Source organism: Chanodichthys erythropterus, chromosome 18 (genome assembly GCF_024489055.1).
Source record: "Chanodichthys erythropterus isolate Z2021 chromosome 18, ASM2448905v1, whole genome shotgun sequence".
Taxonomy (NCBI): Eukaryota; Metazoa; Chordata; class Actinopteri; order Cypriniformes; family Xenocyprididae; genus Chanodichthys; species Chanodichthys erythropterus.
This window is the reverse complement of record NC_090238.1, coordinates 24911564-25368671: the sequence shown is the minus strand read 5'-3', so window position 1 is coordinate 25368671 and position 457108 is coordinate 24911564. Positions and strand designations below refer to the sequence as shown.

Sequence of the window (457108 nt, the reverse complement as noted above, 5' to 3'; positions counted from 1 at the left end):
CAACAGTCTGCTGGACACCTGTGGAATGAATAATTAGACTCACCTGTGGTTGAATTCTTGTTAGATCTAAAATTTAGCTTTGCTCCAGAGACTTTCAGTGGGGTGTACTCATTTTTGCATCACCCTATTTTGAGTAAAACTGAAAATTTTGTTCTACAAGTTATATTATTAACCTTACTTTCATGTTATAAGTTAAACATATGTTATATTAAACTTAGTCTTGTCAACATTTTGGAGATTTTTTTTGTGTTCATTGAGATATTGTTTAAAATGTTACTTTTCAAATGGGGTGTACTCATTTACTTTGCCTTCATCCAAGTGATGGAAAAAATGTGATGTAACTTTTTAAATGAATATTGTTTATGCTCAAAAATATTTTTTCTTCAACTAAATTTTACTTCCTGAATTTTTTATTTTTTTTTAACAAATCTGACATCCATTAGCTATCTATTTCTTTTATTACAGTATTCGACTTTTTCTTTTAAACCAAATATTTAGCTGCAAAAATAATGATATTATTTGCAATGTTCAGTGTCTACTCTAGAAAGTACTACATGTAGATAGATTTTTTTTAACATAAATGAGGGTGACGCACCGGCGGCGCATCATCATCACAGGGCACCGGCGCTCGTAGAGGAGGGACCACAGACAGACACCATTCTGCACAGCATCCTCAATAACCATCAACACTGAGCACTGGATTTTACCGGGACTTTACATGGACCTGGACATCTTACTGGTAATATTGCAGTTATTACTTTTCAAAATAGATGGTTTTAAGTCATTTGTCGTTTGCGTAGCTTTTCTTCGCTCGACGGTAAAGCGTGCATTAGTTATAGGCAATCTATATGGTAAAATGAAACATGTTTTAAAACGGCCTCGGTCACGTCCGTGCTGCTGATGAGTTCAAAATAATTCATTCTCTCAGCGTCGCCCATTTTGTCGTTTACTCGCATAACGTGTAAAGACGAGGTTTTATGATCACGTTTTGCGTGTTTACTCTGCAGGCAATTACCTCAGATTTAGTCATTTCAGATTTGTTCATGAGGAACAGGAGTCAGTGGGTTGTGTTTCAAACCTAGTATGCTGCCTGTCTAGACACGATTTTTTCAGCTGCCTTGTACCGCAACCTATGATGCCCAAAAATGTTGCACACGCCTATGATGTTCAAAAATGTTGTTGGCAGCTCACACACAGACAGAGATTAACCCTTAAATGGATACAGTGTACGGATAGTGTTGGGGGTCCCTGGCAGGGGTCCATGCAAATTCTTGGGTCAGGAGACTAAAATATGCTATATGCTATAATATAGGCTATATGCTATAAAAATCATCTTGATCTAAAAATAACATGGCAGAATCTTGATATCTTTACAAAATGTATTTTTTTTGTTTTGTTATCAAATTAAAAGAGAAGTTAAAATAAAAATGAAATGAAAATAAAAACAATTTTGAAGAACCGCATAAAACAGAGTTTTAATGTGCTGGAAATTATCAGTAAACTAATTCTGTTTAATTTTCAATTCAATTAATTTTATGTTCCTATCCTTTTAAGGGTTAAACAGGGAGAGAGAATATCAGCGCTCTCTCTAGTGTTATTGTATTATTGGATCAGCATCCTTTACACTAATATATGGATAAAAACAGCTGCCTGAACTTTTTGTCTCTTCTATTGGGGTTATTCCTTTATGCATATATTAATGGAACATAAAAAGTTGCATAAGGGAATTGTCATGAGCCTGTTTGTGTGGATGTGAGGTTTGAAAAAAGAGGCTGATAGATTTTGCCCTGAGGGTGAGAGTGATGCTGTCAAGTGATGCTATTGGTATTGGCATACTCCACTTCATTCTTGATCCAGTTGCTACAAATGTTTAGAGCCATTGTAAAAGATGTTTGGGAAACATGTAAATTATCTTAAATGTAAATTAAATGAATCAAGTCACAAATATATGACTTGATCAACCAGTATCCATTAGGATACACCACCAAAAGTAATCATTAAGAGTTAGGTCAAATAGAAATAGCTGTACAGGGGTAAAACACTGTTTTTATACTGTACGCTTAGTTTGCTGTTAAAATTGCAGGCAGGTGTGTTAAAGGGTTAGTTCACCCGAAAATGAAAATTCTCTCAATAATTACTCACACTCATGTCGTTCCAAACCTGTAAGACCTTCTTTCATCTTCGGAACACAAATTAAGACATTTTGTTGAAATCCGAGAGCTCTCTGACCCCTCAATAGACAGCAATTTAATTACCACTGTCAAGGTCCAGAAAGATACTAAAGACGTCGTTAAAGGTGCCCTAGATTCAAAAATTGAATTTACCTCGGCATAGTTAACAAGAGTTCAGTACATGGAAATGACATACAGTGAGTCTCAAACTCCATTGTTTCCTCCTTCTTATATAAATCTCATTTGTTTAAAAGACCTTCAAAGAACAGGCGAATCTCAACATAACACCGACTGTTACATAACAGTCGGGGTGTACGCCCCCAATATTTGCATATGCCAGCCCATGTTCCCAACATTATGAAAGGCATTAGACAAGGGCAGAACGTCTGGATCTGTGCACAGCTGAATCAACAGACTAGGTAAGCAAGCAAGAACCATAGCAAAAAATGGCAGATGGAGCAATAATAACTGACATGATTCATGATAACGTGATATTTTTAGTGATATTTGTAAACTGTCTTTCTAAATGTTTCGTTAGCATGTTGCTAATGTACTGTTAAATGTGGTTAAAGTTACCATCGTTTCTTACTGTATTCACGGAGACAAGAGCCGTCGCTATTTTCATTTTTAAACACTTGCAGTCTGTATAATTCATAAACAAAACTTCATTCTTTATAAATCTCTCCAACAGTGTAGCATTAGCCGTTAGCCATGGATCATAGCCTCAAACTCATTCAGAATCAAATGCAAACAACCAAATAAACACTGTACTTACACGATTAGACATGCTGCATGACGAACACTTTGAAAAGATCCAATTTGGGGGTTATATTAGCTGTTTGAACTTTTTTTATGTTGTTTAAGGCAAGCGCGAGCTCTTGGGGCGTGGAGCACCAGATTTAAAGGGCCACACACCCTGAATCGGCTCATTTCTAATTATGCCCCAAAATAGGCAGTTAAAAAAATGAATAAAAAAAAAAATCTATAGGGTATTTTGAGCTGAAACTTCACAGACACATTCAGGGGACACCTTAGACTTATATTACATCTTTTTAAAAAAAAGTTCTAGGGCACCTTTGAAATAGTCAACATGACTAGTGGTTCAACCTCAATATTATGAAGCGACAAGAATACTTTTTGGGTGCAAAAACAAAACAAAAATAACGACTTTAATGCGTTGTGCTGCTCACGTGTACAGCTTTGGCCAATTCCGAGCCAGTGTTCTGACGTAAACATGGAAGCCTGCACTGTGTTTACTGCGTCAACTGCGTAAGGAGACTGACAAGGAAGAGAAGAGATTGTTGAATAAAGTTGATTTTTTTTTGTTTTGTTTTTGTGCACAAAATGTATTCTCGTCGCTTCATAAAATTAAGGTTGAACCACTGTAGTCACATTCACTTTTTAAACAATGCCTTTAGTACATTTCTGGACCTTGACAGTGGTAATTAAATTTATTGGGGAGTCAGAGAGCTCTCGGATTTCATCAAAAATATCCTAATTTGTGTTCTGAAGATGAACGAAGGTCTTAACGGGTTTGGAACGACATGAGGGTGAGTAATTAATGACACAATATTGTAATTTTTGGGTGAACTAACCATTTAAAGCAGTATCAAAATTGTACTACACATTTTAATAAATCAAACATTAAAATATTGTCATGCAAAATTATTAACATGACATAAAGTGAATAGGAACATGTACTAATGTCTTGTCAATTCCAGTAGTTTTAACAGCCTTTGATACCAACAACAAAAGATGTAGTAAGCTTTTCTCCTCACTTTTTAAAATTATTATTTATTATTATCATTATTATTTTACCTATCAAAACAGGCCTGTGATCCATTTTTGGATCACAGTTGAGAGCCACTCACATCCACTATAAAAATAGTTTTTCAAAGAATGGATTATTCATTGATAACGTTTTTTACAAACATCTTTTGTCACAGAACTTTCTGTATTTCTGTTTTTTATCTAAATATTTTCAAGCTTTCCCCCCTTTCTCCCCCTCAGAGAATAAACAGCTGTTTTAATACTCAGAATTATTGTATAGATAGCTTACTGTGTATTTAATCCTATTATCACTATATATAAATGTCTAAAAAAATAATAAAAGATTACAGATGCATTTTCTTGAAGGTTATGAAATACATATAACAATTGGTGTGATTTGACCTTGTTTCTAATACAGAGAGAAAGAGAAAGCACAGCCGGAAGGATTAAAGCAACATGCATTTACATAAAGATTAATTTCATAATTACTTATGCACAGCACTCTAATCTGAAAGCTTAAGATGTTGGTAAACACTTCAGGTTTAACACCCTTGTAGCTGCCAAGGCCAAGAGGTCATTATAAATGAAATGGCAGATGTTAAAGACTTGCTGGAGTCTGATTATTGTCTGTTATCATTCCATAATGTAACTCAGGTAGTAGATAATTCACAATATCTTTGACCAATATCTTTTGAAACAAATGCCTTTGACCTCTTCCACTGAAGTGATTATGTTTCAGGTCTCTCATTGATCTAATCTAATTATAGGACATTCGATTGCATGAGAGTAATGTGAAGTTGTTACAAATCATTTTACTTCTAGAAATTCAGCCAAGATGACAGATTTTCGGTCTATATCGTTTTAGGAGTTGTATGTTACTGACGGGGTGAAACACATTTGTGAAGGTTAAGTGTTTTTTAGATACATCATTTATAGACTATAAGTCAGAAGCTGGTAATGCAACGGACATAAGAAATTAAAAGCAGTAGAAGCTCTCATCACTTATGAAATAGGCTTTTTACTATGCATGAGCATTTGCATTTGTTCTGCATTAAATGCATCTCTCTCAAACTTGAAAATAAACACCGGCAGTCGCATTCTGCCATAGAGGTCAGTCATAGTGCAGAGTCAGCCTTCTGTGTGCTGGTCAAGCATCTCTCCATGCACAGCTACACTACCACCTCCATCCATCTGCTTCCTGTGTCTGGAAAAAAGAACATGGTTACTTCGATCTACACTTATTTCATTCCACTGGAAATCCATATAATCTCTGCACAATGAGTTTAACAATTAATGTCATGAATGAAAATTAACACATTGATTTTTGGGACGCTCGCAGCATGCACTAGTGGCAAAATTCACCTATCTTTGCTGTTACACCGGTCGGCTGTGTATATTATTAAATATGAATATTATACATAAAGAAATGAAAAGCAGAGGCTCACTCACATTGCACCAACAATGCATTCAATTTCCATATGAAAGATCTGCATAGTGCAGCAACATGCACTTCTCAAGGTCACAGCTTGTATTGACAGTCAGATCAGGTTTTACTTCTTGAGATGCTGCTTGTTCCTTGTAGTGTGTCAGTATGTTGTTTCATCTTTCTGGTGACTCACTTTTTCATTCGGTGTTGCCTGCATGATTTTTTTTTCATGAGAATTTGTCATGAAGGCCATTGACTCATACATTAACAACAGTTTCCAGACTACCTCAGTTGTGGAAACCTTTATATTGACTGAGCAGTGTAATCCACAATCAGCTCTTAGAGGAAGACCATGAAAAAATGAACAAAGTACATGGTTACATGTCATGAATAAAGGTTTGGTGATATGCACATATTGTATTTAGTACAATTTATTCACCTTCTAATCAAATTTACCATCTGACTTTACATTTGCTTTTGTAGAATTAAAATTCATGGCCATCCATAAATGAGTGAAAGTATACTTAAAGGTGCTAAAGAGGATCTTTTCGTCGACTGAGAAACCAAAGACTGTTAGTGAGTTTTTGAAATGAGCGCATGCGTAAGAACAACCCCCCTCCTTCACAGCTCATTTCGAGGGAACGCCTCCCAAAACTCGTGCACGAGTATTGGAACACGAGTGTTTACCACCGGCATTCGCTGTGTCGTGTTAGTGTATTCATTATGTTGCACTCACCGCAGGTAACTCATAATCTGCAGTAAATAGATTATGCAGTAAAAATCTGACAAAAACATTCCATGCGGCGCCTGTGGAGTGTGGAAAGTTACTGGAGCGCGCTCGTCTCTCACAAGGAACGTCATGGCAGTGATTGAGAAGCCAGAGGGCCTGATGTTTTTAAGGCCCTACCTCGTGCACATATGATGTATATTAATATTATTCCTTTCAGTGCACCTAACAAATAGTTTTTTATCAGTTAGTAAAGACAGTTTCAAGTAATATTGCAAAAACATATAAAAAAAAAACATCCTCTTTTGCACCTTTAATGGATAAGATAAAGTATTGACTGTAATTAGACATATACTAAATTAACCTTAATTTAACGTTCGCATGTAATGAATGGCTAGACACTGTCATGAGTCACAATAATGGTACATGTAAAAATAACGTTGGCTTTTAGTGAAGCTAGACCCTTAGTAACCGTCACTTGGTTTTGACTGACAACATTCCTGATTTGATTTGCTTTCATGTGATCTGGTCAGGGTCCTGAGATGACCAACAGTGACTGACCCAGTTTTACACAGTATATTATCACCAGTGTTGTTGCTAAAATTCTTATGGGTGGGCCCCTTCTCATCCTTGAGGTTTTGTGTGGTTTGAATATGTATGAAATGGTTATTTACAGCTGCTGCATGACTGGAGTTACAGCATCACTGGTTAAAAGCAATACATTAGACTAGGAATAATATTCTAAAGGTAAATGATAAAGGTATGGATAAGGTTTTCCATGATTGACTACAAAAACATTGTTTTTAGTAGAAGCAGATCTTCTCAAAGGGATTTCGGTGTGACAAATCAACTGACACAATGCTAGAGGGCAGATTTAAAGTAGATCTTTTGATTTCTCTCTCCCTCCATGCACAACTTCCTCTGCATGTTGTACACATTTTATGAGGACAATTCCCCATTTCTAATGTAACCTTATGTCTTGTTCTTTGCAGGCAGTGGCTATCTAAGGATAGTCCACCCAGAGAGAACAATGAAAAAACCTGAACTCATACATTATTGAAGGACAGAAGTGCCCTCTCAGATATCATGACTCCTGGAGACCTTCTGGAAAAGTATCATAATAATTAATGTCTCCTCTCTTGAAAGCTATGGACTGAGACATTGCCTTGGTGTGAGACATATTTCACATTTGTGAGTACACTTTTGTGTAAGGCTGCATTAATCCTTCATCTCGTCTTGTCTAATCTCTATAGACAGAGTTTATAGATGTTTGGTGGCAGGTAGATTTTCTACTCCAGCTTCTGAAAGGATTAATATCTGAAATCTCTCTGAAAATGTCACAGGGGATCAGGCATACAGGTTATGTGACAGGTTTGCTGTCTGGAGTGATTTCTCACAGGCTGGACATCTATAAATGCAGAGTTGTTTTATCTCTACCCCCTTAAAAGTGGGGGAAAAAATCTAATCACACATATTTATCACACATATTTCAAATATTATTCTGAGACAATTTTATTTGTCTTATTCATTTGGGAATATACATTTAAAGGTGCCCTAGATTCAAAAATTGAATTTACCTCGGCATAGTTGAATAACAAGAGTTCAGTACATGGAAATGACATACAGTGAGTCTCAAACTCCATTGTTTCCTCCTTCTTATATAAATCTTATTTGTTTAAAAGACCTCCGAAGAACAGGCGAATCTCAACATAACACTGACTGTTACGTAACAGTCGGGATCATTAATATGAACGCCCCCAATATTTGCATATGCCAGCCCATGTTCCCAACATTATGAAAGGCATTAGACAAGGGCAGGCAGTAACGTCTGGATCTGTGCACAGCTGAATCATCAGACTAGGTAAGCAAGCAAGGACAATAGCAAAAAATGGCAGATGGAGCAATAATAACTGACATGATTCATGATAACATGATATTTTTAGTGATATTTGTAAATTGTCTTTCTAAATGTTTCGTTAGCATGTTGCTAATGTACTGTTAAATGTGGTTAAAGTTACCATAGTTTATTACTGTATTCACGGAGACAAGAGCCGTCACTATTTTCATTTTTAAACACTTGCAGTCTGTATAATTCATAAACACAACTTCATTTTTTATAAATCTCTCCAACATTAGCCGTTAGCCACGGAGCATAGCCTCAAATTCATTCAGAATCAATGTAAACAACCAAATAAACACTGTACTTACGCGATTAGACATGCTGCATGACGAACACTTTGTAAAGATCCATTTTGAGGGTTATATTAGCTGTTTGAACTTTTTTTTATGTTGTTTAAGAGCTCTTGGGGCATGGAGCACCAGATTTAAAGGGCCACACACCCTGAATTGGTTCATTTCTAATTATGCCCCAAAATAGGCAGTTAAAAAAATGAATAAAAAAAAATCTATGGGGTATTTTGAGCTGAAACTTCACAGACACATTCAGGGGACACCTTAGACTTATATTACATCTTTTAAAAAAAAGTTCTAGGGCACCTTTAAAAATATAGTGGGGTCCAAAAGTGTAAATTAACTTCTGACCTCCTATACTAAGTTTACATGATCATGGTCACAAATTTGATCAGTGACCTAGAAATAGAGCAGAATCTAAAGCATTTCATATTCATTTGTCATTATGAATTTTTTTGTACATTTTTACAAATTATATTTTCAGTGTTATCTTTTGAACCCCACTATATATACATCACATTACAGAAATTAACATTTGCGAGATGCATTTCTAATAGTGCTATCAAATTGATTAATCCCATCTAACAAAAAAGTTTGTATATATATATATATATATATATATATATATATATATATATATATATATATATATATATATATATATATATATATATATATTTATATATATTTATATATATATTTATATATATATATATATATATATATATATATATATATATATACATACATACAGTATATATGTGTGTATGTATGTATAATATATATTTGCAAACTTTTATGTTAGATGTGATTAATCACAATTAATCTATTTGACAGCATATAAAAGTGTGATCATATCTAGGGTAAAAAGCCTTGTCCTACTTTCAGTTTCTCAGTTGCTGCTGGTTGTGTGCGGTAGATGGTACAGTATCTCTAGAGGCCATTACTCTCTGGACCATTAATTGAAATTAATTTTAGATTTGCTCATGTAGAGGGAAGATTCTCACTGAATGCATGAGAAGAAGATTTATGGTTTTAATATAGGTTAATTGAATCTCTTGTGAAGCTTTTTGTACATTTGAGATTATCTCAGCTCTGCAGAATTCTCTCAAAATCATTTGTTCTGAAATGTACATTTTCAAATGACATTTTGTAATCTTAGTAAAAATATATCTTTTCAACTGAAGTCAATTGCCAGTTTTTTTTTTTATCTGCTATCTGGATACTCTCAAATATGTGATTGTTTGTTGTTTTCTCTCTTTATGTGTAGCCATGATGGTCCTGTTTCTAGTTTCAGCAGCTATCATTTCAAACAGTTCCTCTCATGGAAACCTGACCACAGGTATATCATCTCCAGATGTTTTTTTTTTGGTTTTTTTTTAAGTCAAAATAATTTAAAAACGGTTTCACTCGTAACCTGTACCCACAGAACTGGAATGCTTGGAATTGGAAATTTTCACATTTTAAAATATGAAGATGATTTCAGCTGCCAATTAGAGTGCATTTTTGACACATTTTATATAGTTTAAATCCATTCTGTTGAATTCTGTGGCTTTTCCTTCTTAAAAAACAAGTCTGCCGATTTCCTCTATAAAGCCTGTGGAGAATCTTACCTCACTCAGTTGTCTTTCTTTCTCTTTGTTCAGAGTCTCCAGCACCTCAGGGCTCACATGTCTTAGCCTCAGGCCTTGTCACCTCTCTCCTTCTCGTCATCTTTCTTCTTCTCATCGCCTACATTCTGAGGTGAGAAAATACACATCCCCAAAACATTCTTTTTGAATACATTATACAGTGCATAGATACAATGAAATATATATGAGTGAACAGCTCTTTTCTTGACCCCTATTGTACCCAGATCTAGTCTTTTGTAGTCTGGCCTACAGTGTTGCCAATAGCAAAACCCCCTGCTACAAGTCCTTCATTAAACCTCTCACACCAGCTAGCATAAATACCTGTTTGTAGGCACCTGTTCTCTCTACATGAAAATCTCATTATCCTTAACACTCAATGGTGGAGCAACTCACCATTTTTAAATATAATGTTAATCATAACTCTTAAAGATTAATTTCCTCTCTGTCTTTTCTACATCTCTACATTGCATAGTTTCAAATCTATCCTGTAGTATACACTACTGTTCAAAAGTTTGTAGGAAATTAATAAGCAAGGACCCATTAAATTCCATTTAAAAGTGACAGTAAAGACATTTATAATGTTAAAGGTGCCCTAGATTAAAAAATTGAATTTATCTTAGCATAGTTGAATAACAAGAGTTCAGTAAATGAAAAAGACATACAGTGAGTCTCAAACCCCATTGTTTCCTCCTTCTTATATAAATCTCATTTGTTTAAACGACCTCCGAAGAACAGGCGAATCTCAACATAACACGACTGTTACGTAACAGTTGGGGTGTACGCCCCCAATATTTGCATAATGCCAGCCCATGATGTTCCCAACATTATGAAAGGCATTAGACAACGGCAGCCAGTTAACTTCTGGAGCTACACACAGCTGAATCAACAGACTAGGTAAGCAAGCAAGAACAACAGCGAAAAATGGTAGATGGAGCAATAATAACTAACATAATCCATGATAGCATGATATTTTTACTGATATTTGTAAATTGTCTTTCTAAATGTTTTGTTAGCATGTTGCTAATGTACTGTTAAATGTGGTTAAAGTTACCATCGGTTATTACTGTATTCACGGAGACAAGAGAGCCATTGCTATTTTCATTTTTTAAACACTTCCAGTCTGTATAATTCATAAACACAACTTAATTCTTTATAAATCTCTCCAGCAGTGTAGCATTAGCTGTTAGCCACAGAGGACAGCCTCAAATTCACTCAGAATAAAACTTTAACATCCAAATAAATACTTTACTCACATAATTCGAAGCATGCATACAGCGTGCATGACGAACATCTTGTAAAGATCCATTTGAGGGTTATATTAGCTGTGTGAACTTTGTAAATGCCCTGTAATATAGTCGACAGCTCATGTGGCAGGGAGCTCGCGATTTAAGGGGGCGGCGCCGAGTGTAAATCAGTGCATTGTTAATGATGCCCCAAAATAGGCAGTTAAAAAAATTAATTTAAAAAAAACTATGGGGTATTTTAAGTTGAAACTTCACAGACACATTCAGGAGACACCTTAGACTTATATTACATCTTGTGAAAAAGCATTCTTGGGCACCTTTAAAAAATATTCCTATTTACAATATATGGTATTCTATTGAACTAAAGAATTCTGAAAAAAATGCATCACGGTTTCCACAAAAATATTAAGCAGCACAATTGTTCTCAACATTGATAATAAGAAATGATTCTTGAGCAATGAATCTGCAGGATTATTTCTGAAGGATCATGTGACACTGAAGACTTGAGTAATGGCTGCTGAGAATTGATCACAGGAATAAAGGAAATTTTAAAATATATGAAAATTCAAAGCAGTTATTTTAAATTGTAATAATATTTCACTATATTTTTGATTACATAATACTTGTGCAAATACTTTAATACCCTCAATCTTAAAATATTTTGTTAGATTCTTTTGCCAAGAGCATAAATGTACAATACATATTAGTCCTGTAACATTTCCTAGAAGTGAAATACTCAAATATACTATTTATAATACATTATTATTTGATATAACTCACACTATTTGTTAAAAGTGAAGTGTATACTTTCTGGGTCTCTAAACGGAATTGCAAAAATAATGACCAATTTTCACACAGGTTTCCTGACACCTCCCCTGTCTGCCACTGGTTGGTCCAACAGATAGTTCCGCCCCAAACTCACATCATTGGTTGAGATCAAACAAACAGAGCAATGTTTTGAAAGATAGAACCATACAGCCAGTACATACAGTGTTTACACTTTTTGAGGGAATCAGCCTACACATGGCTTAATTGTAGTTGTCGCTGTCTTTTCAGCGCTGTCTTTTCAACTTTTAAGTGCGTGTGTGTGTGTGTGTGTGTGTGTGTGTGTTTATGACCCTGCCGAGTTGCTCCAGCAGCAGCTGCATGTGTAGTGAATGTGAAAGCAGTTGTGATGGTGTGTTAGTGAGTCATTCTCTCTCAGCTGCTCTGAGGAATCAGAGAACTAAACAATCTCCCATGAGAAAGAACTTTAGATTTTGGTGTGTATTGTGAACTTTCAGTCATTTAAAATTTTTTGTTTTATCTCTCTGTAAATGTCTTACTTCAAAATGTCTCAGGTTTAGAGAGCAAAGGAAGGATCTTGTCGCCTCGGTTGACAAGAAGTTGCCAAATGGTTTTCTGGAAGATCAAGGTAAGTGTTGATTTGTCTGTCTTTGTGTATTAAGTCTATATTTTTAGAACAACATTTTTAGAACTTGCCGTTTGCTTTGAGAGATATAAAACAGTAACAGTAAGAGAATATATCTCTTTGACACTGTATATTTTTCTTCTTCTCTCTCTGTCAGAACAAACGGTGGTGCTCCTCCCCAGATCCCCCTCTCCATCAAAGCGCTATTTCCCCATCCCGCTGGACTCCCTGGAGGAAGAGTTTCGCCTACGCATGGCAGATGATGGCAAACTGTTCAGAGAGGAATTTAATGTAAGATCTTAGACACACACAAACTCTCACTCGATATTGTTTCCTTATACTCACGTATTGTTTCTTTTTGTCTGCTGCTTCTCTTTTACAGTCTTTGCCTTGCGGTTTTGGCTGTGGTACCTTTGAAGAGGCAAGCAGAGAGGAGAACAGAGAAAAGAACAGATATCCCAATATTCTACCCTGTAAATGTTCCTCACTCTTTCATAGACACACTTGAAAACTTTTCAAACACTGTGGAAGAGCTTGTTTTGTGTCAAGTCTGGTATAATTTTTAATAGCAACACAATACAATAGTATCTGTTAGGATTTAGATGGAGGATATTGGTCCTAGAGTTTAATAAAACACTTTTGTATATTTCCTTCACAGATGACCACTCAAGAGTGCTGCTTTCACATATAGATGGATATATGGGCTCAGATTACATAAATGCCTCATATATAGATGTGAGTACTTTCTCAGTGCTTTTGAAATAATATTGTAGGTCCTATTTCAATTACTGGCACCTGTGATCTAATTTTAGTATATCAAATATTTCTATTATGCCTATATGACCTTATATCTTGACCTACAGTATACTAAAATATTTTAGTTTTTTGTTTTGAGGCTCATGTTTAATTAATTTACTGTTCCTATAGGGCTACAGAGAAAAAAACAAATTTATTGCAGCTCAAGGTATGCAATTTCCCTCTTCTCAGTTGTAAATTACCAAAAATTACCAGGTAATTTAATCAATTAAATGTAATCCCTCTCACATTTAATGACCTTTGCTTTATCTCCCTTTTGAATTTCAATATCTTATTCTCAGGCCCAAAACCAGAGACAGTAGGAGATTTCTGGAGAATGGTTTGGGAGCAGAAATCTACCACTATAGTCATGTTGACCAACACAAGAGAGAGAAAAGAGGTAAGATAAGATATCACAAAGTCACACCAGACAGACTTTATGAGAGTTTAACATGTGAAGTAGCACAGAAGATCTTGGCCTTATTCAAAAACTCATATAAAAAGGAGAATATATATATATAAATGGAGAGTGTGTATATATATATATATATATATATATATATATATATATATATATATATATATATATATATATATATATATATATATATATTATAAATTTCAAAACAAGCCCAATATTTTGCAATAATCAAGTATTTGATCAAACAAAGTATTAGTAAAATTAAAATCTGTGATGTGTATGTGTGAAATGCAGGAAAAATGCTATCAGTACTGGCCTGAGCAGGGCTGCTGGATCTATGGCTGTGTGAGGGTGGCAATGGAAGATGTCACAGTGTTGGTGGACTATACAATCAGGAAGTTCTGTGTGCAGCATGTGAGTGGCCATTTCCCTCAGAAACACTACAGCATCTAGCATCATTGTTCAAATGCTCTGTATAATATACTCATATACTAGTGCACAAATTCTCTAGACATGCCATTAAGTAGTCCAGAAAATAGTCCACATCACTCTTGTGGAATCAGTAAGGCCACAACTGACTGGCAAGCTGTTGTGATTTTGCAGCATGCTGCTGATGGCTGCAGACCTCCGAGGTTGGTCACTCAGCTGCATTTCACCAGCTGGCCTGATTTTGGTGTACCCCTCTCCCCTATTGGCATGCTAAAGTTCCTCAAGAAAGTCAAGACTGTCAACCCTGCCCATGCTGGACCAATCATAGTGCACTGCAGGTAAGACTTTGGGCTATTCTTAACATATACGCCTAAAGACTTAAGAAAAGTCCCCACTTTTTCAGTGCTATTTTTCCCATATGGACTTTAAAAAGTCTTTGTTAAAGCATTTTAAACCATGAACAAAACCAACCAGCTGCAATGTGAATCAGAACATTACAAAATTTGATTTGAAGCAAAAAAGTATTTAAAAATCCAACAAAAAGACAAAGATATAAGCCGGTGAACTAAATGGCTTTAAAGGGTTAGTTCACCCAAAAATGAAAATTCTGTCATTTATTACTTACCCTTATGCCATTCCACACCCGTAAAACCTTTGTTAATCTTCGGAACACAAATTAAAATATTTTAGTTGAAATCTGATGGCTCCGAGAGGCCTCCATAGGGAGTAATGACACTTCCTCTCTCAAGATCCATTAATGTACTAAAAACATATTTAAATCGGTTCATGTGAGTACAGTGGTTCAATATTAATATTATAAAGTGTTGAGGATATTTTTGGTGTGCCAAAAAACAAAACAAAATAACAACTTATTTACTGATGGCCGATTTCAAAACACTGCTTCATGAAGCATCGGAGCACAAATTAATCAGTGTGTCGAATCATGATTCAGATTCACACCAACGGCTGAAATTGGTGTTCCGAACAGCAGATTCGATACACTGATTCATTTGTGCTCCAAATCTTCCTGAAGCAGTGTTTTGAAATCGGCCATCAGTAAATAAGTTGTTATTTTGTTTTTTGGCGCTCCAAAAATATTCTTGTCGCTTTATAATATTAATATTGAACCACTGTACTCCCATGAACTGATTTAAATATGTTTTTAGTGTCTTTGTGGATCTTGACAGAGGAAGTGACATTGCTCCCTATGGAGGCCTCACGGAGCCATCGGATTTCAACTAAAATATCTTAATTTGTGTTCCGAAGATGAACGAAGGTCTTACGGGTGTGGAACGGTGAGTAATAAATGACAGAATTTTCATTTTTGGGTGAACTAACCCTTTAATGAGGGCAAAACTGAAAACACACCGAGCGTCTGCTCACTATTCGCTCTTGTGGTACTTTGATGTCATACACAATCAGTTGGCGCAACGCCACTTTAAGTCGAACACGCACACCTATAATTTCATTTAAAAATAAAATTATTAATTTAAAGTTGTTGAATATATATGTATATAAACATATTTCAGCAGAATCATCATCATACATCATTTGCAGTCGTTCATGGGACTTTTTTTGCAGAATCATGGGTAATGTAGTTTTTCCACCAGAAATTCTGCTGTTAAAGGTGCAATAGGTGATTCTCTACAGAGACATTTTTTGTTATACTGGTTGAAAGTCTCATTATCATTATGTTAAAAGGTCTAAATGTATTTTTATAAATATATATCTTCTGTGGAAGGCGTAGGACCATAAGATGTTCATCCAATCTGTATATTCGGTCTGAATGAAAAAATACAATGTCTTACCTGTCTGTCAACGTATGTTTTTACATACCCTAGATTTCATACAAACAGACCTCAGAGCACCACACACAAACAGCAGCTCCTGCCAAAGTTCTTGCCAAATCAAAACAACTATTTATTTTTGGCCAAAACACATTTGAAACCCTGAACATTTCAACTATAACAAACAGTCTGAAATGCAAAGTATGTAGAAACAACCACCAACACAGATGTCTTGAGGCTCAGCTGTTAAACAGCCCCATCATGTGGGATTGTTAACACCTCAGCCAAAGCAACAGATTTTCCCACTGGTTAATGTGTGAAAAGGCCCTTTTTGCAGTGAAATGAAAAATTGTAACTTTTTCAGGTCTAATTCACTATACAGCAAGAACCTGCAATGTTCATAGCATTTTAAAACTGATTCCACATTTAATTGAACTGAGATAATTAGATATTAATACAAATGAAAAGACCCTGCAGTTTTGACTACATTATCTCATTATCCTTCATTTCATGCCCTACTTTACATCTCACGACTCATTTTCTCTCTGTGTAGTGCTGGGGTCGGCAGGACTGGGACGTTCGTTGTGATTGACGCGATGATGGATATGATGCACGCTGAAGGGAGGGTGGACGTGTTCGGCTTTGTGTCCAGAATAAGAAAGCAGCGCTGTCAGCTCATTCAAACAGACGTAAAGATCTTTCCGCAGCCCCTCTGCTGTGTTTGACTCATCATTTCAGCAGTGATTGGGCACTGATATTTCTCTCTCTTTCGCCCACAGATGCAGTATTCTTTCATTTACCAGGCACTTTTGGAGCATTACCTGTTTGGTGACACTGAGTTAGACATCGCTTCTTTGGAGGGCCACCTCCACAAACTCCACAACACACACACACACATGGACCGAGTGGGTCTGGAGGAAGAATTCAGAGTAAGAACCACATCAGTTAAAGGGTTTGCTAAGCAAGATCTCATGAGTTATTATGAACATTGACAAAAGTGAATAGCTTTGACATAACAGTGCGTTCTTGTTTGGAATCTCCTCAGAAACTGACTAATGTCCGCATAATGAAGGAGAACATGAGAACCGGTAATCTGCCTGCCAACATGAGAAAGAACAGAGTACTGCAGATCATCCCATGTGAGAAAATATATACAGATTTATCATTTTAGCTCTTTCTTTCTTTCTTTCTTTCTTTCTTTCTTTCTTTCTTTCTTTCTTTCTTTCTTTCTTTCTTTCTTTCTTTCTTTCTTTTTCTTTCTTTCTTTCTTTCTTTCTTTCTTTCTTTCTTTCTTTCTTTCTTTCAATCATTATCCTGTTTTTGTTGCCAGATGACTTCAACAGGGTAATATTATCAATGAAAAGGGGGCAAGAATTCACAGACTACATTAATGCATCTTTCATAGATGTAAGTATATACTTCATAATTTTTATTATTATTATTATTATTATTATTATTATTATTACATGATGTGCACTACAAACCTATTATGCATTACCAATATCAAATGCAAAGTAGTATGTGTTACAAATCTGGTATGGACTGCAAAACTAGTGTGCATCTATTTAAAGCGACTTTTAATAGTAAAATAACACATATACACAGGCACAAGTAATGAATTAAATAATAGTAATAATAATTTTATTTATAATTATATTTATTATTATTATTGTAAGACCACATCTCATCCTACATACAAATAATGGCCTAGAATAATAATAATAATAATAATAATAAAAAAAAAAACACATTTAACATGCTATTTGTTCAATTCTTGTTTTGTATATTTATTTTAATAAATGTATTTAACATCATTAAAAAGCACTGGCAAACGTACCCATAACACTATGCTTTACTGTTGCAGGGTTATAGGCAAAAGGATTACTTTATAGCAACTCAGGCACCTTTGGCTCACACTGTGCAAGACTTCTGGCGCATGGTATGGGAAAGGAAGTGCCACTCTATTGTCATGCTGACTGAGCTGAAAGAGAGAGAACAGGTACAGTTTGGGTTTATAATTATATTTATCTTTTTTATATTTATATGTCAGTCAACATAAAGAAATGGTTCAGTTACACTTCCAGTCTGAAGTATTCAAGTATTCACTTCCTTTCCAACTACTTTCACTCCAGGAGAAGTGTGTACGTTACTGGCCAGCAGAGGGCAGCGTTTCATTTGGAGAGTATGTACTGGAGCTGAAGAGAGACGCACTTTGTGAGACTTTCAGCATTCGAGACATGCTGCTGTCATATGCATCAGTGAGTTAAACATGCAGTGAATTTGTCCATTTTATGGTCAATCATACGCTTCACTTAGGAGATTCCTTTTTTGTGCTAAAATTGTTGACCACGTTGCGGCTAAATTGGGCTGTTTGCAGGAGAAGCAGACACGACTAGTCAGACAGTTCCACTTCCATGGTTGGCCAGAGATTGGAATCCCGTCAGACGGAAAGGGAATGATTGACATTATTGCTGCAGTGCAAAAACAACAACAGCAATCTGGAAACAACCCAATAGTGGTGCATTGCAGGTACACACACTCTCTATATCTCCCTCACACACAATGCCCCCACCACACACACACTTTGGGTTTGTATGTTTTATGGGGACTTTCTATAGCCATATTGATTTTTATACTGTACAAACGGTACATTCTATCCCCTAACCCTTCCCCTAAACACAACCCTCACAGAAAACTTTATGCAGTTTTACATTAAAAAACAAAACATAATTTAGTATGATTTATAAGTTATTTTCCTCATGGAGACCAAAAGAAAAAAAAATGTCCGCACAAGGTCAAAGATTTTTGGTATTACTATCCTTAAGAGACATTTGGTCCCCATAATGTTGGGTTTACCAGGACCACACACACACACACATTTATTTTGTTATAAACTGTTGCATAAGTTTGTGAAACCTGTCATAAAAGTATTTATTATTTTATGTGACATCAGTGCTGGTGCCGGTCGGACCGGAACATTCATTGCCCTCAGTAACATCTTAGAGCGGGTCAAAGCCGAGGGGTTACTAGATGTATTTCAGACCGTGAAGAGTTTACGCACTCAGAGACCACATATGGTCCAAACTGTGGTAAGAATGTTTTCATAATTCATATAGATCTCTTGGTTTCACTAATATATTACAGTATGGAAATTATAAATCTGATGGCTTCACTATTAAATTACAATATGGAAAATAGTATTATATTATTTATATTGAATTATGATACAATGTATTTTCGTTTGTCTTCTCAGGAACAATATGACTTCTGCTACAGAGTTGTGCAAGATTTTGTTGACATCTACTCTGACTATGCTAATTTCAAATGAGTGCAGCTTACCAACACACATTTATATTATATTTAAACTGAAGAAGAATATTACTGTGGCTTAGTGACACTCCATGCACTTGACATTTCCTATTCTTGCTATTTATATGCAGTTAAGGTAATACTTTGGATATGACCAGACTCCAGTGGCTTAACCATGTCTTTTGCATTAAGTTTTTGTTACGTTCATGTAGTATTCTGTATCAAGAAAGGATTATTTTTCTTTTAATTTGACCATATTATTTAATTTGTACGTTAACATCTTTTTTGTTTACTACAAAATTATTTTTTATTTAATAACTATGTTCACAACTGAAGTGTAAATGCATTCCATTCTCAGTATTTGTTCCTTCTATTTATCCTCCAGCTTGCTTCCCAGAAAAATTTTGCATGGTTATTTGTGTGTGCTAGTGTACTAAAAGTAATTAGGATACTTCCAAATTTGAATTTTATGGCAGTTCTTGGCCAGACTCTGATTTGCATCAGCCCTGATAAGTCACTTGAACCATATACATGCTCTTCACCTTTCACATCACCTTCATAACCTGACTGAAATGTCCCACTTAATGAAACTTTAGCAGGCTTTAAAGTTTCTGTGATGATAATGCTGTTTATAACTAGGACTTTTCAAGCCAATCAAACAATAAAGAATCTAAAGCTGTGACAGAGATACAGATGTGGATTAAAGCATAAAACATACAAAGGAAATAGTAAATCCATAATGATATTTGGTTGTGAAATTAATACATGCCATAAAGGGATTAATGAAACCTGTGAAACAACAAAGGAATAGTTTCCTTTCATTATTCCCTACAAACATCATTGATATGTTGAGTGCTTTTTTGAACAAGGTCATGTAGAAAAGCTCATCTGCACTGTCAATGCAGTGTTCTTGTACCAGGGTGATAAACTATGAAGAAAATGAGGAAAGACATATGCCTTAATCCTGAATAACATCATTTTCTGCAATAAATGTTTCAGTCAATACGTTTGTATGTGTGTGCAAAATCTGTTATTTTACTATAAAAAGTCTAAATAGCTTTTAATAGTTGCATTCTAGTTTTGCATTGCATACAAAATTTGTAAAACACTTTGCATTTGATATGAAAGATAGGTTTGTAGCAGGGGCATTTCCTCCGAGTAGGCAAGGAAAATAGAAATCCATATTACATATAAAACAACACAAATATTACAAATTATGACATTAAAAAGAGCGCAAGTCACACGTATTTCTTAAGGAACACTGCCCAACAGCGACACCCGCAGGTAAAGTTTCAGCAGGAGGCATGCCTCCCTTTGCTCTCATAGGAAACCATAGAAAATCATTAGACCCTGGTGTGCGGTGGGTTTTGTGGGGGGTAATTGAGAGTGAATAGGGGAAAGTCACGTGATAGAAGGCAATGTGTCCATCGCACTATGATTGGATGTAACTGGTTATGATTGGATATGATTGGTTTGTGCGATAAATCCCGCCTCTTGTTGACGTGCACGTTCCGCACATCAGTTTGAATGAACAAATGGCGTCAACGGGAAGAGTAAGTAAACAGATCACCCGGTTAGATATCACTGCTTTATGTCACGTCAAAATCAAACTTGAAATGGACTGAAAGCATGATGATTGCGTTTTTTTTTTAGTGCAATCAGCTTGGTGAAATTTAAATACATCTTCGTGTCTGTGACAGACGGTGTTTAAGGAGCATGACTGATGATCCAAAATATCCTAGGTTGTATGGGGTCAGATTCCCGCCAATTGTATTGCAGTCACGGATCAAAAAATAATAAACGTGAATCACAAATTTAAAAACACATGTAAAAATATATAGCACAAACTTAAAAAAATAATGCAAAATGATCGGAATGGCAAAGAACATGGTCACGGATCAAAATATAATAAGCGTAAATCGAAAAATCAAAAGCACATTTAAAAAAATAACAAGCATGAATCAAAACTTTAAACACATTAAAAATGATATTGCACAAATCTTAAACTTGTGTTTATGCGTTCTTAAAAGTTGTTTTCCTTGCTTTTATTACTCTTTTCTTTCTGCTCTCTTTACATTTTCTGCTTATATTTTACTCTTTTGTGCGCTTGTGCAGTTTTTCTCTTTGCTCTTCTTTCTACGTTCTGCTCTTGCTTTTCCAAATGTTGCAGTTCGAGTTTCATGTAAATTAGGCTGGGCTTAAGCGCCACCATTGGTCCACTAGTTCTAGATTGACAGCTCCTCCTCTAGCCAATCAATCGAAGGGAGGGAGATGACATCACTTCAATGCGACTCATGGCTACTGATGCTCACACTCATACAGGAGAAGATAACCATCACAGCTGGCAATTTCCGAGCTGGGGTAAACTCTTTCTGTTGCAGGACACTGTTATAATGTATATATATGCATTATAACATATGTACATATGTACCTTCATACATATGTACCTGCAACTCGACCTGTCACCGGTATATAGGCTACTTCTACCTGGACAATCTTTTATTGTTAAATTTACCATCCTAACGACAACCTGTCACAGTTGTGCCTGTCTGACGATCTATCATTGTTATATTAATCTTTAATGCACCTATCACTGGACTTGGCACCGTGAAACGCAGCGTCCACCATGCAGCAGCCTCACAACATCACTCTTATGTGTGCCTGGCTCGTCTATACCTGTTATGTTACTGTTAGATATTTTTAGTATTCATACAATAATATTAATAATAATATGCTTGCTTGTTGTCTCTTTTATTCCTGTCTTTTGCACAAGAGAATATAACATATGAAACCTACCTTATTAGGCTTATATATTTGCTTGTGAATTACATTTAAAGTAAGATATGCCATGGCAATTGTTTAGATCAGTAGTTCCCAAACTGGGGTACGTGAGGTGACAGAGGGGGTAACGTTACGCGAACAAAATGCAGAATTTTGCCATTCATTTAATTATTCTCTACATTAAAATAACATTAAAACTGATCATGTATTTTCTAACAGGTACAATATGCCATATGACATCCAATCAAAATACCATATCTTTTGCGGTCAAATCTGACAGAGTCCATTTCCACATGCAGCGCACATATGGGTGCATAGCCAGTATAGGTTGCGTGGGGAGTCTGCAGCCTGAGCAAAACGCGCAACATACTGCCATTCTGTACCTGCAGATTTAGCACTTACTAGCACGAAGAACAATAGCCTGGCACAAAACGGGCTTAAATATCAATTTAAGATTCAAACTCTTGATACAAAACATAGCCTACCTTTTGTGAGTTCTTGTTTTTAATGCTGATAATATTATATGAGCAAGAATGCAAATCCAAATATCCACACAACAGTTCAACAAACAAAGGGGTAATATGAAGTGTTATTCTTCACAGTATTGTCAGTATTTGCTCTATTTTGCAACGAAAACAACAGCAGGATTACAACACAGCAGTGCTTCGAGAACGAATCTGCAACTTTGAATGAATTGTTCGTGAAAGTCATGATTCATTCATAAATACAGCCACTTGCTTCTTTGAATGAATGACTCGATGACTCAGGCATTAAGACAGTGGCTTACCGCCATCTACTGGCGGTTTTAGTGTTTAAAATAATCACTTTTCACGTTTTTAGCATTGCATATTTCTCTATTGAACATTTTTTAATTTAAAACATTATTATTGTTGTAAAGGTATTCATAAAGATCAAAAACTGCACTAGAAAGTCAATTTAGGGGGCAAATATTGTCCCTTAATGGAAAATTTACAATCTAAGTGGAAGAGAGGGGGTACGCAGAAGGATGGTAAGTGTCTCAGGGGGTACTCTGAAAAGTTTGGGAACCACTGGTTTAGATCATTGTGTGTTGCTCGTAATAGTAAACTGTGCATATTTTGTCATGTATTGTTTTCCTGTAAACAGATTTATAGATTTTGTCTTCCATGTACAGTATGTCATTGACACGGGTGTTGGTTTATGAATTTGATCACATTTTAACACTGAGATTATAAAATTATAAAGTTAAGCAATAGCCTTCACATCAGTGTTTTCCCCAATATTAGAGCAATTGCAAATGTTGATTGAGCTGTTGTATAAATCAATATAGCTATAAGTTAATTTTGAATGTGTTTTTGCACTATTTTAATGAAAGGAGTATCAAACAAAGTCACAGCAGAACAGCTTCGCTCGTCTCTGAGCAACACAGCAGTGTTTCATTAATGAATTCCTGATTTGAACGAGAAGTTTGAATGAACTCTCCGCCACCTACATATCTGTATCTGTAATTTTGTTTTTATTTAAAACATTAATCTTATAGTATTGTGCAATTATGTAGTTATGTAATTAAACACAATAAATGTGTGAATAAATCACTGCATATCAAATCCACCTGGTTTCTGTAACTATCTTCTCTGTAACACTATCGTAGTCAATGCAGAGATGATACATTCAGTCTTATGGTGCGTTCAAGTCATGTCGGAAAGATCGTATTTACGAGCAGAACTGACATGAATGCCACCACAATGTCGTAAATACCAGTGGGAAGCTCGTAATTTTCTTTAAGCTCCGATCTGTACGAGTTGGGGGCGTGTCAGTCAGAAACATGGCGAAATACCACAATATTACAGGTATTTAGCATTGAATTGTCAGGCTTTTCTATTTACAACAAAGTAAGCTGATTCCCAGCAAAAAATACAATAGCATCACAATATAAAAATGTAATATGCAACAATAAAGTTTACAACAGCTTCATACATTAATTAAAAAACATAAAAAAGCAACATACAACTAATGTACATTATTTGCTCTACATTTTCTAGAAGCAGAAGTGTTGTTATTTTGTGTAATTAATTTAGAGAAGGCACACCGCCATCATACTCCGACGAAAGTGACTTGAACGCACCTACCGTCGTACACACGATTTCCCACCTCGTAAATACGAACTTCCCAGGAAGACTTGAACGCACCATTAGAATTAATTTACCTATGATCGTTTAACAACAATTAAGAAATATATTAGCTACAGTAGCCTTAGCATATTAGCACCATGAGCCAAGTAATATTTTAACACCAAATACCATATATTATGAACATAAAGATTAACAATCATAAGTAGACTGCACAATAAAAAGAGTATCTCAAAAAGAGGAATTATTTGTCCATAGTTCAGATAACTTTACAGATTGAAAGTCCTTGTAAAGTTTCAGATTAAACTGTTATCTTCTCCTGTATGAGTGTGAGCATCAGTAGCCATGAGTCGCATTGAAGTGATGTCATCTCCCTCCCTTCGATTGATTGGCTAGAGGAGGAGCTGTCAATCTAGAACTAGTGGACCAATGGTGGCGCTTAAGCCCAGCCTAATTTACATGAAACTCGAACTGCAACATTTGGAAAAGCAAGAGCAGAACGTAGAAAGAAGAGCAAAGAGAAAAACTGCACAAGCGCACAAAAGAGTAAAATATAAGCAGAAAATGTAAAGAGAGCAGAAAGAAAAGAGTAATAAAAGCAAAGAAAACAACTTTTAAGAACGCATAAACACAAGTTTAAGATTTGTGCAATATCATTTTTAATGTGTTTAAAGTTTTGATTCATGCTTGTTATTTTTTTAAATGTGCTTTTGATTTTTCGTTTTACGCTTATTATATTTTGATCCGTGACCATGTTCTTTGCCATTCCGATCATTTTGCATTATTTTTTTAAGTTTGTGCTATATATTTTTACATGTGTTATACATGTGGTATTATTTTTTGATCCGTGACCGCAATACTATTGGCGGGAATCTGATCCCATAAGGTTGACAATTAAAAAGAAAAAACGCAATACACAAATAAAATATATTGTTCAAATTATTATTGCCTTTAGTTATTATTTTGGAATGAATGTAGAAATGCTTAAAACACTAACTTGATGAGATTGACTTTGTTTTGATAAACATTACATTATTAATGTAAAATTACAAAATAGAATTGTATTTGGTTTCTCTTTTTCTTTTTTGATGTACTGTAAAGTGATGTTCATTTAACAAGGAAGATGTGTCAACTTTAAGAGTAATGCACATGAATTTACATTGATTCATTAAAAAAAGTGCCTCCTCATTTCAGAACACCACTGCACACTATGTAGTGCACACTATGTAGCATACTTCATTTGTAGTGCATTGCAATTACTCACATCAATTTGTTCCTCAACAAAGAAGATCTACCCATGAAGAAATAATTAATAGGCTACTTTAATGCAAACTGTTTCATGTTCACTCACATGAGATGAAGACTCCAGTCATCTGTTTTATTTTACATGCGCCTCAGTAGGGCAGACATGTTGTTTATGCTTTGTAAAGCGCAGTGAGCACTGGCTGAAATCATTAAGAAAACATATTTATTAGTGGCCATCTGCCGGACACAGCTGGTTTTGTAAAGTTCGCGGGACTCATGAGGGGGCCCGCTCCCTGTAAAATAAAGCCGTTTTATCTAGAAGATAGCGTTACGTGTAGAGTGTATTGTGATGTAAATGTCTTTTTTATTATGTTTTTATAAAAGTGCTGTTAATTTCTTCATTTGTAAAAACTTAGCAATAAAAAATAGTGAGTACGCCTTTAAGACTAATGCTGTGAGAAGTCGAGCTTTCCTCAAGATACACTCCCAAAACACTGGGCGGGGTCTGCGTCCTGTGTCAGGAATGACGCTATCCCATTGGCCGACGCTCTGATGAGTCCACAGCGTTCTAGCATCGCTCTATGGCGCCCACAACACTGAATGTAGCAATCCCAAGTCCCATAGGCTACAGAAAAGGGCCTTTGATAATTGAAGCCCATGTTTTGAGTTGTTTATTAAAGCTCTGAATATGGAGAACACCGTGTACGAACAGCTCCATCTCATACGTCGTTCTTGTGACGCATAATTTATGGGTTCGCTGAGTCGTGAGGAAGAATAAGGAGAATCTTGAGGACTCCAGCTGGATCGATGCACAAACTGGATCATCAGATTGCGTGCATTCCTCCTCGCTAACCGTACGGAATTAGAGGATGGCTGGAATTGGGAACAGTTCAACATCTGGAATGGGTGACATCATCCAGCTGAATGTCGGAGGAATGAGGTACGCTGACGTCATGGCTTCTTTACATAGGCTAAACTCGGAGACAAAACAAGTTTATTTGAGATGAAATGCTGTACGGCGGCTTCTGACTTTGATGATGTTAATATGTAACGGTAACAATCGTGTCTTGCACTACAAAGCACATGATTTTGAACGTTTTGAACAGGATTATGAATATTATTATTACGTTACATAACGGGACCAAGACTATTCAGTTCCTTATTTCATCCCCAGTTTCTACATGTCCTAAACAGCATCATGAAACATGATATATCCCCAAACCCTAACACCATCATAATTAATGAAAAAAAAAAAAAAAAAACTTTTAACAAAAGAAAAAACATATCCTTGAAGATGTCACAATTCCCCCCGAAAAACCATACGAATACTATGTGAAATCGTGCTTTGGAAAAATAATATGCAGTACTAATAATGCTTAGTACTGTTTTAAGAGACCCCTATTCATTTTTATTTGTTTTACTTTTGCAACAATAACTGTAGACTGAATATTAGATCATTCTCATGAAGTGAAAAAGAAATAAGAGGTGATTGCACCATAAATCTTATCTCCATGCTTTCTTTCAGATTTAGCACATCAAGGCAGACTCTGACGTGGATTCCTGACTCTTTCTTCTCAAGGTAAGATAATGTTTGAAGCAGCACCATAGCCTTGTTGTTGTTGTTTTTTCCCCCTACACTTTTAATGAGTTCTGAAAGTTGTAGTTTTTTATATCAATCTAAAAAGTTCTGTTTGATATAAATTTGATGCATCACTATATAAACACTTTAATAGATCTCCCAGAATTATCACACCAAATATTCTCTTTGTATTTGCTAAACCTCTCTTTGGGGTCGGAAAGATTTTTTGAAAGAATCATCAAGGTTGCAATCATTTGCACAATAATACAGTAAAAACAGTAATACTGTGAAATATTCTTACAGTATTCCTGTGATGGCAAAGGTGAATTTTCAGCATCATTACTCCAGTCTTCAGTGTCACATGATCCTTTAGAATCATTCTAATATGCTTTCCTAAACCATTCTTGTTAAATAATTAAACAAACGTAGTCATTGTATTACGAACATTGCATAGTTCTTTATAAATGTGTTTTTTTTTCTGCCCAGTTTACTTAGTGGGAGAATATCAACACTACGGGATGAAACTGGAGCCGTGAGTAGAAATATGTATCATGCTATGATTAACCCAAAGTCCTAAGTTCCATTTGTACCTGTAATTGTGTATAAAAATGAAATAAAAAAAACAAAAGAAGAAAATGTTTAAGGAAATAATAAAATTAGCAGTGTTTGGAAAAGTTACTTTTAAAAGTAATGGATTACAATATTGCATTACTCCCTAAAAAGTAACTAATTGAATTACTTAGTTACTTTTTATGTAAAGTAATGTGTTACATTACTTTTGCATTGTTGCTTGTTTTTTTTTTTTTAATAACAACAAACAAAGTTCTGTTTTTGGCAAGTGTTAAGGCCCTTTCTCAACAAAAGTGAAATGAATAAGCCTCAGTCTGAAGAAAATGCATATTTACACCTGTACAGTAGAGGGAGCAGCTCAAACAAACCTTTCAGCTGTGCTGCCATTCTGGATTAAAGAAGAATAGATCGAAGTTTAACACTCTTATTTCTAAATCTAATCTTAAGTCATTTTTGCTTTATTAGTATGGTTGAATTAGATCATTGAAGGTCAGCAGCAAAGTCAATGGTCAATAAATTAAGATTAAATACAAATAAGTATATTTGTGTAATTTAATACAGTTAATTATTACATGATTGCATTTCACTGTTTTTATTCATTTTGAGGAATACTGAATGTTTTCGTGCAAGTGAGATGAGTAAATACCTGCTCACATTTAGTCTAGAACTACAATAACCATCATGTTCACACCGCGCACACAACACCTCTGCACTTTATTTCTCTCAACATGGGGACAGGAGAGCTGTCAGTCAATACATGTGAAAAAGTAACTTAGATATTTTTTTGTAAATTGAAAAATGAATGTGTTATTTTACTAGTTACTTGAAAAAGTAATCTGATTATGTAACTCAAGTTACTTGTAATGTGTTACCCCTAACACTGATTGTGGGTTGTTTGTTAAAAAAAAATAATTTAAACGTTTTAACAATAAAAATAGAAATGTTTTCCAACTCTGAATCAGATTTTTTTTTTTTTTTCTGCAAGATATTTATTGACAGAGACCCAACAGCATTTGCACCCATTTTAAACTTCCTTCGAACTAAAGAATTGGACTTGAGGTGAGATATGACATATGCCTATTTGTTATCCTTTACACATCCCTTGAGGAAAGTATCTGTATAGTTTAATGTGTGTAATATTCCTGCTTTTTCTGATAGGGGGGTTAACATAAGTATCCTGCGACATGAAGCTGAGTTTTATGGCATTACACCATTAGGTATGGCATAACTGGACTGGATGCACCTGTTAACATTTTTTTATGATCACTTGACAGTTGTATCAATGTGTAATTCTTGCCTTGCATTTTTATTTGTCACTGATATGGTTAGTCCGCCGCTTACTGCTTTGTGAAGAACTGGAACGATCGTCATGTGGAAGTGTGTTGTTTCATGGCTACCTCCCTCCACCAGGTAGGGTGAGAGTAGATCTGCAGAAGAAAGAGAAAAAAACAGTCACCGTTTCTTCCTCTCTGCCAAATATAACTCTAACATCAATATGTGCCTGGTATTTTTGTCCTTCAGCTCTCCCAGCGAGGAGCAGTGCCGTTGGGCAGGCTGCAGCTGTTGCAGGTCCAGAAGAGCGCTCAGCCCCCAGTGGTGCAGAGGGGGGTTACACCCGTTCCTGCCCTCAGTCTTCTCTCCCTGGACCCTCTGGGGTAGATGGACCGCAAAGACTGGGTGAGTACATACTTTCTCTCGCTCTCTCTCTTTCGAGATATATATATGGTGCGATTAATTATGGAAAAACATGTACGTCATCTTAAATAGCATGCAGTTAAGAACATGATGCAGGGCAACGACTGACTACATGATTAAGCCTAATGCCATTAAAATGCCCTAAATATGAGCAAAAAATGCCCCGTATGGGTTTTATGTTACAGTAGTCTAGCAATATCACATGAGTAAAAGTGATGTTTTTTCCAGAATCTGTACAATTGACGCTTTTTTTGCTCAATTTTATCAATGAAAATAGTTCCAAACTAAGCAACAGCAGAACTGTTTTTTTAACGAATTGAATGAGATTGAATTGATTCAGTGACCCATTCATAAAGACAGCCCCTTGCGCTGAATGAATCAGCCTTTTGAATGAAACAAACAAAAAATGTTATGGCCACATTATAGCCTTAGAAAATGTTGAATCTCTATATTTCTTTCTAAAGCTATTTTTTGTAATGTCTATTCAATGCTTTTTTTTATCTAACACAATAATTACTTTTAATGATCTTTTGGGGAGGGGGTAATTTCTCAGCCATTTTTAGCAAGGATACATTAAAGGTTTAGTTCACCCAAAAATGAAAATGCTGTCATTTATTACTCACCCTTAAGACCTTCGTTAATCTTCGGAATGCAAATTAAGATATTTTTCTTGAAATCTGATGGCTCAGTGAGGCCTGCATAGCCAGCAATGACATTTTCTCTCTCAAGATCCATAAAGGTACTAAACATATATTTAAATCAGTTCATATGAGTACAGTGGTTCAATATTAATATTATAAAGTGACGAGAATATTTTTGGTGCGCCAAAAAAACAAAAATAACGACTTATATAGTGATGGCCGATTTCAAAACACTGCTTCAGGAAGATTCGGAGCATAATGATGATTCATTTACACATCGAATCACGTCGAATCATCTCTTCAGAGCGCCAAAGTCATGTGATTTCAGCAGTTTGGCGGTTTGACACGCAATTCGAATCATATTTCGATACACTGATTCATAATGCTCCGGAGCTTCATGAAGCAGTGTTTTGAAAAATCGGCCATCACTAAATAAGTCGTTATTTTGTTTTTTTGGCGCACCAAAAATATTCTCGTCTCTTTATAATATTAATATTGAACCACTGTACTCACATGAACTGATGTTTTAAGTACATTAATGGATCTTGACAGATCGGAAATGTCATTGCTGGCTATGGAGGCCTCACTGAGCCATCAGATTTCAACAAAAATATCTTAATTTGTGTTCCGAAGATTAACGAAGGTCTTACGGGTGTGGAACGGCATGAGGGTGAGTAATAAATGACATTATTTTCATTTTTGGGTGAAATAACCCTTTAAGTTAAGTGAAAGCGAAGACATTTATAATGATTTCTATTTTAAATAAATCTGAAAAAATGTATCACAGCTTCCACCAAAATATTAATCTGCGCAACTGCTATGTTTATATATGAAGGACAAATAATGAAAGACATCATCATCACTGTATAATCACCACTGATAGAGCTTGATTGTGAGCTCAAATATTCTCAGATTGAATGCTTATAAACCACCCTATATAAAAATAATATAAAGTTTTCGTGGAATTTGAATGAAAGATGTATTAGTGTAGCAATGAGATAGCTGTAGAATTGGGTTGGCTATATCTGTCTCAATACAGACAGAGAACAGACCGAGAGAAAGGGGTGGGGGGGATGTGCCATGAAGACAAAGTATTCCCCTTACAAGCAGTAGTGCAGTAGGCAGGGTAAGGTCATCTTAAAAGGCCTTTTATGTCCTCTGTGCCCAGCAAAGTCATGTGAGAAGAATGAAGAGAGAGAGAGAGAGAGAGAGAGAGAGAGAAAACAAGTTAATGGACAGGCTTTCTTTTTAACCATTTTATTGCATTTTGGTGCATTTATTTATAACACTGCAAAATATACAGAATATCATATTGAATCCACATTACATAGAATTTGTATAATTGACAGAACATAAAAAAAACATAAAAAAAAATGAAAATGTGATTTGTTGAAACAGTTCAAAAAGAATGACTATAGTCATTAATAATAGGCAATTATTACTTGTTTTTAATAATATATGCATTTACGTTTTACTATCGATATTACAGTATCCACTGAATGCCATAGAACTGTACGTATGTTGAAAGTTTATGTTCTAATTTCTTATATAAGTCATAAATATCTTTTAAATAAAACAGACAGCGAGCATGAATGAGTTTAGTCTGAATTTTTTAACTGTTGTGACAATTGTAGTTTTATTTGAGTGTACTGCATTTAGGCCTACTGGTGTTTAAACATACTTGGTTATTGTTTTTTTTGTGTTTTTTTATGTTGCAATAGGATCACCAGTGGACCCTAGAAAGGTGCTGATTGTCGCTGGCCATCATAACTGGATTGTAGCTGCTTATGCACATTTTGTCATCTGCTACAGGTAAAGCTACATATCAATATTAAAATAATAAAGGTTATACTCACCATAGACTGACTGTGACAGTTCTTTAGAATAAAGGAATCATCAGGCTGGCAGCAGGTGTTTTCCAGCCCTTACCTGGACTGGGCCATTGAGCGGGTGGCCCTTAATGCTAAAGTTGTGGGCGGTCCACATGGAGATAAAGACAAGATGGTGGCAGCGTCATCGGAGAGCAGCATTATTTTGTGGAGTATCCAGGACGGAGGGAGCGGAAGTGAAATAGGTGGGAGGACAGAACAGAAATGAAATGCACAGTCACTCATGTGTGTAGATTTTGTGAGATAACGCTTCTCTGTCTTTGTGAAGGTGTGTTCAGTCTCGGAGTACCCGTTGACTCTCTGTTTTTCATTGGGAGCCAGCTAGTCGCCACCAGTCACACAGGGAAGGTAGGAGTGTGGAACGCTGTCACCCAGCACTGGCAGGTAAAGCAATTCAGATTTAATACTACAACAGTCATATGCCAGTTTAATAATCAGGGTTCATATTTGATCATGTCATTCGCAATATATCACTTGTACAGGTGCAGGATGTGGTGCCCATCACAAGCTGTGACACTGCTGGCTCCTTCCTCTTGCTGGGCTGTAACAACGGTTCAATTTACTATATTGGTAAGCTGCTTATATTCTCTGCAGTGAATTTATTTTTTATATAACATGAGTCATTAATGAGATGTGAAACCAGCAGTAACAGAGTCAGTGTTGAAAATGTAATTAAAATTGCATAAAGACATCAGTGTAATTAATTTCTCATACTAAATAGGTTACAAACTCATGTATAATTCATCATCCAAATGTAGTTCTGTGATCCACATGTGTTTCAAGTTTATATTGTAAAGGTTTGTTAAATTTTAATGTAATGCAAGAGAGGTCTATTTGATTTTTTTTTTTTAAATACATAAATATATACATTATTGTTTTAAAAGTTTGGGTTCCGTAAGAAAGTAATACTTTAATTCAGCAAGGAGGCATTAATATGATCAAAATGGACAGTAATAATGGTACAAAAAGTTATATTTCAAATAAATGCTTTTCTTTTAAACTGTTTTCAACATTGTTAATAATATATGCTTCTTAAAGGATAAGTTCACTTTCAAATAAAAATTTCCTGATAATTTACTCACCCTCATGTCATCCAAATGTTCATGTCTTTCTTCAGTCGAAAAGAAATTAAGGTTTTTGATGAAAACATTCCAGGATTATTCTCCTCATAGTGGACTTCAATGGCCTCCAGACGGTTGACGGTCAAAATTAGAGTTTCAGTGCAGCTTCAAAGGGCTTTAAACGATACCAGACGAGAAATAAGGATCTTATCTAGCGAAACGATCGGTCATTTTCGAAAAAAAATTAAATGTATATGCTTTATATAAACAAATGATCACCTTCCAAGTGCTTCCACCAAAACCGCACTTCCGTATTCTTCAAAAAGCTTACGCTGTACTTCCTACGCCCTCCCTATTCTACTTATGGAAAAAATGGAACTGGTGCTGTGTTCGTTCCGTAAGTAGAATAGGGAAGGTGTAGGACATACAGCGTAAGCTTTTTGAAGAATACGAAAGTGCGGTTTTGGCGGAAACGCTTGGAAGGCCATCATTTGTTTATATAAAGCATATACATTTACATTTTTTTCGAAAATGACCGATCGTTTCGCTAAATAAGATCCTTATTCCTCGTCTGGTATCGTTTAAAGCCCTTTGGAGCTGCACTGAAACTCTAATTTTGACCTTCAACTGTTTGGAGGCCATTAAAGTTCACTATAAGGAGAATAATCCTGGAATGTTTTCATCAAAAACCTTCATTTCTTTTTCGGCTAAAGAAAGAAGGACATGGACATCTTGGATGACATGGGGGTGAGTAAATTATCAGGAAAATTTTATTTGAAAGTGAACTAATCCTTTAAGGCACCATATCAGCATATGAGAATGATTTCTAAAGGATCATGTGACACTGGGGTAATGAGGTTGAAAACTTAGCTTTGCCATCACAGGAATATTGTAAGAATATTTCACAGTATTACTGTTTTAACTGTATTATTGTGCAAATGATTGCAACCGTGATGATTCTTTCAAAAACAGTCACAAATTTTTCCAACCCCAAACTTTTGAACAGTATTTTTGAGTTTACTATATTTAAATATGTCCATAGCAAATGTATTAAACCCACTACACTGTGTGTTTCAAATATCACCACTGTGACAAATTAAAAACCTTTAATATGTATGTGAAATATTTTAAATGAGAAGGTGAAAAAGGAAAGGCCTAACCTTATTCTCTCTACTCACAGACATGCAGAAGTTTCCGCTGAGAATGAAGGATAATGACTTGTTGGTGACAGAGCTGTACCATGACCCATCAAATGATGCCATCACAGCCCTCAGTGTCTACCTGACTCCTAAAACCAGTGCGTCCGTGATGGTTAATTACTCTAATTAGGAACAATGAAGTGGTGAATCTGATCAGTCACTGATCTCACTGTGTTTGCAGGTGTGAGTGGGAACTGGATTGAGATAGCTTACGGAACCAGCTCAGGGGCCGTGCGTGTCATCGTGCAGCATCCGGAGACCGTTGGATCTGGTCCACAGCTCTTCCAGACCTTCACTGTCCACCGCAGCCCCGTCACGAAGATTATGCTCTCTGAAAAGCACTTAGTTTCAGGTACAAACTACACAGACGCTGGATATTATAATGAAAAAAGATGGTGATCTATAATTTTGCCCTTGTTTTGTTGAAGTGTGCGCCGACAATAATCACGTACGCACGTGGACGGTGACTCGGTTCAGAGGGATGATCTCCACTCAGCCAGGATCTACTCCACTGGCCTCATTTAAGATCATCTCACTGGAGGAGACAGAGAGCCACAGCAGCTATTCCTCCGGCAACGACATCGGTGAGAGATTTGATTGTAGCTTTCCACCATATCAGGAAGTTAAGGTACAAGAAGAACTGAAAACTGCTTTTCCTCCATTGTACTGTGAGCTAAACAGTTGTTATAATCACTTGCTGTTTCCATTCAGGTCCATTTGGAGAGCGAGACGACCAACAGGTGTTTATTCAGAAAGTCATTCCCATTACCAACAAACTCTTTGTTCGTCTCTCCTCTACGGGGAAGAGGTACATGTTGAAATGCACATGATATGCATAACAAATGTAGTGTACTATTAAAAATACCTCAATATCGCAGATGTGGCCAGTCACTGCTGTCAAATGTGATCAATCTCTTAGTTAAAATGTACTGTATGTGTGTATATATATATATATACAGTACAGTCCAAAAGTTTGGAACCACTAAGATTTTTAATGTTTTTAAAAGAAGTTTCGTCTGCTCACCAAGGCTACATTTATTTAATTAAAAATACAGTAAAAAACAGTAATATTGTGAAATATTATTACAATTTAAAATAACTGTTTTCTATTTGAATATATTTCACAATGTAATTTATTCCTGCAAAGCTGAAATTTCAGCATGGTTACTCCAGTCTTCAGTGTCACATGATCCTTCAGAAATCATTCTAATATGCTGATCTGCTGATAAATCTGCGGATAATTTGATGAATAGAAAGTTCAAAAGAACAGTGTTTATCTGAAATCTAATCTTTTGTAACATTATAAATGTCTTTACTGCCACTTTTGATTGATTTAATGCATCCTTGCTGAATAAAAGTATTCATTTCTTTCATTTCTTTTCAAAAAAATAAAAATAAAAATTCTTACTGACCCCAAACTTTTGAACGGTAGTGTATAATGCTACAGAAGCTTTGTGTTTCAGATAAATGCTGTTCTTTTGAACTTTCTATTCATCAAAAAAAAAGTACACAACTGTTTTCAACATTGAAAATAATCATAAATGTTTATTGAGCAGCCGATCAGCATATTAGAATGATTTCTGAAGGATCATGTGACACTGAAGACTGGAGTAACGATGCTGAAAATTCAGCTTTCCATCACAGGAATAAATTACTTTGTCAAATATATTTAAATAGTACACAGTTATTTTAAATTGTAATAATATTTCACAATATTACTGTTTTTTACTGTATTTTTAATTGAATAAATGTAGCCTTGGTGAGCAGACGAAACTTCTTTTAAAAACATTAAAAATCTTATACAGTCCAAACTTTTGGACTGTACTGTGTATATATATATATATATATATATATATATATATATATATATATATATATATATATATATATATATATATATATATATATATATTAACAAATGGAACTGTTGTGTTACCCAGCCATGATTGTTATATATATAAAACAGTAAATTAATTAATGAATTATTTTATATTGATGTTTTTCTATCTGTATTTCAGGATCTGTGAGGTTCAGGCGGTAGATGGCACTACAATCACTTGTTTTACAGTACGGGAGTGTGAGGGCTCAAGCCGCATGGGCTCCAGACCACGCCATTACCTCTTCACTGGCCATGCAAATGGGAGCATTCAGATGTGGGATCTCACCACCGCCATGGACACAGTCAACAAGAGTGACGACAAGGCTAGGCGTGAGCCAGGTCTGATTATTACTGTACTGGAAATAAGGAAAATCTAAAAAGCCCATTGGATGAAGTTGTAAATGATGCTACATGTTTGCAGAGATGGGAGGTCCAACTGAGGAGGAGCTGCTGAAGCTGCTTGACCAATGTGATTTGAGCACATCACGCTGTGCCACGCCCAACATCAGCCCCGCCCCCTCTGTGCTGCAGCACAGCCGGCTACGAGAGTCCTGCTCCAGGTACTAGAGTCCAAAGCCATATTCACAATTCTGAATTTTTATAATAAAACTGCACCACAAGATTTTACTCTTTATGCCAATAATGAACTTTCTAATTGTGCAAATCAATTCATTCCGGTATTCAAGCTCAAACAGTAATACAATTCAGCATGTGTGAACATCTTTGGTAAAAAAAAAGTTTACGTTTTAAATTTTAATTTTTATCTCATTTGGTTTTTATCTCAACAGGTTTTAAAAGAATAGTTCACCAAAAAAATGTACCCCATAGTGACCACAGCTGTTAAAAGAGCCATAAACTGATATGACTAACGCTATATTCCTTGCCTTCTTAATGTGAAGGGACCAAGTTTTGGTTGTTTTTCACCCATAAATGTAATTTTGGATCCCACATAATAGTAGTGTTAAATCTGATCACAGATTTTTAAATTTGAAAGCACATATTTAAAAAATGACAAATGCTTACGGCAATCACACAACATTTTCAATACCTAAAATCTTATATATCAGTCCTTTCCTCACAAAGCTCTCAGAGGACTAAATATACTGCATATTATGCATATGCTTTCAGAGGTGTAAAGTATTTGAGTAAATGTAATTAGTTACTGTACTTAAGTATCTTTTTGGCTACTTTGTAGTTGTACTGAGTGTCAAAGATATTGGCAACTTTTACTCTCTACTAGACTACATTTTTGAGCAATTAAATGTACTTTTTACTCCACTTCATTTGTGATGAGTAATGCAATTACAAATTACATTTTTTATGGCACCTAAGTTTTTCTGCAGCAGTTTGTTTCTGATATAAAGAAGTGATATCGTCATCTAAGAGCATTGAAGGTACTATATCTTGTGCATTTTGCCTTTACTCCCCCAAAACTTGTCAGCAAGGCTACTTTACATGAATGTGAGTGCATTAGCAGGTAGTTTCTGATCACAGGTGTTTGATTTAGTAGATGAGGAAATGACTGCAGCTGGTGATGAGGCTCAAACCAGCACATACAGTAGACTTTAAAGGTGCTCTAAGCGATCCTGGGTGGAGTAACTTCCTGTTGACGTTCGAAGTGTTGTCAAACAAAACAGAGGCTAGCTAGACCCTCCCTCCTCCTCCTCCCCCTCCCCTCCATGCTTCCTGAAACACTCATGAACGCGCATTTAAAATCATTCTTGTCGGTTATTGGCTGGAGCATGTTTATTATGATTCGTGGTCCAGGCTGCACCAGTTTGTCTTTATTGCCGTTTTCGGAGCTTCTGCCGACTACAGAGGCCGCGTTTTTTTACAGTGTTCAGGGGACAGGCAGCTAGCGGATAGTGAGGAGATGTTTGCTGTATGTGACAAAAAATATTTTGGCCTAAAAACGCGTGACATCGCTTGGAGCACCTTTAACTATTTAATTTTACTTAACAATATTTTATTTATCCACTATATTGACAAGACCTTTTTGACGGATATTGGTTTACTTATGGCCTTTTTGTGCACCTGAGACTTGAGAGTTTGTAGACGTTTAAAATATTGTTGTGTCGACCTTGATTTATTGCAACATTGAGGTGTTCAGTTTTATTTTGATTTTACAAAATAAACATGATTTCTCATTTTACAAATCAATTGTTTCTTATTTTTACTGGCATGTCTCTTAGATGTTGAGGACTAGTGTATCTCTGAGCCTACATTCAGCATGAGTAAAATACTTAAGTAATGTTAAAATCAGATACTTTAAGACTTTTACTCAAGTCATATTGGAATTGGTTACTTGTAACTTGTAGTGGTGTCATTTTCGATGTAAGGTATCTGTACTTTTACTCATGGTTTTCAGGTACTCTTTATACCTCTGGGTTTTGGCTTTAATGATTCTTTTTGGCCTTTTTGAAGATTGTCTTGGTCACTATAAACTGTCTTTGTATGGAAAAGAGTTACAAAAATATACATTTGAAGTAATATTGTAAGTAAATAATGTACACTGTAAATAAATTATGACAGAATTATATTTTTTGGGTGAACGATTCTTTTAATGTTCTTAATCAATCTTCTGTGAATGTGCAAAACACTCTTACATTAAAAATAAGGTGAATAGCAATACAAAATGTTGTCATTTTTACAGTCTCCAGCTGCAGGCTCAGGAGCCCATCCCTGAGACGGCCACCTACGGAGCCCTGCGGCCATACCGAGAGAGCCCCTTGCTGGCCCGTGCTCGACGCACAGAGAGCTTCCACAGCTACAGAGACTTCCACAGCTTAAACCTGACCAAAGCCTTGCTGGAGAACCATGGACAGTATGGATCCACCGAGGACGAGATTCGCCAATCTGCGGGGGAGAACGGCACTGAGGACGCAGACAAAAGGAACTCTGCAGTTGATCTTTGGGGGTCTAGAGCGTCCGAAACCCAGTCTGCAGCCGCTCGCAAACCCCCAGACAGCCCTGGAGACCAGCGACGAAGGGTCCATTTGATGGAGGAGGGGGCTGCAGACTGCAGAGCGGAGGGCGGGAGGAGGAGAGGGGCATTTGAAGCTAATTTTCTAAGCAGGAAAAAGGCACCTCCAGTTCCACAGTTGAGCCCCCCACCCGCAGCAGCTGATGGAGGGGGCAGCGACTCGTCCAGCACCGCCTCACCCTCGCCAACTAAAGTGGCCACATCCCCACGCCATCGCAAAGGCCCTGACACTGCATGTGAGTGATGCTTTACGCAGATTTGTCATACACAGGTCGTACCAAATACAATAATCTCTGACTGGGAAAAGAAGGTAGTTGAATGGATGCGTAGCGTTTCAGGATGTAGATGTGAACGTTGATCATAAGGTTTGGCAGGACGGCAGCTAGCAGCAATAAAAACCTCACTGTGTACAGAATTAAAGGGAAAATGCACCACAGAAATGGCCGCTTGTTTTTTCTTCACATGTTAACTAGTTGAAAGATTTTATTTTGCTCTCTCTTGTCTGCTTTTTCCAAGCTTAAAAGCATCTGCCTAAAGTTCACTGGAGCAAATTAACATAAATTGACTAGATCCAATCAATTTTATTCAACTAATAAGACTTCTGGGGCCTCATTTATAAAATCTTGCATAGAAACCATCCTACATTTGATCTAAGATCATTTCTCAAATGTGTGATTCAGAGAAATGCCTCACTCTCAGATGTGGAGTCTATAAATAGCAAATGATCTTGAAATTGTGCACAGCTAATTTCAGATCTCTAGCTTGTAAACGCCCCCTAATCATTGTCATTAACAAATAAAAGAACACCAGTCCAAATCCTTTGCGAGCCTTAAGAAATGCTTAGATTTCCAAATACCTGCAGTACTCCAAAGTAATGTGCGAACGCCAGCTTAGAACCCGATGTGACGCTACGCACTTTTCCATGTCAAAGACCGTTTTTATAAATACGGACGTTGGCATGGATTTTAGCGTACGCACACTCCAAGATCAGATCTGTTCCTACGCACACTTTATAATTGAGGCCCCAGCTTTGTACGCCTGCACTTTCACTGCAAAATCTATTAGAGCAATGTGTTTGATTCTAGTTTATGTGTTAGATTCATCTTGTTTTTGATCATTAAAGGGATAGTCCACCTGGAAATTAAAACATTTAAAAAAATCATGTCAGATTTCATGTCTGGGCTGCTCTCTTCCATACAATGAAAGCCGATGGAGAATATGGCTTCTAAAACTCCAAACAGATTAGAGAATGTACTGTACAATATATATAAAAAACAAAAGTGGTCCATACGACTAATACTTTATAGAGAGCTCTGTCAGAATAGAATGAAATTACTATTTTAATTTATTTGTTACAAACTACTCTAAAACATGACTAGACGATCCAAATGCAGCTTTATTAAAGGAACACTCCACTTTTTTTGAAAATAGGCTCATTTTCCAACTCCCCTAGAGTTAAACAGTTGAGTTTTACCGTTTTTGAATCCATTCAGCCGATCTCCGGTTCTGGCGGTACCACTTTTAGCATAGCTTAGCATAGTTCATTGAATCTGATTAGACCGTTAGCATCACTACATTAAATCGTGTACTAAGGCCGACGGAAAATAAAAAGTTGCGATTTTCTAGGCTGATATGGCTAGGAACTATACTCTCATTCAGGCGTAATAATCAAGGATCTTTGCTGCCGTTCCATGGCTGCAGCAGGCGCAATGATATTACGCAGCGCCTGTGAGCCCCTGCTTGCACAGGGAACGTGCCTTGCAATCATGGAGACGTTTGTGAGAGACGCTGCGAAATATCATTCCGCCTGCTGCAGCCATGATACGGCAGCAAAGTTCCTTGATTATTACGCTGGAATGAGAGTATAGTTCCTAGCCATATCAGCCTAGAAAATCACAACTTTTTATTTTCCGTCGGTCTTAGTACACGATTTAACTACAGAAGAGTCAAGTTTTAAATAGGAAAAATATCAAAACTCTTTGGTCATTTTTAAGCGTGATGCTAACGGTCTAATTAGATTCAATGAACTATGCTTAGCTATGCTAAAAGTGGTACCGCCAGAACCGGAGATCGACTGAATGGATTCGAAAACGGTAAAACTCAACTGTTTAACTCTAGGGGAGTTGGAAAATGAGCCTATTTTCAAAAAAAGTGGAGTGTTCCTTTAAGGGTATACCACAATCATAATCTACATAACAGACAAATGGTCAAAACCACAGGGCAAATAATCCAAATATCAAACAGAATTCACAAGCAAATTCAGGAAAACAGGCAGAAGATCAGAACCATAACACAGGAAACCAGAGTAAGCGCTCAGAAAAGCTATGGTAACACAACCAGACTTCACAAAGTGAAAGTGAAAACACTATATATAGTTATACAGAGTATAGTTATACACGCCATAATTAGTAGCAGGCAATGGGTTATGGGAAATGAAGTTCATAATCAGATAGCAAAGGAGTCAGGAGGAGTGCCCTCTGGTGGAGATCATGGGCGCTCCAACTGGTGAATGTAAAACTATTGTAGAATTTAAAGTTACTATTGAAGGCCTTGTCTTGAAAATCCTTGTTGACATCTGAGGTCCTGTTTGCTTTCATTGTATGGAAATGATCAGGACAGTCCACTTGTTCATGCAGGGGTTGAAACACATGCAGGCAGATTTTTGGTGGACTATTGCTTCAATGGCTTGCTATTCTCTTATAACATTTTTTTTTTTTAATAAAGTAATTTAACATGCTGATGCTACTGTCCACTAACGGTACCTTTAAAACACTGTGATGCACTTTATTTTCTGTCTTTACATTCATCCCTTTATAAAGAAAGGATTGAAAAGATGAACTTCAACTGATGATCAGGTTTGAAGTGCAGGTTAGACTCCACTGCTGCTGCCGTGAAAACCGATTGCTCTCTGTGAACTTTCAGCATGTATCCGCAGGGGATTTTTACTTGCTCTATCCATTTTTGGGATTTATTCAGTGCCTTTTTGCGATTAAGATAGGTAATGCTGTGAGAAAGCAAAACCGATTCAGCTTTTTTCCTGGTGTGAGGGTTAGTTGGATTATCCTACTTATCAAGACGAGGAAAGAAAAGAAGCATGTTTAAAGACAGCTGCAAGTTTTAAAGGTAATTTACAAATCAAAATAAAAAATTAAATTTGTACTAATGTATTAGCTCTGTATTTAAAATACAAACGTCTAATCAACATGTGAATAATGTCATTACAAAGTATAATTTTATCATTTGCATTTCGACTTCTGTTAATAAGAATACATGGTAATGGATGGATTATTTATATTTGACATGGAGCTTATTTTGCATTATAAACTGATGAGCATGGACACTTTTTTTTTTTCCAGCCATTACACTTTGTGTTCAGGTTATATCCTGCTATGAAGAAATAGACAGTATATATCAGTGATACATATCCAATATAGACTATTAATATAGTTATATGTTGCTAAACGAGATTATTTGAATTGTAACTAAATGGACGCCTTTAACAAAGTATGTACTTTATATGAAGGGAATGATGAGATCTCATTAATGCTATGCAATCAGTGTAAACATTTTGGTGACAATAGGCCACGTAGCCTGAAATTTAATAATGAATAAAAGAAAAGCAGAAAGTTCTTAGGACAACAGCATGAAGCTAGAGAAATAAACAATAAAAAATAATTAGCCCTTGGAAAATCTGCATGTTTAAAAGTGTCACGTCCCAAAATTACATTGCTCATAAATCTATAAAATCCACATTTTTAATGTCTTCTATTGCTATGACTGGTTTGCTAGTGTAGTGATCTTTTTTGATAAAACCGGATATACATATATTTGTTTTGATAAATAATTGCACTAATTTTGTTTTCGCCTTTGTCCACTGGTCATAACTATACATAAATGTTGTGAGCAATCTAAGATTGAGTCTTAGAACATTTTACTTTATTCAGATTTCCATGCCATTTATTTGCCCTCTGAGATGTTTTAGTGTTTAATTGACAAGAGTATGATACTTTATGCTTGCTTTCAGAAATAGTCACAACCTGATTTATGTTTTCAACCTGGTTAATGTATGATTTCATCTCCAGGCAAGACGAGTCCTCTTCATTTTAATATGCAGATTAGATATGTTATATCTAACAAGACTGCTTTATGCTTTATCTTATCAAGACTGTTTTAACTTAACCTGCTGCACAGATCATTGTGTGGCTTCAAGAGGAAATTACAGCTCATGCTACATGAAATATAGAAAAAAATATATGTGAAAATGGTACAGTACATGCACTGCAGATTGGTACTCAGCCTCTGTACATCTCCAGTGGCACAATAAAGTAACCAAATAAAACAGACTCTTGGCTTTTTTTTAATAAGAATGGAAACATCAGCATTACAAGCACAACTTTTTTACATTTCACATCTTTCTAGATCAAATATTGTCAGTTTATCGAAGCACTTGTTCAAGCGTACAAGACACAATAACCACACAAACCTTTGATTAAACTTAAAGTTCTGTTTTACAAAAAAATAAATTATTGCAACAATAAATAATACTGACCATCTTGTTTAAAAAAATGTATATGTAAAAATGTTTTTTAGGATAGTGCCATTTCATTTTTACCAGTATGTATATGTGAAATAACACCACATGTATAAATGTATTCACACTTTACAGGTTTAAAACAACCGATGAAGAACATCCACATGTGACATTGATGATAATTTTTTGCAGTTTAACTTGACATTTAAGACACTTGATCCATTGGCATCATCACAAATGTGTACACACACACACACACACACACACACACACACACACACACACACACACACACACACACACACACACTATTGCTCAGTCTAGTAGGCACAACACCACATTAGTTTTCCATTAATACAGATCTAGGATATGTCTACTGGATTGACTATCTTCCTCATTCATGTGTCTGTAGAGACAGAAGAGATGGACTTCCTCTCTATGTTGGCATGAATAATTTGGAGACTCAGTTCATTAATACTTTATGATTGCGGTAATATTTCATAGCTACACATCCAGTCATAAGACTCCATTTAAAGCTATAATAATACAGTGCTATTTTCAGAACTGTTTGCTTCCTTTCCGCATCAATGTTAAGTGCATATTACAGAAAAGATTATCTATGTCCGATAATAACATATACAAGTAAGAAATTAGACTAAATGAAATCTCAGAAGTACAGTTCCAGATCAATTCAGTCTATCCTTCAAGTCTTCACCTCTCCTAAAGTATTCAGTAGGTGTTATGCAGAAACATAACACAATTTTCTTTTTTTTTTCTTTTTTTTGAGGCGGAACCACTAGTAATTCTGGCTCACTTGGCGCCCAACGTAGGGTAAGACATACATAACCAAGGGGGTAAAAACATTTTAACCTGTACAATATTTATATTATTGTTATATTAAAGTTAATTATTAATTTCATATTTTTGTAATAATATATTTTTTATTTATAATAATAATAATAATAATAATAATAATAATTAATTCATAAAATGTAACTTGAAAGTTATTAATTGTAGCTTTGACATTTTGATAACTTTTTATGTCCCATTGGAAAAAGGTCAGTTTTGGGCACCGTGATGAGGTGTAAATAATTTCAATTTTCAGTTTTGCAAATGCAAATGCATCTGCAGATGGTGCAACTCGACTGGACTGAAAAATGTCATTGTAATGGATGATTTAACAGAACCTTTTTGTACCTACTACAGCACCACGAGATAGTTATAAAGATTAAAAAAATAATAATAATGGAAATTCAAAATGGAAGATGGAAATTTAAAATCCACTTGACTTAGAAATCTGAAAGGTGCAAGTTTGAATGGGTCTATAAAGAAAAATCAAGGCTTGTGAGTGTATCTAGGCAAGTACAAAACGTGTGAAACCTTGAAAATACGATATTCAAAAAGACATTTCTTTTAGTCTTAGCAGGTAACATAAATATAAATAATTCTATGATTAAAATGGAAGCCAGGTGATGTCAGAGGTAGTCAACATACATGTACACTAACACATCTCTGACTAATAAAAAAAAGAAAAAATCCAGCATTATGAGATACAGATTATTTCCCATTACATTCCACTGTTTTATCATGGTCAAACAAACCAATATACTGTCGCTGCCTTATTTTATTGTTGTAAATGTGAAATTCACTCATTTACACTCATCCGCAGATAAGTTGGAGAAGAATTCTATTCCCAAGGACGTTCTCCACACTTGTAGGGGTGTGTGTGTTTGTGTATGAAGGCTTTACAAGTGAGTGTCTGTAAACATGGTTTGCTCCTTCTTCACTGAGCTGTAGCTTTTCATCGTCTCCCCGAACTCCTCATCACCCACATACTGCAAAAAGATAACAGTCATCATCATCAGCTATGACTAATCCTTTCCCAGGCAAAATGACTAGGGCTAAATAAAAATGTTGGTAAGAAAGCACAGGTCAGAAATGTTTACAGTAATATAAAAGTAAATGTAATGTGGTTTGCTAAAACTGGACTTTTTACATGATACATTCCCACTTTACTACACATGTCTGGAATACTTGATTCTGATTGGTCAGTTGTGGCATTCTACTGTTATATGTTACTAAATATTTTTGTAACTATGTATTTTTGTCTACTGAACTGTATAATTGAACATTGTCTCTGACAACCGATTTCCTCCACTATCGTTCAAAAGTCAGTAAGATTTTTTTAATGTTTTTGAATCTCTAATGTCCACCAAAGCTGCATTTATTTGATAAAAATACAGTAAAATAGTAATATTCAATAGATGCACACACCTTGTCCTCTGCTTCTGACGCTGGCACTACTGTGGACTGAATAACAAAGACTAAAAGATGGGGATGAGTCAAAGCCTGACACCGTTTTCATATGAGGCGATCACGAATTTGTGTATAAATCATGGAGCTAATCACAAATTTTTTTTGGGGGGGGGCTGAAGCCCATCTGAAAATGGCCTAGTTACGCCCCTGGTGTCACATGATTCTTCAGAAATTACTCTAATATGCTGATTTGCTGCTCAATAAACATTTCTTATTTTCAATGTTAAAAACAGTTGTGCTGCTTAATTTTTTTTTTTTGTGGAAATGGTGATCTTTGATGGAATGATAGTTCAAAAGAACAGCATTTAATTGAAATAATAATAAAAAAAATTGTAACAATGTTAAGTCTTACTATTATTTAAATGAATCCATGGTGTAAAACAAAAACTTTTGAATGGTAGTGTGTATATTTATTGTATCACTGTATAATGTAATTTTATCTAAGTTTTATCTCAAATCAATAATATATACATTTATTTGTAAAGTAAGCAGGGTAGTGTACAGTCAGCCAACTTAAAATAACTTAAAATATTTTTTTTTCTTCTAAGGATGACACAAAACCTTTCCACGTCACGCCCAATCCCTTATGACAAATTATCTCACCATTCCGCTGTCAGTGCCGTGCAGGTCAGCGTCCCATGGTTTCTTATCTTGAGTGTCGATCAGCTGACTAACACTCCGGTGCAAGGAATTCTGGGAATAGGCATGGCTCAGCTGGCTCTGGCTGGGAACGCGCAGCACAGACATGCTGGCCTGATAGCTGTGGTTGCTGGTGCAGGTGCTGGTGCCTCCGATCTTAGTGTCAGTCAAACCCTGATATATCAATATAAAGCACAAATCCCCACATCACTGCGCATTCAGTCTCTCAATCATATGCAGCAGCGAGTCACTTAAGAATAGATGAGCAAACAAGAGGTTAATAACAATCCAACTGTACACATTCTGCATGCAATGCCAGTCAACACCAAAACAAATGGAAATTGTATGGAAGTAAAATAATGCCAAATGTTTTTGAAATAAAAAGCTTGTTGAATTGCACTATTTGAAAAAAATATGCATTACATTAGCTGTACTTGCATTTAGATGCACTGTATTTTTAAGGCTTGCATTTTTATGGGCTGAAATTCAACATGGTCGTATATTTAGGCTGTGAATATTTCAATTAAAAATATTTCACACACATTTTCATTATTAAAAATTCAATAATTCATATTCACCTTTTAGATTTCACTTCCAAAATATTCATTCTGTTTAAAAATACAACCTATAAAATTCAACTAGCAATTTTCAGTCCATTTTATTTCGCTTTACAAATTCGCTTCCACAAATTCAGTGGCTCAAATTCGGCAGAAAATTCAACATTTCACATCCGGGAACTGCAGGAAGAGCAGTAGAGTGCCGATGCATCATCTCTATCTGCTGTTGGTCTTCTTCACCAGCAGGTGCCGCTAGCGGCTGTTTAAGACGAGATCACGGCTAGTAAGTCATCATTCATTCATAAAAACGGATTTACAGAATTAGAGCAAGCGGTAAGTGAATGTGTGATGATTATTAGGGACAGAATAAATGCAGAAAAGCTGATAAAGACACAAAAGCTGCATTTATGTTTAATTCAGTGTATTTACGCTTACTTTCCCAGTGTAGCTACAGCTTTCTCTCCAGTGAACAAGATAACGTTATTGCCCGATGCTGGTGTACAGATCAAACGTTAAATCTGAGATAGACATATATTTCTCTCTGTTGTTTAGTTTCCTTAACTTTATATCGCAGCGCTGTGTTGTAATACTAGGGCTTCCCTCATCCGTCATAGCTGCCATCAGGACATATAAACTCTTAACACAGCTTAATGGACTCGTACAGTGATATAAAAGACCAAACTCGCACCTCATTTGTGATGTAGGTTAGACTATATAGGCTCCAAGAAAGCAGATACTGGCATAAAGTTGATTTGACGCTGAACGTTTGATTATGATATTCGCAAATTTAGGGACTGTCTCTAAAGTTACAACATTATATATTCACGTTTCTACCTTCAATAGCATTTAAAGAGAATGACTTAGTCACAAAACCAACTGTAAATTGTTCATCTAGGTGTCAGGTATAATGCAAACCTTTTTAGATTTTTGATGTTTATTAAAATAAAAGGTAACACTTTATATTAAATAGTTGATATGAACGAACAATGAACTGCACTTCTACAGCACTTACTAATCTTTGTTAATGTTAATTCCAGCATTTACTAATACATTATTAAAATCAAGAGTTGTATTTGTCAACTTTAGTTAATGCACAGTGAAGTAACATGAACAATGAACTGCTGTATTTTTATTAACGTTAACAAAGATTAACAAATACAACAACAAATGTGTTGCTCATGGATAGTTCACATTAGTTAATACATTATGAACCTTACTGTAAAGTGTTTCCAAATAAACTGTCAAGTAATATGTAAAGATTGCTATGTATTTCACTACTGTATTGGATCATACAAAAAAATGCCATAATTTAAAGCTCAATAGCATTTGATGAGAATGATTTACAATCACCAAAACTACCTGTGAAGTGTTCATCTATAGGTGCCAGGTCGAAGAGTGATGCACCCTTCTCTCTCTCTCTCTCTCTCTCTCTCTCTCTCTCTCTCACACACACACACACACACACACACATATTCAAACACACTCAACTCAAATTACATGCACATATACTTTTTCTTTTTTTTTTACACATTCATCACACAATTAGTTCTACTTAGTTAATTTTATTTCTAAATTTAATTTAAAATTTGTATAAGCAGGATAATCTATGATCAGGTAAAATAAAAAATGAACAAAGTAAAAAAAAAAAATTGTGTGATGAACGTGTAAAAAAAATAAAAAAAAAAAAAAAAAAGAAATAGTATATATGCATGTACTTTGAGTGGGGTGTGTTTGAATATGTATATGTTCATGTGTGTCTACAAGAGTTTGGTAGAAGGTAGAAACGTGAATACAGAATGTCGTAACTTTAGAGACGGTCCCTAAATTTGCGAATATCATAATCAAACGTTCAGCGTCAAATCAACTTTATGCCAGTATCTGCTTTCTTGGAGCCTATATAGTCTAACCTACATCACAAATGAGGTGCGAGTTTGGTCTTTTATATCACTGTACGAGTCCATTAAGCTGTGTTAAGAGTTTATATGTCCTGATGGCAGCTATGACGGATGAGGGAAGCCCTAGTATTACAACACAGCGCTGCGATATAAAGTTAAGGAAACTAAACAACAGAGAGAAATATATGTCTATCTCAGATTTAACGTTTGATCTGTACACCAGCATCGGGCAATAACGTTATCTTGTTCACTGTAGAGAAAGCTGTAGCTACACTGGGAAAGTAAGCGTAAATACACTGAATTAAACATAAATGCAGCTTTTGTGTCTTTATCAGCTTTTCTGCATTTATACTGGCCCTGATAATCATCACACATTCACTTACCGCTTGCTCTAATTCTGTAAATCCGTTTTTATGAATGAATGACTTACTAGCGTTGCTTTGGTCTTCCTAAACAGCCGCTAGCGGCACCTGCTGGTGAAGAAGACTAACAGCAGATAGAGATGATGCATCGGCACTCTACTGCTCTTCCTGCAGTTCCCGGATGTGAAATGTTGAATTTTCTGCCGAATTTGAACCACTGAATTTGTGGAAGCGAATTTGTAAAGCGAAATAAAATGGACTGAAAATTGCTAGTCGAATTTTATAGGTTGTATTTTTAAACAGAATAAATATCTTGGAAGTGAAATTTGAAATGTGAATATGAATCATTTAATTTTTAATAATGAAAATGTGTGTGAAATATTTTTAATTGAAATATTCACAGCTTAAATATACGACTGTGTTGAATTTCATCCCATAAAAATGCAAGCCTTAAAAATACAGTGCATCTAAATGCAAGTACAGCTAATGTAATGCATTTTTTTTTTTTCAGTTAGAGCAATTCAACAAGCTTTTTATTTCAAAAACATTTGGCATTAATTTACTTCAATAAAATTGAATCTATAGAATCACACTTGAAAAGAAATTGGATTTTATATATATATATATATATATATTAAAAAAAGGACATGAGTGCTTGTTCATGCAAAAGTGCAAATGCCACAAAAGACATTCATGCCTGTAGCATAAATACTTTGGTAATTAGTATATTAGTATAAGAAACGGTAATAGAGAGTTTCCTTAGCAAGTACCACTAATGAAGAAAAGGGCAAAACATGCCAATACAGCAGGCTATGGTGAGAATTTATTCTGAAATACTTCCCAGAGAGCCTGTACCTCAGTGTGCATGGCAAAACGCTTTAGTGTTATACTGCAGGAGGAGTCCGGTATATTGTCAAACTGGGAAGGGGAGAGAGAGAGAGGAGTACGCTTACCATCGGTGCATCAGGCTGAAGCAGAGCAGTAGAAGCATGATTAGAGCAGAGTTCAGAGGAAGGTCTCTGGAGTAGCAAGAGCAGTGCAGGACAGAGAGAGTTAAAAACACAGCAGATTTAAAGAGAAAGGCGACAGTTTAAAGGTTGGGAGTGTATTTAAAGTAAAATATAATTATGCTGTTATAATTGTATGTTTTAAATTGAACACGAGCTGGCTTCTTATTGAATATCGCTTAGTATGCACTGTATACTGCCTACTTTCAAAAAAAATTGTACGTGAAACCAAACATTCTCAGAACGTCCCCACTGGTGTAAAGGACGTTGCCTAGTAATGTTCCCAGTACAATCAGAGACGGTCACGATGTGGAGTTCTTTTAAAGTTTAGGGGACGTTATTTGGTGGACCTTCACAGAACAGTCAAGATGTTCTCTGAACGTTTAAGAAACCATAATTTATTTGGAAATGTTCTCAGAACGTCCCTGCTGCCCTTGTCAAAAAATTGAAAATTAGAGCTAAATTGACTAACAAAAGTAGCTGTTCAAACAAAAACTAACATTTTTTAAATGTCTTACAAAAAAAGCTCTTTACAGGTAATTCCTGGTTAAATTTTACAAAAGCTTTTCTTTAAAATGCAAATCTCTTGCAGTAAGTCATTAACTAACAACAGCACATGCATGAGCTAATGTAACTGCTGTATCACTGCATCAACAACTACACAGTTACTGCTGCCATTAAATAAAACAACATGCAGCAAATTATCAGTGTTTGTGGATCATCACTGACTGAAGCACAGGCGCTACTCTCCAGCACAATGGTGACCTCACAAAACTCAGATAACAGAAACAACATTAAACACTATCAGATCTCTCTAGATCTCTGCATCTTCACTTATTACAAACCACTCTGACTTTATTTCTTTCATACAAAACTTCTTAATGAGGTGTTGATGTTTTATCAAAATTTATAAATGTCACCATTATGGAGGTAAGCGCTTGCTTTAGTCGTCTCCTGACCCTTGATGTTTTGACTTTATGTTTTCTCCAATTGTTGTAACTGTGCATTTGTTACAAAAAAAAAATAAATAAATAAATAAATAAATATATAAATATCTGATTAAATGGATTTGGTTGCTTATTGTGGATGAATGTATCATCAAACAGTGGTCTTATTCCCTGATCGTTGAAAATTGTGTTTTCTTTCATGTTGTTATCCTATAATAATGCATAAAATCCTTGCCTGCTTTGACATTTTGAAAAATTTTATTATGGTGCAGAAATTATCCAGACACAATCATGTAGATTCACACAGACATTAAGATTCTGCGTATGATCCTCAACAATGGTGACAAAATTTTCGGAATAACAGATCAACTCTGAATAACACAAAACAAGCTACTAAGGTCACAAAAAAGATTTTTGTTTATTGTCACCATTGTTGAGGTTTATACGCTGATTCATGATGTCTGTGTGAGTCTAAAAGACACTGCTCAAAACTCTGTATAATGAACCTAAAAAAAATATATATATAACCATTAATTAATGCAAAACTAACATATAATACACTCATAGTTTAGACTTTGGTGATGATCAGTGAATCAAGACACTCCATGATGACACTAAACAACCCAGTTCATCTGATCAGAATTTTTTCTTGTATTTTTTGCTATAACAAACATGACTTGAAAACACAATCAAAGTAGCCAGAGATAATCTAATGTTAAAATGGCAAGAATCAAGAACCCATCTAAAGCAAACGCTCACCTCAATAACGGTGACTTCAAACTTTATTATTTTCTATAAAACACACATCTAGAAGGCAACGTTCTTGTGACCTTGCACAGCTTTGCCTAAAAGTTCTCTAAAAGTGATAAAAATTCAGAAATTTTATAGAACATTTTGGTAATGAAAGTGCTGCAGTTCAAGGTTCCTTATATGATTTTAGGGGGATGTTTCGATTTGGTTAATTTTATGGTCACATAAGAACGTTCCGTGCCCACATGGTCCTCTGTTGGTCATTTAATAATGTTCCCAATATGAGTTTAGGGGGACGTTCTATTTTGGTTATTTTATGGTCGTGCAAGAATGTTACAAAAGGAACATTTGGGAAATCCTATAGTACGAACGTCCTATAGTAACAATCCCCTAAACATTCCCAAACCTTAGAAGAACTCCACATTGTGACTGTCTCTGAACGTTCTAAGACATTCTTTTAGACTCACACAGACATCATGAATCATCGTATGAACCTCAACAATGATGACAATAAACAAAAATCTTTTTTTGTGTCTTTAGTAGCTTGTTTTGTGATGCTCAGAGTTGATCTGTTATTCCAAAAATTTTGTCACCATTGTTGAGGATCATACGCAGAATCTTGATGTCTGTGTGAGTCTACATAATGCTGTCTGAATAAATTCTGCAAAATGATAAAAAATTTCAAAACATTGAAGCAGGACAGGATTTTATGCATTATCATAGGACTAACAACATGAAAGAAAATACAATATTCAAAGATCAGTGAATAAGACCACCATATGATGATATATTCATCAACAAATCTATTTGATCTTTTTTTTCTCACAATAATTTTTTTTTTTTGTATCAGATGTGCATTAGAAACACAGTTCCAACAATTTAAGAAAAAAATAAGGCCCAACTAAAGCAAGCGCTTACCTCCATAACGGTGACATTTATAAATTTTGATAAAACATCAACACCTCATTAAGAAGTTTTGTATGAAAGAAATAAAGTCAGAGTGGTTTGTAATAAGTGAAGATGCAGAGATCTAGAGAGATCTGATAGTGTTTAATGTTGTTTCTGTTATCTGAGTTTTGTGAGGTCACCATTGTGCTGGAGAGTAGAGCCTGTGCTTCAGTCAATGATGATCCAGAAATGTTTCTGTTCTGCTGTGTGTTGCTTTATTTAATGGCAGCAGTAACTGTGTAGTTGCTGATGCATTGATATAGCAGTCACATTATCTCATGCATGTGTTGTTGTTAGCTAATGACTTACTGCAAGAGATATTTAGTAAGACATTTAAGAAAAAATAGATTTTGTTTGAACAGCTGCTTTTGTTAATCAATTTAGCTCTAATTTTCAATTCAATTTTTTGACAAGGGCAGCAGGAACGTTCTGAGAACATTTCCAAATAAAATATGGTTACCTAAACGTTCAGAGAACATCTTGAATGTCCTGTGAAGGTCCACCAAATAACGTCCCACAAACCTTAAAAGAACTCCACATCGTGACCGTCTCTGAACATACTGGGAACATTACTAGGCAACGTCCTTTACACAAGTGGGGATGTTCTGAGAATGTTTTTTCAACGTAAAATTTCTTGCGGGGAATGTATTTACGTGCTGGTAAAGCTGAATTTTCAGCAGCCATTAGTCCTTCAGTCACATGATCCTTCAGAAATCATTCTAATATGCTGATTTGGTCCTCAAAAAAAAAAAAAAAAAAAAAAAAAGCATTTTTTCTCTCAGAATTCTTACTTTACTTTCTTTACTTTCACTTTTAATGCAACAATTTAATGCATCCTTGATGAATAAAAGTATTCATTTCTTAAAAAAAAAAAATATATATATATATATATATATATATATATATATATTTATTTATATATATATATATATTTATATATATTGAGCCTAAGCTTTTAAACAGAAGTGTATAAATAGTAAGAGTACTAGTATGCTAATCTGAACATAGTTATTTCCTCTTTGTCACTATGACATTGTCTCTGTCGTTGTCTCTATCACCATACAGAAGCAGTGGGAAGAGAAGTGTTAGCACTCCCTCTTCTGGACATCTGAAGGAAATGCATGTTGCAGCTTTGAGCGTAAACATTTGTCAAGTAATAAAAGGAATATGAAAAATAACCTGCATGCATCTTTTGTGTTCTACCTCTATAATTTAACACACAACTCTATGAAATTATTAAAACTGGTAGAATGTTACAGCAAACTTTAGAGGTCTAGTATAAAGAGTCTCACCAAATAGGAGTCATTAGGCGGATACTTGTTACTTCTCCTCTGCAGGGGCACTATTGGAGGTCTCTCTCTGATGAAGGGAGGCTTGCTCAGGGCTCTTCTCAGCACCAGACCAATTAACAGAGCCAGCAGCAGCAGCCCCAGGAACGCCATAAGAATGATGAACCATAACTCGGTATAGAACTTGTATTCAGCCCCATACAAACCTGTTTTACCTCCAGAACTGGACTCCACTGCATCTGTGGGCAACAGATTAGATGCTAAGATAAGAAAAAAAAATTAAAAACCAATACAAATATTTAGTCTTAAACGGGAAGACTTTTCCAGCTACCCCATAGCTTACTTTCAATAATACTGAATAAAAGAGGACATTCTTTTATTTATTAATAATTCATTTTATTATTAAAAATTTAAATATAGATTAATATTATGACTGCCAGTACTTTCGAATTACCTTGCAACCTTTTGCATTATGTCATTAAAAATATATTGTGTATATCATAAGAAACATGAAAATAATTAGTTGTTATATTTAATTATATATTTTCCCTATTACAAATAATTTTATATTATATATTTGCTGCAAATACTGTGAAACAACACCCATATTTACAGTACATACAGTATGTTCCTTAGCTTAATGGTGGGAGCGTTTCACCAGATGAAGTTCTATAGGTTTGAAAGTAGTAAAAATGTCTGCAATGAGACAATGAGGGTTGCAACAGCCATAGATGTTTTTAGTTGAGTGTGACTTAAACCATTTGTTATATTTAAATTTGTTTTTAGCATTTATTTACTTGCCAAAATCAATGTAGTGAACTGAGCTTCAATGAGGACTAATTTGCAACAATGATACTGGAACAGGAGCATCTCAGTTCAGACAGAATGGAGACATTGCTCGGTTTTTTCAGTCGCTTTCACCTACCAGGCCTGAGTAAACGTACCTATACCGGTGGCCGTATTGTATTTAATGACAGGAGAGCTGGCGCTGCCACTGTCAGTGGTGCAGGTAACTTGAAATGCAAAGGCTGAAGTGAAAAGAGACAACAGAGATTGGGGGGATGATGAGGAGACCAATGAAATGTTTCATTGTAAGACAGAAAAAAGTCTGGCCCATGGGCCAAATCAGGCCTAGCCTGAGGTCATACTTAGTATAACCATAGTTGTCATACTTTTATCAGAAGTGCGTGGGATGTGCAGTGAGCTGTGGAAGCCGCTGTAGATGCGCAGGTTGCTCTCGGTTAAACTGTATTCACTCAGAGGTCCGTTCAGAGAAAAAGAGCCACTCCAGTCCACAAACACAGTGGTAAGGTTACTGTGCACCACAAATGGCTCCTTATACTGAGGGGCTACAAAGAAACAACAAGAGAGGTGTTTTTTATTTATGTGGCATAAGTGTAGAAGAACATTTTTAAGAATTTCAGATGGTAAAATGAATTTATAATTTCTGTTAGCAACAAGTAATCAGAGCCATACAGTATTAGAGTTCTGAACAGGAATGAGAAGGAGAGAGTCCTCACGTTCTTTGAGTGTGGTGATGGAGACCCAGTCAGAAACAGTGCTGCCCATGTTATTGTATGACACCACACATAGCTCATAGTTGGCATAGGGCAGTAATCCAGTGATGTTGAAGCTTTGCCCCATCCCAAAAAACTTGATTTCCACTGGGCCAATGGCACAAGGTACAGGGACCGGCTGCAGCGGCTGAGGACAGGATGATCGCATGTGGAGCTCACAGCTATAGAGATGGGAGCGATGTTAGTAGCACCACATGGAATCGCAAAACTAATTAACTTTTCAAACACTTCCTCGTTATGTCATAGCTCAGAGAAGCTAAATAGTCCAACCTCAAACTCATATCATCGGTTGTTGTGTTGAATACTTTATATAAATATATTTTAACATGGTAGAAATCACACACTTTAACTATTAATACCACTGATTCAGAATAAGTGATTATATTATCATGCAAAATAAATATTTTTTCTGTGAGATCTGCACCTCTCAATAATGCCATTGGGCTGAAGAGGCATGTCCCACTCTACCAGAGCTGAGCGAGAGGTGAGGGCGACTGGACGTGGTGGGGACTGCTGGGCTGGGGCAGAGGCCTGGGTGCGGAGCTCACTCAAAGGGCCTCGGCTGCAGCACAGGAAACAGGTGCAGGCTTCCACGCCTACAGAATACACCGTAAAGGGCCTAAGACCATGGAGAGTCTGCTGGTGGGAAGTCCCCTCAGACAGCTCCACGCACAGATACGAAAGAGTTAAAAGTTAAAATTCTGTTAATATATATTCTTAGTTTTTTATATGTATAAGAATATGTATAGTGTATATTATGTACCAGCTGGTATGAGTCTTTGTTTTGTGTGAAGACTCTGTAGAGGCTGACAATGCCATTTGGCTTGGTGGGTGGGCTGATGTCCACCACAGCTGTGGTGGCATGGATGTGCAGGAATTTAGGCGGGCTCATCCCCTCTGGAGGAGCTGGACCTGTGTGACCTTGAGCCCAGGGGCTACCGGCCCGACCTGCTGAGTTTACAGCCCACACCTAGATGGTCAAAGTTAAACAACACAACACATGAAATCAGGTATTTATGCTAAACAGCATTAATTCAATCTATAATAATAAAAAGCATAAAAAAGAGTTCAAACTGCTTAATGGTTCAGAATGTGTACAAAAAGCATAGAAAATGACAATAAAAGCACAAAATATATAAAAAAACCCCACAGGAAATGGAGAAAAAAGACATACAATAAAGAAAAAAAACCCCACTAACTTAAAAAAGCTTTGTCATTTTAAAAAAAATTACACTTGGAGCTTGTCTTATTTGAATTAACATTAAAGTTTAATAGAACTCGGCTGTCTATGCAGTAGAAACGGGGAAAAAATTGGTGCTACATGACTAGAGAAAAAAGGCTGTGATGCTCCTTGTTGATCAGGGCCCGTATGGATAAAGCCACTTAGAGTAAAAATTTAGTCTTCTTAAGTGTGTCAAAATTCTAAAAATGATGTCATTTTACTCTTATTCCTAGACTTAAGAATAAGTATGATTCATCAAGGTTCCTAAGTGTCAAGACCAGGTCTCAGCTCCTAAATTATTTAGGAGAGCTGGAGAGGTCTCCTAACCTAGTTAGGAGTAACAAGATGGCAGCAAAGAAGAGGAGACTCATGTTTTCTAATGAAGATATGATGTATTGGAGTTATATGATGACATGGAGTTGATAAAAAGATATATACTTGATTGACAATTATTTTTGTAACTGACCTAATAAGAAATAACTTTAAAGTAATAACTTTAAATAAATGTAATAAATATTACTTAAACAATAATTAATACATTTAATGCATTTTAATTCATTTAATGACTTTGAATGAACTTTTTATAACTTTAAATGTAACACCTACAAACGAAATATTAATTACCTTTTTTTGGTAACTGGAAAAATGCAGCAGTGTACCAGTGAGGACTTGGACCCATCAGTCCACAGTAAGCATGCTCTTAAATAGTCATTGCTAAACTTACCACACCAAACAGATGTGCAAAGTTTTTTTTTTTTTTTTTTTTTTTTAAAAAGACCCTACAATTTTGCTTAAACCATAAAAATAAAAATATTTTCCTCATATTTTGATGTTTATATTATTTAAATGTTTTAAAATATGAGAGAAGATTAAAACACTAAACTAAGCAAAGGTATTTATCCGACAAAATTTTTGTCAAAAAAAAAAAGAGGGGAAAAACTACAGCTACAGGTTTCAGAAAAACAAAAAAAGCTCAGAAAAAAGCACACACTGACTACGACTTAAATTCGTTTTTAATATTCCATTGGTCCTCTTGTTTTTGCATGTGCTAAACAGCCTGGCCAAAAATAATTTAATTATCGCACATGAAACAATTGACTCCAAGCACAGCTATGCAATATGCTTAAATCTTTTAACACATTTTAAAAAATATTTGAATTAAGGTTGAAAATGTCAATTTTCATATGGCATTTGGCCACTACTCTATGGCAGTTCATTGACTTTCCAACTGACCATCAAACCATGCTGCAAAAGAAAGCCACTTTTATGTTGATAGTGGGCTTCCCTGGAGTTGTTGGAGCCATTAATGGAACTCATGACACATCATTGCTCCAATTGTAAATGAGGAGACATATATCAATAGAAAAAGATTCCACACCATCAACACTAATTTGCACAATGCAAAGCTATTTTTAAAAATAAATTTAAATATTAAAACGTTTCAGTTTCTTTTTAAATTATTATTTTTTTTATAATAACATTAAATTATTGATGTTGTGCTGCTGTGACTTCACACTTGCAGGCTCGCTATTGGCTGATTCAGAGATTGAGGGCGGCCATTTTGAGTTGACATCATTGTAGTCCTTAGTTCACAACACTTAAGTGCGAGTTCAGTTAGCACTTAAAGCTGTAGCCCTCTAGCGGTTAATAAACAGAACTGCACGCGTCTTGTGGAAGAACATTGTAGCCGGAGCTACTTTTCTCTGTGTGTATCTATGGCGAGTCACGCAGTTACTGTGATACTCTGCGGCGGGTCCTACCAGTTCGGTCTGAAATAGTCTGAATATAAACACTTATTATAAGTGTACCATAATGATTCAGGGTAAGACAAAAACACAGTTTGGAAAATGGATTCATGTTGTACATTCTCATTATATAATTTTTTGTAAATTTTAAACACAAAAAAATTTTACGTACAGCAGATTTAAAGGTGCCATCGAATGTTTTTTTTACAAGATGTAATATAAGTCTAAAGTGTCCCCTGAAAGTGTCTGTGAAGTTTCAGCTCAAAATAGCCCATATATTTTTTTTAATTTATTTTTTTTTACTGCCTATTTTGGGGCATAATTAGAAATGTGCCGATTCAGGTTGCGACCCCTTTAATTGCTCGCGCTCTCCGCCCACGGAGCTCGCGCTTGCCTTAAACAAAGTTTACACAGCTAATATAACCCTCAAAATGGATCTTTACAAAGTGTTTGTCATGCATACTGCATGTATGCGTCGGATTATGTGAGTATTGTATGCTTTTATATTGTTTACATTTGATTCTGAATGAGTTTGATGGTGCTCCATGGCTAACGGCTAATGCTACACTGTTGGAGATTTATAAAGAATGAAGTTGTGTTTATGCATTATACAGACTGCAAGTGTTTAATAATGAAAATAACGTCAGTCTTGTCTCCGTAAATACAGTAAGAAACGATGGTAACTTTAACCACATTTAACAGTACATTAGCAACATGCTAATGAAACATTTAGAAAGAGAGTTTACAAATATCACTAAAAATATCATGTTATCATGGATCATGTCAGTTATTATCGCTCCATCTGCCATTTTTCACTGTTTTCCTTGCTTGCTTACCTAGTCTGATGATTCAGCTGTGCACAGATCCAGGTGTTACTGGCTGCCATTGTCTAATGCCTTTCATAATGTTGGGAACATGGGCTGGCATATGCAAATATTGGGGGCGTACACCCCGACTGTTACATAACAGTCGGTGTTATGTTGAGATTCGCCTGTTCTTCGAAGGTCTTTTAAACAAATTAGATTTATATAAGAAGGAGGAAACAATGGAGTTTGAGACTCACTGTATGTCATTTCCATGTACTGAACTCTTGTTATTTGACTATGCCAACATAAATTCAATTTTTAATTCTAGGGCACCTTTAAGAATCAGTCTTAGACTTTACTAAAAGTTGCTTTTAGCTTCTTTATAAAAATCTCCTACTCTTAGAAAAGTCCTACTCTTTATTAAGAATTTTTTGACACTTCGGTCAAAACTTAAGTCGATTCTTAAGAGCATTTCTGAGAAGTTTTATACATATGGACCCTGGGGTGTGTTTCCCGTACAACAACGTAAGTCGCTGCTTAGCTACCATAGTAAGATGCTTCGTTGACAAACCTGTTGTTCAACCACGTTAGTGAATGATGTCACACAGGTGATAGAGTAATAACTTCTTTAAATTAATCTGTTTGAAATCAAATTAATGCTAGATTTTTTGCTATAAATTACGGACATGGCATCTGAGGACTAATTATCATTTTTCTCATTTATTTTGCTTTATTTCCAGATTCAATCATAGGCTCATTCTTACGTATTAGAGCAAGTACGCACATGCACACTTGTATATATTTTAAATAAAAGATATACATTGTACTTAATGTCAGCTTGCTTTTTGTGCTCAAGATAAAGATTTATTAAGTCCACATGTCATAAAAACAAGAAACTATGCTTCTAACCACAGCTTGAGAGCTGAGCAACCACACAAGTTTAGCGATGCAGTTTGCGATGTTCGTTTGAACAATGGTTTCGGGAAACACCAAATCGTTGAACTGTGTTAGTAATCAAAGAATTTGTGATGTTAGTTAGCTAACGATGCTTTTGGGAAACGCACCCCTGACTGTATGTGGGTGACCTTTGCTAAAAGAAGAATGGGGATATCTGGGTGCAGGTAACATGTAGAAAGAGTATACATTGTTCATTTACATATACTACTCACATTGTACCAAAACTGTTTGAAAATCTGTAAACTTAACCTTAAAGGCTATGGCGCACAAAGCCGATGTCAAAGAACTACACTGGCGGTGATGAAAGCAGATTGTGTTGTCGCCTTGCACATTGCAAAGACTACAGCCAACTACCAACTAACATGTGCGTTCTGCGCCTGTGTGTAAGGAAGTAACGGTCTATATAAGCAGGTATCAAGTCTACTTTCATCATTCAAAAAGAAAAAAAACGACACTAGGACTGCAGATATACAAACCGTACACAAAGCAGCGCTTGCTTACCGTTTCATGCCAACCACGCCAATCACTTTCTTCATTCCAGGCGGCTCATGTTATTAAAATATTTGCATACTGGAATGCTCAGGTAAGATTACGTACAATTATAATAGCCTTCAGTCTGTGCCATCTTGACTTCTTTGCTTGCTTTCATTAATTTCTCTTTTATTCTCATGCACTGAACTGCCAATCAGAGCAATCGCTCTCACCGACGGCTCCAAGGCAGATTCAACATGCTGAATTGGGCAAACTGCTGCCGATGTGAAACAAACTGCAAAAACTAGCCCGACAGACACCCACCAATGGCCAACCGTTGGTTTGGTGCATCATGGCCCTTTAAATGTTATATATAAATTTTGCATTTTTTACTACCTGCTAGACTACAGCTCTAATAAGTAGCATTGTTTTTTTCCCCTGCTGTTTGCAACAGAACAAACCTACCACCATTTTTTGGGTCATGACCCACCAGTTGAGACCGACTAGTATAGATATGCCTGAGAGAAGGAAGGAACTTTATTATGCAAAGCTACAGGTGAGTGTATTGAGATCTAACACCTATAAGACCGGATCTGATACCGACACCGGCTCTGAAGTGGCCCAGCAGACAGAACGGAGACTCGGCACCATCATACTCTTAAAGAGGAGTCACCTTCACCTGATGGACCCACCTGGCGCCTTTTGCAAAAGGAAACTACCCATTCAACTACTTTGAGGAGTCAGTAGTCTTGCACTCTCGAAGCCCTGCTGTCGTTAATAGCCAAAACATCAGCATCCATTACAGAATCACTCCGGCCTGAATCTACATGAAAATTAAATTTCACCTTCATCAAGGAGTAAATGAACACATGGAAAGGTGAAGTAATCTTATTTACTAGAGGAGCTGTTTGTATAATTACACAGGAAGAGTAGGAAAAGGTCAGCTGGGGTCACTATTTGCATGGGTAAGTAATTTGTAGATTGTCAGTTATAATAGCGGCGGCAGATGGATGTTCCTGTGGATAGGGTTAAATTAGCCTCAATAATAGGCAATTACACCGTGATCAATCCAGATGATAGATCTAAGTGGCAATACACACAGACTGCACGAGGCACCGGCTGATTTCACATTCCCATCCGAAGCCATTCCACTGCCAAACTGACGACTAGACGTGTTGGAGCGCAAGGGGGTGACGGAGGTCTTGTGGGGTGACAGACGAGAAGGAGGGCGATCACGGAAACAGCCTCTTGTCACCCAAAGAGAGAAAAGGTCACGTTGGCAGGAAGACAGTGAGGAAGAAAGAGTGACACTTTGTGTGTGTGCCACGTTATGAATGACCACAGTACAAAGAAGTGCGATAACCTTAATTTCTCACTGATAAATCATTCCGATTCCTGGATGGGAATTTTGTGAAAAGAGATATGAGTGCTACGTTTTAAAGTGGAGTCAGCCAGGACATCTTCATGCCCTTGTATGCGGCGCAGACATTTTACTGCCACCAAAGCACTTGCATACAGAGCTGTAATTAACGCGGGAAAATAAAACTATTTCATGAGCGAGCGCTAATGGATGTGGGTGTACGCCACAAGAGCCGAATCTGCCCGGAGACAGATCCCCATTGGCCGTGGCCACGCCCCCAGTCATGGACACAGGGCCAAAAGTTCCCTTTTCTGTTATGAGCACTAGGCTAATTAAGATTTGACATAAAAGTGTCAATAAAATATGTAGCCTCTTAACATGGGATGGGTTTGATTTCACAGGGACACACGCCCTTGTGTGATAAAGAGTAAAATGAAACACAACAAAAAGGGACACAACTCCATGACATTAGGACAAAAACATAAAAATGGTAGTGGTGGTAGTTCTGACTCCTTGAAACTTCAAATGGTCGACGACCAGCATTTTATACAAGCCGACATAGACATACATGACACATTCAGTATAGTTAGCAACTTCCCCAGGGAAAGCCAATAGGCATTAAAAGGTCTTTCCAATACTTGTACATTTGGGAGGCCTAACAGCTAATTCAATGGCTTCGATCGTAATCGTCAGCATTCAGCCAGGCCCAGATTAATGGCCCTGTCGCTTGTCCGTCATCACTCAGCTCCGCCCGCCAGCTGTCATAAATTACCGCTCATAAATAAGATGGAACAATCAGGCAAACTCTATCAATTTAGTCCTGATCAGCCCACGCCTCTCAAGCCTGACAGTCAAATGCTAATGTTATTTTGCTCCAAAGGCTAGGCTGTCAATTAAGAAAGGTCTCGTAAGAGGACGGTGGTGCGATGAATATAGCGAGTTAGATTAAACGCCTGTCTACATGAATGAAAGAGTATAGATGAGCAAAACGTTAAACACAGCAGCAACAAATAATAATCATGTTAATTAAATATTCTTGGGGACCAGTTTATATGGCAGATTTAATCATGTGTAGGCTAAAATGTTATGTACTATGAGAATAAAGTATCATTTTATATTCATTATATTCATTAGAAAGACTTATTGCAGTGTTGTTGTTGTAAACTAAAATTATAGCTAAAAATTATTAACAATTTCAAAAGCATACTACTAAAACTTATAAAAAATAAAAACAGAAAATATAAAAATAAGCTAATTCAAAATATTAATAAACACTATTAAATTATTTAAATATTACTAAAAGTACATAAACCTAGAAACGACCTAGCAACCACTTCAGCAGACAAGCACCACTGAAAAATGTTCATCTGTTCAAGTTTTTCATTCTTTGTGTAATATAGTAAAATATATTAAAGGTGCCATCAAACATTTTTTTACAAGATGCAATATAAGTCTAAGGTGTCCCCTGAATGTGTCTGTGAAGTTTCAGCTCAAAATACCCAATACATTTTTTTTAATTCATTTTTTTAACAGCCTATTTTGGGGCATAATCAGAAATGCGCCGATTAAGGCTGCAGCCCCTTTAAATGCTCACGCTCGCTGCCCCCTCCCGAGCTCTCGACTGTATCATTGCATAAACAAAGTTCACACGGCTAATATAACCCTCAAAATGGATCTTTACAAAGTGTTCGTCATGCATGCTGCATGCATACATCGGATTATGTGAGTATTGTATTTATTTGGATGTTTATATTTGATTCTGAATGAGTTTGATAGTGCTCCATGGCTAACGGCTAATGCTACACGGTTGGAGAGATTTATAAAGAATGAAGTTGTGTTTATGAATTATACAGACTGACTGTTACGTAACAGTCAGTGTTATGTTGAGATTCGCCTGTTCTTCGGAGGTCTTTTAAAAAAATGAGATTTACATAAGAAGGAGGAAACAATGGAGTTTGAGACTCACTGTATGCCAAGGTAAATTTAATTTTTAATTCTAGGGCACCTTTAAAAAGTTATAAAGGTATAAATTATATAAAAAGTATTAAAAGGCATAAAAAGTAAAAATCAATCGCACCAATGATGGTCACTTATGCAATTTGTAGTGTAAAATAGGATTGAGCAAAATAAGAAACAGCAGTGTGACCTGGTATTCATAGGCTGTGTAGGGCAGGAGTTTGTCATCGTGGCAGAAGGTTGAGGAGTTTCGGTACACCAGTGTAGTTGCAGATCGGCTTTCAGTGTCTAACACATGTTTCCGGTAGAGCTCGTAGTGCAATAATTTCCCATTTGGCTCAGCTGGAGGAGGCCAGGACAGCAAAAAGATGGTCTGTATGCCCTTAGGGTTAGTTTGCAGCTCTAGAAGTGGGGCAGGTTGGCCAGTAGGGGGCGATTCAAGCGTCTGTATTGAAGACCAGTCACTAGCAGCACAGCCTAACTGGGTGCAGGCCTCCACTCTTACCTCGTACCTGCAAAAAAAAAAAATGCAGACACAAAAAAAATTAAATATTAAATAAATAAATAATAATACATAAATAAAATATAAATATTAAACAACCAATAATAATAATTATATATGAAAGTAAATGATAATATATAAAATAAAAACAAATATAAAAAACAAAACAAATAATAAACACGGTTGTAAAATATCAGTGTACAATGTTTACTTCAGTTAAAGAAGACACAAATATGTTTTATAATTGTAATTTTTTTATACTTATTTTTTTTAAAATTGATTTTGAATTAAGGAATATAGTGATTATCCTGGTAAAAAAGTGTTGTTATTTATCAACAATTTAACAACAAACACTTTTCTCCTTCAGAAGGTCACCAGCGATGAACAGAAGGACAAAAGGGAGAGAAGAGAGAACAGGAGAATAAAGGGACGGTCATCTGAAAGAGGCAACGAGTGGCGAGTTGATAATGTTGATGAACCATTATCATCACCCCACTTATCTGGATTTTCACTTCAACATACGTATACAGCTCCTGATTTTAGTCATCCCTCATTTAAGTGCCTCCTCCTTTTGACCGTCTTTGTCTATGCCAAGGATGGAAACATTAGAAAAGGCTCAAGGTTGATTCCCTCCCCCTCTAAGATTCTCTCCTTTCCCCCCCTCTTCATTTCTTTTATAAGTGTGTCTGTCTCTAGTGCAGCAACTGTAAAAGCTTGACCAGTTAATGTATATTAAGATTTGCAATTAGACATAGTTAACAGGTATAAATTAAAAAAAAAATCTAAATTGTATTTAAAGATTCAAGAACTCAATCGATTCATATTCAGTTCATTCTAACTTTAGAGGAGTTTTTACACATTTTTTTTTTTTAGGTATCAAAAACAAAGGCAACTAAACTTTTTTCTTTACATAATAATTATAAATAATATTTATTAATGAACAGATACTTTTGGGCCTTGGTAATATGCAGTAAACCACAAATATATATGGTCTACTGAGAATATTTGTCACAATGTACAGTATCTTACTAACCAATATTCCCTTACCCTGACTAAACAGTGCTGCAAGCTGGTATTGTTACTGTACCTGTAGTACGGCTTAAGTGCAGTGAGGGAGAAACTCTGACTCTGAAACGCACTGTGGTGCAATGCAAAAATGAAGCGTTTCACGTTGGGCTCAGCTGGGTCCCGTTTGTAAAGTGAGTAGCTGATGATGGCCCCATTAGGTCGTGCAGGGGGTTCCCACTGCACCATAATGCTGAATGGCCCAAGAGCCTGCAGTCTGGGGGGAGCCACACCAGAGGGTGCTGAAGGCTGTGTCCTGGCCACTGCTGGTGGACTGGTAGCGGCACCCTGACTGTTATTGGCAGTGATGGTGTAGCTGTACTCAACACTGGGGAGTAAGGTGAAGTCGTGGTAACGGGTGTCCATGCCAGTGTATATAAGACTACCGTTTCGACGGAGCTCATACCCTGTGATCACTCCATTTGGCTGGACGGGCTCTATCCATGTGATTTCAACTGATTCAGGGCCTATGACTTTAAGAGTAGGTGTGGGCATCCCTGAGGGTGGTGCTTCTCTAGTATGGATCGGAATGGGTGAACTTGCAGTACAGCCACCATTGGTGCAGGCTGTCAAGACGAGGCTGTAGGAAATGTATGGCTGTAGATCCAAAACTTGCACGCTTAACCGTTTCCCACGGTAGATCTCCTCGTTGTTCATTTTGAGAATATACACCACAATCTCACCATTCTGGATGGAAGGAACAGTCCATGACACATTGAATGAATAGGAAGTGATGTCAGACACCATAGGCGGCTCCACGTTAGTAGGGGCAGCTTCTAACGTCCTGATCTGTTTCGGCTCACTGGTAACACACCCAGCCACGGTGCAGGCAATGACTGCGTAACTGTAGAGAGTGTACGCGGTTAAATCCACATCAGTGTAATTGAACACGCTCGAGTCGAAGCTGAAATGGAAGCCAATGTTGTCCCTCTGAATCCTGTACGACAGAAGAACACCATTGGGCTCCAAAGGAGGTGTCCAAGCTACAAAGACTTCATTAGGCTTGCCCTCTATATGAGTGACAACCGGAGGAGCCAGTCCTCTAGGAGTAGCTTGTTTGGTGTGAACCGTGAGCCAGGGGCTATCAGTATATCCTGCCGCATTGGAAACGCGCACACGAAACTTGTACCTGCTCCAGGGCAGAAGGCCAGACATATTATAGGAGAAGCTGTTAGCCTGGGTGTCGTTCTGGATGAACACAGTCTTGGCTCTCACCGAGTCATCTTCATCACTCCGTACCCTGCCATCCTCCAGACTTATAGCCAGAACCTGGTACTGCAAAATCCTGCCATTGGGCTGGGCAGGTGGAGACCAACGGAGCTCCACGCTGCGGGATTGGATCTGCTGTACCGTAGGAGCAGGTTGAGAGGACGGGGCGGCCTCCTCGGTGGTTAAATGTTGAGGTGCAGTCCTCGTGCAGCCCTTTTCAGTGCAAGCTTCGAGAACGAGCGTGTATACCGTGTACGGTTCCAGACGGCGGAACAGGAACTGACGTGCGAGGCCGCTGAACTCCAAGTTGTCCTCATTGAAGATGTTGTACATCTGTGGATATAAATATGTTAAATGATGGCAGATTTTGAAGCCTGATATTGCAATGTTAGCATCATTGAGGGTAGCATACTTTGATGACTCCATTTGGAGAAGATGGTTCAGCCCACTGTAGCAGCAGTGCTCGACCGTGTTCTCTCTTCTCCACGCTGAAGTTAGCCAGGCCACTTGGAGAGGCTTCAAGGGTCCGAACAGTGGTCCAAGGACTAGACACCTGACCTGCTCCATTAACTGCCTCTAAACGCACATTATATGTGGTGTACGGCTCCAACCCAAACACATGAGCTTGAAAAATGTTACCCTACAACACAAAAGACACAAATATAGTTAGTATATGTTATGCAGATATCAATATTACTATTAATATTGATAAAAATAATTAATAAAAAATTATTTAATAATTATAGAAATTACATGTTTAATAATAACTATCATTTCTACTACTACCATTATTGTCTACAGCATACATAACAATGTGTATATAATAAAATGCATTATATACATTTCATGAATGCAGTACTCATAAATTGATCAGGAATGCAAATAAATTGCGAAAACAAAACAAAAAAAACCTTATAAACACCTTCATTTAACCATACAAAGGCTCAAAAACATCAATATTGAAAGGCATAAGATAAAATATTTAAATTGAGGAATGCAACACTGTCAGCATCCATGCTGAATATTAGTTTTGTAAACAGATGTTTGTTTCTTTTTCATTCCTTGAAAATAAAATTTAATTTGACCAGAAAAAAACCCCACATAATTCTCACCATCAACAATAAAGCTACAGCCACCCTCGCTACTATCCCTATGCAGATTTTACACCTCAATCCATTACATGGCTGGGAGGCACTGAAGCATTTAAAACAGCTACCTTTTTACGTGGTTGAAAAATTGAGAACATTTGGACTATAAACCAGCAAACATATGCACATTGTCAATAGAGACAGCTGTTTCATTTCACTTTATTTTAGCACAGAGACTTATATCCTGCCCCTAGATGGCAATGCTATCAAACACTTTCCTAAACATGGGCACCAAGACATTAACAAGCAGGCGCTCGCTCATCCAGGATACTCAAGGCAGCCATTAAAAAGCGACTAAGAGAATTGATTTTTGTTATAGATTTCCAAATAAATGTTTATGGCACAGATCCCTAAAATGGGAAGTATTTAAGTTTTGATTAAGAGAATTGGTTATGCTGTCTTTTGGGTATGCATAGATACACCGTTCATAAAATGATCAAATTCTCACCAATATTTATACTCACAATATTTTATATTAAGAACTACTGAGTATATAGGACAACTTGCAAAAAAAAAGGGGAATTGCTAATATGTAATGCATGAACTTCTAAATGGAGGCCAAAGCAGTCAGGCTTCAAATTCTGACTTCTTGTAATTGAGGCAGAAAAAGGCCTCGCTATTTTAAACATTAAAGAGGTATCAGAAGCACATTTAGCATTAGCACAGGGAATCAGTCATTTGTAAAGGGGAAAGAAGCCTTTTCTTTCCTCTTTTCCTCTTTCAACTGAGCACAGGTCTCCCTTGTCTCATCAGCTGCTTACATATGTGTTATTTCCTGTGACAGCGCTGGGGGCTGCTTGGGCCAGGGGATGATTTTAATTAAGAATAACCATGTGGATTTGTCACAACAATTATGCTGATTAGATGAAAGTGGAGATTCCTGACCCTTCAAAGGTGTGGGACTGCTTCATTTGCATACAGTAGACATACTGTCCCGGCCTGCCACTGCTGACTTCAGCCTGAGCTAGATTTTATTAGTATCACGCTAACAGCTACAGGGCCCGGGAAATGCCTCATCAAAAAGCATCAAATGGAGCCTTTGGCAAAGTTGAGCCTTTGGGCATGTTTTAAGTAACCTGCACTCATAATCTGTCAGAAATGTATGAGAATTTTATACAGATAATATGATGCAATGATGCATCTTGTTGTAAACATTATCATTCATCTCGGAATATCCCTGAATGTCTAACGTTTCTTTTTTTATACACATATAGGTGCTTTAAAATAGTGCAAATGTGCTCTACAATGCGATTTAACAAACTGAGGAAAAATATTCATGATGCACATTTCAAAACAATTTGATGACTAACACATCCTGTCCTAGTCATAGGTTGTTTACCTAAAAATGATCATCACTTACTGCACCTTCTTTTGTGGAACACAAAAGGAAATATTTTTAAAAATGTTTTAACTGTTTTTATCCATACCTTGAAAGTCAATTGGGTCCAAAGCAACATTAAACCTGACTTTCACTATATGGACCAAAAAAAAGAAAAAAAAAAAGAAACATTCGTTAATTTATCTTTTTGTGTTCTGTAGAAGAATTAAAGTCATACAGATTTGAAACGACATGAGTAAATGATAACATAATTTTAATATTTGTTGAATTATCCTTTTAATATCACAACATCTCCATTGCTCCCATTCCTTCACACACTTTAGTTTAAAGAATTCGTTCACTGTAAAATGAAAATTACCCCAAGATTTACTCACCCTCAAGCCACGCTTTTTTTAAGTTTAATACGAAAGGCGTAAGACGTAGCGTAAGCATTTTGAAATGCGAGAGTTTTACACTTTCTTTGTAACTTGAATACAGAAGACGGTCTGGCGTATTAAATATATAAACTTATTAAATATGAATATTTTTCTTACATAATCACATCAACCCCCGGATTCATGTGGAGTATGTTTTATAATGGGTGGATGCACTTTCTTGAGCTTCAAACTCGTTGCCCCCATTCACTGCCATTATAAAGCTTGGACGCATTAGGATATTTATTAATATAACTCTGAATGTGTTCATCAGAAAGAAGAAAGTCATAAACACCTAGGATGGCTTGAGGGTAAGTAAATCTTAGGGTAATTTTAATTTTAAAGTCAACTAATCCTTCAACTATTGAGAGGGTCTAAAGACTTTAGAGCATCATTTTAAAACATCTATCCTTTTGCTCTGCAGTGCTAACAACAGCACCCAGTTCCCGAGATGCCTTGACACTATTAATTATTTGTGGTTTAGATGTAAAGTTCTGTTCACCCCAAGCCTCAATCAGATGGAGGGCTCTTGAATCACTCAGCTGTTCTTCAGACTGGGCTGGTGTCTGATGAAGCAAACCCTTCATGCATGCAAACACACAAATACAGAAATAGAGGAAAGTACCGTTTACCTCCTCTGATTGTGGCTGAGTATGTATGACAATCAGAACTGTGAATGATGGAAGTCATATTTAGAAAATAAAAATGAAAGCACACACAGTCAAGTGCCACTAACTTTTGCTTTTTACATCAGAAATTAGATTTAACAGACACTCCCAGAGTTTTTACTTAGTACTACAAACCACAAGCAGATGCTAGCCAATATAAAAGCAGTTTTTTTTTTTTTTTTACTGAAATAATATATAGTGTTCTCCCTTCTAGAGTTCATTTCTCTAGTGAACTAACATGCTGTGGACATTAAATGACTTGCCTGAGGTAAATGTAATGCTATGTGAGATATTATTCTCAAGCTGTTTTATTGATGTCTTTCCATGGTTAAAACACTGATTGAGAACGTACATGTAAACATATCTATGAATATGATCTGTTCTTCTTCTTCTGCGTTTTTTCCTGTTGTGGCGGTTGGCAAACAGCATTGCATTTTCACGCGTGCTCCCTTCTGGATTGGAGTGTGGATCGCCTGTGACATATATATGTAAAATACAATCATACATTTCTGGCAGAGAAGAAATGATGGGAGGACCTGGATCGGGATATGATGACATGACCAGATTCAAACTTACATCCTCAAACTCATGAGCACCATGTCCAAACCTCCAGGCTTTGACTCTAACACCTATAAACATTTTTCAATCCTCAAGTTACAGATATAAATTATTCAGAACATTTTGTCATCGGCCTGGTCTGAAACTATTAAAAAGTAAAACTTCCAAAGGCTCAGAGGAATCCACAATAAAAAAAATGAAATAAAAGAAAAATCGCAGACAATCGGGAGTTCCCTTTTGTTTGTCCTTTCAGCAAACGAGTTTGGGTTCAACAAGGGCCCAAACGAGCTGCTCGCGGTTCTGCTCGGATCATTCTGCTCCACATCAACAGTGTGTAAACGAATCTACACAAAGACACGGTCCAACGCTCCACCATCATGTTTATGCACTCTTCACTGTGTTCTTAATGATAAACTAACAGATTGTAAACATGCTGCCAGAGTTTCAACCCCCCCCCATTTTTTTTCCTGTGCATTTTTTAAACAATGTCCTTCATGTTAGAGTGGTTACAGGCAGCAGAAGGACATCATTAGAGCCATGGTTAAACTGTAATTTACACCATTAGGAAGGCAGGAGCAATTTTTATTGCCTAGTAAATTTCAGCTCTGAAATATTTGGACCATATGGCTCAATTTGTGTAATAACCTTAATTTCTTGCACCCTTCAGGTCCGCCCGCATCTCCGCTTGCCACTCCGACAGAGTCGGGCTTCTGTGCGCAAAAGGCGAAGCGTCTATAGAGTGGCGGTGGAGATTAATAAGGTGTCACGTCCTGTTTGGGTGAAGGCATTGGAACAGCAGCCAGATGGTATCTCTGCAAATGACTGTCAGGGGTCCTGATCTAATCAATAGGATGTATTAATACATCTCCCATCGCTGGGGTTCTCATGGGGCTGCTGAGCAACATCTGGAAAGATCAGGAGGGGGAGAGAGAGTAAGAGAGGCAGAGAGAGCAGTGGAAGGTGTGTACAGAAAGCAGAGGGAAAAGGCGATAGCGTTGAGAAGAAGAGAAAGCGTGAGAGCGAAAAAAAGGAAGAGGGAGAGGGAAAGAAAGAGAGGAATGGATGGGACGGGTCTGGTGCTGGCTGTGACTGGGCCTGCCTAATCTCTCATGTAGGCTTGATAAGTGTTCGGTAATGAGGGGCGTCTGCACACATGGTGAGGGAGGAAGCTTTTGGCGGCTCAGACCGCCTGTGCTCCGTAGCCTCATTCAGTCCCGTCGCCATGACGTCCACATTAATCACACGCACTGGCACGAGGTACGGCACACAGCACAGCCAGGGATCAATAGCAGCCCCACCCACCAAAAAAAAGGAGGATTGGGCATGCTCAGACCACAGAAGATCACAAGCTCTCCTCTCTGCTGAAGAGCTACTGAACAGTATTACACCATCTGCTCCACGATCCGACTCGTCTCCACATCCTGCGTGTCTAAGCAATGATTTGTAAATCTTAATCAAAAATCTAGCACAAAAGTCTTTTACGACTGATTTGATACCTACAGTATGTTTACTAGTCAGGGCTCAACGAAGATGACACAAGCATTCCAACAATGTTACAATCACAGCATAAATTTGGTTTTAATCTTATTAAGTATCATATTTGATACACTGTAAGGCCTCTAAATTATTAACATGATCAAAACTTTGTTAAAAACCTGTTGTACACAATCTACTACATGCCTTCTCTCGTTTTTTACTATTTTTAACAAGTAAAAGGCATTTTAGTATAATTCTAATAATGTCCTGCTTTAGGTCATAGTACACTTTTTTTTGTGAAATCTTTACAGATTTTTCTAAAGCAAACATAAGAATAACTTTTATATTTTTAGTAATATTTCAAGATGAACTCTTACTGTACTGAAGCAACTTCAAATTATTCAATTATCCATACATCATTATTTATTAAAAAAAAAAAGTCAAAATATAAATATCAAACATGATACAGCAGGCTTTTGAGGAAGATTTATTTGAACTTCTTTTAATGATTATTGTATTGCATTATGTTTTGCCCCCCACAATAATAATAATAATAAAAAAAAAAAACTACAGAGCTTTTATCATAAAACTAAGACAACATTTTGGGAGATATAGAGTGACAACTGATATTTATAGGCATTTTATGTATTCTTCTATACTGTTTTAAAGATATAATAGAATTTCATTACAAGCTATCAGAATTTCATCCTACTTTTGGCCATATAAATATCATATTTTTGCTCAGTTTGGGCCTCCATATAAAATTGAGGTGTTTTTTTCCTCCTTGAGAATGAGCTCCATATTCTCCTATATAATACTATATGTATGTATCAAATATGATATATGATATAATTTATTAATTTATATATATTTTAATATAACTACATTATTAATTTTATTTCTACATTGTCAGGGTTTATCTGTGTTTTGGTTTTGGAGGGGTTTATCACATCTTTGTTTTGTGACCTAGTTTCCTTAGCTACTCATTGTTTGATTATCTGTCATACCTGATGTTCATTTTGTTAATTATTGTGCTCTTGCATTTAAGCCCTGTGTTTCTTTCAGTTCATTGTCTGTCCTCAAGGTTGGTTGCTCTGTTCACATTTCTTCAAGTTGTATGTTTTGTTTCTATTAGATCCTGCCAACTTTTCTTTATTGCTGCAACCAGCATTAGTGATGCAAAGTCAGAATCCGGTTCTTTTCAGACAGTTTGGCTCAATGAACCGGTTCAAAAAGCCGATTCATAGGTTCCTGACATCATTATGCTATGACGTCACTATGCATTTCTTTTCTAACAACTTAGTGTCATGTTATATCAATGAAATGTTTAAATAAGGTCATTTGTGTCAATGCATACTGAAACATTCAAATAAAAAGTTATTTGTATGAACGCATATTGCTGATTACCTTTCATTCACTTAATGGAGTTTGTGGTCACAGTTTCATTGGATTGCGGATCCTTTATGTTGGATACGACTGAGGGTACGACTGACTAACATTGATTAGCCTACATCTTGGATAAGATTCGCAACTACAACACACATATGCATGCACAAACGCAGATATGTTCTACATGTCTAAAGTATATAAAAAAAGAATAAACTCATTGATTTCACTTAACAACTTAATCTGCACACTCTAAAAAATGCTGGGTTAAATATGGACAAACCCAGGGATTGGGTTGTTTTCACCCAGCCATTTTTTCAACCAATTTTGGATTTATTTTTTTTAGCCAGCAATATATTAATATAGTAAAAGGCATGTTTTTGCTCACCCCCAAATAGGGGCGAATTTGTGGGGTATTTTAAGCTGAAACTTCACCAGACAAGAGACTTATATTACATCTTGTGAAAGAGGGCATAATAGGTGCCCTTTAACCCAACATGCTGGGTTTGTCAATATTTTACCCAGCTTGGGTTGTTTTTAACCCAGCATTTTTTACCATAGTAAAATTTATGTACATCTCTCGACAAAAAGGTTTTTGCAGGTTTTAATAAAATGTTTATTAACTGCATGGTATCGTCAACTCACTCATCAGACTCCTCGGTAATCCTCGGCAAACCTCGACAGCTTGTTGAACCGGCTCAATCAGTTCTTTTTGAGTCAGGCGTGCTACTTCGGCTTGTGCGTCTTGCGTCATCAACCCGAAACTAAAGTTCGATTCAGTTGGATTACTGAACCGGCTCAATCGGTTACTTCCTGAGAACCGGTTTCAACCAGCTCAAAAGAACTATTCGTTCAAGAACCAAACATCACTAACCAACATGTGATATACATAAAAACTAATGCAAACCAATTATTTGTTTAAGGAAAACCAATTAAAAAAAATAAAATATATAATTTGTATATTGCTGGTTGAGTTTTTTTCATTGTTAGATTGAAAAAGTGCACACTAGGACCAAGAACTACTGTTTTTTTCTTTTCTTTACATAATCCTTCATTCTCAGACATAAAAACTACTTCACTCCACCAGAGAACATTAACCTGTAGCCACTCAACAGTTGGCAACAGCGAAATCAATATGATGCCCCACTGCAGGCCAAGTATTGACATGGCAGGCGGACAGCTGATATAGCACAAAGTCAGTGTGCAAAAAAAGATTCCGCAGGATCGATGGATTATAAATGTAGCTGTGAGAAATTGCACTAATACCCTCACTACAATTTCCCCGTGGCAGACGTTATGCGATTGGACAGTGTCTTCAGCAGATGAACATGGGGAAACTATGGGTAAATGGGTATGGGTAAATTAAGCTTTATATTCTAAAATCCTTACTTTAAATAATAAATTAATAATAATTCATAATAAATTAGCCTGGTTTAAGATGAATATGAAAAATAAAAATCATGGTTACATATAGTCAGCAAATATGATTCATCATTACACATAATATATGCATTTAGCTCCTTTATAGTAATGGTTTGATATTTGGTGCTGCTTAGCTACAGACCAAGTACATTTATGATGAATGCTCATTTTAATATCTAGAAATCAAAAACAGAAAATACTAGTCCAATTTCTCAAGCAGCTTTTATAAGTAACAGAACATTATATTTATTCCCAAAAATGTATTCTTTTAAAATTCACTTTTACAGTTTTTCTATTCATAAAATTACTATAAAATTAGTAAAAATGTACAATTTGCAAAATGATAAATTTGCGTCAGCCATTAGGAGGCCAGGGTCATAACTCAAGAGGGCTGAGGACACATGGAAAATTAATTACAAGCTGATTAACTGCAAACTGACGTCACACGTTCACCACTGAAGCCGACCTTTGGAGGTCAAGAAAACCTGAAAGGACTGCCAAGAGAATAGAAGCGGAACTGTAAATTACTCTCGAAGAAAAGAGGGGTGCTGATAAAAGGCCTATCCTGGATGACGTTCATTAATTGCTATCAAAATAATTAATTTGTCTATTAGGCAAGCATCTATCTGGCGCTCTGTGGGAGAAGCTGAACTCCTCAGTGGGTTCTGGATTCCTTCCCCTATGGTGTTGCTGCTATCAGGGGGCAAGCTGGCTCTGTTCACACTTGTTTTGAACAGGAGCTCAAGCTGAAGCCTTTAATTTGGCCACGATGCAGTTGTGAGCATCTGCGAGGAAAGCAGCACACTATTTTTCCTCGGTGTCAAACACGAGAACGCCATGAATCACAGCAGCTACTTTTATAGGTAGAGACATCAGTGGATGAGGAATCTGTTTAAACATGCAAGCAATGGGCTGATCACTGATGGATGATCTCAGACAGATGCTGATGCTAGAGAATGAATAACTTCAGGTGTTAAAGCTGAACTGAGAACTGTAATCCGTTATAACCAAAAACACAACAATGGGTCAGTACACACTTAAAGAAGGAAGTAAAACTAAAAATAATAAAAATAATCTAAGCAAATAATATAACTATAGTCAACTAAAGTATTCAAATATAATTTCAGTTCGAATTTTTAACTGAAAGCCTGAAATGTGTTTTTAGACAAAGGTGTTTTCTTAAATGACGGATTGGTGCAAGTTATCACAAGTATTTTATGTGTTTATAAATTTACACCATTTAAAATTTGGTAAGATTCAAGGGTCTTTAATATATGTTTAATGTTTTCAATTGTGATGGCAATGCTGAATTTTCAGCAGCCGTTACTTGAGAATTTAGTGCCACATGATCCTTTAAAAGTCTACTGTTTCTTTTTTGCATAATTTAAAGGGTCTTTGCTTATCTTACTGACCTCAAACTTTTGAATAGTATTGTACAAAATTTAATTACAGAACTGCATTTATTGTGTTTAGAATTTTTTCTGTCTAATAAACTTTCAAAATTGATTTACTGTTTGAATTTCACTGAAACGTCTATAATAGGCTGTTTAACTGCCATTTTGACAACTTACCCTATTTAATGCGACAAAATGCTTTGCTATTTGTGTGTTTAATAAATATAAAAATGATTCCCCCCCCCCTGGGTAACAACACTTAAAATATTCAACAGATTTTTTGTAGTGAAAGGTATGTGCCCATATATAAACTGACTTTCTAAATCCAACCCTCATAACTATTCACTTGCTAAAAACCTGTGACAAATAGCCTAGTCTCCCTTTTATTGTCTTATATATCTAATATAGTAGAATAGTTTTGTCGATTGATAATATTCACTGATAACAATTTCTTTGATTCTGGTTTTTCTCTGATAATGGGAAAAAAGTGATGCCTCTTCATTTGATAGATTTGTGCAAAATCTTTTTTGTGGGGGCTATTTCATGGCCCATTACTCGTTTTTCTTGCTTCTTTGAACATGGAACATTTTTAACTTATCACACAGTATATGGACAGAATACCAAATTGATGGAAGAAAAGAGTATTACCAGTACTGTAAGAGCAGTAACAGTTGTGGAGTTGAACGTAGGATCTTTGGGCAGTTTCTGGTACACCACTCTGTACTTGGAGATCACGCCGTTTGGTATGCTAGGCTGGGTCCAGCTCAGCAGAAGAGAGTAGGCACTGGCGGGGTGGGCCGAGGGTGCATCCAGGCTCTGTGGTTCTGCCTCTAAGGTGCGGACGGAGGTCCATGAGCTGGAAATGGAGCCTTTAGAATTCACGGCGGTGACTCTGTATTCATACTCGCTGAACGGTAGAAGGGAGTCTGAAGCATCAATGAACTCTAGGGGACCTTCGGTCCAGATGAACACCAGCAGCTCCTCCTGAGTTCCAATTGGTCGTCTAGAGGGAATATAGTTTAGATTCTATGAAAAAACAGAAATACTTAATTTACCAAAGAATGAAAGACAACAAGAACATGACAAAACGGCTTCTTTAAAGACCCAAAATATGGCTCTAGTTAAAATTTAGGCCCAAAAACAAACAAATCCAGGAGGGGTGTCAGAGGAAGGATGCAGAGATGAGGAAGAGCACACGGAGGAGGTGAGGGGCAGGAGCAGAGCTCTGGGCTTTGCTCAAGCTTCGTTAATTCTTCCACATTAGAGGCCTGGCTTCCATGCTGCTGGAGAAAATGACATTCACCGCTCTAATGTGGCCCCTGCCAGCCCCACTCGCACCGCAACGGCCTAATCTCACCCACCGCATTAAAATAAAGCCAAACAGAGACTGGCAGGGGAGAAGAACGTCTCACACCATGACGCTAAACTACAGCACACAGCTGCGATGAGCAGTCTGTTCCACACACATACCGACACTGCATCTGGAACACAAGACCTTCTGCTTCAGGAAGTCAGGAAGTAAACATAGTAATAGGTATTTTGTTTTTCATACATTTGGGTTGATAAATGCATGTTACTTACGGTGTAAGTCATGACAAATTATGATATCATTTTGTCGAGGAAATTAAAAGCCAGGATGAACACAAGATTTGAGTTTTACAATGCTTCTATTGTCTCACCAGCATCTTCTGCATCATCTGCATTCATGCAATATGAACACGGATGTATTCTTAGGAACTGATTTACAATAATTCTGTAGAGCAGTCAAGGACTCTCCCAGGTAATACCTCAGTCTCCTGTGTAATATAAGTTAAACGTGTAGAGGACAAACATCCCTGAGGTGGGGACACTCACTTCACAATCTCAGATAACCTCCAATGAGCTGAATACATACACAATAGCACATTAAACCGATTACATTTAGCGCAGCGCTGATCGCCGGTATTAAGATGAGCAGATAGAATAATACACCAAGTCCTTTAAGCCACGAGTGAATTTGCTGCCCCCTGAATGTGATGCATTTGCCAGAGTTTATCCCGCTCCCAAATCAGGGCTAAGATGAAATCCAGTCATACGTTTGTCAGAATGCCCTGGCATCTGTGGCTATGCTAATGATATTTTCTTAAGATTTATGCGGGCTTAGAGTGATCTGACCTTGCATATGAATGACACTGGTCAACAGCCGTGCTGCCCTTGACTAAAACCTTATGCTGTTGCTAACACACACACACACACACACACACACACACACACACACACACACACACACACACACACACACACACACACACACACACACACACACACACACACACACACACACACAATCGCACACTGATGCCATAAACACTGTTTTCACTGCCATCCTTAGAGCGAAAACGTTGGGAAGACATCTCAATTTATGGTTTAATCTGAACCATTTAAAGTCAAAACCTGAATGGTTAAATTGCCATTCACTATGTACTGCAATAAAGGTTCGAGCTAGGCCGGCTGTGTGGTTTCCGACCATAAGGGCAATGATGGCAGCGTAATGATAGAGTTGGCTACTCCCCGGCACATCGCTCCCTGTTCTCCTTGAAGGATGCCTCTGTAACAGCAGAGCAAAGCATTCTGATGTGATCGTACCATGTCAGTCTTAGCTTTATTCCCTCTGTGCGGGGTGGAAGCATCATGGCATTCTGTTTCATATTGCTCTCAAACGGCTCTGAATGTGCCTGGAATAATCAAAGTCAGCAGGGCAATGTCATCTTCCATTTAGAGCTGCCGATCAGCCCCTCTCTCTCTCTCTCTCTCTCTTCCCTGCGCTCAGATACCACAGTCACTGATATACAGCTGATATCCACATAAGCACTCCTCACTCTATTCTGCGTTTTCTTGCTGTCAGTTGCACAGGAAGTAGAGAGGAAATGTTGACAAGTGTAACCAGCAGTGATTGGCCTGTTCACCTCAAGGTCATGGCAAAATTACTGTTTATGTTCGTCTATGTTTCCGGTCTTCCTTTCAAACATGCCCTGACATGGACTCACACCTACACACACACACACATTTATCCCGATGCAAGCTCTGCACTGACTTTAGCCTGACAGCATCCTTTTATGAAAGTGCATTTTGATAGAGGAGTGCTAGTTAATAGTACTGGTTAACGTCCACAAAAGAGCCAAAATATCTGTTCTACAGAGGTCCTAGGCCTGTGTGATCAACATTATTCAATTATTGACAACTGGATGTCACATTGACTGCAATGGTTAAAAAATATATACACTGAAATCATGCATATATAACTTGAATATGTAATAACTTGAATTTATTACTTCACTCAAGCTGGTGATTCTTTATTTTTTCTGCTAATAAAATATTTTTACTCATTGACAAATCCGCAAATTTAGTATAAAACTTAAAAGTGAACATTACTGTGCCAAATATTTTCTTCCAAACCTTAATGTCTTCATTTATATCGGGGTTTGTAGATCCCTAGTGGTTAGTCTTGTCAAAAGTACCAACAAGTTGAACTTTGAACACTGTTGAGCAGATCTGTAAACACCTCTGATTGGCCTTTGTGTTGACGCGCTCATCAGATATGTCTGTGATTGGCTGCAATGATCAACGCTTCCAAAACATGTTGTAAAAATAAATTAATGATGCTCTTACACAGATACACACAGGAGCATTTGAAAGTAGCCGTCTATCAGCGGACAGAAGCCTGCTTTCAACTGCTTTCAAACGCTTTCAAATTCAAACTTCCATGTGCTTTTTAAACGATCCCACGCATTGATCATTGTTGCTAATCACAGACATATCTGATGAGCAAATAAATAAAAATAAAAAAAAATGTGATTTTGGCATAAAAAGACAAGTATGTTTTGTTGGTTAAATGTGAGATTGAGTACTTGTACCTGTATATGAAGTAGTTAGTGATGAGGCCGTTGGGTTTGTGTGGCGGACTCCAGCGGACCTCGATAATGGTCGCGCCAGCAGCAGTGAGAACTGGAGGGTCCTGAGCTAAAGGTGCATCCTCAGGGGTCTGAACAGACACACCCTGTCCCACACCACAACCATCTGCACACATACAAATATTTCCATGAAAGCAGTGTGCTATACGATACATAGGTAAAGCTGATACAACATATTCAAATAGATATAAAGAACACAGTGTTTTTTTTCCTGAGTGTAGACGGTAACATTTAGGAACATTAATTGTTTCCAGAGGCATATACTTCCAAATTGACTGATTGTTGTCTCCACCTAAGCTGAAATGTCTACAGAACGTCCCAATCGTCTCATTTAATTTTCTTGTCTGACTATTTAAAGTGTTCAGGTTTCATTGGGTAGGTGAATACCTGGCTGGCAGGCCTGTATTTGAATGTGGTAGATGGTGTAGGGGTCCAGTCCTTGTAGTAGCATGAAATGCTCTGGTCCAGCAGGGCGGACGAGGGGCCGCTCAGTGCCTGCATTGAGCAGGACGTTATATTCCAAAGGAGCACTTAAATTATACACACCTAGAGGAGCAAAAAGAAACAGAAAGTCACATTTGCCTGCTTTTACTAACTGATATCCAAGGCCATCGATAGGAAATTAATCAGCTCACCCTTTTCACAATCGCATTCGCAAAATATGCAAAGAGCAGTATGTTTGTAATACAGTGCAAGGACTGAGATACAGTGGATCTGACACTTTGGGAAGCTTTGCCCTTGATTCAACATCCTTCTGGGCAAGCAGGCACTTCCCCCAGTTCGTCTATCCCACCGCTGTCCGAAACACACAGACATGCACACGTTCTTTGGTAATGCATTTGAACTAAAGAATGTAGAGTCCCGGCATCCACGCTTTGTTAATATTCCCATCACTAGCGCCTTTCATAATTTACGGCAACTGGAGGCTGATAGGTTATTCAACATTTATGAGACCTGAGATGTATTCAGAACGGGCTGATTATCTTTACAAATGAAAAAGTTAAATTATTCAACTTCCTTCATTGCCGTCTCCCTGAGCAGATGTAGTCTTTTGCCTGAGACACAAAAACCCGCTGGAATTAGACGGTGCTTTGATCAAAGCATCCTGCCTGAGAAGTTCAATCGCACAGGTCCCTAAGTTCTATTATTTACAACTAATCACTGACTTTGGAGTTTTTGCACTTTCAACTTGAATGAGAGTCTAATAAGAAATAATGGCACAAAGGAAAAGAAAAGGAACATGCTATCAGATCTGATCCATCAAGCACAGGTGCAGCTTAAAACTGTGCCCGTTTCTGCATTCGGACTTAACCAAGCGTGAGATATTGTAGTTTGAAGCCATAGATTTTTTCGCTCGCCTCTCTCGGAATGAGTCAATAAAAGATCCGGGCTATGTAAATGTTTTCTGTGGGTATCAGGGCTGTTTAAGGGCTCTTATGGTGTAATTGAGGTTGTTTAAGGGGATCCTCTCACAGGAGAGAGGCATAATGGGGCAATAATAGCAAAAGATGGACCATCTGAGGCAGACAATCAGGACCGCTTGAATGTAGCCTGTGAAATCACTCTTGAGTGTGTGAATATGCACGCACACGCTTAAACACCCACCCACCCACACCTTCTTGAGGGAAACCAAATACGTGCACGCAGATTTGGAGAAATTTGCAACACATGACCAGGTGAATGCATATACACTGTTCTAACATGCTAAGAGTATCTCACACATATGTGAAACAGATGGGCTGGGTAGTCGGTCTGAGCTTACACAAGAGCAGTGTGGGATGTCTATGAACTACCACAGCTTAAACCACAGGGGGAGAGAGAGAAAGAGAGAGTTTGCATTTGCTCTCCATGTGGGAGAACACTCGGCCCACATGCACAGTGGGATGTGCAGATGAGCCCGGTGCTGCAGTCTCAGAGTGTAAACAGAGTGATTGATTGATCGGTGGAGGCCGGTGGGCTGCAGTCTGCAATAGAAATGATAAGATCATGCAGGACACCCCAGCAATGACAACTCACTCTGCATCACTGGGCTCAGCTCAGCTCAGAACTGTCGCATGGACCCCCTTCGGAAAATGATTAAGACCTTAAGTTTAAGTTTAAGACCTTAATAACATGGGATAATGAATGGTCTCAAAAAGCCGATATAAATAGTAGTTAACTACATTGACACTATTAAAGTCAGCATGAAACGCAAGTTGCAATAGTCTCTGAGTGAAACGGCTACTTGAACATTCAAAAATGTAGGATGGGACTTGATTTTGTCCATTGGGAACTGACTGGATCGTTAACATTTGCAATTGCTGTGATCTCATATTAGTGACAGGTTGTCCCGCCCTTGCACCCGTAAACATCATCAGAGAAGAGAAGAGATGTCGAAGAGGAAGTTAGTTTGAATAAAGATTACGAGGACACATGAATTAAAAAAAAAAAATGATGTTCACGGATAAATAATTTATAATAAATACTGCAATATTCCATAAAAATAAGAAATGTCAAGTTACACACACATGGCCGATCACATGAATGTAAGTATTGTGAGTCAAAGTCATAGGGCCACCAACTGCCAGCAGGAAGTGTGCAGAAATCGCTCTCTCATTTTTATCTGATTCACTTCAAACTTCATCAGTATAATGTAAAAACATGGCAGACCTGAGAAAGGATTCTTGATGTCTTAAATACTGTTGCCATGGCAATGCATCAAACTTTAATAATATTCTTGGGTGTTTTTGAGGTTCATCATATTCGTCAGCCAGTAGACATGGGCAAAGCCTTAAAAACGGGTATGGAGAGGGAGCTCTGTAGCACCACCTTTTGAGAAAAGTGGGGGGTTAGTTTTACCTACAGTCACCAAAACTTGGTACATATATTGATCTCATCAAGCTGGACAGCTTTCTAATTTACATTCATTAGCTCTGATCAACATGAATTAAGATATTTTGGTTTAAATGTGATAATTTTTAATAATCATGCACTTCATTTTTAACTCCTCCTACGGGATTCATACGATTCAAACCAAACTTTCTGAACATGGTAGCAAGACACTGAATGTTAAATTGTGAACGGATATTGGATATCTCAAATGGTGTTTGATTAAAGTGAGTGATTAAAGTAATGACAAAAAGGGAAACAGGAAGAATCTCATATCTTGGCATAATTCTTTTACATTTACCCAGTTTAAATGCATATTGCCCATCTTGCACAGTCGCCCGAAGCCACTGGGGCTTGGGCCCATCATCGATGCATGCAGCTATATTTTTTATTAGTTTCTTTACAACCGTTTAATAAAAATACTTTGGCAAAAATGTGGTAGCAATTAAAAGATTTTAGAGATTTTTAGAGATCTTTTAGAGAAAAGATTTTTGAGATTTTGACTGTGCTATCGCTTTCATTGCTGTACAGTTTCTTGTAAAAGCTGCATGGGTGGAGATTCCTCCATCTAGCCTTCAGAGTACAAACAAAAAGCTAGATGTCAATTAATAATTATGAAATAATGAATATATCTATGCATGCACAGAATTGGTACACACCATCCAATACCTGAACTTATCCTCAACTCCACAGCAACATCGGAGAAGGAGAGAATGAATGAGACACGATTAGACAGTGATGGGAGAACACACGCAGGTGAAGGGCGAGCGCATCTCAAACAACTCTCCTCTAAATCACACTAGAGGTAGGAAAAGCTGTCACTTAGGTTTGAATGTTAATTGATTGGTGGGACCCATCTACGTCCGGCCCGTACTGATGCATGTACACCACGACCATGTTGGGCTCCTGGTAAATTACACACAACGCCACTCGTAAATTCTTGCCCCTGTCCCGTCACTCTCGCAGGCCCGAGCAGGGATAAATCAGCCTTGCGTGAGTGCTAAATAGAGAGGCTGCATAGTGCATTGGGTTGTAAACATTACCTGGGGGTGACCAGGCAACAAAGACGGAGCGAGGGCCGTGGAGGCTGACATTATACGGAGGAGGAATCCTTTCCGGGGAGGAGACGGGGGTCTGAATGACGTATCTATCACTGAGACTGCTCCCGCCGCTGGTGGTGGCCTCCAACTCGTACACATATCTGTGAAGCAAAGATGGATAGAAGATAAATAAGTCAACTGCGAAACTAAATTATGCTATTAGCTTAAAAGTCTCCTGTCACAGAAGTTAAATTTGCCTCTGTTTCAGCGATTCTCCATTTCAGGTGGGAGCCGACATTGCGTTTAATTATTCATTGTCCGCGAGAGAGGCGGGTGCATTGATTCTGTCACTAAGCCATGTCTTTCACAGCAAGCATAGTTTTGTTTGAGATTGTGCGTCTTTCATCAGAGTTCTCAGAATTGAGGCACGAATGCCAGTGTAACAAACCAAATGTTATTTAAAATTAGGAATGGGAGACCAAGCTAAAATAATACTAGCAAACAGCAGATAGAAAAAACAAGCTGACTTGGTGACTTGATTTTTTAATCTGTTCTTTTATGAATTAAATGAAGCAATTCACTACAATAAAAGTGTGGGCAAACATATCGACAACAGACCTTTTTTGCTAGTGAAATTTCGCAACTGTGATTATATATGCGGGGGAGCAGTTTAGGAGAGAGTATACAGGACAATTTAAAATTTTATTTTTTGGCGGTGCTGCCTTTGTTGTGATAAGATAGTATAGAGTGGACAGGAAGTGTGGAGAGAGAGGAGGGCGGGATCAGAAAAGGTCCACGAGCCGGGACTCAAACTCGAACCCGAAGCGTAACGGCACTATATGGCGACGTGCTGCCCACAAGGCTATCGGCGCCAACGTGTGCAGTACAATTTGACATTAAAAGCAGCAACAGTTTTGTCATGTTTCACTGCTGCTTGTTAAAAAAGTCCCTCTGTAGTCAATAATTGTATCCCTTTGAACTCATCTTTGAGCACAAAAATGACATATTTAAAGTTTTTTCCTTTTTTTTGCCTTAAAATAGCTTGAATGTAACTCTACACCCTTGCCTTATTTAGTATACGTGGTTCTATGAATATGCAGATTAGCCCCGCCTCCACTCGCTCACACCAGTTCAGAGATCCACACGTTGACGTGATTGGTGATGTCAGAAACGCGATTTCAAAACGTGTTTTTGAGACTGTCTTTGGTTCATGCAGTTTTAAGAAGAAAATAGTCAGCAATGGTGTTGACTGAGAATTTGCACATGGTTTATCTTAAAGTATATTAAACACCACATAGACATATAAACAACATTAAAAGCTTGGTTTTCACCACAGGGGGTCTTTCACCACACTATCACTACAAAAAATCCCTAGTTACTGTCAGTTTTAAACAAAATGTTTTAAATTTAAAAGACATAATTTTTCAAAGAGGATTTCACCTGAATGAATGAATGAATGAATGAATCTTCAATTAGCCGACTAGTCAGCTGTTGACCCTCATGAAATTTACTATTTTATTTCTAATACAAATGGAGAAAAGAAAATGCTCAGATGACTATGCCTTCTTGTAATTCTGCTTTTACATTATACTTGATTCATTGGAAAAGTCCCTGCTAGATCGATATGGTGTGATACTATTTAACAGATGACATTGTTAATGCAATGCTGATCAGCCCCTCCACTGTGATCTGTGACAGGCGTGACAGATGCTCTGAACGGACATGCATATAAATAGAAAGGGAAGTGTATGTGTGTGTGTGTGTACGTGCATGTATTAACGCTTGATGTGGGTTATAAAAACACTCTGTGGAAGGCTCTTTTAAGACATACATGACTTCACAAGATAGATTTACCTTTTAAACAGAGATGGGTGTCAGTGCAAAGGTGTGCATTAGCAATGTATGTGGGTCATGTTCAACATTAAATGCTTTTAATTTGCCATAAACTCCATAGCTAGCCATTAATACCGCCACATTAACTATTGTTCCAGCACTATCCCTTTAAAATAGTCACATCAGTTATTATATACTGTGCTCATCATGTGCAATAAAAGCATTAGCGATATTAATCAGAGAACATGTTTAAAACACACTGGAGAACAGCTGTGCATACCGACGCAGGTATTGTGCCGTTGCGTGTATGTTGCATACTTTAAGTCGAATAAACATGATGTGGCGCATCAAACGAGGTGGCAAGCGGCTAACCTGTTTCCCTAGAGGGAGAAAGGTTAATATTTCACTCGTCAGAGAGACTTTCTACGATGGTGAGGTAAGTGACAGCTAATCAACATTGTCATAAATAATCGATGAGCAGTACTGCCCCCCCCCCAGCACACTGGTTAACTGTTTCCCACATCAGCCTATAGCCTCTCTGGATAATGAACCGCTCGTCTGCCTTTGTAATGCTCCTTACAGACCTAAATTGGAAGAAGAAAGGGAAAGGGAAGAGCACGGGAGAAGGGAATGCCTTTTGGCAGGTCATCTGGAATTACGGCAAATTAAACGTCATGGCTATCCCCTGCTCTCTTTGAAGCTACAGTATATAAACAAAAGTAGTCGAGGGACAATGAGAGGATGGTCTGGTGACACATGGTTTTGACAGTTTAAATCAGTGTGGAAGATATAGATTTGCATGATGAAAAAGGTTTAAACACACACTCTCTCGTTCTCTCTCTCTCTATATATATATATATATATATATATATATATATATATATGTATATATACACACACACACGTGAGAGAATGCAGTGAACAATCTACGAATCACTGATTGTAAAGTAATGAAACAAACAGATTTATCCTGTATCTTAAGCAGCTTATGAGAATGAACCACTGCAAATATTTACACAACATATTGCACAAACTAACCAATTATTTTGCACACACAGCGTCCCTGTGTGCATTTTTTTGATTACAGCCAACCAACAGATTTCACAGATGCTAAGACTGGATATATTCATGAATAACGAGGCATTGACAAAACAGCTGAATTTCTACAACATTAAGAAAACTATATTCTCATATTTATTTATGTACATTCTTAAGTATACTGTTTCTGATTATTCAGCACATTCTAATTTTTCATTTTAATTGATTTGATACAATTATTTATATCTTTTAATTACGGTAGCATACCAGGGACGTCAATTTACATAAATTAAAATAATTGATTATTGTTTAAATGAATTGATAATCGTTCACCTTAACCTCTTAAATCTGAAGTGGGGGGCGCTACTAAGTTTTCATGTTACTTAACCACTTGCTTAACCAACACTAGGTCGTTTTAAAGCTAAGAAGGTGGCTTGACAGTTAAAATAGGGATATGACCATCACTTTAACAAGTGCTTTTAAATTTGCTGACATATTAGAAGTGCTCTATTTTCACAGTGTGAAAAATTACTGCTTTACATGAAAATGTGATCTGTAAAATCATTGTTTATAACAGATAGACATCTGTCATATACAGTGGCAAGAAAAAGTATGTGAACCACTTGCAGAATCTGTGAAAATGTGAATAATTTTAATAAAATAAGAGGGATCATACAATATGCATGTTATTTTTTATTTAGTACCATCCTGAGTAAGATATTTTACATAAACGATGTTTACATTTAGTTCACAAGACGAAACAATAGTTGAATTTATTAAAATAACACCATTTATAAGTATGTGAACCATTGATTCTCAATACTGTGTGTGGTTACCTGATGATCTATGACTGTTTTTTTGTTTTGTGATGGTTGTTCATGAGTCTTTTGTTTGTCCTGAGCAGTTAAACTGAGCTCTGTTCTTCAGAAAAATCCTCCAGCTCCTGCAGATTCATCAGTTTTCAAGCATTTTTGCATATTTCAACCCCTTTCCAGCAGTGACTGTATGATTTTGAGATCTGTCTTTTCACACTGAGGACAACTGAGGGACTCAAACACAACAATTAAAAAAGGTTCAAACATTCACTGATGCTCCAGAAGGAAACATGATGCATTAAGAGTGGGTGAAAACTTTTGAAGATGAAGATTTTTCTTATTTTGTTTAAATATCATTGTTTTTCATTTAGTACTGCCATTCGGAAGCAACAGAAGATACTTGCATGTTTCCCGGAAAAAAAAATAAGTACAATTTACCTTGATATTTGAATTCAAAAGTTTTCACCCCCGGCTCTTAATACATCATGTTTCCTTGTGTTGCATCAGTGAATATCTGAACCTTTTTTAATAGTTGAGTTTGAGTCCCTCAGTTGTCCTCAGAGTGAAAATCATTTAGTCACTGCTGGAAAGGGTTCAAATATGCAAAAAATGCTTGAAAACTGAAATTACTGCAAGACCTGGAGGAATTTTCTGAAGAACAGAGCTCAGTTTAACTACTCAGAACAAACAAGGGACTCATGAAAAACAGTGGATCATCAGGTAACCACACACAGTATTGAGAATCAATGATACACATACTTTTGAATGGGACCATTTTAATAAATTCAGCTATTTTTTTTTGTCTTGTGATTGTGAACTAAATGCAAACATCTTTTATGTAAAATATCTTACTCAGGACAGTACTAAACAAAAAATAACATGCATTTTGTATGATCTCTCTTAATTTTATGAAAATTATTCACATTTTCACAGATTTTGCAAGTGGTTCGCAAGTGGTTTTTCTTGTCACTGTATCGTTGAAAAGGCTCAACTAGCAGAATACAAGCAAATTTTTTTTCAGTTAGAAACCAAACTATACCAAGTATTTGTACGCATGTGTATTTTTTTCCATTAATTTTCCCACAGGGATTTAAAAAAAATCTTCATTAAAGAGTTATACGCCATGAACCAAGCCAATCAGCTATGAAGTGAATCATAACATTACAACTTTGGAAAATTTGAAGCAAAAAAATTTGACAAAATTATATATAACAAAAATCTAAAATTTAAAATAAACTTCCCTATGGAGAAAATGAATGGAGTTTTTACTTCCGGAACACGACTGTTGCACTCTATAGGACTTCAATACTATATATAGGATCAAATCGCGTCACAATCATGACACTGTGGCTTCATCCAAAATCGCATACTTCCCTACTATATAGTATGACAAAAGAAGTATATTCGAATTCACAGTACTCATAAAAGAGTAGACAAAAAGTACGATGAGATGTGTGCATACGATGGACACTTTACTATCCCATGAGGCCACAGGAGAGGATTTGTGAATGGCAGTAAAGCGATGTAACTGACGCTAGTAGGTCACATGATAATAACAGCATGGCGGATGTAGTATGTCCTAATTACAATCCAGAATTACAATACAGAACATACTTTTTTAGCAGTCGTGAAGTAATTACTCAGTCTCACTCTCCATCAGCAGTAGAAAAGTTTGGTTTTTGTCCTAACTCAAGCCACAAGGGGAACAGGATCAATGCCACTCTCCAAGCCAACACTGCTGCTCATTAGCTAGCCTCACTGCTCGCTCCTCTTAAAAACTTTTAATGATTTGGTATCAGAGCAGCTCTGTTACTGAAGAGCTCTGTTATTGTAGAGTCCCAGGATTCTTTAAGACACACATAGGATTAGATGTCATCGATAATCAAGTGCTAATGGCTTGTTAAAGATGGCTGATAGATAGAACCTGGTGTTGGGCTGAAGGCCAGCGTCTGTGTAGCTCATCTTTCCTCCGTCACTGGTAAAGACGACCACTCCGTCACGCAGCAGCCGATACCGAGAGAGCAGGCCATTGGGTTTGAGCGGCTGGCTCCAGTGAAGCTCCACTGTTGAAGAGTTCACCTGTATATGCCTGGGCACTGCCCACACATCTAAAGAAGAGAAAACAAAGAGGATAGGCCAGATGAGACAATTATATGTGTGTGTATGTGTGAGTATATATATTATATATATAAATATACACACACACACATAAATATATAATAAGAAAAATACGAAAACTCTGATTATGTATTGAATATCAAAAACAAACAACAATAGTTGACTGTGAGATGATGTTACTGTGATTGTATTTGCATTAACCTGCTGGTGCATCTTCCAGTGTGCGGCCCATAGATGGCTGACTTGCTCCGCAACCAGCTGCAGTGCATGCAACAAGAATGAAGCTGTAATTGGCGTGCGGCTGCAGACCTGCAAAAACAGACATTGCTTTTAAACACCATATGCAACAATCACCTCTTCACGAACATATTTATATGTGCTAATGAATTTTAATAATAAATACAGTTTAATATAATAATAATAATATAATCGCAAAGTATTAAATGTTAATAAAATGTAATATATTTAATACTTAATTTTAATGTATATAAGTTATATAGGTTTTTTTTTTAGGCATAGTTATTTTAATAGTATTTAAAAAAATCTATCAACACTTAAATATGAAATTCAGCTGATAATAACAGCAATTATTAATGTACCTCACATAACAGCAAAAGATAATGGAATTCTTTTGAATGTTTAATGCAATATTACAGCCAATTGTGTGTGTGTATATATATATATATATATATATATATATATATATATATATATAAATAGAAATAATTTTATGTAACACCTCATTTAAAATTGAAAAAGATTGGGCTTATATTATTTAAGCAACAACAACAAAAAATATCAAAAATACAAAATGTACAAGTAATTTGGTATCTAACACAGCACCTGTGACAAAGATGCAGCCTCAGCAGTCAGAACTCTAAATCTGGTTCTAATCCTGAAGCACTTTAAATCTCACTCTAATCCTGAACTCTGCGCACCCCGTAAAGCCGTGCCTGTGTCCGTCAAGCACTGCCTCCACATCTGGAGGAACACATGCACCCGTGCTCCTGTTTGGTATGCCTTACAGCCTCTCTCATTTAACCCAAACACAGATCAATGTTTTCAGAACGTTGAGCTGTGTTTGGGTTAAGTAAAGAATTCTGTTGAGCATACTAAACACAGGGGACAACCGCTGAATATTGCCTTTAAAGCTTCACTTCACACATCGCCATGCAAAACATGTCCAGGTGTGTATTCTAGAAGGGCTAGGTTATTATAGTGTTGAGGGGTAAGTTATTATAGCATTAGGTGTTCAGGAGGGCTGAAAACATTTGCATGTCGTAAATCCAACCTAGTTTAGAGACCAATCTACTTGGGAAAATAATAGGAAGATTACATTATTCAGAAAAAAAGCTTTGAATGATTAGTCAGAATTAACCTCATGGAGGACAGCTTTAGAAATAATATTAGTAAAAGCATTAACATCCCAATTTATTATTATTATTATTATTATTATTACACATAGAAACAAGACTTGTAATAATTTGACAGATTATTTAATTTCACTTTTTTTTTTTTAACACAGGCGATACTATTTTTATGGACTCAAACTTGCATTTGAATGCATATGCTGTCTAATATCAAGCAGGAAGTCGTAATTATTAATATACACATATATTATTCCAGAAAACATTGATCCATTCACAATCACCCTCAGTTACATTTTGAATTCCCATACAAACTGAAGGGGGCACTCTTTGCCTGTTAAAGTCATATGCACCTTTATTATAAACGGCAAATAAATACATATATAAATAAACAGGAGTAAAAAAAAAATCAATCATTTTAGCTCTAACCCTTCTAAGCACACAAGGGCCCATTTGTAGCACACGGCTAACACAAAGTGAAACAATGCCGTAACTGTCATCCAAATTGCTCAGTACAGCACCGTGAGGAAGTGTGAGGTAATAAATGATATAAAAAGGTATTTTATTGACAAGCTGCCATTTACTGTTTGCATTAGAGAATATGAGAAGATGATAGGTGCTATTCCTGAACGTGCCAACCTGATGAGAAAAGGCCTGCAATGCTTACTCACTTTACCTGCCACACTGATAAAACCTCTAAATAATTAAGTGCCCACTTCCTGTCTACAATTACTTAATTTTTTTTTTTTTTTTTTTTTTTTTTTTTTTCCCTGTCTGGAGGGGATTATGAAGCGATCTGTGGGCTCCACGTGTCGGCCAAGCAAGGAGACTACCCCTGATGCCTTTTATAGGATCAGTTTCCTCCCGCTCACGCATAATTTAGGAGGCAGAGGTTCTTCTCTTCTATCAGGACATGGCCAGACCTCTCTGAACCCTGATAAAGCAGCTGCACACGGAAGACTGATAAAGCCAGGTAAAGGGTTTTTTGAGACTGTGGTGCTGGCTAAAACTAACCAGTGACTTTCTACATTTACATAAGATTTTTGCTTATCATGACATTAAGTCTTTCAAATTTTAATTGTATAAATGTTACAAGCTGACAAATTTAGAATCATTTTCAGAGCATTACACTTCATGAAAATCTTCAATCAAGATTTAAACTCTAGTGGGAATTAGAATTAAAAATGCTAGTACTGTATATTAATAAATTATTAATTCATTTACAAATGTCCAATTAAACGCATGGCTTGCAACATAATTTATATAATTGAGAGTAATAATTCCCATCAGTTAATGAAAAGCTATACATATTTTAGATTCTTTGGGGATTTTATACTTAATTTAACAGAAGCTAATTTGCAATGATGAAGTGCATCTTGACTACATGATATTAACTGTTTTATCTCACAGGCATGTAGAATTGTCTCACTCAAATTTGAACAAATAATATTAGTAAATTTTTTATGCAATTTGAACAATCATTCAACACTGCACTTAATAAAAGCACAATTCACACTGCAAAGTTCCATCATGCAAAAAAATAAAATAAAAAATATGGCCTATTAAAATAAAGAGCATTTGAGGTGTAGTCTATAATCTTAATTATGTGATCTAAAAGTAAAATAAAACCTTTTTAAACCTTTTTCTCTCTCACTGCATTTTCCCCAATGTGTTGAAGTCACAGTCAAAACTAATAATGCTTTAATTATTGATGCCTTTCATTTATTTGGTCCATTCATTACAATAACAAAGGGGACAGGAACTGTCTTTGTCACTAGGAGGGCTGTCATATGAAAGGGACGGCTCTCGCAGTGTGTGTGTGAACGTGCGCACAGCTCCTGTACCTACAAAGAGCAGCAAAGAAATGTTTGAACGCGATCACTTTCAATTCCATGCATCACACACAACTTCAATAAATTTCAGTTTTTGATGGTATGGGTAGTAAACTCACATACGCTTTTAAATATATTGGTTCCAAAAAGCAGCAATGACATTGAAGAACAATTTTAGGTTCCCAAAAGAACCTTTCAGTGAACAGTTCTTAAATTTCTTACTACAAAGAACCTTTTGTGCAATGGAAAGGTTTCAAGGATATTAATGGTTCTTCACAGAGCCATAGGTGCCAATAAAGAATCGTTATTTTTGTAAAAAATAGTGTATATAACAAGCACAACGCAACTTGCTCCAAAATTAAAGTTTTCGTCTTAATAGTTTCATAGGTAGGCTTCCAAATAGAAAAAAAGCTCAATCTAATCCAGTGACTCTAATGTGGTGTTTAAAGTGGCGGCTTTGTTGCCACAGAGAAAGCAAGCAGGAAGCTTGAGTGCTTTGGTGTGTGTGTGTTTAATCATGTCAAGTGAGAGAAGGCAGGAAGTTTGGAGGTTTTAAGGAGCACTGAGGTGCTTCCCAGCAGCAGTCGGCGCTGGAGCACAGACGCTCAGGCCGCCCGAGCCGGCGCATGGCACAAAACACTGGTAGGATTTACAGCTCCGTGCAGAGGGACATGAAAGTCTCAACGCGGCTTTAGAGCCTTTCCACAAAGGAAACCCCGAGCAAAGGCATTTTGCAGCCTCTGCCAGCAACTGAACGCCATCGCCGCCACCTCACATCCCAGCCAGCGAGTCCGCCTTCTCCTGCCATCACCCCCAGCCAAGTCTTAAACACGCCACACTGCCAGCCAGCCAAATCTGCCATCAGATCCCCTCCCTCCCCACTCACCCCTGGATGATTTGTTTGGTGCGTGCCGTCGCTGCCAACTTCAGGGCCTTCAGAGGAACAGAAAGAACTTGGAAAGCCCCTTACCGCCGCTGCTAGCTGAAATATCTTTGGTCGACAGCGAGTTGCAGAGGAGCTCCAACCATTTGAAGGTCCCCGCTGATTTCAAGCTTATTTACAAAGATGTGGTGCTTCCCAGTGGCCCCTCTGGAGTGCACAGACAGACAGCCTGTGGCTGAGCGCTGCTGAAAGCAGGGAGGGAGGTCTGAGCTCGTGTTCGGAGAGAAAAACTGAGAACTACACGCCAGGAGATTCCTCACAAAGAACAGCAGCTGAGATATTACGTTTGCTTTCAGTACGACTGAGGTATTTAAACTACACAGACTGCACAGTCAACAGTCTCAAAATGCAAAAAAAGTACAATACATTCAAATAAACAAGGCTGATTTTCTCCTTGACGTCAGGAAGTGAGGATGTCATTCTCTCCGGCGTTATGGGATGTTAGCATTCCCAGAGTCAGCCATCTCTCAGAGGAGCGGCTCCCTGCATGAGATTCATTCAGATTAATCCTGACTGGAAAGAGATCAGATGCTCCTCAAAACGATGTGCCCGACTCAGGTTTGATAATCATGTCAGTGATAGTGTCGACAGGCTGGAGCGAGAAACATTCTTTCTTTTTCTCTCCGCATGAATTATGCGTTTCATATTGGTCTGTAGAGACAGACACTTATAATGCATATGTGCTGTTTGGATAGGAGCCTATTCAAAAAGATAATTTATAAGTAAAAAAAACAAAAACATATTCCACTAAGACAACAAACAAATAAATACATAATATTATTACTGCCAATTGATTACACACTTTAACTGAATTTATTACAATATCTACCAATTATAATAATTATATTAACAGCAGTTGCCTGTATCAATATTTGCTGAGAAAAGCTTCCAAACATTACATTACTGTTGCAGACATTATAAAAAGCGGCTGCAAAATAACATGAAGAAAAAAAAAAATTATTATTGCTTCCACTTGATTATACATTTTTAATTGAATTTAATTACATTATATACTGATTTTAATAATTACATTAATAGCAATTACATGTTATTAATATTTGCTGACAAAAGCCTCTAAACATTATAATTAGTGGCTGCTTTAAGACAACGGGCACAACAAAGTAAAAGAAAACTGAATAACAACAATAATAATAAAAATAACTTTTAGTAAAAACAAAATAACCACAAGTGATACTGCTCAGAGGAAAATGTAAATCTTCCTTGGAAGGATATTTGTGAGCACTTAATCTAAATCCCTCTCTCTGTGTGTGCTGGCTGTTGTGCAGCTGTCCATTGCCATGTGCTGGGCTGTGCCGAGTCGGGCGGCACTGAAAGTGGGAGTGCGCCTTGCGCGTACCCTTGCGGTGGTGACGGATGGCTCGGGGCCAGGAACACTGCTCCTCTCCCAGGCAGATAAAAGAAGCCCCACAAATCAGCGGAGGCCTCAGGAGTGATGGGCAGGCCGGCTGCTCATTGCGGGAATCAGGTGTAAATTCAGTCATTAGATTGCTTCCAGAAACAGCATGCATAAATAAAGGCAGGGCACGTGGAGGAGACATGGCGGATTCTCACTCTCTTACTCTCTCTGCCGCTGCCGTCAGGGCCAGCATGGGGCAGCGTGTAGGGGGCGGCTGCTCTCCGCTGCTAAACTGATTCATCACTCGCCCTCTGACTTTCCTCTTTATTTCTCGCTCTCATTTAGTACTTTCCTTATGTTAAAGTTCAACAAAATCATGAATGTTGCAGCTAAATAGTTTATAGGTATTAGATACAAACTTTTCTAAATCTGTTTTACAGTTCAAAATATATTCAGAGGTACTTAATCCGCTAAGTAAAAAAGCTTTGTGGACTGTAATTAGATAGACATCTGGGAAACAAAAGGCAGTGATATTTATGATTCACCACATGAAATGTTTATTTGAAACAAATCATTAAAAAATAATATTAAAACATATATAATTAAAACTATAGGTTATTGTATACATAAAAATGAATTAATATTATTTATAATATAATAATTTCTGTTATTGCAAAGCTGAATTTTCAGCAGCCATTACTCAAATCTGCAGTGTCACATGATCCTTCAGAAATCATTTGAATATGCTGATTATTATTATTATTATTATTATTAATGTTGAAAACAGTTGTGGTGCTTAATATTTTTGTGGAAACCGTGATACATTTTTATTCAGGATTCTATGATCCTAATGAATGGAGTTTAAAAGAACAGCATTTATTTGAAGTTTTTGTAATTACTTAAAACTTTTTAATTTTTTACCTTTGATCATATAATGTGCCCTTTGTGAATATTTCTTTCTTTAAAATAAATAAATAGAGATCAACCGATGTTGACTTTTTATAACCAATACTGATACTGATTATTTGCATGTTTATGTGCCCGATAACCAATATACAATACCAATATTTATTATTTCAGTTTCTGAAAGCACTGAATTGAATAAAACTGTTTTTAATACTTTTTTTTCTATACTGTAATTTCTGTAATTTCACTCCCTCCTTGCACACATAACAAAGTAAACTTATACATAAATAAATAAAGGGGTTTGAAAAAGTGCATAAAATAAAAAAGTGCACTATTACTTAAATCTCTTTAAATAAAAGCTAATATAGCATGTAAAATATGTAAAATATTTTTTAAGTAAAAATATAGCAAGTAAAAATAATTCTAACAAATGAAAAAAATCACAAAACATTCTAAACAGCCTGAATAAATAAAATAATTAAAACATATATAGCTACTTTAGTGTAGCTTAGTACTCCTAGTACTCTTTTTATTTATAACAACAGCAGTAATATTAAGAATAGGCAAAATACATTCATAAAGTATAATGTTTTCAAATGGAGAACATAAATGATTGGCGAGTCTATCAACTTTGCATGAATAAGCATTCATTTTTAACTACAGTTTTAAAAGGTTTATGTGTTGTTTAATAGACTAAAGAGTGAAAAGAATGGAATACGCTGGAATTTTCGCTGGAATACACATACATTACGCATACATTAGTTGGAAAACGCATTATCAGATAAATAAACAAAACAACAAAAACATCGCAATGATCTCATCTGGCATGTTATCAGAATTATTAATAATGTTTTTGTCAGTCTAGATTATAAAATACCTGCTGACAGAGTGCTGTTTATATCTATGCGTTTACACAGAACTTCTCTCGCTGAGATAATTGATTTCCACATAGCTGTAATTATTTAGATGATCATTAGCGAAATAAAGGTTATGTAGCAAATGTTAATGTAATTTAGGGAGTTGCTTAATAAATTCAGCAGTTTTATTTTAAACATGCACTCATTCATAGCTGTCTTCACCAGGACATGATTTGACGGATCCGTGACCAGATTATCTCAATTTTTTATTTATTTTTATATTTAAGTTTAAACTACATATCAAGCAAGTAACATATCTCATTTGTGCACTAATGGCTGTTATGTTAAATAAAGTTTACTAATTCAGGGAGGCAAGTTATGTTACCTTTGAACACTGTTGTTGACTCATTTCCCTTCAGACACAGTGCTTTAATGGTGGTTTAGCACAAAACAGCCACAAAAAGGTGGCATTTATCGGTGAAGCCAATTGTGAAAAAAAGTTTACATACTGGAAAAAATATTGGTAAAACCGATTATCGGTCGATCACTAAAAATAAAAAATCTTACTGATCCCAAAATGAAAGGTAGTGCATATGTGATACCTGTGACATTGTAAGCCATCTCCCCCTCTGTTTCCGTGTGGATAACTCCAACGCCACTCTGATTGATGCGGTACTCCCGGATGATACCGTTCGGTTTGGCTGGAGCCACCCAGCTGATCTTTAATGCCCTGGGCCCCAGTGCGCTCACCACGGGAGCGGCGATTCCCTCTGGCTCCCCCTGGACAGTCACTGCCACAACCTGCACACACACCAAAAAGAATTACAGAGCAATTTGCCCTAATGGAGGCTTGGATATCCTGCTCTAATAGAATGTCACTAGTGGTTTCAACTCTTGTCTTTAGGAGTGGCAGACTATTAGGAAAGGGCCGTGAGAGGTGGTTAAGGTGTTTTTTTTTTTGGCTACGTGTAGGCTGGCCCGGCGCTGGCCTGATGTGCTTGTGAGCCTGCAGAGTGTCCACAAAGATTAAATCAGGTTCCTCATTCCCACCGACAGAGCTGGCTGAGCAGGGTCCCGCTGAACGACAACAGGGTGCCCCGTGGTAATTGCTCCCCTTGTATTGGGTCGGACAATAATTGCAACTGTTTGGGCAATGCTTGCAGGTGTACAAGTTAATCCTGCTCCACTTAAAAACGATTGCGCGAAGAGGAAGAAGAAAGAAGTAGTGGATCATTGGTGGCCAATTGGTGTGCTGGGCAAGACCCCGAAGGTGTGCAGAAAGAAAAATGGACCTAATGCTACTCTGGGAGGTTCTTTTTATTTTGCCTCCAGCAGATCTGTGTGGTTATTGATAATCGGATCCTAAATTAGACATAAAAAGAGAAGATAGACAGGTTAATTTGCTCTTTCATCAGCTGAGCCGCTGATAGCTATTACAAGGAGACAACAATTATGGCAGGAAGTCAGCTGTTGCTCTGCTTCCATTAGCTTGCCATTAGAAATATCCTGTTTACTCGGCACTAGCGACATTGGCATTAAAGGGGGAGTGCGACTCTTGCAATACTTTACAAGCATTTTGTAGCTCTTTAGCACAATGCTTGTAAATATTTGCAGGTAAGACTGTAAAGGTGAAGGACAATACGAAAACATGGAGTGACTAAACTGTATGTACACCATTTTTTTCCACTTGAACAGTACCTTTTTTCACAAACGTAAAAATGTTGCTGTGTCCGGTCAGAGCATACTGGCCCTACACAGCAACATTATCTAAATAAATAGCATTAGTTTGGGGCAGGACTGTGTATTTGGCCAACCAATGGCTGGTTGTATTCGGGAAACCCGTTTGGAAACAGTCATTGTTGCAATTCCATTTGGTACCACTAGTGGCAATTATATTACACACATCATTGTTATGTTGTACTTGATTTTCTGCCTATTAGGACTAAGATTAGAGGTAGATGAGAAATAGACTCACATTTGAGCTGTCTGTGCAGCCGGCAGAAGTACAGGCTCTGAGCTGGTACATGTACTCCTTAAAAGGTCGGATTCCTCCTGCATCTGTGAAGCTATGATCGGTGCCACGGTAGCGCTCCTGTCCATCACGCAGGATCACATAGTGACTTATCTCACCTATCATAGTACATAAAAATACGCAGGGTCAAAAAATGGCTTCAACACCAATTCCACTCAGTGCAGCAGTGAAACCAGTGAACTAACTTTCAAATCACAACAGATTGGTGGCAAGCCGTTTGATTAGCACACAGAGTGAAGTCCTAATGAGCAATCAGCATGTTTCTTTACATATTAAGTGGCACAGAAGTTCCCTAAAATGAAGCTTGTTATTCTCACTTAGTGTTTATGCGCATGTGAATTTTTTTCTTCATAAATTATTCTGCCGAGCTATGCAGATTACGCTTAATAACAGGCAGGTCTTCAGAGGAGAGATGATAAAACAATCAGCTAGTTCCACTCTGTCTGAGTCGTATCATTACAGCCTGAAGAAAGAGACTGCCTTCCAGTTTGTTGGGGGAAATGTGAGTAAATCTTCTGAGAGTCACGACTTCAGGCGTGGATTACCCAAACTGATTCACTCCGTGATTAATCATTTACATAACCAAACCTTCTACTGAATAAACATATGACAATATTACCATGAGAGCAAAAAAAACTGCATTACTGTGGCATTTGGCAAAAAAAAAAAAAAAAGTGCTCTGATTTGAAGGAAAAAAGAAATCAAACTTTAAAGGATTATTCATTCAAAAAGTTTGAAACTATAAAGACATTAAATTTCCACATGTCTCAACCTATCATTCCTGACTATGCAATATGCAATGTGAATTTTAGTTATTTATTATACATTTCCAAGCTGGAAGCAATAACATTTAAAAAGGAAGAAACAATATATCCTAAATAGACCAAATAGTCCAAAACTGTTGCTTTGTCCACTCTATATACATAAATCAATGAATTTAGATATACCCTTTATATATATGAGAATATTATATATATATATATATATATATATATATATATATATATATATATATATATATATATATATATGTGAGAAGATATTTAATGTGTAATTAATACAATTCTTTGCAAACAATTCACAATTCAACAACTGATATTTCTAATATTATAATTATTGATATATTAAAATATTAAGTCACCAGATTGTTTTTTATCAGGACCCCATATCATTCTCATAAATTAATTTATATATTACATTATATTGTAAAGAAAATATATATTTTAAAAAATTAAAATATATCACTGGATTGGTTTCACTCGGCCATAGAGGGATGTAATAAAAGTCAACACCACCTTTTCAAAATAATTACCATTGGGGTTTTTTGGCGCTGACCATTCAAGCTGGATGATGTCATCACGCAGGCCCACATGGCTCCAGTGAGGTGGAGACACATCCCAGGGAACATCTTCTTTAGTAGTGACACGAGAAGAGGGACTGAACCCACGGCCAAAGCTGTTCCAGGCGCCAATTCTATACTCATAACTGGTGTAAGGGTCCAGTTCAGTGTCTGAAATGACCAGTGTTGGGCACGTTACTTTAAAAAAGTAATTCGTTATAGTTACTAGTTACTTCCCAAAAATAGTAACTGAGTTACATCATTATAAAAGTAACTAATTACCTGGGAAAGTAACTATTGCATTACTTTAAAAAAAAATTCAAATATGTCAAATAACTTGGATACCCCATATTAAATATAAGTCTAAAAATAAATTATGCTTGATCCGACTTGTGACTCATGATCTGCTCTTGCTCACAACATGAAATTTCTCTGTACTGTACTACATGTTGTAGCCATTAAAGAAAACATGTTTAAATAGTCCTATGTTATGTTTTAAATTTATCTATTTGATTATGAAAAGTGAACAGCATTAGTAAGACAGAATACATCATAAGATGCGCAATATATCAGGAGACATGGAATGGTTCAGACATGATTTTTACCACTTCATTAAGTTTTGTTTTGTAGAAAGCCTTTCTTTAAAGTGAATTTCATTTTGTAAAAATTGGATATTAATTTTAATCAATGTTTCATCAACCAATTGCCTGGATTTAATAAATAAGAAGCAAATATATCAGACAATATAATCATGACATGGAGGCGCCGGCGCGATCACTTGCACGTGAACTGGAGCGCTTTATGCATGCGCTTCAGTTCTATATAGCCTATATTAAATGCTCATTATTATGGTTTATTCTCTCCAGTATTTAAGAAATTAAATTAATATAAATGTGATTAGTCAACTAATGGCTTAACTGAACAACTACTAGTCGACTAGAAAAAACTTTTCACATATTTTTGATCCAGCATGTCACAAAGGGTATTCTGGTTTGAGCTCACACTCCACTCGCATGATCTGACACACGCACACACACACACACACACACACACACACACACACACACACACACACACACACACACACACACACACACACACACACACACACACACACACACACACACACACACACACACACACACACACACACACACACACACACACACACACACACACACACACACACAGAGCATCGTACATTATTATCAGTTTAAAATTAAATTTGTGTATGACTAAACTTTACTATTTCTTTACAACAAAATGCTTTGCGGGTATATGATCTCTAGTCACACACCAATCATCATCAGTTAGCATGTGTCCCACCCCAACACACACCAGAAAAAAAACTTTGCAGGTCCTATGGCTGAGAGACAGAGCCTACTCAGATAAAAAACGCTTCAGTGAGCTCAATTATAGTAACACGGCATTTTTTTGTCACTAACCGTAACAGCATTGTAACGGGGAAAAAAGTAATTTGTTTGATTACTCGTTACTGAAAAAAGTAACGCCGTTAGAAACGCCGTTTATTTATAATGCCGTATTCCCATCACTGGAAATGACACACCAGAGAGTCACATAAACACACCTATTCCTCAGAACTGCCCTGAAACCTTGTTCTTGACAACATCACAGGAGAGTCTCTAAAGTGTCTCAGTCTTCACACTAAAACAAGGCTAAAGTTTAAAGAGTAGCCAGGGACACTTTACTGTAAAGCTCTGTGTTATCAATACAGCGGTTTGTTGTATATGTGTGTTTGGGGAGTCACTGGTGTAAATCTCTGAGATGGTTTTCATCAGACAGGCAGAGGCACTTCTATGAGTGACAGGATGACAAAATACCCTTCTCAGAGGACAAGACACACACTGTAAAAAATATTTTCAATACTTGTTATCACAACATTTTTTTCTTTTGTCAAATCAACTTAGATAATTAATGTGGTTCAGATAAGATCATATTTTGAGTTTCTGTTGATTATACCAATCACCTTCATTGTATTAACTCAAATTTTTAATTTCAATGAAATTTTTAGGCAACAAGTTAACTTACTTTTTAAAGTTAAACCAACAATTATTTTTTACAGTGCAGTCTCACAACAAATTAACAAAGTTAAACAAGCAGATGTATTTACAAAAAAAGAAAAGAAAATCACGTGTAAAATTTAAAATGATTTTTTATTTAATTTTATATCATTTTTAAAAGTAAAATTATGTGCATTTGCTTGTACATTAAACAATACCAATTTACTATTTTCTTTTCTTTTGAAAATAAAAACAGTTAATATAATAGTAGTAGTAATAATAATAGTAATAATTCATGAAAAAGGTTCATTTAAATTTTAATTGAAAACATGAAATAGAATTTGCAACCCTTACTTATGTAATTTTAAGATTTTCAATAGAAAAAAAATGTAGAATTGTTTGGATTGTAAAAAGTGGGTGTTTCATATGGAGCAATTTCACAAAACCCCAAAAAGGCCTCAAGGGTGTTTGCTACACAAAGTCAGGAGGAAGTGGAATCGTTCATATTTGTGTGGCTGGCAAATCAACTCTTGGGCAGCATTTGTCCGAGAGCACTCAGTGTCATCTTTCTCCGGGGTGCGCGTATGGGGGCGTGAGAAACATCTGGAGGAGTGCAGGGCCACGACAGGTTTATACGCTTCTGCCCAGATGGTGGCACAGCGCTGACTAGAATCACTCTCCTCGTGCCAGCCAGCCCCCTCAACTCCTGCATTAGTCTTGATTAAACAGACGTAACTAACCAAATAAATAACACCTCAGATGAGGTTGAGCCAGAACGAGGGGCCAGCAGTTCCCCTGAAAACATTAATAAGTGTGCAAGTCAAGGGGGCGCTCTAAACGCCTATCTTAAAGTTTTAATGATGAGTTTGAAATTGCAGGTGAGATTTATGACTCATGACAATTAATACACAGTAAAGCATCTGTTCTTGTGAACACATGAAATGTGCAGATGTTTACAGTGTGAGGAACATCCCCAAAATGACTTAAGCTTCCCTTTGTGTGTGTGTGTGCCATTCAGTTTGATGTCTTTACATAAAAGAGCATGTTGGGCATATACCATTTCTTGTTTATTGGACACATTTGGCTCTCGTTTGCAGGTTTGTTGCTTAAATTCACAGGGCTCAGGAAAAAAAAAAGAAGAGAAGAACCCCCTTCACCCCTTCCTCTTGACGATAACCCTGCTTCTATATAAATTTATATTATTAAGTGACACACATATTCATAATTTCCATCTGTCAAACGATTAATCGCGATTAATCGCACCCAAAATAAAAGTTTGTTTATATATTAAATGTGTGTGAACTGGGTATAATATATATATAAATATAATATATTTTTGTTAAATATATACATGCGTGTGTGTGTATTTATATATACACAATAAATATACCCAGTACACACACATTAAGTATATAAACACAAACTTTTGGATATGATTAATTGTGATTAATCACAATTAATCATTTGACTGCACTAAAATTTTGCAAAACAGAAGAGGGTATACACATATAATTGACTTATTTTATTATGCAATTTATTTTGCATGTTTGTGTATTATTTTATTTATCCATGCTTTCCTTTTCTTTTACCCATCACTTACCCCTGATGTGAAAAATATGACAAAAAATTATGAAAAAAGAGAGTGTATGATTTGACAGAGCGCAGTTATTCTATTATTCCAGTTCAGTGTTTTTTGTTTTTTTTTTTTAGTATTATTTATATATTATTATAGTTTTAACAATAACAACACTGTTCCAATTTTGCATATTTTTTTAAATAAAAGCATGAAAAAACAATTATTGTGGGTAAATTGACAAACATTGTTGACCTGTTTACCTATGAAACTGTACCGGTTTGCCCCTCCACTGTATATCAGCTCCTCCGAGGATGGACAGAGCTGGCTGTGGGCAGGAGCAGAAGGAGCTTCTGTTGGGGTGGCGGCAGTAGCAGAGGGAGATGAAACGTGTCCAGGGAACGTCTCGCTCGGTACCCATGTACAGATGGACTGCGCCGGGTTAAAATCACACAAGCCGCAGAAAGCTCCCGCGGCCGCCGACACAGGACACACCGTACTGGGGCGGCATTTCTCCTAAAGGACATATACGCATACATACTCTCATTAGTGACAACAGTCATCAGACAACTGTTGTGTGTCAAAGTACCCCTGCCAGCGGGTGTGTATGGAGTCCTCTGTCTCAATAAATAGCATGGATGCCCCTTAATGACATAATTACAAGTTAATGACCGCCATCCCAGTTTTCTTTTCTTGGTCTCTTTCTTTTCCTCACGAGCTCAAGCTGGGTGCACGATGAGCTTGTGTTACAGCGAGCAAATCTGATTAATGAAGTGTGACTGTGAGTGCCTACTTCCTGAGGAGAGGAGCAGATACATCACTGCTCTGTGCCTCATTTTTCCAACCTCCACTTTAGACCATGGCAGCTTGAGTTTAAAACTCAACTACTTTGTTAAAACACCTATCCAGTAACGCCCGTTAACACTACTAATTCATTGGTGCTAAATCTATTCGCTAATTATAAAAAAGATTTCCACATGACGGTCTTTTCACAGTCTTTCTCAAAGTCTGTTTGCTAATAGTCTGATCTACATTAAGAAGTTATGCACACTATAAAAAAGCTGTTGGGTTGAAAATGGACAAACCCAGCGACTGGGTTGTTTTATTTAGTTTTATTTAACTCAACTATTGTTTAAAAATTACTGTAGCCTCTAGTAATTATGTGTCTGATTTTTAATTTCGAACCTATTTTGGGGTGTAAAAAAATATACTTAAGTGTGAACTGAATGTAACGTTTTCGGACACTTAAGTGTATGCAAATTGCAATTAAATGAAAATGTATTGTAGTTTAAATTTATATGAAATGTAGTTAGTTGAATTTAAGAGTGCTTTTTTGACCTACTTAAGTACATCTTTATATGCAAATTTATAATTCTAATCTCTTTTAAAAATGTTTCTGTACTGTTCAATGTACAGACAAGAATTTGTGGTAAAGTATATAAAGTAAAATATACTTTAATATCATACTGAAACTTACACAGGGAGTTTTAGTATTTTTGGAATTACACATTTCTAATGATGTAGTTGTGATTTGTGTACATTTAAAATGTTCTAAATGTATTTAAAGTTAAATGGGAACAGAAAACAAAAAAATAGCATAAAAGTTGGTATCTAGTCTTTTAAATCTGTCCATCAATATTTTATGATTTAACTGAAACAAAATACACAGTTCTGGTCATGGATATCTAGTTAACTTACTACAAAAGTGTTTTAAACCAAACTATGATGCCACTAACCACTAACCTTTGCAAATCCATTGATTATTTAACCCTCAAAAACATTCATCGTAGACATTCAGTAAACTCAACTTTGATTATCCTTTTTTTTTTTAGTGCAATCAAATTAGAGCTGTCTGATCGAGAGAGATCATTTCTGTTTAAAAGCATGCAAGAGTACTTTTTTTTTTACAAGGGCTGATTTAAATATATTTCAAATTTCACTCTATTGCAGTGACATAAAGTGATTTAGATAAACCTGCCCCTATATATCACATAAAAACAGTTTATCAGTCAGGTGGTCTCAGTGGGCGATCTTAACTGCAGTATGGACCAGACATTTAGCCAAGGTCTCTCCATAATCTGTTTTGGCAAATTATGGCAAAGCATTGCCTTAATCTGAGTTTGAGAAACTGGCGTGACACTACAGAACAGCTTGAGGGCAAAGTCTCCACTAAGTCTTCATCCTGAAGAACTATCGCTGAATGAACATACAGTGAATATGTCACTCTGAGTGAAAGTGTTAATTACCGGGATGAGGATGATGGCCGGGGCTCTGTCAGCACACACAGATGTGAACGGATTGAAGCCCACTCCATTACAACACTCCTCCTCCTGATCAATCACATCTGACCAGCAGCACTTCAGCGACGCCGTCCTGTTCTCCACTACATGGACTTTAGACTCACCGCTAGGACCTGTGCAGCACCAGGAAGTGGATGTGTTGATGTAGTGCTCTCCACAGCAGCTGAATCCTATGTGAAACAAATTTATATACATTTAAGAGGTTGACACAAATTAGGGCTGTTCACACTTAAATAGTTAACCCTGGCTTATTTTAAACCAAGGCTAAACAGAATCCTAGGTTATCTTGCATCATGTTTCACACTACTCATAATTTTCCAGGGTTAACAATTAACCCTGGGTATTCATAAGCTGACGTTTCACACTGTACATTCCTAAACTGTGGGTTATCGTTCTTATTTGCATATTTGCTGTGTCAGTGTCACCAGTGGTGGACAGTAATGAAGTATTTTTACTTTGTTACTGTACTTAAGTACATTTTTTTTTTTTTTTTTTTTTTTTATACAAGTACTTTATCTGAGTATTTTGATTTTGGGTAACTTTAACTTTTATGTCACTACATTCCAAAGAATAATATCGTACTTTTTACTCCACTAAATTTCATAAAAACATGTCGTTCTTATTTTGAACTGAAGAAACCATCACCCACTCCAAGACACGATAGTGGTGTCCGATTTGTGAATGAGATGATTCTTTTCAATGTACCAAAAAATTGGTTCGCAAATGGTTGTGAATTGGATTGCATCTGTGTTCGAGTAAAAAACTCACTGATTTAAATGATCCAGTCAGAGCGAGTCTCCAGTTTTATACAAACGATTCATTTGTGAATTGAAAAGATTCGACTGCATCTGTTCTCAAATAACTGATTCAAATGATCCCGTCAGAGCAAGTCTCTAGTTTAATTCAAAATGAGCCAAGAACAAAAGTCTTCAGAGCTTCTGCCCTTCTGTATTGACTTTTTTTTTTTTTTTTTTTTATAGGCAAGAGAACCTTAATCATGTTAAGATTTGCGAATTTCTTTTTGAAGAAGAAAAATTGTTTGAATGGCATTTGGAAGTTTAACCACAACTTCACTCTACGTCTATGTCATTAATTATTTGGACTGGCAATCTCAAAACTATTCCAAAACAAAAACAAATAATGCATCTGAATTCTTTTTAGACACATAAACATGACTTCAGTCAGCACATTTTTTGAACCATGAATATACACGCATTACAGCTCACTGGACATCTCCAGGCGACGTCAAAGAGCTGCATGTGCAGCTGACATGTAAAAGATGCAGACGGCCGTGCTGCATGAGGAATCAGCTTCACCTGGCAACGTGGCCACTGTCTCCTCCCATCAGCCATCAGTGCTCAGCACCCACATCTGCATCCTCTCCTATTACCTCTAAAAGCATCACCGTGTTCTCAGAGGCCTGACTCAACATACACGCACCGGCCCTGCAAATAAAGCTGTGTTTGAGGGGGGTGAAAATACTTACTGCATTACACTACAGCTCAAAATGTAGGGTGGGTACATTTTTTTGTTTAAAGATATTAATAATTTTATTCAGCAAGGATGCATTGAATTAATCAAATTCAAAAATTAATCCTGAAAAATGTATCACGGTTTCCACAAAAAAATTAAGCAGCACAACTAGGTAATGATATGAAATGGTTCTTTGAAAATTCCGCTTAAAATACTTGCGTTAATGTGTATAAAATTGTATTTTCAGGCATATATCGTCTACTGGAATAAGGACCAAGATGGTGAAACTGCTGTATGATTGGCAGTAGGGATTGTGGCAGAGGGATGAAAGAATAGAATTTTCCGAAAAGCAGTTTAATATTCTTCTAACAGGAAGTGACTCCTGGTTTATTTCCTTGGGTAAACCATCACTACTATAATTACCATCAACCCCCAGTATGATAAATTGCTAATTGTTTAATACCCTAATCAGCGTTCATTCTTTGCACAGATAAACTGTGACAGCACCATTAATTTAAATAGTAATTTCACTTAACGGCCAAAACGGCGCAGCAGATTTTTATGCAACGTTTTCTAGGGGCCGCATCCATCACAGCTCTGCAGTGACATAAAGATGTCTGACGTGCTCTAACTCACTTAGGGACAGCAGATGTTGCAGCGCTGCATTTGGTGGCAATTCCCAGGGTGCATTACTTCAGCTCCAATGACTTGCAAATAAACAGCTCAACAATTTTTCCAAAATAGCTCTGCCATCCCGTCCCATCCCTGCCCGCTGCATTTTTCATGATATTTCATTTAAAGACCAGTGAACTTCGACACCCTGACCTCTTGACTGGGGATGTCCCTCTATTTTGTTCTCCGCACTTGACCTTGGCCTGTCAGCTAAAACTATTAATTTTCCTTCATCTCCACCTTTGTCGTGCCATGAAAAGGAACAGGAGGGAACACCACTGCCCCTCTAAATCTGGTGTAGGCACGGCACAAAAACACGAGCACCCTTTTAGCTCACGCTTTGTTTTTTCAAGCACCGCAAAATGATTTAGCTAATCTTCAGATTTATGATGGATTTGCATACATTCATTAGAGTGCGAGTGAACGCAGGCGAGCATAAGGTGCTTAGGCTGTGTGAATTAAGGTTCAATCACTTAATGATAAGTAAATATTTAGCATGCAATGAGCAACTGATAAAAATGTGTGCTGTGGCTTACGCAAGCCTTTGGATATAAAAACTAAAACTTCGAACAAACAAAAGCACTTTTTAAAAAAAAAATGGCTGAGCACATTCAAAGTCATGCTCAGAGAGCAAAAGGACTTTATAGTGCTTTGAACAGTGGACATAATAATCTTCAAAAAAATAGACATTTCAGAAACTGCTTTTATTTTACTTTTTTTCCCTTTCAAATGATCATTTGCAAGTGTCTTTAACTCATTTGTCATGTTACATGCTACATTATTATATTTATCCTGGTTAAATAAAACAACAGAACCAAGATATGCTGTTGTTTTAATGTTAGCTATAGTAACAGGACAGTTTTAAGTGTCATTGTTTGTCTGTAGCACTTACTTATATATAGTATATCATTTTTTGTTCTTCCTTGTCATCTTAGCTTTATTTTACACAAAACATACTTCAGCTAAAGAGACATCCACTCTTGCATTGCATATTTGTGCATTTTGGGGGCGAATGATTGTTTGCAACTCATTGAAATGTAAAAATGCGTTCTGTGTTAACTGTTTATTACTCATAATTTCCTTTTATTCAAACAGTAGTATCTGTAGTTGCGTTTTGGCTTAGAGTCAGAATGAGGTCCTCAAAAAAAACCCAACACGATTATATTCAAAAGTACCATTTGTTGTGTTTCGGTCATGTGCATTTAAAGTTTTATGTTCAAGCTTAAATCTCCCCCTTTTGATCCTCCTTTCAGATCCCCCAAAGAGCAGTGAAAATATTACTGCTGCCCAAGCACTTTCTGTCACATGCAACCGCGGCCAATGGATGAAACGAAGAAAGTCAGTTTAATGTGCTGTCCCTTTCACCTCTCCCTCAGGAACACCTGGAATAAATAAATGAATAAAACCAATGTTACTCACGTATGGAGCAGAAACAATGTAACCTTGGCGTCTGTTTTCAGGGCTTCCTGCTTAGGATTCTCCAGAGCTGGAAAGCTTTTCTAATATTAAAGGTCCTCTTATGTCATGCGTTTTTAGGCCAAAACATTTTTTGTCACATACAGCAAACATCTCCTCACTATCCGCTAGCTGCCTGTCCCCTGAACATACTGTAAAAAAAACGCGGTCTCTGTAGTCGCCACAAGCTCAAAAAACGGCAACAAAAGCAAACTGGTGCAGCCTGGACCATGAATCATAATAAACATGCTCCAGCCAATAACCGACAAGAATGATTTTAAATGCGCATTCATGACTGTTTCAGGAAACACGGATGGGAGGGGAGGAGGAGGAGGAGGGAGGGTCTAGCTAGCCTCTGTTTTGTTTGACAACACTTCGAACATCAACAGGAAGTTACTCCGCTCAGGATCGCTTAGAGAACCTTTAACATCTTAAAGTCCTAAAGCTCTTTCCTCATCATAACCCTTTTTTTTTCCCACCAGTGATAATCCACTGACCTTTTTCTCTCTTTTTTTTTTATAATGTCTCTCAGCCATCTCTCTTTCTACAGTATTTCTTCAAATCTCCCTCTTCCTACGCCCCCTACTCCTGATTGTTGTGGGGCTCGGTCCAATCCACTTTTTAAAAGCATTTCTCAAAACTTCCTGCAACTTTAGTTAGCAATTTACATTTTTACAGCATTAATTAATTGTTGTTAATGTTAGTTTATACATATATTAAGTGCACAGGAGCATTTGTACATTAAAATATAATCATTGTCTGCATTTTGCAAACCAATGATTTTTATGTATAAATTAACATTAAAGATTAAGCATTAAGCATTAAATTGCATTATGGTGCAAGAATGTATTGCTATTTAACTAAAACATGACCTAATTTTAATGTATAAAATCTTAAAAAGTTAACTACGATGTAACTAACTACACTTAAGGGGACCTATTATGCCCCTTTTCACAAGATGTAATATAAGTCTCTGGTGTCCACAGAATGTGTCTGGGTTTCAACTCAAAATACACCACAGATCATTTATTAGAGCTTGTCAAATTTGCCCATAGTTGGGTATGAGCAAATCACGCCATTTTTGTTTGTGGCCCTTTAAATGCTAATGAGCTGCCGGACCCCTTTCCAGAAGAGGGCGGAGCTTTAATAGCTTGTGCCTTGTTCGGATACTCAACAACAACAAAACTGGACTGAAGAGGGCGGAGATTTAATAGCCCGTGCTTCGTTCGGATACTCAACAACAACAAAACTGGAGAATCTCACGCAGGCAAAATATCAGAAATAGTCAGTAGCAGTGTTAAGTCTAACATGTTCAAACCGGAGTCACTGATGGAGAGACTCAGGAAGAAGTTACAACTTTTAGAATGCAACTGGATGGTTAGGTTTTTTTTTTTTGAATCTCAATGGTTAGTTTTTTTTGGTGCTGACATTGTATATCTCATACAGTGAGGAAACTGAAATGGTTTTAGACTGCTGTGGCTCTCTCAGGTTGGTATCTATGCTAATAGGGCAGATCACCAGTAATGGGCGGGGCTTCCCCCTTCTTGTACGTAAGAGTAGGGGGAAATCTGGAACCATTTGTTTATGATTTATGTATATTATATATATATATATATATATATATATATATATATATATATATATAAAAAAAAGAGTGGGTGGATTTTTACCATTATAGGCTGGTTGTTTACACACACTGTAAACACACATCTGTCTTCAAACACCTTATAAAATTTTGCATAATAGGTCCCCTTTAAAACAACTCTAAAACATCAAAACTGTCACCATCAGTGGTCCGACACCACTATTCCCATACCAAATGTACAAAGCATTAGGAATCTGTACTTTGTGATTAGTAGTTGAGCCATGCAAAATGCTTTAATTGCTCAAGGATATTAACTGAGATTATTAGCAGTGAGTAAGGTAAGAAAAGCTATCATCATAACTGTTGAAAGAAAATGGTCTTAATCTGTATGATCTCCAATCCGTCTCAACAAAAAAAGATCCAGGCGTGTGTGTTCGGAATGATTCCCTCTCTGGCATTCATGTCTTGTCATTTGCAAGACAGCTTTGGCAGAACAATATGAGGACATATGAGCCATGATGAAGCGCTCGTGCAGTAACAAATACAACGCAGACACTGACGCATTCAGCCACCGGGATCATTTCCACTTGCAAATGGTCATTGTGTCCTTGAGAACATATTTAATTATTGCACTTTTTTTGACATCGTCACAGCCATTTCCACACCCACTCTTATGATCTCTCTCTCTCACACACACATACAGAGCTCTAAAGCTTTTAACACTTAAATGGTGTAAAATATTCAGATTTAACCTTGACTGTGATACAGGCACTGTGCTTTTAAGCAGAGCTCTGTACATAAGCAGATATTAAAAGATCTCTCTGTATGACACCAAGCTCCAGATGCAAAGAACCCTGTAATCCAAATCTAAACTTTAAACAGGACAGCGGGACATTTGCAGTAATACCCTGTATTACTCCAGGCTATTGTCTAAACTGTTTCCAATGTCTCAAATGGAAAAATTCAGAAGACTGGATTGGCTTTCGTCAGTTTAAAGGCTCCCGTAACTGTCAGGAAGGATGATGAAATGTTCCACAGTTCCCCTTCAAACAGATGTCATTGTTTCTGTAACTAGTGTGAAATGTGGGTTATACAGTATATCAGGCTATAATTAAGCAACATTGATCGTGATGTGCTTTTTATTTGGTCATATTTTCTAAGACTGTGTTATTAGACTTGCGAAAAACTGCGTTAGAGTTGGTAAGTTTGATTCAATGGCTGTATTCCAACAATTTTCCACTTAATGAGCAGAAGAATATTTAATCATTTAGATTTTTATGCATAAAAATAATCATAATGTCTCTGATGCTATAAGATTTGCTCTAAAAAAGTATTTATATTGTCAACCAAAACTCTGTAATCATCCATCAAAAACCAAACTACTAGAGACTTCGTATGGCACATAATGCTGTTCTAAATTGATGTATTATTTGACTTATTGATCGATTTATTGTTTCTTTAGTGATTTATACACCATGCCCAAAAGGTGACACTGTTAATTTTCTTTTGTAATTTGACTAATGGCAGTTTTTTTTGACACTGGTTCAGGGATTGGTTCACAGGCAGCTTTTCAAACAGCTGATGGCTGTCTCTAACAATTCCATCTCCGCTGCGCCGGAGCGCTGCGAGTCCTGACAGTGTAGAGTGTAATGTGTGACAGATCGCACTTTGGGGACCTGGTAATCACATTTCCATTGGCCATCAGCTGGATCTCAGTGGGACATCCTCAGAAAAATGCCTGTGATTCTATTTCCACAATCTGGAGGAGCACGTGCGGCTTAAACACAATGTCACGGCATTTCTGCATAACAGAGTTCAGAAATACAAATGAAATACAGATATATTTTCCTCTGAAAACCCACTCTGGAAGACAGACCTAAAAGTATATTGTATCTAAATTTAAAATATGCATCTATTTAAAATAAATAAAAATTAGTCAACACACCTGTGAATTAACTTCAAATGACAATGCTACGCTACAAGTACAATGCTATAAGTACATTACCGTTCAAAGGTGTTGGGTTGTTAATTTTTTTAAATGTTTTCAAAATAAGTCTGCCTTTGTTTGATCAAAATATTACTGTCAAATATTTTCTAATGTAATTTGTTCCTGTGATGGCAAAACTGAATTTTTAGTTGCCATCTGTTATGGTCTGGGTGTTGCAGTATTCAAACGCACTACGAAGGAGATATCTTCAAGAACATTTAAAGGATTAGTTGACTTTCTAATTCAAATTTCCTGATAATTTACTCACCCCCATGTCATCCAAGATGTTCATGTGTTTCTTTCTTCAGTTGAAAAGAAATTAAGGTTTTTGATGAAAACATTCCAGGATTTTTCTCCATATAGTGGACTTCAATGGAGCCCAAATGGTTGAAGGTCAAAATTACAGTTTACAGCGATCCCAGATGAGAAATAAGGGTCTTATTTAGAGAAACCATCGCTAATTTTCTTTAAAAATAAATAAATAAATGATATAAGTTTTAACAATAAATGCTCATCTTGAACTAGCTCTCTTCTTCTTCTCTATTTGAATTCCAGCAGTGTAGACACTGCTAAGTGTATTACTGCCCTCCACAGTTCAAAGAACTAAACTAAACTAACTGAACTAAATTGTCATATACAATATTCTATTGCAAGTATATAACAATTAGTTCAAACTTTGACCTGTGGAGGGCAACACCCTTATTCCTCATCTGGGATCATGTAGAACGCTTTGAAGCTGCAATGAAACTGTAATTTTGACCTTCAACCATTTGGGCTCCACTTAAAGTCCACTATAAGGAGAAAAATCCTGGAATGTTTTCATCAAAAACCTTAATTTCTTTTCGACTGAAGAAAGAAAGACATGAACATCTAGGATGACATGGGGGTGAGTAAATTATCAGGAAATTTTAATTTGAAAGTGAACTAATCCTTTAATGGAGTACAATGAACAAGGAAAATCACCAGGAAAATAACTCACAACACCATGCAACAAAGCTAGACAAGGACTAGACAGAAACTGAGGGCTTATATAGAAGGTGAACAGAAGATCTAAAGAGACTAATTAATATGACACAGCTGAACTCAAACACTAATCAAATGAGTAACCAAGGATACAAGTGGAGGGAAATAAAGAAGAACATGTGAGCAAAGAAAAACAAATTCATGCATGGACAGAACAGGGAAACAGATCAAAAACAAACTCAAAACATGACAGTACACCCCCTCCCAAAAAGGCGCATGCTGTATAAGAAAGTCCAACAGAGGAGGGTGGGCAAGGGCTCGGGAGGAGTGTGGAACACACAGAAGTCCAAGTGGTGGGAGAGTGGGCACCCTGGAGGCTGACTAGGAGTCTCTTAGGCAAGGACGGGAAGCCTCCAGGGCGGTACCGGTGGTACAGGGGTCCAGGGAGGTGCGGGCAGTTCTTGGGCCCAGGGAGGCGCTGGCAGCTCAGGGGGCCTTGGCGGAGCCAGCAGTTCAGGGATTAGCAGATCAAAAGTAAACTCAAAAATTGCCACCATTACATCAGTTTTCAGTGTCACGTGATGCTTCAGAAATTATTCTAATATGGAGATTTGGTGCTTAAGAAACATTTCTTATAATTATCAATGTAGATAACAGCTGTGCTTTTTTGAGGAAATAATAATACAATTGTGTGAGGCAATTTTTTAGGACTCTTTAATGAATAGAAAGTTTAAAAGAACATAATTTTTAAATTAAAATATTTTGTAAAATTATAAATGATTTTACTGTCACTTTTGAATAAAAACCCCTGAATAATAAAAAAAAAAAAGTTAATTGCGACTATTTATCTTTTAAAACTCGCAATTCTGACTTTTTTCTCCGAATTGCATGATACAAACTCGCAATTGCTAGTTATAAAGTCAGGATTGCGATATAAAAAAGAATTGTGTGATATAAACTATATAAGCAGTTCTCAGTCTTTTTTTTCCCATCAGAATTGGACTTTATAACTCACAATTCCAAATTTATATCTCACAATTTTGAGAAAAGAAGTCAGAAATGCAAGATTTAAACTCACAATTGTGTGTCATGTAAATTATCTTGGGTACCTCTTTATTTTACAGTCCTGTTCCCCAAGTACATACTATGTACTTATTATAGTAATTGCAATAGCTGGGTATAACTAGGTACGGTACTAACCCTGAACCTACACCTAATCCCAACCTTAACACATGTAGTTACCTTATAATACTCAGTACTTTCTTAGGAAAGTACACTGTAAATAGTTCTGTCATGAAACTCTAGATGGCACATGCTAATAGGCCCTTTAACTCAACCTGCTCATAATCAAATCATTATCTATAGGGCACAGCTGATTGGTTCCTGCTGTATTAGTAGCCAATGAGCTTGCGTTCTCATCCTTCAAATACCTGGGTAACATTTGCCTTAGCATTGCAACGTGCTTTCAGAAGCACTCCACCTTCCCCAGCACCACCTGTATAGATCTGTTATGGGTAATTGATGTACGCTATATTGTACAGCAGCAGCATGTCTTACTTGCTCACAGCAGCGTGTCGTGTATGTGTTGGCAGTAGCAAGTCCCGTACTTTCTCTGCAGCAGCAGCAGCATAGCTGATCTATTCCACCAAGACCTAACATATCAACATTGTCATACCCATTACCATACCAAATACCCCTAGAGCTGTCATGACAAAAGTACACACAAGTGCACGTACAGTACACTTACTGTAAAATAAAGTGCAACCTTATCTTGTTTGGTCCCCAGTGTTTCCCTGTGTATTTATAGCCCTGTGTTTGTTTCATTCTTTGTCAGATCTCGTCTTTAAAAATTGGTTGTTCTGTTTCCTGCATTTTAGTTGTTTATTTTGCTGTTGCTGGTATTTTATAAGAAAAATTAGACGTGCAAGGCCATGCATTACAGTGCATGTCATAAAATACAGTTGAATGTAACAACATCCCTTAACTGTGGTAATCCCTGTAACACCTGTTCTCACATATCATCATCATCATCATCATCATTAAAAAAATAAGCAAAATATGCAGCTACTCTATATCCCTAACAAAGCTAATTAAACACCCATAAAGCTTTCACCAAATACATGTTTGTCTATAGTACATTGCAAGTCTGATTCACATTGCTGCATCCTCAGCCAACTGAAGAGGATATCAGCTCATGACATATGCCGTGTTATCTGTCCATTAGCTTATATTTGCAGAGACACTCACCGCTGGTAAAGGAGACAGAACCTTGAGGGAGTTGGGGTGTCTTTATCAAGGTTAAGTAGCTCATTCAATAATAGAGCAGGCTGACAGAGTCAGGAGCCAGCGTGGAGCTCGCGGCGTGAGCCCCCAGCATCGCGCACCAGCGGTGTGGCTACCAGGCAAATGGCCTTTAGTTATCCTAACGGTACTATCCATCATAACATATGCTCTCCCCAGGATGCTCTCTTTAATGAGCGATGACTTCTTCATCTGCCTTATTTCAGTAAGATGAACCAAAGGAAGAGAAAATCAAGCGAGGTAATGTGAGCGAGCACTGTGGTGTGCAGTGTTTTAATCTAGAGAAAAATGCTAGTTTCTGAAATAACTCCAGGTATGTAGTAAAATAAGTGAAGTGATTAAGTTTCCTAAAAAAAGGAAGGGGTGTGGGGTGTAGCAGCTTTGAAAAACTGTATATCAAGGACAGGATGATTAACCAAAGTTTGAAAATGATTACTGGACCCAATCCCAGGATGCTACCCGAAGCCACCAAACGACTTATAGAGTGTGTTTGTATGATAAATACACTGGTGCCACTGACCTCATGGTGGCCATTAGTTCTGTAGCATCCTGGGAGCCTGCTGTGGGCTTGGCACAGCTCTGGTTGGTGTTTAGATAGACTCAGCTCCATCATCCAGCCTGACAAAGATGGCTGACACCAGGGCCAGTGCCCATCCAGCCCATCTGTGCCCAGGTGCCCACTTTAGTATGGCACTGCGGGGGAGCCTATGTGACCCCAAGAGGGTTCAGCTCCTCTGACACTCCACCACAGTGTCATTAGAAAGTCACTAAGGAGTGAGGGCTAAACTTAGCTGCAAAGAAGTGGCCACACGTGCTTTGGCCCATTTAAAGTAAGTGCTACATTTTCTGTTTTGCATCAGGAAAGGATTTAAGGCTCAAAATGAAGGCATTCCAAACAGGAACAAGCAGCTATGATAAATGAATTGTACTATGATAAGTGTAACTGGGGACATGCTAAAATGATAATTAAACTGTACGTCATCAATAGCAGATTACTTTCGTGCATTATGACAAATTAGGTTCACTCCGCACCTCTCACATACTTTGGTCTGGAACACCATAAACGCAGATAAGTCTGAGTGACTAAATATCAGCACTCTTGGACCATTGCTCGACCAATCAAATATGAGGACCAGAACTATATTGTCTCTAAAATACACTACTGTTCAAAAGTTTGGGGTCAGTGGGTCAGTAAGTGTTTTTTTTTAAAGAAAGAATTTAACACTTTTATTCAGCAATGATGCATCAAATTGATCAAATGTAACAGTAAAGACATTTAAAATGTTACAAAAATATCTATTTTAAATAAATGCTGTTCTTTTGAACTTTCTATTAATCAAAGAATTTTGTGGGAATCACGGTTTCTACAAACATATTAGACAGTTTTCAACATCGATAATAATAGGACATGTTTCTTAAGCACTAAATCAGTATATTAGAATGATTTCTGAAGGATCATGTGACACTGACAACTGGAGTAATGGCTGCTGAAAATTCAGCTTTGCCGTCACAAGAATAAATGATGTTTTAAAATATATTAAAATCGAAACTGTAATAATATTTCACAACATTACTGTTTTACTGTATCGTTTATTAAATAAATGCAGCCATGGTGAATGTAAGGTCACACTGACCCCAAACATTTGAACAGCAACGTACAATACAACACAGTCATTACTATTCAACATTGTTCTGCAAGCATGTTTCTGAAAGCTCACCTGATACATGTTTATGGGGCCTCCCTTGGTCGGCATCCCCACAGCACACTGCCTCTCTAGGGACTAGCTGTCCTCCACAACACTGGGAGCTGAAGCCATCATAAAGACGGCCTCCACAGCAGATCTGTCCGGCTCCAGAGTCGAAAGGACTCCCACCACAGCACGAGTCCCCAAGACCGACAGACACACGCCGTTCCACAGAGTTTGGACAACAGACCTCTCCTAAAAAAACACATATAGAACAATCAACTGTGCTGTAAAATAATTAATGCTCAGAAAATAAGCAATACTGAGATTTTTAGTGCAACCTAGCTTGAATTTAAATATGACTGTGTTAAGGCTGAATGCAGTACATACCTGGTGGGACTAGTGTGTAATATCCTCCACAGCACTGGTATTGAGACAGAGGCTGGACAAACTGACCTCCACAACACACACTCCCAGAATCCTTTGAAGCTGGAACATAGCGCTCTTCACAGCACTGATGAGACTGATTTAGGTTGTGAACGGACCCTGCACAGCATACCTGCAACAATAAAACACATACACAAATAGATTATGCAAAAATACATGTAATTCAAATACATTATCCACACAAGTTTTGCACTCCTCAAGGCAATTAGGAAGTAAAGGGATGGCAATGCCTCAGCCCTGAGGGCCTGCAGAGGCGCATGTGAGCGCAGGTAGAAATCCAGCCCACCTCTTTGCTCCACAGCGGCGGGCTATATTTAGACGGACTCCACTGCCTACTTTGGCGAGAAATCAGGACAGGATAGATTCTCTACAGCACTGAGATGATACTCTTGTGGCGTCTGAAAAATCTGTATTGCCCTGAGCCACTGACATTGTCCTTACCTTCTGGCCCAGCTTCCAGTAGAAAAATGGCATACAGTAAATACCTCCTCTGCTGTGCCTTTGAGAGGTCTGAACTTTTGAACCTACTTGAACCCGGTTTATCAAACTCCTGAGAATTAACCACTATGTGTAAAGACAGTACAAAAAGAAAGCTTGGGCATACAGTACATAATTGCCCTCAAAACACAATTTTAGCCAGAGTAAAGTACATTAAAGGGATAGTTCACCCAAAAATGAAAATTTGATGTTTATCTGCTTACCCCCAGGGCATCCAAGATGTAGGTGACTTTGTTTCTTCAGTAGAACACAAATGATAATTTTTAACTCCAACCATTGCGGTCTGTCAGTCGTATAATGCATGTCAGGGGGAACTTCGTCTATAAGAGTAAAAAATAGATGCACAGATTCATCCAAATTAAACCCTGCGGCTCGTGACGACACAATGATGTCCTAAGACACAAAACGATCGATTTGTGCGAGAAACTGAACAGTATTTATATCATTTTTTACCTCTAAATGCACATCCAGTTAGTGAGGTCTGAACGCGCTCTGACAACGGAAGTGATCTCTCGCACACATTGAAGCAAAGCGCGAGACATCACTTTCGTCATTAGAACGTGTTTTTTGACCTCACCGGCCGAATGTCGAGGGCAGTTGGACATAGTGGTGTTTTAGAGGTAAAAAATTATATAAATACTGTTCGGTTTCTCGCACAAACTGATCGTTTTGTGTCTTAGGACACCAATGTGTCGTCATGACCTGCAGGGTTTAATTTGGATTTGTCTGTGCATGTTTTTTTTTTTACGTTTATAGACAATTTTCCCACTGACATGCATTATACGAGTTAAATATCATCATTTGTGTTCTATTGAAGAAACAAAGTCACCTACATCTTGGATGCCCTGGGGGTAAGCAGATAAACATCAAATTTTCATTTTTGCATGAACTATCCCTTTAATGGGTTAGTTCACCCCAAAATGAAATTTCTGTCATTAATTACTCACCCTCATGTTGTTCCAAACTCGTAAGAACTTTGTTCATCTTTGGGACACAAAAAGAGGGTTTTTTTTATCCCCCATAGAAAGCAACGTAATTACCAAATTCAAAGTCTAGAAAAGTAGCAAAGACATTGATAAAGTAGTCAACGTTACTACTGTGGTTCAACCTTAATGTTATGAGGTGACGAGAATACTTTTTGTGCACAAAAATAAAACAAGACTTTATTCAGCAATTTCTTCTCTACCCTGTCATTCTCCTACACTGTTTACATTGTATAGACAGTGCAGGCTTTCGGGTTCTACGTCAGAACACTGACTTATTTTTTAAAGATGTCTTTACTACTTTTCTGGACCTTGAATTTGGTAATTACTTTGCTTTCTATGGGGGGTAAAAAAAACCTTTGGATTTCATCAAAAATATTTTAATTTGTGTTCCGAAGATGAACAAAGGTCTTACGGGTTTGGAACGAGGATGAGTAATTATGAATGAATGAATGAATGAATGAATGAATGAGGCATTTATATAGCGCTTTCATATATACTACTCATTAATGACAGAAATTAATGACACAAATTTAATTTTTGGGTGAACTAACCCTTTAAAAAGGGCTTTCAAGCGATTAAAGTCATGATGAATGGAACATACATCCAAATTATGTAGATTATCGAAAAAGAAAATCCATCAGATGCTGTTTGGATGGAGGTAGAATGTGAGATCGCAGTCAATGGTAAAAAGCAGCAGGGTTTAAATGGACTAAATGATTAAAAAAGTCTGTGATTTCACCTAAAGACAGGTATTTTTGATTAAAATAAAACTTAAATAAAATAATAATAATAAAAAAGAAACATTCATGAATCTTCCACAATAAGACTAATAACATGCATTTATAACATAAAAGGGAGGAATTTTAATTCCAATTGCCGACTATAAATATTTGAATCAAATTACCTACTAGGGATGCACTGATGCACTGGGGCCGATGCCAGTACCAATTTTAACAAACAATTATTGGCCGATACCAATACCGATATTTGTCACTTCCTGTGTTTTTTAAAATTTTGTCATCAAAATAGATCATGTTTTAAATCAGCAAGGCTCAAAAACACCTGCATTAAATTATACTAGCTAGATTATTGATGCATCATCAAATAATTACTAATGAACATTGATTGGATCCATTTAACATTCAGCAAGCCAACATAAATACAAACTGAACAAAGATATATATGAAATAAACAGCGCTTTTTAGGTAGGTTTAATAGTTTTCAGGTACAGAAATAAAGTAAACAAATATAAAATAGAACTGCATATTCTTCACTGTATAAGTTAAATACATATTAATCCTTTATTGTAACAGACTTTATTATGATAAATCCTTTAATTTGTTTTTGTATATGTTTTAATATTTTTTTGTAAGTTTAAATATGTATGAGATCTCCTTTTCAAAGGTGGGACTCTTATTTTGAAGGGTGTTCTAGTCTACGGAGCTTTAGGGGTAATGGAGAGCATGCAGTTCTTCAGAGATATTTTACAGATTTAAAGTTTGTCAGTTTATTAAGTACCCCCCAAAAAGGCATGATATGTGTGTGTATTTGTTTACTGTTAGGTGTAATAAGTGTTTTGTGTAATTTACTGTATGTTGATGATAATGCAACGGAGAGAGATTTTAATGTGCACTTCTTGTTTTGCTCTTATGGTGATTTTTTTTTTTTTGAGTGAAAACAGACATAAATAAACTTATTAAAACATCAGTAAAGTTTTGGTCATTATTCAGATAGAGTCTGCTACACTTATGAAAGTTACAAAAGTTGCTTAGTCAAGATAGAGTGCGATCTATTGTTATTTGATTAGCATTAAAGCGCAGACAGCAGTGCTAGGATTACGCAACAGACATTATACAGCTCAGTGCCTTCATGCAGTTATTTAATAAACTATCGGTTTGTTATATCTACCTTTTTCCTGATAAAGCCGATGGTTATAAATTGAGCAAAAATCGTCCGATAAATATCGGCGGCCGATACATCGGTGCATCCCTATTACTTATATGATATGTTGATTAATCAATCAAATTAATCATATATATTAATATTTGCTGCGGTGACGACAGGAGAATGTTTTCATTTTTCTATTGAGTCTTTTTTTAGATTAAACTTTTATAATTAAAATAACATTAAATTGACATCCCTAATTATAACATTGATGATATTTCCTAGTGGCACTAATAAAGAATCAAACAAAACACCTTTCACAACATTTTAGACTTTACATAATGCTGAATTCAAAACGAGCTCCATTAACACATCATCACAATAGTGAGCCATGTTGCCTCTGTAAAACTCATTTTTCTATTATACTGCTTTACAGCTTTGAGAGCTCTTGTCCTTATCTGAGTTGTGTTCTCTTTGTGTGCTTGTCTCTAGTGTATTACTGTCTGATTTAAGCTGGTGGAGACGTATGGCCTGTGTTTGCTTGCCAAGTTGGCTGTATTTCAATAACACCAGGATGGCAGCAATTGCAGAAGACAAGTTAATCTGTTTACTGAAAACAATCACAGGGACTGTACTTCATAGATAAATACCAGCCACTCAAACTGATCCATCACTGTTTCTTTATGGTATAGTTTACGAGCTAAACTAATGATCTAAGTGTAACATTTTAAATGAGGTTTCTGGTTACCTGTGTTTCTGGCTTATAACAGGTCTTGCCGCAGAAGTCTTTTTCTGCAGGGCACTCCAGGTATGAGCAGAGAGCCTGAGAAGGAAACACCTGCTGGGATTGCAGCTCCTCACACCACTGCAGAGTCCGCCGCCACACGTCATATCCTCCCAGAATGCCATTGGGCTGACCAGGTGACATCCATTCTAGTTTAACTGATCTAACAGTATACAGACACAGCACAGATATTACCCCTTCACAAATATTGCTCACCACTTGGTGTATATTGTCAAAGTCTGGTTTTAGCTCATACTTTGTTTTTGGTTCTATCACTGTCAAGAGAAAGACGCAGGTAATATAATAGAAAAATGGTGATAATCGCCTCGTTATATAGCACTTTCTACAACTTGATATACTAGAGCCAAATAGATTGTGCTGAGCAGTATGAGTTATGATGTGTGTCATCTTTTCTTTTTTCTGATGTACTTCTTGTATTGATTTTCCTCTCCACTCATCATGCAGGAGAAGCTGGCTTTCCACAGAAGAAAAAATGATTTTTGTTCACTTCTGCTTACTTTGAGATACTGGATAAAATATTGAGACTTGTACCATGTCATTAAAATTGTATTAGATATTTAAGACATTAAGATATTATAAGATATTTATATTACATAATTAACTCCAACCGTTGCCGTCTGTCAGTCAAATAATGGGAGTGAATGGGAACTTGGATCAATAAGAGTCGAAAAACCTTGCAAAACCTTGCTCTGATAATGGCAGTGATGTCTCGCGCATATTTCAATCAGCGAGACATCACTGCCGCTGTCAGAGCGCGATCAGACCTCACTAAGCGAGTGCTGAACGCAGTTGGACATAGTGGTGTATTAGAGGTAAAAAATTATATAAATACTGATCAGTTTCTCACACAAACTGATCGTTTCGTGTCTTAGGACATCAATATGTCATCACAAGCCGTAGGGTTTAATTTGGATTTGTCTATGCAATGTTTTTCGACTCTTATTGATCCAAGTTCCCATTCACTCCCATTATTTGACTGACAGACGGCAACGGTTGGAGTTAAAAATCATCATTTGTGTTCTACTGAAGAAAGAAAGTCACCTACATCTTGGATGCCCTGGGGGTAAGCAGATAAACATCAAATTTAAATTTTTGGGTGAACTATCCCTTTAAGTTGTACTACAGTTTAATGTACCACAACATTTCACTGTAACATAAAGTGGCCGAGAGAGCTCAAAGCGCTGCAACTGAAGAAAATACATGCAAATGGAAAAAGCACCAGCAAATTAAGAAAACATCTTCATCAGTTTGACAACACATGTTCTGCAAAAATTCACAATGCAACCAAATACAGAAACACACTGCAAATAGCACAGACCACAACAGAAATGTTTCAAGGGGACCCCAACAAGCGACAAACCTGACTGAGACATGTTTATTGTCAAAGTCTACTTATCAATGGTGTTGTCGATGACCTGAAAATTTTGTTTATTTAAAACATCCTGATCGTACATGCATTGTGAGTATTTGCAGCGCATTTCTGTATTTGGTTGCATTGTGAGCATTTGCAGCCCATGTGTTATCAAACTGAAAATGGTTTCGTAATTTGCTGGTGTTTTTGCTATTTGCATGTGTTTTCTTCAGTTGCAGCGCATTGAGCTCTCTCGGCCACCGTAGTAACAGCAACATTTAGCAGCACTGTGTTTATATAATATATAATATATTACCAGTGCTGGGTGTAATGCATTACAAGTAATGAGAGTTAGGTAATCAGATTACTTTTTTCAAGTAACTAGTAAAGTAAAGCATTACTTTTAAATTTAAAGTAAGAGTGCTGAACATTCTTCACCTGCGTTCTATTCTTCTGACAAAGGTTTGTTTGAGCTGCGCCCTCTACTGTGCATGCATGAATTTGCATTTCCTTCAGCCTGAGGCTTATTTGTTACCTTTTTAGGGAGTTAAGCAATATTGTAATGCATTACCTTTAAAAGTAACTTTCCCCAATATTGTATATTACTAAGCTACCTTTGATCATCTTTAAAATAATAAGTTTTAACTGGAACACATAAGGAAACCTGTAAGCATACTGTAAGCAACATAAGAATTCAAATCTTAATAGCCTTAATAAATAAATAAATAAATAAAACAAGACAAGAAACCAAAACGAAACAAAACATAAAACAAAATTCACATCTGGCAGTGCAGCTTGCTCCTTAAATGGTTAGTTCACCCAAAAATTATCCCATAATTTACTATACAATATTATATAATTTTCAGGTCAAAGTTTACTCTTCTGCCGGAATCGACTTGCGTATGGAAGCCATTGATTCTAGTTTATAAAGTTATAAATATGGATTTTTTTCTTACAAAAACACATTGCTTCACTTCAGAAGGCCTTTATTAACCCCCTGGAGCTGTATGGATTACTTTTATGATGGATGGATGTGCTTTTTTGGGCTTCAAAATATCAGTTACTATTCACTCCCATTATAAAGCTGGGAAGAGCCAGAATATTTTTTAATACAACTCTGACTGTGTTTGACTGAAAAAAGAAAGTCATATACACCTAGGTTGGCTTAAGGGTGAGAAAAGTATGGGATAATTTTCATTTTTAGGTGAATTAACCTTTTAAGGATCATTGCAGAGAGCTATGAGGAAGAGTAGACATGAAGGAAAAACAAAAAAAGCCATTAAAACAAGCCTTATTTCTTTCTTAACTGTAGCCATAACCTTATGGAAATGTGCTTTTGTTTTCATCATCTTTTTCATCTCCTCTCCACACATGATAATATCCATATCGCTCTGTGATTCGGCTTTCTTTTCTTTTTGCCCATTTTTTTTTTTTTTTGTGTTGTGCAAATCTCTTGTCACATATGTAAGATGTGGAGAATGACATAATTACAGTTTGTGAGGGTCTCTCTCTCCTCTGCCCCCTCCCTGATGAGGAAGCTAATTGATAGTGAAGGCCCCTGATGAGTTAAAGCTGACAGACCTTAGTATCTGATTAGGAATTCATGAAATGTGACAAGGATTCCTTTTTTAAAGTACAGACAGAGAATCGCTTGACGATTACTGTGTGCCTTTACAACACAAAATATTATTCATGATTACTTTCCTTTGGGAGGGGTGGGGGATGGGTAAACAGCTTTGCTATAACAAATGCATTAGTATTATATTACAAAGGGTGTCATTGCTGTCCACCGTTAATCCCTCATGGAGAGAAATAACTGGAATTCATATCGGGCAGCAGCAGCGGGTAAGCCATCGGTTGCAGCACTTGTCATATTTCAATCAAGGCTTAAGCCAGCCGCTGATTCCTGTGCCCAGCCCCCACGTAGCACCAGAGAAAGAATTAATGAATTAGCTATTGATTAAATTCCACTCGAGCAAATCTAGCGTGGCAAATAAATGAACTGTTTGGGGCATGTGTAGGCCACGGCCAGCCATGTCGGGCCAATCGATCAGTAGTTAGTATTCTATTGGGAGAGAAGTACAGCACACTGGTGATATGACATGAGGGTTGGAGACAGCATGGCAGGAAATGAGTGAATTATGGCTTACTATAGCACACAAAGCCCTTGTGCCTTCAAAAACACAATTTTACAGCATTTACACGTGTTACACTGTGGCATGTGTAAGACTGCAAATATACAAATAAGGATGTTAACCCAAGGTTTAGGAATGTAAAGTCTAAAACGTCAGCTTATGAATACCCAGGATTAATTGTTAACTCCAAAAAATTATGAGCAGAGTTTAGAATGAAGCAAGATAACCCAGGATTCTGTTTACCCAGGGTTTGAATGATCCAGGGTTAAAGGCCCACTGAAGTGCCTTGAAACGGACAGCATTATTTAATGTGTTGATGTAATTTCCACTACAACAGGAAGACAAGGGTGGGACATATCGAACAGCTCCTCCCCTTTTTTAAAAATAGCCAATAGCGTTTTGTCTATATCACAGGTCGACCAGAGCCCTTGAGCTCGTTAAAGCCATAGTTTCCTCCTAATCTCTAACCATTTCTCAAAATATAACATTCTGTGCAGAATTCAAATGGGTCCGATACGTTTTCTGGTATGCGCCAACTTGCGCATATGATCTGTTCTGTGCTATAGCGTCTCAGGGCCGGAGCAGACTGTATGCGTGTTTGCGTGACACTAGCATGAAACCAGACTTTATCTGCTCCAGTGGAAAGCATATTTACACTGTCTGAATCGTTCCATATCCCCTATATAGCGTACTAGAGAAAGTATGAAAATAGTAAATGTGTGAACAAGTGGCGAATTTTAGCTGCAGCTTCAGCATCTATTTATAATAGGGGCGGGGCGCTTTAGATTCTAGAGAGGATTTGATTGGACAGAAAATCTGATGAGAAGCTGAAGTGCAGTGTGATGTCAGCAAAATCACTGATCCATATTGGCGGAAGTGAGAGACTGTAAGTTTTGAATGCTTATATCTTCTAAATGTGAATTTTGTCATTGTTTTGGATACAATAAAGATAAACTTACAGATAAAAGTACTATCATTTCATACTAAAAGCCAAAAAGCTTAAATTTTGATTTCATGGGGACTTTAAATTTCAAGTGTGAAAATCCCTTCTGTGTCTGCTTGACTGACTCACCTAGAGCTAAGCACCTGAATCTGAGGTTTGCTGATTTTGGCAGGTGTGTCCTCCACCGTGGTCACCTGAGTGCTGTTACTCTTCACACATGCGTACACGGTACACACCTCCACCTAAACACAGAGCAGAGCAGACCCACTGCACAGGTTAAATAAAAACACGAAAATGGAAAATTTAATTAGTGACAAACATAAATATTAATTAAAAATTTAAAAATTTTAAATCCTTATTTTATTTATTTTTTTACCCATTTTTAAAACCTTCAGATCCTAGATTTTCAATGTGGTCTCAGACCCCAGTCTATAATATACAGCTCATAAAAAAATGATGTAATTGTGTGTTTAGATACAGAAGGCCACACCTGAATACTGTGCACAGTGAACGGCAAGAGTCCTCCCACTTCCAGTGATCCGGATCCATTGCTAGTGGACTCATAGAGGCGGCCATCCAGATAGACAGAGTACTGTGTGACTGCTCCATTTGGAACAAGAGGAGCTGCCCATAGCACCCTCACTGCTGTGCTATTTAGGGTCACCACCTCTGGAGGAAAGACCCCCTCGGGTTCTGCAACACAGAGAGAAAGCCACAGTAAATCACAGAGAAGAGCTCAGCGGACTGTAGCCCACATGAAAACATACGGTCATATTGACATAACCCCAGTGCTTTTGAAGAGCTCAAGATTTGTCTCTTTAACCTCTGCCCAAACACAAGAAGATGCTTGGGGAAAGCTTGAGGTCCTCATGAAGTCTGCCGTAGTCTCTAAAAGAGTAATACAATGACACTAACAATATCTACAGAAAAAGACCTGAAGGAAAAGCAGTTTTTCATTCTTTCGCTTTTTTTTTTTTTCAGATGAAAATCATGCCAGCCCTAGCATCAACACACAGCATATTCTACCCTTAATAGTCTCTGAAATGGCTTTGGGCTGCACTTTTCTTTCTGCCTTAGAAAAAGAGCATGAGAGAGACAGAGAGAAAGGAAAAACAAAACAAAACAAAAAAAGACAGGCATTTTCTTAAAGCTGATGTGTGTATTTTTTTTTATGTTAAAATACTTTCTCCTATCCCAGCTTAAAGTGTTTAAAACTACAGTATAAGGAATCCATTCACAGAAATCACATAAAAACATCCCATTTTTTATTTTTGAAAGAAGTCTCATGCTTTATTTGATTAAAAATACAGTAAAATTATCTTTACATTATTACAATTTAAAGGTATACTATGTAACTTTTGGCACTCTACTGCATGCATCTTGCAGAAGAACATTGTAGCTGGAGCTATTTTAACAAAAAAAGTTACATGGTGTACCTTTAAAATAGCTGTTTTCCATTTTTTTATATATATATTTTAAATGTTTTTCCAGTGATGGCAAATCTATGGAAGCTTGTTTCTGCCACTAAATAAAATAAATTTTTCTCAAAATTACAAGTTATGAAGTCAGAATTGCATGTTATAAAGTCTGAATTGCAACTGTGAGTTTTTACCATGCTAATCTGGCTTTATATCTCACAATTCTGACTTTTTTTCTCAGAATGAACAATTGCGAGTTATAAAGTCACAATTCTGAGAAAAAAACATAAGTCTTTTTTCCCTCACAACTGGACATTATAGGATACAATTGCGAGTTTATATCTCACAATTCTGACTTTATAATTTGCAATTCTGACTTTATATCACACAATTCTGATTTTATAACTCACAATTGTGAGTTTATATCTTGCAATTTCGAGACAAAAAGTCAGAATTGTGAGATAAAAAGTCACAATTACCTTTTTTATTTTTATTTAATGGTGAAAACAAGCTTCCATACAAATCAGAATTTTCAGCAGCCATTATCTTTAATGTCACATTATCCTTCAGAAATCATTTATATAATGTTAGTGTGTGTGTGTGTGTGTGTGTAGCACACACATATGTTCCTAAGTTGTCCGGTTCACACAATAACCAATAATAATGCAGTAGTACATACGTTTGTTTGATGTGTGTTCCTGTGCACACTCGTGTATAAATAATGTAATTTTATATTTACATCAGGGAACGCTGACAGCAATACATCAGGGAGGTCTGGCAGAATGAAAAAAAGCTGAGTGTCACTTTTTCACTTTCCCTCTTGCTTTTGGGGGTTCTTGCAGATGGTTTGTGGGCAAATTGAATCAGTCCTGGAGAAGCGCGCGGGGATTGGAGTGCTGCACCGGGGGCAGAGGGGGTTAACTGGGCCAGTCTGGGGGATTCTTTCTACAGCTCGCACCATTTTCGCCTTCTTTTTCTTTTTTTCCCCCTCTGTTTTTTGCAAGCTCTTCCTTTCCCATGACAAATCACACTAACTTACAAAAGAAGACCAGAGAGCCTATTTTTCAGCTTGATGTGACTCTAGTAAACAGCTATTGTGACAACTTTGTAAGGCTCTTCTGAAAGAATGTAAAAAGGGAATGATTGATAAAGCTTTTTTCTGAGGCGAGTGAAGTTAGTTTGTGAAAGAGAGCTGAAAGACATGAGTGTAGTGCTAATGACAGCTGAGAGATCAAATATCTCAGCAGCGGCTTTGAACAAGCCATTGGTTGACATGACGGGATGGGGAATGAATTCGATACAGAGCAGGGGTCCTGACACTTACATTCTCTCCAAAGAATATGACTGCTGTTCTTCTTACTCAAAGCCTCAAAAAGTCTCTCTTCAGGAGATATCCTGCTAACACAAAGGTCAACAAGTGAAGAGACCCCATCTGAGATATCTTCTAGTTAAGGTAAAGCACTTTTACTTTTACAGCAGATTGTACTGAAGGTTTAAGAGGGACAGATAAATGTTTTGATATCAGCAACTAACAGCCAACTGAACACCTTCAGCCATTCATTATTGGATGGCATGCCACTCAAAATGATGCTCAAATAACATGTTGAGTATAAAAACATGAGATGCAGGGCAGTGGAATTGCAAGATCTAGAGGTGCCTTTTTTAAAAGTTCTTTCAAACTTTTGAGTTTTTAGAACACTTTCATGAGTGCAATGGTCAAAAGTCAATCTAGTGCATGTTCTGTGTGAACGGCCAATAACTCTGTTCTTAGTGAATTAACTAAAACAAACTTTTTATTTGCTTGTTTTAATTACTATGAAGCCAGGACAGGAATCAATCAATCAATCAATCAATCAATCAATCAATCAATCAATCAATCAATCAATCAATCAATCAATCAATCAATCAATCAATCAATCAATCAATCAATCAATCAATCAATCAATCAATCAATCAATCAATCAATCAATCAATCAATCAATCAATCAATCGGAGAAGCTTCTTTTAAAGTCTCAAGCTACAAAAAAAGCATAATTTAAAAAGTCAAAACAAAGAAAACATCCTTTTAAAAAAGTAGTTACACTACAAGTTACTAACAGAGTAACTAACTACAGAAATATTTCAAATAATCTCTCAAATGATTTTTTTATTTAAGAGAAGAGCAGTAATTATCTACCAATAAAAGATCTAAATAAAGAGATAAAATTTGAACAGTTCAGTTTACACTAAATTAAATATAAAAAAAAGCCTAACATATATAAAGCAACTGAAACACAACTATACCACTTACAGCACTATAGAATATTTCACATCATAAAAAAAGAAAAATCATATGCAGGGACTTGAATCAGTGAAACATTTGTAAAATGTGATAATTTTTCAGTACATTGACTCAATTATTGACATAAATAGCTGGAAAAGTAGCTTATTACTGAAAAGGCTAGACTATTTAGAAACAGCTGATCTACAGTCGAGTTACTGAAAAACTCTAGTGCCTCCTTGTTACTCGCTATCACTGACCACAAGAGCAATGAGACATACTTGGATGTGACCAATATCAGTGCTCTCCTGAAGCGTCTCTTTCCATATAATTTCTGCTGCTGCATTATTAATGCAAGACTTCGCATGGACAACCTCGCCTCCATTCCGGTTTTTAATTAGCAGGCTCTTAACATATACACTATCATGCAGCATAATATGATCTTTAAGTTCAACTGCTTTTAATGAGCTGCCCTTTAGGCTGTAAAATAATGAAGGTACCACTGGAAGTTCTTTGGTAAATGACCTGTAACCTTTATTTAGGAGCAAATGATCTTCTAATGTTTTTAATTATACTGATAGGTGGGAGCGAGAGAAGTCCAGGCATGTTACGCCAGGCCAGTTGTTTAGATTCTGGTGTGTAAGGCATAAATGAATTCGCACCGCAGTGTGTGTATGCGTATGTGAGAGGTTTGCTGAGCTTTCATCTGTTTCCTGTGCTATCAGTGCATCAGTACATTAACTGTGTGAGAGAAGGACAGCTTAATGACTATTGATCATAGCACAGAGGTCAAGATATCAAAATTTTGGAAAAGGCAAATTTTTCTGCAGCTTGTGAGGTTTTCCTTTAGAGTACAGAGGGGAAAATATTCAATCAATCAGTTCTGTTTTTTATCTCCATGAGCAGGGGCTGCTGGAGTGATATGAGAGAGGCAGGCTGACAGAAATCGCAGGAACATTTGAAGTCTTGACAGGAAAACCATAATTAGCCAATATCTTCAATCCAAATTCCAGTCAGTTAAACATATATTTTAAAGATGGTTGCAGTCCAGTAAACTTCATATTTTAGCTGAAACCACTTAGATTTTAAATATCATCTAAGGTGCTTTGCAAATTTAACTTTACTTGCATAGTTTTATAATCAGAAAACAAGATCCCACATACAAACTTATTAGCAAAGACACCACCTGGTCTTTTTGCTCTAAAAATACAAGATGGCCTCCAAGTAAACAACCTCCCCAATAAGGACCTGCTTTGAATCTCTACATACTCTCAAAGGACAAACGGGACAAACTATAATAGTATGCATGGTATGAACAGTACATGCACACATGTAATGCGTTGGTTTATGCTAAAGATCAATCAAAACATTCGATTTTTAAAATATATACTACAAATCTGGGGCCCTGTGGATTGGCAGTCAAAATAGATGTGTGTATCAAACATCCATGTGGCATATACTCACCTCCATCTGTAGTAGTGCAGCTGACCTCAGGGCTGGTTATGCTGTGAGGGCCGTTGGATACAGTCAAGGAGAGCTTGTACACCGTGCTGGGCTGCAGGTCAGAGATTACCACAGAGGTCTCAGCGGGGTCAAGTGTTAGAGTTTGCCTGTGCTGGCTGGACAGAACCGTAAGGATGTAGTCCTCCACCCTTCCCTGCAAATCGTGCAGAGCTGGGAACAAAAAAATATAGAAAAAGACAGGACACACTAAAGGTCAAACGCAAAAACCAAGTTCTCTAAACACATATTCTTTCCTGAAATGTATTTATGGTCAAGGGCCAGGATAAGTTTAATAATGTAGAGAATCTAGTCTCTTACTGGGGGTGGACCAGTTGACCAGGATTGCTGTATGATTGAGAACTTGGACGGATATGTTGGTGGGGGTGAGGGGTTGCCCAGCCAGTGTGACCCCTGTGGCAACCTCCCCTGAAGCATAGCCAACGTCATTGTGAACCAGAAGTTTGTATTCATACCATGTGTACCTGCAGCACATTTAAAAACATTACACACAAGGACATTTTCTGAAGTCACTAGCATGGAATCTTGCCTTTATAATATATACGGTATATAAGGCAAGATTATATTATATTTTTATTTTGTGTGTGTGTGTGTGTATATACTGTATACTGTACATGAAAAAAATAATACATTTATTATTACAATAACTATTTTATATATATTTATCCAATCAAAAGTGTGGGGTCAGTACGATTTTTTTTTAAAAGAAGTCTCTTAGGCTCACCAAGGCTGAATTTACTTCATACTGATTTATTTTGAAAAAATCTTATACATGGAAATATATGTAACTTATGAATTTATAAGAGTGAGGCTCTATAATATCTAGTTGTGATACTGTAGTTGCAATACCATAAAAGTTGTGATACTGCTACATTAAAATTCATATGTTACATAAATTCAAGCACAAAGTGAATCATTTACAAGGACTGCAAAACATTTAAATGAAGTCAGACATGAATCTAAATGACAGACCCTGTGATACAAGGGAAACAACTGTTTTTTTTGTGTGTGTGTGTGTGTGTTGGAGTCTTTCAGCGTACACACAAGGAGTGCCAGAGAAAGATTAGCTGAAAACAATTTAATTCTATGGAATATTTGCTCAAAGTATCTTTGAACAGCATTAAAAAGATGGCATCGGTGCACAAAAACAGTTTTGTACACACAAGCAAAGTTTGCATTAAAGCTAATTTCAGTAATCTCACCTGCTAAGGCCTTTATCTTCATGAAACAATTTGGTTCCTGCGTAAACATTGTACCACAGATTCAAATCTTCAGGGGGACGTGAGGCCAGGGGCTGCTGGGTTTTCCGTCTCAACAGCTCAAATCTGAGGGCAGCGGAAACAGCCAGATAATCAGAGCCCGCTCCACTCCCACAATTCTCCTGCCATTTCACCCGCACCGCTGTTTCGCTGGGTTTGTGCTTTTGTCTTTTCTCTCTCTCTCTTTCTTTCTCTCCCTCAACAGTAATGCTAATTTTGCCTGTAATCAGGAGAGCTCAGCTTAATGTGCGCTTTATAAGCCTAGTTAAACAAACAGAGCAGCAGCGGGAAAAGTAGTCATGAATTTTAATCATCCGCCATGAACAGACCTTTATTTACCACCTAATCAGCTCAAAAACAGACTAAAATATACAGCGAGAAAGAACAAGAACTTTTACGTTGTGCTTCGCTCTTCATAACCTATTGGGAGACACTTGCTGTTCTCATATAATTGGGAGATTTATGGATTATTCTCAACAGATATTAGGAATTCCTTTATCATATGAAATGCTCACAATTTTGGTTACAATTGATTTAACTTTGAAGAACGTAAACATCCATTTTAACGCACATTTTACATCCATATCTACATAATAATAATAACCACAATAATACTAATTATTATTATTATTATAAATCACTATTATAAATAATCATTTTATTATAAATAAATAATCAATATAAAAACATGGTTTTAACACTCCCTAAATGTGTGTCAAGAAACTAAGATGTAGTACAACAATTAAACATTATTCGGTTACCTTATGTTGGGGCCGTTCGGCCTTGATGGAAGTTGCCATGAAACAGCCAGGAAAGATTCACTGATGGCTACCACCGACAGGGATGACAGGCCTTGTGGGATTGTGGGTAATGTAGTAACCAGCATTGGAAGGCTTTCAGTGCATCCTCCGGCATGGCCTCCACCTCCTGAGCAGGCGAGGATTGTGATGCTGTAGTTAGTGTAGGGCAGAAGGCTGGTGACAGTACGGTTGACTACAGACGTATTGGTGTGCGAGATGCGTGGATCAGGCATGCGGATCTCGTACCGCTCAATTTCTCCATTGGCTATGAGTGGAGCGGCCCATGTAACCTGCAGTGAAACACGGGATACATTTGAACTTGTTAGTATCTGAAGAATTTGACATCACAGTATAACAGTGTTCTGGTAGTCATGTAGTTATAAACTAAAATGGTTTCAAAAGCGTGTCTAAGGCTCCAGAGAAGGGCCAGAGTCCAGCACAATATCACAACGTATCATTTCAGGCTTTTAGATCGATGAGTTTGTGGAACCGACGTCATGTGATGAAGCGAAGGCACCCTGACTTTGACCCAAGACAGAATAGTCCTTTCATTACATTTAAAAGAGGCCTCAGCCCCTGGAGATCATAATGAAATCCTAATGGAATTGCATAGGAAACTGTGCTTGTTGCAGCAGCATACTGTCTCTGGAGCGAGGGAGGCGTCAGCATTTGGCAGACGCATTAAACATATTGTGCATGTCTGGGGATGAAATGAAATGAGAGAAATGGTAGAAATGAGATGAAATAGTAGATTGGATCAATGTTAGGATTAGTTATGAAAAGAAAAGTTATAATAATGGATATTAAAATGTAAGTAGAAGTGAAGGAAGGTGTAGAAAGCACTTTTAGTCCAACCTAATTTTAAGCTGAAACTAACCTAAAGAATGATAAGCAGCATATGTAGTACCATTGAAAATTTATTTATTTTTTTTGGGGTTGTTTCTTGAATCAACTCCACAGCAACTACATACATTTATCCACTAACCATTCAGAAACATCCAGATGCATTCTAAAATTTGTAAGTTTTTCCTGAGTCTCTCCATCAGTGTCCGACTCCAGTTTGAACAATGCAAGGTTTAACACCATTACTGACAATCGTCATTTTGGCTGCGTGAGATTCTCCAGCTTTGTTGTTGTTAAGCAACCAAAGCATGAGCTGTTAAAGCTCTGCCCTCTTCTGGAAAGGAGGCCAGGAACAGCAGCTCATTTGCATTTAAAGGGAAACACACAAAAAAGGCGTGTTTTTGCTCACACCCAAATAGGGGCAAATTTTACAGGCTATTATAAATGATCTGTGGGTTATTTTGAGCTGAAACTTCACAGACACGTTCTGGGGACACCAGAAACTTATATTACATCTTGTAAAAAAGGTATTATAGGTCCCCTTTAATATGCTGATTTGCTGCTCAAGAAACATTTCTTATTTTTATCTATTATCAACGGTTACAACTATTTTTTTTGTGGAAACTGATAAAGGATTTTTTTTTTTGTCAGGATTTATGAATAAAAAGCTCAAACGAACAGCATTTATTTGAAATAGAAATCAGTTGCAACATTATAAATGTCTTTACTGTCAGTTTTGATCAATTAAATGCATCCTTTCTGAATAAAAGTATTCTTTTAAAACTTTTAGACATCAGTTAAAAGACGCAAACAGTGCGTCCCAAAATGCATACTGTCTGAGTAGGTGCTATATTTGAATTTACTTACTGTTAAAAGTGCATTATATTTAGTATAAATATAGGTAGAATTAATGAAATTTGGATGTACTACATCTGCCATGTTGTTTTTGTCACATGACATACCAGTGTACTGTTTTTTACATACTATATAGTAGAAGTATTCGATTTCGGATGCAGCGACAATTTTGGTCCAAAACCTACTGGCACAGGCTTGATCCTGACACAGAGCCTGTACCAAAAGGGTAGAGATATGGGAATTATTAAAATTTTTTTAGCAAAATGTTACCATGGCAAGAAATACCAAAAACCGTGCAGAGTGCAATTTGCTATGTAGAACGTTAAATCAGTTCCATGATGGTTAATATACTGCCTTAGAAGTTAGCTGCCTTTGTAGGTAGCAGGCACCATGGCAGTTCACTGTTTTAGAAATGAGCAAATGAATCTGGTCTTTCATGGCTAAAAGAGTTGTATTAAAGGTCCCGTTTTTCGTGGTTTTTTGAAGCTTTGATTGTGTTTATAGTGTGCAATATAACATGTGTTCATGTTTTACAGATTTTATTTATACTCTAACGACAACATTACACACTAACTAAAGTTTGAAACATGGGATCATGAAGAACGGGACCTTTAATCTCTTAAATTATTATTTAGAAGAAAAAAAAATGTTATTGCAAAAGAAAAAGACCCCAAATTAAATCATCAACACTTGTTAACACAGAGTTTGCCATGAGCACCTTGGAGACTTCTAGTATCTCAACAGGAATTCAATATAACATATGCTAATGCGAACAGTTGCTTTTTGGCTTTTACATGTAGAACAGTTCTCATCCAGTTACACACAAATGCAGCAGTTAACAAATTAATGAAATAATAATGGTATTACAATACACTAAACCCAGGGTTAGGGAAGAATGAATAATTCAAGCAAGTTTATGCAAATGCCGCCTTTGTTTGAAGTGGTAAGCATTTCTGTCCATGTTTCTTGGCACTAGCACACAACAAATAACAAAGAGAGAAAGAGAGAAAGAGAGGGTGTATTTACACACAGCAGGATCTAAGCTGCAAAGCTTGTTTGGTTACATTAACACCCCTTAAATCCAACTTGTAAACCAGCCAAAAGACTGCAAGCTACCTAGCCCTCTTGAGTATCATGTCTGTTGAATTACAGGGATGTCTATGCTGAGGGTTTCGCTTTGCTTTGAAATAACTTTGCCAACGTTTTAATAAGGTCTTGCTTGCTTTACATTTCTTACCGATACAAAATAAACAAGAACAATCTTTAAAACGCTATGTGACCAAGGGCACATTCACGATTGGTTCCCACAATACTCTGACAGTCTTAATTGGCTGTTCCTTTATAATCAGCTCTGGAATGACCTGGAAACCATGGGTATCAATGTTCTCATACCACGAGAGTGTCATTGGAATAATGATGGATGCTCTAGGTGTGGCATTAATGGGAAGAAATACAGTAGCTTCTCACTAACAATCACAGCAAAGACCTCATTTGCACCTCATTGGTGAAAAGGCGGCATAAGACACTACAGTCTGCCGACAGGAGGGTGGGACAGGATTGATATGCACTTCACATACACACAAAAAAAAAAAAAAAATGCACACTTTCATCAGAATGTTTGGACTGTGGCACAAACCAAACAAGTTCTTTTAATCTTTAAAAGCATTCTTTACATTTCAAATTAAAACAGTGAAATATTTTTGCATTATGTTTAAATATATTTTGAAATGTAAATAGTAATTTATTCCAGCATTTTTTTCCCCATACATTTTTCTTTTTAGGATTATTTAATGAATTGAAAGTTCAAAAGAACATTATTAATTTAAAATAGAAAACTTTTGCTGAATATGGTTCCAATATGTCACAGAATGTTCCCTTATAATTGAACCAACTTTGTAATTGGACCTTAAATGTTACGCAATAATTAATAATATTTTTGTAAAATATTTGTACATTTAAGTAAATATGAATGATTCACTGACTGACTTGGAATATTTTTGATTGACGCATTAAAAATTACCATTTTGAATGCATTATTTTCAATTATTGTATTATATTGTATATATTGTAATTATTGTAACTTTTTATTTTTTGCAACCACTGTAGTCCTTTAGTAAAATGTAAACAAACTCTCCATATACCTGTACTGATGTTGGACCTAAAACCAGCACATGAGGCGGCTGCAAGCCTGCAGGTCTTGAAGGCCTAGTGGTCACTTTCTTCCACTCACTGCTATTGGATCCACCCAGCCTTGTGTGTGCCACAATGCGGTACTCGTAAGTGCTCCAGGGGCTGAGCGCGGCCGAGCTGTCTAGGTAAGTGAGAGTCTGGTTGGGCTGCAAGGTTGCCACAGTAGAGATTTGCTGAGTGTCAGTGACTCTCCTCTCCACGGTGTAGCCATCCAGTTCCCCGTTGACAAGACGTGGTGGGGCCCAGGACAAGAGCACTGAGGTCGGTGTGTCGGAGTAAAGCTGCGGGGCTGGGACATCCTCTGGGGGGGCTGGAGGGGTGCGTATGGTGTGGGACTCAGCAGATTGAGCACAGCCGGCTGCTGTGCAGGCCTCCACCTGTATGGTGTACCGGTGATAGGGTGCAAGCTGAGAAAGTGTGTGGCTGGTACTGTTCCCCGGCACAGTGGCAGTTAGCTCGTGGTTTTGGTATATGTTATAATGGGTTATGATGCCGTTGGGCTGTGATGGAGGAGACCAGGAGACAGAAGCACTTCTAGGTTGGATGTCAGCGAGTACAGGTGGGTCAACCGATCCAGGTCCTGAAGAAAGAAGACAGTAATAAGAACTATTCAATCTGCTGTGAAATAATTATTATTTTTGCAATTACATTTGTTGCCACTAGTGGTGAAGAAAATGCAAATGCACAGGAAGTAGTGTAGTAAATAATAAACATGGAGTTGGGGAAGGTGGAGGGTTTCTGAAAATGCAAATGCTAACCAAGCATTTGAAGGTTGAGCATGCAAGCTTATTGGCTACTGATACAGCAGGAACCAATCAGCTGTGCCCTTTTTACGCATACGTGAGGGTCAGCGTACACTACAGTGCGCGTGACGCGAATTTCGTCATCAGAAGAGTACGCGCACATGCGCATTTAATTATTTTTGCATTAATTAGTTTATCCACAAGGTGGCAACCATGCCCTGGGGGCACGATTCACAGAGTAGTCAAAGAAAAACAACATAAACAGAACGGACCAGAACGCATGCAAGCTACAGTGACAATGGAGCAGGGTTGCCAGGTTTTCACAACAAAACCCGCCCAACTGCTTCTCAAAACTAGCCCAAAACTAACCCAAACACATTTCAGGGGGGTCCCACGGTAAAGATTGCATTACGGGGGGTAAAATTTGTGTTTTTGGAGGGGCTCCCCTGGCAAAAATTCGCATTCTAGACATTAAATATCACGTTATTTTGAGTCAATTCAACCCGCGGACATGAAAAACCACCCGCGGCAACAGTGTAAAACACTGCAATGGAGGCCTACAAACACAAGAGATTGTGCGAAGAGTTTAGAAAGTATTCTCATTTGTACAACTCTAGCATTAAAGAATACAAAGATGTTTACATGGTGGTAACTCATGGCGAGAGATTGCTCAAAACTGCGAATGCGTTGAACGCCTGTGTATGCGTACGAGTCAAATGAAGTATACTTTCCAAGGCTGTGCGTTTCGACTGTGCGCATACACTAAAAAAGTGTTTTCACACGTGAAAAAAGAAGTATACCCAGGGCTTTAAGGATCTATTAACCTGCGCCATCTAGAGTTTCATGAATTACATGTAATTATATATTATTAAATTATATAATAATATATAAAATATTCAAAAACTAATATTACATTTATAATAGTTTTTAATAAATATAATGTCATACAATTAAAATCATATGAATGTATAGATTATATAATAACAATATTAATAATAATATTTAAATAATAAAGCCATAAATATTATGATTTTAATTAATTATATTTACTAATAAGATTGCAATTCATTTTGCCATTAAATGATTTGAACCAAAGGACTGATGAGTCTTGTTGATCTCCATGATCTAGAGAGACGCAGCTCCTCTCTGACAGCGCAGCATTGAGACTGACAGCACAAGGACACCGTCTGATTGGAGCAGCCTGATTCTCTGGATTAAAATGTAGAGCAGGGGGCTTGCAAATCAGCTCATTTGCCAAAGAGGATGGAGTCAGTCGCTGCATATCACAAGCAAATATGAAATTATATTTATGGATTTATTCTTGGGGTTATGTGGCTAAGGGATATCAGCTATGTGTGAGGTGAGCCTCTGAAGGGTCTGCAGTGAATTGAAGGAAATCACTTAAGTTTCCTGCCTAGTCATTTTCTCTGAGTGGTTACAACAACTGCTGCCATGGCAGCATTAACATCAAGAAATCCTTTGTGGATCTTCAGGCTCGGACAGCTCGGGTCATTTTCATAATTACACACGCACGCATGTACCAAAACACATGACGGTATCATCATGCATTCTGTCCCTCTCTCATGTCTGATGGCTTGTGCCTGTATTTCCTCAGCTATGACTGGTATACAACAGACTAAAATGCTTTTGTTTCAAACTTAATTTCAATGAAACAGAGTATTAGTTGATTTTAAAGAAATCTTCACACCACATGCTTTATACAGTACTTGCAAAGGTTTTGTAAACCCCAAACCCTAAAGGGATAGTCCATCAAAAAATAGAAATTCTGTCATTTACTCACTCTCATGTTCTATACCTTTGTAACTTTCTTTCTTTTTGCAGAAAACAAAAGAAGATATTTTCAAGAATGCTGGGGTCTGAACAACATTGAATTTCATTTTATAGAAAAAAAAAAAACTTTTTCAAAACTTCTTTTGTGCTGATACAATGGCAAATGCAGCATTTCATTTAAACACATCTGAGGCCTAAACCCTAAGACTACCTGAACACCTTCTTTTGCTGCTTTGCAAGCACTGGCATTTCCTTCAGGAAATGCAAATCGAGAAAATACTATTTTGATGATTTGTCTTTATTTGCTATGTGGAGCATTGCTATTGGGTTTCAGAATAATGCTGATCCAAAATGTCACATTGGTTTATTGTACTATATGTGCTCAGTCTGTGTGGCGCGATATATGGATGCAGATTTACATTACAGTAATTTCTTATACCGTTTTTCTGACAGTAAGAAATCCCAGAAAAAGAAAAAAAAAACTAAAGAATGATAAGTAAAAGAGCTCGAACATTTGGTAAAAGGAAAGCAGTTACAGGAGGAATATATGAGATGTGGTAATTGAAGTGAAGTTGTTTTGTTGCGTTTTAAGTGTCTCCTGTCTGCTCTGGAGCCTGGGCTGTCTGATTGATATTTGGGCCCTATGAAAGCTCATTTGAAGGTAATGTTTTCCTCCTCCATTTACATCCCACGGTAGCACGGTAATGGCGTACCGGCAAGGGCGTGTGGATCAAGGTGACTGGCTCTCTCTCTGCCGTGCTGGGCTGCTGATGTCTCCCCACAGATGGCCCACTTTCCACCTCCCATCACCATCACCTCCCAACTGACTCACTATGTATAGAGGAGACATAACCGGCTACATGTACTCTTTCTCTCCCCAAAGCTCAGCGGCCACCACAACAAGCATCAAGGTAATGACTTAAAAAAAATCTAATAATGAAAAATAAAGGGACATGACAGAGCGGAAGCACACAGATGGAGCAAATTCGCTTCACAGTTGTATCACTTTTGCATGTTATTTAAAGCGATAGTTCACCCAAAAATTTAAATTCTGTAATCATTTACTGTCATTTTATCTTCGGAATACAAATGAAGATTTCTGTCCCCTCATTGACAGCTACGCGATTACCACTTTGACACTTCAGAAGGTTCATAAAGAGATTGTAAAACTAATCCATTTGAATTTAAAGGTTTAGTCCAAATTTTCTGAGTCGCGATCACTTTATATGATGAATAGATTGAATTTAGGGTTTTATTCACATATAAACATGCAGCGAACATAAACAGAAGCTCAACGGAGGCTGCGTGATGCACGAAAACAAACCTCAATGGTTCTTGTTCAAGCTCAAACGTGCTGCGTAACACACGAGAATGAACCTCACATGTCAAGCAAACATACTTGAGCTTCCATTTACCACAACTGATGTGTACGTTGATGAATTAACTTTTTGAGAGGTCAAAGTGATAGTTGCATAGCTGTCAATGGAGGGACAGGAATTGCTGTATTGTTTTTACAAAAATACTAGGCAGCGCAACTATTTTCAATAAAAATAAGAAATGCTTCTTGAGCATCAAATCAGTATATTATAATGATTTTTACCACGTGACAATTTAAAATACATTTTAAAATACATTAAAATAGAAAACAATTATTGTAAATAATAATATTTCAATATTACTGTTTTGCTGTTTTTAAACAAATAAATGCAGTATTGGTCAACCTTAGAGACTTCTTTAAAAAACCTTAAAAACTTGAAAATCGACCCCAACCTTTTGAACGGTGGTGTTTATTTTCATTGATCACGGCAGCATTATCAAATGAATCAAATGGTGGAGAAAAATATTAAATATAAATACAGATGTGCATAATTTTAGCATTTTTAAGAGCCAATTAAGCCACAACTAAACACTCAGAATGGACCTGTTTGCCACATTCAAACTGTGCTCAGCACAGATTTTGTTCCGTTAACTGATCTGCTAATACCAAATTGAGCGGTAGGTGCAAATAATCAGCGCTATCAGCTGACAAAATAGTCTCACTATTTTTATAACCCCAAGTGTCTTCAATATGTAGTACAAATAAATGCATTATCTAAATAAACTGACCTTTTTTTCAGCGTTATCATAATAACTCTGATCAGGAAATGATGTCAAGAAATAAAGAGGTTTAATTCCCATTAGTCATCCCTAACCCTAACTCAAGCTTCCTCCATTTTCACTTCACACAGTCGGCCGCTGCTTATGATTCCGGCCCAGATTTCTCCATTCATCTAGTAGCTGTTATTTTTGGGGGTAATTTTTTACTGTGTCTGTGAAGGGGCCCTGCCGATTTCACTCCCTCTTCCTCCTGATAAATAAACAATGCACAGATCTGACCTTTGGGTTAACAGGTTTTTATGCTTGCTCCACTCAGCACTCTAACTGATTCAATTACCACAAAGGTTCAGGAGCGTCCATGAATACTGAAAAAGCTCACGGCCGCCGCCACCGCAAAACGCCCGCATAGGTGCTCGCCGGCAAATCCAATGTGGCTCTCAGGAGAAATTCCTTAATTGTAAATAATTTTACCACATGAGACAATCAAGTCACCTTGAACGTGAACCACCCCTCCTTACTTCATCCCCCGGCCAGCCTTCCTTCCTCGGCTCAGCCGCCCGGTCTTTCGGTCTGCAGAGGCAAAGTGTTATTTAAGCTTTACTGGTCTGCGTTAAATTCCGCAATTTGAAGGGCTGTTAAGTTTTTCAATTGAAATTTCATTTAAGATGCAGGTGCTTTTGATTTTATTGATGCTTTACTGCTCTCAGGGTACAAGCAAGAACACAGTGCAATAACAGCAGTCGGCCTCAATCAGGCATCGGCAACAGCTGTAATCTCAGGACATTTGGAATACTTAGAGAGGCCTTTCCTGGGCCACTATAAATCGCTACAGCAGAAGGGAAAACAAGAGCGCGGGCCGCCAAGCCTTAAATCACATTTATAAGGATTTGGTTAGCATAATAATAACACAATCAAGTGACAAGGCAAGGAGGGGGGACCGGGAAACGTGAAGGAAAGAGAGGATTATTTTTAGCATTGCAGAGGTCCTTGTGACAATATGATCGCTTTGAAGGTTAGCTTGGCTGATGTCAACTAGGACGGATGTTGTCGGTATGCTACTTTCAAGAAGCTGTTTAGCACAAAAGAAGATTGAAAGGAAAATGACAAAAAGTAGTATTCTTTATCTGAAAGATTTCTTTTAGTTTTGAACTTGATGAAGTGTACGCTATTGTACAGTAAGTTATTTATTTCAAGGTGAAGTGCACAGCTGCAGTTGCTCTACCCACAACATTTTAACGACTACACATGGGGATGGGGTGATAATTAATATCAAGATGAAATAGTAAAGGTTGGGGATGATTCAATTTAAATTCACCCAATTCAAGAAATGAAAACATTTAAGGTGTCCACGCTCACATTAACAGTACTATTTACAGAACCAAAAAGAGTAATGTTAATCTGCCAAAAAAAAAGTCTTAAAATCTTGGGAGAGAACTTAAATGAAAAGTTAAACTGTACATATACTTTAAATATATCAGAATTACTAGAAAAAAAGCCCTACAATTGGCCCTCTAAACCCTTTTATGTATATGTCACTCCAAGCACAAACCCATGCACTTCAGCACAGACAGAGAAGACAGAGAAAAGAGCTCTTCTACATGGCAAAGTTTATGTTCACTGAACCGCCTGTCAAGTCTAAGGGGTAAAAATTCATGGATGGAATTACATTAAAAAGATGGTTATAAAATCTTAATGGAATGATAAAAAGGAGAGGAATGAGGGCCTTTTGAATACTTAAAATGCTCATACATCTTCACTAAGGAGATTTCTAGTAGTGTTCTGACATACTGCAGCACAAAAAGAGCCAAACAGACAAACCTAAGTGTTCCCACAGCTCCATCAGTAAGGCTCATGTACTCACCAAACCAGAAATGTGTTCTTTTGAACTCATATTATACTGGATAAAATTTGGCATCATCATTAAATGGATAGTTCACCCTAAAATTAAAATTAAATCATCATTTATGTACCCCGGTGTTGTTATAATGCAGTATGCCATTGTTCATTGTTTCAAAATTTACCTATCGCTCTGGTCCATATTAAGCAGTAAATAGCGACCAGCATCAAGCTTTCAAAAAAAGAGATGCAAAATTATTACAGAGTGGTCCCATTCAACACATGTTATATTTTCCACTTGTTCTGGGTGTAATACGATGTTTGGTAAAAAAACAAACCAAAATTGTATGTATTATTTAACAAAAATCCTGAACTTGGCCATTGGTCTTCTGTGCATGTATGCACAACTCTATGCAGACTCTATTAGTGCCACAGTTCACGCCGACTCGCCCAGAAAAAGCACACAAGTTGTGAGAAATCGAGATTAATAAATACCTGGCATGAAATACAAAGCCTAGAATTTCCAAAAAAAAGTATCTGTGTACTTCACTGAGTTGAAAATGTCCGGACCAGAACTCTGGTTGTCAGATTACAGTCAGAATGACAGTTGACAGATGTGAAAGCGATAACTTCTTGTTGTGATGAACACAACAAATATATATTCACCTCAGAGAAGAAAGCACATGGATTGTATTTCATGTCGCGTTTTTCTTAGTCTTGATTTCTCACAACTTCAGAGTTGGAGTGAACTGCAGCACTATTATCTCAGGGACGCGCATATCGTATAGCCTTGCACAGAAGATCAATGGCCAAGGTCAGGATTTTCATGAAATAATACATAACTTTTATTTATTTACCAAACCCTATCATATACCCCCAGGAATATGATAGGGAATATATATATATATATATATATATATATATATATATATATATATATATATATATATATATATATATATATATATATATATATATATATATATATATATATATATATATATATATATATATATAACATGTGACGCATTGGACCATACTGTGATACTTTTTTTTTTTTTTTAAACTTGATGCTTGGCATTATTCACTGCCTTTATATGGATGAGTGCGAGTGGGACATTTACATATATATTTTTTTTAAATTCTCCTTTTGTAGTCAACAACACCAGGGTGAGTAAATGATGACTTAATGTTCATTTTAGGTTGAAATAACCCTTTAACTTCAGCTATTATTACAGTGACTTACTTTTAAACTAAAAACAGTCAATACTGCGGGTGAAAAACAGACCCATCAAGTACATTTAAAATAAAATAAAATCTAAAAGTACCCCCTGGAACCTCATTAGGAATCATGGTTTCAAATGAAATGCCATATTTGAAACTAAAGAAAAAGAAAAATAACCATACAATAACAGAACATCAATGTTAAATCCAAATAAGATGGCAAAAGATGACAATTCAAATATTTATTTATTTATTAGACACTGTAGGTGATTGCTTACACAGCATCTTATATAGGGCAGCTCATGCACACAGCCTATAGTATGTGCTGCTGTGAACATTTCACACAGAGGTGGAGAAATCTCTCTAGAGGGGATTTCTAAATTAGAGATGAAGATGTGCGGGCAGGCTGGGACCCTATCAAAGAAGAAAAAGAGCTAAAGAAAATATGACATACGTTTCTCTCCTCCTATTTCACCTTGCCCATCCTTTCCTCTTCCTTTATCATGCGGCCGGACACATTATTTTGAAGAATCTCCTCAATTCTTTCCTACTGTTAATTTAGTGCGGCTTTGCCGGGTACTATTTCACGTTGATGGGGCGGCTGATGATATGTGTGAGAGTGTTTATTAGCAGTGCCAGGAGCCACTAAAACTCACGCTTTCCCCATAATCCTGCTGCAGAGAGCCGAATATGCCGCATCGAGGCTCTTCACAGCTCATTTCGGAAAAGAAATAAAGGGCTTTTCTCTTTAACAATAACAATCATTTCTCTCCTTCTTGGTAATGCCCAACTGTTCTCAAAGTCATCACCCCTGCCTCAAAGAAAGATATGTGTAAATAGAGCTAGAGTGAAGGGCTCATTTCTGCTGCCAGATACATGCAGATGGAAAGTGAGGAGGAGGATGGTTTTGATTTATATAGCATGCTGATCAGGATTTGACATGTCGCTTGTTTGGGATTAGGTTGACTTTTAGAAGAGCTGCTAATATGGTGCATGCTGGGTCATTGCAGTTTTGGCATATGGTAGAGTATTTACATAAAAGTGCCAGTTTCCTTATTGCAATGCTCAACAAAATAAAGAAATAACTACACATTTAGCCTCCATGCTTTAAAAATCTTTCCAACTTCTGTACTATACGTGAATACTGTATCAACAAACAGTGGTGCCCTAAAAAAAGTATTTTCACATAGATATTTAAGAAATTATATTTAATAAATATATGTATTTAATAGGGCTGTCAAACAATTAATCATTATGACTAATCATATCCAAAATAAAAGTTTGTGTTTACATAATATATGTGTGTGTACTGTGTATAATTATTATGTATATTTAAATACACACATATTTAAGAAATATTTGCATGTATATGCTGTGAATATATTTATATAATTTATATTATATATAAATGAATGCTGGGCAAACAATTAATCATGATTAATCATATCCAAAATAAAAGTTTGTGTTCACATAATATATGTGTGTGCTGTGTATATTATTATTATTATTTTGTATATTTAAAAATATTTGAATGTATATACTGTACATATATTTACATAATTTATATTATATTCACATTTTTCTTAAATATATACATGCATGTGTGTATTTATATATACATTATTATACACAGCACACACACATATATTATGTAAACACAAACTTTTATTTTGGATGCGATTAATCGTGATTAATCATTTGCCCAGCATTAATATAAATATAAATATTTTATATATAAATGTAACACATTTTTCTTAAATATATACATGCATGTGTGTGTGTATTTATATATACATAATAATTATACACAGTACACACACATATATTATGTAAACACAAACTTTTTTTTGGGATGCGATTAATTGCGATTAATCATTTGGCAGCACTAGAAATATGTTAATAATACAAATATTTATTTTATTTTAAAAATAATACAGATATTTTAATAAAATATATTTAAATAAAATTTTATACAGTGATGTCATATCATATGATATCCTTAAGCCAAATTTTGAGTTGATTTCTAAAATGAACATCCATCCATCCATCCATCCATCCATCCAAAGGACTGTCCGTCCATCCATCCATCCATCCATCCATCCATCCATCCATCCATCCATCCATCCATCCATCCATCCATCCATCCATCCATCCATCCATCCATCCATCCAAAAGCTGTTCTCATTCAACCCTAAACTACTACACATATTCTTGAGTGATCAACAACATATCTGATGCCGATTCTTCAAGGCAATTTATGACACCCTCTCAAAGAACAATGCAACCTATGAAAGACATGCTAAGCATCCATAAAGAATACTAATTGCAAGGTGCAAGATCAAGTATACAGACACATGGTGCAACACAAGCAGACAAAAGCAGAATCCAAGACAAGATACAGAACAAAAAGTCTCAATGAGGCTGTGAATGTTACTCAGATCACGTAGTTCTGCTCTCAGATGGAGGGAAAACTCTTCCCAAAAGCAGAAGTTGTGAAGTGCTGCAGGGCATTGTGGGGAGGGGGTAGGGGGTTGTCTCCAAGCATGATAATGAAGAGGTGATGGTCCATAATACAGTGCAATCTGAGTGTATGCAAATACTGGCTCAGTAATTATAATGTATGTGCTAATAGGCTGAAGTATAATTAATTTATAACTTAGCAGAGAGTGTCTGTTATGATCCTTAATATGATTCTATTACAGTAATCAGTCCAAAATGACACCGGCAAGGTCATGTGGAAGAGGCGTACCTTTAACTAGTGATCTCTGCCCACTGGCCCTCTCTCTCTCTCGCTCTCTCTCTCAACACCTGCTCTTCTCTGTGGGACAAGCCTCACAGAGGAACCGCCTGACATGTGGTTAAACACAACACACTCTTTGTGTGCTTAATGATTTTCTGTTGTGTTTGTGAACATTGTATGTGTGTGTGTGTGTGTGTGTTTCAGTTGAGGAACTCACTGTCTTGTGCAGTAAAAAGAGATACCCATGGGCTGCTGGTTTCTCCATGGCTGTTGGACACCAGCAGTCTGAAATGATACTCAGTAAACGGTTCCAGTTCCTTCACCATGTGACTAAAGATGGTCGTCTCATCGTCCATTAACCTGAAGACAGAAATAAATGTGCATGCACAAACATGTTACACTAAACTTAACAGTGTTACATGACAAAAAATTATCTGTTGACATCCCGTAGATGTACTGATATTCTGGAATGTTCATTTTCTTCAGCTTTCAATAAAAGCAATTTTTCCTAGTGTTGACATTATTCCCTAGTGAAATAGAAAGTTTGTGCAGGACATATAAAAGTGTTTAAAAAACTATATACACTTTATTATGGAAACAAATTTCCACTTCAGAGTAAAAAAAAAAAAAAAAAAGGAAAAAAAAGTCACAGTTATGAGAAATAAAGAAGCAATTGTGAGACTACCATACACTACCATTCAAAAGTTTGGATTTACATTTTTTTTTTAAGAAGTCTCTTACACTCAGCAAGGCTGCATTTATTTGATCAAAAATACAGAAAAATATAGTGAGATTATATTACAATTTAAAATAAATGTTGTTTTTTAAATATATATATTTTAAAATGTTATTTTTTCCAATGATGGCAAAGCTGAATTTTTTTCAGAAATCTAATATGTGACCCTGGACCACAAAAGAAAGCTGAATAATTATGCTTTTATAATATTTAAAAATATGGAATCTGAGGCTGCAAAATATTGAGAAAATTGCCTTTAAAGTTGTCCAAATGAAGTCCTTAGCAATGCTTATCCACTTACAAAAATACATTTTTGATATATTTATGCTAGGAAATTTACAAAATATCTACATGAAACATGATCTGTTTTTTGACCCACACAATGTTTTGTTGGTTATTGCTACAAATATACCCATGCTACTTATGACTGGTTTTGTGGTCCAGGGTCATATATGCAGATTGTTGGATGAAAAGTTAAATGTCGCTGAGAACGTTCATGCGGGAGCATTGTTTTGAATGATCGTCTCTAGCATGGTGTTGTTTTCTTGTGTTAAAATAAATGTTTTGCAAAGAATTGGCGTGTCTGTTCTATTTGTTGCAGCTGAAGAGCCGGATGTAACAAGTGGGGGCTCGTCCGGGATTTGAACCCAGGACATCTCTTATTATTATCAATGTTGTGCTGCTTAATATTTTTAGAGAAACTGTGATGCATGTATTTTTTCAGTCTTCTTTGTTCAAAATAAATATTGTTCAAAGTTCAAAATAAATATTGTGTAACATAATATAAATGATTTTAATGTCACTTTTGACCAACTTAATAGGTCCTCGCTGAATAAAAATGTTAACTTCTTTCAAAAATCACAACAAAACTGGTTTTATTCCTATTCTATAGAGCATCTGATTGGCCCAAAAAAAAACCCAAAACAAACAAAAAAACAACACTGTGTGGTGCAGGCTAAGCAATATTTAGCCCGTTTTCTTCACAAAGACTGTAATTCCAGTTCTGACTTAATAGGTGCTTTAAAATTATTAAAATATCTTTTCCATTAAGCAGTTAGCAAAATCAAATCAACAGTGATCTTAGGATTGAATGTGTTCATCAACTTCTATGGTTAGAATATGTCACTATTCTGATGAAAATACAAGCTGATATTTTTATTGAATTGAAATGAAAAAATAGATATAATCACGCTGCATTAAATGGCTTACAAGTCTTGCTGATTGGAACAAATCTTTGCTGGTTTTTAAGAAGCGTCAACTTCCACTGAGCTTCACGATTAAATTTACCATGGAGTATAATAAATAAATCACATGAACAATGAAATACATTTCAAAAGAATCCCAGGAAATGAGGGTGATATATAATACATGCGCCTAGTCATTTATTTATTACAACAGAATGAGAATTCCCCTATTTCTGATTAAATTGCAATTTGTTGTCAGGGAGCATGTAATGCATACATATTAGATAAAACATTTGTTTCTTTCTTTTTTTTCCAAAAGGACAGCCCTGGTCTAGGCCTATTATTTGATATTCCTGTACATCTGCTCTACAACAAGCAACTGCTGCTTTCTTCCCTTTAGATCAAATACTTTAGATACAGATATATCCTGCAAGTCTTAGATCATTTTGTATTTTCAGCACAAAAATGTAGTGTTGATGGTAGCATGTTTGCTGTGGCAGTGGTGTGTACACAGTTAAAGGTCTTGATTATTTTGTTGAGCTGAGCTTACTGGTGAACTTGTGGGGAAGCTGAAGTTTTCATCTGGAGCCTGTAGCGCAGGGGTCCGGGAGCGTTGTGGCGCGCTGGAGCAGCCCAGGCCACCTGCAGCGAGGTGGGGGTGGCAGCTGCCAGCCTGGGGGGCAGGAGGCCATCTGGAGCTGTATGTGGAGAGGATACAGAGGTGAAGTGGAGCAGAGAAAAGACCTGCACGGTGCAGCATATGCTAAAGAACATGGGTAGAAACACTGCTGGGGATGGGAGCATTTTAGGGGTGAGCTTACTGTATATATACACTACAACATATGCTGGACAACAAACACTCACAATGGGACACACTGCGTTTATGGAGGACCTACTGAATGAAATGGGTTTAAAGGGAAAGATTGGTTTTCATTTAGTTGCCAATATTATATGTCAGCTATGTTTAAGCTATTTCTTTACAGTTATTTGGACAACCATTAGGTTTATCTGAACTTTCAGTTTATTCATCAATAGTTAAAACATATAATATAAAAAAGCATCAATATTACTGAAACATTTTTTTTTTATGTCAACATACACAAAAAGTTCCAAAACATATTTTTTTCCAAGAAAAATACTCAACATTGAATAATATGTTTCTTGAGCACCAAATCATAATTTTACAATGATTTCTAAAGGATCGTGTGACGCTGAACCATGTGGAAGAATGAACTGCTGAAAATTCATGGAAGAGAAGAAATTGTTTGTTTTGTTTTTGTGCACAAAAAGTAACCTTGTTGCTTCAAAACATTAAGGATGAACCACTGTAGCCAGGTGGTGATTCGAGAATATTTTTTGTGCGCAAAAAAACCCCCAAAAACATCTTTTTAACAATATTTAGTGATGGCCGATTTCAAAACACTGCTTCATGAAGCTTCGAGCTTTACGAATCAAATCAGTCGCTCGGAGTGCCAAAGTCACATGATTTCAGCAGTTTGGCAGTTTGATACACGATCCGAATCACTGATTCGACTCAAAAGATTTATAATGCTCCAAAGTCGTGTTTTGAAATCGGCCATCACTAGATATTGTTAAAAATGCGTTATTTTACAAACATTTGTGAAAGAATGGGTCGCTCTCAGGAGCTCAGTGAATTCAAGCATGGTACCGTGATAGGTTGCCACCTGTGCAATAAGTCGTATCATGACATTTTCTTCACTACTACATATTCCACGGTCAGCTGTTAGTGGTATCATAACAAAGTGAAAGCAATTAGGAACAACAGCAACTCAGCCACAAAGTGGTAGGCCACAGATGGGGGTTAGTGCATGCTGAGGCACACAGTGTGCAGAAGTCGCCATCTTTCTGCATTCAATAGCTACAGACCTCCAAACTTCGTGTGGCCCTTAGATTAGCTCAAGAACAGTGCATAGTGAGCTTCATGGAAAGGGTTTCCTGGCCAAGCAGCTGCATCCAAGTCTTACATCACCTTACATCACCAAAGCGTCGGATGCAGTGGTGTAAAGCACACCGCCACTGGACTCTAGAGTAGTGGAGACGTGTTCTCTGGAGTGACGAATCATGCTTCTCTGTCTGGCAATCCCATGGATGAGTCTGGGTTTGGCGGTTTCCAGGAGAACGGTACTTGCCTGACTGCATTGTGCCAAGTGTAAAGTTTGATGGAGGGGGGATTATGGTGTGGGGTTGTATTTCAGAACTTGGGCTTGGACCCTTAGTTCCAGTGAAAGGAACTCTTAATGATTCAGCATACCAAGACATTTTGGACAATTTCATGCTCCCAAATTTGTGGGAACAGTTTGGGGATGGCCCATTCCTGTTCCAACATGACTGTGCACCAGTGCACAAAGCAAGGTCCATAAAGACATGGATAAGCAAGTTTGGTGTGGAGGAACTTGACTGGCCTGCAACCAGTCTGACCTCAACCCGACAGAACACCTTTGGGATTAATTAGAGCTGAGACTGTGAGCCAGGCCTTCTCGTCCAACATCAGTGCCTGACCTTATAAATGCGCTTCTAGAAGAATGGTCAAAAATTCCCATAAACACACGTCTAAACCTTATGGAAAACCTTCCCAGAAAAGTTAAAGCTGTTATATCTGCAAAGGATGGGCCAAATCCATATTAAACTCTAAAGATTAAGAATGGGATGTCAATAAATTTATGTGTAGGTAAAGGCAGGTGTCCCAAAACTTTTGGCAATACAGTGTATTTTAAAATATATAAAAATAAAAAGGTCATTTTAATTTGTAATAATATTTTACAAATAACTGTTTTACTGCTTTCTGATCAAATAAATGCAGCCTTGGTAAGCACAAGAATCTTCTTTAAAAAATGTTTTAAAAATCTTACCAACCCCAAACTTTTGAATGGTAGTGTATAGGTTGCAAGTACTGTAAATACAGTGCATTCTTTTTTGTTTTTGTTTTGTTTTAAATATTTAATATTCTGCTGGTGAGGAGTCAAGGGGCTGTGCATATCACAGATTGGAGAGAGAAAGAGACAGGCAGAGAGAGTGGATTGAGAATTCCTCTGTTTTTAAAGAGAGAGAGTCAAGAGAAGGGCGGAGAATGTGAATGGCACTTGTCTAATGGTGCGGCCAGCTCTCTGTGCCTCTGATTTACAAGGACTTCCTGGCCCCTTCTCCGCCTTCTCGCCTCACTTCTAGCCCAACGCACCATCAACCCCATGGATAATACTGCGGCTTCTATTTACTGCGAGAGTCATCCGTCCTCAACACAATCTCACTGGTCAGGGCACTTACACACATACCCTCATACACACATATTCAAATAACATCTGTGAATTTCACAATATTAATACTTTGCATCAAGAATTAAAGGTGCCCTCGAATGAAAAATTTAATTTATCTTGGCATAGTCAAATAACAAGAGTTCAGTACATGGAAATGAGATACAGTGAGTCTCAAACTCCATTGTTTCCTCCTTCTTGTATAAATCTCATTTGCTTAAAAGACTTCCGAAGAACAGGCGAATCTCAACATAACAACGACTGTTACGTAACAGTCGGGGTGTACGCCCCAATATTTGCATATGCCAGCCCATGTTCCCAACATTATGAAAGGCATTACACAAGGGCAGCCAGTAACGTCTGGATCTGTGCACAGCTGAATCATCAGACTAGGTAAGCAAGCAAGAACAATAGCGAAAAATGGCAGATGGAGCAATAATAACTGACATGATCCATGATATCATGATATTTTTAGTGATATTTGTAAATTGTCTTTCTAAATGTTTCATTAGCATGTTGCTAATGTACTGTTAAATGTGGTTAAAGTTACCATCATTTCTTACTGTATTCACGGAGACAAGAGCTGTCGCTATCATTTTTAAACACCTGCAGTCTGTATAATTCATACATACAACTTCATTCTTTATAAATCTCTCCAACAGTGTAGCATTAGCCAATAGCCATGGAGCACAGCCTCAAATCCATTCAGAATCATATGTAAACAATATAACAGTATACAATACTCACATAATCCGATGCGTGCATGCAGTATGCATGACGAACACTTTGTAAAGATCCATTTTGAGGGTTATATTAGCTGTGTAAACTTTGTTTATGCACATTCAGACACATTCAGGGGACACCTTAGACTTATATTACATCTTTTTTTAAATATTACATTATATTACATATATATATTCTTATATTAAATCTTTTTTCTAGGGCACCTTTAATACTGAATGAAAGTGTTGGTGAAATACAATATAATATAATATAATATAATATAATATAATATAATATAATATAATATAATATAATATAATATAATATAATATAATAAATATAATATAATATAATATAATATAATATAATATAATATAATATAATATAATATAATAATATAATATAATATAATATAATATAATATAATATAATATAATATATAATATAAATTCAAAAATTATAAAATAAATAATTAAATTAAAAATGTATAATAATAAATAATTTTGAACTAAAGTGTAACTGCATTTCAACATAGATCTCATGATTTGCAAATTGCTTATATTATCCACAAGTCATTGAGACTATATTACAAAATTGCCTGGAAGCACATGAAAACATCTCAGCCATCACAAAAGAAAACAACTTGATTCTGGGTCTTGTCTCAGTGCTTAGGGAGGACTCCAGGCAAAAATCATCTATTCTGAGGAGCAATCTAGTCAGAATCAGCCTCAATAATACAGCACTCCAATGCTCCAAGTGAAGTCCTTTCACTAAGTGAAGCCTCATTCTCAATCAACCCTCCTCTTGTCCAGCCACAAGAACTCAATAACTGTTGATTACTTAAGTCATTTTGGCCCCACTGAAATAGAATCGCCTTGATAGAATACGAATTAGAATTGAATACGCCCGTGATGGCCAAAGCAAAAAACAAAACAAAGGGTTATGAGGGTGAGACTAAATTCCTGGTTCCGTGGTCTCTGGTGTACAGAGAAATAAATGAGATCAACTCATTGACATTAAAGCAAGAAAAAAAGATGTTAATACTTTGATTGATGAGCGATGGAACTGCCAATTATGTCAATAAAGAGTATGGATATGCCAAGCTGTTGTGGGACTTTCAAAAGCTTGACGTACCCATGCGTCATTTAGGAGGACAGGGTGACAGCCTGATTGAACGGAGAAGGAAGAGACGATGCGGACATCTGAACCGAACCCTACATAGGCTGGCATTCGGGAGCGGGGACGTGGCTCATGCTCAGCGGAGGTCAGTCTCATCGCTCAAATCAGTGGTCCAAAATTAGTTTTACTGCCAGGCTGCAATTTTCATAATGTCCATGTGCTTGTATTAGGCAAGAAAAAGCTCGGCAGAGGGATGCTGCTGCTCTGAGAAGAGTGGATAGGGCTTTGCTGGATGGACTTGGGGATGAAAGCCATTTCACTCTTTTCCTCCATCTGCCTTTGCTGCTATGGCTTTTGGGCAGGAATAAACAGTGAAAAGCCCGGCCAACCAGTCATAAACATAATGATGATGATGAGCATATGGACAGGTCTGGACCATGTCCCTACAGATTGCCGCAGCTCAGAGATGCCAATACTACTTTACATAGTTTGGACCTGAACACCAACACACACATACACACATAGTCTAAAAGAGACTGTGAATTTATCAAGAGACCACCAACTGCACACAAATATTCAATAAAAGGTGACAAAAGTCATATTTGTAAAGTTCTATTTCATAACATGATATATAAGCATACTTCTGCTTTCTGTAGATTCATAAACAGTATTATATGGATATATGTTACAATACAAAAGACTACTTTATGAAAAACAATAGCACGCTAAGGTTTTGATGTTAAAAAATAACTATTTCCATTAGCAGTAGAGTCTTTGTTCTTTGTGTCTGGATGTCTCAAAAGTAGTAATATGGAACATTTTTTCATATGAAATGAAAGTGATCATTAAAATGTAGCATTGGGACTGTAAATAAGTGTATAAATGAACAAAATGCACAACTGTGGCAGATCAAAGTCGGAAATGTTCCAGCTGCCATAGTTACGTATCATTACTCATAGCTGGGCACAGAAAAAAAATTCTTAGAAAAAAAAAAAGGTTTCATACAGTGTATTGCTCTCGACTTCACTACTGTATCAAAAAATATGGGCGTCAACCTCTATGTTCTGCACACTGAGGAATAAACAATATGCTCAAAGCATTTGATTTCTTCTCTAAAGTTTGTATATAGAGAAAAACATAGAGAGATACAGAGAGAAGGAGAGTCTAATGAGAGTAAGACACCCATTGACAAAAGAGTTAATTCATCACAGCCTTATTTCATCAAACAGTCGGCATGAAGCTTCCTTTGTTTCACCTCCCTCCTTCCTCAGGTATATCAAAAGTGTCACTAATCATTTTAAACTATGCACTTTTATGTTTCGTCTGTATCCTAAGCCTTCTACTCCGTCTGTTCTTTGATATAACAAGGACAGTTTGAGACAAGGCTTCAGTTCAGCTCAGACAAACCAAAAGATCTACTGAAAGAAGTGGAGGGAAACGTGTGGTATTTAAAATTTATACTTATGTCTTTGTGTTGAACTTGAACAATTTTGCAGAACTTTAACTTGGGTGTGCTGCTGTTTGTTAACAGGGCCATCTGAGAATGATTGCTCTGTATTTAAAGGCTGGGCATTAACATGGAGTGGCGTTTACAGGTCAGCTTCATCATCTGAGAACATGCAAGGCCATGTCCCATTTCGCCGAATCAATCCTCAATCCATACGCACTCCTCTGGGAATGAGCGCTCCGTTCACCTCCGTGAGAGATGAGACAATGGCAGAGCTCTAGGGTGTCAAACGCTGATGTTTGTTCATGAAACGTGTCCAAGCAACTTCATTTTCTTTTCCCTACAGGAAAATGATCCTCCTTTCAGGTACAGATAGAATAATAATTGTCACAGAACGTTTAAGCAGAGCAGGTTATCAGGCCGAAAGACATATCTCGCCAGTCTCTTTGATCAAGTGTGTGTGTGTGTGTGGATACATTGGTCCTGACTAGGGAATGTACAGCTGTCTGGCCAAAAAATAAGGGTCTAGTCACATTACTTTTACATATGAGCCAAACGACATAGAAGTGATTGTCCGACGATCCTTCAGCTTAAACAAGTATGCGAGTGGTAGGGTAACAAGCTTTAACTGGGCCGGAAAGATCTGAAATAGCATTCAGGAAGCTTTGAAAAAAACAAATTAATATATAATTTTTATTTTATAGGGAAACTGTCAGTAGGATGAAAACTATCACTTTGTCACTTTGTGCCTAGTTATAAGTGAAAGCAGTCAGAGTGTAAAGGAGTAAGAGGGAGAGAAACAAGAAAGAGAAATATAAAACATGAATTATGGGAATGAGCGCTCCTATGAATTATGGGAAATTATGGGAAAGACCAACCAAAAGATCTACTGAATTATGAGAACGTTTGCACTGAATACCCACTCTCATCTGAAGAAACATGTGTCCATTGACCCATCTTTTCAACCATTCCTTCCCACTGAACACAATGGGGGTTGGGAAGGCAGAAATCACTAAATAGTCTTTTTTATCTCCTCCATGGTAATTTACCCTTCCCTTAAACACATATAACCCAGCGCGTGTCACATGCCTCCCAACAGCCATTCTCTGTATAAATCAGCTTAATAAGTTCCCACACCATTAAGTAAAAGGAAGGATGGACCAAGGCCTATTTAACCAATGAGTTGTTACCTTTCATTTGCCTGAGAAGGTCGTAAAAAAGAACATTCTGGAGCCATAAGAGTCATAATTAAAATCAACAACAATTTAACAGTGGGAAAGTGTGGCTCCTTAGTGTGGCAATAAACTTATAGTGGCTACTCTTGTGTGCATACGCTCTTATCTGCCATTGCCATAGACAGGAAATGGCATGTCTTTAGATCACCAGCAGCGGGCATTGTTCTCTGTCAGCCAGCAGATGTCCAATGTCTCCCTACTGGCCCCGTACAAAGCCGCGTTACGGGGCCCAGTAGATTCAGCCTGATCAAACAGCTCGCTCTCTGCCCGTGTGGAGGCATGTGATTAAACATTAGTGCAGAGAGCCTGCAGCTTTGCGTCAAATATTAACCAGGGCTGAAGTTTACAGACTGTCTGTTAATGAAGAACATGACAATATTATGGAAACATAGTGTTTCTATGCTCTAGCCTTCAAAATTGCATATGCGAAAATACACATTTTACTGATGAAGATATGTTTTGGAAGGAAAAATTCAATATCAGGTGATTGCATCATTTTGGTTTGTGTACAAAATCCCAGCGAGTTACTGCATATTGATTTACAACTAACTGCACTAATCATATTCTTGTCAGCTTTCTGGCAGATGCTGATGTTTCAGCCAGTGGAGTTTATGAGATTTCTGAGGATCATTTAGATTCCGTTACTTCCAACCGACTCCTATTTCATATTTCATTATCTGATAATTTCACTTTTTCACCTATAAAAAATAAAAGAAGACAAGAGACAAGGTGCACGACATATACTGTATGCCCCAGATACGGTGAGCTGTGATGCTCATACAAGTGATACAGGCCTGCAACAGTCCTGATCCCACTCCCACTTTCTCTTCCAAATTATTTTTCATCATGTCAGTCTCTACTATCTATATTAAATAAAGCAAGCCCCCTTCCACCCCAAATAAATAAAATAATTAAACAAAAATGATCAATTAAATGAAAATAGATCATTGTCCATTAAATAAATAAACAAGCAAAATGTTCCTGATGAAATGTATACCTTGAATATTAGTAATGCAAGTAACTTTGGATAAAGGTGTCTGCAAAATGAAAATAAAATAAATCCTAACATGTCAAAAAAATAAATTTCTCTAATATTTGTATTTTGGAAACAGTGTTTCTGCAATAACAATTCTCTGGGGATCAGCAAAGTTCAAAACCATAAATCAAGGGCACATATAATCGATGTGTGGCATGTGTCAATTCACCTATTGTATAACTAATGGTAAATGGTGTTTTATTACAAAAAGCTGTGTTTGGTACTGACCTCCTGGTGGGAGAGAGACACTGGTGGGAGAGCTCTCCACACAGCCCTGACTGTTGCAGGCATTCACCAGCACAGTGTAATTAGAATATGGCAGCAGTCCTCCTATGGAAACCCACTGGCCTTCTTTACCAGTGCTGAGCAGCTCTCTCGTCTCTGTCTCTGGTGTTTCGAAACTACTGAAGTTCTGACCTGGAACACACAGAGACACAATTTAACATCAACAAAGACCCATCAAAGGATCAGAGCCACGCTGACCTGTGGACATCTTCAGGAACTTGGATGATGATCACTTTGCCAATATGCTCCTAAATACAGATCCAATTTTCTTGGTTCATCGACTTCAAGGTATCAGCGTGATACATGGGTATTTTGGTTCACAGATCAAACTTGTCTTATAAATTAGAGGAATGCTATTTTCTTTTAAAAGACCTTTTAAGCACTCTGACCCTTTTTAGACTGAGAGGATGTTGGACACTCTGCACTTTGTGTGTGTGTGTGTGTGTGTGTGTGTGTGTGTGTGTGTGTGTGTGTGTGTGTGTGTGTGTGTGTGTGTGTGTGTGTGTGTGTGAACTGCAGTGCCCTGCTGACACAGGGAAGCCCAGGCTTTGGCTGTCTGGGTCTTAATCCAGAAATGGGGATTGATTGCTCTGCCAGCTCAGACATTGATTCAACACACAGGAAGCCGAATCCACAGACCAAAAAAAAAAAAAAAACGTCAAAAAACTGCAAAAATAGATATACAATTTTATAAATAATGGAAGAAAAAAAATTGTGAGTGAGCATATTGTCAATCTGGTAAAAGCCTTATAAAGAGCTGTATTAAAAATAGGAAACAAAGAAAATCCATTAAAAATAAACAAGATGCCCACATACTTAGCCGTAATAAGCATTATGAAAATAAAACACAATGAAAGGATTCTAAAATTTCCCCAAGTGAAATGTGTTTGCCCTTTCAAATTCGCAACCCGAATTAGACTGAGCCACATACACATCTTAAAGGTGAAGTGTTTAACTTTTCTTTAAAAATCTTTCTTGTTCTACTTAATATGCAGAGATTACCATGCAAGTCAAATGCTTGTTGATTTACCTGTACCTATAGATTTACCTGTACATACATATGGCCTGTTCAAGTCATGTCGAAAAGATCGTATTTACAAGTTGAACGCACAACCACAAAGTTGTACATACGAGTGGGAAGCTCGGGATTTTCTTTATGCCCTGATCTTTACGAGTTGGATTTGTTATTTAACAGTGACTTTGTCAGGATAAGCTAATTCCCTGCACAAAATATAATAGCAGTGTAATATATAACAATATAATATGTAACAATAAAGTGTACAGATGCTTCATAAATTAATTAAAAACATTAGAGTTTAAGCTGTATTTTTGTGTAATTAATTAAGGAAGGTAACCGCCATCTTGCACCAAAGAAAGTTACTTGAACTAGTAAGTGGTGTGCAAGTAACAAGAGACTAGTTACTTGTCTCTTGTTACTTGCACACCTGATATCATAAACACGACTTCCCAAGTTGTAAATACGAACTTCCCAAGAGGACTTGAATCAACCACTAGTATAAAACTGTGTCTCTGTGGCAAAGCATTGCTTTGTTTGACCATTCCAGTTAGCCTGAAAACAGCAACACTGACTGAACCAATTGAATGAGTTTGGGGGTGGTGTTATCTACTTGTTTGGCCAAAGGCAAATGGATGTTTGGGCAAACTGTTTGAAAAGAATCATTATTTTTGAATATATTTTCTAAATGCATGTTTTGATCTTATTGTTAGGGTTCAAATCAAAATATCATAACTTAAGATTCAGATCTGCCTCCATCAATTCAACAACCGATGGACAGAATCAAGCCCCTGCCCCACATTTTTTTTCTTTTCGATAATCCGTTTCACTCAGATGTACATCACAATGCGGAAGAAATTTTCTGTTGCTACTACCGTTATATCACGACTTTAACAATAGTGCATGATAAAAACTGCACCAAAATTTCAACCTCCTGCACATTACCATTACAGAAATTTAAACATCTCTTCAGCACTCCAACCCATTGGCTGTAATGTGTTCAGTCAGACCAATGCTTGTGTGCACATTAACCAAGGGGTCAAGAGCCAAGCCTCCAAGTCCCCAGCCACCACCACTTACTGTAATGCAATCGACCGCAGGATATACGGCCCTGCTTGCAAATTAAAAGGGAATTAATTCCCCCAAGTTCTCACCTCTCCTCTGGACCAGATGGACTTCTACCTTCACGGGAAGAGGAAAAAGTGAGGCGTGTGTGTAAGTCCATAACCTTCACCCTTTCCCCATCTAAAGGCCTCTAAATGCAGCATCATAAAGAAATCAATAGGCATGAAGTACCCCAATGACCAGAAGCCCACAAATGTATCTCTCCTCCATTGCTTCAGTCTTTAGCTGATGTTTTAAATGACTGTGCAAGTAACAGAAGAAAAAAAGCTTGTAAAAATGACCTGTTCAAGCAAAAATAAACAAGCTTAATGAATTTATCTGAGGTCTATGCCCTCAAAGAATCATTCTCTGTCATTTACAACTAGCTCAGCCTTTTTTTTTAGTCAAATCTTATAATTGCTTCCAATTTGCCTATTTCGCTTTTGGCGGTTTATAAAACGAACTGCCGCAACAGCATCAGTCTCATTTTTTAAGGGCAAGAGTTTTTTCTCCCCCTTTTTTTTTTTAGCTGGGAGTAAGAAATATGCAGCCAACACACTTTATTTCCACGAAGAGATAAATGGAAGGGTTTGGAGACTAAAGAATATATAACGGTTAAAAAGTCACTTTTTCCCTGAAGCTCTACATAAATCACAGGAGTAGTCAATATTTAATAATGCTAGCCTCGGTCCACAGTCCCTTGATCACCCCTGTCATGTGTAATAGCCCCCACTCCGATTTTTTTGACATAAAAGCTTGGCTTTACTGCAATACTAACATGTAGAGGGGTCATTACTGATCGACATTTCCCTTAATCTGTGATAGCCAGCCACCCGCCGATAAATTCTCCAGCAATCCACTGGGAGAAATCGCTTAAACTCCTTCTCTCCTGGCACAAAAGACAGAGAGAGAGATGCCTGTGGACCTGACCCTGCTAGCTTGGTGTGAACAAACCCTCCCTCTCGAACTACACACTCCACAATAATACAAAAATAAACAGTGCTGAACCCTCTGGAGCCAATGATATAATCAAAGAAGCCAAGAAAAAACATAAAAATACTACTTCACACTCAGCGTAAGCTATCATCTCCATCAGGGGTATCGTTGTAAAAACAGCAACAACAAATGCGTTCCAATTGCGTGGCACAGCAAAGGGAAAACAGGAGTTTGGTTGGAAGAGTCCACTGGCGGTGATCTCACTCTCTCAAATCAATCCTCCTGCACATCATAATCTTGCTCTCTCTGCTCAGAAGAATACTTCAAAGCTCTTGCTCTATGAGAGGGGGGACGTGGCTGCCTTTGTGAGAGGTCACTTCCATCTGCTTGTACTAGGAGATTACAATCTTGAGTCCGTAAGCTGCTCGTCCTGCTTGTCAGATAGCTACTTTTAAGTCTGCTCGGCGTTTGCTGGGCTGCACACTACCTCAGATTGGCCTGAAAGCTGAGGATCCATAGCAAACCGCTGGTATATTAAAGGTGCCCTAGATTGTTTTTTTACAAGATGTAATATAAGTCCTAGGTGTCCCCTGAATGTGTCTGTGAAGTTTCAGCTCAAAATACCCCATATATTTTTTTTAATTAATTTTTTTAACTGCCTATTTTGGGGCATCATTAACTATGCACTGATTTTTTCAGCACGGCCCCTTTAAGAGATGCGTTCCCTTTGCCCCACAAGCTCTCGACTATATTACAGTGCATTTACAAAGTTCACACAGCTAATATAACCCTCAATTGGATCTTTACAAGATGTTCGTCATGCATGCTGTATGCATGCTTCGAATTATGTGAGTAAAGTATTTATTTTGATGGTCACGTTTGATTCTGAATGAGTTTGAGGCTATGCTCTGTGGCTAACGGCTAATTCTACACTGTTGGAGAGATTTATAAAGAATGAAGTTGTGTTTATGCATTATACAGATTGCACATGTTTAAAAATGAAAATAGCAACGACTCTCATCTCCGTGAATACAGTAAGAAATGATGGTAACTTTAACCACATTTAACAGTACATTAGCAACATGCTAATGAAACATTTAGAAAGACAATTTACAAAAATACTAAAAATACTAAAAATATCATGTTATCATGGATCATGTCAGTTATTATTGCTCCATCTGCCATTTTTCGCTGTTGTTCTTGCTTGCTTACCTTGTCTGTGCACAGATCCAGACGTTAATACTGCCTTTCCTTGTCTAATGCGTCGAATGGGCTGGCATTATGCAAATATTGGGGTCATACATATTAATGATCCCGACTGTTACGTAACAGTCGGTGTTATGTTGAGATCCGAGTGTTTTCCGGAAGTCTTTTAAACAAATGAGATTTACATAAGAAGGAGGAAACAATGGAGTTTGAAACTCAATGTATGTCTTTTCCATGTGCTGAACTCTTGTTATTCAACTATGCCGAGGTAAATTCAAATTCTGATTCTAGGGCACCTTTAAGTTTCAGATTCAGCAGTATACTACTCAATGACACAACGAAAGAAAACAACAGCTCAATGGCAATGGTTACTTATTCATATGAGCAACAGAAGTACATTTACATTTATTCATTCAGCAGACACACTTTTATCCAAAGCAACTTACAAATGAGGAATACTAAAAGCGATTCAACATAAGGCAATAAACACGAGAAGTGCAGGTAATACAAAGTTTCAGACATCGTTTAGAATAGTACAAGCTAGAAGAGGGAGAGATTAAGGAATAGTGAAAGCATAGGGAAAGATTTTTTTTGTCAGCAATATGCAGTTAAGTGCTGACGGAAGAGATGAGTTTTCAGCTGTTTCTTGAATATTATCAAGGATTCGGTGTTCCGGATTGGGAAGTTGGGAAGATCATTCCACCAGCAAGAAAGTGTGAATGAAAACTTTCTGCAAAATGATTTTGTGTGTCTCCAAGAAAGCACAAAGTGTTGTCGCTTACTTACCAACCTCAGGCTTTCGGAGGAGATGTAGACTTATAAGAGCAGGTGGAGGGTGCAGAGACCATGGCTGTTCTATGCAAGCATCAATGTCTTGAACTTCTTGAGAGACATAACTGGTGTAAACCCTAATGCTCAAAATAATCAATTGGTTTGAGTAGGAAAAACTTAAATTAAACAAATTAGTTTGGTTTAAATCAACTTTAATGAGTATTTAGTACTTTCTTTTTCTTTCAAGTTCTCAGAACTGATATATTTTAAGTAAACTGAACTGTTACATTGTTTTGAGTTTTATGAACTCATTTCTTTTAATTAAGATGAACTTAAGTTTAACTGAAACTGGGATGGGATTTCTATTTCCCAGCATGCTTTGCCCATGGCACTCGAAAGGGAGAGTAAATGCTAAAATTAAGTGTTATGTAATTATTTTTTTTATTATTTTTTATTGTACAAGATTAATGTTAAGTGGAAGATTTAATAGTGATTAATGTTTTGTTAAGCTAATTTAGTAGAGTTTCTGTTAATGTGGGTTTTTGGAGAGTTATGAGAGCAAGTTAAATGCTTTATATTGCTGTACTCATTCAGCAACCATGCTATTGCTAACATGTTAGCAAATTAGGAAGTTAACTTTGGAAGTTAGGAAGTTGAATTAGCTTGTTATAGCTAGCTAAGTTTACACTAATAAAAACGTTTACATCGAGGTTACATGATAATTTCACGTTAAATGTATGAATTAGCGTACTCAAATATTTTAAGTTAAGAACAATTAAAAATGTATTAGTACAAAATAAAAATCTGCCAGTTCTGCTTACTTAAACTTTGAATTTCTTAACTTAAAAATTGAGTTTGTTTGCTCTAAAATGTCTGAACAATGCAGGTTTAAGTTTGATTAGATTTTAAGAAGCAAATTTTATGTAACCATTGATGTCTCATTGCCCTGATGATTTGAAATATGTTGACAAATGGATATGGTAAATATTTTTTTTTAACATGTAGTATGCCTATTTTCTACTTAGAATAATACTAAAATATTAAAATAATTAGCACACTACCTCAGATTAACTGCAACTTGAGAGTATCCACAGCAAACTGCTTGTATATTAAGTTACATATTCAGCAGTATACAAGTCAATGACACAGAAAAAAACAACAACAACAACAACAACAGCTGAATGGCAAATCTCTGACAAATTTGATTCTTATTTATCCATACAAGCAGCAGAAGTGTATACACGGTAAGGCCTGCGTCCATCAAAGTGGCCGGCTGATTGCTTTGTAAGCGATCTCCCACAAATATTAACGATCAGGTGAGCTCAGCTTAATTAGACGCTGACAGAGTAATATGGCGTTCTGTGAGGCAACCTCTGTTTCTGGTTTTGTTATTTTGTTTTTAGAAACAAGCACATTAAGGGTTATAATTTGCTGATCCTGAATGATTATGCAGTATAAAAATGTCAATGTATTCATTTAGGTAGACTATAGTGAAACACACATACTGTAATACGCACACACAGGCCTGTTGGCAGGATTAAATGTGTAGAATCTGTAAGCTGTACAGATGAACTCCTGATTAATGGAGAGAGACAATCTATTCTATTGGCCTGGCAGACAAAAAGAAGTGCTGACACATAGAGGTGCAGGTCACTCTTTTCATCTGAGACTGGCTGGACTTTGACCAGGAATACACTGAGTTTTGGATGCCTACCAGCAGGATATGTGAAAGAAAGAATGGGGGACTCAGGGTTCAGCATTACACCCAATTCATTCTCATACCGACAGTATATGAATGCAAACTGAATCTTGAAAATTTTAAATATACACTACCAAATCAAATGTTGAGAGCGATTTTCTAATGTTGTTGAAAGAAGTCTCTTATGCTCCCCAAGGCTTCATTTATTTGATCAAAACAGTTTTTATTTATATATATATATATATATATATATATATATATATATATATATATATATATATATATATATATATATATATATATATATATATATATATATATATATATATATATTCTAAAATGTAATTGATTCCTGTCATGACAAATCTGAATTTTCAGCAGCCATTACTCCAGTTTTTAGTGTCACATGATCCTTCAGAAATAATTCGAATTTGCTGATTTGGTGCTTAAGAAGAATTTTGTATTATTGTCAATGTTTAAAACAGTCACTGCTTAATATTTTTGTGGAAACCATGATTTTTTTTTTTTTTCAGGATTCTTTGATGAATAGAAAGTTCAAAAGAAAAGCAATTATTTGAATATGTATATCTTAAATTTTCGATTCATCAAAATATCGACCATTAGCAGCTATCTCACCTAAACTGGGTTCTAATTGGTTCATTGTATTCTAAACTTAATTGGCAAACAATTGTTGAAGCTATTAAGGTGTGCTGACCCAAAAATCTTTTACAAACCTGGGCCAAGTTTAAACCAGTAACCAGGCATCAAGGCTGGCAAAGGGGCATGTCTGACTTTGACATGTATATATTGCCATTATTATGTAATCAAAATGAGAATTATTATTGCTGGTCTTCAATGATAATGTCAAGTTACTTTAATGTATTTGCACCAAAAAATGATAAGGATTTATGCTGATATCATCTAAAACCACACTTTGCCAGGGGTGTTTCCAAACTTTTGGAGGGCAGTATTAAAGTGGTAAAAGGCCATATGATATACATTACCGTTTAAAAGTTTTTGGTATAATATATATATATATATATATATATATGCATATATATATATATATATATATGTGTGTGTGTATATATATATATATATATATATATATATATATATATATATATATATATATATATATATATATATATATATATATATATATTGCCACTTTAATTAAGAGATTTGGAAATGTTGCGAGCTGGATTCGAACTTGTCACTTGAATGAGCGCCACAGCTCATTATGCACAAACCACTAGGCAACAGCTCCAATAAAGCTATATATCCAGTGGCATAGACACTGAGAATGCATGTTTTTATGTACAGTACAACATGAAACTAACTGCTCCATGAGCTAGACAGATTCACATAGAGAACGTGTGTTTGCACCTCACCCTCTCATTACAACAAGCGTTTTTCCTTTAACCGACATAAGGGAAGCTCCAGCGGAGATCAGGGTGGTGAGCAGTGGGAGATTCCTTTTGAACGTGCCATTACGCTTTTTAACAAACCTGTCCGCTCTCATCTTGTGCAAAACGAGAAGAGAAAAGCGCGTGATGAGCGCGGGTGTCCTCCCAAAGCTTCTTCCAGCCCGTGATAGCACCCGGCAGTCAGTCTGAGTAAAATGGAGGTCGACAACAATTCATTTAAGCCCATTACTGCGTAGGCAGGCCATGCTAAGGTTCGCTGAACTTTCAGCATTTTTGTTTGTAAACAAACAAAGGGAAAACAGTAGAAGTCAATATAAGGAGCAGAATCAGCACACATGGAGGCAGTGTTGCGTTTACTCTGAGGAACTGAAGGAGGGTGTGAAGGTGTGAGGGGGAGCAGTTAAGTTTGATTTACCTGGCCCGGTGAAGAGGACTGTGTAGGTCAGGTTGCCGTTGGGCTTAGCTGGGGCCTCCCACTTGGCTCGCACTGAATGAGGCGTCTCGCTGAGGACATACAGGGTCACATGACCAACGGGAGGCATCTCTAAAGTCCTGCTTTCCACCTGACAACAGAATGAGAGAAAGCGACTAGGGCTAAGAATTTAGTTTTACTTAAAGTCAACATTAAATGTAAGCTGACTCTATTTACTTTCTAATGATCGAAGCATGTTAGTCCCAAAATATTATTTGTCTTCATTCAATCAAAATTTGTCTGCATAATGACATTAGAAATAGCCAAATATGCAAAACAGAACATAAAAAATGAATAAAAAAAAATATAAAAAACCGTTATTTTAAATTGTAATTGTATTTCACAATATTACTGTTTTTACTGTATTGTTGATACAGCCTTAGTGATCAAACAAAGACTTTTTAAACAAAACTAAAATTTTAAAAAATTTAAAAATTTTAAAAATTTTAAAAACCGCTTTGACCCCAAACTGTAGTGTAGGTTGAAACGGCAATTCACATTGCCTGAACTAAAATTTTGTATTAAACTCGATCTAAATCCATATGTTAAGACAGTGTGAAAAGGTGTTATTTTAATTTTTAAAAAAAGTAATTAAAAATATATAAATAAAAATTCACAGGCTGTGCTTCTCCCCACCATCTGTCCACTAAATGATGGGATACATCTTAGTCTGACACCACAACCACTCAACCTCTCGCTGCTTGTTCCAACTTTTGCTGTGTCTGCAGAACTGGCCATTTGACTAAATATTGCACACATATTGGAAAAATGCCCAAATATGGCCCATCAAAGCAGTAACCAGCCCAGAGTGGCATTTATACCAAATGTCAAGCGTGAGCAGAAGGTGCTTTATTGAACAGAGTGAATCGATCACCTTTATGATGTTGAGCTGCCATCTGACACGCAGAGGAGGCATTAACATAATGTAAATGTGGTGGACTCTCACCAGGGGCCCCAGAGCGCAGCCCTGAGCTGTGCAGGCCTGCACACGGAAGCTGTGGAGGCTCCATGGGGACAGATCACCGACCTCGAAGCCCATCAGGGACGAATTCTGCACCAGCGTGCCATCCATCCAAAGACCATAGCTGCTAATCACACCTGTGTGGAGGAAATTAATACACGTTTAGCATATGTGCGATAGCATACATGGGAATACAGGTTGTGCTCTACCTGTATACAGCGAATAATTCAAACACATATTATTTAAACATCAGCCAAAATAGAATAAAATAAAAATAATTGTATTATTGGCTGAAAATCTAGAAAAACTTGCCGCATTCACTGTACTCCTGCCATGAAGGCTAAAACTGCCCCTTCATCTTGATGCTTTATTTCAAGACACGTTTTTATACCCAAACACTGTTTGCTCCACTGATTTCCTCGCATGCCCTGATGTAAACTGGCCATTTTGTTTAAAGCCCTCTGTTAAAGTCGACCATTAGGGAAAGAGTGCTGTAAAACATGTAAACACAGCCGTATACTGCTCCTGCTCTCTTTATAGCTGCTCACAGGACACACCCCTCAAGATGGACCGGTCAGTTAAAACGGAGAACAACTCAGCTTGGCCCAATGCACAAAGAAATAGATATAAACAAATACTCTGGTCTTTAACCCTAAAAATGCACAAATATTAAATAAATTCAATTTGCCACAGTTGTATAATGATACACTAAGTAGGTCTTGAGATGGATAATACATTAAATAATAAAATCTAATTAGCTGTGTATTTTCTATAATCATTGTAAAAGGGGATTTTTTTAGATTGTGAATTTGATTCAGTGCAGATTAATTGTGTTTTTATACCATTTATTTACTATAGTTTTAAAAAAAATGGTAATAAAATATGACATGATCTCAGAAATAAACTGTGTCAGGAAAAATTTATCTTAATTATGTCAGACAACACTTAAGCAAAACATGGTCAGGTCAAAGTGTCTGAATAATTTTTTGTCCCAATTTTTTTTAATCAATTTTACTGGTAGTCCACTGTATAAAGAATGTTTGGGTATAATATGTTACAGTTTATTTTGTTATCCCATTTACATAAATGAACTATAGTGTCCTGCACCCACTAATAAAAAAATCTAAAAATCACACTCACTATCTTGTGTCTGAATTTTGGATTATATATATATATAGTATTAAATGCTTATTAGCTTATTAAGATTTAAACAAAACTACGTTTTCAGTTTTTCAGTCTTTAAAAATGTGGAAGATAATTCTCAACATATACAGAACCATGTTTAAAAATGTATAATTTAACTACATTAAAATTAATAATGTTCCATAAATTGTGCCCTGCTTAATTGTGTCTTATTGAACGCTGTGATAGCAAATATATTTATTTATTTGGACTCCTTTTTAGACCAAATAAATAATCATTTTCAAAACACAACAGCACACAATAGCTGATTTTTTTTTTTTTTTTTTTTATCAGATCATATCAGAATATATCAGAACATAGGCCCTTTTGACCGACTTAACCCACCCTTCACTTCAAAAATCATACTGTAATAAATTAGTCAATATATTAAATTGAATAATAAACTAATGACAAACAATGTTCAGACTCAAAACAATAAATAATAAAAAAAAAATTACTAAATGACTACATGTGAATTTAATCAATTAAAATATTTTCTGTGCCATGTAAACTAATGCTTTTTTTTATATAAAGCAATATGATTTAGTTAGATACTTAATACAATAGATTTTCATTTTATGTTAATCAACTTTCCCTTAAATGTATAAAGAACTGAATTCTAGAAGCACTTTTCTCAATCTGCATCTGCTCTCAAACCCAAGGGCCAAAGCACTGTCCCCCATCCGGTGCTCAGGCTGAGTGAACGAACCTGCTGCTGCGCCCCTGACAGCCGCTGCTAAAGCTGCAGTTCACAGCATCAGTCAAAAGGGAGCACTTTTCATCCACTTAAAACGCAGCACCCTCCTTTCCTCCGTCTCGCTCTCTCTCGCTCTCTCACACGCTCCCAGTCGCACCGTCACACAAAGTGCTCCTCTTTTCCTGTCCCCTTCTCTATGTGCTAACCCATCATTAAACATGAAGCACCCTTAACTAAACGGCCATTTGGAATATGAATTCACCTTTGCCAGGCACTAGTTTTAACCCCACTCACCGTTGGGCTTGCGAGGGGGGGTCCAGGACACATTGAGGGAATGTGGGGAGAGTGCCAGTATGTTGGGGGCAGGTACTTCCTCCGGTGAACTCTCCTCAGTGTGGGCCACGCTGGGGTCACTGAGGGTGCATCCACCTCCCGTACATGCCTGCGGGTCAAAAGGCTAAATTTAAGTGGCATCAACAGTCATAAATAAAACAAACATGCTTTTATTTTTTCTAAAAAGAAAACAACTGCACAAAAAGTTCAAAATGTGCATTTAAAAAACAAATTTGGCTACTTATATAATGAATGAAAAGAATTTAGTACTCTTAGCTCCATTTACCACATTTTATCAAGGGAATTTTGAGATGTTCCCTTAAATTCAGCATAGAAAATCAGAAACCACCTAGGCTTAATTAGTAAATACTACAAAAAGAATACATTCTTTTTATATTGTCTAATAATTTAAGTGATTTTTAAATGTATTTACATAAAAAAGGTAACATAAAATTAAAATGAAAAACTCTGATCGGTATGATATGTTGTCTGATCCAAATCAGTGTAAATAATATAAGCAACAGGCAGTAAGAAAGTTTAAAGTCTGCATGGTGACATTAACACATTTTACCATGTTCAAATATAGAATTACAAAGACAAAAATCAGCACCGAAAATGTGAAAAAAAGGAGTAGATTCAGTCTGGGTTTGTTAACTGGTGTATAAATAATTAAAAATTACGGTAACACTTTATTTAACAGTGTCATTGTTACATATGTTACATGTAGTTACTATAGTAATAACTATAAATTATGCATAATTACATGACACTAACCCTAAACCAAACCAAACCCTAATCCTAAATCTATAGTAAGTACATGTAGTTACTTAATATTACTCAGTACTAAGTAGTAAATGTATAATTACAGTGTAACAAAGACACCTTGAAATAAAGTGTAACCAAAATTACTTCAAAATTCTTTTTATATTATGTAAAAACTTAAATAATTTCAGTTTTCTCAAAATAAATGACATGAAATTAAAATGAAAATCTTTGACTGGTACAATATGTTGCAAGTGTCATGATCACTAGTGAGAGTGCCCTAGTCAGCCACTAGAGGGCACTCCATTCCGGACTCTTGTTTTCACCCCTTGGACTACATTACCCATACTCACTCCTGGACTCATTATCCCACTCATTGCACACAGCTGTTTTGTGTTTATTCATTAGTGTCTGTCTATTTATACCTGGTTTGTCTCTGCCCTTGTTATGGTGTCTTCACGAACGTTCCTGGTTTCTCTGTTTTGGTTTTCGTTGTGTTTTTCTTGTTTTGTGTACGGACTGTTATCATGGATTTTGACCCTTGCCTGTTTCTGGATTTACGCTTTGGATTACCCCAATAAATACCTGCAATTGGACCTACCCTGTTTGTCTTCGTGTGTGCCGTGACAGCAAGATCCGAATCAGTGTGAGTAATGAAGGATTCAAGTTTCATTTTACAATGTTCATTTTGCACAGTATTCAATATGGCTTTTTTAAAAAGCCACATTATCCTCCATTCTAATAAATTTACAAAGGGCAAAATGAAACAAAAGTCACAATGACATGCTACTCAGCATGTTGAGCCATTTTTTACTCTATTAAGTGTGTGTGTGGTGAAACAGGTGAGCAGGAACGCACTGCAATCTGAAACAGGTAAGTGGATCCAGGGATGAGGTTCCGCACTGTATAATCCTCAAAAAGCTCAGAGCTGTTATAGATGATGGCCAACTCCTCTCCTAAGGCAGACTGGTACAGTGTGTAGAACTCCAGCAGGCCGTTCACCTCCATTGGAGCAGCCCACCTGAAAAACACCAGAGACAAAAAACAGTCTGATATCCTGTCACATGACCCCTGTTCTTCCCCTGTGAGACGGCCAGCAGCAGCAGCAGCAGTCGCAGGTAAATCAGTGGACCACCCAGAACCCGGACAGAGTCTAATAAGCCTGATCATGATAACTCTGTCCAAGGATGTGCGGACAGAAATAGGAAAGCCTGGTGGGTGAGCGTTTCACTCTGTAGCTTGACTTTCTCATTGCTAAATTTAGAACAGAGGACACCGCTATCTACTGAGAGATCTGAAAGACAGAACGACTGAGAAGCAAAAAGAAAAACTCAAAGAGGAAGACGGGTGGCCATTTCATTTCTTCAACTTTGTGTGTATTTTGTTGTTCATTAAATAAATTGTGGCTATTTTATAGTTTTGGTTTCATATGCATTTATCGGTTTGGTGATTTTTAAAATACGTTTTTTAAATTCTATCTTCTATTACATATTCTACTTCTTCGTATATTTCTACAAAAATCTACTTTTCAATTATCAGTGGTTTACTATATAAAATTCAAGGTAAAAGGGTTGACATTATAAGACAGTTGTCTACTGATGCACTTCAAAAAAAAGTGATTAAAAAAAGAGACTTAACTTTTCCTTGAGGAGTTAATTTCTGGAAAAGTTGATCAGGTCTTTACGATGATATGTTTCTTTAATGGAATAGTTCGTAGTTAGTTAAAGGGAGTTTAAGCGGAGGAAAAAATTATGGCAATAAGGGTGATACACTATAAACTTCAAATCTTTTTATATAACAGTCAATTAAAACGTAAATGAGAAAAAGAAAGGTACGATGTTAGCTTTTATTCATATGTATTTCATATTAATCAATATATCAAATAGAAGTTAGAAACACAAAGGAAAGAACACTTTCAATGAAACTGAACTTTCACTCTTTTTTTTGTGCAATCTTAACACAAAAGTTGGCATTAACTGTTCATTGTTAACAACACAAACAGCAGCCTTTTGTAAAATGTTATATCTCTGTCAGAATTGAGTGGCACATTTGTCTGAAGAGTTCAATGACTAGAGGAGACAATGTTCCTGTTGAAGGTAATGGTGTCAAGACTGAGACATGATCTTAAATCATCTGTTGTTTTAAGATGGAAATAGGACAGTAACCTCCTGTGTGATGAGAGAAATCATCAAGCGTCTAAGTACAATGAGTTTGACCTGATGTTTCTCCGACCCTCTTTGTTTCCTTAATTTAGAACAAAGCTCATAAGGGCCTCCTGGTCTACATGGAGCAAACACACCCGCAGGTGACCTTATTCATTATTGTGATTAATTTAGTTTAGGCATAAATTAAATTGCATTTTAAATGGCAAACGACAACGGCCATTAAGACATTTTTACTGCATAATTGATAAGCGGGTTATATTATTAATATGGCAGTTTAATCAATTGTAATACTTGAACAAAGCAAACTTTTAGAGCAAATTGTCGGTAAAATCTAAAATAATATTATAAACCAAAAAAGCTAAAGTGGGGTCTGTGTAAAAATCTTGTTTAGTTCTGAAAAAGATAATATGGTAACACTTTACAATAAGGTTAACCAACACTTCTGTACATTGTTGCATTTTATTTATTTACGTTATTTAACCTTGTATGTAGGTACTACATAAAATATAGAATTTTCCAAATTCTTTTTTTATAAATCCGAAAATTTTGCCATCCAGTTATTAAGGCAATACAACAAACTTTCATAATTCTGGTTCTCTCAAAACAACGTAAACATTTGTACATTTTGTAACTTTTTTCTTTTCACTGTAAAGGTGGCGAGGAGTTAATGTATTGAAAACATTTCCCCCCCTCTTATTCTCATTTATTCAAGGTGCCGTATACTTTCACGCAGTGTGTTTCTGCTGATATTCGGTTTGTGCATATCCGGCAGTCCGGGGTCTCGCAACCTTTCTCACAGGCAAATCGCAACACAACAAAAGAGTATTGAACACATATGATCCTTCACCCTCTCCTATTACGATTCTGCTAACAAGGCAATACCTTTCAAAGGCACTGTATCCACAATTAGACCCTGAGAGAAAAAAAAGAGAGAGGGAGAGAGATATCATCTGTAATGTCAAATTACAATGCTGCCTTTCTCTCCCCCCTACCTCTCTCCTTCTCTCTCTCTCTCCCTCTCTCTTATTCTCCCTCTATCATCATTGCAGCTTCTCGTCCTATTCAAATTGAAATATCCAATGGAAATAAAGCAATAACCATTTCCCCCTCTTGGCGGATGAAGACAATAAATAAGGTGAGTTTCCCTCTGAGGCGCTGCCGTCAGGATAGAGCAGATACATAATGAAGTTATGAAAATCGGTGATGAGACAAATTGGGTCATATACATCTTTTTAATAAATGGCTTACAGAGATCACAAGCTTTCCACTGCCATTAATACAGAGGTAGCAGGAGAATAAAAAGCAAGGGCTTGTATTTTTTTCCTTCTTCCATGCCTGAAATGAGCATAATCGAATGAAGGCTGTTGAGGTAGGCTGCTACACTGCCGAAGATAAGAGAGAGGGAATGTTGTAGCCAAGAGGTCAAGGTTTTGCTGGTTAGCTCGGCCCCCATCATCCCCTGCTGGTAGATGCTGTAACTACACCATGGCAATTTCAATACATTGACAACCACTTAAAGTATCAATCTATTTTTTTGGATTTTTTAAAATGTTTTTGAAAAAAGTCTGTTATGTTCGCCAAGGCAGCATTTATTTGATCAAAATACAGTTAAACAGTAATACAGTGAAATATATATATATTTTATTTTAATATATTTTAAAATATAATTTATTCCTGTGAGGGCAAACCATTCAGTGTCACATGATCGCTCAGAAATCATTCTAATATGCTGATTTGGTGCTTGATTATCTTTTTTCTTATAATGTTAATATTTTTTGTGGAAACCGTGATGCTAGTTTTCGTAATAGAAAGTTCAAAAGAACACTATAAATACTGAATACATTTTTTAAAATTAGATAATTACATTTTATAATATATAATCTAATTTTTAAAATGTCTTTACCATGACTTTTGATCAATTCAGTGAATCCTTGCTGATGAAAAGTATTCATTTCTTTTAATAATCTCTTTTAAAGGCCCAGATTCTTTCTAAAAACATTACATCACAGCTCAGGATAATCACATTTTGTCAATTACAAACATTATGGCAACATTTACCTGTGCTTCCAGATTAATTAGTCATATTTACTGCTCAGCAGATTTCAATCTTGGCAGATTTCAAATCACATGCTTCCGGGGAGCCAGCCGAACAAATGCCATTGAGATGGATGTGAATGCTAACAGAAAGCTCTCTCTCTCCAGGTATTACAGGCCTCCTCGGGCAGCCCGGTGGAGGTGGGGTGGTTTGAGTAATTTAATCGGCAGTTTCCGATGGCAGTGAACTGGTGGTGGGTTTTACCACGGTGTACTGCAGTGTAGGTGACAGCTCAAATATATATTCTCCTCGTGGCCTTCTCCTTCTCGCTCTCTCCCCACCTGTGATCATTCAGTAAAGTGATGACATTTTCTTTCTGATGGGAAATGCGCCGAAGCGCTTCTGTCATCTCTCTTGGCCTAAAATAAAGTGTACATAAGTTCAGTTTCCCCATTGCCCCTTAACTCCCTTATAGTTCTCTCCTTTTATTCTCTCCTCACATTGTTGTGTGGCATGATGCCCTCTCCGGATAGTTCTTAAGTGATGGCGACGGGGCAGCTAAAGATGAACCTCTAAAGGCTTTCACGTAGATTGCTATAGGCCCGGGGTGCAGGCTGCTGGGAAGAATCTAGTGTGGACTCTTTCCACCCCCCTTTTCTCTCTAAGTCAAGCGACAGGGGTCAAACGCTGGAGAAATTTCTGCATGCTAAACAGGCTGGAAGAAGGTCGGACTGTGCGTTTTCATACAGTCCAATGAGATGGTCCAGTGTGGGTGCAGGAGTTGAGCATTAGCTCCTAAATCAAGGCCTGCTCCATTGCTCCGTTCCCCTGGTCGCTCAACTGCAGCCAGAGGACACGCAAAGACAATAAGGACAAACAGCCAATGGCATGACTGGCGGAAGGGGCGTACTTTATGATTATATGGAAAACACTCAGTTGATTAATGCACCCATGCTGTGGATAGGGACAGCTTCTCAAATTTGACATACGGGTTGGTCAGATAAATCGCTCTTGTGTGAGATTTTTGAAGTGGCCACTTTTTCTTTTTTTTTTTAAACAGGGTTATATTGCATCTTCAGAGGGTTACGGTTTGACGTGCGGAGCTTAGTTTTAGTATAATGGTGAGGAATAACGAGACCTGAGATGTGTTTCGTCCTCTTACAGAGAGCAAATGTCCGTCACCTCATTAGCGTATCTCTCTGATAAAACATTGTCATATAAAAGGTGAGAACAACCACCTTCACTCCTGTTCATGCCTCGTTAGTGTGCACGAGTGCGTGCTGTCCAAGGACAGGACCTATTGAGGGTGGAACGCTTTTTTTTTTTTTTTGCAAAAAAAAACTGAAAAGAAAAAGAAAAAAAAAATACAAGATTCATAGTCTTGGAAAACAATCCGTAGGTTATATTATAACTTTTATAATTATTTTTTTTTTAATCATAATATAAAACAGTTTTACTCAAAAGATTCTTTTTTTTTTTTTTATACTCACTGTATGTGGATACTGCGGGCATCCAGTACGGTCAGGATGGGTGGCTCTACATGTGTGGGGGGCAGCTGGCCTGTGAACAGGGTAACCTGGGAACTGTTGGTGCATCCTGCCTCAGTACAGGCACTCAACAACAACTTATGAGGAGTGAACACACCAACACCTGGATAGAAAGAGAGAGAGAGAGAGAAAAACTTCATCACTTCAGAAAACACTATGAAACACCGGGAAAAAATGGGAGAAATTGATAAATATATATTTTTAAATAAAATTAGACTGCATGTGATGCTTATTCCACAGAAAAGTATTATTCCTTCATAATGTTTGGTAAATTAAAGAAATCAGTTTTGAGATTGTCATAACTTATTTTGTGCTTTACAGGGAAACAAAGTCATACAAAAAAAAATCCTTAAAACTCCTTAACCTGCACTGTACGGAAGAGGATTAGGGCCAAGCAATAATAAAAAAATGAAACCATCTCGAGATTAAAGTTGTTAAATTTCGAAAAAAAACTTTAAAGTTTAAATAAAATGTTGAGAATAAACTCGTTAAATTACAAGAAAAAAATCGTTAAATTACGAGAACAAATTCATTAAATTATGAGAAAAATGTCGTTAACAAGTCATTAAATAACGAGAAAAAACTCGTTAAATTACGAGAACAAATTTGTTAAACTACGAATTTGTTCTCATAATTTAACGACTTTTTTCTCGTTATTTAATGACTTTATTCTCAACGTTTTATCTCGACTTTTTTTCTCGAAATGTAACTACTTTTTTCTCATAATTTAACGAATTTGTTCTCATAATCTAACAACTTTTTTCTCGTAATTTAATGAGTTTATTCTCAACATTTTATCTCTACTTTTTTCTCAAAATTTAACAAGTTTTTTCTCGTAATTTAATGAGTCAATTCTCAACATTTTATTTTGACTTTTTTCTCGAAATTTAACGAGTTTTTTCTCAAAATTTAACAACTTTAATCTTGAGATTTTTATTATTGCTTGGCCCTAATCCTCTTCCGTAGCACTGCATCGCCGGCGACCCCAGATTATTGTTGCTCAACATTCACTGCACTTTAAAACATCACACTCTTACTTGAACGGGACAAACGTTGTAGAAAAATTTAATACTCCAGCTTCAATATTTGACCACTGTTATGATAAAACGCTGATCCATTACAGTAATTTCTTAATTTATATCAGGAGTGCAAAATAATCAATCGGTATAAACTTACATTTTAAATAGAATAAAAACTCGTACTCCTATTGAGTCATGTGTGCTGCAGTTTTCATTTGTGTTCACACAACTGCACTGAACAGCGTCTGTTATGGCTTTCAGTCCAAAAGTGTGCATATTTGGACCTCAGCAAATGCGCTCATTCGGTCCAGAGATATCAATTATATACAGTAGCATGACCATAATTCATGCCCTTCTGAATGACGATGTTCTGTACACCTCATTAACTCCTTGCGGGCAGGTAGTAGCACGGATGAAAAATATGCGCAATATTTGTATGACTAAATTACCATTACACATACGCAACAACGATATGACATTTGACCCATCACGTCACCACCACTGCGACAGTGCGACTTTTGTTGATGCTTCTCGTAGCCTAGTAGGAGCGAGCGTTGCAAGAGTAGCTACTGCCAGTGAGAGAGACTTTTCCACAGCTGGATTTGTAATTCAAGAACGGAGAACGCAACTTAAACCTGGGACTGGGGACGATATCCTTTTCCTGCACAATAACCTTAAGGAAAAGTAAATGCATAGGCATAGGCCTATAAGCTATTGTTTGTGAGTGACAGGCTCAGGTTGTATTTTTTCTTGTTCTTTTTTTTTTTTATTAATAGGTCTATTTGCGTATAGTTATCAGGTTCCATAGCCTATTTAGGTGCCAAGGCTACTTGAATGGCGCAAAACAAAATCGCACTTTTCACAGCCTGTTTCATTAGCCCATTCATGATGCTGTTGTGATGTTGAGAGATGTGCCAGATAAAAAATAAAGCACTTTAATTGGAATGATTTTAGCGTGTGTGATTTATCGCGGTCACGGATCGGGTAACGGGCCAAATATTAACGAGTCTGGGCAGGTGCGGATTTAATTTTGATATTATCACGGGTGATGGGTCGGATCTGGTGCTGAACTTTGCGGGTACGGGCGGGGGCGGGTCTCCAAAAATGGACCCGTGCAGGACTCTAGTGGGGTCAAAGTGGTGTAGATGGGCAAGCCATGTAATAAAGGCTAATAATGGCTAAATAAAAACAAAAGAATAATGATAATGTTACAGATCCCTTGTTTCCCTGGACTCCATATCCCAATATCCTCCTGTTCTCCACACCTGCACTCACTTCCCTCGTCAGTTCCTCATCATCACTCATCACCTGCACCTGGACTCTATTGTTAGCACTCCCTTTATATTGCACTCACTCCCTTCACTCCTCGTCCGTCTTGAATGTTGTTTTACGTGTATGTTTGGTTATCCTTGCCTTCTGTGTATTAAATACGACGTGTAATTGTGGAAATCCGTATCTGCCTCTTCTCTACACCAGCATACCATAACAGAAAGACGGACCATAACGTTGGATTTTCACAGGAAAAAAAAAAATGGAGACTTCCCCCAGCTCCTTGGCTCCTGCTCCTCCAACGCCTCTCACCCTGACAGCCAGCGATCGCCTTATCGGGCTCCTGCAGGTAGGTCGTTCGCTGGAGAGGTATGTGGAGGAGTTCGTTGAGATCGCTTATTTGTCTGACTGGCCTGAAGCAGTTTTGATCTCCCTGTTTTTGGATGGATTGGATGATGACACTATCCGTTTTGATGAACCTGTTTTTTGTTTCTCCTTAAGTGAAACTATCAATTTAATTTTGTGGTTAAATGGCTCCAAATTCTTTGTGGATGAGGTTCAGGATAAGTGTATGTCTCCAGTCCATCCAGAAACACGGTTGGCCGGGCCAGTCAGTCAACCTCCGTCTTCCTCCGCATACCCCTCCAGCAAACTCCCTGCCTGCCCCATGCTGGACCCACATTCCTCTACTGGGCCCAGTATCTCCAGTATCTCCAGAGCCCGCTCCAGTATCTCCAGAGCTCGCTCCCGTCCTTACGGGCATTTTAATTATGTATGAAGGGAAGGACTGGGCACCTCTTCCAGCCTCACACAAGCCGCCCAGTGATGCGGCCTGGCTGATAGACTTCTGGGCCGAGCCAAGTTCTCCAGTCTCCGCCGAGCCAAATTCTCCAGTCTCCGCCGAGCAAAGTTCTCCAGTCTCCGCCGAGCCAAGTTCTCCAGTCTCCGCCGAGCCAAGTTCTCCAGTCTCCGCCGAGCCAAGTTCTCCAGTCTCCGCCGAGCCAAGTTCTCCAGTCTCCGCCGAGCATGTTTCTCCAGTCTCCGCCGAGCATGTTTCTCCAGTCTCCGCCGAGCCAAATTCTCCAGTCTCCGCCGAGCAAAGTTCTCCAGTCTCCGCCGAGCAAAGTTCTCCAGTCTCCGCCGAGCAAAGTTCTCCAGTCTCCGCTGAGCAAAGTTCTCCAGTCTCCGCCGCCGAGCAAGCAGCGCCAGTCTCCGCCGCCGAGCAAGCAGCGCCAGTCTCCGCCGCCGAGCAAGCAGCGCCAGTCTCAGCCGCCGAGCAAACAGCGCCAGTCTCCGCCGCCGAGCCCTCAGCTCCAGCCGCCGCCGAGCCAGCTGCTCCAATTATGAACTTTGTAAAGACTGTTTTCCCTCCCTGCCTCCCTCTCCCGCCTCCCATGTGTGTCTTCACTGAACCTTCACCTCAAGCCCCCTCGCCCAGATCTCCACCTCGGACCTCTGGGCGATTACCTACACCCTGGCTCCAACCTCCCTCTGCTCCACCGTTGCCCATCAGTCCTCCAGCCTCACAAGTCTCCATCCTGCCCCCGTTCACACCTTGGTCCCTCGTCAGCCTGCCCTCCCCTCTGGACTGCACTCCTCCGTCTTCGCTCCGTCCCTCCATCCCTCAGCTCCAGTTGGCTTCCTCACTCCCCCTGGTGTTCACTTTGTTGTCTGTCGTCTGTGTTCAACTGCGGCCTTCTGGAGCCCCGGCTGCGCTTCGGTCGGCGGAGCCGCTGGTTCCGCCATCTCCCGCCGGTCCTTCAGCGCCGCCTGGGCACAACGGCATGAAGCCTTCGGTCCCTGACCCGCCATGGCGGCCCGCTGCACCTGACCCGCCATGTCTGCCCGCTGCACCTGACCCGCCATGGCTGCCCGCTGCACCTGACCCGCCATGGCTGCCTTCGGCCCCTGACCCACCATGGCTGCCTTCGGCCCCTGACCCGCCATGGCTGCCTTCGGCTCCTGACCCACCATGGCTGCCTTCGGCTCCTGACCCGCATGGCTGCCTTTGGCTCCTGACCCGCCATGGCTTTTGAGCCCGCCCTGGAGACCTCCACTCCAGTCTACTCATCCCCCTGCTCCGGTTTGAGGTCTCCAGGGCGCCCGCCCCCCTCCCGGTTGGTACATCTACGGCGCGAGGACGCGCCTACCGGGAGGGGGAGGTACTGTTACAGATCCCTTGTTTCCCTGGACTCCATATCCCAATATCCTCCTGTTCTCCACACCTGCACTCACTTCCCTCGTCAGTTCCTCATCATCACTCATCACCTGCACCTGGACTCTATTGTTAGCACTCCCTTTATATTGCACTCACTCCCTTCACTCCTCGTCCGTCTTGAGTGTTGTTTAACGTGTATGTTTGGTTATCCTTGCCTTCTGTGTATTAAATACGACGTGTAATTGTGGAAATCCGTATCTGCCTCTTCTCTACACCAGCATACCATAACAGATAAAAGAATAATGAAGATTAAGTCTCATACCCGGCAGAGGTGTGAAAAGTTTGTCAAGTGAGAACACTAGAAACATGAATGGGGCAGTCTGCCTTGCCAGACATTAGACAATAGGTGTTTGCAAGGTAATAAACTATTTTAATAGCATCTTAGAAAATGTTTCATAAAATTCTTAGTTTTAGAGATTTGAAATGAAGCATGAGCAGAATTGTGACATTAAGTTGCTATAAAATCCTTGTAAAATGACCTGAAATTGTAAACTGAAAGTATGGTTGCATTATCTTTAGTTAGTATCTGTATTCCATCTTTCTGAATTTTGACACTAACCTACAAAGATCAACCATTTCAGGTAATTCTAATACGACCTGAAAGCTGTGATCTATTCTGTCATACTGTATTTTTACATGTTTGGCTTCTTTATGTTGTTGTGATGATCAGCGAGCTCCTGGCTCTCCCCTCTTTTCACACGGCAGCCCATACTTCCACATGGCTGGAATCATTTGTTAATCATTTGTACTGGAAAACCAGAGTCTGGCAAAAACTGGCGAAGAGCAGTGTGTTTCAAAGGCTCCTCTTGACGGGAAGGAGGATCTCTCCTTGAAGCGCCTGACAGCAGTTTACTGTCAAGGAAGGAGGAATAAAAAAGGTGAGATATTCCAAAATCACAGCGGGGGCAGCTTGGAAGCTGAGCTAAGATATCCTGAAAGAAATTGGAATCCCCGGGTTTGTGCGTGGCGGGGTGAAGGGGAGGGGACGGCAGCCGCAGCAATGCAGCGCTCCATAGCTTCTTATCACATCAGACCTCTGCCTTTACAACGGCCCATAATAAATATGGGATACCCTGCAGAGCAGACTGAAAATAACATCCTGCCGCACAACGTGTCTTATGAGAAATGCCCTCAAAGCCTTCAGTACATTTTCTGCTTTGGCTCGGGGTTGTAATACATATGTAGTCAGGCATATCTTTAGCCATTCAGGAGAGAAGCTCAGGCTGATCAAAAGGAAGGAGATGTAAACGGAGACCCCGGTGCGGTGCCTCTGAAGGTTTTATGGCTCTTTACACAAACTCAACATGATTTGTGCTTAGGTATATCTCTTTGAGCATGGACTGAAGACATTGACTTCAGCGTGACCTTTGTTTTTGTGGGCTTGCATGGGACCAGAAGAAATGAGGTGAAGTTGAGTGAAAAGAGAGCTCAGCACCAGTTAGGTGCTGCAATAAAATGATATTCGGATACATGGACGCCCCGATGATTACTCTCAGACAAGCTATAATTTTCAATCTGGATGTGGAATAAGACCCTGCTCTCACTGATTTGTTGCTAACATTATAATAATGCAATTGATTTTTACTTGAAAAACAAGCTGATTATTATTTTGAAGCCATGAAACTTTTGATTTCGATCACTCTTCTTAATTCTTGAACCTATACCAGAGCTTTAGAAATTCTAAAGGCCTGTACACACCGGGACAAATATTGCGCGCGATTATCGCCGACGTTTAATTCCTCATGACTAAACAAAGGTCGCCAATGTGAGTGTGCACAGCGACGCGAAAAACACAAGGCGTAAAAGCGTAATTTTTTAAAAAACGCCTTGGGTTAATTTTTTTGGTTTGCATTTTATATCTGCATTTTTATCTTCTTTAACTTAAATAATATCATAAAAATGTTTATTTGCACTACTGTTAAGCACAAGTGCCACATCCTGTCAGGGAGTTAAATTGCACATTCAGTGATAGTAGAAAGTAGATTCCAGTGAAAATCGCTTGGGTATGAACACAAAAAAATTCTCGAAAAACGCAGGCGATAAACGATATTCGTCCCAGTGTGTACAGGCCTTAAGCCAGCTTTTTGATGTAAAGATGGAAGTGCTGAACTGCGTTCACTATGCCAACTGCATATGACAATAGTTCAAATTGTTAACTAAATTTGTTTTGTTTTTGTGCACAAAAAGTATTCTCGTCACTTCATAATATTAAAGTTGAACCACTGTAGTCACAATGACTATTTTAGCTATGTCGTTGCTACCTTCCTGGACCTTAAAAGGTGCAATGACATGCAATATACTTCAGAAACCCTTGGATTTCATCAAAAAATATCTTAATTTGTCTTCTGAAGATGAATGAAGGTCTTATGGATTTGGGACGACATGAGGGTGAGTACTTAATGACAGAAATTTCATTTTTGGGTGAACTAACCCTTTAAGTTCCTTTGGTTCCTCGGTTCATGGTCAGTTATTGTTTGTGTGTAGACATGCTCTTACATTACTTGTGGATTATCCGAGTTTATTTGATTAAATACTTTTATTTTTTAACTCATCTTCATTTGAACTTCTTTATTCACTGTGACTGTGACACTAATTGTCACTTACATTGATTAAAAATGACAGTAAAGATAATTATAATAATACAAAATATTTATATTTTAAATAAACGCCATTCTTTTGAATTTTCTATTAATACATTTCTATAAAAGAAATGTATCCCGGTTTCCACAAAAATATTAATCATATGACATTTAAAATATATTAAAATTGTAATAATATTTCAGAATTTTACTGTTTACTGTATTTTTAATCAAATAAAAACAGCCTTTATGAGTATTCAAAAACATTTTAAAATCTCATATATTTATATTAAGTAAATATTTAAGGAAAATAAAGAAATATGTTAGTCACAAGGTTTATTCTGTGCTTGTGAACTCTTTTCAATCCAGTAGTGGAAGTCTATACATCTATACATCTATGTGTGTGTGTGTGTATGGGAAGGAGGGGGCTGACATTCTGAATGATTCATCTCAGAGAGAATATACCTGTCCTGAGTGTAAATTGGCCTTTTGGGGGCTCCATATCATTTAGGCATGCTTCTCACCCCGGGTCAAATGGCGGCTGGAGCATTGGAGCCTTTTAATAAAACATCTCACATGTTCGTGCATTACCCGCCAAGAGCAGGGGCTGCCGCTACTCGCAAAAAGAGCACACTCCCCGTGAAAAAACAAAAACACACAAACAATGGCTGGCTGTTGGCCCTGTCTCCACTGGCAAGATGAAATACAGCAATACAAGTGACGCTCTTTAGAGCTGAGCATCTGCTCCACCTATTCACTGCAGGATGTGATTAAATCAAGAGGAACATGGACAGCCGTTCCTCTAGTTCATATCTGGCCTATGCAACCACCATGTGGTTGAATTTTCTTTTATTAAAGTCAACAAGTTTTAGTTATTGAAACATCCTGTTTGTTCTAAAGGTCAGAAAGAGTGTGAATGGTGAAGTACAACTACTGTAAATTATGACTGTTTTAGTTCAACATACCTTAAATAATATTATACACAAACTACAAGGGGTAAAAATAAAATAAAATCATTCAAAATGGCCAAAATTACCCTTAAAATGCAACATTGGAAAGGATTCGCTCTGTGCAATTTTGCATTAAAGAGATTATAAGCAGGTCTCATACCAAGCCCCGCATATGACATGCAGGAAAAAATATGTATATTGTGGCAATAAAATAACTTGATCGTTCTCTCGTTTTAGTAAATAGCAGTCATGATTTACTAATTTGTTTCCTCGTTTTAAGTAAATTGTGGCCACATTGTACTAATTCGTTCCTTTATTTCTATTTAACCCTCATGTTATGTTAAACTTCTGGATACGACCTTGTGGAGTGGGTCAAATTGACCCTAACTGGATTCAATAAAATTTACTTTTATTATCAATACTTTCACATATTACAAAGAATAAATATCTGAATTTATGATTTATAAAAATGTTTTTAACCGCTATTTTAAGACTGTCCCTCCCCCACACCTGTGGGACATTTGCAATTACACATTTATAACAATAATATCTTAGTTTAAACCTAAAGTAATTTTGATAAACTATATATCTTTTGAAAGCTTTCAGACTCTAGTTTTCATATTTGGTGACTTTTCAAAAGAAAAGACAGGGCAATAGATAAACAGCGATAGATTCTCCATTTGTGATGCTGTGCCAAACTATAACGCACGTCCTGATTCTTTCTGTATGTTTTTTTTTTTTTTTTTTTTTTTTAATGTGGGTTTTAGAGGTTGAATTCATATCAAATATTAACATTACTGCCTAAACTACTTCTGAATAGGATGTCTACTTTACAAATATTTTGAAAATTATGGAAATATATGGTTCAGATCACTCAAACCATATATGGAAATCGAAGAGTCCTGGAAAAGTTTGGTACTACACCTAAAAAATTTTTTAACTGAAAGCTAATTTATTGAGATATCAACCCTAAATTTGGCACAGAACTTCAGATGTTTGGCTTTGATTGTCTTGAAGTTTTATATATATGAAAATATATATTTTTATATTTTACATTTTCATAAACTTTTATAACTTTTTAACTTTGCTTTCCTAACTTTCTCTACTTCTACAATAATCTGTGACGTGTCCCCATAAAAAGTTACTAAACTTAAGACTGTGCTCCAAAGTATTCAAGATTTATAACAATTTAAGTTGTAAAAGTAATTTTCATGTCTATGCTCAAAAAAGGGGACTTACAGTTAACAGGTACATTTTTGTTTTCACAAACTTTAAAAAGGTTGACACTGGTGCATCAGGACTAGAGTTGAAGAGCTCTGATATACAACAAATAAATGTTTGTTTTTTATTATTATTTTGGATCTGTACAGTTGCTTTTGAATAGCTTCCTATGAGGGTCAAACATCAGTCATATAAACATTTTGTATACACATTTCACAACACATCAGTGTGTTAAAATGTTGTATGCATGTTCATAACCAAAAATGAGAAAAAAATAAATTTCAAGAAAAACGACATAGGTTAAATTTTATTTCAGACAGCTTGAAAAAAAGAAATGATAGCTCATTTGTACCCTCATTGGCTGACAAAATATTTTCCCGTATTGTTTTTTTTTTTTTTTTATATATATATATAAATTATAACCAGGAAATATTATTATTTTGGGTCTGTACAGTTGCCTTAGAACATTAAAATATGTGGGTCAAACTGACCCACAAACATCACAATCATATTAGTAATTATGTGCGACAAAACACATCAGCGTATGGAAACTCTGAATGCATGTTCATGACCCTAAATGAGAAAAAGATTAACCGACATCTCAGTCAACTCAAAAATTGAAATGGGTTAAACTGACCCACAACATAACATGAGGGTTAACTAAAACGTGGCAACGATTTAGAAAAACAAGGGAACAAATTATTATGTAGTGTGCACGACTTAGTAAAACAGGAAATATTTATTATATAGTGCGCACAATTTAAAAATGAGGGAACAAATTGTTATATTGTGCGCACAATTTACTTAAAATGACGGAAGAATTAGTAAATTGTGCTGACATATTAAGTCGTGGGAACAAATACATATTTTTTTCTGTATGTCATGTGTGGGGCTCCGTACATCAGACTCTACTTTTCATTCTCACAATGACAGTTTAACATGGTTCAGAAAAACATCACTTGGACATGTGCCAGTGGCTCTTTTGTCTTTTTAAATGCTAATCATCCACTTATTTTTGTTTCTTTCGGTATTGTTCTGTTCAATCATTTTTGTATTTAATGTTTAAACATGGACACAGTGGAGCACCAAGACTGTCTCCTGAACAAGTCAGTAAATGTAGTTTTGCTTTTTTCTGAGCTAATCAACATTTTTGGTTTCGCTTGTAATTAATACAGAACATTTGTTTTGTAAAAAAGAGTAAATGTCACAAATCCAGTCAATGTGTATGTGACCCTGACTGGACACTTTTCATTCAAGCAATGGATACCAGGCAGTGAAGTCTTGCTTACCTGTGATATTGAAGCTGGTTCTGTTGCCTTGGTACACAACAGTATTGTCTTTGTAGAGGATGTATTGGGTGATGATGCCGTTAGGTTTGAATGGAGGTTCCCAGTGGACAGACAGGGAGTTGGGGTAGGAGATCGCAGCAGGTGGAGAAACCTCTAGAGGAGCTATTAAAAATAAGGCAATGATAAAATTAAACAGTTAGTTACTATTTAGTGGACAATTCACAGAGACATAAATAATAAGCTTTAAAAAAAACATTATTATGCATTTTAGAAATCTAGAGGTGAATTCTAAAGGTCTGAAAACTAAAAATATGACAATATTTTAATAGTAAATGTAAATATATTTTAATAATACATTATTATTTATTATACTACAGGGCTGTCGAATGTTTGTTTCTGATTATATGACAAACGTGACAAAAGGTGTGGATTTTTTTTTTCAGGAAATTCACAGCTAAAGACAAGTTTTAACCACAATACAGTTCCAAATCACTTCATCAAATTATTTTAACCCCTTAACTGTCACCGTCCCACAGGTGGGACGTTTGCCATTACATATTTAAAACAGTAATATTCTATACTAAACCTAAACGAATCTTGACAAACTATATATCATTTGAAAGCTTAGAATCTGTAGTTTACATATTTGGTGACTGATTTCCAAAATAAATTACATAGGAGCAGTAATTTATCAATTTGCAACAAGCATATTTTCATACTCATAAGGCATGTTCAGACCTTTATTTTGAAATTGCAATGAACATGAAAAATCATTAAAGATTGGTTGAAACATGTTTGTTTTCATGCCAAGAGTTCAAAAGATAAAATCCATTCAATTTTTTGAGAAAAAAAGGTCTGAAAATGTTTTTAATAGGAAAAAAAATACATTTATGATTGTGGCGCCGATCTATAACCTAGGCCTACATACATGTTATTTTTATGTTTATTAGAGGCTGAATTCATATCAAATTCTGCCAAAATTCCCATACTACTTCTATATAGGATATTTACTTCATAAATTGTATGAAAATAATGGAAATATATGATTCAGATCACTCAAACCATATATGGAAATGGAGGCGCCTTTATATGGTCAGTAATGGAGCTTGGTTGTCATCTAGTGAAAAAGTGTGGTACTGCGCCCAAACAAAATCTTACTGAAAGCTCATTTTTTGAGATATCAACCTGAAATTTGGAACACAACTTGTTCAGATTTTTGGCTTTGATTTCCTTGCAGCTTTAGAGTAAAACTTGTTTTGTAAAATATATATTTTATGTAAAATATAAAATATTATATTTTTACATTTTACATTTTCATAAACATAAACTTCTATAACTTTTTTTCTGTTTCACTTACATAAGTTTTTCACATCTACAATAATCTGCCAAATTTCATCTTTAAAACAAGACCAGCCTTTTGTCTATACTCCAAAGTATGCTTGAATTGCAACCATTTAAGTTTGGATAGTGCATTTTCTTGTCTAAAAAAAAAAGTGGGGTTGACAGTTAAGGGGTTAAAGCTCCTTACAGACTACAACAAAACAGACTTAAAAAAAAACCAAACAAAAAACAAACAAACAAAAAAAAAAAAAAAAAAAAAACACAAAGACATTGACAAGCAAATAAATATAACAAACAAGATAAAACTGACAAACTATTTCCATGTTTTTCCAAATAAATTAATTTTTATTTATGGAAAGCACAATTTTTCTCCAGCTCTCTCTCTATCTCTGTCTCTCTCTCTCTGCATGCACACACACACATACACACACACACACACACACACACACACACACACACACACACTTTATCAATAAAATAGTTTCACTAGTGAAAAGCTACATGACATTTCTCAGTAGTGAGGTACCAATGTTGCTGTTCTTGAAGCAGTTAAACTTGCAGCTTTGCTATTAGTAAAGACGCTGTTGCCAAACACTGCAAAGATGCATAGAATCAAGTAACTGCATTAGTCTGGATATCAATGGACTCCATTACTAGCTCTAAAATGACATTTTGGAATTAGCAAAGAAGGTTTGGGATGAGATGCGTAAGAAATTAGTCCTACATACAAGAGCACTTTAAGTATAAAAACAATGTCTCGACGTGTGGTAAACATATTATAAGCTGAATAAAGGGCTTTTTTTCCCCAAATAATTCAATTATTCCTTCCTTATTTAACTGGATAAATAATAAGAATAAAGATTTTCATAAATTACAGTGTTTATATAATGGTTTATAATTAAATAAAACATAATAATAATAAAAAAAAGAAATATTTAAGGTTCTGCACTACGTCTAGGTTGATAATCAAATGAATTACATTGTGACAGACAACGACTGCCTCAATGGTCAAACATGTTCTGAGCAAGAGTAAGTTGAGAATGAAGTTGCTTCTGTATGTGGCATTAAAACAATGTTAAAAATTTCCCTCATGGAGAATCGATACTGTAATTTGGGTAAGTAATCAAGTCCACATCAGATCGATTTTTTTTCACTCCACGATGACCCTTAATGTCATACTATCCTTTAAACAAGGCTATTTAGGCCAAGTTAGATTAAAATGCTATCTACATTTTTCAGCCTCTGCACTCACTGCTTAAAGAGAGAAATCTGACAATATCGGCCTGAAAGCGAGCTCATTTTATTTGGAACCAGCTCTATTTCTGCAATCAGACAGAGAAAATAATTGCTGCTGACAATTAATCTGTCTTTATTCTTGCTGTTTCATGTAGGAAAAAGGCTCTCGGTCAATAGACATGACATTTTTTTCCTCCCTGACTGAGGAAGAAGGTTCTTTGTCTTGCCTGTGCGGTCAGACAGATGTGAAGGCAATAAAGAATGAGCCTGGAAGAGTTGAAAGAGAGAGAAAGAGAGAGAGAGAGAAATGATGTTTGCCACGGTGCGCTCGCGCCACAGGAGCGGGCCTCACCGGATTGAACGAGAACGGTGGAAATGGGCCGCTTGATTCTCGATTTCATACTTTTTCGGCTGCACAATCAATTCTTTTTAGCCCAAACTGTCTTTAGATTTACTTCTCTGGTTGAGTGAAATGAAGAAGCTTTCATTAATCTTTCAGATGCCTTACATTAAGACAAGGCTCTTGCATGAACAATGTAACAGCAATTAAAAAGCCCATTAATCTGCATTACAGCTATTAAAGATGCATGTCATTAAAGGGGGGAGAGTTCAATCCCGCACTTACCCCTGTTCTTAAAACCACTCTCTCCAAAAAACGGGAATAAGAACGAGACGGGAAAATAAAAAAATAAATAAGACGGAGCAATTACAGCCTGGCATTGCACTTTGTCATCAAATTAGTTTGGAGTTTTCAAGCAAATGGCTCGGCACTATTTGAGCCCCTCTCGTCACTTTTATTATTCATCAAAGAAATGTGGGAGTCAGGACCTTCTAAATGACTTTACCCTCTTGTGGAGTGCTGAAGCCGGTGGCAAGCGGGCTCTCGCTGCACCCGGCCTGAGTGCACGCCGTTAGGGTAATACTGTAGCTGCTAAAAGGAGCCAAGCCACTTAAAGTGCCTGTGAAAGAAGAGAGGAAGAGAACGTTTCAGAGAGCAAGAGGCAAATGTCATTCTTTTCTCTTCCATATTTCAAAAAGTGGGCCTCCCCAACTCTGCTTCCTAAAGACTTAATGCAATGGCTTTTCAAACACAGCATAATATAACCATCACTTCTGATAATAGGTCTGGATTTAAAAAGGTCTTTATTATCAAACAGTAATATCTCCTATTAATCAGATGGATGGAAAGTGATGCGGCCTTTGCTATTCAGGATATGGGACACTAATGACGTTATTTAATGGATAAAGTGGCTGATGCTATTTAAAGGGGGTTTCTTGCACGCTATGAAAGTCACTATCCAGGCCTGCTGTGATCAATATGACTCTGACTTTAATTCATCGCTCAGTACTTTTACTCATTAGTGATTGTTTGTGAAGATGTTATAGATGTTGGCTTGTGCTTTGCTGTTCTGTTTTGATAAGATCACAGACATCCAATCAAATTATATTCTGCCACAAATTCACCTGCCACTAAGAAGTTGGTTAAATTAGGCCCTCATGCTCCAAAAATATGAACAAAGAAAATATGACCCACACTACATGGGTTTGTGTCAATCGCAATTAATTTTTCACCATGAAATATCAGTTACAGAGTGCATTAACCATCTAAATTAGATTGACCTTTAGAAACCAAACTTTAAAACAATAAATATTGAAAACAACAGTTCTGTTATGATTAATGAATTCGAACAGATGACCCCAGCGAGTACAGTTTTTAATTCATCTTAAGACTTTAAAACAGGATTTATTTTTTAAATTTGTCATCCAAAATAAAGGCAGGATCCATTTAATGGAGTGTGTGAGTGAATCTTTGGCAAGCATCCACTGTATCCATGTAGCAGACAGATTTTGGAAGAGTTGGAAGGTAAACACCCCAGCCGAGCCATAATTGGCCAGGTAAGTGTAACTTTTTTTTTTTAGCCAGACGTCTTTTAATTCAATTAAGAGCCTGACCTGCTCTCCTCTCGTTACCCACTCATTTGCTTTCGGAGTTTTTATCTGCCCGTGTAATTCTGCTTTTGGTGTCACAGCTATCATAAATTAGTGCAGCTTAGGCTTGCGTGGGTTGAAGCGTGCCAAGAACAAGGCAAAAAAAAGGGTCTTCTTGTTTCGCTTTGCCCGGAGACAGAGTCTAACCACAGTGATTGGTCATCTGAGAACGTAATCGTTGTTTCAAGATCCTCATTTGTTCTTTGAAGTAATTTCAAGTAACCAAGCAGATTTTCAGTCTATAAACTTGCAATGTCACATAGGGAACACTGTCGTGACTACAGATCGTCTGGAGCATCACTGCATTTTGCGTTTAAAGGGATAGCTCACCAAAAAAACGAAAATTCTGTTATTTACTCACCCTCCTGTCATTCCAAACTTGTATGACTTTATGACTTCCAGAGAACGCAAAAAAAGGATGTTTAACAGAATGGCTGGGCTGCTTTCTTCCATACAATGAATGTCATGCACCAAAAAGAACACAACAAGCACAATAAAAGTGGTCCATAAAACTTGTGCACTATATTCTGAGTCTTCTGAAGTCATGTGATAGCTCAGTGTGAGTAACAAACTTACTTATTCACTGAAAATTTCGATTTACAGCCATGGTCACCATTCACTGAAAAGTGTGCTTAATTGTATTGAAAGTGCAAGTGTAATCTTTACATTCAGTACATTTTAAATGATTATGTGTTAATAATACATTGTCAAGCTTTAAAGAAGTATACTTACTTTTCTGTATTGACTAGCATACGTAAAGCACTTGATTGTAATTTTGTGTGTTATTTGATGTTACTTTTAAAGTTAATACATTTTAAAAGGTACTAAATTACAACATCATTACAAAATTACAAATATATTTACACATGACATACAAGTTTCAATAGAAATGACATTAAAGTATATTTTAGTTTAGCAAAAACACATATACATTAAACAGAACTCTTTAACTATATTGCAAAGACAATAGAAGTAATTATGAAATTACATACAGCATAAAGATGTACTTATGTCCTATTGAAGTTGGTCAAAAAAATTCAAATAATTATATTAAATAGAAATTTAAACTATATTATATTTATATTTAATTGTTAATAACATGCAATTTAGTGCTCAAGTACATTACATTTAGCTTGCACTTAAGTATATTATTTCTATAATAATTACTCTTGTTAAAAAGCATGTAAAAGTGTACTTATTTTTCACAAAGAACTCCATGGAAGAAACAGTCAGATGGGTGTCGAAACACATGAGGGTGAAAAAAAGTATGACAATTTTCATTTATGGGTGAACTATTCCTTTAAATGTGTTTTGGACATTTCGCACAGGTTACTGTCAGCTAAAATAATAGCCAATTCAAAATCAACGTCTTATTTTTCCCTTCATGACCTTAGTGTTAAGTATGTATTTTCCAGCTATTAAAATGGTACTGAGGTCTCTGAGAGCCCAAACAGAACATGAGGGTTAAAAGGTGTCAGAGCCAAGCTCCAGGCGGACGACGAGGCCCTTACCTGTCAGGTGCAGAGAGTGGGGGAAGGTGGCGCTGATGGGGGACGAGGAGGGACGGTCCCGGCTGTACGCTTTCAGTACGTACTTCTCAATTACACCTCTGACCTCTGCCGGCTCCTCCCAGCTCACCTCCACGCTGGAACCATTTACACTCCCAACTCTGGAGGGAGGCAGCACACTTTGTGGAACTGTACAGGAAATAATAGGTGAGAGAGACACGTGGAGAAGAAAAGCAAGAGAAAGAGAGAGAGAGGCAAAGTAAGGGGGAGGAGAGGAACGAGAGTGTGAGAATCCAATTGGGAAAGAGAGAAAGTGTGTGTCAGGCCAAAGAAAAGCAGCACACACATTCCTCACTTTTAATAGACACAGTAAATCATATCTAACCATTAGCATAAATACAATTTATTAGAGTTGTAACTTTTTCAGCACTGATTTAATATGACTGTACATCCAGCGTTCATTCCGGGCTATATTTCACACCCATCAAGCGACGGCTTGCTTTCTCTTCAGGATTCACATTTTAGGGGGCATAAATAAAACAGTCGAACATATGCAGAAATGCAACAAGCATCATTTATGATGTGTCACGGACTACAGAATCTCTTTAACACTCGTTTATACAGTCAAAACAAGCCAGACAGCAGACGTGTGTGATATATCCACCACTGGAAAGCTGGTCTGACCTATAATACAGTGTATACAAATTTAAGTAGGAAGTCTTTGTGATTCATCATCTGTACCAACAGCACTGGTATTACAAATTTCAAAGGGGTTTTTAACCAAATAACCCTGTTGTTGAACAGCAGAAAGCAAATGTGTAACTATAGAGAAAGTGGAAAAGAAATCTGACAGAATGAATGTAGCCTAATTGACCATTCGCAAAGACCCGCCCCCGTTAGTTACTGTTGCTTCATCCGACAAGCCGTGCCGCTCTCACGCCACACATCATGTTCTCAAGCAGCAGTGTTGCCAAGTCTGCGGTTTTCCCGTGGAATTGGGCTACATTTACACTGTTGCTGCAGGCTGTTTTTCATGTCCATGGGTTGAGGCGATCCCAAATTACATGATATTTAGCACCTTTAGCTCCAGGGGAACCCCACCAAAAACACGGATTTTACCCCCTGGAACGCGATTTTTACTCTGACTGGGCTAGTTTTTTTAGTGTTTTTTTATTGTGAAAATCTGGCAACCCAAGCAGTCAAATTTTGTACTTTTTTAAAGAAATGTAAATAATAAATACCGGTTTGTGGCTCTTTAATGTGTCATGACAGATCGCTGTAGCGCCTCAGTTCAAGCGGCTTGTGAACCGTTCATCTCTTCCTACTAGTTAATTTATAGCATCAAATAAACATGAATGAACATCAGAAGGAATGTTGTTTCAACCGCGGAAAGACGTCAGTACACACCATTTTTCAAGTTCAAGTCAACTAGGGCTGAAACGATTCATCGAGTTACTCGATTAACTCGATTACAAAAATTCCTCGAGGCAAAAACTCTGCCTCGAAGCCTCGTTAAATTCCTATGACGCGCACTATACGCGCAGGGATCTGATTCACACGGACCGTTGTTCAATGTTCAGGAAGCACACCATAGCGCGTGACATTTTGAATTTAGTTGGCGCGATGGCGGAGAGTAAAGATAGATATGATGTTTAGCTTTGATGTTTTTAAGTAGTAAACGTATTCACGTTCAATTGTAAGAGAGTATAGCCTAAAAAAAAGAACCCCTTCACACACACACGCATGCACCCTCATCTTTCTCACGCGCCAGTCAGACCAATCGCGGCAATGCATCACATATGCTTAAACTTTTTATGTAGCCACGCAACAATAATTTCAGCATGCATTCACTGTATACACAGGGACTTGATGTTGTGACGCGATTTTTCAAACGGATGCTTCAACTAAAATGCACCGCAATGCAAGTGATGCAAGCCAAATGCACCGTTCTATTGAAAATGATTGTATGTAGGCTATTTCTGCCGTACCAAACTGCAATGAAGCAACTGGTCTGACTGGGGCGTCTCTCTTCCTCACACACGGCATGCGTTTTTGTTCTCAGGTGGGTAATTTGCAGAAGGTGCGTTCCTTTTTTTGTAATGTTGTATTAAGAAGACAAAACTAAGGCCAAATGGCCTTTACTATTTAACCCTCTGGAGTCTGAGGCTGATTTGGGGCCTGGAGAACTTTTGACATGCCCTGACATTTGTGCTTTTTTCAGTTGTTCATAAACATATTAATGGAAAAAGTGTCATTACACTGTATTCAGCACAAACTAGGCTACAATAATATGTGAGGAACATGTATGTACATGTTTGTGTTTTTGAAGGAATAACATTTATGCGTGGTTGTTGAAAAAACAAAAAACTTAAGTCACTGAAATAAGGCCAAAAAAAGTATAATAAATCTGTGTTCATAAGACTTTAGGGTATTGGAGGTTGTAGACTAGAGTTTTTGCTTCAAAATTATGTAAAAATTATGCTGCCTACTCCTTCATATTTAACAATATATTGATTTAGTTTTTGTAAGACACTTTTTGCCAAGAAACACAGTATGCAAGGAGGCGTGAATCACCACTGAAAATGGGCCATTCTCACCTGAGAAGACAAAAGAATTGGATAGTAATGAGCTGAAATGACTTGCATATTAATGAGGCATTTCAGTCAGGTAGGCTGTGAAAAAAAACCTTCTGTGATGTCTCAAGCTCATTATGATATATGAAACATACAGAAAAATATTATTACAATATAAAGTAATGGTTTTATATTATACTTTAAAATATAATGTATTTCTGTGATGCAAAGAGTCTGAATATAGGCTTTTAGTTTAAAAGCATGCACATTTGGAGAAATATTGGATTCTCATATGCTTATGTCAATTTTCTATACAGAGGAGTTATTTTTATTTAATATTCACTGTCATTACTATGAGCGCTGGTGTTTTCAATTCATCCTTGAAGTCGGAGGGCGCTCTGTGCATTTTAGTCCACAAATTCATCTAAAAGAAGAAGAGGCTATTCCATGAATGGAGTTTCCAATACATACAGCAGCAGGAGGGCGCTAAAGAAACAAAAACTCATCTAAACTTCATCTGTAGAAGACAAGTAAACAGGAAGTAACTGCATGTCTTCTAGAGATCGCTAACCATGACTTTTACATCCAGATAAACACTTTTCAAGACAATAAATACACGATTGAGATAATAAATGCATGTATTGACTGAATTAGCGTCTGAATAGCGCTGGCTCCGTGGGCGTGGCCGCATTAGCAGATAATGAGCTGAATCACGGATTTCTGACATGGCTCTCTTTTCATACAGATTACATAAACAAAGAAGGTTTGTTTTCGATTTGACTTACATGATTTAAAACCTGACATCTTAACGTTTTTTTAGACATAAGTGTAATTTTTTTGTCATTAGTATTCACTAAGTTACAGTTCATTTTCTGAGAACTATCAGATTGGAGTTCGTTCAGAGGGAGAGGAGAAATCACGCATCATGTTAGTTTTCTTTATTTTACAAAAAGCACAAAATTCTGTTTTTACTCTGAGTGTACACAAATGAAAGAAGATATTCCACAGATTAAAATGGTGTATAACTCTTAATTGTATGTGCAACATTGACGGAGTATTTTGAGTCTCTTTCACACTGATAAGAAAAAACCACGGTGGTATCGCCGGCGATACCGTCAGACCTCAGAGTGTTAAGTTTGTATTCATAGTTTTACATGTCATACATGTTTTACAGTAAGTTGACTTAACTGTATTGTTATATAATTGCTGGCACTGGCACTTCTAAACACTAAATGGGTGAAAACTGCAATAAATAGGCTTAGTTTTGGAGCCAAATGTTGGAGTTGGAACCAATACCTCTGTTTTTTTTTTTAGAAATGAAAGCCAAATGCTTGATCATTTTACAGCCACATAATTTTCGCTATGCATTATTTGTTTTGGTTGTTAAAAAAAAAAAAAAAAAAAAAAAAAAAAAAAAAATGATTAATCGATTAATCGATCGATTAAGTGCTAGATTAATCGATTACAAAAGGAATCGATAGCTGCAGCCCTAAAGTCAACCAATGTTAATCTGCTAAATCCACTGACTGCTTTGTTAAACAGTGGATTCGGTGTTATGATTGGTTAGATCGCCTGTCAATCAAACTCCCTGCGAAGGGTCAATTAAGGACAAAATGAAATCAAAATTGACCCTATTTACTTTCTTAATGCATGTTCCTGGTGCTATTGGGAACAATTCATCTGGGTATGTTTCTTCAAAGAAAACACATAGTTTGTCTACTTAATATCTATTCAAGTCCTCCATATCCTGTTTCAATCATAAATGCATCAAATTACATAGGAAATTTACTTATAAAGTGACCTGACGTAATTAAGGTGTTATTTAAAAATATATATTCATAACTATTAAAATGTGTCCATGTGTTTCATAGCCCAATTTAGCTTTTAAAATCTAATTCTTTGTTGTGTGCTTAATTATGCACAATTAATTTAATTAAATATATTTAACCACTTGAGCATCATTTTACATGTCTGAGCCTCTTCATTTCAATATACTGCAGACACCATCAACCTTCTCTCACTTCCTCTCCTCCATACACAGTATTCATCTGTAATAAGGCAGTGTGGGTGATGCATGCTCTTACAGAGAGCTTCACGATAAGCTATCTCCAAGCAGATCTCATCTCCTTGACTGCTACATATATTGTACAGATAAGAATAAAATGGGTTGGCCTGAAAACTATGACACAAACAAATATCAGTATAGAGCCTGTAGTGCTGGCTAAGTTGTACTGTTGGCCTTTTTGTCTGAGGTGAGGGAGTAAGAGTGTGTGTGCTGTGTATAAATGACAGTACAGTATAAAAGCATACTGTATTTGTTTGGAAACATAAACTTAATCTGTAATTACTGAGCAAAATTATACTATAAATTGAACATTATTTATTCACCTACAGTAATTTTATATTATTGTAAATTACATTACCGTTTAAAGATTTCTTTTTTTTTTTCTTTTTTTTTTTTTTGACAGAAGTCTCTTATGCTCACCAAGGCAGCATTTATTTTGCCTGGCAAGGCCAGACTGATATATCTTCTACAAGATATATCAGTCTGATCAGTCCGCCCTCCGTCGCGATTCGAGTCAACTCCAAACCGTACCATGCAATCAGATTCATTTATTTCAGTGACGCAAACAGCGTCACTCTAGTGAGGCGAAAGTCCCTTCAATATCAACAAAGATTGCACACGGGAGACCCAAGAGTTTGTTCTATTCAGCCGTGAATTCAGTTTTAAATGACCAAAAACACATTAATTATTTACTTTTCACTGTTGACTCTCTTGTCGCTTTGCTAACGTCATATCCGCCATATCCTTCTCTGATTGGTTTACTCCGCTTCCTGTTTGCTCGGATTTGCTACGCCCTAGAAATCGAATTGATTCAATGGCCGACCAGACTCATCCGCAGGTACAGTGGTGAGGCTGGATTTTCCAGGCAAGCATTTATTTGATAAAAAATACAATAAAAATGGTAATATTGTGAAAAATTATTATTTCAATTTAAAATTAGTTTCTATTGTAATATATTTTAAAATGTAATGCATTCCTGTGATGGCAAAGCTGATTGCAAGCATCATAACTCCAGTATTTAGTGTTGCATGATCCTTCAGAAATCATTCTAATATGCTGATTCGCTGCAACATTTCTTATTATTATCCCTGTTATTATGTTGTGCTGCTTAATATTTTTGTAGAAACCATAATACAAGATTCTTTGACGAATAGAAAAGAACAGCATTTATTTGAAATAGAAATATTTGGTAACATTATAATTGTTTTTACTGTCACTTTTGTCAATTCAATGCACCCTTCCTTAATAAAAAATATTAATAAAAAATAAATAAATAAATAAATAAATAATAAATAAATAATAAATAAATAAATAAAATAAACATCTTATTGAACCAAACCTTTGAACGGTAGTAGTGAATATATATTTTATCTCATTAAGGTAAGTGCATACATCAGACTGTAGGATTCTACCAGTGAGATCCAATGCCTAATTACTGATATTTGACTACCTACTGGCACCTATCCTACCTGTCTCTCTGCTGCGTCCCCGTTGCCAGGGCCCGGCTGTCCAACCTCCTTCTCCCAATGCCATCACTCTGTACAAATACTCTGTACACAAAGAGAGAGAGAGAGAGAGAGAGAGAGAGAGAGAGAGAGAGAGAGAGAGAGAGAAAACATTTAAAAATAAATCTGTTTTCTCAACACAATTCAATATAAAAAACAGCTTCATGTATTGACAATTTGAGTTATTTCAGTGAATATTTCAGTGAGTCTATACTCTAAGTCTGTTGTGTGAACACAAAAACTGTTTCTCGCTCTATCTCCATCACTCACAAGAGAGGTACCTCGGCTATATTTGTCCGTGTGCATTAGCTAAGGTGCAGTTCTCAACAGTTTTGCAGTATTGCTGATGAAGGGGACAGCAGTAGCTGTTTTAGATATGACCTCTCTGTGCCCCTGGTGTCGTGTCTGCGTCCATTGCTGGACTGGACATATTATGTTGTTCTTCTGTTTGGTCTTTACAATAACAAACCCCAAGCAGAAAGGACAAATCAGGCCAAACAATCGCCTGACACAGAGGCAAGGCAGGCAACACGAGGCCAAAATAGCTGCGGGTCAATGAGGCTTGGCTACCGCGCTGGTGGGGACTGTGCTTGCGAAAAGGGGTCGGATGCTGCTTTTACCCGTGAAGGGCTGCAGTGTCAGGTCCTCTGCGCTTCTGTCTCTGCCTGTGTACACCAGAATGGAGTCGTTTCCCCTGCAGTTAACGCTGGTGTCAGCTGACAGGCATCCATCCAGATTGACTCTGACAGCACTGCTGGACACGGCCGCCAAGCTTACGACAGGCCCGCGTGCGAATCTAACATCCCTGATGCAGCCGCCAAAACCTGCAGAGCAGCACAGAAGAGGATGAAAGAGAGACAAAGACAGAAGGAGAGACAAAGAGAGAAAGACGTTCAAATCACATTCTGAACTGGTCCGCTTTATCCGAAACAACAAAAACTGTCAGACAGATTGAGTACATTTCTCAGTTATGTCATTTTGAAACCATGATTCTATTACTATATGGGTCCAATGTTTTGTTCTTTTTTGTTAACCTATTGGTTCATTATCAGAGAAATAACATAAAATATAATTAATTATAAAAATAATAATTAATTTACAATTCATACATAAGAACAAAAGTATAGGGACACACCTCTTAAATATTGAAATCAGCTGTTTTAATCAGACCCATTGCCACAGGTGTATAAAATCAAGCACCTTTTGTGAAAAAAATGGGTTGTTCTGAAAAGCCCACTGAATTCAAGCCTGGTAGTGTGATAGGATGCCAGTTTGTGAAATTAAAGGGATAGTTCACCCAAAAATGAAAATGTTGTCATCATTTACTCACCCTCATGTTGTTCCAAACCTGTATTAATTTCTTTCTTCTGTTAAACACAAAAGAAGACATCTTAAAAAATGTTGGTAACCAGACAGTTGATGGTAGCCTTAGTATTTTTTTCCCTACTATGGAAGTCAATGGCTACATCAACTGTTTAGGTGATGATAAATGGGGCAACTTTTTGAGCAATGTAGCCGGCCATTTTTGCAGAGTGATATTTCTTGGATATTTTCCCAATGAGAATGGGAAACAAATTTCTATCTGGATACTTTAGATCGAAATTTGTTGCCCATTCTCAAAAGGAAAGTACCCAGGCAACATTGCTCGGCAAAACTGCCCGGCATCATTGCTCAAAAAGTTGCCCTGTGTATCATCACCTTTTGATTACCAACATTCTTTAAAATATCTTCTTTTGCGTTCAACAGAAGAAAGAAACTCTTACGGGTTTGGAACAACTTGAGGGTGAGTAAGTGATGACAAATTTTCATTTTTGGGTAAGCAATCCTTTTAAATCCCTGCTAAATATTCCTATCCCAGAAGAGTGGAAGCTGTTATATAGGCACACGCACATATATACACAAATAAACCTGTAAGTGTCTCACCGTGCAGAAGGCTGTGTTTGTTCAGTGCTGGGTGCACTACTCCAGGTGGGACTCCCCCTACATAGAGTGGAGAGCTGATGGTCAGAGGGCCACCCGTGCCTTTCCTTTCCTGTTCATATACGTCATTGAGGCCAGCACTCGCTAACAGGCCTCTCTTCAGCACACTCAAAGTGTTCCAGCCCCCGTCACAGTAGGACAGGCCCACCCATACGCTCAACTCTGCCGTCTGTTCACCCCAACGCAACAGCCAGAAGAGAACTCCACCCTGCAGCTCTGCCTGAATGACACACACACCTGTTACAATGATGTTTTGAAACACTCTACATATTATTTCAGCTTATTTGTGTAATTATAATTTTTACATGATTATTAAAATTGATTAATTTAATTAATTGCAATTAATCAGCTAAATACTAGCAAAAACTTTCAACATTGAGGTGGTATTTGAATTGCTCCAACAACATGACTAATCGTGCTAAATTTTGTTAATTATTTCTAATTAATTGCACTAAATTGAGTGCAAGTTAAACTGATAGCCCTAATGTTTAGATTTAAGCAAACTTACCAAAATGAAATCCTTCCCATCTACATCGTAGGCGAACAATAGCAGTGCATTTAGTTGATCAGTTTTAAACTCAAATGATATTTCGAAATAATCTCCACCAGTGAATATTTCAGGCTTGACCTTCAAAAACCCTGAATTTAAAAAAAATATATATTTTTTAGGGAACTCAACATTAACATTACAAATTATTTTATCTACAAAAATTTTATAGTTTAAATCAGGTAGTACCATGTCCTAAGAAGTAGGCCCCATCTTCAGAAACAGCAGGACAGCCCTCCCAGCTTTCATAGGTCTCATGTTTTTCTAGTGCTGATTCCCAGTCCAGAGGCTCCCATACTTCAGTAGTGCCACTGGATTTTTGCACCATCACATCCCTCAAACAACCAGCAAACCCATGTTGCACCAGCTTGGCTTGACCTGTATACATATAATAAGTACTCGCAACTCTCCGTAGATATTGATTTCTACTGTCAGTTATCAGGAAATTCCATTCAGAGATAAATTACCAGTGTCTTGTCTAAGAAGGCGGAAATTCTCTGGAATCCCTCCGATGAAGACGCCCGTATTCTGACCGATGATGGTGCTCCCACTTGTAGCTGATGCCGATCCTGTTGAATGACAAAATATGAGCTGATACCCCTAAGGATGCACCAATGCTAAATCAATACAATAATGTTCTTCTGAGACAGTAATCAGAGCAGGGCAGAGCAGTATTTCAACAACTTTATTGTTACAAATCAATGGTTTCAGTTGGTGCTTCAGAGCAGATAAAGTCATAATACTCTAAAAAAGTGACTGAGATAAAGCAATCCTTCCTCTGGTGGGAAGAATCCCCTGAGACCGCTTTGAGACAGGAAGAGGGAGACTCCGCTTCACACCTCCAGCCTTAATTGAAATGTAAGTTCAGCAAAGGAAAGGCTTCTTTGGCCTAATTATTCTAATCACACAATGAATGGCAACGATTAACCTTGATAATTCCTTTGCTTGAAATCTGTTCAAGTGGGGGGTTTTACAGGCACTGAATAACTGAAGAGGACAGAAGTAAGGGTGCAGGGCCGGCCTATGAATATCATATGTGTGTGCGTCATTACCGCTGTATTGATTGTCGACAATGATTGTTCCCACGGCCTGCTTCCTGGTAGCGATCAGATGGTGCCACTGGTTGTCATTATAGCGTCTACCTCCATCGTTGCGAGGGCTGAGGGCCACGGCTGAGGCCTAGCATCAAACGCTGAGGGTTAATCACTCACTCATCATGAACACACCGCACACACTGCACAAATGATGGCTGATCAGCAGCTTTAGGAAGAGGAGATGTTCCCCTCCCAGCAGAGCTTAGGAGGTAAAAATGCATGTATATAAACTAATGCAGTGTAATCACTTTCAATACAAACAGGAATATGAGGAATGTAAAATGATTTGAAATGTAAAGAAATTCATATAATAAATTATTTTTAGGTTACACTTTATTTTAAGGTGACATAGTAAGAGTGTACTTACTCAAATAAGTACTGAGTAATATTAATTAACTACATGTGCGTACTATAGAGTTACGGTTAGGGTCTGGTTTAGGGTTAGTTACTTGTAATTATGCATTGTGTTATTACTATAGTAAGTAAATGTAGTAACGGGTAACTATGTCACCTTAAAATAAAGTGTAAACTAGAAAAGAATTTTGTCATCCAAACTTTGAATAATGGCTTGGCAAAGCTTTGTTTGGAAGTTTTAAAAGTTAAAAAAGCTTTGAAACAGATAGATAGCTACAACGACAGATCTAGGTTTATTTATTTTTTTTACCCAAATCCTTGGTTGAGCCTTTTGGGTCATTCTTTTGGGTTATTTTTCCAGTGTTTGGGTAGTTTTTGTATTACCCAGATCCTGGGTCAGACATAACAACCTAGGAGTTGAGTTATTTATTGCAGGCTTTTTGCGACCTCTTTAGGAGAGAGCAGTGCAGCTCCGTCAAATTGTTGCATGTCTTCAGTAAAATACAGGATTGTGTACATTTTATTTTATCTAAAAATTTGTTATTGTTTTGTATATCGTTTAACTTTATGCAAAGCAACATACAGGGATATGATGTGAGTCACCTAAACGAGTGTCACGTCGGTCTTTTCGTGTGATGGAAACGCCCGATGCCTGGAAACGCCTGAACGCCTGATGAATTTTATGATTTTATTCAAAAAGATACAGATTATAAATAGTTAGGATGTTAAAATATGTTCTCAGAAATGTACACTGATTATTTATGAACAGGTTATGGAGTCAGTCACAGCATTTTTCAGCTACGAAGTCTGAAGTTAGCCGTTCCCCTGCTGAACGCAAGCCATGTCTAGCACAAGATCCAGCTCTGTTACGGCGGAAACAGGACAACAGAGATTGGTCAGTTACACTTGAATTACTTCTAATATTTCTGAAATGAGCTTAAATGTAGGCAATATGTATTAAAAACGTTATAAAATATGCTATACTATAAAATATGATTGAAAATAAAGGAATTATCATGCAAACCAGTGGTTGTGTGGAGTATTTTAAAAAAAGTTTATAGGTTTTAAGTTAATACGTAAACATTCATTTATGTACGGAGTAAAAAAAAAAAAAAAGCTAGTATTATAATAAAAATAAATCAACCCATTATGCTGGGTTAAATAAACAACCCAGTTTGCTGGGTAAAATTAACCCAGCATGTGTTCTGTCCTATATTTACCCAGCCCTTGGATAAAAAAAACAAACAAACAAAAAAAAAACAAACAAATTGAGTTGTTTTTAACCCAGTGTTTTTTAGAGTGTAGAATGCTAGAACCCTATAACATTGGAATGCTAGATAGATAGAACAACCTACAGAGAGACAGAAAAACAGACAGATTAATTAGGACAGTACATTTCCCAGAATGAATCATAAAGAACTAGTAAATTTATTTATGCCATTTATACCATTCCAATTCAACTTCTTGTGTTGTGGTGAAAGGGAGTCAATTCTTGAACTCTGAATTTTGCACAACTCTGGTAGACATACTGTGATATTTAAAATTTCAAGATTGTGGAAGTAAAAACATTTCAGTACTCACAACTCCACTGTCAGCATTAAAATGAGGTTCAAGCTCAATAAAAGCGCAATGCCATATTAGGTAGGTACAGTTAGGTAAAAATTCACCAACAACTTATCACACTTTTATCCAGAGAGTTAACTTTGATTATTTACTCTTCAATATCTGGGCTTCTAGAGAAGAAGTTGGAGAAGTCGAAAAAGAGGCATCAGAATCCCTCTTGGCACCGAACTAAAGGCGTTAAGGAATTCTGCCCAGAGATAGGACATTCCCCAAAAGCAGTAAATTTCATGGGCTGGCACCATCAACATAAGATGGGGTTATTGTCCTGCTAAAATATGACATCATTCAGGTTCATACACTTAACGGCCTGACTGAGTGCTCTGCAGTGAAAGCACAGAGACACAAAGTATCGCATCTCCTCTTTGTGATGAAGATTTAATGATCAAATCAATATGTGTGTGGATGCTGAGGAAAGTCAGCTCTGTGATATGCTTACTGCAGAGAGTAGGAGAGAGAGAGAGAGAGGGAGGAGAGGAGAAGAAATAGCTTTAGGGAGAAGCCAGGACAGACACAACACTGCATTCCTATCCTTCCTCCCTTTGAAAGTATTCAGTGGGGCTTCTTTACGATGGGAGATCAATTCTGTCACAACAACTAAAAGCCTTTCTGAATAAAATCATCAGCCAGCAGTTTAACAGCTAACTTTATTTATTCCAGGCCAAAATGTGTTTACTGAATGTGTTTACTTCAGATGTTTTAAGACAAAAACAAAAAAATCATATCAGTCTTGTTCACTGGGAGGCAGACCTATCAACGACATCACGACCTGAACATCTAATGTAATGTATTCAAGTTTCAGTAATGTGCTGTAAACATCAGCTAGGGAGTCCTAATGACTGAACCCCAAACGATCAGTCGCAGTATTCATCAATTTTAAGAAAACATTGTAGTAATGCTGCTAGAGGATATTTACACCACAAATCATCTACTTGCATAAATTAATTGCTAATTATGCTCATGAATTATCAACTAGTTCTTGTTTCAAGGAAATCTTTTTGAGGTAAACATGAAAATACTCTTGAGATATGATTAAAAAAATGGCTGATCCAAAAAAAAAGAAAAAAAAGAAAAATTCACCCTAATTTCTTTCCAAAACCTTTCATTCTTCTGTGAAGCACAAAACGAGACATTCCGAGGAATGCACTGGTCTTTTTCCTCCGTGTAATAATATATAATGATTTAATCTGAGAAAATAAGTAAAATGTACGCCATTATTCATGGAAAATCTTTAGTAGGCTGTTTTCCACTGCGATCGGTTCAATGCGACAATGAGTTGAATTCAAGAAATGGATCAATCATAAACAAATCAGTTTTGTGAATCAGAATTTTGTGAATTCATTGGAAATATTCGACACAAGAGTGCGATTTGTTCATGTCATGAACTTGACAGGGCAGATTTTAAGTGAAGAAAGACTTCAAATTCAGTTTGTTTGTCACACAAAGCTATTGTGTTGCTTCTGAAGACTTGAAAGACTCCTTTATTGCAATTGCATTTGAATAAAAGACAATATATACAAAATATCTCCATTTAACTTCAACAGAAGAAACGTCATGATGATGAGTAAATGACGACACATTTTTCATTTCAACTCAACAATAATTTGCCTTCTTGACCATTTTTTTATTATATAGGCTAAGATATTTCTTTTGGTATTTCTGCTATTATTATGCCAATGCTGCTCGTTTACAAACTTTTACAAACAGAAACTAGGAGTTTGTTCATATGTTAAATTAAATTAATTAACCAGGATTTATTTTGTAATTCCAGAATCCAAGATTTAATTTTTAATTTTTTTCTTTTTTTTTTTTAGCATTTGACATTTTATTTTTAATACCCAATTTTTCACAATTCATTTTTCACATAATAATTTTAAGTCATTTCCACCTGGTTGAGAACCATGGCTTTAAAATGATTAAATTCACAACTTCATAGAATATAAACAATTAAGAAACAGAAATGATTCAGCTGATAACTGAAAATGCTCCTTAACTATAAAAACTAATGGTCAATGGAAATACTGAGTATGGCTAAAAGAATTTACGCACTAACACTCTAAAGAGTTCATTAAAGATCTGTTCCACAAGAGTCCTATAGATACTGCTATAGGTTTTGGTGATGTAGTGTGTGTCATTAACATAGTGAGCAGCATACTCTTGCTTAATAGCCCTTGAGTTTGTTTAAGATGAAATGGGCGCTGTCCATGGTACTAATGCAACTAATCATGCCCATGGGCCTTGGAGAGACCTTCTCTCCTCACTGTATGCCTAGAAACCACTCATCACGGGCTTATCTCTGAGAGACTCCAATAAGGAGACATTGGGAAAAAAAACAGCATCATTTGTGACAGCCTTTACAGGAACTAAATACGCTTTCATGAGACAGTGTTTCATAAAATGCTCATTAATTTCATCATTAGAAAGAGTGTGTGGGGAAGCATACCAGTTCCCTGTGTCACGCTCAATTAGCATCCCATGGTGCTAATCCCATTAGAATTGTTGAATTCGTTAATGGGGGAACTAATGGGCATGCTATCAGGGGACATTAATTGGGCATGACACCACTTTTAGTTATAATTATCAAACTACCCCGACAAAATGTGTTTACGAATGCAAAACCGGCAATATTCGGCAATGCCGCTTATTGGTGGGGTGAGTTTCTCGGTGGTCTCCTGGACACTAATGTGAAATCATCTTTCATGATTGCTTTCATCATCAGAGCAATAGACTCAACCCTACATGCTAGTGCTGCAGTGTGCATAATTAGCATGCTATTGCTATTCCCACCCAATGTCTGCGGGTAACAAGTTAATTGGTCTCAAACCCTCTTTTAGCTGAAGTTTTCAGCAGAGAAGAACTCGATCCATCAAAAAGCTCTGATTTCTATCTAAATTAAATTCATTAATATGATAAGATAATTGTAATGATTATATTCTGTTATGTTCTGCTTTTGCTTGGTTTCATATTGTTTTTTAGTTCTGTTCCTATTTGCCTGTGTGCCCTGTTATTTGACCTATTTTCTTATTGTGTTAGATTAATGATTCAGTTCACCTGTTGTTCGTTAATTACTTAATTTAGTGTGTGTATATATACTATCTGTTTTGTTCAGTTCTTTGTCCAGTCTCATTGATGTTAAGTGGTTGTGATATCTTTTTCCCTGAGTTTTCCTGTGGATTTTCGGATTAAAACGTTTTCTTGAATGGTCGATATCAAAATTTCTTAAAGGGTTAGAGACATACTAAAGACATACTAAAGTTCTACTAAAGACCTTGTTAAAGCGTCGACGTAACTACAGTGGTTCAACCTTAAAGGAACACTCCACTTTTTTTGAAAATAGGCTCATTTTCCAACTCCCCTAGAGTTCAACAGTTGAGATTTACCGTTTTCGAATCCATTCAGCCGATCTCCGGTTCTGGCGGTACCACTTTTAGCATAGCTTAGCATAGTTCATTGAATCTGATTAGACCGTTAGCATCGCGCTTAAAAATTACCAAAGAGTTTTGATATTTTTCCTATTTAAAACTTGACTCTTCTGTAGTTAAATCGTGTACTAAGACCGACGGAAAATAAAAAGTTGTGATTTTCTAGGCCTATATGGCTAGGAACTATACTCTAATTCTGGCGTAATAATCAAGGAACTTTGCTGCCGTTCCATGGCTGCAGCAGTGCAATGATATTACGCAGCACCCGTGAGCCCCTGCTTGCACAGGGAACGTGCCTTGCAACCATGGAGACGTTTGTTAGAGACGCTGTGTAATATCATTGCTCTGCTGCAGCCATGATACGGCAGCAAAGTTCCTTGATTATTACGCTGGAATGAGAGTATAGTTCCTAGCCATATCAGCCTAGAAAATCGCAACTTTTTATTTTCCGTTGGTCTTAGTACACGATTTAACTACAGAAGAGTCAAGTTGTAAATAGGAAAAATAGCGAAACTCTTTGGTGATTTTTAAGCGAGATGCTAACGGTCTAATCAGATTCAATGAACTATGCTAAGCTATGCTAAAAGTGGTACCGCCAGAACCAGAGATCGGCTGAATGGATTCGAAAACGGTAAAACTCAACTGTTTAACTCTAGGGGAGTTGGAAAATGAGCCTATTTTCAAAAAAAGTGGAGTGTTCCTTTAATTTTATGAAGAACCGAGAATACTTTTGAGAGCAAAAACAAAACAAAAATAACAACTTTATTCAACAATATCTTCTCTTCTGTGTCATTCTCATACGCAGTTTATGTTCAGCGCTTCCAGGTTCTACGTCAGAATGCCTACTCAGTGGTTAAATTGCTGTCTATGGAGGAATACCTCTCGGGGATTCATCAAAAATATCTTAATTTGTGTTCAGAAGATGAACTAAGATCTTACGGGTGTTGAACAACATGAGGGTGAGTAAGTAATGACAGAATTTAGATTTTTGGGTGAACTAACCCTTTAAATAAATTGAACATAAAACATTAAAATCACTCATTTTAAGTGCTACAACTGAATTTAGTTATCACAACATTACAATAAACAGTATGTAAAAATGGATGTTCATTTTGGTAATTGCTAACTACTACATTTAACAGTGTTATTAAATTATTTGTGTCTTTAAAGATTGATAGCAAATGTAGTTAAAATGTAAAAAGAGTGAAAATTAGCCTACACAATTAAATATTCAATAATAACCTGATATTGTTAAATGAAATCACTAATATCAGCTAATAATCAATAGGGTTCTGATATATCTGCTGGTCTAGAGGTTGGGATCTGTAACATTTGAAGAGGCTTTTCGTAGCTTAAACAAACACACAGCGGTCCATGAACATGATGTACCTGAGGGTCAAAGAGGAAGTATGGACGGCCACTGTGTATTTGCAGAGCGACATACTCCTCCTGTTCTCCAGGGGAAACTGCAAACAGCATAAGCCCCTCCTCGACGTGTGTCCGGAAACTCAGCTGCAGGCCTGAGGAGAGTCAATGCATGTTCCATATCAATAAACTGTTTGACTGTTTAATCAAAACGCTGCACAGAAAGCATTATAACGCAGTTTGAAAGCACTTCATAATACATGAATACAACAAAAATTACATTCATAAGAATGTAAGAGCAAGTGACAGAATAAAAAGGCCCAGAATTGTGAGAAACTGAGTTCTGATGAGCCAGTGTAAGTGTGTATGAATGTGTGATGCCTGTGAGAACAAAACATTGAGCAGTGCCTGAACGGTCCCACAGTGCCTGAGCAGAGCTAACCTCTAAAGGCTTTATCCTAACAGAACTGCTTTAAAAAGAATCCCCTCAGAACTGTTCTTAGTAAAACCTTCCACCATCTGACCTGAAAATCAGACGTAAAAAAATACCTTTGAAGTGGTGTCCTTCTTTAATATAAGTTCATTAATATGTTGAGGACTGTGAGTGGAAGCCCACTCAAATACAGACTGCTTAGATTAAAAAGATTCCACTTAATCTATCTTAGAATCTCCAGTGGATTGAAGAGGTTGTAAGTCTGGTTGACCTCATGTAGAGCAGCAAGATGTTTCTTCAGGCTTCAGATCTATACAACTGATACAGGGATTATACCATCTGAATACCAACCCTACAGGACTGACTCTATATGCTGGATTGCACAAGACAGCTTCTGCCCTAATAAAACTATTATATATTCTAGTATAAAAGAATTTTACATTTTTACATTAAAATTGAAAACAATTATACACAATATTGTTGTGTTTTTTCAGTATTTTTTATTAAATAATTGCAGCCTTTGAGGGCATAAGAGACCTATATATAACAAATTATGACAAATTATGTTGAATGAGTGCAAAAATTTACATGAAAAAAAGATTGTGTGTATATATATATATATATATATATATATATATATATATATATATATATATATATATATATATATATATATATCTAAAATAACGCATTATAATATATATATATATGTACTGAACACATATTCACAATTAACTATGACTTTTGCCTCAATAAACGTTTAATTTACTGCTTATTAATAGTTAGTAAGGTAGTTGTAGCATTTAAGTTTAGTTATAGGGTAGGATTTAGGGATATAGAATATGGTCATGCAGAATAAGGCAATAATATGTGCTTTATAAGTACTAATAAACAGCCAATATGCAAGCCCTAAAATGCTATTTTCATTCAATCACACATAACATCATGAATTTAACATGATCCCACATGTGCTTAATATGTGTTCAAATGTAAGTATTTTCTTTCATGGCGAAGGGAGAGAGCACCTCATTAGAGCCCTTAAGAAGGTGTTCTGTAAAGAACACAGAGCTCTTGTCTCAGGTTGACCAGACAGTCTCAGTCCTGTGGAGGATGGTGGGGGAGAACCTGGATCAGAAGTTGTAGGTTCAGCAGAGCAGATCTCTCTGGGGTGATCAGCTATTTTTTGACAAGTGCTTCACATCCATCAGAACGTCTGGTCCATTACAGGAGAGGGAACGTGGAGGCTAAAGGGACATCTGTGGGATTTGAGATCCCAGTGGAACAGCGTGGCGCTGTACGCACTGACAGGCCTGTCCAGAAAAGCTGTGGTCAGAGGTCTCTCAGGCACAGGGCTGGTCTGAGCGGGCTGATGAGGAATGAGATTCACCTCTGTGGGTCTCAAGACTAGCGCTAAGACATGGGAAAGATGTGAAGCACTTTTACACGTGGACTGCATCAGCACTTTTATGACACAGTGCTCAGGGTAATGCACCCACCAAATATAGAGACTATATATATATATATATATACACACACACACACACACACACACACACACACACACACACACAAACACACATACTATTTATATTTCAACATTATTCCTAATTCTACATGTCTAATTTTTTTTTTTTTTAACAATTTTGAAAAATATAAAGCAAGGGAATATTTGTCATTTGGTGGATAATGGGAATTGATGGCAAACATGTTCATCCTAAAATATTTTCCTCTGCCAAAAAACATCATATCAGCTATAAGTAAAACAAACAGGGCTATTTGGATTTAATCTGCTTAGTACATAACCTGAATAACTTCAGTCATGTTAGCATTATTGCGGCATTAATCAAGTTGTTGCGTATTAATGAGTTTTCAGGAAATGCTAATTACTGTCATAGATTCTGCAGCACCCCATTAAATATACAAATTACAGAATTAAAGAGCCAGAGCTTTTCATGATTAATCTTTAAATGGGGAAAAACTAATGATGTCTGTACAAAGTTTCCCTCTACTTTCCACTGACTGAGGCCGTTTGACAATCAATCAAATTAATTAAGGAAAATAATTTGTATCATTTAACATTTTGTGCTACAATAGCATGTAGTCTTTGAAAATTGCTTCATTGTCATGTATTACTGCCTCCCATTTTTGAGAATTGTACATTATTTCATTTCCACTCAATGCAGATACGAATAGATGAATACTATTAGACACAGAGCAAGTAAGATGAGCCTTAAATATAATGAATTACAACAAAAATATAAATAAAATTAGACTTTAGATAAAATGTTTGATAGGATTTTCACTGCCACTTTCAAGTAGAAACATTTAAACAGAAAAAAGAGAACAAGACTGCTGTAATATTTCAATGACGATCAAAACTCAAGTCAATTTACCTCAACTATATTGCATTTTTAATCTCATTTTTACTTTGATTTGTTGGGACTTGCATCCTTTAACAAAGTCATTTCAAGCACAAGATTAGATGACCATTGATTTTGCTTAATTTATTGCTTTGGCTACATTTCAATAATATACAAAGTATTTGTCCCTGAGCATGCTATTTGTTCATTGCTTTGCGTTGTTGTCATTATGCCTCATTTCAGCCATTGAGCTTTTTGGTCAGATTTATCCATTTCTTAAAGTTCGATAAAAAAACAACAAAAACAAACAGCTTACTTTCAACAGGGAGATCTTTGTGTTTCGGGGTAGTGCATCACAGAAACCAACAACACAGACACATTCAGTACCTCATGTATACTGCATTTGGAATAAAATTGGAAATAAAATCAGATGAACTAAAGGTGTGGAAAGCATAAAAAGAAAAGTCGGCTAAAAGGGGTGTTGTCGTTCTGGTTTGTTCTTTGGGTTCCCTCATTAGTTGGTGGCCATTTATAATCCCAGCAGGCCCAAGGACGAGCTCACCACTTTGACTGCAGCCATTGATCAATTAGGGAGTGAGCTGAACTCAACTCAGGGCTTGATTTATAAAGATTTATCCGTTTGTCATTATTTAAGGAAAAAAAACTGGAAATTGCAGTGCTAAATGTTAATAGAGTTAGAGGGGGAAATGGCCATTCATTTCCTGAAATTGCAAGGTCACAAAGGGTCACCCATTTATATGCACGCTCCTTAAGGAGGCAATTTAATGTCCCCGACTTCTTAGGGAGGATCTACTAATTGCCTCGTTTTAATATAAATAAAGTCAGATTTCCCAGATATCTTAGAGCATGTGTCCAACAAAAAGGGCTCGCGACATGACATGGTTTCATGTTCGTTTGCGGATTATGCAGCAGAGAGGGGCTGGGGAATGGAGAAGAGGAAATGACATGAACCTCACTAAAGGCCGCCACATTCTCACCTTTAATTTACGGATTTTTCTATTAAATTGTTCCACGTCACAGGAAAATAAAATCCCTAAATCCCATCCTCATGTCACTCAAAGAAAGAGGTCATCTAATGTTTGCCTCTTCTGTCACATTACACTGACCAATCTGATAACTTAAAGCAACGCCTTCTCAGCTTTTAACGCAATTAAATCGCAAGTAATCTAAACAAATGGCAAGCTGAAGGATTTTTGCATTAGTAGATCAACCGGAACCTGTATTCATTTGGAACTCAATTCCCCAATTATGTTTGTAAACAAAAGTATAATTGCCCTTTGTCTAATCATGGAAGTCATTAATACATCAGGATGGAGAAGAATGAGGAAAGGAGTGAGAGATGAATAAAGAGTGTTTGGGGCGGAGCAACGAGGTTGGAGTGGCTCACGTGGCTCACAAAATACAATATATTGACAGGATAGTTTACATTTAGATAGTAATAACTGTTCATTAAGTTTTTAAGACCAGGGGTTTTCAAACTGTTGGCCAAGGAGTGAGAAAAGGTGGGTCGCACAAAGTCACTTGGCTGCAGCTAAATTTGCATTTCAGTGAATGACACACACACACAAACAGTTTAGCCTAGGGCTGCACGATATACCAACATGAAATAAAAATTGTGATATTGCATGTATAAAATAATGCTATTTAATTATATAAATATATGCACTAGTTGCATATATTTAATTGTTTATAATTTATAAACAATTAAATTATTATTTATAAATTATTATTTATAATTGTTTTATAGTGAAGCACGCATGTGCGACTTGTAAAAACAATGTTTTCTGTGTCTCAGAGTGGCTTGTTTTATTATTAAGCAGCTCGATCCGCAGAAGAAAGTCGTTCGCATAACATCGGAGAATTCAAATGTCACGAAAGGCTGTTTCAAGTGTTCATTCATCTCTGTTGTCTATTCAACTCACTGCTGTTGTCTTTCAGAGACATTGTTCTTTGCATTCACCGTGTGCATTTGTCTACCTACCAATACATAATTAAAATATGTATGTAAAAAGCATTTTATATGTACACAGAATGAGCATGAAAGCATTTTCTGCTCTGAACACTGTGATGAGTTTAACACTCGCTGCGCAGATCACAGTTCATATCCAGACCGGAGAGAGCAAATTTCAAGTTTTTATGGACATATTTAATCTACTCTAATGCTCAAAACGTGAACCAACTCATACCCGACTTAAAAAAAATATTTTGGTGGGTCTGGAGAAACTTGTCTACTTGTATACTTGTCTAGTTGGGTCCTGGAATGGAAAAGTTTGGGAACCCCTGTTTTAAACCCATAACAGCTCATTAGCACCAGCCTGCAAATTAAGGCAAACACTTTTCCTATTTGTCTTCCACATTACAATGGACACACATACATGTGACTGTACTTAATCTAGACCAGAAGAAACCTGTTGCTTTGGTCTTTTTGTCCCTGGAAGCCTCATGTTGCATTAAGAGAACAGAATTTCATTTATTGATTTTCTGTCAGCTGATCAGATTCAAAAATTTAAAAAAGTTAAATAAAAATGTATATATTATTTGACAATTTTCATAAATTCCAAATCATATCAACTAAAGGAATGGTCATGTTTACCTGTTTGGCAAATAGGAATATAATGGAGGTAAGTGAGGGCAAAACCTTTCCCACACAGATTTTGCATCAGGCTCAAGTAGGTCACGCAGTTTCGCCAAGTTGACCAACAGAAAGATACAAAAGACCTCGGGGGGTACTCTGTGTTCAGGCCCAAATACGTTTACCAATTTATTTACCTGACTTATTTGTAAGTGTGAACTCGTGAAACAGTCAATAGTACTATGCATGCTAATAAGCAACTAGTTAATAGTGAGAAATGGACCATAAACCCTTTCAAAGTATTCTCCTTTGTCCATGAGTGGAGAAAGTCACATTCGATACATGCACACTATCTAGTTTAAGCACTCAAGCCATTCAAGTATGCTCTGTCAATCTTCTTATGAATGATTCATCCTTGCATGTTTTTCCAAACAACAACAACAAAAAAATTGTCAAAATATAATAACATTTGTAAGTCTGTCATAACAACTTTCTTTTTCGGCCAACTTCACGAATCCCTATTATTTTTAACCCCTTCCATCCAACCACCTTGCTCAATTCCAAGAAAGAGGAATATCTAATTTCACCCGGAAATAATGTAAAAATGTGTATATAAAATAGGTACTGATCAGCTTCACATTTATCAATCAATTGTGCATTTTGAGGCACACAGAGCATTGATGAGACCCCGTACCTGTGAAGTCAGTGTTGACAGGCAAAGTAGAGCTGGGAAATCTGAAGTAGCCACTCCCTGTGAAGCGTCTCCCCTTTATAACCTGGCTGTGGGCATCAGACAAAGACACATCCGTCCGCTCCACGTGGTACAGAGGTGGAGGCCCATTGAGCTCGGCCGGGGCATCCCAGGAAACTTTCATCGCAGTCACATTCAGCGGCCTTAATGCAGGGGCCCTCAGACCTGCCGGAGCTATCATAACAGAAAAGAGGAAAGGATGGAGAGATATGAGAATTAAAAAAAAGAGATGTGCATTTATAGTCATCGCTCAGTTTCATGCATGCTGCTGTAATGATCTAATGGGGCTCTCATGTAGGCTGAGAGGAAGTAAATTACCTCGGCCTGACACATCCTCTGTGCATTTAGCTCACTCTGCCTGTCAGGCCGTCCACACCAGCAGCGCTAATAAAAACCCTCCATAGGGAATGGACGTGTTGTCTTCCAAGGCCCATCACGGCACACAAGTCATAAATTACACTCAATCAATAGCACTTGAGTCTATATAATTGAAACTCTGATATCATTTCAAATCCCTCCCGCTGATTTAATAGGATTTGTGTGAAGTCTCGCTGGACGTTTATCGTTTTTGCCTTAAAACATAAGGCGGTAAAAATGAAGTGTGACTGACGTGGCTTCACGTGCCCTTAAGTACTACAAGGGAAGTGATTATTCAGTTAGAGTCTGCAGTTGGTGGAAATTCATTAAAGGGACAGTTCATTTACTCACTCTCATGTTGTTACAAACCTGTATGACTTTTTATTCTGTAGAAGACAAAAGGAGTTTTGAATTTTGTCATTCATCACAGGAGCAGGAATTTGGAATGAATGGTTCTTTTAAGTAGGATCTTTTAAATGAATCTAATGATCCTTTTCAGAAAACTGCTCATAATAATTCCAGGATATTCTTAAAAAAATATCAGTCACACTTTAGATTAGGGTCCAATTCTCACTATTAACTGACTATTAACTATGACTTTTGCCTCACTAAACTCCTAATTACTGCTTATTAATAGTTAGAAAGGTAGTTGTTAAGTTTAGGTATTGGGTAGGATTATGGGATGTAGAATATGGTCATGCAAAATAAGGTATTAATATGTGCTTTTTAAGTACTAATAAACAGGCACTATCCTAGCAATATGCATGATAATAACTAGTTGTTAATAGTGAGAATTGGAACCTAAACTAAAGTGTTACCAAAAAAATCATATTTTTATAAAGGATAGCCATAAAGATTTGGAATAAAAATGAGGGCAAGGAAATGACCGAATTTTCATTATTGGGTTTTTAATTATTTATTTAAAAGTAAAATTTTGATTCTTGGGGTTTTATTTTTTAATTTAATGGGTCTTTCTGTAAATCTCTGAGCAAAATAAATGTTCTTAGTCTATTATAAGCTAAATACAGTAGCGCTGATGGATTGAGCTTGGTTAAACGATTCATGTTTCCTTTTTCAAATCAGCACATTTAATGTTTTGACATGGATCAGCAAAAAGGTTAATATTGTCTTCATCACATTAATGACTAAGTCAAAGACAGACATGTCTAGCACCAATTACAGCCTGGCCTTAGTGTTTGCTGTATTTATACCGCCTGACATTTTTCTGTGGAACTATAATACTTATTTCTGTACAGGAAAAGTATTGATTTATGCATAATTGTCTAACCTTCCCATGTGGGGGGAATATATGCACTCCGTAGTCAATGCGATGTGTACGAGCGAGGTACACTTGTTCTGCTTGTCTTTATGGATGTAATATACATAAAACATTACCATCAACTCTTGATTAGCTGTTCACATTTCAACAAGATCAATAACGGCAGTGTGCTTCCTTTTTAAAATGCTACAGGCTTATGTCCTCATCAGAGAGGGCATGTGCGCTCAAAAGAGAATTATGGGACCTTTTACACAGAAAGAAAAGGAAAGGAGGGGCAGACTAAACACTTGCTTTTTGGAGGGATTATGGATATTGGTCAACATAGATGCTTGAGTAGCTTTAAAAAAAAGGTTTTGGGAAATATAATCTAAAATTATAAAAATGTGTGCATATATCAAAGAAATTGATGCCTTAAATTGATCAAAAGTGACAGTAAAGACATTTATAATGTTACAAAAGATTTCTATTTTAAAAAAACTGTTATTTATAACTTTAAATTGATCGAATAATCCTGAAAAATATAGATTTGAATGCCACGTTCATACTGTACGTTTTGGGGATTGACAACCGCATTTCCTTACAGGTGTGAGTCTCGAAATGTCCAGTTTACACAGCAACTTACAGTAGCGTCTCGAACACTGTCTGTCTGTATGAACATGCAATGACAGTCAAGCCATTGTTCTCTTAATAGTAACCATAACGACAGTGACCAACGTAATATTAAAGATGCCGACCATAAAACTGAAAAGTCTTATCACTTTTGACATGACAAGAGAGACTAACTGAACCGCGAGTTCATCCATCAAAACTTCATTAACCAACAGCAGCATGTAAACATGCACTAGCCGGAGTCTTTTACCGTTGCACTCACGTGTCACGTCCGGTCACGTCCTTTGCGAAGTCTCACGCATGACGCAGGATTTGAATTCGGTTGAGAACAGTGACTGGATCAACCACGCACTGCTCACATCTCTGTCGCTGTAAGTTACCAAAAGCGAAACCACACACAAAACACCTCAGGAGAGCGGCTCTCTCACACTGTATGATGTGACAGACAACTAGTTGTCCAGTCCGGTTCCGTTCACACAGCACGGATTTTCTGAGAATGTGGTTGTGATTCCTGAAAATTTACGGTTATGAGTTTGGTTATAGAATGCGGTTGTCAATCCCGTAAATAACCCTACTGTGTGTGAATGTAACCGTATTAAGGACTCGAATACAGGAATGACAACTGTTTTCTGCTGCTGTGTGAATGTGAATGATTAGAATGATTTCTGAAGGATCATGTGACACTGAAGAGTAATGGCTGCTGAAATTTCAGCTTTACTATTACAGGAATAAATTTCATTTAACATAAAATAGAAAACGGTTATTTCAGATTGTAATAATATTTCACAATTTGACAATATTTCACAATATTCCCAAACTTTTGAACAGGAGTATACATAAAAGAAAAATGTCTTCAAATAAATCTTGCATCTGACAGGGCTATAAATTGTGTATGTTATGCATTTGAACCAATCATGGCGGCTTGCCAAGCAACAATTAAATGGATTGTGTACAATGATTTTGAATAGTTACTCTCTTGCTATGCATGCAGAAATTTCTTTGATCTTTGTCACATTCTGCCTTGTTGATTAATGTAATTTTTATTGATTATATGGAACCAAAACCTTGACCGCAACCAGGCACAAAATATCAAATACTGTGCTTGCCGAGATCTTTCAAGTCTGTTCAATGAAAACTGACATTGTGGCGCATATTAGTAAAGATAAATCAAAAACAATTAAATATTGCCTCAAAGAATGTGAATTAAAAGACAAATCTGACTCATAAATTCCAAATTACTGGAAAAAAGAGTGTTTATTTCCACTACTGTGTTCTATAGCTATGAGAGACATTAATCTACAGTTTAATTATTCTGCTATAAAGATATGAATAACTTAAGTGTCTCAGTTCATTTCAGTGGTGTGCTATTTAAAGCAATTTGATGTCATTCCACTCGGAGAAAGCAGATGCTGACTTCTCGGTTTGAACAGATGGTAATTCTGTCTAATAGTGCATTGATGTAATAGTGATGTGCATTGTGTATACAGACAGTCATAAAACGGAGGTAAGGCTCAAATAAATTGCAATCATCAACATTAAATCCTGGCAGAGTGTTGGGCGAAAACAAGGCTTGAGGGAGACATAGTCTTGAGTGGTCCAGACAACAGGTTGTGTTGAGCTAGTCAGCATGCTGTTTGTTCAAATGTACGGGAGGTGTGTAAGGACATTAAGAGAAGCTTGTGTGGAAGTGGAATATTAATGAATTGGAGACACGGCAAATTCAGCTTAAGTGGTCGTAAAATGGGCTTTCATATGAAAAAATAAAGGAAAAAAAGAGCAACACGATATTAAAACAAAAAATAACACACAAAATACACACAATAAAAACTGATGTACAAGTCCATATAAATGAAAAAATCAAAGCAAATATTTGCATAAGAATTTAACTACTGATACCCCATGCCAACAAAAAAACCTTCAATAATAATTCTATAAACAGACGCAAAGCGTTAAAACCCTCCTGCCATATGGAAGAGCCGATGACATCGGCAGCTCTGTCGGCTGCAGCATATTGAGCTGACCATATGTTACAGCGACGCTGCGAGCCTGACTGATTCATGCCCATCACATTCCACTGTATCAATTAAAGGCCCTTGAAGGCTGCATGATTTGTGCCTCTGTTATTAAACCCTGCTAATTCATCCTACTTACATATTCCTTATAAATCTCCGGGAGTGTGCGGTGATTCATGGCAATCGGGGAGAACGCTACGGCACATTTTTCTCCTTGTAATTAACAGTAAATTGTTTTTACTGCCGCACAATGAATTTCTCGGCTTGGTCCGCAAATGAAGTAGTTAGAAGCGGAGTGGAGAATCCTGTCTGAGGGGTTGGTTTAACTCATTAAGCCTTCATGTGGGTCGTCGTGTAAATGGCAAAATAAAGGCAAAGGGAAAGAATTGAAAAGGGAAATGAGGCTGGTCATTGTCAGAAAGTATATGCATTTCCTTCCTGTACAATTAAGAAAAGTCCAAATCTGGAAAGGCTAAGCTAGACATATAAGGTAAGATTGTCCAAATTGTTCTACAAATATATAGTTAAAAAAAGAGGTTTTTAATGTTTAATCCATGTGTTAAACTGTTAATAAAGTGTTAATTTTCCTATTCCTGTATATCACATTAATAATTGAGCATATTGTGCAAAATCTTGGTCCTCAATAAAAAATAAAAAAATAAAATTTATATATGAATAAAACTAAAATCTACATCCACTATATAAAAGGGAAAAATGAGAGAGCGAATGACTGAGAGAGAGAACAGAAAAGCCTGATAAAAAATAAAATGGTGTTCTTGATGACACACTTTCAGAAATTGCGTAAAGAACGAACCTTCTTTCCTCTGACTGCTTGACTATTCAAAATTCATCAATTTTAAAGTATGAAAATAATAGAGATAACCTGAGAGTGAATCTAAAATAGCTTTAGTTTGTATTCCTTTGAGATAAAAGACTTCCTCTTTCAATTGAGAGCAGGGCAGACCATATGTGCTCCAGTTCACCGATGGGTTTACGTACACAATTAAAGGTGGTCTGGCCCGGCCCTCACTGAGGGAGACCAATTCAACAATCTGACTATGAGCAATGACAGACACTTTCCATTAAAGGCACTTCATTAATATTAACATAAGAATTAACACCTATTCAGGTTTTTCTCCTTTCGACGACAACATATATCGAAGCTCGCGCACCTAATTGGATGTCGAGTGCCCGCACACACATACTGTGTGTGCACTCCATTATAAACGGTGAATTTTTCCTTAAAAGTAGAACGTGATTGGTTCTTGTATCAGGGATGAAGTAGCATTCATGATAGAGAATTTTAAACCAATCAGTAAAGATTTGAAAGTGAAGATTCAGAACATAGACCTCAAAACATCACATCAATGGCTGCTTGTTAGGTACATTGGATGTAGATGTTAGAGATGGTACCGACCGGAGGCCAGAGTTCGGCCAGACGCAGGTGGACTGCTCACGCAGCCCTGTCTGTTGCACACTGTTACAGTAAAACTGTACTCCTCATAGGCCTTCAGTCCTCCTGCAATGTAGCTCTGCTCCTGTGCTGATCCACTGTACAGCACCTGAAACATGAAAACACACATATTACACTGCGTAATTCACAATTTCACACTTAAAGCGTTAATTCACCATTGGCCAACTGGTCTTTCAATAAAACGTGGCTTCCTTTGCAGTAGAAAAGCAGTTATTTTTTAAATTTGTGCTACTTCACAAGAGAAAACACAGAAAAGAGGCTGTTGTCTTTAGCACACATAATGGACTGGGCATGTTGCTGCCCAAGGCCACTCCCAGCAGGCTCATATTGAATAGGCTTGACCAAAGTCAAATACTTGAGTAGGAAATACTACTTGGCAAACTTTTAATCAAAATGCTGCAGACTTGTACAGTTCTCAGTTGCAAGAATTCAAAGAGTAAACATTTAGTGGAAGTGAGTTATTTTCAGTTTCCACTGAAGGATCCAGAGCATTGTAGGCAGTGACTAAAGGCCGCAAAGAATTGTAAATATGGAGAGAACACTGCTACGGAAAATCTGAAGAACCTCTCTGTTTTTAGGTTTTATTTCAAGCTGGATGACTATGAACACAGTATTTTAAGCCAAATGGGGGAGAAGGAGGATGAAAAAGGTTGGAAGAAAAGGAACGGGGTGCACCCTCTGCTCAACCCTTCAAAGCAAAACGTTGTAATGTACAGGTAAGAAGGCTGTTGCCATAGTGCTCCATTTTTACCATAATGCTGATTAAATAGTAGACAAATTGTATTAATTTTCAATGATAAACTTACTCTTACATTAACTGTTTTGTTAACAACCCTCTGTCGATCCAACTGTCCGTGGGCATGAAAAAAAAAATGCAGAAATACAATCTGTAGTTTTCACGAAAGCCCTGGAGCATCATCTGGCCGACTTTTGCTGACAAATTTAAGGGACATTTCTCAGTCCAGGTAACAAGGACAAAGAGTAAACATTGTTCATTTACATAGGCTATACTACCAACATTGTATTATAGTGGGTTGCTCCGATCGATCGGCTACCGATCACTATCTGCCGCTTCTTATGAGTGGAACGGCGATCTCTTATTTTGCCGATCTAATCAGAAACCAATCTCATGTTGACGACTAAAGACGGGCATCTGCCATCCCTGAGAGGTATGGCATGACATGCAGTGTCCAGTGCGGGTAAAATAATTATAATGCTGAAGGTGAGGTACAGTTAGAGCTGCATGATTAATCATAAAAAGATTGCAATCTCGATTCAAACACCCAAGCAATCTTATTTTATTAATGACAATGATTCGCCCGTGTCTATTAAACCTTTGATACAATCATACTGGCACATTCAAATCAGTGATTGTGCTGCCGTGCTGAGCCAGAGAGGGCAGTTTTGGACCACACAGTAGTTATTTCTGTGTTACAAATATTCAAATTATCATAGAAGTAATTAGATAAAAGTTTAAATTTAGGATATAAACACTGATGTCTACAATAGCGATCAAAATAGAGCAAACTACCTTTTTAAACTAACTTGGTGCTTCAAATAACGGTTGTATCAATTACAAGTGACAAGTGACTGTTAAAAATGTAATGTCATCGAATCATTTATTCAAAAGATTCCGTCAAAAACATTGATTCATCAAGTAATGAAACAAGTATTTATTAATGAGTCATTGAGTTCATTCAAAACCATTTTTTTTTTTTAAATAATTCATTCAAATTAATTAAACAGATAGAGTCCAGCAATTAATATTTTGTCAGAACCTCTAGTGAATTACATGTTATTTTGTTTAGTTTAATATTCAGAATCGTGGGAGATTCTTGATCTCGATTTGAAACCAAAAAGATTGTGATTTTCATTTTATCCAGAATCATGCAGCTCTAGGTAAAATTCATATTTCTTTATTTAATAACTTACAAAGTAATTTGAAAACTTCCTGTGAGACGTAATTTCGCAAACAGCCTGAGTGAAGTGTGTGTGATTCTGTGATATTTTATGCAAGGAACATTAACCAAATAACAGAAATGAACTAAATAACAGAAAATGCGACAAACACCCTAATGTACATTACTGATAACAAAATGCAAACCATTTTAAACAATCAGTTTCCTAAATTAATCGTTTTACCCAATTGTTCTTATCAAAGACAGAAACAATCTAGGAAAGCGTGTTTGATTTTCCTAAGATTGCTCAGTTGTACAGTAAGTGTTGACTGTATGTAGTGTTGAAAACAGTTCTCAGTAAGTACAAGCAACATTTCAGCAACTGAATATGCCAATAGAAGCTCATTCAGTTCACAAAACTTTAAAAAAAAGCTAGATCTTTTCATCCGCTCATAAGAATGTACACGTGTAGACACACACTGCATAGATCACACCCCCAGAGCATTCAATACCTGACTGACCTAACATATTTATTAAAAAAGTGCATATCTGTAGATTACTGATGGAAAACATCAATGCTAACATACACTTATCAAACTAATTAAAATCTAAGATAATGAAATCCAATTAAAAAGAGGATTGTTCAAGAAAAGTAATCTCAAAAAACATCCTTGAAACATTTGCCACGAAGACAGGAAAGGTGATTCTGATATGGAAAACAGTGCTTTAAATACAGACTAACATGCAGGACATGACACTACTTTAACCTTTAAAGGTTTGCTACCCGAACGAAGAAAAAGAAACACAAAGATTCACATGAGTAATAGAGGAGACCTTTTTGGACAGTTCAGCCCACGCCACATGCATACTGGGACACAAGTCACAAGCTATGGAATTATCAAACTGGACAGAAATGAAGGTTATTGGGGTAAAAAAAATTTCTATGTAAACTTTCTTTATCAATGTAGCAACAGATAGTAAAGAAAGTGGAAAAGAAAACTTGCTTGAAAAAATGGAGCAATGGGAAGTGTTCTGTGTGATGCATGAGGCAAAGTATAGTAAATATTCTGGCAGTGGCCCTTTTCTATCAAGAAAAAAGTTTAATGTGCTGCAATGGATACCTGAGATACTATAGGTGGAGCATATGGGTTGGACATTTGTTCTTGGTGAAGGTTGACTCTGTACTCAGTCACTTCGCCCCTGACATCTTTGTCCTGTGGCGCTTCCCAGCTCACTCTGAGTGAGGACGAGGACACAGGAGACACTTGAGGAGGGGGCATGTACTCTGGTACTGTGGGGCAGAACAGATGATTCATCAAAACAATTAAATATTTTCCTAATCAGCATTTTTGTCTTGTTTTCCAACAAGTTAACTTACTTGTGACACTAATTCACAAAATTAGGAAAAAATTAAGACTTGTTTGAGAGAATACCGGAATTAAGTTATTTTGTCTAGTTATGTTGTCTTTTGTCTATGAGTTATTTTGTCTGTCTAGATCAGATACAGATAAAGCAGCACAGTAAGATTACATTTATTTGAATGCATTAGTAAGAGAGCGATTGCGTGTGTGAATTAATCCTACCTGTCTGCGCAGCGTCTCTCTACTAATAGTGAAGCTGTGTGTTTTAGTTACTTCAAAACCAGAAAGAAATATATACTATAACTTTTCAGTTTCTAAGCTATTTTATTGATAAATCACAGGAAAAAGCCTTTCTGCACTTTTGAACATTTCTGTGTGCTTGCAATCTGCACGTGATGTGTGTCTGTATGTGTGTGCGTGTGCTACAATGTCGCAGCACATTAGTTTAGAACGGCGATTAACTTACCTGTACAATAAACTGTTTATAACGTGCATTCATCCGATCAATACTTAGTATCCAGATGGTATATAAACAAACATAACTTGTGGAGTGCTCTCGGGGTATGCATTTATTTGTCATTTTAATTGATGAAAATGGAGAGTTAAAGAGTCCACATAATAATAGGTGTCTTATCCTGTTGCCCCTCTATAGGACAGCATTAGTATTACAGCCAATGCAAATCTATGGTATTTTTGGAATTTTAATCGTAATTTGTAAGAAAACCATAAGTCTGATCAATTAGAAAAGATATGGCAACAAACTTCAGAACACTCTAAGAGTTTGGTGCTTGTAGCATTAAAGGGTTAGTTCACCCAAAAATGAAAATTCTGTCATTTATTACTTGCCCTCATGCCGTTTCACACCCGTAAGACCTTTGTTAATCTTCAGAACACAATTAAGATATTTTAGTTGAAATCCAATGGCTCCGTGAGGCCTTCATATTGACATTTCCTCTCTCAAGATCCATAAAGGTACTAAAAATATATCTAAATCAGTTCATGTGAGTACAGTGGTTCAATAATAATATAATAAAGTGACGAGAATATTTTTGGTGCATCAAAAAAATAAAATAACTACTTATTTAGTGATGACCAATTTTAAAACACTGCTTCAGGAAGCATCGGAGCACAGTGAATCAGTATATCGAATCATGATTCGTATCGTGGTTCAAACGGCTGAAATCACGTGACTTTGGCACTCCAAACTGCAGATTCGACACAATGATTCATTTATGCTCTGATGCTTCCTGAAGCAGTGTTTTGAAATCGGCCATCACTAAATAAGTCGTTATTTTGTTTTTTTGGCACACCAAAAATATTCTCGTCGCTTTATAATATTAATATTGAACCACTGTACTCACATGAACTGATTTAAATATGTTTTTAGTAACTTTATGGATCTTGACAGAGAAAATGTCATTGCTCCCTATGAAGGCCTCACAGACCATCAGATTTTAACTAAAATATCTTAATTTGTGTTCTGAAGATGAATGAAGGTCTTACGGGTGTGGAACGCCATGAGGGTGAGTTTTTATTTTTGGGTGAACTAACCCTTTAAAGCTCTAGGAGGAGTTAGAGTTAAAAAAAAAATAGTTTAGAAGAAAACAGAATAATAACAATGATGTTTAATTGCTACTAATATATTTTTACTGAATATAACTATAAATAATGGAAAAAAAAAATAAATAAAATATTATTCTTCCATGGAATAGCATATTTATAAATTCTAATTTCTTTTTAAAATAACTGACAAAATGATTCTGCTCTACACTGTTCAATCCTAACTCACTTCAAACAGCTGTTGGGTTGTCCTCTTAACACAACCTTTGACAAAGAAATCTGCAAACTCAAGTGCATCTCGTCAAACAAAAACATGGCCAGATATAAAAAATATAAAGTACACCTCCCTCTAAGTGTCAAAATATAGAGAGGAAGTTGACAGAAACACTAAATGGAGCTTCAGCTGTCTTCTCTTTGAAATCAAAGAGAAAGCCTGGATGGGTTCCTTCCTGTGAAGCACTTGTGGTGAAAATTTATCCCACATAAACAATCCCTCACATGTTTATGCTAATTCCTCATTTCCGTTTTTCAGGAACTGTCATTCTACGCTGTAACACTAGCCACCTATTCTTTCTCTGCTTAATAAGCATCTCCTCAAAATCAATTCTCCAGGGCTCCCATCTAAATAAAGACTGAAGATGCAGGATTTTCTCTGCGGGATGGAGCCGCGTTTGTGGCCTATGAAATGCTATACTTGTTTATTTCAAACTGTTTCGAGTGTTGTTCAAGATAATTTGTTTCATAATCTCTTCGGATATAAAACAAAATGAAATGAGCTGTCCGTGACAAAAGTGATTTTTAAAATTTAATACAAAGTTTCATTTCATTTTATATAGTTACAGTCATCATAGTTTAGCTTTGGTTTTTGTTTAAATGTGTAAATGGCTTTCTTTCTTCAACTGACCTCCTTCTGCGGTACGTCCCACTGCCCACTCTGACAGGGTACTGCCGGCCATGTTAACCGTAAGCACTCTGAAGCGGTAGGTGGAAAATGCTTCTAGATTCGACACCACCGCATTGCTCTCAGGTGGAGTTAGAGCATTCTCATTGGCTGAACTCATCGATGGCCGTGGGTTCAGCCAGCCACTACTGAGGAAAACCCTTTGCTCTGGACTGTGACTGGTGGCATTTCTCTGCGACTCGTTCAGCTGCTGCATAAAGAGCTCATACCTGATAATTATACCTGGAGAGAGAAAAAAAGAGATGCATGAAACCTATATATGCCAATACCTTCCTCCACAATCCCTTATTAAGCCTCAGAAAGAGGCAGATGATATTGAGATGTAAGACTGGCCATTGACAATACACAATTACAGCTGCTGCATGAAATTATGTAGAAAAGAGAGGCAGACAGAGAGAATCAGATAGACACAATTAAACTGAGAAGAAATTCATTGAGAGAATCCTCTAAGGGCACTTTATAATGGTCCATGTTAATGAGCTAATTTGGCAAAAAGCATGATAACTGGCATTAAAAGTCATTGATATACAGAGGGCTATTTTGTGACGCTTTCAATGGCGCGAGGCACAATACATAATTGTATGCAGCAATCAACTGTTTTAAATATGAAATGTTTCTTTGCGGCGCACAGTCCCATCAGTTTATATTGCGAAATGAAGCATGGGCTGAGCCTTAATCAAGCCTCTTGGTTGTAGATTAAAGTTCGTAAGGAATTAATTTTCATCCTGGCTGAGATCAAATGGCATCTCTATAATAGTATTTCTCATTATTGTAATGATGTAGCTGGAGACAGCTAAAAAGGAAGCTACGACAGAGCAGAAGAGCATTTCTGCTCCGCCATGGAATCACTGTTAAATAAATGATGTCTAACAAAATCATACTCCCTCTAAATTAAAAAAAAAAAAAAGTAGAGAGAAATTTTATGACTGATCTGTTTAATCTATCTGAATATTTAAATTTAAAAAATACGTTTAACATCCTAGTACTAATCAGTGTGTGGTTAGGAATGTCATAAGCTGTTTATTTATTTATTTATTTTATTTTGTTTCATCATATTAGGTCTGGTGGAAGACAAAAAAAAAATGATATAAAATAAAACAAAATACCCCAAAAATATGTAAAAATATAGCGTTCATTATAACAATGGGAACGCATTAAGCCGGGGACACACCTAAGACTGAACTGAACACACATACCTATTGTTTCCTTCGACTGGAGCCGATTTATATACTCACACATGGAATTTGAACACCGACTGTAATCGCAGACTGAACGCAACTGGCTCTGACTGGACGCGTTTGAGAGCGATCAGTCATAAGTATCAATTTACATTCATAATCGGCCTTACAATCGTTAAGTGTGTGCACGGCTTTAGTTCTCAACCAGGAGACTGGGGCCCATTGAGGGGCCTCATCAAAATTCTAAGGGAGCTGCAGGATGACTTAGAATAATTTAATTAAGGGGAAAAAATAAATAACTGATTTTTTTATATATATAATTTCCCCCCTCAACAACTATTGTTTTAATAAAGTAATAATAGTTCTTGAAACTTCTAAAAAATCTCAAAACTAATTGTGGTAAATTAACCAAATATTGTGGCTAATCAAGTATTGTGTTAGACAGTTGGGGCTAATAAAATATTGTGTACAATTGGAGGCCTTCAATTCAAAAAGGTTGAGAACCACTAACATATACCCAGGCCTTAAAGGTGCCTTAGAATGCTTTTTCACAAGATGTAATATAAGTCTAAGGTGTCCACTGAATGTGTCTTTGAAGTTTCAGCTCAAAATACCCCATAGATTTTTTTTTATAAATTTTTGTAACTGCCTATTTTGGGGCATCGTTAAATATGTGCTGATTCAGGGCTGCTTCCCCTTTAAATCCTTGCGCTCCCCGCCCCTGAGCTCACGACTCTATAATACATTGCATAAACAAAGTTCACACAGCTAATATAACCCTCAAAATGGATCTTTACAAAATGTTCGTCAAGCATCATGTAAGTATAGTATTTATTTGGATGTTTACATTTGATTCTGAATGAGTTTAAGGCTATGCTCTGTGGTTAAAGCTAACATTACACACTGTTGGAGAGATTTATAAAGAATGAAGTTTTGTTTATGAATTATACAGACTGCAAGTGTTTAAAAATGAAAATAGTGATGGCTCTTGTCTCCGTGAATACAGTAAAAAACAATGGTAACTTTAACCACATTTAACAGTACATTAGCAACATGCTAACGAAACATTTACAAAGACAATTTACAAATATCACTAAAAATATCATGATATCATGGATCATGTCAGTTATTATTGCTCCATCTGCCATTTTTTGCTATTGTTCTTGCTTGCTTATCTAGTCTGATGATTCGGCTGTGCACAGATCCACACGTTAATACTGTCTAAAGCCATAAACTTGGGCTGGCATATACAAATATTGGGGGCATACTTATTAATGTTCCCGACGTAACAGTCGGTGTTATGCTGAGATTCGCCTGTTCTTCGAGGTCTTTTAAACAAATGACATTTACATAAGAAGGAGGAAACAATGGTGTTTGAGACTCACTGTATGTCATTTCCATGTACTGAACTCTTGTTATTCAACTATCCCAAGGTAAATTCAATTTTCAATTCTATGGCACCTTTAATGTGTGCCCCCCATTTTTCAAAGTGCCCCATTTTAAAAACAGTAAAAAAAATAAATAAAAAAAAAATGCTCTAAGTGTGTCAGTACCATTGGGTAACACTGGAGGTTCCCAGTCCACTCTGAGTTGAGAGGACCCTAGGGTTGTGATTCTGGGTGCAGGCTGCTGCTGGGGAGGTATCTGAGCGGTAAGTACGATCAGACTCTCGCTGCGAGCACAGCCTCCGTTAGTGCAAGCCTGCAGACTGAAGTTGTATCGAGTGAAGGGTTGCAGCTCCTCAGCAGTAGCCTCTGTTTGAAGTCCTGTGTAATGCATCCTCTCTTCTCCGGTCAGATCCTGTATCGAGCTCAGGGTATAGCTGTCTATTGGACCAGTGGTGTTCAAGGGCTCTGTCCAGTTAAAGGAGGCGCTGGTGGGCTTGGCTCGACCCACAAGGGTTAACTGGAGCTCCTCTTGCTCGGGTACAGCCGACAGGGTGCGTAATTTAACTGCGGCACTGCTGGTGTTAGCACGGATATTACTGGTGATGAGCTGGTAAGAGTATGTTGTGTAAGGAGACAAATCAGCATCTGTGTAATGCATAGTTCCTGTATGAGAATGAGAAAGAGGAAGCTGTCAAATGAGAATTTGGTGCTGATGAAAATGTTAATGATGACATCACTACCATTCAAAAATTCAGGGGTCAGTCTCTTATAGTCCTCAAGGCCTGGTAATACGTTTTTCAAGGTCAAGTAAAAATTGTAATATTGTGAAATATTATTACAATTTAAAATAACTTTTGTATTCTAATATATTTTAAAATGCAATTTATCCTCATTGTAATATTTTGATTTGATGTTTGAGAAACAGTTTTTATTATTATCAATGATGAAAGCAGTTGTACTGCTTAATATTTTTGTGAAAGCCGTGATACATTATATCTCGATTCAATTAATAGAAAACTATATATATATATATATATATATATATATATATATATATATATATATATATATATATAGTTTGATACACGTGTGATATTGCGTTTATACAACAGTTCGACGGCATGAGTGAGTAAATAAATAAGAACAACAACGGAGTGTCTTTAAAACCCTCTTTTGTGCAGCACTACTTCCTATGACAGTCATTTCTAGCGGAGTGATACAAACGGTGAAAAGGTAGGAAATATTGCATGGCTATCAGCCAATCAGATTCGAGAACCAGACAGAACTGTTGAACATATATATATATATATATATATATATATATATATATATATATATATATATATATATATATATATATATATATATATATATATAAATAAAATTTTAATAATATATTTAAAGAATTAATATATAATATATTTAAAAAAACTTTGTCTTTGGGGATTCACACCACATGACATTTTGCAACTTGACTTGAACTAATCTTGCTTTTTCATAAAAAGGTCAAATTAAAGGGATAGTTCAGCCAAAAATGAAAATTTGATGTTTATCAGCTTACCCCCAGTGCATCCAAGATGTAGGTGACATTTTTTCTTCAGTCAATCACAAATGATGATTTTTAACTGCAACCGCTGCCCTCTTGTCATTCAAATAATTGCAGTAGATGGGAACTTCATCTATAAGAGTGAATAAACCTTGCTTAGACAAATCCAAATGAAACCCTGCGGCTTGTGACGACACATTGATGTCCTAAGACACGAAACGATCGGTTTGTGTGAGAAACCGAACAGTATTTATATAATTTTTTACCTCTAATACACCACTATGTCCAACTTCGTTCAGCTTCCTGCTAGTGAGGTCAAAAAACGCGTTCTTAAGACGGAAGTGATGTCTCGCCCATATACTTCAATGAGCGCGAGACATCACTTCCGTTGTCATAGTGGTGTATTACAGGTAAAAAATGATATAAATACTGTTCGGTTTTTCACACAAACCGATCGTTTTGTGTCTTAGGACATTAATGTGTCGTCACGAGCCGCAGGGTTTCATTTGGATTTGCAAGGTTTATTCACTCTTATAGATGAAGTTCCCATCTACTGCAATGATTTGAATGACAGAGGGCAGCGGTTGCAGTTAAAAATCATCATTTGTGATCGACTGAAGAAAAAATGTCACCTATCTTGGATGCACTGGGGGTAAGCAGATAAATATCAAATTTTCATTTTTGGGTGAACTATCCCTTTAATACAGTAATGAGAGTCTGCAGGGTCTTCTATTTTATATAATTTTAATCTATCAACATTATTGCATCACATTTGATTAGGGCACAGAGTTAAAGTATCATTCCAGAACACAATATTAAATTATATATACAAGCAAAGACATAATGGCAGCACCATAAAACATTTGACGTTCAGAAAATCTGACTAACCGAATGGGTGCTGGCTATAGCTGATCTGGATGATCTCTGAATCTCGGAGCAGCATGTATGTCAGTGCATTGCTGTTGGGGGAGTCAGGGGCTCTCCAGCTCAGCTCTATGGCTGTGGAGTTCAAAACCCGGCCGAGGGGAGGAGGCTGCTGTCGGGGATCTGAACAGAAGTGGTTTAAGACAGTACATATTGGTGATAAATCCGTGAAAAAGAACTACAGTAAAGAGGTGGAAGACACAAGGTTAAAGCACCACAAATGCTAGCTAACAGGGAAAATGGACTATAAATTTACAAGAGCAACAATCATTTGTTACATGCAAAAAATGCTAACTTAATAAAAACACTGTACTGGAGGGAGACATTAGGGCTTTGAGAGTCTCTGTGAGGTTAAGTGCTGAACCACATATAGACCCATAAACAGGTCACCTTTCATTATACATGCTGAATGTTTATAAAATAGATATACACTGAACCCAGAAGGGCTATAAAATATAGAAATGTTCAGCTATAACATAAGGATGCAACATGATTATATTTGAGTGTCAGCTCCTGTAAGTATTTTGAATAAAGTATGTAATAAGTGCAGCGTGAATATCACATAATTTGAGTGACGGCAGTGAGTTCTGACCTTAGGTATGCTTCTCTTAAACTTGGAAAGCAATTTGACTATATTGGTAAAATCTGCATTTAAATTACAGTCACTACAACAAAGAAACTCTGTGATGTGATGTATAAGAGGCATTTTCCTGTTTTTGAGCCAAATGTGTTGAGCCAAAGAATTTTACTATCATTAAGGCGCTCAAATAAAGTTCCTTAAACTCCGGTGACATGGTTTGACAAGTTTTCTTTTCTATCTTGAAGTATTTCCTATTAAAAACCAAAGATGAGGTAAGATATATCGAAGAACCTGCCACTCTTTTAGCCACTTGCCTTTAATTTCAGGCAAAATCACGCTTGACATCTTGTACCATGGATGACAGCAATGAACATACTTTCAAAATTAATAAATTCCAGCTACTTACTCCAAAACCAATTTATATTTGGGAAAATATGAGCGCATAAGTGTAAACCAGAGCTCAGCATGAACACAACACGAAAGCACCAAAAACTCCAATTTCATTAATCATCATTAAAATATATTATTTATATTGCGCATATGTTGTTATGCTTATTGCAGTATTGTGCCATTAGCTTAGTTAACTAACTGAAATAAAGTACTAAAATAAAAATTAATTAAAGCTAAATGGAAATATGTATAAAAAAAATTGACAATAGCACATATCAAAATTTCTAAAATCTATATATATTGATAAATACAATAATAGTATATAAATAATACTAAAATAACACTGCTATTAAAAGTATATATTGATTCAGACCTTTACTGCAGCCCAGGTAGTTGTCTGAATCCATGTGACTGGCTCCCTCCACACAGGCATCACATTTATCTCCGGTCACATAAAGCTTGCACAAGCATTGCCCCGTCTGGGAGTGGCACGTGCCATTGAACCCCCCCACAGGATCACATCCACACGGCTCACACCTAGATACATGAAGATCACAAGAGACACAAAAACCATTTTCATAAGATAAAAAAACAGTATCACTTCTTGTGACATTGTCCATGTCCGTAGAGGACATGAAATCAGGTAATTAACCAAAAGTAACAAGTCCAGTTTTATTTACAAAAAACTGTGAGTCTCTCCGACTGGCTAAGATACGAAGAGTTGCAAAAAGTGAATGTGTGCATGTTAGTGCGTGTGTGACTGTGTGGGAAAGGGGGACACTTTGACTAAATGGAGGCATTCACAGTCACCTGTCAGTGACACTTCTGGGAGGGGTGTAGGGGATGGAGGAGGAAAGGCCCTGAGGGGCCAGCAGCGGGTGATGTGGGGGCCAAGCGCCTGACACCCTCGAAAGCAGCTGATAAAAGCCACAGACTCTTAATGAGCTGAAAATTTGTTCTGTCAACTAGAGGGGCGTTTTGGGCTAAGCCACCCGTTTCCCAATGTGGTTCGACCTTGACTCCTCAGAAGGAGACAGTGAACTTTTTTTTTCCTTCCCCCGTCATGCAAAAATGAAGCCAGTTGATGTATCAAATTCTGTGATCAGGACCAATATTGCTATGTTCCACATGCTTACATTCTCCATATTTGAAATATATCAGTAGCTTGCAGCTATCAAATAAATGACTCCAGATTGTGCCTCCATGTTTGTCTAGAACAGGTGTTGCAAATAGAGCTGGAAAGTTTGCAGACAAGAAATTTGACTAGCAACATGAAAAAACAGTGAGCAGATACGAATATGACCTACACATCTGTAAAATCAAACTTTTCCCCCCAAGGTTAAATGATTAGCCGAGCACCATTCTCCATGTAGCCTATGTATGTCATTTTCTGTGATGGCTAATCTTCCCTAACCATATTGTGGGTTTTTAACTACCTCTGTTAGGTGGTCCGCAGCGGACGAACCAATAAAAGAAAACAAAATAAGATGCATCGTCTTATTGATTCCGAGGCGGACAAATGAGTTTATAATATTTAGATAAAGAAATCTTTATTGTGTAGGATCTCCTGATGCAGTTCAAGCTTCCCCTCTAATCAGTTTAAATAGTTCATTTTTCATCCTTACCGGGCGAAAGAGTGCAGCTGGATGGATTGCGTATGCAGTGATCTGTCACGACTCGTATGGATTAACAATTTGTGATGTCCGGTAGCCCTGTTGTTGATGCATTGAAAACACACGCTCATGCTATTTGCATCTCACCAGCCAACAATTAATGTTCTCCCTACCTACTGCGCATCCCAACATCACATTTTTAATTTTTTTTGGGGGGGGGAGAACACTTAAAAGGTAAACGATGGTTAATATGGGAAGCACTGACGATGTCCCCCACTGTTCCTTTTCTTCACCCAGCATGGCTGGAGTAGTTAACCATCTCCTACAAGCCTTCAGGAAGGTCATTCAATGAGACTTCAACCAAACCACCAAGACTTAAATATAAAAAGCATCAAAAGAAAATCTGCCGTATGTAGGAAACGAGGGAAGAAAAACATGAAAAATAATTTTCCAATCCACTGACTCCTGAGAATGCCAAGTTTTCCATCCCCAACTTAGGCCATATGTTCAAGCTGGGGAGCTGCTTTGGAGTATATCATTAAGACAGCTAACATATGATGTATTTACAACCTAATTGATGTATCCAACAAATCAACTATGCAGAGAGCATTAAAATGCAGCCTCGTTTAGAGGCGGGGGACTTTAATGGCTAATTTGACCTTTGCTGGCTCTGCCTGAACCCGTGGGCCAGTAAGCAGCTAACTGGCTCAAATCGCTATGAAAAGTGATGTGCATGATTTTCTAAATGGGATTTATTCACTAGTGTTCAGTCTCGGTGACGGGAGGGAGGTCTGGAGTAATTTTTGACGGTGATTTACACTGTTCTCTTTTACTTGAAGATATATCTTGCTGCATGGTAATAAATGAAAACGTCTTTCTCGAACATGACCGAAATAAGGGTGTTAGACTATAGCACTGACCTGCCAACACTTGGATTAAATCCAAAGAAGAGATCCTGGCACTGATCGCATCTGCGACCAGTCAGTGATGGGTGAGCACACACACACTGCCCTGAGTGGGCAGCACACACCCGCCCCACCGCTCCGACCGAGTGACATTCACACACTTCACACTCATTCATACCCGCCTCCGACAGGAAGAAACCTGCAATGACAGGATGCGAAGAAACAAACAGACTCATTATGCATTTACGTCCTCTTTTGCAATCACTATGAAAATAAAAAAAATCTGTAATTTCCTTGATAAATATTAGCACACTTAAAAAAAAAAAAAAAAATAAAGAGAGTACGGAAATCGAATATACTTGAGTGCAAAATTAATGTAATGTTTTCAAATACTTAATTGCATGTTATTTACAATAAAATGAAAATGTATTATAATTTATATTTATTTCAAACGCAGATAATTGAACTTAAAGGGATAGTTTACCAAAAAATGAAAATTCTGCCATCATTTACTCACCCTCAAGTAGTAGTTACAAACCTCTATAAATTTCTTTGTTCTGCTGTACACAAAGTAAGATATTTGGAAGAATGTTTGTAACCAAGCAGATCTCGCCCCCATTTACTACCATAGTATTTATTTTACCTACTATGGTAGTAAATGGGGGGCGAAATCTGTTTGGTTACTGACATTCTTCTCTTGTTTACAGCAGAACAAATAAATTAATACAGGTTTGGAACTACTTGAGGGTGAGTAAATGATGAAAGAATTTACATTTTTGGGTGAACTATCCCTTTAAGAGTTCTTGTTTTTGACCCACTTAAGTAGGACTTAAGTACATTCTTTATATGTAATTTCAGTGAAAAAGTGAGTTGGTTCCAATGTTGTTTTGAACACCAGTGACTTTCATTGCATGGACAAGTTAACAGTTGAAACATACAAAATACTTCTGTGTTCCACAGAAGAAAGAAAGTCATACAATTTTGGAATGACACGAGCAGAGTAAATGATGACCTATCCCTTTAAGGGGATAAGTAGAGTACATCATTATCACTTTTGTTATGAAAAAAAAACAAAAAACAAACTGCTTCTCATACATTCTTACTAAAATCTCCTTTTGGGTTTCACAGGAGAAAGAAAATCAAGTAGGTAATCATTTTTTGGGTGAAATATTCCTTTAAGAGTGTGCTGGTCCACTTTTCTGTCTATATCTTCTTAAGAATAAAGTACGAGTTGAATCTCAAGGGCTCCGTCAGGCTCCTGCGCGCATCAATCAGACAGGGGGCGCTGAGTTTGAGATGTTTCAATCACAGGCTGCTTCCCCTCCGGTGAAATACGACAGAGGGGCTTCGTGAGGGGGAGCCTGGGGAGGGCCTGCAGAAACACAGTCATCAGTCCCCCCACCCTCCAACAAATGGATCTCCCCCCGCTCCCTGTGCTTTCAATTTACTCCTGCCAGCCCCACTCTCCGTACACATGCTTTATGTGCCGGCATGGGCGGCCGAGGCTTTGGTGAGCAGCAGGTACGCCAGCCTTATTTCATCATTTGTGGGGAGGCAAGAGCTAGGGGAGGGTTGGCCGTACATCCTTGTCTGGTTAACATGCAAGCTTAGTGCCCTCATATCATATGCATAGGCCCATTGGTGGATGTTGGCGAGCATGGTTTCCCTTCTGTATAAAATAGCATAGCTAAGCTGGCTTAAGCTTACATTTTAAATAATAAGACAAAGATATATTGCTAGATATCAGTAAAAAAAACTATGTTTTGGGCATTTTCATGTTGGTTTGACTGGTTACCCACGAATGGCTAATGTGCTTGGCCACTTCTGTGTACTTAAAGGTGCCATCGAATGTTTTTTTACAAGATGTAATAAAGTCTAAGGTGTCCCCTGAATGTGTCTGTGAAGTTTCAGCTCAAAATTGAGATTTATTTAAATTAATTTTTTTAACTGCCTATTTTGGGGCATAATTAGAAATGCACTGATTCAGGTTGCAGTCCCTTTAAATCGTGCACTCTCTGACCCCGGCGCTCGCGCTTGCCTTAAACAGCATAAAAAAAGTTTACACAGCTAATATAACCCTCAAAATGGATCTTTACAAAGTGTTCGTCATGCATACTGCATGCATACGTCGGATTATGTGAGTATTGTATACTGTTATATTGTTTATATTTGATTCTGAATGAATTTGAGGCTGTGCTAATGCTAACGGCTAATGCTACACTGTTGGAGAGATTTATAAAGAATGAAGTTGTGTTTATGCATTATACAGACTGCAAGTGTTGTCTCTGTGAATACAGTAAGAAAAGATGGTAACTTTAACCACATTTAACAGTACATTAGCAACATGCTAACGAAACATTTAGAAAGACAGTTTACAAATATCACTAAAAAAATATGTTATCATGGATCATGTCAGTTATTATTGCTCCATCTGCCATTTTTCGCTGTTTTCCTTGCTTGCTTACCTAGTCTGATGATTCAGCTGTGCACAGATCCAGATGTTAATACTGGCTGCCCTTGTGTAATGCCTCGATCATGGGCTGACATATGCAAATATTGGGGGCGTACACCCCGGGCCCTATAATACACCCGGCACAATGCGACGCAAGGCGCAGAGCAAGTGTGTTTGCTAGTTTGCGTCCGGCGCCGTTCGCGTTTTCCCGTTCAGCGCCACGTCCTTAAATTAGTGAATGCATTTGAGCCAGTTAGTGCGCCCATGGGTGTGCTGGTCTAAAAAAGAGGTGTGTTCAGGCGCATTGCCGGCGCATTGCTATTTTAAGGAGCTGAAAATAGACTGCGCCATAGACCAACTCAAACCTGGTCTAAAGTCTAAAGTCAATGGCGCAATATTTTTTTGTTAGAGCGCATTGGTAGAAACTGCACCTCTGGTTAGGTGATTGGTTTATTGAACGTTACGGCCATTACTCATTAAGAGAATAGGGACGGACCGTTTTTCCGTGGTTAAAATAGCAAAAGTGGATTTGGACACGCCCTGAGTGTACCTGCGGCGTGCGCTTTACACTTTGCGTTTAGATTGTTAAAATAGGGCCCCCCGGCTGTTATGTAACAGTCGGTGTTATGTTGAGATTCGCCTGTTCTTCTGAGGTCTTTTAAACAAATGATATTTATATAAGAAGGAGGAAACAATGGAGTTTGAGACTCACTGTATGTCATTTCCATGTACTGAACTCTTGTTATTTGACTATGCCAAGATAAATTAATTTTTTTATTCTAGGGCACCTTTAAAGGAAGAACACTTCCATAACTTAAAGGGTTAGTTCACCCAAAAATGTCGTTCCACACCTGTAAGACCTTTGTTCATCTTCAGAACACAAATTAATATATTTTTGATTAAATCCGAGAGGTATATGACTCGTCCATAGACAGCAATATAACCACCACTTTCAAAGTGGTGCTAAAGACATTGTTAAAATAGTCCACGTGACTGCAGTGGTTCAACCTTAATTTTATGAAGCGATGAAAATATTTTGTGCACAAAAATAAAAAAATAATGACTTTATTTGACTATATCTTTTATTGTCAAATTTTTGCATGCTTTTTACGTTCAGCGCTTCCAGGTTCTACGGCAGAATGCCGACTTGTTATCAGCCGGTGCTGTTCACGTGAGAAGCACAACGCATGCGTGTGATGCTGACGCAGGAGCCGGCCAATACTGAGTCGGCGTTCTGGCGTAGAACCTGTGTTCTGAAGATGAACAAAAGTCTTACGGGTGTGAACTAACCCTTTAAGTACACATTTAAAAAGTGCACTTTGTAACAATGTACAATTAATCATTTTACTTTAAAATGCATTTTAAATTATTATGTTTTAATAATCTTTTGTTGTGCTTTAAAGAAGTACACTTATTTTGACATGTTGACTTGTATCCGAAAGCAAATGTAAAATACTTGATTATTATTTTAACTGTAGTGTGTTATTCAATATTACATAAAGTTAATATTTGTACATTGTACTAAACTACAATTACAGTACATATTGAGAGCACTGTACTTAAGTCCTTCTTAAGTGGGTAAAATGTACTCTTAAGTTCAACTAATTGCATTTAATATAAATGTTAACTATAATACATTTTCATTTAACTGTACATAACATGCAATTAAATGTCTGAAAACATTAAATTCAGTTTGCACTTCAGTATATTCTTTTCAAATATATCATTCCTGAAAGAAGTACTCTTTTTAATAGTATGCTGAAGCATACTTATTTTTCATTAGGGAACACTACTTAAAACCGTAGTCACCTCCAGCAATGAGCAATTTAATCGTCTTGAGCCAGCAACAAACGTTTCTCTTGTAAAACCTTCTTGGAATTAAAAATTCCCATAAAATTTCTTGATGAGGAAAATTGCTTCATGAGGACTATTTCTGTTGAAATAAAGGAAGTGTATGTGGAAGATACGTATATAGTGCTGCAGGAGTCCTAAAACCCAAAAATAAGTTTGCATTTTTGCCCTTTCAGTTTTATTATCCTGAAGTCAATGCGTGTTTTGACTGGGTTTTTGGTTAAATGCCTAAATTAAGGTCAATGGTTAAAACAAGCTCAAATTCTGCAATAATTAAAAAACCAATGAAAAAAAAATAAAAATTATTGACTTTTTAATCGCAAACCAGGGTAATGCAACTTTTGGGTTGGCCTACAAAAATCTCTAATTTGTTCTAAACTGGTCTACGTTGTTTAAACGCAGGGTTTAAGGATTTATTTTTTTAATGGATAATAAAGCATTACTCTCCAAATAAAAAAAATTGGGAATCTCAACAGTTCTCGAAAGGAAGAGTAACTTCCTCGGAAGACTGTGCTTGGCATACAAAAGTGCAAGTTGGTTTTACAGTAAACAGTGAAACAGTGAGGGTTAATCTTCATTACGAAGACAAAGGGACCAGCTGGTACAGTTGGTCCTGCCACACTGACACTTGGACCCCTGGCAGTGCACTTCTAGCACTTACTATGCTGCAAAGAATAAGGGAAGTGCAAACATTTCCACCCCCTGAAGTGCACTTGAGTCATGAGGCCAGCGCTGGCCCAACAGCCACTGAGGGGGTTGATTGAGGGTATGGACGAATGGCCTGTAGCTATGCTAGTTAAACGCCATCGGCCAAAGTGACTGCCAAACACACTCAATTCCCAGGCACAATCTAGGGAATAAGGAATAACAAAACAATGCAACAGCTTGTGGAGCCAAGAACAAAATATGAGGGAGTCATTAGTTAAGGAAAGGAAGAGAGTGCTTTGTAATTCAAAAGATGTTTACGCAGATACTTCAAATGCGATGCGCAATGGCTTGGAATCACAGTAAACAACAAAAGCTATGACTTCACTGGCATCGCCAACACAGTATAATGAGCTTGCAAAACCTCATACACTTTGTAAATACACACATTGTAAGATATTCAAATTAGTCTGAAAGCACCAACCTGGTTTACAGGTTCCACAGTCTCGGCCGTAGCGTGTGGGCAGGCACACGCATTGACCGGTAGCAGGGTCGCACACGGTCGCAGGCACGGTGCCCATGTGGTCACATTGACATGGTTGACATCCATGTGTGGCGTTGGCAGAACTCAAGTTGTAGGTGTGAACGGAGCATCGATTACACCGCAGCCCCTCTACGTTGTGTTTACATGTGCATTGGCCTGTGGTCTTGTCGCACACATCTAATCCATTCACCGTGCCTCTGAGCTCGCACTGGCAAGGCAGACAGCCCAAAGAATTGCTGCGGTCCAGACTATGGTATCCGTCCCGGCAAACGTCACACCTTCGGCCCTCGGTGTGAGGTTTGCACTTACACTGTCCGGATACCGCATCACAGGAGGTACCGAAAACAGATCCGTTCAGACTGCAGTCGCAGGGAAGGCAGACTCCACTGCCATTCAGACCGTAGAAGTGAGGAATGCAGGTGTCACAGAGGAGGCCTTGCACACCATCTTTACACTCGCACTGGCCGGTGAAGGGATTACAGAACTGGTGCAGGGAACCCCGTGGGTCGCAGCCACAGGGAACACAGCCGTCGGGATCTGTGCGATTGAGGAATTTGAAGCCGTAGTTGCATCGGTCACATGTTAGACCTAAGTGTAAAGAGGAGACAGCAATCAGTGCTATTCCCAACTAGGGCCCCAGGGGGAACTTAAGCAGGTTTCAAGTTTTGCCTTGTTAAATTTTACAAGGCAAAACTTTTGTAAGTGTAAAAGAATTGCATATTTGCTGTCTGAGGAGAGGGCTCTGAGCATGGTATTGGGCCCGAACCCAGAGTACTGTATCTTTGGTTAGGATAGTAACTAGGTGAGTGTGAGGAGATGGGGTGATGGAGGGATGCATAAAAAACTGTTGAGGAACATTGGTGAGTCAGCTACCTATTTATAGGCTTCCTTTTACGCTGATTGGGTAGATCATTTGAACGTTGCTCCTCCCGAACTTTGTTAATAAAACATCACTGAGTAACACAGAACTAACACTGTGACTTTAAAATGTGTAAATCTTTAGATTTTATAAAGTCAAATAACAACTCAACAGACTTTGTCTGCTGGCCTTTTCAAGGGGAAAAATATTATAATAATAAAATTTCAGAATAAAAGTTTTGTATTTCCCCGGTTTATTCTTGAGGTATTTTTTAAATATTTATTTTTAAAGTGTAATTGCAAATTCCAAATAAAACTATTTACACAAAATATTGTGACTTTATATTTCAGTTATTTTATTTTATTTTATTTTATTTTATTTTATTTTATTTTATTTTATTTTATTTTATTTTATTTTATTTTATTTTATTTTATTTTATTTTATTTTATTTTATTTTATTACTCTGAGGTGGAAACAGGCTTCCATTACTTTCATTACATTATATTACAATTTAAATTACAAAAATTACAAAAATGTGGAAAAAAAAATTAACAAAAATGTGAAAGTCAATTTATGTGGATAACACTATTAACAGAAAAAATGTGTGCATGTGTGCTTTCATTTGCAGATTGCAGCATTTCATTTATCTTGCGTTCAAAAAATGTTATTCACCTTACCATCCACAAACCACCAACCTTAACATCTGAAATGATTTGGTTTTGGCCTTTACATCACAACCCACATCTCATAACACACTGTAGTGTATAGTAAACAAATAAATAAACCAGTGAAATATTACACAAGGAATAAAAAACGAAATTGGTAATGTCATCATTAAGTGAGCCCCTTTCCCAATGATGAATTATTCACCTCGGGCATAACACTTAATTTCTCTAAAAGGAAAATAAATAAATTAAAAGACCCAAGAAAGGCAGTGGAAGGGAAAAAAAGTAAAAATAACTACGAGGCTAAAAAAGAATTACAGCTCATTTGGAGACCCTAAAAAGTGGTCTACGTGGAATCAAATCATATCAAGTTTTTTAAAATGTGTGCGGTGCTTATTTGAATACGCCATACATATTCCTGACAGGTAATCTATTCCTAATGTTGCTGAGCAGCGCCTACAGGGCAAACCGTTTACAGCCATAAGTACTGAGAACTCCACACTTCTCCACTGCTGTGTATTTCGCTACAGAGCTCCACTTTAATGAATTTAGATATTAATATATTGCTCCCTACCCACAGTTAAACCTCATTACAACATTATGTTAAATGCACAATGTGACACAGATGAATACCCCAATAATATCACGCCAAAGGTGCCGCAATTTGTCATTGTGCTCATGGCTTGTAGATGTTGGGAAAAAAACGCTACGATAATTGTGTGGCGTCCAACTGTGAATATAAAAAGAAATTAATTACTAACTTTTAGAACAAAGTGCGGGCAAAAATATGTAAGTGTAAATCTTTAAGCTTAAGATATTATTTTTGATTAAACTGAAGTGCATTTGGTTAACCGGTGTGATATGTGCATTTGACTACCCGTTGGTGCACCCATGGAGTGGGACGTGCACCAGCACAGCCCACATTTTATCAGTAATGCTTTTCTGCATAATATTCTCATACATCAACATTTCAAAGCACATTGTGTACGCAGAGTACTTTGGACGCTTGATAAATTTTGTCCTTATGAAGCTGGGGCTGGCCTCAAACGCGCTGGAGGTAATAAATTGCCTTAATCAAATCTAATTTCTGAAAAATACCTGTGGGAACTACAAACAAAGAAGCAGGTCTTGTAAGAAGCGTGAAAAATAAGGAAGACAGGGGCAGTTTATTATAATCAACTTGGCATTGAATTACAAAATTAAAATGAGGTGGCCCTTGATATCCAGGCTTAGCAATACACATGATCTTCTAAGTAACATTCTTTTGCATTTCATAAGAAAACGGTTCAAAGGTACAAAGAAGAAGAAAAAAAATGGAACAGATTTATCGCAAAGGACCTGGAATGGCTGGAAAAGCTGGAAGAAAAATCCTTTTGGCTGCTGCTCATAATAAATTTTCGTAAAAAAACAGGGCTTTGCCAAAAAAAAAAAAAAAAGAAGCTTGATGGTAAACAATTTCATCATTCCATTTACATATGCAGCACAGTGAAGTGAACACTATATGTTTCATATGTTAATAAAAATAATTTATATATATATATATATATATATATATATATATATATATATATATATATATATATATATATATATATATATATATATATATATATATATATATATATTAGAAGACCATGCCTCCCCCCTTAATTTAAATAAATAAACAAATATTAGTCAAACATGATTGTGATTAATATCATAACTATTGTTGCTGTTTTATGATGTCAAATTAATTAAAATGCATAGAATTTGTCATACCACTGGACCCTAAAATGTTCCTTTCCCTTTTCATGTAAATTTCACGATAAATATTAATTTTGATAAAAATGAAGATCATGGCTTTTAGGTCAACTATCTATTTATTATATGTATTTATTTTTTGCTCTGTACATTTGATCAAGTTTGTGGGAATTAACAGAGAGAGACAGAGAGAAAGGTTGAGAGACAGAAAAAAGAAGTTGTAGAGAAAGGAAGAGAAGGATGGGAGAAGAAAGCAAAAGAGCGATGGAGGGCGCAATGCTGCTTGATACGTACCGATTACGTTTGCCTTGCACTGGCATTGACCTGAGTCCTGGTGACAGGTAATATCTGGCTGCACGGTCCCGGCGGTATTGCAGTTACAGGCGCGGCAGCCGTCAGCCAGCGCCGACTGCAGCTTGTAGAATCCGTGTTGGCACTGATTGCACTGTCTGCCAGACACATGTCGCTTGCACTTACACTGCCCCCCGATCTGCAGAGGAAGGAGAATGTCACGTGACCATGCTCCAATTAGTCAAGTTGAGCAGGGCAGTGTGTGTGAGTCATGGATGGGCAGCTCTGCTCTGTCTCTACCCCCCACCCCACCCATCCCTATTGGGCTACTGGATGCTTTTTATCTCCATTACAGAGAACGGAGTGGTTTAGGATGGGGGAGAAGAGGTCACAACACCTGAGCTCACAAGCTGCCATTGTGCAGAGGGTTGTGTAGCTTAACAAAGCAGATCTCTTCTTTAGGATTGACTGAAAGTACCAGCTTTTGTTTGAATGAATAAGGGGAAACATTTGATACTTCTGACATGAACACTGGCCATAAAGTTCTATATGTCAGAACTCTGATACGTAGTGCTGATATGAAAGTCAATAACAAACCAATGTTTGGAAAGATGACAAGTTGACTTTTGGAAAAGTCCTTCAAGGGTTAGTTCACCCAAAAATACTAAAAACATATTTCAAATAGTTCATGTGAGTGCAGTGGTTCAACCTTAATATTATAAAGCGACAAGGATACTTTTTGTGCATAACAGAACAAAATAACGACTTTTCAACAACATCTAGTGATGGCCGATTTCAAAACACTGCTTCAAAGCTTTATGAGTCTTTTGTTTCGAATCAGTGTTTCCGAGAGCGAAAGTCACCTGATTTCAGTAAACGAGGCTTTGTTACATCAATAGTGTTTCAGAATTTCAATAATTGACATGACTTTGGCAGTTTGATACGCGTTCCGGACCACTGATTCGAAACAAAAGCTTCGTAAAGCTTCATGAAGCAATGTTTTGAAATCATCCATTACTAGATATTTTTGAAAAGTCATTATTTAGTTTTTTTGGGCGCACAAAAAGTATTCTCGTTGCTTTATAATAATAAGGTTGTAACCACTGTAGTTACATGAACTGTTTTAAATAAGTTTTTATTACCTTTTTGGACATCTGAAAGTGTTAATTATATTGCTGACAACAGAGGCCTCGCTGAGCCATCGGATTTCATCAAAAATATCTTAATTTGTGTTCCGAAGATGTGTTCCGAAGATGAACGATGATTTAGTTTGAATTGCTATACTACTACTAAAATTATTTTAAACTACATTTTGCCAATGCTTATAATATAATTTAATATAAAAAATATTATAAGATAAAAAAATAGTTATTATTATTACTATCATCATATTATCTATAGTTATTATTATTATCATCATCATCATCATCTTTATGCATACTCTTTTATGACTTCATTGATTTAAACACTACTGGTATACATGTATATATTTTAGCTGTTGATATAATATGTACCGGAATAAACTACATTTATTTTGCTTTTCTTGTTGGAAAAGGAAAATTGTGCATAATAAAATGCTCTCAAATCCTGAATAATTTATCAATAATGCTAACAGGATAAAACATAAGACACAAGCTACATAAATTTCTACTGTGTGCCACAATCCCTACCCAGCACCTAACAGAAACAGCCCAACTAACAGTGTAAAGTCATTAGCATATGTGAGGAAATAATCATTCTGATAATTTAAATAAGGTAACAATCTAACATGGGGCTGACCCAGCCATTGATTCTGAATTTGTCATCCAGTATATCTATTGACATGGATCTGTTCCTCCAAAATGCCTTTCATGATGCTAAGATAAAGGAAAAGGTGGGGGAGAATTCTCCTGAGAGAGGCTCTCATGACGACACTTTTACATACTCCCTACTGATCAAAACACTGATAAATGCTGTTGTGAATACTAAAGTCCTCAGCCAATACATCAATGCAACCCTCTCGAGAGGGATTGGCCAATATCGTTATCTGAATCTACAATTCTCAAGTCTGTCACAAAGACGGGGATCAAAGCCTCAGATGTCTTCCTTTGCATATGCACAGAGATTGCCTTGCTGGTACCGTTGCACCTCAATTTCTGAATGTTACTTAACGTCATAAATATCAGATCAATAAGTTGGATCATATGGAATCAGAGTCAAAAATCTGTAGAAAGTACTCTCATTTGTTGTGGAAATTATTACTAAGTTAATCAAAATAATTAATAAAGAATATAAATATGAAAAAAGCGAGGAATAAACTTGGTAAATGATGGGGGTTCAAAATTCTGTATGAATAATGTGTTTGTGTGTGCATGTCTTCACTTACTGGCTCACATTCTAAACTGCCATTGGCGGTCCCGGCGCCGTGGCACTCACATGGTTTGCACACGTCCTTGGTCCACAGGAGCGCACCCACCTCCCTGTAGAAAAGACTCCGACACCGCTCACAGTTCCTGCCTTTAAACCCAAAAAGAGAGAGTGTGTATGTGTGCTTGTAGAAGGAAATGGGTGGGGGGGGGAGGGGAAATTGATGTCAACCTATTAAAATTCAATCATATCATAGGACTATGATTTCAAATTAAAAAACTGCAGTCTTGGGAGAGGTCCGGAGAGAGTGTGTAATTTTCTAAGGTGTCCATTTTAATGTCCTCTTTCATCCCTACCTGCCACTGCGCCTGATGCCCAGCATATGAAACAATGAACCTGTTAGCATGGCCTGATTTACTTCATTAAATGTCCATCTGTTTTCGTTCTGATGCATTATTTCGATTTTTTCTGCTCTGCTTTTTGATGCTTTCATCACATCACTGCTATTTCTCCAGCTGTTATAAAGAAAAAAATCTAGTTTTCATACCATATTGGAACAATACAAAATTATTTTATAAAACAAATGAAAAAGGTAGGTCTTGAGGTTGACCGATGTGGATTTTTCAATAATCATCTGGGATATCTAGAGAGCAGGATGACTTTAATGGTATAACTTAATTTATTTTCATGACAAATGTATTTAAACACATATTAAACAATTAAGACGTTACTAACAGGTAAAGTAAATATAATGAATATATAAGCTAATATAGTGCATATATATAGTGAAATGCTCCCCTCTAGAGTTCATTTCTCTAGTGAACTAACATGCTGTGGACACTTAATGACTTGCTTGAGGTAAATGTAATGCTACGTGAGATATTATTCTCAAGCTGTTTTATGTTTTTCTGCAAAAGAAACACTGGTTGAGAGATTACATTTGAACATATCTATGCATAGATCGTCTGTTCTTCTTCTGTGCTTTTTCTTGTTGTGGCGGTTAGTAAACAGCGTTGCATTACCACGTGCCCCCTTCTGGATTGGAATGTGGATTGCCTGTGAATGACTGTATTTGTCGTCTGACTACATTAACCGAACCATAACGTCCGTACCGTGAAAGTTCAGGATGAATACATGTACCGTAATATATATATATATATATATATATATATATATATATATATATATATATATATATATATATATATATATATATATATAATTGAAAGCAGAAAATTCTGAAAATTTCAGGTTTCAATTACATTTCCAGATTTAAATTACTTTAAATTTACAATAGTTCTCTGAAAAAAACTCATATGCTGTTACCTGTGGTGTTATGTGTACAGTTATCACACACCCCTCCACCTCCTCTGAAGTGCTCTCCAGGTTGAGGATCCAGGCTGGCGTTGTAGTGGCAGGAAGAGGCGTGGCCGTAGCACTGGCATGGGCGGCAGTTGTATGCCTGTACCTGATCTCCAGCTCTGAAGGGCTTGTCATTGAAGAGAGGAGAGCAATGCTCGCACTGTTGGAGAGAGTAAGAGATCAGAGCACATCTACATATATCATCTACATATACATTTATCAGCAATATCCAGATGCGACCTCAAGGTTCAATAAGAAAGTCCCCACAGTCACAAATAACACAATATTTCCATATGTACAAGACAGAGTAAAATCAGCTCATTTATTATAAGTGACTTTCAACAACTGAACTATTTTAATAGGACACTCTCATCGAACGAACATCTCATAATCGAAAGAGAGAGACAGACAGGCAAGAAGAGAAAAATTAGTTTTTTGGGCCTTTATTGGCAAAGTATTTGATTTTTGTGAACAGTCATTACAAATTACGGAGAACACAGGAGGCATCAAATGAAATGATTAAAAATGTATTATAAAAAGCAAAGGAGTCCCCAGTGACTGCTCAAGCTGTGGCAGAGGCTCGCTGTGTCAGGCTGCTGTTTGGGCAGCCGTAGTGGGCCGTGAGCCCGGAGGGAATTGCAAATTCAGCAGGCTGGATGCTAGAAGAGCCAGACACAGACCACCCGCCACTACAGCCCTCTATGCCAATCAGGGGTCTGACTACATGCTACAGGGATTTAGATTTTTATATATCACAGAAGCTAGTTTCAGAGCAAGCAAAATATAGGTGCAACAGTTTTGGCATACTTAAATTAGCCTATAAAAACTCATCCCAGATATGAATATAGAAGAGGAGTGAAGAGTGACTGAATATTTTGTTTTTAGTGAGGAATAAATAATTTTATAAAATAATAATCAAAAAGTTTATAATATGGTTTGGAATTTTTCCAAAGAAAATTTAAACAAACTTAAAGGTAACACTTTATTTTAAGGTGACGTAGTTATACATTATGTGTAGTTACTATTGTTATAACAGTAATGATGTATAATTACAAGCAAATAACCCTAAAGCAAACCCCAACCTTAAACTTAACCATATAGATCATTCATATTACTCTGTACATTTTTCATGTACTTACACTGTAACAATGTCATCTTAAAATAAAGTGTAATGTATTAATAAAATGGAAAAAGTCATTTTATTCAATCAAATTAGTGTAAAAATACCTGACAGGAATGTAAAAACTACAAAAAACTACAGAACCCTTTCCAAATAATTCATGTGGTTGACTAAAGTTGATCAATATGGACAATGCAATTACGTAGACTAATCTAAATCCAGAATGTCATCCATAAAACTAAGACCAAAAAACAGAGATCAGAATACACAACTATTGTGTGTTTTGTATTCGTCTCCAGTGTGCAAGGAGTCGGGCTCCAGTGGGAAAAGGGCCTTCATCCCGTGTGAAAGGCCTCTGTGAATGCCATGGCTAATTTCACGCTCCCTCAGGAAAGGTCTGCGCGTCGCTGCACCAGTAGCGAGCCTACAGTTAACCTTTAGCCTGTTTGAAAACACAAGGTTTTAGCAATGCATTGCCAAAAATGCCATTCTCCATTTATAGTTAATCTAGTAAAGACTAAAGGGATACTGAAACTTTTTTTTTTTTTTTTTGTAGCAGCAGGTATTACAGTGGAAGGGACACTAACATTTCATTATGCTTAACTCCATCTTGAAACACTGTGAATATGTCTGATATTTAGGGTACGTTTACACGACAACCATGTACTAAGAATGGAAACATTTTTTCTGTGTACAGAGGTTTTCAAAACTATCCCCGTTCACATGAATCTGTGAAAATGACTAAAAATGTGTATTATGCATGCTAGAAAGTAGGTGGCAATGTCACTTTGTAAAGAAAGACTACGCGCCTGAGCATACACATTCTTTTTACAGAGCACTCACGCTAAATGCGCATGCCAATCCACCTTATTTTACAGTTTAGCTACTGCACTTTGATATTCTTCTCATTATTTCCTTATAGTGGGTAATAAGTTGGAAGTCTCAAACATTCACAGAATCAAACATTCACCTTTCTTCCACAATGAAAAATAAGGTGGACAGAGTAAACACTTAATACACGTGCATGATGTCACAGTTTTCATAGATTCGCGTTTGTGCAGTTTACACAGCGATGACATCGGGATTGTTTTCAAAAACTTGCGCTTTGAAACCCGTTTTCAAAAGTTTGCATTTTCAGGCCACCAAATGCCGTTGTCGTGTAAATGAACGGCCAAAACGCATAATAAGTTTTTCGTTGGAAATGGTGTCTAGTCCATTAGCAGGTAGTTGCTGAATCACAGGTGTTTTATTTATGAGATGAGGTCATGATTGCAGCCGCTTACAATCTTACAAATTAACTGCGTCTTGTTTTTCACTGGCATGTCTCTTAGGTGTTGAGGACGAGTGCATCTTTGAGCCTACATTCAGTAGGAGTAAAATACATAAGCACTGTTAAAACCAGATACTCTAAGACTTTTACTCAAGTCGTACTGAAATTGTTTTTTTAAATTGAAACTGAGTCATTTTTGCCGTAAGGTAACTGTACTTTTACTTGAGTATGGTTTTCAGGGATTCTTTACACCTCTGGTGATGCACCTGGTAACTAAATAAAAAAAACTAGAATGCACACTAAATTCTAGTTGAAAACAGAGATGAACAACAGTATTTAACTTAATATTTTCAGTACTTACAAAAAATATAAGTCTCACATGGCCTCAAATAATCAGTAAATCGTTGTAGTGAATTAATTTTGGGAATCGTTTCATTCAGGTTTTTCACAAAAGGTTCACTTTCAGACAAATTAAATCACTAATATGAATGCTCTATATGAAAGCGTGAATAGTGTAGAAGAGCATTCGAGTATTCATTTATTAGCGTCACCACTTTTATACAGCTACACCCAAACCATGTGTTGAGTTGTAGTAGACTCATTTCTCTCTATGCTGGTAATTAAGATTTGTTAATAGACATTGTCTGAATGGCTTCTGAGAGATGAATGCAGTGGAACATGGCTGAGGCATTAACAGGACACATCGAAACGTTCTCTGTGGAATGTGAATGACATGAATAACCTACGTCACATACAGTACATGTGAACTCCAGCACTACTTTCCTGAGTGACAATCATTTCAGTCAATGTGCACTGAAGATGAGAAATGAGATCCCAGCAGCACTTTCACTGGCTCTGAGTGGGATATTACGAGGAAGCAAACATTAGTAGGGCCAGCCTAGATCTGTGTCTCAGAGCTAGTAAGTAAACACAGCAGATAGCTCTGGGGCAGGTGGCGGTCCCTCCTCGAAGCCAGGTGTTTGGGTCTAGGGGCGTTTAGGGCGGTGAGACAACCCATATTTACCATATTTACACACACACACTTTTCAGCATCTACGTGTTAGATGTGGCCCTTGTTTGTTTCAGTGAAAACAACAACAGTAGCAGCAGTAGAGAGAGTGTGCCGTGTCTGGCCTTGAATAATGCATGACATCTGGTGAATAATTTAAATCACCAAACATCAGGTTTAAAAGTTTAATCCTGGGACTTGCTCCCAATGTTCAGAATTATATGCAGCGATCTGGACAGCACATACTCTCAATAGGAAGAACAATGAGGAGATTCCAGAGAGGAATGGACAACTTGGAAAATACTGAAAAGACTGTATTGCCAAAAGCAGTTCTTCAAATACAGGACATTTAAACATAACTACATTTTTTAGTAGCGTGACACACTTGTTGCTTTCAAACAATGTGGCTTGCCCAGAAAAAGGCTTGTTTTTCCAACAAGAGGCTGTCTAGTGCAATCAAATACTACATTGCTGCTTTTAATGTCACATTGTATTGCACACGCAGCTCTGGTGAAGCTATAAATCAAATGGCCTCCCCTAAATGGTGTTTCTCTCATATGTAGTGTCAGAAGGTCTGATTTGTTCTTGTGAATCAGTTCACCCTAATCTATCTTATTGAACAATTTATTTGAATGGTTCGTTTAAATATTTTTTTTAACCCTTCATAGCATTTTAGTTCTCCACTACAGCTTAACTATAGTTCAGATACTTTAAATTATGTTTAGCTTGGCAAACTACAGTTTCAAAGTAGCTTCTCAACACTGGTGAGTTCTGGCATTCCTAAAAGTGTGAGCACTGAAGCCGTGTCATCAGAGCTTTCCCTGAGATATAATTATCTTTGCTGGACTCATCATGGAGACACCCAGGGGCTGATGGGACAGGACGATTAGAGCATTGCTAGCCACAAAACCACTTCCTTCTTTCCTTCCCCTTTCTTTTTTCACCTTCTTCTAGCTCTTTTCATTAGGAAACTGGATATGTGCGGGAATGATCTCTGTCTCTTGTTGTCCTCTCTCTCTCTCTCTCTCTGCTTTTTTCCTGTCATTCCGTTAAGGCCTATTTTTGAGTGTGCTGTTCATTAAATAGGACTCTAGCACGTCATTAAAGGGAAGTGGTTAATTAAAAGGGGGCCTCCCCTGCGGGACTCACATTAGCTCCATGTGTGTGGCTCTCTGGGAGGCAGGCGCAGCGGTACGGACTCACACTAGTGTCACAGCTGTCTGCATGGCCATGGCACTCACACCTAAGGGGACAAAAACGCACAATTAGAACCCACATCTTTCTGGAAAATCTTCAGTTCTGTTCTTTTCATGCATCTAGTGGAACTGGTTCCCAAGGTAAAGCAGAAATCTGTTTTGCTTGAATTCCTTCATGGGATTAAGAATCAAGGAACTGGCTCAGGAAACAGGATATGATGATACAGATTATGCAGATATGATTTGTCACCATTTCAATTGCTGGGTTTGTCCATTTTCAACCCAACTTGTGTTGTTTTTAACCCAAAATATTTTAGAGTACATGATATTTTTTTTTACATAAAGTCAGCATGAAATGGTGAGAACAACAAATGATGTGGCACATTTCTCAATTACATAGGATATTTACATTTTACACATAAAAATAAGTCAAACAAGACATTATTTTATAAAGTGGGAATTGATTGGCTGAGAAATAAGAGGACCTGATGATGTCAGCAGAAAGGGAAGTTGTTTTAGGCAGGGCAAAACAAAAACTTTAGACAGGATATCGGATATTGTATTTTCAAAGATTGACATGACAATGTTTGGTAATGTAGAATCTGTCATAATAAGACCAAGAACATTAAAATGTATTAAAATGAAAAAAAAAGTGACTGATTTCATGTTGACAAAAAGCCATGCTGTTTTATGTCAAATAATAATAATTTGTCCAAATTTATAATTTTTAGTTCCACTTTATTTATTTCAGGACACTTGAAAATATATAACAAGTTCCAACAAATTAACAGGGTCAGCAACATCAAAGGTGCCTGACAAAATCTTTCTCTATCTTTTTCACATTCTCTAGATCTCTCTATCAGTCTTCCATTCCTTCATTCTCTCTGTGCATGGCTAATAGGACTTTCGCATTCAACATTTATAAATGCCAGAGGAAATATCAACGATGTATCGTAATGTACAACAGCAGACCTGACAGGTCTCCATCAGACGGAACACGCACCTGCAGGTCATCGCTTTAATTATTCATTCTCAAGGGCCCTTATTCAACATTATCATCCACCCATCTTTACACTGCTCCCTCTAAAAGCAGCACCCTTCAGCTCCGTTACTCAAACAAACAACCTAACAAGCAAACAAAAGAGGAGGAGAGTGGAAAAGAAAGAGGGCTGTCATTATTGCTGGAGGTTATTACGGTATGAGCGTAAAGCAAACGCTAATGCTCCCAGACACAGCTTGACACCCTGTCAGAATACCTCAAAGGCTGAATTTACGCACATTTTAGTCCCCAAACACACATACATCCTCTTCTCAGCCTCTCACGGGTTTGAACTGTCAGTCTCCCTAAGGGGGTGAATCCACTACTGTTTACTCTCTGCCTTTGTTTCTCTGGCGAAGCTGTTGCGATGCCTCAGAGAGCAAAAGAAGAACCATACAGGAGGAAAAAAAAAAAGAGAAAAGGCGGGGAGGACGGGGGACACCTCTGAATGTCAGAGGATGATGAGATTTCACAGTCTCTAAATCTCGATTTCGTCTGTGCCAGTTTAACTAGCTCTTAATTAAAGCTGCCTTCTCTAGCTCACTCAGACATACTCGCACAGCGAGAGCGAGCCAAGTTACAGCTGCCTGCATAATGACATAATTACCATAGTCGTAAGAACAGTGGCTGTTTAATGTCTGAAGGTATACATGGATATAACACCATGTCTCTGCTTCTGAAGAGACAAAAGAACAGATTCGACATCCTTGAGAGACGCAGAAGAACGTTTTATACTGATTAGCTGCTTCCCTATAGCCTCCAAGAAGAAGTTCTGAAGTTTTCCTGCCAGTGATTTCCAAATGTGGCATCCTCACTGTAATTACAAGACCATTAACTGGAAGACAAAATCTGTGTTAAACATGGCATTACTCTCTGCGGCTAATAACAGACATGTCATAGATCCCCCACTTGTGTCAAACTAGCAAACATCATTTGTCTGCCATCTCCAGTTGGTCTTGAACCTAAAAAGTCTGAATTATCCTGCCATATCCGCCTACTGATTTTCTCATCAAACACGGAAAGCCAATCAAATTAAAACAAGGTCCACAAATGTATGTCAAAGTTTGTTACTGGAAGCGTTAATTATGGGGGCGAAAAGGGGAGATTGTGAACGGGTGATGCTTGATTGGGGTTGACAAGTGTCGGAGTGCTGCTGGTCTCGAACCTGCCGCTGATGGTGATCTCGTCCACGGCGTAGTAGCGATGGCGGAAAGGAACCATTGCATCTTGGGTGTGGTACTGGCCGTGGAGGTGGATTCTTACATGTGTGGCTCTCACAAACTCCTGTAGGGCAGCACTGTTGTAGAAGTCGTTGTAGCCCGGTCGCAGGTTCGGCTCGGGTGTTAGCATGCTGAAGGTGATGTTTCCGCGGGAGTAAGGTATGTCACTGACACAAAAGACAGAAACAAATGTTGTTAAAAGAGTATGCAGGATCCCTTTTCAATCAAAGAGTCAGCTCCCAATGAGTGGGGGGGGGGGGGGAATAGAATCTCATGATAAAAAACAAATAAAAGGCTGGAAATGGCATGTAAATTCAATGGTCATAGAAAATATGAACCCTGAAAACATTTAGTTTTGGAGACAAAAAGGTTGAGAACCATTGCTTCCAAGAAATTTACTGGCTGAATGTGAAACCTGTATATTTTCTTTGTTCTGTGGAACACAAAAGGAAAAATGTTAAAGACTGAACTGACCATTTACTCTATAAAATGCAAGTACATTTTCAGGCTCCAAATCTCAATCTCCAAAAAAAAAACCCTGCACCCTGTTCTGAAGTCATATGATAGCTTTGCATGTGAAAGAGACCCAAATTTAGTTTGTTATTCACTTGTAATCTTCAAAAGATAAGGAATATAGTCCACAAATAAATCACACTGTCACGATCGCAGCCATTTCCAGACTCCAATTCCCAGAATCCTCCCTGACAATCACCCACACCCGTAATCACTCACACCCAGCTGCAGCACATTACCCGGACTATATAGACTAAGCCAGTCACACACACGCACACATGGCGAAGTCTTGATTTGCCCCGGTGATCACTACTGAGTGTTTTCTTGTGGACTGTTTATTCCCTGATCTTTGTTCCGGACTGTGTTTGCCTGCCCTTATCTCTGCCTGTGACCCGACTCCGTTTATCTGCCGCCTGCCTCAAGCATTGCCTGTCCCTGTTTATGTCTTTGCATTTGCCCCTGTCTGCATTGTATTTTAAATAAAAGCTGCAAATGGATCTCCACTCTGTTGACCCTTCATTACACACACGTCATAAACTTTTTTTTTCTTTTTTTTTAATTTTTGGTGCTTTTAAATGACAGACCAGATTCACTTTCGTTATATGGAAAAGAGTGGCCAACATAATTCTTCAACATTTCTCCTTGGAAGAAAGCAAGCCTTGCAGGCATGTTTTGAAATGATACAAGGATGAGTAAAAGATTTCTGGGTGAACTAAACCCTTTAAATTGTTACAAACAGAAAATGTACCCTATATTATCCTCCTGACTAATAAAAGAAAGAAGAAAAAAGACATTTCTGCGTCTTAGCTTTGAGCGTGTGAGTGATTGAAAGAGACTGAGAACTTCAAGTTTTGACACAGCAGGCTAACATGTTGTCAGGTTGAAAATGAAACATGTCACAAGCTACTGAAATGAACAAACATCAAAGAAATTGGAAAAGCAAAGGTCTTTCCTTTGCACCTCAGAACTACTGAAAGAAAATTTCACTAATACAGATTTAAAATATATTTTAGTGGTACAGGGTTTGAAAGGGTGATTTCTCAAAGGACAAGAATAAATGGGGTGAATGAGAGAGTTCTCAAAGTCTTTTTCAGGGGCAGGACAGGTATAGCCCCTGCTGCATTATTCACTCTCAAGAAAGATCCACAGAGCGCTTCTGCACGTTTCAGCCCTAATACCGGTAGACTTATCCAGGACAAACCTGTTGGAAGAAAGTCTTTTGTCGCAATCTCTCTCTCTTTTTCCATCTACCTTTGCTCTCTGTCTCTCTCTCCCAGCATATTTTGATGTGACATTTCTGATAAGTGCAGACCCTCATGTCATTGGGTCCAAGCTTTTGTTTGTAAACTAAAATATTCAGACAAGTAAAGTGGTGAAACATCTGGCCATGTGTTTCTCCAAGCAGAACCAATCTTAGCAGGATGCATAGCCTACATTTGAAATATATTCATCATGACCAAACTTAAAATGTAGTATGATGTTATGTAGATCAGTGGTTTTCAACCTTTTTTACTCTAAGGCTGTGTGTCCACCAACGTTTTTTTTTTTTTTTTTTTTACAGTGGCTAGCATACTTTACCATTTGTTTTCAATGGGAGTTGAAAGAATGTTCAACTGATAAAACACTGCGCTCATCACTGTCAATTTTTAGCAAGTCGTTTCAGCTGGCTACAAATGCTTTGGTGGACACGCGGCCTAAGGCCCTTTCCGTTGTCCTTCCCCATTTAGTTGTTTTCAAACTTTTTTAAATCAACAGAAACTGGGAGTATTGATTTATTAGAGTAATTAACCATGATTCATAAAGTGATTCTAGGAGAATAAAAACAACAGTTGCTGAGTGGGAAAGCATTTTTTATTTTATTTTTTTGCATTCTTGCTGTCTCCAATACATCTTTATACAAGCTAAATATTACAAAAAATGTCTTATGATTTGGAATGCTAAACTTACAAAACAGTTTTAGGCTAAGCTGGTGACTAAAATATGCTACAACATAATTCTTATAGGAAATTTACATAATTGCCTAAAAACAAGGTTTAACACTAATGTCAAATGGATTCATGTAATTCTTTGAGAAGCAGCTACTTAATTGCATCATTTAAATATGACTTTCACTAATCATTTAGTGAGGGTCAATTATGCACGTTTCTGTATATGTACCATCAAAAAGATACATGAACTGTAGTTTATCATCATAAATAGTTACGATAACCCTCTCATCCCAAGCCCATTAAAATAACTGTCCTCATTTTCTCTGTTGTATGCATGTGAAACCAGGTGCTTGTGTGGTCCATAACAGCTAAGTATCTTTGCTGTCTTGATTGCAGCCAAGGACAGCAGAGATCAGATCTGTGCAGCCTGGACTGCAGCCAAGAGCAGCATTTTCCTCCCTTTTCTCCTCCTAAGATCCTCCAAAAGCTCCCTGACTCCCACTAAACGACAATCCACTGCTTTTATCAAAGTGGGAACTTGTCTCAACCCACTTTGATACAGCTTACTTGGTAGGAATCATTTGTTCAAGGACTGTTATCAGATTTAGAAGCGCCTGTGGATGGACGTATAGAGCGCATGGGTGTTTGAGTGTGTATGTGTGTGTATACAGTACCTGGGCAACTGTAGACAATTTACAGAATCAGGACGATCCAAAGGCCCGTTATCCTCCATCCCAAAGTAGCTGCAGTTCTTGGCCAGGAACTGCCAGTCCTTCCATTCTGAGTTCCTGATAGTTTTCCTTTGAATGCGGACCGCTTCGGGCTGAGCGTTGAGGAACTGGAGTATCACGTAGAAAACCTGTAAAGGAAGCATGCAAAATTGACAGAGGGTGAAATATGCATGAAATACTAAACAGCAATGGATTATCTATTATCTGCACAGCAACAGTCAATGCTCCGCTGCCTCCTAAAGCATGCCGGCGCTTTGAAGAACAGCTTGAAGCACCGCTTTACTCTTCCCTCTCTCCCTCTGTGGCTTCATTTTGAGGAGTTTGTCGAGAAACTGGTTGCAGCTTTGACTAAGTGGACACTTCAAAGTCTGTGTGGTGGTGTGTTTTATCTGGTATTGAGAGGAGAGACTGAGGCAGAGCTGCATAAATCCTCTACTTCTTTACAGCTGGACTCTCTGCTCGGCTTGGCTTAGCCACATGGATGACTGAGCGACTCACTCAGACACACACAAAGGACTTTAGGTCGGCTTTAGTGTATTCAAATGGAAAAGACGCTACCCAGTGTCTGGATTTGAGAAAGCAGACACACAAATAGACAACGGCGGGTTGAAGCTTACTTTATACCAGTGGTTATCAACCAAGGGCCCACTAAAAAGCCTCTGCAAACTTCCAGGGGCACCCTATTAAGTCTTAAAATTATTTAAATTTAGTTATATTAATTACAATACTAAAACCACAAGTGTGCTAAAAGTGTGCTAAAATGCTAAAAGTAAAGATGTGCAACATAAAACTGACATATTTTTGAGTTTATTTATTTTTATACAACAGTTCTTTCTGGTTCTCGAATCTGATTGGCTCAGAGCTATGCGATTTTCTAGTGATAACAGCACTCCTACCTTTCTACCATTTTTATCACTCCACTCCGTACTTTTTTGCTTGCTGTACCACAAACTATAGTTTTAAGAGTTTAGGCGAGAATGTAGTTGTTTAGACCTGAAATATGTGACTCATATTTAATCATAGTGCCTATTTTTGTTGTTTAGACGTTTTCGGATATGCGAGCTCCAGGCCGTCAGTGGCCATTCAGTGCTTGTGTACCCACCGAGAACAGCTTCATCTTGGCCAGTGCTAGGGGGTTTCCAGCTGACTCTTATTGTTGTTAAACATGAGATATAATTCATTTTGGGTACAATAAATGGGCAGTCTTTGGTCTTGTTAATCTATTACTGGATCCTGAGCAAAGAGAATTGGGCTATGTTAAATATTAGTAATAGTTAGTAATTTAATATTAAGCCTATATTTAACTTACATCCTGTAGAGCACTGCTTTTGTACATCTGACTGAATTGTACAATTGTGTTTATTTCTTATTGTCATTTATAATGGCTATTATTTTTAATTTAAATATTGTTGTTCAATAAATATTATTTTATATAAATAATATGTTGTATTTGGTATTGAGAAAGGGTCCATTAGTGCATAATATGGATTGAGTGAAAGTCACAAACTTTACAAGTATATGAGTCAGTCACAAGAGACTTTTAAATTGAAAGGGACTTTTGTAAACAAAGGACATTGTTTTAGTGCTGTTATGGAAAACTGTAAAAAGGACAAATACAAAGATTGCTTTCATCAGCAGACATTCAAATGGGTTTTTTTAATGGATTTAATATTATGGACATGAAGAATGAATGTTAGGCTATAAAAGACACAGGTAATGCTCACTCAGGCGATCTCTCTCTCTCAATAATACTGTACAAAATACAATGAGTTTCAATGGAGGGACTCAACATTCCTTCGTTATTAGTTCTAAAGTGACGCTTTAGAAATAGTAAAGGAGCCTTGGTCAAACTGTCAACTTGAGATTTGAATCCATGGCCGAAGGAAGTAGTTTTGCACAAAAGAGGATTTAAAGACCCTTCTTATTTATTTACACACTTGTGCCGTCGAACTGTTGCATAAACACAATATCACACTCGTAGCCGTGTGATATAGCTATATATCAGCACGCTGTGATTATCTGCAGCCTCATGCCTACAGCCAAATCACAGCCATGCTGATATACAGCCATATCGCACAGCTACTCGTGTGATATTACTCATTTATTACATGAGTACTAGAAGTATTAGGGTTTTCGAATATAGTCTTGGACAAACTGAGTCAAAAAGGTTGAAAACCACTGCTTCAAATCATACAGTTTCTTGATTCTCTGTAAACTAAACTAATATCAAGTTAAACTAACTATAAACCCTAATAAAGGCTCAGGTCTTCTAAATTCACAGCATGAACCAAGCAGGGATTTTTCAGGTCATTTTTGTTGGTCCTGGAACAACATTCCCAACAAGCCATATGTACCTGGTACTGTCCGTTCTCCAGATCTATAGTGATGGTTATTCCTTTGTCCAGCAGCTCTAAAGTGTGAAAGACGGAGGAGATCCAGGTGGTTCCGATGTCGTTGTCATTTATGTAATGCAGTGGGTGGGCATCCTGGTTCAGGCGGAGCACTTTGTTGTGGGTGGTATCATTGGCTGCATTGGGGATGCAGTACCTCTCCACTAGGGGATGCACTCTGGGGTGGCTGGCGAGGCAGCGGCATGTCGACTGGGTGTGTAGTTGAGGGAATTGCCCAGTGTACACCTCTTCAATCTCTCTGAAATACGGAAATGCATGATTTGATTGCCATATCCGTATTTCTAAACTGGTTTTGCTTCAGGACCCAGATTTTATATAGCACATTTTTATAAAAAACTACCAACTATATCTGATGTTAATGTCCTCTGACCTTATGCTTACCTGTTGGTTAATGTCTTTGGATAAAATCTAAAATCCTGCATCCTTCCAATGAATTGATTTGACCCTGGAGAGAAAAAGAAAGGAAAGTCAATGGGCTCTATTGAAGACGGTCTGCAGGATCCATAGCAACTAGTGGATTACCTTATCTGTGTCTTTATTTGAGTTAAAGAGACACTTGCTGCATGGTGGGATCTATTATGCTTATTTACAGTTCTCTGTGAGCATTAATCCTACCGGCTGGATGGGCGGCATAGATCCAAGCCTAAACGTGCGGGTCCATCTACATCACCAGATAAGATATAATCACTTCTGTTCTAATAACCGACTCTGATTGAGATGTCATATGGATGTCTGCCCTGAAATCTTTTCATCTTTGTGTGCCGAGTCTGTGTTTTATATGAGATTTCATTGCTGTATTTATATAGTACATTTCATTCATAAAAACATGAACTAATGAAGTTTGTATGCATATATGAGAACGCAAGACATGCCAAGCCAAAGAAAAGTGTAACGTATATAATAATAAAACCATTACTTACAGACAACAATGACTGTAAAACAAACCAGTCTGTACACCAGAAGCGAGATTATTCAATATTAAATGAAATTGAATAGAAGTACACTACGATAATCCAAATTTTGGGGTCTTTTTGAAAGAAGTCTCCTATACTAAACAAGACCAAGACAATAATTTGAAAGATCTGGTTTGGTGCTCAAGTAAAATTTCTATTATTATCAATGTTGAAAATAGTTATGCTGCTTAAAATGTTTGTGGAAACTGATACATTTCTTTTCATGATTTCTTTGATGAATAGACAATTAAAAAATAGTATTTGCTGTATTTGAAATATCAGGGGGGTTTTTTTGTAACAATGTATTTTCTGTCACTTTAGATCAATTTAATGCACCCTTGCTGAATAAAAGTATTCATTTATTTTAAAAAAATCTTACTGACTCAAAACTTTTGAAATGTTGTGTAAAATTGTTTCATTAAACAGTGTGAAATGTGCATATCCTAAATATGGCCATACAAATTCAGAAACACCAAAAATAAAAGATTCATACCGAAATTTGTATTTTTATGCTCTAGTAAAAAGTTTAAAATGGCGTCATGTTTGTCTGAACCCAGCATTGTACCTCTAATCTCATAAGAACTCCTTTCATGCTTTGTCCACATGAGTTCTACATGAATCAAACAAGCATTTCAGACCCCTGGGCTCAGTATGTAGAGTTTATAATGTGTGCAAAATGGATTACACAGACTGCAACTTTCATGTGAAGCTATTCTGTGTGTGCATGTTTGAGTAAATGAAGCATGCTCTCTTTGAAGACTATATGCAGTGGGTTGCTTCCTTGTTCTCCTGTGCCATTTAGGAAATAAGAGAAACTATCAGCAGTGGTAACCAATTTATTATGTCCTCTAATAGATTTGGGCAGAATTATTGTCATTTTTGCACTAACAAACACAGCAATGTTGTGCTTAGATTAGAATGACAGAAGAGTAAACTTAAACTTTAGCAAGTCTATACTACTTGTGAATGTGTATTCAAAATCTCTCTCTCTCTCTCTCTCTCTCTCTCTCTGTATGTGTGTGTGTGTGTGTGTGTGTGATTATGTGTGCATTTCATTCCCTGGGGGTATTACAGAAATCCCATCTCATCTCATTTATGAGGAGATTATTTGTTGCCATATGGTCACCCCTGACCTATATAAACTCCAACTATGATTAGTTGCAGGCTTATGAATATTTCTATAATGGAAAAAATGTAACATGTCTGCAAATTAGTGTGTCCTTTTCTGTACTCAAATCGAGTGATAGGAAACTGTGTGATTCTGTGTGACAGGAAACTGTGAGGACAAATAAGGATAATTGCAGCTAAAGCTAATTCAAATGAAATAAATGTGCATATTAAAAATTAAATGACGAATGTAGAAGTACAGAAATCATTACCGTTAGAACTCCTACCGATCCACAGAGCACCTTCTGAGGTGATGTCATCAACTGGCCCTGCTAGGGTTTGTGTGTCCAAAGCTGTGCCATCCTCCTCTTGACCATTCAGGAACAAGCTCACACTTGTGTCATGCATCTATGGATTCATAAGAAAAACAGAAGAATGAGTGCAATGTTGATTATAAATAAACATTTCATTCAATACTGAAAAATATTGCTAAAAAGTAGTTAAGAATTTTCAAATGTAGGCAGCATAGATGTAATATTTATGTTTTCTATGGCTGATGATTGTGGATACTCTTCTCAGAAAACACCCCCATCACATTCATATTTGCATGTTCTTTCACAAAGGTGCATGGAAATAAGTCAACTAAAAAAAATTCATAACGATGAAGGCAGTGTTAGACTTGAGGATGCTTAAGCTGCTCTCTTTCATGGCTGCTGATTGAAGACTGTAGAGAGGCTATTCTTGAAATCTCTAACTGGCCAATGACTTGCTGCTGAGATCTGAAGCAACGTCATAGTGATGTAAATGAATCTTGAAGTGCTTCATCCCATTTACCAGCTCTGCAGACTCTTGAAAGAGCTCTGGTACTCACATTTTTCCTTTTCTCCCCCTTTCTTTCTAGTAACTGTTGATTTGGGACAACATAGAGGGTTTTTTTTTTAACTGTAGCATCAAAGTAAGTGTTTATGACATGAAAAATGTAAGCAATATAAGATGGTTGTGATTCAGCCCAAAAAGCACAGTTGGGATACAGCTTTCATGCAACCATTCAATAAACAAATAAATAAAAAAATTATATTGAGGAACTTATGTTTTTATTATTTTTTTATCCAACAAAATTAGTTCCAAACAAAACCAGCAACACACAGACTGAAGGCAACAACATTTTTTTAGCTACAATCCAAGGAGGCCTGAAGAAACATCCATTTTTTTAGCATTCCCATTCATGACCTCATGATAATGCTGAATGGCTGATGGCATCACAAGAATGGGCACAGTCCCGAGCCCTTCACTAGTGAGATCCTTAAGCTGTGATGTCCAAGGCAAACATTTTTACATTTAAGTTCATTTTAAACTCTTAATTCAGATACTGATAAAATATCTCCTATATTATGATGAAATATAAACTATATATAATTTTTTTTTTCTCAGAACACACTAATAGCCAGGGCTTGACATTAACACCGGCCATCCCACCAAATGTGGGCTGATTTCAACAGTGCTGTGTAATACAGTCTTTCCTACTAGCCATTTTGGCGGGTTAAACTTTATATATAGCCTAAATATACATATTTTTCAATTGTAGTCTTTTAAAAAGGCATCTGAAATAATAAAGAGCAATGTTGTAAAAAATATCGATTTTCGATACATGTTGATAGTGAAATATCCGAAACGCATTTACTCATTTACAATAGATACCAGCTGCGCTTTCTCGCTCTGTCATCTCTCCAACAGCGAGTTGACAACCCGCCTCCCCTCACTCGTTTTATTTGGGCTTGAATATCAGTGCGGGATTTCACGTATTGTGCATAATATTACTTAATTTTTACTATAATTTTGTGCTTACACCCAAAGTGTGCATGCATAAATCCTAGCATAAAGCCTAATATAATATTTGAATGGAGAAAGATGTTTGCTTCCACATAGTGCTGTTACAGTGTCTAACAGTAGGGGCTAAGGCATTTTGCTAACCGACCAAACATGGCTGCTTGGTAAATGGCTGGAGTGATTGAGGTTACACCAACTGAGTGGCAAAAAGACTGAGTGGCAGCATTGGTTTTCAGTGTGAATGCTGCAAAAAACACACAAAACGCATTCAAAACAGGAAAGAGCTTTGTGATTGACTGTACACTAAAAAATGCTGGGTTAAAAACAACCCAAGTTGAGTTGAAAATGGACAAACCCAGCAATTGGGTTGTTTTAACCCAGCGGTAGGGTTAAATGTTTGCCCAATCTGCTGGGTAGTTTTATTTAACTCAACTATTGTTTAAAAATGACTGTATTGCTTAATTAAAATGAACCCAAAGTATGTTGGAAATGAACATTTATTAATGTTCAATGAATAATTATTAAACAATAAACATTTATTAAATTGCTTATTAATAAATGTATATTAATAAACTATTAAGCTATTAAATTTATATTAATAAAATATTAAAGCTTATAAACATTCACCTTTTGTCTATTATTGTTGCCTCTAATTGCATCTGGTTTTTAATTTCCCAACTATTTTGGGTTCATTTTAAGCTAGCCATATAGTAATTTTTAAACAATAGTTGGTTTAAATAAAACTACCCAGCAGATTGGGCAAACATTTAACCCAACCGCTGGGTTAAAACAACCCAATCGCTGGGTTTGTCCATTTTCAACCCAACTTGGGTTGTTTTTAACCCAGCCTTTTTTAGAGTGTACAAATAGATTTGACAAGAAATCTTTGGTATATTTTTACAGACTGCTGAGAGCTAAAGAAAAGAAAAGCAATCGCTTCAATTCACGGAAACAACTGGACTCCAGGCAGCGAAACGTGGATTTGCAGTTATCATTTTGTCAGTATGCTGAATTTTGGCCTAAAATCATACCCTATATATTGTAGTGTAGATTTAGGTAGAGAAAACTAGTACTGCTTCATTTTTTTTTTTTTTTTTTTTTGTGCTCTAGCAAACTATTTTAACTAAAAATTTATAACAACTTGTAGATTTGAAATAAAAAATATTTTTTGGAAAATTAGTGGTGCTGACGTTGAAGTCGTGCAACTGTGGTGTAATATATAGCCTAGCCTAATTTTTGCTTTTTACTTATTTTTGTAAAAAAATGTATTTAGTATTCAAAATTCATAAAAGTTGTATTTTGTGAAGATTGATCAATAAAACATGTAAAAATCATAAACTTGATGGTCACAGAGCTTATTTTCTGCAATAATCTAAAAGCTAATGAAAAAATCCTACTGGCTTTTTGTCCAAGAAACAAGTGTGATGCTTCATGTATGTGGCTTTTTATCCCAATGTGTGTTTTTTTTATCTCAATGATATATGAATATGGTATTCATAAGCAACATACACACTCTTCTTCTTCTTCTTTGCCCATTTATATAGTTGATCATTGAGTCAGGTTTGTCAATCTCAGTATGTTTCTTTTGAAGGTGGAGAATAAAAGTCTTTTCTGATTTGAACTACTTGTGTCCCAAGTCAGTCACTTGGTTAGCTAATGTTGTGTTAGAATGCATGTGCAAAGTGTGTGTTTGTAGTGTGGGACTGGTCTGACCTGTCTGGAACGCTGCCTTATGAGATCAAACTGGTGTGGAGGTGGTTTCAGCTCTAGAGCAGATTAATAACTGGACGTTCATTGGAGCTCTTAGTAACGTACTAATCAGCAGGTGCTGACATCTTAAAAGCTCCTCTCCGCTTTCAAATTGAAAAGGGAACATTTAATCTGCACAGGGATTTACCAGAATGTGCAACAAATTTATGCCATTATTTATATAACAATGGCTATTTAGCAAAGGTCCAACTATCCGTAGACAGAAACTACTGCTGAAACTAACAATAATTTATTCCTAAAGTATTGTGGTTTTACATAAAGTAGGCACAAAAATATATATTGGAAATGGTGGGGAAAGTACTTAAATTTTCACTGTTAACTCTGTGGGAAACAACAATGCTAAGACACAACAACACCCTAAAAAACACAGAGCCAAAAGTGTAACTTAATAACTAGCTGACATTAAGAAACAGTAAGTCTACCTAGCTGCTAAAGGTCTTTTGTCTTGTAAAAAAGTGAATATTGAACAAACATAGCTAGCCTTGCTGTGTGTGTGTGTGTGGTTTTTTTTTTAAAACCTGGCAACACAACAAGGTCTTTAAAGTATTAGTTCACGTTAAAATCTAAATTACCCCAAGATTTACCCTCAAGCCATCCTAGGTGTATATGGCTTTCTTCTTTCTGATGAACACAATCAGAGTTATATTAAAAAATATCCTGACGCACCCAAGAGTTATAATGGCTGTGAACGAGGCCAACGAGTTTGAAGCTCAAAAGTGCAGTCATCCATCATAAACATACTCTACATGTTTTCGGTGGTTAATAAAGGCCTTCTGAAGCAAAGCGATAAGAAAAATATCCATTTTAACAAGTTATAAAGTAAAATATCTAGCTTCCGCCAGATCGCCTTCCGTATTCAACTTACGAAGAAAGTGTAACTCCTCTCACAGTTCAAAAGGGTTATGCTACATCCTACGCCTTCCTTATTCAACTTACGATAAAACGTAAATGTCGCAACGTCAGTATTATAGATATTTTACTTTATAACTTGTTAAATATGGATATTTTTCTTCCACAAACACATCGCTTCACTTCAGAAGGCCTTTATTATCCCCCCGGAGCTGCGTGGAGTACGTTTATGATGGATGGAACTCGTTGCCCCCGTTCACTGACATTATAAAGTTTGGACGCGGAGGATATTTATTAATATAACTCTAATTGTGTTCATCAGAAAGAAGAAAGTCATATACACCTATGATGGCTTGAGGACGAGTAAATCTTTTTATTTTAGAGTGTAATAATTCTTTAAAGGGATCACATAATATAAAAGCTAATCATTCTTCAGTTAAAGAGAAAGAAAACACAACTGAACATTTATTGAAACAAATTTGCAAAAACGGCTTGTTGTGAAAGTCCCGAGGAACACTTTATATTAGACTCAACAACAAACTCAAAATCCAAAGTTTTGCCTCCAATGGTCCGAAAGAAAACAAAAAGGTCAGGAAGAAAGAAAAAAACCTCTGGAAAAAAATAAAATAAAATAAAAAATAAAAGATAACCTTTTTGAACTGAAGCAGACCATCTGACACAAGATTTATGAAATACTTAAAACCCTTTTCATGTATTAAAGGAAGACAATTTAGCCTCAGATTCTATTCTAAGAAAACAACAGGGCACAATCTTTCTAAAATCTAACTGGGGGCTTTTTATATCAATGATTTCATAATTCACACCAAAAACAATGTTGTGATCTTTGGGTTTGAACCATATAGCAGGGGCAGATACAAGCTTAACCTGAAGCCAAGTCGTCTGCAGCAGCGTCAGTGACAAACCATTCCATGATAAAGCCCTTTCCATTTCAGCACTGGAGGAGCTGTCAGGGCCTCTAGAAATATTCCACTCTGGATGAGGGTATCAGCACGAGCAATCCTCCTCTTTTAACGCTGATACCTGCCGGAGCCCTGCCCTTCTATCTGAACGCGCACTCTCTCCCGTCACCTCATACACACTCACACATACATAACCGCAAACAAGTGAGATGTTTTATTTATGGCTTATAGCTAGGCCTCCCTGTGATTCTTATCATTTAAATGAAGCAAAAAGCTTTTCATATTTGTAATTTGTTACATTATCACGTGTTTCATAATGCACTGAGGGGCCAGTGTGGTGATGTGAAATATAACTAGCATAGACAGGAAGTTTGCAGAGTCGCTATTGATGCCGGGGCCTCTCTTCACTGTCCACCATTACAGTGCGAAGAAAACTGATGAAAAGCCAATTTCAGCTTTATCACATTAACGCAGCCATGAGAAAGAAACATTTGTTCTACTCAAGTACACTAAAGATACAATTACCAATCTCACATATACATGTTTTATATCAGCCTTCTTTCTCCTGCTGTGAGGATGGCAACAATATATTAAGACTAGCATGACAGTTTATTTAAGAAAAGAAAATTGTCTCTGTGGCGCTGGAGAAGTCAGAAATATATAAGGCAATGTGTCAGTGCTTTTAATAAAGGTAATAATTCTTCAGAGGCAATGCTTTACACAGAAAGCATATCCTGAGATTTTTTTTTTTTCACTGTTCACTGTGTCTGAATGGAATGGGATTTATTTTAACTAACTAGGTTTTCAAAACAATGTATTATTACTATAATTTCTACAGCTATGGTTATGTGTCAGTAAAGAATGAGCATCGTCACATAAAAGTTTATGCTGAGGACCCAGGCAGAAAATAGCAACAGATAACTGACTTATTTATTTATTTATTTATTATTCCTTTCATATTTTTATTTGTTCCATATTGACACCTTAATGGTTAGTAGCATAAGATACTCAGTCTCAAGCAGTGACTATGCATTACAGAACAGAATGCTTAATGGATACGACTGCAACTTTGACATATTTAACTAGGAAATTAGTAAATATTCAGAAACCCTACTGACTGTAAACATTTGGCATAATTGTTTTACTGGAAGCTGTTTGTTTTTACAGCATCATTAATAGTCTTCCTGCTGGGGAAATTACTGATGCATGAATATCTAGATTTGTGGTGAGTTACATTCTTTTTATACCAAGATAATGATTTCAAGTGCACTGTTTCTAGAAAACATGACATTTACAAGTAATTTACAAGTGCAAATGTTCCTAATTGATCCGGTTGTCATTAAGGATATTAATCAAACATGCTCTCCCACCAGTGAGCGAGGAGGGTGAATTCAATGCAGATTCTATGCAACAATGGAAAGAGCAATGTCTACTGTAATAGTGATTTTCCAAAAGTGATTTTCCTGTTATCTCCCTTTTCTCCTACTTGTGTCTGCCTCTGAAAGTACTAGAAACATTATGCAAATTAATGGCAATACTGTTAAAGCACAAAGTAACACAAAATGCTCTCTGAGAAGCCATAATAACAATCCAAACCACCTGAAACAATGTCCATGTCTTTGATTTTTACAGATTGTAATCAAATGCACGCATTGCTATTACCATTGCTTATTCTGATTACTTGAACTCATTTGACTCATGTGAACAAACTCCTGGTTCATATTGAAATGTAATATTTACACTCTAAAAAATGCTGGGTTAAAAACAAGCCAAGTTGGGTTGAAAATAGAAAAACCTAGCGACTGGGTTGTTTTAACCAAGCGGTTGGGTTTAGTGTTTGCCCAACGTGCTGGGCAGTTTTATTTAACTCAACTGTAGCTTGAAAAATACTTCATGGCTGGTTTAAAACGAACCCAAAATAGGTTGGAAATTAAAAATAAGACATAATTACCAGAGGCAACAATAATGAGCAATTTAATAATTTTTTATTGTTTAATTATTATTCATTAAACTTATTAATAAATGTTCATTTATTAAACATATTAATACATGTTAATTTACAACATACTTTGGGTTCATTTTAAGCAAGCAATACAGTAATTTTTAAACAATAGTTGAGTTAAATAAAACTGCCCAACACGTTGGGCAAACATTTAACTCAACCACTGAGTTAAAAAAAACAACTTTTTAGAGAGTAGGATCCTTCAAGTGATTTTGTTGAATTATACCCCATTACATAAACACTGAGGGTGAAATCCGAGTCATATCTAATGACACCATAGAGACTTGGACCAGTAAGCAGAGAGTTTTGAACAGATAAGTACTACTTACATTTCCTTCATTAAATATATAAATAAACGTATAAACAAATGATAGCAAAATAAAATAAATATAAAACTAAAAGAATAAAATTACTCACAGAGGTTGATGTGTTTATGTAATACACATAATCTCTATGTATATATTCATAATATATGTATATATAAAATGCATTGTAGTCCTTCAAAATCATGAGACGTTAAAGCAGTTAATGTTGATATAACCTTTATGGAATTGAAAATCAGACCAAGTAAGTGAGCACATACATCATTCACTTGCAAGATTACCAGTCCTGAACAACCATCAAAGTAAAATAACCAAGCCCACATTTCACATAGCCTCTCATTATTTATTACCTCCAAAGATGAAATATATAATTGAGTCAATGTAGTGCATATGTGATGTTTTCTATTTGATGAATTGCCGTTTATTTAGAAATGCCGGAAATGTTTAACATACCGGCGCATTTTAGCGCCTGACTTATTGCCGTTTGGCCTTATTTATGTAGTACGCTGAGTGCTGGTGTGTTCATATGACTTTGCTGTACACTTTACAGATTGTGGATGCAGGGGCAGCGTGCCACGAGCTACCCATCCATCTCCTGACAGTCTTCAGATCCAGGACTGTACACTTCATTTTTTCCTCTACCCATCCCTCTCGCGCCTTTCACTAGCAATAAACACATGCTAACTAGGCAGAAGGGCAGTGGCAGCTAAACAGAGGAGACGTAATCAGCTCCGCCACATCTGCAAAGAGCCGTGACCCCGCAGCTATGACAGATTACAGGACTCCGTTGCTGCCGCACAATGCATTTGATATGTCTGATCAACACGGACGATTTCCGGGATGGCTCTTGCCCCGTGGCCGTACGCCCGTCTGTCATTGTTACTCACGCCTGGTTTGAGAGACATAATATACAGTGAAATTCCACATATCGACTTATGGCCATTACCAGTTTCGCAGGGAGCTCCGCCACTCAGCATTGCCCTTTGTGATTTATATCCATCCGCCGCTGATGTTCTCTGACTTTAATCTGAATAAAGACTCCTGAGAAAACTTGCCAAGGAAAGCCTATCTCTGGGTGAACATTTAATTCCGTCTGACTTTGATGCGCTGAAACACATATAAACGCCTCGATAGACCAGATTAAACAATGCTCTGTACGTCATTGCTGGCGGTTCTCGAAAGGCCAGTGTATTTTCATTTCGATACGACACATAATTTAAAACCAGTATATTCATAAGCACTGCGAGAAGTGCCACCCATGTTCTGTAGAAGTCAGCTCCAGGAGCTTAAAGCAGCAAAGACTCTAATTTCCTGTCAACACTTTGGGGTGATTTATTCACCACTCATGGCCTCCGGTGCCCGTAGACAGTGAGCTGGGGAAAGGTGGAAGCTCTCCTTGCCTCCATCCACCTTGTTTCACCTTCACTTGCGCTGCCAATCAGTCTCCATCACTCTGGGTGGCATGAGAAGCTCTGAAAGGTCAGCTGACCCGCTGCCAGCTCCCCTGCCAGAGCCAGAGGGCAGCCTGATAGCATTGCTGATGTCTCCTCTGCTTCAGATTGGCTCCTGTTCTTCGGCAAAGTTTATTCACAGCACACTTTCATCTATAAAGATAAACATCATGACATTCTCGATTCAAAATGTATATTTTCCATTTTTGGTGTTTTATCATCAGTGTTTTAGTGTGAAAAGTAATGAAAAATAAGCTGCGATCACAGCGTACAACAACAGGAAGTGAGGGCTTTGAGTCTATTTGTGTTAAAGACTGTATTACTAAACATATACTGTGAAAGCGAGCTGCCTACAGGCCTTTATTACACTGCATGATCTCTTTTTTTTCCCATATTACAGATAGTTTGACTCGAGGCAGCCTGCTACCCTTTGCCAACCCCAGCACCTCACCCCGGTTTTAGTGGTCCTCTGGCTCAAGGGGCCCTGGGCCATGGGCTGGCTGGCCTACTTATCTTTGGGTGGGGTGAAGTTCATGCAGGGTGATGAGGCATGTGCACATTCGGGTTAAGAGCTTGAGACTCGGCAGCTCTTGGCCAAAACAAATGTCCCCGGAGAACGAGTGTCTGCCACAGTGCAAGCCTCTGCGATCGAAATGGCACGGCCAAGGCCTAGACCCTTGTGGAAGCTTTAATTGTGCGTGAAAATGTTCATTAACTCGTGGAATTCTCACGAACTTTGAACAGCCAAAGACAACATATAAACAGCCACAAGAGCGCAGTTTCAGAACTATTCCCCCAGGAGCTGGAGAACATACTGTTATTGGAAATGTGCCCTCTCAGATTTTTGAGCTAAGTGGAATTTTAAGGCAATTTCCCCAAAAAATTATTTGTATGTTTGAAAATAAAGTAAATATGTGGTCAAATTCTGCAGGCAAAAAGGTCCATTGTCTACTGTCAATAGCGTAGTGATGTATAAAGCACAGTTCACACTTGAAGTCACTTTCTAAACAAGCAGCTTTCTGTAGGTTAACAGAGCGAATCTGTGTGACCAACTTGAACCCATTGTGAAATGTGTGTGAGGAAATCTTTTGCCCTCACACAAATTCACAATCACAAAGATTCCTATTGAAATTACAGAATTTGGTTTTACAGATTTACAGATTTACAGAAACGGTAACTGTCATCATTGCACCATTACAGGATTATTAAAGATAATCGTAAAAAAGATATCACGTACACACATATAAATTTGCTAAGTGCAATCTAATCCACTGTCAACCGCCTATCATACATAATTGTATATTCAACAATATATAGTCTCAGCCTCAGACATCACACCCACAGACCATTGGCTGAACATCTGATGCATATGGCACACTTAACTGAAAACACTTCAGGAAGTCCTCATCTGGTGGGTGGAATCCTACAGGATGTCCAGGAGACATGTGTGTCGCATTCTTTAACGGTCCGTGTGGAAACAAATGCCGTGATGCCAAACCCCTTCGTGGAAGAAGAACGTTATTGTGTTTACAACTGTGACAATGAGCGCTTTCATGGATCAACTAAATGCTGGATTTTCAAAAGTATAAGTTTGCGACTCCATTGTTGTGGTAAACTTGCACAACGTTCTTGAACGAATAATTGCACGCCGATCGGTTATTTTAGGGACATCGACTTACCATTTTCACACCCCTAAACATGGTACAAAACAAACTGTGATTGGTTGTGTTACATGTCAGTCAAACGTCCTCTTGGGCGGTCCTTGGCCAATGAAAGCTTTGATAGAGTCCAGACCTTCTGCTGTCAGTCTGAAGGTCTGACTATGCAAGACTAAAGAATATATAATATTACAATGCTTTTTAATAGTTCAATAAATAAGAGAATAATATTAAGTAACTTATGACTAAAGCATTTGTTAGTTTCGAACAAAATTATCTTCTACAGGTCTCTGAGCAACACACAATCAAGAGTTTTTGAATGAATCAGTTGAGTGATTGATTCAAATCTCGCACTCATAAAGCGTGATGTGTTTTCAGCGTTTTTTTAATAAATCAGTTCATAAAGATAGTCACTTGTTCGACTGAATTGATTAAAATTGATGCTTATTTTTAAATTAATCGGTTTATTCAACAACTCAATGATTCAATGACTCACAAAGTAGACTCACTGGAGAAAGCCCAGTGCTGATGGAGTGTCTATCAGCACTCTTGGAACACCCTCAGCCAATCAAATTCAAAGACCAGAACTAACTATTGTATAAATTCATATCTAAGTTTTTATGATTCTACATATCAGTTTAGAAACCGCATGAAAAAACAGTCGCTTCAAAAAGAATCAATGAAAAAGGAAATTGATTATAGTTTTATTTCAGCTTCTAAATAAGAAACTAAAGGAGTGCATGAGTTTTCAAGAGGCATAGCTCAGATCTGTTTGACACAGGCAAGGTCCTGTCTCGACTTGACATCACAGGAGCTTTTTAAATGGAAACCAAACACGAGATCTGAAAGTGAGAGCAGACACAACAATGTTTGCGACATGGATACCCTGAAATGGACAAGATGTAGATGTGATAATGTCCACTTCACTAGCAAAGAACTACATCAAAAGAGTCCCAACCTTTATATGCAAGAACAAGGAAGTTTTAAATATTTATAAGAGCGAGTTTTGTCATGACAGGCACCTGACACGCATTGATATGATAATTCAGATTTACATTGAGGAACTGCTGTAATCACTGCTCCTCCTTTGCTCCTCCTTGGCATTTACATTTTCAGATTTCCCTCTTCGACGACTCTTTTCAAGTGTCGAGACCTGCCGAGGCTCGTCAGCTACGCTGTGATACGTTCACGGTTTTGAACTGACGTGCAAAGAGAGACAAAAAAGAACACCGTTGTACTTTTCCTCCCTGCCGAGTCTTATGCCACGCGATACTTGCTTGATCTCAATTACGGCCCACATCTTCAGAGAGACAAATTACTCACAATAAGCAGCGCAACAAACAACTGACAGGAGCCCACTGTCGCTCCTCATCGTCATCCAAGCAGGCAGCATAAAAGGCATATCACTCTTCTCTCGCTTCTCCTCCTCTGTTGCTCTCACTCTCCTCTTAAAGTAATGACTACGGACAAGCACCAACAGATCAACTCCTCTTTTCTTTTTCCCTGAAGCCTTTCTAAATGCTGTAATGTTGTATTCCGTTTGAGTGTTTCTTTTTTCCACCGCTCTCTTTATCTTGGAGTTTCTTTTGACTATACAGGCTTCCTCCACAGACGGCAAAAGACACCTACCTGTCAGGTCGCTTAATTATTTGGTGGCCTGCTTTTTACAAAACCATACTGTCAGACAGTAGCAGACTAAAAGACAACAAATAATCCCAAACTGACCCTGAGGGAATGTGAAAGTAATGTGATAGTGATTGTGCTAAAAAACACCTGTATATTATAGTTTTATATTTCAGATTAAAATTGTTAAAGGTGCCATCGAATTGAAAAAATTGAATTTACCTCGGCATAGTTGAATAACAAGAGTTCAGTACATGGAAATGACATACAGTGAGTCTCAAACTCCATTGTTTCCTCCTTCTTATATAAATCTCATTTGTTTAAAAGACCTCCGAAGAACAGGCGAATCTCAACATAATACTGACTGTTACGTAACAGTCGGGATCATTAATATGTACGCCCCCAATATTTGCATATGCCAGCCCATGTTCCCAACATTATGGAAGGCATTAGACAAGGGCAGCCAGTATTAACGTCTGGATGTGCACAGCCAAATCATCAGACTAGGTAAGCAAGCAATAACAACAGCGAAAAATGGCAGATGGAGCAATAATAACTGACATGATCCATGATAACATGATATTTTTAGTGATATTTTTAAATTGTCTTTCTAAATGTTTCGTTAGCATGTTGCTAATGTACTGTTAAATGTGGTTAAAGTTACCATCGTTTCTTACTGTATTCACGGAGAGAAGAGCCATTGATATTTTCATGTTTAAACACTTGCAGTCTGTATAATGCATAAACACAACTTCATTCTTTATAAGTCTCTCCAAAAGTGTAGCATTAGCCGTTAGCCACGGAGCACAATCAAACTCATTCAGAATCAAATGTAAACATCCAAATAAACACTGTACTTACGTGATTAGACATGCTGCATGATGAACACTTTGTAAAGATCCATTTTGAGGGTTATATTAGCTGTGTGAACTTTGTTTATGCAATGATAGAGTCGAGAGCTCTGGGAGGGCGGAGAGCGCAAGCAATTAAAGGGGCAGCAGCCCTGAATCGGCGCATTTCTAATTATGCTCCAAAATAGGCAGATAAAAAAATTATTTAAAAAAAATCAATGGGGTATTTTGAGCTGAAACTTCACAGACACATTCAAGGGGACACCTTAGACTTATATAACATCTTGTAAAAAAACGTTCGATGGCACCTTTAAAAAGAAAAAGGAAGGGGTAACAATGTGTAAAACTAACGGCATGGATGGGCTTGGATGGTCAACTACTCCAGTGATTTTCAACCAGGGTTATGTGTACCCATAGGTATTTGACTTGGAAAGACTTGACTTTTCTTTGTTAAACCTATAAAACAGAAACTGATTGAAAATAAAAATATTTGTAATGTCAATAAAATAAAATTTAAATGATCACATGTATTTTGTATAGTACCTTAACACTGTGGTATTTACTTAATACAAATTCAAAATAAAAGTATTTAAAATGATTTTTTTTAGCAACTTTTTACAACACATTTTCCCTTTTTTATTTCCAATAGGCTACAATATGAAGAAACACATTTTAGGTTGGTGTTCATTTTTCAAGTACACAAGACAAAAAGCGGTTGGCAAACTAGTTGGTCACTAAGGCTGGGTTAATATTGATTTCTTGATTTTAACTGATTTTCATTTTGATAAACCAATATCGATTCTTAGTACCCAAGAATCTTTTAGTCGATGCTGTTTTCAGTTGATGAATGAACAAAACTTTGTAGTGTGCCTCCTATCCAATCAATTGCAGAAAACTTTGTGCTTTGTTACCTTTGATATGAAAAAAAGTCTCAGTTTTCAAATTCTGTCAAATTTTGTCAATAAATGCTGTTTTGGAGCTCTTTAATGTGGTGTGACAGATCACTGTAGCGGCTCAGTTCAAGCGAAGCGGCAGCATGGAGTGCATGTGAATGGATTATCTCTTCTGCTTCACTACTAGTTACAGCATGAAATAAAATGAATGAACACCAGAAGGTATGTTGAAAGATACAGTACAGCTTACCGACATCTGTATCATGTCTCATGTAATCACTCAGTGTTTCAATCACGGAAAAATGTCAATAAAACAACTTATTAACACAAGTTTATAATCGCAATCTTGGTATTATCACAATCTTATCATAAATAACTCTTTAGATCCACTTGCTGCTCAACACCAGTGGGCCGGGTTAACGATACAATGATGTAAAAGTAGGTGTTGTTGTCTTGCTTCAGAGGCAGTCATATGCAAATGATTGTGCCCCTGTGATGTCATATGTCACCTCGGATTCAAATGAAGCACTTTACAGCTTTACATCAGTTAATTTTAACCTTTAATATTAATGTACCAACTGGGGTTCCCTGTATAGTTTACAGCATTAGATTTTTTTTTTTTTTCTTGAGAAAATTTGCCATGTACTTTACCTGATATATACCCCAATGATTTGATTTTGAATAAAATTGAATCAAAATCAGAAATGAATCTAATCACAAGCCTGTGAATTCAAACTGAACTGTAAAATTTGTGTCCATACCTAGACCTATTGATGCTTCAAAGAGACTTCTCAGACAGGGGATTCCTAGGATATAACTGACAGACATTCAACATAAATAGGCTAAACAACTTTTTTATTGCACAAAACAATAAAAAAAAGCTTTCTGACATGTTTCTCCAGCAGCCATTTTTGCCTACATAATATAGTTTAACACAATTATGCATAATCTGTATATATCTCTTTTTTTTGTGAGGACTACAGTATTTCAAGAATCAGAGTTACTGTATTTATCCATTGTGTTTAATATCTGTCATTTATCTGATTAAAGCATGTATATTGTGTCTCCCTAAGACACACATCTGGTGTCAGGTGGACATAAGCCTAAATTAACCGCAGCCTAATTACAAAAGTCTTTCTTAGGAACAACTACCTCAGTAATTGTTCAAGCAACCCGCTGACTAGTCAGTTTTGAAAATGTGTAGTTTTGCAGAGTTAAAAGGTCTAGCTATCACTTTTAAAAAGATGTGTAAAGGGCAGATGCATGACTCATATATATGTCTTTGTTAAATAGTTAACATACAATCAAAGTTTCATGTTTACTTTTGTAATGTGTTTCATAATCATATTTAAAAGTTAGTTCTATGCTTGGTGAAAAAACAGGTACTTCTGCATCAGTAATAGCCCTCCGCAAGTAGACCACCATGAAGAGTTAAGGCTGAAAATAGGCTAATTTTGTCCCTGGAATACAGTGGCCGGCCTGCAGTTTAAATTCCTAATGGGCACAGAGAATATATCTTATATAGTCCAAGTCAAGGCTGTCGCAGGAAGGGAACATATTACCTCTGAATTTGTGGGAAGGATCTCATTATCATAATAATGTTTTCCGTCCCAGAAGTCAACCTGCTATTCATAATCTGAACGATTGCAATTTAAAGCCATAATAATCACTACTATTGTAAGGTAATACTCTCCACAGACAGAGCACTCTGTTTCCTGATGATGGCCAAGTTTATCCTCTGCTCTTTCTCTTTTCATTTCTGACTCGGAGATACAGGCAGCCATTCGCAAAGCTGAACAATGCCAGAGAGCCAGTCCTGATGGGGCTGACTGGTACTTTGTCTGTGCAAAGGGCTTCGAAAGCTGAGAATGAAACATGACCCAGCAATTCCACAGATTTTGTGCTCTTCATATTCGCATTGCTGCAATGGATGCGGATCATTCTTTGAAAACAAAGCAGAGGCAAAAACAGCTGAGAATTTCTGACAGGAATGAAGCAGGAGCGACTGGGCCTGGTGTGTGTGTTGATATGTATTCAGAGCGGGGTGTGCGAGGGGCTGACCTGCTCTCTTCCCCCTTCCTGCCCTCACAGCTGCAGGAAAGCAGATGTTTACCACTGTAATTAACGCCTTCTATTCATGCATCTTGTCCAAAGTGGAAATCTGTTGTGACATGGGTTCAGCGAGAACCTGCTGCGGGTTCTCTCGACACAATATTAATATCAATATTTTCCAGCAGCTAATTACCTCAAATATGAATGGAGCGTGATTTAGTAGTGTTGCCAGAGCAACACTACATGACACTTGACCAAGCTTGTTATATTATTTCTTCTGCAGTGCTAAAAAACTATCAATCACCACTGTCAGCTCAGCGACATATATTTTAATGTACAAGACATTAAAATATTCTTGATCACATCAAGCGCCTTTATGCCAGAGAAATTACATGAAGGCAATAAATTAAAAATGATATACATATTCCACCTCTGAAGCTACTTTGTCAACATAACCAAGGCCACAACAACAACATTGCAGCTATCTAACAGCAATCCAAACAAATCCTGAAGGATAAAATCAAGTCCTGCCCAATTTTCCAATATAAATAGCCACAGAAAGAATAAGAGAATTGAAACGTGCTTCCTACCTGTACAGCCAAGTGTGTCCAGCGGCCAATGCTAATGTGACCTGCGGTCTTCATGCTTATGGAGAAGTTTTGTCTGCTTTGAATGCCGTAGTGGATCTGAATGTCTTCCTCAGAGACCGTCACAAGCAGCACCAGTCTGCCCACAGTGCTCTTTTCGATTAAAGTCCTGCACAATAGGAAAATAAACATTAATGATTGGATAAAAGCAATGTAGGTACACCATAAAAGAATATCCAAATTAGGCCTTAAATTTGCATGAAGTATCTACATTTTGTGTTGCATGATACATCTTCATATGAAGCGGCTCATATAATTTCGCAGTGAAAGACATTAGTAAACAATCAATAGACCTTTAAAAGATCGGCAATGAAATTCCAACAACCCTCTTTTACTAGGAAATTCCTCGCCATCTGAAATGAGCATCACTCTGACATTTATGCAAGTTGTATCAATATTTTCCATTTGCCTTTTCTTGTTACTCAAAAACAACCTCATACACTGTCATATGAAACACCATTACAGACGTTTTACGGGAAATGGCAGCATTTACGAACACAGGCCACCGCATCCAATAAATCATAAAGCATTTGTACTCAGGTTGCGGCTGGCCTCGGAGTCAGAAACATCTCACCTATAGCCAAGCTTTGCTGCCTGCTCCACTTGCAATTAGGCCAGGTTTCTCCAGGGAAGGCAACATTTTAGTATTCAATATGTCTAGTAAGGCAAGTGTTCCAAAAAACTACGTCTGAGCGGTGTATATTTTTATGTCATATTACCAAGGGGATCTTAGGCAGGTATTAAACACAGGCCAATTAATTCACTAAGAACAGAATAAACACACATGCCTGTTGACTCCGCCTCGCGCCACTTCAAGGAGAGACTGCGTTGGATGAACCGCCTTGACCGCACGGACTCGCTTATTTATTTTTCAACACTACACTCTGGTGGCTTTCTCTCCCTTTTCAAGCTCTGCACTTGATATAAAATGCTGAAACAGTTGTTCTTCGTCTACAGCCTCTCTGACTCCATCCTTTCATCCCATCACCCACTTTCAACTATATCATTTTCTGTGCTGTGGAAAAACAAAGTGGCCTTTGAGTTGATGTTTTTTTGCCAGAGCTCAGGAAACACTGTGGCAATTTCATTTCATTGATCTAAAACTGGCCACAGCTGGTCTTGCCGGAGCAGAGCAAGCAGGGCTCATAGCTTTTTCAACTTGGCAGGACTCCTCACAGAATGTATTCCATGTACCAACACGGTTTCAAAGTGGAGATACAACAGAGGAAATGTCTGAAAATGAGGTGAGGACAACCAACAGCTGAGTGGGGATCAACTACACAGGAAAAGCTATTTTGAATAAAACCAGCTCTGGCAAGGCGAGCGGTCGAGCTAATCCATATCGGGTTTAGATCATACAGCGGCGTTCTAACAAGTCATTCTTTTCCTGGAACGGAACAGGTATTGAAACTGATCTGGTTGATTAAGTAAAATATTCACTCTCTAAGTGACAGAAACACTTGCACTGCCTCTCTGATCTTCTTAAGGGAAAATTCTGGACGTGTGTCTACTTACATTACAGTGTCTTGCTCGAGTTTCAGCCACACCGTTAGAGTAAATGAGCTTGCTGGGCCGAAGCTTAGAGTTGAGGGGGAAGCCGGACAACCTCTCGAGGTGGGAAAGATGAAGCTGGTGGAATCAGCCTCTGCACCTGGATGGTGGTCTCGTGCATCACTTTTCCAGCACGTGCCCACCTTTGTGGCGAAAACGCTGGTGTAGTCTGGCGTAGAGGAACTATATGGACACTCTTGGATACAGAATTTCTGGATACAGGTGAGGAGATCCTCCTGAACCTGGCCGGCTTGACAGAAAGTACTCCTTTCAGGAATTCCACATGTGGCCATCGTCGGCATGGTGCTGACAGATTTATATGCCCCTATGTTCTCAAGCCTGGGGAAGTTGCCCTGAGGGGCAACCAGGCTGAGGGAGGCATAAAAGCCTAGGGTGTACAGTAATAACATAGCACCTTTGTGCCCAAGGAGCCAATTCGTTGTTGGTGCCGAGGTTGCCTCCTGATGTAGTGATCTTAAATAAGTAATGATGGTCATGCCGGTGGTGACATTTTTACAGTCCAGTGCCTTGGGTAAGGCAGCGCAGCTTAATGGCACAATGTCAAAGAGGAGGCCAAAGCCTTCACATGATAGCTAGGATTTGGGCCCGTCAAAGTCCTGTGGAAAACCAAAGGGAGAAAGGAAGAGTAAAATCATATGTGAAAACATATTTATGAAAATATGATACCCTGACACCCTGCCTAAGGCTCTTAGGATTCCACTTGATGCAAGAAAAGCTTAACAATTACTTTTGCTGGTGCATCTGAATTGCACTGGGCATGGCTTTCCACCCTCAATTCAAGTGGCATTATAAAGAGGAGATTTATAATAACCTTTCAAAAATGGTGTACAGTAAGGACATAAAATACATGCACAAAGAAGAGATGAAAAACAAATCAGGTAGGTTTATAGTTCCTTAAAAAAATCCAGAGTAAGAGTCTACTAGACTGATGACTGAGCACGAGCTCAACCTTGTTCACGTTACTATCGCAGCGGGCTATTTGCCAACATGCATTCGAACAGGTTTCTGAAGCCAATCTTATTGACTTTGTATCAGAATGAAGAAAAAGCAAAAACAAGAAAACCCTTGGGAAATTCTGTCCTTTGTCAAACGTGTGAGTGTTATACAAAGACTTTCTGGGGGTAGACGTTTTAAAGGACTTCTGTAGCTAGGTAAGGTTCTCCTCAAGCGACAAGAATGGTCTTTTCGTGCCTCTAAAGCTACCCGTCAAATAATTTTAAGGCATTCTAAACAAAACACTTCTGTTTTTGTGATTTCAGTTTGTAATATGTGGAAAAAAATATGTAATTCAGTGATAATCCAGTTTGACGTTTTCCCGTCCGACATTATGGCAGCATACTGTTACTATGGTTACCTCCTCAGGCGAACGCTACTTCTGCTCTACGACTTCTATTAAGCGTTGGATACTCTGACAAACTTTTGTGACAACTAAAACGTTGTTTGTACACTTATTTGTAAAAAAATACATACGTTTAAGCCCCCATCGTTTTTATTCAGAGTTTCTTAATTAGATTCCATAATGCGCACCATGCACTTCAGTGAACAAAAACACTGGCTGTTTTGTTTAAACGTCTTTAATAAATAGAAGAAATGTGTCGCATTAAACCAATTGAATACAAGCAAATATTAACGGGTAAAAGCACACTGAAGATCCATATGAGACACGAAAAACAGACTACTATATTCTTACCTCGGCGCATGATGAATTCAAGAAGCGCGTGGCCACTCTGAGCAAAGCAGATTATGAGAGTTTGCCATCTGCTCCTGTCCAGAACTTGAACGCTCGACCACTAAAACAATTTACCGAAATGCTGATAAAGAACATACACGCACATATCCGCCACGAATAAAAACAAAACACCTGTTGGCATCATTGATCGGTCGCTGGAGGAAGATGTCAGTGTTACATTACGTCTCGATTTAACAAGTGGATCTCTTGGCTCAGGAACGCCACTCGACGTCGCTAAGCAACCCAGCACAGAGTTGCACATTCAGGTGCTGGACTCCGGGAGGGGAAAGCAGGACAAAGGATTAAAGAGAGGGGGGCTGAATGAATGCACTATGTGGGGATGTCTGGGTATTATTATGGTCCATGACGCAATGGCTCACACTGATCACTGGGAATCTGGGATGGCATTATATTGGCCAAATGTCGCATCCTACTTTGCGCACCCACTTGAAATGGGTGTAAATGGAACAACCCTTATAACTGACTGGCCTACACCTGCTTTAACTCTCAGACCCAAGCATATACATTAATTATATGTTTTGACTGTCTTGAGAAGCTTTTCCAGTAAGCTGGGAGGATGAAATTTGGATAGGCCTACATTCATATCCAAAGACAATTACATTTGAAAATCTCTAAGTTTGTGGAATATTTTCTACACTTCACTGATCCCCTTGCATATTTAGAGGCCTATGGTGCACTTGCTTTGAACTTTATAAAAGTCTTCTATAGAAAGCTAAAAATTATGCTTATCTTAGAGCAGTCTCCATATACATCTTCGATAGTTTTATTCATTAGGCTACAAATTAAAACTAAAATAATCTGGAGTAGTGTCATTAACTGAATGGGCTTTGTTGTGTGAATACAATTGTATATATTAATCACATAATATTGAATTTTCACTACACTTACCTCCAGTTTTTTGTAGACTGGTATTTTTTATCAGATGTAATACTTTTTGAATCAAAAATCATGTTGAGAATTAAGAAAAAGAAATACAAAAGTGCAATACTTGGGAAATTTGTTACAAAAATAGACAAAGGAAAAGTTCTAGGCATATACAGTACATAATATGTAGATTATACACAGAGCCTATTTTAACCTAAATATTAAAGGTAATCATTGTCAGCATAATCTACTCATTCACATATTCATCCATTCCTTCTATCATAGGAGACTCTTGCAGGTAAATAATAACAATAATGTTGTAACATCAAGTAACATCTAAAGAGTCATGCATGTCATTATTAAATTTTCCAAGTATTGATTTTATATTGGGAGGAAATCCTGATTAATGTCCACTAAATTGGACATCATGATATATTTCATCTAAAATGCATACTATTACTGTGACTGTTATTTAAAAACTGCAGTAACCTTTTTGGTTGTAAATAAATGTATTTATGTTATTAGAATATAATTTGCTGTTCAAAAAAGTAATCTGATTATAAAGCATGTTTCTTGTAATGCCTTGCTTTATTCGTCTTTACATCAAAAAAGTAATCTGATTACATAATGCATGTTACTTGTAATGTGTTGCTTTACTCATCTTTACACCAAAAAGTAATATGATTATATAAAGAATGTTACTTGTAATGTGTTGCTTTACTCGTTACATCAAAAAAGTAATCTGATTACATAATGGATGCTACTTATAGGCTAATGTGTTGCTTTACTCGTCTTTACATCAAAAAAGCAATCTGATTACATAATGCATGTTACTTGTAATGTGTTGCTTTACTCGTCGTAACATCAAAAAAGTAATCTGATTACATAATGCATGTTACTTGTAATGTGTTGCTTTACTCGTCTTTACATCAAAGTAATCTGATTACATAATGCATGTTACTTGTAATGTGTTGCTTTACTCGTTACATCAACAAAGTAATCTGATTACATAATGGATGCTACTTATAGGCTAATGCATTGCTTTACTCGTCTTTACATCAAAAAAGCAATCTGATTACATAATGCATGTTACTTGTAATGTGTTGCTTTACTCGTCGTAACATCAAAAAAGTAATCTGATTACATAATGCATGTTACTTGTAATGTGTTGCTTTACTCATCTTTACACCAAAAAGTAATATGATTATATAAAGAATGTTACTTGTAATGTGTTGCTTTACTCGTTACATCAAAAAAGTAATCTGATTACATAATGGATGCTACTTATAGGCTAATGTGTTGCTTTACTCGTCTTTACATCAAAAAAGCAATCTGATTACATAATGCATGTTACTTGTAATGTGTTGCTTTACTCGTCGTAACATCAAAAAAGTAATCTGATTACATAATGCATGTTACTTGTAATGTGTTGCTTTACTCGTCTTTACATCAAAGTAATCTGATTACATAATGCATGTTACTTGTAATGTGTTGCTTTACTCGTTACATCAACAAAGTAATCTGATTACATAATGGATGCTACTTATAGGCTAATGCATTGCTTTACTCGTCTTTACATCAAAAAAGCAATCTGATTACATAATGCATGTTACTTGTAATGTGTTGCTTTACTCGTCGTAACATCAAAAAAGTAATCTGATTACATAATGCATGTTACTTGTAATGTGTTGCTTTACTCGTCTTTACATCAAAGTAATCTGATTACATAATGCATGTTACTTGTAATGTGTTGCTTTACTCGTTACATCAACAAAGTAATCTGATTACATAATGGATGCTACTTATAGGCTAATGCATTGCTTTACTCGTCTTTACATCAAAAAAGTAATCTGATTACATAATGCATGTTACTTGTAATGTGTTGCTTTACTCGTCGTAACATCAAAAAAGTAATCTGATTACATAATGCATGTTACTTGTAATGTGTTGCTTTACTCATCGTAACATCAAAAAAGTAATCTGATTACATAATGCATGTTACTTGTAATGTGTTGCTTTACTCGTTACATCAACAAAGTAATCTGATTACATAATGCATGTTACTTATAGGCTAATGCATTGCTTTACTCGTCTTTACATCAAAAAAGTAATCTGATTACATAATGCATGTTACTTGTAATGTGTTGCTTTACTCGTTACATCAACAAAGTAATCTGATTACATAATGGATGCTACTTATAGGCTAATGCATTGCTTTACTCATCTTTACATCAAAAAAGTAATATGATTACATAATGCATGTTACTTGTAATGCAATGCTTTACTCGTCGTAACATCAAAAAAGTAATCTGATTACATAATTCATGCTACTTGTAATGTGTTGCTTTACTTGTCTTTACATCAAAGTAATCTGATTACATAATGCATGTTACTTGTAATGTGTTGCTTTACTCGTTACATCAACAAAGTAATCTGATTACATAATGCATGTTACTTGTAATGCATTGCTTTAGTTGTTGTCATTACATCAAAAAGTAATCTGATTACATAATGCAAGTTACTTGTAATGCATTGCCCCCAACACTGCTCATTTCAGATGAGATTGAAAACACCTGATCTCTGGGGGGTTTTGTTCTTTTCACAGTCTGAAAACATCAGCGGATCAATGTAGATTTCAGTCTGAAGTTTTCTAAGAGAGGAGAGTTACAGAAGAAATGTGTCCATTTTGAACATAATCAGAATTATCTAATAAGCTAATAAGGGTAAATCAGTGTACTCTGGTAGACTGGAGGGAGCGTGAGCATTATTTACATAGTCTGAGTTGGGTTCGCACAGAGTTGTACCTCCACCAGATCTTTGATGGATCTATCACATTCTCATGTTCTGATATCAAAGACATGCATTTAACTTATATGAAGTTCTTCTCTGTCTGCTGGTGGAACAGGAATAAACTCAATGGAGTTTGTAATAACTGAAGCTGTATTATATGTTTTTGTATTTATTTTACAGTTTTCACATGATTTTATATCATGTTATTCATTGGTTTGTTAAATACATACAGTATTACTGTGTTATTACTGTATTATGTTTAATACTGTCTCTTCAGTTAAAACAAAAACCCATTAAATATCACTGTAATAATATGTCTGTAATATGTAAATATTAAAGTGATTTCTGTCATTGTGACAAACAATAAATATTATATTTACATGCTTTAGAAACACTGCTTATTACAGGGATTAGAAGTGAAAAGAGGAGACAATTACATTTTAAAGCATGGGTGTGAGGATTTGTGGAGAAAAACAAGAGATTCTTAGTGCATTCCAGCGAATTCTTAATGGGATATATCGTAAATATCGTAAAACACAAGAGCAGACCTCAAATGTGCAGTATTTTTTCATACTGTTATAGCGGAATACAAAGGAAAAGGAAAATAATCACGAGGAAAAGAATGCAGTGACTGAAAAAAGCTCTTGCCATAGATATTCTTGTCATACCAAGTCACATTAAAATGAAAAGCATTACGTTATTTTCTTGAAGTCTGAACATGAAGGAAATTTTACAGCTCATTCAGTCAAACTGATGGATAAGGATTATTTGTAGTGCAGCCTTTTGATTTGAAATGATTTTCTGAGTCTTTTTGAGTGGAACTTCCCCAAACTTGAAGTGCCACCATTAGTCTAAAACGCAGTAGGCTTGTTAGGAATAGGTGGATAGTTTGAATGTGTGTAGTATGAATGAAATTCGGTCATACTAGGTTGTCACCGTCATTAACTGTGACTTACAACGTCAGTGTCACGATCACCGTCTGCCCCTGTCTAGTTCCGGACTCCATTTCCCATCATTCCCCTCGCCAGTCACATGCTCACTCTACACCAATCACCTGTCGCCACATACAGCCATGCACACACTCCTCACTAATCACCACACCCAGCTGCAGCTTGTTACCTGGACTATAAAGGACTTCCACTCACACCACCTCACCGCAAAGTCTTGTTTTCCCTGTGATGCAATTCCGATTGTCTGTCACCGTACCTCTTGTCTTTCATTTATGATCCTGTGCCGCCTGTCCTGACCATTGCTTTGTATATTGTTCTGTGATTGATATCTGCCAGCCCTGACCCTCTGCTTGTTCCTGACTACGATTCTGCCTGTCCCTTGCTGTTCCTGTTTGCTCCTGTTTGACCCTGCCTGTACGACCACTCTCACATTTAATAAAGCTTGCATATGGATCTTACCATGAGTCCCGAATCGTTACAGAAGACTTCGCCTCCACTACGATCCAGCAGCTTCCCCGGAGAGCATCTGCACGGTATGGACATTACTCAACTGTTGCTGTGGAGTACGCAGGGTACACGTTCTCTGGAGGAATATATTGGTGAATATCTGGACATTGCTTACTATTCTGATCTGCCTGACTGTGCATTAATAGACTTTTTCTGTGATGGCGTTAACCAGCCACTCCAGAACAAACTACGTCAAGGAGGACCGCGTTCATCATTCAGTAACTTTATGGATTTTGCTTTATTGACTATTGGCTCTCCGTTTACTGTGGGTGTCGCGGAGGAATGCGACTCCTCGTCTGGTTGTGTAATGGCCGCCGCGCCAGATGACACTCACAAAATGGCGGTCACCACAATAACAACACCAAGTCAAGTCAGCACTGATCGCCTAGAGCAACGTCACGTCTCCGCTGATCACCCAGCGCAACGCCTTCGCTGATCGTCCAGAGCAACGTCACGCCTTCGCTGATCGCCCAGAGCAACGTCACGCCTTCGCTGATCGCCCAGAGTCACGTCACGCCTTCGCTGATCACCCAGAGCAACGTCACGCCTTCGCTGATCGCCCAGAGCAACGTCACGCCTTCGCTGATCGCCCAGAGCAAAGTCACGTCGCCGCTGATCGCCCAGAGTCACGTCAGGTCTCTAGATCAGTCCGGGAGCGGAGAGGGTTGCGTTCCAGTGTGACTGATCCACCGCTGATTTCAGCACGAGCGGCTGGCATTCCTAAACCTCCGCCGGCTGCTACACTCTCAAGTTCGCCGGCTGCAACGCTCTCAAGTTCGCCGGCTGCAACGCTCTCAAGTTCGCCGGCTGCAACGCTCTCAAGCTCACCGGTTGCCATGGACTCAAGCGCCCTGGATGCTATGGACAATATGGCTGCTTTGCCAGTGCCCACGGGCAAGATGGCCGCCCCCTCGGTACGTAAGGATGCAGGGGGCGTTCCAGCCACTGAGTCCGCTCCAGAATCCGCCCCAACCAGTGAACCATCGCCTCATCCTCATAAGAGGAGGAGGAGGAGGAGGAGGAGGAGGAAGGCGTCCTCCTCTTCTCAAGACACAGACGCCCTTCAAGAGACCGCTGTGGGTCTGGAGACCATTCCAGTGGTCTCTCCTGCGCCGCCCAAGCGCCTTGCCCTGCCGGCGCCACCTGTGCTCCTTGCCCTGCCGGCGCCACTTGTACTCCTTGCCCTGCCGGCGCCACCGGTGCTCCTTGCCCTGCCGGCGCCACTTGTACTCCTTGCCCTGCCGGCGCCACCGGTGCTCCTTGTCCTGCCGGCGCCACTTGTGCTCCTCGCCCTGCCGGCGCCACCCGAGCTCCTCGTCCTGCCGGCGCCACCCGAGCTCCTCGCTCTGCCGGCGCCACCCGAGCTCCTCGTCCTGCCGGCGCCACCCGAGCTCCTCGCTCTGCCGGCGCCACCCGAGCTCCTCGTCCTGCCGGCGCCACCCGAGCTCCTCGCTCTGCCGGCGCCACCCGACCACTTTGCTCTGCCACCGTCATCCAAGCTCCTTGCCCATCAACCCGCTATGTACTCCGTTGATTTCCCCAAGAACTTTTTGGGGGGGTAGTATACCTAGGGGTGGGGAGCTTGTGGGTGGGGACCCTGCCTCGTTACTGCCGTCATCGGCCTTCGAACTGTTATGGCCATTTATGGACTCTGACCCATCGTGGTCATTTACAGACTCTGACCTGCCGTGGCTGACCAAGCCATCTGACCTGCCGTGGCTGACCAAGCCACCTGACCTGCCGTGGCTGCCCGAACCACCTGACCTGCCGTGGCTGCCTGAGCCACCTGACCCATCGTGGTTGCCCGAGCCACCTGACCTGCTGTGGTTGCCCGAACCACCTGACCCGCCATGGCTTCCTGACACTCCTGACCCGCCATGGCTACCCGTGGCACCTGACCCACCGTGGCTGCCTGAATTCCTGGGGCTGCATTGGAGACCCTGTTCCATCTGCCTACATCTCCAATGCACCCACCCCCCCTCCCTTATTGGTGTCCTCTACGGCGCGAGGACGCGCCTTCCAGGAGGGGGGCGCTATGTCACGATCACCGTCTGCCCCTGTCTAGTTCCGGACTCCATTTCCCATCATTCCCCTCGCCAGTCACATGCTCACTCTACACCAATCACCTGTCGCCACATACAGCCATGCACACACTCCTCACTAATCACCACACCCAGCTGCAGCTTGTTACCTGGACTATAAAGGACTTCCACTCACACCACCTCACCGCGAAGTCTTGTTTTCCCTGTGATGCAATTCCGAGCGATTATACCCTGTCTGATTGTCTGTCACCGTACCTCTTGTCTTTCGTTTATGATCCTGTGCCGCCTGTCCTGACCATTGCTTTGTATACTGTTCTGTGATTGATATCTGCCAGCCCTGACCCTCTGCTTGTTCCTGACTACGATTCTGCCTGTCCCCTGCTGTTCCTGTTTGCTCCTGTTTGACCCTGCCTGTACGACCACTCTCACATTTAATAAAGCTTGCATATGGATCTTACCATGAGTCCCGAATCGTTACAGTCAGTTAATCTTAATGTTATATTGTGTCATGTTTATCAAAATAAAACTGATTAAAATATAGACCCCATGTTGTACTTCTACATACAGGCTCTGTATTAACCAGTACATGCAGTGTAAAGTATTAAATGAAGTCTTTATGTTGTTACATGAAAGTATCTGAAACATCTATTTATTTGACAAATATTGCATCTGATCCACTTCATCTGTCGGCTAATGTGAGCATGCAGCAAACCATACAATAGGGTTATACATGATTAAAACAAAAGTCTCCTGTTATTTGAAACTATTTATTATCTATGGGAGATATTTAACAGTTGCAATTACTTTTGTAAACAAAGACAGTCCTACCACTTTTTAATTAAGTGCATCTAATGACCTTAAGCGGCTTAGCTCACTTGCCTAATAATCAATAAACTCCATCAGCTGTGTCCAGCTGTAGAATGACTTTCCCTTTAAACATGTATTGGTCTGAGGAACAGCAGCTTATTTCTGCCGCTATTAGAACATATGCTGGACTAAGGGCTGCAATTAGTTTAAATGTTGGTAAATTTTGAATAATTGCTTAAAGGGACAGTCCACCCAAAAATGAAAATTCTATCATGATTTACTCACCCTCAGGTCATTTCAAACCTGTAAACACAAAAGAAGATATTTTGATGAATGTTAACCAAACAGTGTCAGTTGTAATTGACTTTTTTTTTTTCATAAAAAAATTCTATTTTCATACAATTTGTTAAGTCTGACATCACGTGGCAGCGCTTCCGGGTCCAAACGCTCTATCTCATACCACAAAAAACAAGAAAAAAAAAACTAACATTGCTAATATACACACATTATGTGGTGTAATAATACCAAAAAATTATAATCATAACCTTTATCTCCATACCAGAATCCTAGATGGCCAGACAGTGATTCATCTTATAAATCGTTAATATATTAATGTCTGTGACACTGTGAGCACAGAGACTGTTGTGTAGACTGCAAGTATTTTAAATCTTTGACTTTTTAAAATGTTAAATGTTTAATATGAATAAATAGCGCTCATAAACGGCGGTCGAGACGGCATTCTCAAGTGAAACAAGCGGGGGCTTGGACCCAGCAATGGCATTCCTTACAATAGAAGTCAATGGGAACCAAAACTAGTTATCAACATTATTTTCATAGTCATGCAGGTTTGGAATGACATGAGGGTGAGTAATTGATGACAGAATTTCTTTTGGTGGACTATCCCTTTAACATTCAATTCTAATAATGTTACATCAACTATGAGAAGTGTGGTATAATATGAGACGAAAACACAAACATGTACATTCCAATATTCTGAGTGCATATTTTGCATTTTCTATTTATCCTCATGAGATAAAATTTAAGATCAAGGCTAATGAAAGTATTTCCCAACATTGACTACAGTTTCATCATGTTTTCCTATTCCATTAGACTGAAGTAGACATCAGGTTTGGATTTTAATCATATCGATTTTTCTTAAGCCTCCTGTCTTGCAGCCTCTGCTGCACACAAATGCTGAGAATGTTGAAATGAAGAGCGGTGTTAGAATTAGCCTAAGCATTATCTTAGCTTTTGTTCACAGAGATAGCATGCAAATGAGGCTAACACTGCTATCCTCTGCATTCCAGTTACTCAGGAGACGAACCCTGGCAGTTTAACCCAGCTGTGCGCCTGGACTCTTCTGCTAATTAATGAAGCTCAACAACTACAAAAACAACACATTGCACTGTTTCCATTAGATTTTTTTTCTGTTTTTCCCCTATTAAATATGTGATGCAATATTAAAAATCCACACTGGACTGAATAATATCAATGTTTCTCATTTATGCCAAATTAACATAAACCAACATATAAATCAGTCCCGTCCTCCCTGGTTTTACTAACAGGAATCCACTGGCAGAAACGCACCTTTTGACTGTTAAACTGGCATATGGTTTGTTTTACAATAAAATATGGGACATGTTAATGCCATAAATTGTAATAAAGCCTGAAAGTCATATCTTGAGCTTTATGCTGCTGATGTGCAGTTCTGTGGTATTTTCCCCCAGGGTTCCATAGTGAAATCCCTGTTCTGCTGAGATACATATGATTATATTAGCCTCTTACTTCCAGTGCAGGAAGAAAAATCTGCCATAGTTTGGCAAAGGGGTACAGATAGCATTCCGGTTGTATATTTCAGCACACTTCATCAATGTGCTTGCTAAATCTATGTTAACATGAACTAACAATAAGTTGTATTAAAAAAAATAGGGTACATTTTAGAATACTGATCCTTCATTAATGAATAACTACACAGGAACAAATTAGTAATGCATTATTATTATTAATGTATATTTATCACTCTAGTAACTACTATTAACTAACAATAAACTCTGATGAATGAATTAGTAAGTAATAGTGCTCAGTTGTAGGTGGTAGTTCACTATTAACTAATCAGTAACTGCTGTTTTTTTCATACCTCCCAGAGAACTACTAAGAAATACTATATACATGTTCGTAATTAATGTTAATAATGAATAAGGTATAATTAATTCTAGAGTAAAGGCCTTGGTAACCCACTAGTAATGAATGAAGTATTACCAAATACCTAAGAAGGAATTATATAACTCTAAAGTAACTACTTATTTGGATCAGTATTCTAAAGTGAAGATCATAGTAGCCACCTAGTAATTACTTAAGTGTTACCAAATAAGGAATTACTGTACAAAAACATACAAAAACATCAAAAGTTCACAGAGACTTCAGTAGTTACCATGAGTTATCATGCTTTTCACTTTAGAATACTGATCCAAATAATTAGTAATTCCTTCTTAAGTATTTGGTAATACTTCAGTCATTACTAGTGGGTTACCAAGGCCTTTACTCTAGAATTAATTATGCATCATTCATGTTAATTATGAACATATATATAGTATTTCTTAGTAGTTCTCTGGGAGGAATGAAAAAACAGCAGTTACTGATTAGTTAATAGTGAACTACCACCTACAACTGAGCACTATTACTTACCAATTCATTCATCAGAGTTTATTGTTATTTAATAGTAGTTACTAGAGTGTTAATAATGCATTATTCATTTGTTCCTGTGCAGTTATTCATTAATGAAGGATCAGTATTCTAAAGTGTTACCAAAAATAGCTGTATTCTTATTAACTAACATTAACAAAGATTAATCAATACTGTTATGAATGCATTGGTCATTTTTAGGTAATGCATTAACCAACATAAACTAATGGAACCTTATTGTAAAGTGTTATCGTTTCATCAAAGATCACTTGAAAATTGTATTTGTCCCATACACAACAGTTTTCTATTGTAGAAAGGCAGAGAAATATGCAGTCCAGCTGTTTAGTTATTGTACTCTGCTTTAATAATTGAGGACATATGTGTAAAGAGATTGTAAACAAGTTGCAGAGGGAAGTGGAGGGGTGGGAGGCAGAAAATGTGGGTGATGTGCACTTCAAGACAGCTGTAGTGCTTGGAATCCCTGTTGCTGTCAGAGAAAAAGATGGACATAGAGGGACTGTGCCAGTGCATCATCTCTCAGATTGCTCCTCTCCTGTGTAGCGACATGGTTGTATATTGAGTTGTCAGATGTGACACTCCAGACACCCCATGCTGGCTCGGAGTAGGAACTGGAGATCACTAGGAAGTCAAGTCACAATGGGCTCTGGAGTGTTCGGTTGCCACACGCACACATACACAGTCAGTCATTCAGCTCACTGCGCCACAGGGGGGTGAGATTTCAGCAGACACAAACACCAGCTATGGTTGAAAGCATGGACCGAATTACAAGGAAATAAGGTACAGAAGAGGAAATACAGAAGACATCTAGTGTAATACAAAGAAACTTTAAATTTAATTTTAAATTGTTTCATTTTATGTAGTCAAGACCATATCTATAAATTTAACTTCCTCCAAGAAATCCCTGAATCCACACATTAGTTATTTATTGTGTTTTATGCTATTTTATGAAGGCCTCCCCTAAAGAGTTCTCAAGTGCTACTAATTCAAACCCAGATGACACCCCAAACTATTTATAAAAGTGCACTAACTGAATTAATGGTTCATCGAATGTAGAGTAAAACATTTAAGTGCAAATAAACGTGCAAGTGTGACCTGCTAATGCTCTCAATGAGCTGGTGCCGTCTGATCCATTTTATCCCGTGTATTAAGGAGATGGTGAACTTGCCTTTTACAGGGACGACAATTAATTGCTTTTGAGTGATCTACCAGTTACATTTAGTGTTAAGTAGTTCTAAAATTGAAAAAGGCTATTCTGCTGGAGATGAGTCATTATCTGCCTCAGTAGAACGGTGGAGACGTGGTGCGTGAAGAGAGGAGTAAAAGAAGGGTTTCGATGGGAACTAACCCACTTTATTAATAAGATACAGATGACTAATGAGATACTAATACTGGAATTTCTGATATTTTTACATAATGTCTTTTACTTTTAGATTTTCTATGCTGTGTTCAAACTAAAAAAAAAACATTCATATTTATGAAAAGCAAATGTTAAAAGCATAGGCTGTGAAAATTTGATGTGATCTAAAACATTAAAGAGATGGTTTATCCAAAAATGAAAATGTTGTCATTACTCACCCTCGTGTTGTTTCAAGACTGTATGACTTACATTCTTCTGTGGAAAACAAACAAACAAAAAAGATATTTTGTAAAATGTGTCAGTGCTTTAATTGTGTGTCAATACAAAACATAAATTTTTGTACCTGACCAAAGTCCTATATTTGGAGGATTATAAGCGATAGCATTATAAAATGATTTAAAAACAATTAAAAAGAAAAAAAACATTAAAAAGGACATGAAATTCAATAGAAAATCATACTTTAAAAATAAACTGAGAGTTAAGTATAATAAGTTTGGTTATTCATAACTTCAGACCCAGGGATTCAGAGAATATAGGGTAGCTGCTTGCATCTAGGGGTTAACTGGGTCTCAAGAGGGATAAGCCCAAAGTTGCCTTCTTTGCACATTGTCAGGAATCGGATCTACACACTTCCTTCTCTCTTTCTACACACACATATCAGGCCCCCGTGATGTCTCTCGCAGAGACATAACCGGCGTCGAGGGAGCAGGAGACCTGTGAAAGGCCATTACCACAGTGTGGCCCAGGCCATCAGCACACTAAGACCCAGGAGAGTGACCCTGCTCTCACACTGAGAAATAAATTGGGTGGACTCACTGACAAAAAGCCATCAGGGCCCAACTGCACACATTAGCACTTCACAGATGACGCCAAGCACACCCGTACCACCAGTCGAACTTTGTTCCCATGGCACATGGGGGACACCACAAAACATACAGTACCGCTCAAGAGACAAAGTAGTTTGCCATATGAAATGACCAGGAAAGTTGGTCTATACTGCATTCGGCTCTTCAAAACCTGCAGCAATCTAACCAAATGCATTTGGTTAGATTGAGAGCCATACTATGCTTCCTTTGAGAATCGTTTGTATAGACTAGCACTCAGAAAAGGAGTTACAATGAGCTGAAGCAAAACAATACATGAACATTTTGTCACAACTTAATTTCATTATGTTCAAACCACTTGAATTTGTAAAATGTAAGTTAACTTGATATTTACTTAATATTTAATGTTCTGTTGTGCTGGTAATTTAAAATTATGTTGAATAGTGAAGGCAGGAACACACCAAGCCGACGGTTGGCTGTCAGGCAGTTTTTCTTAGTCGGCCGACTAAGTTTTCTCAGTGTGTTCCGCACTGTCGGCTGAAGTTGGTCCTCATCGGCTTTTTTTCGGCCGATTCGCTGTTGGAGCATCATTCTGATCATTCTGATTGGCTGTTCAGATACTGCCACCTGCTGGTACGGAAAGGCATTTCATCTCACGCAGGCGCAGAACTGACGTGCTACTCGGCTGTTTAGCGTTGGTTTGGTGTGTCAGGGCAACTTTGGACACAGACGCTGTCGACGTGAGCCAACCCCAGTCTGCTTTCGTCGCCACTAGTTTGTCGGCGTCGGCTTGGTGTGTTCTGGCCTTGACACTTGTGTTTAGGTTTTTGGAGAAAACATTAAGACCACAATCTGTGTTGCTTCACTCAGTGCCAGTTCTGAGATCAGTCTCTTCTTAGTTGTTGGCTAATGCAAGTTATCATCTATAACACTGGAATTTACATCCAATAAATCGGTTCACCAAAACACTGTTTAAATTCATTTGTCTTGTTGTACGGACCTAAACTTTTTTCTTAAAATTTAAATAAACTCTTAATTTAAATAATTTTTTTTTTTTTTTTTTGACTATGCATGTGTGGCCACTAGAGCCTGTGGTCTTTATCATCCTTGTTAGCGTATCCGCCACCCATGTCAGAAACACGGATTCAAATCCCGCTCGGAGCAGTATGAGTTGAACAGGAGGGGTTACATTGGTGCCGTGACCCGGATGGGAGTGAGTGTAATGTAGTCCAGCTAGTAAAGAGCTGTGCAGGTAAACCTCACTCCCCTGGCCTAAAGAGCTGCACTAGCAATTAACACTAGAGGCTGCGGTCTTTACCATCCTTGTTAGTGCGCTCGCCATCCATGCCGGAAACGACGGTTTAAATCCCACTTGAACAGGAGGGGTTACGTTGGTGCCGTGACCCGGATGGGAGTGAGGTTTAGGGGGGTGAGTGTATTGTAGGCCAGCTTGTAAAGAGTTATGCAGGTAAACCACACCCCTGGCCTAAAGAGGTACACTAGCGATTAACGTGTGTCCGCCTCCCATGCCGAAAACGCTGGTTTGAATGCTGCTCGGAGCAGTGCGAGTACAACGGGAGGGGTTAAACAAGCCCTCTCAGAATTTTTGAACCAAAAAAACCCACTTCAATTTATGTAACAAAATAAATTGCACAATTATTATAAGTTAAAAAAGGTCTAGAACACAGTGACTAGAATCACTGATTCACATTTACATTTTGTCAGAACAATTAAACTGTATTCTGCAAATCATTTGCTTTGAACTAGTCATTACTTTACCTGCCTCCATTTTTTTTTTTTTGATTTACTTTGGTCACATCTTACTCCTCTTGTGATGACTGCCACTGGTGCCCCTTCAAGAAGAAGAAGAAGAGGAAGAAGAAGAAGAAGAAGAAGAAGAAGAAGAAGAAGAAGAAGAAGAAGAAGAAGAAGAAGAAGAAGAAGAAGAAGAAGAAGAAGAGGAAGGTACATGACACCCCTGACTATATAACTTGGCCACTCCTTTTTTATGTCAGTTCATACGGTTACCAGAAAGCATTAAACGGATGTGAGCAGGACAGAGGTCATTTCAAACAGACTTATCAAGATCAGCAGTTTAACTAATATGTCTAGAATAGATCAATTAATCTAAAATGAGCTTAACTTTGAACTAAAGCTTTATGGGGAACATCAAAATTCCCAATTGGACTATAAGACACTTTCCCGCTCCGGTTCCAAATTGCACCGACGGGATGATCCATAAATTGACATAATGGAGAAATACAAATAGTACGGCATATCCGCGCATATTCCTCGGCTTAGCTTGTACCGGGGCCTCCTCTGAGGGTCCAACCTCAGTGAAAACCCAATTACAGCAGCTCCACATTGTAGCCACATAACATGGGAGAGTGGAAAGAGTTAAAAGAGCCATTACAAATGCCATGGAGCACTTTTAGCGTCTCGCAAGGTTAATGATAACGGTACTTGGCAGCTGAAATGCTCAAGTAGCTTTTATTGTATCATAATAATGAATCAATGGCGTAAAGATAAAATAAAATAAATGAACTCCGAAGTCAATGAGTAAAATGTATGTGCCGCAGCGCAAATAATAAAAAAAAGAAGAAGAAAAAAAAAAGTGGGGGGAAAAAATCCTCCGCCAACGGGGCCCTCTTTAAGTAATATCTTATGATGTCATCTTCTTGAAAAATATTTGCCTCCAGGTCACTGCTCTCTGTTTTAAAGCCTTAAACGCTTTTGCTACAGAACATTAAATGTCTCCTCACATTATATGATACATATTAGCGGCAGATGATTTTACACACACAATGCTCTTACTACATGGTGCTATATTTGCTTTTTTTTTCAAGCCTGTATACAGGAAATTGCCCCGAATAGCCTTATTATTTTGTCTCCTTTGACAATATTATTATTTAGTTGGGGTTTGCCTTTTGGGTACCCTAAGTGCTTTCCTCTTGCTGGTGTTTGTATCTTTTGCTCCTCATTTGGGCCGTGGTGTGTTATAGGAGAGACAGAGTGGATGTGGGCAGACCGTGAGGCTGTGCTGATGTTAGGAACGTTGTCTTACATCAATGTGTCTGCTGTAAAGCCTCAGGGCATAGCGGCTGATTACCCTCTGAGTGGACATGCCTCAAACGCTGCATCAAGTTGTCAAGAACTTTCTGCTCATCCACCATTTTTCTTCCCCTTTCCGACGCAATAATATTGTAACCGCGACAGAATGAAGAGTGGCCGCGTGAAGATGCCAGCGCAGGAAAAAAAAAAGACAGACTGCTCTTGAGAAGAAGAAAAAAGTCAAGTAGTCAAGCAGATGCCTCTATTGCCTGGATACCAGCATTCTGCTCATCAATTGTTTTATTCACAATTTTCTTTTTTTACTTTAAGGAAAATATTTTTGTCGTACTTATAGAAATATGTGACCAACGGACCACAAAACCAGTCAGAAGTCGCACGGGCATATTTGTAGCAATAGCAAATAGTACATTATATGGGTCAAAATGGGACTTCATTTGGACAACTTTAAAGGTGATTTTCTCAATATTTTGATTTTTTTGCACCCTCAGATTCCAGATTTTCAAATAGTTGTATCTCGGCCAAATATTGTCCTACATCAATGGAAAGCTTATTTATTCAGCTTTCAGGTGATGTATAAATCTCAATTTAAAAAAAAAATGGACCCTTATGACTGATTTTGTGGTCCACATATATGTATTTTTATTCCAAATTAAAAATCTGTAAAGACATACAATGTTTTTGATGAGTGTAACCAAGAGTTTCTGATTTGTAACAGGTCATATCAGCTTGAAAACTCTCACTTGACCAATATGATATAAAAAAGGGTCAAAATGGAAGTTAAATTTTAAAGGTAGAACATTTCTGTCTGATTTATATTGATAGAGTGTATTTGGCGTCTGTAAGATGTTTTCATTTTTTTTTAATAAAGTATCTTATGCTCAACAAGCCTGCATTAATTTGATGAAAAATGCATTGAAAATAGTCATATTTAAATCTTATTGCAATATATTCTAAAATGGGCAAAGCTGAATTTTCAGCAGTCTTCAGTGTCACATGATCCTTCAGAAATCATTCTAATATGCTGATTTGGTGCCTGAGAAACTCATTATTCTCATTATTTCAAGAGCATATATAGGCGTATTAATGCACTGATGAACAACAGTCTCGAGCCTCGTAATGTAAACGGCCTGAACGTTTACCCCACATCATGCAGTCCACAGAACACTACAGCACAAAAAGTCAAAACCACAATGCGTTAAAACATGTTCTTACACAGGAAAACACAGCCCGAGTCAAAACTGGAAGCATGTTTAATATTGCTCTACTATTATCCTGAAAGGCATAATTGGAGTTACACATCTGAACTGATCGTAGTTACAGAATCATAGGTCTCTCTTTTTGCATTGAACAATATATACAATGTAAAATAAATACATTTACACAAATGGACATTATTGTTTGGAGCACACTGTAATGATGCACATCACAAAAATATACAGTTAATAGTTTTACCGATGTGGAGCACATCTAAAAACTACAGACATGATTCTCACTACAGGTTGTTTCAGCAACTGCTGGGTTGAAATATATCATTATCATACTGATCATAGAAGCTTCTCAAATGCTCTTTTATTCTTTCCCCTTCCTCTGGATCTTGTCCTTTCCCTCACTGGTTTCTGTGTTAGACTGCCAGGAAGCCTAGATGCGTTTGGCAGACGTGTCAATGCGTGAATAAATACAACCAACACCTAGAATCTCTTCAACATTGAAAAATAGCAGTTGTTTGTACATTTGTTCATCCTTAATCCTATAATTTGCAAAATAGTCCAATAGATACAGCATTTGATCACTAATTGAATCGCATTGTACAACAACTGCACCGTCATATTGCTTTAAATAAGAAAATATCTCTAAAAAAAAGTCATTGTGGGTACGGATTAATTACACTTTCATTTCTATGCTGGATAGATGAGTGTTAAAAGACAGTAAAATTGTCTTTTAATGGTTAGAGAGGTCTGTGTACCATTTTTTTGTCCAAAATTACACAGTACGTGTCATAAAAGTCTTTCGTTTTTCATTTTCTGCACTAAAAGCAACTTGGAAAAAATGCATATCTGAAAGACTGAGTGTAGATCAGGACCACTTGCTCTCGTTTTTAATGAAATCTTACAAAACCGACCAGAATTAGAAAGCTTATCTAGTTTCATATCGCTTCATTTCCATCGTGATCACCTCAGAGTAAAGACAACACAAAAGAAAAGGAAAGAAAAAAAAAACGAAAGAGAGAAAACAGCACCTCATCTGCCAGGAGTTGATCACGTGAAAAATTTGAAAGTGCCAACGTCTTCTTAACAGCAAGACCCCCCCCCCCCAACCCCATGTTTTGACCATCTGATGAGTTGCCATGAGCGATAAGATCTAGTTACGTTACACTAACCTTTCCAAAGCACAATCTATTAAGAGATTTGAATAGCTAATGATAGATACAGTGTATTTATAGAACAAGACCAAGAAAAGCAACTAAAAACCCTCGTTCCCCGTTCGTCTTAAAAAATGATCTGTTCTTTCATTTTTTTTCCGTCATTTTTATTAAGCACACAAAGTCAAAGTGATAGTTTTGAAAACCGATCTTACACCAAAACAAACAAAAATGTTTCTTCCCTTTGCAACCTTAAAGAGTCAAGATATATACCAATGGAGTTCAGCATGAAGGCCTTATGTACAGCATTTTGTTAAAAAATCAGAAAAAGAGGGGAAAAGGAAGAAAAAGGGTACTATTTCAAAGCATATTTTTCATCGTAACCTATGATATACAGTGTTAGTCTACAAGATCGGAGTTACACAGATGGTCTCTTGTACATATAATGCACCTCCTTTTAAATATTCACTTATATATCAGCATAGATTATATTGATCGTTGATCGGTTGATCTGCGGTAACTAGGAAGAGTCTTTTTTTTTTTTTTCAGGTTATTTGAGAACCCATCATCTTGCTCCTGAGGATTCATACATCCAGTATTGTCTCTAATTCTACCCTGACTCTAAAAAATGAACTAAATTAGAAAAGAAAAAAGAAAGAAGATAAACCAAATCTCCACGGGTAGTACACTACATCTTTTGCGTGTGACAGAGGAAACGGGGGACTGGGGGGGACAAAAAAAAAAACTAAAAACAGAGATGTTTCAGAAAAAACACAGCAGACATGAAACACCAAGAAGCTGAACTACATTTTTTTTTGTTCATTTTTCATTCTTTTTTTTTTTTTCTTTGATCTGTTCCAATAAAATGTCTTAGGTTAGATTTTTAATCTGTTCATTTACAATATACAATGCTTAAGAATAATCAGAAAATACCCCATACTAATACTGACATATTTCTGATGAAGGCTGTGGATCGCTTGCTTTGATACTTGAGCCTCTCTGCTAAAAATGTCATTTGGAAGAAGATTACATCATGTGTATGATATCTCTGGCACTAAAAAAAAAAAAAAAAAGAAAGAAAAAAAAAAAAATCAGGACCATCGTGAAACTAAATCTACGATGTTTCTCCGTCTTCCCTAAGTGCTATTTTGCTTAACAAAGTTCAAATACTGCTTTATTATGAAAGAATGTCAATAGAATTTCGAGGCTGACGTTAATATATATGCATATATAATTGACTTGAGATAATGGTTATGGTCCTCCTGGCCATATTCATGTATGTAATCTATCATCTTATGACAAGCACAGACAGAAACGCGAAAGCTTCTGGAAATTCATTTTCCCAAGTAAGTGTGGCACTAAGAAAAAAAAAAAAAAAAAAAAAGCAAACAAAAATTGCATACATATACACCTCCACTTTTTAAACATCTATTGCTTAGAGAAGATAGCAGGTTTTCATCTTCACGGTTCGTAAATCGCGCAACACGGCGGTCGGTAGAAAAACATAACGATCTATTATTAACATTATATGAAGAAACATTGTGTTTGATGACCATACCATATATTTACATCCTTCAGTACAGTAAAAATACACTCAAATAAAACATAATAAAATAAAGTCAATAAATAAACGAGTCTGTTCCTTGACCACTGCGATTCATCTTTGCTCGGTATTGCATGAGAGACTAAAGCTTCGGCTATTCCCTGAAAAGATTGAAACGAAATCATTAAAAGAGGCTAGACGTGTTTGGAAGACTTGAAAGAAAAGGACAAGGGAGTGACACACACATGATCAATCCGCATGGCTACATAATGGTGAGGAGCAGCTTCTTCAAAGACGTGAAAATCTCCGTTTGGCTAAACTGCTCCGAGGACCTCTAATGTAATACTGCACAAAGTCACTACGCCACACTCTTATGGTAAAGAGGGTTGATTCCTAGATTCCTTCAGCAACATGGGAGCTGGACGGTACAGTTTGGGGAAAGTTTCGCTTGCTGGTGTCCATCGGGTGGACCTCCTTCCTTTGGCAGGGCTGGTCTTTCTTGGCTCCAGTAATTCTCTTTTGAAAATCAACAAAATGTTTCAAAAGCACAAAAAAAGTCAGCATCAGATTTTCGAGAAGAACAAGTCAACGGCTGGTTTCAAGTCCCACTGCTGAATAATGAGAGCAGTCATTTTTTTCCACTTCATATTTTTCTCAATAATCACATTTTAAATCATTCTTATATTTACGTATCATTGTCAGTAATTAGAAGTACCGTTACGGTTATGTTTTTAGTTATTATTTGATAAAGTTTATAGACAAAGGTTTCATGAACAGCGGCAGAGAGTTAGTCAGTGTCTGCCCGGTGAAGGGGCGGAGTCAGTGACGTACCCCCTCCAGCTCTCTGTCAGTATAACACGGGGCCGGGGGGGGCGGAGTTAGACCTTGGCCTCCAGCAGCTCCAAAAACAGTTTGTGCATGGGCACTTTGCCGTCCTGTTTGATGCTGTAGAAGTGCTGCACTGCCTTGGTGGACGTTTGCCGGAGCAGCGGCAGGGTCATGAGCAGCTTGCCGGCCCGGCGCGGGTCCTCTGCATGCTGGCCCGCCTCGTAGTCCTGCAGGGCCTCGTGCAACACGTCCTGGAGCTTCTGCACAGCTTCCACGTCCTCTATATGCATGGAATCTGGAAAAACAATTATTCACCGGACAATGATGAGTAACCGATACCCAGCGTGGGGTAGTAACTGATTACATGTAATCTGGATTACGTAATCAGATTGAAAAAAAATAAGTATTTGTAATTAGATTGTTACGTTTTAAAATTACGTTTTTAAAATTGATTACTTGATTTTATTGATTTCATGTTGTTGATAACAAAGAATGGAATTTATTTCCTTTCTCTTTTTTGAACTTTTTTGAATATTATTTGGAATATTTTTTATATCAATATGTTACAAGATTATCCCATTCAAATCAATGTGATAAACAAGCTAGTTCAAAAGTAATCTAAAAGTAGTCTGATTACATTACCTTAAATGTAATGGATTATGCTAGTAACTACATTTTTTTGTCATGTAATTTGGAATCAGTAACCGATTACGATTTCTACACAGCACTGTATATATACATTCAAAATTTTAAGTTTAAATAGGCATGACACTCTCTGATGCTAGCCCTGTATGGGACTTTTCTTTTCTTTCTTTCTTTAAAAAAAAAAAAAAAAAACATTTTAGGCTGATGGAAACCTGAGGATGAAGTCCTGGCAAAAGGAAAGGGATTAAACGAATGTGACTCATCCTTTTTTGCCAGCCCTAAGCTCATTCTCCAGTGATTAAAAGCACACTTGAGTGTTAAACGCTGAGACTGTCCTCAGCACGTGTTTACAAGCCTCTCTATGGGACTGATGAATGGCACGGGCGACAGAAACAGTGTTTGGAGGAGAGCTGATATGGCACTTGTCTAAGCGAGAGAAACAGAGGCTTGAGTCAGGAAACAATACCTCAGCCTGACTGGCATTGTCTGCCAGAAATGTCAAACAGGCTGCATTTGCATTCGCACTCGTTAGTACAGCATCCACGCCCGTTCACCGCGACAGACGTGCCTCTGAGAACGCAATTAGTCTCAGGCAGCTACTATCTTTGCTGTGTTGTGCTCCAGTGGCTAATATAGTTGCACTTTTCCAGCTAATCCAAGCCTTGGATGCTACTACGCAGTGCTCTGATGGTTTTATCACATCACAATGGTAAAGAAAGTGCTTTGTCTGACTTGCTCTTTATAGACAGACTCCACCAACAGTATTGACTCGGTTTTCTACTGTGGCGTGTCAATCCGATCCTGTTCCCTCCGGATAAAATGTCCAAATGCACGCTGGCTTTTGGCAAAGATGTCACAATCAATGCAATGCCTCAAATCAATTGATACATACAAGTTAAATAATAATTGTATGGTTAAGTATTGATAAAAGTGAGACCTCGTGAGGTTCCTCTATTAGTAGAGAGTGCCGTCTTTCCTTTTGGGCTGGCCAGGGGGGACAAACGTCAGCCTGCTTCAGGCAACGATTCGATATCCTAACCCTTCATTGTCTGGAGCCCATCTAGAATTCAGACAGCGAGGTCTCGTCCATCAGTCACATGGGCTTTGGCCATCTGAAAAGTGACCTGTGATCCGACAGAAATCCCTGGCAGGAAAGTGCTTACCCGCACCTTTCCACACAAGCTGCTCTATCAATCTCACGGAAAAACTCAGAGCGTACTAGAAAACACATATTTCTGCACGCTATTTGTGCCTTCAAATTTACTATCAAAAGGACACTTTGCTAGACTCAAATTTGTTAGGATTTCCCAGAACGACACTGAAATTGTGTCAGTAAATGGTTGTATTAGGTCATGGACCGCTTTACTTTATGACTCATTCACTTACATTTTAAATAATGTGTCCTTTAAAAAGAAATGCGCACCGTAATGAGATCAACTGCAACATAAAGCTTTCGGATAAATAGGAAAAAGTGTCACTCTGACATCAATTGCTTAAGCAATACTGTGTCTATTGAAAGACAGTGAAATACTTTGGATCTGAGTGGAAACACCCAGCACTTTGGGGCTTTAGAAAATGGTGGAGTGTATCATTTTTTTAGCAGCTGTCTAAAAAACACTCTGCTCTCCACTAAAAAAAGAAGTGACAAAATGGCTCACCTTTGAAATCGGACATGATGCATGTCTCTCCTGAGAGAAGAGTGCGGAGAGAAGCCGCGGAGAGAAAGTCTCGATAAATACAGAGAATGACACCCGAGAACGAGAGAAAAAAAAAAAAAAAAAAAAAAATGGTACCAGGACTAGCGATTAGCCTATGCATCAGGCTAAAGGAAGTCTAATTGTGTATGCTTCAGAAAAAAAAAGAAAAGAAGGTATAAACGTGGACAGAAGATGACACCGGTTTGAATAAATCTACCACTCATCGATCACTTTTACCTGTTTTTGGCGGGTTGACACGCACGTCAACAAAGCTAGATGAACCGCTAATCGTCGAATCAATTAAAAAATAATTTCTCAAAAGAGTCACGTGCTTTCTCGGTCTCTCAGGGGTGCACTTTGGGCAGAACGGCCCCCGGTGTCTGCAGGCCGGGGCCAAACTCGCGAGCCGTCATCCACAAGCGAGCAAGAGCAATCTGCTTTTTCATTTTTCAGCATGGCCAGGCCCAGCCGGAGATTGATCGTCACATATGGCCCCAGAAAACAAACTGTCAATACCTTGAGCGCTGGAGAATTTGAACAAATAGCCGCCCTCCCATTCAAGCTGCTCATTGCGTCCCATTTAACAGATTTTATTGACAGTTTCCTTCTTGTAATTAAAGGGAAAACTACTGGCCAGCAACCAAGATAAAGTTCAAAGATGGGGTCAACACAAAGGGAGCCAGAGGGCCATGGCGTGACTGTCGATGGTGGACAACATCAGAGCCTGTTATTGACATGCAGGTGCATAGTGATGGGCTCCTTACTTAAGAGGCATCTGAGCAGAGACTTATGCTAATTTGGAGAGGGGCCACAGCCGTGCTTTTGAAGGATTTCAAACGGGGTGGGGAAGGGTGGGAACACTGTTTAGTGTGCGCGTGAACAGAGGAAGAGAAAACATGAGAGAAAGAAAGACTAAGATATTAAGATACCTGTACCTGAATGACTCTACTGCTACATCAGTCTTTAACATTCCAAAGCAGGGAGTTTAACTCTTTCTATCTTTCTTAAAATGATCAACAGCCCATATTAAGAGGACAAAAAATAAACATTGTGCTAATGACAGGAAATTCAAAAGGCCTCAAGTGCAGTTCAAGCTAAATGTTTCTTATTTCATTTGCAATAGGATTACTGTGAATGATTTTGTTTTGGAATGGAATGTTGACTTAATCAGAGCAGAAACCATTTTTAAGTTGACATGAACAAAAATAATGACAGATAGAAGTGGGTCAATGACATCTAAGAGTGTCCATGATAAAGGAAAGGAAAAAATTTAATTCTTAAAAAAATGTACTCTTTATTAAATGGTCAGTTGACCCAAAAATGAAAATTCTGTCATTAATCACTCGCCCTCATATCGATCCACACCCTTAAGACCTTTGTTCATCTTCGGAACACAAATTAAGATCTTTTTGATGAAATCCGAGAGGTATATGACTCGACAATAGACAGCAATTTAACCACCAATTTCAAGGTCCAAAAAGGTACTAAAGACATTGTTAAAAAAAGTCGACGTGACTGCAGTGGTTCAACCTTAATTTTATGAAGCGACGAGAATACTTTTTGTGCGCAAAAAACAAAAATAATGACTTTTTTTCAACCATTTTAACAATGTCTTAAGTATCTTTCTGGACCTTGAAAGTGGTGGTTAAATTGCTGTCTATTGAGGAGTCATATACCTCTTGGATTTCATCAAAAATATCTTAATTTGTGTTCTGAAGATGAACGAAGGTCTTATGGATGTGGAACGACATGAGGGTGAGTAATTAATGACAGAATTTTCATTTTTGGGTAAACTAACCCTTTAATGTTGATTTCATTTGTTTTTAAAAAAACATTTATACCATTTTCAAAAAAAAAATGTAATGACTCTTTTGTCATGTATGTATGAATGTAATAATACATTGCATTTATAATTTATTTTTGAATACATTCATAAATCTGAGTTCAAAATTCAAAAATTGAGTGTCATGCCATTGACCCAATTTTAAAAGGTCAATTTTTTTCCTTCTTAATTTTTGGGGAAATTTGTTGAAAGATGTTTTGTGATTGACTGATCGATCCATAACAGTTTGACATACAGAATACATCAAATCAAATATGGCGCCTGCTCTGACTGAAATCTATAGCATCTGCTCATTTTACCTGAGTTAGCCAGGGCTATAGCTTTAAGAGTGACGAACTCCTCCTTCTCCAGCTTCATGCTCTTATATTTCTTCACCAGTTGAAGAATGGCATTATTCAGGTCGAGCAGGCCGGCCAGCTTGGACTGATCCTCATCCATGATGTAGTCTTCAGCGTAGACCAGCTTGTCCTCAAAAGACAGCGAGCGGTAGACTACACGCAGGATCAGGATCTCCATCCACGCGCTCTGCAGAAGACTCATCTGGTCCGCCAGCGAAAGTGTGGAAAACCCTGAGAAAAAACGAGAAAAAGAGCTTTGTTCAACTCGACGATGAACGCTCAGCTTCAAATCAACATTCAACGTGGCATACGTTATTAAACCTCATTTCATTGTCAGAAGTTTCTGGTTGTGTTAGTGGGAAGCATTGACATTCTAGAGGTGTAATACAGAGGAAAACTCCAGTGGGAGTGAGCTGAGGCACCTAGCACGAGCCTTGGCTCTCATCTCCTGCTGCGCTGCAGGCCAGGGGGCATCCTGAGGGAGGGCACTCCTTATCTCCCCCAACATGCAGCATGGATCAATTCTTCCCATCACACCAACTGAAAGACTAATTGCTTGCCTCAAACTCCTTCTCCTTCCTCCTCCCCCCACTCTGCACACACTTTTTTTTTCTTTTTCAGTTTTCCAGTCTATTTGCTCGAAATGAAGGAAGTCTTGAAGTTCATGTTCATGAATGCCATTTGAAACAGATTATCACATGGCTTTTGTTTGTCCATTAGACAAGGAAGTTAACCTTCATGTACAGTTTGGGGTCTGAGAAACATACTTAATATTGAGGTACCAGGTGATACCTGAAGATGTTTCCTAATACTATTATGCCCCAACTATAAGATGAATAAATACAATGATTTTTCACATGCTAAGATTTTTTGATTGATGCACACACCATTCAAAGACCTCAAACTGAGGGTTAAAGTTTCAATAATTTCTATCTACTGACTTGAAGTTTTAAGTGAAGTGAAGGGAAATAAGAGGTTAATTTCAAAATCCCCCCAAATATTATTGAAATAATAATAATAATAGTAAGATACATAAGGGTTAGTTCGACCAAAAATGAAATTTCTGTCATTAATTACTCACCCTCATGTCGTTCTAAACCTGCAAGACCTTCGTTCATCTTCGGAACACAAGTTAATATATTTTTGATGAAATCCGAGAGGTTTTTTATCTCCCACAGAAAGCAACATATTTACCACATTCAAGGTCTGGAAAAGTAGCAAAGACATCGTTAAAATAATCAATGTGACTACAGTGATTCAACCTTAATGTTATGAAGTGACAAATACTTTTTGTGGGCAAAAGCAAAACAAAACTAACGACATTATCCAACAATTTCAACAAGTCATTCTCCTATGCAGTTGACGCAGTGCAGCGCTTCCGTGTTTACGTCCGAACACCGGCTCAGTATTGGCCGACGCTGTTCAAGTGAGCAGCACGACGCATGCGTGTGATGCTGATGCAGCAGCCGGCCAATACAGAGTCAGCGTTCTGACGTAGAACACGGAAGCTCTGCAATGTGTCTTTAACATAAACTGTCTAGGAGAATGACAGGGTAGAGAGGAAATTGTTGAAAAAAGTTGTTATTTTTGTTTTATTTTTGCACACAAAAAGTATTCGTCACTTCATAACATTAAGGTTGAACCACTGTAGTCATGGTGACTACTTTAAAAATGTCTTTACAACTTCTCTGGACCTTGAATGTGGTTATTTTGTTGCTTTCTATGGGAGATATATATATAAAAAAAAAAAAACCTCTCGGACTTCATCAAAAACATCTTAATTTGTGTTCTGAAGATGAACAAAGGTCTTACGGGTTTGGAAGAACATGAGGGTGAGTTCTTAATGACAGAAATTTCATTTTTGAGTGAATTAACCCTTTAAAATAAAGTGTAAGTACTCATTCCAAAACAAAGGCAGATAGAAAGTAGCTTGTAAAGGGCAAATAATCTTGACAAACTGCATAAGTGCTTGAGAGCCATCCGTCAGCTCTGAAGGAGAGGGACAGGCAAAACAGCACCTGTTGGTGTTGGACCTTTTCGTCTCATCTCACTTGTTCTGCTCTTCCAAAAACAGATGAAGCGTCTCTCTTTGCGACAGCAAGGGGGCTAATCTGGGTGGCGGGGGAACGGGAGGAAAGAGATGCTCACCAACATCTGTTGTGGAGAGATGCCTTCAGAGAAAGCAAGCAATTTTGCTTCTTTTTTTTTTTCTTCTCTTTTTTGAAATGTCTTTCTGTGAGTTAATCACTAATGGCATGGAGCTCATTAGGTATAGGTTTCAGGCTATTGTTTATACCAACCGCTAATTTATTATCCCAAACTGTTAACATCTCTGATCTCATTAGAGGCAGACTAAGAGCTAGTGAGCAGTTGGTGCCTCCCCTGGCCTGCTGGTGCTAGTGTGCTCAATGCCAGTTGGCAGGGCCATCTTCTACTACTTAATAAAATCATCAAAAGGGATTAAGCCAAGAATTTCTTAAGGGGGTCTAATGCAAGACCGCTGCATTCTTACGAAGACAGTGGCCTCAATGAAAGGTGGCACTGGCTAAAAATAAGATCACACTCTCTTGGCCTCCTTAGAGGCACGTGCAATCCTGTAATATTGCTGATCGTTTGGAAACAATCCACTAACCTACTTCGGATCTATGCAAATCAGAGAATTTTAAACCGAAACACTCATTCTATATATAAATGATAGACTAATTTTGACTATAAATTATATAGTATTGAGTAATTGATTGGCTATTTAAAAAGCTTTTCATGTTTTCTCCATTAAGAGATTCACATTGAAAAAATATAAACAGTGTTTTGCATGGTTGGTGACACCAGTAGACATTTAAAAGGGTTATTGTCGGCAGAGTTGATAATGAAAAGAAACACATCGTACAGGAGTCAAATGAACAACGGAAGGCTGAAGACAGTATATATCAAGATAGATCGAGAGATGCAGAGGGACAAAGAGAATGAGAGTACGAGGGACAAACAGAGAGACAAAATAAAGGCAGGGGGCGGGTGAGGAGGGGGTTGTGGAGTGGAGTGGAGTGGAGTGGAGTGGCAGATGGACGGAGCCCATCGCCTTGAGCTCCCCCTGTGCCACTCCCAGCCCTCCCTCTCAGCCACTGCTGTTAGTAAATAATTAGATTTACACATTCCCCAATCTCCACACATCTCTCCGCAGAATAATTAAAAGCCGGATGATTAGTTTATTGAGTGGAAGGAAGAACTTTTTTTCCCTCTTTATTGAGGTCCATCAATGATTTTATCAGGGGCTCGCGCTTTTACGGTTGTCATGCCAGTGCAGGCATCCAATTTTTCTTATCTCCCTGATTAATACAAATGCTGTTTCAGGACGCATTAATTAACAGATACAAATCTACGTTCTCATGGCCGGATCGATAGAGAGAAGAAAAGAGCCATCAATGTGAATTTACTGCTGATGATGGAAAAGGTTCTCTATTGACATTTACGCGAGGGCAAACTTTAAAGATGCATTTTTTCCCCTTCTTTTCATCTGTTATTTCATTTCACAAAAGAGCTCAGTGGCGACCGTGATTACGGTTCACCTTTGGATGCTTTGCCGCGTGAGAAAGGATCCAAAGAGCTGAATTAAAGCACGTCACTGTCATTTCAGCTGTGGTAAATGTATACAACTCCTGTAACAAGAGGAAGTTAATTGAGTGCAGGCATGACACTAGACAAGGCATGACAGTCTATAGACGTACACACACATAAACACTATTTATTTTTGAACATATATTCAGATATTTCATAATTTGCCTGATTTCTTTTGTGCTGGAAAAAGCAAGCCATGTAACTCTGGATAACAGTCCCTTTTATTTGGCAGACACAAAGCAGACTGCCCCGTCCTGATGACACACGGGCATTATCTGATCCAGCGTTCAATCTCCAGTAAGGTCCTCTCAATTTAACTCTCTTAGCCCAGAGACCAGCTTCAGAGCTCAGACTCCCTCTCTCTCGAGCAGGACTGAAGGGGCTTTGCCACTGGCACAATCTCTCTTCTTCTCTCTATCTCTCTCTTTTCTCTCAGTAAACTGATGCACTTTGTGCTAGATGGGGAGGAAAGGCTAAGTATGTGGATCTGTGAAGGTTACACCAGTAGAAGGTATCTGATGGCTGAGGCCTTGTGAAACCTGCAGTGGCTTTTCAGAAGAAATAAGCATTGGAGCAGCGCATAGCACAGGCTGACAGAAAGAGGCTGCGGTGCAGCCATGCGAAGTTAACCCCTGCCGGGCAGGACTGCTCACCACCAGGCCTCACAGCAACCACCGGCCGTCCGTCTGCCAAATCTTTTCTGACTGCACGTTTACACACTGAGAGAGCCCGCCGAGACAAACACACACACACACACACACACATACGCAGTCGTTCCTCCTCCTCGTCTTCCTCAAGGCAGACTTCACCTCAGCAATGCTGCTTAGCCGTCATATAAACACACGTGCGCTCAGCCCCTCCGTCTCACTCTAAGCAACACCCCTGTTTATTTTCTCATGGTTGCAGGGTAAATGAACACGCTTGAGCAATGAGAATCAGTTCTATTCTGCGTGCTGACTGCACTGGATGTTTATTTGACGTATCCTGGCTCCCTCCTGAGCTCCTGTGTGAATATACACTCTATTTGCTTTCACACTTTGTCAAGACGATGATGACACAGTAACTAATCTACTTGTAAAAATAGTGCTGGGGAGAACGAAGGTGAGACTTAATAATATTAGTCCAAGTTGTCATATCGCCTTAAGAGAACAGCATTGGATGACAAATAACAAAAACATACGTAAATCTATAACAGATATATTAACATGTGAATTCATCACAATATCTGGAAAACAGCACAACTGAGAGAGTAATTTTGCTTTTATATTGCAGTTCAGTAATAAGCAATACGTTAATATTGATTAACTTACATTTTATACAATATTACAAGTTACACTGTGTAGTTTTGGTCTACCAATGGAAATAGTTCTAAACGAATCCACAGCAGAACCACTGGGGTTCTTGGAGCAACACATAATAGTGAGCTTTGTTTCTTTATTGAATGAATCAGCGTTTTTGAATTAATTGTTTGAGAAAATGATTCAACAACTTACTCATAAAGACTTGTTTCGTTCCTGAATGAATCAGTGCTTTTGAACAAATTGACTGAATGAATGATTCAATGACTCACTCATAAAGTCACTCACTCAAAAGACATTTTTGCCACTGGGCAGGCATAACAATGAATATATATGATGTGAAACTGCTAAATTCTTCTTTATTATTTAACTGAATTATATATATTTAATAGTCAATTTTTAACCATGTTTTGATGTAAATGCTTTTTTATTACGCATATTTAATAATATTAATCTTTTCACCTCTGTACTATTGTGTATTTGAGTCACTAAAACAGATCCTTTGTAGCATCAATCTCCAAATAAGTCATGAAAAGGATGTTTCTTTGGAATACATTCAGCTGATTACTCTAAGCTTACAGATAAGCCTGTGGTGAGGCTAATGATGCCAAAGTTGATGGTGAGACAAGAACAACCACCATGCCAGTCTCTGTCTGTCCATTTACTGCCCCAGCATGGTTCTGAGATGCTACTCCCTCATCAGCTAAACCAGCTTTTTGCAAAACTCCTGCACCGAAACAACTCCCACCAAAGGAAATGGCAAATATTAGCCTACAGAAGTCTTGAACAAATCAAAAACAAGAGTGTTCTGTGTCTGTGTAAACAGTCGGGTCTTTAGTCTCCCTTCCCCCCTCAGAAAGGAGGGGGGACACAGGGGAAGTGATGACAGGAGCCGCATACACACAAACTGCCGCAGCGCTCCTCTTTGCTTTTATCACCGGCCGCCTTTCATCTCCACAAAACAACACCAGTCAGAGAGAGAAAGAGAGAAAAATCACACTTTTTAGAAAGGAAAACACATTAACACCGCCATAGCTGTCCACATCCATTTAGCAGCTAAGCAAATATTCACCTGTCAGTATGAGGCATGCTGCCGTACAGCATTTACCGTGATCACATGTGCACCGCTACGGTGTTAAACAGCTGCTGGCTTCTGCTCCACCATTCAATAGAGTTAAACAGAATTGAGTGATTTTCCCTCAGGCTTTTCTTTGGGGAAAAAAATTGAATGTTTTTTTTATGGCACTTATTATTTTGTTTCCGTTGTGAGAAGAATTTTAGAAACTGAAAGCAATCATCCGAAGGCTAATTCTGTAGGAAGGTGAAGCAATTGGATCAAAGGTAATCCACTCTCATTAGACTACTGAAACTCATAAAGACACGAAATTGACACTATTTATTGTCTTAATACATGTTCTTAGTCGTATTGTGCTCAATTGGTGCATATTAGCCTAAAAATAAAACTCTTTCAGTAAAATGTATCAACTAGCTCCAACCACTTGGCCCCATTTTGGTATATAATGCAACTTTTCAAAGTCCAATCAACTCCCAAGTGATAAAATAAATTCTCCTTGTTGAATATCCTGTTTTGCTTGAAAATCTGTCAGATGGAAGCAAAATCAGTTGCCCACTGGTTAATTCAATTGCATTAACAAAGTGCAAAACTCCAAAGAAAAATGTAATTTTCTTTAAACTGTCTGTCACATCTTGCTCCAGATTATTAGGACACAACTAATAACACAACTAATTTACTGTTGTCTTGCAGGATTTGCTCCACCCAAAGCAGAGAAGATGCTTCATCGTCACGTTAGCACGACTTCTTGATTCTAATGCACCTTAATTAGCAATCGGCAGACTCTTAATTGCATACATTAAGGCCGAATGGTGGTGGAGATTAATTCTAAATATACCGAGACAGCTGGTTAAGATAGCATGGATTACTGTTCAGACTGTACTTTTCCACCTAATTGCGTATGGAAACGAGGCAGCAACAAGCACATGTGCCCTGGTGGCGGCCACGGAGAAGGGCGGCAGCTCCCCGGACTGTAATAAAGCATCCATGGCAGGGGCTCCACAGATGGAGTGACATTAACCACAGCACCGAAAAGCCATTTCCAACAATGAAATATCAATATTTACATTTTAATTACACCTTTTTCCTATTTCTCCCCAGAGTCTCTTAAGGTTGGCGAATGTAGAAGTGTCTCTTAAGGGTTACGGGAGAAGGTTGATATTATTAATCTCAGGATTGACGTGGATTTGGAGATTTTATTGTTTTCAGAAAAGTTATGTTGAACTAATGAGATTAATAATGTGGCAAAAAGACAAAATAAACATGTCCCCTCTTTCCTCTTTCTCATGGGGTTCAGTTTGGCTCATCCCTATACTTGCTGTTTTTCATGCTAATGTTTGCGGGAATGACAGCAGTTTTGTCCTATTCCTATTAGGGGGCATTAGTGTAGTTTACACAGAGCTCTAGAGCTCTCCGCCTCACTCCTGTGCCAGTTGGATGTCTTTGATGTGCGACTCCCCTACGGGTGTCAAAGCGGCTCCTGCTGGCAAGGTCCGTCGAACGCAACTGCCGTCGTTCCGTCAGGCACAAAAGGATGTGTTAGCAAAGGCCATGAGATGCACCAGGCAAAGGCTTAAGTCTGAGCCTCAGACGCCCCCTTAGTTTGCCACAGCATATAGTCAGGAGCGTGAGAGCGTGTGTGCGTGTGTGTGCGCGCATAAGGGAGGGGTGTGAGGCAAATACTTATACGGATTCATTTGTTTTCCCATGCTGATCGATAAAGCCCCTTACGAGGCTGTATTGACAAACCCTATCTCATCTGGACATTGTGGAAAAAAAAAAACACAAGAAAAAAATCTTTGATGATACATTCTTCTCTAAAAACATGGAATAACTGCGATTACCGCAGCATTTTATTTATATGCTTATCACTGGAGATTAAATTTGAGAAAAAAATCATCCAGATCTTTCTGATAGAGGCCTGACTGCATGGATTAATTTCATACTGGAGGATTAGCGTCTCTCTCAAACATGATCCGGCCAGACAAACAGAAGCAGAGGAATGTCCCACATTTCCACAAACACTCCGGCGTCAACGACGCACGCAGACAGACAGACAGGGAGTCTCGCGCTTAAAAGCGTGCCTTAATGCTTCCGAGACAAGACATTACCCCATTCCACGGCAATGAGCACCTTTTAATTTCTGCAAAAGCCACGGCTGAAAATCTTAATTAATTGTTCCATACTGCTTCAGGGTCATTATGCAATGTAATAAAGGCCGTGTAATTATGAAATTTTACAGCCATTACTGAGGCTGATAGCTCGTATTTCATCATCAGGCGGGCCGATGGCTTTCCGGGCGCACGGCTCCAAGTGATGGACTGCACACAGATCTATCAGGCCCAAACAATAAGCTGGCCCGGCTGGCGTAATAGCTACCCACAGATGAAGCAACAGATAAAGATAAACTGTAAATCCGCAGCACAAACCCAAATGTTGTTTAGCGTCCGGCGCGAGCGACCATCGAAGCTGCGTTTTGATTACGCAATTGGAAATAAGGCAGCGATGCGTGTGAAGGAAGTAGTCGGGTGTTGGGAATCTGTAAGTGTTGTGTGTGTGAATGGAGAGACAATGAGCTAGGATGGCCATTTATGCACTCATGAATGAAAGGAATAGTTTGTCCATACAATGAAAGTTCATGTCCAATGTTGTTTTGGACCCTATTGATTTTCACTGTATGGAAAAAAAAAAAAAAATCTTCAAAATATATTCCTTAAAAATAGGTAAGTCACACAAGTTTGGAACTAAGGTGAACTGTCCCTTTAACACACACACACACACACACACACACACACACACACACACACACACACACACACACACACACACACACACACACACACACACACACATGTTTGTTTTTGTGAATTGTGGGGACTTTCCATAGACTTCAATGCATTTTACACTGAACAAACTGTACATTCTATCCCCCTACCCTGCCCCTACCCCTAAACCTAACCCTCACAGGAAACTGTGCAAACTTTTACTTTTTCACAAAAACTCATTCTATATGATTTATAAACCCATTTACATTGTGGGGACCGCTGGCTGGTCCCCACGATGTAGGTGAACTCAGGTTTATATTACATCATGGGGACATTTGGTCCCCACAATGTAATATAAACAAAAGCACACACACACACACACACACACACACACACACACACACACACACACACACACACACACGCACAAAGAAATTAAAATATAATGAGGGATGCAAGAGAACCTGCACTGTTACATATAGCTATTTCAGAACAGAGAGAATAATATAACAGAGTAATGCATGAAAGCATCGATCATGATAAACACAAGAGCTTATTTGAGGAGGGCCACATTTTATGTGCAAAATATGCAGGGCGGAAAGAATGAGGCGAAAAAGAATATGCTGATGCCAGTTTTGCAAGACACAATGGCTCTTTGGCCTTAGAAGTACAGAAGAGGTTCTGTGGAGGGAAACTCTCTATACCTGAGGGACTGCAACAAAAGAGACAGAGAGGGAAATTCAGAAGAGGAAAAAAAGGAAGGGAGAACATTTTGGACACACTGAAGGTAGCAGACATTTAAATGTGAATTTACATTCAAATATGAAATATGGTGATGAGGTGGAGGACACTTAGATGTCCATGCGTATGAGTCTGTGTGTGAGAGAGAGAGTACTGTATTTGAACCAGTATTGCTTTTCAATCTCTTTGAATATGGACTGGCTAAAAACTCATTCAGCATCAGCACATGGGTCAATGACAGTGTCCACAATAAAGAAAAGGAAAAATCTTGACTTTTTAAAAAAAATATATAAATATATAAAAAGGATAAATTATATAAAATACATAACATTTCAAATACTTAATAATAAAATGCCAAACTGAAACATTGAAATCTTGTATTTTATATATTATTTTCTTTAAAAATTATTTATTTATTTACTTAAAAAAAAAAAAAAAAAAAAAAAAAAATATATATATATATATATATATATATATATATATATATATATATATATATATATATATATATATATATATATATATATATATATATATATATATATATATAAAACATAAGATTAAGATGTTTATCATAAAAGAGGTCTAAAAAGTGTCTACTCTGAGGTTCCTTCCAAATCCCACTTCAGGTTTTCTGTGAATCTGCATGTGTGAAGCACTGCTGATCTGTTGTGCTTTTTCACTATGTGAAGAGGACACTTTCTCTGTTAAAAACATGGCCAATCACAGCATTATTTATAAGCAACACACTGGGCACGACCATATACGGGCTGTGTCGCCTAGCCTCCGCATCGATAATAATTTACATCATGATTAGGCTCGCATACAGGACCAAGGCAATATGTTGCACATCTTTGAGAGCCGCCTGTTTAACTCACAGTCTCGTTTGGACGGGTACACACGAGGTTATAATTCCTCAGAGCTGGCCGACAGCTCAAATCCAATCCCATTTTCCTGCCTGCTTGCTCTTTGATGGAAATGATGCCCCCCTGAACTGATACTTTGGGGTGGGGTTTCAGGGGAGGGCCATTTCGAGCCTGCCTGTGAACTTTGCATGAACCGCTAGACAAAAAAAAATAAATAAATAAATAAATAGACAAAAAAAAAATCATAATATGATGACAGGCCTGTTCTACCTCCCAGCAAATTTGCTGTTGGAGATGAAGGGAGTGAAATAGAGTTTGGTTTGTATAATTACGTCCATCTATCTTTATATTCCACTAGCATATCACAAATTGAAAATACTAAAAATTGACTGTTCATTCTGATGGTTAATGATTGGCGTAGACACGGCGATGATTTATTGGTTACTTACTGATGTGACACATTTGCATCTTATTAGATGGAGATTACTAGGAGGCCCTTTCAGATTGCAGGACGCAGCCCTTCACAAACTGCCTGATGGATTGATTTGATTTGCAAATGTAATCAAACTAATAAGAGGGAAAAATGAGCAATAATGCCTTGTTTTTTCAACGGGCAATCACACAGGGCCGCCCCCCGCTGGCTGTGGGGCAGACACTGGGCCTGATGGGCTGGTAAGAATGCAGTGCTGGTGAGAGGCCAGAAGGTTACTGTCACACCTAGTCAGCTCTCTTACTGCCTTTATAAAAGCCAATGTGTCCTTTATAAAGGCCAACATGCGAGAGGACAGATAAACACAAGCATTATGCAGAGCTTTGTCATGCGAAAACAAATGCGAGTGTGAGTGCAAAGCACGATGCAAATCTGACTACTGTCAGTTGCATTTCCAACAGGCTAAGACAGACGTGTTTACATGTGAAGTGTGGTGCAGCATGGGTATTGTGTGTGATGGACAGTCACTCCATATTCTGTGATGCATAGTCTATTAGCAAAAATGGAGAAAAAAAGAGAACATCTATATTAATTTCAAGAAGAAAATCAATGCTTAAATATGGTGAGTAATAATCACATGAAGACATCCATCATGTGTTCCTAACAATCAATTCCTCCTGAATTTGAAATTATATGTATATATATATGTATATGTAAAATTTTCTTTCAAACATAAACCCTCATCTAAAATCACAATCATGATTACATGCTGTCGCAACACTATGGGCAACTTTTTTTATTTTTTTTTTTTACTTGGTTTGGCAAGCAAACTGTCAATCTACATTTTAAAAGGATAGTTCACCCAAAAATTATTCCATGATTTACTCACCCTCAAGCCATCCTAGGTGTATATAACTATCTTCTTTCAGACGAACACAATCAGAGATATATTTAAAAATATGGATGCATTTCAGTCTTCAGAATTTGGGGTACCAGTCACAACCATTATAAACCTTGGAGGACTAAGGATATTTTTTAAATATATCTCCAATTGTGCTTGTCTGGAAGAAGTCATATACACCAAGGATGGCTTGATGGTGAGTAAATTATGGAATAATTTTTGGGTGAACTATCCCTTTAAGGCTCAATAAAAGTCATTTACTCAACCTCATTTTGCTGAAAAGCTGTATGGTACCATATTTATAAGTATTCACATGATTATCACTGACTATTCACTTTTAACTGTTCATCACACAAAGCTATTTTATAACATCAGAAGACCTGGAATATACCACACAGACCACTTTTATAGCATTGTTGCCTTTGTTATGGTCAATATGACTCACAATAAGGACAACCTGCTTAAAGATTCTTCAAAATTCCTGCTTTTGTAAAAAGAAATACAACATATAGGTTTGGAAAAAACCATGAGGGTGAGTAAATAAATGACAGAATTTTCCATTTTGCATTAACTATCAATTTAATAAACTTAGGTATTAGTTTAGGCCTAGTCCTAAGCTATAAAGTAAATGATTTACAAATATCTTTTCACAAACAATCCAGACTAATGAAAGTTTAGGTAATTAATATCCTCAAATAGGTTAAGAAGGAAATGGAGTGAGAGATCAGCCTATAGAAAAATAAACACATAGTCCACATATTGACATGCACAAAAAGGACACATCTGTATGTAATGGGGAAAAAGTATAGACTCGGTCATCATTCAGACACCCGAGTCAATAATGTCACAGACTGTAGGCAGCACATCAGTATGAAGATGTGGAACTCATCCAGTATTCTGTGCTGAGCTGACATGGCCTTCCCCCGAACAAAATATCACAAACACAACCTTGAGAAGACAACTGCTCATTTCACCATCAACTACCATCCTGCTTTGTCTATAATGACCAATTCACAGATTTATATCTCTTCAAAGTAATAACGAGACATGCGATTGAAGAGAGCTTATGCGATCATGACCTTTGAACTATCTCAACACACCAATATAAAACGCACATCTCTCTGACACACATTTCTCCTATCTTTCCTCTGTCTGTACAGCCTTTTTCTCTGAGTGTCAGACTTAATTTAGTGTGTCTCACTTTGCTGAACGTATCAGGAGTGAAACCCCTGCTAAAAGTGAAAATTTGATTTGCTAAAAGGAGCTTAGGGCATCTATTAATCAATATTTGCAGTGTGTCAGGCTGAGGGTGGTGACAGACAAGGCCTCATTTAGAGATTGGTTGGAGTGGGGATATCAGGTGGGGGTGGGGGTATCGCGAATGGGTTTTCTCCTCTCATCCAGGGCAGAGAAGAGGAGGAGGGTCCCAAAAATCACATCTGGGAAAGCACTGGCAGGCACACCAGCATCAGCGAGGAGGAATAAGAGGGCTTACTCCAGTTTGCAGATAATTATGTTTACATATGATTAGCTCTTCCTCCAGTGGGTTCACAGAGCTAATGAGACAAAACTAGCAAGCGCGTTCAGTCAAAATGAGACTGGAGTGAGAAAGAGGGAGGGACTAAACTGAGAAAAAAAGGCGAATGGAGCCATGACTCTGTGTTTTCATGAAGAGAACTTGTGAGCTAGCAGTATGAATTGAATGTGATGAGATAAGCAGACCATGTACTGTGAAATGATGTCAAATCAACACGACTTTCTATTGCATCCTCACAGGTTGCACTAAAATATATACAGAGCATGACTAGTGTAGTCTATATCATTAACAAATGACTCTTATGATTCGGTTCTTTTAAAGATTCATTTTAAAGTGATCTGTTTGGATGTGTCTGACAAATCCTCTGAAAATGAACTCACTGAATTGGTCACTGAATTAACATATGACTCACTTGATGAACTCAGTCTTTATTTTCTGTCATATCAAACTATGTTTTGGGTACTTAAACTCAGTGATTTTTGTTGTTTTTTTGTTGGCCAAAATAAGCAGTTATAATGAACTTTGTAGTACATTGTAAAAATTGGTAAAAAAAAAAAAAAAAAGTATCCAAAAAAGCTTTTATTTAGCCACTAATATGTCCATGTACATCATTTAATTTTTTTTTAAAGTATTTATTTATAGGATATTTATTCGACAATGTGTACTTGCATATTTACATTTTTTTTTAAATGTTAATTTAATTTAAAAACATTAGAGCATTAAACCATGACATTAAATATTTAAAATATAAATAAAACAATAAAATATACAATAAATGTATATATATATATATTAAATGCATATTAAATGCATACATATATACATACTATTTTTATTTTGTAATATATTTTATTGTTACTATCTATTCTATTTACTTTCATGGTTTAATGCATTATTATTATTACATATGTAGTCATTGTAAATAACTGTAAAATAAAGTTCCCGTAAAATTTACAGTAAGAAAACGGCAACTGTGGTTACCAGAACTTTACCATAAAAATTACAGTAGCAATGTTTTAGGTTTTACAGGACAGCACTTAGTTTACTGTCTATTTTACAGTTCAAAACCGTATTATTTAAAGCTCATCACAAGCAGCTTTTCCACAAGCTGAGAAGGACAATACTAATATATAGAAGGTGCACACAGTGTCATTCACACAAACACTAAACACCATCATGGAAACACACATGCATTTAAAAAAAAAAAGGCAATGAATATTAATTTAACAACATTAGATATAACATAAAACCCTAATGTACATAACTGATTAGAAAAAATTACATTAAACGTACCGTTAGATCTATTACAGTTATTCACCGTATATAGTATGGAAATTTTATAAATAAATAAATAAATAAATATATATATATATATATATATATATATATATATATATATATATATATATATATATATACACACACACACACATACACACATACATATACACACACTGACATATAAGAAACTGGTGTGAAATGTGCATTATTTCAGCACTGTATTACAACGCCAAGAGTGATTGTAAGACCTCTATCTCCAGTGTGTTTTTCCATCCTGAAGATTAGAGGCTGGGAAAGGGCTCATGGAGAAAGCAAACCTATGGTTTAGATAAATCCCTCGCTCAGCTCCTGATTAAGACATCTCACCATCCGCCCAGTGCCTGAGACAAGGCCAGAATGAAATAAATAAAGCATAAAACACACACACACACACACACACACACACACACACACACACACACACACACACACACACACACACACACACACACACACACACACACACACACACACACACACACACACACACACACACACGTTGCGTTCATGGCTGCAGCCTTGGGGCAATTGTGCACACTATGCCAGGGTAAGTTTAATTGCTATTGTTCATATCCAGAACAGGCCACTAAGCCCCGTATACACAGGTCAACCAATAATGATGACACCTCAATCACGTCTGCAGATTGCACTGAGTAAGCACCTCCTGTTTTTTTCCCTAACGAGGTTTCCATGCGAATATGCTAATCCCATGGCGCCTCTGTCCGGCAAACACATAATCATTTTAATATACCCAGAGAAACCTCGCTGCGATATTTGAGTAGGAGTCGGGCTTCCATGACTGTCTCCTTCTCCTGAACCCATTACGAAAGCACTGGCCCTGACAATTGAGGGAGCGAGAGAAAGGCCAGACCGAGGGAGAGAGAGGGACAGGAAGGTGTAGAAAGCAAGAGAGGGAAAAAAGATGGAGGTGGGGGAGGCAGAGGAATGAAGTGGAGTGTGGCAGTACCTCGGTATCTACATAAAAGAGATTAGAGTCGACAGGGTTCCATTTTACAGCTCAATCATATTGTGTTAGCACACGCTTATCCGCGTGCCAGTGAAAATTGAAAGGGAAATAAAGAAAGAGAGAAAGTCCCTGAGATAGGACCAAGAATGGGAGAAGCCCGAGCAATTTCAGCCTGCATAAAGGGCCTGTAATAGTGAGGGTCCTGTCATGCTAAAAAGCCAGCGACGGTCCGTTCACCGGCCATTCTTGTAGCTCGCTCGTCAAGTCAAGTGCGACCGCCCTCCATTGTGTGCCGCTGTGTTCCGATAAGGCATGTCACAACCGTATGACAGCACGTTTTCATTTATTTTTATTCCACCCGGTCAGCGTGAAGGGACTCTAATTCTATTTACAGATAAAAGTACAGGTTTTTGGTTCAAATGTTTGCTCTTTCCTCTCTGCATATGCAATTTGAACAATTTATTTTTTTTTTTAATTCCTTTCACCCGGATGTGAGGGGACACTAATTCTATTTACAGATAAAAGTAACTTTTTTTCCCCGCTCCCGGATTTTTAAGCTACAAACGTTTGCTCTTTCCTCTCCCCACGTGCAGCTTAAATGCTAAAATAAAATTAGAGCCTGAATGTTTTAATCTCGTAAATGAGATTCCTCACCCTAATCCACATTATGTCATTTGCTGCCTTTTTCCGCCCTCGTATTGAGTTAATATCACATTTCCAAATCCTTCCGTCTTCCATAATGCCAGGCTTACAGGAACGGGTGACGCCAGGGTTTTGTTCAGACACCCTCTCTCGCCGAGTGTTTGTAAACCATATCGAATGTTTTCACGGCCTATACGAGCATGTAAATGATCAGAGGAGGGAGAAGGGGCGAAGCCTCGGTGCATTAAAAAAGCAATCAGAAAGGAGCGGCCGTGTCTGCGCCGCCAGCGGAGGGAGCTGCCGTCGAGGCGTCTTTAACTCTATTCCGCAAAACACAGACTGCTTCATTATCCGCCAGCTCTCCGCAGCGGCAGCTCCAGTAATACTGAGTGATGTTTAAATTAGTTTACAATTTGCCTGCTCCTCGCCTAGGACAGATCGTAAGCGAAGGCGCTCAGAAATGTCAGCGGCGCTCCTAACCACCGTAACAAATTGTTGCCCGTACGCTGCACACCTAATGACTTCAAATTAGCTTCTGTGCGAGAGGCTGACAGTTTGTTACGTCTGTTAGCAACATAGCCGCCGTATCATGAGCCATAAATTGGTTTGGGCTCTCGGGGAGAATGGAGGCCTTCATCAATTTGATTAAAAAAAATTACTGTACCATAGAAAACGTACAGATAAACTAGTCGGAAAAGAGAGGAATGCGCACATGGAGCCTGGCGGAGGGTTAGGGGAGGTTAACAGGAGGCCGTTTACAGAGCCTGTAAACAGTGACGGTGTCTGTCTGATTGTGTGAGGTTAAAGAAAAAAAATCATTTTGAGGAAAAAAAAAATACTTTATACTGTATCTCGCACTTTTCTTTGGAAATTTTCATCAGGATACAGTGGCAATCGGAGCGCAAGGAGCAGGAGGAGATGAGAGCCGCAGGAATACCTGCTCCGGAGATGAGGGGGCTCCTTCCTCTTCAAACAGACACAGAATTGCCTGCCGAGGTCTAATCATACAATCATCTCTCTTCTGCTGAGCAATCGTTCATAGAATGTGAACTCTGACGCCAAATGTACACTGCCAATCGAGAGACTCCTCTGTTTGCTTTCTGAACAGATGCGGTCTATGAAGAGAACTAATACATGCGGACACTGTGCAGAAAAAAAAGCCATGAATGTGCAAATGCATACACACAGAGTGGCAGAAGTTCATATATATCCTGAGACATAATGGACACTTCTTAGCCTGAAAAATGTATACATTCTGTTACTCTAAGTGTATATGATGTTGCACTGTGCTAAAAAACACTTATTTTTGTTTTGTCAATGATGAGCGAACTGAGAAAAGTGTAAAAGGCATTAATTCTTTGTACAAAACTGTATTTTGAATCATTTTTTAATAAAAGGTGTCTAGATAAACTTATTATTCCTATACTGATTATTATAAAAGTTACTGGCTTGATGAAATTATTGAGCCTGAATAATAGCCACTATAAACATAATATATATAACATAATATTGTGAAAGTCCTTTAGAAATAATTCTAATATACTGATTTGGTGCTCAAGAATCTTATTATCAATGTTGGAAACAGTTGTGCCTCTGCTAAACATCTTTGTGGAAACCGTGATATTTTTTTTCAGTATTCTATGATGAATAGAAAGTATGAAAGTACAAAATTAATGTAAAATAGATAGAATTTGTAACATAATAAATGATTTACTCTCGCTTTTGATCAACTTAATTCTAACTTAATGAATCAAAAAACACAAACAAACAAAAAAAAGCATAGTGTCATATTATACTGCTATACTACACTATATATACATAAACCTGCCACATTCTAGAAGCTCCAGCGATATGGCTTCCAGCTCACAGGGAAAATCCCATTAAATCCACAGGGCAAGTCTGGGTCAATCTGGCATGGAGCAGCAAAAATAACCTCCCAATCTTGCATCTCGTGCCTGGCAGGAAATTGGCACTCTGATGAGCTTTAAGCCCATTTTATGGCTTTGTGTGGCACTATTGCCCTGGGCCAGTATTAACACAGTCATATCTACAGCACAAGGGGAACTACAACACAACTTCCTGTGCGGCAAATCAAGGTGTTATCATGTTTGAGTTAAAAGGCTGGATTCTTTTGTTAGTAAAAGTGGTTGAACACATCTCATGAAAGAATGCACGTTCACATGCCGTGAAACTACCACTCTGTCTCTTCCTCCTTTCTTTCCAAGTTAACCAGTCTTACTATTGTCTGATTTCAGAGCTTTCTTTTTCTTCACCTCATTTTTTTCTCTCGCTCCACAGTCAGTCACCTATGGGAAGCTCTTTTCAAACAGTGAGGGCTGAAATGGGCCGCCACTCTCTGTGACCAGGGCAGTCTCAGATTAAATGCAAAAAAAGGGCTTTGTTAAGCAGATTACCGGAAACTCCTCATTCTGTCTTGTGGAAATGGGCAATAAGCAGCAGTAGAGAGAGAGGAGGGGAGGACACTTGTCTCAATCATGGTCAGTCATGCCATTATTGTTCATGGCTAATGTCAGGAATCCTTTCAACAAGGCTGCTGATTGGCTGAAACGGCAGGTGAAAATGCTTCCTCTCCACTCCTATGGATATTGTGCTAGATTGAGGAAGGAATTAAGCTAAAACTAAACAGATTGATCCTTGTCTGCTGTCACAGGAGGAAAAATGCTGACCTAAGGACTGTGTCACTGGTGGCCTGGGTGATGGCAAATGTCCTTGATTGACAAGGCACAGCTTTGTTTGTTTCAGCATAGTGTTTTGCTCTTGCTGAAAACAGCAATTACTCAAACATGCTTTGCAGTTGTTGTATTTTGCACATACAGTGGAATAAAAAAATATGAGACTACATTGGTGTATTAAGGTTTAAATGTCATTTAAATCTGAAAATAAATAAAAGGTTTAAGGATGCAGAAAAATGTAATGTAGAAGAAATATGATAATAATTAAACAAATATTTGATGTGTTTAGATTTCTATAAATAAGAACATCTTAGATATAACATATAAAAAATAAAAGAACAATATAAGAACAATAAAATTAATAAGAACATTTGTGACCCAGATCATTTGATTATCTTGCTTCCAAGAATCACAAAATGCTCTTTGGATCATTCTCAAATCATGCTGGATAACTTGAATGACAAACAAATATTAATAAATTCTAAAATTCATGTTAACTTGTTTAACTTGTTTTTCATTCACTGTAATGCTGTTAATATCATTTGTAATGGAAAACAAAGGAATAGAATCATAATTTCACATGTTTAGACTTCTGGACCCCACTGCATTATAGACATTTTCATCAGATATTTAATATCCCATGTAACCTTTTAAATATTTTCAAACTTTTATAAAACAGCTGGTTTACGCCATAACATTCAATCCACGGTTCACACTGAGAGTTTACCTGTAGTTGCATATACTCTCTATCACTGCTAATGTCCTACCTGGGATATGCTTGGCCCAGCCAATGTTGACCACCAGTTCCCTGTCTGCCAGGTCACAGAGCGTGGTCAGGGCTTTGATGTCGCTGTCGGGCACTGTGGGGTCAGGCATGGCGTAGATCTTCTCAGGCTCCGCCACCAGCAAGTGAGACACAATCTTGTTATCTGCAAGGCAGCCAAAGGGGACTGTATTTGAACACCGAGGGGAGAACAAAGAAACAGATTGGGATTATACCAGCAAGGTCATATAGTGTTTGGTTCAGTAGCAAAGAAAGCAATCAGATAACATGAAATATTGGCAGAGTTGTTTTCTTTGGGTGAAAAGATGATGTTTGTGGCACTGAAAAAGCTGGTTTTGGTCTACGAATGAATGCATGGTGTCGTTTGTAATTGAAAAAAAAGCTTTTTTGGTTTCTTGTGTTAGGAGAGAGTTTAATGGTGCAGAGCAGTGGATCTTAACCGGTTTTGTTTCAAAACCCAGTTTTTTGTTTTGTTTTGGGTTTTTTTTGCACAAAAAATAGTTTATATTAAGAAGGAAAATATATGTTATCTAAACACATAGACATTATATTATATAAATATTTTCAATGTGTGATTTTTAGCAATGGGGGCTTTTTATGTTGGCCAAATGAAATTATACCAAAATAAAAGAGTCTGAATAGTTGGTAATACAAGTTAAAATATTTATTAAAGGTGCCCTAGATTTAAAAATTGAATTTACCTTGGCATAGTTAAATAACAAGAGTTCAGTACATGGAAAAGACATACAGTGAGTCTCAAACTCCATTGTTTCCTCTATATAAATCTCATTTGTTTAAAAGACCTCCGAAGAACAGGTTACGTAACAGTCGGGGTGTACGCCCCTAATATTTGCCAGCCCATGTTCCCAACATTATGAAAGGCATTACACAAGGGCTAGGTAAGCAAGCAAGGACAATAGCCAAAAATGGCAGATGGAGCAATAATAACTGACATGATCCATGATATCATGATATTTTTAGTGATATTTGTAAATTGTCTTTCTAAATGTTTCGTTAGCATGTTGCTAATGTACTGTTAAATGTGGTTAAAGTTACCATAGTTTATTACTGTATTTATGAAGACAAGAGCCGTCGTTATTTTCATTATTAAACACTTGCAGTCTGTATAATTCATAAACACAACTTCATTCTTTATAAATCTCTCCAACTGTGTAGCATTAGCCGTTAGCTACGGAGCACCATCAAACTCATTCAGAATCAAATGTAAACATCCAAATAAATACAATACTCACATAATCTGACGCATGCATGCAGTATGCATGACGAACACTTTGTAAAGATCCATTTGAGGGTTATATTAGCTGTGTAAACTTTGTTTATGCTGTTTAAGGCAAGCGTGAGCTCCGGGGGTGGAGAGCGCGAGCAATTAAAGGGGCCGCAACCTGAATCGGCGCATTTCTAATTATGCCCCAAAATAGGCAGTTAAAAAAATGTATAAAAAAAAAATCTATGGGGTATTTTGAGCTGAAACTTCACAGACACATTCAGGGGACACCTTAGACTTATATTACTTATTTAAATATTTTAATAGGGTAGTTTTTATTCATTGAAAGCCATTAAGGAAAGTTTGACTTCTCACAGGAGATTAATAATATTAAAATCTTGTAAAAAAAAAAACTTTCGATGGCACCTTTAATAATAAAAAGTGTAATAAACTTTTTGCAATGCAGTAAATAAAATAAAATAAAATAAAATAAAATAAAATAAAATAAAATAAAATAAAATAATAAAATAAAATAAAATAAAATAAAATAAAATAAAATTTGGGGACATGACTACCAGGTTAGGAACCACTGCTTTAGAAAAACAAATTTTTTTATTTTTAAATTCAAATCCATTTGATTCTCATTGTGGATTACGCTGAATTGTGCATATAATGATTTGTGTTCAGGGGTATTCTGTCAATCTAATGAGAGAAAGGACACACATTTCAGATCGGATTGTGGCAGTGACGGAGATTGGAATAGGTAATTAGCGACACCCTTACAGTTAAATGAAATTCATTTGCTGTTTAATCATCTATGTCAATGCAATATGATAGGCAGTCAAAAGCCAAATACAGCACTGCAATCTCTGTATGTATATCTGTGTGTTTGCAAGGCCCAGATGAATCACTTTGAGCCCAGTGCATCTGTGTTTGAGGTCCGAGAACAAAACAGATCACTAAATTAAAAAGCATTAACTTCTGAGGTGTGTGTGTGTGTGTTGGAGGAGGGGAAGAAATGGATCAATCAGCCCAGCCCTGCTACTCCAGGGAGTGGGGGAGCCTGTAAGTGCTATCTCTAGGTAAATCTTATTTAATGTTTCCCTAATTAGAATCAATGCAACCCAATTTCCAAACCCCATGCCTTTGTTATGTGCAAATAATCAATCAGGTAGGCTGGGACCATGGCTATTCCTCTCTGTTTGTGAAAATGGAGAAAGAGATAGAAAAGAAAGAGAGAAAAGATACAGAGAGCTCAGAGACAGACTGATAAAAGCCTCTATTAATGGGACATTGCACTAAAATACGAAGACGCCTTACAAAACCTAAACATTGGTCTCTATGCCCATGCAAGGGTGGACGTCTTTTGGATTACCAGCCGATAAAAAAGCCATCAGTGGAGATTTATGTTAAAAAAAAAGATATTTGAATCCATAATTTAATTCAAACCTAAGCAAAGGCAAGTCTTAAACTTGGAAACTTGGAACCCAGACAGCTAATTTCTATGTAGATAATGGGTAAAAACCAAATAAAACTTATGATAACAATGGTAGCATAAATGCATCTTATTTAGCTCCAAAAAGATTCATTCTAGATTAAACAAACGCAAATTAAAAATGGCTCTTTTAAATGAAAATTGGGAAGCATGCCATACTGAGTGCTTCATCCTGTTCATTTTTCAATGAGTGGTCTGTCTCCTCCCCATTATACTGTCTCTGAACAAAGTCCCCATCTTGCTAGCATACAATAGCAAGGGGAAAAATGAAGTAATGAAAGTGGATGGGAGCTGGACATAGAGAATAAGCTTTAAAAGAAGTTGCTCTGGGTGGCTGGAAATAAGCCTGAACCTGGAAGGAGGGATCAGCAGGATTAGGCAGAAGGTTATTCAGAGCGCCGTATTCCTAAAATGATTTCTACCACTGTAATAATTAAGATTATTTCCACTGCTATCATGCATAAAAGCATATTGTATTCCAGGAGAATATGCTACTATTAAGTAAAAAGGCTTTAGGGACAAATCTGTTAAGCGCTGCCGTGCTGTCTCTTTGCAGAGCAGTCTGACAGCGCGGAAGCTCCGGTATTGTGGGTTTGATGTCTTTGCCAGATTGGATTTAATCCGGATTAGGCCTCTCTCTCCCTCTCATGCTCGCTCGCTCTCCCCTAACACACACACAAGCACAAACATCTTTGTCGATTGGCTCTGTCATATACTACATCTCTGTCTTTCTTGTTTTGTGTCCAATTTCCTGGTGCATTGGAAATAAGGCACGCCACTGTAAGGTGACATTGAGATATTAGTAAAAGAATCTGTATTTCATCTTTTTTCAGTTGTGACAGATGCAAAAAATTGTAAACTGAAAGAGATAGTTCACCCAAAAATGTTTACTAAGCCTTTCTAACCAGTAGACTTTCACAAAAGAAGAAATTATTATTTTTTCCATATAATGAAAGTTAATGGGGTCCAAAACAACACTGGACCCCACTGCCTCCTACTGTATGGGGAGAAAAAAAAAAAAAAAAAATCATCATTTACTTATAATTATGTTGTTCCAAAGTATATAGTTCCAAATCTGTCAAATCAATTAATTGCAATTAATCGCATCTAACATAAAAGTTTGTGTTATATATATATATATATATATATATATATATATATAATGCATATATAATATATATAAATAATAATATATGTACACACAAATATTATGTAAACAAACTTTATGTTAGATGCAATTAATCACGATTAATCGATTTGACAGCCCTGCTCTGGAACAACATGAGGATAAGTAAATAATGACAGTTTTAATTTTTGGGTCAACTATCCCTTAAATTAGCACTTAGTATAGCTTAAATAATTGTTTGTATGTGTGAGAGAACAAAAAACTCTTCTTAAAATAAATATAAGAAACAAGAGACACCTAATAAACACAATGTAGTTCTTACATGGCTTTTTGGGCGGCAGAGCCAGTTGAGGGTTCAAATAGGGGCTGTTTTCTGCATCTATCCTGCGTTTGTATTTCTGTCTTCCACCGCGCACACGGTCCAGTCTGACGCCTGATGAAAAAGAGGAGACAAGAAAAAAGACAACATTTACTTTCCACACATCATTTTAGCACAAACACAACCTCTTCAATAAAGCAGTCAGATAAGCTGCGCTGTCACTTTAAAAGCACTGCGAGTGGAGCGGGCCACTGTGAGCCCGCCATAAACGGCACGGCAGCTGTCAGTGGCCATTTCAGGGATGTGGACAGGAGATGACCAGCTGCTGACAGACAGGGGCACAGTCACTCTCTCCATGTGACATCCGGACACGCACCTGCCTATCTCCCGCTTGTGGCGTGTGTGCATCTTTAAATCACTCAACTCGCAACAGAATAACAGGTAAACAGCAGAGAGCCATTTTTGTGGTGTTAAGGCACTTCCTCAAAAGTCTCGGTGACAACAATTACAGGAGATATTCAGGGCATTCAAGTACTCATGTGAAGCACCTCACCATGTCTTTAAAGGCCGTCCCATTCTTCTTCATCATTCAAAGCTTTTGTCAATATTTTTCCCTCACAAAGAGTGCAAATAAAGTGTGATGGGTGGGTAATTTATTGAGGTGCGACGGTTGTGAAAACATTCTGAATTCATCTATCGCGACCTGCGATTTTGATGAGTGCAGAGCCTTAAAGACCTGTCCCTACTTTTAATTAATTGACACACAAAAGAGCCTTAATTTAATTATGCAAACCTCTCCAGGGGATGGGCGGTTTCCGTGGAAACCACTTAAAGGTGGCCTAGGCCCCGTTTCATGTTGCATGCTGGAGAGGAACGGAATGGACATGAAGGCCCAGTGGGCCGGCCCTCATTTCACAATTAAAACACTGGAATTCTCGTTTATCCGAACAGCGCTCAATCGGCACCTCCGCTGGGCTTTTAAGGCCTGACACTCTGAATAATTTAACAATGAGATGCACCTGTCTCATATCGAAGATCACTGACTGAAATTTTGAAGTGCTGGTTATGGGTTTTACTATATTTTAGCTCAATGAAATGTGAATCCATTGATTTCAGTTAGGATGGTGAAAGACAAAAAACACTCAATGGGAGATTCTTAAAAATTTTAACCCAAACCAAATATCAAGTTACATCCTTACTGACAAAAGTGAAAAGCTAATTCCTATATGTAACTCTATTCCATTTATAATGTCTCTTTGGCCAATATACCTTGTATAATTTATAAAATTATTATTAAAACATTTATATATATAAAAGCATTTTAATGTATATCTTGTTATGATAGTTAATTATGGTAGTTAATTATGGTAGCGTATAATATAGTAATTAAAAAAAAAAAAAATGTGTTTATTTTATGTAATATTATCCTTCACAAGTACAGATTTCTGGGATAAATAGAGATACAATGGTATCATTGATGCCTTTCCGAATAAAGTATAGTGACCATAGCCATATTATTTCCTCCAATAGATCAGTATTGCACTGTGATTGCCCAACACACAAGCGTATTCTGAACGAGTGATAATGAGTGTTAATTAACTTTGACCCTGGCTGGTTGTTGATTATGTGACATTGTACTGCAGGACAAAAGCAGATCTGTGACCCTGTTTGCTCACATTTCCACGAAGGAACACACGTCCCACAGGCTTCGTTTTACATGAGAATGGCGGTCACACAAGATGTCACATTGCTAGCATAACCTCCTTGATGCCAGCACCCGAAATATGCAACAACACACGACTCTCACATGTTGACAGCCTCTCATCTTAACAAGAGCGACCCCCAGCCAGAAACCGGATCCTGCCCCTGTCCGGGTGCTTGGACTGCAGGGTTTATTGGGCTAATTCACTGCTACAGACATGCTTGTAATAGCATCACCTGCAGCCCCGTGCGGCATCTTATATCTCGCTCCTCAATGAAACCTGCATCTGCCATCCAGGTTAATGTGGGTCTGATATATGGTTCTTTTATTAGCCTGATTGGTTGACTTTTCCTGGATCTAGAACAAAAAGTGCAAATGACAAAACCAAAACTATCAAACTGAGTATGTATAACTGTGTATATAGTTTTGTATTCAAGCTCCTCATCTTTGTAGGCCTGCAATGCACTGGAAATAGATGAGGAATTAATGCAGCACAACCCTGAAAGATGCCGTCTATGGTGGGATATTATTAGGAGAGCCTCTCTCAATGCTGAAGGAGGATCGTTCAAGGATTTACATGCTCAAAACAAAAGAACATTGGAATAAGTTACCCTTTGTTACTGATTTGCAGCCAGCTTTGTGGCTTCTCTTATATGGTTAAGATTAAGATGCAGCTACGGGATGCCGACCCAGGGGCGATCGCTACCCTCCACAAACGGCAAGTGTGGCTTTACACCATCGGGATACATCTGTCTGCTGATAGACCTTCTATCGCCACATGACTGTAAAGCAAGCAGGCGCCTGGCTGCACATGATGCGCCGCTGGGTCGGGTTTCACACAAGCGCAGATACAAAGAGCTGCTGATTGTTTGTTTGACGGCGTATCTATGGGCCCACGTGAAATGATCTTAATGAATTGCACTGCTTCATGGGACGAACACCACAAAAAAAATCTCTGATATTACAGTCTCAAAACAGAACAAATAGCTCTTATCATACAGTTTATGTGAATGTTATGGGTTTCCTTAAAAATGAGGGTAAGACAATAAGAGTTCATTTAAAGGGACAACAAAAAGAAAAAAAGAAATCTGTATGATTTTTTTCTTCTTCTGTGGAACACAAAAGGAGATTTACAACAGCATGCCCAAGCTGCCCTTTTCCATATAATGAAAGTAAATGGGGACTATAGCTTCAAGGCAAGGTTTTCTATCAGTAATGACTTAATTTTCAGTCATTTGCACAGGCATAGCTATCATATACCTTAAGAAGACTATATCAGAAGAATATAACCTTTTATGATTTTTTTGTTGTTGTTCTTTTCGGAGGTTCACAGCACCAGTCCCCATCCACTTTCTTTATACTGAAAATAACTTTTTACATAGAACATAGAACTTTTTAAAGTACCCCTGTAGTCAATAATTTTTTCCCTCAAAACTCATCTTTGATCACCAAAATTACAAAAAAAAAAAAAAAAAAAAAAAAAAAAAATTGTAATGCCTTAAAATAGCTTGAATGTAACTCTAAACCCTTACCTCATTTATTTTACACAGATTTATGAATATGCTAATTAGCCCCGCCTCCACTCACTTGCACAAGCTCAGAGATCCACTCGGTCAACTTACTGAAGTAAACGCTGCACGAAGGTATCGTTTTTTACAACGTCGGACACATAACAGTAATTAATATGCTTGACTATGTTATCAAACAGCTAGTAATGTGTTGCTAATGTTACACAAACCATGTTCCCATTCGCCATCTAAGTCAGACAGCTGCCTTCTAAAAATCAATATCCTTAGAAACTCTTTGAACAACTCAGAACGTCAGTGAACAAAGGCATATAGTTCATCATAACATCGTAATACACCCACTATATTGCTATATCTACCTGATTTTTCATATCAACAGAAAAATATACTGGCTAAAGCCCACCGGCCCGTTGACATGATTAATTACAAGGTCATTTGTGATGTCACAAACACCAGCGATTTAAAAACTTGATACTGTCTTTAGATCACTGCAGTTTTAAAGAGAAAATTCTCAGCAATGGTGTTGACAATGGTGTTTGTCTCATAGACTGTAAAAAAAAGATGGACGACGCGGTGCCGCTTCCTTCCATTGTAATGAACTGAAGCCAAAATGGGCAGACGAATGGGCGCTGACACGTTACATAATACGTCAAAAAAAAAAAAAAAAAAGCTTGGAGCCTGGGAATGCGCAGAAGGAATCGTCAGTGGAGCCCGGAGGCGGAGTCGTGGTATCAAAATTCCGCCCAGACGACTGCGTCATCATTCATGTATTTTAAATAGACTTGAAAATTATACACAATTTAAAATTCTACCTATAAAATAATAGGCTATTCTATTTCTAGAGCAATAATATTTTTGAAAAAGCAAATTCAGTAGATAAACTCAATATAATATGCCACTATAAACTCTATATCTATAAACTCTAAATCGTCAGAAATGGTTCTGCCATTTTAAATAAAGTTCAACTAATGTTACAGGAGATCGATTGCTGTAATTGGAGTAGGCTATCATTAGTTTTGTCCTGCTAATTATTATTTTATACCCATAAAAATATTAAGTAACTGCCAGATAATGATCAGCTGCTTTTTCCCCGGCATGGTTAACATTAGGTGTGTTATCTTAACTAATAACGTTTATTAATTAGCTTATGAAGCCCACATTTACATTGTTAAAGAAAAAAGTTCAGTGATCCGTCAGATCCTGTAGGTCGGTTAGTACAGTTTACTGCTGAACAACTCATTTTGTTGGTGTTAAATAACAAAGAAATCGAAAAATAATAGTTATATATCTTCAATCTCCCCTCGAAGCTCTGACAGTCCTTTCAGAAAGTTTTATTTGAAGCAGAATTTATTTTTAAGTTTTCACTGAAGTCTCATTCGACTGCATTGAGAGGGCGGGGTTTATGACCTGTACTGCATCCAGCCACCAGGGGGCGATCAAAGAGCCCGCAGCTTCACTTTTCAGGACGTATGAGACACACCCAGTTTGTCTTAAAGCATATTAAAAACACCACATTTTATGTTCCACTGAAAAAAGAAAGGGATTCAGTTATGGATGGCATGAGGGTGAGCATAGACAGAATTTAAATTTTTGTGTGAACTGTCCTTTTAAATAAGAGGTCCCTATAAATGATATAAATAAAATTATAGTACATTATTTTCTAAAAAACAAATAATATTTTTCTAAGTTCTGTAATTTCTGATTAACTTCATACATTAGGACTAATGTGGACATGAAACGCTGTTAAAGATTTCCACAGCAAAAGGCTCAGTGTTCATGCAGGCATACAGAACAAGAAGAAGTGGAAAAAGAAGATTTGATTTCATGCTGCTGTAAATCCCCAGCAGATTACAAGATTTTACTGTTTTAATTAAGATGACAAACAGACTAATTTCTTCATGGTGAAATCCCTTTTCCCTTGTTTTAAATTATCCTACTATCCTCTCCGCACATCCCCCTACATTTTTATTAGGACCCACAGATGACCGTAAACTTCTTACAAGGCTTGTTTTGAATTTCATAGGTGGCGTGGAATCCTGCAAGGCGTCTGCAGAAATTTACGGGGAAGTGTGAGAGAAACAATCAAACTGGCAGCAACGTGTGCCACTTTTAAAAAAGACTAATTAATCAGACGCGTCCAGAGAATTCCGATGTCTCGAACTTACATCATTATATTACACCTATTCTTGTTTAGTAGTCAACAGCATGCGTGCAGACACTCTAAAGAGGCAAGGAGACTGTTGTTTTGGCCAAGGCTGATGGGCACTGAAGAGTAAATCCGGCAGCCAAATTTCTCGCAGCTGACATGCATAAACACTACGCCGCGTCCACTCAACAAAGGCTTAAGTGTTCGCAGGAACGTCAAACGTGTGCTGATAGTTCAGTTTCTTTTTACAGGTGCTATGCATCACAAGAGCATGGCTTGTTCTCTGATGAATATTTATAGAAACAAGCACTTAACCAGCTAACTCTAGCTACCAGAATAAATCTTACATCAACAGTTTGTCTACAAGGAAATTGAGACACTGACCAAAGCAAACATGAGAAGGAAAGAATGTTAATATGATTTACTTACTACGATTATTGTGGATGACACTGTAGCCCAGCAAAACCACTCAGTCCTCTACTTTTGCGTCATTATAGTGATTAATATCAATGATATGAATGATATCTGGTGCTTGTCAGAGTCCAAAATTAATACCACACATGCAAAATGGTTAGTGAATTGAGAAAATTACAAGCTATAAATATTACGTTTACACTTTATTTTAAGGTGTCTGTGTTACAGTGTACTTATATATTTAAGTATTGAGTAATAACAATTAACTACATGTACGTACTTTAGGGTTTGGTTTAGGGTTAGTCGCATGTAATTATGCATAATTTATAGTTAGTACTACAGTAATTTCTTGTAACATGTAACAAGGACACTGTAAAATAAAATGTTACCAATATTACTTACCTGCTATGTACTTGGATACAATGAATATTTCACTTTTTTTTTTTAACAGAAGAAAAAAAATACTTCTGAGGGTTTTTTTTTTTTTTCTAAAGTTGACTGTTTCGGCATCTCTGAAACATTTCAGTATTTGCAATATTCAGTCTTTCACTCTTAGAAACTTCAATTAAACCATGTACTAAGTTCCAGTTCCTTGTGAAGGTACTTTCCACTGGTAACTCTATACTATTTACTTGCCAAATACAATTTGAACTCACATTTGGCTCTCGATGGGTGTTCATATCGGACCCTATAGTGCTCCTCTTCTCTAAGAAAGCACATTTAACAGTCATTAGGCGCTGACAGAAATGAACATAGTGTAAAAGTACCAGTAAGCTGCCAAACTCCATTAAAACGTTCACCTTAACTCTTTCTCTCTCTCTCGTAAAAGCAGATATTCTAAAAGCATGGCCATGAGAAAATCACAACCCAGCTTCATTCTCATATTCTTGCTGGTTCACTTTAGCTAAATCCAAGGGGGACCAAATTGTTTTAGTCAAAGTGAGCTTCCAGTCAGCAGCCCTATTCCACCGAAGCCCACATCCTCCAGTCTATTCCATTAATGCTGTGAGCTTTTATGTGGAAAAAGCTGTGACCTATGGCAAAGGGCAAAACAAAGCGTGTCCCATGTGATGAGGGCAGCCCAGCAAGCAGGACACCCCATTCTGAGAAAAAGAGCGAATCCCAATTGCAAACAGCAGAGTTTACACACAAGATGCAAATGGGCAATGGACAAATGAACATGGGCAAGCAACAGGACTGCTGGTTGCCAGATCCCCTGAGATCTACAGGAATGAATTATTAAATCTTCAGCGGGACAATGAGAGAGAGAGCGCAGGAATAGGAGAGAGGGGGTAGACACATACTGTCATCTGAATCTTGCTCTTAATCCAATGAGAATTTACTTTCTATGCCGCTGTAAATGTTGGTCGCTAAGCTGTGGGACAAGTGCACTCTGTGGTGCCATTCATGCATAAAATGTGGATTTCTATTTGATTTTCTGATGTTTAAGCCTGTTAAATTCCCCCCCGCTCTCCTGGCACAATCGCCTCCCCTTGAGATGCACTGTAACGTAATTACATTGAGAAGCAAATATTGACAGCATTTGTCTTGAGCTTTGAAATGTTCAAATTCCCAAACAGGAAAACCAAAAAACAAACAAACTCAGAATAACATCTGGGTTCTGTATTTTGATTGGCCGGCTACAGAAATTAAACATTGAGGGTGGTACTTTGAATTCTGGAATATCAGAAGTGATGCTTTGAATTTCTGACGGTGAAAGATTTTCGTTCGTGTTCAGCTTAGCCCTTGACAAGGATTTGCATCCTTTGAAAATGTGCTGACCACCGGCAAGTAAACAGACGTGACCATCTTGACAAACAAGTCAGGTTTGGTGTGAAGGAGAGCGTGTGTCATTGTGTGTTCAGAAAAAGGATGCTGGCAGTTTGTTTCGATTAAATAGTGGGCACAAGTCAATGACACATTCTAGAAGCAAAGAATAAAGGCCCCAAACCTCCCCAAAGACATAATCACAGCAACTCAGAAACCAAAAAACATATGAAAGAAATTAATCTTATGATTGCAGTCTCACTAAGCTGCTAACAGCCTAAAAAGAGTCACATCGCAGGTGAGTTGGGTTACATGAATAACTAGAGGTTTAGAGCTGCTTGTTTAAAAAGAAAAAAAAATTCTTGTATGTCTTGGAACAGCTAAATAATCTTTTTAATAGATTCTGAAACTATTATATGTAATACTAATAATAGTATACACATCTACGGTGAAGATCAAAGTACTATTATGGATGACTACCAACTGTATACTATACTTCATCAAATAAAATCAACCTGGAATCAAAGTTACTTTAAACATGATTCTGAAAAACGGTAAATAGCTGTAATTTTTACTAAATTATAATAATAATTCAGGAATAATAATAATAATATATCTTAATGGAACAAATCTTAAGATGCCCCACATTTTCTTTCTATGAATCTCTCATATAACTTGGAAAAATGTCACATTACAGACGTAAAATGAGTCGCAAATGCTGTTTCACTGCTTTTTCACAATGCTTTTGTTGTTTATGGTCTTAATATTTCTAAATAATATAATATTTCTACATAATATTATTAAAAAAATAGGACTTTTACAGTTTTAATACGAATATCCCTAAGTTACAGTATAGACATATGCACAGGATCCCAGGAAAAGCTCACCAATGTGCCATATCTCTCTCACTCTTGTTAATTTTGGGCCAACAGTCGATCCTATAGTACCTGAAAGAGACCCTCCTCCATCACCGCCCACCCCTCTGCACACAACTCTCACTTAATAAAGAGCTATCCGAACAAGCTCATTTATTTTCCAGAAAATTAACTCACTTTCAGTCCTGATTAATGATTTTAATCTAAATGAATCAAATTAAAAATTGAAAATTATATTTCCAAAGCCCACAAAAAGGGGGAAAAAGACAAGGAGAAAAGACCATTCCCACTTAACAAATGAGCCTTCAAATATTAAAAGAGGAGCAGGAGTGGGTGATCCTAATGAAATGTGTCCGGTGCTTGGCTGCCTCTCCCTACACACATGCAGATCCAGAGCTGGAGAAAAAGGAGATGCACAGAGAAAATAAAGAGATAGGATAGGGGGAGCCCTGCTCATTGTCCACAGAAAATCCGGAGAGAATTACTGAGCTATCTACTTACTTTAATTATTGTGTCATGCCCTGTCCATTCTCAACACTACTTTAAAAGAGAATGAGAGAGAAGCGAACTGCAGGTGCCACGGTCATGTGACTGCAGTGGGCCGAAGCTAGTGAGTGGGCATTGACTGATGCGGACAAATTTACTGCGATATTTCGGCACAGAAACTGGCGGGGTGGCTGGCTGTGTTTTTTTCGGGGGTTTGTTGCTAACCTGCCAAATGCTTGGCTGACTTAATAGACAAAGTGATGAACGGCGATCATTTTGGGGCGGAGGAATATTGCTGACTGCCGATATTGGAATCACTTCTGATTGGATCACCATCGGATTTCCCACTTCAAACGGCAGTGTACATTGGAGAGAGAGGGGGGGAAATCGGCATCTAGGTCAAATTGACATGTTTGTGCTTGCTTGGCGAGGGGAAAAACACAAATGGAGTGATGGAAAAGGCGTCCGTGAGTGGAACGGTGTCACTTGTGTAAAGCTGTTATTGGTTATCGAGTCGTGGCTGTTCAGAGCTGAGCACAATTTTATTATGACCCATCTTTCATCCAGGATCCCCAGTATAAAGGACACTGAAATTTTAGGGGGGTGGCGAGCGCTGATGGAATGTCATCCAAATGATTGAAATGTTGAAATTCATAATTGGAAACACAGTGCTATCTTATGGCCCTCTCCCTCCACACACACACACGTACACAGAGCTCCGTCACAGCAGCAGAGGCATGTGTGAGGATGGGCACGGCAGTGGTTTTTATGGTAATTGAGGCAGTTATATGAGGTGGATGTGGACAGCGCCTTTCTTCTGCCGAGACTTAAAGAGAAATAAGCGTGCGTTATCTTCCTGCCGGCAGAGCCGCCCTATTGTTGATTCAATAATACAAGACGGCTCTTATCAGGGCTCGGGGTGACTGATTGGCAGGCCGATATGTTTAGACAATGTGCCGTGTTCAAACTGAATTTACCCAGGCCTCCGGTCTGCCCAGGAGCAAGCAGAGCAGAGCGAATTAACACCACACAATGGACTGAGACTCTTTCAACTCTTTCTCTACATGCCCCCCTTGGCCCATGTCTTTTTCTGGACTAAAACACACAATGATTATGATGATTACTGCGGTTAACGGTTATAATAGCAATAATAATAGAAATAATAAATGAAAGCAAAATAAAAGCAATAATAAAAAATAATAGTAATATTAATAAATAAAAATCTAAATATAATAATAATATTAATAATAAAGGTAAATGAAAGCAAACAACAACATATAAAAATATATTTTTTTATTTAAAAAAATAAATAAAAACATAAATAATTATCAACAAGATTAACATGAAGGCACACAAAAAAACAAAACAAAACAAAAATCATAAAGGTGCAGAAGGAAGTGCAATGAGAAATGTTGCTTTAGTTACGCTAGTCAACAAAGATCAAAATAAATTTCGACTGTGGTGAAAAAAAAATGCTATCACAGACATTTTTATCCCAAAGGGATTAGAGGACACCAGACTTAGCCGAAAAACTGTAGTTAATTTGCTTCATTTTTTTTTTTTTTTTTTACCAAGGTTATGCAAGACAATGTTTAATTCGAACGTGATTAAAATCAAAGTTTATCTGTGACAAAAAATTTCCAAAGAGAACTTGTTCCATCTGAAAGGCTTTAGAGACCACTGCATCAATGCAAAATCAAATTGTGTTTACATTTGATGTCCCTGTTTAATTTAAAGAGACACCCAGTGGTGGGCAAAAGATAAGTCAGAATGAGGTGTTAAAAACATATGGGTGTGTAGGGGTGATATATCGGCAAGGGGAGGTGCTGACCAGCATTGCGGGATCAAAAGGAGCGATTTTTTTGCCTTCATCTGGCCTGATGGTGGAATAAATGAGAACAGATCAGCACTGCGGTCTGTGGGCAGGTGGCTGTCGGCTGTCGGCCGTCTCCCAGCCATTAAATTGCTGGCAAGATGGAGGGCCTTCCTTTCCTGTAGCCACACTTACAGATCAAACAGTGACAAATGAGATGTAACTGCACTTGTAAAGCAAGGCTACAATCTGTCAAAGTACAATATAATTTGTGATCTGACGTGGCAACCACATTGTCTACTCCTGACATCTCAGCTTGCTTGGGTTTACCTACAAAATCTCACAGGTTTTTTAGTTTTTTATTTCCCTTTCACATTCTTTCAAAGCTTTTTTTAAATGCACTGATTGTTTGAATTGTGGAAGATACTGATTTTTGTTATGGTTTATAGCCATTATGATGACCTCTGGTCCTATACTCTGATTTTTTTTTTTTTTTTTTTTTTTAAGAAAAGCATTCAAACTAAATCTCCAACAAAAACAGTTAAAATATACATAAATATATGTTATTATAAATATTATTATGATTAAATATTTAAGATAATTAAATGGGGATAAAGCCCTGATATCATCAGCTTCTAATATTTACCTACTCAGGCCATTAATAATAATAATAATAATAATAATAATATGTAACTGTAAAATTGTTGCAAAAATATACAAATATTTATATTACATTTGGGGAGAAAAGCTCTGACATCATCTGCTTCTAGTATCTACCTTATCTGGCTGATAATATATATGTTATAATAATAACATAATAATAATATCATACATATCTACATACATAATGCTTGATTTTATAACAAATAGTAAGAAAAATATTTTAATCCATCGGACAAACATGACTGGCATACAGACAGACAAAAATAAAGAGATATACAAGATAGATAGGACAGACAGACAGAGGACAGACAGACAGAGGATAGATAGATAGATAGATAGATAGATAGATAGATAGATAGATAGATAGATAGATAGATAGATAGATAGATAGATAGATAGATAGATAGATAGATAGATAGATAGATAGATAGATAGATAGATAGATAGATAGATAGATAGATAGATAGATAGATAGATAGATAGATAGATGTGACTCCGTTCTAAAGCTCCATTGTCTGTTTGTGTGCGGTAGGCTTGGTTATTACCTGAGGAAAATCAGTGCCGAGGAAAAAACTACTTAGTGAGCTGTATGACTGCATTAACAAGGCCTCTCTCTGCCTGAACAATTCCTCGCCTCTAAATGATCTAATTAAAGTCTCATCAGTCGTGTGTCTCGGGCCGAGCCCTCCGCTGCTGCATTCAGACACTTTCACACGTAACAGCGTTCCCTGCTGTGTTAGCACTCCCCTCGGCCTCACTGATCCAATGGAGGGCTTCTGATACATCATCATAACAGACAGTGGGTGTCTTCTGAGGGTGGAAGACTTGAAGAGGTTTAGATGTTGAGCATGAGTATATGATGAGGGAAGAGGGTAACAAAATTAACCCTTAGGGGTGGAACAGTGATAGATATGGAAATGAGTTAACTGTTATAACCACAAACCACTCAGATAGATTTCAACACATTCCTTATACACATACACAATGAGTGATCCAAAAAAATGTCTCCTTCAAAAATGTGTAAACATTTATGAGCTTTCAACATGACTGGGACAGACAGATTTTCGTAGCAGGTCATAGTCTATCAGGGGCTGTAAGATTGATATGGTATGTGTCACTATGGAAGGGCGTCAATGCTGTAAGGCAGTGGGTGATGGTGTCCGTCTGATGGGGGAGATTGCATTAGAGCAGAGCGCAGGATGGTGCTGGGGGCTGGGCCACACTGGTTAATATGGGGCAGTGGGGAAACTGATGGTGTTGTAGGAAGGAGGGACGGGATGTAAACGGCCTGCAGGATGCTTCAGGTCGGTCAGTGGGAGATGAGTGGGTAATTGCCACTTCACCATGCCCAGTGTGTTCACCCAACCCTTCAAACGACAGGACCAGCATCTGAGCCTTTTCCGCTTTCTTTTCTTCCATAGTACATAATTGGGACTCAAAATGTGATCTGAAGTATGTACATTGAAGGATGTATATATCATCAAAATGTAAAGAAAAACAAGAGAAAAAATATCCTAAACTAGAAACCACATAAATGGTAATAAATGGTAAATAATAATAAATGGTAATAATAATAAAAATAATAATATAAATCTAATAATAATTGTATATATATATATATATATATATATATATATATATATATATATATATATATATATATATATATATATATATATATATATATAATGTATTTATTTAAATTTAAAAATGTAAAATGAGGAAGAATGTGTGACACTAACCATGTAAATAAACATAATAATGATAATAATAAAAATTAAAAAGAAATGAATCATCTCACTACTTCTAACTCATCACTCTAAAAATATCTGTAGATATTGTTCTATAGGCATCAAATTCACCTCATCAGCACTTATTAAAAAATCAGTACAATTAGGCCTTGTGCCATGTAATTAGCTCAAAGCAATTTAAAGACAACGAGTAAATGAAATGCTCTGCAATCAGCTGACATTAATTTTGCATTGCACTGACTCATCCCACGTGATCATGAGAGGGGAAGATACTGTGACTTTTAAACTGTGTGAATACTAACAATACAGTCGCAAAAAAACTCAAACCTTTGTTGACTGTCTGACTGTGCTATTTGTGTGTGTGTTTGTGAGACATTTAGGTGAGGTAAACACAGGAAGTGTAAGTGTGGTGTGGGTTTACAGCTGAGTGACGGGGGTATGACCCACTGAAATACACTCTTCTAAAGAAACTTCATCTGTCAGTCATATCAGTGCTTTAACAGCTCTGTACCGGACAGCCTAGGGTACCGGGAGAGGATAATACTCTACGTTTGTAAGTATGTGTGTGTGTATGTGTGTGTGTGTGTGTGCGCGCACAGCAGTGCTTTTTTTCATTCAAGACATGTATGTTGTGTAAAAACCTTTACCACACTAGGATCTTAAAATTACAATCTTTCATACGCGTTGGTAGCATAACAGCTAAATATGTGGTCTGCTATCACATAATCTGCAGGTTCAGTTCTTCACTTTGAAGAAAAGCATCTGAATGGCAACCACATAGAAAACAGAAAATGGTAAGCAACATTAAAAAATGTGTCTAACAACAACAACAACAACGGGCAGATCTGTGGGGATATCACTGATAGATTAACACCCTGCATCAAACTAAGCAGGTCATTTCTACACTATTTTTGGATGAGAAATTAGCAGATGCGTACTGATGTGCCTGGTGGTAACAAACCTCTGGACAGAAATACATTTATAATACTTTGTTTCAATGCCTGTGACCTATTTTACAGCAAATTAGACAATTGCTTTTGTACATGCTGACACTCATGGTAATTAGACTTGCGCTGTTGTGTTGTCGTGTGCTTCTAAAGAAACACATGTGGCGGCAAATGTGTCATCGTGAATTTAAGGATTCACATTAGAAGATTTGTTTCGAAGTAAAAGATTTGTAATTGTTTAAAAGAGAAAAATGTGATTTGAGTGCAGTAACTACATGAGGAAGTAAGTATACTACTAAAGAGTATGTCTACCTTTAATTATCTAGGTTTGGGAGTAATAATATTGCATCCAGGGTGATGAAACATAATTGATCCTGAATGCATTTAAGTGTTCACTTCAAGAATTCAAGACTTCCTCTCACCTGTGTGCCTGCTCCTACCATTCACAGATTACTATTATCAAGCCTCTCAAAGCTAGCAGTTCCACATTGCACCAAATTTAGCCTCTCCATCCCCCCCTCAGGGCTCATACCAGAACAGTTTGTCTCTCAAACAGTCTTTCCTGCCTTTCACATCTACATTCTCCTGCTCAATCGCACCAGTCCACATGGATGACAGAGTGTTATGACATGGATATCATATGCCTTGAGTATGTGTGTGTGTAAGGTGACACTTCCCAATAAGTGAAGATAATCAGGAAAGAGAGGACGATGCGCTCCACCTTGTGAGGGCAAACAGCCGCCATTGGGTTGTAGCAATACTACTGGCCTGCTTCCTGACATAAAGAAATAAGGACGTTCTCAGCGCGCCAGCTGTGCGGGCATCAGGCCCCTGCCAAATTCCAGACCCTGCCCTGCAACCAAATCAGCCTGGCCGGCTGGAAAAGCACAGTCTGTGGGCTCAGCATGGTCTGTCTATGCAAAAAAAACCTGCCGTCTGCAGGCAGCGGCGCAGAACCAGAGAAGCCAAGAGCCCAATCCGACTGGTGCCTTCATGCACAAGTAAAACCCAATAAGGAAATTGGTCACAAATTGTGCAGCCCAGTAAGGAAATTGGTCACAAATTACCAAAACAAAGCAGTCAGAGAGAGCCAGTGTAGGCAAATCGCGGCCTGCGGCCATGGCCCACTGCACTGTACAGAGCGCTGATTGAGTCACATCATTCAAAACGACATGTTACTGTTGCATTGTTATGACAGTCGGCCAACTGCATGATTGGTGTGGTTGGAAAAGCCCATATAGAGCCATTAAAAGGTCAGCAGGTGCTGGACAAGGCAGCCGCAAGTGCATCCCAGCGGAGACGTTCTCTGGGATTGCGGGCGGTGGGCTGCAAGCGCTTGCGTTGAGGGACACGCTGAATGCTGGAAGCAGTCCAGACCCTATTGCCTAGCCACTCAATCACAGGCTCAACCGAAGGCCCTCACTTCGGCAGCGTCTGCCGGGCCTGTGGAAGTACACGTTCACAGCATTTGCATTTACTGCGCTCTGCAGGGAACACTTCACAATATCCTCTTGGATACTACACTACACTGCTGTTTACCAAACGACTGGGAGTGAGGAAAGAAAATTTGTTTTTATTAATGTACAGTGGGCCCAAAAGAGTAATGTGACATCTACGTAACACTTAATGTATGAACTTCATTGCACTAGAAATAAAATCTAAAATCAAATGGCATCTGATAAAATGATACTAGAGAGCTTTATATGTATATCTTAATTGGGAAAACAAGTATGCAAATTAAATGATGTTTTACTAACCTTTTTAACCAAAAAGTATCTACAAATACTTTTCGCTTAACTAATAACTGTTTAAATCACTTCAAACCTGACAAATTTCTTGAAAAATGTATTTCTTTCACATAAATGACACTTAGTTTGATATTTTATGTCATGCAAAATCATTCACACCTTAAGTGTCCAAGTACTTTTTGTGGCCACTGTATGTATACATCACCTAATTATATGACTATCTGCCATGGACGTGCCAAGCAGCTGCCTTCTGGGAGAAATCGTCATTTATTAAAGTGTCAGCAAAGTGTCCCTGGTGCTCTGTATGGAAAACGAAAGAGCACAGACCTCCAGCTGTCCCTCTGCCCACAAGTGGCTGTGGCAGACTGGGAAATGCTTGAGTGGAAGAGGAGGATGGGAAGAGTCCTCCAAAGTCAGCAGCATGTAAAATCTTCCCCCGCCTGGCTGGGGTCCAAACACACGATGCTCATTCTGCCTCCGATTCAAGGCAGGGACTTCCACCAATCCTCTGCGGGTTACTCGAATGCCTAAAGATGTCATTTAGTTGAGGATGGCGAGCAACCAGGGAACGGCAGAACAGAGGGATTGGAGGGGAGGGAGGAGCGGTGGCAGGGGAGAATCGAGGAAGGAGCCGAGGAGGGATTTGCGCTACTGTGCCTTCTGTTGCTGCTGGAGAGGTGGTGGAAAAGGCACAACGATGACCTTTCTGTCTCTGCACGGAAAAAAAGAGAAACCTCTCAGCAATTAAGAGGAGTTAATGCCCTAATTATGTGTGTCGTTTTAGGCAGCGCCAGAGGGGATCTCCTAAATAGTAAGAGAGGGTCGGGGGAGGAAGAGGAGAGATGAGGGGGATGGAGGGTTACGAACCAGGCTGTTTCATTCCCAGACCCAACCTGGAGGGGAGTGCTGTGGCCAGTAGTTTGGGTTTTTAAGCAGCTGCAGTAGATTGGGCGACTCCCGAATGAGCCACCGAGGGTTATTTCAGGTGAAGCAACATGCTCTAAAACCTTGAAGTGTGCGGCGAGTATGGGAGGAAGGAGTGTGCTGTGATACACATCACTAGCGCTATCAAGCAGGGCCTGCCAGTCAGTTATGACACTATAATGAGGCTGTCATGATATTCAAATGGCTCCGTTGTGAAGATTGTGACTGTCTATGGTGCACACTTTCACCTTCACAATGAAGAGGCAAAAGTCGTCTTCTACTCAAGATCAAAACCATTTGTCACTGTAATGTATATAATTATTTTATATAATGAAATGTTGGATTTTTCAAATAACACTGAGAAAAAGTACAGTAAAATTCAGTTGAGATATGCGGTATACGATAATACTGGTATAGTCATCAGTGCAGTTCACAATTAATTTTCTGTCAAGTTGGTTTTATACTCCACAGAAAATGAGTTAGCCACATATCTAGGACTGAATTAGTCTTAATGGCTTGCGAGAAGATGGACAACAGTTTGTTTTTTAACAAAGAGACAGGTCGGACCTTAAACTGAAGGTGCAGCACAACCGCACACCGGTAGAAAAACAAACCAGCTTTGAAAAAGAGTTGCCATGCTGACATTTAAAAGCACACACAGAGGCGCTATCTAGGAATAAAGTAGGGCAAACTACAGAGAGAGAGACTGCATAATGATATCACCCCCCTGAGAGCTCTCTTTAAGACACTAGCTCTCTATTTTGGGGAGGCAAGAGTGGGGGAACGTGGTGGGTGGAGGGTGGTCTCAGACGGGTCCTCTCCTCAGGCTCTAAATGAATGGCGGCGTTGCATAATCCAGCGAGCCTCGCCCGCTGACAGCACGATGATTTATGCCCCCCGTCAGAGGAAGAGAGGGGCGAGAGAGCGAAAGGCAGATGAGGAAGGGATGGAGTATGAGAGAATGAATGAGAGAGAGGGAGAAAGAGAAAAAGAAAGAAAGATGGAAGGGAAGTAAAAAACAAAAATGAATGGATAAAATGTAGAAATGGGGTGGAAGGCAGAAAAGAAGAAATGAGGAAAAAGGAGGTGAGACAGATGCACTCAGCGGGACTCCTGTCAAGCCAGGTAGTCCTTTCTCTGTCTTGTTCACTCTCTCCATCTTTTTCCAGAGACACTTGGGACGACTTAAGTCAGACAGCTACAAGTTATAATTTCTAGTATTAAATGTATGTTAAAAGATTATTATTATTATTTTTTTTTTCATTTATATTGAAATTGCATCAAAACCTAGATTTGAATTTGGGCCTAAAGAGGTTTAAAAAATGGTTTATTATAGAGATGCACCGATATATCGGCCAATAATTGGTACTGGCTGATAAAAACAAATTATCACACACAGCCATAGTCAGGGCTGATATATCCTGTCAATCAAAAGAGGGCAGGAAAATGCACTGCATTTGGCCTTTGTGTAAAGAAAATGCTAAGAAACCAGGTTGATGTTCAATATTAATAGTAATTATATGAATTAATAACAATATTAATTTAATCTTTAGAATTTAGTGATGTTTGTTTATAAGTGATCCCAGTTACTCTGAAGGTTGATAAAATGGAGAATATAAAGTTTTTATTTGCATTTCTTTCAAAATATCAGTAGCCTATATTTAATTTAAAAGAAGGCATAAAAGGCAGAACCCCCAAACTTTCAGTATCGGCAGATATCACTCTGAATAATCGGTTATTGGTATCGGTGGAAAAAATTAGTATTGGTGCATCTCTAGTTATACAAAAGTAAACAAAACTGTCACTTAAATCAAACATTTAAAAGCATAATAATAATAATATAATAATTCTGGTATTAATATTATCTAAAAATCTATGATAATAATAAAAAGCAACAATATTAAAAACAACAACCATAATAAAATTGATTATTTATTTTAATATAATAGTATACAATTATTATTAAATAGTAAATAAAACTTAAATAGTGTTAATAATAATAATACTTTATAACATTAGATTAAAATAATTACATAATAATAATATTGGCAGGCAATAACTCACCATTCAAAACAGGATGAGTTGATGCCATGCAAATGGTCCAATTTGGCAGACAAATTTGTACCAAAACACTCTAGTGTTTGATGGCCTTTGACGTCAACAAGAAAGATCCACCAGCTGAGAACTACTGATTTAGACTTGAACAAGAGAAAATAATATGGGATGTTTAGCTGATGAGGTGATTTTTGCAGTAGCATATCTGTCCACTGTGATCATTGCCTGTAGCATGTTCTGCGTCAGTCATGATAATGGTGACAGTGGCCAGCATGCTATATATTTCATTGAAGGGTTTGAAGCACAGAAGCAGAGGAATTTTAAGCGGGATTTGATGCGATGAGGCAGGCTTTTGAGATTTAAATTGCTCTCTTGCTCTGACTAAAAAGCAGCACGCACTCTATATGTATGAGTATGTATGTCAGTGTGTATGTGTGTGAGAGAGAGAGACACTTTAGCCTACTCATATCTACAGGCAGGTCTGGTTATTTTGCTTCCATGGCTGCTCGTGTCCCCAGAGAGATGTGGTGGGGAGAGCCACTGCTGTCAGAATCCAAACTCCGGCCTTCGTTAGGACAGCCACTATCTATAACACAGCACAATAATTGGGCGAGCTCTAATTGCCTTCTGCAGGAATTAGATGTTACATATTCGTAAGGTGCATCCCATCACTGCCAACCTACGTCTGCAGGTTTCTTATTTTCCCCCTCTTTCTCTCTCATTTGCTTTCTGAGTTTAGATCAAAGCACTTCATTGTTCAATGAGGGAACTAATAGGCACATAGAATGTCCTGTAAACTCGGATTCTCAAAAATATATATTATTTTGTTTATATAATTACTGTCCACACATACACTCATACTTCATGTACATAAAGCACTAAAAGCATACATAAATAAATAAAAATGTAAAAAATTGTAGTTTCAAAAAGTTTGAAAAAACATTCCCTCGCCATAAAGTCTCAAATCTATAGTGCTGGTGAAAGAGAGAAGTATCACTCCAAAAGAATGGGACAAAGAGAGGTATGAGGTATATTAAGTATCTCGCTCTGTGTAGAAGGTCATCCATTCGTGTGTGCAGACATGAGGGATGAGTGGCTGAGAATCTACCATCAACATCATCATCATCACACGTCTGCACATTTTCTCTTAGCTTGAGTATGCGAGGTTTCGCAGAGTGAAGAGCATGTAGGTATTTATGAGTGTGTGTATATGCATTAGCGTCCTAGTGTATATGTTCTTGTGAATAAGTGGTTTCTCTGAGTGTGAGTGTGTGTGATCAGCGCCGCATGCATCAGCTCAGTCTGTGAGTGTGTGAACTGCATCTCTCTAAGTGTTGTGTAATAAGCACTCTCCAGTCCTGATGTACGGCTCTCGTTCCCCTCACGCTGCGTACCGCCGGGTGCTTTAGCTCGAGCATGTTAGGTCTGATTCCCGGCTCTGGTCTCAGGCCAGTGCTCTGTCAGGCCCCGTCCCTGTCTCTCTGACTGTCTGTGGATATAATTTTACAGTTGGGTGCCTAGAGGTAGCGACGCGGCAGGAGGTTGGCCCCCAGGGTCAAACAGAGATGTAGCTGGAGGCAGCAATTTCCTTGCAGCTAGAGCGCGCATGTGCCTGCAAGGTGAGCACCTGCACACACTCTCGGTATTATGGCGAGTGCGTGTTGATACTGAGAGGCTTTTCTTGTGCATATGTATGAGTGGGGTGTGTGTGTGTACAATATGGGGGTGTTAAGCTGTAGGTGAGAGCTGCGTTTTGATAGGTAGACAGATATCATGTTGGGTGGTTCAACTAGCCCTGCGGTGGTTTGGCTCTGCGTGCCAAAGGATTTCATCACTTTGGATACCTGGTATATAGAACTGCAAGTCTGTGTTATGGATGCATGTGTGTGTGTGTGTGTGTGTGTGTGTGAAGGATCCTTTCTTTATCAGGGTTTCTTATCCCATCCCCACCTTCATGTCTCCCAGGGGTGACAGGGCTAATTTCAGACAGATCTTTCCCTTAAGCAAGCTGTTGGCTATGGGTAACAACACAACCCCCTCTCTCAAAAACCCTCCTACTCCAACCAGCGGCTCTGCACGGACACTGACATGTTGGCTTAGCCTGTACCTCACCAAAGCTAGCCAGCTCAGTTAACATCGACTGACAACTAACACACACACACACGCACAGATGACTGATCTGAATTTAATCCGATCCAAGGCCAGTAAGTTCTGCGCTAAAACACTGTAAACAACAAGACCTGACAAACGTGCTAGCAGATTGTTCAAAATTACAAGTGTTGTAAATCCAACAAACAAAATGTTAGCATAACATTTGAGGTTAGCAAAACCATGAGAAACATCAGTCGTACAAAAGGCAATTTAAATATTTCATATGAATATCCATGACACAGAAATGTGATTGCATCGCTAAAACAATGTGCTAGTGTAACGTTAAAAAAGTAGATAGTAGTAAAGTGTTGCAAACCCGTTAGCATAGCATAGCTGGCATAGCAATTTACACACAGAGAACTGTGAGCAACAACAAAACCAATTCCAAATATTTAATATAAAGTGAGCCTAAACTGTCTTTGTATGTGATGTTCAAAAGCAGCTAGTAAAATGATTCAAAAATATTCAAAACCAATTTAAAAAATGAATATCAATTAGGCTAAGTTGTATTCGTATGTGTTGGTTGTGTCTTAAAAGCTGTAAAAACGACAAGCCTTAAAAAACTATTTTAAAGGTAGCTAATGAAGTATTGTAAACCTGACACAAAAACAATGTAAGCATTTTACACAAGATTTTATACAAATAGTCATGAGGTTGAAATGTATTTGTATGTGTGTCTAACAAAGCTGTGAAAACAATCGAAAATAGGCGCTAGCATGATGTTCAAAAGTAGCTACTGTTATAAAACTGACAAACAAAATAAGCAATGCTAACAAAAACGTAAAGGCCAAACACAAGCAATTTAAATATTTTATATGAAAAACCATGAGGCTAACAAGCTAGCACAACATTTAGCAGAACAAATGATGTAAATCTGACTAAAAGTATAGCATTTTACACAGATTTTATATGAATAGTCAGAAGGTTGAATTGTGCTTATATCCGTGTCTGTGAAAACAAGCCAGAAATAGGTGCTGGCGTAACGTTCAAAAGTAGCTACTGTCAGAAAAATGAAAAAATGTGAGAGACCAAACAAAAGCAATTCATATATTTTACATGAATATCCATTGTTAAATTGAATTGTTTGTATATGTGTTTTTTTTTTTCCCTCTTTGTGTGTAAAGTGAACATGTTTTGGAAAAATAAGAAAATTGATGCATCAATTTTTCAAATGACCCTTATTCATATGTAGAGGGGGACCTCTGTATTAAATTCAAGCACTTTACAACAAATGGTTGTGCCATTGGGTGCCATTTTGATATATGTGTGTATGGGTGGCTAGCAGCAAGAACAAAAGGCTGCTATTTGTCTGGGTGCTCATGGGAGAAGATGCCATATCAAACATGCAACTACATCCCTCAGACCTTTCTGAAAACAGGCCTCTACTTATCAATTACCTACCTGTCAGCGACACCGGCCGTGTAGGCAAATGTCCCTGCACAGGGCAACAATAGCGTTGAATGAGATTGCCATTTGCGTGCGTGTGTGTGCGTGTGTGTGAGAAAAAGACGGATAATATAAAAAAGAAACATTTCACGCGGACAAAAACATGCATATGCGCACGCTCTCACGCTCAACGAAAACAAATGTGGACCTGTGGGGCATTTGTGCCTGCTGTTGCACCCCAGCTGTGTTGCTTTGGTATAATGTGAGTTGACCACTCAGGTCCACAGAAGGTAGGCTGGCCGTAGGGTTTGTGTGTGTGTGTGTCTGGTCTTGTGTCTCGGTGAATAAGGTGCAGTCTACCTGATCGTGACTTAAAGAGCCAGAGCGTTTGTGTACACACACCCCTGTGGCTCCACAGTGAACCTATAAGGGCCGTCACTTGCGTCTCTAAGAGGTCCTGTGCTGTGAGTGACAGGAGCATAGCCTACCTCTCATTTCCTCTCACGTCTTCCCTCACCCGCCTATGACGGCGATTCTTTCATAGGCAGACAAAACACATCCTGTCTACCTGAATGAGAAGCGAGGAAACGAGCTGCCGTGCCGCATTTTTGCTGCTGAAGATATCAGAAAGGACTTTTTTCCCGTGTGAAGGTTAAAGTCTAGTTCAGGCAGCTCCTCTGTAAACTTTAAACATCAAAGGCTGGGAAAGCCTGGAGAGCCAGAGCCTGTGTTTCCACAGGAGAGCGGCGGTTTCAAAATAACTGCTTGTCCATTTGGCAGACCTCTGAGAAAATGCCTCACAGGCCGTCTCTCTAAATAATAACCAGTCTTGTTAGTTAGAACTGGACCTGGAGGCCGAGACAAAAGATGGTGTTTGGCTGACCGTGAGTGGCCCTAGGGGCAGGAGGCCAACCGGCCCTTCAGTTTCAACCTTGACTTCATTCTAGACCTGTTCTACTTTTCTTCCCGCTCATAGAAACCAGTACGTTTTCTCAGAATAGCAGATAGAGTCAGAAATACAGCCGGACAGCGGATAAAATGTTAATTTACTCCCCTCCCCGACCATTTTTATCACTCCCTCACCTTCTCGCATCATGCCGACAGTCAGACACTTCATGAAGCGGCAGGCTTGGCAGGACTTCCTTCTGCGTTTGGTGATCTCACATTCATTGGTGGCGGGGCAGCTGTACTCGATGTTTCCTGTGGCGAGGCATGTAGAGGGAAGGAACAGAGAGTGTTTAATGACTGCCAACCAAAACCTCATTACTGTAGCAATCTAGCAAGAAATCTCATGCATTTTATTATATCATAAATTATATTTTATCATACACACATATAAAAGCTTGGGGTTGGTAAGATTTTTGTTTGTTTGTTTTTGAAATAAGTTACTTATGCTCACCAAGGCCACATTTATTTAAACAAAAATATAACAGTAATATTGACAATTTAAAATGTTTTCTATTGTAATATATTTTAAAATGTAATTTATTCCTGTGATGGTAAAGCCGAATTTTCAAGCAGCCATTAATCAGTCTTTAGTATCACATGATCCATCAGAAATCATTCTATGTTGATTGGATGATGCTCGAGAGACATTTCTTATCATCACAGTTGAAAGCAGTTGAAATTTGAAACTGAATTCTTTTTAACATTATAAATAAATTTACTGTCACTTTTGATCAATTGAATGCACCTTGCTGAATAAAATTACTCATAAAAACCTTTGCTATACATAATTAAAATTTAATGTACATTTTCAAACATTAAACTCAACCGATAAAATACTGTGAGTGCAAACCCAAGCTTAATTTGTCAGTTTAAAAGAACTGAAAACTGAAATACAGCAAACACATCCCATCATATCTGCATATGTGTGTGCAAAAGGTCATGTAGGAAAGCGCCACTGGCTCTCCTCAGAGGTCATGTGTCATGGATCTGTGTGAAGCTGGGCAGGCAGGCAGACTTTACTAAACCTAAACAAAGACCTGCAGGTCACAATTCACCTCTGAGTGAACTTCCAATCATCTGATGACAACTAACACAGCTCTTCATCCTACCAATCCCCAACATAAAGCACAGAGAGCTATAAGTTTGCCATTGCAAGCCCTGGCATAGACTATTACAGCGTGTTCTTTAAGCATTATGATGCAGTAAATAGGGGAAAAGGGCAATTATATATGCTTGTTATTGCAATGGCACACACATAGAAGTCTCGTAAGTAATCTGGCACACAATAAAGCATTTAAATAGTTCTTTGGCAGTATTATGAGAATTACTTGCCAGATATAGTAATTTAATATAAAAAATTTAGGGTTTGAAACAGCTTATGGCAGTGCAGAAATTCTCAGTGTACATTTGCGCTAAAGAATAACCATTGGAACACACACACTGAAACAGACTCTCACACACACGCACTCATGCAATTAACATAGGGCCCGTCTGGGACCTCCACACTGATGAAATATTTCAGAGTTAATCAGACTTTGTAAACACTGATTTGTATTGACTTCTCTTCTGTGAACTGATGTTTCCTCATTAAAAAGCAGATTAGCAGCACGAGCAGGGGGGCTAAATGCTCAAGACTGCTAATTCAACAGGAAACAGTATTTAAAGTATGCATGTCCATTAAACTGAGCTCCAATATTCATTAGTCAGGTAATCTCCCGAATCCATTAGGGTCTTCGGATTGGGAGGAATCTGTGCAGGTGGAATGTGTGTGGAGATGAAAGGTGATTCGCATGAGGGATGAGGCTGGTTGAGTGGTCTTAACCAGCTGGGAATGTTTTAAGGGGGGAAAAATCCTTGCCAATCTAATATAGGTGCTTTCCTCCCAGTAGTTGAATGCCAATGGCCTGAGTGCTGTGTCCAGGTTATCAACACAGTGGAAAGGAGGCTGTATGTGTGTGCGCACGTGTGTTCGCTGACAGGATAGAGTGATGTGATTTGAGTTAGGTGGCAGTCGATTAGTGCAATGTCCATTGTCTATCACTCAAGTGCCCACCGAGAGGTTTCAAACAAGATATAAAATGTCCCAGGCGTTTTCTTCCACTGCCTGTCTTCATACTAAACGCTACACTACCATCATTCATCAGTCGTAGTCAAATGCCAATGGAGCTCATTACCAGAGATTGGCGACAAAATGACCTTGAGCTGACCTTACGCTACAGCCAATGAAGTAAGGAACGGATTTGGGAATGTTTTTGGCTTTCTGAGGTTGCAGTCTTGGTGTCCCCCTCCAGTATTTTGCCACTGCCTGGCTATGAGTGGCTCAATTGGGAGGTGATAGATGCAGGTTGTCAGGTGGCATTGGAGGAGTGCCACCGGAATGCCAGCTGCCAGTGATTTGAGTGGCCATGGCGCCCGTGCTGCCGCCTGTCCCAGCGCCCTCACCCAAACCGCTGTCCTGACATCCCTGCATCCCTGAACTCCACAACCCCATTCCTTGCTTCAAAAACCTGCCAGTCTGGAAGTCAATAAATGTCCAGCTGGATGGGATGTTTTTGGAAATCACCAAGTGTTTTATTGGCTAATGGGATGAAACATACCGATATGTCAAATTCCCACCTTTCAAGGCTTTGGATTGTGTTCAGGCTGAGCAAATTTTTGACTCATTTATTCAGCACCTACTTTGTTCCTCAGAGCTTCACTGTCACTTCTATACACTAGCAGATGAGTTACTTCCCAGTATATTCAATTACTGCAAATCTCACGTTTGAAATAACTGATCAAGCTTGTTAATCTAAAGCAGGAAATGTTTATGTCTTTGCAGCAAATACCATCGACTAATAAGCCAGAGCATTACCCCTTTTCTACTGGACGGAAAGCTGCTTAGGTGGCGTAAAGCCAAAGGACATTAGATGTATGGAATTGCTTTGTGCTGATTCTAGGTATTGCACTTTGACTAAGTCCCTCTGACCCCCTGCTCTGCCACCTGAACCTAGCTGAAGTTCTAGCTGAGGGAGGGTAAAAGCCAACCTTGAATGGTCCTCTTGAAAAAGGCCTTGCAGGCCTCGCAGGAGGCGACGCCGTAGTGGTAGCCAGAGGCGATGTCCCCGCACACCAGACACAGGCGCTTGGGCATGGAGTTCAGCATATACTCGCATTTAATCTGCGAGTCCTCTGTGATGGTGCTGGAGCAGTCCTCGTAACGCTTGGCTCCGGCTCCGCTGGGACCAAGAGCACCAGTTGGGCCGTAAAGAGTGGGAGAGTCCAAACCGTTCTGATGGCCATTCATGGTGGAGCTGTAGCTACCGCTGGCGTCTGAGGAGCCGCCGGGGCTGTGGTGATTTACGCTGTCCGTCAGTGAGGCGGGGCTGGAAGGTTCTGTCTTTATGTAGGAGGGGCAACTCGACTCAATGTGGCGGTCCTTGCTGGACATTCTGCAGAGCAGCCTAAAAGGATAAAACACAACAAAACAAATATTGAAGTGTTAGTGAACATGACCAACAGTAAAGAGTATGGAAACTAAGAAAATTATTGCCGAACTATTCTTAGATGTCCGTGCTGAAAAGACCCAACATATGGTGCCTTAGATGTTAGCAATCTGCTAAATTCATGTTAGTCTAAGATGGTCTTTTCAGCAGGCGCAACTTAAAAATGTGTTGCCAACACAAAGCAATTGAGAAAAACAAATGAAATAGACACATACAACCCAGCCCCCCAGCCCTTAAGAGCGACTCTCCATTCTGCACATGGGTCCACCTCCGCCTTAGCCTGAGAGAACAGAGGACTCAGCAGCTAAAAAAAGCCCCTGATTGAGAATTCAGAATTCTAGTTTTTTAGCATGTTAATGACTTCTCTGAGAGGAAACATAAGAGGAGAGGCATATGAGAGCCAGTGTGCCACGGTCCCCTGGGTCTCACTAAAGTGTCTGAGTGGTTGTATATCTACACGGCTGTAAAGAGGAGAGCTAACATCGCTACTCTAGCATAGTGTGCAGCCAATTGGGTTCTAAAGAAATGTGGCACAACCAACTCAGTCATGTCCCAATAGTTTTAGATCCTGTCGTAATACATACATAAACACTCTACAATAAATAATTGTTTGCCTTGTCAAATCATAATGATTTATTTATGATTGTTTATATGCACTCTACAATAAAGGACTTTGTAAAGAATTAATCTAATAATTACAACATAAGTATAACTGTATAATAAATATTATATGTATTAATTTATATATAAAAACAGTAAATACATTTTAACTCGTAATCAACACTGATCATTTAGATTAATTTTCATTTGACAGGGCAAATAATTATCTGAAATGATGTATTGTCGAGTTCCAGAGTATCAGTCAAAGCCTGTCATTTCTCCTGCACCAAAATCGTCCATCTCCACAAAAAAAGTGCTAAAGGCCTTTTCTTGTGATTGTGGATCAAGAGGTGGGATCCGGTGATCAAATGCACCATGACAGATGAGCGTCTGCAGGGCGGAAGGGAGAGGGACAGTACGGAGAGCTCAGCGCCATCACTCACTTTCCAGTCAATATCAACTTGTTCTACATGACTCTAATCAGTGCGGAGGCGCAAAGCAGTTCCATCATACTCGCCCGTGGCCAGTCACCATACACACTCGCACACACGCTCATACGCATCGACGGACAGAAAACAAAAAAGAATCAGCTAAACAGACACAAACATCCAGTATCAATCCAGTAACACAAACAGACACCCACACAGTCAAAAGCAGAGACTCTTCAAAGCCAAACAAAAGAGCAGGCCGACCACCCCACCCACCCCACATCGCTCGATACCGCCAACCCATTTAGTTGAACCACCCCTCCACCCACAGAGCCCTGGGAGAGAGGCCTATTAATGAGCGCTGTAATTAATAGATATCTCTGCTCTGTCTTACAGGAGGCTTCAAGGCCTGCAAGAGTGGATTAACCGTTTCCCCTGTCAACAATCCAGAAGACCCTGAGCTGGGTCCTGCAGGGCGTAGTGGGGGTGGAGGGCGGCACTTCACCACAGCCGCATCAATTAGCAGCACTTCAATATCTACATTTAGCAAAATGTGATCGTTCAGGGACTGTTTGTTTCTCTAAAATCCTCAAAGGTTTTTGGGGGTTGTGATTTCACATAGACTGAGCGTGAGGTCACGCTTAAACGCGCTCTCTTCTTTCCCTTAAATGCATTAGCGGTATAAAGGTGTGTAAAAAGAGAGATGATGGCGGAAGAACAAAGACTTTATATAGAGACAGAAAGAAAATCACAGAGGATTTATACAGACAACACATCAGGACCATTTTAACATGGAGATGGAGGGGGACAAATAAAATAGGCAGTCTGGAAGACCACACAAAGGTCTTTTTAATTAAGGAAGCCCGCTTCTAAATGAGGGCTCTAAAATCCGGTCAGCTTGTAAAAGATGACTTCTTCTGAGGCCCATAAAGCAAGAGAGCAAGAGAGTGAGTGAGTGAATGAGAGAGATCTTTAAAGAAACCAGACCAGCTTATCATTCAAAGGAATTTTACAGAACTAGACTAAACCTATCTAAAAAAAATTCACATTTTGGGTTATAGACTGAGAAATGCAACAAATGGCACAATTAAATATTTTAGTACTATGAATTAATTTTGAAAATAACATGGTAAAGATGGCTAACATACATGCCAGATTGATTAATAGTATAGAAAATTAAATAAAAAATATATATTTATATTATTATATGAAATTATTAATATATATATATATATATATATATATATATATATATATATATATATATATATATATATATATATATATATATATATATATATATATATATATATATATATATTTTTTTTTTTTTTTTTTTTTTTTTTTTGGAAAGACATGTGAAAATATTGGAATGCCAAGTACAAATCTGAATCAGCCCAGGTAAATATTTTAGTTCTAGGTGTAAACAAATTTTAAATAAATTGAATTACTGGATATAAAAAAAAAAGGAATAAAAAAAAAAAAATAATAAAAATCATCCATAGCACTAAAGTGATAAATGATAATAAAATAAAAGTGATAAATGAAATAAAATAAAATAAAATAATGGAAGTAACAGAGTAATGGAATATTAAGAATAGGCGAACTTTCAGCTATTAATGCATTCTTGTGTAAAAGGCCAAAATGTGCTGAGTCAAGTCACCTGTTTCTGTGTATTGCAGTGAGAGGCAATCGATTATGAAAAAGCTCCTATTACACTTCCACTGATGCATCACTGACACACGCGCACACCCATATTCACAGACAGGTGTCCTGGGGTGTGCAGAGGGCCACAAAGGTATTCTAGAACATTCCAGTAATGTCAAGGATGCATGTTGTGTATTTATACACACTGTAAAGCCGGTTAAAAATCAGTGAAAACACAAGCACCAAAGACTGTTTACACTCACAACATATTCTCTTATTCTATTTTGGGTGATGGAGACAAACTGGTTTTTGTGAGAAACCCGCCTCTTCTCCTGAGTGACACAGAGAGTGCGAAGTCAAAACGGCGGGTAACAAAAGAGGAAGGGGCCAGCATTGAAAGAGCCCCTCGTGCTTTACAGTGGCGCTCTTAAGACTCTCAACAGGAGACACCCTGCTCTATAACTTTGACTGAAAGTTATTAGCGTTCTCTTTCTCTCGCTCTCTTTCTCCTGCTCTTTGAAATTCTATGACTCTATTAATCCAAACCTGCAATATTCACAACTCTCTATAAATTCAATTGTCAGATGGTGGATTTTTATTCTAGGCCGTACTTGAATCCAAAATTAGAGGCAGTAAAATTCACATTAGCTCTAAGAGAAATGGAATTCTAAAGCCTATATTTTAGAAGAAAAGAAAGCCCTTTCCGACAGAGAAGAGACTATTTGAGAGGTAATGATTTTATCTGTTTTCACCACTGCCTGGCGCCGAGCTTCAATCCCACAGTGTGCCATTAACAAAAGGAGTTCTTATGCTGAAAAGCAGTGGAATTTAGTTTAAGCTTATGAATGGAAATAATAATCGTCAAGTGGAAGGGTAGAAAAAAGGCAGGCGATAGTCAGCCGAGAGACAAGATTAAAAAAAAATACAGCACAAGACATAATCGGTTGTTCTTTATTGTTAGGGACATTATTGTAATTCGACGTTATAAATAGTGCTTGAGTTCGTAAATTTCTTGTAAATTATACCAAGCGCTGCTACTTTCATTGTGTTAAGGTTCTAGTTTAATTCTGTGACCGGGGCAAAATAAAAAGAAACGTCTTTTAAAACAAACAAAACATTTGGTTTTATGAATAGTGTTGTTGTGAATTCTGCTGATTTAAATAAGGTAAAGTCTAGCTGGCTAAAAATTTGAGCATCAGTAAGGCTGGGTTAAAAATTATAAACAAATCTGTAGATGCTTTTTTATTTGTCAGAATTTACAGATGTCATGGAGATAGTGAATATCTATTACTGCATATTAAAAAAATGTGTTAGTTATTCAGCAAAGAAATAACTGTCTCTAATCATGACCAATAATTAATGTGAAAAACTTGAAAAGAGGTTGCTTCCTGTCATTTCTGAGAGAGTAACACAAAACACCTCAGATGTGCAGTCACTGTACAAAGGACAGAAGTGTATATTTCTGATCTTCTCCAGACATCAAATATGTAAGCCGTCTATTTGTTGAAAGTTAAAATTCAGAGTGGATCTGCGAGCAAAGAAATTATTGTTTTCCTTTTGTTTTCCTCTAGCTGTTGACTCTCTCTTATTTTATGTGCTGAGGCAAGGTGTCACAAATCAGCAGGAAAACAATTTTGGAAAACACAGCCACTTGGCAATGACAAGGTGTCATTAGCCTGTTTGATCCAGTGCTCTGACAACTATAGAGGCAAACATATAATCATTGCATTAAGGTGCAGCCACTGAGAGTTTCTCTCTCGCTCTCTCTCTCTCTCTCTCTCTCTCTTTGCTGGAAGCAGTAAGTCTGTGTGATCACGGATAGCTGGAGGCGGCACAGTCTGCTAAATGCTGAAAAAAGAACTGCCCATGTGAGCTACTGAATGTTTAGAGCGGTGGATGTATGGGAAAATGTTTTCGAAACATAAATATCTTTATATTATCATATACAGTGTGGTCCAAAAAGTCTATATTGAAAATACATATTTGGTTTCTTTTTTTTTTTTTAAACCTAGATGATTTAAATGCTAAATTGAATAAGTAGTAAAAGGAGGTAAAAGAAAAAAATAAAATTCACAAACTGATTTTGAAAATGTTATTATATCTGATAATATAATATATTATACAATGGGTGAAAAAAATATAAGCATTTTTACTAATGGTCTACTTTTTGGACCCCATTGTATTTCACTCCTAAATAAATAACTGCATTTAATTATGAAAAAAGACATTTAAAAACACATTCCTAAACATTGGTTTTACTTTTAGAGTTAGTTAAAAGCACAATTGCCCTAGAGAAAGCTGTAGGATATTCAATTAAATGTTAAAAAACAGCAACTGAACTGCCTCTTTACTGAAGGGATACTGATTTCTCTTGTTCCCGCATAAGAAATACAGACGTGTGAAACAGGTTGCCTTTTCCGGCTGTATGGGCAGATCAATTGTTATAACATTACTGGGTTGGAAAGTAGTAATTCACTTCATTGTCGATGGACGCCTGCAAAATAACACCTCTGATTACATGCAATCAATGTGATAATGACAAAAACACATTTGTACAATGGAGCGAGCTGCCGTAAAAATGCCAGCGGCGGGCCAGTGGAGATGAGGAGCTAACGCTCTGCTCTGTAATAAATACTACAGGAGGATCAGCAGCCTTTAAAGCTCCAAATTCAAAAGAGTAAATGTAGAAAGATAAGAACGTGTATTTACATTTTGCAAATTCTTTAGGCAAAAGTATATGTATGGGGGGAGGGTGGTAGACAAATTAAAGTAATTTATTGGCTTTCCCTTTTGACCGTTTTAAATTTCATTTATATACAAAAAAGAATATGCTGTTCTCTCTCACTGACAACAGTGCAGGGTTAAGATGTCTAAACCCGATAAGAGTTTGTTTGTGTGTGTGTGTGTATGTACGTGTATGTGTTTGACAGTCCCTGGAACACTCGTAGATGAAAATCTTGATGATTTAGGTCATTTTCCTGTGCGGGCAGATAAGTGTTCTGCTTTATCAGGTAAGATGTCCCTCTCAACAGCACAAACAACACACGTATACACACACATATATACTGTACATTCGCATGCATATCTTGTGTTAAGCAATTTGTTTTATAATTTTTCTAAGAATTTCAGCAAAAACTGCCAGTCTAGCTGTCAGTGTAAGAGTTCAAACTACAGTTTGAAACACACAAAACAGGATTTGAGAAGTTTGATGTGATCATTATTTCATTATCCGAAGTTATTGCGGGTAGTAGCGAGCGATTGCTTCTTCGGCAGTGACAGGCCCTAAAGAACAGGGCAGAGCAAATAAGCTTTGGCATTTTTCAATAAGCAATACGCTTAAAATCACTGCTTTACCGCTGTTGGAGCGCAGCACCCATTTATTCAACCCCAACAGGACATGAGAGCAGATAAGCGAGGATGAGCCGCAGTCTCAAAGAAATGAAATTGCACGTAAATATAATAAAAACTAACGGGAGTAAAAAAAAAAAAAATGGAGATTAAAAACACATTCTATTAAACAGATGGTTAAAGAGGATTTTATTCTAGGAAATATGACAAGCGTGTAAAAGAGGTGCTGAGAGTGGGAAAAAGGAGGGAGAGGGAGAGAGAAATGATGGTTGTTTTTTGGTGAGTGAACCGGTGAAAGCCATGTCTTTAACCAGATCAGATTCTTGAAATTGGCTGTCAAGGCAGGATTGTCCTGAGTTATAGCTGTCTATCACCCCCGCTCACATGGAGACGCGCCGAGCTGCTGTCGCCTTCCCCTGCCGCAAAGCATCTTAAATTTTCAACACCACCATCTGTTACAAAATCTAATTCACATTCCGCCCATAATCGGGTTTACCTCTGTAATACCCGTTCTGCCACTCTCTCTCTCTCCCTCTCTCTCTCTCTGCACGGAGCCGGTCCCCAACCCTGAACGAAACACCCTCCATGTCTACAGGCACTTTCATTAGGGTGAAAGAACAGGCGAAAATAGTTGAATCATTTTCAGCATCCTTGATGATCAAGATTTTAACATCGCTCTACACTGACAGAACTACCACAGCTATACTGCTTTTTTATCATAGTTGTCAAAGACAATAATAATGTATTATTGTCTCTGACTAATATATATATATATATTATATATATATATATATATATATATATTTATCATCATCAGATATATAATAGACAGACAAAATGTAACTACACATAATATATAAATAAAACAACATAATAAGAATAAACATTTAAAATAATACCAGTTATGACAATAGCACTATATTTTCATTAAGTACTGCTAATATGAAAATTTAAATATGAAAAAGTACATAAGGATATCATAAATAAACTTATATTTTTAATTATTTTAATGTATCAATAGTATTCACAATAATATCAATATTTTGTCAGAATTCAAATTTGAAATAAATGAACAAATACATGTTAACTGTAAATGTCATACAAACATCACATCTATCACTAAAGCACAATAACATTTCAATAAAACATCCAGCTATTTCCAACAGGTGGTCCCTGCCCATCAGACTCCTGAAAAATTGTAAGTTTTAATACTACAATATAAAACACCTCAGTTTAATAATCCTCCCAGTTATAAACCCAAAAGCCCTTCATTTCCCATCTGCATTTAGAGCAATCTAGTTTATTACACAACCCGCTAAATTTACAGTAACAAGCCGCTCCCTTGACAAATTAATCATTTTCCGTGTATTTGATCATATAAATAAAACAGTGCCTCTGGAGGCCGAGGAGCTAAATCAGTTGATTCCGTTTATCTGGGAAATGGCTTGCATCTGGGTAACAGCTCACCAGCAGATGGAGAGGTTTTTCCCCTGACCCCAGGACCAGGCTTCTGTCTCTCTCACTCTGCTCTGAGATGAGAGTTATCAGCGGAAGGTGTGTGCATGTGTGTGAGGAAGTGTTGAAGGTGGGTGTTCGCCTATTTCAGTAAAGGGATTTATTTTTCAGAGCAGACTTCCACGAGCGTTCAAAGTTCTCCTGGTTCCCAACAAACCCAGTGCCCTTTTGTATTAATATATGTTTCTTCCCATGAATCTTATGCTGGCATAACTAATAACTGTACTGTAAACAGTGTGTGTGTTTGTGTATCGTATGCGTCTATGCATGTGTACATGCGTGACAGTACCGGTTTGATGACCACTGTTGTATGACTACATGAGTGCATGTGTGTGAACCTATGCGTGACTGACCTCAAATCCTCTGATACAGCTGCTAGTAAAACATCCTGCTCTGTTTGGCATGTGTGTAAATGGCATTGAGGCAAATCATGAGAAAAATTGAATTTTCTAAATGTAACGCAGTTGGCATTGCATTCGTCCCTGAATAAACACCACTGACGCACATCTAGCACCTCAAAATGAATAAACTCAAGATTTCAAACTGTGCTGTGACCAATATGGATGTTCAGGATAAAAGCCATGCCCTCCAGCTCCCAGCATGCTTTGCTTCTGGCCCATGGCGTGACACGGTAGTGCCTGGCAGGCCTGTCTATTGAGAGCCACAAGCTCTGACTATGCCAGTAACGTGATCCTGATTGGCTTAGAGCGGAAAAGACTCATTGCATGAGAATGGAGCCTAATTGGTTTGACCCAGACTAACCTGTCCCAAATCCAATCCATGTAATACATTCGAGGGTCCCTGTCAAAGAACAGTCACACTTCTTTTAAAAGGTTTAAAAAAAAAAAAAATCCCGCCTTAGGACACACACCTAACTATACTCCAAAAAACATAAGTGGATAATGACAAGGTGGAAAGGTGGATGTTAAGTGTTCAAACTGACATCAAGCCATTCCTAATTTACAAAACAATGCTTTCATACTATCACTAATATACTGATGTTCCTTTGAAGAACCTTTAAACACATGACCACTAGAGATAATTTGCTTGTTTACAGTGCCATATAACTAACATTTGTAAATTAAAATGAAGGAAGAAATACAAATGTTACTAAAAATCAATTTATATATAAAGAAAATAAAATGTACCTTTTGAAAATAAATCATAGAAGCGAAGGCACCTTTCTCTCTGACCCTTCCATAACCTCTAAAGTAATAACCATAAATGACCTGAAATTACAACAGTCAAACAAAGACATTTTACAGAAGATGGCCTGAGAGAGAAAGAGAGATAGAGATAGAAGGGCCTGGTGAGGACTCTTAACTGGTCACATCTGGCTGTATTTTATACGCAAATCAGCCCCCACTAAATCTAGATAAAACTCACTGACTCGTGATCGGAGCAATGATCTTCATACATCTAAATTTATATGCTAATCGGAATCCTTGAAGCATTTAACACATTCCTCTGCATCTGGAGGGGACGACAACCGGCAACCTTTCCAACCTATACCCATAAACTCAACATAAACTTTCCCTATCCATCTAAACTCACAACTACATTCAATCTGAGCATATCTATCTATCTATCTATCTATCTATCTATCTATCTATCTATCTATCTATCTATCTATCTATCTATCTATCTATCTATCTATCTATCTATCTATCTATCTATCTATCTATCTATCTATCTATCTATCTATCTATCTATCTATCTATCTATCTATCTATCGTCTGCCTGTCTGTCTGTCCATCCATCCATCCGTCCATTGTCTGTCTGTCTGTCTATCTCCATCCATCCATCCATCCATCCATCCATCCATCCATCCACCGTCTGTCTATATTCATCCATCCATCTCCATCCATCCATCCATCATCTGTCTGTCTGACCATCCATCCATCCATCCATCCATCCATCCATCCATCCATCCATCCATCCATCCATCCATCCGTCTACGCTGTATTTTCCTGACTTTTGGTCAAATCAACTTAAATAATGTGGTTCAGATAACATAATATTTTTAGTTTCTGTTGATTACATCAATAGCCTTCATTGTATTAACTCAAATTTTTTATTTTAATGAACTCCTGGTAACTTAAAAAAGTAAGTTAAACCAACATTTTTTATTTTATTTTTTTTACAGTGTATCTCCATCTATCAATACATCGTCTGTCTGTTTATCTATTGCAAAGCTCAAGGCAGAGTACAGAAACAGATGTACAGATGTCCCTCAACACACACATATTGAGAAATAGCACACATGAATATAACCTGGTTGTATTAGTCTTTGGCACAGTTATAGGCCCAGGGAACAGCCAAGGACCAGGTGTACAGTGCACAGTGGGTACGACATGCAGAAGTTACATCCTGCGACAACAAGTACAAACACTAGACGAACTAGACTAAGACACGGACTTAAATGAAGCAAGCATGGATAAATAATAGCTGGGCAGGCAAAACACAAACAAACATACAAACAAATAAAATAATAATCACCAGAACTGATTTTGGCTTTTGATGACACTATTATTGGTCCTTTCCTTACCTTTGGTTATATAGAGCATGTGCATCACGCATGTGACTGGCCTCGATGTCGTATTGCTGTTGTGTTCTCCAAGCGCCGCATTTGGCGTACTTATCTTCGCTATTAACTTGGGCCTTTGATAAATTCATTCTATAACAAAAGGGAGAGCAAGAAAAGGAATAAAAACGAGGGTCAGAGAGATGGACTGAGGAATTCTGATAAAGAACCATTGAGCCATTAACTGCTGACAGACAGTGACGCAGCTCGGCACACTGCGAGACAAAATATTCCTTCTTTTCCTGACCGGCATTCTTCAATGGATCATCTGTAACTGTGCATCTCCACTGAGGATCGGAAGAGGGTAAACCTGGGCTCTTTTGTTAATGCCAGTACCTAACTGAAACCTGCCTTGATGTTTTTAATGCACAGACTCATCATTCTACCGGCCGCAGATTTAACAAGTCTGGGGTGTCGGCAGATAAAAGAAGGAATCGGGGAGATCAGTGCACGCCCAGGGCGAGAGAGCCTGTAGCTTTACGGGACTCTCCGAATCAGAGGGTTCAGAACGGCTTAAGAAACGACCATATAAAAACAAACGTAGAGGGAAAGGTTTGACGTCACACCTGTACGAGTTTATTTGCTACACATTTTAGCATTTAAGTGGCGATTCAAGGACAAAAAGACTGACCTCTTTACTAATCAAAATCTTAGCTTTAACTAAATCGCAGCTGCAGGTAATCATATAAATACATAGGAAATGCTCAAAGACACCTTACAAGAAAACAAAAGACTGCGCAGATGTTTCAGGAGTGTCTGTTGCAGACTTACTGTATGTAAATAACCCCTCGCCTGTGTGTTAGTACAGCAAAATATTTAAACAAACGTATGGAAATTAATTGAGGCAACAAAAGAACCTAAGAAAAACACCTGTGCGCATTAAGACACACTTCAAGTTCTCAGCTAAAACAACTACCTCTCCATCAAACATGAGCATTTCTGAAACTCTCATTTTTGAAGATTCTGTAGATTTTGTGTGATAAAAGTAAAACACTGGAGAGCAAAGGAAGTGAAGTGGTACGAGCCACAGGCAGTGCAGTTGAGTGTGTGAGTCTGCCACACTCTCTAATTAACAGAGGAGGCCCCTAATTCTCCTTCTCCGTTCCAACTCAGCAAACACGTTCAATGTCATTAGAGCTGCACAACCCCCAACTGTCCCTACACTCGGACTGATGAAACTAATCACTCAACTAATGCTGTGCTTCAGCGGCTGTCTGAGAGAATGCAGCCATGAAGATCTGTCTGTCTTCCTGCCTTTCTGTTTCTTAGGCTCTCGTGTTCATGTTCCTATGCGTCTGCGATGAAGGTTAGGCATTTCTTGCTAAATGTCCTTTTTTTCACTTTCATCTTAAAGTATTATTAATATTATTATTTGTAGTATTTATCAATTTCTCAGTAACTAAATCCCATTTACAGGACATGAAAACCACAAACAAAATGCATAAACTTAAGGCGGCATTTCATTATTTCAGAAAATAGTGTGTTGTGAATCAACAACAGTGATTGTCAAATCATTTTGTTGCAATCACTGCTAATTTGAGAGTTAATTCTGGAGTGCTGCACTTCAGAGTGTGTGTTTACCTCATAAACAGTGGGCAGAACAGCGTGTGCTGTGTGTGTGTGTGTGAGGCTGAAGAGCCAGTCAGAGCTTAGTGGAAAAAAAGCGACGCACACACACACACACACACACGTAATGTGTTGGCTTTAGTTCTGGGCGAGTGAGCAGCGGAATCGATAAGCCCCAGCATCACATACGCCACACGGCCTGATACACTCCTGTTTCTCTCAACTCTTTTTAACGTGACTTTACACACACATACACACTACTGCACTCCCAATGCCAGCGGCATTAAATATCGGTCATTAACTACTGAGATGCTTTCTAAAGCAGTGTGCAATATTTTTTTGTGTGTTTCATTTTCATCAGAAGTGCAGATAGGCCATGCTGTATATAACAGGACACATCAGCAGCAGCAGCAGACGAGGATGAAAATTACATCAAAAGCCAATAAACTCTCTGAATTTAGTGGCACAATATTAAACATTTGAAAAGAAACCAGAAAGGAAGGTTTGCATGTAAAATAGTACATTAACAATACTGTAAATACATTTTCTAAGCATATTTACATGCATTTCAAGCATATAAAAGATCTTTAGAAGAATAAGAGAGCATCTTAAATCTTTAAATCAAAGTAAACACCACAACACATAAAAACATGCACAGTTAGACATGCACATATACATATACAAGCACACACATTTATTCCAGTCATTCTCTGAACACTTCCAGAAAACAAAAAGATCAATTTCATCTCGATTGCTAAAGTACGACTGATATTTCAGACCTGCATTTGTGACAGAGCTATGTAAATAACATGGTAAACGTGGCCTCTGAGTAGGTACAGTAAAATAGTTTATTCAAATATATGGAAATTAATTAGGGCAGGTTTGCTGGATTTTTGAGCACAGTCAAAAATTTTTCCCTTTAATTCGTACATTTTTACAGCATATCCCATTAATCGTTTACTCACTTCTTTACTAACATTTAAAACATTTTATAAAATAAGAAAAAAGAAATGAAAAAAGAAAAAAGATATGAAAAAAATTTAAATACACTTATAATAATAATAATAATAAAAACATCAAAAAGTAAAAAAAAAAAAAAAAATTGCATTGTCTGATAATCTCACCATGAAGTCACAATGAAAACAGATCAATATTATGCTGCAAACTCTGAATTCTTACTATTTTAAATTATAATATTAATAAAAATGATCATTTATTAATAATAATAATAATAATAATATTAATAATAACAATACAATTCTAATATAAAATAAAAAAATATCAATTAAATATATTATTATTATTATTATTAGAGTAAGAACTAAAAGCTAATTTTCAGAAATAACAGGTTGGTCAAACAATGAAAACAAGAGTAACAGCTAAAATGAAGTGTCACTTCAGATCAGTGGGAGAAACAGGCGCTTCTAGAGGAGAGAATGAATCTATAGGGATCTACCTGAGCCCATTTCACGCTGCTGTCAAAACGCCTAAGTACTGCATCCATGCGGACAAGGATTAACACGCAGGACAATGAGCTGAATTAAGCCAAGAGTGTGTGTGTCTGCGTGTCTGTGTTGCTGCCATGCTCTGCGACTCACTCATGTGTTGCTATTCCATCTGTGAATAGTGGGGGTCTGATTGATTAGACAGGTGCCATTCTTTCTTATGCAGGAACGGCCGCCCCATGCATGGTAAATGCCATGCCTATATCTTTCCCTCTCTCTCTCTCTCTCTCTCCCACTCCTTCCTGACAGCTCACCCAGGCTGGTTACTCATACCCTACTAATTACCTGGTAAAGACAGTCCTCCAACCAGCTAAAACACACATGCATGACAAACATACATGCATTAAACATTTACACAGAAAATAGATTCCCAAATAATTCCTGCTATTAAATGCCACACAGCTAGCGCTATCATGTCACAGACTCCGGCGGTGGCGGCTTTAAACCGTGTCAGCAGGGTTTCTTGTTATTGTGCGTCGACGAGCACGTGATTTAACCTTTGGGGGTTGAAGGCTGAAGAAAGGGACAGGTGGAATTAAACGCGGGCCTCGCACGCAGGGGCAGCACAGGCAGCGTGGCCGGCCACGCGGCAGATGGACTGTCAGCTTTAATATGACGGAGCGCGTGCGGGTGCTCCAGCCTGGAAGCATGCGGATCTCTACGGGAATGCAGCCGTTCGCCCGCGCAACAGGGGCTGGGAGCAGACGAGAACGGAGCTATGAAGCGCAAATACACCCGTCTGACACTTCACACAAACATGCACAGATCTACTCTTACATTGTGCAAAGTACACCAATTTATTTTTTTTTTTATGTGCAACTGCACATCTAACCCCGAGTTTAAAAAGTGCCATATAGGCCGCAATCAGGTACATCCATACCCTGCCTGGAAAAATTACCACACATAAGCAGATTTGTTCAAAAGCCTCCCATCAGGATCGCTTTGATAATCTACAGCAGGGAGAAATAACACTCTGAGTTTGAATTAACTCAGTCAAGCATTTTCGCATTCTATATGAAAAAGAAACAATAGCTTCTGTTTGTCTAAGCGTTTCCGCGGGACAGGTTTTAAAAAGTCATGTTAAGCAAACACAGGAAGATAACGCACATAAAAATGCTGAAGAAAATGACATGAACAGGCTTGATTTAGCGGCATTTGAATTTCTAATGCAGCACGTTTCTCCAATCATTCTGATTTATTTGCGGGAAAAATTGAGCTTATAGATATTAATACGTATGATTGCCACATTTTGAAAAATCACTTTTTCTAAATATCCTGATTGACTAAAATCTATTGCAAATCTATTGCACGAAAATAATTTAATTTGATGCAAAAAATTAGAAAGTATCTGAACAGTGCTAAAGTCCAGCGATTCAACAGCCTCCAGAAAAGCTCCACAGTTGACTGCAAGGAGTCAGGCCTTACACGGTAAGCATCATACTGATTTCATCACACACACGTGATGTATGACAGGAGAAAGCGCAGAGAAATATTTCACTGTCATCCGTCACCCAGCTGGGCAATTCATTTCCCTTTCTCTGCTACAAGACCACCACAATTTCACAATTTCATTGAAGACCAATGAAGCTAAAAGAGATTCAAAAATCAGTCCGGATCTACACCACTAGAGCTGGAAAAACTTTACATCTAACATCCTGTACTTTCACACAAATGCATGATCTTGTATAGACACACATGACCATTAACAAACAAATGCAAATGCTCGTTTATGCATATACTGTATCACTGTACCATCCTGGTTTTCATCTTATATTCTAATTATCATTTTCTTCCATCACCGATATAAAATCTACTTCTAAATTAATTTTATACTATTATGTTTTTTAACGACAAAACCACCACAAAAAAGACACATTCATTTGTTGTAATGCATCTTCTGGTGAGAAATACCTAAACAGGAAGGGAAAACAGAATCAGAAAAGCTATCTGCATGCCGAGAGACAAACGGTGAGTCTGCTGGGAGCCGGTGGAAAACGCAGTGGCTAAAAGTACTATTTTTACACCCTTATCTAGCCCTCGTGGACCCTCCTGCTTCTGGAGTGACCACACTCCCTATTGACCTGCTGTAACTGTATCCTACAGGCTCTCAGCCGGCCCGCGCCTGCTCTGCCTCTCTCTGGCACGCAGCAGGCCGAATCGTTCGCAAAATAAAGACAGGAGCAAAGGGGAAATGAAGGTCTAAGAATTGCATTTAAAGAAGAGAATAAAGCATAGCCGAAAGCAGGGATCTAATCGCTAATGGCAGTGGGTCGTTTTTTGACGCACACGAGCGAGTCTCAGCTGGCGGGGGCCCTGTTAAAACCCTTATTCAACTTCTCGTAAAAATTGCCGCACTGCATTCGGAAAATCCTGATGGATTGATGCATAAATCACCCAAATTGACAAGTGCATCATCAGGCTCCTGCGTTTGCGACCGGCCGTGTGTTTTCATGTGCACGGCACCTGCGTGCGAGCGTTTCACATGAGTGTGTGCCTCCGTCCGACGGGCCACTTATTGCACTTTTCAACAAAAGGGCAAAAATATAGCTTCCCTTTTTTCCTTACAGCCCCCCCTCCGGCCTCTCTTTTCTCCTGAATGACAGGCCGCTGGAGGGGCCGGGAGGGAGGGGGGCTCTCTTTTAACTGGAGTTAATTACCCTTGGAATGCTTCAGACCCCTTCAAATAAGGGGAAGTGGCAATGCTCTGTCTCCAATAAGCAGGACAGCGTAAAGACAAAGAGTGTCCAGACAGTAATCGACAAGGGGCCACGGAAAGAGAAAGGCATGCAGGACGAGCCACGACACCTCTCACACAGGGGAATGGGATGGAGCCAAATCAGGGCTGAACGGCAACAAAGGCCTCCCCGCACACACATGGTAGAATAAATAAATCTGCGCTGTGCATATTGACATCATTTGACAGATGAATTAAGTAAATGATTTTATAAGGAGATTAAATGGAATTTAATTTACACAATCTCTCTTTATTCCTGCTGATCCCAGCCTCTGGGGTTTCATTCGCCTCTCGTACGAGAGAGGGAGAGAAAAAGGGACTACGAACGGGTGGAAGGAAAACGCAAAATCAAGTTTTCTTCAAGGGCCACAGGGGGGTTTTGGTGTTTTAAAATCATCCGCAAAAGCGACAAAAGGTTGAACATGCATGAGTGAACGCTCAGACACCTTCTGCACGATTCTGCGCTGAACTATTCAGCCCACTGCAGGCCAGCAGTGATTTTACACACATGACACCCGCACTTCCAGTGGACATTCACACTCCATTGCCTTTAAAAAGCTGACTGCTTGCTTCTGGTGAAATTAAAAAATGTCAAGCATTAAGCTTTGATGTAATTTTCTTCTTCTCCGTTTTGCTTCAAAATGCTTTGTTTTTTCTTTTTTTGATATACGTACATTCCAAAAATGGACAGGATTTGAGTAAAAATTAAAATGTGAACAATTATAAAAAAGCATTAATGTAATTTTATGACAATCTTTTTGAGAAGCTTCAAGATTTTCTTCACGTAAATTTGGAAGTCTTATAAATGTCCTCATTCATTCGATGAACAAAACTGAAAACACGCTGAACAATCAAAGTTGTTCACCACATATATGGAAAAACTGTCATTAAAAAAAATTATATAATGTATAAAACTAATTTAAATGTATTAAAATCTATTTTTGTACTTAAATAAACCGCCTACAAAAAATCTTCTTTTTTAAAATAAATCAAACAATTAACATTTGGAAAATTCAAAATAATCTAATAAACTAAACACTAAATATTAATACAAATAATAGCAATAGTAATAATACTAAAAAAACAACACACATTTCTAAAGATTACCATCATAATTAAAATAATCCAAAAAGACATTCAAACACGCTTCATATTATCTCCAACCGTGAATGTAAATATTAAAATGAGCGTGCAGATGTAAATGCACATGCAGACGGTGAGAGTCTGTAATTATGATAATAGCTAAACCAGCACTTGTTGTTATTACCATCATTAATATACTAATTAGAATCTCAGTAGTCAATTTGTGTTAAAATAAAGATCAAACAGCGAGCGAGCGCCAAATGGCTAAAAGGCTGCGAGGAACCGACACTCTTATCTCCGAATTTCCTTTCATGAGTCTGAATAATCCAGACAATTTAATGATCCTGTGCAGGGTGTGTGCCAGCACATCCACACGACTGCTGTCATTCCATCAACATGCAATATTTCAAATCTCAAACTTCCTTAAATAAATTCACTTTCACAACTACGCTAGCATATGCTCTTCAGGTGTGTTTATAAATCGCACAAGCGTTCAGGCAGAAGTTGAGCTGCTGGTGTGTCGTATTTTGCAGGACGGTGGCTGAAGGTTTAGGAGACCATGATGGTTACCTGTTTGTGATCTTTCTGACCCTTCTCAGTCTCTACGCGTCTTTTCCTCATCCTAAAGATGTTGTCATTTCGCGGCCAGTTTTTCTTATCAGTATTCATATGCAGCAGAGGGCAGAGGTTAATGGTTCTGTTGTTTCTTTAATCAAACTTGTACGTGCACTTGTTCTGCTACATCACTATTTTGTCAGATTCAGAAAGCGAAGATCGACGAAATAATGCAGCTTTTTACGAGCAGGTATGATTTAAAGGATTGTTTTAAAATGGATTCGTTTTTAATTCTTTAATGAAATTGATATTTTTTCAAGATTCACTATGCATGTTGATTTAATCATGTCTCGCATAACATATTGAATTTTTTAGCTTTTATCTCAGATGGTTTTATATAAGTATGATTTAACCAAACAACTAAATAAAATAGCTTGTATTCAGAACAGAATAAAAGTCTAGAATTTAACCATCAGCACAGTGCTTGACATCTAAATCAGTGTATACACATTTTCTCGCTCTGTGCTGACAGAAGTGAGCGGGACAGAGATAAATACGAAGCTAAGGAGCTGATCTCTGTACCGGCTCCTGGACCGTCCGCTCGTGCCCTGCGCACTCAATCCCTCCCTCCCTTCTCTCTCTCTCTCTCTCTCTGAGCCAGCACACCGTCTTTAATACATTTAGCGGGCCACATGCTGTGCGACCGGTCTGCAATTCAAGCCACCTAAGACCGTTTTCTCCCTTCCATCCCATGGCTTTCGTCTTCCCCTCCTCCCTCAGCACTCTCTCTCTCTCACGTTGTTTTCCGCCACAGACTCCTAATGATTTACACAAAACACTCTCTGTACTGTCAAAGCGGACACAGATTGCTCTAATAGTGGATAAGCCGTCAGCTACCGGCACAACGTACGTACGCACGCACACATGCTACCTGACAGCAAAAACAACCTTGACAAGGAGGACTACGGTGACCACATGCACACATAAACACACAAACAAACACAAACACACTGCCAGGACAGGAACTACAGACAAAACAAACAGTCTAGCCAGATACATAACTATAAGTAGAAGGACTGAAAATGTACCTACTGTTGTTCGGAGTGCAGAGAAAAACACTCAGGGAGCGAAAGTTCTACCGAATCCATGTGCGCTCTGCGATCATCGTTTGAGCAAACCTCTTCTATAAATTAAAGTTTTCTCTCTCTCTCTGGCTTCTCTGTCTCCGCTTCTCTTTCTCTCTCTCTCACTCTCTCTCTCTGTACCTCCTCCTCTTCTCTCTCCCTTCCGTGACTGAGCAGTGCAATTAACAGGACCGTTCTCCCGGTGACAGCCTATAGGCACAGCCAGTTGGGACCAAAAGCTCTTGCACTCTTCTAATCAAGGACTTAAAGCCACGATTGCTGCTCATTAATATGAAGCAGGGCTTTGCATATGCAGTCCCCCCGGCCCTCCCGGACGCCAGATTGGTGGCTTCCTAGCCAATTGGAGTGAGACAGGGTAGTGTCTGTGCCCACAGAGAGACGGAGCAGGGAGAGAGGGGAGGGGAAAGACAAAGAGCGAGCAAGGGAGAGAGAGAGAGAGAGAGAGAGAGAGAAGGAGGGAGGGAGGGAGGGAGGGGGAGTGGTGTAATGAGAGGGAAAGTGGGGGTGAGAGAAGGTTTAAAGAAGCAGCCCGCGTCTCTCCCTCAGCAATGCTTATCGGCTCGCGCTGTCAAGTGCGGAGATAAAACCGCTCACTTTGTTGATACAAAACATTGTGAATGAAGCCGCTTGCCGTTTGCTTTGCATCCGCCCGTCGTTTGCTTCTTCCTTCCACCTGCCCGGAGAACATTAAAAAAAAAAAAAATGTATACGTTATAAACAATCAGTAAGTTTGAATTTAAAAGTACCGTTTGTTCTGCGATAAGAAAATTTGCTTTTTTTGTTTTCGGGTTGCGAATATTGTCGTGCACTTTAAGTAAGTGGAAATCGGAAGCAATACAGACCTAAAAACCGTAGCAATCCACCGCAACATCATAACAGTGGCCCATCAGAGCAAATGTGGAAGTGAGGGAGTGGACACACGCTACTGTGACCACATCACTGACAGATACAGCGAGAAAAGGCTGAGGAAAGATCAAAGGCACCCCTTTGTTCTAGAATGATTGAGCCACATTTGCGGGGCATCCAGGCTGCCGGCGCGCGGTTCGCAAGTACGTGTGTATGTTTACGCGTGTGTCACCGGCTTGCTGCATTTCCAGCAGCAGCAGGGAAGATATTGCTGGCATCTCAGCACACCGCAATTCCCCACTGATAAGAAAATTCAGGAGCCGCACCGGCCCACAAACCATTGTGCCTGCCCCACCACGACGCCACAGAAATTGCATCTGACCGTCTTTCATATTCCAAACTTGCGGGGATTTTGGAGGCAGACATCTCTTAAAATGCTTGCCTTGGGTCTGTGAAACTAAAATAAACCTGTTCCCAGGACCTCACATACTAAAATAGATTTATTTGATGGATTTAATATAGATTAACTGCTTTAATTATGTTAATAAACAAAGTAATTTACATTTCAACAATCCTTATATTTAAAAAAAAAAAAAAAAAGTACATCATAATAATAATAATTCACAAGGCAGTCACTTTTAATAATTTTAACAATATTTTAAAAATATTTTTAATAAAAAAGTAATACATTCAGGTACTGTCTTTGTCATTTTATTACTAAAAACAAAGAAAATATTTAATTAAAAATAACTCCATATTTGCATGACATTTTTTTATCTTTACTTTTACTTTAAAAAAATAAATGTTATTATTATTATTATTAAATAAAATAGCAGTAATGTCATTGTCATTTCTTTGCTTAAAAACTTTCCACAAACATCTGTATTTTAAAAAGTGACTTAAAAATAAAAGTAATTATTAAAAAAAAAACAATTGTACGAACAGCTATTAAGTCTCAGGTAGGCAGCAGGTGCGTTTTGTAGAGTAAGATATATCGAATGAGAGATGCACATCAACAATAAAGAGGCACAGATCAATGCAACGCACACATCACTGAAAACTAATATCTTTCGGGGAAATAAGATCTACTTCTAAACTGCACAAAGAAAGAAAAAAGCTTGATATGGCACATATATATATACAACTGAGTGAAATTCAGGCTTTTCCCTTTGAATAACAGATGGGCAGAAAAGAGAAAAGGAAATGCATTTGAATGATCAGAATTGCATAGCTTTGTTTCCAGAGAAGTGTAAAACACTGCAAGAAGATTATTTTTATTACATGGGAGTGTGCTGCCATTGCTGAAGGACGCTCTGGGTCTAACAAAGGAGTTTAGAAATAACACTCTACTGTTTTCGACCGGCCAGGGTGCGCACACACACACACACACACACGCTCACACTTCGAAAGTTACATTTGCTTAATTTATTCATCTGTCTGCTTTTAAACAATGTACAGTCTCTGCAATCTTTGCATTACAAAAAAACAAGGCACATGATTAAAAAATACTAAAGCAGCGGTTTCAAAGCGCTGTGTGTAAATGACAGGCAGCCGACTGCCATTTGAAACTGTTTTAATTGCACTGTGACAAACGGATATGAAGAGGATGAGGGGAACAGGAACTGCCGTAATGTTTGAATGCAGATAGGAGGGATACCTGTGTTCACTCAGGTCCCATGAGACCAACAAACATTCCTCATATTAAGATCCACATAGATCAAATGCTGGAGCTAACAGACAGTACTTATCTGCGCATACTTGAGGAACTAAGATGCACACTGAGACTGTCGAGAAAAAAAAAAAAAAAAGAGGAAATCAGTTAGATAGACACATTAAAAATTTAAGGTCTTGCCTTAAAAGCATCTAGAAAAAAAAAGGTTAAAGTGAATCAAACCTGACTCAAAACAAAGGAAATGTTCATACTACCAAAGTTTTTGCTTTGGGGCTATGGGCTTTTTTCATTTAGGCTTCACAGCAGGGCTGCAGTGTTGTGTCCGGATGTATTGATTCAATTACAGTGGCCTGCCTGCTTTTGACAACCCCCCCTTTAGGTCACATCTCCATATCTGTGCTGAATGGACAGCCGTTCCCCCAAACACTGGCCACGTGGAGCTGGAAAGACCCAAAACATCACTTCAGACTTCTATCACCCCCTCTATGTACAATAAAAACTGAAGTAAATCTGACAGTGATAGCAATATGCTAACAACATTATAAGTTTAAGCATAACAACAATGCACACTTAGCACCATAAAGTTATTCAAAATCGAGCCTGGCTTCGCTACTACACGCTGTCATTAACAGCCTTTAATCCCTGCTGCCCTGCTGAATACATTTGAACTTAAGTATGCACGACTAGTCTGCGCTGATTGCAGCGGCTGTCAATACGTGTCAATAGCTGCCCATCTTTTTCATTAGCAGTTTTAGCACAGCGCTTCTGCATCCATTGTTCCGACGGTGTGTGTTTTACAACGAGCCACGTCTCGCTTTCAAACCGAATCCCGTTCTGCCACAAGAGACGGACGAGCATTCAATTCACAAGCCGGCAGATTGAAAGACGAGCTCTGAGATGTAAAAACAAAACGCATTAGGCGCTAGCAAGGACGGGTATGCAAAGTCTCAAAATGGATTTGAAAAGACTCCAGTCTGGCTTTTGTAAGCGTTTGTGCGTGTGTACGTGGGTGTGAGAGCATGTGTGTGTTTTTTTTGTGTGTGTGTGTGAAATGTTAAAGACAGGGATGACCCTTTTGGTCACTGGCTGTTGACATGTGGCTAAGAATTATCAGGGCTAGCTTGGCGGAGCATCAATCACGGCAGTCAATAGGGGAGGGCAAGTTCACTTAGGTCACATGTCAGCCGACCAGCAGCCGAGCATACAGTCAATGCGCCCGCCGCTGGAGTTGTTTAAAATCAACTTGTCAAAAATTGGGCTGTAATAAATTCAAGAGCCAAGGCGCTTATTTGTAGCCACTCGGGTCAGCACAGGGCGTCTCAGAGTGAAAGCTTTCAGGCTGAGCAGAGAAACAACGCAGCATAAATCTCTGTTCATTTAAAAAGAGAGTAATTTAATAGATAATTATATATATATATATATATATATATATATATATATATATATATATATATATATATATATATATATATATATATATATATACATACATACACACACAGACCAGGTATTTTAATACAAGTTATATATACACAAAATATGTTAACATATTTTTATACTATTCTTTATTTTTCAATATAATAGATAAGTTATATATTTATGTGATAGACCTTTAATAAGTGGAAGCACCGTTTAAGACACCACGTGACAACTTACACTTACACAAACATATGTCAACATGTTAATAAGCAAAGCTTCAAATGGAAAAATTCTTCTTTTAATATCTGTTTCTGCTTCCTCAAACTCCCTCTCAAAGTCTCTCACAAGAGAAAATAGACTGAAAAGTGTGTGTGTGTTTGTGCCTGTCATATGAGAGTGCTGCAGTGCTCTTGTATTGCGTCTTGATGGGGACACAAAGGCAGGTTGGCAGCTGTGTGCCGGGAGAGCCCTTCAGTCTGCAGTTCAGCAGTGGTCAACAGAGGGAGCTACTGGCTGTGCGGTGGTCAGTGTGTGTAAGAGAGTGTGTGTGTGAGTGTGCGGTCTGTCTGATGAGCGGAGAGCTCATCTGTGTGTATGTGTGTTTGTCCTCTGTTGTTTTACCCCAGTGCTGTCACAGAATGGATATATTTATGGCTGCCACTGTGGTGTGAGTTGCCTTGTCATACAAGTCCATGGAATATTTTAGGACTCAGAATTAAGATGGAAAAATATGAATTTAGATGCATGCTAACAATATGGAATTCTACTACTGTTATGATTATATTAACTATATTAGACTATATTAAAGTCAAACAATAAAAAAATTTTTTTTTTGAATTTTTAGACTGATTTTCCTTTGGTTTCTGCCCTTTTTTAAGTCAAAACTGACATAATCTAACACCAAATTTGTAATAATTTTTTATTAAGTTACTTATTCAGTTGGCAAAATTGTACAATTTTTGACAATAAAAATACAACAAATTTGTTTTGGCTATCAAATATTTATTAAAAAAGGAAACAGGCCTACATAACAACAAATCTAATTAATGCATATTTATTTATGCAATAGAAATTACAGATATCAATAACCTGTAGGTCCTACATTTCCAACTTATCATACACTGTTTTTCAGCTGTAATATGAATTTATTTTCACCAAATTAACTAAAAAAAAGTTCATATGTTATATAAGTTATATGATATATCATATAAGTTATATGATATTTCAAACAGGCATGTTTTTATTTTATTTCAAGTTTAATGAGAAACTAGTTTGTCAAACCCCTTTCTTTCACTCAATACCACACACACACACACACACACACGTTTGGTTTTCATGTTTTAAGGGGATATTCCATAGATTTTTATACTGTACAAACAGTATATTCTATCCCTAACACTTAACCTACCCATCACAGAAAACTTTTTGGATTTTTACATTCTCACTTAATATGATTTATAAGCCATTTTCCTCATGGGGACTGAAAAAAAAAAAAAAAAATGTCCCCACAAGGACAAGGATTTCAAATATTGCCTTTTTTGTGGGGATATTTTGACCCCAAAATTTAGGGAATACCTGAACCACACACACACACACACACACACATAAATATTTATTCACAATTGTCAATTCTAGTGCGCAAAAAGGTTGGTTTAAACAACTGCTACGGTACCACTTTCAAAAGACTTAGGTGGGTAAGTAAAACTGCTCTATGAAACCACTGTTATGAAGGGGAAAGCAACACAAGGTTACTACGGTAGCGAATGAGTGAATAGCTAAGTAATCTAATGGTCTATCAGCAGGTACAATTGTCACATGAAGGAAAGTGCCAATTTCAAAGCCCCCCTGCTTGGCAGGGTGATAACAGGCTAGCGGGGGCTCCAGGGACAGCGGCGAGCCCGGTGTGCAGCATTTGCTAACCTCTCTTTGATACGGCCACTGCTGTTTCCTGTTTCCACCCTCTTCTCTCTCCTCTTGAATCTCTTTAACAGTCTGACTACACGCAGGACGCCCTAAATAAACCACAAATAAATATATAAATAAATAAATCCAGAACACTAATACCCAGAGCTCTGATATGCGATACACATTAGCCCATTAAAGCACCTTTTAAGCGCTGGTATTTGCAGTTCGCCATGTCTGAAAAGGATCGAGACCTGTCTTACTCTTATCTACGGTTACAATTAAGACACCCTCCGTCATTCTCCAGGTCTGCTGGGATCACGTTTACTTTCAAATACATGCCCAGCATATATACTTTGAGCAGTTATAGAGACAGTACAGCGCAAAAAATGGTTGTCATTCTTGCACACACATTTTTTTTTTGTTCAATGTAAGATAAGCTTGAGTAAACATGAGCACAAAATACTGCTGTCTCAGAGGGTTATATGTGTACATCGTGCACCTGCATGAACCACACTGTGTTCCTGCCACTGATTACGTCAATATAAAGCTGCATTAAAAAGCCTGAATTAAAAACAAAGTTAGTGCTAAATGAAAAAAATAAAATAAATAAATAAATGATTGAAATGGTGGTGGCCTTATTAAATATTCCCATTGAAAGTGTCCCTGCTCTGCCAGGCTGTGGCCTTGGCCTCTCAGGCCCTGTTCTGAATGGAGAGCTGCCATCACGTCAGCATGGCCTGTTTAACCACATCACTCTCATCATGCCAAAGCTGCTCAGCACCACACTGCAGGCTGGGTGTTTTATTTACCAAAAGATTTCAAGCGTCTGGCCTGAACAGGTAATGCGTTGATTGAGTTTGTCATTGCCATGCAGTATTATTATGTTGACGCACCAATATGAAATATATAGAAAATAATATGACACATCATCTTGGATTAAAATAACAAGCCATTTTTGCATCACAACTGGCACCAAAGAGAATTACATACTAAAATACTTATTGTTTTCAAACAGTCCATATAGTTATTCTGTTTGGTGTAAGTACAGGGACAGAAATAACACACTTTCATCCATTTCTGCCAATTGTAAGTGAAAATGGATAAGCCTTAAATATGTCTCAATATTTTGCTTTTAGCCTTTGCATATTTGTGGTAAAAAAGTGCAGGCCATATCCAAACATTGTTTGATTGGCTTGTGCACTTCATTTGTGTGCAACAGCTTTCTGTGATTAAAAAAGAAAAAGAAAAAAATGACTAAAATAAAATTAGTTTTCAACTAAAATTCACACTTGTATGCATTAAAACATGGTGCCACAAGACACGCCATGCCAGGTTAAAATGTCAGTGATGTGAAACATAGTTTCTAGGGCTGCCCTCAACTAAAGATTTTTCTGGTCCACTAGTAGTTGTTCATTTTAAGCGATAGTCGACTAATCGCACATTTATTAATAAACCACATAAATCATGATAAAGAGCCTTTAATGCCTACATAGCCTAATCAGCGTTCAAGTGCACACATAAAGCTTGCCACAGTGCACAGACAGAAGCAATGATTATGAATGCATTGGGGAAAAACAGCAAGAAAATTGCTTTAACATTTTAATAATTAATTGATAAACTAGTGTTTTCTGTATTTTCAGCTGCAATGATGAAGTCGACGATGCTGAATCATCATCTTTGTAGTAGTGGGCATGCCTATATGGATTACATGACCTGAGAATATTTGTATTCCATTTGAATTGGTTCATTTAAAAGTAGACATTTAGTTTTTTCTATAGATATATTTTTCATGTCTGTGATGCAAGTTCACATAAAGTTTCGATTGTTTTCTTACTTTCTTTCCTTTTTTGGCGCACTCAAGTTCACAGAGAGAGACGGCAGAAATCGCACCATGTATGTTTTCATTATTTTACAAATGCACAACATTTAGTTTTTTATTGTGAGTGCACACAAATAAAAGACTCTTCACAGATTCAAAAGATGTATTACACTTATCTGAATGTCGGAGTATTTTAAGTGCAAGTGATCGCACCGGCGCCTCCATTTTAGCTGTCATGCAGTAAGCGCGCTACTATTTAGTTTTCACACTTCGCACAAACACATGAATAAGCCCTATTTGAGGTCGATGAATGATAGGCAAGCGTTTGGATGTCTAGCTGTTAATGATCTGTCCGTCACACAAATTAATGCAAGCATAATTAACAGAAAACATTTTTCAATGTACATTTTAGTCTGTTCATCACACAAAACATTTTGGACTACTGTACTTATCTTTCTTCTTGTGTGCTCTACAAAAGAAACAGTCATACAGAGGTTTGGAAGAACATGAGGGTGAGTAAATGACAGAATGTTCATGTTTAGATAAACTAAACCTCTAATTTAAACCCATTTGCAACTTCTCCTTCCAAATATGTTATGTAACCCTCACATCAAAGATAGCATTCAATCACACATGGAACACCCGTGACTCTTCCTGTCATTACAAAGCATGTGACTGTCCAACTTTCCATTCCTGCCTTCTCCTCTCAGTTCTGGTTCAGCTCAAGACAGTGACCCCCCTCAGCTCATACAGAGCCTGTGCCTCTGCCCGCAGCTGTTCCTCAAAGCTGCGGGGATTTAGAGAAGATCTCCCTCTCCGTTAACACGTGGATCTGCCCTTTGGAGGAAAGGCGACCACATTTGCTGGCCTTTGCGAGGTGGCCTGCAGGGCGTCCTTCTCCATTAGGGGTAGGTCACAGGGATTCACACAGAGAGAGGGAAAGTAAGGACAGGTGTACATACACTGACCAGGGATTAATAGCTAATTATAAGCAAGGCTAATGCCATTAAATGTGCTTTACATTTACAGCATACTGCAGTTCTATGAGGTGAATTCACTAAGAATGGACTGCGCCTGTTGATAGCACCATTTATTTCTACATACTTTTTATGCCATTTTGAAGGCCAGTTCATTAAAGGAAATATGCAAATGTAAGATAACAGTGCTTATGAGCGCTGAGTTGAAGAGGATGAAGCATATTCACACTTTTATTTTAGAGCAGTAATTCTCAAAAACAAAACAAAAAAAAACTCTAAAAATATAGTTGATAAACGTGAAAAATAAAATATTTATTGTTTTAATGTGTCCCCTTAACAATTGCTGTTTTTACTTAAGAAAAAACTGCAACATCTTGAATAATAAAATTAATAAAAGTTAATTATTTTATACCACCAAAGTTGTGCCAAGCCAAACTTTTTTGAGCTGTATGAACACATTATAACCCTCATAATCAAAGTGAAAATAACATTTTAAAACATTCTGGAGGATTATTAAAAATTAATTAGTGAAATACCTGGTTTAGTATAGTGATCAGTATACGATTATAAACTTGCTTAGGTGCAACCAATCAACTTCCAGATCAAACACCAGGCTTATTGCCCCACCTGACATCAATTGTAGTGGTTTTGATTACTTCAGGATAAAACCAGCTTCTCTAAGATTCTATGGTTAGTATTACATGGTAGTACTGCAAAGAATTCACCATGGTTGGGAAAGTGCTTTCAAAAGGCTTCCGGGATAAAGTTGTAGTAAGGCACAAGTTAGGAGAAGGCTACAAAAAACATTTTGAAGGCTTTAGCTATCCCTCCGAGTACTGGTCAGAACATCATTAAGAAGTGGAAAGCGCATGGCACGACCAACACATTGCTTAGATCAGAGCGTCCATCCAAATTTGAAGGACTTACAAGGCTTTATGGCTGGGACTGGTCGGTCTGTACATGTGACAACTATCTCACTTTACATAAAGCTGGCCTGTATGGCAGGGTGGCAAGAAAGAAACCTTTTTTGAAAAAGTGCCACACTCCTGTGACACACCTGCAAGACTCTGATGCCATTTGGCAAAAGGTGCTATGGTCTGATGAGACCTAAATTTACCTTTTTTGGACTGAATTCCAAGCGCTATGCTTGGCGAAAAAAAAAAAAAAAAAAAAAAAAAACAGCACACCACTCAAAAAACACCATACCTACTGTGAAGCTTGGTGGTGGCAGCATTATGTTGTGGGGGTGTTTCTTTTCAGCGGGGACTGGGTGACTGGGTCAGGATTGAAGGGAAAATGGATGCTGCCAAGTACATCAAAATTGTGTAAAACCTGCGTGCCTCTGCTAGACAGCTGTATATGGGCAAGTCATGCACCTTCCAACACAACAATGATCTTAAACAACCGGCAAAAGAACAATGCAATGGCTTAAGGATAGGAAGGTGAATGTCCTTGAGTGGCCAAGTCAAAGCCCTGACTGAAATCTGATAGAAATCTGTGGATGGACTTAAAGAGCGCAGTCCATTGCTGCTCACCATGGAATTTGACTAAACTTGAGCAATTCTGCGAGGTAGAATGGGCAAATATTCCCCGATCTAGGTGTGCAAAGCTAGTACAGACATATCCAAAAAGATTAAAGGCTGTAATTAAAGCATAAGGGTGGCTCTATGAAGTATTAAATCAGGTGACTGATGATTTTTTTCTTGTTGCCTTTTCCTTTCTTCCAACCCATCCAACTCCTTAAGATATTATACTTAGTCAGTTACACTCTTATTTCTCAAAGCCAATGTAAATGACTCCTGCCTTAGAGTCACTGCTGATTTAGCTGAGTTGCACTATTATCACAGCACATCACATTAAGTGTCATGAGCTAATGGCAATATGAATTTCACCACAAATAATAATTTAAATTATTAACTTTTCCTTTAATCGCCCTCATGTCAACTATGTTTCACACATAAAGCTATTGTATGGCTTCAGAGGACATGGAATATAGCTCACAAGCTGTATTTTGATGCTTGACGGCCTCAACATCCTTATTCAATTTCATAAAAATGAACAAATTTGCAAAGATATCTGTCCACATGTTCCACAGAAGAAAGTAATACAGGTTTGAATAACATGAGTGCGAGTAAATGATGACATAATTTTAATTTGTCTTTAAGTTAATTTAGATAGCAGTGAATAAATATCAATTAAGTCCGGAAGACTGTTTAGTTGATTTGGTTTATTTTGTATTCTGTTATAGTCAACACACAAAAAAAAATTAAGTATCACTACTAATGCTAATTCTATGCAAAAATCACCAGAAGAAAGCAATAAAAACACACATACGCTCTCTCTCTCTCATAAAAGTCCCTCCTGTATGGAAGTGGTAATTGACTTCTCAGAGAGAGCTAGTGGGCGGATTCAATCCAGACTATAGCCACATCTTCATACTGCTTCACCAGAACCAGGCTGCATGGGAGAGAATTCTTAATGAGGGCCCCCAACGCCCTGCGGGAGCCCGATCTCTGTGTCTCTCTCTCACTCTCTCACACACACAATCTCACTCCATACACAGGTCCTGTTTCTACACCGACCTGCACTAAACACTCCAAGGGCTTGGAAGTGCTATTGCTCTTGAGCGCTGGGACCCCCCACACACTGAACCACCGGCTCTTTTGGTGGGATTCTACGGCACGCACACACTTTGTCAAAAACACAGAAATATATATAAATAAATCAAACACCTGGAGAGCAGGGCAGCACAAAGCTTGAAAACAGAGAGATGACTGAGGCTAGACAAAGGGGAAGAGAGAGAAACACATCAGGGATTGCGTGGGTCTGTATTTGTTAAGTTTTTTCCCCCTCTTTAAAGCGTTGCTCATTTTAATAAAGGAGATCCCCCAGTCTCTCTAAGTGCCGCAGATAAAAGAAATCATTTAGTGGCTTAAAAGACTATTAATGTGAAGAGCCACACTTGTCTCTTTCTCTCTCCAGTCCTCTGAGGAAATGTCACTGAGCCTGTTGCATCACAATAGAATGGAGGGAAAAATCTTGCATGATGGAATCTGAGACGTGTCGTTTCTTTGCTCACATATTTACACTGTAATCTGAGGGGCCTAGACAGATGTCACAATAAACAGTAAATATTACCTTACATGTATGCAATCACATGGTAGTTTGTTGGAGAGTCGAAGAAATGCCATGTTCCAGATGAAGTTTAAGAGGCTGGAATCCTCAAGAAATAATCCACTTCTGACTTCTCCTTAAGCATTCTATAGAAATCTTGGAACATGGAATTCTTCCATCTCCACTTGAGAATAACCAATGGAATATCACTTTAGTCACCACCATTACTTTTCCCAGAATTTACCAGTTGGAAAGTAGAAAGTAAAAGAATTCCAAATTTAGAGTCTAGAATATTACTGTTTTCTATTTCATATTGGTAAATGTAATTTATTCTTCTGATAGAAAAGCTGAATTTTACCTTTATTCTACACCTCTGTTTCCAGTGTCATTCGAACGGCTCGTTTGACTTCCTGCTTTTATGAAGCCACTCCCTCCGAAATATGCAATGTGCTCAGATTGGTTAGCTGGCCCAGTGTATCCAGAGCCATCGTGATTCGCTGAAGCATCCGGAAACGCCACGCCCCTTACCATTTGTTACCGGTTATGTGCACTTCGGTTATATTGTATGCTCAATTTGATTATATTGCTTTATCAAATTGAGCCCGAATCAGACCCACATGAACAGCAATCACGGCTTTTAAAGGACGTTTATGAATGGTATTTTTTATTTAGTATTTGTGTCAAAGTGTTTAGATATGCTGTCACTGCTGTTTGTTAGCTTTCAATATACCGTTTTATCCTGATTAAAGCTTTACTGTAGCCGAATACATGACTGAGTAGTAGCATTTTTGTAAAGGTAGTGTTTAATTTATAGCATGAACAACTGTTTGTCTATGAACATAGACATTTGTTGGCGTTTGTTGAAGTATGCACTATAATACAGCTAACTGGCTAGAGAAGTAAAAACGAGTTGCTCTTTGTATATGTCCTTGATGCAATTAAAGCAACAGAACTATAAGTTTAAAAGACATGTACAAACAATAAAACGTACTTACAGTTTGAAGCCAATAAACAGCAGCTTCTGCTTTTAAAGTCGATGTACACAACTCTTCTGCTTTCATATGCTGCGCGACATGGCCTCGCCCACTTTGTTGCGTGTTCCCGGGGGTGTGTTTTACAAAGTTTATGGTGTCACCAACCCTGGAAGAAGCTCGTAGTAGTCCAAACCGGTCGTTTTTGTAGGTATTAAACTGCCATAACTTTAAAAGACAATATCTCCGTTTGCATTGAACTTTCAGCGCTGTAACTTTGCAGATACTGTTTATGCTCAAGCAGCAACATTACAAACTAACTAAAGTTAAAAAAGTGAAATCACATTGAACCACCCCTTTAAAGGATTAGTTCACTTTCAAACGAAAATTACCCCAAGCTTTACTCAACCTCAAGGCATTCTAGGTGTATATGACTTTCTTATTTCTGATGAACACAGAGATACATTAATAAATATCCTGATGCATCCGAGCTTTATAATGGCAGTGAGCGATACGATACCAACGCGTACGAGCTGAAGAAAGTGCCTCCATCCACATCCATCCATCATAAACATCCATCGTATTCCACACGGCTCCAAGGGGTTAATAAAGTCCTTCTGAAGCGAAGCTTTTTTTTTTTTTTTGTCCAAAAAAAAAATCCATATTTAACAAGTTATGAAGTAAAATATCTAGCTTCTGCCAGACTGCCTTCCTTATTCAAATTACGAAGATGTAAAATTCTCACAGTTCAAAAAGCTTACACTAAAACAAACGCTTTTAGCTTTGTAAGCTCAATTTCAGTCATCCCTAAAGTGGGCATTTATGTCAACTAGCAACTAAAGTGTTATTATAGTCTCCTTATGTAAGCAATAAGGTACTCGAGGCTGTGCTGTATCGTGAATAAGTCATGGCTGAAGGGCGTTGTTAGGCACAACGCAAAACGGAGTGCCTGCAACCCCTTCAGCCGTGACTTATTCATGATACAGCATCAGCCTTGAGTACCTTATTGCTTTTATAAAACGTTTACCACACAATACAAATATTAAAGCCAAAACTATATATCAATGCAACTTTCATGAAGTAAACTTTCACTAAAAGCCTTCCTTCCGCCGGAAAAAATAGTCCCTGACAATAGTGAACAACAACAGAAGTCACATTATTACGCCATTAGATGGCGGCAAAGACTGTCTTTAAGAGTGTATCAGTCAGTAGCAAAGACTTTTACATTGAAAAGACGCAACTGACAAATGCTTTGACTAGCACTGTCAGTCACGGGAAAACCCCTTAACTGTTAAAAGGACAAGATAATACATAGGACATTTAAACTGATTTTTTGTTATGAACATAGGACTGACCTGAAGGAAAATGCTAAATCTGAATGCAGGTAATAAACTCGCTCAACCAATCTCTTTCTCACAATACTCCTAGTCCTACGTAATACAGTAAGCTTCAATGAACAATATCAACTGAGAACAAACAGTTCACGTTGCTAAGAGTGGTTGCTAAGGGTGTTGTGTAGTGATACACAGAACCATTGGGTGAAGCAGTCATAGCCGTGTTTTATTGAGAATAAAGCACAGCTATTGACCAATCAGAATTTTATAATAACCCTATTGTAGAATAGTTGATACACAAAATTCTAAGGCCTCTAAATGATCAACATAAATCATAACTTTGCTGAAAACCCTTTTTAAACACAATCTTCCACATGTTGTTCTTGTCTGATTTGATTATATACTAGTTTATATATTTTTTGCCAAGTAAAAGGCTTTTTAATTCTAAAAACATCCTGCTTGTGGTACACATCTTTTTGCTGTGAACTGAATGACACATGATATTTATATGCAATTTAAATAGTCTGCTATTCTGTTATAAAGATCTCTTTGATTTACATTACAAGCTGAATTTCATCTTTGTTTGGCCATATAAATATCCACCTGCTCCATATTCTCCAATATATTCCATATATTATGGTATATGAGCCATAAAAGCCTGATTTATCAAATATGATACTCAACAAAAATGCAAACTTTTTTAAAATACAAATCATTTTTAGATTTTGCCTAAATGTTCAATAAAGTTCAATAATTTTTTTTTTAAATATGTCCAAAGGGACAATGCGTTTACAATGCATATTTCTGTGTTTGCACACTTGCATGTGTGTTCAAGCTTAGAGTTGAAATCAGCTGAAGACTCCTCTTCATTGCAGTACACACACAGTCCTGGCCTCCCCGGGTTGTGTTTGTGTGCATGTGTCTCAGAGAGTCCACCTATCACCCCTTTGGTGTAGGCGATGGAGTGTGACGGCTCGTTAAAGAAAAACAAAGCCCCTCACCTTCCTTTATCACTAATATGCACCTGGAGAGCTGCCGTGCTTTATGATAAACTCGCACAGCCAAACGCACACTCACACAAACACAACCGTGTTTACACACCTACCCAGAATGCACCGGTAGCACAGCCTTGTTCCAGGGGCCACTGTAAACAACTAAAGTCAATCTGTTTGTGCTAGTTTACTGCCACAGCTCAACTCCTCTGCTCACAAACAGTTTTCTGCCAGTGATGTCAGTGACTTATGGATGTGATATGAGTTTTCTTCCATTTCTCTCTTTAGATGAGTAAATCAACATGGACTGGGGCCCCAGAGCATTGTGGGAAGCCTATTTTTGTCGCACAGAAATCCAACTAAACGTTTTAGCAGATAAAAAACAGAGCGTGTTATTAATTTCTAGCAATAAACAAGCATGATTTATGACTATTTACATCTACATACTGGATGAGCAAACAGCTTTACCTGGGTACACGTATCAGCGCAATCCCTGACCTCACTGGGAAGCGTCCCACTGCCACGCCTCCATAAAGTGCTCCACAGATCCAGTTATGTCCTCTCACTCGAAACTAATACCGTTTCCTCCCCCCTCATCCACTCCTATCTCCCCCTTTCCCAGGTTTGATAACAAATATTCCCTCACCTAAATTAGAAATGTGAAGTAATTATACCGGCGGCCCTCCTACGGGTTATTCATAGGAGTCGACGGTCGTAAGAGAGCTTTCTTTATATAAATAGGTTACTTCAGAGGGTGACTTTAATTATGTTGGTTTCAAACAGAACATGAGTGCGGTATTCCGGCGGGATTAAGCGTCTCTGGCTCTTTGTTAACTGAGCACAAATGTATGCCAGCAAGGAGCATCTGCACAAGATCTCCGCTAAATTTATTCAACCACCGCGCACCTCCACCGGTGAATAATTCCACTAATAATAAAGATTGTGAGAAACAAGAGGGGGGAAAAGGAAATCTACATTCAAGAGAAAAAAAGAAAGTGTGTGTAGTTTTCAAGGACGACTTAAAAAAACAAAAAACAAGTTTAATCTGTTTTGCATGGGAAAAAGGTATTCTTGTGTTTTGTTCTGCGAGTGTGTGCGTGTTAAAGTGTGCGTCTCTCTCTGTGCGGCGCAGTGTTTGTTCCATCTGTGTTCAAAGAACCGGTGGTCTATTACTAGGCTGTAGTGTTTTTTGTTTTTTTTTTTCTTGCCAGTCTAAATGCTTTAAGGAGAAGGTTTTCAAACTGGTAGCTGTAGGTCTGCAAAAAAAAAAAAAAGAAAAGGAAAAAATTGAGCTGTCAAAGTTAACACACTAAGCAGACTTATCTATATTTGGAATATTATGAATATTTGAATAATTTATTTTCTAAATGTAACACCCTGTATATATATATATATAAAAAAAAAGATTGACCAACAACCTAATTATCAAAAGATAATTTTACATACTACCGATCCAAATGTTTGGAACAATTAAGATTTTTTAATTTTTTTTTTCTGTTGTAATATATTTGAAAAAAGTTATTTATTGATGACAATGCTGAATTTTCAGAAGCCATTATTCCAGTCTTCAGTATCACACGATCTTACAGAAATCATTCTAATATGCTGATTTGGTGCTCACGAAATTATTATTATTATTATTATTATTATTATTATTATTATTATTATTATTATTATTATTATTATTATCATCAATGTAATTGAAAATAGTGCTGTTTTGTGCTGCTTCATATTTTTTTGGAAACCCTGTTACATTAATTAATTAATTAAATAATTTCAGGATTCTTTGATAAATAAAGTTCAAAATAACATTTGAAATAGAAATCGTTTGTAACATTATAAATGTCTTTACTGTAATTTTTATTCAATTTAATGCATCCTTGGTAAGTAAATAAAAGTATGAATTTATTTTTTTAACTATTACCCCAAACTTTTGAATGGTATTGTATCACTGTTTTCACAAAAGTATTCCTGTTTTAATATCCAAACTAGAGTTGTCAAAAGTACCGACTAGGTACCGAAGTCGGTACTGAAATTTTAAAAATGTGATGCTTTGAGCACTGTTGAGCGGATTCGTAAACACCTCTGATTGGCCATTGTGTTCACGGCTCATCAGATATGTCTGTGATTGGCTTCAATGATCGATGCTGTAAAAATGTTGTAAATAGTCATCAATGATGCTTTTCACCAAGCGCTTACACAGATACACACGGAAGCATTTGAAAGCAGGCATCTATCGCGTACCAATCCGCTGATAGATGCCTGCTTTCAAACGCTCCCGCTTTCAAATTCAAACATTACCGTGTGCTTTCAAATGCTGCCATGCGTTAATCATTGTAGCCAATCACAGACATATCCGTCAACACAATGGCCAATCAGAGGTGTTTACAAATCCGCTCAACAGGGCTCAAATTTTTAAACTTTCAGTACTGATAGGTACTTTTGACAGCTCTAATCCAAACAACAGCAACATTATTTTAAATATATCACCTCATAGTTAAACTCACAATATATCAAAATAAATCACAATATGACCAAATTGCCCTTATCCCTTGGACAACTGATCAGATGTGTTGATCAGATACCACCCCATGTTCAATGTACTGTACTACAAATACCTCTGTCTTCATACTTTTTCTTGTTTTATTTTTTATATACAGTACAGCAAGACTGATCTGAAAGTCTGATTAGTAGTAACCGTTTTCAAAGAGGCTAAGTACAATAAAACCATCTACATTTCTCAAGCAGCAATATCACAATATCAGCAAGGCAGAGCTTCAGCTTGGCTCTAATGTTTCACATTCATACACAAACAATATCCGTCTGTTTGACTGCGGCAGAATTTATAGCCACCCCATTGATTGCTTTTGCCGGACATGATGGCTGTAAATTGCAGGCCGTTTGGTAAATGTGGGCAGTTAGAAGTGTACAAGTAATTATTTCACGGCTGCTGATTGAAACATAATTCCAATATGGCCTTCTGAAAATGACAGCATTCCCAAAGTCCTCCGTTTTAATTTGGAGGTGATACTAATTAGGGGGAGCATTATAGGACTTTTTATGTGATCTCTCCAACGGAGCCCCAAATAATTAAAATGTCAGCAGAAATAAATATGCATAAACAGCTCGTAATTTCAGAAATATCGTCCCACGTCGTTCATGGCTTGTGGGAAAAGAAGCACTCTTACGTTATTTATGCTTTTTCAGGAAAGTTTATGTAGCATTTCACAGAAGTAAACAATCTAAAACGGTTCAAATAAACTGAACTGCTAACCGCAAAGAGTGAACCTCATTATTCAGACCTGAAAGTTACAGATATTATCATTTGTTTATAATCTGAAATAATAATAATAATTTATTTTTGTTACTTTTCTAATTATTATTGATTATTCTTACAGAGAACAAGAAACTTCTGAAGTTTTAATATGAAGTGTAAATATATAATATTTATGTTTATAAACTGGTTACTTCCTGTCCGTGATTCTGACTGGTCAATAGCCGTTTTATTTAGGCTAAAACACGGCAATGACCGCTTCACCCAACGGTTCCGTGTATCACTACACAACACCCTTGGCAACCACTCTTAGCAACGTGAACTGTTTGTTCTCAGTTGATATTGTTCATTGAAGCTTACTGTATTATGTAGAAGGAGTATTATGAGAAAGAGATTGATCGAACGAGTTTATTACCTGGATTCAGATTTAGCATTTTCCTTCAGGTCAGTCCTATGTTTGTAATAAAAAAAATGTTTAAATATCTGCTGCAATATCTTGTCCTTTTAACAGTTAAGGGGTTTTCCTGTGACTGACAGCGCTAGTCAAAGCATTTGTCAGTTGCGTCTTGTTCCGTGTTCAAAACAATTCAGTCTTTTAAATATTAAAGCCTTCGCTACTGACTGACACATTCAAAAAGACAGTCTTTGCCGGCATCTAATGGCGTAATAATGTAACTTCTGTTGCTGTTCAAGGTCAGGGACTATTTTGTCTGGCGAAAGGAAGGCTTTAAGTGATTTTACTTCATGAAAGTTGCATTGATACATATTTTTTGGCTTTAATATTTGTATTGTGTGGTAACCTTTTAGAAAAGCAATAAGGTACTCGAGGCTAGTGCTGTATCATGAATAAGTTACGGTTAAAGGGGTTGCAGGCACTCCGCTTCATGTAAAACCAAACAATGCCCTTCAGCCGTGACTTATTCACGATACAGCACAGCCTCTCATACCTTATTGCTTACGTACATATACATATATATATTTGGCATATATATATATATATATGGCATATATATATAAGGCATTTCATGTTATTTGTGTCATATTTATTTTTAGATTTAACTTATTTGAAAATGAAATATGTATTAAAGCCCAATGTTAAGCTAGGATAAAGAGACACATGGGACAGCTTAATCAAGGCAAGTCACAGAAGCTATTGATGAATGATTTCAATTAAAAGGCTGTGTGCTCATATGCCATAAATACACTATTGTAATCAGAGCCTATACAAAAGATAGACACATCTTTAATCTCAGACAATTCCACCGTGAGACATGGGCAGGCATCACACACAATGCTTGTGCTGATATGAAGCCTAAGTTGTGCACCATTGAGAAAAACACAAAACAACAACAACAACAAAAGTGCAGCTCTGATACATGAGTTTATATTTCCACAGCCTTTTTTGTTATGAGAGGTATTTGAGGCGGCTTGGGCTTCCTACACTGGACCTGTAAAAGGCCTTTGGGGTTCCGTGTTAATTGTTTCACGTAAACCACATTTTGTAGTACAAGCAACGCATGCCGACATGCTGGTGCTCAGGTCAACCCTGCACACAGATATGAACGATTGCAATAAAATATTAATGGGATATGCAAAGCAGCCAGGGAAATCACCACCAGTTTGGCTGAGGGAGTAAGACAGGTCTACAAAATAAAAGGCAAAGAAGATAAGAGTGATGTAACGCACATGAAGAACTGAATAATGACTCAACAACTGCCTTCTATGTCATATTTGTTCTCACAAACATCAAGAAATGTGCACAAACTGTTAAAAAGCTGTGGGGGGCAACACAATCTGGGCCAGTGTGACCTAGCCCACATAAAGAAAGAGGGAGAGATAAGTTCTGAGATTTGACCTTGTCAACTAATGTCCAGCATATATCCGGTTACCTGCCCTGCCATTCTCAGCTCTTTCCCAGTACAGGAGCAGAAAGATATAGAGAGAGATACAGAGATAAAACATAAGAGCATTATAATGCAAACAATTTTTAAATCATATAGTGATATGGGTCAATCACAAATAATAGTGTTCACAATAAAAAGGAAAAAAAAAAAAAAAAAAAAAAAAGTCTTCATGTATATTTCACATAGTTTTGAAAAATAATTTATAGCATTTTCAAGAAATGTCTAAATCGACTGGCTCTGAAAATATTGTGGAAGCGAAAGTAATGACATTTTCCTTAAACATATGAGAGTGTATACATTTTAATCATTTTCAAAAATGTTGTAATATATTTTTCAAGGTAAATTTTTTTTTTTCCTTTTTTTAAATATCATGGATTTTTAAATTCATAAATATCATGAGGTTTTTGGAGAGTCGCCCCTGCACATTTTACAACCTTTATTAACCATGTCTTGTTTAATTATCTGATATTTTAAGAGAAACTTAAGATTTTCTTTTCAAGAATTTCACCTTTTTAACCTTTTGAGCGGTACAGTCCCACATATGGGATTTTTATTTCTGTGCCCCTGAGAGTACGGTCCCACATATGGGATTTAGATCGTTCAGTGCCAGACTCATGCTGATTAGATTTAAAATGTGCTTTGGCGCTTTGGCTGCGAGATGGACAAGCAAAGCACTTGTCTTATATCACAACTATGCAATGTTTTCAGCCACATAATGCTTTTTTTTTTTTTAAGGTTTCAGACATTTTAATACACATAAGCACCAGTAAAACAATACACACTGATGTCAGACATCAGTGGAAGCAGCAATAACAATTAAACGTGCCCTAGATTCAAAAATTGAATTTACCTCAGCATAGTTAAATAACAAGAGTTCAGTACATGGAAAAGACATACAGTGAGTCTCAAACTCCATTGTTTCCTCCTTCTTAAATAAATATCATTTGTTTAAAAGACCTCAGAAGAACAGGCGAATCTCAACATAACACCGACTGTTACGTAACAGTCGAGATCATTAATATGTACGCCCCCAATATTTGCATATGCCAGCCCATGATCGAGGCATTACACAAGGGCAGCCAGTATTAACGTCTGGATGTGCACAGCTGAATCAACTGACTAGGTAAAAATGGCAGATGGAGCAATAATAACTGACATGATTCATGATAACATGATATTTTAGATATATTTGTAAATTGTATTTCTAAATGTTTCGTTAGCATGTTCCTAATGTACTGTTAAATGTGGTTAAAGGTGCTAAGGAGGATGTTTTGTTTTATACATTTTTGCAATATTACTTGAAACTGTCTTTACTAACTGATAAAATACTATTTATTTGGTGCACTGAAAGTAATAATATTAATATACATCATCTGTGCACGAGGTAGGGCCTTAAAAACATCAGCCAATCGTTTACGCGATCTTTGCTAAACGATTGGCCTTCTGGCTTGTCAATCACTGCCATGACGATCCATGTGAGAGATGCGCGGCTGCGCGCTCCAGTAACTTTCCACACTCCACAGGCGCTGCATGCAATGTTTTTGTCCGGAGACAGGAGTAACAACTGCAGATTATGAGTCAACTGCGGTGAGTCCGACATAATGAATCCACTAAGTGTGTGCGCGGCTTTAAGTGTAAGGCCGATTATGAATGTAAATTGATACTTATGACTGATCGCACTCAAACGCGTCCAGTCAGAGCCAGTTGCATTCAGTCTGCGATTACCGTCGGTGTTCAAATTCCATGTGAAAGTATATAAATCTGCTGCTTCAGGAGCAGGAAACAATCGCTGTATGTTGAGCATAGTCAGAATGTTTTAGCTAGTCGTTAAACGTGTGCCCGGCTTAATAACACAGCGAATGCCGGTGGTAAGTACTCCTGTTCCGATACTCGTGCATGAGTTTTGGGATGCGTTCCCTCTAAACGAGCTGTGAAGGAGGGGGGTTGTTCTTACCCACGCGCTCATTTCAAAAACTCAGTCGACAAAAAGAACCTTTTTAGCATCTTTAAAGTTACCATCGTTTCTTACTGTATTCACGGAGACAAGAGCTGTCGCTATTTTCATTTTTAAACACTTGCAGTCTGTATAATTCATAAACACAAATTCATTCTTTATTAATCTCCAACAGTGTAGCATTAGCCGTTAGCCACGGATCACAGCCTCAAATTCATTCAGAATCAAATGTAAACATCAAAATAAACACTGTACTTACGCGATTAGACATGCTGCATGACGAACACTTTGTAAAGATCCATTTTGAGGGTTATATTAGCAGTTTGAACTTTCTTTATGCTGTTTAAGGCAAGCGCGAGCTCTTTGGGCATGGAGCATAAGAATTAAAAGGCCACACACCCTGAATCGGCTCATTTCTAATTATGCCCCAAAATAGGCAGTTAAAAAAATGAATTAAAAAAAAAAATCTATGGGGTATTTTGAGCTGAAACTTCACAGACACATTCAGGGGACACCTTAGACTTATATTACATCTTTTAAAAAAAAGTTCTAGGGCACCTTTAATAAAAAGAAAATTTCTGACGTTTATTCATATCAGACACACATAATGGGCCTATGTAACTATAAAGTTTACTCTATTATTCTTCCAGTTCAAAAGTCACTTACTTGCATGTATTTTGGTAGAAACTGAAAACTCAACTTGAAATTTTAAACTCACTTGAAAGGGTTAATGAGTTTTTTTTTTCTTCATTATGATGTCAGGATAGTTGTTTTTTTGACTGTATGTCTCTGAAAAAATATCAAAATGAATTTGAATTCAGAAATTAAAAACAGGTTCATTATATAAGGTGTATTCACGTTAGTGTATCTATTCTAGTGTATGTATTTTTGAAAACATTAATAGGTCCAGACAAAGAAAGAAAAAGTATAAAATGATGATCTTGTCACTTACTCATATACAAACTTGCACACTGTAGTTGCTTTTAACATTATCACAAATTGAGATGATCAATATGAACGTTCACTTAAATGTGCAAATTCAGCATTACATGCATAACATGTACGTCAAAAAGATTAAAATTCTCTCTATTCTTAGTAGCACAGTTATCTTCCTCTCATTCGGCTTCTATCCTCTTAGTTCTGAGGGAAAGTCTACACAACGCATATATAGGCACGGGGCCCAACGCCACTTTCATCTCCAGGCACAGGACTGGAGACGGGCATATCTGCTGTTGCCAGGAGCAACATTTGGTTCACTTAGAGAGCCCAGTGCCTCCTGCTTTCTCTCCATTTCAGATAAAGCCACTCAGCTAGATTTCCCCTCTGAGATATGGGCAGCCACAACTTGGCCTTCAGAGGCGCAATGCATCAGCCAACAATAAGCAGCTACAGATATGACCAAACAACAGACGTCATGATTTAGACACAATGGAAAATTGGCCGAGAGTAAGACGCATCAGAATTCAGGTTAAAGCATACTGTACTGTACTGTACTGTACATGTATGCAGAAATGTTCTTCAGTGCCAAGATGGTTTAAGTTTGAGTTCATTTTTCTTTTAATTACTCAAACGAAATGATTTATCGTGCGATTAACATGCTTAACTGATATCGAATGGCACTGAATCTAAGGCATTGTGGCAAAAGAAGTCATATTTTACTGAGTTAGCAAAACAAATCAGTCCGATTCATAAACAAATGACAATTTTTTTTTTATTAATTTGTCAAAAAGAACCAAAAATGTCTTAAATTCATGAGCTTTTAGAATCAGTCTTAAATAACTGAATCAGTAGTTTTTGACACATTGAATTTGTGCAACAAATCAATCAGTCAAGCAGCTCTTCACTTATTTGATGAATCAGACTCATTGAATTAAGTTAAAATCACTTAAATTAAAGCAGTTCTTGACTTATTCACTCAATCATTTCTTTCATCATTGAAATGTTACAAATAAGTGTTAATGTCCTTGTTTATTATATTTATAAGGCATGCAGTTTAAAATTGTAATGGGGAATCCCAAGCATAACCCAACTGATAATCAGACAACAAAAATAAAATGAGTAGTTTAAACATTTGACTTAAATCTTTCTGTCTCTATTTTAGCACTGCTGCCTGGTTCTATGTAGGGCAGCTAAGAAACGCTCCCTGTGATACTGAGTGTAAAATTATACCTAAGTGTTCAGAGTGAGGGCTTTTTTCTCTCTTTCTGCTAACATGATGTGTTAAGCATGGTAGTGTGAGGAGAGATAAAGCACTTCCTTGTTCATTTTCATGCGCTGCCTTAAGTAGATCTCTGGGGAAGCTTCCGGCCTCAGAGGAGGCAGCAGGTATGAGATTCCTCTGCTTCACACACATCCAAATGTGCCTTAGTTCTTTACATCTCACATAACATGCTTATCCCCTCTCAAGAAAAGACAAATATATAGCACTGGGAAAACAGAGTGAAGCTTTTTCAAGAATTCTCCCTGTCAATTCCATCAACAGTTGTGGACTCGTTTAGTGGGGGGAAAAAGTAAAAGTTTTGTTTTGTTTTTTTGCTAACAAGTGGCTAAATACGACTACAGAGGTTGTCAGAGACATAAAACAGATAAAGTCCACTTTCACAGCCGCATGTTTATAATCACGCTCTTGCAAATTATCATAACTCAAACTTTCAGGGAAAAATGTTTTTAAACCAAGAATTTGGTGATAGTGATGCTGATGTTGAAGTCATGCGACCGTGGTGTAGTTTTTTTATAGCCTAAGATTAGCTTTTGACCTCTGCCGATTATATTCACACTTCAAAATTCGTAAAAAAAAAAAAAAAGTTGTGTTCATTTGTGAATATTATTATGATGAACAAAATGTGTAAGAATCATGAGCTTTTGTTAGTCGCAGACCTTTTTTCTGCGACAATCCAAAAGACAATGGAAAAAATCTTATTGGGGTTTGTTGAGAAAACAAGGGTGATGTCAACTTTCAACTGGGGTTAGCCTACAAAAATACATCATCCCTGCACCACTCTATAGCTTATAGCCATAGACTGTAAAAAAATATGGACGTAGCGTCCATGACGTCACCCATAGAGTTCAGAACAGCAGTTTTGACGCGAAAATGAGGCCACTGCCATCTTAGCTGCGCGTCACCGCAGGTCACTCCCGGATAACTGAAAATGGGAAAAGAGGCGGGACGTAGTTGTAGCCCATGCGACTGGTTGCTGAAACCACGCCCGCCTAGCATATCTATCTTAGATACTATCTAAAATATTAATAAAGATAACAATATCATTAGAAGGTACTAAAGGTTTACTGTCAATATACAGTGTTTTTTAAGATAACGTTATAGATGCTCTAACACCAGTAGGCTAATTAATTTGTGTGGGGTGTGCAAATAACACAAAAAAAATCAACTGGGACTTCATACCTTTAATGAAATAGAGATCGCAAGATGAATCCAATCCGTTGCACTTGGGTAAAATGTCCATTTCAAAACATAAAAAACTACTTTTTGTTCATGAAAGCGTTAAATCCATGAAATCTTTATATATTATCCATCGTTTGCATTATATCTTCGGAATGATTTGCTCTCCATCATCGTTCTTCAAGAAAGGATGCAATCTGAGCATCGTCTATAATGTAAAACTCATATATAGGTACCAAATATCTGTATAACTCTCAAATGTTCTCTCAACATAAGTATAATTTTTCAAAATAGTGCAGCAGTTTTAGTTATATCCAAGCAGTGTTGTCGGAGTTGTATATCCTCCTGGTATGGTCACTGTAGTAAATCTCAGGAACAAAATCTTTAGCCAATGCCACGACGATTCAAGAGCGTGTGTTCCGCATGCGAGCACATGTACACAGACTGACATCTGTCTCGAGTATGCAGCAAGCCATATATTGTATAAAATATTCCAGAAAAAAGGCAAATGCCAAATTCAGTGGCTGAAATTAGCTGCTGAGGTGACATGACGGCTCACAGACAGCAGCGTCAATCCACCTGTCACTCAAGTGACCACACCCTTAATTATGCAGAACTTTAAGGCTTAATATAATTTAAACGGATGAGTTATAAAAAAAATTCACCCCCCTCAGAGTTGTCATGAAGGGCAAAATTAGCAGTATAGACCAAAACACAATTTGAACCAGAGTGTAAACATGTTTTGTCTGCTGTAAACTTGGCTGTTTCAACATTATGGTCAATGAGATTCTGCTCCCTTTTGCAGCCTGTCCCTAGCGGCCAGTCGATGAATCGCAGTTTCAGTTAGTTCCGTATTGGCTTCACGAGAAACTGGGGGAGGTTGCCGATTGCTTATAGCAGATAATATTACATTTACTACATTTACTGAAGAGTTATTTTGATTTTGAATGAATAGTTCGCCCAAAAATGAATGTCTGCGCTGCATTCTTCCATATTAGTGAATGAGGATCAAGGACAGTCAAGGACAAATAAAAGCACCATGAGAGGTTAATATGACTAGTTCAGTACGTTCCAAGATTTAAAGCAATATGATAGTTTTGTGTGAAGAATAGACTGTTTAAGTTTAAGATGTTATTCACTGAATATCTTGCTTGACAGCTGTAGTCATCGTTTGCATTCATTGTATGGAAAAGAGCAGTGACTGTTCTATAAAAGAAAAGTAAGATATTGCATTGGTGCACTGTAAAAATAATAAAAAAACCCCTCACAGACAGGAACTTGGGACGAGACATTATGCAGGCTAAATGTTTGCGAATACCTGAAAGTATTGAAACGCTCACAATCGGTAACCCCTCTGACACTCATGTAATCATGGTGCAAAATCAATGACGTGTCCAAAACTATAATTGCCACTCCTAAACTGCTTCAGTAGCAATATGCTGTTGACGAAACCTGCAGCACAGCAAAAAAAACCTCTCCGCTGTCCACATTCTGCATCTTTTATCTGAGGGAACTGTGTAATTCCAATGTAAGGAAAGATTTGTGACGCAAATCCATGAATATGCAGCGTTTTCCCGATAAGATGAACCTTCCTTTGCTAGAGTCGTGATGTTCAGCGGCTCTTCACATCTTTAGTCTTATATCAGGTGCATCCCCACATCCCGGGCTAAATACGCCATTAGCGCTGATCACTGGGTAAGATAATCCAGGTTATAAATATGAGGCTAGGTGAGAGTGCCTTTGGGCTAATGCTATATGAATAAGACATGGCCTATATTTTTGTCCTAGGCATAGACATGGTTTATGGGACATAGCCCACATTGTGAAATCCAATCAAAGGCACAGTCACAGATCCCTGCGTTCATAGGAGCTCCAACCCGCGCTGACTTACAGCCACAGTGCTACGGCGAGACTCCAGCAGCGTGCAGGGGAAAGAAAGAAAGAAAGAAAAATGACACCATATGTACGACGGAATAGCATTTTAAAAGACCACCCTCACTCTTCACAACAAAGACCAACACTCTGCAATTAGTCTAATTAATGTAAAACAATGGGCCGCATGGCCACTTATCAAATTGATTGTTCTCCCTATCGAAGGGGGAGTGCAGTAGGCCTGGCCTTGTAAAGGGCGACTAATTTCGGGAGATGATTGGAGTTGTCACGTTGCTGCGGGCCAATTACCTCCTGACTCTGGTCACGGACGGCAGACGAGATAATTAGCATGCATTTAAGAGACGCACTTACCGCCCATATTCTAATTAGCTGTGTGTTGCCATAATATGGAAAGTGAGGGTGGACAACTCCAGAACTTTAGAGTTTCGTAGGGGTGGCGGGGGGTTTGAGGGACAACAGTCCGTCCCCTCTGATCGTAATGAGGGTTTTTTTTTTTTCTTCAGTCTTCTCAAGCAGCTTAAAGGAGCCACTTTTCTCAGAGTCCTATAAACTGTCTCCCTCTCATCTGTAGCCGCTGCAAATCCATCATTAATCCTTTCAATTAATTTATTCTAGCGGGCTTCTCCCAAGCTTTAGCCTCCGTGATTTCACATAGTACAGAAACAACGAGCCGCTATAGAGATTTGAAGCACTCCACTGTCAGTGCTGCTCATACTGTCACCTAAAAAAGGTAATGGGAGGCAAGTTTAAATAAATAAATAAATAAGCGAGGGTGGCATTTGGCAGAATGATTGTGTGTCTCCTGAGGGATGTGAGGAACTCTTGTTTCTTGTGCAGCTGACCCTTGAGAGAGGATTCGCCTGCTGCCTTTATCCTCCACATTCTCTTAATGGCCGCTTTACACTTTTAATTAATTCCATTTGACACCATTGAGACTCCTCATATACATGTTAATTGCAATAGGAGAGATGGAAGAAGGAGGAGGAGGGGGATAGTGTAGTTTTCGGTACAGCACTGCTCTCTTCCTCTCATCTGAGCCTATTTTGAGCAGGAACTAAATTACTGACTGAAGAATTTCAGTCAAAACTAACAGAGAACACAAGTCTTAATGCTATTCATTAAGTGCTACTGTCTCATCTTAGTCTCACCTTAAGATGTGTTCTTAATCAGGATAACACATGTCCTGTCCATCAAACTGACAAAGGGCTTTACCCTGATGAGAGACAAGAGCTTCGGGCTATATTAAACACCCTTTACATTGTCAGTAAACAATGTTTAGAGAGCAAATGACAAACGGGGATTGTCTTTAATCTTCTTCTGAAGGCTGGTTCATGATGCCCAAACTAACACTAACATTTCAACTATTTTCAGTTGGCTGAGTGGTGGGAATAGAAATGTCATGTACATACTGCTCAAAAATCACTGATCCAACAAAACCCAACTGTTTGCTGGGGTAGTGTGAACTACCCTTTTAAGGGTGATATGCTCTAAAATGTTTCCAACAGGACATTTGATTGATTGGTTGATTGATTGATTGTAGTATAGGTTTGAGATTGAGTATAGGTTGACCTATATATAGGTTTATAGCAGCTTCATTTACTGTCAGAAGAACATAGAATATACTTTCAAAAATGGTGGCAACCTAAATCAATTTACAAATCTAAATGTATTTGATCTTTTTAAATGTAATCAAATGAAAATTGAATCATTCATTTATTGATATTTTTTGCAAGTTTACTGTTTGAGTTAAAAATTTGATGTTTTAATAAACTTAAAATTATTTATTATTATTATTATTATTATTATTATTATCATATTATAAGTACACTATACTATGTAATAGTAATATATTTCAGTAACATTTTCTTCAAATTAAAGGTAGGGTAGGTAATTTTTGGAGAGGCTAGCAATAGCAAGCTAGCTTTTAAAGCATAAGATCCCACCCTCCCTTCAAAATAAATGAACACGTACAGCAGGGAGCAAACAAAAACGTCAGAAGACAGCATTGAACTACCTCATGCCTCAAAGCACACAACATTACAGTAATAATAAACAAACAACTTAAAGAGCACCAACCTGTACCACCTGACTGCTGCAGATACATTTCGCCATTGATAAGGTTGCCAAATGCATAAATTTGAGTCACAAACCAAGTATACATGAGTATAATGACACGGATTTCAATGTCTTCCAAATTCCGTTAGTTATGGTGTGAACACAGCATAAGCTTGTTTTTTTTGGTTCAGGAGGAACTGTAAAAGGTGGCTGCTGTTTCCGTGCTCCGTGACTGGTGTCTATCTAACTCTGCAAAGATGTCCACGTGAGCAGGACGTGCGAAGGTATGAAAATACACACACTGATAGGCAGGTAGGACATTGTATCATTGAATTTGGACCGAATCGTCCACAGATACATTTAAAATACATTTAGACCACTTACTGTTCATTAGTGATTGCTATCAGGATGTGAAGAGACTTTCAACCAGCGTAACAAAAATAGTTTCTTGAACAAACTGCCTACACTGCCTTTAAACCAAACTTTTATTTTGATGAGTTGTTGTGAAGACCTTTGAGTTTCTGTGTGTATATATGATATGACAATAGTTTTACCAAATTAAATGGTGAAATACTCGTTGACTCAGAGCAGATCTGGAGATGAGGTTCATGTCCTCATACAGCTACCTAGCACTCTTCGTGGCCACTGGATAGATGCAGCAATTGTTTTAGTTATGCACCAGTATGGCGGTATTTTAAAAATACATATCGTCCATGAAACTGGTATACCGGATGAACTGGTATACTGCCTAGCACTACATTCTACTCTGTGCTACTCAAAAAGATACAAAAATAGTAGCAGAGTGGTTTTTAGCTTACTCTGTTCTATTGTGCTATACTTTTTTTCTCTATGCTACTCTATTATAATGATATATTAAGATGTCATAATAACTGGCAAATGATTTCATTCTCATGCTTTCAGCAGCCTCATCCACTTTGAAGATGGAAATTCAGCTTATTAAATAACTTGCAGCTCTAATTAACTGCCTCTACATGTAAATGATGACAGCAGCATTATCAGTTATTATCAGTTATTGCACTGACTACACTGATGACAGAGTCGGAGAGGAAGAGACTGGTTTGTATACACATGACAGCGAGTGGCGGTAAATCTGGCTTAATACAGTTAAACCGTATCACACACAGCGCACACCTACATCCTGATCTTTCTGTAAACACTGCATTATTTCCCACCCAACACTTCTTTTTAATGTGAACACGCTGCGCTCTTCAACAGGATGCATTTGCTGACAGCTCCTCATTCAGCGCTGCTGTAATACAGCGGTTCCAAACGACAGGCCGACGTGTCTCGGCAGAAGTGAGATTTAAAAAGGGAACGACTGAGAGACACAGAGATGGAGGAGATGGCGAGTGGAGGCTGACAGGAAAGGCAGGAGCCAGTGCACTTGGAGGAGCTGTCTAACAAGGTGCTGAGCACAGAAACCCAAGGGAGTCTCTGCTCTCTTACCCCTCAAGATTAGACGCCGGCAGTCAAGCAGGACATGAGAACAATGCGAAGGGGCGCTGGGGAGAGGGAGGTCCCCGAAAACAAGTCAGTCCTCATGTCACTTTCTCTCTCTCGTTCTCTCTGTGTGAGCACATCTCTAAACATCTCCTTATGTCAGGACAAATTGCTTAAGGTTCAGATCTTATTCTTTGGATCCTGAAAAAGCAATAAAGAATTAATATATGGCAGGGGGATGGAGAAGGGAGAGGCAGGGAAATAACGACACACAGTAACAGAGGAGGAAAAAAAAAACAAAAAAAAACATACACATGAAGACCAAACACTATAGGCCCTATTTAAACGATCTAAGCGCATGATCTGAAGCACACATCACAGGTGAACTTAGGGCGTGTTGGAATCCTCTTTTGCTAGTTTAACGATGGTCAGCATGTTCTGAAAGGGTTGTACCTAGGCTCTTAATGAGTCATGAGTGTGTTTTGGGCATAACGTGCAATAAACTAATCAGAGTCTCATCTCCCATTCCCTTCAAAGCCCGGAACACACCAAGCCGATGGTCAGCCATCAGGCAGTTTTTGTGCATCGGCCGAATAATTTTTTTCAGTGTGTTCCGCACCACCAGCTGAAGTTGGTTCTCGTCTGCTTTTTTCGGCCGATTCGACATGTTGAATCAGCGTCAGTCCGTGGGAGAGAGAAAGAACTCTGATTGGCTGTTCAGTATAGCAAACCACTAAGTTCACGAGAATATAAGCAAAAGTTATGAAAGCAAGCAAATAAGTCATGACGGCACAGAGAGAAGGTTGTTCTAATTTTACCTCATCTTACCTGAACACTCGAATGCATGAATATTTTCCATGGGTAGCACGAGCAGAGTGGAATAAAGAATGTGATCAGCATGATTGATATTCAATATTGTAAGCAAGCGCTGCTTTGTTTATGGTTTGTATACATGCAGTCTTAGTTTCGATTTCCCTTTTTGACGAATATAGACAAATATATCTACATAAATAAACAGTTATCTCCTTTATACGCAGGCGCAGAACGTGCATGCTAGTTGACAGTCAGCTGAAGTTCTTTCGGTGTGTTCAAGCACATTTTTTCTCTGACGCAGCCGACATGAGACGACAACACCGTCAGTTTTCATTGCCGCTAGTTCTCTGACGTCGGGTTGGTGTGTCCCGGCCTTAAAAGCCAGTTGCACTTGCACCAAGGCAAATTCGTTATTTATATGCCGGAATTTGCAAACGGAAAGACTGAACGCTTCTCCACAGAGGAATCCTTTTATTTTTAATATTTAAAAATGTTTGTGTGCTGCTGCGCATCCCTGTGTGTGTAACAAATATACGCGCGTTGTGCACCCGCCTATAGGTGCATATTACTAACGTGCCCTTTAAATAACAAATAAATAAATAAATACTAACTTTAGACCAGGATTTTGTTGGTCAATGGCGCAGTCTTTTTCAGTTGCCTCAAAATAGCAACATGACAACAATGTGGCTGAGCACACCTCGTTTTCAGACCACTATGCCCATGGCCGACCAGATAGGTAAGTGCATTTGCTGTTTAAACAATTAAAATGATAAGGGCGTCGGGCTGAAACTAGCAAAAAACACTTGTGTCGCATTATGCTGGGTATAAGAAAAGGCCTTATGTTGAGAAAAAGGGTGACTAAAGGCTCCGATATACTTCAAACCAAATTGAAGAATGAACTGATGTGACGTCATTTCGAACAAAAACAAGCCAAAACAAAGTTTGTTTTGTGTTCTTTTTGGAAGTTTGAAACGGCTTGCCAAAGTGAACTTTCAGGAAAAGTTTGCTCCATTTGCAAAACACCTTTATACTACCATTGGTCCGTGATGATAACGTAATAGGAAGTGTGCGCTGAGGCTCCGCCTTCATTTGCGTGGAACTAATCTCTGACTCATTTCGTCTGTATAGTTTGTTGAGGTAAGAGCTCCGCAGGTGAAAACATGAACACACTGGATAGCCGCTTTATAGTACAAAATTAAGTTGTGCTTCTGACGAAATGAGGCACTGACACTGTTTTTCATGTTTGATACTGTAAAGCTGCTTGCTTTTAAGCATTCTATTGAATAAAGTGCTATATAAATAAACTGACAGGAATGCTAATTTGCAGAGCTCGTGCTAACATATCACTGTTGTAATGATCAGACGCTTGCATGCTTTCTATAAAAATGCTTGCAGTTTTTCTCATTTTTGTTGTGTTTATTTTATTACTGAGAAGAAAGTGTACAGCACTTATTTACATATTCATCTAACCATCGCTCCCAGCAGTGTGGTCGGCGTCAGATGTTCGATTACAGTATATCGTTGGTCACGCTCAACCTCAAAAAAATTCCTAGACTAGTTCATTCCTAATGCTTGGCTCTAGCAAAGGCTTTAAAGTGGCTTAAGACATTTCAATATCTTCCTACTGACACCAGTTGATGAAATCCAGATGTCTACTGAACACTTAGCTATCACTGGTATTTGCACCACTGGCCACATGGCACACGCTCCGGCTGCCACCACAATAGTTCATCTCATGTGGTTGCAGAAAAAAAAAAATCTTGTGGTCACCCATATGCTACCATTGGCAACTGTAAAACATTGTACTTTATGGTTCTGCAAGTGAATCATTGCCCTTTAGTGACAGATGTTTGTGTAAGCTGACTGTTCAGTTTGAGAGTGCTGTTTTGTTAGAGAGGTGGGACTTTATCTCTGTCTTACTCTTTCTGTCTGACCTTACTCTCACAGTGATCACTGTTTCCTTCAAAGCCATTAGGGTCAGATTTCGCTCACCTTATATAGGAAGACGCTGCCCTTGAAGAATACATGGAGTCCTTAAGCAAATGTAGACTCACCAACTAGAGTGCTTTAAAAGGATGTAGAGGAGCACAGTACACACACACACACACACAGCAAAGTATTTGCATTCGGTCAGGCGTCAGGCTTCATCTTTGATGAAGTAAACAATGTGGCTTTATCTTATACCAACTTTTCACAGTTTATTTAAATTAAAAACAAACTTAAATTTCAGTTAGTTCATCAAACAAAGCTATCTCCTGTATATAAGAATACATAAGACTAGATTTTCCTCTTCAGAAGGCATAACGCTCAAGTAATATGTACCACTTATTCATTTCTAGGTTAACTATTCCATTAAAAATGTATTGTGGGTCTTGTGATTACTTGTCAAGCCACTAAAGACATTTCAAACACTAGCAATTGATACAAACATCAGCTTTGCAGATAAACATTAAATACAAAGCAAAGGCAAAAAAAAAAAAAAAAAAGAAAGAAAAGAAAAGAGAAGAAAAAAAAGCTAAACTCTGCTAATTAGCTTAGAGCTGCTAATGTGGTTAGTAAGTTAAGGAAGGGGTTTTGCCGGTTTATGGATTGTGCAGTTACGTGTCCTGTAATGAAGCTTGTAGAGGTTTGTGTTAGATAAGATCTCACCTTGGAGACCTTTACCCCACCTGACCTCTGAGGAGGCAAATCTCATCAAACCTATTTAGCTACAACAACGCTAAAGCTCTGTGAACAGTCACTTTTAAATGAGATTAGCATAAACACAACACCACTTCCTGTAGGGTTGACTTGTATATTTTTTTTTACACACCTACCATGACCCACATTTGAACTCGTTGTCCCTGTTTTTGAGACACTCTGTATGCTTCACCAATATGTATGGACGTATTCCTGGGCCCAAGGGATCATTCTAGGCTCTTCCGCAGGGGGTAAGAGACTTCCCTAATCATCTCAGAGATTACAAACATAGACAAAGGCCAAGGCAGATCTCCTGTCTCGCAGCACGGATGCACCGGCAACATGGATTTAAGGTGCCGTACACATGCACAGCTAATGCGAACCATAGGAAAACTACCTCATCGGCATTCATTACTCTAAACCAGATCCGTGCACCTGGAAAACTGGCTGCAAATTGGCTTCAGGTCTGAGGGAGGTAGACGAATACCGTGCCGTACCCATAATCCACGGCTCAAGTGGCACACCCACACATCTCCCCCGGACTACATGGGCCACAGAAACCGATCTCTCTGCCACATCAATATATTTCAACTTGAGCACCGAGGAGCAACAGGGAGATCAGCAGAATGGGGCGAAATAATAGAATATTCATCCCTCTAATCCATATTCAATTCTTCTGTCTCTCTTCTTTCTGCCTCTCATTTTCCCCCCTCTCTCCTTGGCCATGCATATGAGGTTTGGCTGTATATCTCATTTAAATGAGTCTTCTGTCGCTCCTTTCCTCCCTCTTCCTAAGTTAAACACGCACGTTCTCTTTCTGCCCCGCTGCACCACCCTGACAGGGCGAGGGCTTCCTCCTACTTTGGTAAAAGAGAGATGGAGGACCCTGTGGGTCAAAATCAAGCAATGAACAGACAGATGTTTAAAAAATGCAAAATGTTACCCTGAAACAAGACAGGGTGAAGTAAACACCAGGCATCTTCATCTGAAAAGATCCCGTGGATGGATGAGGTCTGATCAGCTGTGCATTTGATAAGATTTAGAGGAAAGGAGGCATCTCACAGCTCATCTCTGAAATGAGGGATACCAATGGAGTTTTGGACTGCTTGATGCTTTATTGTGGTCTAAAGCAAGATAATGTGGATATGTGATATTATAACTTAAATCAGTAGGAGAAATTTGCGAGGGATAAAGTATAGTCATTGCAAAACAAACCCTGACAAGGTGCTCGGGAGCCTGACAGAGCAGAAACCTGAAGGGTTTTATTTTTTAATAATTATTGGTTAACTCAATGTTATGCCTCTTATTACAGCTAAAATAAAATGTACATTAAATAATAATTTGAGGTGAAATTATTTTATCATTTTACCTTATCTTAAGCTTTAGCTAAAAAAAATACTCAATTATAAGGTGTACAAAACAATCTGCCAAACAATACGTTAATTACTGCAAAATATTACAGAAATATTAATATTGAAGTCATCTGAGGTCACAATATTCGATACTGGCGACAGTTGTGTTTGTATGAAACAAGAGAGTGAGTTTGTGGTGTGATACGAAAGTAGCACCGGTTTCAGTTACCCTGATGAGAGGTCTGAGCGTTGCCATGGGCAACTATGAACATTAGGAAATATTGGACTACTGAATGCTGTGATTGACCAATCAGAATCAAGAATCCCATAGAGCCGTGTATTCAAATCTTTTAACACTTTACAATAAAGTTGCATTTATTAATGCATTAGCTATAGTAGTATAAACAATAGCTATAGTACATTAATAAATTAACATCAACCTACACTACTGTTAAAAGTTTGGGATCAGTAATATTTTTGGAAATATTAGAAGTCTCTTATGCATACCAAGGCTGCATTTATTTGATCAAAATACAGTAATATTGTGAAATTATTAAAACACTGTTTTCTATTTTAATATATGTGGAAATGTAATTTACTCTTGTTATGGCAAAGCTGAATTTTCAGCAGCCATTACTCCAGTCTTCAGTGTCACATGATCCTTCAGAAAACATTTGGTGCTTAAAAAACTAATACATTTTTGTCTGGATTCATAGATGAACAGAAAGTTAATCTAAAAGAACACCATCTTATTTCAAAATAGAAATTAGGGCTGGGCGATGTATCGAATGCTTTTGTCACGCGCATTTCTTCAGTAAAGCCGGTTCCCTGATTACCGCTAAATCGTCATCACCTGCTTTCAAATGAAGCGGCATTTAATAGACAGAGCCGTAGATCACTGATAAGACACGCAATATCGCGTTCAATATCGACGGCGATACATATCGATATTGAACGCGATATTGCGTGTCTTATCAGTGATCTTTTGTAACATTAGAGAAACAAAGAGATTTATAATGTATCCTTTCTGAATAAAGTAATATTTAATAAAAAAAAAAAAAAAAACTGACCCCTGACTTTTAAATGGTAGTGTAAAGTATTAAATGCAGTAAAAATGTTGTTAATTGTTTGTTTGTGATACTTATTGTGTTTCATCACAAACAGATTTTCATAGGCAAACCTGTGTCCTGTGTGTAGTGAGTGGTCTTGTGATCTGGCAATTCTCTCCATGTCCACGTTGTCCTGTTCACACCAAGAATGAGACAGCAACTAATCAACATGCCCCCCCCCCCCTCCTCTACTTTCTCATTCTCAGTATGTAACATCCCCCCACCACTCCTGGTCTCCATCTATCTATCCGACTAACTATTCCTCTATCATCCTCAGATTACAGGATAAATGAACGGAGCCATTACTGCTGTGCGCTAACAGGCCCTTCAAGTGCACGGTGACAAATATGGATACATTTCAGGACCACTGAAGCCACGGAGGAATAATTTTGTAGATTTCATCAAGAGTTCTAATTATGTTCCTGTCAAGTCCAGAACGCAGCAATCCATAACTGAGGAAAGCACTCATAGACGATCCGCCGCACGGGCGTAATTTATGCCCCGCAGAAAAAGATGTGGAGCCTTTTGTGTATCAGCATGCACAACACCTTCTGACTAACAAGAGAAGATGGAGGAAAAGAGGAGGAAGTTGAGTGAGTGATTGGAGGAATGGGGGGGCTACTTTGTGGCCGCATTAAAGCGGTTTCATCTATTAAACCGATCTTTTTTTCCTCAAATATTTCCTGTAACAAAGGATTTGTTTTCAGTGCGGGACTTTAAGAAGTCTTCAGCTCTTCAGTCGAGAAGACGACAGCAGGAGGACGGATCTGACAGGCCAATGAAGCTTGAGCTATTACTGAAGCAGCCACCGTCTGCTTTTGTCAGTGCATTGAAACAGAAGAGACCAAAGCAAGCACAAACGGTTCACAAAAATGGAGAAAGGGAAGGAAAATGTACAGGGGGGAAAAAAGGGTGAGAGGGCATTGAGGAGAGAGGGAGGGCACAGGACTGCTCAAGGTCTTTCCAGTTACCCAACTTCATCCTAATGAGATCTGCCTTGATTAATGGTGTCAATTCGGCAGAAAAGAATAAAAAGGATGTGGGCATTATTGTGTGTTTGATGCAGGCAATGATAGGTAAGAATCACCGACCACACCTTTCACACACCTTTATGATTTCCCTTTTTTAACTTTAGTGAGTGTGTAATGTTGCTGTTTGAGCATAAACAACATCTGCAAAGTTACGACGCTCAAAGTTCAATGAAAAGGGAGATATACAAAGGGAGTGTCTGACTCCGGTTTGAACAATGTAATGAACACCATTACTGACAATCGTCATTTTGGCTGCGTGTGAGATTCTCTCCAGCTTTGTTGTTGTAGAAGCACAAGCTGTTAAAGCCCTCTTTTGGAAAGCAGGCCCGGAACCACAGCTCATTCACATTTAAAGGGACACCCACAAAAATGGTGTGTTTTTGCTCACACCCAAATAGGGGTAAATTTGACAAGCTATAATAAATGATCTGTGGGGTATTTTGAGCTGAAACTTCACAGACACATTTTAGGGACACCAGACACTTATAGTACATCTTATAAAAGGGGCATTACAGGTCCCCTTTAAAATAAATCAAGGTGTGGTCAGGTAAAGCAGTCAATCTTCAGGTAAACTGTTGAATGTTACAAAGGAAAAAAAAGATGACCCAGTTGTCAACTAATGCAATATTTTATAGTTAAGTTAATAGGAATAATAAGGTGTGTTTGCAAGTAAATATCTGATACATAATTTAAATTGATTATGGCTTTTTTTTTTATGATTCATTAGTATTTCAAAAAATGTGCTGAGGATATAAATGTACATTAACACTAAAATAAAAGAAAAAAAAGAGCTTGGCTCTTTGACTTGGGCTAATAGCAATCATGTTTCAACCATCCAGTGGCTGGATACTTAAGGGGGTCGCACACCGGACACGAAGCTCAGCGCCGCGCAGCATGGCGCCATGTCTTTAAAATTCGAACGCATTGTTTTCTATGAGAGCACGCACACTGGCGGCGACATTCGCCGCCTATCCGCGGCGCCCAGCAACCACTCAGGAAGTTGTTTAAAATCCTGCCGCGCCACAGAGCGCCATGTACATTGTTTTACATTAAATGTATATTTTATTTCTCTCAAATCGTCGTTAATGTACATACTGACTTCACCCTGTGCTGCAAGATACATCAGTTTCACATTCTTAGTTTAACAGATTGAATAAAGTCTAAAAATGTATAATAAACGTAGCATTTTCTTTCCTTTTGCTTTGTTGTGGCATTTTTCCATGTACACTAACCTCAGTGCAAAATATTAAAGCATAGGCATGTAACGTTTCCCTGTTGACGTAAAACACCCCCATTGTGCAGCTCTTCTATCAGGAGTCGAGTCAAAATTGAACTCGCACGTATATAATGTGTGCGGCCGGTGTGCGATACCTGTGAGTTGTTCCGGTGTGTGACCCACTTTACATGTAGCATTTATGTTAAAATCCAACTTGATCTCATGAGAACGTTTAAAGGTGCAGTAAGCAACTTCTGAGAAACACTCTTGAAAATGGATTGGACCAAGAACTACAACACACTTTTAGCCATCAGCAGTAGGAGAGATTTTAAGAAAGACTGTAGAAAGAGAGATGGCTGAGAGACATTACAAAAGAGAAAAGGACAGAGGAATATCACTGGAAAAAGAAGGGTTAATATCAGGCAACAGCTTTAGGTCAGTGGTAATATTTTAAAAGACCTAAGCATGAAGGCCTGAAAATAGAAATGAGTAACATTGGTTTTGCTATGTTTCACAGAACCAAGATATGCTGTTGTTGTAATGTTAGCTATAGTAACAGGACAGTTGAGACATTTTTTTTGTCTGGAGCTGGTGTGCTGCTGACTACACTCTTGTGTACAATATGTTTCTTTTTTTGTTCTTCCTTGTCGATCGTTCATCTTTGTTTTATTTATTACAAAAATAAATGACTAAAATAATTCATAAAGATACATTCACTCTTGCATTGTGTGTTTGTGCATTTTGGGGGCGGAGCTATGAAGAGAGGGGTGTGTTTGTTTGGATTGATTTCAAATATCAAAAGTGTTTCTCAGAAATTGCTTACTACACCTTTAAGTGTTTTAAAAAGTTGCAATTTTGTATGAATCAGTTATATGTGATTTTAAATTTGTAATAAAGAAAAAAGTAAGTTTGAACTTAACCCTGTCCTAACCACCCCTAACCCTCAGTGGGGCATGAGCAAGTCAAACGAAAATGAATAGATGAGATTGTACAAAAATGTACAAATGCAATCATACAAATTCATATGAATTTGACACCAATTTGTCAAAATGAAATAGTTACAAATTGTCATGAGACTTGGACAAAAAATCTAATTATTGTGTGTTTGTATCTGAGTATTGTGTGCATGCTGGTCCATAGTGGTGGTTAGGGTCCATCTATTTCTGAGCTGATGACATTTCCTGTATCAGGGGACCCCATTAGAGGAAAGAGGGAGAAAAGACCCTCCACTTCACCACCAAAAGGAAGAGTGGGGTTGTTTACACCTCCAACTCAGGATGGATGAGTCTCAATTGAGTCTCTGTGTCCTGGTATAAATCTGAGACCATCTTTATGTATACAACAAAAAGAAGGAAGCCCTGACATTTGCCTGTTTAGTTGATCTTCTTGTAACTAATCCATTGCCCCCATGTCTTGATGTCCACCTGCTTACACAATGTGAGAATTTACTGTGTACATATTAAATATTTAAACAGCATATCATGAAAACAAAAATAGATCAAGCTCTTCTATTTCAAAAGAGCAATTAAAGCTGTTCATAACCTGTTTCACAACTTAGGAAGGGAAGTTTGACAATCACAATCAACTGAATGTTAACATATTACTGCACACATTTACCTATGTATGTGATCTGACATCTGCCATCTTTGCTGCAGAATCTGGTATACACGCTAGGAGCACTTTAAGTGTGTCAGATCTTAGTTTAACCTCCATGACATTGCTGGAGTCTTTCTCCTCCCACAAACAGCCTATTCGGATGGGCAGAAAGGAGAGGCTTGTTTTGATATTCTACATTGAACCACAAACTGAATTTATGGTTCCAACATTTCTTGAGACAATTGTGAGATTTAATAAAGGGAGGTAAATATGCTTTCTCTCTCTCTTTTCTCTCTCAATGTCCTCATAAACACACACACATACTCTTACAAATACCCACACAGAGCAAACTGGGTGCTCTGATTGAATTGGATCATTTATCAGAGCACAAATATTGTAGGCAGGCTGATGATGACAGAAGCAATCGCAGACTGCTCTCTGTGAGTTCAGCTGTTTCGTTGCTGGTTTCATTGGCTAGCGGGCGGCCCTCTTCCAGGACAATGAACCTCTCCATGTTTGGTTAACAGGAGAAATAGCATTTGATTTGAGAAGGAGCTGTAACAATGTCAGTCAAACAGAAACGGCAAGTCCATGAGTGCAAGTAAAGGTGAACAACATCAAGTTATTTTAATATTACAAATGTAAATATGACTTCATGACTTGCACAGTTTGGGTTGTGCACCATTCAAAATTGCATTAATTATATTATATATACACATTTAATTTTATATATACAGTGCTCAGCGTAAATGAGTACACCCCCTTTGAAAAGTAACATTTTAAACAATCTCTCAATGAACACAAAAACAATTTCCAATATAGCTGCAAGCAGCAATTACGGGGCCAAGCACAAAAACGGCAGAAGAAGCCAGCCAACATGGCTGGGAGCATCAGACCAACAGCAGCAGTGAGCAATTAGAAAAAAAAGTTATTAGCATTTTTGTCAATTTTGTTATAACTTTTGACCACAAGGTGGCGCTGGTCCGAAACTTCTCAGGCTCCTTCAGGGCATTGTCCTGATGACCCATACCAAATTTATGAATTTTGGTCAAACCCATCAGAAGTTATAAGCAAAAATAGCCATTATTCATATCTCCACTCCAGTAGGTGGCGCTGCGCCGAAACACTGTATGATGCCTCAGGTCATGCTTGTGATGACACGTACCAAGTTTGGTCTGAATATGATAAAGCATTGCAGAGATACAGCTTCAAGAGTCATTTTTGCATCACATCTCAAATGTTTTGCTCTGGTATACGAAAACGGTTTGACTTATCAACTTGAAATCCATAACTTTTTGTCGGCATGGTCTGAAGATGATACGGTTCAATTTTGGTGAAAATCGGAGCAACGGTCTAGGAGGAGTTCGAAAAAGTAGGTTTTTAAAGTAAAACAATATGGCGGACAGGAATTTCAGCTGACTATGGCAAATTTGATATCTTTGTTCTCAGCATGACCCAAGGAATCTACTGAGACCAGTTTCATTACAATTGGTTAATATAGACAAAAGTTATTAGCATTTTTGTAAATTTTGTTATAACTTTTGACCACAAGGTGGTGCTGGTCCGAAACTTCTCAGGCTCCTTCAGGGCATTGTCCTGATGAACCATACCAAATTTATGAATTTTGGTCAAACCCATCAGAAGTTATAAGCAAAAACAGCCATTTTTCATATCTCCACTCCAGTAGGTGGCGCTGTGCTGAAACATTGTATGATGCCTCAGGTCATGCTTGTGATGACACATACCAAGTTTGGTCTGAATATGATAAAGCATAGCAGAGATACAGCTTCAAGAGTCATTTTTGCATCATGCCTCAAATTCGTTGCTCTGGTATGCGAAAACGGTTTGACTTATCGACTTGAAATCCATAACTTTTTGTCAGCATGGTCTGAAGATGATACGGTTCGATTTTGGTGAAAATCGGAGCAACGGTCTAGGAGGAGTTCGAAAAAGTAGGTTTTTAAAGAAAAACAATACGGCGGACAGGAAGTTCAGCTGACTATGGAAAGTTTGATATCTATGTTCTCAGCATGACCCAAGGAATCTACTGAAAACAGTTTCATTACAATCGGTTAATATACTCAAAAGTTATTAGCATTTCTGTAAATTTTGTTATAACTTTTGACCACAAGGTGGCGCAGTGCTGAAACTTCTCAGGCTCCTTCAGGGTATTGTGCTGGGGACCCATACCGAGTTTCGTAACGATACGCTAATGCGTTCGTAAAATACAGCATTTTAGCACGAAATTCAAAATAGCCGACGGCCAAAATGTCCGATATGGGAAAATTGGATATCATTTGACTCGGCATGATACCCCGAATCCAACAAGACCAAATTTATGATTTTTGGACAAACCCATCAGAAGTTATAAGCAAAAATATCCATTTTTCATATCTCCGCACCAGTAGGTGGCGCTGAGCCGAAACACTGCATGGTGCCTCAGGTCATGCTTGTGAAGACATGTATCAAGTTTGGTCTGAATATGATAAAGTGTTGCAGAGATACAGCCTTACTTCTATTTTCGCAAGCGCTACGTACAATTCGTTCGTGTGTTTTTCGAAAACGGTTTGAGCAATCGACTTGAATTCCATAACTTTTTGTCACCATGGTCTGAAGATGATCTGGTTTAATTTTCATGAAAATCGGACTAACGGCCTAGGAGGAGTTCGAAAAAGTAGGTTTTTCAGAAAATTCAAAATGGCGGAAAAATTTTCATGACGGAAAATGACGTCATATGATGCAATCGATTCGTCTTGACCCAAGGAATCATAGGAAAAAAGAATTTTGTTTCTAGCCCTTATGGTTCAAAAGTTATTAGCATAAACATAAGTGCAACTTTGGACAGCTGGTGGCGCTAGAGGGATTGAGTTAGAGACTCCAAATTTGCTATGGACAAAGGTCATTCTGTCCTCTAACTGTGTGCCAAATTTCACAACTTTCCCGCAAGCGGTTCTATGGGCTGCCATAGACTTCAAGAGCGGAAGAAGAAGAAGAATAATAAATATAGCTGCAAGCAGCAATTACGGGGCCAAGCACAAAAACGGCAGAAGAAGCCAGCCAACATGGCTGGGAGCATCAGACCAACAGCAGCAGTGAGCAATTAGAAAAAAAAGTTATTAGCATTTTTGTCAATTTTGTTATAACTTTTGACCACAAGGTGGCGCTGGTCCGAAACTTCTCAGGCTCCTTCAGGGCATTGTCCTGATGACCCATACCAAATTTATGAATTTTGGTCAAACCCATCAGAAGTTATAAGCAAAAATAGCCATTATTCATATCTCCACTCCAGTAGGTGGCGCTGCGCCGAAACACTGTATGATGCCTCAGGTCATGCTTGTGATGACACGTACCAAGTTTGGTCTGAATATGATAAAGCATTGCAGAGATACAGCTTCAAGAGTCATTTTTGCATCATATCTCAAATGTTTTGCTCTGGTATACGAAAACGGTTTGACTTATCAACTTGAAATCCATAACTTTTTGTCGGCATGGTCTGAAGATGATACGGTTCAATTTTGGTGAAAATCGGAGCAACGGTCTAGGAGGAGTTCGAAAAAGTAGGTTTTTAAAGTAAAACAATATGGCGGACAGGAATTTCAGCTGACTATGGCAAATTTGATATCTTTGTTCTCAGCATGACCCAAGGAATCTACTGAGACCAGTTTCATTACAATTGGTTAATATAGACAAAAGTTATTAGCATTTTTGTAAATTTTGTTATAACTTTTGACCACAAGGTGGTGCTGGTCCGAAACTTCTCAGGCTCCTTCAGGGCATTGTCCTGATGAACCATACCAAATTTATGAATTTTGGTCAAACCCATCAGAAGTTATAAGCAAAAACAGCCATTTTTCATATCTCCACTCCAGTAGGTGGCGCTGTGCTGAAACATTGTATGATGCCTCAGGTCATGCTTGTGATGACACATACCAAGTTTGGTCTGAATATGATAAAGCATAGCAGAGATACAGCTTCAAGAGTCATTTTTGCATCATGCCTCAAATTCGTTGCTCTGGTATGCGAAAACGGTTTGACTTATCGACTTGAAATCCATAACTTTTTGTCAGCATGGTCTGAAGATGATACGGTTCAATTTTGGTGAAAATCGGAGCAACGGTCTAGGAGGAGTTCGAAAAAGTAGGTTTTTAAAGAAAAACAATACAGCGGACAGGAAGTTCAGCTGACTATGGAAAGTTTGATATCTATGTTCTCAGCATGACCCAAGGAATCTACTGAAAACAGTTTCATTACAATCGGTTAATATACTCAAAAGTTATTAGCATTTCTGTAAATTTTGTTATAACTTTTGACCACAAGGTGGCGCAGTGCTGAAACTTCTCAGGCTCCTTCAGGGTATTGTGCTGGGGACCCATACCAAGTTTCGTAACGATACGCTAATGCGTTCGTAAAATACAGCATTTTAGCACGAAATTCAAAATAGCCGACGGCCAAAATGTCCGATATGGGAAAATTGGATATCATTTGACTCGGCATGATACCCCGAATCCAACAAGACCAAATTTATGATTTTTGGACAAACCCATCAGAAGTTATAAGCAAAAATATCCATTTTTCATATCTCCGCACCAGTAGGTGGCGCTGAGCCGAAACACTGCATGGTGCCTCAGGTCATGCTTGTGAAGACATGTATCAAGTTTGGTCTGAATATGATAAAGTGTTGCAGAGATACAGCCTTACTTCTATTTTCGCAAGCGCTACGTACAATTCGTTCGTGTGTTTTTCGAAAACGGTTTGAGCAATCGACTTGAATTCCATAACTTTTTGTCACCATGGTCTGAAGATGATCTGGTTTAATTTTCATGAAAATCGGACTAACGGCCTAGGAGGAGTTCGAAAAAGTAGGTTTTTCAGAAAATTCAAAATGGCGGAAAAATTTTCATGACGGAAAATGACGTCATATGATGCAATCGATTCGTCTTGACCCAAGGAATCATAGGAAAAAAGAATTTTGTTTCTAGCCCTTATGGTTCAAAAGTTATTAGCATAAACATAAGTGCAAATTTGGACAGCTGGTGGCGCTAGAGGGATTGAGTTAGAGACTCCAAATTTGCTATGGACAAAGGTCATTCTGTCCTCTAACTGTGTGCCAAATTTCACAACTTTCCCGCAAGCGGTTCTATGGGCTGCCATAGACTTCAAGAGCGGAAGAAGAAGAAGAAGAATAATAAGCGTACGGAACGCCAACAATAACAATAGGTGCCTAAGCACCTTCGGTGCTTGGCCCCTAATAAGCGTACGGAACGCCAACAATAACAATAGGTGCCTAAGCACCTTCGGTGCTTGGCCCCTAAAAATGTTGACAAGACTAAGTTTTATATAACATGTTTAACTTATAACATGAAAGTAATGTTAAATATAGCTGCAAGCAGCAATTACGGGGCCAAGCACAAAAACGGCAGAAGAAGCCAGCCAACATGGCTGGGAGCATCAGACCAACAGCAGCAGTGAGCAATTAGAAAAAAAAGTTATTAGCATTTTTGTCAATTTTGTTATAACTTTTGACCACAAGGTGGCGCTGGTCCGAAACTTCTCAGGCTCCTTCAGGGCATTGTCCTGATGACCCATACCAAATTTATGAATTTTGGTCAAACCCATCAGAAGTTATAAGCAAAAATAGCCATTATTCATATCTCCACTCCAGTAGGTGGCGCTGCGCCGAAACACTGTATGATGCCTCAGGTCATGCTTGTGATGACACGTACCAAGTTTGGTCTGAATATGATAAAGCATTGCAGAGATACAGCTTCAAGAGTCATTTTTGCATCATATCTCAAATGTTTTGCTCTGGTATACGAAAACGGTTTGACTTATCAACTTGAAATCCATAACTTTTTGTCGGCATGGTCTGAAGATGATACGGTTCAATTTTGGTGAAAATCGGAGCAACGGTCTAGGAGGAGTTCGAAAAAGTAGGTTTTTAAAGTAAAACAATATGGCGGACAGGAATTTCAGCTGACTATGGCAAATTTGATATCTTTGTTCTCAGCATGACCCAAGGAATCTACTGAGACCAGTTTCATTACAATTGGTTAATATAGACAAAAGTTATTAGCATTTTTGTAAATTTTGTTATAACTTTTGACCACAAGGTGGTGCTGGTCCGAAACTTCTCAGGCTCCTTCAGGGCATTGTCCTGATGAACCATACCAAATTTATGAATTTTGGTCAAACCCATCAGAAGTTATAAGCAAAAACAGCCATTTTTCATATCTCCACTCCAGTAGGTGGCGCTGTGCTGAAACATTGTATGATGCCTCAGGTCATGCTTGTGATGACACATACCAAGTTTGGTCTGAATATGATAAAGCATAGCAGAGATACAGCTTCAAGAGTCATTTTTGCATCATGCCTCAAATTCGTTGCTCTGGTATGCGAAAACGGTTTGACTTATCGACTTGAAATCCATAACTTTTTGTCAGCATGGTCTGAAGATGATACGGTTCAATTTTGGTGAAAATCGGAGCAACGGTCTAGGAGGAGTTCGAAAAAGTAGGTTTTTAAAGAAAAACAATACAGCGGACAGGAAGTTCAGCTGACTATGGAAAGTTTGATATCTATGTTCTCAGCATGACCCAAGGAATCTACTGAAAACAGTTTCATTACAATCGGTTAATATACTCAAAAGTTATTAGCATTTCTGTAAATTTTGTTATAACTTTTGACCACAAGGTGGCGCAGTGCTGAAACTTCTCAGGCTCCTTCAGGGTATTGTGCTGGGGACCCATACCGAGTTTCGTAACGATACGCTAATGCGTTCGTAAAATACAGCATTTTAGCACGAAATTCAAAATAGCCGACGGCCAAAATGTCCGATATGGGAAAATTGGATATCATTTGACTCGGCATGATACCCCGAATCCAACAAGACCAAATTTATGATTTTTGGACAAACCCATCAGAAGTTATAAGCAAAAATATCCATTTTTCATATCTCCGCACCAGTAGGTGGCGCTGAGCCGAAACACTGCATGGTGCCTCAGGTCATGCTTGTGAAGACATGTATCAAGTTTGGTCTGAATATGATAAAGTGTTGCAGAGATACAGCCTTACTTCTATTTTCGCAAGCGCTACGTACAATTCGTTCGTGTGTTTTTCGAAAACGGTTTGAGCAATCGACTTGAATTCCATAACTTTTTGTCACCATGGTCTGAAGATGATCTGGTTTAATTTTCATGAAAATCGGACTAACGGCCTAGGAGGAGTTCGAAAAAGTAGGTTTTTCAGAAAATTCAAAATGGCGGAAAAATTTTCATGACGGAAAATGACGTCATATGATGCAATCGATTCGTCTTGACCCAAGGAATCATAGGAAAAAAGAATTTTGTTTCTAGCCCTTATGGTTCAAAAGTTATTAGCATAAACATAAGTGCAAATTTGGACAGCTGGTGGCGCTAGAGGGATTGAGTTAGAGACTCCAAATTTGCTATGGACAAAGGTCATTCTGTCCTCTAACTGTGTGCCAAATTTCACAACTTTCCCGCAAGCGGTTCTATGGGCTGCCATAGACTTCAAGAGCGGAAGAAGAAGAAGAATAATAATAAGCGTACGGAACGCCAACAATAACAATAGGTGCCTAAGCACCTTCGGTGCTTGGCCCCTAATAAGCGTACGGAACGCCAACAATAACAATAGGTGCCTAAGCACCTTCGGTGCTTGGCCCCTAATAATAAGCGTACGGAACGCCAACAATAACAATAGGTGCCTAAGCACCTTCGGTGCTTGGCCCCTAATAATATAACTTAGAGGACAACATTTTCTGTTTTACTCAAATTAGGGTGATGCAAAAATGAGTACACCCCACTGAAAGTCTCTGGAGCAAAGCTAAATTTTAGATCTAACAAGAATTCAACCACAGGTGAGTCTAATTATTTATTACACAGGTGTCCAGCAGACAGTTGATTATAAAAGGGTGTTAAAACCCCTTCCCATTTCATGCTGTCAGCAATGGCACCACATGGAAGAGAAATGTCACAAGACCTGAGAAAGAAAATAATTTCTTTACACCAGAAAGGTGAAGGCTACAAGATGATCAGCAAAGCTTTACTTATCAGTGAGAATAATGTAGAAAAAGTGGTACAAAAATTTTAAAAAGATGAAACTGAGAGAGTCACAGAGTCTAGCTCATCCACAGAAGTTAACACCTCGACAAGAGCGTCTTCTGATGGGAAGTGTTGAAGAAAATCGGCATGCAAGTTCACTGCAGTTATCTAAAGAAGTAGAAAGCCAAACTGGGGTGACTATTTCCTGTGAAACAATACGGTGTACACTGCAGAGGAATGACATTCATGGGTGCTGTCCACGAAAGAAGCCTCTCCTAAAGCCCAGGCACAAAAAAGCCCGCCTAGATTTTGCCAGGGCCCATACGGACAAAGATGAAGACTACTGGGTACTCTATACTCTGGAGTGATGAGACCAAGATAAATGTTTTTGGAACGGATTGCTTCAAAACTGTATGGCGTCGCAAAGGTGAGGAATACAAAGAAAAATGCATGGTGCCTACAGTGAATCATGGTGGTGGCAGTGTCCTTATGTGGGGCTGCATGAGTCGGGGAGCTGCATTTCATTGATGGAATCATGAATTCACATGACGCCATCAATACTGCTCTATACTGAAAGAGAAGATGCTACCATCACTCCATGCCCTTGGTCGTCGTGCATTTTTCCAACATGATAATGATCCTCAACACACATCTATGGCCACTGTTGGATTTCTGAAGAAGAACAGGGTGAAAGTGATTCAGTGGCTCCTGATTTGAACCCAATCAAACACCTATGGGGAATTCTGTTGAGCATCACTCCAGCATCCAGTCTCTAAAAGAGGTCATTCTTGAAGAATGGAAAAAGATAGATGTTGAAAAATGTCGCCAACTTGTTCATTCCATGCCTAGAAGATTTGGTGCTGTCATTAAAAATCATGGAGGCCATACAAAGTACTAAATGTAGTAGTTTTTGTTGTGGGGTGTACTCATTTTTGCATCACCCTAATTTGAGTAAAACTGAAAAATATGTAATCTAAGTTATATTGTTAACCTTACTTTCATGTTATAAGTTAAACAGATGTTATATTAAACTTAGTCTTGTCAACATTATGGAATTATTTCTTCATTTAATTTCTTCTAATTTGAATTTTCACCCAACCCTGGTGTAAACCATGTAAACCAGAGACAGAGAGTGAGGTGTGAGCAGTATTGCCGTTATCCTCTGTCTGCTCTCCAGTGACAGGACCCCTCTATCTCCTTTTCCCCCTTCTTTCTTCCGCTCCCACCTCCTTCTCTGCTCTCGGCTCAGTCAAGCACAACTAAGCCAGCATTGGAGGAACAATGAGGCCATTTACAGTAATCATTTCTTTTCACACTTACTGATGCTCTTAAAAGGTGCAAGGGATCGTGAACTACCTCTACCCGACTCCACATGGCAATATCCCATCCAATTAGAGGCGGCGACCACAGCAGCAAACACAAGGCCTGGTCAGTTGGGATAATCTAACCAATCACTGTGCATATCCTCACCCATCTGTGAATTTATGGTCAATGTCTGACTTAATAATGTGATGCAGCTTAAACTGTGTATTTAATTCAGTTTTAGGGTTTTCATTCATGTTTATGTATTAATCTAGATTTTTTGCTTCTTTTAATTTTAGTCTTAGCTTGAATATTTACAACAATTCTGTCACGGCAATGAATATGAGACATTACTTTTCTGAAAAGATTTTAGCATACAGATGTTGTGGTGTCGTAAGCTCTCTTAGAAAAGTTGCATTTCTAAATTCACCCCCTTTAAAGTATTAATAACCAATTTCAAAAACACATTTAAAGACAATTAATGCCGGACTTCAAATTACTGTTTTTGTGCAACAAAAAGATAGATAGACAATAAATAAAAAGTACTCTATGCACACAAACACAAGGACTTTTATGAGTTAAAACGCTTTACAATACGATTTCATTTGTTAACATTTGTTAATGCATTAACTAACATGAACTAACAACAAGCAATACATTTTTTATACAGCATTTATTAACCTTTGTTAAATGTTAATGAAAACATTCATGTTCATTTTCTTATCCGTCCTCAGTGCATTAACTAACGTTAATTGATACCACATTTGCTAATTTTATTAAATTCTGTAAAAGTATTGTTCATTGTTAGTTTATGTTAATGTAGTTAATTAATGTTAACAAATGAAACCTTATTGTAGCATTAAAGTTAAATTAAAAAAATAAAGACAAGGGATGAGAACTCAACAGCATGTCCACAATTATGCCACAGCTATGACAAATTGCATATTTCAATATAATAAATCAAATAATCAGTCAGCAATGTACTTACAAAAACATCCTATTGAGCTGAAGTAAAAACATCCTCCTCCTCCTACCCTCCACACAAAAGATTTCACCTCTCCAAATGATCAATTTTGACTCTCTAAAAGGGAACAGTCACTCAAATAGACAACCTGGGGATACCACATATAAATATACATAAGAAATTAATAAAGCACCTGGGATTTCTTTGATACAGTGGCCAAAGACCCTTTTGAGAAGAACCACTTAGGCACATTGAGGTCAGCACAGGTAGCGAGTGCAGAGCCCCGCTCAGGTTAGCAGACTCAAAGTCAGGCTAACATAATCTGAGCTCCAAAACTCAGATCACACTCTGATGATCCAATTAAAGGGAGGAGACTATGCAATCAGGCCAGCCGCAGGCTAGCTAACAGACGCAGAGGCGCTAACATCAATTTCTTAAGTGCTTCTAAAGGATTACGAATGCCAGGCTCTGCCTTAGGGTGGAAACATCTAACCCGTTCCTCCACGCCACATTACTGTAATTGGGTAGTGAAATTACAGCAGGAGGGGCCTCAAAGGAAGGTTTCCGCTGAGGGGCGATTGTGTGTGGTTTTGACTTTGTCTTTAGGAAAACCTGGATGCTTTTATATACTGGAAGTCCATGATTTACAGTAGAAGTTAAGATCAACTGACAGCAGTAGTGGCATTAAATTAATTACCACAAATATTAATTTCCAGTTGTCCCTCCTTTTCTTCAAAAAAATCTAAATCTTGTTTAGGGTGAGACATTTACTACTGAGGTGAATGAGATTCAAAACCGTTAAAGTACTGTTTCATAGACATAAGCACTATTGACAGTGTTGTCGGTCACTGAAATTTAAAAAATATGATGCTTTGAGCGCTGTAGAGCGGAGTAGACCTGTCTGCTGATACATGCCTGCTTTCAAACTCTCCCATTCCCGCTTTCAAATTCAAACACTTCCGTGTGCTTTCAAACGCTCCTGTGCGTTGATCATTGTAGCCAATCACAGACATATCTGATGAGCATGTGAACACAAAGGCCAATCAGAGGTGATTACAAATCTGCTCAACAGCACTCACAGCGTCATATTTTTTAAATTTTAGTACCGACTTGGTATCGCGGTTGGTACTTTTGACAACACCACTAAACATTTTTATAAACATAATGAGTTTTTTTTTACTAAAGTTATACCTAATTTCATAGCTATGTCATGATGACAAATAATTGCCATAAACACTAATATGACTGTGAAAATTATTCAATTGATATATTATTTATGTCTCTATGACAAAAAATGAGTATTTTAAGTCTGTTTTGCTGCAATGTGAAAAAAAAAACTGCAAAACGCGCCGGCGCGTTTTCAGACCTCAGAGTGTTAAATAATTTACATCTCAAATACAGAAGTTTTTAACAGATTAATTAATGTACATTTTGTTATAAAATTGTAAATCTCAACATTTCTGCTTTTAAATCCTCCTAAAATGTCCCATTCACATCCATTGTAACCTTGATTTTGGCTCTTTTTTAAAAAAAGTAATGAGTCAATTTTTTTTGTGCTAATCAAACTTGTACTGAACTTGAAATATTCCTTTAACCAAGGTGAAGTGTGTAATTTCTGTGCTGCTAGCATCATCAAATGAAAAATAATGACTGTTTTCAAACTTTTTTTTTTTTTGAAAACACCCTCTGTTTGTCATTGGTCAGGCAATCAAATAGCCCCGCCCCAAACTAACAACATTGGTGGGGTCAATATTACTGTTGCCAGGCAGAATGCTCAACCAAATAGAGCAAGGATAGCATTTTTGATAGCATGACAATGTTTACACTTTGAGAGAAGTGTAGCTGTCTTGACATATTAAAGGGATAGTTTGCCCAAAAATGAAAATTCTGTAATCACTTACTCTCCCTTAAGTTGTTCCAAACCTGAGTTTCTTTCTTTTGTTGAACCCACACACAAAAAAAGATATTTTATAGCATGTTGGTAATCAAACAGTTGACAGTAGCATTTGACTTCCATAGAAGAATAGATACTATGGAAGTCAATTGATCCTGTCAAATGTCTTGTTACCAACATTTTTTAAAATATCTTATTTTGTGTTTAGCAGAAGAAAGAAAGGTTTGGAACAATTTGAGGGTGAGTAAATAATGACAATTTTTGGGGTGAACTATCCATTTTAAGCTGGTGTAGGAAAAAGCATTTTAACATTAAAAATCACGTACTACATCTTCAAATTTTCTTTGTGTTTTCTTGTCAGACTGCTGAGCAGTGACAATTCTTGCCTTAACCAGGTTGTGCACTCGCTTTCTGTTTTATATTCACTTTGAATAGTAAGATGTGCCAGCTGGTGACGCATACAAAAAGGAAAAAATGCTGCGTAATATGTGCTTCATAATGCATATTCACACACAAAAAAAGTATTAGCATACACTCTGCATGATAATACAATTAAATTGTACCAACTTCTCAATAATACAATTGCTTGTTCAGGTTATTACAGTGAATGCTGAACTGGTGCCGTTAGGTTTTATTCAACCGCTACAATAGCTCTCAAACAGAGCATAATTATAAAATTGTCAATTTGACATATTCTTCCAAAAAGCCAATAAAGCTTATCTAAACAGTGAAATTGCCACTTCAGATGTAGTCAATTTGTGCAGCCAAAGAACAGCACTGGAGAGCTGTTCTCCATATTCAGACGAGCCAAAAATGTGTGTGTTGTTCCTCTATTCCCCTAATCTCACTCTAATCTGCTGAACCGATAAAGGCCAGACACCTGACTCCATCAAGAGAGTGTTATCTGGGGTGTGAAAGGGCACACAAATACTCACATACCAAAAAAAAAAAAAAAATCTTGTTTGAATATTATAAAGGGCAGAAAACCCCCTTGTTCTATCTGTGTGTATCTATATTAATACACTGATTAAGAAGTGACTGAAAGGTAAGACCTCACATTCTGGCCGCAAGCACCCTTTTTATTGAGTCTACTAATACCAGAGGTGTTTGTTTAAATAGCATATTATCTTCAATAACACATTAGGAAGGAAATAATATTTATGCCTTATCAAAGAGAATTTCCAGGGCTTTTAGCTTTAATTATCGGCAGATCTCTTACGCACTAAGGGCCGATAACAAAGGCGTTTCTTTGCCACATTGTTGTGGAGTGGCAATTAGAAAGGAAAGCCTCAGGCCGCTCTTACTGTGAGAGTGTGTGTGTGTACACGTGTGTCTAGGTGGGACGTCAGATTCGCGCAGGCTAACCCATGACCGGTGGAGCTGTTTTATAATTGAGGTCCCGTTGCCTTGAGCACAGCGTTTGTTAGGACCGTATCTGATACTGGGCTTTGAATTAGGCTGACGGTGGAGATGATGTGCTGCAGAAAAGGATGGAGTGCAAGCTGAGGACGTTTAAAAAAAGCATAGTGTGTTATACTGACTGAACAGAACATTATATTCCAGCTTTAGCATTGTACCATGTTCTTTGCATTTCTATTTCCAGGCCAGAAAGTGGTTCACAAAATGTCACATCAGTTTAAAAGCAGAGCAACCGAATGACTGGCCTTCAAAATAGCTTCCGGTCAAGAGGCACAATATTTTGAATACTTTCAAATGCTCTACTTTTATGGGTAGTTGACTTTTTTTTTTAATAAACATCAATAGTAAAACAATATTTTTCTTCAGAATTAAAATTTCTCAATAATTTACTTACCCCCATGTCATCCAAGATGTTTATGTCTTTCTTTCTTCAGTCAAAAAGAAATTAAGGTTTTTGAGGAAAACATTCCATGGACTTCAGCGGTTACCAATGGGTCGAAGGTCCAAATTGCAGTTTCAGTGCAGCTTCAAAGGGCTCTACATGATCTCAGCCAAGGAATAAGTGTCTTAGCTAGCAAACAATAGGTCATTTTCTCTATAAAAATGACACAAATGCTCGTCTTGCACTAGCTCTGTGATGTGCCACGCATTATGTAATCACATTGGAAAGGTCATGCATGATGTAGGCAGAAGTACAGAGCAAGTGTTTAAGAAGCGAACCTGCAAAGACCAAGTCAAACGGCCTTTACAAAAAAAAAAAAAAAAAAAAGTAAAACAATGATGTTTTTTCGCCCTACCGTGGTACTTCCACCTATGTCACACGTGACCTTTCCAAAGTGATTACGTAATGCATGGCACATAGCATAGCTATTTTTTTTTTTTTTTTTTTTTTTTAGAAAATGATTGATCGTTTAGCTAGATAAGATGCTTATTCCTCAGATGGGATTGCGTAGAGCCTTTTAAACTTGCATTGAAACTGCAGTTTAGACCTTCAACCCATTGGTAACCATTGAAGTCCACTATATGGAGAAAAATCCTGGAATGTTTTCCTCAAAAACCTTAATTTCTTTTCGACTGAAGAAAGAAAGACAAACATCTTGGATGATATGGGGGTGAGTAAATTATCAGGAAGTTTTAATTCTGAAATGAACTAATCCTTTAAATCACCCTCAATTTAAATGGTCTTAATTTAAATAAATAGCTTAAATAAATAAATGGTCTTACAATGTGACATGAATTGTTAAAAAAAAAAAATACTCCATGTAGTCTTAATTAATATGAGGTCATATAAGCTGCAATAATAAAAAAAAAAAATTATAAATAAATGAGGTTGAAAATGGTTTTAGTAAGTGCATGTCACATCGTGCAAACTTTCACGGAACCAAAACAATTACAACTATATGCGTCATCTTTTGGAATCCAGGAACTTCCCCAAATTATTTCATGTCAACTACCAATTTGTGGTCTTAAATGAAGGTACTTTTGCAATATTAAACAAATGCCTACATTACATTATTATGGAGGAAGATATCAAATCCTCAGCATTTTCCCTAAGTGAGAGAGAAGGGGTTGCCATCTTTATAGCACAAAGATCAATGACGTCATATGAGCCACCAATAAACCAAACACAGAAAGCTGTGGGGAGTATTTCTCCAACAAAGTGTCCACAAATATATGTGAACAGTCCTATGGACTTTAACATCTACTAAAGCACCAGTGGCTATAAATTGCTGAGGTAAGCTTTAACCTGGCCAAGTGCCTAGGTGAACTTTAAGTGTCCATTATTTGCAACTATGGTAACTTCAAAATGACTAAACCAAGATAAATCACTTTGGTGAAAATAAACTTTTTCTCTGCTCCAGCCCTAAGGCATAAAAGTGAAACTAAATGAACCTTTGAAACTGCATCTCAGGGGATAGTCACTATGAGAAAAAAAAAAAAATCCCTCTATAAGATTTTAAGTGCTGCAATTATTGACAAGGACTATATCGCCTACACTTCTTTTTCTTTTTTTCACCCCTTTCCTCCTCTGATCAGGACGGGGGGAAAAAAGCACGAAACCCATGAGACATCAGCAGCTGTCAGGTCCTTTAACAGCTGCTATGAAGTAGTTTACAGCAGAGCATTTGCCACTATCCCCAGACCCAGTTAAGAGGCCTTTTTAAAAATCGGCTCAACCAAAAAAAAAAAAAAAAAAAAAAAAAAAAAAAAACGGCGAGCGCACATACACACACACGCACACACATTAATCAAGCAGGGCTGCGAACTCACCGCAATACATCAATTACCACGCTTTTTAAACAAATTCCGCCTCTACGACAGACACCTTATTAGGACTCAGACTGGAAGTGCAGGGGTATGAGTAAAAGTCTATTAACGCAGACTTCGTCGCCGCTATTGTCGACGAGTCCACAAACAAATTCAAACCCTGCATTACAATTAACAAGAATAGAGCGAATGGATTGAGGGGGGGAAGGAATGAGATGGCGGATGGCTGAAAATCCTTGTAACGACTTCCAGCTTGCTAATTTCACAAGCTAATAATAAAAAAGGACATTGCTATGCACGGGCCGCCCTCCCTCTACCCCTCTCGCCGCGTCTCACCAGAGAGCTGCTGCCATTGTTCACATGAAAGACAATTAGACCCAGGAACATCAAACCTAAAAATGACAATCTGCTAACCAGCCCTGGGTATTGAAGGCATTCTCCTCTCCATTTTCTGGACTGATAGACAACAATCCTCTGAAGGCCTCTTTTTAGAGAGGAGGAAGAAAAGCAAAAGCTGGGAGGAAAAAAAAACGAGCCCTTCTCACTGATTTATGCATCTCTATTCAGAATTTATTAACCTGACTGCTGCCAATTGAAGCTCTGCCACTCTTATAGCCCCGAGCCTCGAATTCCTGACACGTCTAAAGAAATACACCAATAATGGCAGGCACGTATTTCCATACAGGAAAAAAAAGGAAAAGAAGAAGAAAGAAAGAAGGTGGGCATGACAGAAAGAGTGTGTTCGTGTGTGTATGTGCGTGCGGTTAGGAATAGGGTTGCGCGATTGCAACAAGTCCCCTGATCATCCCTCCTCCTGTTCCGGTTGGACGGTGAGGGTCAGGTTACTAGAGCTCTCAGCGAAGAACCCAAACCACACCGTTGGCTTTTTCCTCCCCTTCCTCTGGAGCATCAGTCATAATAGCTCTTCTACTCATGTCACCAGGGATGCCATAATATTGAACCAGTGACTTCTGCAAAACAAAGAGTGCTCTTAACAGACAGCATTGAGACTGATCAGGGAGATCGAAGTAAAAATTTTGCGTCATTGTAAAGGGTGAGACAACGAGAGACCATCATTTGCCAAGATGCCATGGGGCGATCCTGAGCCGTCAGAGTTAATGTTCGCTGAGGAACCAAACTGGGCTGGAACAGGCTCACTGGAGGTCCAGGAATAGAGTCGATCGATAGGTTTGACTGAAAGAATGCACATTCTCCAGGGTAAAGATTGAGTGGGGCTGAGATCTGATCCCTGGCTGCCGTGAATGGGGCTGGAAACTGGATTCCAACGCAGGGAGATGCTTGAGCTAAGCAAAGATGGTGAGGTAATGTGGCAAAGAATAGACACATGGTGGGGGAAAAAATGCAATCATGGGACTGGTAATACACACTCCTACCAGTTCCACCATGGCATCAGCCATCTTGCCACACATACATACAGTATACAGTTGTGGTCAGAAATATTGGCACCCCTGGTAAATATGATCAAAGATGACTATAAAAATAAATCTGCATTGTTTATCCTTTGATCTTTAATTCATAAAATGAGCAAAAATGTAATCTTTCATTTAAGGAAAAGAATTGAAAGTGGGGGGAAAATCACATTATGAAATAAATGTTTTTCTCCAGAACACGTTGGCCACAATTATTGGCACCCCTAGAATTTTTTATGAGTAAAATATCTCTGAATATTCTATAACATATTTTTTAGCACACCGGGGTGATCATGAACATGAAATTGTTCAGATACATGGTATCATGGACTTTATCAAATAACAGATGAAAAATCAAAACCTGAACGTTTCTGCTAGAAATCCGATAATGGGCCGTGGTTGGATCATCCAACAAACATCAAAACCAACACAAAAATGTGTCACTGAGCACAAAATGAAGCTTCTGCCATGGCCATCCCAGTCCCCTAACATGAACCCTAAAGAATTCACGAGTTCACATATCCATATAATTAAATGGAGTAAAGTTTTGCGTATTTGGCGTGCTGTCCGGGGAGAGGGCTCCGAGCTCGGAATTTTGGCCCGAACCCCGAGTACTCCCCCCGGTGTGGTAAAAGTAGATAGAACTATAAGTGAGGAGATGGGGTGGAGGAGGGATGCTGATGAACTCTGAGATGAACAGAAGTCAGTCTGCTGAATTTATACCTTTGACATTGGTTGAGTTGATTAACTGAATGCTCTCCACCTGTGCTAATTAGGTTAATTATCTGAACTTGCTCCTCCCGAATTTTGTTAATAAAACATCATACTGAGAGGAGTGAACTGAAGAGAGGAAGCACCAACATGGAGCTGGAATCTGAAGTATCTGGAGAGATTCTGCATGAAGGAATGGTCTCTGATCTCGTCAGGTGTTCTCCAAACTCATCCAGCATTATAGATGAAGACTCAGGGCTGTTATCTTGGCAAAAGGAGGTTGTAAAAAGTACTGAATAAAAGGGTGCCAATAATTGTGGCCAACACGATTTGAAGAAAAACATTTATTTCATAATGTGATTTTCCCCCCACTCTCTTTTAACATATATATATATATATATATATATATATATATATATATATATATATATATATATATATATATATATATATATATATATATATATATATATATATATATATATATATATATATATATATATATATCTTAAAAACTGCAAATGCAAACACAAATCTCAATTTAAATAATACATAGTTAAACATTATAGGAACTTTCCCCACACTTATGTAACAAAACTGCTGATTCTGACAGCTATGCCATTAATATATTTTGCAAAATTTAACAAGTTAATATTTTGCTTTAATGATAATCAAAATTCCACTATTATAAAATAATTATATTTTTGTTAATATCCATTCTGAATTTGACTAGCTAAATTACAGAATCAAACAGTTATAAATATCAAATTCAGTAACAATTATATGTAATATCGTGTGTATATGTTTCATTTTTGGGTTTGAACTATCAGCTCACAAGGTTGAAGCATGTAATAGCAAATTTAATTACTTTAACTAATTTAGCCCAAAACATGGAGGAGGGAAAAGCCAAAATTAAAAGCTTGCACCACTGTGACCATTAGACTCCTGAGAAAAATACAAACACCCTGAGCGCGACCACCACTTGATAACTAATTCATTCACTTCCGGGGTTCACTCATGCTGTTCGGCCTGCTTATTGGTTTTTGAGCATCCCGCTTGGATTTTGGATGGAAACCCATATTGATCAGGCCTACAGTCGATGCCCATCAGGAGGAAACAGACTAGGCCATTAGAGTAGCAGTCAATGGCCAGGGCTTGCAAGGGGTAACTTTAGCACAGCCTCAGAGGCACATTGACGAGAATCTAATCCCCCTCTAAGTGCCGCTATGATACTGCCATGCACTTTCTCAAACGCTTCCCATAGCATCGCGTCAGGGATTTTTTTTTTTGGCCGGGCAATGAGAACAGGCATGAAGAGATTCAAATAAAGCCATCACGCAGCACTATAGGGCCTTCAGGTTGCTATCGCCATTAATCATTAGCGTAGCGGCTAACTACATCATGTCATTCCATGTAAGTGTGATACAATACTATAGTGGTGTATTACATATGTCGAGTGGCTTGAATCAATCGCGGTGAATACTAAAGGAAGTACAGGCATTGCTTCATTTGTTCAGATAGACATGCAGTCCAACTTTTAGTTGATTCTACTTTCAGATTCTTATTCAATAACAGAATTTGACAATGTTTTCATAAATGTCACATGAAAAGGTGATTAGCTGGATTCACGCAACTTAGTACTGAGAGTCAGACTACGTTTCAAAAGTTTGTGAGATTTGTTTTATTAAAAATACAATACAATAAAATATGTAATATTGTAAAATGAAATTTCAATTAAAATAACTTTTAGAATTTCATATACTGGTAACCTTTTATTTTGATGGTCCCTTTTGATTCTGTTGACTATAAGTAACTTTAGGGCTGGGCGATGTATCGAATGCTTTTGTCACGCGCATTTCTTCAGTAAAGCCGGTTCCCTGATTGCCGCTAAATCGCCATCACCTGCTTTCAAATGAAGCGGCATTTAATAGACAGAGCCGTAGTTCACTGATAAGACACGCAATATCGCGTTCAATATCGACGGCGATACATATCGATATTGAACGCGATATTGCGTGTCTTATCAGTGAACTACGGCTCTGTCTATTAAATGCCGCTTCATTTGAAAGCAGGTGATGGCGATTTAGCGGCAATCAGGGAACCGGCTTTACTGAAGAAATGCGCGTGACAAAAGCATTCGATACATCGCCCAGCCCTAAGTAACTTTGCAACTATTTGCAACTATTACTTTTGCAAGTTATTCTAACCCTAACCCTACCAGTCTACTTATACTCTACTAACACTCTAATGAACTCTAATGAATCTAATTATTATCAATGTTGAAAACAGCTGTGCTGCTTAATATTTTTGTGGAAACTGAAGCATTTTTCAAGGATATTTTTATTAACAGAAAAATCAAAAGAACAGCATTTATTTGAAATAGAATATTTTATAACATTATAAATTACAGTATTTACTGTCATATTAGATTGATTTCATGCATCCTTGCTGAATAATATATATATATAAAAAAAACAAAAAAAAAAACTTTCTGTAAAGTATACACACTTTCTGCGATTTTTTCAGTTTTTTTCTTCTTTTTTTTCTGTAAAGCCATTCACAATAACTGCGACTATTTTAATGTCTCTTTTTGCCATTCTATTATTGTGGTATAATGCATTTCAGATAAAACCCAGCTCTTAAATGACATATTAAAACAAACCAAATTGTGGTTGGTCGCCTTACAGTACATGCAGGTCAGACCATCTCTTCCTGTCTGAGTGGCCAGTTCTTGGTTACAATAAGCTGAAAAGGAGGTAAGACCTTGTGCCGCAAGTCAATGCAACTAACCTATGCAGTAAAAACATCAAGATTTTTGATAACTTCCAGAATTTGTAACTACACTGAAGCCGTCAAGTGTCCTTTTTATTTTTTGTCTGTCATTAAAACTGAAATCTATGATAAGCACTAAATTATAGCGAATTAACAAAAAAAAGAACAAAAGCATCTAGTCAAGCAAGAGCTGGGCTAAGCGAGGCTGGTGGTACTCTGAGTCACAGTGGCGGCGGGAAGCCTGTGGAGAAGCTGCTGGTCAACTGGTCTGAAGCTGAGCTGAGCATGCTAATTAGTGCTGAGCTGAGGAATGAGCGTGCATTAGCTATGCGACTAATCAATGGGAAAAATCACTGAGCAAACTCCTATACACCCATTTATTTTTAGTCCCTTGTAACCTCCATTCCCTGCTCTCATTAGCGACTTGGTCTTAGAGGAGTGTGTGTCCAGAAGAGAGAAAAAAAAATAGAAAACACTCTCTCAACAACATGCTAGCCCTGAATTACCAACTATAGAGCATATTATAATAATAATGATGCTTCTCCATATACAAATCAAGTGATGTGTGGTGAAAGGGCATGATCTTATTGTATGCTGATTCATTGACCTTTCTGATCATGAAAACGTTCCCAAAAGATTGTAGGGGTTGAATCAACAGTTCAGGAGTCCAACCAGCTCATTTAATCTCCCAGACGTCCCAGAAAAATGCATGATTGTTCAATTTATTCAGTTTATTAAGTCTTCAATTTAATGATGTAATTCTCAAATCCCCAATCATGGCTTTCTAAGTTAAATAGGGTGAACGATATGAGGAGCACTGAAGGCTCGCTCAACTACTTTTTCTATACAGGATGGACTGTTTGCCATTATATAATGGCATGTTTGCCATTACAGGACCCCACGAAATTTGAATAAAATCAATGATCAGTGAAAAACCGTGGTGGACTTTTAACAGCAAGTAAACAAATTTCCTTTGTGTGATTTGTTTGTGGCTCCTCTCTCTCTCTCTCTCTCTCTCTCTCTCTCTCTCTCTCTCTCTTCTCTCCCTTCCTCCCTTATCTGCTTCACTTTTGGGAATAGCAGAGATTAAGCAAAGTAAACTTGGCTTTACTTATCATATTGTGCTCAGGAAGCCCTGTAAGGAATAGGGGATAAAATAATTCGAATGCAAATGCTGAACTTTGAGCCACGAACATTGTTTGGCACCGTCAAGCCGCTGTCAGCAAAGGGAATATGATATTTGTTGGGATTTTCACAGCACAAACAGAGCAACCCATTTCTCTATCCAACTAGCACCACCGTTTAACTAGCTCGGCCTGAAAAAGAGATCACATGCCACCCTGTGGGATTTTGTTTACAATGCAATTCTCCTATTCCTTCCTCATTTCACAGACTGCAGAAACCGAGCAGTGGACTGTGGGAAACAGGCGTAAGCCTACGGAGGCCACAACCACGACTAAATGCTGTAATACGCTATTAAATGTTTAATCTCAACTGGGGCCGAGACGCTCTCTGCGGAAGATACAGTGAGACATCAATGGCTTCCCACACAAACACACACATACTCAAACTCATACTGCAAGCAGCAGTGAATGATTCCGACAAAAGGAATGCGACTGTCGGTTGACAACAGAGCCTGTGACTTCAGCAAATTGACAATGATGAAAATTAAAAGATTACCTACAGTGTCAATACAAGCTTGAAGTGAATCAAACAAATACAGGGTTCCCACACCTTTTAATTCATTTTCAATAACGTTGTATATTACTTCACATGATCCTTAGGAAATCATCCTAACATGCTGATTTGCTGCTCAAGAAACATTTTTTTATTATCAATGTTGAATACAGATGTGCTGCTTAGTGTTTTTGTGTAAACTGTGATGCTAAATAATTTAATAAAAAAGAGAGAGAGAGAGAGAGAGAGAGAGAGAGAGAGAGACCTTATTATAACACAAAACCTAGAGAAATGGCAACATATTTTCATTGAACTATGGTGCCAGAGAGACATTTGAGAAAGCATAAAATCACAGACATTGTTGATTGGCCGCCACAATATCAATACAGAAACCTTGAAAAGCTCTGCACCGAAGCGAAGGAGACAAAAGCGTCTGTGCGGGTAGCTGGGGGAGGCAGGAAAGGAGGGAGGAAGGTGGAAGGTAAAGTAACTCAGAAAGGAAAATAAAGCCCCCCCTCCAGCACACAGCCCCCTCACTGGTGATTAATCAACCGACACACAGCCTGATGCACATTAACCAGATAATTAATAATTTCTTAGGGGATGCCAGCTTGGCAAGTGTTTTATCAACCTGCTGAAGGAGGGAGGGGGGTGGAGGGAGGGGCCTACAGAACCCTGGGATCATCATTATCATCTGGCATGAATATTCATTAGGATTTGAACCCACAACCCACTGGTAATGAGTCCAGAGCCGCACGCACTAATCCTCACTTATGGGCGCCGTGGCACCATCACCTGTGCAGAGATGTCAGAGGAAGTTGAAAGAGCAGGTGACACACACGCACAAACTACCTCTCATCATCTGTGTTAGTTTTCCGTACAGTATATAGTATATGCTTATTTTTTCATAATATATGCTATAAAATAAAACATGTACTTACATAAAATGTTTTCATAAGATCCAAAATCCTCCCAAAGCAAAATTATATTTGTGCTCATCCACTCTCCTCGTTGCACATTTGCTGCTAGATCTGTGAAATTTTTATGCAAACCTCACATTAAGCGAACGCAACACTGCAGAATTCCCCACAATGCACCCACTCAGCTGCAGCTGAAGTTTAAGTGCGAGACCAAACATGTGACCCGTTCGCCTCTATTCTGTCTGATGGCCATGTCTCAGGCTTCACACCCTCTCTAAAGCTGCATCAAGTGGTCCATGTGATGCCATTCCCCTGGTACTGCGGTCCAAAGCTTACTCGCCCTGCTAAACTCCCTTCCCACTGTAACATTGTTTTGTTTGAAAAAGTCAGTTTTTAACTCTCTTTAAAAGTTTCATTTTGCTGGGATGTAAGCTGATTATGGAGTTTAATTCTTAAACCTGGTTAAAAAAAAAAAAAAAAAAAAAAAAATGCACACATAGAGCAAGAGCTTTAAACAAGGGAATAACCTCTGTGGAACTGATTTTCATGTGAATATATTCCAAGCAATCCACAGGAGTGAAGCAGGCAGCCCCAGACACATTTGGGTACCTGTTTCCCCTCACAGCCATCCTTAGAAGAAAACATCAAAAGGCTTTCAGGAAAATTGAGAGTGACAGCTCCTTCATTTGTATTCTCCATGACATTACAGATCTAAACTGTAGTCTTAAGGCTTTTTTAACTGTTTGTCAGGGGAGGCTCATTGTTCTTTGCCTCTTAGATCTCGGCTTCTGAGGCTCCTGACTTTCTGCATACTTGCCGTTAACTTTGATGGATCGTTTTGCTTCATGTCGCAGTGCAAACACGGGCAGGGCCCGCTGTCAAAATTTTCCAAATCCGGGAAAACAGAAATAGGGCTTGCTTTCCCATCGAACTGATGCTTTTTTAGAGATATGTAGAGAGCAGGCAGCACCAGTGCAAGCATAAACATTTCATTGGATAAACAAAAATACTGTGTGTGTATGTGTGTGTGTGTGTGTGTGTGTGTGTGTGTGTGTGTGTGTGTGTACGAGTGTGTGTGTGTTAGCACACGTGTATGTCTGGTGTATATACACACCGATCAGGCATAATATTATGACCACAGGTGAAGTGAATAACACTGATTATCTCTTCATCACAGCACCTGTTAGTGGGTGCGATAAATTAGGCAGCAAGTGAACATTTTGTCCTCAGCGTTGATGTGTGGAAAAATGGGCAAGCTTAAGGATTTGAGCAAGTTTAATAAGGGCCAAATTGTGATGGTTAGACAACTGGGTCAGAGCATCTCCAAAACTGCAGTTCTTGTGGGGTGTTCCTGGTCTGCAGTGGTCAGTATCTATCAAAAGTGGTCCAAGGAAGGAACAGTGGTGAACCCGGCGACAGAGTCATGGGCGGCTGAGGCTCATTGATGCACATGGGGAGCGAAGGCTGACCAATGTGTTCCGATCCAACAGACGAGCTACTGTAGCTCAGATTGCTCAAGAAGTTAATGCTGGTTCTGATAGAAAGGTGTCAGAATACACAGTGCATCACAGTTTGTTGCGTAAGGGTACGATAGCCGCAGACCAATCAAGGTGCCCATGCTGACCCCTGTCCACCGCCGAAAGCATCAGAGCATCAGAACTGGACCACGAAGCAATGGAAGAAGATGGCCTGGTCTGATGAATCATGTTTTCTTATACATCATGTGGATGGCCAGGTCAGGGCTGTTTTAGCAGCAAAAGGGGGACCAAAACAATATTAGGAAAGGTGGTCACAATGTTATGCCTGATCGGTATATTAGATATGTATATATATTATATATATATATATATATATATATATATATATATATATATATATATATATATATATATATATATATATATATATATATATATATATATATATATATATATATATATATATATATATATATATATATATATATAGATATATATATATAGATATATATATATATATATATATATATATATATATATATATATATATATATATATATATATATATATATATATATATATATATATATATATATATATATATATATATATATATATATATACATATATATATATATATATATATATATATATATATATATATATGCACTCATCAGATACTTTACTAATTTAATTATCTGGATTATAGTGGCCTGCAATGTAATCAGCAAATAAATGCCAATATACGTGGGCATTGGTGTGTATATATAAAGAGTTTGGTTCCAAAACGCAATAAACTGCATTTTTTTTTTTTTTTTTTTACGTTTCCGCCAAAATCAGTATTGTGTCTGGTCAGTATTGATAAGTCATTCATTAATTTTGCACAAAATGCGATATCCGCTGTGCTATTCTGTCATGTTTTCTCCCTTTCTTTCTAAAACGCGACAAACGTCAGTCTCCCTTCTCTGCAGAATGCGATATATACGCTCAACCAATCACAGAGCACCATTCCACGCACTGTAAACAGTAATGGCGCCGCTCTAAATACACCTGGCATCCAAGTTTTCCTTATTTACTTTGTACTTTGTGATTAAAAAACAAAAAAACTAAACAAACAAAAAAAAAAAACAGAAAATTGAATAATTTTGATGGCATTGATGAACCTGTGCTGGTTTCTGTGGTGGGGAAGAAAAGTAAGTCATCGAAATGTAATCATTTACGTGAGGAGATTAAGAAGATGAGGCACTCGAGTAATTTATAACATTAACAAGATAAAATAATTTAAAGTTAAAATAATTTTGGGAGCGTGGTTTTAACATGCAACCACATTATTAAGTGCTAAAATCTTTTGATCAGATTTACAATGTACCAAAAAAACAAAAAACAAAAAAACAAAAAAAAAGGCAAACATATCTAATTACCTCACAATAATAAGATCCTCTGACTATCGGAATCACTAAAACATGACAGAGGAGAGTAGACTCCTCCTGCATGCAGCTCAGCTAACAGGGTTACGGCTGCTCTGCTTATAAACCCGGCTGCTTTGAAGTCCAACCCAACATTATATAGGGTGTCACTGTTTATTACAGATAACTAATGCTCTAAGTCTTTATTTGCTGCTATTTATTGGCATTTTATTGAGGGGGGTCACTGGAGAGATGCTGGCCGGCTTGTCTGCCCGGTTCTTTAATCACCGTCAGTAGGTAAAATCGTCTGTGACAACTAATCCAAAAAGCAGATTATATTTATTTTGGCTACAGTGGCTAGTAATTCGTTAAAATCAACAAAGCCTTTTCATTAGCCCCCCGCTGTTGTCCTCAAAACAGACATTCTGCTGGTCTCAAAAGCACAGAGCAACACACACACATACCGCTCACATGCCTCAGATAGACAAGAAGATGGAATAGGGAAAAAGAGGGAAAGATATAAAGAGGAAAAAGAGAAATAGTAGAGGAAAAAAGAAGAGAGAAAGAATTTGTGAGGGTGAAACAGCAGAAAGACATCTATACTAATGGAGACAGGAATCTCAGAAAGGGAGAAGATGGGCAAAACCAAGGGAGAGAAAGAGAGTGTTGCAGCCCAGACGTTGCCCTTTCTGTTTATTCCTCTGTGTATCACGCTAAGCTCCCCAGACAGCACACATACAACTCAAACTGCCTGTACATTTGGCTTCCCTCTTCTCTTTTCCACTTCTCTCTGGAGTAACAAAAAATATTCCTGTAAATTGACCAAAAAAAAAAAAAAAAAAAACACCTTGTTCTGCGATTCCTGCTAAACACACACCATGAAACCTACAAGACAAACCAAACGAATTCTGCTTCCCCATTATTAGCACAGTCGCTATTTTGTCCACATCACATAATTGAGGTGGACACAAACAGCAGTAGGTTTGGGCTTATCGAGCAGTTCATGTCGGGATTTAAAGATTTCCGCACAAAACACGATTAACACTAGCATGCGACGTGTGGACCTTATGTCATTCTTTCAGACAGTGAGGGTATCAGATCTTTGTGTTAGCCAAACCACTAGGAAAACTATGTATATTGACTTTTAATCTGGGTCTTCGACCGGGGGTCCGCTGTGGTACTGCAGAGGGTCCGCCAATTACTGTTTTATCACAAATAATTTGTTAAATTGAAACATGGGTAAAAAACATCACAAAGTCAAATTTAAAGGTGCCCTAGAATCAAAAATCGAATTTACCTTGGAATAGTTGAATAACAAGAGCTCAGTACATGGAAATGACATACAGTGTGTCTCAAACACCATTGTTTCCTCCTCCTTATGTAAATCTAATTTGTTTAAAAGACCTCCGAAAAACAGGCAAATCTCAACATAACACCGACTGTTACATAACAGTCGGGATCATTAATATGTTTGACCCTAATATTTGCATATGCCAGCCCATGTTAAAGGCATTTAATAATGTCTGGAGCTGCACAGCTTAATCATTAGACTAGGTAAGCAAGCAAGAACAACAGCGAAAAATGGCAGATGGAGCGATAATAACTGACATGATCCATGATTACATGATATTTTTAGTGATATTTGTGAATTGTCTTTCTAAATGTTTTGTCTTGTAAAGATGTACCTCTAGTAAACATCCATTTGAGGGTTATATTAGCTGTGTGAACTTTGTAAATGCACTGTATTAAAGTCAAGAGCTCGGGGGGCAGGGAGCGCGCGGTTTAAAGGGGCCGCAGCCTGAATCGGTGCATAGTTAATGATGCCCCAAAATAGGCAGTTAAAAAAATTAATAAAAAAAAAATCTATCGGGTATTTTGAGCTGAAACTTCACAGACACATTCAGGGGACACCTTAGACTTATATTACATCTTGTAAAAACTGGTTCTAGGGCACCTTTAAATATAAGCACCCTTAAACGAAAGCAAGAGAAACCGTTGATACTGTAATAAAATCATACTGGTGAAACATTTGGCAAATGCTCCAGAGCATTTCTGTGTTTGCGCTCTGGAGAACGTCAAATGTTTCCACTTAAAACGTTTTTGTAGAGGTGAGAAATGTAGCCAATAACAGTCATATTTGTTGATCTCAATAGCTATACAGGTTCCACTCACCACTCAAGATACCAGAGTGTTTGTTCAGTGCTGAGTTCTGCAGACTCGCCAATCTTCTCATTAACAAAGACACTATGTAGGTAAGAGATTCATTGTGCAGTGTAGACAACTTTAATGGAAGATATTAATGAAACTTTGTGAGAATGCGAACTGAGATGAGTGACAGCTCTTTAGTGATAGTAAAGGCAGCTTTTAAGGCTATATATAATCCATTGAATAAAAGTTTTGTTTTTGGTCAATTACATGCAATTACGGAAGTGACATCTACATGTAAATAAGGGATTCACTCTCAGAATTGCAAATGACAGTGACAACTAGCATGGGACAAAAAATATGGCATGTCAAAATAGAAACATGCAATGTAAATGCAGACTAATAGATTAATAGAAAAATATTTGTACCACTATATTTTTGATATTCTACTCCAATTATTAGTAAAAATGTCTTAAATGACTGTACATTGCTATTCTTGTTATGGTGGAGCTATTGCTTACACATTATCTGCACTTTACAAGAGAACCCTCACTAATTTCAGATGCTCAGTGATTTGATGCTTAATTTTCCATCACACAGTTAGATTAAAATTTTCTTTGTTAAATTTAAGCTAAAGTTTGAGTAAATATTTAATTGTCCATCTGACAGTAACATTTAAAATGTATGACTCAGCAAATCCATTAAATTAATTTACAACAACTGTAAACAACTAATGAATTATCATGATTTTTATTGCATCGTATGCTTGTTATGATGCATAAATCTCAATTATAACAACAAGTAATATACAGACAATGATGCATGTACAACAACGTGTATAGTTCTAATCTCCTGTCTTAACATAATATTAACGATGGTTGGTTTCTATTAATATCGAAGGCTATATGCTTAATATATAGCTCTGTTTAACATATTTTGTATCAGGGGTTCCAGCTCCATCGCCTAAAGGGTATTTGCCCTGAAAAACATAGAAGACTCCTCCTGTAATAATTCGATTTTTACAAAGAATTTTTTACCCCTATGTTGGCACATTACTCATCTACACATGTAAAAAGATATATGACAGAAAATTGTTTTAACTTTTTTAAAAAAATATTATATACATAGAAACTAGGGGTGTAATGCTACACAAACATGATGGTTTGGTACGTACTGGTATTGGAGTCACTGTTCGGTACAGAGTTTGGTACAGCAGGGGGAAAGGCCAAACTATTAAAGGTGCCCTAGAACTTTTTTTAAAAGATGTAATATAAGTCTAAGGTGCCCCCTGAATGTGTCTATGAAGTTTCAGCTCAAAATTTTGCGGCATCATTATAAATGAGCCAATTCAGGGCTATTGGCCCTTTAATTCTCGTGCTCCACCCACAGAGCTCGCGCTTGCCTTGAACAGTGCATAAACAAAGTTTACACAGCTAATATCTAGCTAGCCTCTGTTTTGTTTGACAACACTTCGAACGTCAACAGGAAGTTACTCCACCCAGGATCACTTAGAGCGCTTTTAAATTCAGTTGCTTTTTATTTTTAGATATAAGAAATCAACACTCAACACTCAAATAATAAAGAAAAAACATGTAAATTGCATATAAAGCAGGCTATATAAAATAAGACATTACTAACAGGTAAAGTAAATATAATGAATATATAAGCTAATGTAATGCATATATTTAGTGAAATGCTCCCCTCTAGAGTTCATTTCTCTAGTGAACTAACATGCTGTTGACACTAAAGGTAAATGTAATGCTACACGAGATATTGTTCCCAAGCTGTTTTACTGATATCTTTCCATGTTTGAAACACTAGTTGAGAAATTACACGCAAACATATCTATGCATAGATTGTCTGTTCTTCTTCTGTGCTTTTTCCTGTTGTGGTGGTTAGCAAACAGCATTGCATTACCGCGCCTCCTTCTGGATTGGAGTGTGGATCGCCTGTGGCTGACTGTATTCGCCGTGTGACTGCATGCACCGAACAGTTACTGTTACACCCCTAATAGAAACTGATCATCTTTATGCCTATATTGGCATATTTCATATTCCTATGTACTTAAGTAAACAAAAAATATAAATAAAAGTTTGTATAGAAAATATATAAATTTATTCCACACACAAACCAACTGAAACTTTTATTGTTCTAGGCACTGAAAACACAAATAACACCTGCCTAAGCTTTTTTTCTTTCTTATTAATGTTTTGTTTATGTCCCCCATCTCTACCATCCCCTTATTGCTATAAAAAAAGCCATGAACGCTGGACATGACAGCTGAACATGTGAGTGCGTGTGGGAGCAGGAGGAGGCCCCGGGGCTTTGGGGGTAGAACAGGGCAAATAGGGGAGCTGCTGAGGCGTGATCAAACAGGGCCACCGAGTTAATTCCCCACCATGACTGCTGTGGAGACAGAGTGTGTGTGGTGAAGCAAATCGTACGCTCGTACAGCATCTCAGCACACACACGCAGAAAATCAAGTGCAAGTGCCAGACACAAACTATAGTGTTAGTGTCAAAGACTCTGTCACGCTCTCTCTGAACCAAATCCAAAGCGTTGGCTGTGCAGTCTGTCAATCAATATGTATATTTTCAGAGGCCCTGAAACAGATTACAAAACTGCATTTGGTAGCAACATGGTGTGTACGTACTGACATCAATCATAATGAAAAGTCTTTAAAATATGTTAGAATTAATGTCAAAAACAGAACTTAAAATAAATTCTCAAACACAACACTCCAATGTCAAACCACATTTGGCCATCAGCTAAATCGGAACAATTCTCGTCAACCAAGTGCTCCAAATGGCCGTTTCTATTCTAACTAATCAGCCATTATAAATTTCATAATAAGATAAGTTCTAAACTGTCTTTAAAGAGGAGCAATAGTCAACCCAGTTTCCACTGGCTGAAGAAGTGCATACCTCCAGAAAGGTGGTCTAACCTTTAGGCAATCAGCAAGGGACTCACACTGACAACATTAGCCAGCGTACAGAAAATTCCCACCTAACCGGTTAGCCAATCAGCTGGGTACTAGAGGCAAGGTTGGTGTGGGTGGACGGATGCAAGAGGACGCTAATTGGTAGCTAGGGTCAGCGGGGTTGAGACCCAGAGAGAGAAAGAGAGACAACATTTGGGATGACATGTCTCTTTAAAATCTAATCTGGTGGGATTGTTGGGTGGGCATATAGGATGAGTATGTGTGTGCGTCTGTAAGAAGGGCTTTAATGGGCGCGCACCTTGGGGGGTGAGGGGTGGGCGGGGGTTAAAATAAATAAAAAGTGTGAGGAGAAGTGAGGGACAGTCACCTAAGACAGTGCTCTTTGACACTGCCTGTGTCTCTCCTCCATTAGGCTGCAACCGAGGCCCTGTGGTAAAAGTACTCCCACACCACAATACTTTTATCTTCCCGAAACATTATCCCAGCATGTTAATCGTTTAATATTGCATTCTTCATGCAGCCATAAACTGCAGACACTGTTCTTTTAGGAAGTTGTGCAGAGGGGCTCGGTTTTCCTGTCCTGAGCATTTAGTACAAGAGCTGAGGTGAACGGGTCCTATATATATTACAACAAACCAAGAGAGAGGAACCAAGGAAGCTACAGTAACAACAGTCCACAACAGACCTCTCTATTTATGACAGAGCAAAACAGAAGAGATATTACATCAGTTAAAGAACACTTGACGTCAGACAGAAATTCAGAAAATCAAAGTGCATAGACTCGTCATTAAATTTGAAATAAAGGAAGCTGAGGCTATGAGTGAAAGAAGTATAGTCATTTCAATGCGTTTTATTCATGAAACACAAGCAGAACAAATTTGCGTAAACTGTTCGTGAAACCATTCTTGTGCAAGCTGTTGCGTTAATGTGATCATTTATTTTGATGTTGGTGTGACAATTTATTCACTAAACTATTCTTATGGGAAATTGCCATAAAAAACTACTCTCGTTTTAAGTCAGCCTTTCCGACTGCATTCTTTTGATTTACAAAAAAAATGTTTTACAAAAGAAATCGCCACATCATGAACAATACTAAATGTCAAATCAGAATGATTTACACAAAAATGAATTTAACATCAGAAATTTAAATACGAGTCTTAATGATAACTGAAAATACGCATACTTTTAGCCAACTGAAAATTTGTGGGAAAACATATATTCAGTTTTTCTTCAACTGAATGAGGTCTCAACCTCATTATGTTAGACATTAAATTAAATATAAAGGAAATACCTCAACACACTGTGTGAAGCCTTCAAGAGTTTTGACAGCATCTAAAATTACACCAACCAGAAAACATGACTACAGTATTTAATTAACAAATAGCTATCTTGTAAAAATGAGACTGTACAAATTAGAGACTGTACAAATTTGCTAAAACATAAAATAGTTACGAATTGTCATCATGACTCTTCTTTCAGAATATTAATATGTTATTTTATTCTTGGCATCATTCTTGGCTTTTCTGATTTCTGAGCTTTTCCACACAGAGAGACAGAATAATAATAGTACTAATTAGAATAAGAGTGAATGATGGTGGAGATGAGAGACACAGGATGTGAGCATCAACAATAGAACAGCACGACATTTCACGCCATTAAGGCTAAAATACACCAAAATGAAGAGCACTGAGTAATTAAGCTTGCTTGACCACAGACACCCTCATCATTTACGCTTTCTTAGCATTTGAGACTTTTTTCCCGCCATTTTCCAAGCGGTTACGTGGAGGGTCGTGAGCTCGAACAATAGGCGAGGTGTAATGTGTGCCCGCCTCCCATTGCTGGCACAAGTGCATGTATGTGCGCAAGCGGCATTAGCACCATAAAAACGCATAGCACTTAACCTCTGAACGGCCCGTGTGCACCTCTAACGTGGCGGAGAAAAGCACCACCACTTACACAGGCAAATGACATCGGCGTGCCTCAAAAAACTATGTCAAAACCAGAGCACAAGCCAGTTCACCCCTCACACACACACACTCTCTCTCTCTCTCTCTCTCTCTCTCAGAGGCAATCTTCATATTTAGTCAAGCCAGTGAATATTTTGAGATTTCGGCCATGTCTGGGAGAGAAGCAAGAAGCATCAATTATTTAGAGGAGGTAACTCGATGCTTCCTCTGTTGAGGCAAATCTGCAGGCCGGTCCCCTGAGACAATAAAAAATGAATTAGGGAGAATTTATTAGTGTGTGTCTGAGTAAAACACTGGGCCTTAACGCTACAGTCTACCGCCTGCCTGCATCGGCTGATATCAGTCAACACAAGCCACATAGCTTGAGCATGAAAAACACGCGCAGAATCAGAGTCTTTGGGGGTGCCTTAAAAAAGGCTCATCAATAAAACAGGCCTTTTTATATGTGCATTCTTTGCAGGCTGTTTCATGGCATGTTTGTTCACACTCCGACTGGGATTTGTAGGGAGCACAGCTGTGCATTCATCCTAAAAACAATATTCCTCCTCAAAAGAGTTTATGCAGCATGGAGGAGAGAATTGGGGGGGAATGAAAAACAGAAAAACAAATGAAAGCAGGCTGGCAGTTTTGCCCAGCTGTAAGATGACCCAAACGGCTGAGGGAAATAGAGAGAGAGGCTCCTTTGAAAGCTGCGGATAGACAAACAAGGGAAAAGCATATTTAAAAATAAACCAAAGCCCTTTAGCTCTGAAACATCTGAAATATGATGAGGAAAATGGATTATATAAACTCCACTCTGTGGTAGTTTACTAAAATGTTGGTATGATTTAGAGTTGTTCAAGGTATGGAAAATAATTGTGATTTGGATTAGGAACCATCTTTAAGATACGCAAGTCCATGAGTGAATAATACGGTTTCATACGCAGATAGCCCTGACTAACAATCTGACAACATATGCTTATTGTATTGTGTTCTTGGCTAAGCTAAGTTTTAGAGTGTGTGACAAGTGAGATTTACTATCAAAAACTGGCTAATTCTCAAAATAACTGGAGTAAGATCATGCCGTAAAGGCACAGTCATATAAAGAGCAAATCTCAGCTTTCAAGGAGGCTGTGCAGATACTATGGCATCTCATAAATAAATACATAAATAAATACATACACACTAAGATGTTTTTTTCCTTTCAATTTGGGATTTTTTTTAAGTAGGATAAACTGTAGAAAGGATTCCAGTGAGTGCTAGCAATAGTAATGCTACCAATCAATTAGCAAACAAGCAAAAAAGAAAACAGATGAAGAAAATTACAAGTACAAAACATTTCCAATCCCACCAACATCTATCCCTAATGCATGCTAAAGAGTGTAGTGTTCAGATAAAGCCCACAAGTTGGGAGGAGACCTGAGAAAAGACTTTTCACTCATCTAACAAGTAAAACTCATCCCATTCTAGAGATAAATGAATCAATATATAAATAAATAAAAAGGATATTAAAAATGGCTGGTTGCTGACCCTACGCCTGGCAATTGTATTCCAACTGCTGTAATCTAGAATGGGAAACTGGAGACATGTCTGGGATTGAAGCAGATATGCATATTTAACAGGGCAAGGCTTGATAAATAACCCACTTAGAAAACTCCTGACAGCCCGACTGAGACATTAGCAATGACCAGAGGAGACACAGCGCTCTTGCATGTATTCGTGCATGCGCGCGTCTTCGGGGAGGGGAGGGGGGTTCCCCTTTTAGCTCTGTGACGAGGAGGGCAAAGCATTCGATGCACGTACCAATTACTCTTCCATCTCACCCTCGCTAAAGGCAAGGCAATGCAATCTTCACATTATAATCAAAACCATATGACAAAGCCAGGGCCATTAGAGAACAATTTCAAGTGTTTCGCAGCAAGACAGTGATTTTAGAATTGCACTTACATATGCTGAGTGCTTACCTCTGCGTGAATGCACCTGCTAGACAGCTCAAGCTTCCCTTTCCTACCTAGTGAACAAGTGAGCAAGAAAAAAAAAAAGAAAAAAAAAAAGAGGGAGAGAGAGGGCTGCGACAAAGAAAACAACTTAACAGCCGAGGATAGAGGTGTAATTTGAGTTTATCTGTGTGGACAGATAATGACAGTTTGAACTCCATTTAGAGGTAGTGAGGCTCCAAACCTGTACTTTAGTCTGCTTCAAACATAGTTCCCTTCACACCTCTTCTGCTGACGGCAGGAAAGAGAACCAAACATGAAAGTCTAATGTTTACAGATTACATCTGACCAGTGGTGCGTGTAGTGATTCTGACCAGGTCCTTCCTAAAAAGAGGAATTTTGTGACAGATTGTTGGTAAGTGGCTGTATTTTGCCCAAGTATGTTCCAACAGCAATTTGAATACATTTTATTTCTACCAAAACCTAAAATAAGGATTATAATGTAAAGTAAAACTACCAGGTTAAATAAAGTCCCATCTCTTACCACACACAGTCTCACACACACAAAAAAAAATAAAAAAGATATTTATATATATATATATATATATATATATATATATATATATACACACACACACACACACACACACACACTAGTGAGGTAATAACTGTGCGATTCATGAGGTAGATAAAATTATA

The 457108-nt window shown here is 37.8% G+C and overlaps 4 protein-coding genes across 6 annotated transcripts; 2 read left to right on the top strand and 2 right to left on the bottom strand.

Annotated features, from left to right (window-relative positions):
• The first annotated feature begins 7201 nt into the window (after nucleotides 1-7201).
• Nucleotides 7202-20256, top strand: ptpreb (protein tyrosine phosphatase receptor type Eb). Of its 2 annotated transcripts, XM_067367024.1 has the most exons (20): nucleotides 7202-7285; nucleotides 9555-9626; nucleotides 9931-10027; nucleotides 12500-12573; nucleotides 12728-12861; nucleotides 12953-13043; nucleotides 13229-13305; nucleotides 13498-13534; nucleotides 13668-13765; nucleotides 14081-14200; nucleotides 14390-14553; nucleotides 16556-16691; nucleotides 16782-16931; nucleotides 17048-17141; nucleotides 17333-17409; nucleotides 17867-18001; nucleotides 18135-18260; nucleotides 18380-18531; nucleotides 18956-19091; nucleotides 19256-20256. In XM_067367024.1, the coding sequence occupies exons 2-20, from the start codon at nucleotides 9557-9559 to the stop codon at nucleotides 19328-19330; spliced, it is 2043 nt and encodes a 680-aa protein (XP_067223125.1). In that variant the 5' UTR covers nucleotides 7202-7285; nucleotides 9555-9556; the 3' UTR covers nucleotides 19331-20256. The 2 variants fall into 2 exon arrangements, with proteins under 2 accessions (XP_067223125.1, XP_067223124.1); XM_067367023.1 differs by lacking the exons at nucleotides 7202-7285; nucleotides 9555-9626; nucleotides 9931-10027 and adding an exon at nucleotides 12193-12421.
• Nucleotides 20257-26024: 5768 nt separating this feature from the next.
• Nucleotides 26025-40377, top strand: kctd3 (potassium channel tetramerization domain containing 3). The gene is made up of 18 exons (XM_067367096.1): nucleotides 26025-26385; nucleotides 26971-27024; nucleotides 27511-27556; nucleotides 28580-28653; nucleotides 28753-28811; nucleotides 28924-29004; nucleotides 29116-29271; nucleotides 31652-31742; nucleotides 31814-32004; nucleotides 32088-32203; nucleotides 32302-32389; nucleotides 34061-34177; nucleotides 34261-34431; nucleotides 34508-34663; nucleotides 34791-34887; nucleotides 36098-36297; nucleotides 36380-36518; nucleotides 38612-40377. The coding sequence occupies exons 1-18, from the start codon at nucleotides 26315-26317 to the stop codon at nucleotides 39183-39185; spliced, it is 2481 nt and encodes an 826-aa protein (XP_067223197.1). The 5' UTR covers nucleotides 26025-26314; the 3' UTR covers nucleotides 39186-40377.
• Nucleotides 40378-43292: 2915 nt separating this feature from the next.
• On the bottom strand, nucleotides 43293-284623 carry ush2a (Usher syndrome 2A (autosomal recessive, mild)). The gene is made up of 72 exons (XM_067367352.1): nucleotides 284091-284623; nucleotides 282519-282684; nucleotides 265982-266117; nucleotides 264031-264094; nucleotides 263593-263887; nucleotides 261182-261366; nucleotides 258012-258233; nucleotides 255761-255854; nucleotides 251177-251372; nucleotides 249870-250000; nucleotides 247508-247703; nucleotides 243890-244537; nucleotides 238473-238656; nucleotides 236313-236476; nucleotides 234934-235092; nucleotides 232665-233162; nucleotides 229877-230155; nucleotides 227173-227342; nucleotides 224097-224241; nucleotides 218366-218596; nucleotides 212310-212440; nucleotides 205483-205609; nucleotides 204898-204999; nucleotides 204620-204808; nucleotides 204392-204522; nucleotides 203827-204103; nucleotides 202524-202727; nucleotides 201868-201948; nucleotides 195764-195949; nucleotides 193109-193222; nucleotides 189687-189848; nucleotides 179085-179244; nucleotides 174253-174415; nucleotides 172594-172741; nucleotides 170406-170557; nucleotides 169403-169550; nucleotides 160770-160958; nucleotides 152263-152410; nucleotides 150010-150152; nucleotides 139313-139941; nucleotides 135435-135763; nucleotides 134617-134739; nucleotides 133715-133878; nucleotides 133358-133567; nucleotides 128706-128908; nucleotides 128345-128457; nucleotides 123730-123928; nucleotides 119557-119725; nucleotides 119200-119421; nucleotides 106992-107215; nucleotides 105009-105261; nucleotides 101125-101322; nucleotides 99756-99910; nucleotides 98383-98581; nucleotides 90720-90827; nucleotides 90325-90508; nucleotides 84718-84875; nucleotides 81194-81352; nucleotides 80750-80912; nucleotides 77505-77859; nucleotides 67465-67692; nucleotides 65866-67385; nucleotides 64467-64788; nucleotides 56523-56729; nucleotides 56184-56422; nucleotides 55703-55920; nucleotides 55355-55531; nucleotides 55127-55210; nucleotides 54186-54421; nucleotides 50195-50260; nucleotides 46392-46601; nucleotides 43293-45307 (listed from the first exon to the last, which is right to left on the bottom strand). The coding sequence occupies exons 1-72, from the start codon at nucleotides 284621-284623 to the stop codon at nucleotides 45218-45220; spliced, it is 15765 nt and encodes a 5254-aa protein (XP_067223453.1). The 3' UTR covers nucleotides 43293-45217.
• A 20758-nt stretch (nucleotides 284624-305381) lies between these two features.
• On the bottom strand, nucleotides 305382-456688 carry esrrga (estrogen-related receptor gamma a). Of its 2 annotated transcripts, none has more exons than XM_067367065.1 (8): nucleotides 456654-456688; nucleotides 371733-371861; nucleotides 361189-361604; nucleotides 358297-358413; nucleotides 334863-334973; nucleotides 330678-330860; nucleotides 311028-311297; nucleotides 305382-306838 (listed from the first exon to the last, which is right to left on the bottom strand). In XM_067367065.1, the coding sequence occupies exons 2-8, from the start codon at nucleotides 371858-371860 to the stop codon at nucleotides 306594-306596; spliced, it is 1470 nt and encodes a 489-aa protein (XP_067223166.1). In that variant the 5' UTR covers nucleotide 371861; nucleotides 456654-456688; the 3' UTR covers nucleotides 305382-306593. The 2 variants fall into 2 exon arrangements, with proteins under 2 accessions (XP_067223166.1, XP_067223165.1); XM_067367064.1 differs by lacking the exon at nucleotides 456654-456688 and adding an exon at nucleotides 380304-380600.
• Between the last annotated feature and the right edge of the window lie 420 nt (nucleotides 456689-457108).

Coding starts and splice junctions, on each gene's coding strand:
- ush2a (XM_067367352.1), bottom strand. CDS start 284,623: ATGACCATCATTACTTATTTAAGATCACTACATCAGGAGGCAACCTCG. Junction 81,353..84,717: donor TGTTGCCTGGTCACCCCCAG/GTAATGTTTACA, acceptor TTGCTCCTCTAG/GTGTGTATAATTTAAGTGCT. Junction 80,913..81,193: donor AATACAGGCCTGCCAGCCAG/GTATTCACCTAC, acceptor GTATGTGTGCAG/ATGGTTGTGGTGTGGGACAG.
- ptpreb (XM_067367024.1), top strand. CDS start 9,557: ATGATGGTCCTGTTTCTAGTTTCAGCAGCTATCATTTCAAACAGTTCC. Junction 9,627..9,930: donor TCATGGAAACCTGACCACAG/GTATATCATCTC, acceptor CTCTTTGTTCAG/AGTCTCCAGCACCTCAGGGC. Junction 14,554..16,555: donor CCAATCATAGTGCACTGCAG/GTAAGACTTTGG, acceptor CTCTCTGTGTAG/TGCTGGGGTCGGCAGGACTG.
- esrrga (XM_067367064.1), bottom strand. CDS start 380,359: ATGGATTCGGTAGAACTTTCGCTCCCTGAGTGTTTTTCTCTGCACTCC. Junction 371,862..380,303: donor TCTCTGCACTCCGAACAACA/GTAGGTACATTT, acceptor CTTTTGTTATAG/AATGAATTTATCAAAGGCCC. Junction 330,861..334,862: donor TCTGCCGCCCAAAAAGCCAT/GTAAGAACTACA, acceptor GTTCAAATACAG/TCCCCTTTGGCTGCCTTGCA.
- kctd3 (XM_067367096.1), top strand. CDS start 26,315: ATGGCTGGAATTGGGAACAGTTCAACATCTGGAATGGGTGACATCATC. Junction 28,654..28,752: donor ACTAAAGAATTGGACTTGAG/GTGAGATATGAC, acceptor TTTTTCTGATAG/GGGGGTTAACATAAGTATCC. Junction 29,272..31,651: donor AGATGGACCGCAAAGACTGG/GTGAGTACATAC, acceptor ATGTTGCAATAG/GATCACCAGTGGACCCTAGA.